Raw genomic sequence first — 576,716 nt, 5'->3', positions numbered from 1 at the left:
CTATTTAGGTACATGTTTTCAGTTTTAAAAGTACTGAACTCCCACTGATTTCAGTTTATTCCAAGTGGATTAAAAATACACTGGCTTTTTAGCAGTGTAGACCCTCCCTAAAGAAAAGAACTATTTTAATTTGTACAGTATAAAAAGTTGCTCAAAAAGACGTGGGTGATTGAGAAAGGGAAGTAACATAAAACCATTCTAAAAATGTGTGTTGCAGTTTCTACATTTTCACTAGACCAGAGTTATGTGTACAGAGGAAACCCATCAAGAGGTGTGCAAGGAAGAAGCAAAGAACAGAAAGCCATAGTTTCCAAGATGGGAACTGAACTATAATTGAAAAAAACACATTAAAATAGTATTCAAGACTAATTCTCAGCAGTTGTAAAGGCAAAAATCCAATTTCTTCTTTGAATCTAAATTTAACGAATTTATGCACGATGAGTTATCCTGAATGTTTTAATTGCTCTCTCACAGGTTTATATCATGCTTCAAGAACCACATTTCAATAGAGTTTTTGATTAATGAAGACTAATTAATTGGGAAATGAAAATATATACTTATAATTGTATATTTTTCATTCTCCAACTAATCTGCTCCTTTCAGTGCCTTTATTTACTCTGGAGTCATATTCAGCAATGGAAAAGGTACTTTGTCTTTTCAAGAGTTCAAAAATTCCTTTTTTCCCCTTTAGTGCACCTGAGTAATATTTGCCATGGGATGGTCCAAATTAATATCTTCAGAGCAGCCCAAACTGCTCATTCTGTTGCCATACATAAACTATCTCATTTCCCTGACCTTTCACTTTCTAGTGTTCCAACCAGAGTTGCACTGAGGTTAGGATTTACAGGTCACAATGCCACAGATAACCTTAGATTTTAGCAGGATTTCATGTCATTTCTTACAGAAACCAGGAGTAAACCAATATTTAGAAAGCTGGAGAAATCCATTTGTTTGTGTGCTCTTGTCCTCTTTGAGTTTCAAAGGCAACCAGCTTAGCATCTCTGAACAAATAAAAATGAATGCACATGAAAGAAAACCAGAAGCAATTTGGTTACCCACTGGACTCAAGCACGGCAGACAAACAACCATTCCATGGCTGTCCCAGAAGTGTTCCAGCTCCATAGGCAGGTTTGATGGTGCCTGAGAAGCAGCATGAAGGAGCTGGCACTGTGTTAACACAAGCAGAGAAATTTCAGCCTCGCAACCTTGGCTGTTAAGATCCATAGGATTATGGAATAGATACCCTTAGAAAAGCAGCATTTTGAAGGTGGTTTAGTGGCTGAAAGGCCATTTTTCACAGCAGCTGGGCCTGGGCCTCTGGTTCAGTTCTCATCTGCTCTGCAGGTGACCTGGAAGCTTGACGGCTCATGGAAAATGAGTCCAATATCCTTCCTGCCATCTTGTTTGGGTCAGATGAAGCTGGCCACAAAGGAGCTCGGATACCATATCCCATGCTAACAAAAACAACCCTTCCCAGTGTTATCACTATAACACACCCTGAAGGGGCCCAAATCAGCATCATTATTTTACATTCTTCTAGACAGACATTTCCACTTACAAGTTAGACACTGAAATGTTTTGCAGATGTGGTTCTAACAGATCAGTTTGTTGACACATAACAAACCTCACTGATACTCAGTTGGGGAGAGCCCATTTTTACTCAATGCCACAGATTTATTAAATGGGATATTTTCCAGTTGATTACCCTATGAGGAGCACATCCAGGAACCAGCACTTTCAGAGCATGTCACACCTAGTGAATAAGAGAAAATGAATGTTTTCATGACAAGTAGTGCTATTCCTACTAAATGAAAGGCAAGCTAGAAAATAAAGCCACTGTACTTTTCAAAGTACTAACTTTGAAAGTACTTATGCAGTGCATGCGTAACCAAACTACTTTAATGGGTTCAGAACTGCCTCCTGGCCATACCTTTTCTTCAGAATTTTGTACTGTGTCTCTTGATGTCTTTAGCTTCTAGAAATTTGGGACAGATTCAGGACCTATCAAAATGAATTTGTGAGGCCTGAATTTGTGGCCTTTAGTCTGGAACATAATATAAATAAAACAAAACCAAAACAGAATCAAACATTCTTCTTTTCTCACAAAAATGAAGTCAGGAAATGCTAGGTGGTATTCTTTCTTTCTGCATTCACTTTTTAGAAACAACACTCAACAAGGATTTACACAAAATAGCAAGGCAGGGAAAACAGAGATTTTGCAGTCCATGAGACTCCTCCATTGCCAATGGAAACATGCAGAAACTCTATTTATCCATGCACCTGTCTGAGCCTCCTGCTGGCATTACAAATCACCATATTAAACTGCTATTCAGGAAAGAACATGCGTAGCAGCATACCAAGCATGTCAAAACACAGAATGGATTATCAAACAGATTTAATTTGTAAGAGAAATCTTTATTGCTCGGTGAGTGACTTATGAGATTAGTGTCATGGAAGCGATAAGCTTGGTATTCCACCAGGAAATACCAGGTTACTCTGTGCATCCCAAAGTATTTGTCTCCAGACAGTGCTCTGCACATTGTAATCAGAAATGATTGCACAAGAAGTGGCTCCAATAAGCAGACAGCAGGCCTCTGCCGAAATAAAATGCCCTCTTTGGTACTGTAAAATGAGCTTCACTGACAAGGGTAAGATTTCACCTTCCTTCTTCCATAAAGGCCACATCCCCAAAGGAGTCTTTTCTACTCTTGTCATCTTTCCTTGTCTGCATTGCTCAGCTTTAAACTGAAGCTTCCCTAGGTTGCCCTTCTTTTTTCTTTTTCTTCCTTCTTTCTATAAGGTGCAGATGAAATGCTTTTAAGTATTAACATAGGCGTGTTTCTAAAATGCCTCCATTCATACAGAACCTTCCAACAGCCCTGTTGCAATTAATAATTTTGAAATCTTTTTACTGTTCCTTCATACGACACCTATGAAGAGAGAAATTTGGCTAGATCCATGTAAACTGCCCTTGCACTACTGGGACAGTGAAGTAGATGCCACTCGAAGCCTTGTCAACGACTGAATTGTCCTTGACAACTGATCAAGGATGTATAGGCATCATGCCTGTACATCATGGAGCTAAAAGAAAACAAATCAAAGGCTCTTCTTTGCTTTTTTCAGTTTGCTGTGAGTGGCTGTGCTCTAGGAACATCCTATGTGCACTGGCAAGAGGGTATAGGCAGATAAAGCAGATCGAAAGGCTTCTCCTGGGGAAAAAGAAAGAAATTAAACATTCTCTCTCTAAAAGTCATGTAACTGGTTTTCAGTGACTTGGAGAGACTGGTGGACACTTCAACATCCAGGGGCTTGAAGATGGCTGAGGAGGGCACTTGTTGCCGGTGCAGTCTGGTCAGGATTCTTGCATACTTTCAAGAGAAGTCTTCTGGTGTCAGCCAGTTTCCTTTGCTCAAGTTGGACTACTGCCATAATTCCAAGATCAGGCCCTTTGTGAGGTGATGTCCTGTCACCAGCAGCATTGCTGGTGATTAAATGTGTAAGAGCTGTCTTTGCAGAACAGCCAGTGCCTGGGCTATTCTCAGCCAGCACCTTGCTTATTCCATATTGGCTGCAGTACATGACCTATCCAAAAAACTGATGGGCAATTTCTCAAAAACAGTATAAATCCAAAGACTTTCTCGTATTTCACAGCCTATAAACTTTGGAACACCATACACTATTTTCTGCTGAGTTGTGCTCCATCCTAGTTTTATTTTAGACTTCTTTATTTTACTTTTATATCCAGGTGAGACGCAAAAGCTGAAAAATGAGAACCTGCTTGTGTTTAATGTTGGAAAAAGGAAAAAAAACCCCAGCAGACTGAGGAAATATTGGGAGATTCCTACTGAGATATTCTTAGTAACCTGGATGAACAGAGTTGAGGAAGAGGAGAAAATGTAGGCATTAAAAAGGCATAAAAATATGTCTGAGAGTGCAGGCCTCTCAGGTCATCACAGAGCTTCCATTACACAACCTACTAGAAATAGTGGGAAAAGATGGAGCGAGATCACCCCAGAGACAAAGTTAAAAATAGTGGTATGGCATTGGTGATGCTTAGTCAAAGAAAAGATTAAAAAATAACTAACATGTTGTTTGCCTTAGTCTTAGGGTGACTGTCTCGCTAAGGTGTGAAAAAGTGAAGGAGGAATGGGGCACGATCAGACTCTGAAGTCCTGGTCAGTTTTGTGGTCCACTGATTACTGCAGCCTGGACAGGCACTTCATTTGCTGGTGATGGAGCTGCCCAGTTTGTGTTCACTGGCCCCCGTGCTCCCTTTAAAGCTCACTCACAAACACAGAGACTTGAAAGGAGAAGCAGTAATTCAGAAAGTCTCTTAACACAGCAGGGTTACATTTGCAATATGGAAGGGTTAGGATTGAAAACCAAAGTAGTTTAATTCTATTTTCAAAAATCAGTACCTAACCAGGATTATCTTTTATGACAGACATGGAGGTGTCAAAGGACTGTGTCAGGTTTCAGACCTTTCCATAGTTTAAATTCCTGTGTTTAATCAAAGGTTAACTGAATCACTGCTGGTAGAAGAGTTACTTCAGTGCAATGGTGTTGTGGGTGGCCTACAATAAGTAATCCTATATTCAGGCTGCACTCTCCTACATGCAAAAATATTTCCCGTGCATGTCTCTGTACAGAAAATACATGTGACAGAATATACAGACTCTCTCTCAAGGCAGTGCAAAATATTTCTAACTTACATTATTTCTTAACTGCTTCATCCCTTAGCTGAATAAATTTATTTTTTTGGTTGTGACTTCTCTAAAATTATTTTCTATTAAACTGCATAAAATGTAGTAATAGCAATAAACTTTCTTTAATTCTTGAGTGTCAGAACTCATATCAGCAGAATTGCAATAATTTTGTAAAGCTGCATTTTCTTATGTTTTTCCTGCACAGCATATTACTTATAGAAAAATACAGGAATTAATCTTCTATGAACTGATAGTTTATTGGTTTGGCAATACTCAGCAAATATACATAAACTTGGACATAAAATAGAAATTCATATCCTTCAGTTGAAACTTCTATGTTATTTTTTTCCATTCCTAGTACATAGTAGTGCAAATAATTTCTGTGAAAAGAATAGTATGGCTGCAGAATCCATGGCTATTCTTTGTGTTCATATGGAGATTTGTATGAAGTTTTGAAAAATATCTCCTTTGTTCCTTGATATGGCAACTTTGTTGTTGTTCAGTTTGGTTGATTTTAATACCTGGAATGTGAATGTTATTCCTTTTGATGAAATTTATATTTTCTTACTTTACAGAGCTTGGTTAATTATACATAAAATTTCTATGATATAATGAAGTATATTAACCTATAAAGGCTTGATGTATCCGACACTTATTCTAGATTTTTTGGTAAGATTTCCAAGTCTAAAAAGGTGAACAATGCCATTAACTGACATGTTTTAAAATGAAAATTTAAAAATTTAAACCCCAAAACCTTTCCACTACAACCAAATATCAAAAATATGCTGACCTATTTCTACAAAATGTGTTTTTTTCACAGAAGATTTACTATTAAAAAGAAATATTCAGGGAAGGGGAATTTCTTCGTAGAAATATTTGTGGCTCCACTGAAAACCTCAGAATAAGGGGTGTGGGTTTCCAATGAAAGATCCACATATTTTGGTATTATGGTGGAAAAATTCTACTTTTTTGTAGACTCCTCCCTTTCCACCCCCAAAGCTCCCTAAGGAAATCAAAGGTTAAATGTAAATAAGAAACAATAATTATTGGTTTTCTGAGAAGGAAATTGTGGGAAAATTTGAAATTTCTGCCCCTTCTCTCTCTATTTTAGGTAGTATAAAAGCATGACTAAACATCTGAAAGCATTTTCCTAATTACTTCCTCTGTAATACAAGCATGACTATTTCAACTCTTCTAGAAACACAATTGTATAAGGAAATAAATGGTAAGTTCAAAATAGGAAGTATCCCTTACTTCAAGTGTGACCAAGTGTCTTGTACAGAACTTAATGGAAAAATTGAGTATTTTTTCATTATTAATGTTTTCCAGTAACATCCAAAGGAAAAACACTGTTTGTCTCAAGCACCTCCAAAGATAACACAGGACTTGAAAGCCATCCAAATTCATGTAAGCCATAAACTGGCAGTCAACTTCCTTCTCATCATGCTGAAATTCTCAAAATGACATGGCAAAATATAAGAAGTAGCAGGAATCCTTTTCCACTTCCAGGTGGTACAAGAAATTGTTCTTTCCATATGTCTCCATTTTTTTCCTCTGTCTTGATTCCAAACTCACCTTCAATCAAGCAGCCCACATGAAAATAAAAGTTTTCATTGTTAGGAAAGCACAAATTTCACTATAGCCTCACAAAAATCTGCTCCTTCATTCAATGAGAAAAGGAGATCCATTCCACAAAGCAGAGTTGTGGAATTCTGTGTGGTCTAGATAGCTCTCTGAAATTCTTAGCAGTTTTGGTCAAACATAAGGTCAGCCCTTGGATGGGTGAATGGAGAGCAGTGAAATCTGCTGAGCATTGAGAGTAATGTGAATGGACTGCACAGCTAAGCCAGCCTCTCCCCATGCTGCATACACAATGACATTAAGAGAAGGAGAAACCTGCATCTGCTCTGTGTTTATAGACAGGCATAAAATGATTATTGCAAGACTTGTAGATAATATGATCCAATGTGGATACAAACCTCTGGAGTATCCAAGGAATTCATTTTAGTTTTGAGAAGGCTTTGATCTGTCAACATTGACAATTTCTGCCCTAAATAACAATTAAGCCATTAGAGCAGTGTGACTGAAGCCAAGTTTTCTGTAGATTCCCACCCCACAGCAATAGATGTCAGATTGTAACACAGGATAATTCATATAACAAAGGAACAATCCAAATTTTGGTCATCAAAAAATCCCCTAATATAAAATCTAATCCAAAAATGACATCTGCAGTTTTAAGCAAAGTGCTGTTACTTGAGTGATTAGATATCATGTTTGACTGTAAAGAATTCATGGCCTGCCTTTATTACAAAAGCTGTCTAAACTGTGAATTTTTATTAGTGATTTGTCCAGTACTTTAGACTGCAGTAGAAGTAATAAAATGTGTCAATAATTTGTTTCTTTAGACTCCTTGCCTCAGAAATCTGGTTTCAATTCCATCTGGACTAACATCTACTTCTAACAAGCTTAGATATTTCAAGATATCCAAAGCCAAAAAAACAAGTCTAGTGCTAAATCAAAAATCTGGGGAACATTTCAATGTCTCAGTTGGAAATAAGAATGATTAGCAGTCACAATGTCAATACTCAAAAAACAGCTATTGAACATGGGAATGTACTGCTCTATTTTTTGCCTTTATCTGTGGGAGTGAGATTTCACAATGACCAAGACCAAGGCTGGTGCTGAGTAGGACAACTTGCACAGCAGCTGCGGGCTCACCTGAGACCCCCAGGGAAGCCTTGGGGATAGTGCAGCTCCCATCCAGCCCTGCTGGCACACACCAAACCCAGTCTGCACCGTCGGGGAGCAAAAATACTCCTTGCTTCTCACCTGCTCCTCCTGGTAAGATGTGTGCTCATTTGACAGAGACACTTGGGAGATACTTTATGCAAAGAAGTCCAAAATCCTGTGAGACAGAACTAGGATTAATTTTCATGGTTATGTCTTGACAGCAGTTAAAGAAGGAGAAAAAGAAATTATCATCTTCTTAAATATTTGATTTTATGCTATAACACAAATTTCATTTTTTATGTAAATGCAAGGGGGATTTTGTTATGTGTTGCCCAATTTTCTTTACGTGGAAACAGTAAGCCTAATTTTCTCTTATGAGCAGAGGTTTCATTGCAGAAATTTAAAAAATACTGAAGATGCAACCACTATTTGTAGATGTCCTTTTCTATTTCTTTTTAATTTCAAACCCGAAGATTTTTAAGTGTACAGATTAATATCTGTATCAGATATTAATGTCCTATCACATATATTTGTCACTCCTACAGTAACAATCTCTGGTATTTTCAATACATAAAGGGCTCTTGAAGTTTAATGAATAACTTGGGATATATTTATTTTGAGAATTTAGCTATTACTTTGACTTATTGTAATCCCATGTCATTCACAATAATTTAGCCTTGATCTGATTTGATTGTAAAAGCTCTTTCCTTAAGGTCTGTTGGAAAGCTTTCATTTGACATCTGTTCATTTTGTTAACTGACTCTTCTGTCTAATCCATGCAATCTGGGAATTTTATGGTGATCATGAAATCTCAACAGTCATCCAAGTTGCAAAGTTTACAGTTCCTGAAGTAATTCTTCTTGGAACAGTAACTTCAGTATTCTCTGAAGATGGCTTCTCTCTGTGTGCTCATCTGATAATACCTCCTGAATATATATTTCACCACTGGCAGTCAAAAAGAAATCAGTCGATCCTGCTAGATCTGCTGTAATTTGGTGCACTAAACCAAAAGCAAAACCATTAATGTTAAAGTGACTCTAACTTTAAACATACTTACACATGAGTTTTGCAAAGAATTGCTAAGCCTGTACTAAGCATAGTCCTTGTCCACAAACGAACCAAACCAAATAAAGTTCCATTTCTGTAGAGGATTTGAGGCACACAGTGCTCTGCTGAGCCTCTCAGGTGGCAGAATACAGTTTAGAGAAACTCTAAAATGTTTCTAAGTTCCTTTTGCTTCCTGTTTCTTTTGCATTTCTCTTAGTCTTAATACTACAGAAATGGGAGTATTCAGGAGTATTTTTTTCATTGCGTCCAATCCTGCAACATCTGAGAAATTCTAAATGCAAAGTTTAAGTCTGAAAATGGTTTAAAAACATTAATCCAAAGGAATTTAAGAAAGTACTTGGATTTCATTAATCAGTTTCATTTGTTCTTGAATCAGAGAACATTAATCTCACCAGTTTTAACTTCTAGGATGTTTACATGATCGAAATACCTGAACAACCACAGTGCAAACCCTGTGTTTTTTGTTTGCTACTTTAGCATATCAACCCGCACCTCTGTAGTAATAGTATCCTCCAGGAATTCCAACCAGCTGAAGCATGATCTCCACTTCCTGAGAACATGTGGCTGTTCTCAGGCTGTCAATTTTTTCCAAGGGTATCTTTATTTGATCTCATGAAACACTTCTGTCCCTTATGAGGCTAAATGCATTGATATATGTTTTCTAAGTAAATCCCTAGAACACTTTTTTAATAATAGGGTTATGATAACCATGGCCCAGTCCTTGGAGATCTTGTTTGTACTGAGCAAAAATTTTATCAATACCTGCTTAGGCTTCTCCAATTTCTAACCCTCTTCCCTTATCAGCTATGGACAAATATTTTTTGGCTTGATGCCTTGTCAACAATATCATCCCTTGACTCCTTAATAATATTTCTAGTACGGTTAATACAGTCTTTAACTTTTTGATTTCCAGAAAGCCTGCATTGCTATTTTAGCCTTCTCAGACTTCACAGTTGAAGCAGCATTTGCAGCACAATCATTCTACACCTTTTCTATTCCCTATGGTTTGCTTTTCAAATTCAGACTGTCCACACCACCAAAGACAGACATGTAACTGTAGTTTGCAAAAGAAACTTGATAAATGGAGAATTCTCAAAGAAAATTCATTCCAGCAGTGTGTTCTCATAAACTACAGCAGTTCAAAATGACACATGTTGTAATGAAACAAATTTTGGTTTGATGAAAAAGATATATTTTTTGGCTTGATGGCTATTCCTATAGAGAATGAGTTTGTGATTGGAAATACTTGTAACAAGCTTAACAATTCAATTTTGTCTCTGATTCATTTACTGAAGATATCACTGTCACTAAATGCATTTAATGTCTAAGCAGCCTCCTTGTTTACTTTCTCCTACTTTTAGAGCTGTTTGGGACCTGCTGATTTTCTGAGTCCAGCACTATCTGACATTGCTCCAGTCTGACGTGCTTGTTTCCTTTTTACTGTGACTCTCCACTGCTGAGGTGACCCTCAGTGAGGACAGAAATTCTTGTGTTTAGGGAAGATCAAAAAGCTATCCATAGATTACTACCGTATAGCTTTCACACAATGGAATAACCTAAATACCAATTAGAGCAGGAAACACTACCCACACAGCTCATTTCTGTGCATGAAAGACATACACAAATCAGCATGTGTCCTAATAATTTACAACCTGCCAGAAGAGAACAGATGGATGAAAATAACATATTGAGTAGTAAATATGTCATCTGTTTCCAAGAAATCTCAAAGCTCTAATTGGAGTCAAAAGGTTAAATTTATACTGAGTTTATAACCAATGAAGGGATGAGAAAAAATCACTAACCACTCTTTTTTAATCAAAATTGAGAGAACAATTTTTCTTAGTAGATATCACAGTGACACAAGAGCTGTTACACCGGAATATGAAAGGAATTATTTAACTTGGAAACTTAAGGAATAATCTAAAAAAAATGTTAGTTGTTGATTGTCTCAAAAATCATGCTTTAATTTTTTTCATGGTACTTTGAACCTCTATAGTTGGAAAAACTGAATAACTGTTTTTGCAAATGTATCTCAACCAATGCTTTACAAAGTTTTTTGCTGAGCTGTGCGAGCACCCAGATATTAGAAGGGTCAGACCTGGCAGACTGGCAGCCGTCCTGCTTCATTAGATGAATTTTTCACACACACTGCCCCAGATGATGCACAGAACCACTTCACACACTCCTGCTGGAGCTGGAGCAATCTCCAGGCCTCTGAAACCATCCCAGCAAGGGATGGACACTTAAAGCCTCAGCTGGGAAAACCATGGCTGTTTAAATCCCACATGAATTTCCACTCAAGTGCTGGCAGCTGCCCTGCTCAGGGCACTGAGGGCTCAATCAAAGGCCTACAGCCCATGAGGTTTGCTAAAAAGCATTTATAAGCAGCTGTGGGTGGTACCTTGCTTGTGGTTTATGTGCTCTCAGCACAGAAGGCATCCAGCCACACTGACCAAAACATTGAACAGACAGTCTTTAAAACAAGTAATCTTTCCTGAAATCAGCAAGCATTGCAAACTTGGGACATAGCATTATTGCTTCATGAATTATAAGTAAAACATGCAATAATCCCACATGTACTGTTTAGTCCTGTTGCAGAGCCTGAAAAATGAGGAGTAACACGATAACGTTTTATCCTTTAAAATACTACTTTTTAAATAAAGATTTGTATGTCAAATCAAGCCTTCTGGTCTTATCAAGCCTTCTGTGCTATTTTATTCTTGTCTGTCTTTTGTGCTTTTAACTTTTCATTTTAAACTAAACTGACACTGCAGTGGTGGTCTAGCACTTTGTCATTTCTCTGCAGCCTTTCTGCCTCCTCTGGACAATTGATATTTGCAGGCCACAGCTTCAACTGGATGGCAGTTTTCAAATTAGAACATAGGAAATCTTGTATCAGGCAAAAATCAAAATTTTTCCTATATTCTGTTTTTCTATAGAAGAGTCCATATATGACAGTTAGGTCTGAGAAAAGGGATAGATGTAGTTTCAGAATGTAGGGATGATTTTCTATAAATATTGATCAGGAACTTCCTTGTTCACAGACAGTATTATTATCTAACAAGTGTAGATTTTTCCCAATATTTTTTTTCAGATTACATATTTTAAGCCATTTCAATTTGTAATATTTCCAGAGCTCCAGGCTAATGATAACATCTGCTTGTGGAGGAAGGACAAAGATAGGAAAAATCATTCTTTGCTCTACACACCTACTATTTTAATGAACAATATATTCCTTCCTTTGTGTCTTGCTTAGTAGAGGCTCCTTCTTAATTTCTTTCATAGAAGCTATTCCAAAGCTTTATTCATTCTTCTTGTCCTCCTCCTTTTTCCACTGCTATTGTATTCTCTTTTTGATGGAGGCATTATAAATGCAGTAATAATTCAAGCTCCAAGAGCTCCATAGCATTGTACAGTGGCAGAAGTTGTATAATTCCTATTTTGTTTTCTTTTCTGCTCCTTTCCAACATATGAGCTACTTTTCTGACTACTGCTGAATAATGAGCTGATTAGATAACAAGGTAAATGCTAAGCCTCTCTAATACAGCTCTCTCCCACTCTTGCATATGCACTAAAAAAATAGCAGATCCAGTCACAGAGCAGATGTTTTCAAATGCTGCTTGTCAGAAAATTAAGTACACATTTGCAAAGCCATTAAAAATCAGTAGCAGTATTTTTATTATATTAAAAACAAAATTTACAATCTCTTCTTGTGGTAATTTTAGATGGATTATGGAATATTTTTAATTAAAATTTTACTGAAAGCTACTTTCTTCTTAAAATCAAAGTTTCAATTCCATGTCTAAAGAAAGAGAAAACTTCCACTCCTTTTAGTCATGTGAATAGCCTTTTTAAGGCATGATGTGCACTCACTAGCACTGACTGAAATCTAGCATAACACTGTTGGCTTAATGGGAATGGATATAACTTTGGAGTTATGTAGCACTTTGGCAAAGTCATTTCAGAAAAGCATTTTAATGTGACAAGAGGAAAAATAATATTAACTACTTTTGAAAAAAAGCTCATAACAGTGAATATATTCTTCACTTCACAGTCATGGCTAAGTACCTGCCATTTGCTCCTAAAATTAATTTAAAGTGTGAAGCAAAGCCCAGAAAAATCAGTGGGAAATCTTCAATCTGGCCTTGTATTTGCAAATTCATTCCTCTCTTCAGATGTATATGAGCAAATCTATTTGGCATTAATGGGCTAAAGCCTACTGTCTTTTCTCTTAATTAGTTTTGACTAATTCAGTTGATGAAATATGAGTTTTTCCACACATATCTAAGATCAGAATTTGGCAGAGTGTTGAAAATATATCCTAAGTTATAAGATATTGCATAACTTTCTTTGTATGGTGTACTGCTGAATAAATATTTTCTCTGAGACCAAAATCAAGTTGCTTCAACATCCCTTCCAAATAGCAGTGGAGGAATATTTGACTGCAGTATCCAGTTTTTCTTTAGCACATTCTGTTTGAAGGACATATGTTTGCGTCAAGAACAGCATATCAGAACAATTCCCTTATAAACTGCAATGCACAGTTAATTTTAATTTGCCATAGTTGGTGCCTTCAAGTCAGTAGAGATGTTGTGCTTACTGACATGGGTCTTGGTGCCTACTGTGAAGCATCACCCTTGGGAGCAATTCCTCATTCTTGAGGAGGAATCATTCATAATTATTCAGTGGAAAAATTGTCTTTTGAACCATCAACAGTGATAGCCTCCCCAAATAAATGTTGTCAGAACTTGACTATGGCATGAAAAGTTATGAGCAATTTACTCACAAAATATACAACTTAGCACTGACACAGGGCGCTTGGACCAAATTCCATTCTTGCTTGAAATGGTCTAATGTAGGTTATGTGAAAATCTGATGAAACTTTAATCCTGTTGCCAACATGTGCCCCAAGGCCTGGAATGGCTGGCAAAAAGGCAAAGCTTGCAAAGACTACACTTCTTTATCTCAGTGCAGCAGCGCTTCCTGAAACATGAAGGTAAATCCCCATACAGGGTGCTAAAAACAAATAACAGTGGCATTTCGTGTATGACCACCTGTTTGCATCATGTAAGTTGATATGTTCAGAGTCCTGTGAAATACCAATGCCAATGGCTGGTCACCTTTTATTCTTGAGACTTGGAATCATTCATCTGTGCATATCTTGAACCTGCAGCAGCTGTAGCAGCTGCAGTGTTGTACACACTCTTATGCTCACACATATTGCTCCTTTCAATAACTCACCAGTGGGCAGAAAATTTGAACATTCAAACATCCAGTGTAAGGCAGTAGGCTGACAAAACAGACATCTGGATTTTATATTAACATTGACAGAGTGTGGTTCCCAAATGTTCAGCTTTATTTGTATGAAATGGAAAAGCAAATACAGAATCAGAGAGTCACAGAATGAGCCGAGTTGGAAGGGACCCACAAGGATAATCAAGTCCAACATGATATATCATTAGAATGTATTTACACTACACTGTAGCCATGGAGGTATGGCCTAATTCAGGGTTTATGTTGCGATCTATGTGAACAAGGTGTTAGTTTTAGATCTTCTGGGAGTTCCACCTAGGAGACCTGTGGGAAAAATGAGTTTGAGATGGCACAAAAACCATTCTTGCACCAGTGAGGCAATAGGAACTCCTGGTGCTGAAAGAAGGTGGGTCCCATGAAGTAAGAAAACTTGGAATGTTTATCTTGGCAGAGGATTGTGTTTATTCAGCATTTGCCACCAGCAAGACTACTGTGTTTCTCGCTGTAGAACACATGGTAGACAGCAATGATGAGGACATGGAAGCCAGGGATGGCTTTTGATAGCAGACTTCAGGTTGCAATTGCCATATTAGGCTTCTCAGTGATTCAGGCTTGAGCATGGAAAAGGTCTGGTGGCCAGATAACCCACAGCTCAGATAGGTTCCTCTCCAACTTTCATACCCTCTGTCTTGACCAAAGAGGCCACAAGATTCAGAGGCAAAAAGAGGCAAAGCAATAAAAGTGTAGCTCTCTCTAAGTACTCCAGCTTCTTTTACCCCTCGGTGATTTCATGTTCCTTTGCTTTCCAAAGAAGATCTGTTGGATTTTTAGCTGTAGTGTCCTAACCACTCATTTTAAGCACTCGGGCGTCTTCTTCACACTGCTTGGCTTTTCAGCTGCTGCCAGATCCAGTCCCGACCAAGATGATATTAAATCCTGGATTTTACAGCTATGTCTACAGTATTAAAAATGGACTAGGATACATCCTGTGTGTCCCCAAACAGTAAGGAGAAGAAATCAATACCAGGGCCAAAAAATGGAAGTATCCTTGAAAATGAAAGAGTCTCAGGTGATGAGAAATTGAGGAAAATATTCATATGCCTTTGACCCAGGATCACTCCCTCTGTTCCATGTCCCGTGAAGGTATTTATGCCTATTTTGACAGTGGTTTCAGTATATTTTCATAAACAAAGCAATCAAAGCATCTTTTGACTGATATGAACACATAAGACCAAGAATGCACAAATTTTATTTTTGTTATTCTGAAACACCTTTGCTAACATTTATGGGAAAGGAAGCTTTCTTTTTCCACTACGTTCTGTGGCATTCTGGTAGCTTCAGCTGAACATTTTCCAGGACTCAAGACAAATTCAGGCTGGGTCAAATAATTAAAATTAATATTTCTTGCCATGTATTTAGAAAAAGAAATAGAATGAATCAGCAAGACATGCAGAATTATAAAGCTTTATTAATTAAGTTGAGAATCAAGCACACTCAAAAAGTCCTGCCAGATATTGCAGTATATCTTGGATTTGCATTCACAAGAGAAGGCTGTGATCAAAGTGTGTTTTGGAGATATTTGAGAGTGACCAGATAAGTGTCTAAGAATGTAAATAAGAAGTGAAAATCCAATCTCATTAGATACAGAGGATGTACTTTTGAACTTCTGAAATTTGCTGAAATTCAATTGATGGAAATTGTTCAATTAAAGATCTATGGACCATGGATTTGATGAATATGTTTTCTAAAAAGAATACTTGATATTCATTTTTATCTGTGACTATTCAATTTCTGCTAAAATCATCAAAACCCCTGAATTATATCTAAATTTTAAAAATATTTCCTGGTATGTGAGTTCATACAAAACTGATCTACTGAAATATGTTTTGATTCATAATTTTGACTAATTTTAGAAGTTTTAATTCTGCTGCTAATGCTTTTGCTAAGTTATGTTTCATTCATCCATGTGTATCCAAACATCTTGGGATAAAGAACACAAAATCTCTCCTTCATCCATTGCTCTGATTCCTTACAAGGACTCTGATAATTTTACTCACTCAGTTGTCTCCATCATAACTTGCCCTGGACTCACTAGGACAATTTGCCGTAACTATAAGACAAATTATTGTGACAACTTAGGGGGTGAATCCACAAAAGGTAAAGCTGAGGACTGCAACATTTGACTTATAGGCATTTTTCTGACATCTTTACAGTGAGAAATAATTGAGCAGCATTTTGAAAAACTCTATTTTTGGGTGCTGGTTGTTTCTGTGGTACTGCAGTAGTACCTCAGACACTTGGAGGTGAGGAGGACTAAATAATTAATGCAGCAATTTTCAATATCCAGCTGATTTTCTCAGGATCACCTCTGCAGCTATGTCCTGTTAGAGACACAGAGATGTGGCTCTTTCTCAAGATGTCAGCTCACTAAAGAGCCAAGAATTAATTAGATTTCAATAATGGAATTATTGATATAAATATGAATATTAATGTCATACTTATAGTTTGCCTGCATTTATTTCTTGAGAGTAAAAAAGAAAGTTCTGCTACTCATTCAGTGGATTAACATTAGCAATGCTGACATTTAATATTTTCTTCAGCACAAAGTTGCTTCTTATAAAGATGACATTTAAAAGATGGAAATTATTCTTTAATTCTGGGAGGATAAATTCAGTCAGAGAAGGGGAAAATTTGGAAAATTTCACATTGATATTTTGGAAGGAATTTCATTCTTTAATTTTTTTAAGAATTTTCATTTTGAAAATTGCAATTCTTTAAAAATTGTATTCCAAAGATAAAGAAAATGTGTTTAAGTTTGGTTCAAACAGCTCAAATAGTTTATTTTTCCTCTTCTAAATAACCTATTTCAGGGTTTGAGGGTTTTTTTGGTTTTCAAGCAAGAAACAAATAAAAAAAATTGCTCTATATTTTAAAATTATTAAAGTTATTTCCTCTAAACCTTTTTCTTACATAGACAGAAAAGAAAAAATATCTAATGTTTGACTTCCAGAAAAATATATGGTAATTTTAAATACTTATGTTTATATGTGTGTTCTTGCAGTGTCTCAAACAAATTCTTGTTAAGTTTCCAGTGCTACTGGTTTTGACACAGAAAATTGCTCCCTAGCATTGACCTAATTCTGCAAAACAGGGAGCAACCTTCATTTTGTGATGACAGCACTGATTAACTTCAAAAGCCTTTGCATAGACACCAGACACTGTCCCTGAGTGTGGTAAATTGATGAATAGGAAGCAAAAAATGGGGGGTGTGGACCTCAAATTCTTTCTTCTGTTTCCCAGTGAATATTTAGTAGGGAAAGAGTGCATCCAATTGCTCCTATTGCAAGGCTGTGGAAAAGAATTTTCTGTCAATGTATTCTGGTTTACAGAAAAACCCTCTCCAAGAACAATCTCTGAGGGCTCTATTAAACAACAAACAGTTCCTAAGCTCTCTGACCAGGAGCCAAGGAGAGGCCACAAGTGACAGAGACTGGCTCTGTACACAGACAGCTGATTTGGCAAGGCAATAACCAACACACTGAAGAAGGCCTCTTGGTATTCCTTCCCTTTAAATCTTTCTCAGTACTGAAGCTGCAAGAGTTGTAAACAGGTTGCTGTAAGTAAAAGCATTTCAAATGATCTCTTTCTTGCCTACACTAGTAAACTGGGATAATTGCTTGAACTGGTTGAGGTAACCACTACTTTGGTAAAAAAAGCATTTTAATCCAATGTCACAACAGCTCTTTGTTACATTTGTTGCTATGAAAGAGGTCTCAAAAGCGACTGTACGATTATTTTTGTACTTAATTTTTTTTCCCCCATAGGGGAAAAAACTTCCTTTAACTTAAAGGCATATGACCCATGGTGTTCTTTGTGTTTACTTTTTTCCCCATTTTTGCTTTTTTTTTGGTACACCCCCAAACAGCTTTCTGGCTGACCTATGTGCCTATTGGCTGACATCAGCTGGGAGAGTTGAAGAGTCCTGAGAATATCCTCATCATTAGGACCAAGATGTTCAACTGATACAAGAGCCAAATAATTTTTGGACTCTCAAGTGCAGATAGATTAAATTATATGAATAGATTTACAAGAACCTATTTGTATCTTTACCAAAAATGCAGACAGAATATAGCAAGAAAAATTTAAAGAATAACCAGAAAAAAAATCACATATATTTTAAATTAAATTATACCATCATTGTTACTTTGTTATATTATAGCATCATCTCCAGATTTTTCATGTACTGATCTGCTGTAATGGAGTAAGGCTGTAATGGAGTAAATAGAGAATCAGTAAGACTCCTGCCATGTCAAATTCAACACAAGCAAAGAACTGACTCTGACTAGCTATCCTGTCTAAGCTTTCTTGAAATCTTTACAGTTTTGAAGGGATTTTTAAGATTTATAAAATTACATTATTTTAAAAGCCCTAAAATAAAAAAAAAAAAAAAAAAAAAAGAAAGAAAAGTTTAGAAACAATGTATTACAGTAGCCAGAAATGATCTGGAATGTAGACACAATCACCAACAACCCCATTTGGGGGAAGTGAGTGCATAATGCAGGAGTTGGGGCAGCTCCATTGGCATCATTGGAATGACACTAATCTAAAAGGACAGCTTACATCTGGGATCTACTTTAAAGACTTTACACTCTTTTAAATAATGTGAAAACAACTGGAGTCAGTCCCAATATCAACATGCTTCAATATCTGTGTTGTATAAAACCTCATGCAGGTTACTTGAGACAAAGCGAATCTCATGTTCTGCCATTTTCAAACAAGTCATATGTTGGTCAATTGAAGATAAGTAATAAAAAATCTCTCTGAAAGACTGTCCTAGTCCTTAGTGCTTTGCAAATCAGATCATTGCTTGCTGTTGTCTCTGACAGGCAATATGGTCTGTCCAAAGATCAGAACACCAGGTAGGAATTTCAGGAGGAAGTGTCTGGATTTCTCCCATAATGAATGCATTAGGGGCGTTGTGATGATTGGATTAAATTTGATACAAACAGTCTTGAAAAGGGGTATAAAATTCTGTTGGAGACTGGGGCAGCTGGGCAAACTGGACTCGTAAGGTTGCAGGAATCTTCTGGGTTGATCCTTGCCCTGGCAGGGCTGTCTGCAGGGAACATCCAGCACAAAGACAGGGAACACTCACCTTTGGAGAGGTGAGTGAAAATGCTAAGGTCTGGTCACATGCAGAGATAAAACCCTGAAGTAGCTACATAGGTGTTTTGTTGCTTTCCAATTTGGCCTTACAGAGTGAACAAGACTTTAAATCTGTATGCCTCTAGTTGGACCTGCTTATCATAATACTTTAGACCTGCTTATATTCTATACTGCACTGATGATATTTAGATAATGTATTAGCAATAAATATAATCATAGTCATCCACATAATCAGTAGCATTTCTCATGCCTGAATGTGAGACTTCTCTTTACTACTTCAATATAGTTGTTATTAAAAACAAGCAATTTCTTTTTTGCTTTCAAGTATTTTTCTTTTGCTTTTAAGTAGAAAATGAACTCTCATCAAGGCTGTGATTCTCAAAGGTTACATGGCCTTACCAGAGGATACATCACCAGAGAAAAATGAAATCTCATCTAAAAATGTTAATTTTCAAAAGTTATTTCAAGAGTTAAAAAATGTCTTACTTTCTGATGCACTATGAGTGTATCAGGAAGGACTCAATACAGTTCCTCAAACAAAGGCTCCTGGTGCCATTTGAAATGTCCAAGGGTACCTGACAAGGTATCACTGGGGAAGAGGAAACAGATCCTACCAGAGAACTGTGTTGCTGTGGAGCAACAGCTGGAAGTTAGGTTGTGTGTGTGATTTACCTCCTCCTTTTAGGCAGCTGAAAGGAGGATGAATGCTAACACATTTATAAGTAGTAAGGCATCAGAGTATGGAAAAGTTCAAAAAATGAACATAAATTTTGATATCTCTAGCTCTAAAATGAAGACCCTAACTCATAATAGCATTAGTACTTTATATTCAGTTGAAGTTAAAAAAAAATTTTGGGGTACTAGAGCAATTTTTTCATGAAAAAGATGGAAGTTAAAAGTTCTGGGAAATTCTTTTACTAAATTGAAAAAATATGAATATAAACATCTCAGTTTCAGTAAACTCTTGGGAACAAGTTTTAGAAACAAGTCAATAAGATACTAGCTAGATAATTGATGAATCTGAATTTTCTTTGGATTTGTGTGACCTACTTTGTAGACATTTAGCTGACAAAGTGCTGAGAAATATTGTTGATGATTTATGACTGATAATGTTCTTGTGTTTTAGGGTTTGCAAGAAATGCTTGCTACTATCTTCCACTGCCTTTAGGATAGCATCTGGTCTTCTCTGATTCAAGGCCAACAATGATAACTCATTTCTTCACCATGTTCCATTTTGGTTACAGCAATGCAATTTACGGAAAGTGGGAAGCATCAGGCCTGGGAAAGTTGCGGCGGGTGCAGATGCAGGAGAAGTTCTCCTCCTCACTCTCATGAGCCAGAAACTCTTTGATTTGTGCTTGCAGCCCACACATCATCTGAGTGGTCTCCAGAGATGAACTCCATCTTCTCATAAGTTCAATAAAATCCTGTGGGTCTGTGTGATGCCTCTTTGGGACACTGGGTCGAGGCCATGCCACTGGTGAGATGAGCTCAGGCCTAAGTGTGACTGTGGTGTCTGTGCCATTTTGCTTCTTAAGAGGCACACCTCAGTCCCTTTCCTGAACTTTATTCCTTGTCTAGAAAATTACTGTATTAAAGTTCATTTTACTCTTTGGAAAGCCAAAATAAAAGTGTATTTTTATAAAAATTAAATATAGTAAGATTTGTTTCACTGCTCATGGGGTGGAGGGAGTTCCTGGGTATGGAGGCAAGTACAGATACTGAATTTTTTGGCTTATATAAATAATCAGGTGTCCATCTTTAATGCATTAAAAGTTATTGTAACATATCTTATTGATAATTCTCCAGAGTTTCTTTTAGATATTACTAAGATTTTGAGTTACACTATAAATTAGAATTGCATCCACATGCAAGGTTTGATAGAACTTTAGTTAAAAACCTTCAGGAATATATTGATGAACTGTCACATATAATACTAAGACTAGAGGCTAAACGTAGACTGTCACTTTTTCCTGTGTTTATGTACAAGCATAAGTATAAAATAATATATCCTAGAATAATAAAATTGTTTGGGTTAGAATGAACATTAAAGATCAGATAATGCTACTCCTCCTGCCATGGACAGGGACACTTGCCACTAAAATTTGCTGAGAGACTTTTTCTCTATGTACACATAACCATCAGTCATGCTATCAGTTTACTCTGCTTGCTAACAAGAAGGTATCCAACACCTGAAGGAAAATGGACTTTGTTAGTTTGATCTTTAGGATTCTTTTGTGGAATATTTTTGTGTATATTTTGCAGTAAGTAGAAATGGATTATATGCAGAAAGCTTTACGTTTTTTTTTCCTTTTGTCTATCCCCTAATGTCTCCTTTGAAAATGCCTTATTCCAAAGCAAATTTGAAAAATAACCTTTTTTCTAGACTGACTGAACTGTGCATTTTAAATTCAACAACAGCAAAGCGCATCCAATTTACCTCAGAACATACACATTAAAAAAAAAGGACAAGGACTTAAAACAGCACAAAGAAAAAATCTGCTATTAAAGGCATGTGCATAAAAAAGCCATTTAGAAGAACAAGGAGAAAAAAAAGAGGGGGTAGAGAGAGAGAATGTCACCACAAGCCATACCAGCTAAAATCTTGATAACAAAATATGCAAAATATTTCTAAAGTATACTGCAGCCTACCCTCTAGCCACAGAGTAATGAAGACCTCACATAAGCAAAGACATTACTTAACATCTAATCTTCATGGACAGATCAGTTCCATATAGTCCCAAAGTTCAGAGAGGAGCAGTCAATTACATTTATTGTGAATATTTTGCCAAGTATAGACAGGGTTCAATTGTACTGAATGGTTCTTAATGTCATTGAATATCATTTTGCTAAGGCTTCCAGCTGGCAACTTCATCCTCTCACTGACTCCTTTAGTCTCTTGTGTTTATTTTACAATTGTACTCAGGACAGCAGAATTACTGAACCAGCCTGTGCAGCCACAAGATAGTCATTCTCAACGAAAAGTGTGTGAAAAGACATTGGCAAGCGATTCAGATTACACTGTTCAATCCTGATCTCACCTGAATAATTCATATGCAACCTCTAATTTGGTTTTTCAGGGCCTTTTCAGCTACTGAAAGTCATTGTCTAGGAAAAGGAGGTGAACTGTTTTACCAGATTTTATTAGTAAGTAATAAAATTAGAGAGCCCATTTGTAAATTGTGGTTGTGTATTCTGGGAAACCATGCTAGAATTAGTGTAACATTTATTGTCCACAGACTATAAAACTAGCTGTGTGTTGAGAACCAGCTCTTTGCTCTCACAGGCAGTCTCAATGGCTAATTCACTGTCTACAGCATGACAGCAGCAGGCCCCTTTAGCAATATGCACAATAGAAGAGTTTTACTATTGAGCAGTCAGATTATTTTTCCTCCAACTCTGGCAACATTGTGGTCGTTCTGTCTTGGCAAGTGTAAAGTTGAAAGCAGCCCATTGCTGAGAATCTCACCAGCTACATGACTGTACACAAATCTTGAAAGTTTGCATGAAAGACAGTAAATAAGGAATCCAATGGGGTCTGAAAAGCAGGGTAGTTCCTGTTCAAAATTGAGGGATGTCATCTTCAGGTGTTTACGTGTTCCACAAGAGACAGGTGATTGCAAGGAGGATGAGCAAGCAGAGTCCTGAGCAAGTCAAGGCACTGTGAGTCAGAAAGCCCTGGCTGATCAGCTGAGCATCTCCCTCTGCTGATCTATTGACTTGACATCCACAGACCATAAATCTGAGTGCACAACAGACACACATATGGATACCCAAGGTTATTCATCTAGATCTGCTTCCCTCTGTGAAGCTTAGTTGCCTAAACAGAGGAACAGAATGACATCTGATGTGTGAGACAGAATGACATCTGATGTGTCTGTATCTGAGGGGCCTCTGTTGTCTCCTTCAGGCAGGTGAGGTTTTTTAGCTCCATGTGTGTGCTGCATGGATAACAACCTGAGTAACCTGAGTAACAGAACCACAGCCTAAGAGAGTAAGAGAACACCCCCCACACACACACACTTAGGGGAGGGGGAGACATTTATTTCAGGATTTTATTTCTATAAAGGTTTCTACATGGCAGAGGATGTCTGTAGAAGTAGGCTGACCTGTTTTTTGCAGGAAAGTGGAGAAATTTACACTGTAACATTCCTCTTATTGCTTTACTATTATTTTTTAGGTTCTATGACTCTAAAGTAACTTCAGCATTTGCTTCTAATATATTTTTTTTTGTTTTGCTTTCAATTCCTAAATAACTTGTACAGCAAAAATGCCAGGCTTGCAGTATGCCATGTTGCTGCAGCCCAGATCACTGGATTTCATTCATACATTTATCTTCCCATTTGCCCAGGGCCAGCCCCTCCGTGTTTAATGACAATATATATTGTTCAGACATGCATGGCTAAAATTTCCTGGTTTACTTTTTACAAATTTGGTATTAAAAATGGTTGGATAAAATCCAGAAACATTCCAAAGAAGAGATAAGGACCTTATAGCTGTGTGCCCCAGCCTGCAGAGATCATGTCCTAGTGGGCCTGGGTCCAGGGCTAGACACTAAACATTCAGCAGACAGAGATTTTATTGCATTTTTCTTTTCATTATTTCTTCTTTCCCTTAGCATTGTCTAAATTCATACAGATTTAGTTAGGCAAAGGAATTCTTGTTTTTCGTTTGAATTTATACCCACCTGTTTCTCCTCTAGCAATTTCTGCTTACAATCTGTGACATCCTAACATTGTGAGGTTTGCAAAAATATACAACATTATAGAGGAAAACAAGGGTTCCAAACCTATATTTAACGATATTTTCCCTTTTTTTTTTGATGTGGTCTGCAAACCAGCATTTCTCTGTCTGGAAATTAGGACTCTCAGACAGAGATGTCACGCTCATAGTACTGTAATTTTTGATTTTTTTCTGTCCCTAATTGTAAATTCTTTACCCTCCTGAAAGTAACATTTTCCAGAAGTGGAAAGCTAGTCATCCTGGTACTTAACAAACAGAAAAAACTCTCCAGATGCTACTGTCATGCAAAGAAATAAGTTAATTAAGCACCAAGTATTTTTTAAAAAAAGTGTCAAGACTGAGCCAATACTTCACAATAAGATTCTGCTTTTTCAAACTGTGAACTCCAACACAAAAATGCAGCACTGAACAGCTAGGGGGTGATAGGTTCTAAATGATCTTGTTTTTCTTACTGTTGTTAAACTGATAGCAAATAATTTTAATTTAAAATACACAAGGAGTCAATTTATGCCTGGTCTTTTTCTGATATACAGAAAAACAAGAGAAGAAGACAAAGATGTGGGCATAAGAGAATTTATTTGTGGAGTTAAATCTATTTTAAGAATATCAAAATCTGGGAGGATTCTGACTATGAAGAAGATGACTGGAGTGTACTTCACTTGCTCTAAATTCTTGCATTTACAATTGAGGACATTGCTGAGAGAAAATATGTTGGAAGAGGAATATATGAATTCCACTGGACTATGAAGGAAGAATTGAAAATCTTCTGCTTTTCCCACAACTTTGAAGGTTGAAGTTCTTAAGATACCCTAAGCTGCTTTAATCTGTTGGACTTCTGCACCTTGAGAGTTTATGAATCTCCAGTGAGATAGTTTTGAAAAATTCAGTCCCAATTTTTCTGAAATTAAATATTTTAAGATGTTCTTCCAAAGGAAACATTACATATCTATCTATATTGTTCATGGATAGATAGACCTACCTCTTCCCTGCTAAAGCACTTTGGTTTGACAATAAAAAACCCCAACACATGGGAAATTTAAGTTCTTAAACAGGTCTTGCATCTTCCCTAACACACACACATTTTGATGCTGGAGAAATTCCCCATTTAATGGTGAATTATGTGTCCTTTCTTTCAGAATCAAAACTCTGAAAATATGAGAGGCACTTTAACTTGCCCCTGCCTACAGTCAGTGTTTCAGGTGATCTGACATTTAGGAAAACAAATATTTCCCTTATTAGTCACTTCCTTCCGCTCCCCACAAGTAGTAGTAGTAGTAGTAGTAGTAGTAGTAACAATACTAATTTTTAAAAAGAGAAAGAGATGGGGAGCTTTGGGGAAGAGGAATGCAAAAAGGTTGAAAGGAAACGTTTAGTAGAGTGTTAATATTTTGCTATTAACACTGTATAAATAGAGTGTTAGAATAGTTTGCTATTCTTCTTCCTAATCAGAATGAGAGTGTCATTCTGAAAAGAAGGTAATTTTTCCACTTTGCTGATAAAAGACCTTTTAATGTAATTCTTATTTTTTTCCTCTCTAACCTTGCATCAATAGAAATTAAACAGGAATTTGGCTTATAAGTGATAAGAAACTAAAAGTAATTTTTTGTGGTTAAATAGTTCAATCTAAACTAAAAGAAAATACTATTACAAGTGATTTAATTTTTTGAAATCCAGAAGTGGAATTTTTGTCAGTGTCACCTTGTATTTTGAGATTATGTACAGGAGTGGCAAAAGTTAGAGGCAGGAACCTCTTGTTTAGATGATGGGAGAGGAAGGGAAGCCAGAAGAGCTCCTCTAGAGAGTGAGGCACTGTGAAGGAAATGGCTCTCCAGCATCAGCTCCTACATCCCTCACCAAGTGCAACATGGGCAGTAATCTTAACCCACCTGGGTGTGTTAAACATTCACCCGTGTGCAGGCAGCCAGTGCAAAACCAATGCATCATTTCATGCCCAATTTATAACTTCACTCACATAATGCCTTTCCTTTGCAGAGGAGCACAGTCCTGAGATAAAAGCAGGAGTTATACTGCATGAGCTCATGTCAAATACTTTCATCAATCAGTCCTTGATACTCTGTTCTGCTTTGCTTATTGAGTAAACCCAAAGGTACAGTATTTTTGGTTTAATAATACTGGACCCCACCTGCCCACCCAAGAAAAACATGTGCTAAAGAAAAAACTATCTATTGTTCAAATTTTTAGATTTAAAATGTAAATTACAGCCTTAGGTCATTGTTCTGTTTTATGGGTGAATAAGTGATGTTTATAAAGGTTTTACTACCCAGTAATGTCTTCATGCAAAGCATGAACAATTACTAGATAACTATTTCCAAATTTAAGCACAGATGGGAAATTTTAGTCACTGGAAGACAGAAAATTCCGTATGAAAATCATTAATCCTCTGGGCTGACTTGTCTACATCTAAAGTTGGTGATCAGGAGACACTTTGTTAGGCATCCAGAATTTCTATCATAAAGATGTTAGTTCATTTCTCTCTCTTCTTTCTTGCCTTGCTGCTTATCTTCTATGAATTCTGTCTGAAATTTTCAAGGATGTCCAGTGTTTAGATCATCAGAATTTGACTTGTGGACTTCCTTAATGCTTCTTCAAAGTTCAATTCATTTCCACAAGATGGAAAATGTCAACCAGGGTGCATTATATATATATATATATATGCTTCATTCCAGAAATTTCATGTACTTAGAACCAAAGAGACTAATGCATAGACTGCTGTGGAGAATTCCATTGTTCTTATGTGAAAATCACTGTTTGTGAGAGCTTTGTGAAATGACAATGCATATTTTTACAGAGCTGTGTTTTTTTAACTAAAGAATAAAATTGAATTGTGACCCTGCTTGAGGAGAAAAAAAAAGTTTTCCTGGGGTTTCTTAAAAACACAGGCTAAGAGATTTTTGTTCCTTTTTTTCTTCTTGGTCACAGCTATCTTTCTTCTAGCCTGTGGGCCCTTACCGTGAGGATCTTTGAACCACACCTGGTCTGAGCAATAAACTAACTTTTATACCTTAGGAAGAACAGTATTCCAAAGGAAACTTAGCAAAATATTCATTTTGATGTTAGTATTATGGAGGCGAGCAGTATATAAAGGCATCAATCTACAACAGTGCTACATTAGTCTTTACAATGTACCTAAGTAAAATGAGAAATAGATGAAAAGAAAAAGGAAGAAAAGCAAGTTTCCCCACCCAGGCCCCACCCTTGATTTTCAGAGCTAACAGGCAGCAGAGAAAATAGATGGAAATATCTTCATTGATTACATTTATAGGTAGAGAAGTGCCACAGAAAGATTGAACCACGGGATGTCAGAGAGGTTGCTTGTGGCATCCTGGGACAGATCCAGATCACCTGGACCCCAGATGACAATGAAAACATCTAGTTTCCAGAAACCACTCCAGATTAAAATGCAAAGTCTTGCCACTGATGTGCTATTTACTTAAAAGGGTTCAGTTATAAAGGAACTGTTTGATTTAAACAGAAGCAACCTGTTTCCTTGACCACAAAATACATTCTTCTTGAGCATCTTTAGCTTTCAAGAACAAGCACCATGACACAGATCTCAACTGAGCAAATGCAATTACATATAGAAAATGTAAATATTGCCTAAGGTTTAGTTCTTCTGAAGTAAGTACGAGTGTTATCACTGTTTTATGGAATATCAGAAGTCCATCATATTGTGATCATCTGAAGTCCATGCTAACCAGAAGAGATATTTGTTGCTGTGCAGAACTATTTGCAGGTCTGAATTATGAGAGATGACAGAATACTGAGTTTTACACAAATGAGGGTGGAGGGGGTTATTAAAAAAATTAGCAAAGCATAACCCAGAAAAATAAATAGCACTAGATTTAGTTATAGACGCATTATTACTAATGCATTTTTTCTAACATGAAGTCCTGAAATTAGTTTGGATAAAAACCTAAAAACAAATAGATGTAGAATGTCATACAGCAGGAGAAAATATTTTTAAGCCCACTTCAGATTTTAAAATCTCAAAATAATTAGCAGCTTGTTCCAGATTCGTCTCAAAAGAGATATGAAATTTATTTCCAAAATAGCAAGCATTATCCACATCACACATAATGAAGCTAGGAAAAAAAAATATGTGAAATGTCTGTTACTGTCTGTTTCTTCTCATATATAAAGGGGACATTTTACAGCCACTATATGTCAAATATAAATACATGCATTTGTAAGCCAACTTCTTTTTAAATATTTATCATTTTGAAATTGTGTTCTTCTCTATTACTGTTCATAGTAAGCAACTTCAGCAGGTGAAGGATATTGTGAGATTAAATTAATATTACAATATTAAATTATTTGTAAATAAAAAAATCTATGAACATAGTTTTTCTTACATTTTGCAAGAGATCTACCTTTACGAAAATTGCAGCTTCTGTATCAATTCTCATCTTCTTTCCAAAAAACTGAAAGCTGATGTGCCTTTAAAATTCACTATCTGTTGAACAGCATCTTTTCCATAATCTCTGTTACTAAGGATAAAAGAGTTGTGCACTAATGGATAACTGTTGTAGGAGCTAATAAATGATTGTGTGTTTGAGACACATGAAAGGCCAAACAGCTTGGAATTAACTTCAGCTATTGATAAGGTGAGATAGGAACCTGGTTTGCACATTGAATTAATTATCCTAAGATGATAACTGGCAACAGTTAAATGTCTTAATTCTTTACCTAACCTAGTAAGGCTTATATAAGACTTGGGGGAATAGCTGCAGACTATGTTAAAAGTTTCATTTGAAATATTTGTCAGGATTTCCTCTGAGAAGCTTGGAGGACAAAACTGTCTGTCTTTCCCACAAGGTCTTCAACCACAATAACTTCCAAATACCTTTTTCTATTACATTAATTTTGTACCTCAACATTGGTGCCTCAACATTTATTGTATTTGGCTCTTTTGCAAACCACCTCTTTCCTATTTAAAAAGTCTCACAGTTATCGTTTACACCTACATCCCCTCTACAGCATGTAAGAGAGCAACTCTTACTCCCCTGTGCATACTTTTACACACCAAGCCTTTTTAAGTAGCAGAATTACTGGGGTTGTATTGGTTGGTCAAGTGTGGAAGTAACAAAGTATATATACTCAAATACAAGTTACTGTTTATCAGGATGTAAAAGAATCTCTTGTCAATCAGAATTAGAAAATAATATTTCAGACATGGGAAAGGTTCAGAGCACTGGAGAACTTGGGAGCAGCTTTGAATCCATGCTGGGCCAGTATTGCATTAAGTGTGCAGAATCTTGACGTTAAATACAAACAGAGCTAGGATATCTCAGAGCATTTTGAAATACGAGGTCATGCATTGCTTAAGTATAAAAGTCAAAAGGACAAGGTTAATACAGCATAGGAGAAAGAATGAAGGTGGAAAAGAGGCTGTATTGGCAAAAATTGTTAGAGAAGGAATCGAACTAAATGAGTTTGTATGATGCATTAGCAAGGACCCTGCCATTTCTACCAAGGATAAAATAAGAAGGCACAACAGGAAATCTGGAAACTAGGAAAAGACATCTTGTTTTATTTTTGTCTTTTTATGGCAATAAAATTACTGATATATATTCTGGTGTCTTCATTTGGATTAAGAATCCTTTTTTTGTTGCTGAATTCAGACAAGTGCCAGACAATTTAGAGACAAGAAATCGAAAACTGTAAAATGCTACCCAGTACACAAGCAGAGCTGAACATGGTTTTATTTTCTAGTTGTTAAAGATAGATAAGTATTTCAGAAATTTTGTTATCACAAGGTAAAATTGTCCTCAACCTGACATGTTCCAGAGAAACATTATTAGGTGATAAACTCTGGGTTCTGAATACACTCTTGCGTTAAAGTAAAATTTCTAAATCATTTAGCTTTCAATGGTCAGAATCCAAGGGGTTTCTCTTCTTAAGTGTGTTTTCAATAAAGTAACTATTTAAAACTTTCTAATTCCTTTATAATACAGCTGGGCATACTAAAAAGTCTGTTTTTTCATTCCATTAAAATATTTAAGGATGTATTTATGTCATTGCCTAAAATTGGTCTCTTGTTGTTCCAATATGAGTGTTAGAAATGATGAAATATAGAAACAGAACAGAAATAACTAGTACATGAAACTAATTTTACTTGCAGGTGTACATATGTGGGCTTATTACAAAGTTATGGCTAAAGAAAGCTCTCGAGGAGCAATGAAGTAATGATCTTTCATGATATATTTGCATTGCACAGCCAGAAAATGCCACAGACTTCTTTCCTCATTTTACTACCACCGGAAGAGAAGCAAAAACAAAATATCTGCTGGGGAGTAGGAGAGAATAAAAATTCCCTTTCCCTCCATCATGTCCAGTGGAAACACGAAGATAGAACAGCTGAGAAAGTGTGGTCCTGTGCAGTTAAGAAATGAAATTCAAGTCCATCCTGCAAAGAAATAAGGGAAGGTAACAGAAGGCAGTACCAACAGCAGGCAACAATACTCACTGAGATGCCTCATACATCCAGAAGCAGGAAACCTTAGTGTTAAACGCAATGAAATACCAGCAATGTCCTCTACTGTTGAACAAAAATACTCTTACACATTGCCCATGTTAGCAAAACTCTTCTGATTTGAAATATGAAACTCTTGTCTGTGATAAGGGGACAGGCAACTATGGCTAGGATTAAAAAGTTTAGGATAAATATCCTGTGTTCTGTAAAACAACTGCCAATCCCCTTACATGGTACTTTGTCAGATCTTTTAAACCAAATCTCCTTCTGGGTAACTTGTAATACAGAAGATGAGGTAAATGTTTTCATTGTTGTGTCTCAAAATTATTCCAATCTACTTTTGGTGAACCAGATCATTACTTAACCAGTCTGTACAGCAGTCTGTACTGCCTGTCTTGAAACTTAACTCCAACTCTGATTCCCCTTTCTGCAGAATTATAGGTCTTTAGATTCTCCTGATGAGCCACACTCAACATTTCTAAACACGGAGGTCTTTTGTTTATTATTTTCTGTTTGGGGTGAAGTTTTTATATTGTTTGATTTTTTTCCTTTTTGTGTTTGGCTCTTGGGTTTCCATTCATGTGTGTTGGCCCAGGTCGTGTTGGCAGTGTATGCATTTATATTCCAGCACATAGAGTTATTTTGTTCTTCCTTTCCTGGTCAGTAATTCAGCAATCAGCTTTGGAACTGGTGTATGGTATTACCTCTGCAGATTTAGAGGAACTGAGCAGTAAAGAGTTATTACTGTTCACCTCCCAGCTTCCCCATTTATAACTAACTTCTAAATGTCTGTTCAGAATTCAATTTCCTCATTACCTCAAAGATAAATCCTGGGGAATCTCCCATGTTTCTCTTTATCATAAAGATTTCCCTTTCTAACATGATGAAATGTGACCTGTTGTCAAATAATATTTTTTTTTTTCTTTCTCAGATGAGAACTGTTGGCAGGAGCAGTTATAGCAGCACAAATGGATTTTGTTGTAAATGTTATCTCTGATTACTGACCACAGGATTCTGGCATTGTAACAGGCAAAAATGGTGACCCTTGTGCTTGATCTGATATCAGCTGAAGCTCTACTGATGAAAGTAAGAGAGGGGTGACAATGCATAAATCACTGATATAAAATGATGAGTAGAAAATAATATATAGAAAAGTTTCACCTTTGGTATGAATCCTAGCTAGGGCTGTAAACTTAATGCCTTGTTCTAGCAATTCCTTCATGCCACATCATGTGCAATGTTTCAATTTTCCCCTTAATTTCAATGAAATATGTATTTATTTATATGAAATATGTATTTATTTATTTCTTAGTCACTCCTTATTTGGAAGACAGATTAAGATAAATGAAAATCAAGACAAGTAATCAGACATCATATTTTTATTTTTCATGGAACAGAAATAGCAGTGTTATCACAGACCATGAAGGACACCACTATATGCTCTTCCTTGGGTTCTCTGCTTTCTCAATAGCCATTAGAGATGTGGGGTGAGCATGCAGATTAAGTCCTGTGCTACAGATGAGAATCTGTATTTCATGCCTCATGCAACACAAATGCCCCTTCTTCTGCAGGGGCAGAAGATACTACTCCCCATTTTTATAGATGTTTCTGAAGCAAACGTTCACATCCTGGTTTGCATTCAAGGATCATTTGCAATGATGCTATTCAAAATATGTTACCTGAGACATGCATGTAAGAACACGTGCCCCTTATTTGTTGACTTGCAGACAATTGCACCAGCATGACATAGCATAGGTCATAGATCAGATATCAGAGAATAGGGAGAAGCATTTGCAAAATATTAATATCTTGAAATAGCAATAAAAAGTACATGTCGGGAAAAAGCCTGGTTTTCATTAGAAATAACCTCTAATATGTCCTGGTACTTGGCAAGGAATAACCCTTGCCCATACTTAATTCTGTTTCCCTTCAAAATATTGTTGGCCATATTGAAAACGCCCACTGAGAATAGTTCCTGTTCTGTGCTGAGTCCTTATTTATGCCTGGAACTTGTTGGTCATGGCTGTGACTGTTCTGGAGACCAGTCCAGCAATTTATTGGTATGGATGATGGAGTTTCAGGGTCAGGGGGCAGTATTTGGGAACATTCTTTTTCCTGGGAAAGATGTAGGCCCAAGAACTGCTCCTGGGCTGCAACAATGTCTAGAACACCATCAAAACTAGGAAAGATATATACTCTTTATGGTTTGTATACCAAGCACATATTTATGTGAAAATTATTTACAGAAAGAGAAATGAGAAAACTATTTTTTATGTCAGTTTAGGGGGAATAATAGAAAGAATGTGGTGAGACAGTACAAAAAATGTTCTCAACATTTTTGTTGTTCTCAAAAAATCAAACTATAAATGCATTTGCTAATTTGCTGATTTAGGTTTTTACAGAGGTCTTTTTTTTGTAGCCCCAACAATTTTAACTCTTATTCTGCAAGAAAAGTAAGACAATAGATCCCAGCAGAGTGAACTGAGAGCCCAGCAGTCAATAAATATAATAACATAAGTATTAATTATTCAACACATATTTATATAAATTTCTAGCAAAATTAAGGATTTAATGTCTTCTAAACATCAATGATACAAATCTGAAATTACATGGCTGGTTTTCAGAGGTAGTGGTCATCTGCTTTACTCATAGATTTCTGAAGATAAAATATTCAAAATATTTTAAAATCAAATGTTTTGGACTGGCAGTAGGTTTTAGGCATTTTATCTGTATGCATGCACTTGCAGAGGCACTTTGTTGTCCTGGATGGAACACTGAACACCCCAGAAAGGCACATTTGCAAGTGCTCTATAAAAAGGTTATGTTTGCATTTCAGGCAATTCAATGGAAAATGGCTCAAGGCGGGCCGGGAGCATAACAGTGATTAACAGCTCCCTTTTTGTTGTTTAACTATAATGTATCAAGCAAAGAAACAGCTAGACACTCCTAGGCTTTACAAGACTTCTGGATTCTGGGAAAATAAAAGATTCACAGCTTCAGTGAGCTTCTCTGAGCAGTGCACTTTGCTCACTCGCACTCTGGGAAAAGCCAGGCTGAGTCTGGGCCTTAGAGTGACCCCGCACACTGACGGACTGGTGCCAAATCAAGCAATGGATGGAGGCTTCAGGTAAGATGTCTGAGCTACTGGAGGCAGAATGAAAAGAAAAAATGCTGACACACGTGTGAATCAAAGCTATAATTACATCATGTGTCCAAATCCAAGAAATTTCTCAGCAGCTCTTCAAAGAATTTCTGTCAGATGCCATACATCATTGAGATAGCAAACCTGCATAAAGACAGTGTGGATTACATTTCTTGGATGTGAAAGCCCAAGTGTCCTCCCAGAGATCTACCAATGGGATTTTAAATTACATGGAACTTCTAAGCCAACACAAATAGAGGATCAGCATTCGTGTAGTGCCTATAAAACATTTGAGAAGCAAAGAAATAACAGATAACAAATGTGAAAAATCAAACACATTTAAAGCTATACACAACAGAGACTGAAATTCACTGTGAAACCATGTTGCTGAAGGATGAAGATCAAAAAGAATAAATTTTAAAACCTATAAACTATGTACCACTAAAAATAAAATTAAAATGTCAAGAACATATTTATGCTTTATTGATAAATGGAGATTTATATGTAATCAAGGAAATACTTCTTTATTTTAAAGATGAAAGGCAATAAATAATAGCTGTGTATGTAAAAGAAACAAAGAAAAAATATAATTAAATTATAAATAAATAAATGAACCTGATTTGGTTTGGGAAAAAATGCAAATAAATGAACTTGCTGGTCATTTAGTTTGCCATTTTTCAATAACATGGTGGCATATGTAGTCCATTGGAACTCTTGAAGATCATCTAACTGAAAGGGACAATGCTGCTTGTCAAATTCTGGACCTCAGCTGATCCATATAAAGAACTATCTCCAGCCCTTGTGATTCCAGCAACATCCATCTGCACCCTCTCATGCATGGAGATACGCTCTGAAATCAGATCCTGCAGCATTACTTCACATAAAGACAGGTAACAAATGGAATTTCAAATTGAAGTTTGTGCCTGTAGGAAATGCCCAGCTTCTTTTACCAGTCATGATGCCAAACTTTGATTGTGGCGTTCTCTGTCAGGTTCTGTCCTACTCTGCTACACCTCAGTGCCAGCATGGCCTTTTCTGATGCTTTACAGTTTTAAGATACCACCTCTCCATTTTGATTTGAGATGACAGCCACCAGAAGCCTCACATTAGGTTGCTTTTATTCTTAACCCTGGCCAACTTCCTAAGAGGATATGAGACCAATAGATCCCTCTGCAGCAAGCATGACACCCTCCTCCCTACTTCCTTTTCTGTGAATACCTCTCCTTGGCCTAGGAGAAAAGGAGGACATTCCATACATTCTACAAACAGGTCTTTAATCTTCATTCAACAGTCACTATGTTGAGGAAAAAAAAATAAGATTTTACATGATCTGAAATGTTAAAAAAACCACCATAAATAACCCTAAAACCTTTGTTCTAGAAGCAAAGTAGGTAAGAGAAAACATACAAAGTGGGGCATATAAAATAGACTCCCAGTATTTAAAATACAATACACATAATACAATCTTACAATTTTAAAATTTTGAAACGTAGATGTTTTAAATTAGAAGGCCTAGGATGTTACATTTACTTAGGATTTCATATTTACTTTTAGAAGGAAAGTGCTCCGTGTCAGGATTTGGGGAAGTCTTCAGGAAGAAGCATTAACATTGTGTAAATAGTCAGATACACAGATTGTTGAGTGTCTGTACAGAATGTAAAACACATTACAGACTTAATCCTGACTGAGTCTTTAGGCATTAGGATGGTTCTAGATAATTGGAAAAATAAGGAGACAAATGACAAAAAATCCTGATAAAGTCCTTAAGGATGTGACAGGTTACACTGGTTAGGGTGTGAGCAATCTCAAGAGCCATTGAATCACTTTGTTGTATTTTGGATTATACAGCCAGTATCACTGCTTAGCATCTCTGAACAGCTAAAGTATTTCTGAAGTATACAGTCGTGATCCTTTCCTTTTTGGGACCTGACTTGTCTTGATGGGCATGTAGATATAAGCAATCATCAGTACTTGAAGGAGAGAAGAAATATCCAGCACAAGTCCATGGGATATCTAGGACCAAACATGAGAAGCTGTTGACACCTTTACTCCTCATGATGTGTTTTCAGGATCAACACTTGCACAACCCTGAAAATTACTGTAACTGGCAGCGAGTGACAGTTCCTATGACAGACCCATGCAGGGCTTTTTTTATGTCATACTGAGGCCCTGTCCTTTAAAATAGGCTGACTAAACCTTGTTTGCCAGTGGAAATTTCTAGCACTCTCTTCCTTTCACAAGTGAAAACTGTTCTTCAATATTGTCTTAGTGTAAGGCATTCTGTTAGGAGAAACATGTCCAGCTGTAGTGACCAGTTTCATAACTACAAAAATCACTGCAGATTTCACCACTTGCTAGGCAGTGACTCGAAGTGCAAGAAAGAGGGACACAATGTCATTTATGTGATGGAAGTTTTGCCATAAAATGCTGACTCAAAATGTGACTCTGGAATATAACATAATGTTTTAATGTACAGAAAATACATTTTCTGTCAGTTTTAATAGTTTTTAAATACCTGAAAGGATCTCTGTTGTGTAATTGGTACTTAAAAGGAGTATGGAAAGGACAGCAGAGGTGTGGCAGGGAGATGCTTTGCAGTTGTGTAACCACCCTAAGTGCCCCGATCACACCTCTGGCACATCCTTACCCTGTACTGTGGAGTGTCCAGGCTCTGCCCACATGGTGGTTTGTGGGGTGGCAGATGGATGCTGTGCTCACAGGACAGAGCAGGGCAAGAGCTGCCTCCTGCTCCAGGAGCAGGGCATGCCACAGGCTGGGAGAGCTCGCACAGTGGTGTGGAGATGCACCCTCCAAGGTAAGAATGCACAGCTCAGAGAAAGCACAAATGCCAGAAGTCACAGTACTTCATCAACAGAAGCAGTCATACTATTGTCTGTATCAGCCTATGCAGCAACTGAGAGCAGGAAAGTAACTCAGCTCCTTTTCCTCAGCTGGCTAATTTTTTTTAGCATGTTGCGTAGTTTGTAGCCAGTTGGTAATACACATTGGTAGTAGATGGCACAACCATATTTCTTTGCTAAGGAAAACATGGGTATGAAAAGGCATTTCTTACATTTTCTTGGGTTTTACAACAATGTAGCAGTACTTATATTTATGTTCTTACACTTGTGGAAAGTACTGTTTTTAAAAGAAAATCTTTCCTTAAGTGGTTATGCATGGAAAACATCAAATAGTTTTAACAAAAATCCAGATAAATGGAGGATTAGGGGCAGGATTAAAATCAAATAGCTACAAAAGCAACGATGGCAATATATAAAATCTGTATGCTTAATCACATGATTAGCTATATTTATCTGTGTTTTATCTGTACAAAATCATTGCAAAAGAAGATGATAACCTGAACTGAAGGACATTATAACCTGTTCAGAGGACATTATAAATTGCAGTCACATGCTTTAAAACATTTGAATAAAAATCCCAAACTGATAATGTTGCACTTAAATTTAGAAAGGAAGCAAAAATGTAATTGTCAGCTAAATCTATACTAATGCATTATTCAATTGTAGAACATATGTGCTAAGAAAAGGCCAGATTGAGAGTCATGAGTTTGCAGGTGCCAAAACAAATGGAAATCATTGCAGAAACCAGCCAGAACAGCACATCTGCAGCAGAAAAGAAATTAGTTGTCAATCTGGCAGTAGCCACTACAAAAAGAAAAGCAATATGTTACTTGATGGTAGAAATTTAGCAGATATGAAGCCAGTTTTGTGCTGAAGATTTACATACTAGAAAGAAGTGTCTTTATCTGGGGAAAAGGACTGTGGATGCCAGGAAAGCTAACTGCTTTTTATGGTTTGTGAGGTTTTATGGAGGTCCCTTTCTGAGGCAAGAAAAATGCCCAATTTTGCAGTCTTGAGCACTTTTTATATTTATATAAATTAATTCCAAAAATTCCACATACTCTTATTTATGCACAATATGCTAGGTGCCATGCAGGCAATAATCAGATAGTAAATAAATACGAGAGTGAGGAAAGAAAATGATAAAATCCCACACACAACACAATATCCACTATCCTTTCCACAGCCCAAATCCTTTCTCGTGTCTACTGTGCTCCATGAGGAGTTAATTCTCTGAATCTAACCACTGCTCTGTTTGAACACCTGCTCAATTCACCCTTTGCCCATTGCTAAAAAATACCCAAAAAGCCTTTTTTGCTCTCTTTATGGAAGGAATATAGGCACTCTCACACAAATACAGGAACTCTTGCAATGAGTTGACAAATAGTCTGTTCATTTCTGTTCATTTCTTAAGCACTGACACACATAAGCAAATATTTTTAAATGTGCATGTTCAATGTTGGTGACAGTTCTAGACATTTATAGGAAACTTTTCAAGCTTTTAGGCTGAAAATCTTTCTAGTCTTTGAGCATGCAAACAATCATAATAACCAAGATAACCTGAACTGCTCGGATATAAAACATGCCTTTATCTCTACATCACAAGTGCATACCTGTTATAAGGTGTTTCAATGTTTGTTGATTCTTCCAGACCTCTAATTCAAGGACATAAAATACACTCAGGGTTTGTCTATATGTCTATAATTTTATATACCTAGATGCAGGAATGTCACACAAAGCAACCTACAGCTGCTATGCATATTTTACCATTATCAAATCTATCATAACCGTAGGTGCAGGGAAGTGGTGGTGGTAGATCTAGCCAAATGTCTTGGACTCCATCCCTCACAAGCATTTCAGCATTAGACCTACAACCTTCCTTTCTTATTTTCATTTCAAGAACAAGCAGGAGAATTTTCAACCCAAAAACATAATTCCTCACTTAAGATTACTTAGTTCTTCCAGACAGGGAATAGTTTTATGTGACTTTGTACTTAGTGGACTAAACAAACCATGTATCTGCATTTCTTTGCAAGTAAAATTATCATACAGAGCTTCTCTTTAGCCTGTACTTAATTTTAGAATTGAGAATACAGAAAATCACATGTTGAATCCTGAGGCTACTAAAACATATTACCTGGAGGACTTCTATTATCTTTAGATGTGACTTCTAAGTCACGTGCTGAATTGCAAATATTTTCATTATTTTTTGTTGTTGTACCAGAAAATTAAAAGTGAAAGATAATGAAGATTTTGCTATTTTGAGCACCATGTGATTATGAAATCTGTATTAACATCCATATTGCAATGAAGGTTTGTTTCTGAGTCCAGTATAATTATTCTGGCCTATAAAATGTTTAAAATCAATATTATGTCTAAAGGTTTGCAATACATTTCAATGGAAGTGCTTTTTCTATCACTAAGATGTTCTGAAATAAAAATGTCTGTTTGTGTGTCTGTATATGTATTAAGCTCTATCGCAAAGAGTGAAACCATGTAACTAAAAGCAGGCATAATCTCTTTTCTTGTAACTTCCCCTAGAAATGTCATAAGATTTCATACAGCTATGGAGGCTGGCCAAATCTCTGGGCTATATCCTGCCCTGGTCTATGCTACTCCATGAGATAAGCAAGCTTCTTGAAACTAGACTCCAAAACCCATTATAAATGTCACAAATTAAGTCACCCTTTAAAATTTCTCTTTTCCAAATATTTTTTTCAGACTTATTTTATGCCTCTGAGCAGCTAAAGGGATTTTTTATACTTATATTTTAAAATACCTGTTTTTATACCTATATTTTAAAATACATGTTCTGCTGTGAGAGCTCCATCAACTGTAATTTGCAGTGAAGTAACTACCTCAATCATGTGGGGTATTAACATGTCTGAAAGCAAGGAAGCAGAACTGAACCGCCAGAGTGTCTAATGAACCAAAGCTGCTAATTTATTCAGTGTTAGACAAGAAAAAGTATTGCAAATCTCATAACATCCTCACAGAAATCCCTCTGGAAAGAAATGCAATGTGTCAGTTTGGTGCAAGCAACCCTAGAAACCATTACTGAATCAGGATATCTGAAATGAAATATTTCCTTATTTAGAACAATGAGAATGTTCCAAGTGAATTCTGACCAAACACATATCACAGTTAAGGACAGGCTGGCTGCTGATTTCAAAGGGCCTAGACACACTGTTCACAACAATCAGAGAATGGCTTGGGTTGGAAAGACCTTAAATATCTATTTCCAACCTCCTGGCCATAGGAAGGGACACCAGCCGCTAAAACTATGGAAATAGCAATTCATGCATGCACACACATATACATATATATATTTATAAAGCATTTACCTACATATGCAAGGACAGTAGATTGTAGCTAGAAAAAGGGAGAGGGAAACAGGGAGGCTCTGGACAATATTAATGAATTTTCAGGTTATCACTGATTGGGTTTTTTATTTTTATCTTATTAACACTCAGCTAAACAGAAAATTGGGCTAGATTTTAACCTCAGTCAATTCTACGCAACTTAGACTCCTGGGGTCATTATTAAGGTTGGAAAAGGCACCTGAGATTATCTAATCCACCCATTAACTCAGCACTGTGTCCACCACTAAACCATAAACCCAGCAGCTACCTCCAAACACCTTTTGAAAACTTCCAGGGACTGTGATTCTATCACTCACATGGGCAGCCTACTCCACTGATAAGAGTTTGTAATGCAAAGGTTGGTGGTCCAAAACAGCTCTTAATAGGAGCAGTATGTTGGGCTGCTGACTGGAGCACTCTGAAACTGCACTTGCCTCCTTTTCTGACAGAATAAAGACCCCTGACAATGAACAAAGGACCCTGGGCTGGATGTCTGTGCTAAAACATGAGCCCTTCCAACAGAGACTGAGGTGAAGCAGAATTAGATTTATCTGTGCATAGGTTTGGGAAATTATTAAGGCATACCAAACAACTCCAGGACAGGCTACAAATTTCAAATGAAAGTGGTAGTTGTAAATTGACATCCTTCATATGTTCTGACCATAAACCACTCATCACTCCCTCTCTCATTTCTACTGTACAGGAAAATGAAGAAATCACAAGAGACAACTTTTGGTTTAAATTTTCTTGAAGGGTCAGGCTGATGACAGGAACATCTGGCAATTGGAAGTGGCATACTTCTAATAGCTACCTAGGAGATGAGGTGCGAGAAGCACTATTACTCAACTGAGACCTGAAAAATTGAACACACATGACAGAAGAGAAAATCATAGCTTTTAATTGCATCCAGTTGTTACTTTGGAAATAAAACAACCAGCCTTAGTGATAGCTTCATTATCATATTGGCATCCTGTCATCTAGTAATACATTTAGGAATAAAATTGCTGATAGCCTGGTATTTAGTGTTTATCTACTGTGTATTTTAAGGTTATTGAGTTACACTTGAAGGCCAAAGTCATCTATAGTGTAAGTGACGAAGCACAAACTGCATTCTACTTAATCTCTGGACAGGTGTTGGAAAGAAGGCCAAATAGTGACATATGTATCAACACCTTCCCTTAGAATTTTTTACCAGTGATGTATTTGCCACATCAGCCAAAGGCTTTTACTCCTAACACTCCTTCTGCTAGACTATAATCATCTTCAGAACCACTAAAATAGAAAGTTATGGGGTTTTTTAAATCAACAAGGAAGAAGAATCATTGCAATGAAAAAGCAGGAAAAAATTTATGCCCTGTCAAATTAATGAATTACCAGACAAAGTAAGTGTTTCTCATATTGTGCATGTTTTCTGACCCCTTAATGCCCTCTAATTACATTGAAAATGAAGGGGAAAAGTGTGATATATTAAATAGAACCACATAATTTTCTCACCTAATGAAACTTCTTCACCCTCTGACCAACTAACTCAAATATCTTGGCAAAGCCATGCGGGCTTCCTTGAATCACAGCGTTGTCCTCCATGTGCCTTAGCAAAGCTTCTAGAAGGATCTGTTCCATGATGTTCCCAGGCACAGAGGTGAGGTTGACAGGTCAGTAGTTCCCAGGGTCACTCTTTCTAATGTTGTTTTTTTTAAAGATGGGTACAATGTTTCCCATTTTTCAGTCACCTGGAACTTTTCCAATATCATGGAGTGGCTTGTCCACTCCACCACCAGGAAAAAATTGTAATTAAATTGAATGTTTTCAGAAAAGACATTAAACAGGGAAAAAAAAGATAAAAACACTCCTGTGAAGAAATCAGTGGTTAAAATTTTTAACACTTCCAAAAGCTTTTTTTTTTCACAGATGTTGAGAGACCAGACACCACTACTCAAACACACAGTTTTTGTACTGCTGTCTGATGACGGTCAGAAGCCAGATCCTCATCACAGCCTCTGAATGTTAACAGAAGTGTCTACAGCAAAATGTACTATTTTACTTTGAATGTAATTCTATGCTTCTGAAGCATTTTTTACCATTTTCTGGAACTGATATCCTAATTCTTCCCCCATCAATACTGTTCACTAAAGCAGTGGTATTATTTGATTTTGTGACACCTATTCATCAGTAATTTTTAATCTTCAGCCAAGACAAGCTCTGGATTTAAAGAGGTTATTTGGATTCAGAGAGTTTTGTTCTAAAAGTTGTGGTTGTTCTCCATAACTTGCTATGCTTGTACTATAGACAGATAGGAGAAAAAAATCCACTTTTAATTGAGCCTCACAATTATCTAATATAACTTCCTATATCTTTTAGCAATGTGGTTCATAGCAAGTGCCTTTCTCTCAATTCCACAATCTGTTCCCTTGATCTCCTTCAGGAAACACAAGCTGCAATATATGAGTATACAGTCTCTCTCTTTTGTTGGTTCCCTGGGAGTAAAGCAATGTTGTCCAAGAATTGGGGTAAACACAAGTAAAGTGCTGAAAACATTATAGTTATTTTACATTTTTACATAATTATCTCATCTTCCATTTTCAAGAGAGGAGCTTCTAATCTGTATGGGTGCAGAAAAAAATAAAACCATTGAAAAAACAAGAATTTATAGGACATTTCCCAGAGCAGTTAGAGACTCAGAAATTTTAGGGCTGAGGAGTGAACTTAGTTATCTGGATCAGTTCTGACTCAGAGTCTCCTTACATGTTCTGCTTTAATAAAGTTAAATACATATTGGTCAACATGGACTATCTAGAAACCAAGAAATCAAGGCTGGTATAAAAATCACATGGGAAATTTGCAGAGAGCAAAATAACTGGTACCATTTTCATCAAAAACTACACAGACAACAGAACAGAATCAGGGAATCATTTTCATGTGACAGTCAAATAGAGTTTATCAATAATGATACAGAAGTATACATAAATATGTATACACATTTAAGACATAACTAATGAATATGGATAATACAGAATAGCGAAAATCATGTTCAGCCAGCAGAGAAATGTTGTATCTGGACACATATTTCACACAAAAATTGATGTGAACAGAATAAACCCCATTTGCCAAAATACAAGTATTTAGGTTTTTATTTTCACTTCTAGAGCACTTGATTTAAGGACCAAACAAGGCATTTCTATTGGGTAAGAGCTCAGTCATCATTGCATTGGAGAAAGGATATGAGAGACAGAGAAAAGTCATTCAGAACTGATGTCTTAAGCAACATAATTCTCTTCCATCTTAATATTCAGTATAAGGTTTCTCAATGCTCTGGTTAAACACACAAACATCAGACAATTAATGTGAAGGCCAAGGCCTCCAAAAGATAATGAAGACCGAGTGTTCTGAGATGGATAGCAGAAAGCATTCGAGATTCAGTCCCTCTCTCATGGTGATTTCTGGGAGAAAAATTTCAAATATATATTTCCAAATATTCTCTGAAGTTACACAAGCAACTTCTCATGTTAATTACAGGGATGCCTGTATAAATAGGAAGTCATGATTTTTTGACCTCTTGTTGAAGTCACTCTTGCTGTCATTAAGACTGCTCATATACTAGAAATCCACATTGACCTTAAGCCCCATGCAATTTTTCCTGGCATGCTTAATGCAGCTGGATTTAATTTTTTAATTTAAAAGCCTTCTATGGTTTTAAGATGTCCATATAAATGAAATTTTTCTATTTGAGGCTACTGACAGTATGGCAGTCACTTCTGTCAGCCTTTGAGCTGTGCAGGCAAAAGCAGAGAAAATGCATGAGAAAGGCTGAGTTACAAGAATTGTCTCAAGCTATTTCTGTGTACAGAAGGGCACTGCAAATGGAGTTTGCCACTTAGGTGCCCCCTCCCACAGTTTGACCCTTCCAGCATACTCATGTGCAACTAAATGTCAGGCTCAAATCTTGCTCTTCAAGGCACAAAGTGTCCCCTAAGTCTGCAATGCCCCAGATCTGCATCCCCCTTTCCAAACCCATGTCCAAACCCTTGAGATACTGCCTCTGCTGCTCACAACACTTCCTGCCCAGGCTGGTTTTCCACATCTCTGGTATGAGATATCCGCCTCCCCAGAGCAAGGTGTTTGTGCTTCCACATACATCTCAGCTCCACAATCCGTCCAAACACCCTGGAAATGCTTGTGCTGAGTTGATGCGAACATAAGGGCTTCCTTATCCTCCAGAGGCTGAAGGGGACCGCTGGGGAAGGAAGTCTGAAGAACCATCCTTCCTCTGCGGTACCCCAGGCGGAGGCTGGCATGGAGAGCCTGTTGCAGTTTTTGCAGCTGTACACAGACCTGCCTGCACTGAAGGAGAGAGCAGGAGAACCTGCTCCCATTCGCCATCCAGGCTGGATCTGCTCTCACCACACTTTGCAAACTTGAATTATACTTTGTATATAGTGGCAGACGAGAGAACATGACTAATATGCAGGCAAATTTTTATATTTTTTTGTTTCTTATTTCCCTCACTCTTAGAGCTTTAATTATTTTCTTAAGAAAAGAGCAATATTTTTCTGGACAGCAACAGAACTGAGAAAATATAAGGTCATTCCAGATTTTGCATTCGCATTTTTGGTGTCCCTTTTTCTTTTGCCTGCATAGATTCAAAAGTTCTGTCGTAAGACCAAGAAATTTTGGACTAGTTAGACAAAAAAGCTGGCATGGAGATCACAATGGCTACACACATTTGCTTGTATCTTAAGCAAGGCAGAATTTTTACTTGTTAATCTTTATTCCTAGGGTAGAGTTTCAAACAAACTTTATACTCATTACAGGAGAACCAAAGATAACTTGTTCTGACTCTTTATTCTATTTTAAAAGATGGCTTTCACATATTTATTTTGAAGTACTCTTATTTTACCCTTGGGATAAGAGATTAACGAAATTCAAAGGCTTTAATTCAGGGTTTATTGACTTCAGTGGCCTCTTTTCCTCTGTCTTTACTGGAAGTCTCTGGCACACTGAAAAAATCACCCTAAAACATTTACTGTACAGAAGTGATTCTGTCAGAGACACCAAGTAATTTCCATGGGGTGATTAAAACCTGTTTGATTTCCTCATGTGAACAAGCTGAATGTGATATAATAGTAGTAACTTAAACATCAGTGGTTATCAAAGTGGATTAATGAGCTTTAGGGAGTTTCTGTCAACTGTGATATGGGTGGCTCACGCTGACAACTTCCTATGTGTAACACAATATCCCAAAACTGTGAATACAAACCAGAAACTACCAAGAGAATAGCAAAAACATGTTTCAATATCTAAAAATATTTCATGTAAAAAAGGTAAATATTTTACTAAAATGTTTGTTTTCATTTAAAAGCAAAGATGAGTTTAAATTTTTTAGAGTTTCATTAGCAACAGCTTTACAATAGCTGTACTTTTTAAACTGACAGCATCACCTCATCCAGCTCTGACAAACAGCTCATTTTTTTTTAGAATTACATTTATTTCAGCTGAATATTTACAATAAATTCCTTAAATAAGCTCCTTGGTAAAAGTCCCTCCTTCCATTTACTTTTCTATTTGTTTCATTAGGTTCCCTATACGCAATAAAAATAAAATTGGTCCTCTCAAATGATCACAGAGTTCAGCATCTTTTATTAAGCCTGTTCTAGACATGTAGGACTTCTGAATTAAATATAATCAGAATTAAGTGGAAGTGAAAAGGCTCATGTTACCTACTTCCCAACCTATTTCAGTGTAGTTGATTTATGGTGACTCTGAGAAGATTTTGTGCATAACCTCATATCTGTGTTATTTACCACAAGGACTAGATCAGTCAAGAAGGACATTAGACAACTTTTTATTGCCAGCTAAGACTAATGCTATAAACTCAGAGATTAAACAACATGTACAGATTCATGTCTGGACATTTTAGTTTTCAAGTCACGTTGGCAGAGCTCATTTATAGCATCCTCTTCCTTGGCCAGAAGTGTAGATTTAGCTAGACATTCTCATTTTCATGGAGAAGTGGCCAAGGTGAAATATTTTCACAAGTTTTGCTGTATAATAAAAGCAGTTTTCAAGAGTATCCCAAATATGGTCCAAAGTTATCCCCAAAGTAGTCCGAAGGATTTTGTCTCATCTGTATCTAAACAATAACTCATCAACACTTTAAAACAGAGTAGGAAATGTTTCCTATTCCTAATGGCATATTTTGAATGTAAATTCATCAAAAAATTGAAATTAAAATACTTTATCCTCACAGGAAATGGTTCCAAAACCATGTCTTTACATTACACCTTAGTTATATGAGTTAAGGTTTTTGGCTAAGATCATCCATGGTCCAAGAGAAAACCAAAAGCCACTGGTTTGTTTCCTTTCTTTCTCTTCGCATTTTTTTTTGTTTTATTCATAAATCTAAAGATTATTAAATTTGTTCCAGCTACATGGGAAGCAAAGGGCATGCCCTGCTCAGGTGGGCACCACTCAGTGTGACCATGGTCAGCATTACCCAGATGTGACCCAGCTGTCTGCTAAAAACCCAGAGGTTGCATAAATGGACTGTTAAATCCAATTCAGATTTTCCAGCTGAAAGATTGGAAACAGAACAGTCAGACACTGCTGGATGGCTTCCTGGGCAGGGCTGGCCTGGGTCAGGTTAGGAGAGAGCAGGGTGGGCACAAGCTCAGCCACGCTCATCCTCATTCAGCAGGAAATAAAAGAGAGCAGTCCTTTGGCCTACATCCTTCTGTCTTTGAATTCCAGGATTTTTAGGTATATTGGCACATTTTAGGATATTTTAGAAGAAAGTTAAAAACCCAGACATTTTCTGCTGTTTGACATCAAAAGCACCTTATTGACACCCAGTCTTTGATTATGTAGGTTACTTTTGTTACTAGACAGTTTGATTTCACTTGGATAAAAAGGTCCCCAGGATCTCTCATCTTCTCTTGGTCCTCATTCCACTGCTGGAAAAATACTGGGCTTTCAGCCCATACCAGATATGAATTTATTTTTTTTCACTGAGAACCAAGAATATTTTTGAGCATCCTTAAACAAGTTCTATGCATGTGTCTTCCATATTATCAGTCAGAGAGATTCTAAGGAGATAACTTTTTTTTTTCCAGTATCATCAGAATGTCATAAAGCTCTTAGTATTTTTATATTAAAAACAACGGGATATTTGCCACTGCTTTTAATGAGGCTAGGATTAGGGCCAAAATCTTAACTGAAGGGTTGTTTTTTTTAAGAAGAAGAATTATTTCATACTATTCCCTTGCTTGTGCTTTAACTGACTAAACTGCATAGTCTATGTTAAGTATTTATTTTCAACTAGATAAGGCAAAATCATTTTTGTTGGCATTTACTCTTTAGTGAACAAGTCCTTAGAAAGCCTTCACAAAAGAATTGCACTCAAACCTTGTTTTTTAAGCATGGTTTAATATTTTAATATTTTACAATTAATCTTTCATGTTTCTGAAATTGATTGAAACAGTGGATAGAAATTGCATTTTCAAATAAAACAACTTGAACTAAGGAACTGTATTTTTAGTCCACCACTTTAAAATTCTGTGGCAAATATCTTCACTTGTGTAAAATACTTTGTATGTACTATCTTAGACATTTCTTCATCACAAGCATTTAAACTCATATACTGAGAGTTATTTTATTTTTGTTTTTGTCTTTCAGTTCAACAGTGTATATTGATCAGTCCTAAAATTTATAAGGACAGCAACTGTTAAAATGTCAAAATATGCTTGAAAAACATACCACAGAAAATAGAATCCAAACAGATTTTCTCAACCAGTTCATCACTTAAAACAGGACTGTAAAAGCATTGAATAAGAAATAAAAATTTATTTAAGTATTTACTCATTTGAATACTGTCCAAAGCTCTCTGAAACATAAGGTTAAAATAATGGAGATAAGAAAGAACATGCTATCTTCCTGTGTAGCTCCAGTTTTACTTTGATGTTTAACAGCTCATTATGCACTATTTTTAGTAGTGCTAGGTCAGTTTTCTGTTTTCTGATTTTATGGGTTTTTCTTAGAGTGATCAGTGGGAAATAGTATTGAAACCATACAAAAAATGGTAGTCCTTCAAATTGTTGGGGTTTTCTTCTTATGAGGCACATTTTTTATGTAAACTACTTATGTACTATTTTGTCTCACAGTATTTCCCTCCTTTTAATTCATAGTTACCTTTGAATATGCTTTTCAAATGACTGTGAAAAGCCACTGGTATAGTTGCAGCAAAATTTACATTTTGCTCACTGAGCTTGACAGCCTCTTTCCCATCTTCATGTCACTAGCATTGCCAGAATTTGGAAGACACATATTTCTGTTAAGAAAAAAAGGATTGAGTTCAAGATCTTAAGTATTTTTCTGTAAGTAATTTGCAGTACATATTCTGCCTTACTTTAAAATATCTAAGGATATTTTACATACAATACCCATCTGACTAGTATATTAAGAAATGTTACTGACCTGGTTTTGGCACCCAGGTGAGTGGGAGAGGGTGTGGCCAAGACCCAAATGATATTTGATGCCAGACCACGTCATTGTTGGGGCAGGGCAAGGAGAGCCCCGCTTCTGTGGAGAAGGGCCTTCCTTCTGGGCAGAAAAAGTGTGTCAGGCAAAACAATCTGGTATTATTTCATTTTGTATGTAAATAATTTCTTTGTCTTATGCCTTTTGTTATTAATATTGTTCTTACTTTTTTCTTATGTGTACTAGTTTGAAAGCAAACCAGTGGGAGATCCCAAGTCAGAAATACAATTTTATAGGAAAATTAAAATAAATGCAATAATACAGAAACACTGACAGAGCCAGAATTCAGCCTGAGACCCTGTTGGTCAGAGTGCTGGTATAGTTTGATAACATGGTGCTGCAGTCCTCCTGGAGTGACAGATATGGTTCTGTTGAAGCAGTGGTCCTGTAGAAGGGTCTGGTCTTCCTCTGAAGATCCAGTGATGGTTACGTAGCTCTTGTCCTCTGGGAATTCAGTGGATAAGGCTGCCTGCAGTGTTCCAAGCCTCAGATTCTATCCAGGTAGGAATGCTTGGTTCCTCCCCCTGGGCAGAGCATCTCACATTGTGAGATTGCAGTGATTTTATCAGCCATGCAGTGAGACTCAATGTCCCATTAACAGAGGATATCCCCCTGGAGGGAGGAAGGGTCTTGGAAGAGATAAAGAACACTGCCCCACGTGGGCAGTATTGAACAACTTCTGAAGATGATGATAGAATACATACTTTTGGTACATCTTACATTGTAACATAAGGCATCAAGTCATTCCTTTTTTGCAGAAAGTGGTTCTTATCTTAACTTTAATCAAAGATCAAAGTGATCTTTGTCTTTTATGCCTTCTATTCAGGAGGGGAGAGGAGTAGCTGATGGCCTTTTTACTAAAAGTACTAAATTGAGGGAAACAATTTCTAAACCACAAAAAATGTGGAAAATGTTACTGAGCCAAGAATGATATAGCAGTCAAGCTGAGTTTTCTTAAGCAAAATCAACAGGTATTGCTTTCATTGTCCCTTATTACACAGAAAATTATGGATGCTTAAGAACCCATGGCATTCAGCTACCTGTCAATCTTCAGTATTTACAGATCTAACTGAAACTGAATGAAAATATCGTAAGATTTTCAGTTTTCTGCTGATCTGTTTCCGATGAGCAGCACAGCTTTCTTGAACATATGATAAAAAGCAAAACACATCAAACTAGTTCTGATAGGACACTACACAACAGATTTTTAGGAAGATGTAACCTTCTTTTTTTTTTTTTCTTTTTTTTTTTTTTTTGTTTGACTGGCTTTGAGATAGCCTGTGAAACCATGAGGACATTATACATTTACATATACTATAGACATTCTTAAAAATCTAAATTTGTGACAGTAACTATCTGAATCTGTAAATCTCCCCAAAATATCTGAATGTGAATTTAACTGCATGCACATACTTAAAAGTCATTCAACAGCATTTTATTTTAATTATGAATTTCAAAAAGGCTTGTCAACAAAAAAAAAGCTGATTTTGCAGTTATCAACAAATAAAAATAACCTCATAGATCTGCTTCTAATGGAATTAGGTGATACTGTAAAAAATGAGGGGAAAAGATATTGCTTTCAATCTTTCAACCATGAACTATTATACTGTACTATTATAACAATACTATGCCATTTTATAAACTGTCATTAGTAATAAAACTAAAATTTTCTACATTTGCTGCAAGTTTACAACATATCTCCCCGGGTTAGTTCTGGAAAGCATTTGAGGTGACCTATTGCTTGATTTTGCTCATTATTTGAGGCAGGGTTGAAAGCCAGACATGGATTTATTATTATGTCACCTCATCTGAGGGAATGGCCCCCAGCTTTCAAAGGCTCAGAGTATTTTTGCTTCTGCTACACTGAAGCATTTCAAGATTGTAATGAAAATCCTGCAGCAACTGAGCTCTGAGTTAAAGTGTTAGCCTGTATTTATTTTTTGTTCTAGCCTATGAAAAGCCTGCTAGAAAGTGGAAAAAATTATATTATTTGCTTAATTTTCATGAGATAGCAAGTATTTTAAATTCTAATAGCAATTTCTCTTTTTGGTAATTTTGTTTTCTAATCTCCAGGCTTGTGATACTCATCAGAAGACCTATGAAAGTCTTCCAAAAATTTCCTAGTGTCAGTAATACGTACTTGAGGTAAAACTGGTTCAACTGAAAATAAAAACAACACTTGATTTTGTATTACTAGTAAAACATAGCCAGGAAACCAAACTAAAAGAAGCACTCAATAAAATGAGAATCTCATTTTGACATCAAGCCAATGCACATTTCTCTCAGAAGTAACAAAGTATCCAATGTATTTTCCCTGGCTTAAACTTTACTATCAGAAAGATAACTAAAAATCCTCTTCCCTCTATTTAAAACAAAATCAAAAAGGTAATAGCCAGTTGATTTTCGTTTTGACAGCATGAACTGTGTTAGGACGTCAGAAATGGAATCTCTGACCTGGGGCAGATACAAGTGGTCAAAGAGTTCAGTTGAGTGATCAGGTATTACTGCTGATGAAGAATCTCATCCTTCAAACAACTTGAGGGAAGAGCTGCAAGAACAATGAAAGCCAAAAAAGAAAGTGTTTTTCTTTTCTTGTATTTGACTTAAAAATAAGTACAAGCCTTGTTTTCTTAAGGTTTTTGTAATCTACCTGTAGTGTTCCCTATCTTTAGGGTAAAAAAAAAAAAAGTTTTTCCCTGCAATAATGACAACTGCTTACCTAAGTTTCCATCATTATTCTGATTTAGCTTTAGAGGAAATCTAAGCTACTCTTTGGGATGATGGAATCAAGCAGAGCTCCTGGAATCTTAAGGCTCAGTACTGAGGTAGAAATGACTTGGGCCTCAATTGGATGGAGTAAGAGCTAGATGGCTGGGATTACCCACAGGCACTTGGTACAACCCATGGCAGCAGGAAACGTGCAGACCTAACCCGGAGAGTCAGATCTGGTGAGATGAGAAATAACTAATTGGCTTTTTTGAATGGGGAGGCATAAGACCACTCTCTGGCCACTCCATTAAAGCCGGCAAAGGAGCAGGATGGCACTAGATTTAAAGGTGATCAAATTTTTTATTTTCATAAAGAAGCAGTGGAGAGCAATGGGCTCTCCAGCAAGGGAATGGGAAATTATATTCCCAAACCCACATAAACAGTGCCGGTTCCGTTTGACTGCAGAAGGAAATTTTGGATCCTTTCCCTATTAGCATATCTTTGTTTTACGGAGCTATTTGTGGTTTCTGATGTTTTCTAATGTACACATATATTAAAACAATATGATGCACAAAAATTTAGGAAAAAACAGTTGAAAGCAGTAAGGAAAAATCTCAGCAAATTAAAATTCGATGGAAAACCAAACTGTTGTTCTTTTGCTTATTCACAATTGAGAATGTCTGTAGCTTACTTAGAAGGTACTCATTATTTCTGAGTTGCAATCACAGAAAACTAGAATTAGATTTATACTTTATATCATCACCCTCATTTGCAGACAAGTGACTCAAATTTTTTGGAATTAACTTTCTCCTGTATGAGACCTCTCCCCTTCTGTCTGGTTTTAATTCTGACTACAAGGAGCAGCTCTTGCAGTCATTTCATTATTCAGCTTCTTAATAAACTCATGGGGTGGAGATATTCAAAAATCCTATAGTCATATGTAGTCATTAAAGATATTAAATATGTATTAGTAGCAGTCAAAAAAGTGCATTATCTCTCTTGGCTTTCCTGAGCATCTGGGAGTGGCATCTAAATATTTTCTTTTGCAAAAGGTTTATGTCTGCAACATCTGAAACACTTATTTGCCCCTGTACTTTTGAATAACTCCTTGACAAGGAAAATAAATTTCCTGCTTTCTCTTTATAGTCATCAGCGGGGCTACCTGTCTGCATTCCAGAGTATGTTAACAAATCATATTGCACAGCTGAAAGCTGCCTCATTGCTTTCAACTCAAATTCACAACTACAGCTATGTAAACACATTCTGGACTTCTAGAGTTGCAATTTTAATGGTTCATGATCTCATACTGTCACTCTATTGTAATATGATAAACACATTGAAGTAATAATGATACATTTATTTTAACTGATTTAATAAAGTACGCACAGTATAAGGTTTTTCCTAAATTAGTGTATAAGTCTACTACTGTAAATAGAAATTGTTTTACAGACTCCTGTTTTGATATGATCTTTCTGGAAACAGATATTTATTTGTGAAGGCCTTGTTTACAATTCAGAATAATTTACTTTTACTCAGGAAACCTGAATATTCCTAGGAGCTACTTAGGAGCAAGTGGATCAACCAGTTTGGGTGGGAGTCTGTTATATTCAATATTTATTTAGAGTTGGAAGGGACCCACAAAGCTCATCAAGTCCACCCCTTAAGTGAATGGCTTATGGGGAGATTGGACCCACAGCCTTGGTACTACTGGCACCATGCCCCAACCTCGAACCTCAGCAATGGAGAAGAGACATTCTCTGAGGGAGGGTACAGCTTGAGCAGTAAGCATTTTATGTCTAGCTGGAAACAGAGACATTTATCTTACCTTTCTACTAAAAAGCAGTAAATAATGTCATAATATGCAATAGTATCATCATTGTCTTTAGCTACTGCCAGCATTTCAAATTATCCTTTTAATTTGTTGGCATTTATTTTGAGCTAGTAGATGAATGCAACTCACAGTTGGGGCAGCTCAGAGGTAAAGTTTGCGTGACACCTGCACCATTCTTAAATATGAGCCAGACCTGGTTTTGATTCTGCTTTTCTGAGCACTAAATTCACTGAAGTTCTGAAATGTAAGAAGTGAGGATTATTACACACAAGTAATTTCTGAGCATTTGAAAAGAACAGGGTATGCAACTAAATCCTTATCTGGATTTAATGTTTAGACATGCCAACAAATTTATAGCAATAGGAAGATGGACTGATATCACTAAAATTAGATACCGGCCAGATTTTTCAGTGGAGAAATAGATAATGAGAATATATTTTTATTTCTAATGAAAATGTTTTCTTACTAAGACTTTCAGTCCTGGACTTGGGTTATGTTTTTTTCATATGCTCAGACTTTTCTCACTCTAGGCCAACTCTCCTGATAATGTACATTATCAGTGTGAGCTCATTCTCATGTAGTTCTTTGTATTTCTCAGAATCTGGAGATTGAAGGAGCAATTAATTTGGCAAGGATAAAATTAAATAGACACATCCAGAAATATTGGAAGCTTACTTGTTGATGCTGGCTACAATGACTATCTATTTTTATTGTACTGTTTTTCTTTGCAATACACCATTGCAAGCTGGAAAATACCCTAAAAGCTGAAAACAGGCTTGGAATGTTACAGTCTAATCATCATTACTCTCCACTAGAATTATTCACAGCATCAATTAATAGTTTTAAATAGTTCAGAAAGTATAAAAATTAAATGCAGTTAACTTCAAACTAAGCCCTACCTTGTGTTCTAATTATGTTTCAAAAAATTACTTTTGTGAACGTACAATTTGGCAACTACAACTTCAGGCTGCAAGAGAAATGGCCTAGGGAGGTGCTCTAGCTTCTGAATGGCAGGCACCAAGGAAATCAAATTTTCAGTGGGAAGAAACAGATCCTGAAGCAGGAGGGAATTCTTGGCTTGTTCATCACATGCCTCTCTAAGCAACTTCTCTCAAACTTATGTCAGTGCTAAAAGGAGGTGTGCAGCATTGCTTTAATATTCTGTCTGCTAATGGCAGTATTTAATCTCTATGTTAGAAGCAATGTTTTCATAATTGCCATAGATTTATAAATCCTAACTCATGTATTTGCACCCATTTTTCCTGTGAAGCTTTGATAAAGTTCATCAGAAAGCAACACTCAGGAGGGATTTTTAACTGATTTTTGGTGTGGTGGAGATTTTGTTTGAATAGAGAAAATTCCACTTCTTCTCTCATTTTCACACGAAATAAGAGCTGCTCATAGAAATTCAAGTTCATCCAAAAACTTGAAAACTCTGGAGGGAACTTCTACCATAGAGAATCTGGTATTTGTCTTTTTATTACAAAGCCTTTTAACAGACAAAAAAGGATTTACAAGTGCAACTACAGTTTCAAAGTATGGTTTTAGGATACTAATACTACTTAATGATGTGGAAAGGTTTCCACAATGTCTGGTTTGCTATAATTATATGATAATATATCAAAATATGTACAATGGAGAGGCAGAGGCAAAAGGCAGTTTTGTGCTATTGATACAAAGATGAGTCTGTTTTATTTAGTAAAATTGCTATTGTGCAAGAATGTAATGAATCATAAAATCTGTTCCAGCGGTTTTCATTCACCACTGCGTATGCAAATCCTTACCTTTAATTTAAATGGAAGATCTTAAGGGAACTATCTCAATTGTAAAGGAGAGAGAATTCCAGTGGGGATAAACAAAACAAAAACCACCAAGAATAATATGCCACCTTCATCCTTTCTGCATTCCAGGGAGGAGTTTATCTCACCAGCAAGGAATGAAGGTCTTGTGTCAGCAAGAGAGATTCTCTTACATCTATGCAGAAGTAGTGACTCTTAGACATAAGTTGATAAAGCAATGCCATAAGATGAATGAAAGTTTTAAAAGAAATATTCTGATTAAGAATTGGACATAGGTTCTGTACCATTGCTATTTTTGTGCTGATATACAAGATTAAATAATGATTTTATTACAAATCTTCATTTTATGCAATATTTTTATCAAATGAGATAATTAATAGAAGTAGAAGGGGAAAAAAAAGGTGTTTAATTGGCCAATTTTTAATTTTATTATCCAGAGCTCTCAGGAACTAAATACCACTATCAAAGCCAGATAAGCATGTGGGCAGAAACTAGTTAAGCCAATTTCCTGGTATCAGAAAATTATGTTAAACATGTGCTGATTTCCAGGTGCAGGCAAATATCTCCACAGGAACAGTGTCACTACACCTAGAATTTAATAAATTGGAACTTCTATACCACTTAATGTATATCTCACCTGCCATATGAGATTCAGACATTAGTGGGATGTCTGTGATAACTTTTGGTGAGTAGCTTTTAGTTTGACTACTTGATACACAAAATGTCTAGTTTTGTGATGTTTTAGCCTGTTAATTGCTACATTCATTTGGCTCTGCACTACAAATGATAAAATGATGACTTCCAGTCTCTCCCTCTCACACTTTTACGAGCTTCTGCTGGATCCCCTCAGACATTCTTTTTCAGCTTGCCAAGTCACAGCCCACGTAAGATGTTCTTTGTACAGAAAGTCTTTCACCTTTCAGATGTCCTCTGTTCCTGTTCCAGTCTTGTATTTTTGCTGAGATGGGAGGACAAGGCCTGTGCAGAGCAGGCAGGACACTTGCACTTCCTAGAGTATACAGGGCATACTGATGCTCTGTTTATTGTCTGTTCAACATATACTCCAAATACAGGTAGTTCTGCCTGTCTCACTTTACACCTTTGTACTTTGGAAACAGACCATTCATAGGAAAAATATTTCCTCTGAAAACTTTTTTTACAAATATTGTGTTTTGCTTGGCAGTCTGTACATGATAATAGGTCCCCATATATTGGTATGAAACAGAAAAGTGTTATTTAAATTGCATATGAAATTAAGAGTCTTACTGCTTTTTAATAGCAAATCAGGAAAAATCACCCCTCACTCAAAGCAAAATAAAATTATGGCATGAAAAATAATTAACTACATTGTAATATGAACACTTTGTCCTTCTAGAAGAAAGCATTAATTGGTTTTCTCATCTGAAGTGAGCTAGATCTGGGAAAGAAGGGAAGCTTGGTCTGGTTCTTATAGAGATTTCAATATCATGTAGAGATAGAGGAGAACTCATTAAAAAAAATCAATAAAATTTGAAAGAGTCTTCATCATTAATAGAATTTGAATAGTACCATATGTATGAATCTACAGATATGAGCAATATTCATACAACTTGAGCTTCCAGACCCTAATATATAGAAAATGAGAAACATAACCCTTTTTTCATTCTCTTTTGCCTATTATGGATAAAATTACAAGCCCCTATTGGATAGCATAAGTTCCAAACCAGGGATCAATAGTTGATTCAGCCGAAGGAAGTGAAATGTCTACAGATATCTACAATCAAAAAAATGAAGACAAAAAGAAGGTTACATATTTATACTGACTTTTTAAAGAAGTCATATATTAAAATTACTCTGAGAGTACATATTAAAATCAGATATAAAGTTAAGTAAACTCTTTTGTAAATGTGGAAAATTAACTTAGCCAACAGAATGGAAGAGACAGAACTGCTTCTAAGAGATGAATTTACTGAGAATTTCCATTGGTGTGGCAACTGATGAACATGAAAATTCACCAGGAACTTGGGCAACCTTGAGCAACCTTCATTTAGATTTAAAACCAATTTCCCTATGGTGAAAAGCCACTGAAAATATAAGAAAATAATAATTTTCTTTCTATATTAAGCTTCTTTAGTGCATTTTATATAAACCAGTTCCAGCTGAGGTTAACTCTGAAATCCACAGTATACCCTAATACCTAGTGCTAAGGTACTGCTTTTTATTTTGGCAGTGTTGTTACTTTCACAGTCATAGGTCAAGAGATAAGTCTTTGGCACTAGAACTGTTTTTCACGTGGTTTAACCTACTTTTGTGTGAAGGCCTCCAAATCTGAATGTTTCCAGTGATGTTCTGATATCATAACCCTTTTGTAGTTAAAAGTAGATCTAGTAGCATTGTTCGTCGTTTTGATAATTTGCAGTCAAAAAAAGGAACTTTGACTTACGGGAGAATGAAAAAGATACCTTAATTGCAAAACAAAAACTAAAACCTAGTGGTGTTAAGTTTTTCTTCTTGAATGCATTAGCTCACTTGCACTAAGGACTTAGTCCAAGATATGGAAATCAGGTAGAGGTAGGAGGTAACATGGTTGAAGTTAACTTATCCTGAGTTCTAATTATTTGCTTTATATAATCTGCAGAAGCAGGCAGAAAGGGAATCAGTGCAGAAATGTAGAGACATTCCTCTGAACGCCCGCAGATTCCTCTCTGCAGAAATGGGCAGGGGAGAAGATAGGGATCAGGATGGGATCAGAAGGGGTTGTGTTCTGGTTCTTTAGAAGCATAAATCTCCTTTCTGAAGCAGGAAACTCTTCTTAAACAGACTTTGAAAACTGCTGAAAACAACAAAAACATATTTAGTGGTCTGTGTTAACAAGTAAAATTGTGGATAAGCATGATCTGAGACACTAAACAGATTCAAATGTGACTCAGACACACTGAGGCGTATAAGCTAGTAAAAAGGTATCATTCTGCATTGACAATTAACAAATGAATGACACTGTCTTGTAACTCACTAATTTAGCTGAAGTATAGGAAGGCATTAAAAGGATAAGGGAGTGCAGAGACAACTGCTGCACTTAAACATTTTATGGTATCTTCAGGTTCATTAGTTAGTTTTAGATATTAGCCAGAATGTTTTATAAATCACTCCTGCTATCCATAACTGACTCATCAATTCATAGTCAGATCTAAGTTTCTTAAACTTCTAACTGCACAACCTTGTTCAGAGGGGCTCTGAGTCTATTTCCTCAGAAACTAAAAAAAAGTACAAAAATAGATTAATGGATTAGGGAGATTTGGAAAGCATTTCTAAAAGAACAGAAAGAGAGCTTACATTCTTCCCCCTATGAAACATCCAAAAAACACCTGTGGGCTTACTCTATCAAATAAATAGTAATGGAATTTTACCATCAGAAAATTCACCTCCCATTCCCTTTCCTCCTCCTTTCACCATTTCTTTGTCCCTTGAGAGAGGCCATGTGGCTTTGTGGTAGCTGGAGAGATATTTTCCTTTTGTCACAGCAACTAGGACTAAAAAATTACATGCAGCAACATTAGAGGCTGAGGAGGTACAGAAAAAATTCAGCACTGAAGATACACCAAGGAATATCAAAATGATTATATTTCACTGTAAATAAACTTTATTTCATAGGTCAAATCCTGCTGTAGTGTCTCTGCCTTCAATTCTCCTATATTCATATAGGCAGTGTAAATGAAAATTAAAATAAAGTTTACAAGGTAGACTAGAAGTGCTCTTTCTTGGTGATAATCAAGGTGTTATTCATAAAGACTTGTGAATAGTTTCTGTTATTAGCAAACATCTTCTGTTTGATGTTTATATACAAAAAGAACACAGATTAGTTTCATTTAACCCCTGCAAATCAAAGCTGAAATATCAACTAAACCAGTAAGCAGTAAAAAAATGCACTAATGTAGCAATTTCACAAGCTGGTACTGTGCAAAATGAGTTTGTAGTTATAGGTTAGCTTCTGCCTTTGAACAGTGAAATTTTCCAACACCTATTTCATTAGTCCATTCTAGTTGAATATGTTTCCTGACACATGAATTGTTAGTGAGTCTTCACGTACCTCCTAACTCTCATGCAAGTGAAAAAGATGTTTCTGGTATTGGGGTTCTCTTTGAGCAGATCAAACAATCCTTCTTGCAAGAAATGCAAGAAATGCCATCCCTCTTCTGGCAGCCAGGGGTTCAGTTTCTCCTGCAGGGCAGGAAGTTGCCTGGCCAGAGTTCTCCTCCTCCTTCCTTACCATACTCAGCGTTCCTTCCAAGTCTGTCTCTAAAGGAAACGAGATCTACAAATCTGGCACCAGGGTCACTTGTAAAATGCCTGTGTCACCTCTGACAGCCTAAGAAGAATGAACTTTTCCTGGCTGGGTGCTCTCAGGAATTGTGGTAAGGATGGCCCATCTGACCTGAGTTTGTATCCCAAGTGAAAGCAGCAGTGCTGAGACGCCACATTTATTTTTTTAATCTTAGCTCTAAACAGTTTTCACATCTCCTCCCAGTCTTCCTGGAAAAGGCTCAGATTCAGTTTGGTTTAAGCACTGGGCAGAGGTTCAGTGAGACTGCATCCAAAACAGCAGTTTTCCTGAGAAGAGAGATTCATGTTCAGAAGAAAAATAAAGTAAAGAAGGATAAACAGTTGAAGAAACTTAAAGCCTCTTCCTACCTCCATCTCTATGAAATATCAGCAAGTGATTAGATTGTATTTCTCTTACTCATTTTCTTTAATATAAGAAAGGGACACACATAGTTTAACTCCCAGCAGTAACTCAGACTAGTGTGGAAAATGCAGTTCTCTTCTGGACTCTATTTATGTTAGATAGATGCTCAGCCAAAGCCTCCTCTCATTTACGCAAAGAAACCTACCAGTTATAGATGGATTCATTGTTACATGAGGAAGAATTTGTTCCAGTCCCTTCTATATGCCCTGCACTGTCAATTAACTCCTCACAAAGATCTCTCTTACCACCTTTGTGCACAAATACTCTTGGGCTTAAGTGACTTTCAATCCCTCTTTCTCCAGCCTTGAGACTCTCATCGTGGCAGCTTGGCTTTGGAATAGGTGCTGAAAGCTAGGTTAGATGAGGGAGTGAAAAATTACTTGATAGTGTGCTGCGGATTGACATGAAGGCTGTGTTGGCACTTGTGTGAGTTAATGAGATTACTCAAGAGTAATTCAATCAAATTATTCAGGTCACCCCAAAATCTTCTCACTTTAGCAGTTCTTGTAGCAGGTGCAAAATATACCATAAATGCTCATTTAGAGCAGTGAAAGTATTTTTGCTCAATACAGCTTGAACAATACCAAGTATATTGTAATATTATTTAAGGAGATAGTACTGGTCTTCCTAAAATGCTTGTTTCTTTGTTGTTTAAGTTTGAAATATACCACATGGAGAAATAATTCACAAAATGTCTTTCATCTTCAAAGGTATTGTAGCACAAGAAAAAATAGTTTAGATACCTGTAGAGTGTTTCTGCCTCTCTCTTGCTCCCCCTACATATGTATTTATTAAAATACATATTTTAAAATGGCCTTCTAAGGCACTCCCTAAAGAAAACAGTAATCCAGTAAGTGGAAGGCATTATGAAAACAACTGAAAAAGATATTGAACCAGCAAGACAACCCTCTGCAGGGACGAACTTCAAATTTGAGGGGCACAGCACTGAAGGCAGACTGACTGAAGGAATTCCTTCTGAAACCTGGTGTTGACAGGGTAACAGCAGTGCTGGCTCCTACAAGAGCATGCCAGCATATAACTCAATATGCAAGCTGTGACATACATTAGCTAAAATTAAAGAAAACATTAGTCAAATCAAGAGAATGGATTCTCAGCTGACAACAGGGTCAGTAGTAAAAATGTAAATTCAAATGTGAGACTACATCTCCCATCAATGAGATCAGTCATGATGTATGTGGCTTCTGCTATTAAATTTAGTGACCAACACCGGTACAATTTTCATGAGACAAAATGGAGAAACAATCAAGGGCATATGTGACTGCCTATCTGCAAGTGGATCTCTTAAGGATCTTTTCCTTACTAATATTTCTTTATAGATGATCACCAGAATCAAGGGCCTTGGTGCAATTTTATATTTCCTGTACACTTTAATATGGCCTAAAAAATGGGAAGAAGGGAATTCTCCCCAGTACTGCATAGTTTTAACAGAAGGTTTCTACAACAGCTCAAACCAATTTATAGCATTCAAATAACATCTTCTGAAGGCTCTGTCTTGTTAAAGGATGATGTAGGGAAGGAAATAACTTGCACACAGCACATGCTTTGCAGCTGTCCAAAGTCAGTGACCAGGGATAATAAAAATGTTGGGCAGACACAGAGCTTTTCTGGGTCTGGAGGGTGTGATGTGGGAGAGACCTGCAAGGCTCTTTGGAGAGGTATAAATAATGGGAGAGGAGAGGAGAGGAGAGGAGAGGAGAGGAGAGGAGAGGAGAGGAGAGGAACCAAATATTGCAAGTTAAAGTACTTTTCATCATTTACACTTTCATCAAAAGGCAAATATATCATCAAAATATTTTCTATTTTAAGCACAAAGTTACCATCTCCTTTCAGAATGTATTTGGCTTGCTCTGCTCTTTCTGTATGCTGGTATGAACTAAAAGCAGTTTTATTTTCATTATCTGGTAAATCTATTATCTTGAAATATCCTTCTGTAACACTCTTCTAGCACATCTAAAATTAATATATTGTAAGGGAACTGTAGCCAAAAGCTACATAACGTCTCTTATACATTAATTTTTAATCTGGGTATGGAAACAAGCCCTCAAAATATGAAAGTTCATTTTGACCTTTTAAATATAAGATATTAATTTGATTCATGCTTGATAAATGAGTTTTTAAGATGGGAAGTTTTAGGACGAACTTCTAAGTATAGTGCAATCTCCATTATATTCACTTGCCAATCTTACATATTTTTATAAACTATACTTTTTTCCATGAAGTAAAATTTTGTAATGGTTTTACAAACATTAAGTGCGTATTTTCAAATAATTCTTAAGGTTTTAATTCCTCAGTCCAGTTATGTACTATCCTTACACTGTTCTTAGGAAAAGAAGCATGCTACTGTTCCTCATTCATGTCAGCAAAAACCTTTTTAAATTTACACCAAACAAGATTGTTACTTAAAGAGATTTTTAAGAATGGGTATTGAACACTTACTGCTACATTTAGAATGTAAAGCAGGAACTGTGCGATATATGTCAAGCACTTATAAGAAATATACTAAGCAGGGGCATCATACAACCTTTATATCAGCAACAGGTGTTCTTAATCCAAAATTTAAGATGAAAAATTTTTGTTATGCAACTTTAATCTCAGGTAAACTTTAGCAAGTTGTTATTATGAGCCTTCTTCAGTATCAACAGAGGGAGCTGCAGTGTGGCTGAGGCTGGAGCACCTTCACCCCCTCAGAGAACCTCTGGAGCTTGTCCAGTCCAGTCCAACTCCACTTGAGAAGGGTCAGCCGGATATGGCTGCTCCTGTCCAGTCATGCTTTGAATATCTGCAAGGATGGAGACTCCCCAGCCTCTCTCAGAAACCTGTTCCAATGTTTGATGACCCTCATAGCACAAAAGCTTCCTCTAACATTTAAATGGAATTTCCTGTATTTCAATTTTTGCCCATTGCCTCTTGTTCTGTCACTGGGCACCACTGAGAAGAGTCTGCTTCTCTCTTCACTCCTCCCTGAGCCTCCCCAAGTCTAAACAGCCTCTGCTCTCTCTGGCTCTCTTGATTTGACAGATATTTCAATGACTGGAGCCATTAGCAACCCTTTCAGAAGGAATTGTGTGTATATTATATCCTAGTTGTACTGGGCTCAGAGTTGGATGTTTTGATGCACAAAAGTTCAATGTGTCTTTTGTGTATAGTTGTTTACTTCATTAGTAAACTTGTTGAAGTAGTGTGGTGAGAGAAGCACATTTTAACTTTCCATTTAGCTTGTGTATAGAATTTTGCAGAAGTTATTCTGAATTTTGACTCATTCAATGTGTATATCAAGATATACTGTACAGAAATCCAAACTCATTTTTTATTTTCCATAGAATGTGCCATGGTTATCACAAATGGCAGTTCATAATTCCACCTGAACTGCTGGTAAGAAAACAGTGAAGATTTTTATTTTTTACATTTCCTTTTAAACTTGATTCTCAGAACTTCTGTGTTCCATTCCATTGTTACAGTAATGTGAGGACTAATGAGTTTATTGACTTAATAGATAGTTTTCAATTCAGAGGAAAGAAAAATTCTTAGAAACAAATTGTGCCTAAGATCTTCTGTCATCACTGAGAACATCTCTCCATTAGAGGGTAATAACTGTCTCCAACAGAAATATATTCAGAAACTGGCCCAAGAATTATTGTCTGCTCATATCAGATACCATTTCAAGGGCAGATGAATAGACATTTCCACTGCAGGAAATAGAATGAAAAGCTAAGGCAAATAAAAAGCTCTGAGCAAGAACAGCAAGGCACAGAAGAGTAAAGCAGTATAAAGCCCAGTATCAGTGCACATGGACTTTTTTGGCACCGAGTTAGGAACTGATAAGCATCTTCTCACAGGAGCTGGCAGTCACCTAAAAGCCAACAGCCACTTGCAGTTCTGAACAGAGATAACCAAAGCCACAGAACACATGTGAACTCTTAGTGTGCACACACATTTGTACCTGAAATGGAGAGGGGGATGTCATTTCCCATCAATTGCATCCAAATCACCTAATTTTGCATTTCTAGCTCACTGCTTTGTCAGTCATACACCTGGCTGATTTAAAGGTGTCTATCTTTTTAAAGGAACACCTTCCATAAATTATGTTTCTTTTCCATATTTTCTCTTAGTTTTGCCTTTTGTTTTGCTAAGGCTTGATATTGAAAACCTGGTAAAGTAAGGGCAATGGATTTTAACAAAACAACAAGGAAGATTCTTAGGCAAAAAGAATAACAAAATTTTACTATAAAACTATGTTTACTTGAATTATGCTATTCAACTTCCACTCATGATATTAAAAATATTTTATATAATGGAAAAATGTATCATTTAGGAAATTTTGAAGTGTATAACACTAGAGAGATATCATTATGTTGCTTTTTGTCATCATTATACTGTTCCAATTTAAAATTTTTATATCTATTCTCCAATGGCTGTCTTCAAAAGAGTGTTTTCTACTTTTTCCTCATTGAAAGTTTATTTTTCCCAAATTTATTATAAAATCTTGATATCTGTTCATAAAAGAACAGCAAAACTTATCTTCAGCAGTTTAAGTGCACCTCCATATTAAAGATATGACCAAAATAAAATGAAATACCTTAGCATGTACCATCAATCTGTTTCTAATGACAGATATAATTGAAAAAAGAGGTATGAATATCCAAAGTAATTTTGCTCTTATATTTTTCAACATATATAATTCTGCCATTAGTGTCTCAATAATTGGACATAATTCTCATTCTTGAAGAAAAATTGTATATATTTCAGTAGACAAGGTATTGCTAAAAATATCCCCATTTTGTTTCAATACCCTTTTTGTTTCCAAAAAGAATAAATCATACAACAATAACTTTTTCCTTTCCTATCTGGATTGTTTTTCTCAAACATCAATGATCTAAAAGATTAAAATATTGAATTAACTAATTTTCTCTGTAGTTATTCACACATACATCTGCACATTCTGTATTCATATGCCATAAATATATCAATCAATACTAAAGAAATCTGAGAACAAGAAGAAAACATGACAAATTATTTTTTGTTCCTTTGCCATATATAGAATTTCAGAGAGAAAACAGTTGTGCCAAATGCTAAAGCTGCTCTGTGTCAATGGTTTATGGAAGTTTATAATATAAAACACATTCTTCAGGATTTCAGCTCAATTTTTTCCCTGATGTAATATTAATACTTTCATAAATATTACTGATAAGATTCTGAACAATATTATTTCCAACTTAAACTTAACTTCTTTCTCCCACAGTAAAACAATGATGTCATTTAGCCCACTTGAGTCAATGCAAATCATACTATTAATATAGTAGACTGTCACATGTAAATCTATAGAATCCTTTGAACTATTTCTTTAGAGGTTTTCCACCCTGTAGTGGTTCCATGAGAATTCATTTGAAGGACAATGCAGAGGAAGATCATCAGTCTGAAAAAATGAAAATAAATTCAAATCCCAAATATAGCTTCCTCTCTAAATCACAGACATATCCTCCTCTCTTTTCCCCTCAATTGTTATAACCATTAAAAAACTTCCACTTACCAAGGGAACATTGCCATTTCCAGGCAGCAATTTTGTGAAGAAAGTAAAATTTTTTGGTTTCCTATTCCACTTGGGAAAGCATGTAGTAGAAAGCAAAATGAAGGCTGACTTGCAACATCAGAGGTATGTGCCATTTGTGGGGGGCAGATTGGGAGAAGCTAATGTAGAGAATACAGTATTATAGTGATGTTTTATTTTTGTGCATCTATTTCAGCAGACGTCTTTAATCTTGTTCCTTAAATATTATGCAATGAAATCACAAAACATAGAAAAGTAAACTGACAAAGAAAAATAAATATTTAACTCTCTGTTAGGAGATCTGGGCTGGTTGTGGGATTTCTGTAGAAGGAAAAGAAGAAAACAAATCAAAGAGGACAGGGAAGAAGGAAACAATCAAAACACTAGGTTTTCTAATATGTGCTAATATATGTTGCCCTAAGGAATTTGATACAATAGAGATTATTTGTTTTGTGAAACAGGAGCCCACAAGAACAAGAGCATCGTTATGCTGGGTGTTACAGGCTGATGAATATCTCCAGCAGTTTACAAAGCAAATATAAATTCTATTCTTAATCTAATTTGCAAGTGAAATCTTCTCAGTGTCAATATTGCTAAAGCACAAGAAATACAAGTTCAAAAATCTTCCCATAAATCTGTGTGATTTCATTTTTATTGTGGCTAATCTGGAAATACGGAAAGTCACAGCAACTTCTCCAGCTGTTCATAATTTCCTTGATCAACTTATAAGAAACAGGAACATTACCCAGCATACTGCCACTTAGAGACAAAAGGTGAAAATCTACATGGTCAGTGTAAAATTAAATTTTTAGCGATGTGACAAAATCTATGTTACCATAAATTATTTCCCTTCTGAAAAAGTGTCAAGTAAACATTTCCTATAATTATGGACAGAAATATTTTCTCATTTTCATTTTCAAGACAATCTTAATTAAAATAAATATTGAAAGAAATCAGACATATATGGAAGAAGAAGTCTCCCAGTGAGTGAAAGATAATCCCTAAGGGATAAAGTTACAAATTCAAGGAACATGTTAATGAAACCTTCATATTTTAATACCATGACAGTATTGGTGCTATAAAGCACCCATATGACACCGACAATAATAGCAATACTATCACATCAGCACCACACTGTTCTGATATTTTGTGTAGTTTTATGCAAAAACTTTGACACTGGACTAATCTCATCAGTATACTGTGCTTTCTAGTGGTTTGGCTTTATTTCAACAGGAACCAGTGGTAATTGGATCCAGTTGAATCCAGAGCCACTTTCCTTCCACTCTTCTGCATACAGTTTTGATCACAAAACCTATGTGATTTTAGGACTGATTCTAAGCATCATAATATATTGAATTTGTTTATGAATTGAAGAAATAAAAACACAAAGTTTGGGAAAAGTTTAAGATAGTGACCCTGAGAAGATCAGCAGAGTTGGTTTTAACCCCATTCACATTTGAGTCACAGTCATATAGATCAGGAATACCAAGTCAAGAGAAGTGACTATATTGATGAAAGCGTATTGATGAATCTTTTATTTATGGTCTGGTGCACCAGCAGACAGCATCAGTAAATGTGTTAAGAAAATGAACTTCATGTACAGGTTTTTGAGGAAGCATGGCCAGAAACAACACTTTCACCTTTTTTACACATGTAGTATAAGTTTCTGAAGTATTTCTTGGAACATTGGTGGAAAGATTTCTAAATAAGGTAGATGGCTTTGTACTGTGTCACATAGGCTCTAGCCAGGTGTGGAGGGTTACTGGATGCTGCTGATTCTGCCCGAATGTGTCAGACATGACATTTAAGCCAGGGTTCTCCAAGGAAGTAATTTCTCTGGCCGCCTGTCCATGCCATATTTCCAGAAGGCATGCAGACAAGGATTGGAGGTATCACGACACTGAAGAGCTACAGTTACAGAGGGTGGCAGCCTGTTCATCGGGGTCTCTCGCTGGTCAGAGTGACTCTGAGAAAAGCTGGAAAGTCTCTTTTCTCAGTCCAGCACTTGAAGAAGGAGTCAGGGCTCTTCACTTCTCGGTCTGAAGGTTGTTTATTGTATCTTATCTATAAAATTCTTTCTCCTGTGCAGCCGAGGTCCGCTCAGCAAGACAGTCTAGGCATTCTGCCTGTCCCTGGGACGGTGTTATGTCTTTATACTAAAAACTATATATAACACGTTTACAATTACTTTCCAATACCTATCACCTATGTTAGACATTGAGCTTCTAGTCTAAACCTATCTATAAGTGCCAACATCGCAGCAGAAGATGGAGGCCAAGAAGAAGAAGAAGAAAGGCTGGACACACCCAGATCCCTCCATCTTGCTCCTCTGAATCTCCATTCTAAAAACCCCAAAATCTACTTATTCACCTCATGATAAATTCACTATCATTCTACTTAATTTGTCATGGCTTGCAGATCTTCATCTAAGGTTGGTAACTTGCTCCAGGTCATAATCAAAACCACAGGCATTTTGGGCTCTGTGCCAGGGTCTCTGAGACCCCTGTCAGGGCTCTTGGCTGCTCAGAACAGCCAGAGGGATGTCCTGGGTCCTGACACCTGCTCAGTCATAGGAAGGACAAAAAAGCCTAGACACCTAGAAAGTTAGGTGTTGTATTGCACTAAATAGGAATTTAGTTACACTGGGTGTTGGGGAAAAACGTTGTTGGGTCAGGTGAATGGCATGGGTTCCCCTCACATAACCCCCTGGTTCTGTATGCCTTGTGGTCTGTCCCACGGATGGTCCCTCCCCTCACCCCTCCCGGATGTCGCTCCCATTGACCGTGGTCCTCTTTCCCTGTCCCCACCACCTGGGGCATAAAGCCCCACCGCAGGTGAGGCACGCGCTCTCTGCTGCCTGGGTGGTCGCCAACACCAGAGGCGATCTGTCCCACACTAATAAACTGGACACTTTGACCCACGTGGCAGGGAGCACTTCTCGTCTCCTATTTCCTTCATGCGGTTCTGCGTGGGCTTGGGTCCTGAGGGAGTCGGGTTTGGACTCATATAAGCCCAGAGATCCACAGATACTGTAGTTAAGGTAAAGAAAAAGTAATTTCAGGTCTCTCAAAAGGAGTCTATCAGAATCCTCTTTTCCTTCCAGTTTATTCTTTTCTTTATTTGAATAAAAGCAAGTATGCAAGTAAGCAATAAAATGCCCCTGGAAAAACTCAATTATACAGACAGTTTCACTTATGCCTCCACTTGCTTCTATTGAGTGTATTGCGCACAATGAGTTACATCAGTTCATGGCACGCTATTTTTACAGGATTTCTCCTTGAATCTGAGAATATTCTGAGGGAGATTTTTCTGAGGGGTGTGGAGGCTTTTTGAGAATTGGAAATCTCCCCTGGGAAAGTTTTCATGACAGCTAAACATCTATAGAAGTGTACAAGTGTTCTGTATTAGAGTTTCTACATAGGCTTATGCATGCATAACCATGAGTACTACATTTACTTCTCTCACGTGTTCTTTTTCCTTTGGATTTCAATCTCAAAAATATTTTTGTTAGCAGAATTTTGTGAATACTTCCAAGTTTGAATCTTTGAGGTTATTGTTCTTCCCAAAAGAGATACTATCAGTGCCAACACAGTTCATGGATGACTGTATGCTATTAAAGTTGGAATTTATCTTTTTTTTTTCCTAATGATACTGACAGCTCATTATTAAGTACTGAAAAATAATATTTTAATTTCACTGTTTTTATCTACCTTTCTGACAAGTTCAATTGGTTTGATTGCTACCTAAATTGATCTTTTTCTACCTAAATCTTTGCTAAAAAGAAAGGAGTATTTATTCTATATTCTATGTGCTGCCTTGTTATTATCCTGGCAATTGATATTGCAAGCTTAAAATATTCTCAGAATTATGAAAAAGGATTACATAGAGAAAGTATTTACATTTCATGTAATGCACTACAGTAATGAACATCTCCGTTTTTGCTTCTCTCATTTCCATGAGAGAAATGTATGTCAGGTCTTTTATTTGAACCTGAATGTTACAATTGTTGGTTTAATTATCCATAATGGAGATCCACATTTTGCAAAAAGCTTCATTCAAACCTGGATACTAATGTGACTTATGTTACTTCAATGCAAACAGCCCTGACAGTTTCTGGGTTCATTCCCAGCCATATTGCTGTGGGAGATTCCTTCTTACAAGTCATGCCCATGTTCTGCACCCTAGCACCAGCTGATGCCAGGTTCCCACACTCCTGAGTCCATGGTCCCTGATACTCTGGAGCTGGCATAGCTGAGCAAGGGCTGAGCATGCTGATGTAGTGCCCACTATTCAATTTTCCTTGCTGTGACAATGCTGTTCCATAAAGTTTCTTTTGGTATTAAGTCTTCTCAATATAACAGCAGAGAAACAAGACGGTTCCCTTACTAGAAACAAAATGAAGCTGAGAAAATAACATTTGGCTAAGTTACAGTGTTGCTACTAACCTTAGTAATGAATATATCTCTTCAGACCTCCTGTCTTCAGTTCGTTAGTCAAAACTCCTCTGACACAAGCATGGTTTTGGTATGTTTCTATCTCACAGCCCTTGTTTCTGTCAGTTTTGATGTTGTTGCTATGCATAAAATCAAACTAAGTCTTGTTTTACAATCCCAGTGTTGCCTGTGGAATCTGAGCAGTGCAAGGGCTCCATTAACAATGTTATTCTTCTCTATAGTCACTGTCACACTCAATTTAGCTTCAGTTTTATTTTTTTGCTGTAAAACAGCATTCCAGGTCACAGTAATTCTGTTACCACAATGATCTAAGAGCCACTAAAGGACATTAATGAATTAACAAAGTACATGGCTTAGCGCACAGTCCCCAGGCTCCGCTGAGGTGGGAGGGCTGAAGGCTGGATCAGTGAGTGCCCATCCCTGGGGATGACCACAGCTCAGTGAGCTGCCTGAGAGTGCTCTGCTGAGGCTGGGCATCAGCTCACAGACAGACTCTTGGGGGCTTGGAGCTCCAAAGGGAAGGCAGGACAGAAAAGGCTGTTTGTTCAAAGGGCTCTGGGAAGAAATTGTAGACTGGACTCTGCTGGTAAGGAGGCCTCTGTCAAGAAAGAGAGCTTTAGAATAAAGCAGGTCCCCAATCTCCAGTAAAATACACTTTCCAAATGTCATAAAACTGGTGGACTGAAAACACATGCTCATGGCCCTCTGTTTGTCACTGAGGGGTATTCATTCCATCTCCTCAGGTGTCTGTGGGTGTCTCTCAGCTTTTGAGTACTCTGTCACTTTGAATCCCCTGTTGCTTGCATCAGAAATAGAAGAGTGAGAATGCCTCAGCATTTGACCAAGGCTCTGCCTGAAATTGGTGATTGCTTAATGATGGCACAAAGATATGAAAGGAAGGCATTGTAAAAACATCAAATGATAAATTATTTCTATAAACTGTTACCATATTGCTGGGCCTAGGAATGAAATCCACATATATTATATGGGCAGTTGGTCTTCCTGTGGGATCACTAATGACTCAGGCATATATTAAAGACAAATGAACACTGAAGGTCCTATTTTCTATTTTCATATATATCTAAAATGCTATCAATTTAAAAGCACCTCTGAAATAATGAAATAATGCATTAGAGGATAAAGTATAAATGAGTCAAACTCATAGTCAAGGCCATATTGTGCAGTTCACTGTACACATAGAGGACAAGAAATATATTCCTGCTTCAAAAGTACAAGGTAGGCAGTTATTACAGCTCACCTCCAGCCTACTTTTTCTTAAAGACAAAATTGTGGTACAAGGCATGAAAATACCTGATTTTTCTAGTAAGTTAAAAGTAAAGTTTTACATGTTATTCCTGATAATTTCCATGTTAGGCCCATGAGTTTTATAAAGGTGAGCAACAAGAGTTGTAAATCTTCTATTTCACTCTACCACAATCTTTTGGCTTTTATTCCAACATTTTGTCCTGCCCTTTAAAATATTATAAACACGACAATTTAGCAGTCACTTTCTCCAACATTCTAGTATTTCACAGTATTAGGACAAGAAGAACTGGGATTAAAAGCATGTTTTAAGAGCCTGGCACATAGAATGTGGTGGCAGAGTGCTGGCTTCTCCAGATGTGAGGAGATAGAGTTGATAGTTTTCTATTAAAATGACAAAGAGAAGCCCTACAAAAAAGCTGAAGAAGTTGCAGTGATGAACACAAAAATGTGAATTTCCAAATGAAGACTCCACTCTAACCCTTGCTCTGGATATATTTTGAAGTTCTGGTTAGCTCTTTCCCTTTGTTCCTCGGGTATCTACCTGGAAAGTCATCCACTCACATAGTTTTTTTAGTCTTTAAGTTCTTCAAGGAGAAAAGTTATTTTGTGTGGCTGTCATTCAAGACAGAGGTGTTTTAGGCAACAGTGATATTATCTACTCCCTTTCATTCCCTAAGCACAAATAAAATAAAGCCAATCCCAAAACCAAACCACCAGCAAAATCAAAACCCAAAATGTACATTTTTCAGAAACAAGAATCATAGAATTAGTATTCCTGTACATATATACTATGTTATGATACTAGATCTATTCATATAACCTTCCCTGTTGCTAAATACAACAGAAGTTAGTGTCTGAAGTTTTAGCAAGAACATATATGGGGCCTCAGCAGTTATAAAATTGGGAAAACACACAGAGAGTTGGAAAAAATAAGCACTTCATTTTATGAGAAGAACCCCCCAAAGAACAAAAAAAAGGTCCAAATGCCATGCACATTAAGGTGAATTTCTCAGTAGATATGTTCGTGCCTTAGGATTGAGTACAGAAGAAACCTAGAGGACTAGGTTTTGTTTAGACACTTTGCGATGGCACAGGTTGCTGAAGGTAAACCTTAACCTAAATGACAAATTGACCTTAGATAGTAGAATTTGGATGTTTATTTTCCAGAAACTTTTATAGAAAAGACTATTAAATCCTACACCTCCTAGACCAGGAATTCTCTTTAATTTAAACTGTGGAGCTCTCAGAACGTTGTAGGGATTATATTCATGAATGAATCAGAGCAAAACATTGGTTGTTTTTCCTGTGAGTGATCATTAGCATAAAATAATAATGTTTCATGGTAAGTAAACCATTCTTTCTGCTGCACAGTCAACCAGTGTAGAAACTTGACAACAAGAAATACTGGGAGATGAATGCTTCAGAGCTCCATTCAAAACCATGCTATAACTAAGAAAGTTTTTGAGGTTTTTTTAGGTTTTTTTTCCTGATTTTTTTCAGAATATGAATAAAATTACTCAGTGGAAGAATTCTTAACAGATGGTTGCCATTTCAGCCTCAGATGGCAGAAAGCCCTAGAACCAAGCAATTACAGAATTCTTTGATGCAGAACCAGCTGAACAGATTTTAATAATTTCTTCCCAATTGGAGACACCTGGCCTCCCAGAAAGTCCCGCAAGCTGGATGATAGCAGAGAAATGTAGAAATAGAAATATATTCCTGATGGCACCAGCATGGTTTTGGTGACAAAATCATGAAGACCAATAGGAAATTATATGAAAAATGCCTTTTTCTTTCCACTATTAATGCAATGAAATTTTGCAAACAGCCCTGTAAAATAATTTTAAAAATACTCTTAGGCAAAATTGTTTTATTTTGATTTTCCATTACTAGAATATTTTATCTCCCGTCGAAGAATGCGGTACAGGATATGGATACTCAACAACACCAGCTTTTATTGCTCACCTTTTTAAAGCTCATGGGCCTAACTCAGAAAGGATTTAAGAAACACATATAACATGTTACTTCATCGAACGTACTCTATTTTCTTTGTGTGACTCCTGCCTTTGGGAAATTCAGATGTATTCCCTTAGATGCACCACGTGCCCTAGGAAAGCCACTAGGCCAAACCCACTGGTGTGACACTTCTGTGACAATTCTCTTTCATGGAGAGAAGAAAAGAGGTGTTATTTCTAAGATTCAGCTTCACCTGAGTCACTGTCAGATTCTTCCATTCTGTTCTAATTCATTCAGCTTTGTCTCTGCTATGGTGAGGTTATGCCTATCTCATGCTTGGCAAAGCTCTGTCCCAATGCTGTTCATGCCTCCAGTGCAAGGAGCTGCAGCCAGCCATTTCCATGGCTCTGGCACAGGATATTAGTGCTATGTGTGGTACAAAGGCTTTGCAGGGGAACTGGTAAATCAGTTTGCTCTGGTGGCTGACAGCTTGGCTTGTCCAGTAAGCCAATTGTACTTGATAAAGCTGAGAAAATATTTTACAATGCTGTCATTGGACTTCATACCTTAGACTTCTCCTATCCCGCGGGTCAGTTTTCCTCAAAACTTCTCCTTCTTGGAAAAATTAATTTCTTGGCATAAAACATTCATGTAATTTTGACTGTGTTTGTAGAATATCATGTATACTTGGGAATTTGAATTGTGAGTGTAGGAGCATAGAAGGGACAGTAAAAATGCTAAATATTACAAACAAATCTAGTTAACTGGTTCGTAAATGTAAGTGTAACCACTGAATCCATCTTTGGTAGATTTACTAATTCTCTATGTACTAAGGAAAATTATTTGTCATTAAAGATTATTTGTCTCACAAATAATATACCAGAATAGCATTTCTGAATAATTTCTTTTTTTAAAAAAAGGAAAAAGAGACACAAATAAAATTTTTGGATTTTCTGAGCTGACAGTATTTTTGAACTGTAGTAAAATGGGATGAGTAAAAATAAAGGGAAGAAATGCCATGATTTTGTTTTTGAAGCCACATGTCCTGATCCAAAATGAGCATTTAAAAGGCTAAAGTTTACATCCCAAATCTGTATGTACAATACAGCCAACATAACATATTTTTAACTTGGCTACTTTTATATGTTTAGAATCGGATTTCATTTCCATGAAAATCAAAATCAGAAAACTCCCTGTGCATAACATACACAAACTCAGTACAGACATCACACATCCTTCTGGTTTTCCATGTCCAAATTATATTTGACTGATTTATGTTATGCTATCATATACAATAGCTTTTTACAATGTATATCTGGCAAAGTTATCCATAAAATTGAATACAATAAACATTATTGTGCAATCATTGAGTTTTGGTTTGAGATTTGGGAATTAGTTCCATTTAAGTGGACTGCTTTTCACAATACGATCCATTCAATTGCATGCTTTCTCTCTGCATTGGAACAACCTTAGTAACAGAGTAGATTTGTACTCAGTGCCTTGCAACTTAGTTTGATCTCTTTGTTTCCTACTAAAAGGAATCAGAAGAATCAAACATTAGTGACCATTTTTACAGTCAGATCAGAGCGAGGTCAAACGGAAAGCAAGCACCTAATTTCATTCTCATGTCTCATAGGATATTTTCACATGACACATAAAACATATAAAAATACTTAAACAAGGTTACACTGCAATCTCTTTTCAGACTTATTTTCTCCTTCACTGTAAACAGACAAAACATCAAATTTGTCTGTAGTCCTCCCAAATATTTAAATCTCTCCCTTAGTGTTTGCTACATTATTTTTAAATGCCTTTTACACCCCTTAAATTTCTGTAAAATAAGTCAGAGTGTTCTGTTCCTGTTCCAAGCCTGGACATTTTAAAGTTGCAGGATGGCAAAACCCAAATGATGTCAGCCATGCTGTGATGATTAAGTGCCATGATGCTGCAAAAGTGGGGAATTAAAAGTGAATGCCTGGACTTCCTGATGCAGAAGATAGTCCGGCTGAAAGAAAAGCATTTGTAAATGCCCATTAGGAAGGAAAAATTATGAAGAAATTGCTGATATGTTCGGTGAATGAGCTGCAGTTAATGGTACGTTATTCTTCCCCATATATGTGGAAAGAATGTGCAGCCCTGAACGTTCTTCTTGAAGAATAGCTTCACTCAAAAAAGGGGTGAAGGAAGGAGGGGTTGAAAAAAGATACTTCCTTTTTCAGGAAGTATCTGAGGCAGTATCTTTACTTCTGAGGCAGCACCTCAGATTGGTAAAGATAATTGGGAAATGGTGGCCCTAAGCGGGTGTCAGATATGGAGGGTTGCAGGAAGAGTTATTCCTTAATTTGGAAATACAGTTGCAGTTGCCATTACCTGGTTGCTGTGAAAAGAGAAGCTACTGCTTGTGAAATCTGACAGTGCTATGCCTTCAACCTAAAGAGATAAGTATAAAACATCTAAGGTTACAAATACTTGATTTTTTTTGTTATAGTACTATGTAAAGCACACCGTGACTGGAAAAAATAATGAATTCTGATTCAATTTGAAAAAACTAAACTAATTGCTAAAAAAACTCTGTTAAACACATTATAATGTGGACAAATCAATAGTATGTTAACTTCTAGGACAGCATTTATGTAAGATCAGAGTATGAGTTCTTACACTGCAGTTACTGGCTTGTTTAACTTCACTCTTTATAATATTGATTCTTCTTTTCCATCAGTGATGAAATAATTTTCATGAGACTGCATACTTCTCTAAAATAATTTGACATAGTTTCTTGCCTTGTAATTGCTGAAATTTGACTGCAGTAACTCAGTAGATAATTACCTCTTGAAGACAGGGAATATACTTTCCACATGAAGCCATGGTGTGGTTCCTGATTCCGCATGGCTGTGTTGTGATTGATGTGTGGTTGACAATGCAAAGATCACATTGTGACTCCAGCAGTTCATCCACATTCTACGACTCACAGGCTGGGTCCTTGGTAATGGTCTGTAATACCAATATAGCGGGATATAATCTTTGACTGTGCTTGATACCGATGAAATTAAAACTGTGGTAGTGTGGGTGTCCTTCAGGAACTTAGTGGGGAATACATGTTCACCCATGCAGCAAGCCTGAAATGAAACATTCCTGTTCAAGAAATGTATTTTGTTTCCTAGTGTGGTGTTTTCATCATTATAGCTGTGACAGTTCAAAAATTATTTCCTTGGTCTCTATTTATCTTCTGCTTCTCACAAAAGCTCATCCTGAAATGGCTGGTTAGCCTTTTGCTTCCCTAGTCAACTTTTCCAGCTCACAGTGCTGTTAGTGTTGTCATTAATTATCAGAAGGAAAGTCAATCTTCTGTAGCAGAAACATTAAAGTCTCTCAGAAGATCATACAGACTCTTATCCTGGCTCCAAGAATGACTGATTGTAGACTGATGTGAAGGTCAAATTCCATCCTACTTTTAGACATTCTTCATTCTTTTGGGTATTAACATTTGTATGTGTAGATCTCCTGTCTTCTGTGTGGTTATGATGTGTGACTAAGAAATACTTTCCTACTGTGTGGTAGGTTCTGTGGTTTTGATTCTGTTTGTTTTCTATGTCCTTTGTTGGACCTTGTCCTTTTTTTTCCATTATTTTTCACAATTCTTACTTGCCAAGCACTGCTTGATCTCTGCTGTCACTGTGATTTTTCTCAAAGAAAGGAGAGGTTTATGTGCCAAGATCAGATAGCCCATTGACTTCACCTCCACAAACTCCTCCTCCTTTACTAAGGTCAAAACCAGATGTCTGGTGAGAAATTTCAGAACAGAGAAAACACATAGGATATATTCAGTCAATGATTTAGTAATTCAAAAATATTCTTCCAGCCTCGGATATTTTATGACTCAGGAACTTCCTAAGCCTGCAACTCTGTGTCCGAGCAAGATGATCATAATCATCAGAAGAGGCAAAATTCAATTTTTTTTTTTTTTTTTGCCTAGTAACATCTCAATAAAACTGCACTACTGAAAGTGAAATGTTTATATTTCACACATGATTAACAAGGGCTGAAGTAGATTAATTCAGCCATGACTGTAAAGGTGGCAGACTAATGCTGCGTGCCTTCATCTTCTGCTGCAGATTACTGACACCTTAGAATGGGCACCAGAACAGAAGACATTCAACACAATTCTGATGCTCTATTAGCACCTTTCCTGGAAGTTGTCTTTTGTGGTTTGAGGTAACTGTGAGCTGTGATGGCTGAGGAGAGGGCAAACTCAGCTTTGAGAAATACCTGTCTCCAGGATGATCTTCAGCACAGGACCAGTTAGGCCAGGTGAGGGTGACAGTGCTGCCCAACCTAAGGAAGCCCTAATTTCCAAAGCAGGACACTCAAAACCACTCTTGATGTGAGCATAAAACTGCATAAAACTGAAGCTAAGCTGAATGAAAAAACGAAAATCTGGACTCTTGTTCCTATGAGAGGAGGGTTCTTGAAGATCTCTAGTCACCCTATGAAATTTTCAGCAGCCCAAAATGAAGTGATAAAGTTCAGTAAAAGCGTATCTGTTACTTATTGACATTTAAAACAGTTAGGGAGCATTATTTGGCAGTAAATCTACTGTGTTTCAAGAGTAAACATGCTTTGGTAAATAACTCATGCTTATAAAACATCTGTGTATCACATTAATTTAAAGGCTACAGGACATGCTAAAAATAAGCATGGACTTAAGAGAAAACATTTTGCACCCAAATCCCTAATTAAACTGCTCTAGCCAATTTAGCATAACTTCAAACTCTTCCTGCCCTGTCTTCTTTTACCACTGTATCACATTCCACCATAAAAGGAAAATCTCTGTTGATAGTGTTTTATATTCTCTAGTCTACTGGAGCCAAGCATAACCAAATCATATTTTCATTTTATTTCACATTCTGCTTACTAATATTTGTACTATGTGACTAAGTTTCACTAGAAAAACAGTCAGTGTACCCAGCAACAGAAGTAGAATGGAAAAGAGTACAATAAAAAAAGCTCGTTTCAATAGTGTAATTTATGGACTTCAACAATGTAAATCTGAGACTGACACACTCTTTCTGGTTTCTCAGAAGAGCACCTATGGATGCCTGCTGCAGCACAAAATTATAATATTTGTGCAGGTTTCTTCAACTCTGGCCTTAGTTATAAAGATTTCAATAAATATTTCTTTTAAATAGATTTATAGCTTTTGTGTTTTGCTTCCATGACCTTCCCAATTCAGTAACACTTTTATCTCATCTTTACAAAAATGCCTTGGGTCATTTGCATTTTAATCAGCGGTGAATAACTCTATCTCAGTATACTCAGAGAGAGGTAAAGTGTTTAAGAAAAGTGAAATAAATCCCATGTGTTACCAAGCAGGAAGTATCAGGGTACCAACAATGTTTCTGCTTACTTCTGTTACCACTAGGTACTTTGAAACCCCAATTCCTTTTAGGCCTTTATTCCTTTGAGAGTTTAAAGAAAAGCAGGACTATTTAGTCTTGCACTATGGGCATTTCAGCTGGACAGGCTAAATATAACACGTGCTTGGCAGTGAGTCAGTTGGATTACAACCTGGACAAGCATTTGTTGGGACAGGCACATGATATTTTGGTTCTTGCTCTGACACCACCACTGAGTTTCTATCTCACTCTGAAAGGCTCATGTGATCTCTTCGTTTTTTCCTTTCCTAATTATTTTCTGTCTTGTATTTTTTCAAACTTTTTTTTTAAACCTCATCAGCGTTGGGACTGTCACATCCTGGCAGATTGTGAAGTATCTCACATAAACCTGTCCTGGTCCCCATATGAGATGAGCACCATTCCTGAAGTACTATATGTAAACATCTGGGAACTGTCAAAATTAAATTTCAGGGATCAAAAAAAATTAAATTTTTTTTTCATATCTCTCATTCTGAATCAGTTTTTTCTTGGGAATTTTCAAAATATAATTGTTATATTACAGCACAGTATCCACCCACCATGAACTGTTAAAATAAAAAGCCTCTTTTTCTTGACAGAGTACTCAACAGAAGAGTCTCTGAAGCTTTTGCTGGGCGAGAGGAAGAACCAGGAAAGGACACACACATAAACATGGAGCTAAATCCTATTCATGGGATAATTCACCATGCTAAGGTTATACTTGCTTGCAGAATTGCCAGGGAAGATTTAAGAAGAGCCAGGATCTCAACTGGAAAACAACTGTGGAATTCTGATACCCAAAAGGGCGATTCAAGTGCCAACTGAAGTAAAAATATGTATTCCCAGGCTTTGTCAGATTGTGCTGTTCCATCATACTGAATATGCAGATATACAGAAGACAGGAAAGATCTTGAGATTTTACTGCATATAAGGGCATTTTCAGAGAGCTCTACAAAAAAAAAAACCCAACAACAACAACAAAAAACCTTCTGGTGTAAAAATTAGCATGAGCTACCAGCTTAACATGACTTTAAGCTATATAAAGTAACAGAGTGTCTGTGTCAGTAGATTTATTGAATCAAATTAGTTACAATTGGAATGAAAAAATTAGCTAGCTTTATAGAGAATTTGTGCACCTCAGAAGTAATGATTAGTCTAAATTCAGATTTATTCTCCCCTCTGGGCTCCCTTCAATTCCCCAGAAGGCAAGTGAGATGGCTCTGGCACCAGATCTATCACATTCACCATTATAGAGAGAGGAAGGAGAAATCACTTTACTGATCCTACCAGCAATTTCATTAACCAATCAGTTCCCTGAGAGCAAGATACTCAGCTAAACTGAGTGGAATAGAAAGGCTTATGTCCAAGAGAAAGCAAAACCTTACAGAGCCATTTCCATTCCTTTACCTAACTTAAAGTCATTGTGTTATCTTAGGAGAGCAATTTCACGTAGCAGGACTCTGAGGTGTCCATTGCCAATCATGATGGACAATGTAGCCTCCCATTTTGAAGATGGTTTCAAAATCTGAGAAGGCAACACATTCAAAACTGTGTGTAGACATTCCTGCTGTGTGTACAAAGCCTCAGCTCACTGGGACTCCTGGGGGAGCCCAGTAGGGCATTTGGTGCATATTTGGATGCTCAGGTGTTGGAAGCAAGTTTGGCACATGGGAAATGTAACTGCTTCCCAGCACATCAGCAGCACAGGCACATGGATTTGCATGATTTAATTTAAATCTTGGGTTTAAATGTCTCACCTTAGCCCCAGCACTCATGCTCTCTGCTGCAGGAAACACTTTAGCTGCAGAGATTGTGACCTGTTTGACATCTGCCCAGAATTCCCTGTGCTAATAATGTTTTATTACATTTTAGAGAACTCCCAGCAAGGTTCCTGCTACATAACTCCTCAGGACAGGTGGACACCAGACTGCAATAATGCACTACTATAATTTTATACATATATTAGATCCTATATAATGGCTATTACATTTTAATAACTAAGATTATTTTACAGATATTTCAAACATAAATTTTGTCTGCGTTAGTTATTGCTTAATTGAAATAAAAATGCCTTACTTATTTTTCCATCTTGGAAAAAAATCCTCCCCCAAGCCCCCTAAAATTTGCACATTTATACAGAATTTACTACTCACAGTGGAATTGTAGCTTAAAGGATTGGGCAGCTCACTATGCCTGAACTCTTTTCTCTGTAAAAGAAAAAACAGTGACTTAAATGCAAACACATTGATATTATAGACTAGAAACTGCTCTTTTACCTTTCACTTACCACTGTACAAGGAAAAAATTTTATTACAAAGCATTATGACTTTCAGATACTAATAAACTTGATTTTCCCAATCACACACTCTCTTTGTTTTGGTAAAATCTAACATATTTTACCAATATGCCATTTTTAGTATTAATATAATTCATTACCTTCTGCAAAGAACAATTATATGTAAAAAAGTTATCCTAGCTAATAGCTCTGATTAGATGTCTTCATGATATACTGATATTTTTTTAGTCATAACCTCTTTTGGTGACCACTGTTCACTAGATGAGAAAGAGAAAAATTATGTATAGTGGTTTCAGCATCTTGGGGGGATATTACTAGGAAGCAAAAGTTATGGCATTTCACATTGAAGCACACTGTGTGAATACCTTTTATACATGTTTGGAAAAGATCATGGTCTAGGTTTGTATCACAGCAGGTCTACCTGTGACATGACTGCTCATTTGTGTGTGGCCCTTGGGACAGAGGATTTGCATTGTAAAGAAATGCTGGAGTCTGAATGCTGTTCTTTAGCATTCTTTATTTGTATTCCAAATCCAAATCCTCCCCTTATTCATATAATTTGTGAGCTTTCTTGGTAGTGCTTAGTGGCAGAACTGTATTCTTAGAGGGTAGAATGGAAAAATAAAAATATTTAAATCATAAGGGTTAAAACATATATCCATTCTACTGACTGATATGACTTTAAATATTTACCTCCAGTTACACTACTTGTAAAATTAAGCATTGTTATCACATTATTGAAGTTTTCAAGCTATTGTCATGTACAATTCTACAGCAAGGATGTAGAAATAAATCCTTTCCCAGCTCTTTCCCTTGAAAATGAATTTAGGAAACTCAGGTATATTATTAAATATTCATTACTCTTCTTGTATTGTTTTTTGTGTTACTTTATTTATTTCCATGTCCTTGGAGTAAGATTTTTAGTTTGATAAGCCAATATTCAAACATATAATTAAGTTTGGACTCTGAGGGTTTTTATTAGAAACAGTAGAAACATTTTATTATATTGCTTTTGGTGTGGGCTTGTGTTGCTGTTCCTGAATCACTGCTGTACATACTTGGAGATTCAGACAGATAACCTTAGTTTTCAGGCATGAAACCTACACAAAATTTTAGGTGTGTGTCCAGAATTCACACAAGCAGAAACAAAAATAGCTTTTCCATGTACTTAAAGTTGAACAGGATTCTGAAAGGTTTGTTGCATGAGGATCATAATGCTACCTCCAGACATATGTTAAAAATATTTCTGAATTTTACAGATCTTTTCACTTTTATGAGATGAATCTAATTCTTAGAAAGGCTTCCCAAATGGAGATCTGGCTAGTGTTATGGGCTGCTACGTACAAAAAGGCTTAATTTTTGATAGCTACTGAATGACTGCTGAGTGATCAAGCCTGAGATTTGTCTCCTTTATTTTTTTTAGTCTGAATAGGTTAATGAAATTTTCTACTCATAGATCACAAGGGTGTTCTTCACATGGGTATCTTATAAGAAAAATAGAGTGGCAAGTCTTAAAATGTTGCTGAAGTGTTCTTTATGTTAGACATATTTCTCCTTGTGAGTATGTGCACTTATTATGGTTTAATATAAGGCTAATTTTTAACCCAAAGGAGAAAGACAAATCTCATTTGTGCTAGTTATAATATGACAATAGTTCTGAAAATTTGAGAAGGATTGAATCCACACTTTATTCCTCTGTTAGGCATACTGCTTCAATGGTGAAGCAACAATCATAGTTCTGTGCAGTCCAAGCTTCCCCCTTGTTTGCAGTGTATGCACCAATCTGGATTTGTATGGTGGAATATTTTGGCATGGAGATAAAAACTCCCTGGTTTTCCTCCAGAAGACCAGGATATCACAAGCAGCTGTTGACAGAACTTTGACATATCTTCTCACTGTCAGCCCCAGCTCAACCCTGAAATATAATCTGGGAGTTGGTGGAATTTAATTGACCATATTTGCACTTACATTTGCACATGAATTTACTAATATAAATAGAATGTTGCTACTTATGTGGACAACTAATTGTTCATTGTTCTCCCAAGCATATCTCTCCTCAAGAAAATAGTTACATCTTTTTAATGCAATGAATTTCATTGCACTCATATCCAGATGAATATACTTGAAAAACAGAACACAAGAATGACAATGTAACTTGTAATAAGCTTTCAAGAAGAGGAAGCATCTAAATTAAACTTAATACGATATTGTGTTTGAAACATTAAATGAATATATGTCGGGAGACTTTTGAAAGTTGAATATCAAATCTTGCTTGATCTATGGGTTTGATTGTGCCTTAAGTTATCTGAACATGGCTTTGTTTTTCTTTGTTATATTATTACTGCTACTAATTTGGGCACAGCTTGTACCTGTGACACATTATGCAGGAATGAAGGCATGGTACTCTGCCAGGCAGAGCCTTTCATAATTAAAAACTGCTAAATCAGTTTTCTGCAACTGTGGCAAAAGAAGGAAAGTGAGAGACAAAAAAGTGGTGCCTTTAATTAAAACTTATGGTACAAAAAGATAAAAACATTATGGAAACATCTCTTCAAGGCAAATACTGAACTACCAGACTGTTGACCCCCAGGTTCAACAATTGAGCAATATTAGGTTCAACAGCATGTAGAGTGATATAATGTTATAGGGGCCTGACCCTATTGAAACAAATAGGAAGAATTTCAAAGAATTTTGAGAGCTTTGGATATGATCCAAAAAGTAAACTGACACTCCTGGGGGAGACATTTTGCATACCACTTTTGGATTGTCATTTGCACTGTTATTGAATATGTCATTCACCTTAATGCATAGAAAGGGTAGGAATTTTTTAGTAACCAGAAATTATATTTCATTCTAGTAATTATTAAAGAAATACTCTTCTTTTCATAAGAATATGGCTGTTTCTTCCCTATAAATATTTAATAACATCTCATCTTGCAACACATGGTAGATGAAATGGCTTCTGTCAAGTACATCCAGAAAGTAACTACAGCTTTTCTTTTATTCTCAGATTTATTTGCATTTAAAATGACTTTGTAATTGTTTGTTATTTTAGGCTTAAACTCTACAAATAGAATAGAGTATAATCTGAGATTCTGGTTTTGCATCTGCAATGACAGAGATCACACTGAGGACTATTTCGTTACTGAACTTATATTCTTGTTTCATAAAGACTGTAATGTTACACTTGGGTCAGTAAGGGAAGAGCTTTGCTGACCAAAGGTCTCAGATTTGTTTGCTTCGAAAAAAGAATGTTTTTGAAAACATTTTTATGTTCTCGTCATGCTCACTATAAATCACCAGACTGCAATTTTTTAAGTTTAAAAGCTGACAAGTTGGGACTTTCAAGCTGTCACCAAACTATTTCTCCGCTGGGCTCTTACCCATGATGGTTCAGTGTAACTCTCTTCACAGGAGTGGTCAAGCTTTCGGTGCTGATGAAAATGCCATTAGTTCATGAAAACCGAAGTACTGCCCTGCTCTGCTTCCCTGGAAGGAAACCAGACTGAATCTCTCCAGAGCTTCTGGAGACATGTCTTGAATCCTTCCTGCAAGATCACTCAAGTGTGTCCCACAAGGTGAAAGAAGTGAAATTCCTTTCTATGCAGCAGAGAGGAAGCAGAGAAATCAAGATCCAACAGCAAATACCAGTTCCTCTGATGTCTCTGGATACTAATAAGCATGGGAACTTGTTCTGGAGGACTTACAGAAAAATTGAGTAATTGGGGTGTTGGTGTCCATATTTCTTCTGTGTCATACCAGGGCATATTCAGTAACTTTAGTTTCAGAGCTGTGTTATAAAGCATGAGGGATTTATATTCAGCGTATGTTTCCTTCATGAAACACTCCCCCTCAAGGACAGCAAAGCTGGCAATCTTGGCTTGTGACTGACACTCTGTCAGTGGTTTCATTAGCTGGACAGAAAACCTCAGAAAATCTAGATTTTCTAGATTTAGGGTTTAGGCTCTCTGACATGAGTTTTGCTTCTAGGTTTAGGTGAGCTTTGAGAATAGATATTATGAAAGGAAATCCTTCACTTTCTGAACTACGAGGAGAGATTAATATCTCTGGTTGGTCTTAGCAGGAGTCATTAGGAATAGAAAGAGATAAATAAGCGATAATTGTTTCCATGGAAAAAAATAAAATATCATTTCATTTCACTTACAATTGAGATTAGCAACAATTATTATCCATAACTTTAATTTGCGTTCTCTATATATCAAGTCTGTTTCACACATTACAAACCCAAAATAGTTGCAGAATACTAAATCTTTAACTTTCTTGAATTCTTTTCTAATTTAGCTTTTTTAATGATAAGAGATAACTTTTCAAGCTTAAACAAAATGTTTTCATATTAGGCTTGTGTTTTGTGTGTCTTGGAATACAGCTGTGGATAATAAAATGATTACTGAAGTATGAAAAACAAATTTGTGTGGGTTTTAAAACATATTTTAGTATACAAAGACTAAAATGCCAGGGAGACTTTCTAGCAGCCTCACACTACCTAAAGGGGGCCTACAAGAAGGTTGGATCTGATGTTTGGTTTTAGCTGTAAAAGACAAAATTTTTTAAAAAGTCAAAAAGTCTACATCTCTTAAATGTGTGATTGGCATATTTTCATAGATTTAATATGAAAAAATAATAATGAACTGCATATTCAAGGGCCTGTCTCCTTGCCTGGTAATAGCTAAAAGTATCAGCAGAAACACTAAAAATTTCACTGGTGGTTTATCCAAGTTATCCTGAATTTTCTTCTTCCTGCTATCTGTACATATACATACATATATATATATACTTGATATATATATATACTTGTCATGTGGACAGTTAAAGATATTCACAGGTAGTATTATGTGAATTTATGTTCTGATGCTTGTTTTTTTGTTCAAATATATCAAATATCAGAAAATGATTACAGACAAATAGGTGAGAGATTTGAAAACACGTGTTCCTATGCAACTGCTTAATCAATAAAAATTGGCATAACCTTGAAAGAAAATCTTGACTGAAATCAGTCTCAGCTGATGGATAAAAAAGAAGGCTTTCAGGAAGCTGTGGAAATATTTAACATGGAGGATAGTCCCAGAAATTATTTCAAAATTAAGTGTATGAAATGCCATTCAGAGCAGAGAAATATTTTTTCCTGGCCGGTGCTGCACTGGTGTCAGTCATGAGGCTGACGAAGCCACCGCTGTCCGTATGATTAACCAGCAGTGAACACACACTTGACACATGTGAGATTTGTATCTGCTCAGGGGAGGATGGGGTAATGTGAACCTGATGTTCTCACTCAGACTGTGGCAGGCTATTGGCAAGCACTGATCCTTACAGGATCTCAGGCTGACATGCTCCAATACTGTTAATCTGATTCATCTGTGTTTGCCTTTCATATACACTCAAATGTATCTTGAGGAGGAAGGGCATGTTTTTTAGGAAAGCAGCATATACTAGCCTGAGGGATGATCTATTTTGATAGAGATGCCTTTATTTGCCATACCATAAAAAGAAAATTATTTACTGTATCAGGCCAAAAATACTTTGCATTTCCAGCCTTTCCCAGTAAAATATTATGTTTAATGCTCTCACTGCTTTTGAAGGCATGGTCAATGAAGCTGCTTCTTGACAAGTTCTTGACTCTTAAAGCTGTTATTTTTTGGCCAGGATCTGTAAAATAAGATAATAAATGGGTTGATAACAAAGTCCTGATGTGCAATTCTTGAAATAAACGTATATATTTCAAGTGGTTTGAAGCGAATCAATTAACAGTGATTTTGCAGAGTGATTTGGGCACTTAATTTGACACCAAATTCCATTGGTTTATCATTGAAATTGAGGTACAGGAACCAGTCTCTTCTGGTTTGTAAGTCACTCAACTTCTGCTAAGCATAGAGTAGGGCAGAATCTGAGATGCCTGTCGGAGTTGATCACAAAAAGACGGGGTAAGGGAGATGAGGAGGTCCTAAAGCAAGAGATCTTGAAAAACAGTTAGTGGAAAATTGTTGGGATAGTCAGAGGGACAGAAGCTGCCAAAAGTCCCAAGCTTGTGATTTGGGTCTGCTTAGCTTTCCCAATCCCCCAGTCTCCTCCTGCTCTGTGCCAGCTGGAGCTGATCCCACAGGGGCTGCCCTTTGCTCTTTCACAGATGTGCCTTTCCTCCACCCAGATCCCCTCCCTTAGACCACAGACCACCTGATGAGAGGAACTTATAGAAACTTATAGAACTTATTACTGGGTAAATGATGTTACAATTAATTCTTACATAGTTTACAGAGATATAAATCATTAGAGTGTCAAACCTAGAAATTAAATTAATCAAGAATATTAAAGAAGACAACATAACAGGATCTGATCTAACAGTCAAGCCAAGATCTTATATCAGTCAGTGTAAGAATATCATCTGCTTTGAAAAGAAATATCAAAGACTGTTCTTTCTTTCCAACCTGAATTCCATACCATCTTTGCTTTGGAACAGGCTGCTCAGGGAAGGGGTTGAGTCAATATTCCTAGAGGTATTTAACAGACATGCAGATGTGGCACTTGAGGGTGGTATTTAGTGGTGGACTTGGCAGTGTTAGGTTAATGGATGGACTTTGGGAACTTAAGAGTCTTTTCCAATCCAATTGATTCTGTGATTTCTTGCTTTACTTCTTGATATCTTGCTTCCAGGACTACTGATTAATTTTTTATATTTCACTCACTATAGGAATACCATTCTGTAGTATAGGACACGAAGATGATGAGACAATGAAGGAGAGGTACAATTTCCAGCACTAGGAGTGAGAATACATTGTCACCATAAAAGATCAAAGGATCATAGAAGTTGTGACCATGACAAAAAGCAATATCATTAAGTATATTGAGTTCTCTAGATTACTTAGCAACACTGGCACAAAAATAGGTTTCTCATGACCAAATGTGGTGGATTTTGATTCATTATAAGGAAAGAGTACTCATTGCAGGGCCAGTTGAATGAGTCTGTGTATAAACAAAATTAATTACACAATATCTTCTCTGATCCCAGATTTCTCATAGTGCGGCTGAACTTGTCTTTCAGCTACTTGACACCTTTTTGTCTCATTATTTACTCCTGCTGGCAAAATAACAACAGAACTAAAATCAGTGCTGAAGCAGTCTAAGAACTAAAGCCATGTGATCTCAGCTCTGCCTAGAGCATGAGGAATGAAGCCTTGCTCAAAGCCGGTGTCCTGGTGAGTGACAGTATAAAGCTCTGGCACGAAGTCAGTTCACTGGACTGCATCATAATTTACTTTGTCCTTTCACCAGGATCACAGCTGGCCACCTTAGAGCATAGTCTATGCTGTATTCATCAAAAGGAAACTAGTTCAGCCTCCCTTTCCAGAAATCAGCCCACCTAAAGCAATCATGATTTATTTGTCCTCACAAACCCTTCTACTGACTTAGCTTCAGCATGAGGTTCAGAAGCCCTATTTTGTTTTACTGCCTAGGTCTGATGCAGTTTAAGATAACCCTGCAGACCACACTGCAGCTCCTGTTAAGTTAAAATTCATCCTGTGTGTCTGAGGAGCCTCTGCCAAGATGCCTGCATGCAAGAGCCAAAGGGAATGCACTGGTTGCTGGCTGCTATTTCATTCCTCAGGTACCATCCCTTCCCATCTTGCAGAATACTTCTGAGCTGCATAAAGCAATGCACCAGGGCCAATTTTTCCTTACTAGATGCTAGAATTATAGACACAAGAAAACACAGTTGTCTCCAACACCGACTGAGTCACAAGAGACCCCTGCAGTGTGTCAGTCATGCAAATAGAAACATGATCAGCATGTTATTGCTCTGAACTGGAAAGGCTGTGAGAGGAAATATTAAGCAATCAATTTTGTTTCCTTAGCAATGTTAGTCTTCAGGACAGTAACAGAAATAAGTCCATTTCTCTGTATAAAACTATTAACCCTGATCTCAGTCACTTGATGATTGAGTGGTCTCAACCATTTGGTGAAAGACTAAATATGCAGAAATTTAACCATAAATAAATGAAAAATAAATAGAATTAAATATTGATACACTAAATCTATAGTAAAATGTAGGTATAATTGTCTCAGCTATGACTACTTTAGCTTTTCTAAAATGATCTATTACTGTAGAATTTAGAAAAAAATTGTTAGAAAAATCAACCTAGTTTTAATTTTTAGACATTAATTCCATGTAACCAGGGGAAGTATGCACTCCAATCACCATAAATACTTTCAGCAAATATATCTGTCTTAAATTTTGCATAATTTCACACAATTGCTCTTTTCTCAGTATAACTGTAATATCAGGATTTTTTACACCCAGATTATTAAGCTTTGGGTGTTCATGAGTAATTTTTAAGGAACTCACTAAATATAGTGAAAACAAGCATACGTCTTTTAGGAATACAACAGAATCTAGATATTTTAGGTATGTGTGCATTGGGAAAACTGCTATAACCTATGTATCCCTGCTACAAGTATAAGCAAAAACTTGCATGGGATATAAGATGCCAAAATTCAAATGGTATGAATGAACTGCAAATAGGACAGAATAATTCCAGTTTTATCTGTAGCTTTTGTGGTAATAACAGTTGGGGATCCTAAAATTAAGTCCATTTCCCTGTGTTTAAATTCAGCTTCCTTTTCCCAGACTCATTCCAGACAGCTTTAGACTCTTGACTAAGAAATATCATTTTTCTCCACCAATTTGGTAAAATGTGTCTATCCCATCAGTCTGCGATTTGCATGAGATTCCTAAATGGCCAAAAGAGTATGACAACAATCCTATCACTTCCTTATTAATTGCAGATAGTTGAAAGAAGAGGAAATATGTTTTTCTTTTCTGTGTCAGCCACTGTATCTCATGAGAGATGGGATCTGTTTCCTGCTTGCTCCTGATGTTATTGTATTGAATCACACTATCATTCTCACTTTCCAAGCTTTAAAAGATTAACTTATTTTATGAGTGCTACTTAATGTAGCAAACATGGTGAGTGTTTATCAGTGAACTCTTTTTTTCAGAATTCCAGATATGTTTTATAAGGATCTTCCCACTAGATTTCAACTACAATTAAGGTCTTGCTTCACTGATGCCTTTTCCTTTGCAGAAGAAAAGGCTTTTATATTTTGCAAAAAGAAAGCAATACCCTTTTTTTACAGTCAAATATTTACATGTGAGTAAAAGTATATGAATTTAAATACACTCTTTTACATTTATTTGAGTTTTTTGTCATTTTAGTGACATACTTTCCTTGAGGTTATTTCCAGGTGTTTTGACTTTTGACTTTAATAAGGTATTTTTTTTACAGCATGCTGAGTTCTGATGATCATGTCATCAGCCTCACAGCCTCATGTGATCAAGCCTCAGCTTTTTGGATATGTTTCAATGGTGGCTTCAACAAAAAAAAATTGTGGCTGTCATTTTTCTATCATTTTGAAAGTACTGTTTAAATTATTTTCTATATTTGCTATAATTGTTATATTGTTATAGTAGGCTAAGGTATATTGTGTTATGAAAAACTGAAACTATAGTCCAGTCCTGTAATCTTCATGATTTTTAGGCCTGAACAGCGATATAGGAGAAGTATAGAATGAACCAAACAAGAGGAATCACCTGGAAATGATCTTGACCAACCTACTACCCCCGATCACAGAGTCACAGAAGGCATGGTCGGAACATACTACAGCGAATCCTGCAGTCCAACCTTGCTGTTTAATTAGGGTCATCCCAGAGCACATTACACATGATTGTGTCCAGAAGGTTCTTGAATGTCTCCAGTGAGGGAGACTCCACAAACGCTCTGGGCAATGTGTTCCAGTGCACAGTCACTGCACTCTAGAGAAGTTCTTCCTTATGTTCAGGTGGAAGTTCCTGTGCATCAGTTCCTGCCCATTGCCTCTTCCCCTATCACTTGGCACCACAAGAGCCTGGGTCCACCCTCTTGACACCTTCCCTTCAGGTGCTGATAGACAGTGATGAGGACCATGGCCCATTCTGAGGTCAGATCCAAGTTCAAAGCCGATTATTTGGAGCTCACGTTGAAATTGTGAGCATTGCTCTCCTCAGTCCTCAATCCAACATTTCTCCACTTCTCTGCATTCTATATGCAGACATGGGTTTTACTGTGGCATTGGAAACTCCTAACTGAGCAACTGACAAAATATGACAAGAATGACCCTGGCAGCATTCTAGCTTTTCTATCTATATGCTTGATTCGTGATTCTTCCATCTTAGGTATCTTCAAGGTTTGATTCATTCCATTTGAAAAAAAGTCGAGTCTAAATTATGTGATACTTTTTTCTCTATATTTAAAAAAATCATATTGGCAAAGGGACAAATTTCAGCTTGGAGACAGACAGATTGACACCAAATGTTATCTGTGTCTGCTCTCTGTGGGCTTTATGCTCACAGGAAGATGAAAGCAAGCTGGACTCTGGGAACTGAGTTTACAGCAGGAAGGAGATGCAGTTTCTTCTGCCTGTGTATGGCTGTGTTTGGACTAAAAAGACTTTCCTGAGATAAAACATGAGTTTTTCACCAGTGCAAACAGAAGAAAAATCAGCCTCTTGGTAATTGTTTTTCATGCTGGAATATGTTATTTATTTCACATTCATCCTCTTTTCTGTAAAAAAGTGGCTTTAGTGATCGCCGAAAGGCTTAGGACAGATTAGATACAGACTTGTGACACAAAACATTTATTTTCAACTGGAGATTCAAAATGTTCTATTCAGCAGACATTAAAATAACTCAAAATGTTGTCTCTGTCTTTGATGTATGAAGCCTGAAGAAATGTGGCTGCCAGCTTTATCTGATTACTGAATCTTTATGGTCTGATACATTCTAGGATGCAGAGTTCAAGAGATGTTTGCATTAGAGTGTATAGGTAACCTAGGAATTGTCAGACTTCAGCAGACCAGTTACCAATTATTCTCTCTCCAAGTATTAGCTCCTTAAGGGAAAGGCTCCAGAGGTCACTGGTAGGGGAAGACTTGCATACTGTATGTTACTCTACTGTCTTGCTGTATAGAACAAAGTCACTTATCCATTTAAGAATTATACTCTATATGAAAAAAGTTATTTTAAATTTTGTTATTTAATTGCAAAAATTCCCATAACATTTTTTTTAATATCTATAGGACTAATCAGAGAGGAAAAGAATTTTCTTTTTCCAAATGTAGAAGGCAGCCTATTCATTTATCATAGATTTCATTCTTATCCTTCTTAAACTAATGAGGAGCAGCTGCAGTTTAGGGATACTGAGCCTAATGGAAAACCTTGATGACATAGATGCAGCTCTTCATGAATTTAATAGGCTTTAAATTAATCTGGTTTCTTCTTTACTTTCTTATTCAAGTCCAGCTAATCAAAGTCGCTAAAAAGGAGGGAAGTTTGGACTTGAAGATTAAAAATAATCTCTATTTCTTCTTTTTTCCTACTATATTTCCCTTTCTCTTCTACATATATATCATTTTATACAATATTTCCCAGGATTCGGAGTGAAAGATTAGAGATTTGATGTGATAAATTTGCTATAGAGATGTTCAGATTCAAATTAATTGCTGTCTTTTTATTCATTCATTTTTCTTACTTATTTTTCCAAAACCTTAAAATAACCTAAAGCATTTACAAAAGCATTTGACCTGTCACAGACAAAAACCAACTTAATTGAAAAGTTGGTTTTTCCTTTAAAAATTTCCCCCCTTTATCAGGCCTGTTTCCCCCTCCCCAAGTTTTTGAATATTTATCCTTTTTCATTATTTTCATTTCCCAATCTCGCCTTTTACCTGAGATCACTTCTTCTTGATTCTTAATATTGTATTAAATAATCAAGTCCTTGTATTTTATATTCAAATATATATTAGTATTTGATTGTGGAAGGAATAAGTTACAAATTGACCTTTATTTTTTGTTTCTGGGTGACCAGAAAACCTCTTGATTTATTAAAACCTAATAAATTTTTTATTACAACTGTCATGTGAAACTCTGCCTTGCCTGATCTCAGCAGCCTCTTTCCCCACAGCTTCCATGCTCAATTTTAGGAGGGAGAGCCTTGAAAAAAAACTTTTGCAATCCTCTTATAAAAGAAGTGTCTTTTTACTTCTTGGCTACACTAGGAATCTAAAAATCTGAAAAAACAGCTCACCTTTTCCCATTCTAGGAGCATTCTCCATCTTAAAATTTTAATTTCCAATGTAAATGGCACATTCTGTTTTGGTTCAGTGCTAGATAGCTGAGACCAGGTAGGTGAGGCATGTCTAAAGAGAGGATATGACAATTTTGTTACAAACTGGTGGAAGTCAGGCTTGTTTAGCAGCAAATATATTGCTTTTGTTCTCCCCATCCCCAACAAAATCATTAGAGGAAAAATTTGTGTGATTATAAAGAACAAGCTCACAAACATTGTGCACTTTGATTTGCACAGAAGTTTTGAAAAAGCCACATCTTATTTGATAATATTAGAAAGTTTACTTCCTTGGTCTCCTTCAGAGAAGTGTCTTTAACTGCTTTGCAAAGGTTTAGAAATTGGGTTTCTGCTGAATGGTCAAGCTCCTAGACAATATGACAGCAATAAAGAAGCAATGACAAAAGAGATTCTTTCTGGCATGCTTTGCCATAATATAAACCTTTTGAAGAGAAGGCAATTATTTTCTTTCAGCATTAAAAGCTATTTCAACCATGGTAGTCCAGTTGTGAGAATTTGCTGAGTTTTTGTTACTAATTGCCTTTCATCCTTCTGAACATTATTTTTAAAAAGATGCTTAAGTATTAAATTAAAATAAATAATTATTGTAAATTAGACCCCAGAAAAGAATGCAATCTGAAGACTCATCGAAAGAATCTGTTTTACCCCTGAATGTCAATACCTTTTTCCAATTGTGAAAATTGTAATACAGGCTGTTGAATCAGTGAGAGGTTTAACAAGTCTAGAAACGAGACACTGATATCATTATAAAACAGAACTACCTTTGGATTAAGGCAATGCTTTTGTTCAATTCTGACCTTGGAAGTTCATTCAATAATAGCTTTGAAAACTGTTGCATTCATGAAGAGAAGAAATCTAGTTTGGATAAGTTAGCTACTTTTTTTCCTTTTTGGTTCTTTCTTCAGCTCAGAATATCCTTAATGTACAAGATCTGGTTTTAAGCAGGGAATTAGAATTTGCACCAGATACACATTATGTGTCCTACACTTATGCAAATGGAAACTTTATTCCAGGAATAAACAAAACTCAATCAAATGTCTATTAAAATGCCTGGAAACTGGAATATTCCCACTACAGTTCTGTGCTCATTAGCTCTAGCAAACATGTGAACTGATGCTTCTTGGTCAGTACCAAGCATGCATACCATAATTTGTAGTTTAAAACTGCTCCCCAAGCAATAATGACTGAGTAATGAAACTCAAGCTAAAACTTCTTAGCAATGGCCAAAGGACTTGCAGGGTACCTTGTATTTCCTGTCTCCCCCACCTAACCTGAAGGTCCTATTTCACTGTGTTTGCTTTGAGAGAACTTTTAACAACTGTTTTCCAGAGTATTTTTCTCACAGGTAAACTATTATATCACTCCTCCCCAGTGTTACTTCTCAGGAAGAGTTGAACTGAATTGCTCCAATTGACCTCTTTCAAAGATTTTAATTTTAATTGGCTATCCTGGTGCCTCAAGATGTGACTGAAAGAAGAAACTTATGACAAGAAATCTTACTGAACTCTAATAATAGATAACACTGAAAATCCAGCCTAAAGTGGCATGTAAACTAAGATATCTGACTCAAATACATTTTAAATGAGGTCCATTTGCAATTTTTCCTTCCTTCCTTTCTTTCATTCTTTTTGGTTTTGTTTTGGTTTTTTTTTTGATTTTTTTTTAAATAAATTGTTTAAATCTAAATCACATCTATTTAAAGAATTTCTGCTTTTAAGGTATGGGGAGATGAATATGATTTTGGCCAAAACCTAGGAACAGTTTATATGTAACCTTCGTTGTTGAGCATCTGGGATTGATCGCACTAAACCTGTGTTAAAAAGAACACATTTGATGAATCCCAGATGTTTTAATATGGCACTCCCTCCCAAACTAACTGGATCAGGATGGGGAAGAAATAAAAGATAAAAGTTTTAAAATTAAAGACCTAAGCGGTCTTAAATGTAGGCAACTTGGAGGTGATGGAGATGGAGTCATTGTATCCAAGTAGACGCAATTTCAAGCAAATAAGTCTCTATATTTTCTTTATTTGGTTGTTTTTGAGGGCTGAAATCTCATATGGACATAGAACTAGAGGAAAATGCTTATTCTAGAGAGTGAAGATGGCGTTTGGATTTCCTTCCTCTTGCTGGTACCTGTGCTTCAGCCTTGTTTCATTCTACAGATCATTGTGTTAATGATTTTATATCAAACTTTAAAGACAAACTAATGCACATGGTAACTTCAAGGATAAGAAAAGCAAAGCAGAAGTGGTAGTCAGATAAAAGGCTGGTAAGTTTTTACCAATTTCTCTGTAGCTGAATAAAAGATCAACCAGTTAATTGATTAAAAAACCCACAATAAGTTGGTTAACATTTTCCTACAGCTGACACACATAAACATATCACCATCTTTGTCTCATTTTTCTCTTAAGGGCTATTTTCTTATCCTTGATTTTGGCTAAGTCAGGCATAAAGTATATTCTTCTTCATAAAATAATCTGGCATTTAATCTTTTCTTCTTTTCCTCCCAACCCATTTAAATTGTGAGAAAAAATTTTATACTATGAGAAGGTTGCTGTTACTGCAGCTTGGAGAGTTGTCCATGGTTTGTGCTAGTACAAGGAACATGGAGAGGGAAAGGATCTTTTGCTTCATTTTGGTAGCAGATCAGCAAAAGTATAATTCTCACCTTCCCAGAGTGCTGTGCAGACATAAACAGCCAATACTTACCCTTTGAGGCCTGTGATTAGACCAAGAAGAATCAAAAAAGAAAAAAGGTAAAAATATTTTGTAAATGTTATAATTTAAGCCAAATGGAAAAGGAGCATAAGATCTTCTGAAATAAAGGGACATTTCCCATTGTCTGTGTTTGAAAGAATAATTTTAGCTGGAATGTTAGGTAAAATTTATCCTCCAGTGTGCTCTTCTAAGCAGAGGCAGGACAGTTTTTCTGTTCCTTTTCCCTAGTGGTAATGTGGCTTGAGGTGCAATGTGGGAGTCTGTCAAATCTTTTATCAGAGCGACTTTGGGGTGGGTTAATCTTGGCCAGGTGTCAGGGGCCCAATGAGGTGCCCTATGATGCCCCTCCTAAGCACAACAGGGTGGGGAGAAAGTAAGATGGGAAAATCTTCTGGGTCAAGATGATGCCATTTTAACAAAGCAAAAGTACAGGTCACACACACAGAAGCAGAAGGAAACAAAAGATTTTATTCTGTGCTTCCCACCAGCAACCCATTTCTGGGAAGCTTCAGTATACATAGAGGTTGCTCAGGAAGATAAGTAATAAATAAGGAATATTCCACTTCCTTCTCCTTTTTCCTAGCTTCTGATGCTGGGAATACTCTAAAGATTTTGCCCACCCCCAGCCTGCTGGTGAGGTGGGAATGTTAGAAACGGGGCCTTGGTGCTGTGTCAGCACTGCTCAGCACCACCAAAACACCTTCCTCATTCCCAACGCAAAGCACAGAACTGTGAGAGCTGCTCTGGAGAAAAGGAAATCATCTCAGCCCCAGCACAAACATGCAGCTGATTTTGTTTGCCCCACTCATGTGGAAATTGCCCTCTATTGTTCCAGGAAATCCTGGGCATTAACCTCTTGATCATCCATATCACTTTTATTTTATTTATTTTCTTTTGTGCTTAGTTGAACCTCTTTTGTTAGTTTTATTTATAGCCAGAAGTAATGTATATATTGTCCTCTAAGTGTGTGCATGTGTGCACACATTTGCTACCCCGTGGAGTATGGAAGAGAGATTGTTACCGACATGAGTAAGTTTCACTGGAAAAGTATGTGCTGCATTATGGAGAAATAAAGTGTTTCATTTTCATGAATTGGAATATACTGCAAGTCTGTACCTACAGAAATGAAAGCAAGTGCCTTTACAGGGCACTGATTTTTATTTTGAGACAAAGTAATTAGTTTTGGAACTTGTGACTTAAAAAATTACATTTTAATATCTAAAGTATTGAGTTCTAATTTTTCCACTAAAAATACCAAAGTATTTCTAGTCAAGACAACTCCTAAAGTAAATGTTATGAATTCATGATGACTAAAATTATTAAATCATTGAATTATTTAAACTGGATTGAAAAATATGGAAAGAACACATTTCAAGCTACATTAAAGACTTGATCAACATTCCATAAAATTTAAAACTAATATATTAAAAGCACATAAATCAACAGTGACAATGCAAATCCAACATGAAGACAAACTTTATTTGATATAATATTACAAATACCTTTACTTTAGAAGAACCATTAATGATTTAATCAGAATTGATAAAAAGGAAAATAAGTCAGAGATAAGGCTCTTTGAACTACTCTTGACCTTTTTTTAGGAGTCTTGTCAGAATAAATGATCTTTTACTGTTTGGTATGGGATGTCTCAGGTGCAATGAAGCACAGTCTCATAGCTTGCTGTTTGGAAAAAGCCTTGTTTCTTGGGAAAAATAGCTGCACTTGAGCTCCTGTAACCATGTCTGTGATGGGCTGGACTGAGCACTCTTCTGGTCCAAGATCCTGTCTCTGGCACTGCCAGTAGCAGTTGTTTCAGAAAAAAGGAATAAAAATTGAATGAGTTTAACATGATTGTCCGCATGGCAAATCCTTCCAGATGCTGGCAATCTGTGATTTAGGGAAACCCCGAGCCAAAGGTTGCAATCTTTCATTCACATTTCACAACACTCCATGAACGTGCTTATGATTTTAATTAATAGCTTTTTGCACCATTTATACTTCTGGCATTCTGCACACCTCGTGGCAATGAGCTCCAGAGATTAAGTAGAAAGCTGTGAGCAGCTGTATCTTCAGTTTGTTTCAATCTTAAACTTGATTATGTTTCTTTATTCTTCTGATATGAGACCTACTCACCACCTTCCCACTACTTCTGCATCTACTTTATCTCTAGTTATAAATCTTCTTAGTTGTCTTTGCTGAGTTTTTTGAGGTTTTAACTGAACTCTCCTTCAAAAAAGGTCATTCTGAATCTGTCTCTTGAAAATGTCTTAATCCACCTACCTTTCAGAACTGAATTGTTGAAGTTAGGGTCTTGTTTACTTATGATTCCTGAAGTGACTGGTGCACACACGTACCAAGACAAAGCATAACTTTTTATCTGCCAAGATTAAAAGAGAACTGCTAAAAGAGGCATGGCATTTAACTTTAAAAGGGTCTGTTGGTGTTAGAAGCCAACTACAGGTTCCAAACCCTGAAGAAAAGTTGATCTAAAGGCAAATTTTGGCCCTAAAATTGCATTACATGAAGTAGGAACTATTGGGAGCAATTAACAATTTGCCATCTGCCAATAAATACATAGATATTTTCTGTTGGAAGAATAGGGAGTGAGTGATATATTAGGTACCTTTTTGTAATGACAATCACTGTAACAAAGTGAAAGTTTTAAAACACTCAAGGGTCTTTCAGAAACTAAATCTTATGCCCTTTTTGTCATCAGACCAAATATATGACACACAGAGGAAAAACCAGGACACATCGAAAATTTTTGTCATGCAATGCACTCAGACCACAGTCACAGGACAAGGTTGTATAAAATTAAGAAAACAAGGTTGCATAATACACAACTTCAGTTTTAAGGACTTATATTCATGGAGAGTTTGTAATTAAAATTATAATGCAGTCAAGAATTGCAATTTTTCACCTAAGTTGCAATGTATAAAGAATAAGAATGCATTTAAACAGGAATCCTAGGAGGCATTTTAGAGTTGTGTGCTACCACTGAAGAACTCCATAACTTTATTAATGAGCATCAGTAGCATTCAGTCTGACAGCCTAGATCTGCCATGAGGGGAGAGAAGACAAGTGCTTTTCTGACTTGGTTACCTTGACCAAGGCCTTGCCTTCACCAAGTCCTAGATAAAACATAGGCTGCCATGCCTGTGCAGAATGGCCTCCTACACAGCCTCAGCCACCTGACTTCATGAAGGCATATTGTAACAGAAACTTGCTGATGAAAAAGAAATTTTAAAATTTCCAGAGATAAGTGTTTTTTATAAAATTTAAGAATTTCCCATTATTCCTCAACTTTTGTCATATTATTTTCATATTACTGCTATATTATTTGTGTGCCTCACATTACATTGGCATATTATTCTTATATCTACCTATAAACACTCAGTATTTCATATTACTTATTAATAAGTATTGATGTTTAATTTTAAAATGACTTTTTCTACTAATGAGTTCCATCCTTTTAATTTTTAATTTTTCTCTTACACTTCAGCCATCCACCTGTGAAATGGAGCTCTTCTTAGAGAATACATAGAAACAGTACTCAATCAGCCTGTAATCTTCTCCTTGAAAAACAGACTATTTATCAATCCTTCATTATAAAGTATAATTTTCAAACAACTAGTTACCCTCTGAATGTTTTTGGAACCTCATTTAAAATTTCACTATTTTTCTTAAATTACATAAATTACATATACTAAATCTGGATCTCTTTGAGAACTGCAAAGGCAAAAAATACTAATTGGTATATCATGAACTTACTCCTTCTTAATATTTTAACTTTATATAAAAGACAAAGATTGTATTAACATCTTCAGTCAAGGAAAATCTTAAAAAATTTACAGTGAACTGACTGTGCTTATCAAGGTCACTACAGACTTTGCTATTTAAACAAGTCATCAATATTATTGTAACTATGACCTACTTTTTTACTTCCAGCAAGAGAAAATGTCTCATTTTTCCATGAATTATTTGCAATCCATGGGTTGTCTCTCATCTGTAGGGTGATCCACATTACTTCAGTCAATTGCTTTATCTCTCACCTAAACATGGAATTATATGTAACTAAGATTCATGTTGACTTTATGTTTTTTTCATTTATGATAATTTTTTTAAGGCCAGTACCAAAAAATCTTCTTAAAAAAATACATTTTAACACAACTTCCTCCTCCATGCAAATAATAAACTCCAATTTACATTCACATACACTCAGGGTTTAATCCATTCAAAATGTATAATTTGTAACACTCTGATTTCCGAAATGAAACCACAATGGTATAATAATTCAAGTATTTAATAGCACATTCAATATACTATCTCATTAATATTCTGTCTATGGACCAAAGGGATTATGAAATGCTAGTATGACTAGTGCTACAAGACCATGCTGACTATTCTTAATTTTACAGACTCGCCCTTGATTTTTTATTAATTGATTACTGTACCATCATTTATCAAAGTTATGATGACAGGTCTATGAATTATTCAGATTTTTTCATATCTCAATTTTGGCTTGACATTAGCTTAGTTTGGATTTTTTTCAGTACTCCCTGGTTTACTAAAAATAAATGACACAGCTCCCAAGCCATAGTTTTTAAATCTCTTGGACACAGTTTATCTGGACCAGCAATTTAAAAATACCTAGAATTTAGTAATTACCTTATGATATCTGGCTAAGATTCCACTGGAAAGCACATGTGTAACATTATGTAATGTAATCCTATTTTTTTATCCTAAAGATAGATAATAATTGAAATAACGCTTTCAAATTTTCTACATTATTCAATCCAATATTAGAATTGTAATTTTGCTTGCTTCTAGCACCAAATGAAAATTTATCAGAGCTCTACTTTAATTTGCCAGACTAATAATTTTCTTTTTATTTTTTTCATTTACTTTCAAAGGTATGCTTAATTTTTCAATTCAGCTATTACAAAGATATTCAGGTTTCACTAGGAATCATTGTTTCCAATTCCTATCTTGTCATTTATATCCACTGCTATAAAATCCATTGCATCCATTGCTATCCAATTTCTTCTCTAGACCAGATTGCTATGCTTATGATTTGGCGTTTTTGATCAGCAGGGTATTTTTTCCAGACTGTTTCTGAGGGATTCAGTTAAGTTTTCTTCAGCATTTTCAGATACAAATCATAATTTTCTGTTTAAATTTTCTTTTAGATTACTTGACTCATATTAATTTCACCTTTGAGAAATTAGTCTCTTATGATATTATATATTTACTTATATGAAGCAATTTGTTTTAATTCATTCAAAATATTTTAAATCTATTTCTATAACAATTTTTGTCATTTTGATTAATGATTTAATATGCAACAAGATGGGATATAGTAGAATTTCACTTATTTGCTGTAATTAATTTACTGAATAAAACTCATCTATCATTTCCAAAAATTGTGACATTTAAATATAGTCAACAAGACAGCACAAGCAGCTGCTCATATTGAATTCCACCATGATAATGTTATTTTATCTTCCCTCTGTAGTTCTGTCTTCAGGTATCATTTGCTGACTGATTAACACTAGCTGTTACCTAAGTGACTATATTCTGTGTATGTATTCAAGAAAACAAGAGTAGGCAATGTGTTTTTCCTTCTCCCTAATAGATCAGAGGTCTTAATTCTAAATATTAGAGTCATGCGAATCTTGTGAAGAGATCTGTTTAACACTACAATACCAATTTCACCTTTTCCTATTGTTCTTAGGGTGAAACTTTTCCATCTCCTACATCAATTTGTTTTCTCTGAAAACGGAGGCTCTGTTTCTGCTGGGCTGTAAATGTATTCAGATCACATAATTTTCGACTAAGCTCAAAACATTCATGCATACAAATCTCAGTATTCCTATCCCCTGTTCTCATGTACCTAAAATTATTCAATAACATTTTTTGGGGCTATAACGTAGAGTTCTTTAAACTGGATTATGGAGTCCTTTGCACTAGGAACCATGTCTAAGTCCTGTTGGAAGAAACTTAATTTAAATCTAAACTGCCACAGGAAAACAGTCCAACAGGTGTGCTTAAGCTCCCAGCTCCCTTGGATAGAACTGAGTCTAACACAAAGCTCACCCTCTTTCATTCCAAAACGTGCACAGAGAAACACAAAGAGAAATTATAGCCTGGAAACAATGGCCTACTCATGAAAGCATATCCTCAGGAAATTGGAAAACAGGTTTTAGGTTCATTTCCACCTTAGATGGCTTGCTGAGCAACAAGGTGTAACAGCCAGGCTAAAATTTTCCAATTTTAATTTTGCAGCTGTCATCATGCCACCAGAAATGTGGCAATTGAGAAACCAAATGAAGACTTAAACTAGATCTTGACCCTGTGTTGAGCAAGAATAAATGTTAATTTTATTCCCTTGAACACTGGAGTAAGTGAAATCATTCTTGGTGTCTCATCTTACCTAAAAAGGATCAGGGAAATCATCATCATATGATGCAAGTGGGGTAATGCTGTTATAGTTGAGTAACATCATACCTCTCTGTGGCTGGTCACTAGTTCCACAAATCCACAATGAACTGTGTATTTTAAAATTAAACCTTTTTTTTTTCTCCTGTAGCTATTCCCATTGCTACTTTACCCAAGGTTTAACTTTGAGGCCTCTGTCTCATGGCCTGTCCCAAAGTGAAATTGTGTAGAAGCCCTGGGCACAGGGGCCTGCTGGGGGCACAGCTGCTGCAACCTGCTGCTGCCCAGCTGGCCACAGCTCACAGACCCAAGCTAGAGAGACTTTAGACAGTGGGCTCTGAGACAAAGACGTCAAATTGCTGTCCCTTGAATGAGTTCATTTAAAAATCCTAGCAGCAGGCAAAGGTATATGGATGGCAGAAAAAGAGCTGCCAGACTTCCCACCATGTAAGGCAGGATGGCTGCCAAAGCATGACCACACACAGAAACACGGCCCTGTCAGGCAAGCACAAACCACAGAGGCATTCCTCCAGCCAGGGATTCCCACAACATCTCCCAATCTGTCTGAATTTGTCACAGACATGCTCTTTCACCACAAACAGGATGGTGATACACATCTTACCCTGCTCCCTGTAAGACACAGAAGAATGACATAACAGGGTGTTAAAACCCTGACACAGCTGGGAAAGCATTCTTTCAGAGGTGGCAAGACAACATCACACATACTCCAAGAATCCAATCCAAAGCCTTGGAATAATTCAAGCATGTGTTATGTTTCCCTGGACCCTGAGTGCCTCCTAAACTCAAGCACTTTAAGAGATGACAGCACAAACACCTCTGGGGCATACAAACACTCATGTAAAGACATACTTACATTTCCCTTTCCCCAAATACACTTTTGGATGGAATTTGAGATAAGAATTTCTGAAGGAGAAGAATGTCAAAGAAAAGTTTCTATCTTTATTCAAATGAGCATCAAAAGATTTTTTTTTTGGCATCCCAAAGCTGAGTTTGTGACAACTAAAAAATGCTAACCTTGGAAAGTAAACCATTGAACTACATGCAAAGATAGAAAAAATAAATATAAATAAATAAGATGAATATTGAAAATGTTAGCCTGGCCAGAGTATAGTGAGGCTTTGCATGTGTTAATAAAGAGAGAACACTATTTGTTAATAAAACAATAAGACTAAAATTTATCTGATAAGAAGTCTTCAAGAATGAGAGAAACCCACATCACAGAGTGTATGTAAGATTCATTGCTGTGTTTCGTAAACTTTGCAAGTGAAAGATAAGGAGTGAGACTGATTAGAACTACATGGCACTTTTATTTATAACTTTTAACACAATGTGTACTGTGTTAAAATATTTGTACCCATTAAATGTGGGCTCACAATTTACCATCTAAGCTGTCCTCACTGAATTCAGCTTAAAGAGAAATGCAAACACTGCCATATACATGATAATTAGGTACAGATGTGATTATTTGACAAATAATCATAACGAATAATTGTCACTTCCTTGTTTATAAACCACTAATTTAAAACATGTGTGCACTGACCTAACCTCACTAGTGCACCATTTTCTGATGTGGGGAGAGAAGAGGGAGAGAGGTTCAAGCTGTTATCTTTTCTTGAAGAAAACTAACCTTTTGTTCTCTGGTTCTAACTTTCTGCTTCACAGAGTTACTTTGCTCAGAAGCACATTTCCCACTGGCTTCTGTTTTGCAACACTTGTCATGAAAAACCACTTTAGGAGAGAGGAGCAGGAGGACAGAGGCACAAGACATGGTATGTGGTTGATACCATTTCTTCCAGACATAGCAGTGGAAGTGGTTTACATCATTAGAGGGCTGCACGCTCCCAGACATGAAGGATACACAAGTATTTTCTCAGTCAGAAGAGCCATAGCTTAGATTAAGCAACAACATAATTGAGAGATATTTTTTGTGTGGGAGAATGAACCATTTCATGGAGAGAGAGAGCCAAACTACCTTCTCACTTTTCACATAAGCAAAGTTTTCAGTTTGCTCATGGATCAGATATAAAGTTAGTAATGGCGTTTAATAACACCTCCTAAATTCATAACAGATACATGAAATTTAGTTGTTTACATGTTATAAAAGAAGAATGTAAATTTTCCCATTTCCATCAGTAAAATCAAAGGTAATTTCACCTCAATTAATGATGTAATACTAAGGATGAACAAGCAATGTTGTCAGTAACGATTAAAATGGTATGTTTCTACGGTTGCACATGTCACAAAACAGTACTTACTTTCAAGTATGTTGTTTATCTGTACTGAAAAATGTTAAACCCACTCTTCAAACAATTTAATTTAAGTTTGCAATCAAGTGCTGGTGTGGAGTCTTTAGAAAAAAAGAGCAAGACTCTTAGTGAATGTTTATGTAAAAAAGTACTGTTTACATTTCAGCTTCCCCTCAGGATCTTTAGCGTAATGTTTATAGAAAGCAGACAGCAAAGTTGTATAATTTTATTATAATGAACAATACCATTTAAATAAATTATTATAACTTTCTCCTAGATGGTCATTGTAAAAAATGGAGATAACAGGGGTCTTGTACAATCACAGGTTTTTGACTTGTCTTTTTTTTTGTAGGTGTTTCCTATGGCACAACAGAAACTCAACTTTTAACGTCCCTGAAGATGCTGCCAAGATCTGCTCTTCACAGTGATATCAGCACTGCTCTCCAAGCAGAGACTCTGGCTATGATGGGGATGCAGAAGGGTGCACCCACACCCCTGCTCCTCAGAATACACTGTCTGGGAAGATATCAGAGCATACCACAGATTCCACCCTGTCCACAACCCCAGGTTGTTTTTGAAAGGAAACCAATGTACATAGGAATACGACAAGCACACAGATCTTCTCTTGGAGCTGAGTGAGAATGAAACAGATCCTGGTAACAAAACAATCAGAACTGGGAAGTGAAATGTGAACCACATCCTCCTGCTTGGCAAGGATTCAACATGTTCTTTGGGTGTAATTGAGCTTTTGTGCATCTGAATCTGCTAGAGCAGTAGAGCATGCAGGTAACAAACCTTCCAACGTTAATTAATACTTCTCAATTTATTAATATTATTCTCAATTATGATTTTGAAAAATATTTATTCAACTCATACCTTAAGGCAGGCTTTAAGAGCAAAACCCATTCAAGATAAGAGAACTATACTTTTTGGAATAAAGTCCTTGGTCCTGCTTTTGAATTTATGAGTTGATCAAAATGTTTCATACTACACTGTGAATGTCAGTGTCCTGAGTCCTGCAGAGTGTGCACAGCTAGTCTATCCCAGAAATGGCAGACAGCAATGTCCTTGAGCAACACATGACCACGTGTAGGACCACAGCAGCTCAGAATGATCCACCTCAGGGGAGACTGGTGCTCATACAGCAGTCTCTTCTCTCCAACACCATGCCACTGCATCGGCACTGCCTTCCTTCCAATCCTCTTTATAGCAACCTGTACCACACACTACCACCGCTCCCACCCCAGCTGTTTTCTCTCTCTCATTTTCTTTGGTTCCATGACTCTGCACTCACTCTGTAGAGCAGCCCCAGGAGTTCCTTTCAGGAGAGGCAGTGGGAGCCCAGCTGGACATGCCAGGTTGCAGCTTTAGCTGTGGGACTGAGGAAAACTTGCCAATCTAACAGCTGAGCTTGACCCAGTGGCTCTGACCATCCACCACAAATAAACAGCTGCTTTTGGCTCCCCAACAACTTCACCTGATACTACCAAACATCTCATCCCTCCTCTTCTCTCTACTTTTTACCAGAGAGAGCAAAAGAGTAAAATCAGAAACTGTTCAGCAAAAACTGTTTACTTTTCTCTAATAATAATTAAGACTAATGCGGACTAAGAGGCCCTGACCAATATCTCTTATCCAAAAAAAAAAGGCTCAGGAAACTCCCAAATAAATTAACTTTTCACAATAAGGCTGTTTCCTAAACTTGTTTTGTTTTGGTTTGTTGTGTTTTTTCCTCCATTACAGTCTAATCTGAACTTCGTATGTGTGTGTGTGTGTCAATGTGAGTGTGTGTGCCAGTGTCTGTGTTTAGCAAGAATATTCCAGTTTATTTATCATGGGGATCCAGGGTGTCTATACTCAAGTATCTGATATACTTGTGACTGCTTTACAGTGATTTGATCAGGTTAACACCTTTGTGATCCTTGGGTCCATTTAATCTGTCAAAATTAATACCATATTTTGATTCCATACTGATTGTACATTTTTAAAAGTATGTCATTTATATGTAGATAATATAAAGTAGATAATCTACTAATCATTTTAAGTAGATAATTTGGCCTCACTTTATTCTACAGAGATAAGATCATTTTCTGGATAAAGTACATGATATTTCTTCAGAGAAATTTCTCATGGAAAGATATGTATACAATTAAAACTCAATCTGTGCTTTTCTGGATTCATTCCTAAATAAATGCAAATAATTAGACTTGATATCAGAAGATCTATTTCAATATAGGAAATTCAATTAGGAAGAAAAAAGGCCAGAAAACAACACTTTACTTCAAAACAATTCAGAAGAAGGAAAACTCTGTTGATGCAACATCTGTTCTCCTCAGCTCCCCTTAGTGTCTGATCTCAGCATACTGAGACATCTGTTATTTTTGTGTATGACTAGGGTCAGAGACAGCAATTGGCTTCTTCCATGTCCTGACACAACTATGGAAAGAAAACTTGTAACACTGAGGTCAACTTCTCCTCACCCTGCAAAAGACAGAAACAAGTGGAAGGAATAACTGACAGATATAGTAAGAAATATATATATTAAAAAATCAGTTTAACATTTTAAAAGGGATACATTTACTTCTTTTTTTCCACTGTTTTAGGAGAATGAAATATGTAAACTCTAGAGTGTCAACAAAAGAAGTGGATTCCTTTAGTTTATTAATGTATCTTTGACTATGGCACTGGGAATAACTTTTCTATGGGCGTGTGGCAAAAGAGCACCAGGAAAACACAAAAGCTGCAGTGAAAACCTGAAATTCAGGTAATTATCACAGCTTTTCTAACTTCACTGAGTAAGCTGGCTTGCTAAACTACATCAACCTGATGCAAAGCTTTTCTGTGTCTTTGATTAACATGTGCATAATCAATCTTAACCAAGCACAACTCTCATACACTTGCTCTGTCTTTGAGAAAATTATTTGATGGGGTAGATCTACATAAAAAGTACTGCTTAGCACTCGACTCATAAATTTTCACTGACTAGTGGCACTGCTCACCCAGACCTGCTCTCCTCAATCTCTCTGGGTGACCACTGGAGGTTTGATGAAATATGAGATATCCCTTGTACCCTCAGTCTCACTGAAGCAGTCAGCAGTTCAAGTGGTCTCTTTCCCACCCCTACAATTTGTCTGCAGGTTTTTGTCAGAAAACATGGCAAAATACATCACCACTGCAAAGGAAAAAAAAAAAAATAAAGAGAGAAAATTAAGACCACAAAAAAAAAAACAAACCAACAAAAACCCCAAAACCAAAAGCACAATCAATCATACTAAAGGCTCAGTGTATGTGGTTACCTTGTTATAAGTCTTAGCACCTTACATTTCAACAGCTCTTCACAGCAAGTCCCCTGTGTGCAACTTGTTATTTGAAAGCTCAGATGCAATTTTTTTTACATTCCTTTAGACTGGGGCTCACTCTACAAGAGAAAGAGCTAAATTACACATCCACTTACTGGCCAGAAGCAATACACTTAAGAAATATACTCACCTTAGATCATCCATGGAATGAAAAATGGCTTACTGCAGAACTGTGTTACAGATATATGGTCTGATATACACTTCTTTCAGTCAACTCTTTTTTTTTTTTTGGAAATTCCTCTAAAAACTACTAGAAATAAATTTTTAAACATGTCTTTTATTCATTAAGTAGTATAGAAGAAGAAAACTTAATGGTTAGCCATGAAAAATTGATTTTTAGAAATACTTTATTGTATCGCATTTTAAATGTTTCTTGAGTGAATATTTAAGTTATTCCAGGACTGCATTATTTTTCCCTGTTGGTTAGAATGCAGTCTCCATTTCTGTGCTGCATTAGTTACATCAAAATGCTTGCAGTGTGACTTTGGGAAAGTCATTCTGATTAGTAGCAGATGAGTAGCGCTGCTACCTCCCTAACAGTGTTCAAAATCCTACTGAAATAAAGAGTATTAGAAATATAGAAACATTAGGGTTAGAAAAGAACATCATTGAGTTGAATCTTTACACTCATGTTTGCTTATCCTCTGTATCTCTAAGGATTTTTTTCCACTATTACACAGAAAAATGTCATTGATTCAACAATGGTTCTGTAAAAACAAAGTACTTAAAGGTGGATGGAAAACATTGAAAATTGCATTTAGCATATCAGTAATTGTTATTTGTCATCAAAACATTTCAATTTAGGCAGAAATAATGGGGAAAAGAAACCAGAATACTATCTAACAGCTCTACCAAAACAATTATGTGTGTTTTGGTGAACAGCAACCTAATCACAAAATAATATCACATTGTACCTTCCTGGAAAATGTGCAGCACCTGGAAAGACTCTGGAGGGAAGTGGTAAATTATGTCTTGAAAAGGTCTTCACTGAGGAAGGGATGAAAGAAACAGGATTGTGCAGCTCAAGGAAGGGGAGGACAGAAGCGAGTGGAACATAGCAGTGTTCCAGTATGCAGATCACTGACACATTAGAAATAATTATTATTTAGTTGGAGATATTGTTATTAGCTATTCCCACAAAAAAGTGGAAAAGAAGATGAAGGAAAGAAGATAGAGGAAGTCACTCAAAAACCGAAATAATCAAATATCAGAGTAGCTTGCCTGGAGGGAGGCTTGGGAGAATCCACTGCTGTTGGCTTTAGGGCTGGTTATAGAACTGTCACTGGGGCACAGGCAGACCTGAAACTCATCTGCAGGCTGGATGCTGCTGACTTTCCATTACTTGCTGTGCTGTGATCTGTGTTAGAACAGGAGGAGAGCAGAATCTAAATGCTATGAAATTTCCCAGCTAAAAGTCACTCAGTGTCTGCTTTGGCTCTGGATTATTTGTGCTGAGAGAAAAGTTACTCTGTATTCTTTCAGGTTCTCTCTGGATAGTTTTGAAAACAGAAGATTAATGGCCAAAATGCCAAGAGAGCAAATAATAAATTGTGAAAAATGGATACTCTGACAAATGTGCTTGGTTGCATGTGGATATGGGTATTGATACAAATAGAAACCATTTATGAAAGTCTTCTGTGAGAAGAAATTAACTGTTTATTGAAGATAACAGGCTGTAAATTGGTGAAACAAACAAGTCTTTAGGATTCCACTCATTGTTATAAACCATATGCAGGGTTTATCCAGCTCCACTGTAGGTTATAGAGGCAGGGCCAGGTCCCCCAGTGATGCAAGCACTATTCAGCAGTTAATTACATTAGCTAAACATAGGTAAAGGTCACCAAAATTCCTCATTTCATCAGGATAATTTTGGACTGAGCTGTCTTTCCTCCCCCTAACCTGCTGGTTCTGTTGAAGACAAATCTGTCACTTCATGGATCTACAACATTCATTTCATCAAGTATTTACAGTGCTAAGGTCAGTTCTGGCTCACCAAGCCAGAGGAAAATGTATCATTTCCATACCTAGAGTCACAGTGAAGTGTGTCATTATTGGCTCCATTTTTCAGTCTTCTATAAGACTCATTTCTATTTCTTTTTATCAGCTCTTGTTTAGCTTGTATTTCTCTCGGTCTGAGATATTCTTCAGTCTGCCATTACCTCAACTGTCCTCCCACAGAATGGTCATTCCTGAGCACCTTTTTGTCTCTCTGTCTCTCTTTAACTTGGGTTGTTGGTAATTTATAAATGTGATAGCTGCTTTCAACAGAACTGAGCACTGGATGTAGCACTATGTGTGTTGGGGGACATCTACAGGCTGATTCCTGACACAGAAATTTAACAAAGAAGCTTTTCCAGGCAAGTCAAGGACATCTCAGTCCCACTTAGGTTATCTTCCTTTTTTGTTTTAGTTAGTCAGTCTTGAAAAGTTATATTCTCACTCCAAAAATAAAAACAATAAATCCATGATTCCACATGACATATGCAATTACAAGAAACTTCTCATTGCTATCACAATAGCAGGAAAGCAATTCTTTGATCTCAGAGTACTAAATGATATGATGTCACACTATAGCTCATATCTGAAGATTTTGGCAAAGTAAAAACAAAATGAAACAAACAAAAAAAAAAGAAAACAAAAATAAAAAAACAAACAAACAAAAAAAAAGAAAATTAAATACTCTTACTCCAAAGCAATTTGTGTTACAAGTACTCAGATATCATAGCTGTGAGGTAAGCAATAGGTAAGTTTTTCACAATTTTTTTCCTTTCTATTAGTTTTCAAAACTCAAACTAGTGAGAAAAATGAAGGTCTGCCTGACATGAAAAGAATATGGGTAAATCTAGCTAAAAATTCAATTCCTCACACATAAAATTAATATCTTTCTTCTGAGTCTATGAAGATGTCATTAAGGCAGCAAAATTCAGGTCTTCAAGGAAGTGCAGGCATCCATTTCCTAGTGAGCCCAGGGATGCTGAGAAATAGAGTAGGCCTAATTAGCCCATAAGATGCATATTGAAATGTATACACTATATCATACTCAACATTTGCATAAAAATATTTTGTTACAGAGTTACAGATGAGCTTGGAGGATTTCCGCCTGAAAACGTCCAGTGGCTTTCATATACGCTCCATGGCAGAAATCACCTCTCTGCCAGTATAGCCTGGCTCACCTGTAGCATAACTTTGCTGGAAGAAGTGTACAGCTGTCATTATGAAGTGTTTAGTTTATATATTCTCCACTTCCCAAACTGTCTGGTCACATTTTACTTCAGTCACAGCTGCTGAGAATTCCATCAGTTGGGATAGGGGAAAAAGCAATTTCGTAATTCAAGGTTCTCAGCCATACCTTGCTAGTAGTTGCGTATATAAGGAGCCTCAGTCCCAAAAACCCAGGAGTACATGAAGAAATATCCACTGAAATCATATTTTTGATCTGTGGCTCAGGGTTTGTTTGTTCAACTCTAGTTTACACTTAACACTCAACACTGTGTTTATAGAGGTGAAAGTTGCCTCATAGTGAAATTTTCACTAAAAGCCTAGTTTGTTGGGATTCTAGTGGACAGAAGGAATCCAAACCTGATAGAGACACAAAGACTTTCAATCAGGAGGCAAAGGCTGCATTCACAGCACCAAGCAGGTCAGTCCTATTCTCTCCTCTGACACCCAGATTTCTACAGGAGCTCAGCTGCATGAGTGCCAAGCAACCAGCACAAAAAAGGTTTGTGTGCTTTCAGCAGATATTCAGGACTGTGCTCCCAGTGCTTACACAGCTGAGCTATTGGCAGCATCTTGTTACACATTTTCCAGCAGAGAAAATCTTTTCCAGACCACTGATTTCTTTTTCTTTGCATGTGCCAATGTACTCAAGTGGCTCCACACTTGGTAGAAACAGTTTCCCATATGACGCTGAAGGATTGAAGGATCTGGGGTTTAGGCTGGGAGCCCTTTGTGGAACACAGGCATCTACTACCTGTGATGGGACTTCTTTAAATCACTGGCTAAAGCCAAGGTCATTTCCCTTTTTCCCATCTCTGCTATGCCTGAACTATGATGAAGAGTGACCAAAGGGATAACTAGTGGAAGGAGTGAGGGGAAGCATTGAGAATAAGCCCCTGGCAGACTCTTGTGGTCTTTTCAGACCTCTGCAACAGAGGGCTTTTGAAACACAAATAACATGGTTCTCATTTGAGTCTATCCTGAAACTGCAAGAAAAATACAAATTAATTTTCAATTGGTAGTTAAAGACTCTAATAAACTGAGTTAAGGTGGTATATTTTGCATTTTTCCCTGAAACTCTGCAGAACATTTTTCTTAAAAGGCAAAGTGGTAGTGTTATTTGATACAAAGCTCATCATAGAGATTTCCAGCCATAATTTAGTTGTTAATTAACTTTCTTTTTGTAATTATTCACTTTCCTTTCTGTAATAACTAATTTTCAATTTGCTTTTATAACATTTCTTGTTGAAATACAACCAATCTATGTGAAAGTCAAAAACATTAAAAACATTTTCCTTGTGTCTGGAGCAAAAGGTAGGTTCAGTGGTGTGTTGGATATTCTTAGTTACTCCAAAAATGTAACTCACAGTCCCAGACCAAACTTCAGAAAGTTGTTTCAGTAATGAAATTTTATCCATAAATTTAAATTCCTTCTTCCCTAACAGCAACCTGAGCTAGACAGATTACAATACCACCATTAAAGTGTGGGTTAGATTTTAATACAACAACACTTTTTATGTTAAAAATGTTTATCTGTACCAAATGCTCACTTTCCAGACACATATATAATGAAGCTATTCCTCCCTCTCAAGGTTTTCAGTCAGCACATAGTTCTTCTGAAGGTACTGAAAAATTGCTAACTTGCAGAGGTAAATATCTCAATTGTTAAATGAAGCCATATTCATTATTTGTTTGCCACAGAAAGTGACATCTCTCTGCAGGTCAGAAAGTAACATCTCTCTGCAGGTCATGTAGTGACACAAGAGAAGCAAAGCAGTAAGTGAGCCAATAGGAGAACTGTGATGCCATTTCCGAGCACCAGAATTCCCTGGCAATTGGTGACAGTGTCAGAAGAACTATGCACAAGCTTGTAGATTTTCTTCCTTTACACTCAAAAATTATAATATTTTAAATGTGGATTTCTTCCTCTAAATCAGCTGACACGGGATTTAGGAAAGAACTTTTTTTATATGCCCACAAATACTTTACTACCTTGAGGACACCATAAGACCTGACACAATCTGCTGTGGTTCAGAGATTCAGAAGAGTGAATTATTATATAATACATTTCAATGTTAACATTTCAGCATCCCTTAATGACAGTGTTTTCTAATAGCAGACATATTGCAGTTGTTGGAGGATAACTTGTCTTCTGAACCACTACCATGTTAAACTAAATGGGAGACCAGGTCACCAAAATGCTCTGGCAAATCCTGATATGCATCTATGGAAAGGGCCAGTGAAAAAAACTCCTTGTAAAAAAAGGGCACAATTCTGTCCTTTTGTTTGTTTGTTCAGGGTCATTCAAGTGCTAGTCAAAATCAGCTCTGCTCCTGTTAGTTCTGTGTCTCACAGGAGAAGTATCTAACAGGCATCATCCCTTGGCATGGTTCTTTCTACTCCTGCAACAGGTATGGAAACCCAGCACGGCACTATGGAAGAGAAGACATGACAGTGACAACATTCATGGGCACAGCTACCTTGTATTCTTCACAAAATACTCACTAAAATAGTTCACAATCAAAAGCAAAGATCAGAAATCTACATCTTCAATCTTAGAGTCAGACTAGGGCATAGTGTACTGTGCCTTTATAAATTGATTCCCTGAGGATGATCTCTTCACAGGGATGAAAGGTACCAGCTTTCAGGTTTTTTTCCAAGGGAAATATTTTCCTCTGTCAGGCCAAGTCAAGGTTTTAGAAGTGTCTCTTGTCCCTTATCTGCCTCTTTCAGCAGATACAAAAAAGCTTGAATGTCCATGAGATGCCTTATTTTCCTGAGAAGAGGTAAGGTTTTCAGGCACAGCACAACTACTTTTCAAAAGGTCTTTTTTGGTCAGCCTCTTTATTTTAGTAAGGGATCTGTCATAACGCCATCCTGTGCATGCATGGCACAAGATAACACATAATGCATACTGATAGCACAGCCTGCATTTTTGCACAAAAGCCAAGGTTTCACTCCTGCATCAGCCACCAGCACCCTGATGGTCTAGCAGCTCTGTGTCATCTCCAGTACTGCACAGACTGCTTTCCTGGCCATCCTTCCAAGTGGGTGATGTGAATTTCTGTCTACTACAAGACTTGCTGTTACCCTGTCACCTCCTACATCCTTTCATCAGATGCAGACCTCACTCCACAAAATCCTTTCATCAGATGGAGACCTCACTCCACATCCCCATCCCACAAAATCTGAAATCTGTCTTTCTCAATTTCTGCTTTGTCCTCTTCACTTGACTAACAAAGGCAATCCCTGTGTCCCAAAAAACATTTTTTACTTCACCTGTATGGCCTTGCCTTAGCAACCTTTAGGGAAATGCAGACTACAGTACTAGAGGTGCTTCCAAAACAGGCACTATGAACAGATTAAAGATCACAGCAGGGAGTTATCTGCATTCAAGTGACCAGCACTCAGTTACACCAGCTGCAAAAAACTGCTTACACGAATCTCTTTGTAGCACAGGTCTTCTGATCCTTATGGCAAACTGGACACAAAGGCATAGACCAGATTGTGTAAAACTGCTGGAGAAAGTTGTTCTACACCTCAAGTAAAAAGCCACAAGCAGGGAGGGCCAGGAGGAAAAGATGACTTCATGCAGAGACATCAACATAAAGGAATTCTTCAAGAAGGGACAGGGAGGGGCTGCATCTATAGAGGGAGGACTAAATCTATTGAATTAAACTCAGCTGCAGCAATGAATGCACTCAGGCCCAGGGACTCAGCTACTTTTAAGCTATTATTATATTAAGTTATTAAAATAGTCCCTGAATATGTTTTGGCTTCCCAAACAGTCATCTTTTCTCTCTCTTTTGCATGTTTTTGGAGTCTGAATGGGCCACTGTTGCCATCAATAGGCAGCTGTCCACTTAGATGTGAGAGGTGGCAGAGTACAATAGTAACAATGATCTTAATCCACTCCATGATTCAATGCCAGAAAATGGACATGGACAAATTTAGCCAGAGTGATTGAGAAAGCCATGGACTGTAGCTACAGCTCTTGCTGGGAGAGGCAAGCCAGGACAGCTGTCACAGGCAGAAAGCCCAGCTGAACAGCAGCAGATTCATCCTGCTGCATCCAGCACTGAGCTGTTCTCGCTGTCCTTCGAGGCTGAACAGCCTCAGTCAGGCCTCCCTCCCTTGGCTGAAGGCTCAGCAAGCTTATTCCACATGATCTCCTGAAAACAGTATTTCCTGTGTGCCCAAGATTTGCCCCAGGAAGTTGTAACTCTATGCAGCACTACTACATTCACTTTCAAGGGATTCATGTATCAGCAGTGCACCACAGCGTGGGAACGACTTCGTGGATCATTAATCCTGCCTGGGGATAGGAAAGCAAAGTAGGTGACCTTTTGAAATGTCTCCCATCCCTTTCTTCTATGATAAACATGGATTCAGGATGCAAACTTTCCTTACTTTTTTTTTTTTTTTTAAGTCATTCCCCAATTTCTATACTTCACCAAAAAGAGAGAAAACATTTAAGGAGATAATCCAAGCCATGCTCACTTAATGCCTGAGAAAACAGATAGGTCTGCCAAGCTCTGTCAGGCTCTGAGACCAATCAAGGAAGCCAACTTTTAATTCCATGGGTGTCCCATGAGAATACTTGGCTAATATTTATATCTCTGCTCCAATTTGGGTGATTGCCCAACCTCCTCAGCTGAACTCATCCACTAACCCAATGTCAAGAGAAAGAGACAGCTGCTTCTCCCTTGTGAAAGCTGCACCACAGGGCATCCAGCCCAATTCCAAGTCTCAAGCAGTAGCCACCAGGAATAAAAAATGTGTAAGTCCAACTGCTATTTTGGGTCAAGAGATTTGAGGTTTTGTTTTGCTGATGCTTGCTGGGACTTCCAGTGATGCTCAGAGTATTTATTTATGCTTTTGTATCTAAGTTCTGAGACATGATCACTGAATATATAGAAATATGGATACTTTCTCTTAAAGGTTATAGGATTTCTCCTGGGTAGCATGATCAGGGTGCACTGTCTTAGACAAGATATGCAGTATCCAGTTGCTCCCAATACTATGGCTTCAGCTGTTCCACTACCAGCCTATGGGAGAAAAAACTCAATACAAGATTCTGACAGAAGATTTCTTTCTGAGCCCCTCATTCATCCAACCATGTCCTATCTGTCTTCATTGTAAAGATGTATTATGGATCGAAAAAAGAGCATAAAAACTTTTGAACCTGCAAAAAAAAGTCTAACAAAACTCAATTTTCATTTATCATTGACACAAAAGAGCTTATCCATATGGAGTTTAGCAAAAGTTATGTGTAAAATCAAAACATCATAATGACCATGGCCAGTAAGCAACTCTTGCAAACACCACAAAGTCAAAAACCTGCAACTCTTCTCTACATTGTTATTAACCAAAGCCAACTCAAAGGAGAGAAGGAAGATGTTCTTTGAGAGTATTATTTTAGGCCTCTCATAACTATGTCTTTAGGAAACTCTTTTAGAAAACAGAGCTGAGTACGTTTGCTTTTGCTCACCTTTAAGCAATAGACTCCTGATGTTCCAAATTCCCCCAGCTTTTCCAGATAAGGTTATTTTTAACATACCAAATTGTTTAAAGGCAAGTGCTCCTTTTAAAGTCATATGATAACACAAGGAAAAGAATTGTCAAAGGTCCATCATTAAATATGAAATAATATGCTTCATAAGTCAAAGGCTCTGCAGATAAATTAAAGGGAGTCCCATCTCTTTGTTCACCTACCAAAAAACCTACAATTGAGGAAGCATGATTTTCACACCCTTACTACTGATTTTTAAACATCAGTTTGACCACAAACTTCCCTGTTCTAAGCATTATACTAAAAATGCAGTAAATTCCAGAAGAAAGATTGCTTATACATCCAAGTTGGTGAATAACTTCCATATAAATTGATTGAATTTTTCCCAAGGTGGACACAACAACCTTAAACCACAGCAAAACTGAAACTATAAACAGGCATTGCAAACACATTCCACATCCACCATGGATTTCTAGTCCGAAAATTCCGTATCTTGTAATTCACTAACAAATGAATGATGGGCTCTCCACCTTTTACTCGAGAGGGAAATCTACTCATTTCTGGTAATTTCTTCTTTTTCAGCTCTGGGTCACAAGAATTTTGTCCACATCTGAAGGCCATCCCTGGCAGCTTCATTCATTAAGGCTTGTGGAATTCTATTTCAAACCTCACAGCAAATCCTTTTTTCAAAGGTTTTCACAAATTCACAAATTTGAAGTAGAACAGAGGAAAACTGTCGGATTTTCAGCTGTTTAGATGGTCTGGGAAGGCCAGAGGTGGCCTTGGGCCGCCCGCGCTCCAAAGGACAAGAAGGAACTTCAGACCTTTTCTCGGTCTCGGTGTTTATTAAATGCTTATCTAAAAGATTTTCTCTTGGCCTGACAGAGTTCTGCTCAGCAGTCAGCCATGGGCACACACTGAGAGCCCCTGGGGCGGTCACTTATCTTTATACTCGGAGTTACGTATACAATATTTATCATTTTCTTCCAATACCTTCTACTTTTATTAACTAGTGCACTTTTGGTAAGGACCAATCTCAAAGTGCCAACATCACCACAGAAGATGGAGGCCAAGAGGAAGAAGAAGAAGAAGAAGGAGAAGGGCACGCCCCAATTCCTCCATCTTACTTCTCTAGACCCCCCTGCACAGAAATCTTAAACCCTGTATCTCACACTCCAATTAACTTATCCCTTCACCATTCACCCCAGTGAAATCCTCCTATCCTCATACTGATGTCGTCTCTCGTGTGGGATCAAAGTCTAGCCACCAGACATTTCTGGCAGCATTCCAGGACTCCCGAGCCCCCCAGGGGTGGTCTTGGTCACCCTGCACCCCAGTCCTGAGAGGCTGAGATCCCACATCTCCCCCTTCTGTTTGCACCAAGAAGATCTTTTTCGCTATCCGATTCATCGCACGTTTTAAACATGCAAATATGCATGGGACAACAAGTATGAGGCCTAGGAGAACTATTAAAACATAGAATCCTATCTTTAAAATTCCTCTCCAAATGGGAGAGATGTCAAAAAATTCTACCAGTTGATCGATCCATGAACCTGTGATCTCGCCAAGCTTATTTATGCTGTCCTTTATATTTTTGATATTTTCATGAATTGACTTTGAATGATCTGAGAGATTCATGCAGCACATCCCTTCGAACTCTTCACACCCATGTCCATGAGCGAGCAATAGATAATCGATTGCCGCTCTATTTTGAAGAGTCGCCTGTCTTACACTACCGATGTCTTTTAACATGTCATCCAATGTGACAGACACAGACCCCGCATGTTTGCTCAACCAACAACCCATGCGGTCGATCTGAGTCAAAGCCACCCCTGATGCTGTTTGAGGTGAGAAGATTGCTGTAGCAATACTCGTTTCCTTGTCCCAAGAAAACATTTTATCATTGCAATCTGCCGCATATTGTTCTATTGATCTTTTTTCTCTGTGCCTTTTCTCTCTTAACATGTTCAAATCAGGCGATAGCATTGAAATTTCCCCAATGCTGCATGGACCTCCCGTGGCATTAGCAGGAATGGCGTGCCAAATTCTGTCCCCGCAAATTAAGAACAGACCCCACGGCAATTGCACCGGGACTTGGATCGATCCTTTGGTGGTTTTCTTTGTATATTTACACCAAGCTGACGCATTCTTATAGAATTCATGAATGGGAGTCAAATCGATAGTTTTTGCCTTTGTGATCTTGGGAGCTTCAAACTGCATGCAGAGTCTCATTGTCATGGACCCAAAAATCTCCAATTCCTGAGGTTCTGTAGAAGCCACAGGAAGCAGATGTGTCCAAGCACACCACTCTTTCACAGGATCTTTAATGACCTGCGAAATGTTAACTGCGGAGTGCCCTGGAACTGGTCATTTGTCCACCGGCAATCCAACCATGCATGCTGAAAATGGTTTTCCTGGCCTCAAATGTGTCAGGCAAATACTATCTAAATTTGCTGCCCGAGCTAAAGTCTCCCATACATTTTGCCTTGATTGACTAACAGGTAAATTTCCCCCACTGCTTACTGCAATGAATGAAAGAATGATGCACATAAGCATCATGAAACCCATTACTTCGCTTTTATGTGAAAACCCCCAAAGTCCTTAGTTTCTTTTTATTTCTCTTCCGGGTCGTTTTTCGCAGTCTGAGTCTCGACTTCTGTCTGAGTACTCGTCTCTTTGTTTCTTGGATCAGCGTTCTCGTGTTCTCGCGTTCGGAATGGCTTCACGTGCCGCGCCAACACCCACTTCAGACCTCGATCTGTGGAAATACAAGCGAAACCCTTGCCCCAAGTGATTAGTTTGAAAGGACCCTCTATATGTCCTGTCTCTGGGTTTCTGATCAAAACTAAAGGATTTTCCTTTAGCTTTGCCTGTGTGTTGTTTAGAAAATGTCTCACGATCGGTGGATTAGGTTCTGAGGATGAGCTATTTAGGAAATTCAGCACGTACAGTGCCTTATTTAATTTCATGTGAGGTGTTGCCTCTGGCTCACCCCTTCTCTGTCTGTCCAGAAGGGATTTCAGGGTGTGATGTGTTCTCTCAATGATCGCCTGACTTGTGGGTGAATGTGGAATACCAAACGTGTGTCTGACACCCCATCTTTTCAGGAATCTGTCAAGCACCCTGCCTGTGTATGTTGGACCATTGTCTGTTTTTATCTCCTGAGGCACACCTAATGCTGCAAATGCCTGCAGAAAATGTCGGCAAGCATGGTCTGCTGTTTCCCCAGCATGTGCTGAAGCAAAGACTGCACCTGAGAATGTATCTACAGAAACATGAACATTTTTGAGCCTCCCAAAAGATGGATATTTCGTGACATCAGCTTGCCACAACTGAAGACTTTGCAGCCCCCGCGGATTGATGGCCCCGGTAGAAGAGGGTGGCTGCACAAGCTGACAGTCTGGACAAGCACTAATGATCTCCCTCGCCTGACTCTTTGTGAGACGAAAGGACTCCATTAGCGCTTGCGCATTCTGATGAAAGAACGCATGACTTAATCTTGCCTGCTCAAAAATGTCCGGCAGTGTTTGCAAAATGGGCATTGTCAACCTGTCCGCCCAAGCATTCCCTTCCGCTAAAAACCCCGGAAGTGTCGTGTGCGCTCTAATGAGTGTGATAAAATACTCTCTTTCCCTGCTCTCTAGCAGTGTTTTCAAGCTTGTCAGGTATGAGTATAAAACCTCATTACTGACTTCCTTCAAGAGTGAACCCTCCAATCTCTTGACCACACCTGCAACATATGCGGAATCTGTCACCAGATTGAGAGGCTGTTTGAACAACTGAAATGCTCGGACAACGGCTGCCAACTCCACAATTTGTGGAGAGCCCTGAACCATCCTCACGTCTGATTCCCAATCCCCTGTCGTTGAGTCTCTCCACGGGATCACTGACTTGTGTGTCTTCCCTGACCCATCCGTGCGCAAATTGGCCTTTCTGCTTTCTGGGCTGGCGTTGGTATATGTGTTCGTGGGCAATTCCTTTTCATGTGCCCAGACTCCCCGCATCTGTAGCACTGTCCTCCTTGGGGTTTGTTCTTTTTCTGCATTGTCGCAAGAACTTTGTTGACGTTTTCGTCCTGTTGATGGAGTAATTTCTCGAACATCTTCTCCAATGTCTTGTTCTCTGATTGCCCTTCTGAGCGTCCCTTTAGCTGTTCTTCCCATTCCTCTTTTAATTCATTCTTCACAATCGCTGCGACGTGCTGAGGTGTCCCCACCTTGCTGCATGCCTCCACCATCTCTGCCAAGGATGGCCGTCCTGGCATGGTGCTAATCACCCGTTGACAATCCAGGTTGGCATTGCCGAAAGCTAAACTCTCCAAGAGAGGCCTCTTCACTTCTTCTGTCGTCACCTGTCGATCCACGGCTTGCGTGAGTCAGTCGATGAATGACATGAATGGCTCTGTGGGACCTTGCCTGATGCAAGAGAACGGAACATCCGGAGCTCCTGTCGGTGTAATTTGTATGATTGCCAATCGCGCTGCTTCTTTGATGTCGTTTAACACTCTTCGTGGAAGCCGCGCTGCTTGTTCCCCTGGATTGTCATCTGGAGGATCCCCTGCTAATTGCCCTTCTGTGAGGTTCGCATTTGGCCCACCTTGATATCTGTTCCGCAACTCAGCAAGATATTTTCTCCACCTTTTTTCCCAGATAAGATTCTGTATGTCAGTGAGGATCATTGCCACAATACTTCGAATGTCATATGGTGTGAGATCATACATAGTGAATGTCCCTCTTAGTAGCTGTTTGAAGTATTGTGAGTTCAGCCCAAAAGTTTGAGCCGCCTTCCCTAAGTCTTTGACTGTCTCATGACCCATCCTTTCCCACCTTGGATTCTGTCCCTGGGCATCATATGTCACTGGCATTGTCAAATCTCCTGATCCCGGGAATAAATGCTTTTCCTTTGCCAACACTTTTCTGATTCGCTTCCAATCCATCGTCTTCACCGGCTCTTGAAATTCCTCTTCTTCAGACTCCATTGGGATTTGCATGAACAATGGTGTTGTGGACGTCATCGGTGATTCATCGTGTCTCATTTTTCGCCTTGAGGTTTTTGGCCTTGCTCCTAAATCCGAAAAGGAAACTCGAGGACACTGTTGATATTTCTTTTTTACTGTATCGAATGAATGCAAGAAGCTTTTTGCTGCTTCTGCTGCTGACAGTATCCATGTTGGGACACCTTCCGATGCTGTGATCCTTACGACATCTTCTCCTTGTAGCTGTTCTTCATCTGAGCTTTCATCATCTTCATGAAATTCCGAAGTGGATGGATAATCCCTTTGTTGTGTTAATATTGTCTTCTTTGAAGTGCTTTTCTTTTTATATATTGTAGGAAAAAATTGCTGCATTGTTGCAGTCTCGCCACGAGATGGCGCTGTGGCGCCGCCGAACCGATCCGGCATGTCGTGCACTTCTGCCCTCCTGCCACTAGGTGGCGCTGTCACCGGCCTCCCTGGCTCGGATGACGGAGTGAGCTCGACTGCCCCATTTCCTCTTCCGGTCCGGCGTGCCGGCGATCTCATTTGAGACCGTGTTTGCTTGGCTTTTAATTCAGGTAAAAATGGGGCTTGAACACCAAAGCGTCTCCCGTGAAGGGAAGGGACTGGGACTCCGAGGGTTTCAACCAGAGGCACCGAGTCCTCGGAGAGGGTGTGGGGCCCCTCCTCGCCCGGGACGTCACAGGGGACCGGGCCCGCCTCCGCCCGCGCCCCACTCTCTGCGCATGCGTGCTCTCCGAGCCGCTCCCTGTGTCTCCCGAGCTGACGTCATCCTCTCCTCCTCGTTCCACCCCCGAGGCCTCCTCCCCTCGGTCTGTCCCTGACTCTGCCTCCTCTGACGCTGTGTTCACTCCTCCCTCCGGTGTGTCCAGCCCGCCTCCCGCCGGCATTCGGGCCCGCCCCGGGATCCGAGCCGACCTCCGCACCGGGTCTGACGTCACAGCCGCGCGCCTCCTGCGTCTCGCCACGGTGGCCCTCTGGGGCTGCACGGTTTCCCCCAGTTCGCCGCCCGCGTTCGCCGCCCCCGCACTGGTATGTGACTCCGCACCCCCCGGGTTCTTGCGAGTTTCGCCCGCCGCGTGCATCTCCTCATCTTCACCCGCACTGCCCGCATTTGCCGCTGCCGCCGCCGCGCCACCGCCTTGCTCTGCCGCTGCCGCCCCGCCGTGCCCTTTGCGAGAAAGCGCTCCCCCCGATCCCTTGTCTTCCTCCTGCTCCCCCCCTTCCACTCCTGACTCCTCTATACTCTCTGGGGTTTCAGGACGCTTTTGGGGTTTCTTGCATTTTTTGACCGGGAGGTTTAATATTATTTTCTGCTCTCTTTCCTCGAGAGCCTTTTCCCCCTGGCTTTTTGAAGCCAGAGCTAATTTTTTCCCGGAGCTTTGCTCCGCCCCCTCCTCTGAGGGTGCCGCAGTTTTTCCCTGCTTTTCCAGTCTTTTAGACTGCACTGAGATACCTTGTAACATAATTCTTGCTGGTGAGAGTAGCTTTAACGCTGTCTCATCTTTTTTCGTTGCTAAGAAATATAAATGCCTATTGATTTCTTGCCAAAACCCCACTTCGAATAACAGGCATGTCTCTGCCAGTGGGTAGTTGAGTCTTGCCCACAATAATAACTGTTTTAATTCTTTCTTTGGGATCCCTTCTGTATATAATTCAGCCACACCTTGTAAGGCGGACAAGATTTCCCGTTGTTCCTGGGAGAGTGTGGCCCCCATATTCTTATTTTTGGCCTTCTTACCGAATCTGTTGTCAGAGTGGTCTGAAGGCTCCCGATCTCCGTCCAGCAGGTCACGAGAGATGGATCCAGAGGCGCCTTTCTGGTCCCAGTCCAGGCCGCTCTGCTACGAACTGTCTTCGGCAGAAGCTGAGAGATGGAATTCTCAGTGACTGCTGATTTTTGCAGATTCTTCTGGCCGTTTTTTTTTGTTTTCTTCTTCTTTCTTTCTTCAGGCTTCTCTCCTCAGGAGTTATCAGTGCTGTCCTCTTGGCTCTTCAGCTCTTCAGGGCTTTTCCCCCCCAGAAAGGTTTGGTGAGAGATAGCCCATGCAGCGGACGCCACTTGTCGGATTTTCGGCTGTTTAGATGGTCTGGGAAGGCCAGAGGTGGCCTTGGGCCGCCCGCGCTCCAAAGGACGAGAAGGAACTTCAGACCTTTTCTCGGTCTCGGTGTTTATTAAATGCTTATCTAAAAGATTTTCTCTTGGCCTGACAGAGTTCTGCTCAGCAGTCAGCCATGGGCACACACTGAGAGCCCCTGGGGCGGTCACTTATCTTTATACTCGGAGTTACGTATACAATATTTATCATTTTCTTCCAATACCTTCTACTTTTATTAACTAGTGCACTTTTGGTAAGGACCAATCTCAAAGTGCCAACATCACCACAGAAGATGGAGGCCAAGAGGAAGAAGAAGAAGAAGAAGGAGAAGGGCACGCCCCAATTCCTCCATCTTACTTCTCTAGACCCCCCTGCACAGAAATCTTAAACCCTGTATCTCACACTCCAATTAACTTATCCCTTCACCATTCACCCCAGTGAAATCCTCCTATCCTCATACTGATGTCGTCTCTCGTGTGGGATCAAAGTCTAGCCACCAGACATTTCTGGCAGCATTCCAGGACTCCCGAGCCCCCCAGGGGTGGTCTTGGTCACCCTGCACCCCAGTCCTGAGAGGCTGAGATCCCACAGAAAACCATTCTGATTTTAAGAAAAACAAATCCTGTTACTCCCCTTTTGATGGTTCCTTCTGCTCACAGTGTGAAGAGCTAATTTCTTGCATCACCTTCTGTTAAACACTCCCACAAAAAAAAAAATTTGCATTTCAGGTGTGACTATGTTGTTTCTCAGACTAAAGTCACACAAGCTGTTGTGTTGAGTACAGATTAAATCATTCCAGTCTCCAGACTTTCCTTAATGGTCATTCCTGCTATTCTACTCCCATGATGCCAGCAGGATATAACATTTGTTTGACCATTTTATGATCCAGATTGATAATGAGTTGGTTTTTATATCAGGCATCAGTTAAAGAGCAGGAAATTTAGGCAGGTACAGAACTAACAGCTGGGAGTGAAACTGAGATAACAATAACATAAATCAGATATTTTCTTGAATCTAGTTAAATTGTGCAAATAGGCTCTAAGTGGACTTGGCAAGTGGAAAAGCTGACCAGAAAAGTTTAAAAAGGAGATATCCTGGTTAGAGGTCAGATTTACATTTTGTTCAACTGCAGTTTTAGCAGCACGAATGAAGCAAGAGGGAACTGGGACATGGAATGAGAGCTGTCACTGAGGATGGGAGCAAGGAGGCTGGAGGAAAGGGTTTCCTAGACCAGAGTCCCTGCCATGAATGCTACAGAGCCTCATTGTTTGCAGGGATTCTTGCCGTGGTTGACCACCCCCAGTATCAGATATTCGGGAGCAGCACTGGGCTCTGTCCCTGGGCTCACAGCACATGATCATACAAACCTCAGCACCATGGAAGCTGTTTGCAGCCTCCCTTGGGAGCACAGCCTGCCTCCCACTGAGCACCCACTGCCCTCCTGAGGAGGAGGAGGAGGAGGAGGCAGGCCACTTTCCCAGCCAGGACTGTCAACTGCCAAACATCTCAACAGGCTTGTGATGGTGTTCACAGGGGTCTTATGTTGAGGGAAGAGACGAGGATTTGACTCCATGTTTCAGAAGGCTTGATTTATTATTTTATGAAATATATTACATTAAAACTATACTAAAAGAATAGAAGAAAAGGTTTCATCAGAAGGCTAGCTAAGCTAAGAATAGAATAGGAAGGAATGATAACAAAGGTTTGTGGCTTGGCCCTCTGTCTGAGCCAGCTGTGCTGTGATTGGCCTTTAACTACAAACAAACCAACATGAGACCAATCACAGATCCACCTGTTGCATTCCACAGCCACAGATAATCAATGTTTACATTTTGTTCCTGAGGACTCCAGCTTCTCATGAGGAAAAATCCTAAGGAAAGGATTTTTCATAAAAAGATGTCTGTGACACAGGCTCTTCAGAGACTAACTTTGATAATTCAGGACTCAGTCCCCAGAAGGGTTAATAATTTCATACAGATTTATCACCTTCTGTCACAGATTAGCTATTTTCTCACTTTAAAGATGCCTGTCTCTCCCCTGTCAGATGAGTTCCTGTGTCTGTACAGCTCTCCTACACATGGTGAGAAATTCAGTGTTGTGAATGGAGCTCCCTGTCCTGGCTATACTGGGGGCTGACTGTTCCTGCCAGCGCTTGCACAGCAGCCTGCTAGGGGGGAAGAGAACCTGGCTGACACTGGAAACACACCCCGACTGCCAGAATGGTTTGATCTGAAGAAAAGGTGTCATTCTTCCATAATGGCAGTATTCCCAAGCCATTAAAAGCTTTTTCAAAGTTCACAAAAGGCAGGCACATCTCACAGCACAGAAAAGTGTGTCTTGAAAGCCAGAGCAAAGGACGAGAAAGTGCTGAAGGAAGCAAATCTGTTCTTGTCTGCTCCTCTGCATTGCCAAGGACTCCAGACTAATCTTGATTTGTATTGCCTCTACTCTCTGTTTCTAATCCACATTATGGTAAATTATACAAGTAGATAAGAGCCAATAAAAGTGATATTTCTAGTAGTAAGAGCTGGATCGACCTTATAAGCAGAAAGATGCATTTCTTCCCCCTCTCAGGTGGTCAGAGTGTACACTGGGAGAGCCATAAGAGGCACTGGTGGTCGTAGACTTGTTAGGAAATGTAAGCCTATTGAAATCCATCTTAATCCACAAAACCAAGATAGCACTACAAAGTACTCTGCCTAAGAAGGAGCTGGCCTTCCTACTTCTTTAATCCACATAAGGCAGTGGCTTATAAGCTTCTAGGCATTAGTACCAATGATCATTATTTCAAAATGTCAAGAGTACTATTTAAAGTCTTAGTCCCTTTACCACCCTACCTCCCCTTGTTTTTCTTTTTCTTGCATTCTTGAGAGATTGAATGGGAATTTAAATCCATTCCAGTTCACCCCCCACACCCCCCATGATAGATTTCATCTTCCCCAGAGCAATACATCAGCGTGCTGAGAACTGTCTGCTAGGCAGTTCCCTATTAGTATAGGCTACATTAATTCAGTAATGAATTAGTGGGGGAAATGCAAGCAGGAATGAAGAAAAATATATAACCAGATAGCAGGTTTTTAGAAAAAACATCGAAGTAATGCATTTAGTGTTGCTGCTTGGAGAGCAACATTTGTTTTCTGAGTATTATTAAACTAGTTCATATGTCTCAGCTGAGACCTGGAAAAAAAAGTCTTCTTTTAGCTATAAAAATGCAGAGTAAGGTTCAGAAGCTACTGTGTAATTAACTGGCATCCAGCCCAGAGAAGGGAAAAGCTCCATTCAGGTAGGCATTCATGTACTCATTTATAATTCCAGATTAGAAAACCCCCACTTTGTCATTTTATGTTGTCGTGAGAGCAAACTGCATTTTCTTTCAAGTGATTCCTCATTCCACTAAACCAATAGATGCTTTTCCAGGAAAACATTAGCAAGAGTAATCTGATTTATCTTCTGGATGAACAGAGTTCAAACACAAAAATACCACAGCCTTCACCCTGGTGTAAGAGTAAAGAGCCATGGGCTTGCAGCACGGGAGGCAAAGGCACAAGGTGCGTCCCCTGAGGGAGGAATGCACCCAGAGGAGCCAGATAGGGGTGTGTGTGCATGGCACCAAACCCTGGCTGCAAAGCTCTTCACTTCCTTCTCATGTGGATTTGAGGAAAGCAGTAAGAAAGAATTTATTTTCAAATACACTTTTTAGTGTATCCTTCCTTCAAAATAAATTTACCAGTCTACGTAAAAAATCCTCATGGCCTCAAGCCGTAGGAAACATAAGTTTCCTTTCCCAAAAGCTTCCACATCTGCCATTCTCCAAGTAGGCCATAGAAACTTGGCCAACTTCAGCCCTCAGGCAATTCCAGAAGAGTCTATTGGCAAGCCAAGATTCACCTGTTTCTTTTTTTATTTTACTTTTAATAACCTACGTATCCTAAATGATGCCCCTCTTTAAAGATCAACACCTTGTGTCCCAAACTGTTTCCTGATGCAACTGTCACATTTTTTTGTTATTTTTTAGCAAGAATCAGCTCTGAGCTCCACAAGTTATCCTTCTCTTTCTTTTCATGAGGAAAAAAATAGTACCCCAATACAATTCCTAAGCAGAAATTACAATTTCGTCTGAATTTTCAGGAATCAAAGCTTCTAGAGTGCTAATGAGAACCTCACCTTCAAAACACTTCACATTTTTTTGGAGTCCTTATGTAGTCCATGCTAATTAACAATTATTTCTAACATTTCCTTACCATTATCAAAGATATTGGTTAACCTAGAATTGCCTTTTGCCAAACAAGGTGCAGCCAGCAATGTAGATAAGTAAAAAATAATATCATAAATAAGCAGGGAAACCTGGACAAAATGCACCACATTTCACTGCTTTACAGACAGTCAAGTCTGTAGTGTAGATGCTGAGCTCTAAACTTAAAGCAGAATTAAATTGTGTTCTCCTTATTCTGTGCATACCCCACTGTCCTGCAAATTCAAGTGATTTCTGAAGGAAAGGAGATGTTATTCAACTGGCAGAAACTTATCCACAAAGCTCAAACTGTGAAAAAAGGCCCAACCACAGAGAAGAGTTAGAAAAAGTGCAATGAGTCTGTAACTCAGATGAATAATGTGCAAATTTGAAGAGAAGTGAAACATAATGTTGCTTTGCACGTTGAAAGCATTTCACAATGTTTTAGAAGAACAAAAAATACTTCATATTCAGTTATACCAACTCAAACCATTCTGTAATTCTACAGTTCTATGATCTGAGTTCTCCACCAACCCAGAGCAGTTTGCATATCATCTTCAAGTTTGAGAGGAAACATTTTCTACTCTACCTGCCAGCTATGGCCCCTGTTCCTTTCATTAAACCAGATAAATGCTCCACTCGAGAGCTTGCTGTCTTCTCCATTCTTGCTCCCAACTAACTGAAAGCTGGTGAATGATCTCCTGATTTTAAGGAAGAGCTAGAGGAAGGACCCCAGAAAATACAGGCCTGTTAGTCTCACTTCAGTGCCTGGTAAAATTATGGAGGAGGTATTGAAAAACACCTGAAAGGTGATGCAGTCCCAACCAGTGCAGCAACCTGAGGAAAGTACTGCTTATCAAACCTGATTTCCTTTTATGACAAGGTAGCCACTTACTGATGAAGGGAACTGAGTTGATGTAAGCTTTTCGATTCCAGTACTGTCTGTCATAAGACCCTTCCAGAAAAAATCTCCAGATCACAGCTGCATAAACACATCCTGTGATGGGGGAGCAACTGGCTCACAGGTTGGGCACAAAGGATTTCAGTGAATGGGGTGATATCAGACTGGAGATGTCACTAAAGGGGTTCTGCAGGGCTCCATTCTCAGCCCAGTTCTCTTCAACATCTTCACAAATGGGATACTGAGCCACTTTGCAGATGATACAACACGGGGAGGAGCTGCTGACTCCCTCAAAGAGATGGAGGCCTTTGCAGAGAGACCTCAACAAATCACTAGACTGGGCAATGATCAACCAGAGAATTTTAACAAGGGACAGTGCCAGGTTCTTCTCCTGGGATGGGTCAACCCTGGATGTAGATCCAGACTGGAGATTGAGAGGCTAGAGAGCAGTACCTTGGAAAGGGACCTGGGAATCCTGGTCAATGGCAAGATGAACATGAGCCAGCAGTGCCCTGGCAGCCAGAAGGGCCAAGAGTGTCCTGGGGGGCACCAGGCACAGCATCACCAGCCAGGAAAGGGAGGGGATTGTCCTGCTCTGCTCTGCACTGGGGCAGCCTCACCTTGAGTGCTGGGGGCAGTTTTGGGCACCACAAAACAAGAAAGACATTAAACTACTAGAGAGCACCCAAACAAGGGCAACAAAGATGGTGAAGGGCCTTGAGGGGAAGCTGTATGGGGAGCATCTAAGGTCACTTGGTCTGTTCAGCATGGAGAGGACAATACTGAGGAGAGACCTCACTGCAATCTAGAGCTTCCTTCTGAGGGAGGAAGGAGCCACAGACACTGACCTCTTCCCTGTGGTGAGCAGTGACAGGAGACGAATGGCCAGAAGTTGTTCCAGGGGAGGTTTAGTTTGGATTTTAGAAAAAGGTTCTTTTCCCAGTGTGTGGCTGGGCACTGGAACAGGCTCTCTGAAGTGATCAGAGCACCAATCCTGACAGAGTTCGAGAAGTATTTGGACTCTTGAGCACCTGGTGAGACTCTTGGGGATGGTGCTGTGCAGGGCCAAGAGCAGGACTCAACGATCCTTGTTGGTCTTTTCCAACTCAGCTTATTAATCTGTGATGCTGTGATTCTGTGTACTGAGATCCCTGCATGGTGGCAGTGCAGGTTAGACTCATGAGGGTCAAGTGAGTAGATTTTATGCCAAGGTAGAAGCAATAAATTACAATAAAGAAACAAAAATAATTATTTTTGCAGCCAGCAGTGTACATGCAGTAATAACACTGTGTGTGATAATTAATGAAAGACTTTTCTGCAGCTATTTAGAAGGGTACTGTAGATTCAATCTTGAAAGAGCTGATGGATGGCCATTGGAATACATAAGGAAGAAATTATTTGTTTAATCATTGAACACAATAAATTAGGATTCCACATTATTTTGATTCCATGGGAAACATGGTTCATTGCATTTATATTTTCAAAACTATGCTTCAAAATGTCCAACTCTGTAGAGAACAACAGAACTTTTTGCTGCCAAACAAGGACATATATTCAAATCCCAGGTTTGTCAGGATTTAGATAATACTATTTGATATAGAAATGAATAATACTGATTTATATCACAGAAATATAATGAGCTCACAAAGGTAAGATTGAGAGTTTTGCTGAAAGTTTGGCAAGTCTTTCCAGAGATCTCCATGCAACATAAGCCTACAGTCTGTATAAAGACAGAAATTACACAAATTGAAATGCAAAGAGGTTTCATCTTTCCATTTTATCTCATCAGCAACTTAGTTACTCAACATCAGCACCTTTAACCTGGAGCACTCAGCACATACTTGTGCTCCCTTGTTGTAAGAAAACACAGCAATTTGCTTCATTGTAGTAGAGCACATCAGGGACTAAATTGAGAGAGCACTTGGAATTCTTGAGCTTCTAACAACTGAGCTGGTTAAGAATACCATAAACATTCATTTATTTGAAAATAAAGCCTGCATGATTTAGTGACCTTAGTACACACTGAAGGTTTCACAGATTCCATCTTAAAGTATACATGAAAGCAGAATATCAAACTCACCAAAGGGGAACTTTCTCTTTTGATTTTTATTATAAGGCTTATTCTAAATAAATTTCTTACCAAATTTCTTAAGGAATATCTTGACATAGTGCAAGATGCAGCATAGTGTGACTGTACTTATCTACTTATGCAGAACCCAGAATCTCAAGGAGATGATTAAACTGGATTAAGTACTAAAGATTCCTCTACCCAACAAGTAGATACAAGGTAGCTCTTCAGTAAGTCACTATTTGATATGGACACACAAATCAATCTTAGGGAAGTGAACCCTGTCAGCTGTCATTCCACTATGATCAGGAACTTGGGTGACTTTTAACAGTGATAAAATTGTCCTGCTGGAGTACCTGCCCCTTTTCCCAACAAAAAATTTTAGAAATCAAGTGCTTTCTAAAGCACAGTCAGAACTTAGTTCTGGGAGAAAAAAAAAATGCAAGAGAAGGATGGAAATTGCAATGTTATCACCACTCTGAAAGATTAGCCAAAAAATTACCACTCCACATATTGTCACTGTCCTAGCAATTGGATAGATATTTCTTGATCCTTCTACCTTGTCTCAGTCTTTATTTTAATATTTGCTACTTTAACTAGGATATAGTAACTTTTATTCCATCATGTTGTGGTAAGATTTTCTGTTTATGGGTATTTCTGTTTAGTGGTTTTTGCAGTACAGCAAATTTTGCTGAGTTTTAACATCCTATCCTCTTTTTTCCAAGTAGCAGGTAATATGACATGAAAGCCACACTGAAATCATTGAAAAATTGTCACAGGTTACAATAAGTAAAAGAAGATCAGGATAGAGTTTATAACTGTAAATTGTTCCAGCCATCTAAGCTTCTCTGATCCATACAGGAAACTTCACAAAAGGACACATTTAGGTGAGTCAATTTCCTTTATCTTTTTGCGACATGTAAGTGAAGTTATCTTGATTAGTTACTGAGATTCTATAAACTAAGAGAGCAGGCTACACCTGCTTCTAGAACTGAATTTAAATAGCTGGAACTTAATTACTCATACTTCACATTTGAAAGCATGGATGTGTCTGGTGTGTGGTTAGGATTGCAATGAGGATGTTCCTTGATTCATGCCTATAAGCCTAAGCACAGGCCAGTGGGATATTGCACATATGCAGTTCAGGTTTGTGTTTCTCTCTGTGCTGAGAACTTCTCTGTGGTTGCAAAAACCAGATCAAGATGAGGCAGTAAAGAAAATTTCTTAATGACACAGTCAATAGTAATGTTCCAGCCTGAGACATTTCTTTAATGACCACAATCAGGGTAATATGGTCCTTACGTTCAAATTTAGAAACTGAGACATGGGCTTCAGTCTTATAACACCAAGGGAATGGGAACATGGAATCACATTCTAACAAGTTTTCTTAATATATTTATCAAATGATGGTAAAGAAGAGTTAAAGTCTATTATGCAAGTTTAAAAAGCAGAAAACAGTACATACAAACACAGATCTGATTTCTTTCCCCTCACATTTGTGTCTGATTGTGTCCTCTCTTAGCCCAAAAACATTTGATAAGCTGAAAATGCAAACAGAGGTGTCTATTAGAGGGGTTAATTCATATCAGTTCATTAATGACAGGCTATGCCAAATTGAGCCTGTGTCAGTCCTTGCTGACTTTCTTGGCAATCTGATCTACCTGGACTTAGGTGAATATGATAGTCTGTTGCATGAGATATTAATAGATAAACCATGAAAAATAGAAGCAATAAAAGCATTATGAAAGGCTGAAAACAGCTGTGGGTAGTGTTGAAAGGTGAAGTATCAGGTTGAGAGTAGAAGAAGGAGCTACAACAGAGCCCTGTGGGGCTTGGTTTGGGGAGGAGTTTCATTACAGATTTTGTCCCAAACAGTATCATACCTGTAGGGATTGCTGATGACAAATAACAGAAAAGCAACACCAAAGGGAGATCAAAGCAATGTATAGGATAGATTGGTGATCACTGGCAAGAGAGGGACATAGGGAGCAAGAGTGGGAATAGGATAAAATCCCAGGTACATGCATTTGTACATAATGACTGGTAAGGACTTTAGGTATAAATTGGCACAGCCTCACAGTGTAAAATGAGAGGAGGTGAGCAATCATAAAATGGCTACATGTTCTGAAATGTTATAATTGAAACAGGACATACAATGCAAAGGGCCTTTATCTCCCCCAGAGGCTGAGTCAATACCATTCCATAAGGTATGGATGGGATGAGAAGAGACATGTGGGGCAGCTGTGTCTGAAAGGAGGTTTGAATGTTGGAAAGTGCTGAATAGAAAGAATAAATAGATTTTATCCAAGCTTGTGTAGAGCCTTTCTAAGGCACAGAGCCTGAGTCCTTTTCCAAATAACTATTTTCTACCTGGGAAACAGTTTTCTTTTGACAGCTAATCAGAGTAGATCATGTTTTACAGCATAGAGGTATATGATGACTACTGTTCTCATTAATGCTTGTAGGGTTTACTGAAGATAGTTATCTGCTTGAAGTGAAAGAGTGCTGGGTCTCAAGAGGATTACAGGAAAAGGTAGGGGTAGGAAGTTAGAGCTGGTAAGATCTTCTGCTTATCAATTACTAGAAAGAAAGGGCAGAAAATCCAAACTATCTCTGGTGAAAGTAAGGGCAGACAAACTGTGTCAGTGGCTCCTCTCTGGTCTTTCTTAGTGACCTATGAAAGGACACTCAAAGGGTGGATTTTGAGATTACATTAAATTTAGCACATCCCTAGTTCTTTGGTGTAAGGCCTTCAAAAGGGACAATTTTAACAAGAAGCAACCAAGTTTGGTGCTGAGACATCTTAACCTTCTCAGCTGGGTTTCTTTCCCAATATTGTTTTGAGAGCAGACAGTTTGAATTGTTTCCACAAGCCCAAGAATAAGAGATCACACTGTTTATTTAGTTCCATTAGGATGCAGTGTTAACTTGACACAGACACAGATCAGGACTAAGATCACCGTAACATTTGTGTGTTAACTCCAAATTAAAAAAACACACTGAGATTTTACAAGAGGTAGTCGATTTAGAAGTCCAACTTATAAAGCTTAGATTCAACCAGTGATTGAATTAAAAATCCAAATTCACTCTCAAAAGGCAAAGGTTTAAGTAAGGAGTTTTTTATGCTTCCTGCTGCTGCCTTAGAGGCTGGAAAAGACTCCAGCTTCGTTTCCATATGATGCAGTAGAAAGATCCTGAGCCAAAAAAAGGGCAATGCTTCCTCTTGCTCATCAGTGGTAATCGTGATGACCATCCTCATGTGAGATCTGTATGGATCTCATAAATTCCCAAGATCACTGGGATTCTCAGCAGAGGCTGGGATAGCCTCTATGGGTGTCATTCTGTGTTTGCTCACTGACAGAGGCAGGGAGTGCAGCCACTGTTTCACAAGGGCTCCATTGCTTTGTCCATGACACAATGCTGGACAGTGTCAGCTGCCCATATAGTCCAGAAATGGGACATCCCACTTTCCTTGCCCATCAGAGGGAGAGCAGGTGAGGGTTTTGCAAACAATATTGTCCATCTGGGTCGACTCATAATCTGCCACTGTAGGCCTCATTTTTGATCTTGGTTTAGGAGTTTGGAGGGAATTGGAAAACAGAAGCTGGAATAACATTGCTCTGCTTCTAGTATTGACAAGGACATTTCTTTGCCTGTTTGTGCTAAGCATCCACATCCAGCAACAATAAAAAAAGCACTGAACACATATCCTATAGGAACATACCAAGAGGCTTGGAGAAAGATGTGTGCTGCCATCTGATTCAACAACACCATGTAGCACATCATAAACTTGGTTGTGGTTACTCTATTTTGTATACAAAAGGTCACAAAGATATTTTCTGTGTACAGAGCTGCTGTTCCTGCTCTGTGGCCAATCCACTCTGCTGAGAATGCTCTGCTGAGAATCTCTGGTAGAAAGAATGGTTGGGTCACTGCTCTCACTGCCTTGGCATCCTCCCAATGACTTTGCAGTACTGATGAAGCCAGAAAACCAGCACTCCTGATTGAAGTGATTTATTTTTATTAGTTAAAAACTAATATAAAGTATGGAAGTAATGTGAATCCATCTTTACTGAATAAATTCCCAAAGGTTTAATAAATTTTTAATTGCCCTAAAGTTGTAGCCTCGTTCAGTGCAGTCTCAGCTCCCCACACAAGATGGCAGCTCTTCTTTGCTTCTGCTCAGCTGCTCCTCGGTGAAAGCTGTCCCTCTCACGCTGACACTGCAGGGGCTACTGCAGTACAGGAATAAACCAAGCCAGCCCTGAGAGTCTCACCATTATTCACGCCAAAAAGAGCATCTCACACAGAACAGCATGGCTTGTGAGGAGCAGCAGTGTTTCATTCAATACTCCATTTATCTAATTCCAGCAAGTAGCAGTAACTGGTTTGTATTTGGGCTGGTTTTGGCAGAGATAAAATTAATTTTCTTCATGGTAACTGGCACAGGGCTGTGATTTGGATTTGGGTATGATAACACAGAGACAGGTTTTTACTGCTGAGCAGAGCTTACATAGAGCCAAGGCCCTTTTTGCTTTTGTCCAGCTATGCTGACAAAGTTGGGGGGTACATGGGAGACTGGGAGGAAAAACATCCAGAACAGGTGATCCAGACTGACCAGAGGGAGACTCCAGACCATGTGGTATCATGCTCAGTATATAAAGTGGGGCCAAAAAGAAGGAAGGGATGTGATGGGGTTTGTCTTCCCAAGTCACTGTTTTGTGTGATGGAGCCCTGCTCTCCTGGGGAAGCTGAACACCTGCCTGCTCTGGGGAGGAGTGAATAAATTCCTTGTTTTGCTTTGCTTTTGTGTGCAAATTTTGATTTCCCAATTAAACTGTCTTTATTTCAATTCAAGAGTTTTCAAGGGTAGTTGTTACCCTTCTGATTCTCTCTTCTGATCCTGTTGGTAGGGGAGTGAGTCGGTGGCTATGTGATACCTGGTGGCTTGCTTGGTGTTAAACCTCAGCAGTGCTGCATGTTGCAGTTTTTGATGCTTGAAACTGCAAACTAAAAGGGGAAAAAAGCCAAAAACACTTCTTTCAGTTCAGATTACAGGACATTCACTTGCAGAGAACAACATGAAACCCTGTGCTCAAACTTTTAGACTGTGTCTCCTACTACCCTGGCTGCACTGTCATTTAGAGAAATGTAAAGTTATTTACATTTCATATTTTTTTAGCTCACTAAATAAGTGCCTGTATTTCAGTCAAGGCAACAGAAAATTAGGTCTTTCTGTAATTCCAGCTTGCTAGAAAATAAATACTAGATTCTAGTATCTATTTGATCCCAGAATTGCATTAAGTAACCCTGTAAAGTCAGAAACTCTGAAGTAGCTATAACAATTAATGCTGTAACAACAAATCAATACTGTCCTGTCATAAAATATTCCAAATAGCCAGCACTGCTCTTAAATTTTGAAACATATGATGAGTCAATTTACACCGTACATCTTGTGCTCAGCTGAAACCCTTGTCTCCTTGAGCAGGTTGTGGGATGCCTCATTCTGTGGTGAGCAGCCCCCAGCTGGTGTGAAGTGGATCCCTGCTCCATTGTCACCAGCTTGGCCTGTCCCATTTTCAGATGAGCCTAGAAGAAATACTGAAGCACCTAAGGATCATATTTACAGTCCTCCCAGGTGCAGAGGACAGATATTCTTCTTATGACATGGTCATAGCATAATGTAGGCTTAGCTCGATAAATATTTGTTCTAAATATATAAATCTCCTCTACAGTTCAGCAGCCAGCAGCTCAGAGCCTCGAAGGCAGCAGCAGCAAGAGAAGAGAGCTGTCCCCCTTTCCGACGCAGATGTCCCCCAACATCCTGAGCTTCCCGCCAGCAGAAGGCCAGCAGGTGTCAGCAGGAGTCTGGGAATGGGGCGGAAGCACACCGGCCCCAGGATCGCCACAACCTCCTCGCTGATAGAAATGAAACTTGTTTACCGATTTATCAAAAAAGCCCACCCAACCAACCAAAAAAACCCAACTCACAGCCAAACCGCAAAGCAAAATAAAACGTAAAAACCCACGACTTTTTCAGTGGGTGATGGTCTCAAAAGAGTTACCGGTCCCTTCCCTCGGGCTGACTCCGGCGGAGCAGCGCCCGAGGGGCCAGAGCCGGAGCCGGAGCCGGAGCCGGAGCAGAGCCGGACCGGAGCCCGACCGGAGCCGGAGCCGGAGCCGGAGCCGGAGCCGGAGCCGGAGCCGGAGCAGAGCCGGACCGGAGCCCGACCGGAGCCGGAGCCGGAGCCGGAGCCGGAGCCGGAGCCGGAGCCGGAGGGGGAGCAGAGCCGGACCGGAGCCCGACCGGAGCCGGAGCCGCAGCCGGGCCCTCCCACACCGCGCCCGGTCCCTCGCTGTCCCGCCCGGAGCACGGCCCGTCCCGCAGCACTGCTCGCTGCCGGGAGCTCACCGGGGACCTGCGGGGCTTGGGCGGAGCGCTGCGGGTCTGGGGCCGCCCGGAGCTGCCCCGCTGCCCCCGAGCTGCCCCGGGGCAGAGGGAGGCGCCGGCTGCGCTGCTCAACGCCGAACCGCTGCGACTCCTCTTTACCTCCCACTGAATGCACCTCTATGTACCTCGTGGCAAATGTGACCTTATTAATTGAAAGTTACTTACTTTTCAATTAAGGTACAGATTAATTTACTTTCCATCTCTTGAAGAGTGCCTGGTAACTGAAAAGCTTAAGGAAGATAGTTACCATAGAGAATTTCCCATGGTAACTTATCCTTTGACAGCTTGTTTGTATATCAAAGTCTTTATTTAAATATCAGCCCTCCTCAAAAAGCCCTGAAAAGTCTGGCTAGAGACACTTAGCAGTTACCTCACTTGAGGGTTAATTGTCCATCTCCTCTGCCCTTTTCACAACCCTCGCTCCTACAAACACCTAATGGATCCCTTTTGTTCCAAACAAGAGAAAGATCCCATGAGCGCCTCAGCACCCTGGAGCACTGTTGCTATCCACCAGCAGCGGTGGTGTACTATCAGTGTATCAGACAGGCGAAAATGCATTATATTGTTTCCAGCAATGTTTCTTCCAAATTAAATGAGTCAGTCATAGAATGGCCTGGGTTGGAAGGGAGGTTAAAGATCATCTATTTCCAACTCCCCTACCACAGGCAGGGAACATTCACTAGACCAGGTTGCTCAGAGCCCGTCCCGCCTGGTCTTGAACAACTCCAGGGATAGCGATTCCACAACTTCTCTGGACAAAGTGTGTCAGTGTCTCACCACTCTTAGAGTAAAAAATTTCTTCATAATATCCAATATGAATCTATTCTCCTTCAGTTTAAGGCCATTTCCCCTTGACCTATCACTAAATGTCCCTGCAAAAGGTCCCTCTCTGGCTTTCCTGTGGCCCCCTTCAGGCACTGGAAGGTGCTCTAAGGTCTCCCCAGAGCCTTCTCTTCAGCTGAACAGCCCCAGCTCTCCCAGCCTGTCTTCACAGGAGAGGTGTTCCAGCCTTTGGATCGTCTTCATGACCCTCCTCTGGACTGGGTCAATGTCTTTCTTCTGTAAGGGAGCCCAGTTGTACACAATACTCCAGGTGAGGTTTAACAAGGGCAGAGTAGAAGGAGACAATCACCTCCTTTGATCTTCTGGTGCCTCTTGTGATACAGCCCAGGATACAATCCTTACTGAGTTTTTATTTACTTGATTTTTTTTCTCTCTTCTATAAAGTGTGGCAATACAACAGTATAGCCACTTTAAACAAAATTGGGAAATTTACTATTAAGCTGGATCTCCAGCACTTGAAATATGTTACTTTATGAACAGATATAGAGCTAATGTTACAACTTGAAAAAAAGAAAAACAAAAGAACAGGATAACTATTTTGGTAACAAAGTCTTGGGTTGCAAATATAAACAAAAATGTTGGGGGTTTTAAAAATATTTTGATCTGTCATTTTCAGATACACTTTCTGCTTTAGGAGAGGGTAGTATAATAACATCTTCCTGCAGTTCTTCAAGAAGTGTGAGAAGGACTAGAGTACAAGCTGTGTCACATCACTTTTCCTTAGATTTTCCAGGGTGTTGGTGAGCCAGTCAGGGTTTGTGTGCATCCTGTAATCAGGACAGTGAAAGCTGTACCACAGCTTGTATCAATGCACTGGAAAAGTGCTGCCTTGCACCAACCCATAATTATTGACAGTCTGTGCATGCAAATTTTTTCTCTCATTCCTAGGTTTACAGAACCATTTTTCATTACCAAATAGTAAAAATCTAATACCTATAGAATTTAGTGGCTCCACTCACTGATTGAAGTTCTGAGTGCATAATGACTTCCATTGACAGACAGAGCCTTGATGAAAAAGAATTCCTTGTGGGGGTAACATAAATAACATAAAGTGCAAGAAAGTTCTTGTGAAAACAGTGCACATTGGTTTTATTTAAAGGTATGTCTCAGGGTGTGTTAGGACCCTTTTCCTGAGACAGCTATATGAAGTGTAAGGTAATACTGATTTAAAATTTCTTTTTAATGTTAAGGGAGTTGAAGGCTCTGTAGATAGCAACCTTACAAACTGGAAACAACCTGCTCCTTCTGGACAACACTGAGCAGCCAGAATGGCAAAGTGCAGGTGCCTGGCCACAAACTGAAAATACCCACTGACCTCAGGGGGAGTTGCACATTCCAGAAGAGTCTTGGGAACAACCCTGGGACATCACATGGGCTGCAGCCAACTTTGGTGGCAGTTTGACATGTCCACCTCAACAGAGCCCTCCTGCATCCACTGCATTTGAGTTTCCCTGAATGCTAAGATGGTGTGGCTTGTCATCACTCTAAGCAGAGAGAAGCTGTGTGCTCACAAACTAGCTGAGAATGAAGGAGGGGGCTCAGGGCTGCCCACACAATGCATCTCCCAGCACACACCAGTAGCCCAGCACCAGCAGAGCCTGATGCTTGCCCACATTCCCTTCCAATGAGCAGCAGAAGGGAAGAAACTACATACAAGGATAGCTGCAACTTCACCTGGGAAAGGTGCTAGCCCAAATGCAGGCCCAACATCCAGGAGAGAAAAATGTCCTTCTCCTCCCTGCAAACCCCTACTGCCAGAGTGTTCCTTCCCCAGAAAATTTCACCTTGCTGCAGTGACTGCTCTACAAACAGAGGAAACAGCTGCAAGACTTAGTTGAATATGTCTGAAACATTTTTTGCTGTCTCTGCTTGGAAACAGCTGGGTCAGGTTTCCTGGTAGTTCCCTATTAAAGCATCTAAAAGAAATATCCTGCTGAACAGCAGGACTTACAATACAGGAAGTTGTCACTGGAAATGCTGAGTAATTGTACACAAATGTGCTAGTAATACTCCCTTTAAAGGTAGGTGATCATCTTTGATCCAAGTTTATAGAAATACTTCAAAAATAATTGCTCCTTGATTTGTTTGACAAGCCAGGTTCAAAATTCAGTTTCCCTGACAACATCTGAAAACATTAAACTGTGCAATGCATTTAGGAAAGAAAATAAAGGGGAATGGAAAATTACTCCCAAAAGTTAGTTAAAAGGGTATGCAGAGAGAAGGAAAAGCAAGAATGGGCAAACAGCCCTGCATCAATAACCTCTAAGATCAAATATTTCTTCTTTCTAACATTTGCAGGAAACAAAAGACTGAAGCTGATAGTTGCTTTATCATCCAGCTGATTTATTTGCTGCAGTAAGCAATATGTGGCAAAAACTATTTTGGCTGCTTCTAAGAGACGAAACAGGCAGAAGACTGCACTGTTCTCCTTAAGCATGGCTGGCCAAGGCAGCCTTGCACAAGCTGGACTAAGTTGCCATCTGCAGAGGTGGCTGCTGGCACCTCTTGTTAAAAGAAAACCCCTGCTATGTCTATGTGTGGGGATGATGGGCAGCCATTTGTGAGACACCAAAGCTAATGATTAGGAAACACAGTGAGCGTCCTTAGGGTCCCACCTGTGCCTCAGCACAGCCTCCTGCTCACCTCTCTTGCCCTGCACAGAGCCCGTGTGTGACATGGCAGGGCGCGAGTCATGCCCAGCCTGCAGCACGAGCTCTGGCACCCGACCATGGCTCCCTGCAGCCACAGAGCTCCTGACAGGCTCCATCCCAATGGAGCCACTCCTGAGCCCACCAGGGTGGGGTGAGAAGCTTGGCAGCACTATTTGCACAGTGTGGCGCTCCTGAGGTTTTCATTTCTATCAAATATAAACCACAAATGTGTTATCTTTACCTGAGTTCTAATCAGCAGGCTGGCATAGTTTGCTAGCTGAAATATTTCTGGGCATTCACAGAGCAATAGCTGATTCAGAGCTTTCAGAAATGCTTCTGTACTTCCCAAAAGTGAAGGAACTCTCAAGAAAATGAGCAGACCCCTCTTCGACCTCCTGTTCAAATTATAGGAATGAATTATTTCTGCACAGAATCACATTCTTTATATTGAATAAACCACTAGACCTTCTGGGCTATTGGATCCACACCAAGGGAATACTATAATAGAACAGTGGTACTATCCTTACATGTCCTCCATATACCAATAATGATTACCTGGAAAGTCAACATGGGGAGAATGTGACTTGTTTAAGAAACAGACAGCTGCGGTATCCAAAATGATTTGTGTCTGTGTACTTCAGTGCTCAGCTCTCCTAACTGAAAAAAATAAACAAAAGCCTAAAATTGCAATGAAGTACCAGGTATTTATTGAGCCATTTATTGTGTTTCCAGCCTGTTTGTCTCTAGATTGATTTAAGAGCTCCTCTTCACCTTTTGTAAATTAAACTTGTTTTCTAGCCTCATTTCACATTAAGAGTGATTTTAGAGTGATCTGGCACATTTGCTGCCCCTTTCCTCAGGGAACTGTGAATGTACTTAATGTGAACTATATTATACCACCCCCCTCGGCCACAGGAGCCTCTCCCTGTCCATAGGGCATCCTCCAGTAGGCTGGCTGGGGGCTGACAACATCAATTGTCAGATTTCTGGTGAAATATCCCCTCTGTAACTGCTACCACTGCTAGACAATCAAATTCAGGAAAGCAAAATGAAAACTGCCATAGCAAAGGAACAAGTGTCTCTCTTTTCACATGAATGGTCTGGTGTTATTGATGATGCTCAAGGGGGGCACCTAATACCTCCTGTGCAATAGTGTATGGCTGTGGGCTGTGACACTTTACTGTCATGCTCTTTTTGATTATGTTTAGCAGGAGCCAGTAGGAAGAAATGAGTGCTGCACAAGGTGAGATCCTCATTGATCGTAGTGTGAACCTCCCTTCTAGAAAAGTTCCTGTTTCTGTACATGCCCTTCCTCTGTGCAAATTAGAGGAAGGAGAGCAAATCTGATCATAGCAAAGTAAGATCAGTCTTAGTTATGGGAGGGAAATGAAACTATTGGGAAAAAAAATCCTTAAAAGATATAAAAAGAGCAATTCTCAGAATCAGTCTGTGGCTAAGAAGCTATTCAGGTAATACCAGCTAGGATTTGAACTTTGATGTGAAATTCCCTCAGTCTTCAGTCCTGTAGCCTCAGTATGATTTCAAGATGCCAGGACTAGAAAGGTGTAGCTGCATTTGGGGTGCTGGGTTGTGTGCCACTGGCACAGAGCAGCAGACTGCTCCATCCATTGCCTCAGCCTTGGACAGAGGGACAGCAGCAACAAATTACCATTGAGGCGTCACGTCTGTGCCCACTGCTGCCCAGGCTCCAGTTTCAGGAACATGACTTGATCTGAAGCCATCCTCTGCCTCCAGCAAAATAAACATCAAGTGCCTTTCCTAGGAAGAACCAGTTTTCCATTTTTGTACCAGCCCTGGGTGATTCCTTGTTGGCAAAATTCTGCCCTTTCTTGCAAGCCAATATTGCCTGAGACTGTTCTGCCAAACTGATCATGCTTCTTTGACCTGTGACTTTTAACTTTAAAGGCTGCTCTGAGCTGCTTAAAGAAGCAGTTTAGGTAAGCAGGGGCTGTATGAGGAATATATGGAATAGTAATTATAGTAATAGTATAATATATGTTTTTGTAAATATAGTACTATATGAACAGTTGTTTGCTGAGGAAGGTGACAAAACTTATTCTTGCCTTTGTGGAACTTTATGTCAGAGAATGGCCCCAGTAAAGACTGCTGCTTCCCACATACCATTACTACAACTGGAGGCTTCCTTGTACCCAGAAAATTATCAGTGACCATCTTTATGCAATCATTAAAAAAAAACCCCAAGAGACAAACAAACCATTTATCTTTTCAAAATAAGAACAAGGTCTCCAGTCTGGCTTTTATTTTTCTCCACCACTATGGAGAAAAGCAGAGGTTTGTGGTGCTTCTGAAAACATTTGGTGTTGGTAAGATGTGCAGTTCTGCTTTGTCCTGGTTGAACCTTCCTAAGTACACTTTCCTGTGTGTTCATTGATGTCATCCGGCTCCTAAATAAGCATATAAGATTAACTGAGGACAATCTTGTATCCATTAGGCTGGAAGACAAGGTTTTAGTAAGAGAAAGTGTTCTTTCTGAGAAAGAACGCTTGCATTGCTTGAGGAGCCTTTTGTGTTTTCTTCACCAGTAAACAGTGAGAAAGAGCCATGGAAGGAGAGGGAATGATAACAAGGCAGCTGACACCAGCCATGGCTTTCACAGCCTGCAGCAGCTGACATCCAGACAGCCTCCATTTCCCACAGAGCTTCACTCAAATTTTGATAGACTTGAGGAGAAAAAAAGGGAATTATAGAATATGGCCATAGGAAGAAGACAGGGTCTAGTGGCAGACATTCCTTTCTTAACCTTTTGGGGACCCCCAAGAAGAATCTATCAGATTTTAGTACACTTCTCAAGGCCTTACTGTTTTTCTGTGGTCTGCAGAGAGGTCTAAGAACCAGGGATCAGTTCCTGCCCAGCATCTATTACCAACAGGGGACCATCCATCACTGACTCCAAAATTATTTCCATTCCTAGTCGTGACCTGAATCCGTGTTGTCAGTGATCCAGTGCTACCTTCAATTAGAGAAACTTGTAAAAATCTTAGCATTTTGTTTGTGATTGCTGGGGAATGAGAGGTTTGACAGCCCATGGCAGTGCTAGGTGGCATTTCTTCAGGATTGGCCATGCTGTGATGCCTTGGCCACAGGAACAGGAAAGCTCTCCCTGAGTGATCTGCTTCTTATTTTAATCAAATCTGGCAGCAGTTTTCCATGATCCTCACATTAGTTAAGAGATCATGGAACAGCATCACAAGGTTTGGGTCAAGATGCCATTAAGATAGTCTTTCAACATATCACATCACACACAGTCATTCTTTTTTTTTTTGTTTTGTGTATTTGGAAGACTTCAAAAGAGTTTCTTTTTATAATAAAATGCAGTTAATAGTTGTGTTGATGTTTAATATTTGAAATCCAGTTTAAAGTGTTTGATTGGAAATTTTAAGCCCAAGGCTCTATTTAAATTAAAAAAAAAGCAAAATCCCCTCATCTTTGATGCTGACTGTTTATCAACTTTTTATGCCATCAGCTGTATTCAAAGGAATATTGAAGAACAGCCACTGTATCAAATGGAAATACCAGTGAATAAAGATGGAGCCAGTGAGTTGCAATAAAACAAAAATCAAGATAAAGCATGACCATAGCACTTTGTAAAATCCAAATTAACAATTACAGCACTCATACACAGAATGTTATTAAGTTTAAATTACTCTAAAACTTATTTAGGTTTGGTGAAACACCAACCTTTTCAGCCAGTGAGAAAAAAATTCAAAAGCAATCATAGTCCACAGAATTACTGTGAAGCCTAATTTCAGTGTAAAAACTATTTGAGTTCACAGAAGTCTAGCCCAAGATGAGATGAAGAATTCCAGAGAATTGTGTGAAAATTAGTTCTCCAACATGTTATTATAGAAACACATAAATAGGTTATTTCCAGAATATCTGGGAAAATACAGAACTGCTGAAGTCTCAGACCCTGGAAACTGCTGACTGAAGGTGTTGCCATTCTCATCAGATTTATTTTGGGAAGACAAAGTTTGGTAATGACAGTCAAGATGAGGATAGGAGGTCTGACAAGGACTGCAATAACTTAGTTCAGCAGCTGGCTGTGCTCACAAAGTACGTGTGTTTGAGACAATAAGTAACTTTCTTTTTTAGATGCAGCAAAAAATAGTCTCCTGCTTTCCTTCCAAATGAAAAACCAGTGAAGAAATCAGAAGCATTTAATTAACTAAGAAATCCAACAAAAGTTCTTTTGTTTTCTTTCATTGCAGAAGTAAGGCTTACAGTGTGAGGTTACATTTAATATTACATACAGTAAATTATTAAATAAAACTAAAAAATGAACTGTAATATTTTCCATTTTCAAACTTTGAAAGGGAAAAGTCTAAAATTTTTGCAATCTTTTTTCTGTTTTTCCTTGCAAGCTCTTTGGGTTTCAGAGGGTGCAGGCAAAAGATCTTATGTGGCAACAAGAGATGAAATTCTGAAAATTCCCAATATTTTGTCAGAACTTTGTTGAGACTGAACTCTTTTCAAGAAACTTTTGGGTTTTCTATAACTTCATATTTCAATAAAGAAGGTGTTCCATAGAAAATTTTCTAGTAAACTTCAATATGTTTTGTGGCATGCAAGACACTGCTTTTGTTGCAGTACAGTATTAGGGCTACTACTTTACAAAAAATAAAAATGAGCTGCGCTTTTGTAGACCTGCTCCCCTCCTGCCCCAGGCATCTCTCTCCACCCAGGAACTTTGTCCTCCTTCCACAGAAACTTCTCCTCATTCAGGGCACAGGGACAAAAATGTTTTACAACAAGCCATTATTCTTTTTATCTGAGGTTTGTTATCACACACTACCCTGAGAACATCAACAATAAAAAAATGTCGATAGCAGTTGTCTGTACTGATACTGGTCAGCTGTCACAAAGCATTCAGCAGCAGGAGATTCACCTTTCCCAACATTCAGATAAGTGCTATTGACTGTAAGAGCTCTTATTAATGTGCAATGTAAGCATGGCATTTAATACAGCTCAAATACAGCTAGTGGGTAGTTAGTAAGAGTTATCAAACACTATTTGCTACTATTCTAGCAATCTTTTCAGGTGACTTCAACAGTCCACCCATATTTAAAAAGCAGAAGCTTTAGCAGTCCCTCTTTCCTCTTGACAGCCCCTTTTACAAAAGCCATGGAGGGAGGTGGGTAAGTGGTTTCATGTGCAGAGGAACGCGCGTCTTCTGGGGCGTCGCGCAGCACAGAGCGCTGACCCAGGGCGGTTTCAGGTTTCCCAGCAGAGCCGTGCTGGGAAGGCACTGCTGCTAAGTGACCGTGCCAGTCAGAGCAGAGCTGAGGCTTTCATGCTGCACTAAACCCAGACCAAGCCCTGGCAGCATGACCTCATTAACCTCATGACTCTTGATCTCTCAATTATGTCCAAGTCTCCACTCACTGAAGAATTTGGGAGAAGTCTGGCTTCAACACTAATTTATTTATTTCCATAAATGATCTATTTACATTGGCTTGGAGGTCAGCATCTTTTTTTTTAAAGACGGTCACACTTAGAAGAGATTATCTATGTTTTTGAGATGCCTTAATGGTCTAATAATACAGATGTGGGACAGACAGTGTTGTAGAAGAAAATTTAACCTGGGAATTCTTTTACCATCCAGAATTTCAGCAAGAAAACTAAAAGTTATGTGTTTGAAGTGACACTTGAGATTTATTGCAGTCATGCAATTATATGAACTAGTCCTGCCTAAGCAATGAAAATTCCCTTGTTCAGAAAGCAGCTGAAATATAGAAAAGAGCTAAGTTGTGGGAAGATATCAAACAGGAGCATAGATAGACAATACCAGTGGGCAAACAGAGGGAGGTGATAGCTCTGCGCTTACAGAAGTTACACACACTACTCATTAACAGCAGAACATTTCTATCTGATCCAGTAGGAAGACTCTGGATCAATGCTGGTATCTTAACCCTGTTACTATTTCTTCTGCAACCCTTTGTGTCATGTTCAAAGTTAAAACAGTCACAAGGACCTTTGCTTCTTGCTCTGTCCTAGCCTCACACAGGATGCAAAACGTTAAACACAAAGTCAGTGTGAATTTGGCAGAGAAGCCTTTTGGCTATTGCTTCACACCTTCGTGTGCTTCTTACAAATTCTCTCCAAGAGAAGCTACTGCATTTTAATTTACAGAAGTACCTGAGCAACCTTGGATCAAGAGATTTATTTTGATGAAAGATTTTGCACAGAAACGTTGTGGAGTCTCCCTCACTGGAAATATTCAAGAACCTTCTGGATGCAATCTTGTATCATGTACTCCAGGATGCCTCTGTTTGAGCAGGGATGTTGGACCAGATAACCCACTGTGGTCCCTTCCAACCTGACACATTTTGTTATTCTGTGATTCTGATTCTGTGATTAAAGTCCTTCTAGATTTAGGCATGCATATAAACATTCAATAGCAAATTGAAAATCAGGATTTTTCATGACAGTAAAGACAGACAACTTTTTGTTAGAATGGAGTGGGTAGGAATTAATTCACATTAACCTATGAAGATATTTCTAAAACTAAGTGGTGATACATTGATGTTTCTCTGATTTTCAGTGTCACTGAGGTACTTTTAAAGCTGCTGCCACTGTTATTCTTAAACACATTACAGTTAGCAGTTGCCAAATGAGCAGGAGGAGCACTTTCCTAAAATTTATATAGTAAGATGTATCATGCGTTTCACAGGAAAAATCCATCCAACAGTCAAAGAAACACTGATCATGTATTCAGATTTATTTGGGTGATTACACAGTGACTGTTTACCTTTGTGTAAGTATGTGGTATGTGCATTCATCACTGTCATCATTAACTCTGCACTCCAGCCTGGGCAGCCAGAACCTTGAATTCCATTCCATGTCCTTCATCATCTGGTTTGTCCACACTTGTGCATATCTTCCTGTCCCAATAACAAGAGATTTTCTGTAACTCAATTAAAATAGTTTTTCCTTCATTTGATGGACCATCACCCTTTATTGGATCAGATAAAAATCCCTTATCTTGCCAGTGTACCCACTAGTGTCATTGCAGTTCCCTGTGTAATAAGCCTTAATCAGCAGTAGTAGATGTTAGAATCTGATTCTTTCAGATTTCCCTAGATTTGAACTTCTTTCTGTACTAAAACATTGAATATGCTTAAAGTAAGATATCCAACATGGTTTTCATGTAAGGGGAAAAAAATTAAAATAAGAGAACTACAGCACTTTGATTAGTGTCTAATACTGCAACTTCCAAAAAAGTATCGTTCCATAGAAGGGCTATAGTCTCTGGTCTGTGTTTAATAAATGTCAAGGAACCAACCTAATCTAGAGCCAGCTGCACAAATATGGAAGATGCAATGGTTCAGTACAATAATTTACTGAAGATTAGATAAAGTTAGATAAAACTATGCTCAGTCATAGAAATCAAATGTTCCCTTAGACATTCTTCTGCATTATTAACCTACTTTATTTACTACCAAGGATTATTCCCGTACACATTCCAGGATCACAAATTCTCGCTAATAAACAACATAAGAAGGTCTTCCCTCCTCTGAATTTTTGCAGAGCCCTTCTCTGGGTATCTGACTCTTCCCATGACACTCTTTAAAGACCTTCATTGCCTGGCACCCTGGAGTCTGCTCTGGGTGCTGTGGGCAGGCAGTCTCCTGCAGCACTGCTCAGCTTCCTGGCCTTTCCATGGATCCAGTCTCACTGGCACAGCACAGGAATCATGAGCAGCACCAGTGGGAGGAGCTGCTCAGGGAGCCAGAGCACAGTGCGCTCCATGGGAGTACTGAATGCTCCATGGGAACATTGTGCACTCCATGGGAACACTGTACAATCTATGGGAACATTTTACACTCCATGGGAGCATGGTACACTCCATGGGAGCACTGTGCACTCCATGGGAACACCGTACAGTCTATGGGAACATTGTACACTCCATGGGAATATAGTACACTCCATGGGAACATTGTAGACTCCATGGGAACACTGTGCACTCCATGGGAACACTGTACAATCTATGGGAACATTGTACATTCCATGGGAACACTGTACATTCCATGGCAGCACTATGCACTCCATGGGGGCACTGGGCACTACAGGGCAGCACTGTGCAATCCATGGGAACTTTGTACACTCCATGGGGGCACTGTGCACTCCATGGGGGCACTGGGCACTCCACAGGGGCACTGTGCACTCCATGGGGACACTGGGCACTCCAGGGGGAGTGGTGGATGTGCAGGAGCTGCCCCAAGGCTTCATCACAGCAGGGCATCCCCCATGGAATCTCAGGAGAACGTACCCTTGATGTACCTCATAACAAGTACCTCCTAAACAATGACAATGAGAAATGTTCTTCCTACCCCCAACTCTTTTAATTGCACTTTTAATGTATACACAGCAGATCTACATCTTGGGAAGGATTCTTCCTAGGCTGCAATTTATGTGGAAAACTGTATCCCTGGGGCTTGTGTAAACTGTATCCTTTTTATTATTCAACTCTCAAAATAGGAGAGGCCTTAGATAAGTACACCTGCTCACTACTTTTTCTCATACCAGCATTTGCCTGTGGATTCCACTCACTGAAATGTTTCTCATGTGATTCCCATGGGTTCCAAAGGTATGACAAGAAGATTTTATCTTTAATATTTTCCTACCATTCAAAATCTCCTTCTTGCCTGAGTAAACCTGGAATTTTATAAATCATTATCTGAAGAGAAATACCAAGAGGGAAATAAAGACCAGTATTGATACAATGCAGTAATTTCAACAACAACAAAAAATTATTGGCAATTATATGGCTAAGAAAAGAGCAAAAATAGGTTACTTTCAACTGATTTAAAATTCTGATACTGTTATTATATTGGGAAACCTGTTAAGCCCTCAGGGACAGATCCATTGACCTCTCCCAAAGAGAAAAAAGAAAAATGCAATTGGCCCAAAATTACTATATCCAGTCAAGTGATGTGAGTACCATAGTAGTCTTCAAATGTAAACATGTGTTTCTTCTTTATTTTAAGATAATAGGTAGAAAAGCTAAGAAAGCAGTTGGTGATAATACTGATTCTGTTAGTGTTCACTGAAATTCCAAGCCTGCAAATCTCCTGGGATATACAAGACTGGATTAATTCAGCAGTGACTAGTGATGTAGGAAAACAGCTAGGAAGGTCCAGGTCACCAGTCCAGTGAGAGCTACAATCAGGTTACCCTCCTGAGAAGGAAAACACTTCAAGCTGACCTGTCACATATTTTCAAATTTCAAAAACCACACTTGAAAATTCACCACCTTCTCAAATTTTCTGTGCTGAAATGGCTGACACCATTGTGAGGGATATTGTCTTGGCTCAGTCAAGTGAAGGGGATGAGGAAGTTGATTTTTCCCTCAAAATCACTGTTAGAACACTGACCTGTATTTTGTGTCACTAAGTCATTCGCTGCATTAAGAGGCATAGCTGTCTCTGTGCTGAAGCATGAGGTAGCCACACAATTAGAAGATCAAGTTGATAACAAAAATTAATAGATACTTGTCACTGCTTCCCAGAACAGCTCATTCTAGTTTGGGTGCTGCTACTAGCAATTAGATGTCCTTGTATCCAAGAGGAATGCATAGTTTGCTCCCATACTGCAAATCAAATGATGAGCACTTTTAAATAATGACCTCAAGCTCCCACTCCTCTACTCTCAGCTTCTTTTTGAAAAGAATTTTACCCCATAATCATGGCCTGTTAATTACTGTTACATCATGTGAGAAGTAAGGCAGATGTCTGAAGCATAGTTTTAAAATGAGGGTAGGTGTGGAATTTAATCCAATATGGTTTAGAAGTTTACAATGAAAACTAGGCCCACCATTGGGCCTCTCAGCTCTTCATTGCCAGCTTCCTTGGCAACTGAAGCTTAGTCATGAGCCAAGGAAACATCCATGCAGCACTGTAAATATCACATGATCTTCCAGCAATTCCCATCGCTCACTTCTTGACACCTAAAGTCAGCGGGGTTCAGGCAAGCAGCTCCAGAGAGCAGCGCTCCTCTGCAGGCTGGGCACCAGACTTCCCTCAAAGCCAGGGGTCTGCCTGTGCTAACAACAACACAGCTGCACGCTGTGAGAGCAGCTGGTGGCCGGGTGAGAGCCAATAAATAAGGGTCTGTCCCTCCTGTGGCAGGGGAATGTGATAGCGGGGAGCAGACAGAGCCAACGGCACCCACGAGGATTCATCCACGTCACCCAAAGGTCAAGAACCAGTCACAGGTTATGGCTTCAGCACGTTGCTGTCACCTTTAAAATAAGATCCCCCACACTGCAAGAAAAAACACAATTAATTAGTCAAGAGGATTTCTGCTTTTCACCGTAGATACCTCCAAATCTGAGCCGTAACATCAATTGTTTCAAATAATCCTTTGTGTCAGGGTCTTCCAGGATATGGAATAACAAAAGAGCAGAGCAGGATTTTGACTGAGCATTTGAAAATATGCTAATTGCTTTAGCCAATTGATAGATTAAAACAGAAATGCAGTATTTACCTAATTCAAGGTATTTCCCTCAGTAAATATTGAAAAATCTTCAGAATAAAATACCAAAATTATACTGAGGGCTTTTTCCCAAGTTCTGAGACTGGTTCTGAATTACACATTAAAGCAAATAATGAAGTACTGCATTTATATTATAATGAATATTATATTCTATTCATTGCATTTATATTATAATCAGACCCAATTTTTAAGGGTTTTTTTCTTTTTTTGTATAGAGTTTTCTGCATTCAAACATATTTCCTAAAATTTGCAGTCTGTTTTCCACTTCATTCTCAAAACAGAATTTTAGAAACTAAGATTTTAATTTTTTTTTAAGTTGCAATATTTATAATGTAAATACAATAACTAGTAACTCTATTAGAAGTACAAATGTAAATTTTCAATGATCCTTCCAAAAACTCATGGTGGGTCCACTATACACATCAAAGGCACACCTGTTTCTGTTTATACTTTTTATTGGCAGATTTAAATATGCTAATAAATATAGTAGACTGTAAAGACAATACAGAAGAACCAAGGGATGCACATGCAGTGATAACTGGAAGTAAATGCACTTTAAACAGACTAGTGATAAAACAAACACTTATGAAGTGGTGCATTCAGGTCTGATTTGTACTGCTCTAATTAACTGGACACTTTTAGTTAGACACAGGAATTTTTTTTTAATTGTGAAAATTCTATTTTCTTCTCACATTTGCCACCTTGAAATCTGAGAAACAGCCATTAGCAGAAACATGCAGTTAGTATTACCCTGAAAAATAAAAGTCACAAAATGCATGGAAGCACTGCCTTGTTCATACCTGGAGAACACTGATTTGATTATGCCTCTTATCTCTTGTTTGTAACATATTTTGACTACATAGATCTGTGCTTTTATTTATTTTTTTCCTTGTGATTTCTTTATTTTAGACATGTAAAATACATTTATCATTTCTCACGTTACATCCAGGTGTCGGATTTCGAGTTCTTCTATTCTGGTATGCCTCCCATCCATCTTGTATTGCAAAGTTATGTGAAGACTTTCAATTCCTCATATCCAGTCCTCTTCTCAGATTTCAAGAGCAGCAAAAGGGCCATATTCTCAAAGCCATAAGACTATTTCTAGGTAAAGTTTAAACTAAGATACGTCAGCAAGTTGGAACCACAAAATTAAATTACATAATATTCTTATCAGAAAAGGATAACTATTCACTGACAAATAGATATGATCAATATAAACTTGAATAGCAACATATTTGTGGATTTATTTCAAAGGCTATCTTGTTTAAATGATCTTCAGAAATTCCTTCATAATGCAAGTAGAACTAAATGCCTGATGCAAATGATTTCCTGCAAGTGTTTGCTTAGATTTTAAAACAAAATTGCTTCATTACTGCTTGTTACTTTTTTCTGTTCATTTACTATAGTTATTCAAATAAGGGTTGTCTTTCTGCTCAAAGGCAAAATGGGACTAAAGGCAAGTGGTCTTACCTCTTCTCCCCTTTCCTCTATAAATTTGATTAAACTTGTATGGATTTCTTGCAAGCATCTGACTCCAAAAAAAGCTGTGGTCACTATATGTAAAAGTAGGAAAAGTATGCCAAAGGGCTTTAAGGCTCCATATCCCCATCTTAGTTTTCATCTTCTGAAATGCGAGGACAACTTTACAAGACAGTGAAGAGTTTTGTTACTTGAGTAGCAGAGCTTGGGGAGGAACTTGAAGATCCATGGATGCATGTAAACCCATCCTGAACTGGGTTTGTGTCCAGGTCTCTCTACCAGACTACAGTAAAAATTATGCTGAAATCTCATCCTTGGCCAATTGAGAATCTGCAGGACTGTTTTCTATTACTTGGGTGGCTTGCATTTAATTTGGGGGAGAGGACCTTTGGGGCTGCACTCCACAGATCGCTGCAGCTGCTGCTACTGGACAGTGCATCTTCCCTCTCCCCATTACCTTTCCACAACTAAGAGTCTGTCAGGCTGGGTTCTGACCAGGGTTTTCTTGGCAGTTTGTTGGATTTATCTTCTTCACAGAGCAGTGATGCCATGCTAGGTCATGGGTAAGCCCTGATCTCTCATATAGTTGGATCCTGATGACACGTAATCAAATGCAAACTCAAAATTCCATGTAATTATTACACAGGGATAATTTGTCAGTATAACACAATTTCAGTTAAATAAAAAAGACTGTGGCCAGATATAGGATGCAACTATAAGAAATGCACCAATGAATGCATAAACTTCTTTCAGTTAATGGCTTGACACGACCCAGTCCAAAGGCTCAGGAACATCCATTTCTTGGAGCTCAGACACCTGAATTGTCCATGGAGCTGCATGCTGAATGAGACACAGTTGCTCACTGCTGTTGTTAGAAAGAATTTGTTTGATGTGAACTCTAAAAATAAGGAAATCCCAAACTCTAACTCTTTTTACAGGTATCCTGTGACAACTGGCAATGTATGATGTTATGACACAATGTACTTTAACTGTGTCATGGTGAGAAGAATTCCTGAGATTCCTGATAATGGCAGCTGGTTATACTTAGGAAAGAAACACATCTTGTTTTTGTTATTCACCACTAACTCTGGGGAGGAAGACAGCATCTTTCATACACTTACAATTGGTTCAAAATTAAATTCCTTGGAATCAAAAACATTGAATAACTTATGTCAGTGTCTGACAAGGTAATGTATGAAGGACACAGTTCTACCTTTAAAATTAATCATCCTTAAACAAAACAAAAATAATTTGATGGCATACTGATCTCCCAGACACTGTTAGTCTTCTACAGCAAAGAGAAAATGAAAGGATTTTAAACAGTTTATAACCATAGAGGGAAAAATCCATCTGAGGGGAAAACAAAACCAAACCATCACACAGCAAAAACTTTTATCTCTGGCACTGGCAGTCCCTCAGCTAGTCCTTCACAACTTTGGATTCAGGAAATCAGGGATATTATGTGAAATGCAGCAATCCACAACAAGGTCTTAGGTACATGTGCAGACACAATCCAGCAACAAGGTCTTAGGTACATGTGCAGACTTGTCTGAAGGTGCCAAAGAAATTAAATCACATGAGTTTAGGCAGCCAAGGTCAAGGGAAAAGGGAATTTACAACTTCAGCATGTGTCAAACTTGCTCATCAAAGTTATTACTTTCTCCAATTACCTTTTCTCCTATAGACCTTCTGCAAGAAATGGTGCCTCCACTCTGGCCTCAAGGGTAGTTGCTGAACTTATGAAAGCCTGTGACAGTCACCCTCACACAGCCTTTCTAAGCATTTAGAGGGCATTTTGTGACCTTGTGATGTGTGGAAGACACATAGAAAATGTGTTTGAGTCCAGCTTGCCTAAAACATACCTGTGCCTTTAGGGCTGGCTATTGGCTTGTGAAGTTCACAGTAGGGAAATGACATGCAGAAATGTACCGTGGCTGATTATCTCATTAAGAATAAAAACTTTAAATCATGAAGTAATAAATTCTAACCTTACTGCAATAAAACATTTGCAAAGTAAACAACACACGAAGCATGAATATTACTGGATGATTTGGACATAATTTATAATTAACTTATTGCTGGCAGCACTACCATATAAAATGAGACAACATTCAACACATTCAAGGCAACATCCTTGTATGCTCTAAAATTAAGAATTATAAAGATAGTTATCCCAGAATAATTATATCAAAGTTTCACTGGCACTTTGGACAAGTCTGTGGTAACACTTCAGCTTAATATAGTGACCAATTAAAACTAAATATTTATTTAACATATTGTTGTTGTGCAATATGGATTTAATAGTATGATCTGTAATCTTGGTGGTTTTCATTAGTCTGTAATCTTTTACTGTAATTTATCTAAACAATGTAAGCATTAAGATTGTAGGACTATGACCAGCATACTAAGGTCAAGTCTGTTAGAAAAAACCACAGAAGTTTGTATATTAACAACTTCTTTGAAATGTGCTGCAATTTATAAACATTACTCAGGAATGCAATTATTTTTCAGTGCCATGAATTTCAATACAACTACTTGCAAATACTGTATGAGAGCAAAAGTGTTCAAGGGCCTTTGATTGCAAAATACAGCCAATTAACTAGTGGGATAGGTTCCCTAGACAGTGGGGAGTATCTACTCCTGGTAGTGTTTAAGAGCAGATAAAAGAGGATCCATCCAGGACACATGGAGGTGGAGCTGACCCTGCCTTTTAACAGGGATCTCGATTGCCTTATGCTCCAGGATTGGCCTTCCACCGTTCCTTGTTTCACTGCACTCCTTCCTTGGCCTGACCCTTTATCTGTATTTAGCTTTCAGCTCATTCTTGAAGCCTCAGCCACCCTTACACTCCAGAAACCACACAGATTGACACAATGAACTGGTGTAATACTCCTATTCTGCAAGCGCATTATTTTCTTTTGCTTCCCTCTTCCTTGTATTTTAGGGAGCATACACTTCCCCATGTGCCTGCATGGATACGGGTAAATTCCAACCACCAGAAGGTCCCACTCCTGACTAGCCTTAAAATTACCCCAAAATAAATGTCTGGTGACAAATGTTCCTTAATAAAATTGTATGGATACATCTCACAATGTCATCTCACAGCTGTGACGCAGTGGGCAATAGCTGAGACTGTACAGTACACAGAGGTGACACATTTTTTTCTAAAATAAAAGTATGAGTAAATATCTAACAGCAACATTAACTTACATTATGTCATCAGTTTTGAAGAGGAAATTACTCCATAGATTAATGAGGAATTCTGCATGGAAGTCAAAGTTATGATGTAGTCTTATAGCATTAATCAAGAGCTAAATGTGATCTGACCTACTTCAAACAGCCCAGCCTTTAACAGAGAGAAGATTAAAAAAAGGCAGAGTATGAGAGTCCATATTTATCGCTGATGTAACACCAACAAAGCCAACAGAATCCCTTGAAGTTCTGAGTGCCTCAGAGCACCACATGGCAAGTGCCACAGATCATCTGTAATCTGCAAGGTATGATGGATTGAAAAAGCAATGACATTTTCCGCTCCTATTTAGGAAACATTATACTAAGAAATAAAATCTCACAAGACTATATTCCAGAAAAATGTTTATTACCATGCAACAATGGATGTATCAATTCACTAAACAATTTTACAAGTTCAAATATGAACTCATTCTAGGAAGTCCTCTGGAATGAACAAATCATAAGGTTTTCTAGAAAAACTGATTTTTTCTATATTGTACACAGTAAACATAATTATATTTTGTATAACTCTGAAAAAGCAGTGAGAAATTAAACAGGCTATATTTTATTTTCTCAAAACCCTAAAACTTGGAGATCATTCATCCATCTGATCAAGTCAGACTTATTAGGCTGATCCCCAGACACAGTGATTCCCTCTTCCTTGGTGCTGACACCAAACACGATAGTGTTCCCAGGCCCCCCTGGAGCTACGTTCTAAAGAGAGAGACATTAATAGATAATGACTGGGAAGAGAACACATAAATACCTTTTAAAAAATTAACAAACCTCAATTTCCTTGGACACATGAGCAATAAGAAAAAAACCAGTATCTTTTTAGGAAATACCTCTAAAAATTCCTTAGTCATGACTTGCTTCCGGCTTCACACTCCATGACAAGGGCCACTATTTTCTTGTGATGTTGACAAGTGTCCACCCTGGCCAAAGTTCCTAGCCACTGACAGCCCTTCACATTTAGCATTTTCAGTCACTCTCATCAGGCTCTCTTAACCAAGGGCTGCATTTCCAAAAGAACAAGACCCTTGCCAACAAACTTGAAATTCAGCAGTCCCACAGAAGGGGGACTAAAGGAGCTGTTACTTTCCCACTATTTCCAGAACAGGTCTGTGTCACACTGTTTACATCATGCATCATTCATCTGCTGTGATGAAATGTAACCCTGTGTTTTAAAAAAAGACTTTGCAACAGTGAGGATACTCTATCTTTGTGAGAAGCATGTCACATATTTTCCATAGGCATCAACTGCTCCTGCTTCTATTTAAATCTGTGTGGCCCTCTTCAGAGGGCATTATTCCCTCCAGGAAGGCCATTCAGAAGGTGCTGAGCAGAAGGAGGGGAGAAGCCAGGATGGCAGCAGACAGCAGCATGGCTCCCGAAGAAAAGCCGAGCGCGGCTCCTGTGAGAAGGGCTGTCCACAAGATCCGGATGGCCAGCCAGGTCTTCAGCTTGGCACGAGGCTGGCAGCAGTGGGCATCTGACCACCATGGAAAGCAAGAGCAAGAGCCCTCTGGATGGGTCCCCACTGCAGAAAGCTCATCAGCTCAGCCTGTACAAGAAAGTTCCTTTGAAAAATGGCAAATTCCATCCGTCAAGAGGGACCAAGAAAAAGATGATGAAAAATCCTTAGCAAAGGATTCAGTGACAAAAAGAGATGCTGAAAAAAAATCAAGGGAATCAGATGAAGACCTCAAAATGTTCAGCATTAAAAGCAAAGAGGTGACCAAAACAGTTGTCAGCAAAGCCTATGAACGAGGAGGCGATGTCAGCCTCCTCAGTGAAAGATACGAAAACAACAACAGCAGCTCCGAGATGACCAAACTCAAAGAAGAATCAAATGCTATTGACAAAATTCTTAGCAACAAATTACCTTCAACCATAAGGAGGAAGTGTTCAAATGTAGTATCAGAGATGACCAAGGGCTGGGAGAAGATGGAAGACGAGAACAAAGATGGGGCCAAGAGAGAGCTGCTGCTGAAGTGCCATGATGACAGCCTGGATGCCCAGGACAGTGGCTATGGGGAAGCAGAGGACAAGCTCGAGCCGGAGGACAGTGACCAGGAGGTGACAGCTGTGAGGATTAAACGCCCTGTCCCATCTCTGTAAGTAAAGCATCTTCATTACATCAACACAAATGGCAGAAGGGCACAGCTTTCCATGAGGAAAATGGTGGGGGTGGGAGGATAGTAGGAAGTGGTCAAAGATAAATTATTATTCTTGATTTAGAAGAAATTAATCAAAATTCAGGAGACCTTTTGCTTATCACTCCGTGCTTAAGTAGTTACTCAACAACATCGGACTATGTACCTAATACAAGATTAGGAAAAAAGTTAGGAAGTTATATTTGGGACACGTTGATTATATTTAATTTTCACACTGGATTTACTAGTTCATCAAATGAACTACTTATTTCTTAATACTTCAGTCCATGTTTCAGAACTTTTACCTCATCAAGAGCCTCTAGCTATTCATTCATCTCAGAAAACGTTGTCTAAATCAATATATTTGACAAGTAATATTTCCAAATTCTCATTCATTATTTTGCTTAGTATTAATTGTAAATACTCTCAGGAGCAATTTGAAGTGAATGTCCCAAATTAATATAGCAGGAATTACTTCCACATACTTCTTACCAAAAGTTGGAATTCCATGAATTTGGAATCCCTCAATTCAAAGAAAGTAAATTCCCACAGTATCTTGAACCTCGAGTTCATACCATATCCCAATCACATTTTCAGAAATTAAAAACTGGATCAGCACTGATGATGAAAAACTGATGAAAATGCCATAACAGACTTTGTGATCCCTGTGCAGACAGGCAGGCAGGCAGGCTGTATCATGGTCACTATTTTGGTTTTACACCTCACTACTGATGAGCATTATCATGACCATTAGACTGTGACTAACACACTTATGGATTTCAACTATGCAGTACCTTTAAGCACAGCTATCTGAACACACACTCCCAGAGCTATTTTAACTATTCAAATGGAATTAGAATGATGCTTTGCTGTACAGCTGAGCAGTCAGCTCCTGTAAGAAGAAAATGGTTAACAGCCCAAGTGAAAAAAGCTCCCCAGTAACCTAGGGCTTGAAATTTTTGGTACCTGCTTTTGGCAAGGACTGTGTTCACCATCCTTTCACAGAAGTTATGACCTCAAAACAACGATTCCATATATACAGTGGAAAAAATATACATTTGCAGCACTTATCTGTAAACAACTTCAATTAAAACAATTTTTTTTCAGTTTCAAATGTTGTAGTAGAAACCAACTATCTAGCTTCCATTAAACCAACTGTCTCGTAGACCAACTATCTAGCTTCTGTTAAACTTTTCTTATATTTTCCTCATATGTATAATTTTAGTGCTATTAACATGAAAAAGGATTGATATGCCATATTTACTGTGATTTAAATTATTGAAATAACACCCTTTATGTTACCTATAGCTCTTTCTTCCACTGAAATCCAACACAGAACTAATATTCTGCACTTACAGTACTGCTATGAGGACTGAACTTTGTAACTATTCATTTTTTTAAAATTTATTTTACAGCCTCAGAACATAATATTTCAGCCTGCTATATTTATGAACCTTTCAATGTGGTTTAATCTTCTTCAAAAAGGCCATAAGTACACAGTTGCTAAAGCATATTGCCTATTTTCCTCTCCACATTCCAGGAAAAAAACATCAGTACAAGTATTTTGTTTTCCTCACATCAGCACCTTCATTATTTCCAGCTTCACTGCTTACTGGAATAAGGTTGCTTACTTAGTAGATAGCTTGTTGACTGGCATAAGAGACTCTTCTGAACTCTTCTGTTCATGATTAGAAGCAAAAAGGATGCAACAGAAGGGATATGAAACTCAAAACATTAAAATGGGATTCATACCTTTCCTCTACAGACAGAAACAGGGCAAATATGCTACATGGACCTAATTTGCCTAAAAGGTTAGGTCCTAAATCCTAAATGCATTTAGGATGTCATTCTGGTAAACAGGTTAACTTAGTTGATTGCTGGATGTAAAGCACTTCTTAGAGTGGGTAGAAGTTCAAAACCTTCACTTTGGGTGCACAATCCTTTGTGTAGGAGAATTAGAAACATGAGAAAATGCCTCTATGTGTACACAATTCATGTTTTAAACCTATCATTAAGCTAAAAAATGGCAAAAATAGCACTTCAGCAACTAGAAATGGTTAAATTACAAGCTGCATTAAAAAAGTAAGGTTTTTTTCAAGCCCATGTGAGGCACAATAAAAGCAAAAGGATAGATAAGATGGTTTTCTCAACCACTGAGAAGATGATTTGGATGAGGAAGGCAATAATAATCTGCTAGAAAGGAAGATTAGTTTTAGTGGAAAAAGGAGGTATTACATTCTAGACCACTAAATTAAAGTAAGTAACAAAGACTGCACAACCTCCTGCTGTCTCAGTGCCCCTCTCCTCTCCACTCAACCTGGGGAACCGAAGCTCTAGGACTTTGTCACTGCTCATGGTCCCTGGAGAGAAGGGGCAGCAGCTGGCTGTGGCTGAGGAATAAGCCCTCCATAATGATATCTACTCATAAACTCCACTGAGACTAATGGCATCACTTCTTCAAGGCAATTTTGATTCACTTAGGATTTTTTTCCCCCAGCCTTAACTGATAGCTTCCACATAGAGAGCTAGTGAAGCAATCTGAGCTTCAGCTGGAGTTCAGACTGTGCTGGTATGGGGTTTCTGTGACTTTTGAGATAGCCATAGGCTTCAGGAGACAAATTCCTTTGCATAGCCAAATCCTGTGCCCAGAGTTCATCTGACAATGAAGGCAAAATTCAGGTGAAGGGACAAAGGATCACAGCTCTCCCTTTCTCTGTATGACAATAGTTTATATAAAGCAGCATTTGGGAAACCAAATTGCCTAGATTTCCCCCACTAGTATATTTTAATGCTTTCCTGCCAACACCTACCTGTTAGTCATTTACACAAAATTACAGGCACAGACACGCTGCTTACTCTCAGGATGCTCTGTAGTCACACCACAGAAGAAAGGTGCACTTGGCAACAGTATGCTCAATTCTTCTGATGGTTTTTCACCAAATTGATAGGGAAGAGTATTTTGGAGCATTTTAAACACAGTTCCTCAATACAGCTAAGCCAATCTTAGGGCAACTCCACAGCTAATAAGGTAGTGCAGCTCTCCTAATTATTTTCCTATCCCTGGCACTTAGTGTTTGCAACTCTTACCCTAGCATAGCCCTGCCCAGTACTGGCCTCTTTCTGGTGCACTGATCTGAGCTAGGGACATCTCTATGACTTCTATTCTCTATTTCAACCAGCTTAGTAGAAAACAAAGGAATGTCCAAACAGTGCGGGGACAGAATTTTCTGCAACTTTGCAGCCCTGTGTGTTGTTTGCTAAGTGCATTTTGATTTTCTAGTGTTAATATTCAGCTGACATTACTGAGAAGGTTGCAGAGCAGCCTTTTGGGGAGTAAAAATATTAGAAAACAAATTACTTTGGCACAGTCACGGCACAGCACAGTCCCAACTGAGTTCAGTACATATACATTGACAGGACGTGGACAGCACAATGACTAGCTCAGACTATCTATAGCTCCCCCACAACATGTGAGATTGGCCACAAGAGGATAGAATGTCTGTCTGGAATAATCCAGAACTATTACACATATTAAAAAATAAAATAAAATCTCTCAAGGTCTTTTCTTATCCTTTGTCCTTGACACTTTCAGGCTTCTACGCTACGCATGGGAATGTGAATTTTGGACTTCAACATTTGTTCAGAATCATGTTCCAAATACAGAAGCACAGACAGAGCTATGACACTCAATTAGGTATTTGTTGTTGCTGTAATAATTGATATTTATTACAGAAGACATTTTTCTAGGCACTACGCTCTAGTTTTCAGCCAGGTTTTCATACACCTACAGCAATCAGCAATCACCTTCAGCCAGGTCATACATCTACAGCAATCTCTAACCTCAGGGCAGGCACACTTCAGGCAGGAATGGGGAACTGCGTGACTGACCAAAGGTACAGAAAGTGCAGGTGATCAGCAACATACTGTTTTGTTCCCTTGCAGAATTAAGTCATTCTGGTACAAAGTTTGTGAAAACACGCTCAGAGCAGGGCTGGAAGGTGGTAGTGTAGACAGGATAAAGCTGTAGTCATGGAACTTGCCTTTGTGTGCAAACTGAATGCGGACAAACAGCCCCTAGAGAACTAATTTAGAAGTGGTGAACTCGTGCCACCTGGTGGATTCCAGCTCACCCCTAACCCACAGAAGCCAGTTACAGCAGATTTCAATCAACAGCAGACGTGCATCAGGAAAGGAGGAGATGCAAAGCTCAGGTGTGTTTCTGTGTCTTTCAGCGCCAGCCGGCTGAGCGAGGAGGCGCGGAGCAAGGCGCGCAGGAAGTGCAGCGCCGTGCACAGCCTCAAGGACAGGTGGCAGGAATGGGCCGACCAGCACATCATAACGCAGAAGCTGAACCCCTTCAGCGAGGAGTTTGACCACGAGCTGGCCATGTCCACGCGCCTGCACAAAGGGGATGAAGGGTACGGCCGCCCAAAGGAAGGCACCAAAACTGCCGAGAGAGCCAAGCGAGCTGAGGCGCACATCCACCGGGAGATCAGGGACTTGTGCTTCATCATCGAGTCCATGGCCAAGCCGCGGCCCGACGGCAAGATCCAAGTCACTTTTGGGGAACTCTTCGACAGATACGTTCGTATTTCAGATAAGGTTGTTGGGATTCTCATGAGAGCCAGGAAACATGGGTTGGTGGACTTTGAAGGAGAAATGTTATGGCAAGGAAGAGATGATAATGTCATCATTACTTTATTAAAATAAGTTAGGCTATAATCAGAACAACTTTGGAAAACTTTTCTCTTCTCCCTTGCCATTAGCATTTGCACATTTTGAACATAAGGTTCCCTTGTTCACCACAAAGAAAAGTGTATTTTTTGAAATATGCATTTTATAACTAGTGCATGAAAACCCAAACACCCAAATGGACTTCATTTTGTACCAGAAGTGCTTTCAGGACAATTAAGTTAATTACTACATTAAAAAAATAAGGAGAAAAAGCTATATGGAATATAAGCAGCTGATGATAAAAGTCCATAGCAATATAAATAGCTACAGGAATATGAAACATGTCAGATCAGAAGCTGAATGACAAAATAAACTCAGACAAAGGTTTTGATCTGAAAAATGCTCTTGTGCATGCACTTTCTAATTAATTTATTTAAATACCAGTAAAATTACCTTATTTTAATACAGAATCAAAGATACATTTTTTTCTTTACAAGCACAATACGTAACTATCACTGCAGTATTCTCTTGTTGATACAACTGTTGACACAGCTTTCTCTTACATGTCACATAAAAAAAATCTTTTTATAAATGGGGTTTTATATATTTATTGTATTTATATAACTAATTTTTTAGATTATTTCATATGTAAACTTATGGAGTTTGGAATGTAATGAATAAAAATGTTTTGATTAGATAGCTACCTAAAAAATACCTTCTATGTAATGTTGTGCAATGTCTTATCTGATTATCTATGCTGATACTGTTCTTATCAATACAGGGAAAAATAATATGTAATATATAAAAACTAGCCAGGTACTTGTACTTTTGTATACAGCAAAAAAGTGACTAACATCATCATATTCCATTGAAATGTACCTCTGTGAAAAAAGAGAAACAGCATTCATAACTTTGAGGAAAATGTTGTTCCACATTACACAGAAATACTGACCTAATTTTACAGTATTTGCCATTTCAATGTCACTAAAATAATGTATTTCAGTCCAGGTGATGCTAGAGAGGACTAGGTGCTAATGAACGAATAGTTTTAGGACTTAAAATTGTATTATTCACAAATCTGAGATCTCTGTAAGGTCTCTGCTACTTGCTGGATTAGAGAGATCAGTTTCTCTACCACTGTAAAAATAGATATCCTGGTAAAATGTGTGTACTTCACAGGAAAAGCATTTGTTTCAGAGCAGATGCCTGGGCAAGTAATGAAAAAGAAGTGTTTTTTTCCCCCTTAATATTCTTTCAAACTGAAAAAACAAATATCTTCTTAGAGAAGTAGAGGTGTATTAATATCTTGTCTCTGATAAAATAAATATTGCTGTCTTATTATGAGTACAGGTACTCCAGTTTGAAGCTTTGTTGTATAAATAAATCAAATATTTTATAACTTAATGATACAAGAACTGACTACTACATCTCTTCTAAATCTATGTAAATCATTAATACTTAGGCATAGTTATATGACTCTACAGAAGAAAAAATTGTAAGATGGAATCATTGGAGATTATTTAATTTTTCCTGAGATCTCTTGGACTACTCAAGCTGACCTACAAAACTGATGTCTTAGTGTAATACTTACATATAATAATTTTTACCTGCATATTCTTGCCTTATTCTTTACATCTTTATATAAAGACCTTTTATAGCTGTCTAAATTGTCTTGATAAAATTTTGTTGTCAAAGGAATACATGAACTCCTTAATTATTTCTTGAGTTATTCTCCCACACACTAGGAAACAAATACATGTGCACATTCAATGAAGTAAAATATCAGTAAGTTGCTTCAAAATATAAGCATACATATATTCTCCTTTTCATAGGCTGTTAAAATATTTCCTCTGAAGGTTTCTCTGTCCAAAGCACCAGAAAAAGATTTCAGAGTACATGGCAACAGACCTTATACAAAACACCTGCACAAAAAATACACACTAAAGGCATATAAGTATTAAGTGAATTAAGCTCATCGATTGGTAGCTCACTGCAGGTAATTTAAGCCTCCTATTCAGTCATCCCAGCGTTAAAATCTACACAAAATAAACCAAACTCCTAACTTTATCTTATTCTTCCCCTCAAACTATTTTATTTCCAATCAGATGAGAAAATCACAGGACATAACTAGTATTTTTTCTCATAGTACCCTCCACTATTTACCTTTTTGTAGGCAGCATCATGCAAAATTTCTGAAATAATTTACCATTTTTGTCAAAAAGAAATATTAAATGTTGATATAAGTAATGGTGCTGGAAGCATTTCATGTAGGTTATATGCTTTAGAGCATTTTTTACATTTAGTTGTGTGACAAATTTATCCATGGTGTGGAAGATAATAAATCTGACCACACCAAAAAACAAAACCAAAAGTACTCCCTGAATTACCCACCCTAACTCTCCTACTATACTGTGTTACATTCTTGTGAAACTAGCACAACCTCTGCCAAAATTAAATATTTTAATTTTAAATATTGAAATATTTAATATTTAAATTTAAAATATTAAGCAAGTCAAAACCTGCTTCATTAAAGCAGTCTCTGTAAATTTTTATTTAAATCCTGCTTTCCTAGTTCTGACCTGCTTTGAAAATAAAACCTTTAACCTTTGAGACAATGAGCAACTCTCAGCTACTCTCATGATGGCTTGTAGTTGCACTTTCTTTCCTAAATACTGTATTCACTCCCACAATGTTTTACTTGAAACAGAGGCCCTGCACTCTCCTGTCTGAAGCTAGTGTTGGTTTTGCACATCCTTGGTAGTGAAAAAATTCTATCTTCTTCTGTAGCAACTTTGATACATTTTTCATATTCTAATACAAAGTTTAAGTGACAGCATGAAACTTGTATCAGAAGAAATAAATTTGACTTTTACACCTTTGCATTTTTCCAAGTCTTACCACAGTGGCTTGAAGTGAGTGGAAGGTTCATTGGACATGTATCCCACCCAGCAGAAATCAGCTCCCTCCTCCACAGCAATAATTCCTTCTTTACAAATGTTTCTGTACAAGCAAGGTTCAGTAATACAGCGCATTTTTAAAGCAGGGGAAGGCTATTGAAATAAAATGAACTGTAGTGAAGAGCATACTGTTCATGGAGATATGGTCAATCATCACTTATCACAGAACAGATAGCGGCAGGCCCTCCTCCCACAGCCATTTCAGCTGCTATGTACACATTGCACTGCCCCAACATCTCAACTAAAGCCACTGCTGACACCTCAGGGCATGAAGCAGTTTAGCATTTAACAGCACGTGTTATTAGCAGTGAATTATCACAGGAGAAGACGAACTACGATTACACAGCTGGTAAGGTAAGCAGGAGAGCAGAAAGCAGAGCAGGCACTTCTGCAGAGACAGCCAGCAGGACTGGCTTGCACACACTACCGAGTGTACACCATTCCCTCAGCTGGACAACTCCTCTCTCTGCTACAGAAGCACAGTGTAGCTCTCTACCACTGCAGTAGAACATACTCTTTAAGAGGAGAAAGTGGAGTTTTGTTCCCTTAATTGAGCTCCAAATGGCAATGACAACAGCAAAATACCCTGATGACACTTGCTGTTTTATGAAGGGAGAACATATCAGTGTGATATAAGATGCAAATACTGAATGAAGAATACAAGATTATTTTTTTATTTGAAGTCGAAGGAATAGTCAATGTTCTTACTCATCTTCCAAGAGCAAATTTTACACATGCATTATAATTCCCATACAAAAAATTAACTCTAATGCAATATAAACAGGTGAGCAGGAAGATGCAAGCACAAGCTCTAAGCCATAAATTATGACCTTTCTGCAGATTACACAAAAACAGTAACTAACAGAGATAGGATTTAGAGCCAAAAGGTGTTAATTGAAAAATTCCATGTTTGGATCCCAGGCACCCAAATAAAAAATCAAGTTACTCAATGAATCCATCTAAGTACTGGATGCTGAGACACGCTCTTCTGGCAGTCAGCTCCAGATAATGGGTCTCATAAACCTTCAGGGAATGTCAAACTTTCAATGCTTTACAATCACAGAAGCAAACCTTTCCAAGAAAGATGGAAAGGAATTCTACTGCAGAAAAAGGATAATGAACTGAAGGCAGAAGGGACATCAAGAATGTGCTTCTATGTGTGTCATACAGAAATTAACTATACCTCTGATGATAAAATTCATGGTCTTGCCTAAATAGACATGCACTACTTTCTATAGATCCTTTACACAGTCAGTTGCTTCGCCAAGTATTATTGCTACAGTCACTTATGCTTTAAATCAAATGTTCTTCTATTTCTTAACCAATTTAGTATTTTATAAGCATGATTGCTCATTTATTGCTAACTAAACATTATCCTTTATTTCTACTTTTTTGTTTCCTATTTGCTTGTCCAAGACTGCTCCAATACCTGGCAACATTCAGCCACTGAAGACTTTTGTGTGCTTTCATTAATTATTCAAATTATACTTATTTATAAAATTCTTCACACCACTCTCTAAAAAACTAAAATATGCTTTATTTGCAATATGAGATTAGGATAGAGACCATGCAGTTGAATTAATGTTTTTATCAGCAAGGATGATCTGAGACTTTTCTTTTTCCCCTCTCCTTCTTCAAAATGGTTGAAGACAATTTATTTCATTCACATTGCTTTCCATGGGGCCTTAAAAAGCCCCAGAAATGTCAAAAAAGATGAGAAAATGCATCCTATACATTCAGTTGTTAAATGAACAGCAAAACCCAGCATTTGTGCTTCTACGTAAACTTGACCTTCTAAATAAACTCCAACTCAAGTTTATTTTTACATATATTTAGATTTATTTGCTATACATCACTGTGAGCTTATAGTACTTGAAATCCATTACAGGATTTTTTTTTTTGTTGTAATAATCAGTTGTAACTCCACAAAGACAATAATACTGCTGTGGAAGACCAAAGGGGAGAAAAGCCATTTCAATTTATTTACAGTTCCTTATTTTGTAAACATTTACTCTACACATTGTACTAAGTTCTAAGAAGGATAAAGAGATATACATAGAGACAGGAAACAGAGCCCTGTTTTTCTATTCATATTGAGCATTAGCATACTATGGATGAAACATCTGCCCTTTCTCGTTACCATAGCAGTAAGCTGTCTTCAAATAAGTTTTTGTTTTAACTTTCCAGAAATGTAAATATTTTGAAATATACAACTACATCTACTAGCCAACCCATTTGGCTTTTATTCCATTTCTAGAATAATTTAAAGTGCTATAAGCAACCCGTCAATCAACACTTTTCTATAATAACAAAACTACTTTAAACATTAATTTACAAGATAATATACAATGTTTGTCTGAAATAGCTGAAATTTCAGCACAAAGTCAGTCACTGTCACACTTAACAGCAATTTTTTTGTTCTTTTTTGTTTTGGTTTTTTTTTTGCAGAACATAGAATAAAAGCTTTGAAACAAACAGTTTTGTTCAGCTGTTATTGCCACAATGGCTTATCAAGTTTTCTACAAAAGTGAACAAGAGCTACTGGAACTGTATTCTAGCCTGTCATTTATTTTTTGAGGTCACATGACAGTAAGTTTGCATATTCCACAAGTCTACTGAATTACAATATTGTCTACCTATGACACATGATGTCATTTTAATCAGAGCTGGTGCTAATTGTAAATTTACAACATAGACCCACTCAAAAACATCACAAATTTTTTTTCTTTGGACAGGAATAAGCTATATTCTTGGAGCTGAAGTGCTACACGGCTACAACAGTATAACAGTATATATCTGACACTTTATGTTGAAGAAAGATGCATCTGTTTCTGTACTTTTAATGCCCTACTATAGCTACAAATTGTTCACTGAGTTTTGCTTGCTTTAGCCTTTTAGTTTTTTGGAACTATCATATTCTTACATTCTCTTGCTATTTCATAAGTCTTTGCCACTTAGCTCAATATTGTCAGTATTTGTCCCAAACCTGCGGATCATTAACAGCATGTGCAAAACACTCTTTAAATACAATCAGCATGCAGCTACAACACATATTAACTGACTTTTTTCTACACATGAACAAGAAACAAGACAAGTGGCACTGTTGACTTTGGATATCTTCTAACTTCACCACGTGTGTACTGGGGTGCATTTAGAAGGAATGCTCAGCTTCTCATCCATTTGTGGCACCACTTGAATAACCCATCATTGGTCTGGACCAATCTCTGCAGTGCTGCTGCCAAATACCCACACGCAGCTTTCTCAGAGGTTCACAGAGGGCAACTTCATTCATAGACATAATTTGAATACAAAAATAATAAGCTATATTCAATGAAGCAGCCCCCTAGCAGGATTGCAGGAAAGGTGTGTGTGGGAAACCTGGGAGGCAACTGTAATATGGATAAGAAAATTTTGCAGGCCACAAGGCTCAAAGTAACTAACGTTAATTTTTAGTCCACAAGGTCAATATTTTGTAAAAGAGTCTATAGCTTAGAAAAAGTATGATAGTATATTACAGATGCAAGAGCATGAAAAAACATCTGCTATTTAAAAATAATAACTAATGGCCACACTGAAAAATTAGAAAAAAAACCCAAAACAGGTAAGTAAAATACATTATATTGCTCCTAGGGATTTTTAAGCTGCACTGATTCATGTCAGGTTTGGGACAATAACCTGTAGAAATAGTGAAATACTTATTCAAAAGCCCATATTTCTATGTCTTGAATAGTGAAGTCTTCTCGCTTAGAAAGTGTGTGATTCCCAAATGTTTTACATGAATGACTTCTTCCATGGTAGAGATCACCATCAAGCCAAAGAGCAAACTCTCCTCTGCAAGACACACAATGTATTAAAGCAAAAGACTGAGAGAATAACCATTTAATCCGTCAATGCATTTTGCACTCAAAATTTAGAAATGAGAAGGAATTAAAGGATTAGTTTTTAACACAAGTACCTCATGACTGTTAATAAATTTATGCTACAAGAATTTAATTTTTTTTTACTATTTATTATTAATTTGGGAATATCCCTCTTGCAGATATTTTGAAATAAGCTAACTAGAGGTTTTCAGCCTCTTCCATTTTTATTAAAGAGATGACATAACAGCACTTTCATATCTAAAGAGAATGCTAGTAACAAATAAGGAAAACATTCTAGAAGCACATGCACCTGCATGGGCAGGAAAAAGCCAGGACGTGACAATGATTTCTGGAGACCCTGACATGTTTTGGGGTGGCTCAGCTTCAATTCAGCCCTCTTCTAGTTACACATAATTTTCACATTTACATCCTTCCACAATCATATTTTGTGTCCATTCTGAATACAGGAGGACACACATGCAAATCAAGCATGGAAGGCATCATAACCTTGCAGGGCTGAAACTTTATGCCACACTATGGGGAAGACAAATCTCCTGCTGAAGTTTTGTCAGCATTGGAAGCTAAACACCTCACATACTAAAGTTTCCTGGCTGGTAACTGTTGAGTCCTAAGCTACCAAACTGAAGTAAATTCCAATTTTTCTTTTCAAAGGTGTGTAGACAAATATTTTTAACAGATTCTAACTGCAACTTACCCTCCTCCACCAAAAGCAAGAGAGTCCATGTCTCCTTTAATGAAGAACATGTTGTCTCCCGTCCACTTAAAAACCTAAGGGGAAAAAAAAACCAAAACAGACCAGCAAGTAAAAATATCTGAACTTTTCATTTTGGCAGAAGGGAAACCAACCATCATTAAAGACAGACTATGGATGGGTAGAAGTCAGTTTAATGAAGTTGACACACAAAATTCAGGAAACATCTGCAGACAAAAATTCTCTGACATTTTATGCTAATTAAAATAATATCATTACAAACCAGGTCGTTTTTGAGCATCAAAACTCCTACACAATTAAAAATACCAAGGAAATATACTTAGATTAGATTATATGCCCCTAAAAAGGATGTAGTTTATGAATTTTCAGACATGCACCTGGAAGACTTTAAACAGCAGAAAAACCTTCAGTACAATTAAAGAGTTGAATGTGTTCCTCAGCATGCAAACACTACCAATTCACTCTGCACTTAAAGATTCCACAAAAAACTAGTGTGATGAATTTTTTTTGGGTCATCTTGTATTATTTTTCAGATTTACAGCTAGGTTTATTCCTTAAGGATTTTGAGATCATGCACTTGGGGTGGTGGTGAGGAAGGGAGCAAAAGCATGAAAAGTCATTACTACTTACTTCAAAATCTGGAGAAAAAGTGAACATAAAGGTCTCCCCAGTGCCATAAAAGCCATCGCTCACTTTAAATGGTTCAGATGCTAGTGCACCAAAAACCTGTAGCAAAAATACATCAGAACAAGAAAAACTTCAGAGAAACAACACAGAATCCAAGAACCTCTAATGATAGTAGCTGATAAATCAGGTTGTAAATAACGTAATTTTGAAATTCACTCTCTGAATTTCACTGCACCACGGTTCTGAATGCACTGAGAGATGGTCTTTGCCATGTAAACTTGAAAAAGCAAGATAGATGAGACACTTTTTCCTTTTTGTTATTTCAAGCATCTGAGTCAACAGACTAGACTTCAGAAATCTGGCTGTTAACTTTTCTTTGTCAAACATTTTGTGACCTTAGACTGTACTTAGTGTGTGCAGATAAGTGAACTTATATAGAGCATTTTTAGCATAAAAAAAATCCATACTGAATTCAAATTTAGTTTCATCAATAAATACAACAAAATGGGCTGCTGAAAGACATAATCCATATTTAAATATCTACATGCCTATTTTCCAGCAATAGGAACCCTTGAAATTATTTCTTAGTCCTCAAACTATTTGAGTCTCTGTATCCTAACTTCTTTTAAGGGCTCTAGTCATTTTTGGAATAACTACAGTTCTGGTAGCTAAGCTACATTCAGGTAGCTGTGACATACCTTACTTCAGATAAATATCCTTAGGGCTGATACCACATCTAGTAAATAAATGTAAGTAAAAAAGATAAAAGTAAATCTAAGTTTTCATTCACAACAGATATTCCTTGAGAGGAATTAACCTTCAGCTAAAGTATCAAACAGAGCTTTGTCAAACTTAAACTATCTCAGTTCAGCCTCTAGACCTAGACAGATGTAAACTTAACACAACACTTATACTAGTGTTTATATTGGATCCTCTCAAAGATGTTATCTGTGTATCCAGTAAAACACAAAACTAGTCGATTCTAACCATGTAGAAGACCTTATGTACTTTACTTAAGAGACTCTGAAGCTTTATTTCTAATTATGGAATACATTTAGCTATCAAGAATCTCAGACAGTCTCCCTACTCAACAAAGGACTGATTTTGAAGCTATTAGGTTGACTCAGTTTTGTCCAGTTGAGCTTTGAGTACTCTCAGGAATCAGGATTTGACAATCTCTCTGTGTTCTATATACATCAAGCTGACCCTTGAAAGACCACCTCTTTGCTATAAGCAACAATAAAAGAATAAGGTTTTACAGAAAAAGTGCAATTTGCTTCCCAACAGTTACTCTAGTTCTTGAGAAGGGATGTCTCTAGGATTTTTCCATGAGATCTGATTTTTGTGGCTAGTTAGGGTGGATAACTAGAATTCCGATGTCCAAGGTTCAATCAACCAGTCTCACCTGCAGTGCATACAATCTGAAGAATGATTTTTTATAAAACTAGACAGTCCTTGAAGTGGTTAACTGCATTACTCCCATTTCTAGACCACCACTTATTTAGTGACTCATGCTCAGGAATCAGGTACCAATTTCTTTTTAAAGGCTCTCAGGGTTCACTAACAGAAGCACATACCAGTAGACAGACAATCCATAACAATTTTAATGATGCAACTATAGATTTCATGGACACCTTTATTAAAGAACTTCCTAGAATTGACTGGAGCAGGCAATTTAGGTTGCTTTAGATTCCAAATTCCAACTAGGCATTGCTCAACTTTAACACAATTAAAGTTTGTAAAAGTTCAGTAGTGGTTTTGCCTTTTTCTTTTGTTTGTTTCAGTTTGTTTTTTTTTTTGAACATCCATTTACATAAAATTATTAATTGATCTGACAAAGAAAGCAAGATTGGAAAAGATTTTTGAATAAAAAATTCAGTAGCGTGAGGCTTAGCAGCCTTTAATGGAACATTATGAAGAGTTACAAGGTACACTTGCTCCTTACTCAACCTATTATCAACATAATAAAAAAGCATTCTTCATAAACATGGACACCAAAGAAACATATCTGGAGAACCTGGGGAAGCAGCCCAGGAAAGAAATTCATTCTAGTTTAAAAGAAAAGTGCCTCAACCAAGGATATGACAATTCCAGCCTCTTTCATAAACAATGAAGATCCAAAGGGAGCAGAACAACTAACACAAATGAGGACTGAGCAGGCATGCTCAGCAAATGTCAAGATACTATCTGGGCATAATTCTGTCATTTTTCAAAATGGCTGAATCTCATTTAGGATTTTCTCTGAACTAGAATCTTAGAAAACAGGCAAATGATCTCAGAGTGTAAGGTATGAATAACCATCTGGTCTCTTAAAACATATTTTTGGAGGGCATATACAGTATTTATCTTAGCATACTGCTAGTGAACTATTCCTGGACACATTCTCCTATAAAGTACTTAGGAGGTTTTTTTTTTTTCAGTCATGGAAAGCAGTTTTAAAGAGCAATCTGCCAGGAAGATACAAGACATTAAAAATAAATTAACCTCTTTCAAAAAAATCAATAGCTCCACAAATAAAATTAATTAACCAGACTAATTATCAAATAGCATAGTTAGTTAGTATTGTCTGATGTTTCATGATTGTAGAGCCTTGCATGAAGAGGAGAAAGGCTCTGTGCTTAATTTCCATATGTTTTGAACAGAAAAATAGTGCAAATTAATTTTCTGCTGTCAAATGCAGACATTTTAAATTAATAACACGAGACAGAGCTGCTGAAAACACCACTTCCACTACACTGGTGAAGGGCTGAACGAGCATGTAAAACTCTTCTGAGCCACTCCTTCTGCATATGCTGCTCACTGAATAGACATGGATTTCCCCCACTCTCATGTGGAGTTCAGTGACTACTTGATCTAGAATTCTAAGGCATGCTTTCATACATATTCCTAGGTATAACGCTGTAAGCTGAAATTCAGCAAGGTTTGTTTCACAAACAAAAAAAAATGAACTATGAACTCCATGTTTTGACAGGGCGACCATGATACTTTCTGAACATTCAAGCCAAGATGCTCATACACAGAAAGTGACATGAATTCCTTCAGCAACAGACAATACTACATAGTGGTGACAAGACAGCCCCACCAGAAAAAGGACGGTTTTTTTCTGGGACAGATCAGGTACTAGGAAGCAGGTATATCTTACTAATTTATCCTGAGAAGCTAATAAGTGAATTAGAGAAGTCATCAAAGTATATTTATGAGACTGATGAGTCTGCTGAGACATCTCAGGTCTATTCAATTGTTTTTGTCTTCAAGATCAAAAGGTAAATGAAGAAAATATTTTTAAAGAACTTCTGGGAAAGAGTCCACTACTAGCAGAGAGTTAGAAGGGATTTTTCTTTTTAAGGGACTCCTGGGGTAGGAAACAATGAAAAAATCAGGTTGTGACTTGAATAAGAAAAGATACCCTTCATTTACTGTTTTCGTATCCCCTGAATGAAACCATGCTTCCTGAGAATAAAAACTGCGGTTACCAAACTGGGAGACGTAAGTGAACTGAATGCTACAGATTTTATAGAGGTTCTGTCAATTTTTCATGACAGCAGTAACGTGCTTCCACAAGCAAACACAGAAGTTGCAGAAAAAGAATCAAGAAGTTTCATACTGCCTGCAGTGTTCGCTTGTCACGAGATTATTCAAGAGGATGTTTGCTATTCAAATGGTGAGATGTGAGCCACTTCCTGAAGCTGATAACCCAGTCAAAAGAAAACAGAGTACAACTACAGAGACTCAAAGAACAAGTTAATAATGTAACAAAGGTAGTACAGCTCTTGAAAGATGTTAGCTGCAGCCACAGAATATACCAAAAAACACTGGCCACAGCTAACAGCATTCCAACAAGACCTTCCAGCATCAGAAAGTTTTAGAGAGTGTATTTCTAATACCTTAAGTGCATTAAAAAAATTAAAATTAAATTTATTAATTGGATATTAACAGACTCTTGCATTACAACAGCTAACTTGTATAATTAGTATTTCCTACACATGTAGTATGTTAGAGGACTGCTTAAGAGTAAAACACATTTCTAAGGAGAAAATTTGCTTGATGCACAACATTTTAACTTGCTTAATACACATAATTTTATCTCCCATGATGGATTGAAGCACAAGCTATTCCTTTATACTTCTCAAATATTTTTCTTGTTGGGTCCCTTACTGCCACACAAGTATTTTCCTACCTGTCCATCACTGTCTTTGATAACCAACAGCACAGGTGTGTCTAACCCCATCATTGTCCGATACAAGGTCTTCAAGCTCATGCCATGCTTTGCAGTACTGTAGACAAGAGTCCATGGATAGCCAATAGTCCGTGGTGGAAGAGACTTTGTGAGCTATTAACAAGAAAATGACAACCCTTTATTTAATATATGTTTTATATTTAAGAATGTATTACACGTAAATGAAAGCAGATTACATTCTGCTCAACCATTTTTACATGGCCTTAAAAATTAAGAACTAAACCTGAAGTTTCCCATGTGTATTTTCTACTTTTGGTCACTCGAGCAGGTTTCTTTTCCTACCTCTACTAGTGACCTGCAGAAGAATGATTCATCAACTAAAGAACATGTGTTTGTTATCCATATAATTATTCTTGCATAACAGTATTACATGTCCCACCAATATCTTAATATTGAGTAAGTAGATCATTCAAGTCAGCAGGTAACAAGCTGAAGGGTAAATGCTGCTTTTTGCCCTGTTCTTCTGCTTTTTAATCCAAAACTTCAATTAACACATTTGTAATGAAATCACTTTGGACTGGATAGCAAGAACTGCTGTGTTTTCACTGATGTTTTCAAGAAAGAATGGAAGTAGGGCAAAGACAGACAAGAGTCTGTCTGAATACATGGCATATTCAAAGTTAGGATTTAAAAAAAAACAGTATTTTAGCTATGAATCGTGCTCTGCTTCAACACTTAGACACAGACATGTCTATAGTGCCAGATGGGATCCACCCCAGGATCCCATCTGGGGGTGGGAGATATGCTCACTGAGCCACTTCCCACCATTTACCAGTATTCCAGGATAAGTGGGGATGTCCTGGTTAGCAAATGTGTGTCCATTTACAAGATGGGCTGCAGGAAGGACCTCAGGCAGTACAGACCTGTCAGTCTGTCCTCAGGGCCTGGAAAGGTCACCTTGAGTGCCATCACACAGCACATTCAGGAAAACTGGGGGATCAGGCCCAGCCAGGGTGGGTTCATAAGAACTTAGGACTTGGCAAATGTGATTTTCCTCTATGACAAGGTGACCTGCTTGCTGGATGAGGCTGTGAATATTGTCCACCTGGACTTCAGTAAACCCTTTGACAGCACTTCCACAGCACTCTCCTGGAGAAACTGGCTGCTCATGGCTTGGACAACTGCACTGTTTGCTGGGTAAAAGACTGGCTGGATGATCAGGCCCTGAGAGTGGTAGTGAACGGAATTCAATCCACTTTGTGGCCAGTCACTTGTGGTGTTCCCCAGGGCTCAGTACTGGGGCCAGTCCTGTTTAATGTCTTTACTAGTGAACTGGACGAGGGGATGAAGTGCATCCTCAGTGTGTTTGCAGACTGCAGCAAGCTGGGCAAAAGTGTCAACCTGCTGGAGGGTATGTGGCCTCTGCAGAGGGATCTGGACAGGCCGGACTGATGGGCCACGGCCAACAGAACAAGGTTCAATAAGGCTAAGTGCCAGGTCCTGCAAAAGTCCCTGCAGCACTACAGGCTGGGAGAAGAGCAGCTGGAAAGAGGAAAAGCACCTAAAGGTGCTGCTTGGCAGACAGCTGTGCATGAGACAGCAGGAGGCCAAGAATGGAATCATGACTTGTCCCCCTGAACTGAGCACTGGTGAGGCCACACCTTGAGTACGGTGTGCTGTTCTGGGCCCCTCACTAGAAGAAAAACATTGAAATGCTGGTGTGTGTCCAAAGAAGGGCAGTGAAGCTGGTGAAGGGTCTGGAGAGGACTGAGGGAGCTGGAATTGTTAAGCCTGGGGAAAAGGAGGCTCAGAGAGACCTCCATCACTCTCTACAACTACCTGAGAAGTAGGTTGTAACAGTCAGTCTTTTCTCCCAAAACAGGACAGGAGAAAAAATCCTCAAGTTGAGCCACTGGAAACCAGGATTGGATATTGAGCACAAGTTCTTCAGTGAAAGGGCTGTCAATATTGGAACAGGGTACCTAGGGAAGTGGCTGAGTTACCATCTCTGTTGAAATATTTAAAGGAGGTGTAAGCCATGGCACTTAGGGAAAGGGTTTAGTGGTGGACTCGGCAATGCTGCGGTAACAGCTGGACTCAGTGGTCTTAGCCACCTTTTCTAATACACAGCTTATTTTCTTCTATTTAATATCACACAAGGTCTTCTTACTGGTGTGTTTTATACTACAGTTATAGCATTAATGTGCAAGAGTAAAAAATGATATATCTAAGTCCATACCTTTTCAATTTGTTCTGGCTGTAGTAATTCACTTGGATCACTAAGATTTGGCCGGAATGCTTCAGGCTCCAGGTCTGTTTTGATACTTGTTGCCTGTTGTGAATTGGTATCTTCTCTTGTTGTTATCTACAAAAAGAATATCAAGAAAATAAGTATATGCCATCCTACTAGCATACAAGATAAAACTTCACAGGTTTAAAATCATGCAGTTATCAATTATGCAAGTCATTCCAAAGTTTAGAAATCCAACAGATTTTATCTGATCAAGATTTTCAATGTTTCCAGTAGCAAACTGGTACACAACTATATTACAATAACTTACATGGACACCTACTGAGAAGAAAGCTACGGTTTTATGCTAAAACAACAAACAGTTCTCATACACAGCTGAAGAGCTTCAAATGCTTTTCAGATTATACCTTCAAAAGTTCTTGCATTTTAATACTGACATAGCATTCTAAGTGTAATTAAAAAAAGAACAGAAAGGAAAGGAATTAAAACTTCAACACGGACATTCATTAGTAGCTTCTGACTCACTACTCTTTTAGAGTACTTAAGAAATTTTTCAGATATGCAGTAGACTCTGGGAAGACTGCTGCCATATATTTTGAGCAAACCATTTGAATGGAGCCTTAGGAATAGTGCTGCTCCCTAAGATGATCTGCTGGAGTACTTATGGGAATCAAAGAAGAAAGAATTGAGATGGTGGGGTGGGAAAGCAGTAATAATACTTAAGTTGCTTAGCGAGCACTGAGGTCTGGCAAAGACACACTATCCAGGGTCCTGCAGTAATTTAAAATACGTGACCTACATATCTACCCTACTGAGTGGAGATGGCAGAGGCCACAAAATTCCTCATCAGGCATAGCTCACAACAGCTTCTTACTCCAGTCAACACACCGGCACTTCCAAGTTCAAGTGCCATGTCTCAACAACTAGAATAGCTGTGATCCAAACAGATTTCCACCTATAAATTCAGCTGCAGGGATATTTAAAACTTTCTAGGAACAGTGGAATTTGACAGAGGAGTAGGACAAAGTGAGGAAGTTAATAAGATAAGTCACTGCAGCAAGACTTACTAAAATGTTGAGAGAAAAAAAGAAGTCTTAACAACATTAAGTGCATCTGAAAAATTTATTGGCCTAAACCAGGTTTCACGAAAGCCAGACTATCCAAATTAAATCCTGAATCCTGAAAATTTCAAGAAAGTATGTGCCAAATCCAGTTTGTCACATCCCTCATACTTTAAACATACAGGACACGACTGCAATATTTCACAGTATCACCGTGGTAAACTTTGCTAACTTTTTGTGAACTTCCTTAGTTAATTAAAAAAGGCAAATCAAAGAAAACTCTGAAATACAGATAGGAATATTTAAACAAATACAGCCACCTGAGCCAAAAAAAAGGACACCCCTTTAATCTCCCTCATAATTACAAAAAAAGTTCTTATCACAAACCCTTGTTATTTAAAAGTCAGCCTATAAAGTCAATGTATCAAAGTATATTAATACAGTAACTCCATTACAGTATTAATTCCAAACACGAGAAAAGTTGTGCTTAAACTGAGTATCAAGCAAGAAAAAAGCTGAAGCTTTCCTTTTTTCAATGGAAAGTAACAAGAATTTCCAACATAGACTAAGAAGTAATTTCCATATCACAACAAAAAATGCAGTTATCCATGACAGTACACATACAAAAAGATGATCTGCATGCTGCTTTATAGAGGGCTATCTCAAAAATGTTATTTCATATTCCAAGTATCTTCCACTTTAAATGCCTATCATTCATCATATTACTGCTTCAGCTCCCAAGAAGTTCAGCATTGTCCAACTGTAGAGCAGAGAGCTTTTTTCCCCTTGTCATTCTTTAATTTTCATTAAAGAACACCATGCAAAACATGAATAATTTAGATTCAAGTGGTGTGGCAAACTGAGTTTTTTGGTTAAGAATTTTTGGTGATTGGTGTATTTTTTTGATGGATTTTTCCCCTTTTTTATTATCATTAAAGTAAAGCAGTTTCCTTCTAGGAAGAACACTGCTTTGTAGAAGCAGCCAAAGAGTGTCTGTTCAAAAGAATCTGGGAGAAAGCACTCTAACTTCAACATTTGTAGATTTATTTCCTACCAAAGTTGGACAGAGCAGACTGAGCTATAGTCAGATTTCAGGGGCTTCCATGATTGATAAATGTCACACAGGCTACACCACATTTGAGAGCATGATTCTCAAATGGCCTGAGAGCAGAGTTTATAGGCTACAGCCCATCACATCAGATTTTTCTAGTCAGCCTAAACCATGAGTCTGGACATATCAGGTGAAAGGTATTTGGAAAGAGCTCCTACAGTTGCACAACATTAATACAGGGATTCTCCACCACCACTGGCCAAATCCAGAATAGTTCTGTTCTCAAGTGAGAATAATTTTTTTTTGCAAGATTTTTGATTTTTCTCTAACAGTGCAGCTTTTGGATTCAAGGTTCATGCTCATTATTGATCTATGTAACTGTGCTACTTACAAAACATTTTAAAGCAATTAATTTTGGATTATTAAACAAACAGAAATATCAGAGCTAAGAAAATGTTGTTTGCTTACTAATATGTAAAAAAAGCCAAGATCAAAGAAATAAAAAAAACAGAAGAAAAATTTTACATTTTCAGCAGCCAAGTACTAGAGAAAAACAAAATACTCAATGCTTCTAAGGAAATCTAAGCTATGCTTTCCATCAGTAAGGCATGTATAATGTGCACAGCAGCTAACAATTTTATAACTCTCAAAAAACTATGGAACACCTAAAGAGAATGCAACTACCAGTTTCAATCCATAGCCATAGACCTTCAAAAATCCAAAGTGATTTCGTAGTGAAGTAGTGGTTGTGTGTATGTGTATGACCTTTGCCATGTTGAACTGCCTCAGTTACCTGCTTTTATAATGGGAAAAATACTTACCTATTTCACAGAAGTTGTGAAGCTTCATACTTGCCGTATACTGTGAGATTCTTGATGAAAGATTCCTATATAAAATTAAGCACCCATGCAACAAGGTTTTGATTCTTCACCTGTTTTGCATTCTTTTTAGGGAAGCTTCTAACACAACACACCAGTCTAAAGTAGAAGTTAAAACACAACACTGCAAGTCAAGTAGCACTGAAAACAAATTTTCGAATTCTAACAGAAAATTCCTGTGTGAAAAAGGTGGAAGTAGTAATTCCATCATAAAATTACTGATTCCATCATAGAATTGCACAATTTAATACATCAAAAACAAAGGAATTTTCTGCTGGATCCTTGTAGTGCTGTAGACAAGACAAACCCACTGAGTGCAGGAATTGCCCTGATCCAAGACACTACAAAGAAAGATGTTTTAGTATCTGGAGATGGGGTTTAAACTACTGAAGAGGGCACCTGGAGACGTCTGCAGAGTGTGCGCAGTTCTTCGCTATTTAGAGCATCGATCCTGCGGTGATACTCAGCCACTGACACTACCTGAATATGGAGACAGGAAGACAATAATTCCACTGACAGTTGAAGAAAAGTAAAAAGGTATGAAAGAAAAAACTGGAGGAGAGTAATGAAGGGAAAGTGTGCAATGACAACAAACAAACAAGAAGGGCCAAAAGATGTTTGTTTCTGCAAGGACAATGCACATGTAGGTGATTTTAGACATATGAGTAAACACAGCAAGATTACAAAATAAAGCTAAGGGCACTAGCAGTCGGATATCTCACTGATCTAGGATGAATAAAGAACTGATTGAGTACATAAAGTTTCCAGTATCAGGATGCTAAATGAAAGTCAATCTGAGTTACATGCCTTAACCCAAACTCTTCAGCCCAAAGTCCTCTCAAACATTCTTTACACTCAGATTAATGAACCTTGTGAACCTGGTTTGCTTTACTAGAAGCAAATCTCAGGCTCCTCAGTAAGCTCTAACTCTTGTGTCTACCAGTGAAGACAAAGACAATGTAGCAAGAATACAGTTTAATAACATCCCAATACCACCCGACAATTTCTTTATCCTGGACTTTCTATTCCCCTCCAAAGCTTCCGGAGTTGCTCATCTGTCAACACATTCACTTCAAATGGCATCTCCACTTTGGCAGGAGGTGTACAGCCAGAAAGTCTTTAGTCAGAAAGCTCTAGAACATGCTGCTCAGGTGCAACAAGCTGGCTAAAGGACTACAACAGTAATTTTGATGTAACTAGAGCAAATAATGTGATTTTGAGAACAACTCAAAATCATCATTGGTATGAAAGCATCTTTAAACAGCTGGTGAAGAGATTAAATGGATGTCCCATGTAGTAAGAGCATATTAAAAACTTCTAGAGCCTACCACAGTGCAAAGGAAGACAACCACAAGTCCAGCAGCTCCCCATCTACCTGTCCCTACTACAAGGAGTTTGGCCAGATACTCGCCACTGTCCTGAGTACAGAGCCCACAGTCATGCATGACTGGCTCTTGAGCAGCGATGGTTCACTCTACCCCATGCAACTGCAAGGCAAGGAAAAAGGAATACTTGTGACATCCAGCTTTAGTAGTGAATAATCTGTCATTACTAGCACTCAATTTATCTCCATTATTTTTCTACTATCTCAAAACAGATAACAAATATTGTTGTAAATTGCACTGGCTTGTGCATTCTCAAACAGCTATATGTAAAGCTTTAGCAATATTCCACTCAAACATGTGACAGTGTAGTTTTATCCTTTTATTTGCTCTGACACTTCATTGCAAATTTACACTGTTTACACCAGCAACTTATGAACATTCCCCTGAAAGCAGTAATGTGAGGACCCTTTAGCCTTACTGCTTCTTTAAGCTACACCCTACCATGTGTGAGGCAATCGGTAACTTACAATTGGCTGTAAATGTGTGGTTACTCAAGGAGATTCTTGAGAAAAAAATTCTCAAAATCTGACACCATTATACAGTTGTTGTTTCACATAGTGGAAATGTAGACAGTTTTATGGGCACTGCCATCTTGCCTTCAACCTCTCAAATGCATACTTGTCATCATCTTGCATCTGTGAATTGCTTATCAGCTTTTTAACTCAGAGATCGACCTTTTCATATGCCATGGAGATGCCTTATTTTCCTTGCTTGAGAGAAACATGAATACCTATTCATGTGTGTACAATATAATAGCTCCTTGGCATGCTGAATCTGTTGCACACTGTCACATTCCATTTGTTTTAAGAACAAAAACCTGCATAATGGCAGACCACTGGTATGCAATGACAAACATCATAAATAGCATGTCATAGAATGTCAAACTAGCCACTGGAAAATTAAAGGAAAAGAACCCACACTCTCAAACCCTGAGCTTATTTTAAGTATAGAGCCCGTACTAAGCATGCAGTTCATACTAAGTTCTGCAAGTAAACCATGAGACACTGTCTCAAGTTTATCCACTCTGAGCTAGGCTTCAAATGATTATGTTAAGATACCTCAACCTCTCAGATGCAGCACCTGGCCTTCTATAAAACGCCTGTGGTTTAGGCCAACATGCTTTATTCTTGCTTTGCAGTGGACAAAACTACATACTTCTTGATCAAATGAGCTACAGGATCTTAAAGTCACATATGTCTAAGCTTACTAGAAACTGCCTTCAACTTCATTCAGGAATTGAGATATATCTTGCAAACAGACAGCATTTTGTTGCTGCTAGGCTCAAGAGCACTGCTTTGAAATGTTAGTAGTAACATTAGAAGTTTATTGTTCCTTATAACCTGGTTTAATTAATAATTAATAAACTGCTTATGCTATTTCCTCTTCTGTCAAGATTTCCTCGTGTTCCTTCCTTGTAGCCCTATAATCTTCTAGTCTACTTCACCAAGCTAAATAAACCAGTGTATTCTTCTGTCTCCTGCCTCACTCCCTGCCCCTCATTAGCTGTCTTCCTATCATTCCAGGACCTACTTCTACCTCATTCTACCTTGAACACAGAATGTAGTCTTTCATACCATATGAGAAATATCTAGAAAGCAAGACATTTCATTAATAGGATGTAGATGCAGATCCATATTCATCACACTGGACTGTAGTTTTCAGTACAAAATACTCCTTTGTGATAAAACTCTTCCATTAAAATAATTAGTTTAAGGTCAACCTATATGACTTTGCTATGTGCTTTATTTACTATGCTCTCTTTACTATGCCATCTCAGCATCCAGTTTCCTGGATAATCAAGGCTAATTTTTGAGGATCAGCAAATGTTCCTGAAGGACACTCTGCTCTCTCTCTAGTTTTTCTGCTTTAAAAAGAACGTGGGAGAAGAGAAAAACAGCTGAACTCTTACGGTTAATCTGGGCACTGGTCACAATAGAGCAAAACAAGTAACATGTATAGCCTGAATTGTTAGTGCACTTCAGGGCAAAAAGGGCTCTGAAACTGTCTGTTGCAGATGATACAGCACTGGGAAGAGCTGCTGATTCCCTTAAAGAGATGGATGCCCTACAGAGAGACCTCAGCAAATCAAAGGACTGGACAATCACCAACCACATGCAGTTCAACAAGGGACAGTGCTGAATTCTACTCCTGGGATGCAGCAACCCTGGATGTATGTACAGACTGGGGAATGAGATGCTGGAAATCTATGCCATGGAAAGGGACTTGGGGTCCTGGTCAATGGCAAGATGAACATGAGCCAGCAGTGCCCTGGCAGCCAGGAGGGCCAAGCGTGTCCTAAGGGCACCAGGCACAGCATCACCAGCTGGGCAAGGGAGAAGGGAGGGGATTGTCCTGCTCTGCTCTGGGCAGCCTCACCTTGAGTGTTGGGGGCAGTTTTGGGTGCCACAAGAAAAGACAAATAGAAAACTATCAGAGAGTGTCCAAAGGAGGGCAACAAAGATGATGAAAGGCCTTGAGGGGAAACTCTATGAAGAGAGGCTGAGGTCACTTGGTCTGTTCAGCCAGGAGACCTTGCTGCAGTTACAACTTCCTCATGAGGGGAAGAAGAGGGGCAGGCACAGATCCCTGCTCTGTGGTGAGCAGCAACAGGACCCAAGGGAATGTCCTGAAGCTGTATCAGGACATCAGATTGGAAAAAGGTAGATATCAGAAGGTGGCTGGGCACTGGAACAGGTTCCTCAGGGAACTGGTCACAGCACCAGCCTGATAGAGTTCAAGAAGTGTTTGGACAGTGCTCTTGGGCACGTGGTGTGAATTTTGGGGATAGTGATGTGCAGGGCAAGGAGTTGGAGTGGATAATCCTTATGGGTCCTTTCCAACTCAGCTTACTTTGTGATTCTGTGATTCCAAGTTTGAAAAGACATGGAATATATCCTTAGAGATCTAATACTACCTGCTGTATTCATATTGGCAGCATTGGTGAAAAAATACAGGATGAATTGTATGACTCGTAGCATGACTTTTTAACCTCTCCACACTATGTATATGTGAGTTAACCACTTAGCAAAACACCCAGCAGTTTTAATATTTAATGCAATAAGTTGATGGTTTGCATACTAATGATTTAAACAATCAATAAGCCCAGGATTCTCCTTCTGGAGAAACTCATGTTTCTAAACTTTGTTTTTCTGAAAATATCTCAAAAGCACCTAACTTGACAAGCTATGCTTGCCACTTGCAGTGAATGAAACTGAAGACAAAATTCCAAATATGAAACATTTCTTGTCCTTCAGCAACACACATGAAAGTGCAGTTAAACTTTTTTTAATGTTTGATCAACCCCTTCAGCCCCTGGTCATATCATCCTGCTAACTGGCAGATGTAAAAAAAGCTTTTTACACCAGCGAGGGTTTCCTCAGTTTAACAAAGCCACAAGTGACACCCCCGCTGCCCCCCCATGCCTGTTTGCTAACAGGGAGCAGCTTTCATTGCTGCCCTCAAAACAAACACAGCTCAACGTTCAGAGCTAACAAGTAGCTGAAACTGTCTCCAGCAAGAATGGGAGGGTCTTATCAGAGCAGAACAGTGCTTCTGGAAGTAAGAACAGATAAAGCTTAACGGCATTAACAGCTCTGAAACGTAAGTTATCTATAACCTTGTTACCAACTCAGAATATGAAATAAAAAAAAAAGTATTAAGAAAGAACACAAGCTGAACAATTTCACTTTGAATCTTAATACATAATACTGAATCTTAATACATAGTTGTAAACTTAGCTGAACTGTAAACTTCATGAACATTAATTCTTGTGATTCAAAAATATTTCAGGATATTTAAATTGAAGAAAAAAAACCCCAATGTAGTTTTATTAGGCCACTTACAAAGTTACTTTAGAATACCTTCCAATAAAAAGGTGCCTATGCAAACTGAACGCTGCTCTGAATATTTTAAGAGAAAACACTAACTTTATTTTTCTGACAAATTTAGTTTCCTTCCAAAAATATTAGACTGCTGGAGAGAAGACAATATTGAAGAAGCACTCTGCGCCATCATACCAAATATGATTATTTGGGATATTTTGATTACATCACAAAAATGCTTTAATTCATGGGTCATACTGCACCGGATAAACAGATGTAAGGTATCATTTGAAGAAAACCCAAACCTTAAGACTAATTTAATTTGATTAATTTTTAAAGCATGTGGCTGCAAAGCTATTAATTTTCTGTTTTGTGTGATATTCAGTCAATTCAACTCCCTGTCACTCTGCTGGTGACAAAGAAGGGAAGGGATGACAGCTGGGCATTTTATGCAGGGAAGGACCATAGAATGACAGCAGTTCCCTGGTTTGGCTGTCACCATGGTTCTTTCTCTCAGTATTTTAAAAGCTGTCCCTCTTCAAACTGTTGTGCGCACTGGGGTGTTTTCCAGAGCAGGGAGAGAAATGCTGAGTAGGTCACATGACAGCAGCATTCCCCCCGTGACCAGTATTGTCCCTGTAAAATATCTGCCTCCAAGTGCTCTAAGCCCACAGCAACTGTACCAGTAATTAACATATACTGAAGATAAACTGAACTATCTGCAATAACCAGAATAAATGAACTTGAAAAGAATGCAATCAAAGCCTGAAGCACACAAAGTGTTACATCAAGCCTGTAGACCTTAATAACAAGCTATTTTTTTCAAGATGGGAGAAAACACTCATATGAGAGATATGATAATGCCAGCAAGATAACTAAATTTAGCATGTGAAACATTAAACAGTTTAGGAGGTTTGTGCAAAGAACTAAGAATTAGATTTAAGAAAATTACTTTCTTAAAGAGGCAGGCCACACAACTTTACTCTTTTTGGCCTAATAAAAAAAGATCTGTAGCAACACAATCAGTAAAACCCAGCTCCCTTGCAAAACCATTTAAGGGAGTTCCAGCATTTGCAAGCAGAGAAACCAGAGGTTCAGCTGCTGAAACCACAGCACCTGGTGCTTGAGCATAAGCTGCCATTACAGTAGAAGGCAGACTGAGCAAGGTTACATCTCAGCTCTGATACTGCCCTGCAAAGACCCTCTCGGGTATGACAAGAAAGCATTACACAGGCTTAGAATTAACTGAATCACAGCCCAGCATGAAAATATTTGTCTCCTGCTTTAAGCAGAAAAAAGTCAATTAAAGACCAACTTCAGATTCCACAGACCTTGAAAGCCATACAAGAAAAATATAAGTCTTTACTACTCATTTACTTTCTTTTAACTTATAAACAACCTTTTCAAAAACTCCTCTGCTATTCTGCCTCAACTATGTTTAGGTATTTAATAATTATTAAATATCAAATTATTAATTTTATTATTATTAAATATTTCATAATTATTTAAAATGCAAACAATGCAACACACAATAATTCAAAGGAAGAACTATAATAATGGCATAGTTCAGGTTGGAACAGATCTTACAGATCATACAGCTCCAACCCCCCCCCCCTCCTTCCAAGTCATGGGCAGGGAACCTTCCACTGTACCAGGTTACTCAAAGCCCCATGCAGCCTGTCACTGAACACTTCCAGGGATGAGAATTCCACAAATCCTCTTGAGAAATCTAGTGCCTCCCCACCCTCATAGAGAAGAATTTCTTTGTAGTGTCTAATCTAGACCTTTCCTCCTTCAGATTAAGGCCATTCCCCTTTGTCCTATCACAACATGCCCTTGGGAAAAGTCCCCCTCCAGCCCTCTTACTGGAGAGCCCTTGTAGGCTTTGCAAGGTGCCATAATAAGGTCTCTCCAGAGCCCTCTCTCCCTCAGGCTGAACAGTCCCAACTCTCTCAGCCTCTCTCCAAAGCAGAGGTGTCGAGGTGACACCAAAACACAGCCCTTGGATCAACCCAGTGGCCCTCCTCCAGACTTGCTCCAAGAGGCCTGCATGAGACCATGCAGTCATGGCAAAAGCACAAACATGATGCATAACCCCCCAAATTACCTAGAACAACAGGTACAGCAAATATCTGTCAAGGAAAGGTTCTAGGCCAAATGACCTCTATAAGAAAGTACTGGATTTCACTCTGCATTTTTATTACTAAAACTATATAATTAATTCACTCAATTACTCTAAAAACTTAATATGGAAAACTGATTTTAAAAATATTTTAGTATTACTGAATTGATGCAACCATGCAATTCTGACATCTACAGAGAAGTACTAAATTCTCATCTTTCACATGCAAGCCCCTATTATTATACCTTCCTAATTGTCAAAGAAATACAGGCATTAGCTTAACAAAATAAAGTTAAGCAATAACTCAAAATAGCAGAAGTTGTGCAGGTGTCAAACAATTCAAGATACTAAAACCAACATTTTAATTCTCTTTGCATGCTAATAAGTTGAGAATATAAAAGCCAAGATCAGTTTTCATTGGTTTTGTCCCCTTTGGCTATACTGCCTATCCAAGCTGTGCAAAGCACAGACAAGCATTCCCAAAGATGGCAATCCACCTTTTGTTCCCTTGCATTGTGCGATGTCTTTTGTCTGAAATGCTTTAACAGGAAGAACTATTGCCTGCATTTTTGACATTCTAGAAACTTACTGGCAATTCGTGTATTGCCACAAAATAAAGAGACACAGTAAATACCAAACATTTACTAAAACATGGGAAGATGACATTACTGGTTTTTTTAAGGAGGAGCATAATACACCAATACGTCGCCAAAATTTTGATTTCTTACCCTGGGAAAGTACCAATCCTTTCAAATGCGCAGCTCAAATTAATAGTATCATCAGGAAAGTAACAAAGGCCTCTCTGGTAAATAATCTAGGGCAACTTAGTTGTTTCAAGCAAGCATTTCTGTTTTATTGTATCACTTAATTTAGCCCAGTAACTGTTACTTCATGTCAGGTGAGACTCCATCCAAATTCAGAACAACCACTAATGAGAGATTCAGCCAGAAACCTGTACACTTTATGTGTTGCCAGGCTCCTTAATATTCTTTCCACAGGTCTTGCAAACCAGAAATAATTATGCCAATACTCTTTCCTTTCTGTAAAAAGATTACACTTGCACATTAGGTTTATGAACATTCATTGAAGAAAAAACCCAACTTCAAGAATAGAGCTTGTCTTATCGACATAGCAACATTTTAAAAATATCCCCATCTGTAGGTACTTCTGTAACTTTTTCCAATTTGACTTTTTACATGTTAAAATAACCTCTTCTCTACCTCTCCCACAGCAAAGTTATTCTCCTTTATTCTCACAGAGTCTTCTTTAGTTCAAACAGTCCTTAAAAGCTGGTAAGTATTGTTTTTATAACATAGTTAGACTCTGGCTAAAGTGCAGTATTGGTCCTAAGGGAAACAATTACAACAAAGGATACTATTACTTTTTAAAATACCCGTGCAAGTTATATCTATATATCTGTGTATCTAGATACATGTTAAAACCACAGTCTTTGTAAACCGAACTTCAGATAGTTTTTACACTGCTACAGGGTATGCTAGAGCAACATTTCATTTAGGTATTATATCTCCTTTCTACTCCACTACCACAGAGGAAAGTTAAAGAGACTATTACTTCAAAAATGTGTTGCTATTTAGGAACAGACATTTAATAAAACCATTTGTTACAACAAGTCAATTTCATATTTTGCAAGTATCCTGGGTAAAAATAAATATAAAAACAATACATAAAAGATAAAGTATGAAAACATGTTAATAAATTAAAAAAAACAAAACAAAGCAAAATCAACTCAACAGCACCCTTAAAGTATGCTTCAAAACCCAGTAAGATGTAATTCTTAAGAATTAGACTCTTCTGTCATAAACAGAGTCTAAATGAAAACTATCGTCCAAATTTACCAGAGGGTAAAAGCACATTGTCAAGATCACTACTTCCCTATCCTCAAGCTGTTGTTTCGTAGGTCTCACTGAAAACATTTTCCTTTAGAATCTACTATGTATTAAACAGCATTACAAAAATTCTGTTTGGGGAAAACAACACTGAAAAATCCCAGTTCCTTTCATATATCTAATAAACTGCAAAGCCAGTGTTTTTGCTTCCCCCCCTTCACTATAAATGTGAGAATGCGACAACTGGGGACTTGTGTCCATGAATTTAGAAGTATTACCAGACCTTTATATGGTTGACTGACTTCTGAGTAAGTAATGGTAAGTCAGGAAATTTACACTTCTATAATTGTATGCTCATGCAAACTCTTGTCCTTGGTACCTAAGCACAAAGCACATATTTTGTGAAAAAATGCATTACTCCAAGGGAAAAGAAAGGGGAAAAAAACCACCTTAAAACTGCTGAACTCCTTAATGCTCAAAGTAGTTCCTATTATCTACTTCAAATGAAAGAGCAGTAATTAGATTCTGTTTCAAAGATAATGAAAATTTGTGACTTAGCATCCTGTTTACATATTCAAAATTTAAACTTCCAGAAACTGTCTCTGCACCACAACATTTAAAGGCCGTAATAACAGACATGAACATACTACACTAAAAATTACCAGAGTGCATTTATGATTAACTGGCTGGTGCTTTCTTCCCTTCTTCCCATACCAGAGACGAGACATTTCCCTTCTAAAAATAAAACGCGACTAAAAAATAGAAATGAAACAAAACCCAGGGTTGCAGGCTGTTTGAAAGCATTCTCTGTACCTGCTGTGAGCTCCAGGCACAGGCAGAGCCCCACGACGCCGTGACAGGAGAGTTTGCTGGACGCTCACATTTGACTGACAAGGCAGGCAGCAAATGAGCGAGGGTGCAGCAGGGGATGTATCGCAAATGATGACGATACACGAGGAGGAAGGCTTCCTGTGCTCAAGCGTGGTTGCAGAGCACTAGTTTGTTAAAAGGCCAAAGTATTTAAAGACACAGAGCTGAATTGCTCATACACAATATTGAAGAACACAAAAATAATCCCCAAAAACTGCTTGCAATATTTGGTCACAGGGCAATTGCTCATAAGCAATTTCTAATGGTAAAGTGCTTGCATTCAATATTAAATTAATAGTTTGTCTTCTTTTTGCTGACAACCTTACATAAACCCTATAAGTAATTTCTGAGCATCCAGAAGCAGTTAGAAGAGAGGTCAGTGAAGATTTAGAATATCTTCAAAAAGGGAGTTTTAAAGCATTTGGAAACTGCTAGCCTTGCAGCCTTTTCAGTTTGTAAGCTACAAGAAGAAAATGAATCCTTTTGTCTGTAAACTAAATTTGTTGTATGGGTTAAATGCTAGCCCCAGCATGAAAGTATTTTTGGAATCATGATTACTTTTTCCCTTAAGGAAGGATGTTTATTTAAACAGGCACGTGCAATACTAAAAAGCATGACAACCCTGTAAGAATCTCCTTGCAGTAGCACTTGCAGTCTTTCTACCCCACAGCCAAAATGAAACACCTCCCTTCCCCCTGCAACATCCCCCAAAACAAACAACAACCACCAAAATAATCTCCACATCATCCATGCTCCAAGTTCTGTGGGAAACTATTAAAGAAGCCAGGCAGCAACAGAACAACATTAAATCATCACTCAGGCTGTTGTGCTGTGATCTAAAAGCCAAGACATCCAAGCAGAGAAAATCAGAACCAAAACTTGTATTTTACTGCAAATTATGTCCTGGAACACCTCACCTTGCACTACTGTCTAACATTCAGAGGGATAAAATGTTTTTCTTTTCAGTAAAACGTTTTATGGGAGCTGGCATCTCTAAAAACAAATTTGTTCTAACTTACCAGAAGTATTAAGGTAGCAAATAAAAACATTGTTATCATTGGAACATTGAAGCTGGGATTTAGGGAATTCAAATATGTAACAATGATTTGACTAAATATATAGTCAAATGGTGTATGATCCCAATAATAAGCCATATGTCTATTTATGTGCTTGAGTTTTTTTGTTTGGTTTAATTTTCAAATAACAAGTGAACTAATACTGAGGGTTAAAACAAGAACAAAAACCAGACACCCTTAAAACTGTTTCAAGTGAGAATTATTATCAATATAAAAATATAATACAAGCTACAGACATCACCCCCTTCTCTGCAAAGCATGGGAAATCTTAAAGGAATGGAGAACATGCAGCAAAAGTATTTCAAACTTTCGCTGGAAATGAAACCCTTAAGGCTGAAAGCAAAAGTTAGTAATGAAACCAAATCTTCCACAGCCTACTTTATCAGTCATCTGTTCCCTGCCGTTCAAGAAAAAAAATTCTTCCCTAACACAAGCCAACACATTGTTTCTGGGAAGGAAAAACAGAACCTGCATAACTGAATCCTTTTTCATCCTGCAACATTTTATCTTAAACAATTCTAACAATTTGCTTAGAAGTTTAAAGCTTCTCTCTGAATAAAAACAACGTTTCTTATAGCTTCTCAAAAGGATTTTAAAAACGTGCTCAAAAGAAAAGAAAGCAATAAAATTGTCATGTATTTCTCATGCTCCATCCCTCTTAAGAGACAGAGGTTAGCCCAGAAGGATAACAGGACAGGCAGGAAGGGGCATAATTACTCAGTTTATTTACAACTTGCTGTTGATTCCCACATGAATAAGTGTAGAGTTAAGGAGTAATGAAATTAGAATGCAGTTGAAATTAAAAAATAAAATATCAGGTACTGGCTTCTAACAAAATTACTACTCTGTCTTCTAGAACAAGTGAGTCTTTGTAAAAATTATTGGAGGTGAAGCTAACATTCAATTACAGCTAAGTAAGGTCTGATCCCTTTTCCCTTTACAGGTACAAGAAACACTAAAAGATTACAAAAAGCTATCTCCTGTAGTGTCAATACAACATGGACTGGCACAACTTCTTAGTTGGCTGAGAAAGTTTCCATAAGAAAGGAAGTCTAATTTGAGAAGTCATCATTTGTTTCCTGTCAACAGCTTAAGGAAAGGGAGGGTGGAAAAAAAAGGGAAGTATTTTTCCATCACAAAGCTTTCCTGAGGATTTTCAAAGGTATGCTGAAAGCCATTAAGAATCTCAAAAGCACAAGCTTTTTAGCTGAATGGCTCTGCTTTAACTCTCAGCAGAGGGACCATCCCAGATCCCTCTATTAGATACAAGAAATAGCCATCAATTAGCCAACTGCACATTCGTGACTCCAACTACAGGACAGCTCCAAATCATTAAAACATCTGAATTTCCCCTTACAAGCTATAAATAGATTTGAAATAGATTAAGTAGTGACAGTAAATACAGCAAAACAAGAAATACTCTAATGCATGAAGTTGAGACAGTGCAATATCATTCAAGTTAATTACAAAATAATGAAATTGCAAAGAATGAAAGTTACCAATCTCTGCAAAGAGCATTGGATTATGTAAACAGACACCAGAGTCCTTTTCTCCAACCACAACAAATTAAAAGAAACATTTCTACTATAGCACATGAGTGCTAGAATTGAAGAGACCCATTCTCCAGTAAAAGAGCAAAGCCTATTAGAAATTCTGTGGTAATGCACAGCAACACATGCATAGTGACACATCCAATTTCTTAACTGACAATACATGATGTAAAAACCAAATAACCATCTAGCTTGTATATCCAATTCATTATCATATAGAGACAGCCTTTCCAGAAACATATTGGAAAAAATATTCCTCTTCTGAAGACTGTTAGCATGGTTCATCTTTACACATCCTTTGCAATGTTTCATTCAAGAAGCCTACAAGTTTCAGGCTTCCTCTTCTCTCTGCTCATCCAGTATTATCCAGCTTGTCATATAGCATTATGTTCATATCACATTTTAAATGCAAGACACAACAAGCAGATGTTGCACCAGCATCCAAGCACTGAAGTATACTGCAAAGAAGGGAAGCAAATTTACAGAAGAAACACAATTAAGAATGCAAAAAAATTAAGATAGAAGTGCATTCTAAAATTGCAATATCCACTTTAATATAGAAACATTGTAGGTTCCAGTCCAGATAAGATCCAAGAACTTAACATGTGAAAAAGGTTTCAAGACTGGGATATTGGACATTGGTGCTTATCTAACCAGGAGACAATCACTGTTTGTGACCTTCACATTTCCATAAATATACAGAAATAGAATTCTGAGACACTCCAGAAGATACAGCTTCAGTAATGTTGGATGGCTGAGTGTCCAAGTCAAATACCATTTAAAGAAGACAGAACTTCAATTGCAACTAATGGCTTGATGTAGCAAGCCTTTTCAAACCACATCTTAAGTTCTAACTGCAATTCAGCTGGACAAGTGAGTGACAAATGCTGTCCAGAAGCATTGTATCCATGTTTTCTACAGACATTCAACAGGCAAAACCAAAGGCAATTACTACGAAATGCAAGTCCAGAACGTAACCTATCATGTCTAGGAAAAAATACTTGCAAGTATCTATCAACTCAAGCTTCATTTTGGAAATTAACTTCTAGACAGTTTAAAATCAAATTATTTCTATTTCCTCCACAATTAACAAAATTAATAAAAAAATCAAACTGATGAGCTTCCAACTACTTTAAGAACAGTTTGTGAGTCGTAAGACAAGAAATTTCCTGTTTTCAATTATCTTGTGAATGAGTATTTATATTTACATGGACACAAAGTACAACTCAGTCTTGAATAATGGCAATGAGATCAAGTGACAGGGAAAGGAAAGGAAGAATCAATGCTTTAAACAGGAATTACTGTAATGCAGAGCAATTCAAGTGTTTGCTAAACAGATTTCAGGTTTAAATAGGAACCTACTATATACTCTACTTGAACTTAAAAAGGAAACTAGATTAGACTATAAGTACCAATGGAAATTGTTTCTGAGACACTGCACAACAGAAGGAGTCAGCTTGCTGTCAAGTCTTGCCATGTTTAGATGCAAGTACAGATTATGCTTAGGAGGATGAGTTTATTAACACATAACAGTATTCATCATTTGTGCTAACAGATATAGAAAGCCATTAGCACTTGAACTTAGACACATCAAGTAAAAAAAGAATACCAAGATAAATATACCTTATAGCTCAGTACAGATGGTAAGAAAACCAGCACCAAAACAAAAAAAAAAAATATCCAACAACCCCACACAAGTCAAAATACTCTCTTTCTTGGTGTAAGCCTATTCACTGAAGTACCAGATAAAAGAGATATTTGAGAAAAATGGATGGGGATAACACAACTGAGAATTTAGCATCACTTTCATTTCTTAGATAGTATATTAAATAGTTATTGCCTATTCATTTCTAGTGGGTATCAGAGACAAGTCTTTACTAGGGGCTGATCTTAGAGTGAAAAAGTATCCTTTTTATAAAGCTTTGCTAATGACACAGGCAGGAAGACAAATACTGAGTAACAACATGAGCAACAGCAGCTGCAAGGCGCCGCAGACAGATTGTTTCAGACTCTGTGAATTAGTCACCTTTACTTATGCTAACAGGAGACAGCAGCAGATTCATAATTATTTCTAGTAAGTCAATTTTCTATCAAGGGTACAACACAAAAAGAGAAAGTTAAAGGAAGTGCTGGAATTTTCCCTGACATTATGTACAATGCAGTATTCGATCAAGGTAGAAGTAGGCAGGCAAAACCTGAAGTTTGAATGAGCATTCAGTCCTATTCATTGATAAACTTAATAAACCAACACGTACTACTCATTTCATTTACTGATCTTTGCCATTGTTTACTACTTCTTCCCATAATTTCTTTTCCACTAAACAAGCATAGAATTTCTCAAAGTAATAAAAGCTGCACCTGAATGTATTAAAAGAACTTGCAAAGAAACAAAAGCTGTTTCAAAGCACCCCCTGGGTTACCCATTAATCCTCTTCCCTGTCCTTCTAGTTTTAAGATACTGTACAACGAAAGCAGGAAGAACACATTTTGGAAAAGAAAGGTACTCCACTACCTTCATCCTTTGCTAGATGAACAGCACTTTGTCACGCATTTCCACTTCCCTTCCACCCAGAGCTCTCCTATCCTTGTGATCTGAAAAACGCAGCTTGTTTTTCAGCCAAATACCCAGAAAAAGGCTTCAATTATACTGTTCACCTGCTATTTTAGATTGAACCTGGAGCAAAAACTGACAGAAGAAAAGCTTGCTGCATTGAAGGAAGGAAGTACATTGATTGAAAATGATGACTGAAATTCAGTGGCAATAATGGGTATGACAACAATGGCTACAATTCCCCATATTTACTCATATTTTCGAGCATACATGTTAAAAGCCACTAAAATGCAGTTTTATGTAATGACAGCTCAAACCATCCAGTACTGTCAAACATTTCTGATTAGAAAGTTTTTAACAGCTTTCAGATTTGTGCTAAAAGTCAGTCATAGGAAGTCACATTTCACAAATTAAAATGCACAGAAGACCACACTAGCATATTTCTTGTACTTGCATAACATTTTTTATCAAGTTATCCATCTCACTAATCACATTAGCATATAAATCCAGAAAATTATTATTTGATAATATTAAGAGAACCAAGCTTGACAATTTCACATAACACACAGAAAAAACAATATTTTTGAAATGTTTCCTATGACTGTTTCCAGAGAAGACCTAAATACAGGCTTAAGGTCTGGCCTCATTCTGTGGGAAATAACTTGGAGATTTTAATACTTGCACAAAATGTATTGCCTCAACTACTTTCAGAAATTGTTTCTAAACCTAACACATTCCACCATGAAAAAAACATTGTCACTTTATTCTGTGGAAATGATTCTGTAGTTATATTAAGGTGTCAAATTTCTGAAGAGCTCAGTAAAGGAGAGATATACTGTGCTTTGAACCAGAACACGGATCACTATTCACTGATACCCATGTTCCAAAAGGCCAAATTTTAAAACTCCAAATATTTATGAAGGCTTTGAGCAAGAGTTAACATCAAAATACATTGCTGGTAAAAACTCAAGCAATACATATGCTGCAAATATGAAAGTTAAAAAGATATGTTTTTATGATACTAATTTCAATGTCTCAAGGCAAAAATGCTCCACCCAAAATCACTGAGTTGCAGGGAATGTTTTGCAACTATGGCCTAATTCTTCAACTAGCTACATTTCAACTCTGAATCCAGAGTTCTATGGTTCTAAGTTTTGAAGCTAAGCTATGATCTGTAGTTAGACTATTGCAGTTCTTTAAAATTTCTTTTATGCTCTACATAAAACAGTGTAGACTTCCTTAATTTCAACATGTTCCACTGCAGGGTAGGAGGAAGAAAAACAAAAGAAATCTTACAGTCAGAGATTGCAATTGCTGTCCCAAGACTCAAACAATGCAGATGGGATACTTCTACAATATATATATGACAAGAATCATCAAACTTTTGACCAACATTTGAATGTACAAGACTGGAAGTGCTTTAACTGCATGTACACTACAAAACAAAACCACATAGACGTGTAAAGATGTGTCCATAGAAACACAGTGGACACAGATTCACATGAGAGAAATGTGCTTATTATTAAGAAAAAAAAAGAAACTGTTCCAATTACAACATATTTCTAAAATACAGTCAACAGCATTATAATGCATGAATAACTCATAATTGAAAAATTAATTACTAAATTATTTAAAAGACACATCATTAATAGCTGTTCTTTTCCTCTTTTGCTGTCCCATCCCTTTTTTAGATTCTTACCCATAAACACTGGACACTCTAAATACAGGAATAATAAATATTAGAAAACTATCAGTTTATGAGACTGAAAATTAAGTCTGCTTCACCAAAATTCCAACTTTGTTGCTGTACTCACATTCCTTTCCCTAGGAGTTTTAAGTTACAACTTGCTCCACCACAAAAAAATGATTTGGAATTGTGAAATGTTGCCCTGATCTGATGTTAGAGTAAAGCATTAGGATGGCATAAACTGAACAGCCATGATCATGATCATCAGACTAATAAGGTGGTTTTTTTTCTCCTGGAAAATATTTAATAATATTTTACTATATTCTAATGTGTGCCTCAACAAAAAAATCTTTGATACTGCTCTTCCTTACCTCCCACTCTTTAGCAGCATCTTCAGTACTCGATTCTTCACTAGTTTCAGGCTCATCCTTCTTTTTTACCACTATAAATCCAGGTTCCCGAAGAGACTCCCCAGTGTCTTCTGCATATATTTCTGGACTCCACTGGATAAAGAAGACATACAAGTGATCTGTCCTAGAAAAGTCAAGTTATGACACAGAAAAAAAAAATAAGGTAAATTTGTGATGTTTAATAATATTAAGTATTAAAGTTAAAATAAAAATACTATTTCACATTTTACTAGATATTAGAGACAAATTTGAAAAAAAACCCTAGCTGGTTCTTTGTTTTTTTTTTCAGGTTTTAAATATATGAAGATGACTCTGGAGAAAAAAAACAGGAAGCAAGTTGGCAATGGATTAGCTGTGATTTCACATATAAGTATGATCTTTCAACCACTTTTGTCCCATTGGATACCTCTGCTTAAAACTGAAATAACTCCCAAAATAAAACACAAAGACTTTTAAAATCTTATTTAGAAAGAGTTACATAAAGCCAAACAAAATTAGAATTCGAAAAATGTCTGCATGTTTGTTTTCCCTATGAAGAACAACTGACCACTTCCAAGACATAATCAGAATAATACAAATCGTGGAAAGTACTACAGATGTGGGGGAAGACTGCTGAAAGCATGCAGATGAATATATGAATCATAAAAACATAAACTACAGGCTATTTTAACTATAATAAGTACCAAGATTCAAAGTTACTTTATTTCAAGCTATGTGCCACAAATTACACTGTTCTTCAGTTAGAAAGGCAAAATCACCCAAAATCACAGGAGGAAATTATTTGTAATCCTAACAGATGTCAGTCTACCTTGTATTTGCTGCAGGTGCACAGACAGAGCACTCAAGAAAAGGACTTGCAATGCATCCACTAGTATCTCTTGATCATGGAAAAGAGAGTAAGAGCTAGAGCTTCATGGCTCTGGTTGCAAGACTTTGAATATTCCTTATGTCTTTCTCCAGAGATATTTGCTATATCTGGGTATTGTATTAGCATGAAGAATAATATTTGAGCCTTTTCTTCTCTCTTCCTTAATAATATTTGAAAAACTGAACACTTGAAGAACAGCAAGAGATACAGAATTTCAAAGTTTCTCAAAAGTGCAGTTATATTTTTCATGTACCACTGCCCAAAACATTTCTGCATACAGGTATGTAGTAACAGTCTGTGAAAAGGGTCAGTTATCCAGAATCACCCTTGTTAAGATTGAGGCTCCTGAAGAACAACGATAAAAGGGGAAGAAAAAAAAAAGGGGGAGGCAAATCTTCCTCTGGCAGTAACAAAGAATAAAACATTCTGGAAGTGTAAGTTTAGGTGAATTCTATCACAGAAGTCCAAAGCAAGAGGCTGCAGACTCCTCATGGACTGAATGAGGCATCAATCTTAAGCTGTCATGCAAGTATGAAAGTTTTTTTAAAGTTCTGATTTTACCCTTCAAGAACTTTGAGTTATGTACAATTATAGCAGTTAGAAAAAGGACATGAAACTTGATGCTTAAGGAACTACAAGACTCTCCTTCCCAGACCGGCTCCTTTGAGAGAAAGAACACTGAAATAATGCTTTTCTCTCTTTTGTACCACTCAGTGACACAGACAACTGGATTGGCACTAAGTACTTTCATCTATGCAGACTAGCACTCAGCAAGGTTAACACCAAATTAAGAAAATTAACTCCCCACTACGAGAACATAGCTTTTTCTTTACAAAAAACATAGGACACACATTGAATGAATAAAGAACTGATACTGGTAGTAAACTACCCCATTCAGTTAGAGAGAGAGACTGAGAGAGAGACCCTTCACAGATGAAAATAATTTCCAAGGAAGTCAGTACAAGCTGAAAAAATAAGAAACCTTTCTTCCAAAATATGTGATCAATTCTGCTTTATGCTGAAGGTAAGTACTTGCTACATTAGAAAATGAATCAAAGAGACAGTGATCACTTTAATCAACTAATCCTTACACCATTGCCATATATGAAACATTTATCTGATTTCAAATTAAATACGATACTTCTAGAACAAGCAGATTTGAGTTAACTATAACCACAAGAGAACTCCTGGCCCAGACAGGATTAACAGCAGCAGAATTAGTGGGACAGACCTTTGACTCAAAACTTTGCATCCTCTTTACCACTTAAAAGGTGTTTAAAAGCTGGTGAGTGAAATCACTACCATGGACTCAATTCTACCTGTTGGATAACTATAATACTTTATATAATTTCAGTCCATCACACATTTCCATCCACAGTGGACATAAAAAGACTACTGCCTTTCTTGTTGCAGCCAATTTCAGTATAAAATAATTTTAATTCTGTAATCAACCTTTTCTCCTTTAGATTAAAGAACCCCACTTACTTCTAATTTTCCTTATATGTTACACTTTCTAGGCATTAAATAGTCTTGCTGTTTTCCTCTGGACTCTCTCCAATTGATCCATATCTGTCCTCACTGCAGTGCCCCAACTGGACATTCTATGCCATTCAGCTCAAAAGAAAAGACGGAAAAGTGACTTGATCATTGTGGGTAGGTATTTACACCAGATGACAACTAATATTTTTTTTGTTTCTTTCTTTTCTCCCCACTCTTTGACAAGGATGTAACACCCCTAAAAACAATTTCGGGCTGAAAAGAAGTCACAGTTTCCTAGCAGTAAAAATAATCTCAGAATACAAGGCTGTACCAGTGAGTGAGCATGAACAATCTCATGTCTTTGAATGAGTTCAACAAATTCAGGTATTTTTCCAGTAGATATGCTTAAGGTGGCTCATGGAAGGGTTTTACCTTCCATATACAAGGTAAGACAAAAGAACCCCAGCTAGCTCTTCTGAACTCAGAGAGGATTTTTAGAAAGTTTCCAAATAATGAGAAGCACCAAAAAAGACAAAAATTTTGCTGCAGAATTTATTTCCTCCACCACACACCACTTGACTCTTTCTTTTGTTATTTACTTGCTACAAACAAGAGGCTAAACAGTATAATAAGAAACTACTTGCCAAACTCCCAAGTAACTCAAGTAAATCAGTAAAATGTCTCTAAGCTAATGAGGTACTCCAATGGCAAATACAACACAAGCCAATCAACAACATCTTCAGACATTGACCCTTTTTTGTGATCACTTAAGAGAGATTCAGTTGCTGCAAAATTTTGAATGGTGCAGAAAAAATGAAAAGCTCAAACATCTACTGGCAATTGCTGATTTTTACAGTTTGCCTCTGTCTTACCTTTCTTGTGGAACAGCAAACCAGTACTCATGTTTTTTGTCCCTTTGTGCATACTGTTGCATTGTTGCACTTGCTTGAGAAACGAATGTTTTTCTCATGGGTTTTCCAACCCTGAGACACAGAAATTTGTGAGATCGATGCCGTCTTTTTTCTTTCATAACAGTAGAACCTAATAATAAAGACAAAGTAAGCTGTCCACAAGGTACTAAAGAGCTTCACAAAATTATTAATTATTTTTATAATAGACAATTGAGGGATATAGGACATTTATGTAAGTAATTAATGGGAGATGACATAAGTAGTAATAATAACCTGTTTTGTTATGAACATCACAACAGCGGAATTAACTTCAGAGTACAACATACTAAATTCTAACATTCATTTCTGCTTCCAACTACAGATCACATTGTTACAGCATTTCATCCATGGAAGTATTCAAAGTATTCTTGATGCATACTCTCAACACTGAATCACCACCCTCCCACTATTAAAGAGTATCCCACACACATGAAAAAGATGTTATGTTAGATATGTATTTTGGCTTGATTCACATATGTCAGAGATGTTATTAGTTACTTATCATTTACAAGGGAAAACATTCTGGCCTTACTGATACAGGATTAAGATGAATTTTATTTTTTTAGCTATATCAAACACCTCAATGGTATGAACATCACCTCAGGATGAAGGATACTGGATTTTGCAGTACAGGATTTTTCTCTCTGGTGGTGTATTTAATTGAACTCAAAGAATTATAGGACTACCCTCAAGGTCTGAATTGTCAAGTCAGCACAAAGTAAAATAAGAAGCCTTCTTAAACTTTTTTCTTTACTAGATGATTTGCCAAATCCTCCAGCCATAAGAGACTTTTTTTATAGCAAAAAAGGAAAATGCAATTTTAAGAGTTATTAGGATCAGTTATGACAATAAAGGGTTTCTCCTAGCTCTGGTACTATATGTACATACAGATAAGTTTCAGTTTCCCAGGACACATCTTTTCTTTACCACTAAGCACAGAAAATATCACCTTCTTGCTCTATAAACATTTTTTCAATAAGATTTTTACCATGAAGTTTAGAACAGCACTGTTTCACAAAAGACTATTTTTTTCCTATTAACTATTTAAATGTGGGACTCCTAATTTTCAGCCATGTTTTCAGTCAACATTTTAGAATTATACCTGCACTATATAGTACAGTAAATTAGCCATAATAACATACACTGTTTGGAAGTATTTTATTAATGTGTAAAGTCAAAGGTAAATTGACAGATTAAAAAAAAAACACTAAAAAGAAACAAAAATAAACCAAAAAGCCTGTTTCATAGGACTGGCATGCAAACTCTGTGCCAGTGTTAGATAAATACTCTTCAATGATTTGGCATTTTTGATTTTGGTCCTTCAGAGGCAGCAGATTAGGACTTCCCTGAGCTCAGAGAAGTGGGATTATGGTTCCAGCTATCAGATAAAGTAAAACCAAACAATTTAGCTCTGCTCCAAGTCTCAAAATGACTATTTCAGATGCTTTTTTAAGTAAGCTCTCCAATATCTTCTTGTGAATTTGATATAGAATTAATGAGAAAAGATTTCAGCAATGGCTACTGCGTCTCATTCTTCTTGTCTTTCCTTTAAATGTCTGCCAATATTCAGCTAAGCTGTAAATATTTTGACATGTTATCATTATTGATATTTTAACTTGTTTTTACACACACAAAATTAGAGATTGTTACAATTTCTCCAAAGTATCAACCACATCTAACTTTATTTCAGTCCACTGGTTAACAAAGGTATCTATAAAAACAGAAGCCTGGGCAACAAGAAAAAAAGTAGATACAAGTGAGACCTTTTTAGTTATTCTAAACTTGATGTGTCTACTCATAAGTATTTACTTGCATTGCATCACCTCAATATTCAAAACAAACATTCAGATCATTAATTCCAAACTCACACACCCAACCTCTTCAAAGTTCAAAAAACAATAGTTCTCAAAACCTAAATTCTCGAAACTGACACAAAAGAGAAAAAATTCAACTAAGTTCCTGCTATATGAAAGGGACAAAAAGACTGCCTAGGTAAGTTATTGATCCAAAACTCATAGTATGACTACTTCAGCATTTTATTTTGAGAAAGGCTACTTGAAAGTGTTTACTATATTTGAAATCTTAAATGACATGATGTTTTTAGTGACCTGCTGCTAACAGATGTCCTATTCATTTTGATGTTTTTCAATAGTTATAAGGCAGATCTATGCTTTTACCTTGGTTCTGTTTCATCATACCTCTAGAAGCTTCACAAAATCTATCTAGATTGAGAAATATTACTTCATAATTTAATCATTTATTTGCATTCTGCTAATACAACATGCAAGAATAAGAGATGGAATAATTCCTACTGAAGTTGGACTGAATTGGTACAAATTTCCAAAAGGCATCTTGTGCTTTTTGTGTTTTTTACTTTGTACTTTACCCCATCAACTTTGAGGGAGGCAGCAGTACTATGTGTACATAAGGTTTCTAGCCAGCACTCTTCTGTAGAACTGTATGCAGACACTTTTTTGGTTATATCTATATTTACTCTGCAAATATGCAGATCACATAACAGACGAACAACCTGCAGTCTGCCAATGATACAATCTTACAAAAAAAACAAAACTAAAGCATTTAATGCTACTGAGTTACAAATATTCATTTGTAAGAGAAGCAGCAATTGTGCCAAAGAACACTTAGTTATCTAAAACACCTGATTTTTTTTAAAGTGACAGCCAGCAACTACTGCTGACATCCACCAGAGGTATTAGAAAGTAGTATTAGTAAGTATATTAGAAAGTGGCCAGAAGTATTAGAAATACTTCTAATATTTAGGGCATAAAAGCCAAATTTATCACAGAATTATGTAAATATTCATCTGCTCCAAATTTCAAAATTCAGTTACTTCCTTAAAAGAAAAACACTCCAACCCAAACAACGAAAAAAAATCCCAAAAAACCAACATGCAAGAAACCATTATATAAGATTTTGAAGTGTAGATGAACTTCTGCTAACCAAAGAAACAAACAGTTCAGTTGTTCCTATTAGTAAGATGGGAAGACATCAGAAAGTAACTTGTGAATTTTTTAGAAAGCAAATTCAAATTCACCCAGAAGCATATTGAAGTTGTTTAAAGGCACAGCGTATTTCTTGGTATGATAAAAACTTGAACAGACTTTAAGGGTAACTTCCAACTAATAATCCCAGGACCCTGATCTTTGCAGAAGAATCAAGGTAGTGAAGAAATAAAATCTAGCTGTTCACTGTATCCACAGTGCTAGCTTCCTAATATCCCTTACTTTTCCTGAATCAAGCTTTTTGGATGCTTAACATTGTTCTAGTCATCATCAAAGTAAGGCAAGATGCAAGTGAAACAGCATTCTGAAAGCATCAAATATTTTCTCCAAAAGTTTATCTAAAGTTTAACTTTGGAGTATCTTCAAGTCAATGAGATACTTAACCAGCACATGGAGAAATACAGTGTACAGAATGAAAAAAATTAAGAATTTCCATTAAAATGGAGGTTAATAGATTTTAAATCCGGAGGTTAATACTGTACCCATAAATACCCACTGACTCACCTTCTAACCGCCCATCTCCTGCAGACACAGCTTTCTGGCTGATCTCTTTTTGTGAATCCTGGTGCATGTTTTCTCTTTGTTGCTTTGTTTGTTGCATAGTGTGGGTCTTCCAGAGCTTGCGGAGTTCTTCAACTTCTGCCTCTGAGTCTTGACTTTGCTCTCCCACTACTTTTCCTTTACTAGGTGCCTCTTTCTTTTGAGAGTCTGTGGTATCTTCACAACCCGGACATTCCTCTTCCATCTCATTATCTGCTTTTTTTCCTAGTGAGGAACCCTGATCCTTGCCCACTTCTGTCTCCTTGCTGTGCTCCTCACTACCCTGTGATCTTTGCAAAGACTGCTGGAGGACATCTGCACTGTTTTCTCCAGATTCTCGTCCCCCCTTTAAAGACATTTTAGTACTTTCTGAACTTAAGTGGGTACCAAACTGTTTAACACCTACAACCATTTCGGCACTGGGCTTTAAGTCACTGGCAGCTTCACTGGAGTCTGAAATGACTGTTAAACATTCAGCACTAGTCTGGTTTATTGTTTGGACAGATTCCGATGATGCTCCAGAAGATTTATCTTGTCGAAGCTCATCTGAGGAAACAAGTTCCTCCCGTATTGGAGAGAGTTCTGATTCTGTGAAGACATCTTCTGAAAGAGATTCCTCTGTGCTTCTTGGGGCAGTACTAGCACTGTCGTTGCCCGTGTCCCGAATCCTGGAATCCATGTCATCTGTATTGCTCTTCGCAGCCTTCTTGGAATGGCCAAGTTCCCTTACTGATAGCTGCTCTACATCTCTGTTGAGCAAAATAAGAATCTTGTTATAACAGGCATCTCTAAAGTATCAAGCTTCTTTCCTCCTTGAGTTTTGCTCAAGCTCTTAAAACAAACACCCTAAAACCCAACTTAATCCAGAGCATTAGTAATAAACAAGCATAAAATGTGATACCATAATGGTAAACGTGGCTGACCTTTTGCCAGCACAACACAGCAGGGACTTCCCAAGTTCATGACATTACTTTCACAAGAAACTCTCCTATGAAACTAACAAGATTGTGAGAGGCACTTAAAGCGTAAAAATAAAATAAAACCCAAAGTAAAACCAACAAAAAGCTACACAAAACCATAATCTCTAAAGGAGAAAATCATCCACAGTTATTTAGGTTTTGTCTCCCCAAGCAGTCAGTACAATTGTACAGACATATCCCACCCTACAAGGAAGCTGACACCTAGCTCAGAGGTAAGACATGAATGGCAGAAATCACCTGGTCTAACCTCAGATATCAAAGCCAGTAAAGGCAGAACAGTGGGAACCATCAAAGTAGATCTCACTCTTCTGCCCATAGAAAATACCTGAAACAGTGTTTAGTGTCTTCAGCAGGTACCTAACTTTGAAGATATCATTGTTTGGCAAAATAAACCCCAAACTACTTGATAAAACTGAAGATGCTGATAAATACTGTAAAAAAAGGCAAGCATAAAAATTTATTTTACCCAGAGGAAATAATCTTGCTTAAACCTGCCTTTCAAAATAAACTAACTAGAAATTCTATGATTTTTAGAAGAGGAAGACTGGAAAGGTACTATGAACACGCTCAAGTAAACCTACAGAACTCAAGCTTTTCTTTGTTGTCAAAAAACCTGGGCAGTACACAGCCATCACAAAAAATTCTCATATTTAATCTTACTCCTGACTAGAGTTCTCAATGTCAAATTTTTTGCTATCAGAAGCATACCAGCTCTTCCGTTATCTAGTACTAAATGCTTTTAAGAAGCTTGTACATTATTCTCTGTTTTGAAGGACAATAAATTCACTCCACAGTCTCATAAACTTAGATAGTATTACTGAGATGCTGTTGAAGTTCAGGATGGTTGCAAAGCACATGCACCGTCTCATCTAAGCATCAACATGAAACTTGCAGTAAGCTTTAGCTGACTGAATGATTTTGCTTACAAAGCATGTGGATTCAGCTTTAGAATTGATTACCTATTAGACTAGGCCATTTCTTTAAATTTGCAGGATTATGCTCATTATAGGTGCTCTTATAGAAGCACAATGTAAGGTTCATGAAATCCATAAAACATACAGTCAGATGTTTTTGTCCAGTTTTAGCAGATGGTGGCTTATATATAGAAACCATACAACATGCAATTTTAGTTCTAAGAACCAAAGCATCCATTGGGCTTATGACCATTTTCCATACCAACAATCTGAATACTGAAAATAAGATTGCTTTCCCAAGTTTAAGCAGGTATGACAGTTGGAAAAATTGTGAGAATAGGAGGTTAACTACAACAGCAGAATATGTAGGGAAAAAAAACCAGTGAAAAAACATGATTTGAGTGTCAAATACCTCAAGACACATGGGTCTTGTCAGATCTAGTTGAAGATGTTAGGACTTCTGTTTAGACTTATAAGATTTTTGCTTTCCCCCAAATGTACAAATATGCCTCATATTTAGCTAAGGCACAAAGTGCAGGGACTGAAGAAAATGCTAGCAGCTAGTGTTCCACCCACTAGTTCATACAGCTGACAAGAAAGATAAATCAAATTGGGCATACAGGCCTCTGAATGCAGAGTATGACCTTTTATTAGCAGACATGTTTTCATTCCACATGCTTTCATATTATAAACAAAAGAGAAAATGCATGTGCTACAAGAGCACAAAAATCAATAGCATCATTAAGTCATTAAACTAAGCATTTTAGAAAAATACTTGTTTTGCAACTGCAATAACATGACTCAAGCATAGAGTTATCTAAATCTTTCCACTGTCTATCAATTGAAATAGGAACTGTGAACTACTTTTTAAAACTCAGTCTGGAAAATAAACTTCCAGAAAAAAAAATATGCTGAAGGCATCATCATTCTACATCAAAAGCCCCAAAAGTACTATTGTAGCAACATGTATTTCAGTTGCCCTCTCACAGACACATGACATTGGGCAGCAAACAAGACCGTGCCAAGATACCTGTTCATTCCCAGGTTTATGACAAAACTGAGCTCATAATTGGTATGAGGCAAGTTACTACTTCTGAGTGTCCATACAGTTAAGATTATCAAGAAAGATGTGCTTAGGGTACTACCTATTTGAACTGTAAGAGGATATTTTTATGAGTCACTGATTATCTTAAAAAATTTAACTATTTTAAGTAGGGTATAGCATTACACATCAAGCAAACAGCTTTTCACTCTCCCGGTAAAAGAAGCCCACTTCCCTACAGCTAGATAATTGAGGCACTCTGCAAATGTTTGTGCTTTATGGGCTGTGAAAGGTAAAGGTGGCATGATTTGTTTTTAATTTTTTTGGATTTCAAGATAGATCTTTTTATGACGACAATATAAAAGCTCGCCATAAAAAAACCAGAGAGAATGGAACAAAGATTTCTCTAATGCTCTTCAAATTTGATTTTAAATGCCTGCTGCACTAAACACCACTGCTTAGACTCACCAATCCAAATTTACTGTTTACTCCAAAAAAAGACTGTACCTAAGGTGAATACGCAGTCCCTCCCCTAGCCATAAAGGGAGAAAAACATACTCCTAGGCCCAGGATAATATATACAAATCTTAGAAAATTAGTTTAAATCATTTGTCAGAGCAACAAGATTGAGAAGCAAGTGAAAAATGCTAAATAATAAAAATTTGTACCTAAAATTGTCAAAGCTGCACTTTCTTATTTTGAATACCAGTTTTTAAATTATTGAAGAACGAAACAACATTGACTACTGTTTCCATAGTGGGGAAAGGGCAGAAGAAATTATGTGGTAGTGCATAATAGTCTCTATAAGAGACTATTGGAGAAAATTAGTACCCATGTATACAGAAGAAGATTTATCCTGCATCATATATAGGATGTGAGAATTGAAGGCAAAGCAAACTTCCTATAGGATCTTTCCAAGCCAATCTTTGATATTCTTTCCTAACAAGAAAAAGAAGGAAAATGCTGGTTTGCTAGTTTTGTATGGTCAGCAATGTGGCTACAGGTCAGATTTACTCAAAGCTTTACAAATACTGTTCTATCTTACATGCTTAATGACTCCTTAATTTGGCTGTCCACAATTTCCTTATACAGAGCAGCTGACATCACTTCTTCCATTGGACACATGATGCCATATTCTTCACAGCCATTCTCTTGGACCAGAGGATCCATTTTATGAGGATCAAACATTATATTATTTGGCGTCACTAGCAGCACACCATTGACCGTACCCTAAAATGAGAGGGAAAAGAAGTGGTAATTTTTCTCCTTCAAATTTCAGCTTATTCTTCATTTTTCAGTGAGAAAAAGGTGTTTTCTATTTTTTTTTTAATAAAGCCATTTTAAATTTATTTTTAAGCAAGCTGTTATGCTACTAAGTCACTGTTAAACACAAGAAACTGTAGCTTTTTCTGGGGAAGCAAATTAATACCACCTGCTTTCCCAAAATAAAACAGTTTTATTCCTCAAAAGTAATCAATAACTGGTTTTAGTAACATAAGAGAAACCTTACACACTGAAGAACACACTAAACAGCTCCACTAAGATAAGGAGACATCCTTCCCACATAACCACAGGGGCTTCACTGGTAGGTTTGAAAGCAATTTTTGTCTAAAACTTGACTCTTAAGTATTCCGTCTCACTTTCTAGTATTTATTTAGAGAAACCTTAAAAACCTATCATTTATCCTAATTTATTTTACACAAAAGTAACAGAGAGGCTGATACAAATCCTTCTAACTTAATGGGCACGATGACTGATTGAGAAACATATTTACAGAATGAAACTAGAATAAAAAAGACTCAAGATTATCAAAGACGAAACTTTGGATAGTTTTAATCACAATGATACTACTGCAGTACACGAATGCAAGTAAAGCTTAAAATTTAACTATGAAAAACTTTGAGGTTTATATTCATACTATGAATTGTAGGGTTCTTATACAATACAAGTATAAAAACAAAGTTAATTTACAATATGTTCAACTCTGTTTGAACAAAAAAGTTAGAAACACATGCAAACAGTAATTGCCTGCTAAAGAAATTAATTTAGCTGTTGGAACAATGGAGTTTGAGCTAAAACTATGAACAGAAGAAAACCTAGCTTTAAGTAGAGTGACAGGAACACTTCAGTTACAGATCTTGACTCCTAAAGACTTTACAAATCTTGTCAGTCATTCCAAATTTTCACGCAAGAACTCCGTTCACATGCTGTTGAAGGAATTAAATATTTACCTTACTGATAAAACATTCATAACTATTTTTAAGGGTGTGTATTGGAGGAGACTGTTTTCAATTTGGTTTTGAGAAGACATTAGCACAGCACAAACACAGATACAGTTCTTCTAAACTCGAGAAATTTTGTTCCCAGGTGATGGTTGATGACCTTCACAGTAGGAAAACAAAGATACCAACCAGTAAAAACAAAAGTGCAAGTTATAAAAAAACCCCAACCAAAGCAAAAGTGTTATTAAAGTCTCAACAATGACCAATGCTATTTCTAGTACAGAAAAATGAAGACATGTCTCAAAAGCAACCCAAGCATCTGTGTTTGAGTCTTTTAGTCACTCAGTGCTTAATCAGATTTCATACACATCTTTTAGAGTGCAACACATGTGCTGAAGACTTAGAAGTCAGCAGAAGACAGCTACATAATTCCAAGGTGTTTAAAGTACTGAAACAAGGCTGTTATGGCCATTTCTTTCCTAGCCCTGTATTGTGGAAATGGACTTTCAAGGTTGTCCTCCAAGAGGACAACTGTCAAGAGAAGTCTACATTTTGTTATATCTATTGTAGTCTAGAAAACAAATTTAACAAAACTGCAGAAGTCAACAAGTCTACTCAGAATGACTGCTTCTCTTTTGACAAATATAACTTCTGTCAATTCAGTGCATAATTAAAACAAAAAAGCAACAGCTTTTCTACATCTGAGCTCTTTCATCAATGGTCATGAAAATGGAATTTTATTAATACTCTCTAGATCTGACCCAGAAATTGTCATAGTCTTGCTCACAGTTGGATTAGATGATCACTGTAGGTCCCTTCCAACCAAAATATCCTATTCTGTTCTTTCACTGCCCAAATACTGCATGTGGATCTTCAAAGCAGCAAGGCTGAAAACAGTAAGGTTGTATGACTGCTCTATCTGAAGGATTTTAGTGTTCAACACCAACTTCCACAATTAGGTATTACTCAGTAGAAAAAACAGTAACTGAGCTCACTAGAGAGCTCTTCATTTCCAGAATAATATGGTCCTCATTTGTCCGCTATCTCATGAACCTTTCTCGATAAATTAAGTGCACAGGAAGTGCTAAAGCTTTTGAGGCAATAAAGAGATGATATTTTTCTGTCAAGGGATGTGCTGTCACAACTAAGACATCATTTGCGTCAACAAACTCCAATGCTTTTATGACTTGCTTTCAAGAGCACAGATAAGACTGCCTCAGCTGAAAGCACAGGCCCAAAATTGATTAAAGAAAAAAAGCTTTATATGTTTGACATGGCTCATCTGAATATTTGAGAGTCACATCTTCAGAATAACATGTATGAAGAACCAGTTACACATAAACCACTAATTTCAGTTGTCTTGCTTCAGAATCAGTTTTAGCAGGTCAGAAAACACCAACTTACCCATCCCAAAATCCACAAGCCAGGCTTGTTAGTATCTTAAGCAAACACCATGATATCAAGTACAAAAATCTGTGCATGTGCAAGGCTACTCACTACATAAGAAAAAGAAGTTTAAGAGACCTTCTATTGTAAACAGAAGCTTCCTGGAGAAGACTGACAATGATCCACCTAATGGCAAAGAATCCCAAACTGGTACATTGAATAGAATTAAGGATTAAAGCTTACCTCTGCAGCCTCAAAGACACAGCTAGAAATAATAAAAGCTTATCTTAGAAGAAACCCTCAACAACAATAGGTAGGCAGGTATTCAACATGAAAATTAATTGGAAAGTGTATTTCCATGTAAAATTTACTACAGCAATAAAAATTGAGAATTCAGACCTAGGAGACTTTTATCTGGATTTGACAAAGTGGCTGATCAAACACTTCACTTGCAATTACTATAAAGAAATGAAAGATTACAGAGGTATCCTGAAAACAAGAGATTTATAGCACCTTAACAAGAGATGACCTATTTCATCCTTATCTACCTAAAAAGCATAATGCAACAATTCTGGTCCACAAGTTACTAGACATGGTCCACAGTTACTAGATGAACACCTTAGTATACTTTTCTAGAGAAGAAATTAATAAAAATTCAGTTCCTAATAATACACTAATTAGCATTAGTATTTCTGTCACTTTTCATTATTACCTCCAAGGATCACTGAATGTTAACCCAGGTAGCTAAGCAATGCTCAGGTAAGAGCCAGATAAAGAAGCATTTTGTTTGGCTGCAGATTTTAGTCACTCATTTTCAGACATGCCAATGTTTCTGACACTTGCTCTTACAATTTCTATGACTCTTATAGGAAAAATACCTTCTGTCTTTACTACCTTGTTTGCAGGAGTAAAAGTTTCCTTAAAACCCATTACTCAATAGATGTTGTTTCTAGTATGGACAGAAACCAAGTGCTGTTGTTTCTGGGAGGAAAAAAGAACATCAGAACAAAACATACAAGTGGGAGCACACAAGCCTTTAGCCAACTGCTCATTATGCTCAGTCTTTCCTGAGAGATGGGAACTGCAGCAACTTCAGCATTTGAGAGCTAACACCACAGCTTTGCATAAGTCAAGAAAAAATTGCATCTATTCTTTAAAGGAAATACCTGAAACTTTATTTCCTTGTTGGAAATGAAGCATCAGACAGATTTTTATGTTAGCATTCCTAAAATATGCATACTCCAGAACTATTGTATCAGAGTACACAATGATGAACTCCTGAGCATTTTAGTATCATGCACTCATCATTTAAGGCTCTAAAACAACTTTTCTGGTTACTCATATATATTTGTCCACTATGGCAGCAGATGCCACAGTCATATCAAAATATCCAGGAATGGGATAATAATGGTGTAATAAAGGTGACACCAGAAAAAACCCTGGAGTATCTCTGTATCAATAGTGTGGCTGGCAGGACCAGGGCAGTGATTGTCATTCGGTACTCAGCACTGGGAAGCCACATGTCAAATATTGTGTTCAGTTCTGGATCCCTCAATTCAGGAAACAAATTGAGGAGCTGGAGCAAGTTCATAAAATACCAGTTAAGCTGGTGAATGATCTAGAGATTAAGTCCTGTGAGCAGCAGCACAGGGAGCTAGGCTTGTTCAGCCTGGAGAAGAAGCAGCTCAGGAGGGACCTTATTACTCTCTATGTGAGAAGAGGTTGTAGCCAGGTGGGCATTGGCCTCTTCTCCCAGGCAACCAGGGACAGGACAAGAACAAACGGCCTCAAGGTGTGCTAGAGGAGGTTTAGGCTGGGCATCAAGAGGAATTTCTTCCCAAAAAGGGTTGTTAAGCATTGGAATGGGCTGTCCAGTAAAGTGGTGGAGTCACCATCCCGGGAGGTTCAAGTACTGACTGGATGTGGCGCTTAGTGCCATGGCCTAATCAACAACATGGTGATCAGGAAAAGATTGGACTTGACCTTTGAGGCATTTTCCAACCTAAATGATTCTGTAATGCTGTTCTTGGTAAGTAACTTCCAACAAACTAACCTCCCTCCCATCTTATAAACACCAAAGATTAATGAGAGCCTAGTCTGCTCCCCATATATCATCTCCTTGGTTCCTTGCCTTTGGAGCAAGGAAAAAGTTCCCAAGCTCCTTCTCTGACCTAGTTAAGCTACTGAAAATATTTTGAGTGTGAATATATTCTTCAAAGTGAAGAATATTATGGGGCTTATTTATGAAAAACAAAGCCCTTATCTACCAATATTAAAAAAAAGATGAAGCCAGCTTCTCCTTTGTGGGCTATTAAGTTGGGTCTTCAGCCCAGATCCCTTTAAAATAAATCAAATACTCACTTAACATTTCAGAAAAGCTCTTTGACTCAAATTTTTACAAATTCAATTTTTCAATATAGGCACAAGAATTATTTGTGCTAACAATGTTGTTAGAGATCTGCAAATCAGAGCACAAGCTCAAGCAAAAATACTGGACAATGGCATACACGCTACCAACTGCTACATGACTCCAGTCTACTGATGTTTGCTCTAATCTCCTCATTTTCTAGTCCTTGGGAAAAAATAATTTAAAAGATGAACATCTATAAACAACTCAATGCTGCTACAGAACCCTGGGAAACAGATTTTTAGGGCATCCTCCACAAAATAACCAATGACTCGTTTCTCTTGGACCATAATTACTAAGTAGTTGATGAGAGAAAAAATACTATGAAAATGAAATACAAACTAGACTCTGCATGCAGCTACTAAGTAGTTTAACACGATACTGTTACAGGAAGTTCTGGTTCTGGAACAAAACTCCCCAAAACAGCACTTGTAGAAATTAAGTTTCCTGTATGCAACAGATTTTAAAGACATGAAGTAAAATTCTGTTAGGTGAAATTCTGATTTAAGATCCTCAAAGAGAAATGCTAAGCCATTCTATTACTAGAAACCATGTGGAAATTCTAGGTTATTAAAAAAAATAGATCCCTTGAGTCTTAAAGCTGCTCTAGAAAATATTAATCCAGATACATAAAAACATACATATGGAAGGTAGATTAAACTGCACATGTAGATATTCAGTTCTGAATCAGTTGTGTCATCTTACCATTAAAATTCCTTACACCTCAGGAAAGGGAAGCTCTAACTCCCATGTAAAACCTGAGATGGAAATCTGAACAATCATTATAAAGGGAGGTTTAAAGCCAAACAATGACATTGGTGAGTCCACGCATTAAGATTAAGCAGCTTAGTAAAACAGTTCTAAGAAAGTTTGAAAGGATTCCTAACAAGAAGTTCAAAGGTAAGTTCTCTAAATAATTCCACTGCATTCTTGAACTCACAAGGTTAAATAAAAACTGTAATTTACGATTTATGAAGCTTTTATCATGAAAATAACATTTCTTTTATGTCTTGTCTCTTGTAAGAATTTTGAACCTCATCATTATGCTCCTTTTCTCCTAATGAGCAATAAATGTGTGTTTTCTGTGCTTATATTTCCAGGTCAGTGGTTTGGGTTTTTTCAAGTCTCGGTATTAGTAATTTTCCTTTACCTACTACATTTCAAAAGAGTTAAGTAAAACTTAGCAAAAATAAAAAGGAATTCCAAATTTCCCTAACTAGTTTCAGTTACAATCATGCAGAATTTTTACAGTACCTTTCTTTTGGCACAAGGAACAGTGCAAAGAAGAAAAAACCCCGAGCAGCACACTTTTCTACAGTAGAAGCCAACAGTGCAGCTGTAAGACAAGGCACACCTAGCAAGTCAAGGTGTGACTGCAGCACACTGGTCACACTGATTTATTGTCTGTACAGAATATTCCCATGATCCTGCCTCTTAATGTGCTCAACACCCTGCCTCCATCAGTAGCCATAACCAGCTAACACAAGAGCAAGTGCAATGAACAGAGCAAACATTCCAGGTTCCAAACACTGCTCCTCAGAGGATTCCTCTGTGCTTGTCCAGAAAGTCACTAAATGCAAGTGACCAAATGCAACTCCAACCACATATAGAATAAGCAGTTTTAAAAAGTGAGAAATTAGACAATCTTACCCTAATGAAAGCCCTTTTGTACAGACACACTGTAAAATAGCCCTTCACTAGATTTCAGCCTACAAGCAGCAGTCACAGTGATGACAGACTTCACAACCAAAGCCCTAAAGAATGGCTAACTATGAGCTTCAAAGATCCCTTTCAGAGTAGAAGGCAAAGGATGAATGTTTTAAGCTTTCTCCAGAAAACTTTTGCAAGTTTATCATCCTGCATAATGAGGACACGTATCAAGGAGAGGCAAGACAACATTCAAAAGGACATTCTTACCATATGTGGCACAAAGTCTAAATTACACGCTGAACTTACAAGATCTGGCACTTGAATCTGAGCAAGCCAGTATTCATTTTTCTCCCACCCACCTCCCCGAGTATGGACAGACAGTGCAATGGGTTATACAACTTTTTACAAACAAAATTCTCCCTGAAGCACTTAGAAAATAGGCTGTAATGCTGCAAGCCAAAGACCATTAATACTCCCTGTAATATCTTGAGGAAAAATTACAGCACATAAATAATATGCTGTAAATTTTTACCTCAGATTTTTTCCAGTACATCCAATTTCTAACAAAGGCTCACAGGTCTCAATTCCTCTGCATAACAGAGCTTAAAACTGATAAGCAAGGATGTGTCTAGGATCAACCTAAAAAAGTCACCTACAGACAGAACACTACAAGTGAAAAAAAATTACCTGCAAAGCAGAACAAAGTAAAAACAAAGCTGTTCCAGTACTTGCTTCACCAACTTCTAACAAGCAGCTTTAGTCAATACACATATATTGTCAAAAGGCTTCAAGCCTAGACACACATAGTTTTGCAATCCTTTTCCATCAGCCAAAAAATCTAAAATCACAATTTTAGAAGACTTCTATTAACCTGTTTATCATTAGTGTACCTTATCTGGAAACCTATTGCTGAACAACACAGAAACAGTGGTATTTCTATACACACACCTGAACTTCAAGCAAAGGAAGAAAAATTACAAGTACTTAGAATTTTATTGCATTCATTGAGTGAAGGCATTTTTCACAGATAAAGTGTCTACTAGTAATTTTTCTGTGAGGTAGTGGAGCAATATATTTTGATTTTTGGTAAAGTGCTCTGAGATAATGTCAAAACACTTTACCTCAGTCCCTAGAAGTCTGTGCAAGAATTGAGCACTTATGAACTAAACAGATGTTAATTAAGTGTCACTAACTTAGAGGCATTTTGTGTAACGATGCTATTGAAAGAACTCTAACTGCTTCAAAGAAAAAAACAAAATCAAGGTTTCTACTATACCACACCAAGCCAAATGGTGAGCAATACAGAACTTGTTTGCAGAATCAGAAGTTTATTCTGCTCACCCTGTCCTGCTTTAAAAAAAAAAAAAAAAGGAAGCAAAGCTTTGCAGCTGCATATTTCCCAGCACAGTTTAATATATGTTTTTGCCTACTGTAAGTAAAGAAAACTACCTAAGAGAGATATTAACATAAGGAACAAACAGACCTCATGCCCTCAACATACAAGATTTATGTAACAGTACAGCATCAGAGATGCCTGTCACATATCAACTTCTTGCATCAATCATGTCCTGAACAAGAGGCCTGGAGAACCCAAAGGAAACAGTAAGTTAAAAAAATTAGTATATTTATACAGACATATGCATGTGAGTTGATTCATCTATTCCATCCCGACTAGTCTACTCTGTGTTTATACTTTAAACATGTTTTATTATTACATTCCATACAGTAACAGTAAAGCCTCAATGTTTCAGTACCTTGCCATTAGTGATGTACTTGCAATTAATTTTCAGAAATTTCTCTGTAAATGCTTCCTCCTCTTCGGAGGTGGATGATACCACTCTTGAAGGACGAACACACGCATGTGCTGGCGAGACAGCTGGCTCCTTCTGCTGGACTCCATCTGAATCCTGAAAGGAAATAGAAAGAAACAAAGAAGACCTTAGCAACTTGCTTTTTTCAATATCAACTCCTGGAGATTTTCTGCTGTCTAATTTGACCAGTCAGGTAACTGATGGACAGATTATAAAAGAACTGCCCCAACAGGGACTCAAGGATTGAAACTGACCACCAAGACAGCAAACAGTGTTGAAGGCCAGGCTGGATGGGGAGGTGAGTAACCTGGTCTAGTGGAAGGTGTCCCTGCCTCTGGCAGAGGGGTTGGAACTGGATATCTTTAAGGTCCCTTCCAACCCAAACTAGTCTATGATTCTAAAAAAGATTTTAAAAAAATCACATACACAAACGCTGAATAAGTTTGAACACAATGATCCTGGCAATGTTTCTGGCCCATGTTCTACTCTATCCATTCAGTTCATTTTTCCAGTATTATAACAAGGCTGCTTTGGAGCAGTGTCAAGGGCCTGGCTCTAGCCAGGGTAAGAAACATGCCTTCCCTCATCTGCTGAGCCTGTCATTTCCTCACTGAAAGCAATCAGTCTTGCCAGGTATGATACAGCCTTGGTAAATTCTCTTTGGCTGTTTCCAACCATCTTTGTCATTCACATGCCTGGATTTAACTTTCAGAGGATTACCTTCATTACTTCCCTGGGAAGATAACAGAGTTATCTATCTCACTATCTATCAGTATATCCAACTAAGTAGTGCACACAGAACCCTAGGGACAGGACAGACAATGAAAAAATTAGTTTTCAAATGAAAGATAAACAGTAGACAGACTTCACCAAAGCCTATTTTATAGGCACAGAAACCCTGTTTTGGAGCTTCACCCACATCTAAAGGCCTCAATTTCATACATAATTGCTATTTTTAGTTACTAATACAATATTACTATTTTTAGAAAACAGGAACTCTCACATTTCCTTTGGTTTTCTGCTTTCCTGCTCAGTTATATTCACCCGCACAGATTGCAGATAAATGCCTTTAATCATATCTAGGAACATTATGAACAACTGTTTTCAGTTCATCATCTCTCAGGCACTACGTCAGCCTTTGCCAGCATCTTTCAACCTTCATTACAGATCAACCAAAAAACCAAAACAATATACAGAACACTAAACTGAATTTTGCTGAAAAAGCTGCTCCTGGAGATTGATTCTCCTTCCACATACGCCTTCCTACTGAAAACTACAGGGTCATTCTTGTGACACATAACTCAGCAAATGGTTCTGAAAACGCTCAGCTGATATGCAAGCCCACTCTGAATAAGCAAGCTATTTCTCATCATATTGCAAACATGACACAATCTCAGACCCCAGTATGGCCTGGGAAAGTGAGGGGCAGTGAGATGCACCACCACAATGGCAGACTTTCCAATTTAATGATGATGCTTTTGTCACTACATATTATTTTGAAGCGGAATTTAAGCTTTATAGGTAGCAAAGCATATAGGATCTTCTCAAATATGTGCCTAAGACTGCTGAATGAATAAATCTTTCAAAAACCCAGCAGCATCTAAGCTAGTTCTTACACAGTCTTATTGACAGCAACAAAATTATTGAAATACATAATAAAAGCTTAAGTGTAGCAAAATTAAAAAACAAAAAAATAAAACCAACAAAAAACCCTGCCAAAAACTTCCCAGCTTTAACAAAAAGTTATGCAGGTCTTTTATCAGCCACATGCTGGTTTGTATCTAGCCTTATGGCTGTGGCAAGCTACTCCAATTCTCAATAAAACAAAAGAACAAGAACAGAACATGTCAGCTTATTTTTGACAGAACAGGCATTCAGATATTTGTTAGCCTTCTTATTAAATTTGTAACAAGAAATCACTGATTCTATTGACCAGAGCAGAGAGAAGACTCCTTTACATTATATAAGCGGAGGAACACATCTTTACCTTGACACATGCTCAAATTTAAACTGCAAATCTGAAGTCAAAACTGGGGGACAGTCAAAGAAGACAGAAATCAAGAGAGCATTAGAGAATGTATACTAATATGTCTCTCCTTCATGATAGCAATCAGCAAAAAGAGAAAAGAAACCATGAAAGACAGGTGCTATGATAGAGAACAAAACCCTCTAGCCTTAACTGCTCACATAGAAGTAGAGTGTCTTTTGAGCTGTTAGAGAAGACTGAAAACAAAACCAAATGCACACAGACCACATTGACAAGTACAAGTGATTCCTGTTCCTTGATTTTCTGACAAATATTTCTTCTTTCCTTAGATGTACTTTGAAAGGCCTCAGAAACAAAATAATTACATTATATATTGTCTCATTGCTAATCTGACCTTCCTTGAAGAACTTAAGAATTGCTTGTGATGATCCACGACATGTAACAAGATACTTTATTGTTGCATAACTATTTTGCTCATCAGTTAAATGAAATTTAACATTCCACTTGTTACTAGCATGGGACTGACTGCACTAAATGAAAAAAATCTTTTGCAGAAGAGGTTTTTAAGCGTTCATTTACTTTGTTTCTTCTACACTTGCAAGATTTCATCTCTCAAATGAGCATACAGTCAACAAAAAGTTTTCAAACAAATTACAGGTATGGTTAAATCTCCTTATCTACTCTATGCTAAGAGATACACAAAATAATTGACAAAAGAAAGCATAAGGTATTTTTCTGGCATGGAATCTGTAGGAAAAGCTCAGATTTCCAATAGTAAAATTAATAACTTTTCCCTCTAGTAACTTCTTACAACATACGTTACATGGATAGGTGTTTCTGAGAGTGATATAGCTAGAAGATTTATGATACAAGAATGTATTGCAGGTGAGTTTGCTTACTGTGCTACACCACCCTCAGTTTGCCATCAAACACAAAAGAAATTATTCAGCACCAATGACAGACATAAAAACTGGCATGCTAAGACAGAGAAATGAGATCACAGCAAAACCAAACAGTGATTCTCAGCAGAAGGGCCACCATAGACTTTACAACGCAGCTTGGGAACCTCATCAGCAACAAAGCAGTCTTTATATTTAAACTTGGCTGGACCAAGTCATATAAGCAAATAATTCAATGCTTTAAGTCTCAAACCTTCCTAAATTTTGAGGACACAGAATCCTGGAACAGATATTTGACAGTTCGACTAAGTAGTGTCAAAATATGCTAACAAGAAATTATCTTTTTCTCTCAAATTAGAAATTAACTGGGAAAAGAACAGTAGTGATGCCTGAAGAAACATCCAAATGAAATCATAGCAGCAAAAACTGCAGAGCAGCTCAGGCTCAAACCAGTATTCCTGGAAAGACATACTTCTTTCTACAAAGTCAGCTCCAACCCAAAAATCTCCATTTGAGTTGAATTACAGCCCAATACAGACTACTAAACATTTTTAGCATTTTGAAAGTCTACAAATGTAGAACTACTGAGTAAAAGTCAGCTACAATTAATTCTGCATTAGTCCTTCACCAAAACCCCTTTTTAAACTTCATTTTGTGACATGAAACTAGAGAACTCTCTCCAACACCTCTAGAGCAAGCAGGGGGAAACTGAGCATTCCTACCAATACAGCTTGTCTGCCAAAACCATCAATAAGATTAGAGACAAATGTTTAATAAACTCTGAAATGTAGCAAATAAAGAAATGCAACAGTAACTATTGAAGATTTCTGTGTGCAATGACAGTATTTTGCTACAAGTAATTTGCTGTCAAATCAGTTTTCACATTGAAAACTATAACTTACAATGATTAAAATCTTGTCTTTACTTCTTAAAATGAATAATTTTACTTTCAACTCCAAATACTGTCTAACACTTTCTCCCCAAAACAAAAGGGCAGTTTAAGAAGAAAGCATAGCATCTATAACATTTATCTTGTATCATTTATATGTAAGAGAAAATTAATTTTAAGGACAATAGGTATACCTACATTTACTGTAGCCTTGTCAAGCTCTGCTTCAGAAGATGTAGGTGATAGGGGACTTACAGGACTTAGAGAGGGGGAGCTGTCCACACTAGATATGTAGTCTGGGTCAGGAACATACAAAATCTATAAAGAAGATATAATGTAGTTAGAAGTTAGTTATGCTTTCATATTTACTTTAGATTTCCCACCAGTTTAGGTATATTTACTATGCTTTCTCAAATTAGGCTACACAAAACTGTTTCTGCTCCCATTGCTTTTAAAGAAATTATGAGTTGAGGGAAAAAACGATACTAAACAAAGCACTTGAAATTTTAGCACTTCAAATTTTAAATGCTATATTGATATAATTTTGATTTTCAATCATAATAACAGAGGAAGAAGTTCAGATAGAAAGCATTAAAAGTATACAGCATGACAGAAATAAGAGTGTCCGAGGAAGATGTGTCCAAATACTTCTCTTGCTATGAGTCTACTATTTGAGCAATAGGGAAACAGACTCACTGAATATATAAAAAAAATTTCAACTGAAAGTATTCACACTTCAAATACATTATTTCAGCCATGACATGCATTCAATCTACCTAGAGAAAGTTCTGCAGCAATCAAAAATGAACACAGAACTTTATCAAACAAAGGGCAAATACCAAATGGCTGATGGCTGACACCACAGTTGACCTATCACTTGTTTCCAGGCCTGGCTTTTAAGGAGAAGTGAAAATTGAAGGCAAAAACAGGAGGGGAGAAAAAAGGCAACAGTGACCTATAATAAGTGAATGGTAATTCAAATACTGCTGGTAAAAACATCAAGTTTCCAGAGCGGAACATAAACATTATTCAATTTATTAAAAGAGAATTGCAGGCAGTAATATACAGTCACGGAATGTTGCTTGTAAGCTCTACCCTGAATGTGTCTGCTGAGCTAGAGCTCATAAACAGCCTGCTATATTTGCAAAGTAACAATGTGGTTTGTATCTAAGTGTTATTATTGTACCATTAAGTACATTTAGTTTTAAAAGTCCTCTGATCTTATATAAGGGACACAGGTAGCTTCCTTACATGTTTCTTTTTAGGCAGTTATTTAATAGGCACAAGGAATAGACTGAAAAAAGGAAAAATTCTTTTACAAATCCAATAAGAAAATCAGTAAGAGAAGTACTTTAGCACTCTGGTAGGAATGAGAAATATAGTAAAAGAGGACTTTGTTGAATAAGTAACATATATAGTGTAATAGTACCTGTCCAGGAACGACTGCTCTGGAGAAAAGCTTATTTAATTGAACCAGTTCATTGGGTGTTGTATCAAATTTCAAGGCAATACTGTTTAAAGTATCTCTTGATTCCACCTGTATCAATTGGGGAAAAACAAACAAAAAAAAACAAACCTGTAAGAAGTTAGTTCAAATAGTGGCTAACATATTTTAGCACATGTAAATTTACCAAGATTCTGATGAACTTTAATATCTTTATTTCTTATGACTGCCCACCCCCACAAAAAACAACAAAGCCACCACAAAATACCCCCTAAATATTAGTCTACTGCAATCCCATGTAAAAGCACACCTTCCCCCTTTGTTTCCAGTGGCCAGAAGTGTCAGTCACACAGTTTGAGCTGTCAGCTCAGCTACTGCACCAGAACTTCTGATCTACAAATGCACTGCTGGTTACCACTGGGCAATATAACACTGACTGGGTTCACAGAATGATTCATTCCCTCTCTTCAACTGCTTTTCTCCACTTTTCACCTACAGAAAAGCTGAAGAGTTCTCTCTATAAATATAAACACACCCTCTTACTATTGAAATAAGTTTCTGTTAGACCCTGACTTTCAGGTAAAATCCATCACTGAGAAAATGCTGAAGCAAAGCAGGTCAACTACTATGACAGCAGATGGAGCATAAGCTTTTTGAGAAAGTGATTCCCAACCAAAGAAAGAATTTTTTTTCAAGCTCAGATTCTGACCTCCATCTCTCAAAGTGTAGTCAAAATTACCTACTAGAAAAAAAGAAAAGGAAAATGTTTTACACAAAGACTATTTCAGAATAAAGAATTCAAACCCTTAGGAATAATGGGGTTACAAGGAAACAAACAACCAAAAGGTTTACTGCATAATGGCACAAGACTTCATAAACACTAGGAAAAAGCAGATTTTATCAGTCAAGATAAGATGAAGCTATATGAGCTAAAATATATTTGCAGCTAAATGTAAGTAGAACTAGAGAATTCTTTTCCATATCATTTTGTAAAGATGCATTTCTCAACCTAGATTCACTAACAAAAAGATATAAGCATTGCCAAAGAAAAGGCAATTAGCTTTTTAAAAATAGGATTAGAAACCTATTTTGAGATTTTTTTTTATACAGGAAGCCAATAAGCTAAACAAAGCAGCAAACATCTTTCTACACTAGTATTTCCAGTATGGAAGACTGTATTGTAGTAGCTCTCAGCCATTCAGTACTGTATGATCAGAGACATTAAAAAAAAAAAAAAAAAGAGTCTTTTCATATGCCATGTTTAATGCTGTACTACAGAAGAAATCAGAACCAGACTATAACAAGACTAGATATGTACTGCATGCTCCACAGACCATAACAAAACTAACAACCAAATCATTGAACAGTCAGGTTTCCATCAGAAGCTCTACATGACACACAATGTTTGCTAAAACAAACTGTGAAGTGAAATTCAGAAGTTTTGCCTAAGTTTGTGCTCACATAAATGTTGAAGGGCAACAGCTGCTAAGTAAATCTTTCTTATGTATCACTTAATCATTGAAGCAGGTGAGACTTTAGACTAACTTATGACATAAAACAAAAGCATTCAAACCACAAAATTTAAGCCCTTTTTAACATGTATTCACTCTTTACAAACTTCTGAAATAAAAACATCTTGTGAAATAGCTTGGCAACTAAAGGGTTTCTCTCGCTCATGACAAACACATTGGCAAGTATAAGCTTCCTTTTTGTTTGGCTGTCAAGTTTGCACAGGGAAATTTCCACACTACATGGGACTTCAGGGACCAGCAGAGATACCTTCTCAAAACAATGACACTGCTAACATAACAGAGACTTCCTGAAATATCTTCCCAGATTCCAAGGCCTATTTTCCAGTTCTCAGGCCCTCTACTATTCTAAAAAGTAGAATCTGAACAGCCAAAACCTCAAAGAATAATTTTGTAGAAAAGCACAGAACTAACAAGATTTGAATAGTGCCATGGATTCCCAGCTTTTCCCCTATCAATTCACTACTACAAGAGAAGGCAAGAAGTTATTCCTTCCCTCTAAGAAAAGAAACTTTCTATATATTGACATAGCTACTTAAATGCTATTCTACATGTTAAAAATCTTATATAAATATTTGAATATTAATACTTCATTGAGAATGCACCCATGTTTCCCAGGTGCATTTATGTATAGCAGCAGACTGAGAACTTCAGCCACCACTATATCTGGTTCAAACTGTCTTCATTTCCCTCAGATCAACAGCTGGTAAAGTTATTAAAAACTTTATTCTACTGGTATTTTAATGAACTTCACTCAACAGTCAGAATTCACTCATTCCTCCATTAAAAATTAAACATCAAATACATATGAATCAGAGTGCAGAAATATTTTTTTATTTCAACACTAGGTGTCCATGAGCCAGAAAACCAAACATAGTTTAAGAGCATTAAAACACACTAACAAAATTAAACAGACAGGAAGACTAAAAAAAGGTGAGAACAAAAGGGCACAAATAGCACAGCTTTGGCACTGTACCCAAGCCTTTAGAAATATCAATTATGACCAAATTAACTAATTGTTAACATGCCTAATTTATATAATATGCAAAATCAGCAAAACAAACTCTGTAAATATCATAAAGCCAGCATCAAAAAGAATTAATAAAAGACAGAGATGAAGTAACATCACCATTATGATCTACATTTCCAATATTCCTCAAAGTAAGTTAAAAGATTATGACAATGGCATGCTCAAAGAAAAGTGGCCAGCAAAAAAGAACACACTCCTTGGGTTTGAAATGGAAGAGCCAAGAAATTGAAAAAAAAAAAAAAAACAAACACCAAAACTCCTAAGTGTGTAGCTTTCTAAATAGTATGTAAAGGCTTACAATGGCAATAGAACTAGTGGCACCAGAAGAGAACCCTTAGCACTCTCTACATACAGGTAGAAAACTCAGCCTCAAGGCTATGGTCTACTAAAGGCTTATGTGACCTTCAGGAATTGACTGGGCTCTTCCTTAACCTGCACAACATAATCCGTGTATTAAGGACTTACTACTTCAGGAGAGCACAACCTTCAACTTCCAGAGAGATAAAGGGAAATCTTAGATTAGACCTCCAACACTCATAAACCAGATCATCCATTTCAACTACTCACAAACAGTTTTCTAAACAAAAATCAAACCTATCTGTAAATAACCACAATTATTTCTTTCTTGTCCCTAAAAGGAAGAGCAGTTAGAAGGCTTTCCCTGAAGTCACAAGCCTGCTAGCATGCTACAATCACTGGTGTCAGTAAGCAGCCCTCTGCTCATGCTCCATTATTCACCCCTAGCTGGCTCTTCTGACACCTTAAGCAGGCACCAGTTGTGTTTGTACAAGATGGAACACAAAAGGCTGAAGGGGAAAACATATGGCTTGAGCAGCAACTGTGAATTCTGAAATAACAGACAATATCAACTTGCATCTAATATGCTGACTCACATTGAGAAAAGGATAAACTCTATTAAAAGATATCTGTTCACTGTCTAAGCAGTACCAGCAGAAATGAACCAGTTTTTTCTGTATTCTTTAGAGGCAGTTCAGGACTTACTTGCGTTCATTAGTAGCATATCTGTTGACATCTTCTCTCTGCTGCTACATACAGAACAGCAGGTTCAAGTTTTCATGCCTTGTGAATTTTCAATTAAAATCTTAAACATTAACTCCACTCTGTCTTTAGCTTTAAGGAGAAAATTTATTTTATTGTTCATTTGTCCCATAGTAATTTTTTTTTCTAAAAATATTCCGGTCTGAAGTCTAGTTCCTATTAAAACCCCATAGTTTGCACAAGTGAGATGTCAACTCTCTCCAAACTTCATGAATACAAATAAGACCTTCCCTCCTAAAACCATGCAGCCATTGGAAAAATTAACATATTAAATTATTATATTGAAAAAGGCAAAAGCCCCCACTAACTTCAACAATGCTGGAAGGTGGGGGGGAGTCTGGTTTCTGCCTTCACTCTCTACTACTTCTCAAAGAAGCAACACATGCAGGTATATAAATACACGTGTGTGCACACATGTTGTCACTGTGATAGGAAGTAGGATAAAGTCAGAAACAAGACACAAGGGCACCTCTTCACATATAACGAAGTAATGAATTATAACAGTATCAAATTACCACAACAGCTACCAGATCTCTCTTACAGTAAGCATAAGCTCAGTTCCTAAAGGTTATATCTGTGTATTTTATTGAAATATATGCACACAAATTAACCTAACATGATGCTACTCAAGAGTTCCATGAGTCTCATGAGTGAAATGTACAGCAAGACCTGACAGAATACAGTATTTGTGAAGCTGAAATGCACCATCTTACATACATGCTACAGGCTCTTTTAGAAGGTGGACTAAGTTTAATGACAAAAAGCCTTTGATTCCTGTGAATCATCTTTTTGACTCACAAGGAAGTGATGCATACTTCAGAACATATTAAGAAAGCTATTTTTGGATTTAAAACTCCACCTACTGGAACATAAAAACCTGCAGAAGTACATGACAACTTGACACAAACACACTCCAAGTTAAAAAAGGAAAGCTTGTTGCTTTTACTTTGCCTGGAATGTTACATACCAAAGTAAAAGCACTCACATGGTGGCAAGAGGCAAATTACTGGATTTACTGAGTATGGATGCCACTAATACAGAGCTACACCTGACTGTTTTTCCCAAGTATTTCAGACCAAATCGAGTTAATATAACATCAACAGTCACATTTACATTAACATTCTTCAACTGCGAGAATCTAAGCAGCAGGAATTTCTGTTTTGAATTCCAACTTCACGGAAGTCTTTACAGCAGGCTAGAATTATATTCCAATTCCAATAAAAGCCACGCTAATGAAATGCTTCTTGCTCTACTACACACATACTCTGTCTCTATCCAAAAGACTATCACAGCCCTCTCAGTACTTAAGCAATTATCACAGCTTGGCTTAATGTAACAGAGTTAAGTCTTCCCTGTATCTCTTATTCTTGGAGTAAGAGAACACCAAGAGGTCAAGTGAAGACTTTTCATAAAGCAGTTGTCATTTTTATTTATCATGTCCAGCTTCAAAAGCATTTAAAGATAACTGTGGCAGACCATCTCTAATTTAACATCAACTCTATAAGCATTATTTATAGGCTTAATTGTATTTCCAGTACATAACACAAGACAGATGCTTCTCACTTCTGTTTCCCTTAGTAACCACAAATATGAAAGCTGACTGCAGCACAGTTTGAGGGTCATTTCAAGAACAGAACAGGGAGAGAAGGGCTCCATTTTCAGATACTGATGCAGAAACTGAGTTATACAGTAAAAGGCACAGATCTACGGCAATTATTATAAGAATACCAGGAAGTCAGTATTCAGTATTCGAGATGCATCTTCCTTTACAACTTTATTCTGTTATTTCTCCTGACAGCAACAGTTTAATAATAATGCTGAAAGAACTTGCACATAATTATATAACTATTGTTATTTGTTTCTAACTAGTTACCTAAAAGTGAACCAGTCAACAGTTTGATTTAGCTTGGAATTTCTAAGGAAAAAAAAAGGCACTTCAAGGGAAAAAACATTATTAGTACTACTACCTAATTCCCTAATTTAATTTCTGTCAAACTAAACTATGAGATACACAGAATTCTAACATTAAAGGCAATACACATTACAGTTTTGCTTATATTTCGTAACACAACTTTTTAGCCTGCATTTGCTTTGCAGTAACATTCTAACAATAAAGCAGTAACTTACAGAATATTCAAGAGTCCCTCTAGGTTTTTGAAAAGACATTCGTCGCCCATCTTTCTTGTCTGGGGTCTTCTTCTGGCCAGCATCTGAAAAAAATTGAGGCAATGCGTGTGTTAAATTCATTTTCCTCTCTCAGTACTGTCACAGGCTGCTGACTACAGCCCCGTGGGCAGACATCTAATCCACCAGTTACACAGCTTACTCCTGCTGATTCCAACAGACACCAGCTGCTAAAATAGGGACTTCATTCCTCTGCAATGCTTTAAGAATTTGACCAATACAAACAACTGATAACTGGAAACCAACTAACAGCAGAAACACTTGCTGCTATCCAAGAAGCCATTAATGAAGAATAAATAGGACATTGAACCCATCAGGGAAGAAACATTTCTGGAATTGCTGTGTTTGATTTTGTATCATACTCAGTCTGCTTTCATCTGAGGGGAGATGATCTAGAGTTCCTGCATGTTTAATCTAATCACTGGAGATATTTTGTCACTGATAATTACAGAGTATTTAAAGTTTTTTTATAAAACAAAGAGAATTAGTATTAAATTCATAGTTATCCTATCTGTAGTAAACACACAGAGCTAGTAAATACATACTAAAAGGTCTACATACATTATACAAATGAAAAACTTTTTCTTGGGGCACTGTATTCTGATGAGCTGTTTCACAGGCTAAGCAAGCAACCATCTGTAACTAAAGTATGCTCTATTATTTTAAACTAACTGGCTTGATATTTATGATAATCACGATGCAGCTGTGTAGTTACATGGTTCAAAAGAAAGCACGTACATCTCTAGAAAAGTGAGAGTTTTAATATCTGCATCCATACACACACACATGGATTTTTTAAATTCATCTCCTCCACCACATGGCCTCCACCTTCAACAGTCAAGTATCTGCTATTACGGAGCCCAAGATACTTATATGAATGAGACATTAAGTTTTCATGCTACAATGGGAATAGCTATACTCCCATTTTGATACATTCAATTTTTTTACCATAATTTACTCAAATATTTCAAGCTAAACTCAATAGAAGCAAGAAACCTTATAAAATGTACTACAAAAATATTTTAGCTTGGCTACATTGAGAATAGAATATTTAGTGTAATCCATTTAAGCCTCACCTGAAGTACTAAGGAAACATGCTATAAACCAACAGCATCTTTAGTGCCCTATTAGATTTAATTAGTATCACAGTTCTGACACTGGAAGAAGAAACTAGACAAGAATTAGTACAATTTTCCTGTACTCCCTCCCAAGTTTCTACATGGATAGCCAAAACTATTAAAATATAGAGGGCACGGAAATCACAACACAAATTACACAGCAAGTTCTGCCAAAGAAGAAACAAAATGAAATCTTAAAAAAAAAAAAAAAAACCACAAGAGAAAACCTACCTCAGAAATATCTTATATTTGCTATATAGGACAAGCTGCACAAGACAACAAAGTAGTGATTTCTAGCAGACCCAACATAAATAATCTCCTGTGGTACTCTTTATATGGATAAAAAAAGGATATAAACTTTGGTCTAATTCATCAGGTTTTATATAGCCTGAGGAAGAATGCACCCATATCTAAAACTGATCCATGGATGGTATTAATTATGATATGTTTTTATAGCTATGAATAACATTCAGAACTAAGCCTACTTCTAAAAAGTCTCTAGCAATTCTACAAACCTATACACTAATTCTGCACACTGCTATCTTCATTCAGTACATTAGAAGGTACTTCTACCCTTATTTACTAATAGCAGCTTTTTAGAACTTAGTTGGAGGAAACATTCATTTCTGATTATACTCATAGTGTTTAAACTTACTACAAATGTCTCTGAGGGAAAAGAAGCCAACTCAGTAACAATAAAATACACTAGAAGTTTGTGTGTAGGCTTAGTAGCAGCCAATATTCTCCTCGTCTAGGTCAAATATTTTGTTAGCAAATTTTTTACCTGACCTCGCAGCACAACAGGTGCCTCCACAGCAAGCTACAGAAAACCTAACAGTTGCTTGACTGTAGCTGTTCCAAATTTTTCAGTCCTTATCAAAGCTTTGCCAATAGCCTAATTATTTTCTTTCAAGAGCAGTCTGGGTCAAATAAGCCTAAGAAAAAGAGAAAGGATGCAACTGAAAATAGACTGATCTCTTCCAGGATGCCATACATGCCTCAATAATCTCTAAATGGAGAACCCTTATTCCAGAACAAGATGTCTTCTTCCCCTCCTCCACCGCCATGAGATGGAAGTAAAGGAGCCCCATAGTACAAATATATGTACACTCACTTCAGTTGTATACAGCCCAATGTAGTTTGTGGGGATTTTCTCAACCCAAATTTAACTTTCTTTTTTCTTCTTACTGGTTCAAGTGTCCAAAGGCACCTTGCAGACAGGTGCCACTCAAGAAGTCAAGATAAATTATCTTCTCTCTCTCCAGTAACTAAGCAGCAGAATGAAGTCGTGCAAAAATACCCACTTCTGTTCCTTATGCCAGAAATAATAATGGGAAATTATTTGTTCTTCCCAGCAGAAGAACCTTCACTGCTGCTTTAGACTTAGAATCACAGAATGATCATAAAAAAATCCTGAGTTGGGACTCACAAGGATAACTGTGTCCAACTCCTGGCCATGCCCTAGACAACATCAAGGGTCACATCATGTGCCAGAGAGTGACTGTTCCAGTGCCCAGTCATTCTCTGCTTGAGGAAGCTTTTCTTAACACCCAGCCTAAACCTCTCTTGACATGGCCTTATGGTGTTCCCTTAGGCCCTGTCACTGGTCAGAGAGAAGAGAGCAGTGCCAGTCCCTCCCACTTCCCCCTTCTTGAGGAAGCTGTAGGTCTCTATGAGGTCTCCTCTTCTGTAAGCTTGACAGACCAAATGACCTTAGCCACTTCTCATATGGCTTCCATTCTAGGCCCTTGATCTGCAGAGATTTGAGAGAACTCTGGTAACTTTAGGAAAATAACATCAAACAGAGGGTAGGGGTGGGGAAGACAGGTCCCGGTTGAAGGCATCTTGTAAGAAAGCCAGGAGAGTTCCTCCCACAAGTTTTCCAAAAGTTTATAGTCTGCAGCTAGGGTTTTTGATGTCCCCTCCTCCCCTACCTTCCATAAGGAAGGCAGTAAATCCTACCCTTCCATTAGTGCCCCCTTCCATTCCTTCAGTCTGTGAAGGCATTACCTCCCCCTCACTATATGGGTACAGATTCAAGTGTTTCATAACCTGACACAATGTGAGTCTCCTGAGTCAACAAGAGATGGAGGCAGGCAACACTGAGCTCCTTGTGTGCTGACTACCCAGCTGGCCAAGCTACCAAAATCCACACCTCTGCCCACAGCCCAAGTGCTCGAGCTGTCTGCTCATACAGAACACATCAATTTGGACCCAACCTCTCAGAAACAAAACTAGAATGTATTTCAGCTGTGAAAATAGGTCAGAGTAGTAGAAACATTAATTCAGCCTCCCTGATGACACACTACAAGGCCTCTATCTCTCACTAAATCAGCCAGCTATTAATTTTTGAAGGCAAAGGAAAGGAGTCTTCCAGCCAGTGCCCCTAGCATTCTAGGAAGCACATGCAAGCAGAAACAACTGCCAGCACAGAATGCTAAAAAAAGTCTAACAATCCTCAGACCCAACAAGAGTCAGTCTGATGCTTCCATTTTACTTATTTTCCAGGTAACTGTTGCAGAGGCTCTCATTTTGTTAGGTTATATGCAACCATTACTTCATCTGCCAGCAGCAAGACAGTGAGGCTAACAAAGGTTGATGGTCTCAGACCACACCAAGAAAAACCTGACACCACTGACCACACTTAAACACAACCTCAAGAGTCAAGTAACTTGTTCAACATGGGATCTGGGGTGCTATGTTATCAGAGCTCTTAGCTGTGCTGTTTTAGGCAGAAAGAAGAAAAGACTTTTTGTAACAACAGGATTCATGCTTTAATTCAGGACTGGGTGGGCCTCCACAACAGCTTGAAACACTGAAGTCAAAAAGTGCATGCCAGATCCACAAATGACAAGAAAATATTTCAGCTAGGATTTAAAATACTAGAACGATGCAGAACATGGTGTTCAAAATGACACAAGACCAATATTTAGTCAGAGTGCACAACCTCAGAATCTTGAGGTTAAATGACTGTAGCATAAGAACAATTACATATGATTGTCCAACACAGAAAGGAGGACTTACTGTTCCAACATGCTTACACAGGATGGGAAAAGGGGGCTTATGGACATTATGTTTTAGGAAGATGCAGTTTTCAATAAGGCAGCTTTGACATTAAAATATTAATTACTCAGTGGCATTCAACTCAAAACAACTAAAGTCAAATGCTAACATTTATAGCAGGGTTTCTATAAACTGCCTCTACATGGCCCTGTGCCACTGAATTTTGGTTGACTGAAAATATTCTTGTGGCACTTACTAGCTCAAATTATTATGACAAGAGTGGCATTTCTCATTTCTTAGTAAGCCACCTCAGCTTAATTGTAGACCTTCAATTTGCTGTTCACTGATGCTTTTAGCACACCTTTGGAGTTCTGGCACTAAGAGCTGGTAAAGATAAGGATACAAGTTAGGAACTGCTTAGGAGGATCTTCAAGCTCTGTACAGAGCCAAATATATTCACTTTTACCTTGTTGTCTGCACAATAAGATTAAATCTAGACTTGCAATGTTTCTCAGCTGCTATTCCATTCATTCCAATGTAACAAAAATAAATTTTTCCAGAGAAATAAATTGATAAACCAAACAAGTATCGTCTGAGAAAAAGCAAAGAATCTGGACAAGTCCACAATTACTGCAAATGGTTTAAAATTAATAAATGAGCTTGAAGTATCAAGCTTATTATGATCAAGAAGATAAGAAAAGAATATTCATCCATTGTCCATCAAGAACTGCACATTTGTGCCTCAGATTTACAGGTGTGTAAAAAAAAGGAAAAGGCAGCAACTTTGTCAAATTCTTGTCTAGGACACAGTTTTTCACAGGATCTTAAATATGCAGCACATATGGGGTAATGAATCAAATTAAGAAAAGTAGTCTGAAATATTTTCAAATACATCTTTATTTAGCAGTGCATGGAAACAACTCGCTAATTGATAAAACAGGAAGCACAGATATTACATCTTTATTAGATTAGTTCTGCTCAATAACAATTAGATCATTATAATTTATTCATAAAGAAGCAAAAGAGATTAAAGTAGGAAATCTTTATATTCCAAAAGACCTGGTGACCTGACTCTCCTAACAGCAGGGACTACATTTCAGTCAGCAACTGTCTCATTAACCCTCCTCCCCTCCTGCAATTAGATATGCTTACAATAATTACAGGAATATTATTTACAGTTCTCTTCCAACATCTTAGGAACCAGAAACAGAGGCCTTAGCCTACAAGATACTTGTAGTCTGCAGTTTTTTAGCTAAAATTGTAGGCTTTCAGACCAAGGCAATGTCATAATGCCTCCTTCAGTCTCTTCTTTCTAAACAACTGCTATCTGTTTTGATTCAGTCTTTCCAAGTCATGCCCTCAAAACTCTTGATCCTTATCACTACTCTTCACATGATGCTTTTGTTCACATTTTTCTCTAGCAAACCCCCAAGCTCAATGAATGTGAGACCTTGTTAATGTTGCATTAGCACGTGGAACACATCAAAGTAGCTTTTTCCTGCAGCAGATACAGTATTAATCCAAGTTCATTTTGTGATCCCCCTTACACACAACACTCTGCTATCCAGTCAGATGCACAGCATGCAGGCAGAAATAAATAAATTGATGATTTCAGGAATAAAAACAATTGAAGAGAAACAAACATAAGACAGGACACTTCTCCAGGGGGTTAGGATGTGCTCTGTGCATGATACTCCTGGTATGTACATCACATGTGCTTTCTTCTAAAATAAGATTTCACATTCAAAGTAAACAGAAATGCTTTACCAAATGTTCAGATTATGCCACAGTATGTCTTAACCAACAGTAAGTTGCCTTTCCTTTCGATTTACATTATACATGTATACACTTTAATATATCAGAAACCACTCAACTCCAATCTCCACCTTCTGTAAAATCTTTCTGCAGTCCAAATACATCTTTTAATGAAAACTATTGATATAGTAAGTCAACTTTTCCAATAACTCACTACCTCTTTCAGATATTAAAGCCCATTTAGTCGTACATGCTCAAGCCTACCCAATATCACATCAGCAGTCTGACCATCAAGCAGCAATACGAAGTTATATCCTTCCCTATCTTCAAGAATTTACCCTTTGCCTTATCACACTTCAGCCCATGATACCTACCCCTTTCTAAGAGCTCAAATCAGTCAGCTTATCCTGCTGACTTGTGCACTACAACTGCTCTGCTCACATGCAAATGGATCTGCTTTGGATGTGGAGTCATTCACAGAGCATCCGTAAACATCTTGCTGTACAAGTTTATTGCATTAGGTTTGCAGATAAATGGGGGACCAGTCAAGATACACGATGGCAGGGCTGCTGTTCAGCAGGACCTGGACATGCTGGGGAACAAGCTGAAAGGAACCTAATCAAATTCAGCAGGACAAGTCTTCTGCACAGGAAGGAAGAGCCCTTGGTGTTGTACAGTTGGCACGGCACAGCCAAAGAGCAGCTCTGCTGAAAAAAAGCCCCAAGGGTCTTGGTAGGCAGAAGCCAAAACGGGAGACAGAAGCATGACCTGGAAACAAGGGGGATGCAACAGCATCCTCAGCTGTATTACTATGAACAGCGGTCAGCAGACTGAGAGCACATCTATTATCCTTGCACTGCAATGCCTTTGGAATACTGGCTCTAGCGTCCCTCTCCCTGAAGACATTCAATATAGGGAAGGCACAGATAAACAAAACTATTTTGGTGAAGGGACACCAAGGTAGTCAAGGGTTGTGAGAAGAGGTCAGGAAAACAGAGCCTCTCCAGTCTGAAGGAGAAGTGGTTTTGAAGGACTGTAACAGCAGCCATCCTGTACCTTCTACACAGCTTTCCCAGGTGTCAAGATGACAGAGCCAGTCTCTCCAGTGATACACAGCAGGAGAACAAAAGGGAACAGACAAAGAAGAAACAAAAGCGCTTCTGAGTAGACAGAGGGCAAAAACCCCTAATTGACCAGTGCAGCTGTGCAGTTTCCATCTCTTGACATTTTCAAAGCAGAATAAAGCACTGAGAAATCTAGCCTCAAGTCATCACCTTCCCACCTTTAGCATGGTCAAACAACCTTACTTGCAATTTGAGTTATCTGTAACTATGATTCCTTCCATTTTTCTGGCAGGCAATACAGATACATAAGGCCACCCCATCAAACCAAGCCAGAGGGAGATTTACACATATAACATAAGGTGGGTTGCTTGTTGATGAACAGAAAATTATTATTCATACATGTAGTGACCTGAAATGTTGCTATGAGTACGCAGGTTCTCAATAAAATATCAACTTCTAAATTGTTTGAACGTTAGAAATTGAAATTAACCAGAAAAAATAAGAAAAACAACTAATATAATACAGTAAAACAAAAATTCAATACAGTCAAAGGATACCAGAAAAAAAACCAACATGTTTCAGTCATCTGCTAGATTAGTATATAAACTAAACTTCAGTTAAACATTTGATACATCAGAATCCTGCTGAACAGCAAAAATTGGATAAAGAATTGTGAAACATGTAAAAGATGCAGTGAAGAGAAGAGAAATACAAATCAGGAGAATGGAGAGGTATATTAATGAGATCCCAATGGAGTAGTTTTTAACACAGTACAATTGCACATCAGCAGACAAATTCAAAAGGACAATCAACAGCAAAGGCTGTGAAAAAGGACACACAATGAATTCTGAAGTTTCAAAGCTTGGAGGAATAAAAGCAGGGAAAGATGCAACAGTACAAAGCAGAACCTGAAATAAAAGATCATTTAACATCTCATGCACCAAGGGAATACTCAAGAAATCCTGTACATTAGTAGCACAGAAGTCTGAAGAAGAGCTTGTGCATACATTAACATATCACAAGATGACTGAGTCACCAGCCTGATACATTCCAAGATCACATTTGCTTCTTATGCCTGTACCAACTGAATTATTTTCAGCCATGAAAGCAAAGCATTAGCGTCTTTGTAAAGGGTGTTGGTACATTTCATATGTGCTTCATCCGGAACAGTGTGTACAAGAAAACTCACAGAAGTGTGTCTCCCCAGTTTGAATCCTCTTCCCTACTTTATCATACACCTGGTAATTTCTTAAAAATGAAGTACTGAATAAAGATGAAAGGAGAAAGTAACCTGCCCTATATTTGCTTTATTCTAAGATTTTTAGAAAGAAAGATACTAACTTTTATAGCAGGATTTGAGAAATGTATTTTAAGTTGGCAGTGCACATTTATCCTTCTAATGTACTGCTGCTGCCTTGACAAGCCACAGAGTTTACTGGATATACTGTGTATGGTAACCTTACCAATCAAGACTCTAAAGCTGGTATGAAAGAAATGTAAATAAGCCCATAGGCCAGATGGTTCAGAACTGAACAATCAAGTTGAACCTGAGGGAGAAAAACAACAATAACAAAAGTTTCAATAGAAGACAGCTATAAGAACTTCCCTGACAGACTGGTTCAGAGGAGTCTCTGAATCACTGCTTTTTATTTAACTTCTGTCCTTAATGAAAGACACACTGCAGGAAGTCAGCACTACCCATGTAGTGTATTTTCTCCCTCCATGAAGTGAGGTGAAAATATCTTGGAGGGAAGAAGCGTAAGACTCCAGGTACAAAAGTATATCCTCACAGATCAAAGGGTCATTCAGAAGAGAAGCCTCTTGAATACACTTACTCCAGCCTCCAGTTTTAAGTAGAATTATCGTCAACATCAAATCAGGTCAGCTTAGAGCTGTCCCAGTGATGGACCACTCTGTGTGAAGTTTTTTCTATTGTCCAATTTCTATTGTCCTAAGCTAAAACTCAGGCTCCTCCTTATCTCCTAGCACTGAGAAGAGTGTGTCCCTCTAGGTAGATATAGGAGGTAATCAGATTGCCTCTAAGTTGTCTTGGTCTCCCCTCTGCATCACTAAAGCCCAGCTCCCTCAACCCCTCCTCACAAGCTGATGCCCTGTGCCCCTAGATAAACTGGCTGGACCCTCTGTAGCTCCTCAGCAGCTCTCCTGAACATGGCACACAAACCACAGAGCACATGCAATGTATAGCCTCAGCAGCATCACAGAAAAGATGCAAAACCATGTTGCTCACTGCTGATCACACTCTCCTTACACAGCAAAGCAGACTGAACTATGGGATGCACTGCTGGCTCATTTAAGTAAAAGGTTTGTATAGATGAGACTCAAATTAAACTGAACCTTCAAGTTAATTCTGCAGAAAAGATAATTCTTAATCACACATTGCCTAAACCCATGAGTTGCATCTCAAAGCAACTAAAACCACAATTAACTTCAGCATGTTAACATCTATAGTACATAACAATAATCAAGAAAATGACACCACTGTTCCAGCTAAAGTTTCTAGGTAAATCCAGGCTTGAATACATACATATTAGCTCATCCTATAAAATATCAATAGATTATATTTAGAAGTTATATTTCAAAGCTTACAGGCATTTTTAAAAAAAGAAAACCTTTACACTCTGACATTGAGAGTGCCTTTACTAAAGCCAGATGTTTTCTCTTGACTTTCTGATTATATTTGCATTTTTATCCTCCATCACAACCATTAAAAGACAAAAAATCTTTATAAAGTTCTTTCACTAACTAGGCTGCTGACACAAACAGTGTAAACCAGACAAACAGGTTTACAGACTCCTATGGCACTACTCAGTCTTCCAGTGAGTACTTTCTCCCTACCAAGAAATACTATAGACTGTTCTGCATGTGTCCAAAGAAGCGATTTAAAGCACAGCATTGGAACAGACCTGCCTCCTTGAACTTGGAAACCTGACAGAAAAGCTGTTCAACTGCTCAAAAAGACAAGTATGAAAACAGTAAGGGTAAAATTATTAATATTACATTAATTAAATAGAGATACTTCATTGTAGAAGCTAAAAAAGGTTGGATTTTGCTTCAAAGAATTTGAAACATGGTTTTAAGGCATTTATGAAGAACTGTTCTCTTAACAAGTAATGCACAGTCACAACTGAACCCCTCAAACAAAAATCCAACAAAAAAACCAAAGAAACAACAACAACAAAAAAAAAAAACCAAAACCCAACCAACCAACTGAAAGCTGTAGGTGGGGAGCTAAAACTACAGTAATAGGTAGGCCTGGATTCAGGACACTGCAGAGACTAAGCATTTGGAGCATTTAGAATCTGCTATTAAGTCTTAAGCTAATGCCAGGGGACCAATCTCTAATTAAAACAGAGGTCTGATTTCAAATGAATCATTGTAATCATTGTTACAGCTTCCACAGCACCCATTACCAGGGCACAGGTGGTTTGTGAAAGCCAGCAAAATGCTCCACAGAAGAATTCTACAGTCACAAGAATTTGTTTTTGCCCATAGCTGACAGAAACCCTGTGAAGGGGAAGGCAGCACAGGAGGGCCAAGGTCTACTTGCCTTGCACATACTTCACCTAGGTGAGGAAAAAGGTGCAATAAAGTCCATAAACACAGAGACTCACCCTGCATTCTAGAATTTGTCATTAACACAAATTTTAAGCATTATATTATGAAAGCATCTGTGAAGAAACATTTTCTGCTCAAAGCTAGAGGAAAAGAAAACACAGAACATTACAATGCAGTCTGAGTTAAGCCTTTCTCCCAGAAGAAAGGAGGAAAATAGGGCCTTTCCTCCAACAAATCTCATGTATCACAGGAGACGCTTTATACTAACAGCTGAACACAAGGCCTTGTAAGAGATTAAAAGGCCAGAAGATGCTAAAGCATTTTACTGCCACTTTGGTTCTGCAAAAAGAGTGTAAGCAATCTTTGTCAAAAAGTCTTTAACTGTTTGCAGAGGCCTTATTCAAGGCACTTCATTTCATTGCTGAGAAACAAGTTATAGTCTCTATCCCTCCCTGTGTATGCTACGGGGAGGGACATGAAATAAATAAAGAGTGGCAATGTAAATATAGCTGGTTACAAATTATCCTTTCTGTGCAAGAACTGTGACCCAATGCACACAAGGAAAAAACATCTACATCTGACTGGCTGCACAGGCATTCCTATTACCTTGCCTACCACACTGAATAGCAGACCTAGCTTCCCTTCAAGGGAAACAACTATTTTACTCTTCCATAATAACACTACAATAACAAAGAAACTTAATGTGTTTTAATATTCATTTCAGTAGAGACCTGACTTCAACCTCAATTAGAGGCTCTAACAAACATTCATTCATCTACTTCACACAGAACTTCTCAAAACAGGGAAAAAGAGGAAAATACTATTCCTTGTATGCTCCTCTTTATTTATTACAAAGCACTTTCACAAATTTAACTTCATATGTTTTTTTCTTTCCAAGCAATCATTAGATCATGCTGCTCTTACTAGTTATGTCATGACTTGTTTTTAACTCCCAATCCATAGCATTACCTCTCTAAGAGATTTCACTGCGTGCTCCTCTTCTGCATGAACGAAGATGTGTGCATTTACTGACCACTCCTCGAGTTTTCATGGTATTTCTTGCCAATCTAAGTGCTCACATTAGATACTTACAATACCTATACCAACAGCCACAACAGCATTATCAAGACAAGAGGTGACAACAGCAGCCCTCCTCCTTCCAGGCACAGGACAAGGAGTCACCTACTGCTGTCTCCTGACTGACCTGCTTGGCCACTGAGTGGCACAGGTACTGCTTCTGCCCTTAGCATCCCCGAGCCTACTTCCCAGTAATGCTGCCCGTTCCTAGGCAGCACCAGAGGCAGAGGCAACCCCGTAGACAAAGGACATGGCCAATTGAGGAGCATGTGCTCCAGGTGCTTTCCTACACCCTGGTCTATGAAACTACCAGGAAAGGGAAGTTAATAAAGGAAGTGTAGGAGTTGTGTCACGGAAATCAGGAAGACGTTCAGTCGGTTTGCTGCTTGTAGACGCAGCCCCGCCGCAACCGCTCCGTGGCGCGGCGCCGGCAGCGCCCGGCCCCGGCCCATGTGCCGGCCCTTCCCCGCCCGCCCTGCGCCCCTTCCCCCGCCGCCTCCTCCCTGTCGCCCTCCCCCGACTGCCGCTCGGAGCCGCCCGGAGCGGGGCAGCAGCCGCTGTCGTTCCCTCTCCCCGACCGGCTCGGCTGCCAGCCCGGGACACGGCGGGGCCGCTCCGGGCTGAGAAGGGACCCTCTGCCCCGGCTGCTCCCGCTTCCCGCCGAAGCCCGCGCACTCCAGGAAGGCTCGGGAGGGGCGAGGAGCCGAGCCCGCTGCCCGGGGAGGCCCGGGCCGCTCGTTGCCCGCCGTTACCCCCGGCCACCCCCGCGCCCTCGGCCCCTTCCCCAGCGGTACCTGGCGTCGGCTTGGCGGGGCCCGGCTCCCCGCGGCTCCGGCCATCCTGGCAGCGGCCGTGGCGGAGACCGCCGGGCACGGCGCCCCAGAGGCGGCTGGCGGTGCCGCGGAGCAGGCGGCTGCCCTTGCCGGTGAGGGCGGTCAGCGAGTCCATGGCCGCGCTACCGGCCGGGGGGCGCCATGACCGGGCCGGGACCCGCGCGCCGCCGGCCCGCGCCGCAACTTGGGCAAACTTTGGGGCGGCCCCTCCCCCTTTTAAAGGGGCCGCGCCGCCGCCGCGGGGCACGGGCGGGGCCGGGACGGCCGGGGGGCGCTCCTCTGTCACCGGGACGGCCGGCGGGCGCTCCGTCAGTCCTCGCGCCGGCCGGGGGGCGCTCCTCTGTCACCGGGACGGCCGGCGGGCCCTCCGTCAGTCCCCGGGCCGGCCGGCGGGCTCTTTGTCAGCCCCCGGGCCGGCCTGGGGGCTCTCCTCTGTCACCGGGACGGCCGGCGGGCCCTCTCTCAGTCCCCGGGCCGGCCGGGGGCCCCTCCGTCAGTCCCCGGGAGTGACGGAGTGAGCAACGACCGGACACCGATTCCCTCTGGCCTCGGGCAGGCTCACGGCCACCTGTTCATCTTCACGGGCTCACCCGCACTCCGGAAAGTTGGTTGTGTTGCGTGGAAGCGCGAGGCTTTACAACCACGTGCTGCAACGCTTTCCACGAACTTTCAGCTTTCCTGTCTCAATATTCCCAAGCGTGAAAATCAAAGCAATCCCTCACTTCTAAATCTTTTCACAGTAATGAAGATGTATAGTATAAAAGTAAGTATAAAACAGGACCGGCCGTGACACTGTGTGGTTTTGCTGTTCCTGACCCCTGCCTCTCTCCGAGCGCCCCTGCCTGCCGTGGGATGCCGCCACCCTTGCTTGTGCCAGGCAGCCACGTCCCGGTGCCCTCCTTTGAGGGTTTGCCAATATTGATACCCGACTCAACCTTTGAACCGACTAGGTGACTTCCAGCAAAACTTACTAGGTATACACTTTTTCTTTCTTTTTGAAAAAGACATTTGTTTTGTGGTATTCATTTGTATCTTTGCATTCTTCATCCCCATAATTCTTGGAACTTTTTAAGTTTTGAAAAAAACAAAACTAATCAAAACATGATCCAAGAGTTTTGCAGAAAAATAAATACCTAAAGCATTGAATCTCATTATTAAGATCTGCCTTATGATGTGTTCTGCATGTATTGAGGCTGAAAGAACAGGCATATAATGATATTTATACCTGTGCCATACACCTTGAGAATGCAGAACTGTAAGCTAATATGCTTATATTTTACTATGAGTATGATACAATTATATGCTGCATCTAGCTGCAGATGAAGGCATTGTTTAATAAAAAATGCTCTTGTTGAGCCAAATCTATTGTGTACATGCAGAACTGTCGAACAAAGTGCTGAGCTATTTCAACTCCTATTCACTTGTAGCAGCTGCTCAATTAAATCAGAATTTAGTCAGCATTTTAGAGTGCTGATTTTTGAGGGTTACTTGATTTAAACAGTACACTCAAATCAACCTTTCTACTACTCAAATCAGTTCTTGCTCAGGAGATAATGATGTTCAAGACTTTTTTTCAAATAAAACTTTTCACTGAAAGAGAACAAGAAAATTTTGACAGATTTAGCTCCTCCTTCCTTTCCTCAAGATCTTCCAGTAGAAATGGATGAGTAATCTGTCTGTTCCAAGGCTAGTGAATAAATCTGGAACTGTGGAGTCACTGCATGGTCTAAGTACCACTAGATATTTAGTATATAAACAGTTCTGCCAACCAGATATTTCTTGCCCTAAGCAGTGTAATTAGTTTTCATTTTATGACAGGATTTCTGCCATGAAGAAGTTATGATTGGTCTTTTACCCTGGTGATTCTATTTTAGACAAAATCTATTACATCTATGCATGAAAAATGAGTTTACAAATGTGATGAGCCCATTTGAAACTTCCAGATCAGCTGCCCACCAGTATTCCAGCCATGTATACACCTCTGCTATTGTATTGATTACATGTATTTCTTCTGTGGTTTGAAATAATCCTTTTTTTTTTCCTCTTTCAGGTTTATATTTATAGAACCATAAAATTGTTTAGGTTAGAAAAGACCCTTTAGATCATCAAGTCCAACTGTTAACCTAGCACTGCCAAGTCCACCACTAAACCATGTTCCTAAGTGCCACACCCTCTAGGGATGGCAACTCTACCACTTCCATAGGCAGCCTGTTCCAAGGCTTGACAACCCTTTTGATGAAGAAATTTTTCCTAACATCCAATCTAAACTTCCCATGGTGAAGCTTGAGGCAATGTTTTTTTTCATTATATTGCAGTAATAGAGTCTACAAATTCAGATTCAGACAGCATTTTGATGATGTATTCAAGGTAAATGTTTGATAATTATGAATTCATTTTAGCTGCTTTCACCTGCTTTCCTCACAAGTAGTCCTTCTGAACTATAAAAAAGGCTACTTCTTATTGAAATGTGGTTTTTATTCATAGTATTGAAAATCATTGTCTATACTCAAAAGCATCCATTTAGCAATGTTTTTACTTAGCAAGAACAAAGTCTTCAGTTAGACTGTTTTAACTATAAAATCAAGATTAAGGTATCAATGCTCAGAAAATTAACAGTACTCTTTAAGATACGTGACACTCATAAACTACTTATAAAATTCCAAGGCATTACTGTAATACAAAAATTAATATTACACTGTTATTAAATTGTGAAGAATATAGTCAGTTATACTACTTGCCATCCAGAGGGACCTTGAGAAGTGGGCCCACGCAAAACTCATGAAGTTCAACAGGTCAGTTATTGTCCCAAGCACAAAAACAGGCTGAGCAGAGAGAAGCACTGGTGAGAAGGACTTGGGGGTTGGTTGATGAGAGGCTCAGCATGACCTGGCAATGGAACCCAGGATACAGTTGGCTTTCTGGGCTGCATCGAGAGAAGTCTGGTCAGCTGGTCAAGGGAGGGGATTCTCCCCCTCTGCTCTGCTCTCCCACCTGGAGCAGCCAGTTGGAGCACTGCATTCAGCTCTGGGGCCCCTAACATAAGAATGTGGATCTGTTTGAACCGGTCTGTAGGAGGGTACAAAGATGATCTGAGGGCTGAAGCACCCCTTCTATAAAAGACAGGGCTGGGGTGCAGTCTGGAGAAGAGGAAGCTCCAGGAGACCTTAAAGCACCTTCCACCTACAGGGGACCCACAAGAGTGTTGGAGAGGGAATTTCTGCAAAGAGTAAGGGCTTTGAAAGAGGTCAGGTTTAGATATTAGGAAGAAGTTCTTTCCTGTGGGTGGTGAGGCACTGAAGCAGGTTGCCCAGAGATGTTGTGGATGCCCCATCCCTGAAATTGTTCCAAGCCAGAGTGGACAGAGCTTTGAGAAACCTGGTGTAGTGTAAGGTGTCTCTGCCCATGACAGGGGGGGGTTAGAATTAGATGACCTTTAAGGACCCTTCCAACCCAAACCATTCTATGATTCTTTGGTAGGTATCATCAATACAAGTATCCAGCGGTATGGGCTTTAAGATGCTGTTTCACCTTGGTTATGCCTTAGTTGTACCACTGTGTGCTAGCAAGACTTTTAAAAAAGATCTCTGCTCTGAAAACTGACTAGACTTAATCCAGTGTCACTTTAAAAATCTAATGTACTGGTACTTAAGACTGTAGCCTATATTTCCATGTGAAAAGCTCTGCAGCATTCCTTTTTCATTGGTAGTAGCAACATGAACACTCCATACATAAGCAATGTGTGTCCCTTTAACCATAAAGCTAAACCAAATATAAATGGGTTCCACAATATTTATAATTTTTTACACTTATGCTCATCTTGAACACCTTTACAGATCATTCTACCTTTCTGTCCTCAAAATGTCTGGAAAAAGGCAGGGTTTTACTGAGGAGGACTAATAAATCTGTGTTTGATCTCTAAATGTGCAACAAGGATCTCTTCTGGGTTTATCTTCTGGCCTGTGGTATCAGTGGAGAAAAGAGTATCTCTGTAACTCATCCACTTAAAACTGTCCCTCCAATAAAAAGGAACAGGTCCTACCTGCTTTTAATTGCTTCTTTCTGTTCCCATGCTACGAGTATAAGCACAAGGATTCATTTAGCAGGTGAATGAACTGTGTTTAAAGCTGATCAATTTAAAAAGTACCTTTTAGTTTAGTAAAAACTCGCTACACTTTTTTTGTTAATTTGTTACTATTTTGTTTTGAGGTTACAATTATCCCCAGTTAGATCTCCAGATCTGAGTTGTGTCTAAACACCTGTAGAAGCACAAGCTCCAAAACAACAGATGAGTCTAGGTAGCTGGGAGAGCAGAAAGGGAGGGAGGGAGAAAGGGGAAGTTTCAAGCCAGCCTCTGTCTTCAGAGCCGGTGTGTATTAGCTCAAAATGGGAAGTCAGACTGTGGCACAAAGAGAGACACCTTCATATTGGTGTTATGCACAAACCCACATTCAGTAGCTACAGAAGTGTTTCACAGAATATGTCTGCTTTTATGATGTAATATTTAATAACACCTTATGCTAATCTATTGCACAACCTGGTCTCGTAGCTAGATCTCCAAATCCTAAACCAGAGCAGGTAGAAGGTGATTGAGCTGCATCCTAAAAGGTGAGAAAGAGAGCAGGGATCTATTTTGGTCAGATAGACAAGGATGCAATAGGGTAAAAATATTTCCAAAGTCTGAACATACAGTTATATATAAAAGTATTTCATAGGAGAAAAAAAAGATAAAACCTTAGCAAGTGGTAGCAATATCACTTCTTCAGGGACAGATCTGCTGCATGTGAAAGTGCAAATTGTAGCAACTAATCCAGCAAAATGCCAGCAGATGCTGTTCATCTTCCTCAGGGCTGGGCCAGTCACATGCCTGGTGTGCAGGATGTGGGCCTCTCTCAGTAGGTCTTACCAAATTTGTGGTGTGACCAAGCTGCAGGCAAAAGTGCAGCAGGCACTAACCCAATGCCTCACTCTGTTTTGTGAGAAGGGAGGTTTGTACATGCTTTCTGAGGTGACAGTCTTGGTGTCAGTCATTTGGCAATTAGTCAGCGTTCATTTGTGTATGAACAACCTCCAGGCAAGTATGTAATTCTGGCAGCTTGAACCAAATGCCCCATTTAAGGTTCCTTAGTCATTCTGAAGGCACTGACTGTGCTTAATGCTATGGGGATGCTGCATGCCTTTGTGAGGTATTCTAAACTACCACCTCTGGTCAAGACACTACCATTTGTGTGGTTGGGAAACTCATAATTGGCAAAAATATGAATTTGAATTAGAACCTCTTAGAAGCTTAACCTCTTTCTTGATTTTTAATGAAACCTATTTTTAGTAATGTAAAATAATTCAGGATTTGTTTGGGCTTTTGTTTCCTTGTGAAAAAGATAAACTCTTAAGACACAGAAAAACATACTGCACTCTGTTTCCAATGCTGTTTCAGTAAAAATTGAACAGAATGCTGAATGCACATGCAGTCCCTGAAGGAAGGATTAGAACTCAGGCATGCAGAACTCCCACATTCTCAGGCCTATTTCCCTAGGAACAAACTAATTTGAATGATGAAGTATGGAAGTACACAGTTCTAGAAGCAAAAACATTTGCACAGATCTATTTTTGTGATTAAGAATGTTCAATTTATTCCAAAGGGAAATTCAGTGTCAGTATAATTTTGAAAGAAGTTGAAAAGAGATAACCAGTAGGTGATACTAAGTAAATGGGTGTGTTTAAAGCAGGTTCTTCACAGAGCACTGTGGCCTAGGTATGGCTGTTCATAAGGTTTCACAGACCACATCCTCTTTTCAGATTCAGCAAGAAAGAAACTCCCATCTGCATACCAGCTTCAGAAATGGCAAACCTGGAATTTCAGACTTCAGCAGGTAGGGATATAACACTGATTTTACTAACCAGCTCCCTGTAAGATTGAAAGGACATGGGGCTCATTCTCTACCTTGACCACTGATTCTGTTCACTGGTCAGCAGAAAATGTCACTCTGAAGGGACAAGACAGAACAAACATGGGCAACAAGGGAATTTGGCAGTCCCTGATTCTGGACTGGGATACTTCAAGTATAGGTTATATTTTGTATACAATCATTCTTGAAATTACACTGAAAAAGACAGGAAGCCATAACAGCATCTCTTTCAGGAGAGTTGTTTTCTTAGTAGAAAACTGAATCAAACACCTGCTGTGTTTGTATTTCAAATATGGCTCAATAAATCTTTAATTTCTTAAGAAGCTGTACAAAATAAAGGTACCACACCTAGATATGAGGTTTCTATAGGCTGAGGAGAACATTTGGACGTTTCAGCTTACCCCTACAATATATTTTAGCATCAAAAAATGCACTGCTCCTTATGTTTAATTTCATAATAGCTAAGTACTGTAACATTCACTGTGTGATTTTGTGTTTTTACCAAGAAGTTGATTATAGAAATATTATAGTTTTGTTAGTTTGTTTGGTATCCAATCTAATCCAAGAGAGACTATTTATTATTAGTCCATTTTACCTTTAAGGACAAAGGAATTTTTTGCTTTTCTAGCCAGATTTCAAAAATTTTCATACAATAATTTAAATTTAGATAGTAAAGATAGAAGCACCATGCAAATAAATTGTACAAACCAATCTGGGGCATACTGTAACACATATATGAAAAATGTTAATTGATTCACAAGTGTCCTGTACTGGCATACATAGCTTAGTTACAGGAATTCATACTAAGCATATGAAACCCAGTACAAGTGAGTATAAATTAAGAGTATTTTACTCCACTTTACCTCATCTTGTAAAATAATTTTATCAGATTTCAAAAACATGCCACAGTTTTTTGACACTTTTGGATGTACCCAATTTCAGCTGCATATGGTCTGAAGTTTCAAAGATACAGGTCACTGACAAGCTTTGTTGCCCGCAGTTACCCAGCTTCTCTGCAAAATTATACATACTCCCCATCCAGCTTGTTTTTATGCTTTTATTTTTCATGAAACAAGACTTAGCAAAAGACTTAGCATTACAAAAATGAATATTCTAAGACTAAATATGTATTTTTTCTTATTTTCCCAAAGCATGCATATGTTTAGATGTTGAAATGATCCATTCTACAATAACAGGTCAACATTTGTTAGAATATCAATGTCAACATGGAAGTTTTCAAATATGGCCTTGAGAACAAAGGCACATCATAGGGGGACTTCTCCATGTTTATGGAAGAACTTTAGTTTCAGCTGCAATTACTCAGCTCTTTATATAGATTACCTTATCAAATAAACATGAAATGACCTCCAGGTCTTCAGTTCATATTTATCAGGTCAGTAGTGGCTGAACAGCCACTAAAAAACAGAAACAGAACATTCTGTTCTTTCAGGGAGTTGTATGAAATTGAATCTGGACTCCAGGGTGTATGAATATATGTTCATAGAAACACCCATGCAGTTTAAGGATGTTTACTAGTTATGGCACTTGCTGAACAGAGTCAGTTTTCAGTAGACACATCTTCTGTCTTTGTGTCATCAATTCACTGACATTTTTTTCTTTCATCATGTGTTTTGCAACTGAATGTAGAAAACACTGACAGTATAATTGATGACTCCATAGTATTTACTAGCTAATCTCATCCTCCACAGAGGCATAAATTATGCAAATGATAAATAATTGCTTATGAAAGGTGTTCAGAAAATTGATTATTCATCAGATATTTGAATCATAAGCAAACAGTATTGAATTTTTTCCTTTTTTTTCCTTTTTGCCATGTAACTGTTCTTTCCTTAACACTCACTAAATGCTTATCAAGTTGTTAATGCACTATATTCCTGTAAGGAAGTTGCTCATACTTGCTCAGAAACAATAGAGCCAGATTCCAATTCACTTGTTTCACTGATTGATTGGTTCATGATAAAATAGAATGTCCCTCTGGTTCCTACAGTTGGTAAAGTAGAGTCTGGTTCTAAACCATTTCTGAAGACTAAGCAATCATAACACAACTCAGATTTCAAACAAAAGCCTTGATTCAGAGCATTAACAAGAAAATTGTTTTCAGATCAATATCTCAGAACCTCATGACTGGCTGTATTCCTCATGTTTACAGGAAAAGCCACATACTATAGAAATCCACAGTCCTTCTTGGAGTTATAACATTAAAAATCTTCAAATTAATGTCTTTAAAGTACACATTTAAAGTAATATAATGAACTGGTTGTGTCTGTTTGAAGGAGTAATTAACTGCTTGTCACATACTCTCATTATGCTTGGTTGGCACCAAATCAGTTTACAATTCAAAAACCATTACAGCTTTTAGTAATGGGTTATGTGTTTTCATTGCAACCTTTAGACCTGAAGATATCTAAGATACAAAATGCTTTCAGTTCACTAGAAAAACATTATTCTTCTCAGACACCTGGAAAAAAAAGGCTTAAGAACAGTGATGAGCAGTCAGTTCTATGTAGAAACGCCATCTAAAGTACAGTGATATTTACTAGAAAAATGGGTCCAAAATATCATCAGAATTTATCTTAATCCAGAATAAGGCTAATGGCAACAGCTGATCCTTTTGATTGCAAATTTTTAATTCTAATAAGAATTACTGATTTTCTGTTTTACTTGCTCCTGCTTAGGCAGTGCATTCCAGGATTAAGGATTAGTTAAAAAAAGACTGAATTCTGTTTCAGCCTTTGCTACCTGGTTTTTTGTGATTGTTTCCCTTAAGTAAGCATTCGAAAGCCTTTTGTACATACCTTTTCCTGAGCCACCTAAATTTGTGCAGGACATTCCTGAAATTTTCTTCTGAATTAAAACCTAGAAGAAGTATGTTGATCTTACTAGGAGGAAGTTCTGCTTTTTCTTTCTTGTTAAATCTTGCTTCTTAGGGAACATCTGGTGTCTCTCCCCTCCCCCACTGGCACCACATCACAAGCGTTTGCCTGATTCATTTGCTCCCATAATATCATGTAGAAAACTTGTGGATGGTTATTCACTCTGTCCTTTTGGGGATAATTACTAGAATTTATCCTCCAAAATCAAATCCACTGCTTCTAGATAGCTAAAGCATTTGAAGGCTCTCCATTACTGTATTATCTCTGAATTAAGAAACTTTATCCTTTATACAGTAGTGTTTCCCCCTGAGATTTCCTATCTTAACTCCTGCTCTCTCTCACATTTTATTATCTTGGTTTTGATTGCTGTCACAGTTTCCCCTGAAATGATTTGCAGTATGTTGTGTCTCTTGTGTTCAGCAACATTTAGCTGCAAGGCTGTACACACCATTAAGAACCTATGCACATACACAGCTTTACAGATCCTGCTTGCCTCTTATTAATCTCCTTCTATTTGTTTAGATGGGATCTTCTGTAGGCTGCATTTAAAATTACTAAAGGCATGTCTTGCTATTTCCCTTGTATTTCATTTGAGGATGAAATATTATGGACATATATTGTGTACAAAATCTCAGAAGAACAGTTTTTTTCATAGGTAATTAATGGTTATCTGTCAAGGTTTTTTACACCAGTGCTTCAGGACCAAGACTTGGAATTTGTAAGTGATTTGACTCACAGGGGTTAAGGGTGAAGCACTGGTAACATGCTTTCTATCAAGAAAACAGGCTGTTGTATTTCTCAGAAATCAAAAGCTTATTTCTTCCAACAATAGGTTCTAATATTAATAAATTATGCTATGTTGGAAATACATGCAGCATACTAGTTTAGTCATGAGCCTTAGTAAGGTCAGCAAATCTCACTGAGAAGAGAAGGGAAAAACAACTATTGTCTAACCTTGATCTATTTTTGTATTAAATACAAAGGTAAAATTAGTTATTTGAATTGGAGCTTCCCTCTTGAGTTCCTGATTTACTGCCTTGGGTATGGCTCATACCTCAGTGTCATTAAAGAAGACTGCAAGGCTGCTCCAGCAGACATGCTCTGGAGCTGACACAAACAGAGCTGCCATGGAACCATCCAGGTGTCAGGCTGCAGGGCAGTGGCACTGCACAGCAGGAGAGGTGACTCCGGTGTGGGGTGTGGCCAGATGGATGAGCTGCTCACCTGGGTGGCAGAGCTAAAGAGGGGGTAGAAGGGTCAAACAGTATCAGGGGCTCTGAGGAGGAGACTGACTGGTGGAGACAGTCTCTACCAGCACTGAGGCACAGGCACCAGATCTTGCACCACTAGAAGGAAAGGATCCCCTCTTGCACTTTCCCTTCCACCCTCCACCAATGGGATGGGGAGAGGAATCAGGAAAGAAAAGAAAATAGAGATAAGAACAGTTTAATGACTGAAACAAAGTAAAATATAATAGTAACTAACAAAGTAAAAGTATAAATAATAATAAGTAATAAATAATAATAAATAATAAAACTACTACTACTACTACTAATTGTAACAAAAAGGAGGAGGGAGAAATGTGAAAACCAAGAAAGACAAGTGGTGCACAGCACAATTGCTCACTACCTGCTGACTGATGCCCAGCCCATTCCCAAGCACTGATCAGCCCCCTTCCAGGTAGCTCGCCCAGTTCATACACTGGGCATGACATTCCATGGTATGGAATATCCCTCTGGCCAGTTTAGGTCAGCAGCTCTTGCTGTGGTCCCTTCCAGTTTTTCTGCACCTCCTCACTGGCAGAGAATGGGATAGTGAAAAGTCCTTGACTCAGAGTAAGCACTGTTCAGCACCAACCAAAACAACGGTGTGTTATCAACATTATTCTCATCCTGAATCCAAAACACAGCACTGTACCAGCTCCTAAGAAGAAAATGAGCTCTGTCCTATCTGAAGCCAGGACAGGATCACTAAAGCAATTCTGAAAAACCCATCACAACAACCTTTTAATACTTCAGACTTGTTTTAGAGCCTCAGTAACTTTCCTTTTTGTTTTGGTTTTTTGCACAGAAAGCTTTGATGGGCTCTGTGTATCAAAGTACCTCTGGTTTTATTTAAGATTTCATGAAGAAATTAAATTGTAATAATAAAGTTAGAAGGCATCTGGATAAGTAGAATGGCAAAAATCAACAACTGTTTTAATCATGGCTGGCAAATCTGTAATTATCTATAGGAGTCAATAATCATGTGGATAAGAATAATCTGTTGATAGCAGTGTACTTGTACTTTCAGGAAACTTTTTACAAAGTCCTGCAGCAAGGAAATGAAGCTGTTGTAGGAAAAGATGGCTCATCATTTAATATCCTTTGAAGTACAGTAAGCAAGAGCCAAGAAAGAAAGATTCTCAATGCAGCCCAACAGAGATACATGTTTTTGAACTTACAGCATTATTAGGCTAAGGAGAGAATAACACGGTGATGTAGTCTGCTGATGGTACTAAATGATGTAGAAAAGTAAAATGTGCTAAAAAAAGTTAAAAATTGATTAATAATACAAAACATAAACAAAGCAGCGAGTAAAATTCATTGTTGATAAATGCTGGATAAAGACAAGTTTTCCTCTAAGTGCCTATGTTTATACATACACAGTGATGAGCTTTATGTGAGCTATCCAGTAGAGATATATGAAAGTGTCAGTCAATAGACATCAAAAAGGAAAAATAAATATGAATTATTAGAAAAAATATAGTTACACTATACTGTAAATTCTTAAAATTAATATAGATTGAACTGCTGGTCACACTGTCTCAAAAAAAAGATGCAATGTACTGAAAAAACATACTGAGAAAAGCAACAAAGGTGTTGAGCTGCTGCTTTCTAGGAAAGCAGAGGAAATAAAAGAATGTAGGTAAGCAGAAAATAGATCAGAGAAAAACAATTCACATTTCTTGTGATAAGAGAAGTTGGGGCACCTACTGAAATTACTGTGAAGATTTTTATAAAAGGGAACATTTTGTTACACAACATAACTGAATCACGGAATTCATTACCACAGGATGTGTATTTGACAAATCTATGAATGGTTCAGAAAGTGATTAGAAAAATTAATAGAAAACCCATCAAGACCCAATAAGCAAAAGAATGCAAATGCAAACTGATTTCTGGAAATCTCTATGTCACGGATTGCCTAAAGCTTAGAGGAATATCAGCAAAGTGTGTTTTCATATTTGACCTCTTCTATATTCTTTCCCTAATTACCAGCTGCTGCTGGCTGCTGTGGAAATAGGACACTAAGGTGGACATGAGTAGAACATTACCTTCACCCCACCCTGCCCAGCCATGATACCACCCTGTCCCCCTGCTCTGGAGTCAGGAGAAGTTCTTGGCAAGTGCTTTCCTTGGGTCATTTGCATTTGAAGGGGGTGGGTGACCATCCTGCAGATGGAGGAAGCTCAGAAGATCAGTTCTGGGGTCTCAGGGAGATACAAAACACCTCTATTGCTATGGATGCTGAAGCAGAGAGAGAGAAAAGCTATTATTTTGCTTTAATGTTTCTCTCTTTTTTAATCTCCTGAAGTGAATACAAGATGGTGTGGCTTTTCTACCTCAGTTGCCTTATCCCAGAAAATTGGAAATCTCACCAAGAAGCAGTGTTGATAATTTAGTTTGAAGAGGAGTCACGAACATTAAGTGTTTCTGGAAAAGAATCCATATAGACTATCAGAACATTCTCAGATGTCTAAGTCTTAAGGGCTCTGAAGTTGTACTCTACACAGGGAAACAAATGTGAGAATAAGAAAGCATTGAAGGACAACCAGGAGATTTTGCCAAACAACCTGGGTATATTCTATTATATTGTAGTGGCTGTGGACTGCCCTGAGAAGCCAGCTGTGATCCTGGAAGGGCGGGGAATGTATCCTACAGCAGGTTTAGATTCAGCACACAAATATCCCTCTGTGCTGGTGCAGCTGCACTGCCAAGCTTGCTGGCAGGCAGGGAGGGGAGCCTGCTCATGCCCTGGCTCCACAGATGCTGCTTTGCACTCTGTAATACAAATAGTGGGCACAGGAGTTTCATAGCAGTGTTCCTCAATGTGCAGACATAGGATAAGGGATTCTTTGGTTTTCAAAAATTAAAGCTAATCTTCAGAATTCAAGGCCTTTAGGAAAAGAGATTATATTTTATGGGTTTTTTAAAAATCCAAAATAATATTTTTTACTGTCATGCAAAATTCTTGTCAGGAATGGAAAATCTGTTACAATTAAGAGATAAAGTGCCTACAGAAGGAAGGGGTACTGAGAAAAGCTTGTAACCCTCTATGCATATTTCATTTTTAAAAAATCAACCTGGAAACAGTTTATCATCAAGTATAATGGTCTATTCACATATGACTCACCAAACAGAATGATACTATAACAAAATAAAGAAGCAATACCCAACATTTGTTTCCCAAAGTCTTACAACATGTCAGTCATTCCTCTAATATGGTACAAAATTCCTACTTGAAAAAGGTGCAAGATGGAGCTAAAATAATTTTTAAATTATTTTATTTTAAAGTAATTTTCTAATTATTTTAATTTAAAAGCCATTTTTTTAATTATTTTAATTTAAAAGCCATCAGAGGGATGGCTTTCTTACTACTGATGCACAGCACAAAGTACTGGGAGCTGGTACTTTGCTTTCTTTAGCAAAGCACAAAGACTTTGAGCATGACCATAACTTTTTCCCCAAAAGCTTTGTTCCATGCCAAAATGAAGAGGAACCTGAGGCCTGTACCACGGAGCTATGATCACTTGTGATTTAAACTTTCAACACCAGGTATTCTGACTGCTCAAGCACTTTAAGAAATTACCCAGGAATTATAATTTATTTTCTACCAGTTTGAATCAACTACCACCAGTATCACCTGGTAGAAGGCTACCTTTTACCTTATCTCTCTTGATGCTATTACATTTCTCTCTTGTTACTGATGGGGCAGTATGGGATAACACAGAGAGTGCTGGCTGCTCTTTTAGAGCATCTTTCTGATAGTTCAGTAGTGCAATTGGAGTAACAGCACAGAATTTGCTCTTTGTTCTACCAGACACCAAAGGAATCAGACACTGAATTATCAGAATTAGTATTTTAATAAATACCCAGACACTGAATTATCAGAATTAGTATTTTAATAAATACCATCATTATTATGACTGTCAACACTTTTAGGAAAAGTGACGGAAAGCAGACAATTTGGATTTGTTTGGCACTGAGACTGTACTCAGCTGAATGAAATACATGGATATAAAACAAGCCAGTGGTCCAAACAATTAATCATTTAAACAGATTTCTGCAAACTAAAGTCATAGCTTCCTGATGCTGAAATCCTTTTTGATTAGGCATCACAAGTGTGAATTAGTAAGTGCATAATATCTACCCACCTACAAATATTTTACATTCTTCATATCCTCCTAGCTTCCCCTGTCCTCTGGATTAAAAACATTCTACCTGATTAATCTATTTTGTATATAATTCTTTAGTTGGCCATTGGACTTTGTTTTCACTTTTTAAAAGGAATTTTATTTTCTCTGTTTTTATGAAACTCAATTGTCATAAGCCTTAATAAATAAATATTTATAAATAAATATGCACCACTTGTTTTCATATGATGCTCATTTTCAAGTTGTATGAAATGAACAACTTTTAAATTAAGTATTCCCTTCTAAAAAATTATTTTGGCCTCAGTACCATAAGATTTATAGGCTTTTTACTGTGTCATTTGCATTCAGCATTCTCTGCATAAGGACATCAAACTAAACACCATTTCTGGTAGTAAATATTTTATTTCAAAAAATAATTCTTCTAGAAGCAGAACATATTTTGTTTTGTAATTCACAGAAAACAGTATTCTTTCAAATGAGATGTGTAGTAAATTTTAAACTGAATAGTATTGGCCTTTTTGTGAGGACTTATGTTTTGCCTTTACATTTTGAAGCTAGGAGGTAGAGAAAAAAGACAGTATCATTTTATATGTTTTCTTATGCATACAGTGTTTACTTATGGGATCAAAAATGTTGAGGTCAATTAGAACTTTGAGAAGCACATTAAAGTTCACTATTTCTCAATATCTTAACACGGAATATGACTTTTAAGAGGCTTGATGACAAGGGAGCATGAGCTAGCAATAGCATTCACTTTCCAAAGTTACTCACACTGGATGACACAAGGACTTGCTTGTACCATAAACATTCCCCACCCCTCCTGCATGGGCTGCATGAAAGCTGCCAAACAAGCTTTAAAGTGCTGCAGGGCCTTGGAGGAGTGGTTGGGCAGATTTTTACTGCATGAATAGCAAAGGGGGGTAAGCCTCTAGTGGTGATATAAATAGGGATTTCAGGAGCACTGTAATGTGTGTGTTCATCATAACAAAGTGCTACCTGTGACACATTGTGACCAAATGGTCTGGATGTAGAAGCTGTTGTTTCCATTTTGTAAATTGGTCTGAATTAGGCCAATGGTGTCTCAGACAACAAACCAGCATCACTGGGTGGTTAGTCTAGGCAATATTCTGTCCTGGGAAACAGGGTGTTTCACACACGTTTGATATCCACAGCAGCGTTTTGACTGTTTAAATGCTTTTCCATTTGATTTTATAAAAAAAACCTTCTTCAAGTATCAGCATTATTACTCTGAAGAAAAAGAATTAGGAATAACTTGTGTGCAGCTTGCACAATCTCACAAGTCTTTTGAAAGAGGTAATTGGACTTTTGAGGGCAGATTGCCATAGCATATTGCAGATAGGAAAATCTTGCTAAATTTTGTGGTCTGCCATGCCTCTCTTGCATTTTACAAAGGCATCTTGCATCATGTGAGGGTAAAGCATTCTTGTAAACATTAAAAAGCAGAGGAGCTGTGGGTTTTTTATTGTCAAGCAATATTGTCCTTTCCTCCCCCAAAATTAATTTTCCCTTTTCTTAAAAACATTCATATAGTCAGATATTAGTACCACTAAATCCAAACACTCCCCTTTAAATGAACTGCTCTTCCAACACTTTTTCAGCCTTGGTGTCAAACAGAGTCTTGTGGAAGTTATGAGCCAATGAAAGTGTAACCACCCTGGCCAACCCTGCTGTGACACAAAACACACTTCATAAAAAATATTTTATTGCCATCTACATATGTAATGCAGAGTTGTATTTCTTTGATAACAGGATCTTCAGACAGATTTCCAGTGTCTGGAGGTGCTTTGTTTGTAAGTGCTTTGCCTTTTGTTTTCCAGAACTAATGTTTCAAGAAGGAAATACAAATATTAGTCTAAGATTAAGTGCAAATAGATCCATAGGGATGATCTCCAAGTCATTTTTGTCTTCTTACTTTCTTTCATACTGAAAGATGTGCAATCTCACCCAAACACACTTGAAATATTTCACATTTACTCCCTGTTACAGATCATAATGTTTTTAGGAGGGAAAAAACCCCTGAATTTCAGTGAACACTTATCAGTAATAGATTCTCCTTCCATTAGTTAAAGTTGAAGGATCCTGTGAGCCACTTCATTACTTACAGCAGAGTAGAAAGCAATTGATTCTGTTGTACTTCAGAAACTTTAATTCCTCCAATGCCCTTTTTTTCTTTTTCGTCTTTCATGGTTTTACTTATATAAAACACAGGAAATGTTTTAACTAATGCTATTGTACATGTCTAAATTAAGTTTTCAGATGCTCAGTGGGCTGGTTCTGTAACAAAATATGGTGCATTCAGTGAAAAGAGGGCATTGCACAAGTAGAGACTGAGCTCTTCCAGATCTAGAGGGAAAATTCTTTGTTTCTCTAATAACTGATAAAAATAGCACAGCAAGGAGACAGCAGAAAACTATAAGTGACAAAGTGTTTTCACATATAATAACAAACAGTGGATTGCCTACTTGGAAATCTTATTCATTGCATAAACTCAATATAAGTGTTTGAAAGAAAGTGTATGAACAACCCCCTCCAAAAAATTACCTTTCAAAATATGGCAGTCAATTAAAACAGCATTGCTAGAAAACAGTAATAAACTGCTTGACTCACCTACTTTTCTCAAGGACATATTATGCTAGATATTGTGCATGCAGTACAGCTGTTTTTCAGAATTACAGTGCTAAATGCTTCATATAGTTTTATATGCTTTCTATAGTTTCATTTATAGTTTTACACAGTTGATGTTATAGACACTAAATTGCCTGAAGCTGCATTGAGGAGACACCAAATTGTGTATTAGCATAGTATCAAATAGCATCTTTAGAGCCTTCTTTTCTTAAAACACTTGATCTCACTTGCTTCCTTTTACTATGAAGGACTGTGTACTGGATCCTTCAGTGTGGACACTGGGGAAAGGAAGCTAAGAACTGTTCCACTCACAAGAAGCCTTTTATTTCACTGTTAAGAAGGTTTGACAAAGGGCGTGAACATTTAAGGCCGTATCTTCCATTGCAAGCCACGGCTATTGTTCTGCAGGACACAATTTACAAGTGAAGAAAGCAGTTATTTTCCACATCTGATATGATTTCCTGCAGAAAGGGCAAAGTATCATTACATGATTTTCTAAAGAAAGGACACAGTGCCATGAGTCACATACCCTGGATGAATTCCTTATATGTACAGGAACAAATCTTGCCTTACTGACCTCTAAGAAGGTACAATCTCTGGTGTTAGCTTTATAAATCACATTCTGGAAATTTCTCCACAGAGCAGTTTCATGCAAGAATATTGCTTCAGTACAGAAGTATTTGATGGCATTGGTATAACAGCTTGACTCCAAGGTATAGGACTGTAGTGAAGGGGCATGGTCAAAAATGTGAAAGATTCTCTGAGCCAATTTCTTCTGGCTACTTGGGTCATACTCTTAACTCAGCCCTGTTTCTGGGTCAAGAGAGGTTTTGTTTGAAGAGCACACAGAGAGATGGAAAGCACTGAAAATCTCAACGAGATTTTACAGCAGAACTCCTGTGGTGTTACTGCAAGTCCTGAACTTTGCTTCTCTTATTCCACTCCAAGACCTTATTTCCAAATGTTAATAAACTGGTTAGTACCGTGGGCAGCAGAGGGTTAATCAAGAAAAAAGTGAAAGGGAAACATTCTCTACTTCTTAGTTGTTTGAAGAGCTAACCCAACATGCAGTAGAAGAATTAAAGAAAACATTTGACCCAAGATTTGTTCATGCAAGCCACACCTTTTCTTGCCCCTTCACAGAATACAGAAATGTGTGTCTCCCTGAGGACATTCTGCCTAGTTTTGAGGTGTAACATCTTGACAGTGGAAAAGTACAAGTCTAAATATAGTATATTTTGTCAAACTTTGTTTAAAGGAATGTTCCAATAGATATCTGTTCAAAAATGCACCTTGCTATTAGTTCCTATGCAAACCCCTTTATTAATAGGGATTCTGCACGCCAATAATACCTGTATGAGGCCATATAAGTGACTGATTGTTTTGGCAAGTATTCAGGCCACACAATAGCCTTTGGCTTTGCAGTCATATTTGCCATAGTCTGGAATGCAGGAGGTCTTACTATTTTGTTTCATCCTTTTTGTTTACTCACTGGTTCCTCTTCTCTGGCACATAACAAACTGTGTCCTTAAAAGGCACAAAAAGTACAGTTAGCTTTTTCATTCCCAGAGCATTTTTTTCCATGATGAATTCTAACCCACAGCTCAAAAATCTCCATTTATACAGAAGGAAGAAAACCTTGCAGTGAGCAGGCAAAAAGAAGAAGACAAGTCTTTGAAATATGGAGATTCAGTATTTGAAACTCTACACAGCATTAAAATCACAGATATCGGAGCTAGAGTTTTAAGGGGAAAAAAGGTAGAACTAGTAAAAAGACAACTTTGTCTAGCAGTCTCTGCCTCCATCATTAGTGTTCCCTCATTATACAAAAAATTTTACGATACCACACATTTCATACTGTCAGGAGTAGTGGAGGCACGGGCACATTTACTGGAATAGAAGGGAAAGAAGCATATTCATGCAATTTTATTGGTGTCCTTAAAGCTTTTTCTTGGTGCAAGTGAAGGACTCATAGGAGGCACTTCATCCTCTCCCCCACTTCTGTTTTTGATGGAATCCCTGATCAGGAGAAGGTGACCTACAGGAAACAGCATGCAGGGGGTAGCAAGCAGGTCAGGATCTCCTCATGAATAAAATCACTTCTCTGGGAAGCCTAAGAAGTGTGATTTTTCACACTTTCCTGAAGCATTAAGTCCAACCTTTCACTCCTCCTCTGTGACCACATGTATGGATTGTGCCTCATCTAAATACCTAGAAAATATTTTATATTCCCCTCTCTGTTTTCTTATTTACTTCTAAAGCTACCTATTCCTTGCAGTAGGTTTTTGCTCACATTTTATAAAGAGCTCTTCAGGCACTGTTGTGATACAGTACATACCTACTGGAGTGAGAATGTGAGAATGACAAGAAAAAAATTATGAAGGCTCAAGAAAAAATCTCAGCAGTGATGAGACAACACACGGCGCATTTTGCAGCACCCCAAGTTGGAAGATAAGGTCTTAAATTTCAAAAATTTTTTGAAGCAGAAATTATGTATTCTGCACATTCTGATGACAGCAATTCTTTCTACTATTTTTCATTGCAGCAGTGAAACTCTGCTGGAAGATATGGCTCCAATTTCCATGTAGGAAGCAATGTGCTGGGGGATACCCTCCTCCTACCTCCCACCAGGACTTGTTAACAGCAGGTGAAGATGCAGCAGGACACAGAAACTAAGTTGATTTTTTCAGCTCTTTCCCCCCCAGATCCTAACCCAAGAAATGCTTAGGTAGCCCCTGATCTGGCCCCTGGCACAAGACTATAATTTTCCTGCTGAGGAAGTACAAACATTTCAATGTTCCCCATTCCTCTTTGGGAACTTCTGTGCTGGCTCTGTGACGAACTCACTGACCTCTGTGGAGGGACTCACAGCCTCCACTGACACGGATTATGAGAAACTGATTCCACATGTGGTAATAACAATGGCACAACCTGAAAAGAAATTCACAAATGCTCGTACAGAACTTTGTACATAATATAATTGAGCAAATCTGCAAGTAATTCCATGGCTCAGGCTCTCTAAATGTCAACTGTGAAGACTCATTTATATTTAGTCAAGGCTCATCCTCAAGTTTTAGTCTATCTTTGACATCAAACTTAAACTGCCTTTTCTTGGGGAACTCTTCAACCTAGAGGCAGTACAGCTCGGGAGGATGGGACAGGATTGGCAAAGATTGCCTGTATAAAAAATTGCTTAGATAAATTTCTTCATTATCCAAAACCATATATTATCATTCCCGTGAAAGAGGAATGAGAGATTTGCAAAGCATTCTGGGTGTTCTAGGTATTTTTCCACTGAGTAATTTCTGTGTATGAGAATCTTCCCTTTGAGCTTGAGACAAAAGTTTCTCTAAACTCAAAATGAGGAAGCCCAGAATTTTGTATTTCCAAGGAGTTTATACACACAGCTCTCCTTTTGTAACTGGCCTTCTAGAGGATATTAATTTTTTTATTGGATCAAAAGTTGTTCTCTTTAAAAATGCTGACCATGTATTATAGCCAAAAGACATGTTCTTTCATCCCCTCAGAAGTGGACTGGCAAAGGGAAGAGCCTCCAGAATGCAAGGCCTGGGGAAAACAGTGGCCAATAGCCATGCAGAGGTGTGTTTAAAGAAGTCCCTGTCACATCAAGTCCCAGCTGGGGCACAGATGCTGCCCCCTTCCAGCTGTGAAGGGTGGTGATCACAAGCACAGCTACAAGCTTGAATTAGCAGCATGAAATCTTAAGTAATTTCTTAGAAATGCCTAGAATTCTAAACTACTGCATGGAGATTGTCAGTTCATGGCTTTAAGAAGCCTGCATGAGCTGTCTGTCCCAAAATCATAGAATGACAGAGTCATAGTATGATTTAGGCTGAAATAGACCTTTAAGATCATCAAGTCCAACTGTTAACCTAGTACTGCCAAATCCACCATTAAACCATGTCCCCAAGTGGCACAACTACATGTCTTTTAAATGCCTCCAAGGACAGTGACTCCAATGTTTCTGAAATAGCCTGAGCCAATGCTTGACAATCTTTCAGTGAAGAAATTTTTTCAAATAACCATTTTAACCCCCCCGTGGTGCAACTTGAGGCCACACCCTCCTTTCAGGTTGTTGGAGAGAGCAAAAAGGTCTTCCCTGAGCCTTTTTATCCCCAGGCTGAACAACAACAGCTCCCTCAGCCACTCTGTTCCTCAGAAGACTTGTGCTCCAAACCCTTTACCTCCAGCTTGTATCCTCTCTGCTGTGGTGTATTTCCAGCAGACATCTGGTCAGTTGAAGTCCACCTTGACAACAAGTTTAAGCGAATATGACTGTTTTTAGAATATTTTCTTTGGCTCTTTGTCTTGGTTGGGAGTCTAAAGCAGACTCCGACCATGATAATTGCCTTGTTGGCCTTCCCCTTGATTCTGACCCAGAAACACTCAACCAACCCTGTCCTCACCATCTTTAAGCTCTAGACAATCAAAATACTCCTAACATAGAAGGCTACCCCAGTGCCTCCCCTTCCTTACCCATCCCTTCTGAGGAATTTATAGCCATCCATTGCAGCATTCCAGCTGTGTGACTCATCCCACAACGTTTCCATGATGCCATAAATGAGGGTAAAACCTGAAGGCTGTTTGTATATAAGACAGCATTGTACACACACCAAAAAAACCCCAACCCAGCACACATTTTAAAACAGAAGTTATATATTTGTTCTTCACTTGGCTTTAAGGTAGCAATCACTTATCCAAGTGTAAGTGTATTCTAAAGACATAATGTTCTCATTTACTATGCTTCTGAAAGAGTTCTCTGTAATTTCCTTAGTAAAGGGTACATATAAATATTCTTGCCAAACTTACAGGCAGGAGCTGAAGATCATCTCTGATTCAACTTGAATGCACCAGTCTGAACCCTAAATTGTGGTTTCACGTTTTTTGTTCCTTGGTCTACCAGAGACAGATCCTTCAGGAAAGACAGAGCACTGAGAACTTCAGACTTTCAAGTTGTATCTCCTGACAATTACCATCCTGCATAAAGAGGCTGCAATCACAAGCTGTATCTGCTACGTTCTTCCAAAACTTTTACCAGTAAGTAAAGATTTAACCAGTCAGAAGGGCTTTGACAAGGGTAGTGATTTCTCCCTGCTCTCCTCCAGTCTCTTTTACCTTCTAGAGAGAAACTCTTCACTGCAGTTTGAATTTGCAGGTGGCACTTGTGGTGTTATTTCCCTTAAGTTTTTGCAGTGCACCTATATGCCTACAGAGGAGGCATAAGAGAATGCAGTTGACAATTTTTCTTCCTTAAAATTGTATTTATAGAGGATAAAAGATATGCAAAACTATGCAAGGAAAGCACATTTAAAAATAGGAGCTGTGGTCCCTCTCTATCAATTATGATCTTAAATAAGAGGAAAAAGCAATCTTTTTGATAAATTTTCAACTCCTGAAGTTGAGTTTGTATTGAAAAGGAGAAGACTGTATTAATTTTAAATTGCTTCTCCTTTTTATTACAGGTGATCTAAAGAATAGTTTTCTTATAACAAATGATGCAGTGCAACAGAACCTACACTCAAGCAGTGCTGATGGTGACTTCTGAATACTCTGGATGCAAGCTGTAAGTTTTGACTGAAAACATTTTGTGGGCACAATACTAATGCTAAAAGGAATGCCCATCAGGACAAAGTTAGTTTAAACAAAACACATTTTAAATTCACAAGGGAGCCAGATGTTGGAGCCATTTGAGAATCCAATCCAAAAGCTGCCAGCAGTGGAGGAACTGCATGAGGCTCCCTCAGCAGTAAGGTGAGCACTGGTTTGCTATCAGACTCAACCCCAGATTTCCCTCATCAGACTTTTGCCAATATGCACATTTTGTACATGATCTTGGTCTGTGTATTGCAAATCTGCATTGCAGCTTCACAGATGGTAGGTTTGGTCTTCTGGGTGGAAATATTACAACTTGTCTTGGAAATTTTAGATCTGGGCTTCCTTTCAAGAGAATCTCAAGTGTATGTTCTGTGCAGAAATGCATCTTTTTCATTAACTAGACAAGCCTACAATATTAAAACTCAACTCCAGTCTTCCTTCTCTGGCAGAATGTGGCACTGTTGACATTCTATCAAAATCCAAATGTCCTAGGGTTGCAAAATGCAAACCATAAGAATAGTGACTTATAATAAATCTTTGTAGAGGTGAGGAATTCAAAGCCACAAATACAACTTTTCTAGTTATGTACTAAAATAAAACTACATTTTATGGGGAGATAATATGTTTGAACCTACTTGTGAAGTTTCTAGTAGCAATGCAATCCTTAATTCATATTTACAGTACTGACATCCTCATTCTTGGTGATTCCCTAAATTGCAAAAGTTTTTCTTAAAAAAGGTATTTCAAAAAACCTTAAGATATATTTTAACCCTTTGTAGGTAAATTGAATAATTCTTCCATGAAAATATACTACCTTTACATGGAATGGAATGAGAGAAAGACAATTTTAGTTGAAACTTTATGGTAGAACATTGGACCTGAAAGTATATAATTAAGTTATTTTTCTTGCTCTTGCTGTTTTATTGAGGAAAAGAGTTTCAAGCTAATACTTCCATACAGTTAAGGTTTCACATTTGATAATTCTGTGATTGTTAAGAGCTCTTTCTAATAGACAGCAACATGCTCACACTTCAGCCTGCTGCCCAAGATGAAGGGGGTTGGACCTTTAAAGGCCTCCTTTAAACCAAACTATTCTATGGTTTGTGATTCTATGGTTTTGTGATTCTAAGACTAAGACCAATCTGTCACAGCCTAGCCTAGACTGCAAATGTTCAGTAAATATAAAAAATACAGACATCACAATAATTTTAAAGGAAAATTGCACATGCTGGAAAGGAACTAAATAATGAAACAGATGAAGTACATCAAATTTGTTTAGGGAACAAAATAAACATTTCCTTGTGGCAAAGGAGGAAAAAAATTTAGGAGAAATGCTACTTGCATAGTTCCTTGTAATAAAAAACCCTCAAATAATCCTTCAATATTTTGTTAAGATATTCTTTCACATTTCAGGTATCACTTATAACTGAAAATTACAATAATTTTTTATGACATATATATATATATATATATATATGTGTGTGTGTGTGTGTGTGTGTGTGTGTGTGTGTGTGTGTGTACTTTTACCTTTTTTCCCCTATAGCAGGTTGTTTCAAATTATAATAATAAAATATTTTGAGCACTGAAGTGGTTTGCTAATCTTTTGTAATATATTGCAATATTGCAATTCTGGAAATAATTATTTCCACTTCTCACTTTTTCTTTATTTTTTTTTAAATTCATAGCCACACAGGTTTATATGGCAGATAAAATTTCTGTATAAACTCTGAAATACCAGAATTGTTTCTGAAACAGTTCAGTGTAGTATCAAAGCAACCTACAGTTATCATAATTACTTTTATAGAAATTAGGTGTGGTTAGACACTTTGCGAAAATAGGGTTCAATTCTAAATCTACAGTCAGTTGAATTTCTGCTGTTCTAAGGCTGGTTCATCAAAGCCCCAGTCCATAGTAATCACACTGCTAGTCTGATATATGCCAGTTGAGAATGTCCCTAAAATGCCAGCCACCATCTGGGAACAGCTAAAGCACAGTAGCTACTGCTCTGATCCTTTCTGTTTCTCCAGTACTCTTCAGGCAAAGAAGCCAAAACAAAACCAACTACTTCAACAAAGCTACCTCAATGACATTATGTAATTTATGAGTATCTGTCTGCATTTTGTCTAGCTTTGTAAACTGTCTTTTGCTATTTTTTTGTCTCCAAGTTATTCCCAGCTTTCCCATTCTGACCTCTTTCATGTCTACATCTTCACCCACGTGCATAGATCCTGAGCATTCACACCATGCATAGGCTTGGATGCACTCAAAAGTGCTGGAAGAAAGTCCTAACAGGCATAAGGGGGTCACTAAGACCTCAGGACTACTGATCCTCTGCAGCACTCTGCATTGGATACTCACTGGCACCTTGGGATAAAAAATTGGCACAGGAGTGCCTTGGTCACTCCCATGTAGTGACCCACAAAGTACCACAACCTGTGCTCCCTCGGGGCTCACAAACCTTCATGTGTAGGAGGATTCTCAGGAAAAAAAAATGAAATGGCCTACACTTTCCACCTGGAGTCAGTTTGACTCACATAGTTTTTCACTCTATGCTGCACAGACAAATTAAAGTTTCCTCGGTTAGAACTGGACTATCTCAAAAGCCAGGCCTAGCAGAGCCTGGTTGTGAGCTAGGACAGATGCTGTGCGCTGCGCATACATAGTTGGCAAGGCTGGGGCCAGGGGCCTCTGACAGGTCCATTAGAGGGCTCCTCCTACTGCTTTTTGTCTCCTCCCTTCAATCTTTGTTTGGAGGCTGATGGAAAAATATAGAGCATGGTTGGTTTTCTTTGGAGGGCTCCATTGCTACTCACAGGAGCAGATACTGCTGCCAGAAGCATGCAGTTTCTGTGGGGGAAAGGTGGGCATCTTGTAGAGGACAAGAGGCTGATCTTGGTATTGGGGATGAATCACATACAAAACAGGGAATCACATATAAAGTGGGCTTGAAGACAAGAAAATGTTCCCTTTACTGCAAGATTCACCAGGTGGGATCAAGGTACTTGAAAAGAGATCTCTAACAGGTCTTCAGAACACGTGGCCTGAACAAGAGACTGGTTGATGGAATAAGAGATTTATAGGAACTTTGGTTTTTTTGATGTGCATTTCCAAATTCATACTAAATTGTGGCACATTAATGTATATAGACATGGCTAATCTCAGACAAAGCATAATCTAAAAAGGCAGGGTATATCCAGCAAAGTAAATTAAAAAGTAAGTATCAAAAAAGGAGGGAATAGTCTTGCTTTGCAACTCTGCTCTGTGTTCCAGCAAACATCATGTTATTTGGGGTTTGAAAGTATTGATTGACAATTATATCAGATCTAATCAAGCTAGCACTTTTAAACAGACTTCTTTTGCAGGTACATACTCTATTTTTTCATGTTTTGATATCCTTAATTTCATTCTTGTAATCTGGTTTTCATGTCTGATACATATAGGAAGTAACAACAAGTTTGAAAACCTAAGAAACTGAGTCCATTACAAACACATATTTTCTGTTTGCATGCTCTGTGCAAAGGGGCCTGTTTTCCCCAAATGTAGGTGCCTATGAAACTGAAACTGTAAAAGCCTACATCTTCCAGGAAAATAAATGTACAAAAAATGCAATATCCTTTGGTGGAGTTCATGTTTCAGAAAAGCTTCCTCAGTCAGTGGAGTTTTAATATCCCAGCACATCAGTCTGCAGTCAACCCCAAGCATATGGGCCATGGGCTGAAGCTAAAGCTAAAGCTAAAGCCAGAGCAGCACCATGGTCTGCACCATCACAAGGCCATGAATGAGGAAAGATGGCAAATTATGCATGCAAAAAGAATGTGTTACATTCAGTCCCTCTCCTTACAGCTGAGTAATTTCCACAAGCATCATGCAATAGCTCTGGTTGCTCTAGCCACAGGCAGTATATGTCCTGCCCACACCTTCCTGCATCAGACACATAAGTGAATCAAATACAAGTTCATTAATCAGCCATGATTCCCTCTCCACAGCTTTGACAAGCTTCTGAGAACTACTAATCAGAAAACAGATCTTCATTTTCACAGCAAGGTCAAAGTTCCATCTTTTATTTAATCATGCAACCCAAATAAATTCACCAGAACCTTTTTACATAAGGTTGTGAATGCACATACACAGATCTGCAACTAGAATAACAGAGCTGACTTTCTATTATCCCTGTTGAATTTAGTGAGACATTTACCTAAGTGTACATTTCAAAGAAAAAAAAAATTTATTTCTTTTGACATGAGAAACATTACTGTGGGTTTTTTTTAATTTCTAAGAATTAGAACTTTCATATCCATTTTTAAAATCACATGAAGGAATATACATTTTGGAATTCATAAGTGATTTTACTCAACAACAAAGTTAGTGCTCCTTTCCATGAGAACCAATGTAAAAATAAATTTTCTTCTACATATACACAGTTATTGCTAGAGAATTCATTTTTTATCTTTGAAATGCAACAAATGCTGAGCCAGATGAAAAATAAAAAGAAAATGAAAATTGAGTTATCAGTATTAAACTGACATCCTGTTTTCTTTAGCAACCAAAAGACTCTGCAATAATAAAACCATCATAGCATTCCTTGATCTATATTAACAGACCATTAAAATTGTTGTCAGCTGACTCTTCAGCAGGCCAAGCTGAAATCTGCTTTTGCAAGCCCATACTGAATGATTTCCCATTTTTTAAGGATAAAGTATGTTTAGGCACATTTTGCAGAACACTGAAACTGACTTTAATATTTGAAAATAGCCATAAAGCACGGTTCAACTTTTTAATGAGACAGGTAACATTATCTTCTGTCAGCCAAAAAGGCCCTTGATTTTAAAGACAGCTACTACATCTTGCAATTTTACAGAAGAGAAATGTGCATCCCTCCTACCTACTTACAATGAATGATAAATGACATGCAAATCTCTGAAGTTTCTCACACAGTTCTCCTTTTTAAGTTAAAACAAATCAAATTATCTTAAAAAAAATAAAAATCTTTCTACCCTACAGTGTAAAACTGCCACGAAATATTGTGTTGTTCTGATTGTTTTTTTTTTTTCCTTTAGAAACAAGAAGGCCATTCCTCTGAGTCCAGAATGATGTAACATTATTTCTGTGAGCCATGAGCCTTTCCAGTGCAGCAGTTTCCTTTTAACCACGGCTGTGCTGCCAGCACTGGCCCAGCAGCTGCAGGCAAGGCATGAAGAGCTGACACTGAAGTCCTCGGTGCCTCCTGCTGAGCCACCCTCCAGCCAGCCCTTCCTTCTCCTGGATGTAGGGAAGGGACCAGCCACCAATTTAGGGCACTGGGATGCACACTGGAGGGGATGGGTACAAGGTAGATGAAAAGCACTCAGGGAGGATGAGGGGAGGAATGGGACATGACATGAATGCTCTAGTTCTGACCTGTCCCTTGCTCACTAAAACACAGCTGTGTGTAAATGCTACTTGCAGAGTGTCTTACTTGTATACTGACCAAATTTGGATTGAATTATGCTCAGATTCTTGCACAGCTGATCTGAACTAATTTTTGCCATATGCATGTGCCTTGATTCTCGCTGACTGACTTTGCCTTCTGGAGGCAAGCAGACAGTACCAGACACACTTATTCCTAACTAGGATTTACCAGCTTATACCAGAAGCAAAGAGTACATCTTGGAAAAGATGTAGTCATATGGAAATTTAGAAAAATTACATATGATCATGAAATCATAGATTCATAGAATATTCTGAGTTGGAAGGGACCTACAAGGATCATAGAGTCCAACTCTTAGTCCAACAGGAGAGCCCCAAGAGTCATGCCATGTGCAAACACATGGTCACAGATTGTCCAAACACTTCTTGAACTCTGTCAGGCTTGGTGCTGTGGCCATTAACTAGGGTGCCTGTTCCAGTGCCCAGCCACCTTCTGGGTGAAGAACCTTTTCCTGATATTCAACCTCAACCTCCCCTGGCTCAGCTCCATGCCATTTCCATGAGTCCTGTCACTGGTCATGAGAGTGAAGTATTGGAACCTGTCCTCCTCTTCCGCTCATGAGGAAGTTGTAGACTGTGATGAGATCTTTCCTCAGTTTCCTCTTCTCTAGGCTGAACAGACCAAGTGACCTCAGCTTCTTCTCATTCAGCTTCTCCTCAAGGCCCTCACCATCTTTGTTGTCCTCCCTTGAGCACTCTGCAATTGTTCATATTGTGTCACCCAAAACTGCTCCCAGCACTCGAGGTGAGGCTGCCCCAGCTCAGAGCAGAGCAGGGCAATCCCTCCCTTGCCTGGCTGGTGATGCTGTGCCTGGTGCCCCCCAGGACACTCTTGGCCCTCCTGGCTGCCAGGGCACTGCTGGCTCATGGTCAACTTTGCCATTAACCAGGATCCCCAGGTCCCTTTCCATGGCACTGCTTTCCCAGCATCTCGTTCTGTCTGTCCATACATCCAAGGCTGCCAGAATGTATGGACAGACATCCCAGGAGCAGAATCTGGCACTGTCCCTTGTTGAAATTCATACACTATGTGATTGCCCAGTCCTCTGATTTGTCTAGGTCTTTTTTCAAAGACTCTAATTGAATCCTTAACTGTTCTCCCCTTTTTTGATCAGAGCCTATGTTACCTGAAGGTACTTCATTGGGTGATCCACATATTTTTTTCTGCTAAGTTGTTTTGCCTTCATGTACCTGTTTATTTCCAGAGTGGAAAATGTGGTAACTTCTGATGACTAACTCTCTGTGCTTTTCACAAAACACTATTTTCAGGGGCTTTTTTCTGCATGAATTTTGAAGATAAGAGTTTAAAGTATAAATGCATACACATAAACACGTGTCTCTCCAATATATTCTAAATTACTGATGTGGAGCAACATGATTCTCCTAAAATAACAATGTCTCTGATGAAGCACAGCAAAGCAGTATACTTAAAATCACAAACAAGGAATTTTAAGTCAGGAAGTATCAGGAATAACCTGGCATGACATCAGAGAAAGAAGCATGCTATGAGGGAGAGTTCAAACCCTGGAAATATGAAAGGAAAATCATATTCTTATTCAGCATTCATGTGTCTTCAGGGTTTAACCACAGTGCATGTCAGTACTACTGCTTCTGCTACAACAATTTAGGACAAGTGAGAAATCAAAATAACTTAATCTAAATTAGTTGAACATCAGTTATGAACAAATACAAAACCAAAATGTAAAAAACTCAGTGTAAAAATAGCTGGTGTCATCTGCATTGGCAGAAATCTGCCACTATTCAAGTTTCAAAACAGGGAACAACTACAGTGGATGGCAGCCAGCACCCTAGAAGCAGAATCCCTGCTCTGAGTGCCTTATGCCTCAGGAGAGTCACAACAGTGACACCTGTCAGCTGGTATTTCAGGTTGTACCTATGAGGAAGCAAAGGCTCAAATGGGGCATGCTCACAGCAAGAAATAATGACTGACTGGAGAGGTTGTTTGTGTGCAGTCACTAGCAAGGCTATGAGGATCCCCAGCCACATCTCCTGAAGCTGCCCGATCACCAGCTCCCCAAAGGGAGACAGCAGTGATTGAAAATATGGGTATTTCAATACACGTGAGGTGAGGAATGGGACAAGAGATCTGTGGCTGGAGCTGCTGAAGAAAAGGAATCTGCCCAGCAAATAGAGGTAGCAGTAAGGCAGAAGACATTTTAAAGAGATTTTGAGGTAGTCTTCCTTGATATGTCTATAATATTTGACAAATTGAGAATATACATATGCTACCTGCTGACACTCTGCCTGATTGCCAGCTATATCTACAGATGACTTCCTGTAGAAATATCTACTCTGGGGAGTCTGAGGAGCTAGACAAGATCAGTACTACACAATAACTTGTTCACTATTAATAAAACATCCAACTTAATGTAAACCAATTTCATTTATCCTGAAAATCAGTCTTGCATTATGCAGGAAGAAAAATAGAGTTTTAGGTTGTTGCTGCAGACAATAAAAATACTGAAATTTGCATTAAGCCAGCTCTAAAATAGTACTAAACCATCAAGAAAACAAAGTTCAATGACTAAAAAGAGAAATAATTTCCCCTGATTTTTGCCTTTTATATATGAAAGACCTGATTGATGGAAAATAATGAACTGAAATACTTTCTAGTCAAGAAGCTGCTCCCACCATCTGGGAGGCAGCTGGGGCAGCCCCACATCAGAAACTCAGCTCCTTTGCTGCTGATTTCCATGTGTTTCAGGGGAACAGGTTTGGCCTGAAGTACAAAGTGAAAGGCAGAGCCTCTCACCTTTCATCCAAACAGTGACCTCAGGGGAAATCCCTGCATTCTCCCTGCAGTGACAGTGCATCAGGTCTTCCAGCACAGAATATGGAGGAAATATTTTGGTGCATTCATGTAAATGGGTTGCCACAGGTATTCGCTCTCTGCTGGTTGTATTAAAATTTCAAGGTTATCAACATCTGAGTATAATGAACACACTGAAAGCTCAGTTGCATCATTGAACTAAATTTCTCTCAACCAGACTTAATCCTGAAGGAAAATCAGGAATAATAAAAAAATAAGACCTATAAAGTAAACATTCCAAATCCAGCTCATGAAATCAAAGCTGGAGATCTTTATTCCATATGAAATATGTTATTTTTCTTTGACCACCTTACAGTCAGTTACACTAGCTGTAAGCAAAACCAGACACATTAACTGGACAAGTAAAGAAGACCCAGCCCTTCTCTTTTGTTTTTCCTGCAAATTCTATGTTCATGTTTTGTTGCAGAAATGCACTATTCCAGCATCATAGCAAATACAGTGAGTTAATTCTGAGCACTGGTATGGTTATATAAAGACCTTTCTGCACCTTAGGAAAAGGTATCAGGTCATCAAAGTCTTGGCCTCTGGAGCAGGGATTTCAGACCCCTGAAGACACAGCAGTGCAGGAGACCTCCAGAGTGACCCAGGGCTCAGTGCCAGGGGCCTCCAGGGTGTGAGGCACTGTCCCTTCATCCCAGTCTGACCTGGCACACACAGGTGCATCAATGTGCAAAGATACACTTTGGATCTAACACACACTTTTGGCCAACCTGTTTGCAAGATGCATGGTGACAGAAACAGATTCAGTAATGAGGGCTTTCTGTCCCAAATTGACTGTCATCAAATATGGGTGCAGAAGATTTCAATCAGTAGTTATTAAGAAACACTTCATTAAAGAGGGAGAGGAAAAGAGAAAGAACAAAGCAGGCTTATCGCCTGGATCATGAAAGGAACAAATCCACAAATGCTGACAAATTTCTTCTAATTAGTCTTTAGTAAACATCTGCTGCCTCATTAAAAAAAAAAAAAAAAAAAAAGAATAAAGAAGAAAATACCAACAAAAGAATTCAACAAACAGCCCCCCAAAATATACATTCTGCTTAGTAATAAATCTGTGTTATCTGCCATAGACTTTCACGAGGGCAGAAAACTGTTCTCTTCAGAAGTTCCCAAGGTTATTTATCAAGACATTTATCATTACTTCTTTGAAGTTCACATGAAAAAGATCCTAGAAGGTCCTAAAAGGATATAATCTATATTTTACCATTAGTGACTATAGAGGGTTTATGACTCATTCTTGATCTCACCCTAATCAATGGCATTACTCATTCACTTTGATAGGCACAAGATGAAACTCTAAAGTTGAAATCCTATTTTCCTGAAATCAACAAAATTTTCTATCCATTTTGCTGGGTTCAGGATTTCAGCCTGAAGTTGTGAAGAGAACAGAAAATATTCACTCCTCTGTAGAGGCCTAACATGTTGTCTGTGCGCCTAAAATCCCCCCAAATCTGCTCTGAAGGCTCTGTATAGTACTTGCATATCTCATCTGAATAATGGCAAAGTTGACCCCAGAAAGTAATAGAGCATTTCTGGCATATTTTAAAATTTAAGAGTCTATTAAAGAAATACAAGTTTTCTTTTTTTTTCCAAACAAGACTGCATACCCTGTATGTGCACCCAGTCAGCATGCTACACTCATATTTAGCCCTGTGTTGAATGGCAAAATCTGTTTCCTACTTACACTCCAATACCATTTACAGACATTGTGATATCAGATGCATGGATTACAGGTGCTATCCTATTTCCTTTGTTTATAGGGTGGAAGTTTTTCTTCAGTTAAGAAAAAAAAAAAAAAGGGTAGGAAAATACTCCTTTTATAACCAGCTGTCTAGACTACCTATTATAAATAGACCAAAATATTTTTTTCCATATGTATTTCTGATTCTTATTTGATTAGGTAGGAAGAACCCCGAAGATTTAATGTTCAAATTATATCTTGTACACTTCAGACTCAGCCTGAATTAATATGTAAGAAATGTCAGGGAACTCACTGGCCAACACTTAAATGCTGCATATATCCCATTTGCTCAGCTCCCACTGCCTTGAATGAGCTGGTCAATTTGATTCCTGTTTGCTTGCTTAGCATTTTATCCTCAAAACAGAACCCACCTGTGGAAACCCAGAACATCCCTCTGGCTGTCCAGGACAGCCAGGACTCCTTCCAGGGAGATCAGAAGCCCTGGCACAGAGCCCAAAACACCTGTGGTTTTGATTATGACCCATGGAACAAATTACCAACCTTTTATGAAGATCAACAAGCCACAACAGTTTAGGTAGAATATTTGTGAAGTTATCACGGGGTGGAAAAGTAGATTTTAGGGTTTTTGGTATGGGGGTTCAGGAGGCAAAATGGAGGGAACTGGGTGTGTCTAGCCTTTCTCCTTCTTCTTGGTCTCCGTCTTCTGCTGTGATGTTGGCATTTTTAGATTGGTTTAGAGCAGAAGCTCACTGTCTAACATAGGTGATGGGTATTGAAAAGTAATTGTAAACATTGTATACGTAATTTGTAGTATAAAGACATAACACTGCCCTGGGGGTAGGCAGAGTGCCTGGAACTGTCCTGCTGGATGAATCTCGACAGGGCAGGAGAAAATTTTTTATAGATAAGATACAATAAACAACCTTGAGACCAATAAATGAAGAGCTCTGACTCCCCCTTCAAGCACCAGGCTGGGAAAAGAGACTTTAAAACTCTTCTTGGGGTCACTCTGACCAGCTAGATATCCCGACACCCACCTATCTCTAGAGAGTTTTCTCTAGTCTAATTTAGATCAGGAGTAGCCTCTGGAAGTGACTCCAAAGCATCCACTGCTGTCCCTTCATTCAGTGGTCCAGTCCCCTTGCCAGAGGATGCATTCAGTTTCCCAGGCACCGCCCTTGGTAGCCCCAGCTGGGTGTACACAGTCATGCCTCAGCATCTGGGGCCTGCACGTGGCGGCTGCTGCCACTGAGGGGAGCCTGACTGGTCTAGATCCTCTCTCCAAAGATGGGTGTGCATTTGTTCATTTCCAGTCCTCAGGAATCTCCCTGATCTGCATGAACTTTCAAAGAGACAGAGAGAGGCCTTGCAACTGGCCGACTCCTCAACGCCTTCAGAAGCATCATGGATTCATATAAACTCTAGTACCAACTTCATATTTAATTAAGGAACTGTCTTTATAATTTTGACCTTACAGACAGGACTTTTAAAGCATTACATTGTGTATTTACATACAGAAAAAGAAAACCCAGTTATGTTCTTATTTTGCTAAGAATACCAAAAAAATGTAAGGCACATATATAAACCTGTTTAATAGTAGCTTCAGTTTATCAGCAGCATTCTGGCCCCCTGGAGTATAAGGTCTACTCAGTCTCCTATTCATCTCTTCCGCCTTTTTTCTTTGCTCTTCCTGTCAATAATTTTGTTTATGTCTCTCTCAAAAATTTGGGCATTTTCTTCCATATTCCTTATGACGCCTCAACCACACCTACTAATATTACAAGCTATGTGCCTAAACTCAGGAAGGCTAAGATAAGCTCTCATTACAAGATGTCTTTGTAATTAACCTTTTGTTACCATGTAGAAAACAAGGTAAGAACAGAAAAGCTCACACACAACTCTTCCATTCTTAAATAAGTAATAAGCAATTTTCCTTGTTAAGGAATGGTATTCAATTCTAAACAAACTTTTTGTGGTAATAGATGTCACAGTACTAGTGCTGCACTCACCTAGTCCTGGCACATGCGACATCCAGGCAATGGTACTACAGACATTCTTAACCTATGAACTTTACATAAATGCTACAATTTTTACTTCATGCACTTTAACTATATAAATGGGAAGCCCTTTATTTTTAAAAAAAAATATTTTTTTAATGTAAAATACTTCAAAGAAACAATGCAGAATCTGTCATGCATAGAATTGGTGGACACCAGTTCATGTGGAGCATGGCAATGGGCTTGACTTCAAAACATCCTGGTACCAGGGAGAGGACAGAGCCTGAATGAGTGACACTTACATTGCAGGGCAAGTCCCAGATGACAGCCAAAAGGAGGCACAATCTCAGTATTGCTCAGGAATCAGTTCAGCTCTCTCCCCAGCCCAGGGCTGACGCAGACACAGGCTCACGCAGGTTAACTGAAAAGATCCCAAACTTGCTGGTCTGGATGGACCATGAAGACGTGAAGAAATCTTAACAAGAGATGGTGTCAATGACTGCATCAATCAAAGCTTTGATCTTTAGGATACATTAGATCTTGTATCTAGGCAGTGGCAGCTCATAAACTGAATGGCTGTCATAACAGTGCAGCTGAATACTTCAGTGGACTGAGCTAACAAGACTAAAGAAACTACTGCCCAGGGCAATCCTGCTCGTGATAAAACCTTATTGCTTAAGTAAGGTGATCCTTTCAATATCCCCTTCTATCTTATCTGAAAACAAAAAACAAACAAAATCCAACAACTTTAATTCATTCTCCATTTATCCAGGGAGAATAAAAGTCAACATATCCATTAGCTTCCACTATATCTGAAATTGCCTGAAAAAAAAATTCACAGAGGAGGCAGCACAGTTCATTAACTCAAGGGCAATGCTGTTTTTGTTGCTTCCAGGGTGTGGGGACAACCCAACCACTTGAGTTACCCAGGGCAACCATCCTGCACAACCAAGGCAGCTCACAAGCACAATATGAACTGAGTAACATGGGCATACAAATGGCTCTGCAGAGTGTGTTAAATTCAATGGGATTTTCCTTGCTCTACAAGGCCTCCCAGAATCACTGTTTTGCTCCAATTTTCTCAGCATGCATGGCTTCATCAGCCCTCTCTCAGCTAAGTCAGAGAGAGCTGAGAGCATCTCTGTTCAAGCTAATACAGTCTTCCAGAAATGAGAGCACTGAAAAGTGAAATGAAGGGATGCAAAATAGTTTGGAGACAGCCAGGCTGTCCTTGACATGGATGACAAGCAGATCCTGCTGCAACCTAAGCAGCTGCACACAGTGCTGCTCTCATGCCTTTGCATCAGAGGTCACATGTAAACCTTTCCTTATCCAATTGTCACAGGTCTCTCTCCTCCCCTTCCCATCTCCTGGGAGATAAAAGCAGGCTATTGGAGACAAATCCTCAAACAGCCACCTTCTCAGAGAGACCAAACCAGCTGCATGGATTTTTTTGGGGTCAAGTTTTGGTTTTTATTTTCTTTTTTCAGAGCTTGTTACTTTTGCCAATATTATTTCTTAAAGAAAATCCTACACTTGCTTTAACAGGTAGTACTAAAATACTCACCAGTCCTCTGAAAGCTCAAAATCAACCTAGTCTATGAATGCAAGAGAAGACATATCAATGAACAATAAAAAACCCACACAACAACCTAAATAAAACCTCCCAACTCAAATCAATTCAGGTTTTTTCCTGATTTTCTCTAATATGTTTTCCTCTGTCAAAAATTAACACCACCAACATCCAGTTCTATATAGTGAAACTATGATATTCTAAAGCCATATCATTATTACCAGTAACTACATTTATATTTTAAAGTACTACTATTGTGTACAGATATTGAAAGACAAAAGGTAATGACAAATTATTTACTATATTTTGAGAAACCTAAGGCATACATTCATTTAAAATAGACTATAGTATGATTTCTTCCTCTGAATTATTATACAGCTAACATCTCATATAAAATTGAATGATTAACAGGGTAAAACAAACTTACTTAGCAAAAGAAAAGCTCTGTCACAACATTGTATTTTAGGCACAACACTGTATTTATAAACTCTCCCGAAAACATACTGGAACTGCCAAATCTGTGCTTGACACACAATTCATACAGCCCTGCTAAGAAATGAGTGAAACCAGGCAGTGCTAGGGATGTAGGCGTGCAAATGCCATCTGAAGACATCTTTGTGGAAAAGTGCCATTTTGGTTGTGTAACTGGAGGCCCAGAACTCTCATCAAGGAACAATTCTATTCTCTGCTACTCTGGCAATGATCTGATTAATTCAATCTAGTTGATAGATGTCTTTAGCAATTTTAGTTAGCAAATTGACTCCATTGTATTTGCAGGCGTGACTTTAATGCTGTTTGGGGGCTGTGCCATGTCAAATGGGAGGATTTGTGCCTGACCTATGTCTGAGAAAGTTATCCACATCATATGTCAAGAAGTAAGCTTGGTGAGCACATTGTGCCCTTTAAAATGCTATTCCAGGAAGAAGCAGTCACCACGCAAGTTGTTTCCACGGTTCACCACTGCAATTGCCTGTCCTACATGAACTCCATAGGCTAACAGGAATGATCTCATTTGGAACACAAACTCAAAGAGAAAAGTAGGACTAAAATATCCAGCAAGGAATCACTCACACAAAAAAAAAAAACAAAAAAACCAAAAAAAAACCACAAAACCCCCCAAAAATACCTCCACAAACCAAACCAACCAATCGACCAAAAACACCCCCCACCAAAAAAAACCCTGAGATGTTTGTGTGCTATTTTTGAAGGTTAAAAATATTTTCAGACTGCGTGGTAGAGTTCTGTGCACTTTCACAAGAGCTTCGAGTCTTTGAGGTTTCTGCAAACACATACATAACTATCATTTTCTTTTCTTTTAAATCATCCTACCTTTATTCATCCCTTTTTGTATGCATAGAATTTGCTGATCCCTCCTCATCTCATTTTGTGTCTCATAAACTTCCAGTCTGTCACATCTGCAGATCTTGTAGCCATTTAAATATATATCTGAACCCTGAAGGCCCAGCTATGTGCCCCGGGGGTAGAATAAAACCACAGCAAAATATGGTGGGTGCTGAGAAGACACATTTATCTAGGGAACATGCACATGCCCCATCCTTTGGAAGTGACTGCTCTAAGGGCTTTGAGGCAGAGCTCACTCCCTCTGCTCCACAGGTGCCAGCAGCATGCTCTGTACTAGCCTGGATGGGTCTTGTTCCAGCTTCATCCAGGCAGGATAGTTCACAAAAAACCCCAAAAAATACCAAAACAAAGTCCTCAGCAACCTTTCACTTTATATAATCAGTTTGAAGGTGGAAGCAGTGTGTCCCTGAATCCCTACACATATTCGATATGATGCATGTCTTCTAAATTAACATACCATACAGTCATAAACTCATAGCTACTTTGTCATTAACCATACAGCAACTGAATATTTAGCAAAAGGAAATAAAAAGGCATATTGTGTTGACTTTTGGCCTGTTTTCAAGATGCTTAAATGGTCCCAGTTTGGGCTGTTTTCATTGCTCCTGATAGCCCTCCAAGGTACAAGCACAGGTTAGGCAACCTTCAGATTGAACTGCAGGTTTTGGTGGCATGAGTAAGCAAAATGCTTCCTTGTGCTACGCACAGCTGGTTTGGTACCTGTTCTCCATGACTTGCAGCAGAATTTAAAGGAAATGATGGTATATTAAACTGGAGCACTGCAGACTGGAGACCCTGCTTAATTAACATGACAGACAGACTGCCCTGCTGCAGCCTGAGCACATTCTCAGGGCCTTCCTACCAATTAGCTTAAACACCACTCTGGAGAGTCCTCTTCATGGGTGAGACTGTTTACTTGCTTATGTTTACTTTATGTTTCTCCACCTTTCAGACTCGATGCCACAGCTGCTACCAAAGCAGCCCATCAGTATTAATTGGTACAGTGGTTTATGACACACTTGAACAGTAGAAACCATTCCCATATCACCAGTTCATTTCAGAGGCACAGATCCTGCCCAGTGCCACCAGCCTAAATTAGTTCTGGGCTAGTGACCAGAGTGGGAAAGCTGGATATTCTCCTGTTAATTCAATGAGCTCTTACTAGCATAATTGCAGAATATTAGCTCAAATAAGTGTAACATGACTTTTCCTATCAGTTTAAATATATTCTTTTATTTTCTTTTTTAAAAATTTTATTTTAAAATGTAACATTCATTGCTCAGTTGCAAAGCTGCTTATATTCTCTACAGAATCACTGAAAAACGTTTGACCTCTTAAGGAGTGAGTACTTTGGTAAATTCAAAACATCATAACACTGAGTTATTATTACACACAAAAAATTATATAGGTCCTGCAGTTTTAATATTGAAAAAGAAAAGAGTTGTTCTTGAGAGCATGCATGGTTACAATATATGAGTTTGTAAGGTAGTTGCTGTTCATCTTTTCACAGTGAAGGACAGATTTGTAACATTTTCCATATATGTTCCTCTGGCTGCACCAATAAGATCACCTCCTATAAAACATAAACTGCTGTATAAAACATAAAATTTACAGCAAATTCTTTAAATACGCTTTTGTGAAGTACAAAACATTAGATAAATAATAAACAAACTGTAGGAAGTCATGAACATCTACAACTTCAGGACATCAAAAACATCAGCTAAAGCTTGCCTAATGGCTCACAGACCAACCAAAGATCTTATTCAGCTTGCTAAAAAAGACAAAAAAAGAAGCTGTGTTTCCTACTTGCCTCACAGGCAGGCAGATTTGGTAAGTTCATCTGCTACAACAAAGCTTTGTGCAGGGAGGCAAAGGCTGTTGTGGGAGCAGAAGAGACACAATTCTGTACAGGATCTATACCTTAACATCTGTGCTGGATCCCCTTGGCTCAGTTTGTCACTTCATACACAAACCCAGGTATCTGCAGGCAGGTGTCTTCAGAGCAGCCTCCTGAGCTGGGTCCAGCTCCCACAGGGCCAGCTCAAGCCCACCGTGGGCACAATCACCCTCCCCCTGTGCTGTTTATCTCCACGCCTTCCATGCAGCCTCTCAGATGAGAAATCTGAGGCTGAAGAAGGGACAGTGTGGCTCTCTGGTCCTGTTTGTAATGCTCCAGGCACTGGAGGTTCACTAGTGGGGCTCCCAGGTGTCAGAGTAATTAAGAGTTTGACCACTTTGTATTACTCATAAACTGCTAAATGAGATAGGTATTGGGAAGACACCATGTTCATTAAAGATGCTGTCACTGCTTAATAAAGTAATCTTATAATTAGCTTGAATCAGTCAAAATTTTTAACTCAAAAAATAAATAATGGCCTTTTACAATGTTGGGGCATCCTCATTACCAAATTTTAGTAAGTGTCTAACATTTAAAATACTTGACATGATGAGGGAAGTAGTTAATTCATTGTGTTCATTAATAAAATGTTTGGAGGTAAGTTTCCATTCTTAATTAAAATCTTATAAGGTTTGAGAGCAGAAGATACAGAAGTATTTCTGTATTTTTTTTTAAATGAGCCACTTTTCCGTATTATATCTCCTGTCTAGATAAATATGAACACAAAATATTTGTGTTATCACTGCTATAAAAGTCACATCATCTATTTAGACAATAGACACAGAGCTCATGTCTCACAAATTGTGATTTCATACTGACAGTCTAGAGCAGTAGCTGTAACAGAAGTACTACACATATCTTGAAAAAGTATTTTGCTGCCACATTAATGTCACAGCAGAAGTTAAGAACTCTTAGATTTAATTTTACATAGGCACAGGACAGATGTCTACAGATGGTTTGGGGTGGATGATTGTGAAACCACGACAGCTGAGCAACCATGTGCAAGACAGACCTGCAGAGAAGAAGTTTATTTCCTTTGCTGCTATGATTACTTCATGCACCACCCAGAACATAATTTCCACTCCCCTTTGTGCCTCAAGAAGTTTTACTTCAGCGATCAGGTCCTGATTCACAAAGTTACTAGAAATTCCCACATGGTGCTCTCACTGCATGTTTTTGTTTGAAAAGAGGTGAGTGGTCTCCAAGAAGGACATTTTAGCTCTGCAAACAGCAAAAAAGGCTCCTTTCCTAGTTAGCTTCAATCCTGCGAAGTAGTTTCACTGAATTCTTTCCTGAGTGTTGTTCAGCTGTTTCAAAGAAAAAACAACACACAAACTAAACAATTACTAAAAAGCACCCATTTTTTAAAAAAACATCATCATGTAGGGTACAAATGTGGACAGCAGATGTGGACACCATTCGGGCCCAACAGTCATAAATAGTTGAAGAAAGCTGAATTAAATATTTCCAATTAAGTTAGAAATTCAAGTTTAGAAGGAATTCCAGTTCTTGGATTGAAGCTATGAATTCAGTGGGGGTAATTTACAGTTCTACTTTTGGTGCAAGTCTGTTGTGACAGGAAGTGGGGGAACAAACAAACAACTTTTGTCCCACGCAGTGCTCTGCTTGGACAGTGCACTATGCACACACACATCCTGTCTGGAAGGGAAGAAGCTGCCAGACTCATTTTGCTGCCAGTATAATTCCATACTTGTATTTGAATCCCTGTAATTCCTAACACATCACCTTTAGGCAGCTGAAGCCAATTTCGCCATTACTCCCTACAGCCTCCTGAATGGCATTGTGCAGAAATGATGGGCACATTCTGCTTAAAGCTTTGATGAAGCAAACTCAGAGTCAACTTTATGAACACTGACAGTTTGTGCAGATTTATACCTTCATCTAGGATTCACCCCTGATCATAGTAGGGCAGATTATATTTATATTGTATATAAAGAAATGTACATTTTTGCCTCTGCCCCCAATTTTTGTGAAGCTTGCTTGTTGTTTTTAAATTATCTGAATTCATAAATTTTACAGAGCTAAATGGAAGATATTTAATCTAATTTGATAATCAGATTTGTAGGCATTGATGCTTTGAAGTGGTTAACTGGGTAACAGCTAATTTCCCTGTGGGATGAGCAATGCTCTAACCTCTCTTCCCTCCGAATGATGGCAGCATATAAATATCTGCTGCATTTGAAAAACTCCCAAATCACTAGCCATTAAGAAACACTAATAACTTGACTGTTTCCATACATAATTTATTGTGAAGAAACTAATGTGATCTGTATTCAGAGCATGTCTGCAACCCCCAAATCTGTTGAAGTTTCTTCCAATCCTGGTGACTTCTGCTAGGATTTCCAGTTGGTGCAAACTATCATCTGCCAGCACTGCCCTTCACCAGGAAATTTCACTTGTCTGGTTAGGACAGCCTGCCCTCACATATTTATAGATTTGTTCACAGGCCAGAAATATGAGCTGGAATCAGGAACAAGGAATGTTATAAGACAGCAGAGCAAATAATCTGCCTTGCAAAGAAACTAATTTACCTGCTGGTATTATCAGCATATGAAAACAAAGAGGATCAGCACTCATAAAACAGAGGAGAGCTATCCATTTAATTTAGCCCACAGTAACAGCGACTGAATTTGAATTCCATGGGAGCAGTTCAGTTCACTTGAACAGGAATTTGTATATACTTCAATACAAAATTTAGAGCATTACATAACTGGAAGAAAGACTCTTGATTTCTTAAGAAACGAATTAATCTCTTTGATTTCAACAGCCTTTCTGGCAGGGTTCGGCTCAGAAAGGTGGTGGCAATTGCTTGATTCTGCTGGCATCAGTGAAACAAAACCCAGAATAAAACAACGTGATGAACAGAAATCATCTGCATTGAATAATTTGGGCTGAACCTGTTCCTGTAGTATTGATGGCAGCAGTATTACAACAGTTTGTTGGATTACAGGCTAAACAGACCAAAACCATTCTCTTTATAGGTCACTTAAATACAACAAGAAAAAAGTGCATTTAAACCCTCTACCCACCAGCAAATAAATATTCCAGCTGTCTTCAAAGCACCCTTCTACTAAGATTTTTTTTACTAAGAGAAGTTTTATGATGTACTTATTTTATATACAACCCTGCTTCTTCAAGTGAAGAAGTATTCACTCCAAAATCACAGAAAATATCAGAATGGCATGATGGCATGCAAGGTAAGGGCTCTCATAAACCTCCAGACACCCTAATTCTGCATTATCTCTTTGCTGTGATTTCAAAGAGGGAGGGAGGGAAGGAGGGGCAAACATCATCTTCCCTCCCTCACCTAAACAAGAAAAGTAATTTCCAAGAGGGGGACGTATTTATGTTTCTTCTATATCCTTGCACCCCAGGACAAAACAAGCTCTGGTAGAGGGAATGAATACAAGTATAAAACTGGCAAATGGTTCCCCCACCAAACATTAACTTAGCAACTTCTAGCATTTCCCTGAGTGGGATATGCTTTGGGGGCAGCTCGCTTCAAGCAATGAGATCTGATTACACTTTAACCTAAGATGCTGTTTATATTAACAAACTTGAATACAGCTAAAGAATAAATTATTTCAAATCCTGAATCATTCTGCATGACTTTGATCAGTGCTTCCTGAATATACTGCAAGGGACTCTGTTTATTCAATTTTCTCTTGCTGTGATGGTAGGCTGCATGAGAACAGGTTTATTGTGCTAATATGCCTACAGTGTTAACAAGCAACTGACACTAGTTGTCTGTAAAGCTCCTCAGAGTTGCAAATGCCTTCTTTTGTTGATATGAATTTCCCCGCTAGGATAGAATCACATTCCTAGGCACTTCTCTGCATAAATTACTCTAGCAGGATCATCACAGATATCACACATGAATCAAATCTGCCCTCAAATAGCATTAATCGATGCTGAACTGTTCAACATCTGTGTGGACAGCATGGATCTGCCGGTGGCACCAAGCTGTGTGGTGTGGTCAGCACATTGAAGGAAGGGATGCCACACAGAGGGACCTGGACAGGCTTTAGAGGTGAGGCTGTGCAAACCTCATGAAGTTCCACAAAGTGAAGAGCAAGGTTCTACACCAGGGTCACAGCAATCCCAATCCCAGGCGCACCCACAGATTAGGCAGAGGTATGATTCAGAGCAACCTTATGAAGAAAGACTTGGGGGTGATGGTTGATGGAGACCTCAATGTGAGCTGGCAGTATGGCCTCATAGGCCAAAAAGCCAACAAAATCCTGGGCTGCATCAAAAGGAGCATGGCCAGCAAGTCAAAGGGGGTGATTCTGCCCCTCTGCTCTTGTGAGACCACACCTGGTGTGCTGCATACAGTTCTGGTGCTCCCAGCATAAGAGGGACATGGAACTGTTGGAGCAAGTTGGGCCATGAGTCCAAATCTGGGACTGCTTAACCTGGAGAAAAGAAGGTTGCAAGGAGACCTCAGAGCACCTTCCAGTACCTGAAGAAGGCTTGCAGGTGAGCTGGAGAGGGACTCCTCATCAGGAACTAAAGTGATGGGACAAGGAGCAACAGGTACAAATTGAAAGAGGGGAAATTTAGATATTAGGAAGAAATTGTGAGGGTGGTGAAGTACTGGAATGGGATGCCCAGGAGGCTGTGGATGCCCCATCCCTGGCAGTTTTGGTGTTGTATAAGGTCTTGAGCAACCTCAGTGGTGGGAGGTGAGAGTTGGGCCTAGATGATCTTTAAGGTCCTTTTCAACTCTTAACATTCTATCATTCTATGAATAACCTAAATTCAAACTGCCATTGTAACAATTAAAACAATTATCCTGCATGCCTTTGGGTGTCACAAAAATAACATTTGTTAGAACACTGTCCTGATTCTTCCTTCATCTGTGCTTTTTAGAAGTAGGCAAGTTCAAAGAGATGGATCCTTTGCCATAACCAAAACATGCCTCCTGATACCCAGAAAAATTGCAAAGAACCACAAAAGCAATCTGTTCCTCCTCTCCTCCTCCCTTCTTCCTAAAAAGATCAATAAATGCCCCCAGACACAGGCATTGTATTTATGATGTAACTTACAGCAGAAATCTCTTCGTTTTGTCTGAAGATTTCCAAACACTAGCCTTGGGAGGAAAATGATGCTTTACAACAGAGCTGACCTGCAAATAATTGTTGCACTAAATTCCTGTAGCAACAAACCCTACATTTTATGCCATCACCTGGTGGCACTGTTATACAGACTCCAACATCTCTGTTTTCAGCACTAGGCTCTGGGAGTGCTCCATTTACCCTGGGGGTACCCAGGACCTCCCAGGAAGCTTTGGGATGGGGGGAGCCAGCTGACCTGGACACTGGGTTTTGTTTTGGACTTCAAAATACAGCTGATCTCCCAAAACAGACATTGACATTTCAGAAGAACACATATCTAAACTCCATCTCAAGGCTGGTGTTGATATAGATAATGATAATTTGCATGAAAGTTTCATATTTCTGATACTTCTTCCATAAGCAAGACACTAGCAAGCTAACTGAAGCCTAGGCGGTTTCAGTGGGGAAAAAAAATCCAGAAGAAAGCTGTTGTATTACTGCAGATGGATTTAAGGGAACTTGTTTCACTGAGCAGATAAATATGAAGGTCATGTAATGTAACCCCCAGAAAATAAGAATAGTTGCAAATATTAACAATCTGTCCAGTTTGTAGAGATTATATTTTTAACTGCTTCCTTTAACAAAGAGAGAATAATCTATACATTGTGCTAAAAAGCCCCAAATCAAACTGACCAAGCCTGCATCTTCCAGATAGTATCCTAATTTACAGGCAACTGACGAACATTCAAAACTGAAACATCAGTTGTGCTAATAAGCAACAGATACCTCTTCAGTGTATGAGGTTAGATAGCACTACACATAATTTTGCATTCATACATATGATGTGTATTGGTTAGAAAAACATGATTCCACTCAAGTCTTTAACAACTAAAAATCAAATTATATTTAGGTTTTCCCCCTTTAATTTTACATCTTATTCACACGTAAGTCATCCTGACAGTAGGAAAGGGGAAGTGTAAGTCTGCAAGGCAGTGGGTGTCGTAGACATCCTTTTGTGAAAATCCTGTTTTAGGACTTTTTCCCTTCTGAGAAGCTGAGAGGCCTCAGCAACAAAATGTAAACAGTGGTTATCTGCTGCTGTGGAATGCATCAGGTGGATCCAGGATTGGTCTCGGGTGGCTGTTTGGAATTAGTGACCACTCACAGCAGAGCTGGGTCTCTCTCTGTCCGAGACACAGATTTTTGTTATTCATTCCTTTCTATTCTTAGCTTAGCTAGCCTTCTGAGATGAACCTTTTTCTTCTATTCTTTTCAGTATAGTTACAATGTAGTATATATATATATCATAAAATAATAAATTAAGCCTTCTGAACACGGAGTCAACATTTTCGTCTCTTCCCTCATCCAAAGACCCCTGGGATCGCTGACACAAGTGGGTACCTAAAACAGACTAAATGTTCCCACCTTTTCTCCCTCACAAAACTATAACTGACATTATCAGTATACTAGAACTGAGATTTCTGACTTTTTCCTAATAAGGTAAATTACCTAGAAATTCTCTCCCTGTCCTTTAAAATTAAAAATGTCTTAATACCAAATGCGATGGATAGGAATGTTGTCAGCAGAACAAGGATCTGAGAAGGCTGGTTAATTAACAGAACCCTGGATTATGGTATGAGAAGGGGCTTTTCTGACGTTCCATATCTCTACTTGTATTTTTATCAAGGAAATATTTTTGTTAGCTCTGCTCCTCTTCATTGCCTGGGCTCCACTCTCACTTACTTGCACACCTAGCCTTGTGCTGCCCTCTTCTTGTATTGGTGTTTCACTGACACTATATTCTTCATATCTGTGGTGCTGCCATTCCTTGACTCCAACACCTTTCCCTGCAATCTCTTTCTTTACCCAAGCAGAGTTTAATAACTCAGGGTTTATACAGATGAATAAACATCCCTCAGACATATTTATTTCAACTCTATGAAAGAAAGCCTCTTTTAGCCATTCTTTGCTAAGTAATTTAGACTGTAGGTGTAATAAAGAGGTTTGTTTCTTTCTCAGTGCAAGACAGCTTCACTATTTATGTGTAAAAAATAATCCTTTTTTCAAGTTGTCCTTAACTGTCACTTAGCACATTCTCCCTCTTGAAAAATACAAAAATTAAATCAGTCAAAAGGACTTGCAGCATCTTGTTCTTAGCAGAGTAGAGAAAAATATTTATTGTTCTGAAGAAGAAGTTTGCCAACTATCCAAAAGCAAATGAAGTTATGCTTTTTCTGTCTCTGGTAGATGAAATGGAAAATCAATTTGATGGCAAATATGGTGGTAAAGCAGTAAAAGAGATGTGTCTTTTAAAAGACCATCAAATACAGGAACGTCATTCAATGAACACTGAGACACTGAGTTGAACCCAATCCATCTTTATTAATGGGGCTTTTTGGAGAAAGTGTTTTCTGGCAGGTTATTTACAATCACATGTAACAATGACATGGTGTTCCTAAGCCTACATTATTCCACTTGGTTATATTCTCATTCAAAAAGGCAATCCTTCAGAACCACCTTGTCAGGGAAAAATAAATTCTGCTCTCTTGGAAGAGCCTGCTGTGGGTTCAAGGTGAGCCCTTTACTTCTCAAATTATCTATCTTTACTCTCGTATTTTTTACTTGTGATGAATTACAGTCCCACTAGTAAACCTAGCAGAGAAAATGTGGTGTTTAAGGAAGGATAAACTGCTTGGGCTTGGTATGTTTTCCAGCAAACATTGAATAAGAAATAAGTTTTATGTTTTTCATTTGGCATATTATCTTCTATCTGACAGGTTTGAAATGCGTGCATTTAATATTGATTTAAAAAATCACAAGAAATCAGTGCAGATTTAGATCAGTGTCAGATAACATGACAAAGGCGTTCTACTCTAACTAAAAATATCAAAATCAACTCAACTGTGCATTATGTTGTAATACTACAGGGATTTATCTTTTACTACTGGAGCTGAGTTTGGGCCAAACCACTAGACAGCTGAGAGTCAGCAGTAGTGTAATTCAGCATTTTCTCAGGATTCACACTGGTGATGGTTTCTCTCCAAGATCCCAGCAGATTTCAGTACCTAACTGATGCTAACATTAGCTGCTATGTGGGGAAGTCTTGACCTGTGAACAATCAGTGTCTCATGTTTTATTAAAATGAGAATTTTTTAGTTTTAAATAGAACATGTCATCTAGTTTGTAGACAGAACTGAAGCAAATTTCTCAAATCATAATTTTATTTCCTAGTACATTTATGTTTTTAAAAATGACTGTAGGAAGGAGATATTTTCTCTGAGATTTATTCAGAGCAAGAACATCAGAAACTTGGCAAACTATCAAAGAGCCAACCTCAGCACTGTTTTACATAGAAGTGTAAAGAGAAAAACATAATAGGTGACAAAAGCACCTAATTCCATACCCAAGTGGTCACACAGGTTCCTAAATAAATGTATGGCAAAAAAGTGCCTGAGAAACTGCAAGTCAACAACCCTTAGAACAGGTCATGCTTGTCACATTTCCTCTGGCAGAGGAAACAGTCTGTCATTCTATCTTCTACAAATTAAAAGAACAAAAGAATCTCTCAAGCATATTAATTAATGAGATTCATTGGAAACATAGCAGGCTGCTGCCACTATTTAGTTTTCATGAACGTATCTGGCCAATTAGTATCTAAATTTATAAAAAGAATTTTTGTACATGTTGAATATTTTATGCTTGTAAAGTCTTTGCATACTGCTATGTGCATACTAATGCTCTGTAATTGTGGGATGTTCGACAGTACAATAACTCCATGATAAAATCTAACTGTTTTTCTTGGTTCAAGATAAAAATCAGGGCTTAGTGACAACACTCAATTCCCATAATGTTTTTAAGGGAAAGAAGCAAAACAACAAGCCACTTTTTTAAAATACAAAAGGACCTTCACAGCAAGCTGTTCTGGGCGTGATCCTAGCTCAGAAGACCTGTCTCCTGAAAATCACATCTGACTCTTATTTATCTAGCGATATTTATCAAGCAACATCTAGCAAAATAATATGATAAATAATCAGAAAACATGAATATAGGAAAGGGTAAAAATCTGTTTAAAAGGAAGAAATAAAATGACTGAAGCTCAGTGCAGGCTTCAAGGTATTGGATAACCCCTCATGTTAAGGACCCAGAAATATTAGGTAATGGGTAAGGTCTGTTCTGGCACAGTATAAATGGCTTGAATTACATGTTTGAATTGGATCATTCTCACAGGAAAACAACCTCCTTGAACAGGAGGGAGATGGTCCCACCTCATCATCTCAGGTGGTGGAGACTGAGGTGGGTCATGCCTCAGGATCAGTGTCCCTGCACAGATGGATTTGATCACTTTATTCCATACTGACTTTGGTTTCAGTGTAGTTATTCTACAATAAATAAGTCCAGATTTTGATCTTAGATTTCATGCTCAGATATATGCAGTATGCAAGGAAGCTCAATGGCCTCATTCACCATCTCAGTGTCAGCTTCTAAGGGTCAGGAAGTCACTCTGCAAACAGGTCACTAGCAGTATTTGTGGTTTGATCCTTTCCATAATATCTTTTTCTACCCCCACACCCCTCATCTCAGAAGGGCTTTTTATGAATTTAAAGAAAGTTTAAGGAAACAAATAAGAAACATATGAGGACATTTGACGACATCAATAAAGTTGAGTTTCTGATTAATGCCCCAAAATCATAGCTTTCATGATATATATACAGAGAACTGAAGCAATTACAAAATCAGAAATATCACACTCCCCTTGGACCAAGGGCCAAGGTATTTTAAGACCTTTTAAACATTCTTTTTTTTTTTTCTGAGAGTGGAGAATCAGAAAAATTCAGCTACCTTAAACTTTATTTTAACTATAAAATACAACAAATTTTAAAATCAATTTTAGTAAATTTTTTAGCTATATAGAATTATTGAGCTGTCTGAAAAAATTACACTTGATTTCAGAATGAATAAAATATGAATAATCACAACAGGTGCTTTGGTGTGCTAACATTCCCTGTATTTATGGAAGGTGGAGTTGTTGGGTCTTAAAAACAGCACAACCTCTTTGTATGTTCTCTTGCACTGGGGAAAAAATAATTTTCCTTGCATTAAGCCTAAACCTCTTATATTTCAATCTCTAGGCTGGCTGCGTGCCATTGTCCTGCCTTGCACCACAGCAAAGAGCAGACTAGAGATATCTCATTGGCAGCCTCCTTGCAGACAGCGACAGGCTGCTGTAAGGTGCCCTTCAACGTGTCCCTTCTCCAGCTCCCTCAGCTGTTCCTCACAAGGCCCCTGATGGCCTTGGTGACTGCTGTCTCCAGAGTTTTTTCCAGCCATGAAGGATTCCAACCACCTAGGCCACAGTGCCCCAACATGGGCACAGGGCTGCTCTGGAAGGTGATGACCATTACAAGTAAAGCTGAACAGCCTATGGAACAGCCCTAGAAAATCTTTCTGGCCCTTTTTGAAAAGGGGTCTAGCATTTGCCTTTTCCAAGACATCATGGGCCTCCCATGATCTCCATAACCTTTCAACAATGAGAACCTCACAGTGACTTCAGCAGTTCCTTCAGCATCCTTACTATGTATTCCAATGGGTCCCATCACCTTCTGTGGATCAATATTTTTCTCAGAATCACTGACTGTGTGACTTAGCCCTTTTCCACTACCAATAACAACTGTTTTCCCAGAACTATGTCTCCAGATTCAAAAGCCTCAGTCTTATCTGCCTCTGCTATCACTAAACCACCCAGCTATTTCAGCACTGAATCAGTATTTTCCCTCTTTGTTCTTGCACTGCTAGGAGGAAGGCTTTGCTATTTCCCAGTACTCAAAAGACTGGTGCTCAAGGCACACTATGTTAGAAATCAGGTCCTTTTTTCTCTGTCATTTTTCTCTTCTACAGAAAGCTCCAATGAGAGGACTGAGGATGATGCAACCTCTTAGACCTGAGAGCTTATGGGTCAGATCAGGTTTTGTTTTTTCTTCCTCTGGAGATTCAAACTTTAGTATCTCAAGAGTACACATGACTAGCTGATCTTGCAAGCTGGGTAGCTTGTCTGCAGAACTATAAAAGATTTCATCTTTATCCTGACGTAAAGCAAGAGAATTAGAAAATCCTGAAATATTTCTTGCCCAAAATGACTCAGCAGATGATATGATAGCATTCTATATGATTAAAACCAAAACCAGATGCTAAGAAAAGGGAAATACTGAGATGAAAGGACATTAATGAGCATCACTTTTCTGGTGGATGCTGTCTCTATAGCTCAGAACTAATTTAAATTCAAAGGATATGCAGAGTATCTGTAAAGGACAAAAGAAGAATACAACATTAAAAACTGGCTTGTAATGGCTCCAAGTTTGAAATACTAAAAAAGAGAAAAACAAAGACATGAATAAATGCTTGCTTGCCCATCCAGAGTAGCTATGTGATCTGAATCACTAATAAAAATCTTCAGAAAGGTTGAATGAGTAAGGATTTTGCATAGTTACTGTTGCTATGACAGATACTTTCCATATTATCCACACATTCCACAAATTATTTCCCTTTCCTTATCACTCACAAACAGGTAATGAGGTTACCTCCTCCTCTAAAAGTTTCTGAAAACATATTTGAAAGAAGGCAGTCAGAATGATGCTTTTCAAAAAGTACTGAGTCTTCAATAAAGAAATTATAAGTGGAGTGAATGGGACAGAGTCAAACTCTGCAAACGTGTCCAAGCAGCATCTGGATGCTTTGAGGCAGAGCTGGAAGCTCCATCTCCCACCTGTCCCCTAAAAGTGAGAAGATGAAGCTGAAATTTACAGCACCTACTGCATCAAACTCCACCATTTATCTAACAGCTAATACACCTATGTATGTTATGTGCTTTGCTGGTATCAGGAAGAAACAACCAAAGTAATTTGGGAGCCACTACAAAAAAGAACCACATTCAATTATGCAGAAGAGTAGAAGCAAATATATTCAATGGCCAAATGACAAGAATGTTATTTGGAAAGGAAGTGAAGTATTCTTTGCAGGAAAACCTCTCTACAGTAAAAACACCAAATATCTGATAATGTCTTCTAAAAAGAATAATATCTTTCTAGACTAGCCCAAATAACCTCTTGCAGAGCAGGAAGAGGTTTGCACACTGAAAACAATAGTACAACAAGCCACAATGTCTGTCTTTCAAATAAATTTTATGCTTATTTTAGAGGAGAATGTAAAAGGCAACCTCCTAACTCTGTTTTTAAACAGTGACTCGATAGCGGGTAGTGCCATGAGGTAAACTCCATAAAACTCTCAGCTTGATTGTAAATAAGGTTGTAATTTCAGGTGGATCAATGTTGTCCTTTTCCAGTTTTGAGTCCAGTAGCAGATTCACTGTAATGTCTGACTAGCTCTCTCACAGCAACTCCAATAGCTCCAGCAGGGTGAGAGATCTCTGAGATATGAAATCACCACTTGAACTGATATTAATGCCACACATTAATTTTATATTGGCAGATTCTGTGATGCTACATAAATTTAGTAACAAATGTGTATGAATTCACATTTAAACAGATATTCCTGACATATTTTAAAGTAATATTTTTATGGAAGCAAACTGGAATGTATGCAAACAGCAAGAAAATTAATCTACTGCATATCTAAACAAAATTATATTTATTTATGTTTCCAAATCACTGCAACAGTCATAGCTTAAACAGACTCACTGGAAAGCATATATCCCAAAGGTTAGGTATAATTGTATCTTCTAAGTAGTAGCTGATCACTTTTCATTTAGTTCTTCCTTTCATAACAGGAAGAATGGATTTATTAATCACTTGAAAGATACATTATGTTTTAGGTTTCCCCATAAAATAATTTCTAATATAGTCTCACTTTATAAATACTGTTTTATACAGCTTTGTGCATTACTAATAATTCTTGTAACCAGTTATAACTTATATTTCTATTCATTAAATTCTTTGGAATATCCATCTTCTTTTCACAACAATACATTTAGAAGTACCGAATTATTAGAAGTGACTTGGGGGTGCTGGTTGACAAGGGGCTCAACATGTCCCAGCAATGTGCACTGGCAGCCCCAAAAGCCAAATGTGTCCTGGGCCTCATCACAGGCAGTGTGGCCAGAAGGTCCAGAAAGATGTTTCTGTCACTACTCCACTCTCTGAGACCTCTCCTTGAGTGTTGCTTCCAGCTCTGGGACCTGCTGGAGCGAATCCAAAGGAGAGACACCAAAATGACCACAGGGCTGGAGCACTTCTCCTGTGGAGACAAGCTGGGAGAGTTGGGGTTGTTCAGCCCGGACAAGAAACGGCTCCAGGGAAATCTTACAGCAACTTCCCAGTACCTACAAGAAGGGAGCATCCAAGAAGGATGGAGAGGGACTTCTGGCATGGGCATGAAGTGATAGGACAAGGCTTTAAACTATAAGAGGCTTAGTTTAGATACTACAGAGAATTCTTTACTGTGAGGGTGGTGAGGCATTGGCACAGATTACCCCAGAGTAGGTGTGGACACCCCATCCCTGGAAGTACTCAAGGCCAGGCTGGATGGGGCTTTTAGAAACCTGGTCTAGTGCTAAGGTGTCTCTGCCTATGGCAAAGGAATTGGAACTGGATGGACTTTAAGGTCCTTTTCAACTCAAACCATTCTGTGAGTCTAAATTAATCCCTAAAAAAAACTAATCCCAGCTAAATTTGAAGCAACTACTCACTGAAACTTTGTCTCTTACAAACAAGATTAGGAACTCACATAAACATCAGTCTTTTCCCAGTTATCACTTTGGCATTAGCTACTAGACAATTGTTTTGGAAACTTAGTCAATTAATATGTATTTATTCAGATTTGCTTATCCCAAAAGCTTAATTTCTCTTCCACACTGATTTTTATATTAGTTAATTCAGAGTAGTAATGTGGCAAGGTTCAGCTAGCAGAAAATATTTTCTCTGTTAAGAATTCTACTGACCTCATTTGCAAGAGAGAATGAAGGAGAAAAGGGCTTCTTTCTTTTTTTCCTCTTTTTTTTTTTTTTACAAGTGGAACATGAAATTAACTTTTTTTAAAAAATGGACCACTGTAGGGAAAGGAACTTTGGCAATTAGTATTTCCCAAGTGTCCCTATGCTGTTATGTACATATACATACTTAGGCATTCTGTCTAAACTACTAAGTGTGTGTAGTTGTAGCAGCAACACCTTCCACTGATGACAGAGATTGTGCCAACAAAAGATGTCTCCTGAGGCAGTTGATGGTTGTTCTAAATGAAATGAGCTGTGCTAGCAAGAGCCTGATCAGCAACACTTGCATTGAGGCTTTTATTAGAAGATACAATGAAAAAAAAGAAGCAAACAAAAAAAAATCTGCATTCCTTATCTCCCCACCAATACTGCACTATAACATTTTCTAGTATGAACTTCTGCCCTTTTTCATAATTTCTTTGCCTGATCAGAAAAATATTTTTATCCAACCTTCTTATTTTTAAATCAGGTATTTACTCTATAGCAGTGCTGCAGTTTTATTTTAATGGCAGAGAGAACAAAAGAAGGCCTTTTACATCTACAAAACCAGGGTTATTAGGTAGGCAGTCACTGGCTATGTCCTCTTAGAGGTATCCAAGCACGATACACCAGGCTTGCACAGCTGAGTATACACCTCAAATGCATGTCTCTATAGGGTGACATTTACTACTTCATTCACCTTAATAAATTGCTAAAAGCATATCCTGGGGCATCATGCTGTGAAGAATAGTCCCACTACCCTTCAGCTGGGTCCTACAAATAACACAGCTGAGATGCAGCCACCTACAAATGGCTGTAGCTCTTTAGTTGGACAGGGTATTAAGCTGATACAGCCTGTTTTGAATTCAGATTACCCATATCATTCTCCATTGTTTAATATTCCAGCCCCTTTTTCAGAGTGCTAAAGACCCAGGCACCTTCTTTTTCTCTTTTGAGGGAGTTGCTGAACAAAAAGCACTTCAGAAATAAGTGGCCTGGATTTTTAAGTGCTCGAAGCATCTAAAAAGTCTAATTTTAGGTTTTTATTTTCAAAGGTCTTGGGTGCTGTTTCTAGAGTTCTCCAAAAAACTTCATCCAACCCACCATACAGACTGTTTTTCCTACACTCATCTTATTAATCTAGAGGTTCCCACTCAATTTCTTCACACCAGTTCAGCGCTGGAGGTGCTGGAGCCTTCCTGCCTGCTGAGCCTGCCATATGGAAGAGCTATTTATCCCCCTCACCGACTCTCCATTTTTTATTTCATTCCAACCAAGCATACAACTTGTTCCCCATTGCCTACTCCTATCAGTTCTTCTCTTTCTTACCTACTTTTCCCCCCACTTTTCAAAAGTGCAACTAGACTCACTAAGTTTGGAAAGCACCTGAAGTGTAGTCTGTGGGAAAGATCAAATGCAAAATAAGTAACTTGTTTATAGCTATCTAAAGTAGGAGCAGTGCTGATGAAATTTTAAAATCTCTTGGAATTACCAGACATTCCTTCCTCATTGCTCAATCAGTTTTGGAAAGTTGGGGTAAATCTGTGTGCACATAAGGTGCCACAATCAAAAAATTAAAAATATTCTGATGCTAGAGAGCCTTTAGAAACCCAGCCTCTCAGACAATTGCCTGCGCCTACTCACAGTAGCTGCAAGCATACACAAGCTGCTACAATTTCTTCTGCAAGGCATATGTGTGCAAGGTAAGTGCTCACATCTCTGGATCTGCAAACAGAGTCTGATTTATAGAAAGATCTATGATGTGCTTTCTGCATAGCAAAATAAAAAAACCCACATATTTTAAAATACCTTTGATTTTTTAAATCCTTCCCATGAATTGATGAAGTAAAACTGGTTACACATTTCTTACACATAATCATATGTTGCATGGCTACTGAATAAAATGGACAGATATTAACAAATCCTGTTAGGCCCCGAAATAAGTTTTAGTTTAATGGGCAATGTGATGCTGACAGTTCCATTTTAAAGCACAAACTGTCTATATGCACAAGTCTAAACATAGATGTGATACTTTTTTATGTATTTGAACTCAGTTGTCACATCTATAAAGTACCTTACACATCATGATAATTACTTAAAATAAATTCTTAAAGAGCAAGAGAGTAACACAAAACACATTTGGCACTTGTTAGCTCAAGCTCAGTTACTCACTGCCATAAACACTGTCATTTGTCAATTTGTTCTGAGGTTAAAGTAACAGAATACTAATTTTAAAATAAAAGAAAAAAGTCAGCTGAGAGCATTACTTTTCTAACATATTTTCTCAGTCCATTTACTTGATCTTGAACACAGGTTGCTTTTAGTAGAACAACATGAAAACAAGGGCAAAACAAGGTAAACCTCTGTGTAATTGTATTAAGTTGGCCACAGATCTAGTGTGCTTGTTTATGCTATATAACAGCCAATCTTACACAAAACATCACAGGAATCTGAGGGGTTTGTAAGGGTCTGTTACAGGTGTGTCAGTAAATTCATCCTCAGAAAGTAACAAATTTGATTATATTTTAAATATCAGAAGTTATTTTTGAGACAAGTGACAGAAAAATTATTTTAGGTCAAGAGGGTGATATAGGTCATAAATTAACATATCCTCTATGAAGACAATTATTCTTTCAGGTACCAAGGCCATAGACTCAATATTGGAGCAACTCAGCGCAGTAAACATGTTCATCTGGTGTCAGTACTGTGCTGTCCAAGATTAAACCATTCATTTCCACAGTCATCAGGAACGTGTGCCATCAAACATTTGAGAAGATACAGAGCAGCTCTTGTCTCTTTAATTTGCCTGTCAGCAAAAGTCAGACATAATGCACTACGCAGTAATACTGGCTCTAGCAACTTAATCTTTGTGATTTAGACAAGTCCCATAGACAAGGTTGTGTGTATAAGAACAGAAAACCAGCACCTCTCCCATCCTGGGTCAGTCCAGATGGCTCTGGACTCTCCCAATACTCTGTACAAGGATAACAGAAGATGATATTTGGAAAAAACATGCAAGTTTGGCCACTTTCTGTGGTCTGTTCCCCTCATACTTCCCTAGGGTCTGCAACTGTTGTTCACAAATGTCAGCATCTGTTTATGGGCAAGTTGCCCACAACTGCTGTTGTCTGTGGACACACTGTCCATGTTCCAGCCTGACAGGCAGAGAGGCAGTAGAGCATTCACCCCTGGAGACTGTCAAAACTCAGCAAGACAAAGCCTTGGCTGTTCTATCTGGTGCTGGCTGAGGTCCTGCTTTAAACAGGACACAAGACTATACAACCTTCAGAGGCCTTTTCCAGTCAACAAGTCTGTCAAAAAAGTGCTGCACAATATCCAAAGAAATTATTCAAATGTACAAACAACATTCTGTTACTTCAGCACAGAGGTTACATCCTGAGCAACCATGGCTCAGAGTCTGTGATTACTCAAAGCACATATAGATTGGACTTCACAATATAAAGATTGTATAAAGAGTCCCAAAAGAAATTTCAGTGAGTCAAATTTAACCACAGAGAAAAATTTTTGGGCATCACAAAACGCAAACACATACAGTCACTCACCACTTAAAATAAAGATTTCATTATTAAAATGGGTAGATTGCTAATGCAGTTTCCTTCTTTAAAAGCAACATAACTTACAATGACAGCCAGTTTCAAGGGATCAGGCATAACACAGTGAAAGATGTCTAAGGAAACACATTTTTCTTGATCTTTTAGACAAGTGAAAGACATGTAAATAGTTCCCTTGGAGCAGAAGAAACAATCACATTATACTGCAATAATTCAACAGCTCACAAACTATTGCCAAGCAACAGGACGAGAGGCAATGGGCAGAAATTGATGCATGGGAAGTTCCACCTGAATACGAGAAAGAACTTCTTTACTGTGCAGGTGACCATGCACTAGAACAGGCTGCCCAGAGAGGTTGAGGATTCTCCCTCACTGGAGATATTTAAGAGCCATGTGGACAAAATCTTGTGCCTTGCACTCTGGGATGAGCCTGCTTTAGCAGGGAGATCAGACCAGATGACCCACTGTGGTCCCTTCCAACCTTGCCAAAAGGAGTCAAGCATAATCTCAAAATTATTTGTGGGGAAGCAGCCTGCAAAACATGTTCTGGGGTGCCTAAGATGGCTTTAAAGAGTCATGCAAATGCTGACATTCCAGAGGAAAATCCAGAAAACCAAAATATTCAGGGAAAGATACCAATAAGTCCCATAAAAAAAATTTCACACTCAGTATGCCTCTTCCCTCTCCAAACTGGAAATCCTTCCTAATCAGGAACCTTCTAAACAACCTCTGCTGAAATTCCAGTGCAATCCACTGTAAGAATTACATTTTTCCTAAAGCATCCCTTTCAAAATTGCTTTTATGCCTTTTTCAATACTTCTTCTTATGGAAAAAAAAAAAAAAGGAGCAGGAAAGAGTTCAGATAAATAAAGCAGGTTAATTCTTTGGAGCAATTTGACATCAGCATTAAGATATGATAACTTATTGCTCACTGTGAGCATTTGTAAACTTAGAGGCCAGCTTAACTGCTGCTAAGCAAAAGAAACCAACCACAAATGAAGGAACAGCCCCTGCTTTAGTAGAAAGCACATTTGACTTTTCCTGTGGAAGGAAACTCACCAATGGTGTAGTATCTCTTCAGGTCGCTCCTCCGCGGGTTGCGCCTCTGGCTGTTGGTGCTGCTCTCCTGCTCCTCCTCGGGAGCCGCTGTCTGCGGGGCAGGGGAAGGTCTGCTGGGCTGAGGGGTCTGAGCTTCTGCTGCCACTGGGTTGCATCCTGGCCCACTAATATCCACCGACTGCGACTTTTTCTTTAATCTAAAGGCAATTTAAAACACTGAAGTATTACTAATCATCATTCTATACCTAGATTATGTGTAGAATAACAGTGATATTTTGCTGTTCATTGTACAATAATTCATGCATGTCACAGCCGAACAGGGAACAGCAGTGATAAATTAGGCCTTGCATCAATTTCCCCTTTCAGGTTCTGCTAAATCAGTTACAGAACATCCATCTCCCATGTAGCTCCAAATAGTAAGCTGCCCTCAGATCAGCCTGCAGAGCTGCTTGAAGGATCAGTCCCTAATCTATTTCCAAGCTGAGCTGCCCACCATTACCCTGTCATTCAGCTGCTTGGCTTAGGTTTCCACAGATGAGGGGAGTACAAAGAAATTAAATAATTTGCACAAAGTCACAGAAAGCCTTGAGAGAAAAGAATTTATGTATCATCTTCTGAATCCAGTTGTAGCTCTACAACTGCATTTTCCATTCTGCAGTATTTTCAATGCATTTTTTCTCAAGAATCCCACTAAAGTCAGGTATCATTTTTGCACTGCAATAACAGTCAACAAAGAAAAAGAAATTCCCCTATCTGCAGAAGAAATTAGTGTTCAGGTCATTACTGGCAGAGAGATATTGTATGAATTATTAACCACTATTCTCTGGCCCCAGTTGTCAAACTAGTTTTTTACCTCTCTAGTTGCACACACATCCAGACATAACAATTTGTGCACATCACAATTTGTGCACAAATATATTCTGAGACATTGTTAAAATCCTTTTGAAAGTGGAGGCAAATGACATTTTCACTCTCAACTCCTCTTCAGATCTAGGCATTTTATCAAAGTTCTGAGGGAAAGACTTAACTAACTCTCAAACCCCACTTTGGAGTGGGGTGAGTACACCCCTGTCACTGATTCACCATAGTTCTGATATCTCCACTATCTCTAGTAACATAAAATAGAGGTTACTATGCTGCTAAAGTTATTGAATAGACAAATGACCTGTTACAATGGAGTTCACAGCATACACATTGGTTTTTGTCAATATGTTTCTTAAATTAGGTCTCTATAAATATATATAGCTGACTACATTATTTGATCCTGAAAATAAAAGAGGTTTATGACATTGCAGTGAGATATTGATTTGAGAGGAAGGGCTCATAACAATGCTGAAATTTTGAAGCGAGTGAAGTAAAATGATAAAGTTCTGCAATGCTAGAGGATAATTTTATTAGGCTAACAATTCAATGCTAAGTATCTCCCTCTTAACTCTGTAATTCCTTATTTTTCAAACATTTTCTCCAGCTATTGGCTGCAATTGAACAGCATAGACTACTCCACTAGTATGGAATCTGCTAGTTTAAGATATTAACTGATTAAATATTGTAATAATAATAACAACTGCTCTAAATAGGTTGGAAAATACACAGGTCGTGATCAGCCTTTGGAAGTTATGTTAATGTATCAACATGTATGTAGAATATTATGAATTACACTATGAGGGCAAAATAACTATACTCATACAGAGTATTGCTTAGTCCAGAGAAAGGACTAGAAGTTAGAAAATTGGCAGTTAGAAATTTACTTCTCTATGTCATTCAATTTTCACTGGAACCTTTTTCTGGACTAATTCAGAGTGTCTTGCATTCGAAATAGTGGTTCTCAGCTCCAATTGCTCCACGTAAACAGTGTGGGTTGACAGGGACATTTATCACTCCTACATATAAGAAAGGCTGTACTGCATCATCTAGACAAATATCTCCAACAAGTCCATCAATGGATATCTTTCCAGCCTCCAGCAGATTCTAGTTTATGGGTTTTCTGAATTAGACACTGCATCATTGGATTTATATTTCTTTGTTTTCCTTAATTACTCCAGAACTCATTGAAAGTTCTGAGGTAGGCAGCATCCAGCCTTGATGGTTTCTGGTTTAACTCTGCGCTGTGTTCAGGCAGCAACACCAGTAGCTTATTTTAATGACTTATAAGAGTGACATTTTGAGAAACAATGAACAACTACTGCTCCACATAAACCAGCTGCTGACTTTGCTCTTGCTGTTCAAAGAGCCCTAGAGATATGGGATAAAACTATCACTGTGATAAAACTATCCTTACTTGAAGGGCCTTGGTCAGTGGACCCACATATGGAGTCAGTGGAGACACAGCTTGGGATAAACTAACAGCACTGTGAGCACTGATACATATAAAATCAAGAATGGGCAGGGAATCCTCTGAGTAAACATTGTGTGAGAAGAAAAGAAAGCTCTTTTGCTTGAAATTATGTTCCTGAAACTGAGACCTTGTTTTTAGTACTTCCAGCTTTAAGCCTACAGCTGGTCAACTATATTTACCTAAAATGAAGGCTGGAATATTTCATTGAATTATTAACAGTGAAGTGCTGTTCTATCATAATGTTATTCTGCTATATTGTTGAATATACCATCTCTCAGGTGGTATAAAAAGTCTTTGTAGTTCCTCAGCACTAGAAACCTTTGAAGATTTAAAGGATGACTTCTGAGAAGAGAATTACTACTTTTTAAGAAGCAATGCTCTACCTCAGACCGCAGATTTCACTGTGATTGTAGGGTATTGCTTCTGTGTTGTGCAAAATAGCTGTGGGCAAAGAGGCTGCAAAGTGTTCAGCACCTCTCCATAATCCTGAGGCCTCCAGATCAATAAGGGTACATATGTCCTGCATTATGCAAGTCCATGTTCTGCCCCAAAGGAAGATAGCAGGTGAGTGGAAATAAATGTTACAAATTGAAAAATACTGTTATGATTTATACTTTCAGCTGTGTTATGAACACATTCTTCATCACCAAGGCTGTCTGAAGGACAGTCCAATTAATAAAGCTGTCTGGAAGTAGCTAATAAAATAGCTTGCTGCACTGTGGGGAACACCAGATTGTTATTACAAATACACTGTCTATTCTTCTACCATCACATAAGAATGAAGGGATAATACCTGTCATCTGCACAGTAAAATTTTCACATGGCCTTTTTGAAGTGACTTATGATTAAAAAATGACTTGGTTGAAATGCCTGTAGCAAATTAATGTCAAAAAATTATCTATTCTTGCAATTGAGAATAATTTAAAAGTAAGACTTCCAAAGAAATAAGTACCAAAATTAACAAAGCAGGAGCATGACAGCCAAGCAAGTGCATGTAATATTGTCAAACTGTTCTTGAGAGACCATGGTGACAGTGCTTTTGCTGGCAGGAAAGACACAGGGTCTGAATTAATCCAGACTGCAATAACAGGGTCAGCTGAGCAGGACACAGGTTCAAGCAAGGACACAATTTTATGGCAATGACTTGACAAAAACAAACAGTTTACTCTAATACATCTTCCTTCAGCCCACCTTAATTGTATATTGATACAGCCATGGCTAGCAAACAGTTTGAAAAAACACTTTGAAAAAAAACTGTATCTTCAGTAGACCACATGTCTTGAAAGTAAGTCCAAGTTCTGCATGCATTTTGGAGCAAAGAGAATGAATACTACATAAGCCTGACCCCTCTCCAACATCCTGCTCTATTACTAGCTTTGTGTTGCACTTGGTTTTGGGTTTTCTGCTGTTTTTTTAATATATATTACAGCTGCACAGTTGGGCTGAAATTATTTATTCCTTGTCAGAAAGAAATTTGAACATGAAGTGTCTTGGGATCAAAGTCCTCATTCTTCCTTTGTTTCAGGCTGCCTGCTTGTAGAAAAATAAATAAAAGGTATAAGAAATGCTGTGGCAAAACTTTTTTGTCTTTTATTCTATGTATGTTGTAGCAGCCTTCACCTAACTTTTCAACAATGGACAACACAGGTCTTCCCATATCGCCTGGTGTGACACAAAATGCTGCTGCTGGAGCCTCCCAGCCAACAGCCAGATAATGATGGCTGCAAAGACAGAGCTGCACTGGTGGGGCTGGGAAACAGCCCTAACTTGACTGAGATCTGAAGTAGAAGGGGCAAAACTTTCCTTTTCTGCAACTATGCTTAAACCATAAGAACTCCAGGGGAGAGAAAACCATGCAACAAAGCTAACAAAATCTGCAGCCTTTGGGACATGTGGAACCCTGAACTGGTTACTGCTGCTGTCTCCTGGCTACTGGCAGCTTCTGTGAATTTTGGTTGTTCTCTCCTTGGGATGTTAGAAAGGCTAGGAACATGTTAGGCATGTTCCTAGCAAAAGTGGCTCGTTCAGAGGAGAAGCTAACATGGAATAACTCTGAAGGACCAGCTGTTGACAAGTAATCGAGACAACACATCCTTGGGCCAAAGCTGGGGTTACTCAGCTGCTGGGGACCAGGTCTGTGCTCGCTTGGAACACAGCTGAGCAGCACCTTGGTTTGACACAACCCTGTTCAAACACACCCTTGATGCACCTGTTTGTGTAGTTCAATTGCACTATTGCTAATAAGCCATTAAACTCCCATTTTCTCCATCTCCACCTCACTGTGTTTTCCTAGGACATAACGCTGCTCATCCCAGTAACTCCAGCTGTTGAAAACCTTCTATGCAGCCTTGGTACCTCTAATCCACTGAACAGAGGCACAAATTCCAAATCTGCCTCTAGCACTCTCTGGTTACTAATCACTGATGGTTAGCTCATTCAGCTAATCCAGGAGGAATGTGCATCTCCAAGCTATGTGAGATGACATCCTTGTAGGTAGATACACTGACTAGCTGTTGAACTTGCACTTCATTTCTCTGTCCTTCCTCTGCATACAACTGCAAGGTTTTCTACTGCATCTTAGAAACCACCTGACAGATGTTTTTACCTCCTCTTGCCCAACTGGCATCCTGAGCTCCCCAGCAGCACTTCCCAGGAATGGGTCACTTTGAACAGTTTCTTACCAGTTCCCTCAAAAAAAAAAGTCATCAGGTGCTTGGTATGCCATTCATATAGGCCTCCAGACATATAGGATGTCCTGGAGCCAGTGAATTACCCAGAAACTCTGCTTTAGAATTTATGAGCATTAGGATTTCATTCCTGGCATTCACTATCTCAAACCTATTCCATTCCTAACAAAATCCATGCATTTTTAAAAATATTACAATGTCAAACTGCATTTTTTGTAAAGCAGGATGACAAAAACAATAAGGCACTCTTTTCTAAAGAGATCTTGAAAGCACCTAAAACCTTAATGGCTAGTAGTCCAGACTGAAAAAAAGGGAAAAAAAAAAAAAAAGAAGAAATCATTTACAGTGGAAACAAACAGCCAAAAGAAGCATCTCAGGAGCTGGGAATCTGTACAATTTAGTCTTTGTGAATTTCTAAGAAAAAATCCCTTGCTGCAAGAAAGATTTGGAGGAAAGCCTAGCTCATTCTTATCTACCAAGTACAAAAATCCCCTCTCTGTGCCCCTTGTGACTATTGCAGAGATTTTACTACACAATTAATAGGAGAACCAAAACCTTTCATTAGAAAAGTGATGTTCACTCTTCAGAGAAGCATTTAGGAATTTTGACTGCTCAGAAGAGCTGGTTATGAATTTGATTTCTTTGTAGCAAGAAATGTGGTTCAAACTGATGTCGACGGCAAGGTTTTGTCTGATTTTGAAAAAAAAAAACAAAACAGGCAAACTTCTGTTTTAAACCAATACTACAAAGGCTTGACAACTTAAACACAGGAGAGGCCTAACCCCCTGGTGTCTGCATAGAGAGCCCCCAAGTTATTTTATTCTCCTGTGGACACACTGGTTGTACCCCAAAGACAAGACAGAGATCTGCACTTGGTTGGGGCATTCTTTGCCTGCTTTGGCAATTCAGAGGGGTCAAGCAAAAGGCTTGAGGTCTGCAGTCAGGCTCCACTTACCACACTTCTGCCTGCCTGCAGCATGGGACAATGCCATGGAGGGCTGCTAGAAAATCTTTTGCTTAATGCTCTTGAGTATGACCTGGCTATGGCTCTGGCCATCCCCTCCCAAAAGGAAGATAGCAGAATTAGACTGGCACAGAAGAAAACACCTGTGATGATGATGAGTTTGTTCCTCATGGCGCAAGGTGAAACAGACTGTGGGAAAGAATTACCAGCAGGGAATCACCCCATCAGCACTCAGAAAGGGGGAGGCAAATGGTTTTACACCAATGGAACTTGCAGAAGAACCAAAGGAAGACAAGCAACATGTTTGGAGCAAACACAGCTAAGTACTTCTTTGAATGGCGTATATATAATTGCATGACAGAAATAATTGTACAGACCAGGAGTATCACTTGGTACAGAAAAGAAAGACACGAGTCAGGCAGAAAGCATCCATTAGAGGCTATGAAGCATGCGGGTACTTCAGCAAACAATTTCCCTGGGCCAGGGATTGCTGGAAAGTGGAGGTTTTTCACAGGGAAAGAGCCACTCAGTGCATGCTCCATCTTTTGTATTATCACTAATTATCCACTACCAAGTACTGCAGGCAACCGAGTGCAACAAACTTGCAATTCAAATCCAAATTGGCCATTATGAATTGCAGAGGAGAAGAAACCAAACACCGCAAAGCAAACTAGAATTTAGGACGGCGCTAAATCAATGTCTCACAGTAAACAAACAAAAACCTGCAGAAAAGCCCTTCAGCCTGTTCCTCAATGTGTGATCATGCAGCAGAGCTTTCAGAAAATGCAAGCAGCATAGGAGATCATTTGACGGCGCAGAGCAAACACAACGTGATCTTCACATGGGTGGCGATGGGAAAGGATTAGGAATGAATTCACACCTACTCAGCCCACAAAGCAATTCAAAGTGGCAGGTATGTATTAACAACGTAACACTGAGCCCAGCTTCAGCAAAGAAAGCATTGCAGGCATGAGAGCTATATGAAAAAAGAGGCATTTCAATATCGTATTTTGCTTTATACTCACAGCATTATGTATTTGAACAAGTAGAGGAAGCATACAAAACACCCTTTTTTTCCTTTATACACATTACTAAAAATTACCATGCAAAGACACAGCAATTGTTAATTGTCAGAGTACCAGAAAGCAAACCAAAACCACCTATTTTTGTGGCCACAGCACATGCAGGAAAATTGCCACCATCCCTCACTCTATAACAAAGCACAATATCGAACCAGAAGTTTTGACCAGGCTTCAGGGAGAAGATGAATAGTATCTAAATAATTGAAAAATAGCTTTTTTTGCTGCGTGGAACAGGCAACCCACACCCTTTTAACAAGATTTATAGGCAAAGTTGGAGCCTCATGGGTTTCAAGGGCACATCACGGAATAAAGAGTTACAAAAATAAACACAAACCTTGTGATTATTCCTGGGAGCATGACAGCACTGCTACAGGTAAACCCTTGGAGGATCATTTACAGAAGACATAAAGATTGGTGGCTGCCAGGTTAGATCCATGAACTCCAAGCGGGAGAATCCAGAATCCACTTGTGGTTCAAGTGTGACAAGGCATTCTCACTGCCTGGGAGAGAAGCGTTAGTGAGTCCGCGGGCAAAGGAGTCAGAGCGCTCTCCACACCACACATGGGCCTGGAGATGTACATCCAGGAGGATGAGGCATGGCAGGAGCAGGGAGAGAGGTGATGATGATGATGATGATGAGGATGATGGAGAGGAAAATGGCAGCAATCACACTAAATACATAATTCAACTCCAATAGTCATAGCGTATACGATTCATTCTTCTTTTCCTGCCTAAGCCTGTGCAAGGATTAATAGCTCAAGAACATATGGCTTCTCCATGGCTGTATAATATTTTACAGCTGCTTTACATGGTGGAAATAATATGCTCTGCTACTAAGGTTTGTGTTTTGTCAGGGATGAGAATTTCTTGATCTTTCAGAATTTTGAGAAGGTGGGTTGCAAGGCTGTACTATTTGCTGACAGATATCTTGATTCTGGACATGTTTTAGAAGAGATGAGTAAAGTAAATTACTATTTTGAATCTCACTATTTTGTTAATAGCTGCTATACTGTTATTTAAATAACTCCCACTAGTTCCATTTTCACAAAAGCTCTTCCAGTGCATTATGCAAATCTACTTCAGTACAATTTTCATGGGTCTTGATATTTCCAGCTCTGTCATATTCAGCCCAGAAAAATTTTGCATAATGATTTAAAAGTGATAATGATTTCTATTTCATTCCTGTTTGTCTCATTAATGCTGCAGGATTGTATCTATTGCAGCTTTATTTATAAAGATGGATTCAAACTGTCCAGACTATTTCAAGGTTGTATCTCTAAGTCTTTACTTCAGCTGGTTAGAAGTTTCTGAAATTGCTTTATTATAGGCTGTGCAACCAGCACCCAGATCCTATTCCCCTGAAAATTACTGTGAGATTGTCACACATTCCATACTGTGGGGGATCACATTCTACACTATCATCTTCCCTCCCATTCACTGAATTTAGACTTTTCAAGGGCCAGGGCATCCAGTGGTCTGGGACCTCTATGGTATACTCTCAGAGTTACAGAATACCTTGCTTACAGTGAATCCATACAAACTCATAATATTTTTCCATGTAATTAACTTTGGCACAGCATCAATTATTTTCTGTGCTAGCTGCAGGTAATTTATGCATCAACAAAGATGTTTTATCCATGGACTTTAATTCAGGCAATTGCATTTACATTTCTGATTCCAGCCCTATGCTTGACTATTTTCTGAGTTGTTTACAAGTCAGCTGCAATATCCCTGGGCACTTAATGTTCCCAAGATTGCTGTGTTATATGCAGTCATAACATGCACACATTTATGTAGTCAAATTTGGAAGCAAAAGGGGATTTTTAACTTCTCAAAGAGATGGCAGAGCAGGTTGAAATGTACAATGCTCTAACAGTACCACAGATTTGTGTGTTCTATTCTACCATCTCAACAAATAATCATCAGCACAGCAGGCAACCACAGCTCAGGTTCAAATAACAGGCTGTGGATATGTTTGTCACAAGATATGGAAATGCAAATCTGCACATTCTTCTGCCTTGCCCAGTAAATCATACAGCTTGAAACAACTTTAGGACCTCATTTGAAATATAAAACTAATTTATATGTCATTATTATCTCTATTCCATGAGATATAAATGGGATGAGACATTCTGATCTCACCACTGAAAATTCAGTGAGGTATAAAGGCATTCTGTGAAAGGGGAATTGATAATCCACCATCAGTGATTGAGATCCAGCCAGCAACATCTGAGCCCAGGCAGATACAACAGCCCTGAGGCTGCAGTGCCTCCGGGCAAGTGGGGACCTTTTGGTCTGGCCTTCCTCCTGCAGCTGGGCATCCTGTGCTGCCTCCTGATGCCTGTGCCCTGTCACAGGGAGCTGCTTGCAGCTGAACGCCAGCCCTTGGGCAGAGGTGCAGCAAGCCAGACAGCCCTTGGTGAGGGCATCAAGACATACTGCAGAGTGTGAGCACCATGCTCTGTGAGCTGCCAACAGATCACAGGGCTCAAGAGGGGACTCAGTCCAGGGCAGCAGAAGCACAAATCTCACAAGAAATCATCCAAACTCTCCTCATGCTCCTTTCCAAATGGAACAACTTCTTCCTCGAGCCACAAGATTTACCCTTTGTACTGAGGCTCAAGTGCCCTTTGGGCAAAGTCTCTATGAGGAGGTTAAAACATCTAGAATTTCTCCTTGCTAGGAACACAAACTGGTTCTGAGTGTTCTGCAGGATATAACTATATCAGGTAAATCTCTGTGGAGACACCTAACTTGTCAATGGCAAGTTAAAGACGAGGCAAAATGAGAAATCTTTAATCATCATTGCCAAAGCAGAATTGAATTTTTGCCTTCCAACTTATGTATAATTCAAGTATTTTAAATAACAAGTATCATTTTGGCATTTTAGTGAAACACGCAGAAAACATATAGACAGTATAAAAGGAGCTTTATATTGCTTGACTTTTTTTAATATTTGATCTATACACCACATCCTTCATTGAAAAGATGTTAATTTAAACTCTGTTTACCTGAGGGAGTTTCACCACATACTGGCCACACAGGTTTTATAAATTTTTATCTCATTCTTTTTGCACTTCTTATTCATAAATCAGGTTAGCTTATACTAGATGGGAAATAAAGGTCTTCAAATATACAGGAATATTTTATAATTAAGACAAAATTATCCTTCTGTCTGCCTTCTGTCAGGAGACCCTCCTGCTCTAAGCACTGAGCTCTGATTAAGTACATCCAGCTTTCTCTTTTCACCCAGGGTCTTCAACATGGCCAAGCAGGTTCTGGCACTCCCACCAGGGCTCCCAGGATGGCCCAGAGGGCTGAGTGGGGATGCCAGCCCACGCTCTGCTCTTTCAGACACTGCAGCTGCACAGTAGCTGAGATCCAGAGCCCTGGTAAGGGCCCTCCAGACACAAATAGAAAACGGGAAGTGTGTTAATGGCACCTTTTGAGAAAATGCTATCTTGGGCATATATGTTTTCATTTCTTGTCATCCTAAGAAGTAAGAAATGCCCCTTCATAAGCTGACTAATAACAGGCTGTACTGAGAATCTATATATAAAGGAGAAACATACTTCAGAACAGATACGTGGTGAAATACTGCTTATTTAAAAACAAATGGAAAACCCACACAACTATTTTGTTTCTCGGTTCTGTGCAAGTAGGAGGAACATTTTCAATAACTTTTTACTTTAGTATAAAGGTTGTAAAAGTATTTCTTTATGTTTTTACCCTCCAGGCACAGCCCACAATGATGATAATACATCCCCTTGGCTGCAGAGGGACTGTGCACAGGGGAAGCTCTGCTGCACCAAGCAGCAGAAGCCACAGGAGACACAGAAGCTGCAGGAGTGGGAGCCAGGGCATGAGCATCCCCAAGAGAGAGTGAATTGGCTCAAGCAGGCATAGACATGTGCTTGCATTACATGTGCAATGTTCAAAGCATATCACTGGCTGCCAGAAGCCACTGAAGATACAGCTAGAAGATTTCCACTAATTTAAAATACCCATCTTCAATAAAAATGCTATGATTCATTTGGATTTTTTCAATTTAGTGGAAATAAGGCACTTCTAGACTAAAGAAAATGTTGTCACCACCAGATCTCCTGCTGGGAGACCGTGTCTGTGCACAGTGCCAGGGCTGTGGGCTGCTGGAGGTGACACAGGTGTCCCTCTTGCCTGAACTTCAAGCAGGCAGGGTGAACTTTCCACTTACATCTGTCACAGAAAAAATAAATATGTCCTCCAGTATTTACACGATTCAGATTTATATAAACATGTAAGATTCTTTAAAAGGTCTATATTTTAAAAAATCTACTTTTAAAAAATATTTAAGCACACCAGAAGACATTTTTCACGCTTTTCCTGAAAAAACCCTATACCTTGTTTCTATACCACTTTTAATAGTTTAGCATTAGGAAAGGACATTGCCTAAGAAAGGAAGGTACTCTCATATTTTACAAGTTATAAAGTTCATTTTATTATCTACAGACCAAAGGCTTCATTTTTAATTTTTGTGTTTGATAAACCCAACCTGACATAATGTACTGCAGTTATCAAGTTTGTCAGCATTTTTGCAGAAGCTGGACTTTCTTCTGACAAATGTTGCCAGTCAAATTAAAATAGAGAGCAGCACGATGAAGTGTGCTCCTGCTCAGTCTTTAATAAACCAGTTGTGTAATCCTGAGTCTCTCCCAGCTTCCTGACAGGGCTACTGATTCCATGGCATCCTTGTGTCCCTGCCTGATGCTGAGGCCACCAGCAAGGTGGCTCAGCTGTCTCCATCCTGGGAAGGAGGTGACCATCAATGCACCCCATGGCTTATCGAGAGATACCACCCAACCTCTTTTTACATATGTGATGTAAATCTCCAGCTGTCAATTTTAATGTCAACAGCAAAAAGAAAGATCTGACTTGCAGGAGGTGAAGGTACCTGGGCTCTTCTCAGCATCCTACTCTGGCAGAACTGTATTTCTTGAACCAGCTGTGGAGGCAGGTCACAGCTTGCCAAAGACCACTTGCCTCAGTAGAAACATGCACATGCTGAAGTTCAAGAGCAGACAGCTTGCACCCTTCTGTGGAGTTATCTACCAACTCACTATACCATAAAAACACTGAAATATTAAAATACTGATTTTATGTTGCAGAGCATTTAGAAGCCTTGTAAGAAATGGCATTAATAAACATGAAGTAGTTTATGCTGCTCTTGCCTGAGAGGCAAGAATGTGCCCAGGATGATACAAGCCTGTTTAGATCCTTGCCTTAAGGCACTGATCTTGGAAAGCAAAACATTTCAGTGCAACACCAAAGAAAAATGATCCCTCTCAGCTTTTCCCTTACTATTTTCAGGACACATCTTGCCTCTGTGTTCCTGTGCTTCAATGAGCTCCCCTGGTCAGCAGTGTTTGAACTGTTGTGTCTTCAGTAACAGCACTCTCTGTCCAGGAGCATGGGGAGGATTGTTGGGACCACAGTGCCTGGGCATGCACGCTGCAATAAGCACAACTATTTTATTCTTTCTTTCCCAGACATTTACAGAGGAGCTGCTTGACATTTAGGAGCAGTTACCACCACAGTCCTGGTGGATTGAGAAGGAAGGAATATGCTCCTAGCAAGAAGGGCAGTGTCACCCTGCAGTGACATTGTGACAGGTTTAAATGAGGTGACCAAGCTTCATCCACAGACTGGGGATCTCAACCTTTCAGCTGCAGGTGGGGGAGCCACTGGGGCAAAGAAAGGAAGAAGAGGAAGGAAGAGGATGACAATCAGCACTCCAGGCAGTACCTCTGCCTCTGTAGAGGCAGTAATGGCTGCTGCCCAGGCTGCAGCTCGTGCGTGCTGGGAAGGGCCTCACCACCACTCATGCCTCTTCCCTTTGCAGTGGGACTCACAGGCAGCACATTCGGAGATTCATGAGGACAGTCTAAAGCCATAATTCATTTTCATATTGAAGTAAAGACATGTCCTCTCCAGCAGATATGGATGACCTTTCCCTTGAACCACCATTTAGGTTTATGCCCATGACAAGCAACAAACTTTTCCTAATTTTTTTCTGCTCACAATGATACAAAATAGAGTTGGATAAACATAGAAACAAGAGATTGTATAACACAGCTGCCCTGCAGTGTTTTTTATTTTAATTTTCAAATCCAGACAGCAGAATGTGTTTTTTATTTTAATTTTCAAGTCCAGACAGCAGAATAAGCACTGCAGCTACACCCACTGCCAGACACTGGCAATCCATAGGTACAGTAAATGATATTAATGAAAGAAGAATCCAATCAAAAAGCACTAAACTGAGGTTTATCAAAGCACAGTGAAGGTTTTTTTCCCTAGTCCAGAACAAAGAACACCTCAAGGTTGGTGCCTGGCTGACATTGCCAGGTTCAGATCCCCATGATCAAACATAAGACTCAATGGATAGATGAACAGAGAAATACAGGAGATGAGGAGTTAGTGACTAACAGTGTGAAAAAAGAAGACAAGGAGATATTTAAACAGTTTCAAAGGATCAAAACCAGAGCCCAGAAGACAAATGAGGCCGCAGTATGTTAAATGAGGCAAGTGAGTTTGGAAACATTTGTGTATTTAGCTTCCTAACTAGAGCTCAGCTCCAAGGCAGAAGTGTTAAACAACCACCTGATCAGAATTTGTAAGGAAACAGCGTACAAGCTAAAACATGGAAGCTGCATTTAGATGCGTGCAATAAAACTGTCAAGATTTTAGAAGTCCTGTTAGATAAATCAGATGCTTTTTATCTAAATGCGAATCAGTAAATCACATTTCCTTTTCAGGAACTATTGGCAGTATTTCAAGATGTATTTAACTAATCTCACAATGTGTGGTTGTTTTCCTTGGTTTATCTTCTATGAAAAGGAGCTATTAGGAAATAAAAATATTATGGCTAAGCCTTGCTAATTGCTCTTAGGTACAGAAAGGTAAAACCTCTTTCACCTCACATGTGAAAAATGTGAGAAATAAGAACTTAAGAATATAACACAACAGAAAATAGAAATAAGAGACTGGAATCCATTCCCTTCATGCTGTTCAATAGCCTTCTGTATACATATAGACTTCATTCAGGTAAGTAAATTTGTACCCCCAGTAAATTTGGGGGTAACTTCTGACCACATTAGTGGTAGAACATATCTATTAAAATCTTTACACAAAACTCAAGGGAATAGAAAAGGAAAAAGGCAGTAGGATTGCTCTCTCCTGCCCATCCAGTCTGGATGGAGGCACTGTTTGGTGCCTGCCCTCACTGAGCACATCCTGCTCCTGCCTGCTGTACTGGATGCATGGCTCTGCTCCAGCTGCATGTACCAGGTAGGGTCCTCTCCTTGAAACCCTGCCAGCATAAATACTCCAGCCTCACTGCTTCAGCACAGACCTCCAGTGTTTCATGAAGTCAAGACTTTCTCTTTCAGAATAGTTTAGGCACAAAACCCCTAACTTTCCAACAAAGGCAAAACCCAGAGGTAGTCAAGCTTTGGATTAGGAAGTTCTTATATTTCTCAAATTTTGTCTAAAATACTAATTCCCTCTAGAAAAGTGCCTAGTTTTGCTAAACTAACTCCAGAACTAACAGACTTGGTCTGGCTGTAAGATTAATGTCAGGTTTGTATTTTATGGAAATATTTTAAAGCAACCACAAAGATTCGTTTGGAGATACCTAAAATCAGACAGAAATCCAGTCCAGTGTCTTTCTTAGTAGTGATCATTACAGTGACCTCCTGCTGATCCTGTCCCACAGCTTTTCCAAGATAATTGGGTGACCAGAAGATATATATTTAGAACATCGTTGTACTCATAATTTATGTGAACAAAATACAGAGTCCTTTGAACTTCCATTACATTTTATATACTGCAGTATTCCCTGCAGTATAGACTGCAGGGAAAAAAAAGGCTTGGAACTCAGTAAATCACTAAAATGCATACATTCTGAGAATATAAAGCTTTTAATGTTAGTATGGTAGAAATTAGTAATTTCCTTCTATAAAATGACAGGTAACAAACAGGGGAGAAAGGGTAGATACAGTATGTTATGTATGGGAACTGACATCTTCATCTGTGCTGCAGCTACTGCATTTCATCTTTACAGAGTGCTGAGAAATCAAGAAGTTATATAACTTAGTGAAAAGCTGATAGGGCCAGTGGCATTTGAAATCCTACTCTGTGAAAATCAATTGCAAGATGTGAAAGAAAAAACCTCATCGGGAACCAAAATCTCCATCCCATAATATATCTGTATATATGTACACTTTAGAAATAAAAAAGAGCAATAAAACTTTGAAGAAAAAGGGAGTGTGGGAGGGAAGTGGAAGAACAGGCAGAGTAGAGAAGGAACAGAATAATCACAGATCATTTCAAGAGACGGTCATGAGGAAGAAAAAAAAGACAATTTATTTTGATGGCACCCTTCTGATTCTGCTTATGCTAAATAGTAAATAGGTAACACAGTAGCAATTTACAACATGGAATTTTATTGGAATAAGAAAGCTAAACAATCCTTGCATACATAAAAAAAGCATATGCTTTCCTAACCTAGCAACACAAGAGTCTTACTTGGATCAGTCTTTACTTTTGTAAGGGAAGATGGACCCATCAAAAGAATTTAAAGCTAACTGTGATTGGAAGCAGATCAGGAAAAGTCAACAGACCTAATTTATTTTCCAGATGTCTCAGCAAAATAACCAAAACCAAAAGAGACAATGATACTGACTCAGGAACCATAAAAGAATCTCTACAATCCACAAAAATTGATTTCTTAATATTCACGACGATCACTCTGACTTTTCATCCATTCAAACATGGGTCACTATGAAAATAAAAGATCTGGTAATTCTCATTTGATTCATATAAAAGTGAAGTGAACTTTCAGAGAAGGAAAGCAAAAGAAGATATTTTCTGTGAAAGGGGTGTAATGGATGAAAAGGAGTCCATTCAAAACACACCCAAAGCACATTAAAAGAGAATTCACTGAATGACTGCCAAATTAGAATCATTTTCCTGTTCATCCAGCAAGCAGCTACTGAAGATGTCCACCACACCAAGGTCTGCACATTTTTTGGCACAGAACTACATCTGGTTCTAGTCCTGGGAGCAAAGGTGAGAGCTGCACAAGCACATGGAGACAAAAGGCACCACTGTCCATTCTCAGCACAGGAAAACCTTGCACTGAGGAGAATGCCAAGAGTTAAAACTCTGGCTTGCTCATCAAGATCAGCAAACTACAAGCATTTTGATGAGCTGGTCTGTTATAAAATCAATGCTGACTCGAGCACAGCAAGCTGGCACAAACACAAACCTGCCCTACCTGCATAATGCTTCCTACAAGAAACAAGCAGTCAATTTTACCAATAAACTTTGCGTGATAAGGACAGATGCTAGCTGAACCTGGCATCTGCTAAACTTGATTTCACAAGAACACTTTTCCCTCCCAGAATTATATTTAGTATCTTTTAGAAGCATAAACATTAGGAAATGTTCACTGCATTTTGTTCAACCATTTCAGGTCTTCCCCCTACTCAAACTGCAGCAGCAGAATTTTAATGACTGGGGAAATGCAGCGGGGCTGTAAGAGAATATTGTACTGCAGCAAATCAGTGCTTCTGTAGGTTTCCTTCACTGTAACTCTGATCTCCTAAATCTGCTACAGCACCAGTACATATTTCTGTAAAATGCAGCTCCTAACAGAGATTATGTAGGAAAAAAAAAGGGGGGGGGCTTGAGAACTTCTTAATCAAGTTCTACACTTACAATACCTAGGAAAAAGCCTAACCAAAAGCTCAAAAGCAGAATTCCCAAATAGTTCCCAGTGCCATCTGATATGATTTCTTTCTTTACTTACTTCTTTTTACCCCAAATGCCTTTGCATTTTAAAGTACCCATACGTTCACTGTACCTTTCTGCCAAACTGCCTTCCATGAAGCAATTAAATGTATAATTGAGATCTTCAAGTCATTACAAAGCAAATTCAGTGACTTTTGGAATGATTTCCAGGGAGTGAGATGACACAAATCAATTTTATGCCAAGACACACTTTTGCATGCAAGCATGCATTCAATATGTTTCACACAACCCCTCATAAGCCTGAGGGGCTGTTTCTCCCACAAAGAACACTTCCAAGGTTTTCAGGGAAGGCATTTTCAAAGCTTAAAGATAAAGTTCTCTACTGTGAATGATCCCATCAGTCAAATATTAAGATTTTAAACTTTTTACTGGTGGTAGGTATTTGAGGCTAGATTTGTAGATTTGGATGTTGGTCCAAAGAAAATTTGCCTTTCTACTCTCTTTTTGTTCACTAGTCATTAGTGGAGCTAGATTGAATGTTCTTTGAGACACATTCCCCCATTTGAATCTTAAGGCTTCTGAAAAGAGACTGACAGGAAGCACTTTATTGCCACCTTCTTACAGTTGACATTCTTGTTTATTCATCAGTGCTTCAGTTCACCACTCACACAGATTATTTAGTTGCTCATCACTACTCAGAAAGAGTCATTGATACAATTGTGTTTCACTGGGGCCAACAAAGCGAAAAATTAAAATTGCTGCTTCCGGGTTTTATCAGAAACTCCAAAATTGCAAGAACCATAGACCTCCCTTTTACTGCCTTTTTCACTTTATTCTGATACTAAATGCCTAAAAGGTTTCCACACAGACAAAGTTAACTCACTACAGATTTTTACATCTCCATATCTTCACATCCATACAAGTGGCCCATGATTCAGGATGTGTAGGCTCAGCAGACAGTAAGTAAGAGCTGTCTTTGATCTGGATGACCCTGTAAAACCACAGCAAGTCTCCTGTTTCCCATGCTTAGCTCTCTTCTGATTCCTCCTCATGCTCCCACCAAGCAAAAGGCACTACTCTGAAGATCCCCGCATCTTAACCTCCTTGTTTTTATCTGATATTTCTCCACTCATATTGCTCCACTACCCCCATGATTTCAGGACTAAGGGAACACATACATAAGAAAAAGGCAGATAAGAAAATTCATAGAACTGAGCTAAGCCACTTCAATAATTATTTTTATGTGGACTCTTCTCTGCAAGAGGTTTTTTTCTTTTTTTTTAAGAAGAAAACATTGGTGAAGGAATAATACAAGATTTTGGAAAGCTTCCAAGAGCAAAAATATCGGGAAACTACTGCAGATGCAGTAACCTGCACATTTCAATCAGGAATGCAAATAATAACTCAAAATCTATTTAAACTAGCTGTACACAACACTGGTAAGAAATCACTTCCATTTTGTTTCTTAGGCCTTTGTTTGAGTAGCAGTTTGAACTGATCACCCCCTGACAGAGGCCTTCACTCAGGAAGGCAGGCTCTATCACAAAAGGTGCGGCCCAAGGACATGGGTCACTCCTGCCTTGTCCTTTCAAGTTCGCTCCCTCCTCCTCTAGCAAAATGCTTTCCCACCCTGAAGGTCCATTCTGAGTCTCCTCTCCTCCTCCTCCTCCCGCCCCAGGCTCTCCAGAGCCCCAAAGAGGCAAACACAGACACCAACCTGCAAGTACCATCTTGTGTGATCATGGCCTGTTTGTGGGTTTTTTGCTCCTGTTGGGTTTTATTTTTCTCACAAATGGCTTTAAAACAAAAGGCATCCCCCCGTTAATGTTATAATGTGGATGTGCCTTTATAAACCAACAGGAATTGTTTTACCCATTAGCCTTCTTATGAGACAATGAGAGAGCCTTAATACCAGAGCATCAAGTTAGAAGCACCTTTGTCAGATGCTGCCAGCAGTCTTAAAGCAAAAAGCCTGCTTCAGAAACTGGGCCCTTTCATACACTATATACCAAAAAGAAAAGCTGTTTTTAAATATTCCTAATCTCAGGAAAACAAGACCTGCATTAAGAACTGACAGAAGAATTCAAAAATCATTTCTCCATGGTGTTCCTCTAATACCAGGAATGCTTGGCTAAAGCAATTCATTTTCTAAGTGGCTTTCTCAGCAACCACTTGCAATGACACTGATGTCAGCCTTTCTCAGGTCAGGGCCTGTCTGTCATAATGAGAGTTTATCTCTTGTCTCTCCAGAGCTGCTGGTGCCTTCACAACTGCTTCATTCAGGAGACTGCTTAATCATTGCCATGATTTAAAATTTCAGAGCAATTCAGCTCTGAAATGAATAAAAGAGAAGGCTGAACATTTCCTTCTCCAGGTGCAAGTGTCTATTCCCTTTATCCTCTGACCTGAGACTGCCAAAGACGCCACATTATCACTGATCAGGCCAACTCCCTTCATCAAAACTGTTAGCCTCATTGAGGAACCACATCGAGTATTTGGGTTTTTTACCCCTAGATACTCTGTGGAGAAGGAAGGCATCTGCTTTTCCCTACCTCTCATCCCATCTCATGTCTCCCCTACCAAATATACCAGGGACAGACTGAAATGAAAACCCTTGGAGGCAGTTACCTTCCCTCATCACAAGCCATCTCACTTCTACTTCAGTGACTCATCCAGGGCAATCACATAAATAGGAATTCTCCAGCTTTCCTGCAAGTCACATTTTATTTTTCATGCTCTTCATTTTCACCAGCAGTTGTTGAATGTACTAGATAGTTCTTAGAGCCATCTCACATGAGATGTGAGAATATAGCAAACCACAAAATTTTATCAGGGGTAACAGGCTTGTAGAACTGCAGCTTTAAAGAAACTTTGAAAAAGGTTTCTGCCTAATCAACCCCATGAATCACACCGTGCAGTTTTAGAGAACAAAGGCGTTTTAATCCTGTTGGAAACTGGGGAACTGCAATACGTCTTTTTTTCTGATTAGAGGAAGAACAGAAACACTGAAGGTCATCTCTGAAAGGAGGAATACATCCCTAATTTCCCAGAAGAAAATTAGGTTTGAGATATAAAAAACTTCTTGCATTGACTTTAACTACAAATATGGCAGGGAAGAAAAGCAACACCAGGGCTGTTCACAAGCATCTCTGAAGTTCTGAAGGCAGGTGGCTAAAAGTAACAATTGGAAACAGATAGGCAATTTATTCCCATTTAGCTGTCACTTACAGGAGGAGTGAATATAAAAGTAAGAACTAGCTTAGTTATTTTCCCCATAAGATAATGTATCATTGACAACACCTAAACCTGTTGTATTAAACATCATGTAAGAGTGAGCCATCCTTTTGACAAGTGTCTTTTAAAGCAAAGCTTCATAAAAAAATAAAGAATGTATTTAGGTTTCTATTTGATTCCTGGCTCCTGTAATAAAATTAATGTTCCAAAGGCCATAACAGTAAAATAACAACAGTAAATAATAACAGTGATTATTTTAATAGTTTTGGACTCTCGGTTGCGTCTTGAAATAAAGGTTTCAGTTGGAAACACGCTGACTCCTAGTCTAAATTTTTGTTCTAGAAGTGGCATCTAAGGGACATATATTGTGTTTCAACACTTTTAAAAGGTTGAATGCAAATTTAGGAACTGATATCAGCAATGACCTTAGGTTTCACCATTTGCCTTTACTGAAACAGCACTGATCATTAAGATCACCTTCAAAACAAACCAAATCTCATTATGTAGCCCATGGTGTTAACATCTATGCTATTATTAAACATTACTAATGCAGTTGTGTTTTTCTGCAATGGTGTCTTTCTTCCTGTCCTTTCAAGGAGAATACATGGACAGCCTTATAAGGCACAGCCCATGTCCATTGTTCTTCCTCACTTCCAGCTTGTAAACTGTCAGATCAAATTTCTTCATTTTGAAATTTATGAAACAGAAGCATAACATTAGAAAGGCTCATTTCCTAAATTAAATGGTTAGCTAACATCCTTCTCTGTATTACATAAAGGACATAAAAAGAAAAGGTACTCAAATAAGAACTAGCTATTAAAAAGAAAAAAAGATTAGACCACTCATGCTGCAATATTTTCAGTTTGGTATTTTCCAAGAAGCTCTATGTATAGTATTGCTTGCACACTTTGCACACCCAACCCTACATTGCATGGTATCCTCTCTAGCAGGAAGGTTCCACTGTGATTCCTCTTGCTCCTTCATAATGCAAAAGGTACAGAGATGTATGAGCAGTAGGGCACATGCCCATAAATGAGAGAATACAGTTGGGCAGAAATGAATGTCTAGCAGAAGAATTTCCATTCTCTGTAAAATCCACTGATGAATGCAGATACACCAGAAAACTGATATGGCAATGACATCTCTCCAGTAATTTAGGCAGTGCCTAAACTCAGCTTTCCACTTGGGAACTTACTGCATCACTGGTCAGAACCCTCCCAGCTGAAAAGCTACAAGTTTACTTCTCCATGCTTGCCCCTCATCCTCCAAAGCTACATCAACTGGATGGAACATTTTTCTTTGAAACTTGCCGCAAATTCACTGCGCTTAATTCCAGACTTTTCAGCTTCAAGAACTTGTTTGCAAGGAAACTAAATAGCATTTTAAAGGCTAAGGAGCACAAATAAACCAATAAGAGAAAAAACTGTGTAATGTGATATTCATGGCATAGACTCTACAGTTAATTTTGTCCTAGCAACAATTTTAGCATCAACCTTTTGGGAAAATAAGTGTGCATATGTACCTACACTGCTTTGGAAGGCAAAGCTTTATCAAGTGTATTGGCTCAGTTGGTATTTTCCAAATTCAGCAGATAAAAAGTAGAAATACCGTATTTCTTTCTCAATATTTACATTGACATGTTTCCTGTGCATACAAGAGAACATTTAAATTCAGGCCACTGAAAAAAGTACAAGTTGTCTCCCTGTTCTGTTCTCTGCAGCACAAATCTTTCTCTTCAGCAGTTTTCTCTGCTCTGAAAGGCAATGCAATCAGATGCTGAGCAGTAGAATGGAATTACTATTTCAGGCCATGAATTGCACTATTCCCATTTAGAGGAACGTCCTGTGTTCAAAAGCACTGAACAGCCAGAAACACCTATTGAAATCCATGCTAGTTAGTGCTCAGAACCAAAGCTAAGTAATATTTTTTTGTATTTTTTGCCTTGAACAAAGAGTTTAATTTCAGCATCCAAAATGTTAATTCAATATTAACTTCCAAACTCATGGATTTGAGTATGGTTTTGTCCACAGAGTAAATGCCTTTGTCTCCATCTTTACCAGACTATTGCTAACACCTCCACCTGTGAGTAGAAAATCAATAATGAACTGAAAATCAGTAACAAGCCAGTTAGAACACAGGAGGGCTGCTGTGCCAAACCTCCCTACTCTGCACATCTATAACATCTTCCACTGTTGTCATCTTCCATGGTCATATTCACCAACAAATACAAGCAGAAAAAAGCTAAAGACAAAACAGAAGCCACCAGCCACACCTCGAGGTGTAGGCAGCTAACTGGGACACAGAGCAGTTCTGGAAAGTGACACCCACAATTACAAAACCCACTGTCTTTTCTCAGACTGAGGCCTAATGGCCAATATGGCCATTAATTAGGACATTAAATAAGGATCCATTGACATGGAATGTGTGGTCTGTCTAATTAAGACAAATTGAACTGTGAGTCCAGGATGCAGAGGTAGAGGCTGGCAATGTGGTACATAGACACACAGGACCTGAGCTTTCCTTGGAAGACCATATCCCTCCTCACTCCCCAGCAAGCCATACCTGACACAAAGCTGGGTTGTGACAAGTCTATTTAATAGTAAATTACCAGCATTGAGAAGCTTCCACCATCTCTGCACAGCCATTTTCACAATGCTTACATTTCCTGCCACTGTTCTTTAACCTTGTCTCTTCTCATGTTCATAGCTTCATATTTGACCCACAGCTTCCCAAAACACCACCAGCTCTTTAGTGTCCTCTAAAGCTTCATGTCATGGAAACCACCCACAGCTGAATGATATCAGCATACACAAGCCTTGTGCCTGACTCAATAGACACAGAGGGGAAGGATATACCCTGTAATCCAAGCTGATCCCTTCATTCTGATTCATTCCAGAGCTCATTGCTCCACTTCAACTCCCCACTTTGTCACTTGGCAGTGGTATCTGTGTACACCAGAGGAGCTGTCACCTGTACCCCACCTCCAGCTCTGCAGAGCACCCATCTCAGGAAGAGTGAGCAGGAAGCAGCCAAAAAGGGACCAGCCATGCCAGTATGGAGGAGAATTCAGGTAGTATGAAATCTCTGGGGTTTCCACCACTGCTCCTAAGAAAAGGCAGGAGTGATACCTTGCTAATGCTGCATCCTCAAAAGCCTCTGGGAAGAGAGTATAAACCATGCAGTTCCTCTGGCCAGGAGATTTGGCCTTTCACTCCTTTGAGTGGACAGGGATACCACAAAAGTGTTCCTTCTACCTATGATGGTGGACATACATTTGTTATTTATAAATAGTTTTTCTCTTTGCAGGTTCAGTACATCTTCTTTTAGGACAGATATCCCAGATTAGCAAAATTTGATTGGCAGTGGGTAAGGCCTAAGTACACATTGTGATGTACCTGCGCTGACACATTTTCCAAACCCCTAGAGCAAAGGAAAAATGCAAGATTGAAAACAAAGCATTGCTATTTTTAATACCAACATTTTATCTTTTTTTTTCTAAAGATTATGGTAAAATAATTAGTTATAAGTTACAGCAGAAATCTCCCATTTTAAATAAGCTCCTTAAGAAACCCTGACTTGCAGAAACAAAGAAGGAAGCTAGGAAAATCCTAGGAGCTAGAAACTAATGTCCTGATGTGGTAAAAGAAACAAACAAACATCAGAAGTGTGCTTGTGAACTCACTAGGGGCTCCTTTGGTGCAAGTAAAGGATGATGACATGAAGACCAGTGTCACTCAGCTCAGGACACACTCTATTTGACACAACCTACATTAGGGCCAAATTCTTGTACCAGAGTAAAAAGAAGCAGAACCATTTTCCTGATGCAACACTGCACTCATGAGGCTGGAACTGAGGCTTGCATTTCTGTAGGCACACAAAAAAGGCAGCAGGTGCCAGTAGAGATTGTGGCACATTTTCCCTGCTGCCATGGCTGATCAAGGCTGGACTCTACAGCCAGACAGAAATATTCATTGCAACTTCACTACTCCATTCTGCCAGGAATATGAGACTGATACATAACTGCAGGCAAATTCATAGACTTCAAGATTTTAAGCCCTATCTAAGCCCTGGTTAACATCCCTTTATTTATTTACCATATTTCTTGGAGAGGAGAATGAGAATCAGTCTCATTTTGGGCGCCTGGTAGAGCTATATCAGAGAAATAAAGCTTGGCCATAGGTAGGAATGAAAAATTAAAGTTTTGTCACTCTGTCATCAAATCTTGCTGAAAGAACTGTCTGTAACTTGAAATAAAGGCTGTTCATAATCTTCCATAGCAGAGAAGCAAAGACAAGTAATAAAGCATCTGCCTTTGCAAACCGAGGGATAAAATGAAATAATTTTATCTGAGTAAAATTAATTAATTAATTAATTATTATCTGAGTAAAAATAATAATTTTAAGCTGACTAAAAATCTGAATAACTAGGGTTTTTTTTTTTTTATTTATTCACCACCTTGTATTATGTGGAGGGTGATATGACCATTCTATGGCATCACCATGTATATTGCATCCCTAAATATTTGGAAGAACTCTAAAAGACTTCACAATTCTACATTTAAACCTTATATTTGCATAGTAAGGACACATCCTTCTGCAATGGGCAAACTTTGATTTTCCTAAGGCTGACTGGTCTGCTCTGCCCTTCCATGCACTCTACCAGGTCAGGGAGTTCAGTATCTGATGGGTACTGGGAATTCTCAGAACAATAAATGCTTTACACCAAGGGAACATGAGACTTCCATACTCCATTGCAAACACAAGCAGAAGCTACATGCACTTGCAAGTAAGGTTACCTGGAATTAATCCTTTTTATCTCATATTTTTAATTGGGTATTCCACTAATTTTTTTCAATGTTTCTTCACTTTAAAGTTTTTCTTGATATTTTGCACAAGTTTTAAGTGATCACAAATATTGCACTGGTCCTCAACAGAATAATACATTTTTGCAACCACACATTATCACTTTATTTTGTCTCTATTTTATTTCTCCCACATATTTTATGTGTTATTTCTTCATAACTTTTGTCTTTGTTCTTCTTATTCTCATGTCTCATTTATTTTATTGCATTGTTTTTCTTTCCATTTTTCCTTTTTCAGTAGACTGCCAAAAAAAGTTTGTAAGTATTCTAGTTTTACAATGTCCTAACAGTGTTTTAAGAATGCTTTAGAAAAAAATCTCAACTGATGAAATTTTTTGTGAACCTCTGTTCTCTCTAAAGGAACATTTTTATGCCCTGTCATCATAATGTTGCATAATCAGCAGTCAGAGAGCATTATGTGGACATGGATGAATTCTGCCTGCCTTGGCTGCACAGAGGGCTCAGACTGACATTACAGGACTTGTCACATGTCTTTTCTATGTGACAAACTAGAAGAATCTTGTGGGAATGCACTTTCCCAGAGAAATGGGGTATCAATAATGTCAGAACAGAAACAGTTAAAAAGAAAAATTGAGAGGGCCCAGGTAAAAGAAAGGGCTAGAATTTATAATATACATAGACAAAGGTGGTTTTCTTCAAATTCTGTTGCATTAGTATGACAAAGTCCTTCTTTTCATGGCTTTTCATGGCATGTTTTGACAGCTTGCCTCCCAATTTTCCCCATTCCAAACGAACCAGTAACACAAAGTATAACTGGACCTGGCAGCCTGTTAGCGTGGCACCCAAGCAGAAACTTAAAATGTCAGCTGTATTCAGGAGTGGAGGGAGAAGTGGTTCTTCACAGAAACATCTCTGTTGGAAAAGATTAAAGAAAACACAACAGAAGAGCAAGGAATGTCTTTGTCTACAGTCTAATTGGCTTAATTACGCTACTGTAGGGCTGCTTTATTCTGCCACATCTACATGGCTTTTAAGCACCTCCAGGGATGGTGACTCCATTTCTTCCCTGGGCAGCCTCCACCAACATTTGACAGCTTTTTCAATAAAAAATTTTTTCCTAATATCCAATCTAAATCTCCCCTGGTAAAGCTTGAGGCCCATCTTACCACTAGTACCTTGGGAGAAGAGACCAACACCCACCTGGCCACAGGCTCACCTCAGGGAGTTGGAGAGATCAATAAAGTCCCTCCCAGCCTTCTTTCCCCAGTCTAAACACCCCCAGCTCCCCCAGGTGCTCTCTCAGCCTTGTGCTCCAGACCCTTTCTCCAGCTCCCTTGCCCTTCCCTGGACATGCTCCAGCACTTCCATGAAGTGACCCAATACTGAACTCAGCACTCAAGGGGTGGCCTCACCAATGCCCAGCACAGAGGGACAATCCCTGCCATGCTCCTGCTGGCCACACTATTCCTGATGCAGGCCAGGATGCCACGGGCCTTCCCAGCCACCTGGGCACCACTGGCTCATGCTCAATCCCTGCTGCCCAGCCCTCCCCAATGAGTTAATGAAGAAGACTGTACCGAGAGTTCGCCACTGGAGTGATAGAAAATTATTGGAAAACCTTACATTTCTTATTTTTTAGAAGTTAACAACAAATACTTCCCATTTTCTTAAACAAGTGTGAGATTTGCTTTTGCTATATTTTTTGCATTATTTTTGTCAGTTCTAATGAAAACACAACAAATACTGCAGTAAAGTGATTAGTCTAGGAGGAGACATCCTATTTTGGCAAAAACCACAGTAATTTTGACTTCAGTGAAAACTGTCCTATAGCTCCTTTCCCTCTCTTAAGGAACTCTGAACATTTTAAAGGCTATATATAATAAATACTGAAAATATAAATACACCTTCCTGCATCTAATATGAAGTAAACAAGTGGACTACATTAAAATACAATCTATTTCCTATTTCTAAACAGGCACGCAAAGAAAGACTCCATTCCAGCAATTCATAATAAAGGCAACACACAATGGGGCATATTCTCAAAACTGAACAAAGCTCTTCATCTTCTATTTTTTAAAGATACTGAATAGAAAAAATGAGACTCTTAATTTTGCCGGTTTCTATAAACTCTCTAGCATTCATATCTTGAGAGTTAAATTTAAATGTTCCTCTCAATAAGAATGTCCAAGAAACAGACCTATTGTGATATTTTTGCATTTCAAGATTTAGTTGATTTTGCACCAACAGCATTTCCCATTCTCTACAACTCATCTGCACTCTTCCAGAAGATATCATACCAGTTTAATAGTAACTTGAAACATATGGCTACTGTGAGAGGAAAATCAGTGTAATATCTTGGTTTCCTTGTTATTTCATTCCTGGGAATCCAGCAAATGGCAATATTTCATACTAGAAAATTATTTATTCTAAAAAAATCTTTCCTGCTTTCTGTAATTCCAAAGTTTTTTCTGTGGTCTTTAGCCTGGATCCTATGAGCTGACAAGTATCTGCTAGGATAAGCAAAAGAAGCTGAAAGAATCCTAAGTTTAATGCATTTCACAAGAAGAAATTCATCATTATAAAATAACATCCCTCCTTCAAAATTCTTTTATATTCCTTGTCACAATTCACATACCATTAGACAGGTCTAACTGTGAGCAGGGATCAAATTTAGACCCAAACTTTAAATAAATTCTGTGCAAGTGAAAAATGGCCACCTGCAAAGACACTTTTGGCAATTAAAGGTGACAAATTATCGCTGCAGAAAGAAGTAGCTTGAGGTCAAAATCTTATCACTGTAGAAAATAATAATCATAGTTTTGCTTTTCAACAGAAAGAAGGGGCTCATGTCTGTGCCTATTCCTTGTCAAGATAGAAGTTATATTTAAAAAATATATAAAATGCCAGCACTTATCTTCTAATTCTGTGACAATCAAGTTAGGTATTTCCTTTTTCAGCCAGTGCCACTTTTTCCTTTTTTTAAGAGCAAAAGAGAGCAAGTTAATTTCAAGTGGGCCATCAATCACTGGAAACACAGCATTTTGGGTGTCTCTTTTTCCCTGAATGTCTGAAATAGAAGCTATGCTGGGGCACATGCTGGTGCCTTACATCAGTAAATTATTTTGATTATGTTTAACATACTTGGAAACAGTAGGAAAGGGAAAAGGAAAGGCATCTTAATTGAAGACATTACATTTCTAGAAGGTGTAAGGAAGATCAGTGTGGAAAAATCTAATGATGATTGACTTTTTATAATGGCAGACAGTAACAAATACTGGGAAAGCATGTGTGCAGAACTTCAAAGGTGTAGATTGCTGTGGTGGTTGATCCCACCTGGCAGCCAAGCAGCCACCTAGCTGCTAACTCTCCACCCCCAATGAGACATGACAGAAAATAGGAATAATGAGAATGAGAAAACCTCTGGGTAGAAATAAAGACAGAAATCATTAACCAAGTACTATTGCAGGCAAAAGAAATCACTAACCAAGTACTATTGCAGCCTCACTTAAGGGACATTTAATTTACATTAAGTGTAAATATTTAATTAACGATTCATATATTGGGAAAGAAACAAAAGAGGGAAAAAACCCCCTCTATCTGCCACAACCTTGTTGCAGACCACTTTCCTTGTCCTTTCCTGGTCTCCACTGATCATGTTACTACTGTGGGCTGTACTCAGCCCCTTGGGTGATGGCCAGAGGATGAAGGGTCAGACCACAGCAGTTTTTCTCAGTCACTCTCTTTTTCGCACTCCTCTCTTCCACTGTTCCTTCCTTCTCACTTGTTTCTTCTGCTTTAGCACAGGCCTTCCCTAGGCCATGGTCCTTTTGGGAGAGTACCTGTTCCAGCATGGGCTCATCCAAGTGCCACAGCTCCTCTGCTGTAGAGCACGTCCTTCTGCTTATTATAAATAATAAATAGAATTTATAAATTATAAATGAAATCTTAATATAAACAATAAAAATACTTAAATGATAAAATTATGTAGATCTTCACCATTTTATGAATCTGCAACCAATTGCCTAAGTCTGGAGTAGTGAATTTCTCTGAAAGAGTCAATGAATCTGGAATTGCTTATTGATATCTAACATGAGAAGGATCAGATTTTTCTCCCCTGAAATTAAGGTCTTCCCAAAAGTTTTTAAACTTCTTAATTTTATTCTCATAAAATTTGTTACTTTTTAAAATTCTATCAATAAAACATTCCTATAAAGTGCTATTTCTTAGCTTTATACTTACTTTGTATAATACATACTAATAGCAGAAAAGAACTCCAGACAAATGTAGTTGATGGTTTGGCCATATATTTCTCAAGATTTGGTTAGGAAAATTGTTAAGTTTGAGAAACTACTTGTAAAACAAATAGTTTTTTCATTCAGGTCTTCTTTTGTCCCATCCTTATTCCAATTTCATCTTGCAGCTTCTACCTTCAGCTGGAAGGGGAGAAAAAAGCCTCACAAAGCTGCAGGTACCTAAGTCTGCACATCCTAGGGTGGATTGGCCATGGACTTCTAGGCTCCACAGGGTACTTCTTTCAGAAGTTTACTTCACTGGCTTCTTGTGGAGTTCAAAGCCCATCTGAGCTCCTGCTGCACACATTGATATACACAATCTGGTGGTGTATTGGAGAAGATGAAGGGATTTTGAAATTCTTCTTGATATTCATTGAATGTAAAACAAACAAGAGTTGTGGGACACTTTTACAGCAACAAGCTAATCTTCCAGTAAATCTGATAGTCAGGCTGTACTCTGGCAGTATTTGATGTGCATTACCAAAGGCATGAAAGTAACTGTGACAACACTCCAGAGTACTGCCTGTAACAGCAACGGAAAGATTCAGGTATTGAACACTTCACCTGGCAATGAAGCAAACTTCAGAGGGCTTCAATGGTCGGGTGATTTACATTCTTATGAACTTGCAAATATTTTCTCCCATAAAAACAGTCTTAAGAGCATATCTGCTCCTTAACTTTCCCACACACAACTAAATTTAATAATCTCAAGGAAAACTACTGCAGAACATAAATCTGCAGCACATTTTGGATATCAATCAGAATGCTTTAGATGCAGTGAATCCCTACACCCAAAGTGTGCTTCACAAGTGTACAGCCTTCCATACAGTTTCCCAGAGGCCAGAGCACTCCACAGCAGCTGCAGGAGAGGAGGCAGAGGCAGATCTACCACCACTTGGCATGGCACATCCAACCAACAACTCAGGCAAGGCCTTCCAAGAGCTTTGAAGCTAACAGAAAGGTTCAAGGTCTGATCACAGATGTGCTGGCAGAGACACACTGGGGACATGCTGGCAGGCATGACAGCACATGACAGCATGTTCTTAGTTCTTTATTGTTCAGAATCAGTGGCTCTGCCTTGGCTTGGCTAATATAAAGGTACCAAACATTCAGAAAAATCCCTGTAGCACAGCTGGACTGAGCAGTATGTTTAACAACAACAATCAGAACCCCATTTCTCACCCTGTTCAGCAACAGGCTCTTGGAGTTTGTTCCCTCACCTATTGTCAGTGACTTCAAAATTGAAGAGCAGCTGATATGAATAGACACCATACATGGAAAGTTATGACTTCAAGAACAACTGGTATCAATGCTTCTTCCAGATAGGAAAATGACACCATGCAAGTACCACAGCACTGACCAACCTCAACTGCAGTGACACAAACACTTACAGTGATAAACACATGTCCAGAGAGCTGAGTGATACACTACATCAGCCAGGATCAGGCAGATCTGCAAAATCCCAGCTTCTATCCATCAGTAACACCATCCTCCTTACCTTTCCTCTGCCAGGAGATCAGCTCTACCACAAGTCCCAGCTGGGAGTGCAGCAAAGTCACCAGCTCCTTCCTAAGGGCCACATCAAACAGTGAGCTCAGTCCAGCCCTCCTCACTCAAGGAAGGCACATCTTTGTTACAACAGCTGGTTTGCACTTCTGGGCGCTGCAAACAACAGGGAACACAAAACGCATCTGGAGCACGCTGACGCAATCTTGGCTTTGCTGACGTGGAGGATGACAGCATAAATCTAAAAACATTTTCAGCTTCTCTTTGAAAAGAAATTTCCTATCTCGGCTGGCACTATTTATTCAGTGCAGAAGAGCCACTGGGTTTAAAAACAGGATGACTCATCCTTGTTTAGATGTTTATGAGTTATGTGCAGTTACGGAAGATGTTTGGAGAAAATGTCAGGAAGGTTTAAGTACTGTTCTTTGAAGGTGTGGTGAAGTGATAGCTAATGTATTCATTTCTGAGAGCAGATGGTTGAGCACTAAAATCAAAGTGACTTGGCTTTTTCCTTCATCATTTTACCAGTGTACAACTCAAGCTAATAAAGATCTTTTAAATATTAAACAGAGAGTTTTATAATAGTGTGCAGTGTTTAAACACAAAGAAAACATGATATAGATTGTCTTGATGTTACAGCCTCAAAAATGGCACGTCAGCACTGACATTTTACAGCAAAGACATATAAATGTGGCTGATAGGGCTGTAGAGCTGATGTAATAATGCTCAAATAACCCAAAAGAGAGTTGTTTCTTACTCTTGTCTATATAATTAGAGTAGCACAATTTATCTACTGCACACAGTAGTAAATATTATGAAATTATTATTATTATTGAATTATTATCACTAATGGCTTCATTTTCTCTGTTTAACTTGCTTAGATACCAAGGGCAGAAGAAGAAAGTTGTGTCATACCATCCACTACAGCTACTCTTGAACTCTGCTGCTCTGTACTCATGGCAGTCCCAACAACCCACAAAAGGTAAGACAGAAAGAGAAATAAATTTTTATGCCATGTGAAATGTTTGGTTTTTCTATTCAGGGTAAAAAGGTAGGGTCTAACTGAGTTCTACTCCACATCTTTTCCTATCCCCTAGAAAAGGAGGCAAAACAAAGCAAATGCACAGCACACCCCAAGCTAAATCTCCTCTTCCCTACCTCTCATAACAGCTAAGTAAAGACAAACTAATCAGAGACTAATTAGTTACAATTTGCACAGTTTTGTCACCATAAGTAAAAGAACTTTTTTCTCAAGATTAAAGGGACTGGAAAGCACTCTGTAAAACCTTTCTTGACTTTTTCTTCCCAGGGGAATTTTTGCAAAGCTTTCTTCCAGTACTTCATGCAAGGATCTGATTATATATTTTAATTTATTTTCTCTGTAATTAGTCTAAAAAAGCTGGGTCATATGAATATTTAAGCTACTTTAATTTGAGCAAATCTTCTACAGGGATACACATTATATGAGTTAGAATTTGGGGCACTGAACTCAGTGTGCCCACTAGTTTAAGAAGCATTAAAGAGCCTTGGAGAATGGGCAATTGCAAATGAGATTCTGATTCTCTCCACCCCAAAGAAATCAAGAATTCATACATTTGCCTAAATTTACAAAAGGTCTATAGAGCAAGTTCTCAGAATAGCAATCTATGTCATGCATAAGGATATGGTCAAATGATCATCTATCGAGCATAAACAATAATTTAAAGGAGTTGTACCTCTGTTGCTGAGACGTGAAGCTCACCACAGTGCTCTCATAAACTGTGTTGAACTAATTTATCTTCCTTTCCACTGAAACAGATCACAAACACTCATATCTTTCACTAGAGGGGACAGCAACATTTTGAACACTTTGTCTCATAGGGAAACAATTTTCTAAGAGCAAGGCTTCCTGGCTGGATCCCAACCTAGCTGGTTGTTACGTGTTGTGCCTCTTTTCTCTTGCCCTTGGATCCTCTGCCCTATGAGCAAAGCAAAGCTTTGCCAGATTAATTGGTTTTCCTACACACCAACTAGCAGGGAAGGCAGCAGAGGCATGTGCTCCCACAGCACTGAACATATTTAGAATCCAGAGACAGGGTTAAGAATCTTCTCTAATTCACTGTCTTGGAGAATTACACACAGAAATCACTTAGCCTCACTCTGAATTCCAGATACACCAGAGAGCTGCAGGACAAGCAATGTATCTACCTTTTAAAACAGCTATATTGTGGTGGCAGTGTTTGCTCATTGCATAGCACAGTCAGGAGTTAGCACTTCCTTGGAGGTTTTACATTTCTTTTTTTTTCTCAAGCGTATTTCATTACTAAAGCAAGATGAGTGTTGTAAATATGCTAAAAGTTTACAATCTTCTCTTAATGTGTTTGAGCATGAGATGATTATATTACTGCAAAATTCATTAAATATTTTCCTTTATGATCCCGACCTCAAATATTGCCAATATATTTTTCCTTGATCATATTACGATGCCATCAATGTAAATAGTGGAACATGCTAACTGTTTTACTGCACTTCTTGTTCTTTAATAAAAAACATTAGTCTAACACTGCATTAATGCATCATTTGGTTTGGTATTTTAAAGTTTTAATCATTAAAAGATGATCAAAACCACATGTTCAAAAATGCTGCAAGCCTAGAATCCAGCAGCAAGTCTTCTTACTCCAAAATCTCTCAACTTAATATTCTTTCCAATGGAACTGTTTATTCTACAAGTCTATTGACATCTGAAATCAAGGAATTTCAAATTAATTGTCCATTTTATTAAATGGACACCAGCCTATCAGTACTATTGACAACAGTCAAAAGTAAAGGATTTGTATATGCTAAATTGAGCTTAAGTCAGATGATGGCTGACTGAAAAAAACAATCTTAGAAAGATAAAAACAAACAAAAAATGCAGAAATATTTCTGCACCTGTAATAGAAGAGGGACAATTCCTTCCAACCATTTACTACACACAAAAATGTAGATGAATCTGGGGAGCTCACAAAATGTAATCCAAAATGAAATCTAGTCTCAAATGAAAACCTAAATAAAAAAATGAAAATACAAACCAGGGCTTGCAGTATTTTACATTTAACAGGTACATATTTAACAGACTTCTCATTGCTATTGATATCTACTTCTACCTTATGTGTAGCATTACTATGAACATAATATTGTTACTGCTATTAAATTATTTGCTTATAGCTGTATTTTCTGGAACCATTCTTCAAGCAGTATTATAGAGGAGTATGTCTCCTTATTACCCAGTAAGATGTACTTCTTTTAGATTGGACAAACTAGTAATTTTCTGGAATACTCCTCATTATAGTCAGGCCTTCTATAATTAGGTCAGTTGTCAGGTCCTTCACCCATTCTCACTTTAGGAACTTCGTAAATTGTGACAGGTATTTTTCTTTCCATGCAAAAAGTCCATTGACAATGTGTTTTTACTGTTACACATGGAGGGGGTTCATGCTCTGTCATAGATGTTGTTCAACTAATACACATATTTCTGTTGCTTTATCAATACAATATTGATAAAATTTCATAAAGGTCAACACTAATCTGCCATTTAGAAAGCCTCATCATCAGTAATCGTTATAAGGCAAGGAAGAAATACCCCCACCTTACACTTATAACTGAATCCAAGACAGATTTAACCCAAAAATACAATCTGGGAAAGGCTTTGCCTGAGCCAGTTCCTGTCTGATGTCCAGACTACACAGGTCCAACCGAGCTTGGGCCCAGCTGTGGGCTCTGTGCAAGCTTCAGAAGAGCAGCAGGGGCAGGTCTGAGCAGCACAGCTGCAGATCGTGGAACCATGGAACCATTCTGGCCCAACTGTTTGTTATCCCAGGTCCACCACTAAATTTTATCCATAAGTGCCACATTTAGACGTCTTTTAAAAATACCTCCAGCAGTGGTGACTCTAAGCACTTCCCTTTACTTGGGAGAAGAGACTGACCCCCTTGTTACACCCTCCTTTCAGGGAGTTGTAGAGAGTAATGAGGTCTCTCCTACCGCTCCTTTTCTCCAGGCTAAACAACCCCGGTTACCCCAGCTGCTCCTCATGAGGCTGGTGAGTAAACAGGGCCTGGCCACGACCACCTCTGCTCAGCCAGGTTTTTAACATATAGGCAATGTTTTTCTGTGGTGACCACATGATGTGAGACACACTCAATAGACAGGATGGCAAGGCTTTTAGCAACATCACAGGCCTGTGCTGGGATGTAGGATTTGAAAAGATTTCTCTTGAAGACTGCATTAAAACAGAGTTCAGGACAAAGAATGTGCTGCTTTGCAAGCCCTCTCTTGAGCCATATGACTGATGATGGCACAGATAAATGACAGAAACATCCTCAATTAATAGAGATCGTGGAAAAGAAATCTGTGGATATGCCAAGAGGTAAAGCAGCCAAGAACTCCTCCCCTTTTGTCTCAACTTCAATTTTTTCAGGATCACAAGATGTTTCCTTCCTACCCCCTCCTTCCAGACACTCAGGTAACTCTTAGTTATAGCTCCTTCAGAAAACACCTTTACTACAATCTATCTTGCACAGATCTGGAAGTTCATACTGTGTTTTGTTAGCTGAGGCACTTCTTCAGTCTGAGCAGAGCACAGACATGCAGATCAGTTTGCATATTTCTGTCTCCTCTCACAGACTGTCTCACACTAACATGTTCCTCACCATCTCAAGGCTATGCTGGCTATAAAAAGAGTTGTAAGGCACTAGCAGCAAGCAGCCAGTCCTGCAGCACATTCTGGCAACCATGAAGCAGATGTGGCTTCAGAAAATGTGTGTCTGATTTAGATCCTGAGCTTTGGGGAGCTTTGTATATCAGAGAGCAGATGGAATAAGAATTAATTAATTTCTCATTAAAAGTTTTAATGACAAAATAGATTGTGCTCACTCTCCTAATACAGCTGGGAATTTATCCTTGTCTCCAGCCTGTAGCTTCCCTTCTGGTGATGTTCTGTGCTTGTTTCATACAGTGAAGTGTATCCTTCGGCCTTGTCCAGAAGGATAAATCCAGAACAATAAAATAGATGCCCAGCTACTAAATAACTGTTTCATCTGCTTTGTTTCACATTCTGCTTGGCTGGCAGTTTAGTTCACAGAGTTTATCTTCCAGTTACTAGGTGGGGCTCAGGCTCTGGACAGTTTTGCTGTTCTTGTAATGTGTTATTTCAGCACTTCACAGCAATGGTGCAGAGAAAGAAATAACTGGACACAGAGTGGGAAGCTAAGTCCTTTGTGTGTCCACTGGTACTGGATAACAGAGTCAGGCCAGGATGATGGAGGACACAGGAACAGCAACCACTGTACATGATTTGGGTCCTCCCTTTTGGCACAGTGCTTGCTTTACCGGGCAGTTCAGTCTTCACTCATTTGCTGTGCTGCTTCTATACAGGCTGTCTATATAGACATTGAGTCTTAACATTTCATGTTTAGGTGCACTGGGAACCCTTTGAGAGACTTGTTTAGATTTTTTTCATGACAAATTCAAAGGTTTTTGATTAGTATAAAAACTTACCTCTGTTTTACAGAGGCCCTTGAAATTTTTTTTGTAAACAAACAAGGTATGCAGACAAAACACAGCAGAATTTTGAAACATTTTATTTGTGAGGCACTAACATATGGATTCCTACACTCAAAGTAATCTATCTCTCACTATAAATTAGGCAAAATGCGGGGGAAAAAGATACAGTTCTATCTGATTCTACCTTTTCATATTTTCCTTTTGCAGTTAATTAATTAATTAAATGTAGTTAAAATAAAAACATGGAAGACAGTAAGGAAAATTTTCATAGCCTACCACTGCAAAACTTCTACAAATGTAAATTTTCACCACATTAGTAAGAACATAGGATGAATATTTGTGTTGAAAACTTCTTTTACTCTAGTAATCTGAAAGTGCGTGAACAAAAGTAATACAGAAGCTATGCAGATTTATAAACTAAGGAAAATACTACAAAACTATCATTACATATAATATGCATACAGACTTTAAAGCACTAAAGAAGACAACACTGAACACCTAAGTACTTCTGAGCTTTTATCTCCCCCAGGAACTGATCCAAAACTTGCTGACATTCAGCTCTGTTGTGCAAAGTTGATTTTAAGTGGACTTACCCAGAGGACTGCTTGGGTTAGACACTCTCCGACACACCAAGGAAAATGCCCCACTGGAAATCAAAATATTAACAGCCATCTCACTTTTCTCTTGGCTCTCTTCTGTAGTTGTACAACACCTTTGGCAGTTTTGTTTTAGAAATAATGTTATTTTGAAAATATCTCTTCAGACCTAGCATTTTTCTGTAATTTTTAAAGAGCTCTAATTAAAAACAAGAAAAAAGTTGTAAATCTGAGGATATATCAGTTTAAAACAGCAATATTTTCCATGCCTCAAAAGAAGAGCAAAAATATACTATGAAAACAGTCCTTCAGAAGCACTATGCTATTTTACATCTTAATACACCTTTCAGAACCAGCACTTTTCCTCCTCTCCACATTAAATCAGAAGCTAACTGGCCTTAGCAACTTTAGAAAAAGCAATTTCTTAAATTCCCATTTTATCTAGCACATGGTGAGCACTGGTAATTTCAAACACTTACAAGAGCACATTACACCTGCTTTAATGTTTGCTACATTGTCTGCAGGATATAATTTTAGGATAGGATATAAAGAATATAAAATGTTTAGGAAACAAGATGCTGACCAACAGTAACTTATAGCATTATGTAATCACATGAACAATTGTCAATCCTGATGTAAAAGATATTACAGACAGCTACTGCAAATCTTCTTGAAATGATATCAAAATGTTCTAAAAGATCTATGTCTTGATTGCAAATTAAACACAAAGCAACTACAGGTAAAAGCTCTTGGATACTCCACATATACCACAGTTCCTGAATACCAAGAATCCTGATTTTCGTGCACGTTTCATAACAGCACAGTTATACACCTTACTGACTGTGAGAGAAAGGGGCATATGCACTTTACACAGTTCCCTTGCAAAATGTTTAAATACATTGACATCTTCAACGGAATTGGTATTTCCAAGCACTAATGTTGAATAGCACTGTTATTGGCACTTTGTTATTCTACACATCCAACAGCATGCAAATAACTATTAGCTACTACATTTCTATCTTTGAGCAAGTGTGTGCAGCTGAGCAGCCAAAACTCCAACAGCAGATTCCTGTCTTATCCACCAGGAAGTCACTGTAAATCATGGTGTCAAAGAGACCAAGCAGCAATCCTGTGTTCCACACCTCAATCAAAGGCTCATCAATATTAATGTACCCTCCTAGTTGCATGCAGAGCCTGAGAAAGGCAGCCAGGCACAGCTCAGCTAAGCAGGTATGTTTGCAATAGCAGAACAAGGGGGAAAGTTTTTGGTTTGGGGTTTTTTTGCTTGTTTTCTTTTGTTGGTTTTTTTTTTTAAATATTCTTTCACTTTCCATTAAATACCCAGCATAACTGGGACAGTACATGCATGTCCTTGGGCAACAATTTCAAACTTACAGACTGCTAAACGTAATGGATGTTGTACAGACCATTTTTTAGGCTGGTTCGAGTACATGTATATATTTACACACATTACCAGTGTGTGTAAATATATACATGTACTCGAACCAGCCTAAAAAACTCATTTTCTCTTCATCAATCCTATTCCCAAGAACAGCCAAAAACTGGAACTTACAGAGAGAACATAAGGAAAATGGCAAACATACTATTCCTCTGTATTTATCCTGCTGAAAATAGGTAGCTTAAGAACTTGCTAAATAGATCAAAGAGATTATATCTGGACTACTGTGTTTGATCCTTTTTTCAGCCTACTTATGCTTTTTTTGTCCCTCTAGGAACTTGTGGCAATTTACTTTGGTCTGGGTGAAAAATAAATTCCTCTGTTTCTGTGTCTGGTACCCCATTCCTGGGTTTGGGAATATGTTTAGCAGAAACAACACCATTTTCTAAGACAAACACCACAATATGTCAGTGTGCTGATCACACTCCATCCCCCTCTCTCTTCCCCTTTTCAACACTGTGGCTGTCACCAGGAAATTATGACCCTGGAAGAGATGATACTCCTGTCAGCAATACAAGCAGACCATTTGCCCACCAGGTTGTGGAAACACCCATTAGGGAATAAGGAAGGCTACCAGCATGAGAGATATTGCCCATAAAGTCCAGCAGCTGCAAGTCCTAAGTGGGATAGAGACTGGAACTGCTGCTGGACAGGAAAACCCATGACCCCTGGGGATCTGGAGCATCCCTGCTATTGCCTGCTTCCTCTGAGATGTAGTGACTCCTGTTGCTTTAGGGAAAGTCTGAGCCTAGACTGTGGTTATTCTATCACACACAGATTATTGAGAGTTGCACCCAAACTGTAGCAGTCTAGGTAATGAAAAGGCCTAAAAAACAAGAAAGCTACACTAATTGCTAGAAATTCTGTTTCAATTCTGAAAGCTATGATAATTGTTATGATAATTGCTAAGGATACTCTGCAAGCTATGCTAAGAGTAGCTAAGCTGCACTAACTGCTAGAAATAGTAGATAAGAATAACCTATGTTGATAATTAAAATTTTAATGCAATAATAAGGTTCTAATTATAACTACAACCCTGCAGCCAATCCTTACTCTGCCAAAGATCCCCAAAAGAACCTGCATGTCCCTGGGCAACAATTTCAAACCTACAGAGTGCTAAATGTAATGGATGCTGTATAGACCATTGTGTGTGTATACACATACATGTACTCGAACCAGTCCCTGCATACTTTCTCCTTCTGTGGAGGTCATGCCATACTTCTGAGCAGCTTTGCCCCTCTGCTCTGCCTGTTTCTGGTAAAAACTGATTAAAAAAAAAAAACCCTAACTAATGTCAACATTTTGCTATATACAGCAACCATCCATTCCCATTGATCGCAAATGATAAAGCAAATGTGAAAAACTGTTTGGAAGTTTTCCACATAAGTGCAGACAGCTGAATATGGCCATGCAGCTCGAATTCAGGTTTCTGTCTTTGCTAAATTTTTTGTTGTACTTGAAATAGGAAAAACAAACAAACACCAACAAAAAACCTGAAACAGTTAATTTCACTTTATTTGTTATAATACTTCCATTCATGGTTTTCCATATATAGGGCAACAGTGCTAGGATATTCCTTATTCAAAGTAAGCATGATGAATTACAGAAATGAATTAAGTATTTCCAACACAAAGTTGCCTTGGGAAAGCATAATTTGAAAGAAATGTGTTAATTTTGAGATGCATGCTAAAAATCATACCGGTTCCAGCACTGGTAGTAATTGTGCATTCTGGAGTCATCTAGAGTGCTCAAACAGAAACCTAGGGCAGACCTGTCCGTTGGTTAACCAACTACCCCAGCTCAACTTACGCCCCGTCTCAGCTGTTGAAATGGCCTGGTAAGGCTCTGGATGGCCTTGAGGCAGCCCGCGCTCCAAAGGATGAAAGGAGTCTTCAGGTTTTTCAGTTCTTCAGTGTTGTTTATTAATTCTTATCTACAACATTTTCTCCCGGCCCAACAGAGGTCTGCACAGCAAGCCATGGGCACACTGACCTCCCTCGGGGCGGCCCCTTATTTTTCTACCAAAAACTACATGTAGGATATTTACCTTTTCCTCCCAATACCTTTCACTCTTATTGACAAGTGCACATTCAGTAAGAACCAAAGTGCCACCATCACCATCGAAGATGGATGACAAGAAGAAGAAGAAGGAGGACAGGACACGCCCTAATTCCTCCATCTTGTCTCCTAGAACCCCCCTGTACCGAGATTCCAAAACCTGTGTTTTCACTCTATAATTAATCTATCCCTTCACCATTTATCCCCGTGTGATCCTCCCATCCTCATACAGGCGTTGCATCCCGTGCAGGGTCAAAGTCTAGCCACCAAACACTTCTGGCAACGTTCCAGGACTTCTGAGCACCCCAAGGGTTGTCCCGGCAACTCTGGACATCAGGAATGATGTGCTGAGTTCCCACAAACTTACACACTGGAAGAATGACCAAAGGCTTACATTTTGTGCTGGAAAGAGCCATTTCTGTCACAATTTGCCCATTCCAGGATACAGTGTAGTGCTTTCCCTTGAGCCTCTATATGGCTGTCCAAATTGCCTATTTCCCAAGAGATATATGACATGCTGTTAACATACTAGAAAGTTATGCTTGTGAACTCTCAGGTTCCATCACTACCTTTCCCTTCTGCAACCACTAAGAAAGGTGGATCTGTCTTATTTTGAAGCCTAACTTAGCATGCAACCTCCCATTATATCTAAGTAGGTGAGCCAAGGAGAGCTTGGAAGCTTCCAAGAGTACTCTGGTTGGAGTCTGAGCAGTGACCTCATCCAGATCCTGGTAATTTGAGAAGGAGACAAAGACATGTGGGTGAGAAGGGTTCTCATTTGAGACAGGGAAGAGTTCAGAAGTGGAAGACAGACAGACACCACTCAATCTAGAAATGGCTGTAAGGTACAGTGTCAAGTTTGCCAAAAAAAGGATAAAATCTGTACTTCTGGGCCCAACAAACTCTGTCAGTTCCCTGCCAGACCTTGCTACTGTTCTACCCAAAAGAAATATGTGCTCCAGACATGAATTTACAAAACTAATTTGCAAAAAAACTGAGCACTTCTGGATAAACAGTTAAACAGTTCTATTCACATGTAAGGAAGGACAGTCTGCTAAAAAAGGACTTCAAACCCTAGGACAGGTTCCATTTTGCTGCAGGGACAATACATCCCAAAATATGCCAAATGTAGGCATCTCTGGGCTCATATTACACTCTTGACTATTTGAAAAGTGTCAGCTCCTCAGATCTTGCAAAGAGATGCAAATTCATATGAAGTGATAGAATTAGTCTTTAAAAGATCATCCTGAAGTTTGAGAAAAAAACAGGGCACACAGAAAATGTCTTGCATGCAAAACAAAGGCCCTCTCTTCCTTCAAAACTATCTGTCTTAAAGGAGAGGTGCATCTGCCTCCGACTTTGGCCACTTGACAAAATTAGACCATTTAAACCAAATTCCTGTTTCTTTCATCACAGTTTTCCACTTTCTGGCTTGCTATTACTTAATTCAAATAGTCCGGTTCAAGACACTAAAAAAGAAAACTGAAAAGGTAAATAGCCAACAGGAATGAGCAAGACACTAGCACTGCCTGAGGCACCTCTGCTGAGAGGAAACTAATTAGCTTAAAGATGCCCAGATGAACCCAACAAGGCAACCACTAAGTCCCCAGGTAAAAGATCTGGAAGATGTAAGATATTAAGAGGTCAGACCTATCATTTTAACAGCACAATACAAAGAAATAAAACTTGAATCAATGATTCAGCAATAGAAAATCTTTTTACAAATACTTGTCTGAATATTTAGGTTCATCCTGAAATTACAGTCACACTGAGAATTTAATTATGTTAATATTATGGGCGTTAGTAACTTCAGATTCATCCATCTTTTGATTTTTGGAGGCAGAGTGGGACAGGAGGAAAGAAGTGTGGAGCTACATTACCATCCATTTAAAACAAGTAAGCAAAAAGTAAAAACAAAACAAACAGGTTAAAAGAGGAATAAATAAGAAAAACTTTGCAAGCACTATAAATTGAAATAACAACTCATTAATTTCTAAAGGGCAGGAATTCTGAGGGGTGCAAGGAATCTATCAAGGATTTATTATTGCAGACAAGTTTGCATGAATCGTGCTTAGTTACTGAGGGAAGTACAACAGCATAAAGCTCCAACATATGTCAGGAGGACCTCAGAAGCAGAGAGCCCATCATTTTTGCATCATGGTCAGCCTTGCTGTTCCATCTCCCCGAGTGTCACTGAGATCTAATTTTTCAGCAGCCTAACATTTCTACCAGTTTCTAACGTTTTTATTGGCCCCTGGGACCTGATCAGAACAGCCCAAGGAAAACAAAAAAAGAGGGCCCTTCAGGCTGCTGCCACCAAGAAGCTGTAAGATGTGTAACAGCCCTGCACAAATCACTTCAGGTCTGTCAAAGCACACCCAGACAGCTTAATTTGCTCAGTCCCCGTGTTCCCTGTGCTCTTATATTGCATACTATAATAGAGGTCACTGACACCAGCAGGGCACGCTGCCCTTTCTTACATATAAATAGAGCATCTTGCCAGATCAGGCATGACAGCTGCCTCCATCTGCTGGGAAGGGGCAATTTTATCATGGGAGGTTTTGCCTGTGCTCTTCTGCCTATTGATAGCAGTCTCAGGAGGAAAGGGCATCGCCAGCAGTGCTCGGAGCTCTGCAGCGGTACCGGCATCGGCCACTTGTGACCAAGCAGGAGCCCTGTGGCCAAAGCAGCCACCAAGGGCTACTGACCATGAAAAGGCGCAAGAGAAACAAGTTCACACTCCCTGCAAAAGGCTGAGGATGGCAAGACCTGTTAGGCAGATCTGCATATCTGTGGGGTCAGGGCTTCCTCTCACACCTCCCAAACCAGGGCACAAGCTAGAGGCTACCAGGGGCAGCCACAGGAGAGGGGCTGCAGAAAGCCAGGGATGCTCAGAGGCTTTGCACAGGAGGCCTGGGGGAGGAACAGCTCCCTGAAATGTGGGTCAGCACATGCAGAGAAGTCCCAGTGGGCATCTTCTAGGCTGGGTATCCTTTCAAGGATGTTGCTGCAGAACAGGCTCTTCTGATTAATTTCAAGGTAGCATTAAAGGGCCTTGGGCGTAAAAGGCAGCACAGAGTATAACAACACAACAGACACCTATTCTCTGCAAGACTTTCACAATATTTCCACATTATTTGCATGCTCTTATGTGATGGTATGAGAATGAAGATATTTTGCACTGATTTTGCTAAGAATTGTGCCATTGGATTATTAGCAATATTATCAAAGTAATTAGCCTTAAATAGATTTTTGTAATAAAATTGTTGATTAAGGTTGTTAGGGGATTAGACACAAGTTTAAGTTATTTAGGGAAAAAATCTTAACTTCTTAAGTTAAGTTAAAAAGTTCAGGTAAAAAATTTGTTTCATTTCAGGAATATTGGAAAAAATTTGGGTCAGGCTGCTATTAAAGTAATTTTCTTTCCTTCATCATCTCAGCACTTTAAAAGGGTAAAAGCTAATATATTGCTGGAGATAACATAACTAGTTTTAATTATTTTCATGTATGGGGTTTTTCGTATTCTAGGAAGCACATCAGTGTATATTTCAGTCTCTGTGAATTTGTTCAAATGTTGGAAAAGAAAATAATAGAATCATTTAGGTTAGAAGAAACCTTTAAGGTCATTGAGTCCCATGGTAAACATAACACTGACAAATCCATCACCAAACTATGTCCCTAAATGTCATAGTTATACATAAAGAGATAGTCATAGCGCTTGCCTACTGATTACCTTGACTTTAACTGTTTGAGGGTTATTTATTCTCTCTACTGATGAGAGGGGAGTCAAGGGAAAATTTGTCAGCAAAATGTGATGTGAATGAATTCAACCCTGTGTGCCAAACACTGTGCAGTTCTCTGAATTCAGGCAGAGTTCATTTGAGCAGAAGCTGTGCATTGGGGATTAGGCTGTTTTTGTTAGAAATGCTCATAAAGCAGAACCGACTTCAAATAGCAACAAAATTGAAATTAGGCACTGTGAGAAGATCAAACATCTGTATCTGAAGAAATAACTAATGATATTGTTTATATTCTTCTTCATTTTAAGTCTAATATATACCACGAATTTTCCTTTACCAGAATAAAACATTGAGTAAAAACTTCAAGGGTAGAGGAAGCTAGACAGGAAAGGAAAACATCCATAACAAAAAAAAGCAGGAACTCCTTTAATAAAATTAGCAATCTAGAGCTACTGTGCACATGTATGCTCTGTGCATCTATATCCTGATGTGCATATATGCCTGTTTTCCTAATGCCTCTATTGAGTGTATAGAAAGAATATGTAGGAAAACAGAAACCAAAAAGGAAATATAGGACAGTGGATGATCTTTTTTCAGTTTGACACCTTGAGTGTAATAGGATTTGGGGAAATTAAGCCTGGTTTTGATGTTACATGCAGCTTTCTGAACAGCACAATTTCTTCTAAATGTTAAGTAACTAGAGCAGACCCTTATTTTGTTTAATTCCAGTTACAAATTATTGTTTAGGTTCCTGCCAGGATTGTAAGGCAAAATATTTCTGCACACTATAGCTAGGAGTAAGAAAAAAAAGCAACAACACAATACTAGTAACTGAGAAATTACAATTTTTCTTCATGTAAAGCTGGAGCTATAAAAGACAATAGAGCCTCTGTCTCATTACAAATCTTAGATAAAGTCAAACCAATGGCATGAGAATTGTTTGTTCAAAGTGACTGTGAGTTCTCATTGCTTGATATGCAGAACACCTCTCATGCATTGGCAAAACAAGTTGTGTTTTCATGGACACGGTGCCAGGTTTTAGTATTTATCAGTTCTTGAGGCAAGCTAAACAATGGACCATGAAACATTGGAGCTTACTTACAACCAATGAGCCAAAGTCACAAAAAGGTTTCTAAAACTGTCCCTATATGATATATAAAATAAACATAATAAAATAAACATAATAAGAAGAATACAGAGGTTTTGAGGCTTTTTCTTCATTCTGAAAAACTAAAATTGTTCAACTCTTACATAGCAAACAAAGGTTAAAGTACTAGTGCTGAGTCTGGTCTGTTGAATGCAAAAAGTGATGCTAGACATGCATTCTTGTTTCACTTTTAAATCTTAGAGATTGACTCCAAATTTTTTGTTTTAAAATCTGGTCTCTTTAACGGCACCTGGTGTTTGTGTGTGGTGGGCCTAGGCTGTCTGTCAAGTGCCAACCAAAACTGCTCTCACTCCCCCTCTTCAGCAAGACCGAGGGAGAAAATAAGATGGAAATGTTCATGGTCAAGATAAGAAGAGGGAGATCACTCACCAACTACCATCACAGGCAAAACAGATTCGACCTGAGGAAATTAATTTAATTTTATTACAAACTAATAACAAAGTAGGATGGTGACAAATAAAAAACCAAACCAAAACCACCCTCACCAACCCTCTCCCATTCTAGGCTCAACTTCACTCCTGGTTCTTCCATGTCCTCCAATTTTTTTTCCCCTTTCTTAAAGATTTTGCCCACATTGGCTGATGGGCTCAGCTTTGCATTGCAGTGAGTCCTCAGAGAGGCCAGCCCAGAACCCCAGCTGACACCCAATACACACTGGTGAGTTTAAGACACATGAAAACCTGTTTCTTTGGATCTTATTTACCACTTTTAAGGAGGAATTGTAAAATCATGTTAATTCACATCTCCTCTAAGTTACTTTCAAGTAATTTTAGATACATCCAAAGATCTCCAGAGAGATCTATGAAACAGAAGTCACAAAGACGGGTCTGGGTCACCCACCCTTAAAGCTTTTTTTGGTGCAAACGTTGCATTTTTCACAGAGGAGAAAAGCCTTATAAGATATCTGTGACACAAAGTGGTGATTCAGAGGGAGGAAGGTGAAAAGCAGTGTTGAGATTCATAAAGTTAGAGAGTTTTGAGAAAATAGTTAAAAAGAGCAAGCCTCAAGCAGAAGTTTTGTTAGCATTGCACATACAGCAAAAAAGTTTTCTAAGCAGTAGAGCAGACGTGACAAATAATAGACCTCTGTAGAACTAGCTTATAGATTGCAACAAAGTTATTTAATGCATATCTTTAGAAAGTTACTATGAATAGATCTCTGTTCTTTGTCTCTTATGAACCAGTCTTTGTTTTAACTACCATTACGTGTGTTTCATACGATTAAATAGAATTCTTGTCAATATGTTTTGCTCTATGTGTGATTGGCTAAAATCTAAGCCGAGAACACACATGTGAGGGCTGTGCTATCACACCATGCGGATTTGTGTGGATGAAAACGCTACTGCTGTCACTTTGTGAGGTTTATTAACAATACTGCAGTTTCATAGGAGGAGGTGTCCTCTGCAAGACCAAAGTAAAAGCTTTTGAGAGTCCTTCCAGGAGATTCATCTTTCATTGGGCTCTTCAAGTATACTGCAGGTACAGACAGTTTTCCATATAAGCTAGGAGTGTGGTCTGGGTGCAAGGGACCTTTAATTCTCATCTGGGCAACATCCCTGTAACGAGCAGCACATTGTCAACCACACCAGGGTGCTCAGAACCCTGTCCGACCTCACCTTGAATGTTCTCAGGGATGGGACGTCTACCACCTCTCTTGGCACATGTAAGAGTCTGCTTCAACTTTCATAAAAGGTTAATTGCCTTCTACATTTAGAATAGCTTCAGTAAATAAATATATTTGCTCTCTAAGGAAAGAAAATATGTAAAATTTTCACAAAATTACAAGTATCCTAAATTAATTGCAGCCTACGGAAATATTATTTTTCAAGAAACCAATGATAATTCAACATTCCTTTGTGATACCCATGCTATATATTCAAAACCACAAACTCTTTTTTTACAGTTTCAAAGCCGTTTTCTGCCCCACACCTTCCCAGCACCTGTGTAAATTTGTAGACAGCCCAGTCACACCCAAAGGTGTAAAAAGTCAAGAAGTCAGTCTCTTGTCCAGGCTGCTCTGTCCTCTGTGGCACCACAAAAGCCACTCGGAGCTGGAGCAGAGCAGAGCATCCTTTAGAGCCCAAAGTCAGGGACAGCAGCAACGGCTGGGCTTGGCTCAGCCTGCGGACCGGGAAGCAAGTCACAAGTCAATTGGCTGCCAAGAGGAACAATTTATTTCACACACTGGCTCACTGCAAAGGCTCCCATTGTTGTCATTATAGTGCAAGAGTGCTATTGTTATTACATTGCAAGGGTTCCACACTGCTAGAGTTTCACACCTCCTTGATGTTTCTTGTAGGCAGCTCCTCCAGGCACTGACTCATCCATGTCCTCACAGCAGCCAACTGACTCCAGTTCCCTCAGCCAACCAATCCATTATTTTATAACACTCTTCTGATTGGCTACAGGTGTGGCCTGTTAACACCAGGCCTGCTCCTAATGCCTAATAATTGGCTCAACTGCAACTCTTTAGGGGGTAAGATTACATTCTATACCACCTTCATTTACCCATACTGTATCCCCCTACATCCCATAACCTTGTGCAAGGATCCCACCTTGGCAGGATTCCGTCTCCTGCTGCGGTGGGAGAGAGGGGGACAGACAGCCACAGGCACACCCACCACATCCCCACAGATGGTGGGGCGGGGGTGCTGAAGCACAGCTCCGTACGGCCCATGGAGCGGTCTGTACAGCCAGGCGGGCACAGCAGGGGCATCGAGAGTGGCTCTGTAATCTCCCCTGGCCACGGACACCGCGCGGCTGCTGCTCCGCTCGCTGCCAGGCCGGGCCAAGCAACGGCGCCACCCCTGCCCTGCCCCTTTCCCCTCACTGCCCCTCTCCTGCCCCTATCCCCTCATTGCCTCTGCCCTGCCCCTGTCCCCTCACTGCCCCTGTCTCTTGCCTGCCCCGGCCCTTCACTGCCACATTAATGCTTCTGTCCCTTCACTGCTTTTGCCCTGTCCCTGTCCCTTCACTGCCCCTCTCCCCTCAGTGCCCCATCCCTTCACTACCCCTGTCCCCTCACTGCCTCTGCCACCTTCCCTCACTGTCCCGTCCCTTCCCTGACCCTGCCGCAGCCCCCAGCCCCGATCCCGGTCCCAATTCCGATGGAGAACAGAGGGGTTTCCGCAGGCCCCAGGGCACTGCCAGTGGGTACGGAGCCATCGGCAGCAGCATGGGCTCTGCCGGCAGGATCAGCCGTAGGACACAGCGTGTGGGTCCGCCTGTGCCCCACAGACATGTAACATCACCTGTGAAAGTGTGCCAAATGTCTGAGTCGGGTTTAGCCCTGAACGCCAAAATAAATTTCAGTTTCACGCACAGAGTGTTCCATAAAGTGTGGAGTGCTATGGAACTGTCAGCACAGGGAGCACATTGACCTGTTGGAGAGAGTCTGGAAGAGGCCATCAGGATGATTAGAGGGATAGAGCACCTCTACTGTGAATAAAGGCTGAGAGAACTGGAATTGTTCAGCCCAGCAAAAGGAAGGCTTCAGGAAGCACCTAACTGCAGGCTTCCATTTCCTGAAACGAGCCTGCAATAAAGTTGGAGAGAGACTTTTGACAAGATCATAGCATCATAGAATATAGAATGGGCTGGTTTGGGTTGGAAGGTGTGGGGGATGGAATGTAAGAGAATAGAGATGGTGCAGAAGGCAATCTCATTCCTGAGGAGTTGCAGCTGTACTAATTACCAAGGATTAGGAACAGGCCTGCCCTTAATAGGCCACATCTATGTCCAGTAAGGATGAGTGCTATAAGAGTGGGTTAGCTAGTCAAGAAGAGCTGCTGGAGTTTGTTGGTTGTGCTGCAAGGAGGAAGGAGTCAGTGCTGTGAGGAACTGCTCATGAGAAATCACCAAGAAGGTATAGAAGTTTTTATAATAAGAGAACAACAGGAAGAGTTGTTCTCTTATTACAAAAACTTAACGATCATCAAGCTCCCTGTTGTGGCCCTGTTGGCCTCCCTGTGGAGAGTTGGAACCCATCCTGTGCTGCATGTCCCAGAGCAGGGTGCAGTACTCCAGGTGGGCTCTCATGAGAGATCTTGAGATCAATCAGCTTTTAGATGAGCTGATCAATATACTAAATAAGATTTTTCATTCATGTATCACCTGCTACTTTCAAACAAGGAATGTAAAATACATTACTACAGCATTATTAAAGCAGCAGTGTATTTTCAGCAGATAAACTCTAACCTGTTGGACTTATGTGCACCACATAGTGCTCCTGGGAGTACAGAAGTAGATTGCAGGGACAGGATTTTGACTGATATGTGCAACAGACTGTCAGTGCATCTGATCCTCAAAAACATCACCAAGCACTAGCACTTGTCCCAGGTGTTGTCCACGCATTTGGACTAAGCACACTGTTGTCAATTTGCTCTTCCTTACACAGGCCTGTAGTCTGAGGAACAGGAGGAGACAGACTTGAATCTATTGACAAATTAGAGAAAGGCAAATTATAAGGGCACATAGAGAAGCATTTAGCTTTTCTAGCTAACACTTCCAAGTCTGAATGACACTTTTGTTCATCTTAGTTTTCAATGAGACATTTGGTTCCAGGCCAGTAATTTTTTCATATCAGTTAGCAGAACGTGCTAGATGTATGCTTGTGTCAGAAGGTCAGGGGCTGAAGTATATTTTAAAAACCATATTTTCAAGGAAAATTGTTCTTTTTTTCTTCTTTCTCTTAAGAGAAAAAAAGGGAACCAGATAGTTTGAATTAATCTGTTCACTCTGAGACTTCTCTGAAAAGATATTAGATTTTGTCAAAACTTGACAAGATGTTTTGGGTGGGTTTTGCCATGTTGGTTTTTTTCCCCACACCCCACAGAATTATGCTGTTCCATCAGGAGTACAGTGTTTCACAGGGTGTATCAATTCCAAGGGAAATGTTTCTGTATGGCACATTTTTGTCACTTGTGGTCCATTTTTTGTTGTTTTCAAAAGAAGATGCCAAATTAAAAAGTAGAAGGGTCTTTCTAATTTGAAAAGAGACACTTTCACATAATTTCATTTGTGATGTTGATATGAGGGGTTTGGATCTATTTCAGCACAAAGCAGAAACACATGGCAAAATGAACTTGTCATTGTTCAGAAAGTTCAACTTAGAAATCATAGATCTGTGCCAGCATGGCACTTGTGTGGCTGAGCATCAACATAAGCACCTCTTTATTTGCACACCCCATGGCAGATTCTTGGTCCCCTTTTAGACCAGATTAAATAAGAAAAATATACATATTAGTTTAGAAACAAACATATATAGACCTTCCTTCTGAGGCTCTTAGTTAAAAGGCTGTAGCTGTTCTGACAACTTCCATGTGGCTCAGGCAATGGTTGAGTGAGGCTCTAGAAATGCAGGCTGTATTTTCTTATTTCCTAATCAAACAGTGGATGTACTTGTGTGTCTTGGGATCTATATCCAGAGCACATGTCTGTGCCACATGAATCTGTCAGATTGAGGTACATGAAATTAATGTCAGCTGCTGCCCTCCTCTCTGGTTTCTCTGACACTGGTGATTTCAGGCATTTTATTGTACACATGCAGCATTGTTGCTCCTACAAAAGAAGCCCCCATTTCAGATGGAGATCATTGACTTGTCAAGACAATACATCCCTAAATAACTGCAATGCTGTGCTGAGCTGGTTACCATGTGTCTCTTACAAGCATTTTGTGTTCAAAGGGTCTTCCCAAGGGTAAAAAAAAACCCAGATTCTTGCTGGTTATAGCCTTCTGTCACTGCCTACCATGTGACACAGTGCATAGACACAGTTTAAGTACAAAGGGGTAGAAAGCTGTTATACTTTACCCAAATCTGATAATTCATAGATAAAATTCAGACAAAGTGTCCTATGCAAACATAAAGAAGCAGTGACAAAAAGTGAGGGGAAAAAAAGAAACCCTAGCCCAGCAGTGAAGGTTCAGCAGCTGGCTTCTAGAGCAAAGTATTGCTTGGCACCTTGTCTTGCAAATCACAGAAATCCAACTAATCCAAACAAATAGGAGATCTAGTTGCAAATGTATTTGGAGTAGATTTCTATCCACCACTCATCTCAAGTTTGCATATACTTTTTTCTTGTATTGGACTCTTGAGAAGAAAACTAACTTCCCCAATGAGAAATAGCCACAGTGGTAGTAATTTCAGAAATATCCATGTACACTTCCCATGCAGCAATATTTTGCTAATAGTTTATCCAGGACTTAAGTGACCTGTAAGTTTTACTTTCATATTCTTCTCATGTAGTTACAGGTTTGAGAAGCACAACTGATGGATGAAACAAGAAATCACTGTTTCTCATTGAATTTCCAATGCACTTGATATACTAGATTTATTCCACAGTACAACAGAAAACTGCTCACAGCAGCAATGTGAGTTGGAAGGTGTTACTAAGGTGATGACTGTCATCATCCCAAACAGGGATGGTCCCATTAGGGCTAATAATAAAAAGATTCAAGCAAATATATAATCAGTACATGGAGATATGTTTCTCTAGGCTAAAAAAACCTCTAAAAACCTCTTGCTATAAACAACTCTAGCTCTGCTCCTAATGTACATTTTCTTTCTACATGCATTCCAAGGTCTCATGTGCACACAGAAGCCTGCAGCTTACATTCAAGAAAACAAACAAATGGGAAACCAATGTAACATAGCTAAAAATAAACAAATCTCCCTTTAGTGCTATTGTTGCTGCAGTGTAGCACTATTCACATGCAGAGTGGACTGGGAACCAGTTTGTCTCTGACCATCTTCCTCTCCAAACAGGCCTTTCTTTGTCTTCCCTAGCAACCATTTTAAACAGCACAAAGGCAGAAGATATATGAGCCTCCTGAATACAAGGGTTTCACACTTATGTTGCTGTTGCTAGACCCAGCCATCACTGACAGAAAGAACCAGGACAGCTGGACCAGCACTTGCTTGCGAAGGTCAGGCACTGCGTCAGTCACTCTGCCATCACGTGCTACTGCAGTAATGGCTTCTTCTGTTTAAAAGCAGTTGTCAACTGTCAAGTGGTATTTATTTCTTCACTCAGAAAATAGTGCTGTACTAATAACAACTTAGAGATTGTTAGTACAACACAGGAAGAGAAAAAAAAAACTACACAAAAACAAACTCAAACCCAGAAACACAGCTAATGTAATTGAAACCTATTTTACCATGAAGGGTACTGTGGAAACAAAAGAAAACATAAATATTTAGTATGATTATGGAAAAATCTGTTATACGGTTCATACATTATTATAGACATAAGTAGACACGTGCCTATTGAGAGAAGAATATGTCTGAGATTCCCTGGTAAGAATTACAGTAGTGCTGCATCTACTCCAAATTAGCAGCAAACGAAGGATGCAAATGTTTTTTTCTTACATTATTCCCTTCCAGACAGCTCAGAAAGAGCTGAAATAAGACAAATACTAAAACATCAGTAGATTTTGCACACACAGCCTGAGTGCTCTGCAACCTTAAAAACCTGAGAAGAGGGAGAAAGAAGAGTCGAAGAGAAGCTGGGAAGAGAACCCCTGCTTTGCTCTGTGGCAATGTACAATAGGGAAGGAAGAAACTAATACCTAAAACAAGGCATGAGTGCTGCTGCTGCTGCACTCTCTGGCTTCTCAGTGCACCGCAAGGAGACTTGTGGGGTGGAAGTCTCTTGACTGCCTTGAGGGATGAAAGAAGAGAAGTGACAATCCCCAACTCTGAAATTGTTCATGAGGAGGGCACCACAACAGTGAAAGTTGCCATATGTTTTCTAGGTTCTGTCTTGCTTGCAAGATTATCTAGTCCAAAATGTTAAAATATTTTGTTGCTTTTTAAATCACTGTTAAAGAGGTATTGGCATGAGTACCCAGTCTATCACTTTGCACTGGGAACTACCTTCACAAGAAGAACAAATATTTGTCTAAACAGACAGGAATTGCTGTCTGAATTCTAAATAAGTTTGAATGTCTTGATAAACAAACATTTCTAGCTTTCCTTCATCTTCGTTGCCAAGGAAAGAAAAGTGATTTGTTTTGTATTCCCAAACTGAGTTTATAGCTTTTAAGAAAATCTTTCAGAAATTGGTAATAGCATAAATAATTACAGAAAATCATTCTTAGGGGGAAAAGATCAGTCTTAAAATTCAAACAAGACAACATATTAATATTTACAGAAGGAATATGGAAAGAAGGGAAGGGACAAGAATTGCACAAGGGAGAGATTGAATGCCAATATAATGATAAGCTCTGTCCTCCTGCAGAGCAGCAGCAGCTGCCTCAGCCCCTGCAGCTCTGCCGCTGGGAGAAGGCAGGAGAATCAGAAGCTAGTAAGATGCTGCAATAATTTTATTTACACACTTTCATACCCATTTGAGGACAGAACTGGTCAAAGAAGACTTAAAGACCGTTCCATTAAATAATATTTTCATGTCAGACTTGCAAACATATGATGAAATACATTTTCTTCCAGAAAAGACTAGTAAAAGGACTGATGCAGCAACTTTGCTTTTCATAATGCTTCTGGCAAAAGACCACAGAAAAACTCAACACTAAACTCTTGTTTACACAAAGGCATTTAGTCTAAGACTAATAACTTACTCAGCTACGACAAAAAGACGCTGTATTATTGCTTCCCTTCCCTAATACTATTGTACAACAAATACTGAACTGTTTCCAGGACATCATTTAATGGCAGGCTCTAGCAGACACAATGTATTTTATTAATAATTTGTCTCCAATTTTGAATACAAGCTTTACAGTGGGAGACTCACTGGATGCTGAACATCACTCTGACTTTAAAAAAAGAAATAAATACATAAGGTAATAAAATCATAAATCATTCAGAAACCTGTTTGGCTTTAACTTTTGCACTAAATGTTTGGAACTTATTTAGCTATCAGTGCAAAAAAAAAAAAAAAAAAAAAAAAAAATAGGTCCACAGAATAGTTCCCTAAACCACCAATCTCAAATTTTAATTACCTGAGAATGACAAAAATATGCTTTTCATAAAAAAAAAAAAAAAAGTCACAGACTGCAACAATGGTTGGAATGTCCCTAAAATATCGGTTTTTTTCATGAAAAATGAAACCCCCCCCATTTGTTTAGGCATTTCTAAACTTTTCATCAAAATTTACTTTAAATACACATTTTTTTCTTTTCTTCTGATTTTCAAGTGGAATGTTACCAAACTAATATGCAAATTTTTCTGTTCTTAAGCTCTCATTTAAAAGAACAAAACAGAATTTAAAAGTTCATAAATATCCTTTATAGCATTGTCCTAGGGTGACGTTATGATGCTATCCCCAGCCATGTGTTCTGTTTATGCTGGATAGTCTGTGCTGTGCCTTCAAGACAGGCTCTGAAGAGTGAACGTTTTGTCTTGTTATCAGTTATCAGCCTGCTCACTCCCCCACAATCGGCAGGACACGGAGACGGGGCCGTACATGGTGCTGCTTTTGCGTTTTGCTCCTGCTTTTCCTTCTGCCCATTAGTTAGTTCAGCAAAGCAGACTGAATTTTTCCCTGGACTGTTTTTCTTTCCCTTTTTTTGGACCTGCTCGAACCTGCTCTGGACTGGGACCTGGGAACACCGAGGGTTTGCACCTTGTGGCTGCAGCAGCTGCCCCAGCACTGCAGGGACTGAGAACAGAGCGACCACCCCTGAGAGAGAGACTTTCTGAATTTGTCATCTTTTCCAGAGCAGTGAAAGAGTGGTGTAATCTGGTATTGTTCATTTTGTGTGCTGGGGGGTGCTGTGACTGTTAAATAAACAGGCTCTTTCCACTTCTCTCCAAGGAATACTTCCTGAACCGGCTGGGAGGAGGGGCCATGTGGGTTTGCTTCCTGGAGGGACCCCCTTTGGAGGTTTTCTCCCAAATTTGCCCTAAACCAGGACAAGCATTTATCTTAAAAACTATTTTACTACTCAAATTGACCATAGTCAATTCAAAGCTTCTCTTGTTTTCAAAATATTCAAAGGTTATGTATCCCTATTGACCATTAATTTTATGTGGGTTTAAAATTAGACTAAAACCACTCAACATTTTTGCCAATTTCTTTAGCACAATGTGACATCTGCAATATTTGCTGAATGAGGATTTTAGTCCCCACTCAATTTCTGCAAATGCAATGAGTATTCTTCCTCCATTTCAAGGATTAATTTTGCAAATGGCACTTTAAGCACTCCAGGCACAATGGAATAAGTCAAAAATAAATCCTTCAAGTGAAAGAGGCCAGTGCAGATGTGCAAGAGGCCAGTGCAGATGTGCAAGAGGCTCAAATGCATTTCATTCCCCATGCTGACAGTCTTATCATGTCCAATAAAAAATGGCCATTGAGACCACCACATTTGTAACATTAAGCTTCATCTTCTCTCCCAGCTGGAAGGGCAGTCAAGTTTACGTAATTCAGCTATTTTATTTTCACCACAATTCTTTTGCATGCCTGGGCAATGCAGGCAGATGGCAGAAGTGACTGTCCACCCATATCTCAAAGCAGACCAGCCCTCTAGTAAGGATTTTGGGGGGTTCAAAAAACCTCCCTGTGAGAGCCTGGGAGTTCCTAGTGCTCCCAATATTCAGTTTAAGCATTATCTCACATTGTTTCTTCTGCCAGTGCTTTAGCTATCCCTCCCAGTCTTCCACCTCCAGACTTGCAGAAACCAGACTCTGATGTAACAGGATCAGATGCTGGAGCTAGCAGAGACTGTCACCACTCCTGGGGACACAAAACGAGCAGGATGACTGCTCCAGCCCAGTGCCACACATGGGCAATAAGTGCTGCTGAGTTTGTGCACAAGCAGGCAGGGTTCCTCACCATTTTATACCTCCTTGGGATTTTATAGCTAGTGCAGACCTACACAGCACAACAATGAGCAAGACATGGCACCACTACAAAGGATGCAACACCACTGCAGTCTGCAGGAGTCCCTCTGCATCTGGGACATGTGCTCTCACCTTTAAAGAAATGTCTGGATGCATTCCTTGGTTTGTTTTTGAACCCTTACTCACTGAATATAAAAGGTTGATTTGCTATTCCCATAATTTTCTATCTAGTTTTGCCATACTCAGGAAAAATGTGCTCAGAAGTTTCTAATGGGTTGGACACCTTGAAGCTCTCTGTAGGAACTGGAGTGAGAGAAAGAGACTGCAGGCAGAGCTCAGAGTCAGGGCTCAGAACTATCGAAGATTGTTTAATAGCCAAAGGCAAAAACACCCCGAAGGTCAGTGATGCTCCCCTCTCTAGTTCCTGAAAGCAGATGGTGGAAGAGTTTGGAATTAATAGCCCTGCAGGGCCCAGCTTGGCACCAGTTCCCTGCAGAGATGATCAGCCTTTTCTGCTGACAGCCTGCGAGACAGCGCTCCATCCACGCAGCAGTGTGTGTGCCCAGGAACCGCCCTGCAAATAAATCTGGGAACAGATCACTGGATGGCATCAAGTGCACTGAGAAAACTTAATTTCTTGTTTATAGAAGATTTTACTGTGCAATTCTGTGAAAGTCACTGATTCTTTTTTTGTTCAGTAATTCTAATAAAGAAATGTGCATATCAAATCCAGCCCCAAACAGTGTTTTGCTCCAATGAACAATGTAGCAACACAAACCATTGCTTTTGGTAAAAGGCCATCCTCTCCTCTCCTACACGCACTTAAAATTAACTGTAAACGTCTATATTTAGATTCAAAAGCTAGTTCAAAATCTTTTCTCCTCATTAAAATGTGATAGCATTTACTGCTACCTAAACATATCCTTACCACTCAGAAAAATTCAAGACCTCTAAGGTTTTTTCTTTACTGTTGTCATTGCAATGATTACCAGTAATTAGATGCAAGAAAACTAATTAATGCCAGTCAACAAGACTTTTTTAGAAAAACTTTTCATTTCAATGTTCTTTTTTTGTTGTCCAAGATAATTTCAACCAAGTAAGGTTAAAAGATTTTGACTTAGAAGGAGACAGCTCAGAGACAGACTTAGTTATCTAAAGCTATGCCTGTATTCCCATAAAACCTGGGTCTGGTACTAGGGTAAAAATAGTTTAATCTTTCTCTGTTCTTATGTGATTGAATTAAAACACTACCAGATTAAAATGACTTTTCTGATGATAAAATTTATTATTTCTACTTACTTCCTGAAAACTTTGAAGGAGAACAAAAGTAACCCTGAAGCTAAAAAATAAGCTCCACAATGCTAAATTAAAGGAGTTCAATCTAGTCAGCTCATAAGGGAAGGATGAAAGGTGAATTGTCACTGAATTTAAATGATTAGGTATGGAAAATACTAGAGGAAAATTACTTTCCAGTCTTGAAAACAAATGCAAAGGATTCAACTGTTCTAACCAGAGCCAAGATGAACAAAATCTTAAAAAGATTAAATTTCCAGAGAGTAAGGGAAATTAAACTTCTGCCTATACTTCAGGCAGGAAAAAGGAATTAAAAAGTCGTCAGTCCCCAATCCTGGTGGCTCTTATTATCCACAGTGGTGGTGCAACTCTCATTTAAGTATAATGACAACAAAACCCAATGTGAATACAAGGCTTCTATAGAGGAATTTATTTTTTTTTTTAGCTCATCCCTCAACAACAAAACTTCTACAAAAGAGTTTGTACATTTAACTGTTCATTTACTTTTATAGAAAGTTTTGTAGGCAGAATGTGTGAGGTGATAAGCAGTCCAGCTGTAATGCTGCCAAGGGCAAGACCATGTAAATCACAAACTTTCATATTGTATGCCATAAAATTACACATGGTTAACAGCTCATCCAGACTCACTGTTATCACAAGAGATTTAACATTTAATGTTCTAGGCAGGTCAGAAGTAGTCCTAGTAAACTGTCAGCAGCAATTAAGAGGTTGTCTTTTTGAAGGAATTTTTATTTTTTGTGGTGTAGAAATTCATTGAGGATACGTGGAAACGTTTAGTTGAAGTACTCCTAGTCTTTTAGGAATATGAATTGGAGATCCATTGGTCCTAGGAGCCACCCATCTAGGTCACATAGCCCCCAGGAGAGTCCTCTTTGCTGCCACCCTCCTCTTACCTCCTGTGTTCCTTGAGAAAAAACAATCTCTGCTACCAGTCTGCAGCATTATCTGAGCCGCTTCCCATATTCTGCCCAGCACATTCCCCTGACATTCAGCGTGTTTCTGTACTCTTCTCCGCAAAAGAGCCTGATTTGTTCAATCTGCCCTGCTTTGATCAACAGAAGGATGCACTGAACACAGTGGGAGTTAGGAAAGTCCAAAGCAAGGTGCCTGCACTCTCCGTTCCAGAAAATATTTTTAGTTAGCGAACAGTGAAGAGCCATGTGCAGAAATTCAGCACCTACCTGTGATCTAGCTCGGAGTCTCTCAGGTCTACACACAGAGTTCAACTGTCTCAGATTTGTCACCTTTCAGCTGCAGCTTGTTCTGCACCGTGCATCTCCAGAGCCCACAGAATGCCTTATTTCATGTTGCTGCCATTACTTTGTGCCCACCACCTGACTTCCACTGCTGGCATGTTTTGGAAATAAAAGCCAGGAGAGACAGTAGACTCTGAAAACAGGAAAATATGCAAACTGCAGTGTCCAGCAGAGATGTAGTATAAAAACTTTTTATAGTTTTTTTCTCCAGACAAAGACTACTGGAGAAAAATTCATATAGCACTCAGTTTTGGGTGTATTTTAGTACCTGAAACATACCACCCAAAATATGCAGTTACCAAGAAGTCTCAATAATAGCAAAAACTACTCCTGAAATCATGGTTAGAAATTGAGTTACCTCTGGGCTTGATAAACAAAACCGACACAAAAAAATTTTTAAATGTACTTTTCAAAACAATCCAGGCATCTACTCTGCACGTCAGTTGCAATCCACTATTAATACATCACAGCAGTCCTTCTCTCCAGCACACAAGCCGAGCACTCTCCAGGCCTCCTGACAGCTCTAATCCCAAGGGTTCTGTCCCACCAAAACTAAAATACTAGTAAAAGATCAAAGCCAGACCTTAGAAACTCAGTACTGCTCATGAGGAACCTTGCATGCCCAACAGGACTATTTCACAGCCCTTTGTGAAGCAGTAGTTCTGATTAGGAATATTAGAGAAACAAAAAAAACCTAATTATAGTTATGATTTTAGTGCCACAAATTATTTTTAATTTCAGATTATTTGTATCATTATTAGTCTGCTGAATTATTTAATACATGACACAATTAAATATGCTGTCATAGAAAATAAAAAGAGCTAGAAAATTTTAAAAATAAAATACATCCTTTTAAGTTCACTTCTTTCTTTTATAATTTATCTGAAGAATTCTTGGTTGAGCATCTCTTCAGATCTTCATAAAGTCCATTGCGTAGTCTATACAATCTCTGTGAAGTACTTCTCTCTCATCTCCTAACATTCTGCTATAAAAACAAAAGAAGAAAAATGCCACAATCCTCACATGCAATGAACAAGATAAATCCTCATCAAGAACTTGCAGGTTAATCTGGTTCCATAAATACAGCCTTCACATACATCCAGAATCCCTTCCCCTGAAATTCCAGAGGGGAAAATAAATAATCAGTATCTCAGTGGAAGGAAGAGGATGTGAAGTTTTAGGAGGTTGTTTTGTTTCTGGATTTTTTTAATTGGAAATTTGGTTTATCAGAGCAAAGCAGGCATTGAGCTTGGTGGGATGGCTACTGTGACTCAGTAGTAGCCCTTCCCACAGGAATCAGCTATCAAAGCTGTCTGGGAGAAACTCTGTGCCATTCCTACTGGGAATACAACTAAAAACACCAGCCCAAATTAGCAGCGTGCAAAGACAGTCATCGAGCACCTTAACACCTTCCTGACAGAACACACGCAGACCTTCTATTCAAATTTTATTACCATGTACCTGAACTGGGTATCTGTATTGAACCACAGCAGCTCAAACTATTTTTAGGCTACTGCTGGGAAAAACAAACAGCAAAACAACAGCAAAAGTACTAAAAGGAGCCTATTCCAAGAAGAGTTCTTCTCTCTTTCACATATCCAAGGAATAGCTACTATTGCCTTTTTCCTAACTTGGAAGTGAAACTTGAGATAATTTTAATAAGGAGGTGATATAAAAGAGGGTCTTTATTTGAAGGCTTTCAGGAGCAGTTATGGAAAGATGTCCACAAAATTTCACCCCCACCAGGGGTGAATGCACATTAATAGGTTTTAGGAAATTAGCATAATTGATAAAAAGCACCAATTAGGAGGACAAATGGTGATGCAATTCCCCCCTAGGTCAAACCCCTTTTCTGGAGCCCCCCTTCAGCATTAGCTGTACTTGTCCATTAAATGTATTTCCAAGAGTTGTTCTCAGCCTTGGTTCCCAGGATTAACCAAGACAGGACAGGGGCTTTGTACCCCAACACCCCTCAGGGCTTGGAGCTCCGGAATTTGTTGTGTCTTTCTGCTCAGAGAAAGGCCATGGAAAATTACTGGGAAAATGAGCTACTAATACAACAGGCTACAGAGCCACAAATATATGTGCGAAGAATAGAGAACATACAAAAGGCAAAAAAAAGGCAGAACTCAAACCAGCATCACTACAAGTAGCATATTCATGTATAACCACTTTAGCAGCATCTGGAATATTCTTCAGAAAAGGTGAGGCTTTGAGACACTAAGCTCTGCTGCACTGTCTTCAACTCCACAGATTCTTTTTACCTTCCTATTGCCAATAGACACTATTGAAAAATAGACCATATGTACTCATGAGACTACTTATATTTTCTTCTGCAGCCACAGTTGCTCCTGTATCCCTGCTCATTTTTAACTTTCAAAATCCAAGTCTGCATTTACAACATGATTTTAATAACAGAAACTGATGTGGGTACCTGACAGAATTTCTCAGGACAGCTGATGGCTGATAATTTATAGTTATAAGTGACACTGTTTCACCTTACTGGTTAGTTGCTTTTGCTGTTTTCCCTGAGCCCATTTGTGCCAAAGCACTGCCAAACAGGAATGTGGCAGCTTGGGATTTTGCTAATTCAGAGGGTGCTGGTGTTTGGCTGGGGTAGGAGAAGGAAGCAGCTATTCACTGTGCCTCTGACCACTGGGAGACAGTGGCAACAAAGCCAGCACTGTGACTGTGAACCTGCCACACTTTTCATATCACTTTGGTGATATGAAATTACCTGACTGCTTTAATTGCCCTTTTTTCTGGGTTTAGCAGGATCAGCTCTGCCTCCAGCTCCTCTTCCCCGTCCACCTTCCATCAAATGGACACACATCTAGACCTCTAACTGTGACCCTCATCCATAAAATCCTTTTATTTCCTTACATCATTTTAATATCATTGTTCATCTCCTTGCCTCCAGGTAATGCCAATGTCACTTCAATGTCATTTTCAGTGTGACTCTTGATGTTGGAGGCTGAGCTATGCAGGTGACTGAGCATCCCTATCCTCCTTTTTTTCAGTACAACCAGCAGCTTCATGGATTCACAGTGGAGAATTGAGCAGCAGCAAATGCCCCATAAATAAATGCCACCTCCTCCAGCTGTGCTGCTGCTGCTCCTCTGCTGCCTGTCAGCAGCTAGCACTCAGATGAAGACCACACGTTTGCTTTAAAAAATCAGATACAAATATCAAAAACTCGAATTCCCCTTCAAATATAAAGGAATTGACCTCTTCTCTGAATCACCTCTGAGGATTGTCTGGCTCTACACATTTCAGGATAGAAGATGGTAACTGCTACACTATTTTGTGTCATTTTCCTCTCTCCATATCCTTCAGATCTTCTGGGTGGCAGCTAACTCACATTCAAGAGAAATGGGAAGAGGAAGGGAGCCATCACCATGCGTGTTCTCTGCTCTTTATTTCAAAGTTTTGTGGAACACTGTCTCTTACAATACCCCTCAGGTGAAGCTCTGCCAGGCTCTGACAAACTGCTTTGCTCCCAGAGCCATGGGCTGCCTGTGCTACCACGCCTCCAGCCCTCAGCACCGGCTCCTTCTCCTCTCCTTGCAGGGTCTGGCTCATCAAGGGAGGGTAAAAACACCTTTTTCCTTCTGCAGAGGCAGCACATCAGCTGCTGCTGTGCCCCTGCAGTGTGGGACACGTGCCCCACAGGGACTGCAAGGCTCCCAGCACAGTCTCTGCCATCACAGCAGCAAACGCAGCACCAAAACTGCTCATCTGGCTGTGAAATATTGTACGTGAGCACTTCAGCTAATCAATCTAGGACCGATTTCGTTACAAATTTTCAGGTATAAGGGATTCTAAATCCAGACTCTCTCAGTGCAGGTACCTGTGCTAAAGCTTTGCTTTAGCTGTGGTAGAAATGCTCATCAGGATGTTGTGGTACAGCTCGAGATTTTGGCATTCAAACAGACAGGATGGAATGGTTACTGTGCTTAGCAGTCCATCAATAAACTGCAATCTAATTTAAACTGACATTTTTACAGTTCTTGAAGAAACAGGAAAATTAGAGGGTCAGCTTGTTTAATAAAATATGACAGAGGTTTTTAATATGATATTATTCTTTTTTATACTCTTATTAGAAATAATTAGAAATTTAATTAACAATTGATGATCAGACTCACTGATGCCACCATTAGTATCCACATATGAGACAGGCTAAAAAAGGCCTAATGCTAAAACTGTCCCTAAAAGTAAATCTATATTAAGGCAAAAATGCTACAGACAAGATTCTCAACTCTAGTTGAAGCTATCCTTCTCTGTAAAAGGGTAACATCAACTTCCTCAAACACTTATGGCCTTAGACTGCCTGGGTAGAGTGTTAGGTTAGACTGCAAAAGACCTTTCTTGTGAGCATCATCTACTCTCTGTTTAAAAAGGAACCACTAAAGTTAAAAATACTTCAAAGTATCTAAATCCATTCTGAAGTTCTGTCTTCACCTAGCAGTGAGAGCTGTGTCTCATTTATTGCATGTAAAAATCAGCATCTAAATAAAAAAAACAAACCTTCTTATTTGAGAAACAATCACAACAGCAGCAGAGCAATGGCTGTACAACAATTACTCAAGTGACAATTTAACAAAATAGTATTAATTTTGCACTCAATTACCAGTTTGCAGTAGTCTGGGATAGCTGCTTAGGCCAAATGAGGTCCTTCTACCCAGAACAGTAAAGTTCATGAAGACTGATAGAAAATATCTTTTTCCATATTATCATTGTCCCAGGCTTTCATATCTGAACTTCCTTTCAAAAGGAGTATCAACCAAACAGCAAATCTCATTGGGAAAGAAAAAAAGAAAGATGGTTATTTCTCTGCTATTCAGAATGAGAGAGAAGCTTCAGCAGACACAGGAACAATTCACTGAAGCTTGTATTGTAATTTTGAAAAAATAAAGCTCATGCTTTGATCACGAGAATTACACCATTCACTCAAAAGCTTGCCTGCAGTTAGGAACTTAAAACGTAATTTTTAATAACTGAAGTGCACAGATATGAGCTTGAGACTCTCAAGGCAAAGGAGATTAAATCAATAAAGATATCAACAGCCAGCCCTCCCTTCCCTCCATTCCTGGTACCATCAATCCACCCTAGATGGATTGCTGAGAGATCCTCCTGCATGGCCTTGTTAGCACAGCCAAGGGTGGCACAAGGGGAGCTTATCCCCCCCCATTTGGCTGTGGGTAGGGGATTTCAGGCAGGGTGGTCACGATCATGTGTGCCATGTGACGAGACCTCCACCAGCACAATTTCCACACCCACTCAAAATCTGTCCCAGGCACCACAAACATGGGGGATACCAATGGGAAGTAGGGAAAGCTCTCCTTTCACTGCATGAAAAATTCTGAGGCCGGGCATGGACTATTATATGTGCGTCATCAATTTCTACTCAAAACCAAATTATTTCATCTCTTGATTATCACAGTGGTAGGACTACATCACAAGGTATAACAAAAAAAAATTGGGGTGATCCTTGACTCTCCATAGGGTACCTTCAGGAAAACTGGCCACAGAACCTAGATATGCATCAGAAGGGATCAGGTTCTGGATTTATAGTCTATTTTAGCTTTTTATACTTTTAAACTTTTATAGAGATGGGGAACACCAATAAATTATGACTCAGTAAATAAGCCAGCATCTTGTAATGTGGAGCCATTGAAATTCTGGAGTTCTGCACAGATGCCCCATTTCTTTCCCTAGGTCAGCAATCACTTATTCTGAGTGCAGGAATACCAACATTGAAAAAGACATTAGGTGCCAAATTCTTTAGAATACAAGATACTATAAAGTCCAGATCTAGCATTAATCCTGAATTATATGTTATGATCAGTTACCTACCTTTACATATATAGCTTTAGGCCCATAAAGCCTCTGGTTTACCACAGCCTAGGAGGATGACCATGACCATTTTCTTCCCTATGTGTATTTTAACCTGGCAGGATCACTCAATAGGAAATTACACTATAAAATGATAAAAAATAATTTTCATGCCAGTCTCTCCATATTTCTATGAAGAAACATGAAAGATAACCACTTATAAAACAATTTCAAATACCAACAGTCAGTCTGCTGGCAAAACCAAACTAGCAACCCTTGTTTAATCTCACAGTATGGATCCTGCTGCCTGGAACTCAAAGTGTTTGATGTACCCATTCAAAGTTGGCTTTGCATTTCGTGCCTTGGCTCAGACATATCAGTCTGCACTGTATCAGGCCTGCCACCTTGTAAGGGAGAATAGTATATTAGTAACACTCATTTCCCTTCCTCCATTGATTAAAAGCTGTGGTTTGTCTCTTCATGGTCTGTGTGATGATGTTGACTGTTCCCCAGAATATTTCTTGCAATGCCACCAGTATTTGAGGACATATTTCCCAACTGTAAATAGAAACTATATCATTCTGGAAAGTGGAGATGGAACTGAGGACACTAACCATATTGATTTTTGTTGTGTTCATCTGTATCTTTATATCTCTGTAAATCCCTAGTGTTTCTGATATTACTTTCTAACAGTGCATTTTCCTGTTTCCCACTGAAATAAATGTCAGCAGATGACAACCTAATCTTTGTTGTTGCCATTTGGTAATTTAACTGCACTAAACAAGGAACAGAATCTGATTGCAGAATCTTTTTGCACTAGCTTTGTGTTATCTTAACATCTTTTTCTGCTATCTTACTAAGCTGAAGATCAAAAGCATAAATGGTAAACCTGTTAACAGCTTATACTTCAGCATTAACCACTTTAATGTTGTGATTCAGCAACTTTGCAAAGATGACAGAAAAAACATATATAAGAATCACAACTCTGATTCTTAGATTTAAGGGGTTTTGATAAGATTATCTCAGGGAAATATGAATAAACAGTCCAGCACATCATGCAGAATCACAGAATCATTTAGGTTGGAAAATACACTTAAGATCAAGTCCAAGCATCACCCACTAAATACTATACTATTCCCAGCAATGTAAACTAATTTGTAACTATTTTCTTGTACAAGACCAATTTTTTTGTCCTGTGCTGCCAACTCTTCTGTTTATTTTGGTCCATGCTTTTGATGTATAAATCATCCATAGAGTTGGTTCAGCCTCGCTGTTCACTTGAAGATTAAGTATCTCGGTTTTGCTCTTCTATTCTTTTTAGCCCCTAAATCCATTCATACTGTATTTCCAGATACCCTTCAGAAATACTTTCATAAGGACTAAGAGAGACATAGCACCTTAAAAGAGGAGTTATGCTGCCTCTGCTGGTTCATTAGCCCCCATTTCCTCACCTCGTTCACAGGGGATGCAGACTGCTCTCATGGGGCTCCAGGTCAGTGAATGTGCTGGTGGGGGAACATGGTCTAAGATCAGCCCCTAAGGGTAGGAAACAACCTATATCAATTCACCTTTAAAAGAATTTGATAAAAAAATAACCATAAATTGGCAAAGAAAATATATGCACTTCAGCACTGTTGATTACTCTAACAGTTTATAGAAGCTGTTCTAGATCTTGAGTAGCTCTGAGAATTAGGCTCAATACACAAGCAAAACAATTTTTAAATACCTATAGGAAACCACAAGCCCCAAATACAAATGTCTGCAAGTAAAACAGAAGATTCAATGGCTAAAAATTTAAATGGTTGCTAGTAAGCCACATGCTTTAAGACTTTATCAAGGCACTGTCAAATCAGAGAAAATCACATTTGCATGAAGTTGTCACCCGTCACGTTAGATATTCATTTTTATTTATTGGAGCTTCATCTCTTGTGCAATGAGTGACTCAGGCTGCTCCAGGATCCACCATCTTTCACAGTAATGGGTTCACTAAAGCTGTAGCACTGCTCTTGGCTTCTGCTCAGCAGTTGGCCTGAGGTTACAAACTGTACTGTTTATTGAGCCTCATTAAAACCACTGTCATGTGGAATCAGCTTAGCTTGGCTTTAAGAAAATGTAGAATTGCCTAAACATGCAATCGCTTTTGAAGTCAGAATGCTAAGTTCGTACCATATTCCAGTGATTCTAATAATTATTCTAATCCTATTCCATGAGTAGTAAATAGTCATGTGTCTTTGTTGGTTTAAAATCTGATTCTGCAAAGGCAGTATTTATACTAAAATAATTTGAAGTCGACTTGCAATTAATGTTGCAAAACAATATTTTTCCTAACCATGCAGGAGGTGTAAGTGCTTTGTATGTGTCCAATACTTTTGGCAAGAAACGAATGAAGTATTTTAAATTTTGTAGTTAATGTTCAGTTCTGGCTGGCCTGGAGTATTTATTGAGCTGTTATCTCACATACTATAAAGCAGTGATGAAGTGGGTTCTGCATGAGTGCTATTAAATATCCTCAATGTGCCATTACAACTGGCAGCCTTTTTGTAAAACAAGACCTTAGCAGCTTGTGATATACAGTAATTGATATAACAAGCATGTGATATATTATCATAGTGTTCCTGCTCCAGAAGTGGGGCTGGCTTCTTGGAGATACTGAGGAGAAAAAAAACCTTCCCCTAATATGTTTGTACATTCTCTTAGGACTATTTTATTGGCCCATCCAGAAAGGAAGTATTAGAAAAGAAGTATGACAGTAAAGGGTACTTAATCCATCATTATAAAGATGGAACATGGTTAACAGTTTTAAAGCAGCAGAGGAACAGGTTTAATAAACATTTCTGAACCTTTTTTGCCATCATAAATTGTGATAAAAAACAAAAGAGAAAGAACGAAGTCAAGCTACAATAAGGAGATAATTCTGAGCAGTAGCATCAATTAACAAAGAAATCATCCAGGCATTGAACTTGCTTCTGCTAACATCAGCAGTGAAATTCTTGGCAATTTTGTAAGATTACATCCAGTGCAGGAAAATTAAAACTTCCTTATCAAACTAGATGTTGCAGTAATTTCCTTTGGGAATGAAGCACTTTTTTTTTTTCTGAAGTTCTTCCTATCATAAACTATATTTAAATGAACTTTCACCTACACAGAGAATGGACTTCCCTCTCTGGCGTTACCCAAAACTGTTCAGAGCTGGGATTTAGCATGAATCTAATTTTTAGATGAAGGTCTAATCTCATGACCAGAAAGCCCACTGTTAACTCACAAGGCAATGCATGTGAAGGGAGAGTGGGGACCAGAAACAGGAATAAAGATATATTTGGTATCTTGGGGTACAGCCACTAGGAAACATTACTATATTCTCATGGACCCAAATTACCTCCATAATTGGTTAATCCAAAATTTCTTAATCCATTCTTCATTTTCCTTCTTTGAATTCACTTCATCAGTTTTCACATTCTTTCCTGTACCTTCCAGGGAACTGCTCTACACTACTAAACACATATGAAAAGAAGACTACCAAGCATATATGTCGGTCAGAAAAAAAATCAGACATATGAATTTCATCTTGTATATGGAATACTTGATTACTCCTACATTTTTATATAACTATTTTATGTCCAGACATAAAATGGAAGGAAGGCTGTGAAAATTCTCTACTAGCTTGCTCACAGGGGAAAATGTAGTGCTTTCTTTCTCCTTTTATTCTGAGTTACATTTTTCTTCATTACCAAGTGAATTTAAGATTCAACAGTGCATCAGGTATTAACTCTTCCAATGTGACATTATCTTTACATTTAATCCAGTGTTTTTCTGAGCGCTTAAATTTTATGCCATTATGGTTCTTAACTGTAAATCATACTCTCAAGTAATCGTGGTTTGCAAGCATGAAATAACCAGATCAATTCAAGTATCCTTTCTCCAGATGAAATCAGAACCTAAAGGAAGAAGTGGGTCCAGCATGGCTTATTGTCCTCCACTAACCCAGCAGGCCAGAAAGAACTGCGAGAAAATAAATTCGAAGCTCTTCAATGTCACATTTGGTATAATAATATCAATCTTGTCTTTTCCTGTTTGAAGAGTTATGCAAATTTCTCTTAATCTCTTAATCTCTCTATCACTGTGATCATTTCAAGTGAACAGTAATCTGATAGTCTGTTTTATAGCCTCTTTGGAATATTCTTAAAGGTCTAGGCTTTCTTTTTTTGTTACTATATCAAAACTGGCTATTATTAAGCTCCAAAAGAGAGTTTAAAAGTCAGTAATTTTAATGAAAGAAATCAAGGAAACTAGAACAACCCCACTCAACTTGAGGGTGTGTCAAGGTTTGACACTGGCACAAGGCCAAATGCCCCCATGAAAATACACTTTCTCTGGTGTCTGCTGTGAGATTTTGACCAGGAATAAACAAAGCAGGCTCTCACTTGAAAAAAAAGAAAAGTTTATTAACTAAACTACAAAAACAATTACTAAACTACACACAAAAAGAAAAAGAAAACACAAGGAAAATGAAAACCTCACAAAAACACTCTCCTCCTCCTCCCCCCTAAATTCCCAATACAATACATCTTCCAGAATCACCAATTCTGGATCCAACACCACCCTCTAGAATGCTCAACTTTCAGTTCCTCAAGAGGAGAGGGAGTCCTTCCATGTGTCGTGGTGGCCTTTTCCGTCCTTGTTCCAGTGCTCTCACCACCGAACAAGAATCAGGGCTGCTTCCAGGGTTGTCTTTTTAAGGATACTTTGTCCAGTTCCAGAAAAGCACAGTATCTCACCTTTGGGACATCTGTCCCCCCCATATTTTATATACCCCCTGGGGCCGAGGGGTACCCACACTGAATCTTCTTTGGCTCTGGGACATTTCTCCCCCTGGACTCAGTCTCTGTATCACACGGAAACATGGCTCCCACTCCATCTTCTCCATTCTTCCAACATCTCTCACTCTCTCTCTCTCTCTGGTCCAGACCTTCATCACTCGTCTAGGAAGGGTTAATGTTCTGTAAAGTTTTCATTGTCCAAGAAGGGTTAAAAACTCCTCCAAGCGGCTGGACTCCTGGCTGCACCACCCCCCTCCACCTCCTCAGCCGGGCTGCCTGCTGCCAGCACATGTTTACTACATTTCAAGGTGAAGGCCACAAACACAGGCTGCACTCATTCTCTGTCTGTCTCCAAGGGCGGGGGGGGGAACAGGCTGCCCATTGCTTCCCGGCATTTCTTTACTTCTTCCTTCCACCCTTGGGGGGGGCCAGGCCTACCTCTCCCGGGCCAGGCCGCATGGCTTTTCCCCTCCCCCCGCCCAGCCAGCAACTGGGCCGGGGGAGAGACCCAACTCCTTCCCGCCGGAAATCCAAAAAAGAACGTGCCGGGGGAGAGCCCTGCTTTTACCCTGTGTTCTCAGAGGTGGATCCAATGCCCAGTGGTTGGGCCAGATGGCAATATTCAAATCTGAGCATTCATTGGCCCTATCTACAGCATCCCAGAAATCCTGTTTCCGGGTCAAACCATGACAGGGTGACATATAACAACAATATATTAAAAAGAATTGGCAAATTAAAGAGCAAACGTATGATGGAGATGGCTCTGCAGGAAGCAGTAATAAAGCAACACTTCAGCACTGAAAACCTCAACTCTCCTTTCACTAGCCCAATGAAGCAAACATTTGACTATTGTTTAACATGTACAAATGCTCAAAAAAAAAAAATCAAAAACTCCTCTATTAGATGAAGTAGTTCTATGCTGAAATAAAAAGGCTCTTTATGACCCAAGAAAAACTAAAACAAAACTAAAGAGGCAAAAATAGCAATATATGTCTTCATCTTGTGAGTAAATTTTCATTCAGTTCTACTTAAACACCTCATACAGAAGTATAAATTATTATGTTTTGATTGTGGTCCATTATTATGGCAGATGAAATACCAGCTAATGTGACTCATTAGACCTTCATCTAAAAAGCTTTTCCTTCACTGCAGAAATGGGAAGTGCATGGAGTGGTGGGCTGTAACTATGATGTCTGCTGTCCTCCTTTTGCTCAGCCATGACTTCAGAAGTGACCTTGGCTGACCATAATGTTTTCAGAATGATTTATCACTTTCTGCCCCTTTTCTCTAGCATGAGTTGTATGATTTAGCCCCATTGCATGACAAGAACTAAAACACCACAAAAATCAGTTTAGAAGCAGCCAGCACCTGTGAGAAAACCCAAGGAAAGCTCCTTCCAGACCATTGTCAGCCAGAAGTTTCATCCCTAGAGCAATGGAGATTTTTCCTGTAATCCTTAGCAGAAACATCACACTGTCCTCACAAAATCCTTGGTGTTTCTTTACTGCTGACAAATGTGAAGGCCTTTTTGAATTCCCTAGAAATTTTGCCTCTGTGATTTCAGCTCCACAGGCTAATTAACTTTTTTTATTAAAAAAAAATCCATGCATTTTCAGTAGCCATAAACAATCACCTTTTAAATTCTTTGAAATGTTTGGGGCACTAAGTATGGCTCAGAACATAAAATGCACTAGAGCAAAGTAGATTTAGGTAGCCTTCTCTCTCTGGTTCTCTTCCTTTTCAGTCACTTTCTTCATTCTGTGGTCCACTATTCAGTTTTCCTTTTTCTATTTTTGCTTCAATTTTATTTTCTAAATTCCAACACTTTAAAAAAAACTAAAACTTATAACTATGATGCAAGACACCTGGAATATTTTCCCCATATGTTAAAAGTTGCAATTTCTATTGTCCTTTGTCCTTCCTTAATAAATAGTCCTGAGTCTACTCATTTTTCTAGAGCTGTCAAAATATTTATACATATGTAACTTCTCTGTCCCTAATTTTTATTCACTGTCACTCCCTTTCACCTCTCTTTTCTCCATCTCCTTTCTTTATTAATTCAGTCTTCTTCACAGCCCTCATTATTTGCTGTAGCACAGTGGAAAAAAAATAAAAGCAGAGCACTTATAATGAACTAGTGAACTAGTTGTGCTCAGAAAAGAATAGTCATAGAAAATTTAATGACCATTTAATGACAAACAGATTGGGAAGTCATAAGCATCTGCAGGTCTGTGTGGCACTGAGGTGTAAGATGCAGTTCTGGCTGAACAAAGCTCTCTTCTCCCAAAGCACCCCCAGGACAGGCATGGATAACAGCAGTGCCCTTTTTAAGTCCAGGATCCCCATGACAGCAAGCCATGCCATCCACATTACAGAAAACATCTGTCATTATTTTCACCTCATCTATCATGGTCTTTAACAACAAAAGACTCTGCACAAGCACAGTGAGAGACAGAAATCTGAGCCATACATTCAATTCAGTATGTTTACTAAATACGGAATTCAAAGGTGGATATTAGATGGCTCTTTCACCTCTATCTATCCTGAAGAGCATATCCATCCTGAAGAGCATATTAGCTGTGAACATGCTGTAAATCCAGATTTCTTGCATGACAGAAAGCTGCCCTCCCTAAACTAAGGAAAAAACTGAAGGACATTATTTTACTCTTGAATGCACCAAGTAGTTTCTGTTGAAGCCAATGTACTACTCACAGTGGCAACTGATGCTCTTCATAATAACCAGCCATGATCACTGGGTACTTTAGATAAGACTCCACATTTGTGTAACACCCCATACACCTCACAGCAAGTGCCATACTTTGTGGCACTCTCCCATGACCTGGGCAGTAGAGCATTTAGTTACCCTGTACTTTGACACCTCCTCACAAAACAGAGCAGGCCACTTTGTGGGAAGCTGAGAGCGTATACCTATTGTACCTATCATTCTCAATTCCTGAATCCTACAGATCATCTTTCTGAGGCCAAATGTCATCCCTACTTCTTCACATCAAAGCATACTCAGAGAGGACACCTCTCACCTCTGCTTTCCTATTCTAGCAACTACTTCACTACCATTATGTGTAGAAAAAAGGGACAGGGGGGTGGGTTTTTTAATAGCACACAAATACAACTCTACATTTCAGAAGGAGAGAAAAACAGAAAAACCGCACTGCACAAATATTAGAATATATATAATTTTTAAAAGTTCCCAAATATCTGACAGTAGGAATGAGATTTTTTACCTACATAATGCAATTTCTTATTTTTCTTATATTCCCGCATCCCTGGTTTTACTAAAATGCAATGTTTTAATTTAAAAGGCCTCGGCTTCTTCTCTTCCTTGGGAGACATTCATAGAGATTCCACTGGGAAGGGAAGAGTAGTGCCTGAAACCAGGTGGCAGCAGACCTATTCTGACAGCTATTTCTGATCTTATTTTAGCTGAGAGGACCCACCCAGCTCAATGGGTTACATCTCCCTATAGTGGCATGAGGGTGCAGAGATTTCTCACAAGGAAGGGAAAAATGATACTGAAAATACGTGCCTGAAATTGCTGGAGGTTCATGAGGCTGCAATGTTGCTAGAAGTCACAGGGCATCAGCCTTTACATACATAAATCTGATAGATTTTCATAAAGAATGTACAGCACACAGTTAAAGCCTTTTACAGGCATTACAAGGAAAGCCATTTGATCTTGTCACGACACGAATGCCTCAAAACTTGACTTCACTTGGCAATTCCTGGCTGACTGCCTCCAGCTAAGGATGCAAGCAGGAAGAACCATCTGAGAAATCCTTAATCAAAACACCAATTGAAAATGTGTCATATCCACAGGTCAAGGTCAACTTTTCTCCTCATGAAACAAGACAGCCAAAAGGACAATTTACTTAAATCAATAAGCGGTAATACCCACAATGATTTACTGCAATAGTAGAACAACATGCACATTTAAAAGAAGAGTATCTCCTCATCTAGGTTACAAAGCTCTTTAAAATAGAGCCAGAACAGCATTCAGTTTCCTTTGGTTGCAGTGAATAGTTTGAAGGTTGAAATTACATTCTCTGTTGATCACTGGAAGACAGGGATAGGGACAGACTATTGAAAAATTTCAGTGTCCTTTTGGCTGCCTTCCAGTCCCATCTCCAAGTGGCTGCTATTCTATTTAATGTAACTGGAGTCTACCCTTAGGATGAATATCTTTCTTCCTGACAGTTTTTGTTCTTTTTCAAGGCAGGGGAACAGCCGCAGCCCAACAAAGACTGCCTCTTGAAGCCTCAGCCGAAGGGCTCAGGAATGGAACAAACATGGCTAAAATGCTGCTGCATGACTGCCTTGCAAGCAAGTTTCTCTACACTCTCACTGAAACTGCAGACAATATAATAACTGAGGTTAAGATAATCCCAGAGACAAATGTTTTTCAGCTGAAAAGATTTTGAAACAGCAAAGAGTTTTGAGGAAAATCTGTTCACTATCTGCAATACATGACCAGTCAGAAAAAGATATGGCCTTGCTAAAAGATTATAAACTATAACTGCTTCTTGTGGGAACAATGCAGACATTTTTAATACAGACACATGCTAAACAGGCTGGTTGTATATAGAGCTTCAGAATTTTAATCTGGGATACCAGAACAAAACCCAACCTGCTTAAAAAGTCTTCAAAATCTTCACCCATAAAAGGCTATATAAATTCTCTAAGTGGACAGCCCAGAGTTAAAGGCTAACATAATCACACCCTGTTTGTACTGACCAGACAGTAAAGTTACGGCAGTGCACAGGTTCAACCCACACACATCAGTCTGTGTCTAACCTACACACACTACACACACAAGGGCACACTCCACTCTGTGGTTCTTCTCATAGCTACTGATTCCAAAATTAGCCAAGCCCCAAACTGACCAATTTCTGCAGGTAGAGGTACAAGCTTCCCTGGCCTTCAGGCTTCACCAATTACCAATGCTCCTCATGGACCTTCTTCCTGCTCTGCACTGCAGATATTTGTGCAGCACAGAGGCTCTGAGGCACACAATAAATTGGTACCTTCTGCTTGTTATATCTGCAAGAAGCAAAACACTGAGGAGTTTAGCAGACATTTATGCTCCCCAAAATAGCCAGGACTGATTCACATTTACCCTGACTCACATAAGTTATCACAATCACATTACTTTCAGCAAAAACATCAGTTAAAGGGAATTTGTGTCAGGGCCACAAGCAAAGAACTCTTCCATTACAGCATGCCTGTGCTGGGAAGTTGTTAACATCTACAGCAATTCCCTTAGGAAATGTCAACAGCAGCACCAGAAAAAAGCAAACATATTTGTTTGTCTAAATATTAAGAAGAGCCTGGAACAGTTTCTAAAATGTCAACAAGAAAACCACACTCCAAAGCAGCATGATTTCTTTTTGTTGCAAACATAAATAATTCTTATGTTAGTTTGGAACATAGTCGATGGGGAGTCAGCCTGGGCACCGGAGTGAAGCAGATATTCCTCTTTACAGTATGCAAGGAACATATTAATCATGCAAATAGAAAGCCTTTTGAGGGAAAGAAAAAAGATACTATGTCTCTTTGGTATAAGGAAAGTAAACATATAAATATCATGCTTTTAGAAAATGAGGGAAGTCTAAGGGATGGTTAATATTTGACAGCTACTGTGTTAGTGTTTTCTGTACACAGTGAATGGTGGAATATCTTGAACTTAAAGTATTATTTCTTTTACATACTGCATAACACAGTCACAAGACCCTAGTACTGACAGTTGCACTAAAACATCCCCACTTTCCAAATTACAACACTCTTAAGAAACCTTCCACATTTTATAATACATTAATCATTATTCAATACTTTGGTGTTCTTATTACATAATAGAACAATATCATTGTTATTTCTGATTATCTTCATTGTGTGATAATTAGCAGTGATACACTCACTGGTTGCATGCTTTTTTTTTATTGCAAATAGCCCCATATAAAATCAGCTGGAAATTCATTCCCTCTGCACCTCAGAAGCAATATTCACTTGTGTATCAGAGAGCAAGAGGCTGCAGATCCCATCCATTCCATCTGGAGAGGAGAGAAGAGCTGCAGTGTTCAAAAGGAGGCTTCAAGCACAACTGATATCCAGTACCAACAGGCCTGGGATTTACTCTTTCCATAGGGTTTTAGTAAGTAGGAAGTGGCTTTATAACATGGAAATAGAAACCAAGCCACAGCCAGGTATTGTCCTTTTTTCAAAGCTTGTTTCTTACCCTGGAAAATATCTGGCAAAGACATTCACCTGCAACACTCTAGATGGTCCCATATGGTTCTCCCTTCTCTAGCTAGCACAAGGCAAGCCCTTCTTGAGCTTTCCTTTCACTAAATCCTCTGTTAGCTACATCACCTCTCCACATCCAGGCCTACCAGCTAAACCCTATTTAGCCCTGTTTAAACTAAAACTTCTCTACCATGTCTCAGCCTTCCTGGAAACCGCCAAGAGAGGACACAGGGCCTCCACCACAGGTTGTGTGATAAACTACTTTTATCACGGGATTTTCCACTTGAGAGTCTGCGACACACAACATCATCTGATTCATTTAATATAAATAATTGACAAGACTCCTTCCAACTCAATAGTTTGTTTTCTATTGCCTTATTTATAAAGGACAGAACTTTAATAGAGTATAAATATGCAGTTGTGCTTCAAATATTTTAGGAATTTGCTATATAAAAGTAAAAATAAAGTCCTCGTTAACAATAAAATGTAGTTATTCTGTCACTGTAATTTTCCACGCTTATCACATCTCCAATGATTTACAGATTCTTTTTTTCTTTATTTTTTTTAGCAAGCAGAAGGATATTTTTCACTGCTGAACACTTGAGCTGGAAGCTGAAAGTCAGGTAAGATGCTTACTCATCAATTAGTAATTAGGATTTTGCAGGTCAAGTTCTGGCCCAGTGTCAGCTATCGAGTTACCTTTTACTGCAGCCTTGTTAAATACTCTGTACTGATACTCTGATACTCTGTAGCCCATCCATACCCTGTACTGATAACCATAAATGTAACTACATCCATCCATGGGAGCTGATGGTTACCAGACAGGAAGAGGACAGGTTAGGAACAGAAATGAGCTCAGCTCTTCTTCTGAGTATGTTCAAGTGAAAACAGAGAAGAAATCCACTGACTGCCCTCTCAGCTCTTAATGCCTTGCCTTAAGCAGGAACAAAAACTCACACCTGTGACTCTTGTGAACAGCAGACATGAGACAAAGACATAAAGGCAGTTCTATCTTTTTGTTTGGAAGAAATCATCAATTTCACTTGGAGTTAAAAGTATTAAGAAAAAAAACATTATTCCAACTCAACAGACAGCAATGGCAGAGCAATGAATTCTCCAGTTGGTGTTCACATTCCTGACAAAATAGTGACTTGGGAGGAAAGAAAATCTGGGACTCAGCACCCACATCAAGGGGAATGGAAGGAATCCTACCTCCCCCGCCTCACACATTGATGCTGTATCTCTCCTGGATCCTGCTGATAACATATGCTCCTGAGGCATCTTCTCTTATTATCACAGACAGTGCAGACATGCTATGCCAGCCTTCTCTAGTATTCCTGATCTCCTATAAACACCACATGGTTCCACATATTTAATATGCTTTGTATCTTCAAAAGGAAGATATTATTTGGGGAATTTAAGGGATTGTACTTAATTCAAAGGAGGTTTATGAGCATTCTTGCTTATAAGGTTTTTTGAGGATGAGCTATCTACTAAGAAAGACCCATTAAATTGAGTAAGATGATTCTCAACATACTTTCAATATAGTAAGATGATTACTTTTTTTCTCAGCTGTGCCCCTCAGATCTCTAATTCCCACTGGAACAGAGGAAATATACCCAGGAAAAAGCCTCCATTACTATTCCTACCTGTGACTACAACTCAGCTTGAAGTTCTGCTGCAAAGACAGCTGGCAGCTGAGACAGCATGGTTCTGACACAGAGCAGTCTCGTTTCCAGCCTATAGTCTCTTTAGGCTACTGATATAAATATATTTTTCATGTAAATGAGTGGGTCTGGTCCCCAAAGATTACAGGGGGCAGGAAAAGAGCTTCCCACCTTCTTGACAACATTTTGAGTCTATGAATCTCTTTATATTTCTCTTTGTGCAGCCAAAAAAGGCCTGACAACAGGATTAGAGATACCTGTAAAATCAAGCACATGTGCTTTTGCAGAATTAGGGGCAAAATGTGGAGTTGTAAGAACAGTGAAAAGGCATCATTATTGGAAGTCAAGTCTCGATTTAACCACATTTCATCTCGTTATCACCCGTGCTCCGTTTTCTCTTTGGAAGAAGAGGCATCAGTCCCATTGGACACAGTCATTCTTTTTGAATTCTTTCAGGGCCCCAGGGAGACACCTGAAACATAAGGAGGAAAGCAACTCTCCTATTCGAAGCAAGAAAAGCACAAAAGATGCTCTCACTTTGTGAGAAGCTTTACTTAAAGCAGGACACAAACCCAAAGTGTTCAAGGAAGGGCTACCCAGTAACAGGAGGGATAAGCAAAGGTGGGAGTAGGCCTCTCATATGTGATGCCTTTTATCTCCACTACTGGAGATACTGGACCTAGCACTTAAATACATCAACCGCTGCTGTACACTGACAGTAGTGCAAATCCCTGATTAGCTTGGGCACCAGCAGAAGTCAAACATGAGACACTGTCGACAGCAATACTTTTGCCAAAGAGTTTCTTCTGCACCTGCTGTCATCAGAGCATCAGGAACTAGCTGAGCAAACCCTTTCAATGGATAATACCAATGCACTTTACATCCCAGGGACTTTATTTTCAGTGGATAGGATCACATCTGCTGGGCCCATCAACATCCTGCAACACAGCACAACACTAACCTCCAGCCTCAAGTCTGATGACTGTGAATGTGTGATGGACAGGCAGCTACATAAGTCTGTGCCAAAGGATTTGGGGAATGCACACATCTTTTTAAATATGGCCTTTTTATTGAGGTTTTCAGTTCACTTATTAGAGCTCAGTCGGGATGGCAACTGCATACCAAGTATGACTACATTTTAACCAGCAAGTCAGCCAGATCTGCAGATATTTTGGGAATGCTACAGATCATTAACTCTGTAGTTAATGAAGTTCTGTGCCAAAAAATGCCCCAAAATGTTAAGGGAGAGCTGTCCACGAGTAGACTTGAGCAAATTCTTCACCAAGGTCACTGTATGTTTGGTATGCACTTAGTTATGCTTTCCTGTGTGATCTACCAGTGTAGAAGCCAATGGGTATCTTTACAACTTAGATTTTATTTAAATTAAGACCTGTTTAGTTAATTTCCAAGCAATTCAGTCAGCATTACATCATCAATATGTCTTGAAGTAGGGAACACAAGGTTTTGGAGCTGCTGGCTGAAGACCCAGAAAGCTCTGTGCTGACAGCAGAAAGAGTGTAGGCTGCAACTGCTGCTCATTCTGGAGTTACTACATTATGAGTTGACTTTTATGGTCAAACTTCTGCAATCTCTATTTCTGCTTATTGCACTCTGCCCATCTTGCTATATACCAAGGTTTTGGAAAAAGTTATCAGTCCACCAGCTATTGTTTAGAAAAAAATCAACCGCCCAATCAAACAGCACTACACTGGCTAAATAAGACTCTTATTTCAGCACATATAAACATGTTTTTTGACCATTCCAAGGCCTTGTTTCTTTTTAATTTAAATATATTACTAATTCTAAATATGAGAAAATTGCATCTTCCAGGAAGTCAACCAAGACTGCTGAAATGCAGCATAAATTACAGCATAACTCCTGACTCCCAACATAACATTTCCAGTATGTTACAAGAATATTGGTCACACAGGCTCATCTTTTCATTGTGCTGGGCCTCAGACAAGACTGCTTGTTGCCCTAGAAAGGACACATTACAGCATAGCCAAGATACAGTATTAATACTCTCAATTCACAAGCACTGTTACATAAAATTGTCCAAAATTATGGCACATAGTTGTAGAATCACAAAAGAGTTTAGGTTTGAGGGGACCTTTAGAACTTACCTGCTCTAAAACTTTGCTCAAAGCAAAGTCAGCTTTGAAAATAGGACTGACTCTGAAGTCAGGACAAGAGAGAGCCTTGTCCAGCCAACTCTTGTGTGTCTCCAAGGAAGGACATGGACAGTAGGTCAAGACAAGTCATTATTTCCTCAGCTCAGCACCCATGAGACAGCACCAAAGTATTCAGCCCAGCACTTTGGGCTCCCCAAAGAAAAAGACATTGACAAACTGGAGCCAGAAGAACTGGTTTCTCAATTCAGAAGGAACAGTATCGAATAAAACCAGTACCAACTTTTGGCCAATTTAGTACAGAGAGTTGACTTTTTTTGTCATGGGAAAATATTGCTTTTTAAGATTCTAAAGAAATTATTATATAATTTAATATATAAATGATAAATATATTATTTATTTATTAAATTTTATACATGTATATATTAATATATTTATTATATTTATATATTAATTTTATCGTAATTAATATATTAATTTTCTTTATGTTATTTTATATATAGTTGTCATATAATGAATATATGAATTTCTTAATTTATTAAAAATTAATTTAATGTATATATTAAATAAATTTCTATTAAATATTGTAATAATTCCTTAGAAACATATGAAGCAATTTAATGATATGATTAACATAAATTATATTATTTATTTCTATTTAAAATAAAAATATCCTATTTGCCATTTCTGACAGTCAGTTTATGGTTGTCTCATTTCTTTTTTTTCTCTAGTATGTTTATATTCCAAACAAAGACACTGCACTTTAACCTGATGCTTCCAAACAAGCACACCTCTTGTCCTTCATATTTACTTTTACTTCCAAATCCTGACCAAGTTTGTATATTTAGAGGTTCCTAGATTCCGTTTTCAAGCACAAGAATTTTTTTGGAAAAAACCTTCAGCAAGGAGACGTACAATTTGCTTCAGTGTCACAGTCCCCTTTCAAATATCAGAGAACTCTTACCATGAAAAACTTGTATATATCCCAGGAGGATTTTCATAGACATTACAGGAAATTAATCAACCTTAAGCAATGTCATTGTGAACCATACTGCATACCACGTTTTTACTAATTTCTGTACAGCTTCAAATGTCTGCTTCATGGCATATGTAACAAACATGCAAAAGTACCTGCTTCTTTCTCCCCACACTAACACTCACTCACAGAACCCAGCAGCTGCATGTATGAATAAACATCAGTTATTATGGTCACCAGAGAGTCAACACAAGATACGCTGTCATTCTGAATATTTTTTTAGCACCCACTGCGTGTGAAAAACCAGCAATGCATAACTAAAAATATCCAGAAATACACAATGACAGCGCCACCACAGCACCCCCACATGGGTCAGGATGGCCGAGCGGTCTAAGGCGCTGCGTTCAGGTCGCAGTCTCCCCTGGAGGCGTGGGTTCGAATCCCACTCCTGACAACTACGTTTTGGGACTCAGACTGAGGATTTTGGCTTTCTCTACTTTGGGGGAAAAAAAAGGCTGAGGAAAAGACTTCATGGCGCTGCACAGCTTCCTGAGGAGCAAAAGGGGAGGTCCTTCTCTCATCATCCTGGTATCCACTGACAGGAAGTGCGGGAATGGTTCAAAGCTGTGTCAGGAGAGTTTCAGACCAGACACTAGGATGCAATTCTTTACTGAGAAGGCAATAGAAAACTGGAACAGGCTTCCAGTGAGGCGGTCAATGCCCAAACTATCTCAATGTTTTAGAGGACAATCCACTTAATAACATGCCTTAACATTTGGTCAGCCCTGAACTGGTCAGGCAGTTGATGATCACTGCAGGTTCCTGCCAACTGAACTTGCTATTCTATTCTGTTCTATTTTAAGATTTTTAAATGGTGTCTTAAATTAAAATGGAAAATCTAATTGTTTCAGCCTAAAGCAGGGAGCAGCTCACAGTGCAGCCCCCAAAATCTGGTGGGGTTTTGCTTGCTCTCCACCACCATGGCTGCAGCAGCACTCCACCTTCCCAGCACTGCTCTGACACCAGGTGCCAGGCCAGGCACCTCACCCTGCAGGGACAGATGTCACTGCCTTGAGATGGCTCCTGCTGCTCTAGGGAGTGGCACCACCTGCAGCGTTCTGGCACTTGCTTAAGCAGCAGGAGAAGGGGAGTGAGCAAAGGAGAGCATGAAAAGGAGAAGGCAAAACCTCTCTCTCCCTCTTTTGCCAGAGGTGAGCAGTTATTTTTGCTCTGGATGTTTTCTAAAACTACAGCTCCCAGCTCAATGCTAGGTGCTTTTTTTTTTTTACTTTTAAATTGCTCTCCAAAATACTCTGGATTTTGCTTTGTGTTCTTGATTTTTTAAAATTTATGTAGCTCACAAAAACAGATGTGAATCAGTAAACTAATTAAATTTTCATGTAATATACACATTAGGTGAAATTCTAGAATACAAAGTATTTCTGAGTAACAAAACCACAAACAATAGTCACAAGAACATTCTTCCCATGAATGCAGTAGAAGACTAAGATTTTTAGTTAATGTTAAATACCCAGCACTGCAAGCCCTCAGCAGGCATACAGTAATGACCTCTGAAAACACATAACACTAAATCATTATAAATGAGCAGCTAAAATAGGTGAATCAATGAATTATCCCAGTGGAAGAAACAAACAGGTAGTGTTTTAATTACATGATAATAACACCAACTCTGACAAAGGCAACTAATTCCTTCCATCTGCAAATTCTACTAAGTAATCCTTGAGTAGAGTGCTTACCTGCACAAAATACTTCTCTACCACACTTTGTGTACAGAGGGTATATATCTGTTTTTCTCCAGGACTTAACCCAAGGGGTGGTGTTAATCCATCCATTCTTACTAGGCAAGCAGCACTACAGGCTGTTAATGGATACAGGGACACTTTCCTGTTGTCATTATTGTGCAATAGTTCTATTGTTATTACATTGCAAGGGTTCCATATTGCTAGAGTTTCACACCTCCTTGATGTTTCTTGTAGGAAGCTCCTCCAGGCACTGACTCTTTCTTGTCCTCACAGCAGCCAACTGACTCCAGTTCCCACCAATCCACTCTTTTACAACACTCTTCTTATTGGCTGCAGGTCTGGCCTGTTAGCATCAGGCCTGCTCCTCATGTTTAGTTATTGGCTCAGCTGCAACTCCTTAGGGGATAAGATTACATTCTATACCACCTTCATTTACCCATACTGTATCCCCCTACACTTTCCTCTGCTGAACTGTTAAAGTGTTTAACTCCACATTCCTGACAGCAATTCTACAACAACTGGAATTATGGAAGCAGCACATTTGCCTGCTGTGAACACCCAGCAAGTCCAACGTGTCTGGATCTGACAAACACAACAAGATCAACAGGCAGCCACCTAAAGCCACCCAAAGTAGTAACCCTGAACTCTGAAGTTGCAGGACTGCCTGGCCTTTCTGTGGGATCCATTTTGGACAAAACCTGAAAACAAAACCATCAAGTCCCACCAAGACAATTTAAAGTAGAAGTATGTTATCTACCTTACAGAGGAATCGAATCAATATTATTAGAAGTAATTTGATCTAAATTAAGAGAGTAGACTCTTCCTAAAGTTTGAAGAAAAAACATAACTGAGGTAGAGATATATATAGATATACATATAAACCATCAAATAATGAAATGTTAGAAGATAAACAGCAGCTTTGAGGTCTTGAACCTCCGTAGCTTCATTTCAATTATAATATGAATATTGAGATCAAATAAATCAGCCCAGGTGTACCTACAGTATGAGATGGTTTAAGCATCCTAGAAAACTACAAATGAGAAGACCATTAAATAATTATGCATTCAAATATCTACTCAGGACTGTAGCTTTTTTCTACAATCCCTTCTTGACCCTACTTTGATCCCCACTGAGAGTCTTGCATGGGAGGCAGAGAGAGAGAACTACAAAGGGCTCTGGCCACCATTCAAGATAAGAAAAGCCCCAGCTCCAGGCACAGTTCACAAGTTACTTCAGTGGATTCATCCCATGATGCAAATCTTGTGTGATACAGCAGCAACATTACAGATGCACAGAGCCACAGGATAAAAACTCTGCAGCCTAGAAGTCTTCATAGTTTGCAGTTAACAGCATTTCCTTTCTAGTAACACATTGCAATGGGTAAATTATATATGCAGATAAGATTTCATTTGGATTTTCAATATAATCACAAAATAAAACATAATATTCTTCCAAGCCAAGTCTTCCATAATTACAGACTATAAGAATGAACAAAACTAAGGAAAGAGGAGAGGGAAGATTAAATCCTAGGCCATCATAAACAACAGAGACCATAGGACTTCATTAAGGAATCTCTATAAAGTTCAATTCCTTTTCTCTCAGATCATTTTTCCTGAATTAAGGCCTGAACAGAACAGAATAATCTGTCAAATTCTTCATTAATGTTATGTATGTAACAGTCACTTTTACAAATATGCACCAAATCTCAGCAAAACACATGGAAACTTACAGAATGACAGAAATTAATTCTGTGGAGACAAATCTCTTCCTATAAATTTGCTTTCAGAAACTTTCACAAGATGGACTAGACAGAATCTAGAGAGGTACTTGAGGGGAAAAAACAATTACTTAAAAAAAATCTGATTATCAGCATGTATGCTTAGTATTTTATAATGAAATGCTGATATCTGCACTCTTTTATATACAGGCTGTTTAGTGAGGCTCCTCACATGAATATGTTCAGCTCTGCAGTCAATTTAAAACTAAAATAATCACATCAGCTAGACAAGATCTTCAGATTTAAACAACTTTCATTATTAAAGGAAGCACATGATCAGCTTTTTCTGAGATAGAACCTGCATATACCTTATACATTGCTGGTCACAAGGATTGAGACCAAACTCTCAACATTTGCATGTGCTGTGAATATTTCCTGAGAGAAGATGTCACAAGGTGAGACGTACAGAAAAATGAAGAGCTCAGAATTTTTTTCTCTCTGTGGCATGGTGCACAAGGCAGTGCATCTGGCAAATAAGATACAGAGAATGACAAATCTTTTTTTTCTCTCTTTCTCTCTCTCTCTCTTTTTTTTTTTTCTTTTTCTTTTTTTTTTTTTTTTTTTGAGAAAGGGAATACACATTTTTTCAAACAAATGGGTGCCAATGCAAACACAAGATAAAAGACACAGAAAGCTGCTGTGCTTTACCAAAGGCCAGTTTGCTTTAAGGAAGCCTCTATTAAATACAACCTTTAAATTAATAAGCAATAAGGATTCCCTTGCAGCTGCAGCCAGAGCTGTACATGTGAGCAGAGCTCTTATTGACCAGAAGGGGAAAGAAGAGAGGCAGACTCCACACTCTGTGTGAAATCCCCTTGAAGGGTTTCAGGGAAATAGATAATTTTCTGGGCAACCTGAGACTCTACCATTACCACTACTGCACCATCCTACATGTGAGGATATTTCCACATAGAACTTATTCCTTCAGAAAAAAATTTTTCTCACAAACAAATGGTTATCAGCAAACTTTACTCCTCCTGGTTTTATGAATGTTGCCCATGGACTAGGGGAGAATACAGTACAGAAGAGACATTTCATATGCCCATCACAAAGCATAATAGAAACCCAGATCTGAGCTGATCTTGCCACTCAGCACGAGTCACTGAATGACTGAAATAGATGGAAACTACTTCCAGTATTTCTCTCCTGACACCAAAGCCAGGCATCACTTTGAAAAGATTTAGATGAAGTTCACACAAGTATCTGCTAAGTATGTGGACACTGAGGGAGTTTTGAGATATCTCATTACTTCTACTGCTCATTAGTGGACAGGACAGTATATTTCCAGCACTTTGTGGTTTTCAAAGGTTTTTTTTAAAACCAAAGCAAAAAGAATAATCAGGATACCACGGCTCACCTGTTCCCTTTGTCATTGAAGCAAGCCTACACTGACAGTTCAAAGCACGTCTGAATTTGCGTTTATCTTTGCAAGAAACAATCCATTACCAGCCACTAATGATCTTTCTTTTTGCCCTAATGAATCTACCTTGAAAGAAATCTACCTCGGGTTCCATGCTGTTCACAATTATTAAAACATGAAAACTGGACTTACTCTGTTAAGAACATTGATGGCTAATTCTGATGTTAAATAAATGTCAGCTTTATGAACTGGAACCAATTCAGACAATGCAAGTCAATCATTGTACTAAGGATGAGGCATGCAGCAGCTCATGTCTCAGTACAAGTGTCCTGGATCTCTACTGGCATCACTCCTACTGCACAGGGGCAGGTCCAAAGGGCAGTTTTGACATGAGGAAACACACGTGCCTGGAAAGTGAAAGTAACACAGAGCTGTTTCTGACAGCACAGAGACCCTTGTGACAGCAGAGGAAAAAGGTACCTGCCACAAGCCATGGCCGCATCTGGATCTCCTACAGACACAGTCAGAATATGGGGCAGCTTGTTATTCTTTCTGCTGGTAGTGCTCTTCATAAAAATTACTGGATAAAACAGTATCTTTTGGTAGGCATGCCTGTCCTTAGGCCAGTCTTGCTCCATTTGCAAAAGCCACACTCCCCTTTCAAAGATAATGCTGCCTTTTTAGTGTCAGCCAAACCACTAGTTGTTTGCTGCTAGAAATAGTAACCCTTATCTCAGGGTGGGAATGTCACACTCAGGTTTAACTGGAATTAACTCATTTTCCTGTTCTTTCAGTGTTAGTGCCAGTGCTAGGCTAGGCTCTGGCAGCTCCCACTCTCCCCAGCACAGCACAGCAGGCTGGATGGTTACCATTGCTGCACAGCTAAACAGACTCCTCACCAAAGCACCCAGGATCATCAAAGTATCCTCAAAGAGAAGGGCCCCCCCAGCCTTACATCATGGAACTGATAAGAAAACAAAACTTCATGCAAAATCTTGGTGTCAGGACTCTTCCTGGGCTGCCCTGACTGCATCACAGGCAGCTGCATTGTCTCCTCTCCTAACTAATCTGTCCTCCCCATTAGACTTACTCCTTATCCGCAATCTAGCCCAATATCCTCTTAATACATGCAAGGACATCCATGCTGGATCACCCCAATGCCCAGCATCAGCATCCTCTGGGATAGTGGCCAAGACCAGCCCTGAGACAGAAATCAATACAGACAGTGGCAATCAGCAGGACAAACAGTAGGACAAAGCCTCATTGCTTCCAGAAATCTGGGGCTCAGAGGTTTCTTATTGTAGTGGTATTTCTGCAAGAAGAACCCTGCAAGGAGGTCACTGGGGCTGGTGGGGCCTCTTGGGATCCTCCCCACCCACAGCCAGCTCAGCTGCAGCAGATTGCTCAGAACTCCAGCCAGTTTTGATTGTCTGCCAGGACAGAAACCTGCCAGGACAGATCTTGTGAGAGACTCTTAGAGTGTTTAACTACCTTCCCATTAAAAAAAAATGGGATTCGGGCATTTTCTGAAAGTATTAGCATTCACATGCTGCTGCAAAATATTCCAGAGCCTGCCTGTGCACTGCCTGAGGATCCGTGTGCAAGCCAGTGTCTGGGCAAGGGCAATGTTCCTCATGTCTTCCTGCACTCTGAACAGGACCACTGCTGTACCTTAATGTGAAGCATTATCTTATGAAGGTTTTAAGACCACAGCATTCATTACTTTAATTGGAATACTCTAAGATACATAATTTTTCTGGTTTCTGGATTTTCCCTATGTTGTTAATAAGGATTCCTGTCTTTGTCATGAGCTGTGGAGGCATCTAATATTGCTCTGTAATACCCAGAGAAACAAGATCATTCTGTTTACAACTCACTTATCATAATAAATGCCAAAATACTTCTCATCTCTCACAGTAATAAAAGTCAGGCAAAATGCAATTATTTGCCACAAGGTAAATAACCTTTTAATGCCACCTTCAATTCTTGGAACTACTCTCATAGCATTTTTGCTCTTACTATGCATCTGTTGCATTTACTTCTCCCCTTGCCAGGAGATTCCCCATCTACTATATACATTTGAAAGAAGTATACAGGCTAAGAAGGAAGCTTTACATACTTCAGTCTTCAGACTCACATTTTTACAACAATAGCAGGAATAAAGACATTAAAATAGAATTATAGAAAGGTTTGGGTTGGAAGGGTTATCTAGTTCCAATATCTGTGCCATGGGCAGGGGCACTTCCTGCTAGACCAGGGTGCCTCAAGGTTCCTTCAGCCTGGCCTTGAACACTTCCAAGCACCCAAAACTTCTCTGGGCACCTGGTCCATGGTTTTAACATCTTCACAGTAAGGAATTTCTTCCTTATATCTAATCTAAACCTACCTCCTAGCAGTTTAAATACATTATCCCTTGTTCATATGTCCTTGTGAAAAGCCCCTCTTCAGCTCTTCCACATCCCCTCTTTAGGTGCTGAAAGGTCCTAAGAGGTCTCTCTGGAGCCTTCTCTTTTCCAGGCTGAACAGCCCCCAGTTCTCTCAGCCTGACTTCTCAGGAGAGCTGTTCCAGCCTTCTGACCATCTTTGCCTCTTTTCTTTGGACTTGTTCCAACAGGTTCATTTCCCTCTTGTGTTGGGGACCCCAGGGCTGGACACAGAATTCCAGGTGGGATCTCCCAAGAGCAGAGCTGAGGAGCAGAATCTCCTCCATTGCCCTGCTGCCCCCACTGCTTTTGATGCAGCCCAGGACACGTTTGGCTTTCTGGGCTGAGAACACACATTGTCAGCACATCCTAAGCTATTGATTCACCAACACCCCCAAGTCCTTTTCTTCAGGGCTGCTCTCAATCCATCCTCTGCCCAGGACGATGCCCCAGTCATTGTGCAGGACCTTGTACCTGGCCTTGTTGAACTCCATGAGGTTTGAATGGGCCCACTCTTCAAGCTTGTCCATGTCCCTCTGGATGGCATCCCTTCCCTCCAGTATGTCAACCACATCACACAGCTTGGTGTGATTGCCAAACTTGCCAAGGGTGCCTGCCAGGTTCAATCTCCCTGCCCATGTCCTCAACAAAGCTGTTAAACAGCAGCAGTCCAATGCTGACCCCAGCAAAATGCCACTTGTCACTGCCCTGCACATGGATATCCAGCCCTCGACAGCAACTTTTTGAGTTTAACAACCATCCATGTCCTTATCCACTGAGTGGTGCATCCATCAAATCCATGGCTCTTCATGTTAGAGGATGTCATGGTGACCTTATCACTCTCTACAACTTCCTGAAGGGAGGCTGTGGGCAGGTGGGGGTCGGTCTCTTCCACTGGGCAGCAACTGACAGAACCAGAGGACACAGTCTCAGGCTACGTCAGGGAAGGTATAGGTTGGATATTAGGAAGAAATTTTTCACCAAAAGAATAATAAAGTCCTGGAATGCTCTTCCCAGGGAGGTGGTAGAATCACCGTCTCTGGATGTGTTTAAAACAAGACTGGACATGGCACTTGGTGCTAAATTCTAGTTGAGGTGTTAGGGCATAGGTTGGACTCTATGATCTTAGAGGTCTCTTCCAACCTCATTATTCTGTGATTCTGTGTGGGACAGTGTCAAATGCTTTGCACAAGTCCCAGTAGATGAAATCCATTGCCCTTCCCTTATCCTCCTACACTGTAACCCCGTCATAGAAGGCCACCAAATTTTTCAGCCATGATTTGCTCTTAGTGAAACTGTGTTGCCAATCACCAGCCACATCCTTATTTTGCATGTGCCTCAGCACAGTTACTAGGAGGATCTGCTCCATGATCTTGTCAGGCACAGAGGGGAGACAGACTGGCCTGTAGTTCCTCAGGTCTCCATTTCTTTTCCTTTTTAAAACCAGGGGTTTTGTTTCCCCCCTTCTAGTCAGTGGGAACTTCACCAGACTGCCATGACTTCTCAAGTATTATGGACAGTGGCTTAGAAACTTCTCTGAGAACTCCCTCAGGTCCCATGGATGCATCTCATCAAGTCCCATGGGCTTGTGCACCTTCATGTTCCTTATATAGTCTTGAACCTGATCTCCTCCTCCAGTGTGTGGTGCTTCATTCTCCTGGTTCCTGCCTTTGCTTTCTGTGACTTGGGCACTGTGGCTGGAGCACTTGCTGGTGAAGACTAAGGCAAAAGAGGCAATGGATACCTCAACCTTCTCCACACCCCAGGTAACAAGATCTCTCTCATTTCCTTCTGGAGAGGGTCCACAATTTCCCTAGTCTGTCTTTTATTACTCACATTCCTATAGAAACTTTACTTGTTGCCCTTGATGTTCCTGACTAGATTTGATTCTATCAGGGTTTTAGTTTTCCACTTTTGACCCCTGATTGCCCAGACAATTTCTTTGCATCTGTCCTAAGACAAGAGCCCTTGCTTGCACACTCTTTTCTGAGTTTGAGTTTACCCAGAAGCTTCTTGTTCATCCACAGAAGCCTCCAAACATTTTTGTCTGATATCCTATTTGTTAGGCTGCATCTCCACTGAGTTTGAAGGTGATCTTTGAATATCAAGCAGTTTTCTTTATTTCCTCTTCCCTATGAGTCTTTATGCCATGGTATTCTACCAAGAGGAGTACTTCAAGAGGGACTAGGTCTGCTTTCCTGAAGTCCAGGGCAGTGAGATTGCTGAGCACTCACCCTGCTGCCCTAAAGGGTATTGAGCTCCACCATTTCATGGTCACTGGAGACAAGGCTGCCCTTGGGCTCCACATTCCCCTCCAGCCTCTCTTATGTGGTGAGAACAAGTTCCAGCATAGCAGCTCTCCTTTGCTGGCTCCTCTATCCCTTGGAGAAGGAAGGGATGCTTTCCAGGAACCTCCTAAATTGTTTATGCCCTGCTAAGTTCTCCCTCCAGAAGATATCAGGGTGGTGGAGGCCCCCATAAGAGCCAGGGCTTGTAAGAATATGAGGCTGTTCCTCTCTATCTCAGAGGGCCTCATCCACTAGGTTTTCCTGGTTGGGTGGCCTGTAGCAAACCTTATAATGTCACCTGTCCCTGCCCTGCCTATAGTCCTGACCCATAAGCCATTGGCCAGCTCTTCATCCATCCCAGAGCTCCATGTACAGCTGTACTTGGACATGGTCATTGACATAAAGGGTGATGCCCCTACTCATCTTCCCTTCCTGTCCTTCCTACAGAGCATGTATCCTTCCATTCCAACACTCCAGTCCCAGGAGTCACATCTCTGTAATATTAGGAAATCAGACATTCTGTGTTCATAAAATAACATTGTCCATGTTAAGAAACAAACAAACAAGCAAAAAAAATCGGGCTTTGCGAATGGGGGAAGCTTTTATCTGACAGTACACAGAAGAACATTATTTTAAACTAAGATGTCATACAGGGGAGCAAAAGAGTTTGCCATGACAAGTCTTAGGTGTTGTTCTTTCACTGTGGTTATTTAATGCAAAGAATAACTCATAGTTACATTAGAGATGGAAGATCAAACAGGGACAAAAGTTAAGACTTTGTGGTCATCTCTAGCTCCTCATAGAGTTTGCTGCAGAGTTTCAGACTGGGTGTTGAGAAAACTCCATTTCTTCTAGAAAAACATTTAGTGAGCAATGAAGCAGATTTCTACTTTGGTTGAAAGATGGATAAAAGGGTGGAAAGCACTCTGTATTGAGGCCTTGAAAAGATTATAGGGATTAAGGCAAATACAATATGACGTAACAAGCCTTCTACAAAAAAAAGGGTTGCCCTCTTTGAGCTTTGCTGTAATGCAATAGAATAATAAATTATATATCAAACATTATCCAAAATAAATCATGGACCATATCTAGTGGTAAACGAATTATCTCTGCTCCTTAGACCTTCTCTTTTTCATAAAGAGCAATCCCTCTAGACAGTCTGAAGAGAGCTGAGTGCACTTTTTTTCCTGTAACTGTGAGAATGAGGAAATTGGGATGAAATTCCCATGTGATAAGTTCAGTTTCAACAGCTAGAGTTTTAATATGGCTACCTGGTTATAAAATATTTGCTATAAAAATTTTACTTGTATTAATGAATTTTTGGATGTTTGCAAGATTAGAAACTGCTACAGAAAGGACAAATCAAAAATATTGGCCCCAGATAAACCAGTTTCCAGTGTTCTTCTCATAACTACAATTAGGGAGCTTGATAAAATCCAGCATATCAGATTAGTTTTACGACTTCTACTCCTCTAACTTGTACTACTATGACATCTTACAAGTATGGGGCAAATGAGTTAGATCTACAGAATAATGTTATAGTCTTCCCTTCAGACTGATTTTTTTGTCTTTTCTGATAATATTTAAGAAAATATTTTCCAATTAATTGAAAGCCATTTAGTGTTCCCACCAAATTTCTCCTCAGTGACTCTGGAGCAGATACACTTTCTTTTTACCAAATGCCTTTGATTTCTTCTCTGCACACACAGACATGCACTTAATTAAAACCTTCCATTGAAGTGGCATTAGTTAGGCACACAAGGTATACCAAGTTGCTCTTAGGCTTCCTGCCAGAAAGCCAGCAGTGCTGATACTATCCTTCATTTACTTTAAAGTGTCAGCAAAACAGGCAATTTATGGCCACATAAAAAAGGAGCCAACAGCCCATGACCACTGTCTGCAGCAATACAGCACAGAAACAGACAGTGAGCTGGGCCCGTTCCCCAGGACTGATTCATGTTGCTGAATACAGAATCAGAATACACTTTACCAAAGTGTCTTCTGTAAGACCAGAATAAAATACATCACCAGTGTGAGTGTTTGAAAAGGTATCAGGAAGCAGCATAAAAAAATCCCATTAACAAAGCATGGGACTTGTGCAGATATCTATTATTTACCATGCTGAAAACTTTACCTGGGGATTTTGTACATACACAAGCAGGATGCAGACATGGCACATTGTGAAATGAGATCTGGTTTTTATCAGGATATTGGGATTTTTGTTAAGAAATAAGGAACAGGGAGAAAAGCCTTTCAGTCTGATACAGTGTTGTCCCTGTGAACAGGGATTTTAAAAAGCATCCAAAAAAAGGGAGACATCTGAGAATTCATGCAATTGCCAGAAGCATCTGAAAAAGTCTGTAAGACACAGCAACTGCTTTCATTATATGGTACCAGTTCTGCTTCAGAAGGCTTCAGAGATGCATCTGGCAAGCTAACCCTGAGAGAAAATGTATTTTTGACCACCAGTATAGCCATTCTTCCATATGAAAATGCAGCAGAAGTTGGATGATGCCACTTAGCTCTGTTAAGTGCTGATTGTCACATGGGTGCTTTTCACATTGAAGCTGGAATTAAACAAGAGTGGTTTCAAATTAAGAGTAAGTTTCACATGTAGCAGCAATGATAATTCTCTAATCTACAGATTTCATTTCCTAACAATCAGAGAAATGTTACTAAGCTATTTTTGCAGCAGAATCTAGCAGGAGCAGCTCTGCTAAGACTAGATATATACCACTAACAGGAGATATCTGCAGGGCACTGAGGCCCAAGCTCAGTATGAAATCTGAGCATGAGGAAAAGTTCATCCTTGCCTGGGAAATTTCTTCATGCTTTCCTGTGCCTGCAGAAATGACTGAATTGGGGCATGAGTGCCTTCAACTGAATTCATCATTCAGCAAGACTGACCTTCAGTTTATATCTTGGCATATTTTTCCTGTAAATGCAGTTTTTAAAAAAAAAAAACAAAACATTTTCCTCATCCTGCATACTCTTGCTAAAGACCATTATTAGAAAATTCATGTGAAATCCTGACTTCTAGAATAGAAGCAAAAAGAATTCCACTGATTATGGAAATGCAGCAGTTTTCCCTTCTGCAGGAACCTGAACAGGGTATAACAGGAAACACATCCCTGTAAAGTAAAAAGCCAAGCCATGTACACAGTATATCTTAAGGCCTTGCTCAGAAATTCTCTGCCTCCTGAATCTTCTGAAGCATAAGGGATCTGGAACCACAATAAGAAAGGTGTCTGCAGTTTTGCTCACACATTTATTGTCTGAGATCAACTGAGAAACAAATAAACACTTTTCATTCCACTGCAAAGAAAACAAAAAAACCCCAATCCTGTCACTAAGATGTAAGATTCTTTTTGTATTTTCAAGCGCCAGCCTTTGAAATCTTCTTCCATTTGAAGAAGAAACTTGTGGTATTAAAGGTTATAGCTGAAGTGCAAGTGTAATCCTATAATTAAATAATCTACAGGCAATGATCAGACACTTCTACAGAAATTCCAAGATATAGCAAATAAACACAATTAGGATAATTAAATACTTCTGAATATTGGACCTACAGCATGAAGTTGTTGTAGAAATAGAGATGACTTTAACAAAATATACATACCAAATTATTTAGTTAGCTCATGTAAATGCCTTTAAAAGGCTCTACATAAGACAAAGTAGAGCCTTACTGTGAAATAGAATTCTGTAAAAATAAAATTGAGAACACATTAACCATTTAGAAAAGTTTAAACAGACTTAAATTTATTTTATACTTTCATTTCTTAAAACATCCAATATATTCAGGATTTCATTCACTTTTTCTAATTAGGGATGCAGTTGCTTCAAGAAATTTTTTAAACCTGTTCATGATTGTGTAAAAATTTTGTGACTTTATTAGTGTGTGTAGGAAGTCATATTTTTATTGGATGGATTGTAAAACTAAAAATATGTATTTTCTATCTTTTATTAGACATACAATCATTCTATTGGAGCTTAAGCTTCACCATATGAACACTGATTGGGGTTTTTGCATTGCACTGGGTTGGGCTGGGATGCAGTTAATTTTCTTCACAGCAGACCATATGGTGGTGTGTTTTGAATTTGTGATTAAAAGACTGTTGGTAACACATCAGTGTTTTGGCTACTGCTTACATGGTGTCAAGTTCTGCTCTGTTCCCCACTCTGTACCCCTGTCTGTGTTTGTTACACTCTGTGCTGCCCATGTACATCTGTATTCTAGACTGCATCTGTTCTGGTTGAATAAAATCCGAGTGTCACAGCTGCCTTATCATTTCACATTAGTCAGCCTCCAGATCCCTAAGCAATGAAACAGTGCATTCATATTTTGGTAATGAACTTAAAAAGAGTCCATGCCAATAGATATTATTTGGCAGTTCACTACCATAACAGAGCTCAGCAATAAAATAGTTAATTCTGTAACAGAGAATACATTCACAAAATATGGTATAGCTTCATTCAGAGTGTCACTTCCAATTTAAAAGCAAAAGAAAGGGGATGGTGAGCACCAGAATTAGGGTGAAACCAGATAATTATTTTTGTACACTTGCAAATCCCAAAGAAAAAACTTTGGCATATGGTCCTAGTGCTCAGTAATGGACAGGGCTTTGTGGGCATCCATTTGCCATGCTTCAGAATCTGGCAGGGCAGGTATCAGGACAAAGATAGCAATAGTTCAGGTCTAATGCAATTAAAACCATGAAGTTTAGAAACCCTGTGTGAACACAGTCTCCCTGTAACTATAAGAAAAGAAGAAATTAGGCTTATATTATCTTGAAAATAATCTTGAAAACACTACAGTCTATTCATATCAGGAGTTTATAACATAAATAAACATTATTTCCTTAACTTTCTAATCAAAACTAGATATGAGAAAGTCAGTAATTGTCAGTGACTAAAAAGCTGATGTGTCTTTCCAAATCTCATCATCCTCCTATACCAATCATACTATTTGTCCAGCTTAACTATTATCTAAGTTTATAAACATGGCAATATGATTAGACACTGGAAGAGAGGTTTGTTTTCTATTTATCACAGGACTCAAATTGCTGCTGACAGACCTGGCCTAAGAAAATTGACTGCAGCTTTCCAGGATGGCTGACTGGAGTACAATTTGGAAAGAAAAAAATTTGCCTCCAGAAACAAATGCTGTGTTATAAAACTCTTGGACCACTGGCCAAGACTGACCTGGCCAGCCATCAGAAAGCACCAAACCAGCCATCATCACCCAGCAGAAGCTACCAGCTGCACTGGCCACAGTGCCTCAGGCTGGAATCACACCCTGTAAATAAAACGCTCTCCACAAAAAAGAGTACAGTTAAAATGTTGAAATGTTGAGTTCTTATCAGGGCAATCAGGGTCCCTAAAAATCAGAGTCCTTTCCTCTTTTTTTTTTCTTTTTCTTTTTCTTTCTTTCTCCAAAATTGTTTGAGTTAAACCTCAAACACTGGTAACACTGGCCCTCAACAGCCTAAGTGCTGGCAGCAGAGCACACAAGAGCCACTCTCTCAGCCCTATGGACCTTCCTGAGGTTCAAAGCAAAGGAGGAGAAGGAGGCACCATACTTCTTGCAGGAAACAGACAGAGTTGGATGTGGCAGCTAATTTCTAACTACCTAGAGGTACTAGTGGACCCTCAGGACTAGTGGACTTACAGGACCAATGTGGTATTCTCTGCAAGACCAACTAGAACATATACCATGTGCAAGGCTCTTAACAAATGGATGCAGCTCCTGGAACAGAGCACTATCACACACACACTTCAGCAAATGTCCTCGTACTCCTCACATCCTGCTTCTCACAATTGCTTCCTTCAATCTGCTAAACTCATTTAGGGACCAAATGGTTTGGCTCTGAGGGCTGGATTTGTCACTTATGCTATCTTTTGAAGCATTCCAATCTAGGCTAGAGAAGCAAAAGAAAGCTGAGTGAGCCAAGCAGGAGAAATACTCTCCAGTTGCATGGACAGTTTAAATGAGCTATACAACATGAGGTTTCCAAACTACAGAACATTAATAACTGCAGATAAGAATATCCCTGTGTGGCATTCACATTCTCTGGAAAAATCTCTTCACCCCAGATTTTTCTCCTGAGAAGCCTCCAGGAAAAAGGAAAACAATTCTTATCTCATTTGCTTCTCCTATGATGTGCTCACATGTGGAATGTGTTTGGCGATTGTTTACCCACAGGTGATTGTTTCACTGGATTCTGGTGTGAGTTGTTTTCACTCATTGGCCAATCAGGGCCAAACTGTGTCAGTACTCTGGAAAGAGTAATGAGTTTTCAGTATTATCTTTTTAGCATGGTATAACTATCCTTTCTGTATTCTTCAGTATATATACATTCTTATATATATTCTTCAGTATATATATATTCTTCAGTATAGTATAGTATAGTATTCTTCAATACAATAAAGTATCATAAAATAATAAATTAGCCTTTTGAGAACATGGAGTCAGATTCATCATTCCTCCCTGCCACAGGGGTCCCTGCAAGTACAACATCCCTAAACATCATGATAACAGTGGTAGGCAAGACAGTCAGACCTTCTACCTTGGCTCTCATATATTACTACATAGTAAAATCTTAAATCTAAGTTTTTCACTCTGTAAGATCACACTTCTAATTAATTACACACCCATAATCCCAGTGTTATTAATCAATTTTGGGAGCCTTCTCTACAGTCTTAGGTCAAATGCAGTGTTCTCTCATGGCTCTGTGCCTTTCAGCACAGAAAGTTTAAAATTCTTAGTATCTAGGGTTCCAACAAGACCGACCTTGCAGATCCTGGGGATGCACTGATTTGGGGCCTCTCTTTGCTGTGCTTCTTCCATACATAAGGCTGGTTCCCATAAAGTAAAAATCCCTTCCCTAAAGTTATTTAAATATTTTGTGTTCCACTTGAGGAGAATGGTATCAGCAATTGCTCTTGAAAGATGGCAGTGAGTATAAAACATGAATAATACAACACACAGGAACTCATTGGAATATGTACTGACCTCTGCTATTTCAATGCTGGTGTTTATTGCAGATTAAATTAATTGGAGAAAAAAATAGCACGATAGAGCAATGGGTGAGAGGAGAACACAACAACAACACAGAGAACAACAGTTCAGCATTTAAAATCATGGGATCAGCTCTCAAATTAAACTGAAATTAAGAGGAATTCACCTCTTTGTTAGCTTTGTCAGTTCCCATTAGCAACAGTCTCTTATAAAGCGGCTGAGAAATATCTGCCTCACATACAAAATTTTTCAAAGCTATTGTGATTGGAGAGTCACTTTTACCAGCCCATCCAACAGTGATTATCCCCTAAAAATTAACTTTATATGCAAAATTAAGAGAAAATTGTTGATGAAAAAGCAGTTGAGATACTATATACACCTGACAACTTCCATAGATCTGGTGACAGGAGATAACTCTATTTTTGAGTCAAAGTTATGCAATTTCATGAAAAGTGTCATGGAGATTATAATTAGTAATGTACTATTAGAATGAATTAAAACCAAATTTTGCAAGAAAATAAATCTTATGTTATCCTTTCCTCCAGAAAAATACATTTGTTCTTCATTATACCTCCAAATGAATACAATATTTCTCTTTAGGAAAAGAACTAATGTATCAAACCAAGATTTCAAAAACTCTCAACTGAGGCAGTTAATTTATAGGCCTTTACAGCCTTTAAAAATAATCAATAGAACCTCAAGATTTTCTTGATCACAATAAATAGTCCTCTATGAAAATTGAATTCAAAACGTACTGCAACATTTAGAACAGAACATCTGACAAGTACTCAATCACTGCCTAACTAAAACATGTTACCAATCTCAAGAATACTTGTAATTGCAATGTCCTAGTCTACACATAGAAGGCTACTGTTATGGAGGTCTACTGCGACTCTTTTCCTCCTTTTATTTATTGCAAGTGTTTCAGAACTGCATAAAAGTGAGAATCTGCATAAAGTGAGACATAGCAGAACATGGTACAGCAGAGAAACAAGGAGCTTTTGTTTCAAAAGCAAATGCACTTTTTTTTCAGAAAACCTTGTTTGTAGATATGGAAGAGAATTTCACATTGTTTGTAATATTCTTTGTGAGGAATTTTCATTTGCATAGTAATCAAGATTAAATTTGTGAGGAAAAAGATAAAAAAATAAAATGTCAAGCCTACCAAACAACTCTTATTTTGGCCATTGCATTATAACACTAAGAAAAGATAAAGAGGTGATCCTAGGAGGGAAAAATTGTTTAGGTCAGGCCATAGAGAGTTCATAAGGGATTAAAGTACACACTGGAAAAAATAACTAACCCACCTAAATATAATGTAATATAATAAATTATGTCACTTAGTAGAATGTCTTTGATTTACTTGAGTGCTAATATTCTGCAAAGACAATTAATTAAAAGCAGAAATCCTCAAATGGGAAGTTTTTTGACTGTTACCGTACCCTCTTCAGCAGTTTTCTCATACCCATCACACTGACAAAACAACGGATTCTATCCTTATCTAAAAATACAAAGTTTCATTTTACTGGAAAGATACCCTAAAAATGTATTACATATGCATCTTGTATACAAGGTAGCAGTCTGGAGCTGGCTGCCAGTCCCCCTTCAGCCAGCACAAAGGTGAATTCTTGGCCTTGTGAGTGGGAGCGCAGGAGCTGGGGAGCCCCGGGCAGCGCCCTGACCCCAACAGGGCTGCAGCTCACGCTGAAACCTCCTGCAACCCAAGCAGGAGCTTCAGAAATCCAAGCAGATTTTTCTTATCATTTGCCACCTCTCGCTCCTGCAGACATGCAAGATTCTTCTTCAAATGTGCCTCTTAAGGGCAACGCAGCCTCCCCCTTCTCAACAGTTCAGAAGAGTGAGGTGTTTCTAAAGGAGCTCTGCTGCTGCATAGGGCAAGCATTTCACTAGGCCGCCATGCAACTGGGGCACAAGTGCTGAAGCCTTTGACTAGCCTCTACTAAAAACCCAAAAGCTGCCAAGTAGCACAAAACCCAGGGAGTTCTCAATGAGGGGAATGGTCTATAGTACCTCTGTTACACAGGGAAATCTCACTGCCCTGCAGGAGACCCAGAGGTGCAGTAGCTGATACCCTGACCGGGTGCCATGAGGCTCCTGTGGCTGCAGGAGCTGGGGGGAGCAGGGGCACACTGGCTGAGGACAGATACAGGTTACCTGGTGCTTATCAAAGACGCATGGACACAAAACTGTTGATTTTTGGAGACATTTATGACATTAAATCAAAGACAGTAATAGATGGACACTACCTCATATCAGTACAGACTCCTTAAAATGACAGAAAAGAACCTATCTCAGACTTGTGCTTTGCTGTCCTGATGGTATTTTCCATACTAGAAAGCAGGAGGGATGTCCTCCAGCACTACTACAGTGGTATTCTTACACATTATACATTTGGCATTCTTGCCTTGGGGATTCTCTTTGCCATTGACGCTAACTGGCCTGCATGGCACGTACCTGACAAAGCAGACCAGAGCTTTACAGCAAATAAAACCTTACCATTATAATAGAAAAAGTAACATATCTAGCTGATGTGTTTTGTACAACAATATTTTTAGAAAATGTAAAAAATTTCAGATTAGTCACAACAGCCATACTATTTTGGTTTTTTTGGAGATGAAAAGCACAACAAAAATGGTGGAAACTGACCTCTTAGTGCCAAACATGATGGTGCGGGCTCACCCGGTTTCACATTTATGAATGCAGTGCTCTGCACAGGCTGCTTATATTGACCTGGATGAGAAGAAAAAGAGATATTTTTAAATCAAGAAACTCAGAACCTTGATTTTAATATCCTGAAAAATAAGTATACATAGTAAACATCTTCCAGTGAAACTTCAGAGAATACCTGGCAATTTTACAGAAAAAAATAAGCTAGCAAAAGTATGCAAACGCTAAGAAACACAAGATAAAAGTTAAAAAACCCCTAAGACTAAATCCTCCTAGTAGGACTTAAACCTGACATTATTAGAGCAGTTACTCAACAAGAGTTAGGCATAATACTATATGATAGTGCAACATCTAAAAGTCCTTGCTTCTTACGGTGAAATTCATGTGACCAAGTGAAATGCATGTGCTTTAAAGCAGCTAAACAGGTCTTTCTGAATTTCCAGTCTGAACAAAGCTATACAAATTTATATCTTAACTGTGTTTTGGTGCTCAGTTTGTTGAATGACTATATCAGTAAATGAGTAATTTTTCCAGAAAGAAAATATTTTTATAAATAAGAAATTTCCTGGTGTGGGTCTACTTAATACAGACCTCAGGAAATATCATCATTATTATTATTATTGTTGTTACTATTACTATTTATTACTATTACAAAGAGAAATTCCATCTTTTCCATAAAAATATGAGATTACAGAATATTAAAATAATTAGGTGCCTAGTCCAGCCTTCAGCTCAAAGCAAGTATAATTGGATCATTTTGCTCAGAGGTGTGTCAGCTTGGGTCTTGAACATGCCCACAACCTCTTCTGGAAACCAGTTCCTGTACCTCATCACCACCATGGTAAAAATATATTTTGTAACATCTAATCAGACTTTTCCATATTTTACCCTGTGTCTACTGCCTCTTATCATAAACTTTTATATATCACATATACTCTTATATATCATGTGTCTACTGCCTCTTATCATACCTCCAAGACAAATCTAACTCTATCTCCTCTACACCCTTCACTCAGGTACTTGTTGTCAATACTGAGGTGGTCTCTTGCCATTTCTGACCCTCAGCTGATTCAGCTCTCTCAGCCTTCTGTTGAATGCCATTGCTACAGTCCCCTGGCCAGCTCATTTGGTGTCCATAAGCTGACATCCTTCTTGTCCAGCCCAAAACTGGACATAGTGCTCCACAGTTAGTCTCACAAATACCAAGCAGAAGGCAAGGACCTTCCCCTGACCTGCTGGCTAAGCTTTTGCCCATGCAGCTGAGGGAAACAGGTGACTTTCCTTGCTATAAGGGCTCCCTGCTGGTTGTCATGCAAAATGCAGTTCTCCAGGCCCCTCAGATCCCTTTCTGTACCACTGCCTCCCAGGCATTTCACCCCAGCCCATCGTTTTACACAAGGTTGTTCCATCCCACTGGAAAAACCTTACACATGCTTTAGCGAATATTCTTGTAAGATTCCTGCCAGTTCATTTCTTCAGCCTGCCCAGGTCCCCCTCAGTGGCAGCACTGCCCCCCAGCAGCTCCTTCCCCAGGCAAGTCAGTGTGTGGGTCCCCAGGAGAGGCCCCTGGAGCTCTGCAGCCCCACACAGACCAGCAGTAGCTCCCCTTGATGTGCCACCCAAGTCAAGGCCTCCAACAGGCAAAGGGCTTTGGCACCAGTCTGTGAGAGGGAACCTGCCCTCTGGGGTGCTGAGGCCACCCCTGCAACCCCTCACCACCACTGCAGGCAAGTGAGAGCAGAGATACTGTGTGTCTGTGTGTCTGCTCTGCTAACAGCTGGGACAAGGCTGACACTGCTGCTCCCCAGCAGCTTCACCGTCCCAAAGCAGGATTCAGCCATTCCCAGAGCAGCCAGAAGCAGCTTCCAGCAGAACTGAAAGCAGAGACTCAAAATGCTGCACAAACTGGGAAGAGCAACTATGATGAGAAGCCCAGGCAGTGCTCTGGAAGCCCTGCATCCTCCCAGCTCCTCAAATCAAGCTGCTTTTGCAGCACCTGTTCACAGCACTCTGGTCCACCATTGCCTAAGGAGCAGGTAAACAGCACCTGGAAAGTGCAGGCGTGTGCCAGCCCCTCCAGATGAAGCTTCTGTCACCAGGTCCTTCCCAGGAGAATGCAGCAGCTCCCAGCCCTGGTTCAGCTCCCTGGTGATCACCACTGCCCTCACTTTGCATAATATTGACGCCAGTGCAACCTTTCTGCCCTTCTCTCAAATGTTCAGTTTAAAGCAAAAATAGCTTACAAATGCAGAAATTCTATCCCAGTTTAGTTGATTTGTTAAATGTAAATGGGATATCTAATACAAATGTTTTGTCCATCAGGAAGAAGCTGTGATTACATGATCTTGACTGACAGGAGAATTTTTGTCTACAAACTCCCTTCTAAATTTGTAAGATGCTCTGGGGGACTTCACGTCTCCATGTCAGATCAGATAAAATGACACCAGGTGAAACGGTTTGTTACTTCCAGATGAGGAAGCAGCATTTTCACAGCACTATATTTCATTATGAGTTGAGGCAATGACATTTTTGTCTCAATTTACCAGCTGCTCTTAAAGCATTTTCTCTTTTGGTTTGTGCAGAGGTTTTTGGTTTGTTTTTTTTTGGTTTTTTTTTTTTGTTTATTTTAGTGTGTCTCCTTAACTTGTACAGCTGCAATAAGTTGAAGGGAACCTCCTTCTTCCTTTCCATATTCTCTTGTTCCAGAATCACAGCCTTGCAGCTGGGCAAGAAGCACAAGTATCATCAGCCTGAAGTACATTTTCCTTCCCATGCAATTATTCTCCCTGCCACTTACTAACACCAGTCCCTCTACACTGAGAGCATAACAAATGCCTGCTTCCAGTTATTTGTCTTGATTGGGAATTTCTGAAAGCTTTAAGTAGGCCAAGTGTCCACTCCAACTGAAAATCAATGGTTTTGGGGCATACACATTCCCAGCATGTTCTGAGAAGTCACACTCCAGCTCCTTATTTTTGATTGTCAGGCTAACCAGAAGCTATGCCTACACTGTCAGATATGCAGCTCAGAGATGAAACATGATCAGATTAAGGATTGCAACTCAGCCTCTGCCCCAGTGCACGTATCAAGTGTCTCAAGCCATTCAGACAGCTGATTATACAACATGGACCCTAACTGTGTAAATGTGCTAAAAGATCTGTCAGGCATTCTATTTCTCTTAGAAATAACAAGATTCACGCTCCAGAATCCAATTTTCAGAGGTATTTAAATTGTGATCTAGAAGTCCAGCTCCCATATTTAAAAATGGCAGTTGCTTATGACCCTGTGAGCAACAGTGGAACTTTGACACAGAAAATTTTAAGCCAAATTTATTCAATCATTTCATGATCTTTTCCATTTCCAGTGAAGAACATCATTCATAAGCATCTTACATTAGTAGGTAGGACTGCCTTTATGTTTGCAAGCATTTTAACTGAAGGGCTCTGATGCTTTCTGTCTCTTTTTGGATATAAATAAAAACATTAAGGATTGACATAAGGTCTCAGGAAACAGGACAAGCTATTTGAGGGAAACCAACAGGCATAAAATTGATGAGTGGCTGAAGCAGGTTCCCTTCCCCTGAAGGTGACTGGTGCAGAAGTAGGAAGAGGAAGGTGCTGGATATGGAATCACTGAATTGTTTAGGTTGGAGAAACCCTTTAAGGTCAAGTTCAACCATTAACTCAGCACTGCTACCTATCTCAGCAGAAACTTTGCTGGCCTTTTCAACTTCCTTTTTCTTCAGGCACAACTACTCTTTCTGGGGGAAAAAAACCAAAAAAAGACTGATACAACTGATACAGTAACACAATATATTAAATGAAACATTAATTCAAGATTTGGACTTTTTTCATTTGCACTGGAAGTTTTTGGTTTTGCACAGAAATATTTCCCATAGCATTTCTCTGGCTTATTGAGGGTAACTGTGTCAACTGCTGCCTTTCAGCTGAATCTACTCCCTCTCTGGTGGAAGGAACTGTCCTCAGAGCAAAGTGGCATAACAGCCTCGGAAAACCACCCTCAAGGATGTTCACACAGAATTACACAATAGGATCTTTATCAAAGACCTGGAGGAGGCAATGGAATGCACAACCATCCAGTTTGCAGATGGCCTCAGATTAGGGGAGATCAGTTGATATGCTCAGAATCCCTGCTTTGGATGACACCTTCAAGATCATTGAGGCCAACCCAGCCTAACACCTCAACTAGACTATGGCACTCAGTACCACATCCAGTCTTTTTTTGAACACATCCAGGGATGGTGACTCCACCATCTCCCCAGGCAGGCCAGTCCAGAACTTTATCACTCTTTCCATAAAAAACTTTTCCCTAATATCCAATCTATATTTCCCTTGGTGCAGCTTAAGCCCAGGACAAGGCTGCCACTCAGGGAGAGTTGGACAGGCTAGAGGCATGAACTGACAGGGAGCTCATGAAATTCAGCAAGGACAGATACAAAGTCCTGTATTTAGGAAGGGAGAAACTCTTGCAATGGCATAGGCTGGGTACTGCCTGGCTGGAAGGGCAGCAAATTGAGCATGAGTCAGCAGCATGTTCAGGCAGAGAGATGGTAAACAGCATTCCAGACTTTATTAGCAGGAACAGGGCCAGCAGACAGAGGGGAGGGATCATACTGCTTTATTAAAGTCATCAGACCCTTCCTGAAATACTGCATCCAGTTCTGCAGCCTGCCCTTGATGCAAGAAGGACACTGATAAACTGGAGCAAGCTCAGGTGAGCACTGACCCTCACGGCCCAGAGAGGTTGTGCAGCCTCACTCATTTGAGTGTCTCAAAACTCATCTGAATAAAGCTCTGAACAACCTGGACTGACCTCAGAGCTGACCTTGCTCTGAGCAGGAGGATGGGCTAGAACCCATCAGAGGTCCCTTCCAAATTGAGTTATCCTGTGATACTATAAGTCTAGGTATGAAGAAGGGAAAACAGAGAAGGGGATGTGAAATGATGGTTGAAGCTGGGATCATTAAAACATGCTGGTACAAATACAATGACAGGATAACAGACTGTTTTCTGCTTGAAGGAAAGAGCAAGTGTAGCTTCTGTCTCTAAATCCACACAATATATTCAATGTGGTGGTGTAGCTGTGCTCTATCACTCATCCCCTGTTAGATCATCCAACTCTGCCTGTAGGCAATTCAAGACAAACCCTAACTACTGTAATAGGAAATCATTTCTTTGCATGATCTCTGTGGGCATCCTAAAGAAATGTATTGATTTTTAAATTGGAGAAAAAGACAGAAAAAAAAAATTTGCCCTGGGTATTTTACCCTCCTTCACCTTCATGGTAGCACATAGAACTTCCTTTCCTAAGATTTCAGGATAAAGGTACATTTGTCTACATCTTTTAGATGGTCTTAAAATCTAAGTTCCTTGGAAATCTAAAATGGGGGGGAGGGGGTAAGACTGCTAAAAACTGCTTGTCCTTCTCTAGGCAGAATTGCAGGACCATCAATTATTTATTATTAATTAAGCAGTGGATGTGGAGAAAACGGCATGAATACAGAAAAGACTCACAGGCAATAGCCAGGACTGATCAGGTTTTCATTATTTTTCTTTATTTACAAAGATTTATAAAGCTTGATAAATTTTCTCCCATCCTCCCTTCTTTCCTGGCTCAACTTTACTCTTGACTTCTATCTCCCCTCTCAGGCAGCAGAGGGGGATGAGGAATAGGGGTTGTGTCACCCCAAAACGCTTCATCTCAGCTGCTCCTGCTCCAGTGCGGGGTTCCTCCCACAGGAACCAGCCCTTCATGAACTGCTCCAAGGTGGGTCCTTTCCAAGGGTGACATGTGCCATCACACCTGTGCCAGCGTGGGCTCCTCTCCGTGGGCTGTCTGTGGGCTGCAGCCTCCTTCAGAGCTTGCTTTGCTGTGGCCCAGGCTCTCCACTGGCTGCAGAGTGGATGAGAGTGGATGTCTGCCCCACCATGGCTCCCCATGGGCTGAGGAAGGGCGGCTTACCTCCTTCTGCTCTGCAAGGAGGAGGAAGGCTGCAAGGACTCTCTGTTATAACACCCAGACCACTTCCTCCCCATCCTTCCTCATCTTGGTGTCTACAGAGTTGTTCCCCTCTTTTTCCCCTCACTCCTCTCTCCCAGCTGCCTCACAGGTTTTTTCACCCATTCTTATAACAGTTATGACAAAGGCCCCACCAGCATCACTGATGTGCTCAGCTCAGAGCACAGGGGTGCTCAGCCACTCCTGCAACTTCCCCACTACCATCCTTGCCATGTAAACCCAGTTTTACTTCTGTCTGACTACAAGCCATTTGAGAAAATGTATCAGATTTCCATATGCTGCAGACAAAATATAACACAGTTATATAATTTACAGCAGCAGAGGGAGGACTGCAGGGATCATAAGTAATTCCACATAAACAAAGATGTAGAGATAAGATAATTCCTGGGACCAAAGCTGATGAACTGCTCTTTCCTGTACTCTTTTGCTCTATTATGAAATGTAGTGGCACTGTAAGCTAATCCAGTATTTCACAAGCATTGTATTTTTTAACAGATAAACACCCTCTCTCCTCAGAATAAAATAACGTCAGCTGCATGTGATCAGCAGCAGGGAACAGAACTGAACAGACATGAGTCTCCAGTCAGCCAAACCAAAGCTAGACACTTCTGGAGGATAGAGAAATGAAGATAAGCTTTGGCTGTAATTATCTGAACTAATTCAAGAGACCAGAGTGAGTACAACTCAGATAAATAAAAAAAAAATATGTCAAGTACATGAGTTTATTAGCCTATTATCATAAAAAGAGGCATAACAGGGGGTTTTTGGACCTAATTACAAAAGCCAGAGACAACAACAGTAGTAGATTCATCTTAGGAATACATAGATTCCGTTCTTCAAATTTTGACTTTTAAATTAATACTATGATAATGATTTTCATTTTAACTACAGCTCCAGTGGTAATTACTTATATCTAAATAAAAGATGTCACTTAGCTATACAGAAATAGTGATTTCAGTATATCAATTTCTTATTAAATAGACACTCAAACACTTTCACTTTGTTTAGCTTGTTATTCAAAAAGAAGATAATAAAAAGAATGACATTTATTCAATACAATGTGAAGAGCATTTGTGCTTAGTCACTAGATGGTTGAAGACTATACCTCAAGATTTGATAATGCAGGTTTTCCTAATTGTATTAAATAAAGCTCTTCTCAGTTCACTTACTGTCTCCCCTAATCAGCTGCCAAGTTTATCTATTTATTCCTATGTTACCAACACCAAAATATCCCTTTCATTCATAATCACTGTGGTTGTCTCACTGCCATTCACTTAATGGTATGTTTTGAAAGTAACAGATACAGAAATGACAATATAAAATATTTACAGTATCTTATTTTCCTTTCCCAAATTATATACATCCAGTTTTGCTGCTTTCTACTTCTGCCCCTTTTGAAGATGAAAGCTGTACAGTGAAGTTCTCAGCTAGAATCAGATCCAAGAGTGCTGCAGCCTATAGACTGTGTCACTCTCAGACCAAAATTTTGGGCCAGATCTGTAAGAACGAGTAAAGAGGTCCTTTAGACCAAATCATACCCTTTCAGTTTGGTAAATAACTACAGCATTCCACTTGTTGGCACTATGCAGCTTTCACAGCTTTCACCCCACCAAGCACAGCTGTAGCTCAGGTGGATTTATCATAACACAAAAGGCTCATGTGTGGCTGTGGCCCTTAAAGGTAATTCATCACTAATTTCTCTCAGTAGCACCCTGAAAAACACTGGCTGCAGCCACAGTTCTTACTTTGCACTCCTAAAGATCAACGGACCAAGTTCCATTGTTTTTCTTTCCAAGAAGAAATTACAAAATTAACTCTCACAGAATATACTATTCTTAGAAGACACATTTATTTATGTTACAAAGTCAGCAAAAAATAGAGGAAAATCCCAGGAGCACCCCAAAACTGAAACCAGTCAATGATGTGCTCAACAAAGAACATGCTCAACCTTTAAGGCTCTATTTGGTAGAACAAACAATAAGTGGATCACATTAGTGTCAGAAATTTAACGAACACAGAAGAGTGCTAAACAGTTAAAAGTTATCAGGAGACTGCTTCTTGTTTAATCTTTGTCCAAAGCAAAATAGTATGTATTTAAGCCATTTCTAATATATATTGGCCGAACTAGAACCTCTTGTTAAAAACCTCAAAGGATGGAGATTGTACAACCTGAGATCCTTTGTGATTCTAAACATTAGATATTTGTTCCCTGTATCAGTTGCAGCTGGCTTGTAGCTGCCAAATAAATTTGGTCATATCAGACCTTCAACCTCAGCCAGCCTAGAGGTGAAACAAGTCCTGGGATGAGCAGGGATAGGCTGGATTCAAATCTCCACAAGACTTCACCACTCACGTTGCATCCTAAGCTGCAGACTGCTCAGGGAGCTGGGCTGGGTGGGGGTCACACCAACCAGCAGCAGATCAGGGTGCTTCAAACCCCCTGCATAAAGTCAGTTTGAACAGTAAAGCTCTCTGCTGTCACAGGGATCTGAGGGGGGTGTGGTCCCTGTCTCCAACCACCAACCCCACAAAACACGTAACTCCCTACAGAGTAGTTCCCAAAACCAGAATTCTTTGCCACATATTTGTTACTTTCCCAGCAGACACAGAGAACAATTCTTTACTCTTTCTCACAAAAGCACTTCACATATTTAAGCACTTTTCCCATGTTTCCCCAGTGGTTTGGGGTTTTTTTTACACAAAACATTCATGTAAAATTAATTTTTTACTAGACATCATGTTTTTTTTAGGTTTCTGATCACCCTTATTCACATTTTAAACTGTAGATACCCAAAACTATAGACGGTATTCAATGCAAACTCAGTAAAATAAAATTATTTACTATTCTTTGATATGGAGATGCTGGGTCTACCTTCCATTTTGGTATTTTTCTTCTTCCTCATCAGCATATATCAGTAACTAACATTCAGTTTACTGTACTTCTCTCAGGACTTTTTCCCAGTGTTCCTATAGAGCTAATCATTCCCTGTCTAATATCTGCAAATTCTTGTAACTCAGCAATATATCACACTTCTCAAAAAGAATTTATTAATGTGATTGCTTCAGCCAGCTTCCTATATATCTTAGTGTGGAAGCCATTAAGCTCATAGGAGTTCAGGTTTGACTAATAAATAAAAGAAATAAAATATTGAGTCCATCAATCATCTGTGGGGCCAAAATATCATTGAAACTAAAGCTAGGGCAAGTAGTCCAAGTACAGCATATTTTACCACCATCACCCTGCTCACTGTCATGTAGAAGTACAGGAAATATTGCACTGCTGTTAACCTCTGCTGTCCCCAGGCCAAGAGCTGGTAAGAACAAACCAATTCAAAGAATAGATCAAAATTATTTTTCCATCCTTTACATCTTCAGATAAGAAATGTCTTATCTGAATTTCACTAAAATGCAAGATATTTCTGTATTTTCTTGACAATGTTTCCATTTTCTTACTCTTGCAGCTTTCAAATGACTTCATCTACTGCCCTCCCCTGCCAAAAAAAAAATAGGAAAAAAGTCAGATCTAGACTACCAGAATCTCATATTCTGCAACAGCAATGGAGCCTTTGAACAGAAAAACAACTAAAGAAGTGTGTTGCACTGTGCTGAGCTGCTACAAGTTTGCCACGTCTCTGAATAGGCACCTGTGTCACAGACACCTTTCTCTAGCAGCTTTATAGCCACGGGTACAAGGAACCGGCCATAGAATCATAGAACATGCTCAGTTGGAAGGGACCCACAAGGTTCATTAAGTCCAACTCCTGGACCTGCACAGGACACCCCAAAAGTCACACCATGTGCCTGAGAGCACTGTCCAAACTCTGCTTGAACTCTGTCAGGCTGGTGCTGTGACCACTTCCCTGGGGACCCTGTTCCAGTGCCCAAACACCTCGGATTTCCACCTTTTTCCTAATCTAACCTAATCCTCCCCTGACACAACTTCAGGCCATTCCTTCCAGTCCTATCCCAAAGTGCTCAGCCATTCCTGACAGGATGGTGACTTCCAGCCCCTTCACCAGCTCTGTTGTCCTCCTCTGGCCACATTCAAGCACCTGCATGTCCTCCTTAAATGGTGGGGTACAGAACTGGGCTCAGTGCTCAAGATGAGGTCACACCAACACCAAATAAAGTGGGATAATCCCCTCTTTAGCCCAGCTGGTGCTGCTGTGTTTGATGCCCTGGATGCATTTTGCCCTCTGGGCTGCCAGGGCACACAGCTGGCTCCCACTGCTGGGCTGCCCCAGATCCAGCAGCCCCAGATTCCTTTCTGCAGGGCAGCTCTCCAGCCACTCCTCACATGATTTATACTTGTGCCTAGTGTAATTTTGTCCTAGGTTCAAAATCTGCCATTTGGAATGTTAAATTTATGATTAGGAAGGTAGCAGAGCAGACAGCAAGAGTTAAAGCTGAATATTAATATGATCCCTTCAAGTATAAAAAAACATCTCTCGGACCACATAGGCTGTTGGAATGAACAGCCCACAAGGCTACTCACATCAAATAGTTTATTAATAAAAAATAAGATATTTAATTTGGCATTTGAAATTATATTCCAAGAAAATTTTGCATGGTATGTAACTCCTCCCAGCAAAAGGCTAAACATGGGAATTACAGATCTTTAATATAAACACTTCTGCCTGTTCTGCAGTTTAAATTACTGCATCCATTCACCAATAATGGTATTCCTATTGCTACAAGAAGTTTATAACACCACCACATCATAACTTTTACAAATTTCTGGGAGACACCAGTCTCAGGATTACATTTTCTCAAGTGCTGATGATTTCCCCATCAGCACCTCAGATGACAGCCCCCTCTGGCTTTCAGGTATGCCAAACACAGGTGGTTGTTCTGCAGGGTTTGAGAGAGGGCTGCTCAGATATCACTTAATTATAATGAAGACCAGGTTCCTGACTGCCAAACTACCTTCAAACACAGGCTCTACAACCTTTTATTCCAGGATGATTTTAGGGAGACAGTATCACAAGAGGTAAGACTGGCTTAGCTGTTGGCCCTGGCACAGCCCTGGCACTCCAAAAGATGGCTACTGGAAGAACTGAAAATCATCCTTGTCAAGGGTAATGTAGGTATTACAGGATTTTGCAACCAGAATAAGCATTTTGGATAATATGGGATACTGATTACAGCTGATTAAGAACACAGGTCAAGCTAATGGTTTTGGGGTAAAATCTCCTGGAGTGGGTCACATGCAACTATTGGAATAGCTTCAAAAGACTCCATTGAGAGTATCTCCTAAAAAAGTGCAAAAATGCCACAGTGGGAGCTGAGCCCAGGAAATCCCAGTTGAAGAGATGCCATAGCCTTCAGCAAGCCAGCAAACCAGGCAACCTGCTGGCACAGTGCAAATCCTGGCACACCCAATTAAAAAATTGAGACTCCAGTGCGTGCAAGTGAAACTGTTCTTGCATCTCTTTCCTGGCATGTTATTCTAAATCAAAATTTATCACAACTGTTTAAGAATCTTTGGAAGGCAATGCTTTTTCCAGGCTCTAGATACTGGGATATTCTGTTTTGACAACAGCTTGCATGTCCATGTCACTACCCCGTAAGAGTCTACAGCTTCAATAAAGTCAGACTTAATTACAGGTTTTGGGGGTAAGACACAAGCAATGAATAGGTCATTCTGGTTGCCTTTGCACCCTGAGGAATCAAATATGTCTGCTGCACAGTAGGTTCTGAAAGAATTAGGAACAACCTGTTAGAGGGAAACATGCCTAGTGTAGCTTTGCTGTAACAAAAATATTGCACATCATCGCTGAATATCAGGAAAACATTGTAGGATAATTGGATTGACCCGAAGATCTGAAAGCTAAATAATGTAACAGAAGTTAAAGGATTGTTCCAAATCTTTATAATCAGAATGCTACAGTTTGTATCACAAACTTTTCAAGATACCAATCAAATCAGAAGCTAAATGTAAAATTAATAAAAATCAAGCATGAGATAACAAACACAGAAGGAAACTGACTCTTACTTTGAAATTCCAAATTCATCAAGAACTGATAAAACTACTGCTGCAATTATCTAAATACATGAAAAGAATATTCCTACAAGCAGATAAATGCAGCATTCTTGGGTTTATTTTGTCTGAGAGAAGAAATCAAAATCTGATCAATAAGAAGTCTTGATCAGCTTTATTTATAAACAGCTTGGAGAAACCATACATAAGTCAGATGTTGAAATACATTTTTTTAAGCCTTAAGAAAAAATAAAAATTAAAAATAAAGTCACCCAGTTGTATAGAGTAGACTAAAAACCATTTTCCTTCATCTGTGCCAACTTGCAGTTCCTCCTCCTGTTAACAAAATGAATTTTGTTAGTTGGTTACTTTGTACACAACAATAACCTGTTTTTTTCTTTTTTTAACACTTTAAACAATTTTCATTTTTTTAGGATTTTTAAAAATTTATTTAACCAGCTAAGATTAAGTAAAAAAAACTGAGGATCAGTTTATTCTTAAGATCTCTCATATAGGTCTGCTGGGAGGCACAGTCAGCAACTCAGAAGTGAAGTCAGGAGGGATGTCATTGCCCTTGGGTAGCCAGCATTCATCACAGCAGGCAGCCTTTATTGTCCAGCGTGCTATAATAGTTTCTCAGTAGGGAAGGCAGCATGTAGTAGCGTCATGACATGCAAGATAATGCCTAAAAACACAAAACTGTTTGAAAGGGTCTGTTTGGAGGGAGTGTTTACAGTGGCAATGGAAGGGAAGAAAGGCAGAATGACCTGGTTCTCTTTTTAGTCATGAACACTGGTAAACATTTTCCATTCTGTATCATGTTCAGGAAACCAAAATAAGTTTCCTTCCATTGTGCAGTTTTTATTTGGTCATTGCTTGCTTACCTCTCTTCTGCAGTTCTCTCCTTAACTCTGCCATTTATGACATCTTTTTTTCCCAAAACAGAAGCTGAATATAAGCAACCAACATTTAGGCCTTTAACATACTACAAACTGCTTCATAGTTCCTTATATGATAGGCAGATCAATCATCACTGCCACTGAATATATTTCATTTACTTAAAATGGCTGGAGAAGCTGAAGTGGAGTTACAGTATCATAGAATGGTTTGTGTTGGAAAGGACTTGAACAGACCATCTATGGGCATGGCATGACCATGGGCAGCAGCACCTTCCACTAGACCAGGATGCTCAAAGCCACATCCAACTTGACCTTGAACCCTTCCACTGACAGGGCATCCACTGCTTCTCTGGGCCACCTCTTCTAATGCCTTACTGTCCTCACAGAAAATCATTCCTTCTTTATCTAATCTACTCTTTTTCAGTCTAAAGCCATTGAATTCAGTTATGGTCATTAGAATTAGCTGAGAAAAAAAGAAAACAAAAAGGTTTTCAGCCAATAATTTTATGCAGGAAAAATGGGTAATTCAGATCCAAAATCTTTCTCTGAATATCTGGCCACAGTACAGCATGTTAAGCCAAATTGCAACTGACTGCAAATTTTCCATTAGAGACAAAGGTGCTGTGCACAGGAGTATTAGTGCACACACATGAATATGAACAAAAAAGGCAGTGCTTTGCAAGATGGCTATTCTCCTGTTTCTCTGTAAGTCGCTTCCAGATTTCCTTGAATGAGATTTTGAAACTCTGTTTACAGCTTTACTCCTAATTAAGTATCTCCACTCACCTTAAGGAACTTGGTGACTATTTAGTGTGAATTAAAATGGCAGCAGTTGGCATTCTACCACACAGAGTAATGAGATTTAGTGAAGTCAAGATCCCAAATACCTTCCAGAAGCCTGTCAGCTTTTCTAGCAATGCAAGGTGACTCTGATATCAGGTGCAAGAGGCATGAAGCCAAGACAGGTAGTAGGTGAGACAGATGCTTCAGTCTGCTATAGAGTTACTCAATTTTGCTTTACAGAGTATCTGCCCACTGATTGCAGGATACAATGTGCCAGGACATGATGTGCTGCATGCCATCTTTGCAGTGCTGCAATAGTCTCCAGTATCAGAACCTACTCTTTTACTTTGGGAAGATGCAGGAGTTCACTAAGCATAAAGAAATACAGCAGCTCCTGCAAGATTTTGGGAGACTTCACAAATCAATTAATATAAATCAATTAAAAGTTCTTTTGATAAAGATATTAGCCATGTGCTCCTTGGTCAGCTTCAGGTATACTTTTGGGTTTAAAAAAGAAGAAAGAGTAAATTGATTACTTCTCTGTTAGCAGGGGAAATTGACTGCAACCAGCACTTCTGAGTAATTCACACTGTCCAGCTACTTGTTTCTGGATTCGACATTTTTAATCATGGGGTAAAAAGCTCATGTAAAAGGAAAATGAGTTGCTACAGAGCAGTAGTTAGATCCAGAGTGACCACTACACTCTCACTCTGCAGCTGGGATTCGTGGATCAAGTGCTGATACTCTGAATGGGCATACACCATGAAAAGCTATCCAGAGGCTTAACTTCCCATACAAAAGGCAACAGGAATACCAACACCCCACTGCCAGACTAAAGCACCACTGACACAAGAATAGATATGGTTGACATGGCATATACTGGATTGAGGAAAATGCAAAAACATGCAGTCTTTGTGAAATCTGGTCCTATTTTCTCAATAAAATCTCCACAGTATTACCCAACCTGACACCTTTTTGGTTCGCTTAATCTTAGAAAGACAAAGGTCTGCAAGCAAACTTCCAAGGATGAGATGTCTCTGAGATTCCCACTAAGGAAATTCTGCTTTCTGTGTGAGAAATGGAAGATACAAGCCACTGGATTACTGTTTTACATGTCACAGCAGTAATATCTTTTTAATAATTTTAATTCCTTCTCAAGTACCTTATTAGAAAACAAACCTACTTGATGTTCCTTAAGTCTTGCAGATGTTTTGCTTTCACACAGTTATAATATAGTCACATTGCCTCTCAAGACAGTTTCTACTCAGAAGCCCAATTAACACTCAGCACTTTAAAGAGGTAGAATTTAAGAATTTGGTGTTCACCTTTTTTCAGCCAGCTAAATGACAAGCATGATTTATTTTGCCTAATAAAAACAAGAATAAAAAAAGTAATCGAAAAAGACAATAGGCCCAGCAGTAGAACACTTAAATACAGCTCGTTATTAATCAATTTATTTCACACAGTTGTTTCTAAGCAGCACAAGTGTATGTGTACTGTGAGCCCATAAAAATAACAGGAATGAAAAACTGGACACTCTAATTCTTAAAGGATGCTGATCACTGAGGATTAAAAGCATTGCATAAGAACATGAAAACAGCACTAGGCCCTCAGCTATGGTATAATGCAGATATTTGAGAAATATATGGCAGAAAGCTCTGACTTCCTTTTTTTTTTTTTTTTTTTTTTGTGCAATTTAGGTAATGGGGAAAATGTGTTCTGCTTTTCTGAAGCTACAGTGATGAAGCACATCCAGAACAAGCAAGGTCAAAAACAGTATCTGTTTACAAACAGGCAGATTACAAATCTGCTAACTTGCATCCTGAAAGCTCCTTACTAAGTCAGATTAACATGGAGTTTCTGTTTACCATCCTGACACAGCTAAAGAACATAGCCCAAAGAAGACAAATCACTCCCTGTTTTTGACACTGTAAACTTCACTAAGAGCTGCCTATTTCCTGAACTCACAAGAGAATGTGTACAATATTTCCAAAAAGCCATATAGGAATCACAACATGTCTATCCAGGTACATCAACTGTAATGTTATCTGTCACCTAAATGGATTTCTGAAGGTTGAAAAAATAGTTACTATATTTTATTAATAACTAAGGTCTTCAGCATATGTATGTATGCAAAGCAGAATTAAGAAACTCTTTGTTCAGCAATGAATGAACAGAACCACCATGTTTAAATGCATAAATCTAGTGGGGCACACACCCTACTTTTGGAGGTTTATGAAGATGGTAATTTTAAGTCATTCAGGACTAAGCATATGTAGCAAATTACAGTGAGACAAGCAGATTGCCTGGATTGCCCTGGATTGTCACCCCATCATAGGGTATTACAGTGGGCCTGCCTTTTTGGGAAGCAGAATTACTGTTTGGAAGCATATTTACTTCCATCAGAAATCCCATTTTGCAGTGAATGCTGTTTGTCACAGCTCTAAATGTAGTTTTTAGAACTGACATCCTTCCTTTCACTAAGATAAAATCAAGGGTGCAGGAGATGATAGACATTAAAGACTCAATATTAAACACACACAGAACTTAGGAAAAATGCTGGTTTACATATTCTGCTTTTTAATAAACTAAATATCCATTGCTCTAAGCCCTTCGTCTACTCCTGGGTTAGAGAATGCAAACCATCACTGTTCAAGACATGCAGGTTTATGAATACACAAATTCACACAGGAGAGAAAATAGAAATGAACAAATATCAGTACATATGTTTGAGAATGTGAACTCCAAGTGAATAAAGCAGCCCAGATGGCGAGTGATGGTGGCAGAAGAATGCTCTGGGTCCACACCTGCTCCCAGCGGGACCTCCTAGCAGGCTTCCCTGCAAGAAATCACAGTTTCCCAAGGAGGGGTGGGCAAAATGTGGAAAATAGGAAGGTTTTACAGAAGGAACACACTCCCACGAGACTGTGAGAAAAAAGGGCAAGCCACTCACAGAGTATACTGAGTATCAGATTTTGTCTGTGATTAGACTTATCTTTTAACTACTACATTTTTATTTGCTGCTATATGTCTATGACCTAATTATTGTATTTTGCAGCAGCCAAATGTAGCTAAAGATCAGAAGAGATCGTTATTTCAAAAAAAAGTCCTATCTTATATTTTATTTTTATTTTTCCTAAGCAGTTTCCAAATGGAAATTAAATCTAAAATGTAAAAGTGCAACTCATGAGACTGTCTCCAAGATTCTGCTGAAGAACTTCTCTTTTTTTTTCTTTTTGTCTTATCTCAATGTTACATTTTTCCTTGGTTTTCTTCCTGATAAGAAAGGATGCTGCTGGGCTTCTTTTTGTTAATTAGAAACAAGATCTCAAGACCAATCTAGCAGCATCAGAAGAGACTATTCCCTCCATAAATACTTCACAATGATCCTCTGTTATATGACAGGAATTTTAAATATTGTAAAAAATTGCTCACAAAAGGCTGAGTCTAAATTACCAACTTTCAATTGCATATGGAAGAAACAACACTTCACACAATACTAGACACAATACTTCATCTGACAGCCAAAATGCAATTTAAAAAAATTAAATCTTCCCATTCAAACCGAACTATAATTTCCAAGTAGTGTTTGCAATAGAACCTAAAGAATTTGCAAGAAATCTAGGTCAATGCAATTTTATTTTTGACTTTGTGAAATAAAAAAAAAATAGGAAAATAGATAAATCTATATGAAAATTTACATGTTTTAGAGAGAGAGAGGAAGTCATAAACATACTCAAGAAAACATAGATCAGCTAGGACATGAAATAGTCTGAAGCTGTATGTACACACCTAAATATACTAAAAAAGATTTCCAAAGGAGTTCCTCTTTATCCAACACACCACTGGTCAGTCCCAGTCTGAAATAAATAACTTCACAACAAGCTGCACCAGAATAACAGTTGGAATTAATATCTTCCCCAGATGGAGTTTTCAATTTAATGAGCAACAAGTAGAATGAAATCTTGCTGCCAAAATTATACCCACTCCATTCTGAACAGGGGGAGAAGCACAGAGATGAATGGAACAATGTGTGTTGCACAAACCACCCTAAACACACATCCAACACAGTCTTCATCCAAAGCACTTGAGAGGACACAGACAATGAATGACTCAAGATATTCACATCAGAGCATTCACTACAACACAGACTACAGAAATCCTAAGGATATGTGTATGACAAGATCAGAGCTGGATCAAAAATCCCTTTAAACTTCCTAACAAAAGCCTGTAAAATTAGTTCAGTGCTTATGCTGTACACAGGAATTTGCCTCACTCAAATAGAAAAAGCACACTGATTTCACAGAAGGGAGCTTTTTGACTCATAAAACTGAGGTAATAAAGTCACTCTCAAGAAAAAATTAAAATATAAAACAAATTAAAATTCACCACTTGAGTAATGAAACAGCACACACGTTTACTTTGTTAAATGAGAGATATTGTAGAAAATATATGAATCACACTGACAAGGAAGTAATTGAGCAAAACCTACAGCATTTTCAACAGTAAGAGACATAAGACTCACATTTGGATACTCAAGAAATTTAATACCACAACTGGAGAAATTTAAAAGCAGGTTATATCCATTCCAAAAGGATCACTGTAAAATATCAGAAAAAACGCTCAGTTTGTTAGCATCTTCTAGCATTTAGTTTTGCAGCCAAACATCTCACAATGACTCTTTGCTTTTAGTTTTCCTATAACATGTACACAGACAAAAAAGAAGTTAAAGGGTTCAATTGAGTTACCTGTACTGCTACTTACAAAACAGGAATACTAAAGATGCCATGCTTAACCTGAAAAATAAAGACACAGTATTTGTGAGGGCTGAATTTAAGAAAATAAGGTAGTATGTCAGGTAGTTGGGGTCATCCATGAATAGAAAGATAGACACCCTCATTGGGAAATTCAAGAACAAAGTTCAAATTTGGTTATGCAGAATTCAATGATGGAGCCTGGCAAGATAAGGTCTTGTGTACACTGTGTCCTGGCAGGCAACTTTCTGTCTGATTTCAACCACCATCACCACACAGCTCTTACTGTCTTCAGTAAAGGCCCAAGTATTTTTGAACTTTTAAAAATCAGTAAGAATTTAGCACTGCAGAAAATCATGTCTAGCAATGACCAAATTTAATTCTATTTAGGAACAGCTAAGACCCAAGATTTAGAACAGCAAAAAATATCAGCACAGACATTATACTGCTTTGACCTTAGCATTAAAACAGAGTAGACAATTAAATGAACATTTTACTGTGGTATTTATTTTGTTTTCTGGCCAATTTCATGTACAGGAATAAGACAGGAGCCACAAGCACCACATGCACTCTTAAGTCACTTTGTTTTGCTTTCATCACTAGGAATACTACAAATACTACCACTACTAGAGTTTTCTTATCTTGAAAATAATTTATGCCATGAAAATTAAGTTCTGTTGAAGCCCTAAATTCTGTCTTATGAAACTGTAATTCCACTAAAAATTGAAAAGAGAAACAATCTCATTATTTGGTTTTTCAGAGAACCAGGAAATTATGAACTGTTACTATTGCTTTGTGAACCTTTATCGATCAAGTTGTTTGAGGACATTTCTTTAAATCTACTTGGGACTGAAAACAGCATGGAAACAGAAAAAGGACTGATAAACCTGGATAGACTCAGAGGTATTTGCATTATAATATTAAAGTGCAAGAAGTTCTGAGTGACAGCAAATGGTAATTGAAAAGACAGATCTCAGACAGAGGAGCCTCCTGAGAGAATATCATGCAAATGGCAAGCACTTCAATTTTAAGATGGATTTGCAATTGTCTATTTGTCAATGTTGACAATGCCTTAAGATCAATAAGACAGAAGTGAAATGTGGTGTGGGTATTCAAGTCTCCATTTGCAGAGTTTTAAGATTTATAAATGCTCACATGAGACTTTTCAACTACGGAAGAAGAAAATGGGACCTAGTTATGCCTTTGCAATAAAACTTATTATGCAGTTAATATTTTTCTAATTAAAACTTAGAATTGGTTTAAATTTTTTTATTCTTTTTCCTCAGAAACATATATCTAGTTGCTTCTTAATGTTCTAACTTTTTTGTAAGTCATTATTAATATGAAAACCATCAAAAAGGTTAAATAATATCTTATTATTAGATTCAACTCTATATGCAATGAGATAATAATAACAGTGCTCTTGCTCAACTGCTACTAAAATGACACTGGACATTCACTCCACTGTTTAAGATTTTTAGGATTACAATAGTAGAATTGAAATCAGGGTTGAGCAAGAACATCACACCAGACATTTTGACAGATCACTGAATAAAGGTCAGAAATGTGCCTGCTTTAGGAGGCTGCTCTCAGCAGATTAAAACAGGAAGTGTCCAATATGGGACTCCCCTAGATCTCGTTAGCTGAGGAGGAAGGGGGTTTTCATGTATTCTTGCAGTTCCAGGTGGAAGTCCAAAGGAAAGCCTACACGTGCGTCATCCTCAAGCTTAGCACAGTTCTTTTTTTAGCCACAGGGGACTTATCTTATTACCCTTCTTAGCTGGGATGTCCACATATAACCTGAGAACTGCATCATCCCAAAAAGTACAGCAGCACACAGGAAAAGGGCACATCCAGACACCTGTGCCCTGCAAATGCCGAACTGGACACTGGTGTTAGTTCAGCTTTGTTCATCTTGTTAATGTAAAACCACACTGCTTCCTTTCCCTAAATTCAGGTAAAATTGATACACTGTAATAATTAAGCCCATGCCTATGAGTTTTAAAAACTCATGTGGCTTTGTTGAACTAGAGTGGAAGTCAGTATTTTTTCTGCCTGACTGGATGCACACACGAGTTTTCCACCAGCAGCTGATTATTCAGGCTATCTATATTTCTGCATAGTTTCCTCTATTCTGTTTCTGGTATTAAACTGAGGCTATTACAACCAGTTTTCACATAATTTCAGGCTGTCTGCATTAGGCACTTTTTCCAGCAATATTCAACTGTGGCACTTGCAAAGTGATTCAGGGAATAAGAGGAGCAAGAGTGACAATGTACATTCTTACCAAAATTGCTTCACCACTACCCAGCAGAACAGGAGGCCACAAATTACCTTCCCTTCACTGCAAATGCATGCACATAATGGGGGTGCTGGAGAACAACAGAGCCCTCTGACAGAAACCAAACACTAGCACATAATTGAAATAAAATTTCAACACTTGTCAGAGGTTATTTATTTAATGTTGGTGCAGGCTTACAAATTCTCCATTCATGTAGAAAACTCACTACCATGACTATAGCCTCATAAGTAAGAGATGGAGCTGCCTGCACCATTATAATTACAACATTTTCTGAGTCACAGACAAAAATCTGGCCCATGCTGATACATTATGCAGAGCATCTATAAAAATGACTGTGCTGAAAGCATTAAATAAGAGCTATGACCATGGAATGGGAAATGTCATTATTGATTCCACAATACTAAATTTATCCTTCGTACAACAAATAGAGGGACATGAAAAAATGAACACCTCAAAAAGATAATGAGAAATTCAACAACAAAAGATTCTACTGCCTACTAATTATTTTTATTCAGGTCACCCAGTATATAAGCCAATATTTACCAAAACATTTGAACTGTGAACTACAATGTTTCAAGGTCATTCCTTTCCAAACATAAACAGGATTTTAGCAGGAATCAAATTAGTTGGAAGAGAATGAAGGGGGGTTTTGCTTTGTTCCTGTAAGCTCTGTTTTACTGGCAAGCACAGTAGAGGTACTTGCAATTTTTGAAACAAAAGAGTTACCCAAAATACTACTGTACAAAAAACTTGTGCAAATTATTTTTCTCACCATGTCAGGCTGGACATAGCAAAGAACAAAACTGAGGTATTTGTTCCTATCTATACTACAATTAAAATACTCAAGGGTTTATATCACAGAATGAGTTCTCTCTTCTGACCACATTACCAACAGCAATATGTTTTGCAGCCATTCTGTCCATTGGGGTGAACAACACTTAGGTGCCACTCACATGCAAAAAAAGTCATAAAATCAGTGGTGTTGCACCAGAAAATGCCTTCTGTGCTTTTAAAGCTGATTAAGAAAAAACTAAAAATTCATACTTTTAGTAGCATGCATATCCAGCTCATGGCAGCTTAGTTCCACCAATCAGCCAGGAAGAAGAAGACAAAAAATACACATGGACTTATTTATAATAAATATATAAACATCATTGTTTCTCTATTGATGAACAGAAGGTAGGAATATTTTCTACACATGGCTCAAAGCTGTTAGCAATACACTATCTGATCCTCCACTAAAACATGGGAAAAACCTATTTTTCACTACCTGTTGATTTGTAGAGGTGTGCAAGGGAAAATTATCTAGCTCTTCAATATGTTAAAATAAAATTAGTCAAAGTCTGTCCCTGTCCTAGACTCTAGAGCCTAATGAAATAGTTTTTTAACAGAAGAGTTAAGCTTCTTTGTTTTACTGAGGAACTATTGTTGCCCTGTACAGTTTTATTTGGTTTAGATCATAAATTCGTAGCAAAAACATCTGTTGATAGGAAAGATCAGAACTAGAACTTCCAAATACAGATAGCATGCAAGAAAGAAAAAAGTACAAGTTTAGGTATGAACTTCAACGTAGTAGTACTCATAGAGACTAAGCCATCATTTCTGTAATTTCCTGTCACAAGCTTTATTAGTTAATACCTTAATTTAAGGTTGAAATTAAATGTTCTTGTAGCTCACCTTTAACCAGCCATTCTCAAGTCATTTTATGAGACTAGGCTCTCAAAGTGCAACCATTCTTAAAACACTCCCCTAGTGGTCTCACAGAAACTACTTTTCTGCATCAGCATTACTTTAAGAAAGGAAATCTTAGTGTAGCCAATTAGCAATACTAAAAGTGTATCCATAATAACTAAAGATTCAAAAAAGCCAAAGAATGCACAGGCAGACTGACTAGATGATTTGGGATAGGCAAAGAAAAGTTTTGACCCAAATGGTTGCCTCAGATTCAGTGTTGTTTTTCATAATTAGGAGTCATGCACACTTAAAAGTACCTTAAATCATAATGATATTGTATAAATGCAAATGCTCATTTGTACAGAGTAAAACTTTCCTTCATCCAAAGTGATACATATATTTTATGCAGCAATACAACTATGTTCTCTTCAACATCAAGAGCCTACTTGAGACAATATATCAAAACAAGTAACACATAAAATTATTGTTTCAAAGAACAGAAACTTTTTCTAAACATCACATACTAGGGAACAATGACAGTAATCTTGCTTTAGCTGTGATGATTTACCAGAATGAAGTCTTGCCTGTGTTCTCCTAACTTCTCTTGGATGCAATAGATGTGTGTTGGAGAAAGCCTCTTATGAGGTTATATTCTGAAGTCCTTCTGAAGGAATGTTGCATTTCTAATCCACAATCAAGAAATGGATGATAAGCTTATTTTCTTTGGAGAAAATACTATCATTTTACCTTTCTTGAGTTGTGAAGAGGTATGATTAACAATGCACCAAGAACAGTCTGGAAGATGTAATAAGATTGTCTTTCAAATTAGCCCACTGCTTGTAACTTTAACATAAAGACAGTTGCAGGATTCAGATGTCCTACAGCTCAGAGTTGGTCACAATCATTAATTTATCACAGTTCAATTTGTATTAAATGGGAATCTTCCTACACAAAGACACATGACAAAACACTAGTGGTTTAAAATTGCAACAGTCCAGAACTCCAAACAAACTTGAGTAATATAATCCTGGCATGGAAACTGAATGCTGGATGCACTGAAATTTGCATGGTGCCACTGTTGAAGCACTGAGGTATAAAATGTCAGGTACCAGCACCTAGAACACCACAAGCTGCTGACACCAGCTTCACTGCCTCACACCACATCAGTCTGTATTTCTGTAGATTGGCACCATTTATATTCATTTATTCCCACTTTTTTCAGGCTACTCTTTAAAATCCTTCTAATAATCATCACAGAATGATTCAGGTTGGAAGGGGCCTCAATGATCATCTGGTTCCAACCCTCCTGCCATGGGCAGAGGCACCTTTCACTAGAGCAGGTTGCTCAAAGCCTCATCCAGGCTTGCCTTGAACACTTCCAGGGATGGGGCAGCCACAACTTCTCTGGGCAATCTGTCAGTGTTTCAACCTCCATTTAACATGACGCGACCTAATTCATGGATATTAAAGCAAATTGGTCATTGCTTTTGCCCTCACACAGGTATAAAACTGACTTATTTTGGCAAATGTGAATTAATATACTTGGAAAATACTTACATAGCCTTGGAAAATTGAGTTATTGTGCTTCTCAGAGGAAGTTATTAAAACCAAAAACCAAATCCTCCTATTATCTAAAGATGTACTGGCTTACATAGAGGTATACATTCCAAAAACTAAACCCAGACAACTGATCTACAACATGACTGAGTATTTTAAAAATGTAGAATAAATAACTTTTTTCTTCTTCTTCTTCCTTTTGGATTCACTCAGACAGCAACAGACAGGTACTTTCACTGCAGTGAGTTGCAATTAAAATAACTACAAAGGGGAAGTAGAAAACAGGATGCAATTAGCAGTTACAGGAATTTAGAGATCATGGAGATGGAACAATTTCCTCCCTATCAATGACAATTTTCTTATTTCTTCAAGGAGATTTCCTTTATTTCAGCTGAAGAAAGACCCATGGGCTCCAACCACTGGTATCTTATGCTCCCCAAGGGAGGTGACAGAAGATGACATATTAATTCATTAGGAGAATTCATTTTTACTGCCCGTGCCACAAAATCGTGCCAAATCTCTGCCTTCAGGTGTGTACCTGTGAAATAGAAGTGGTTGGAAGTGACTGAGGGCATTCTGGGAAGAGCAGTAACAACTTTGCATTCTGCCTGTGCTACAGTTTTACCCTGACTGACTCACAGGACCTGGAAATCTGGGGAAAGGAAAGGTAAAGGAACTTGGGGAAAGTACATATGGGAAGGTAAGGGTGTTTCTCACTATTACTATATCTGCAATACCTTCCCTTTAAAGCTTCATTGAGGTCAAGCTTTATATCTAGGAATAATCTAAGCCTTGCTCAAAACTTCCTGCAACACTTACTGCAACTTTTGTGACAGAACAGCAGTGAGAATTTGTTGTCCCCTGTGTCCCAGTAAACCATCAGGTACAGACTGCCCACAGGAACTGTGGCTGCCCTATTCACTGGCAGTGCTCAAGGCTTGGCTGGATGGGGCACTGGGCAGCCTGGTCTAGTGGGAGATGTGCCCATGGCAGGGGGGTTGGAACTAGATCATCTTTAAGATACCTACCTATAACGTCTGGTTACATTTCATTCCAAACATTGCGAACTCCAGCCAGCCATGCTGCTCCTCCACCTGGGCAACAACAATCACTGCCTCCATCACTGTGTTTGACCACTTTGCAGACCTCTGCTAGTGCTGGTGGATATGATGTACACATGTACTAGAGTTCCAGCAGACATATAACATGATTTTGAAGACATTTCCTTTATGGAGTGTAAGGAAAATTATCACATTTACCAAAATCAGGACCATTTGTATCTTAATTCTGCCTTATTTGCTGCTGTCTGTATTCATTTACCCTCACTAATGACTATGCAGAGTTACACAGATCTCTTCTTTCACAGTCACATCATCAGTACAAGGAGCTTTTCTCCCCCCCGTTCAGAAAGTTGGTTGTAGTTTGATGGGGACTTCAGTAGGAACCAACACCTCATACTGTGGCTGCTATTTGCAACACAGTTAAGAACCACAGGTCACCAAGAGTCTAAACAATCTTCTCCAAAAGAAGAGATTAACAGCTTTACACGATGTTCAGCTATGTCTTCACAGAGCACTGCACTTGTTTCCACAACACTCAGACAGCACCATTTACTGAGTAAGCAGAGAAGGTATTTGGTGTCTAGTCTGACCAGAGCTGTTCAGTCTATAGCCTTAGGGAACTCTAGTTAAGCTCTGCTAGGATGCCAGAAGTATCAATTTCCTCATGAGCCTCTCCAAGGTGATCATCACTACAGCATCAGAGTATTTCACCAACATTAATGAACTTATCTTTTCACATCATGCTATGCTGTGCTATCTTCATTGTACAGATGTTACTGCCACTTCAGTTAATGCCACCTCTAAACATTCCTTACAATTTCTTACACTTAGCTATTCAACTGTTCCCATTTTAGAGGTGTCTAAGTTTCTCATTTCTTCAGATAAAACTTCTCAGTGGAACACAGACTCAGGTATGCAGGATTTCAGGTGAGGCAGACCTCAGTGAAAAAAAAAAAAAAAAAAAAAAAAAGAAGGAAAAAGAAAAAGGAGATATGACAGTTTGCATATGGAAAGAGTTTCACAGTCAAGCATTCCACATGGACCAGCCAATTCCTGCTACTATCATCCTTTCTGGCATATGGAAACTGCATGCAAAGAAGGACACAACTTATTTTTGCCATGGTGATGTAGGAATGGCAACAGAAGGTATGAGTGGGAATTCTATCAGTAGTTTAACTCCACAAATAAAATTAGAGTGGTTATTTGAAAACTATTCAAGCAGAAAGTACAACAAGGGGATTGAGGTTTCATGTAGAAGTGAGATTGACTACTAATGAGTTAGCATTATTCCTATGGCTATAATATTTCACCACAGTTAGTGTTTATAGTCACTCCAGGAAAAATGAAAAAAACAAAAAATAAAAGTAATCCCAGAGAAAATTTCTAAAAACCCAAAGACACTAACAATAAGATCCCAATAGAGAATTAAAGCCAGAAGAAAAAAATGTTTTGCTTTCCATTGCATCCTTTTGTCTTGCAATTGCTTCTTGTAGTCCTGGATAAGAGTTGTTTCCTTTTCTAAAGGGATTTAAAACTGTTACAGTTTCTCTTTCCAGAAGCTACAAAAGATGTAATATTAATTGATCAATCACCTTGGAATATCCTTTCATAAACAAAATGGATGCCCTGGCTTTTTTGTGCAACAAAATGCATAAGACCACTTGGAATTCAACTGTCAAACACATGACTGAATAGATTGGATTTACATCAACAGTATACAAATATCAATTTCTGAAATAGAACAGTATTAATAATTTAAAATCAGAAAGGAAGTATAAAGAAGACTTGCAAGTGAATCTAGTTGCACTACAGTGACTATAAATACTAACACTTTTAGTGCGCTCTGTAATATTTATGAAATATTATTTATTACTAAGGTTTTATATAGCTATGGTTAGATTAGGAATATCTATAATGTATTTACAATTATTTTAGGAAGTATCTTCATGGAATCTGGTTGTGTTATGCTCAGGGGAAAAACACAGTTCTGACTACAGTATCTAAGTCTTCTCTTTGTATGCATGTCATATATAAAGGTTATGTAAAGATTTCTGGATACTATTTACCTATGCAAGTGCTTCAGTTGAACTATGTCTTACCTATAAAATTTGTTTCATATCTATGTGTCCCAAAAGCATTTTATATGAAGGAACACAAGAGGCAGACAATTCTTTTCTGTTTCCACAAGTCAAGTTCACAGTGAAATGAATGACAATTGTATACATAATGTCTGGAAAGAAAAAGCATAGCATTTAAGCAGCCAAGCTACGTGCTCATGTTGCATATTTTTTCTCCAAATTTGGTGCTTGTGTGGGTGAAATCACCCACTGAAGATAGACAGGATGGATTCTAGTAATCTATCCTGATGGCTGTGACAATGCCTTCCAGAACAGAAGTGGATACAAATGGTATCAACTGAACAAACCAGGTGCCAACACTTTCAACAGGTAATGTTTCCAGAGTCATCCCAGGTTTGAGACAGAACTGCTACAGCTTTGTTTTACATGGTCAGTAAGAAACATTTTATATCCATGATTGCAAATATGTCAACTGTTCTTCACAGGGATGCAAAGGGTGTATGTCCCAGGCTGATCCAAAGTGTCAGTCTTTGGTCACTGATGACTGAATAATGTGTAAACTGCAGCAGTGGATCTCGCACAACTAAGGCTCCCATTCACAGCCTAACAAAGTTCCATCTTCCACAGAAATGGTCTTGCTTTTGCTAAGGTCTGTTAAGCTCTGCTTAGTGTTCAAAATTCCTTGCATTCATCTTTCACTGTTGACCACTGATAGATTTCCCAGCAAAGGATAAGACAACCTGTACCTACTTCACCATCAGAGCTTTCTTTACAGTCTCTCCTTCCTATTAGGGCCCTGACTTAATCTTGCCTTTACCATTTAATTTGTCTGCAAAGTTACTGCACATTAGGAAAAGCATTTTCATCCAGGGCACAGCAGGTGCACAGCTTCCAAGAGACAGAAAACAGTCTATCTGATCAGAAACAAAAAGAAAACAGGAGTGAAAATACATAAAGAGCAAAACATTTGATGAACTCAGTCTTATTAAGAGGCCTTCATCAATTGATACAGATTTTCCTATTAAAAAATTGGACAGTATGTAGCTCTTTGAACAGGCAAATAGCCAGACCTGATAGCTGGAAGTTGAATAAAAACAACACTAGCCTAAAAATTAGTTTATAATAGCAAAAACTTGGGCTAATTAATAACTGGAAAGTGCACAATGGACACACAAGTGTTGAGAGGGATTTACTCCAAAACATTAAATTAAAAATATTTTTTTTCTAAGTGGTAAGTCTCATCAAGTCACTTCAAGTCCCTCAAGGTCCCTTCAAGTTTTACAATGCCCACAGTTGTCCGGGGGAAATCTCCTCATTCCTTCAAAAATGTTAAGTTTAACTCTCCTTTTCAAATCAGTCAGGCTACCAAAGTTGATCCACTATTACACCTTGGGGTGAGGGAGGGTAATGAATAGGACCCAAATCAAAAGGAATAAAAGCTCACCAGAAATACATAAATTGATTTAGATTATCACTCTAAGCCTGAAAACAACCAGGTCCAGGGAAAAAAAAAAAAAAAAAAAAAAAAAAAAAAAAAAAAAAAAGAGACTGATACACCTTTCATATTCTCAAGTTTTTAATGGAGGAACTCATGCTATATGGGCAACACATTACACATTGGTCCCAGAGAAATTCCAATCCTTGTCTTTGTGACAGGCAGTGTTTTTGCTCTGTGTTCATGCTCTGCTGAGAACTCCTCTATAACACACATCCAGCTTGTAGCTGTTCTCTCGGTCTTCCCTTTGCTCCCATGTCAAATACCCTCTTCTTTCATGATTTCTCAATCATCAAATAGCAAAGATAAGTGTATTCCTGAGGAGTAACAAAGTGGGGCTCATGGTCCTCATGACATTTAAGAGTTAGGGAAACAAACCTCCAATTAGCTCTCAGTATAATATCTGTGGAACATGGATGGAAGACTGACATAAGTTTATGATTTCCCCCCTACTTCTCTCTCTCATTTCACCCTATTAGTAGGCAGTAGAATAATAACAACAACAACAAATTGAATATGTCTTAGATCCCTGTTTTGCCAGAGTAATGTAAGAAAGCAGGAGGTCATCACTTGCTTCAAAGTGTAGTTGAGAGATACAAGCAGTAGCTTTATGTTCAGGAGGAACTTACTACTTGTACTGCTGCAGCCACAGATAAGGTTTTCCTGTGACAGGGGCCTCTGATCCATCTTAGATTTTAACCTGCAGATCAAATAACTTCCTGTCTTAAAGTGTATGACACATCATGAGATATCCAGGAGCTACCTTCTCTGTATCTCTATCTAATCTTCAGTAAATCTTGTTGGAGCAGATGCTGGAATAGCAGGGTAATTTACAGCTCGCTGCTGCAGGAGCCACACAAGCATCTGGCCCAGGCACAAAATACCCCTGATGATATTAGGAGAGCAATGTCTGTTTGAACACCTGAAGGTATTCCCCATGGACTTCAAAACTCACAATTCTTTGCCTATTTCAAAATGCTCCTTCTGCCTCTGATGGCAACAGCTCACACACCAGAGGCACCGTATTTAACAAATATCTGCTGCAAGGAACAAGGAAGCCATATCCCACGTTCAAGTAAACGGCTTTACTAAACAAAAGTATCAGTATCTCCCGAGCTAAGCCATCCACAATCATGTAACAATCTTGTGCTAATCTGACACCCGACCAGGCTCGCCAGCAGCAACTGTTTGCTTCTGTGAGGTTGTCACCTCCCATATGTTTCAATAGTATGCACAGTTTAATATTTTTTTGCTACAGTAACTTAAGAAACAACAGCAACTCACTGAAGGGTGAAGAAGTCACAGTAGCTCATCAACAAAAACAAGTGCTCTTTGAGCACTTGTGAATTAACACATGATCATTAGTGCTGACAATCCTAGACTACTGCCTTCTGCTACCAGACTTAAATAATCATCACGTCCCTATTAAAAAAAAAAAAAAAAAAAAAAAAAGTCATTATTATCAGGGTTTGGGGATGTGGGGGGAGGACCAAGGGGGTATAGTTTTTAAGTGAAATTCAACTAAAAAAAAAAGTGGTTTTACATTTCTTTTAATAGGTCTGTTATTCCCCCAAATCCAGGAGGAGTATGTATATTTCCTACAATGCAAGATGACACACTTTTTAAAACAAACAAACCCATGGAAGATATTTCTTTAGATTAAGCAAACAATGGAGAAAAAGTCTTAACAGAAAGAAAGATATGCACTGTGAAAGAAGATTAGTTACCTTTTTTTTTTCCTGCTTAAAGGGAAACATAGCTGTGCAAACACTGCAGCTGCTAACTAGACATTCTCAAACACCTAATATGTAACCCCATTGTTACTGTAACAATTTTCTCATCTCCACTAGTTGGGCTCAAACCTGGACAAGAAAAAATAATCAACTGAGACTGCACAGGAATTATAATTCACAGCATATATTTTAAGGATATCCTTATATGCTCTATTAGCAATTGCTTGACTATCAAAGAATCCTGATCTGGTTAGGATGCTAAAATAATTCTATCAATATGTATGATCTCTGGAACTAAAATAAATAGTACTAAAACATCCTAACAGTAAAATACAATCCAAATAATTAAACAAATTATTACTCCAGCAACATAAGGAAAGGCATTTTTAAAGTTCCAACTCTGACTATTTCTCATATTTTAAATAAATTTATTCTTTAAAATACAGGGTATTATTTCAGATAAAATCTAATCACATGAGAAAAATGGCAGGTTGCCATGCACAAGAATTTCCCTTCTTATTTATCACTATGCTGTCAACATAGGCAGTTCTTTCTTGCTGCATCTTCCTGGGGTCTTTTACAGAAGGCAAAAAGCATCAACTCAAGAATTCCATTTTTCCCCATTACTGCATACTCTTAAAAATGTAACTGACAGGACAGCAGTTTATTTGTGCACAAACTAGAGCCAAATCGTGCAAACTGGCTTTCAGAAACCCACGGATCAATTGTTACTCTCCGGGAGCGCTGCCTCGGCGGGCGGAGGTGAGGGAGTTTCATTTGGGAGAAGGGAAAAGTTGAGGAGTTGCAGAGGTACGGAATCCAGCAGCCTTCCCGTCTCCACTGCATAAAGCTAATTAACAGACTCAAGTATATACACAGTAGCAATGGCATCTTCTGCGTCTGTAACTATTTTTAAAGGCACCTAAATTCTGAAGGGGCTTAGCGTAGAGACATTTAAGCTTATATTAATATTCATGTCTGAGTACTACACCAAATCTAAGTCATTGTGCAAAGATAAGCATGGCTTAAAAATGTTAAAAGTCGGGTCATTAGACTGACAACACCTACAGACATAGCCAAATAAAAATTAAAATAGGCTGTCCACCAAGAACATCTTACTGGCCCTCAGCCCAATTCTTCCACCAGTGACACACTAAGCGCCCCAAATTCCCCTTCCCCTATAATGATTTTAATTAGTAAACTATCTTAATACAACTTTGCAAACATCAAAAAACTTCCTTTGAATAGGGAAGCAGCTTCTGAAACCTTTCCTCGGTTTAGAGCACAGGAAAAGAAAGTACCTAAACCATGCCGCTTTCAACGTTAAGTGAAAAACTTTACGTTCACTAGTACTAGGAAGACGTAGCGTTAAACCCATTTACAGGTGAACTGAAAAACAAACTAAGCATTTTTAAAATTAATATAAAAATCCCATTTTCAGAGGCAAAAATCTCGGGGCATACTTCGGTATTTGTTGGTTACGGACAATAAGTTAAAACACGGTACCTCTTCTAAACCGAAGGAACAACTAGAATAAATTATCACACGAGAGAGCGAAAAACCTGTGTCGTAACAGTTTCTCTCCGCAAACTGTTTCTTTCCTGCGGCATCATCTGTTAAATCAGAAACTCCTTTGAGCACCGCAGCCTCGCTGACTCTTAGGGCGCACTGCCTGCGCCGACACTCTCTCGGTATTTTCGCATCGCGCCCTCTCCGCGGGGCCAGCGCAGCCGCCCGCCTCTCCCGGTGCCGCTCGCAGCCGCGGACCGCGCTCGGAGCGCACCGCACCGCGCTCGGGCCGTCCCCGCCCGCACACGCACCGAGGGGACAGACGCGCTCTGCCTCCGCCGACCCGTGCGGCACGGACCCGCCTGGCCGAGCCGAGCCGAGCCAGGCCGCGAGGCGCTGACCCAGGGGCGGGCAGCGGAGAAGTTGCGGCCGCCCCGGGGCGCGCACCGAGGCGCACAGGTGCAGCCGGTCCCGCCGCGCATCCCGCCCGGCGCCAGCCTCAAGGGGCGGGGGGCGCCGGAGCTCGGAGCCGAACCCCTGCCCCGGGCCGCCCCTGCGGCACCAAGGCGGCGGCTGCTGCCCCTCGCCCGCAGCCCGCACCGGCACCGCGCCCGCGGACAAACTTACTTGCGGGCGGCGGCGGCGGCACCCGCGCCCTCCTTCCCGCGCTGCGAGCGAGCGCAGCCCCGGCGCGGCGGCCGCTGCCGAGCGCGTTCGGACATGCTCAGTCCCCCCGCCGTGCGGAACCTACCACCGGGGGGACGGGGGAGCGCGGAGAGAGAGGGGGCAGAGCTGGATGCTACCAAGAGGACGCGCTAAAAATAGGCGCCGCAGAAAGGAACAGCTGGGGCTTAAAGGGGCGGCGGCCGCCGCGCTCCCCGCAGCCCCGGGCGAGCGCTTCCCCCGGAGCCGGAGCAGAGGCTCCGCAGCCGGGGCCTGCGCTGCCGCGGGGCTCTCTCCGCGGAGCCAGCGGAGGAGAGACTCTGCGAGCGGGGCGCTGCCGGCAGCCCGCGCAGCCCGCAATGCCCGCAATGCCCGCGCCACCGAGTCCTGCCCGCGCCTTTGCGGCGGGAGCGCTGCGGTGCGCTCGGCTGCGGCCGTCGGAGCGCTCGGGGGTGCGCAGGGCGCCGGGAGGGCTCTGGGAGCGTCCGGCGGGGCGGCTGCCGGGCTCTGCCCCCTTCACCCCAGCGCCGGGCCGGGAGCGTACATCGGGGCCGGGAGCGTATCTCGGACCGGGCCATTTATCTCAGGGCCAGGCCACCCCGTGAAGCAGCAGCTTCAGAAATGAGTTCTACTTAGTGAGGGAGAGGATGCCGAGCGGCGTTTTTCATGCGGCGTTTCTCTGGAGACATCTCCATCCTGCTCCGAGGCGTTAGCTTATGCGGACGAGGCTTGGGGAGTGACAAACACTCGGGAGCTCTCCCATGAAGCTCAGAGCAGTCAGATGAGAATGTGGCAGGTCCGAGGCGAAAAGCGTGAAGAACAGCCCTCCTAAATATAATTTGCTAGGCTGGAAGATCTATGCGGCAACAGAAATTACATGATCACCTCTTACTGACACTGCTGTGTTTCAAAACTGAGAGCTGTTGAAATTGAAAGCCGCCTAAGTATTTGTGAATGGGAATTTCTGATGGGGTTTTTTAGCCGTGGCTTATCATTCTCTACCTTCCTAAAAGAGCGACAAGAATAAACATAATAGCACCACATTGTTTTAGATTTATATAGATACTACAGAGTCTAAAATTATATTACTCTATCAGAAGTTCAGAGGTATTACTGAATTCTGCTTTTATGGATGCAGAAAATGGCTATTGCACGCACACACACACAGGCATCTTTAAAAAATACTAAACTACTGCTAATAAAAAACATCAGACAAAATCTGCATCATGATAATCTGCTATTCTGATGCCATAATGTACAATAGTATATACACTCAAGACCACATTCAAAATTTTTCATTTATTTCATTAGACATGAGAGATCACTTGAAGTTTATCTTCATCGGAAATCTAACACAGCCTTCGGCAAAAACTACTGCAGGAAAAAACCCTCAGTTACACGTAGGTGGGTATAATCAGGAAAGGAAGTGTTACTTGTCAGTGCTGTCAAATAAAGTGAGAGCAAGGAAGCAATTTCCCTTGCAGAATGACATACAATGGCATAGATTATTAGACAAGATTGTGTAGGTAACTACTGCAGTACTTGGAGATACTGAAGATGACGTCACAAAGATTATAGTATTAAAAAGGGAGTGAATCAGGTTGTGTTGGGTTTTTAAAGCCAAGCTTTCGTATGCAGGAAGTGGGGGGAGGGGGCATGCAGAAGGTGGGGAGGTGCAGGGGTGGCTTCTGTGGGAAGCAGCTGGCAGCTTCCTCCGTGTCCGACTGAGCCCATCCCTGATGGCTCCAAAGATGCACCGTGCCACTGGCCACGGCTGGGCCAATTAGAAATGCTGCTAATTACTCTGTGATAACAGATCTAGGAAGACATTTAACAAAGATTGGCAGCTGTAATTGTGGCCAGAGAAGAGCAGAGTGAGAGTATGTGAGGAACAACTCTGCAGACCAAGGTCAATGGAGAAGGAGGGAAAGAAGCTGCTCCAGTCATGGAAGCTGACATTCCTCTGCAGACCACAGTGAGGCAACTGTGGCCTGCAGCCTGTTGTGGTCCAAAGGGATGCAGAAATCCACCCACACCTGTGGATGAGACCCACACGGGAGCTGTGGGTGCCTGGAGGAGGCTGTGACCCTGTGGAAGAGCCAGTGGAGAGAGGGCCCTGTCCCAGGCTGGAGCAGCTGTCCTTGGAGGGCTGCACCCATGGCAGGGTGACCCACACTGCAGCAGTGCTGGGAGCACAGCTGCCCATGGGATGGACTCACACTGCAGCTGTTCACACAGAGCTGCTGCTCCTGAGATGGACTCACATTGGAGAGGTTCATGGAGAACTGTCTCCTGTGAGAGGGACACCCCTTTTCCCTGAGCAGCAGGAGAAGCCTCAGGTGATGAACTGACCATAAACCCCATTCCCTGCCTCCTTGAGCTGCTAGGGGATGAGGTAGATCTAGGAAGGGGTGAGGAGAAGATGTTTTCAAGGTTTTATTTTACTTGTCATCATCCTGTTCTGATTTTGTTAGCAATAAATTCAATTAATGTCTCTAACTTGAGCCTGTTCTCCCCATGATGGTATTTGATAAGGGATCTCTCCCAGTCCTTAACCCATGAACCCCTATATATATATATATATATCTATATATATATCTTCCTTGTCTAGCTGCTGAGGGGAGTGAGAGAGAGTGGCTTTAGTGGGTGCCTGGCATCCAGCCAGGGTCAGCCCACTACACATGTTCACTATTTCTCCTCATTCTCCTCATTCTCTGCACTACTAAGACATGAGGCACACTATATTCTCTAGTCCAGCCACTATTACATCATGTATTATAAAAAGTTGTAAGCTATGCAGGAGGCATAACTGTACAAAGTGAGGGGGGGAGTTATGTAATTCTTTCAGCTGAAGCTATTGATCTTGAGATAGACAGCAGGGCAAATAGAAAAGGCAGTCTTCTGAATGCAGACTCAGACTTGGGATAACAGTGGGATAATGTATTTCTGGCTGCATCTGGATCTCTGCAGGAGCAGTAGGCAGCCTCTGGAGAATTTCCTGGAACAGTTTGCACCTTTACCAGCATACAGATCTGGGTAGATCAGGAGCCTGAAAGATGTCCTGAGTTTCAGGAGAGTAGCTTCCAGCTGGGGATTCTTACTGTCTAGGGAGTTCAGAACACTCTTCATCATGAGAACAAATCTTAAAATACTGACAAAGAAAACATGGGTTTTTCTGCAGTCTGTATTATCATTCTGCTCGTATCTATCATATATGGGTAATTGTACTATAACTCTCACACTTCTCTTTGTTTATAAGGAATCTCTTTAGAACTTATCAAATATAGTTCCTTTTCACAATGAGAGACAAACATTTATGGATTTTCCTTACTCAAACCACAGTGTTGTAAATTGCATGAAATTTTTATATGTATATACACATATATATATACATATAAAGCCTAAGATAGCAAGTTCCAGCTTTCAAAAGACCATAATCACCCAGATGCAGATTATCAAATTGGACATTAGCAAGTAAGTGGTGGCTGCATCTGCTGCACCAGCCAGTGAACTATATTTAGATGTAGACACCCATCTGAATATTGAAAGCAGTTCTTTTCTTCTTCAAGTTTTGCTCAGCAGAAATATCCATAGAGTTGCATCCTGTTCCTATGCAGCAGCAAAGATTTAAATATCTGCTGTGCTGCTGTGTCCCATGAGACAGAAGGGGACCAATTCCTCATTGCTCAGAAAATGTGCAGCTTTGCACTCCATGCAAAGCACAGTGCTTTATCAATCTCTCTTCATATTGCTTGAGGATACTCTAGTGAGTCTGTATTTGTCAAATATATCCCCTATAATTCCATATTGCTGATGAACTAAGGCTCTGACATACCACTGATTGCTTCTGGCTCTCAGACTTTCACCTCAGCCCTCCCAGCTGTCTCCTTTCAGTGTTGTTTTCACCCTTCTCCTTGACAGCAATATTCAGATTCTCTGCTGTCTCCTTGTATAGCTCAAAGGTACATTCTAGCATCCTTATCTTTTGAGTTCATTGTCCTAGGGAATTTTTCCACACAGTGGAGTACCCTGGCTTCCTGTGCAGTAGAAAGAATATTCCTCTTTATTTTTTTTTTCCTTTGCTTACAGGACAAAACTTATTTTCAAGGGATAGAACTTGGATGTTTGAGTATCGTAGACTGATCACAGAATCATAGAATGGGATAAGTTGGAAGACACCTAGAAGGTCATCCAGTTCAATCCAGCTGCCATGGGCAGGGACACCTTCAACTACACCAGGTTGCTCAAAGCTCCCTCCAGCCTGGCCTCTCCTACACTCTCAGTAATGGGCCATGCTCACAGCTTCTCTGGGCAGCTTGTTCCAGTGCCTCATCACTCTCAGAAGGAAAAATTTCTTCCTAATACCTAATCTAAACCCCACTCTCTTTCAGTTAAATCTCTTCCTTACCTGCCCCTGTAAAGACCCTCTCCAACACTCTTGCGGGCCCTTTTTTAGGTACTGGCAGGTTGCCCTAAATTCTCCCTAGAGCTTTTTCTTCTCCAGGCTGAACAATCTCAACACTCTCAGCCTGTCTTCAGAGAAGTACTCCAGCCTTCTGAACCTCTTTGTAGCACTTCTCTGGATTCAGTCCAAGGCATCCGCATACTGTTTATGGCGCATCCAGAACTGGATGCAGTACTCCAGGTGCTGCTCTCACCAGAGTGAAGTAGAGAGGCAAAATCACCTCCCCTGATCTGCTGGCCATGCTGCTTTTGATGCAGACCAGGATGTAGAATCACATGAGGCATGCACAGAGAGAATCCAGCTATCAGTCTGTGGTCCAAATGGGAGAAGTTCTTCAGAGTAACAGAAAATATTGTGTGATTAATACGTGTAAAGCTGTGCTCAAGGCAAGAGATTTTGGGTTAGAGTGAAGAAGAACAAAATAAAACCAGATGACTGATGCTTCATTCTGCATTTGGATTGGAAAGGGGACTAGCTCCCAACAAACTGAAAGTACAGAAATTCCAGGGTGGGGATAACAATGGTGGTATGGGTAATAAAGCAGGGAACTCTGGCACATGAATGTGGGGCACATAATTCTCCTTTCCCCTCCCTCCTCCTGCTTTTGGAGGGAATGAGAACAGAAAACAAAGAACATTTTTGTTAGGATTGGAAAATAAGACATAGGGATAGAGACATAGGGATTTCCATAAGGAATAACTGAGACATTTACATGAATTCCCTGGAATGAAGGGGGAAGAGAAGGATTCACAAGGCATATGATAATAGACTTAGAGGAAATAGTCTAAATAGTGTTTACTGAGCTTAGACTTTTCAGCTGCAGCTCAGTAATGATCTCTTGGAGTCATTGTTGACCACTCTCTGGAGCTCCCACTTTGATATGTAGCAGAGGTCAAAAAAGCCAATGAAGGGTTTGGCATCCTTGGGAGAAGAGGCTGGGCTTCATCTGTGACCATGAAGGACAGACCTAGAAAAGATAAAAGAAAAGCAACTGGCATGAGCAGGCAACTGCCTTGTGAGGGGAGAGTGAAATGGTTGGGATTCTTCCATGTGAAGAGAAGCATGAAGGGCCATGTGGCTGGGATTCTCAAAGTTGTGAAAGCAGTACATACAGCAAAAAGTGGATGAGAATGATTTTTCAAATCCCACAGTACTGCATAAACTCAGTGAAAATACTGGAACACTGATGAAAGAAAGCACTTTCACCCCCTCGCCTGGACAGTGATCTTCTGGAATGTATAACCTCAAGAAGCTCTGTAGGCAGACCAACAGGCTCAAAGAAGGATCAGCAAAACCCATAGGCAATACATGTGTGAAAGGCCAGGGAGTGCCTTCAGTACTTGGAACCCAAGGGCTGTGAATTCTAGGGCAGTACTAGGGGAACAGACTTCAAAATTTTAGTCTTATATACTGTCTTCTGATAGTGTCTCCTGTTACTGCTGGGGCTGTATGCTGGGCTAGATAATACCTATGATAAAATCAGTTGTAGCAAATTATGTGTGATCCCCAGGATGGATCATATCCATGCTTTGAACCATGAGAGTGATCTCTGTTAACTCTGCAGGTAGCTGATGGTGTGATGCTGTTTTTTAGAATTTAAGGGTTATGCAACAAAATCTTTCTTTATGTTTGGTAAACCAAGATGTTATATAAAAATTCCCACTTCCACTATTAATATTCATTAAGCATTAAGCCTTTGGAGGCTTGCTATAAATAGCCTTCCCTGAACTGGAATTCACAGTGGCCAAAATCCTATCTCCTATCTATGTCCTGAATACACAGATACCTTGCAGGAGCTATTCAGAAGATTTCTATAGAAGGGTCTAACCATATCCCATAATTCTTGATAATTGGTGGCTGTTATCAATGACTGTATCTCCCATTTAGCACCCAAGGGGTTTTGCTACCATACGATCCATAAGAAATGGTCAGTGGACTTGAGTGGTTGGAAATCCTTGGAAACACATGCTTCTATAATTCATTATCTTTATGATGTGCTTTCTCCTTCCCTGATCATGTCAAACATCCATTTTTGTTGCTAACAGCTCAGAGCAGCAGTTTTTGGTCCATGAGAGAAAAGCAGCGACAACCCACAGATTTTCTACGGCCTCCTGATAGAGGAGTTTGATAAGAGCACAGCTGTAAGGGTTCATCCTGCCATTGCTACACAGAATATGCACTGACACAAATGCAAGTGCTGCCAGTGAACAGATCTATATTCTTTGTTGCAGAAAGGTTTTGTATGTAAGAAATAGAATTGTTAGAAGAAACAACTCAAAACATAGCTGGATTTCAAACAACAAATTTCATATTAATTCCTCATGAAAGTGAAAGGAAAATAGCTTTATATACTAATATAGGAAGAATGTGGAATGTGTTTTTATTCAGAGTAAGTTCAGCATTTCCAGCATTTGAAATTTGTTGACAATCATCATCTCAGACATTTTCTTTATTGTAATCAATATTTTTCTCCCACTCAATCTGAAGTAATCTACTTTTTATGCCATTTATGGGCTTTGAAGGTTTTTTCCCTTAGACATTGAATTTAAATATCCATCCTTGACTTCTTTAACTGAAAGTTCTATCAGGCAGTTGGGAACTTAGAAGTGAATATTTTACTGTAAAATTTTTTGTGTGTTGTTCTCAGTAGTGTATAGGAAACTTTTTCAGTTCTTGCATTACTTTCATACATTATACAAATTTATATACATGAGATTATTTTACTTTGTTTTCAAAGAAACCAATAATTGAACAAGGTGTTGTAAAAACAGTCACAGGCTTGTATTACTATGGAGATTTATTAAATGCTTCAGAAAGGTTTTCTTAGATCTCTTCAGTAATAAAATTAAACGTAGATCAGTTCCAGGCTTCCTTCAATGTTACTCAAGCTGAGCCCCTGCGAAATAGAAAATCACAGCTTTTTGTTATTTAATTATTTTAGGGCATACCCAAAATAAACAGAGAATATGAGATTTTTAATGTGGGAAGAAGTGCATGTGTGGAGTACTCTGCTCCAGGAAGCTGCTGGAATATCTGCCTCAGAGTGCAGCAGTAAAAGCAGTGTGCTATTAGTGCTGCTATTAAAAACTAGAGAGAAGTGCAGCATACTGCTTTGAGATCAATATTCAATCTAATATGGTCCCTTGCTTTCCCTCAGTAATCTCTAACAAGTCATATGCTTGTTTACAAAGGAAGATGAGGCTCTGGTAGTCAGCAGAGCCTGGCCAGCAGCGTGCACCAACACGACTGAGCCATTGGTTGTCTTCTGTAAATCAGTACAAAGACCAGAAGTGTGCTGAGATCATCTATGATTTCACAGAAACCATATATTCCACTATCCTAAAAGCTAACAGCAATCAAGGTATGATCATCTTTAAAAGGATGGCCTTTAATAACTAGCAGAAATGGAACAGCTTTGGAACTAATTAAAAATTTTCCTTCCATGCAATTTCCATGTGGATTTATAAAGCAAAAGCCGTTAATAAAAAAAACAGTCAACAATAACAAATAAAGAAAAATTAAGGTTTTCAGTAACCTTTATTAAAAAAAAAACTGCTGAAAATAGCGATATTTTACAGATACTGTTCTAAGGAGAATTAGTTATATGCTTAAAAAAGAAAGACATGACAATGTTTCATAAAGCTTTATGAATTTTCAATAAGCTTTGGAAAGCGTGGCTTTTAACCATCTAGAAAACTGGTGCCACCATTTAAAATAAATCTCAACAAACAAAGCAAACTAGAACCAATTGAAAAATAATTGTGAAATCTCACTTGCTAAATGCTACATGTCATCCCTGATATTCTACCTCTGGCAGAAAAATACAGAGGTGCAGTAAGCCAAAAGGTAAACTACTGCTGAGCTTGTTTAATGATAAATGCAAAATTTAAATTCAAGCCACTGGAGAAAATTATTTTAGCTAAACGAAAATCTAGATCTATAGCATATGTGCTGTTATATAATGTCATATAGGCTGCCCAAATATAGCTGGTCAGGGTATGTACTTGAAGTGGCATTTCAGTGTTTGTATTCAGGCATCATGCAGGGCTGGCATCCAGCAAAAGCAATGTTAAGGAGCATGGAGGATAAGGCAAGGAAGGCACAAAAAAGACCATGAAACATTAATGCACTGTAGAGTTTGCTGAGATATTAATGAAGATACCTGATTGTATGTGCCCCTTAAGCACTTCACTCATGGAATCACTCTGAAAAAGTTGCCTTGAGATTTGGTAATTTCACCTTGGGCGTAACCCGACAAATTTCTTTTGCATGTTTTGTGTAAGCTTTAAGAAAAACTACCTAGAATGAAGCATTAACTCCAACTGCTAGCTGTCATGGGTGTCCTTGGGAATTTGTGGACAAAATATCAAGGCGATGGAAGTTCTGCTGTTGATGCTACTGAAAATCAAATGGATGTTTTAGGATCAGGAAGCCCCCAGACATGCTGGTCTGGGGAAGGCAGCATCATGATGTCCATGTACTTCTGTGTGGAGGTAAAAAATGGAATGACTGGATTGCAGAACTGACACGGCTGATCTCAGACAATGCAAACATATCCCAGCTGCTGAAAATTTCTTATTCAACTCCAGCTTTGTTTGAAGCTAGACTAGAAAAACAAATAGACGAGCAAATTCTCCAGCTACCATAAAAATACTGAACTAGTGTAAATAACAATTAAAATTGTCTATATTTTGATAGAAATTATATAAGAACACACCAAATTAAATTTAAAAAGGGGAGAAATGGGGATGCTTAGGAAAAAAATCCTAGTGTTTCTTTTTATTTGAAATTTTAAAAAGAAAAAAATCTCTGCTGCACAATTTGACCTTGACATTATAGAAACTGTTTTCCTTTCCTTTAAAATATGTATAGATAATTTTTTTAAAATTTCAAAATAAGACCAAAATTATTCAAAATTATGCAAGTGAAATAGTTCAGAATTTTTCAATTCCATGTTGGACAGAAGGGTGGAAAAATACAGAGGTACTTCCTTTATTGAACCCAGCTTTTAAAGGTTTTAATTCTGTACCTTTGTTTTTTGATAAAATATGCACAATAAATTTTCCCATACTTAAGACCTGTATGTGCACACCACTTTTTGTTGCCACTGTGAGTTTCTGGTCCCCATTATCTTTTCTTTGCTGAATGATTCAGAGGTAAACGGCAGCAAACAACCCATATCATATTTTTAAGCAGTATTTAAGCCAATGCAAACAGGGGCTCTGATGGTGCTTCTGTTACAGCAAAAACCTGCTGTTTCTCAGCAGGCTGGACACTTCTGGCATCTTCTGCTTTTGGGCCCTGCTTTGCAAATAGTTTTAGAAATGAAGATAGAGCATTTGCAAAAACAAATAAAAGGGTCACAGGTGCACATTACTGGCTGTTTTGATTGTGGATTTTCAAAGATTCTGAGTCACTATAGATATTTTTAGCTGTGCTTTTAACCACTATTTCTGCTACATTGTCTAGATCGAAATTATTTTAATAGTGGTTTGATCTTGGTGCTCATTTGCATTTAGGTCCTTTATCAAACAAGTAAATCTCTCAAACTTCTTTCAATACACAGAACTTTAGCTACCTGATTTTTGTCGCATTAAGCCTGCATTTTAAAAGGCATATTCCTTATATGTCTTAGGACAGAAATCTCTTTAATTACATTTTTGAATGTATTGTGTGTGATATGCAATTACCAATTGCATTGTTGTAAATTTCAAAAAGGGGGCTGATAGAAAATTTGTGTGACTTTGTAAAACAAATACCTGTGTTCCTATTGTTCTTTTTTATCCTAAAACATCAATACTATTTATTTTTAACTCAAAGAAGGTTTCTGTACGAGAGGCTGAAGTATAATTTCTGCTCTTACAGACAAAATAAAGTCTAAATTATACAAAATTATAGAAATTTTTAGAAAAACATTGGTTCTATTCAGGTTTGTCTTCAATCCTTGCTCACTTGTGAGTTCCAAAAGCAAAACATAATTTTTATCTGCAAATTGATGATCATGGGGGATTGCCTCCTGATTATAGGTTTCTTTCTGATTTATATATTTTGATTGAGCTTTTAATTGAAGAACAATCATTTTTGGAGATATTTCAGAAAAGACATATTAGTAGGAAATATCCCAGGGGGCAAAAACCTGAAAACTGATACAAATATAGGTCTAACAGATCTTTTCTATTTCTGATTTTTGCGTGTCCTCACCTAAATCCATAAATATAACCAACTCACTCTTTGATAATAATTACTGATGTAAAGTGGAATCGGTATTGCAAAGTTTTACCAGGAACATGGAATATTCACTGAGTGAGAAAAGGAAGAGCAGTTTAGTTTGTTTAGCTTTGCAAAGCAGAGGCTGAGAGGAGAGATTTTGTTTTCCCTAAATATACAAGAGGAATTGTCATTAACAAGAGGAAGAACAACATCTTTCCCTGAGGGCAAATGTTGGTAGAGGAATAAATCACTAAATATCAGCTATATATACATACACAATAAAAAGGGAAAAGGATCCTTGTATGACAAAGCAATAAGTTTCAGGAAATTTCATGGACAGGACCGTGCAACCTGTCTGCTTATAAAGCCAAGGTTGGAAACCAATGACTGGAGGTCTTTCATTTCCTCTGTTTCTGTCCTCTAGGCAGCCCTGGTCAAAAATTGCATTATTTAAGTTCCTGGGAGATTGGTCAACATGGGGAAGAGATTGTTAACCAAATCAATTTTTGATTAAAATTTTATATTTGATACTAATATTGTAAATCAGAAATTTCATTGCTTAAAATTATAAAACATGCTGGAATCTCTGCTCGTTTTCATCTTAAGGCTCTAACTCTCATTAGGGTTTATAGTTTTCTGCCTCTGGGTATAATTTATTGATTTGCTTTTTTGCTCCTTTGTGAAGAAAAGGAAAGGATGTATACAACTCTAAAGAACATGTGAATTCTGAAAAGGATTGAAAATAGCACACACAGAGAAACTGTTGAGTATTCTTTTTTTTTTTTCCTTCCTGCAAGTAGTTTATTTTATTATATCCCAACTATTCTTAAATTCAAACTTAAATTCTATTATGATTGAGTTCACTTCTCTTTACTGAAGTGAAATCCTCATCAGCCTTCAACAGAAAGTAACCCAAATGAATATGCTGTCATGGCCTGTTCCTGTTTGCTATTTAATTAATTCTTGTGAGAGCTGGACTCTGACAATCCCACTGGGTGGCCAAATACTTTGGAAGTGATTTTAAACTAAAACTAGTCAGGTTGAGGGACATGAGACATCAATGATAAAATGCCTTGATCAGATGGATCAGAATATACTGACTGACAGCAAAAAAAAAAGCCAAACCAAACTAAACCAAAAAACAACAATAACAGCCCCAGAATTTTGGAGCATTTCGGTGATTTGAATTCAAACTCCTTTTGTAACATGGGCTTCCTCTATGTTTTCAACTAAGCTGCTGAGGCCTATTTCAATGTGTGTGTGTGTGTGTCTGTAACACCCATATTGTACACTACCAGTCCTAAGGTGTCCTGCAGAGTTCATAGCCCCGTATTAGATGCTCATAATTCCCATAGAGAGTCCCCCACTGGAAGGGTTTGCAGCCTGAGGATGACGTTCACAAATGAGGGGAACCACTTAAGCAAACCAGTGAGAAGCTCCAGGGAGGGATATCAGGAAGGAGCTGCATTCCTCACGGTAAATGAAAATGTAATTCTGTGCAGTATGGTTGTTGCAGAGATCTTTTCATGAAAAATTCTTTCCTTAGGATTTTTCCTCCTGAGAAGCTGAGAGGCCTCAGGAAAAAAATGTAAACAATGGTTATCTGCTGCTGTGGAATGCAACAGGTGGATCTGTGACTGGCTCGTATTGGTTTGTTTGTAATTAATGGCCAACACAGTCAGCTGGCTCGGACTCTCTGTCTGAGACAGAAGCTTTGTTATCATTCCTTCTGATGCTATTCTTAGCTTAGCTAGCCTTCCGGTGAAACATTTCTTCTATTCTTTTAGTATAGTTTTAATGTAATATATATCATAAAATAATAAATCAAGCCTTCTGAAACATGGAGTCAGATCTCCGTCTCTTCCCTCATCCAAGAACCCCTGTGAACACCATCACAAATGGTGAACTCTCTTCTGGAATGAGCTATTTAAAATAAGGAATAATCTCAGTATTTTCTTACCAAAGCAAAATTACACTATGCTAACAAAATATATACATGATTTTGGGGTTTTTTCTCCTTCATAAATCTAACACAGGGTTCTATTCAATCAAGAAAAAATTCCCTGCCCAGGACTCATACAGATCTGCCCTTTACCCATGTAGATCCCAAGCCAACTGATGCAAATATGTTGCAGTCAAAAGCTGCTATCCCTGAGTTAAAAATCCCACAGAAACAAAGTATTTTGAGGCAGGGCTAGTTTGATACCCAGGGCTTGGGAATCAAACATAGGTGAAGCAAAAGGCTTTAAGCCCAGAAGGACCTTTAATGTGAGATAATGGAAGGAGTCCAAGTAAAACTTTCCTGATTTTTCCTTTGAAGTGCAAATTCGATGGTTGTCATTTGGATGTGGCAGTTACCATGTCTGTTGTTCACACCTGCCAAAGGGGCAGATGTGGCAGTGTTTGGGCAGTTCATGTTTCCTAGGTGTATGAGAATGATGGATGAATGTAGTTAGCTTTGGGGGACTCTCCTACCATTTAGTGGGGTCTTCACAGGAGCTATTAAGAGATATAGAGTATGGGGGTATAAGTACAGATGCACAGCTGTATGAATGCCTACTTGCCAAATTTACTCCTTTTTTGTGATGTGTTGAATGATGAAGAGATGCTTCCTCAGAACACTTCTGAAAAACTGAATTATAGCCTATGGTTTTGTTAGATATGTTTTAGGGTTGAAAGCTCAGGGTATTTCCTGTAGTATTTTCATATTTAAACCAACTTATAAATGTTCCCAGGAACTGTAATTTTTCCCCTGATGGCAAAATGCAAAATTTTAAAAAATCTTAAAATGTCCGGTTAATATAAATTAGTGACTCCAGAGTTCTTTTCACCAGTGTTTCCTCCAGGACTGTTCAAATTCAGATAATAAACACTTCATTAATGGATGTCCAATGTCTTTAAAGCAGCTCATTGTCATAGAGATTACCTAACCTCAAATCTTCAGATCCCACTATGCCCTGAATACTGTGTATAGATAACACATATCTAACACATAGATAACAGTGAAGACCGCAATGAGTAGAGGTTTAATATTAATTATACTTTTTAGACAAAATTAAAATGGAAATTCATACTTTCTTGTCATTTATTTCCCAACTTTCCCAACATTAGATCTAAGTATCTAATGTTCTTTGGCTTTTCTGACAGACTTTCTTAAAAATTCAAAATGATCCAAGCAAATAGTGCTGAAGAAAAATCCAAAGCCTGATTTCCTATGGATTTATGTCTACTGTGAATTAAGGAATGAGATCTGAGCGAAGCATTTGCTATCATATACAAGATTTTTAACTATGCTCTCATTTCTGGATTCTCTGACATTTGGTAAATCATGGAGTGACACTATAGCCATTTTTTTTCTCCTTAGTCATTGTGCTTGGATATGTCATAAAAGTCACCTTTCTTAAACTAGTGCTATTTTCCTGCATTGGAAGTTTTCAAAAAGCACAGGCAGAGAGGAATGGACAGAGCAAGGCTACAATTGAATAAATTTCATTTACGAAACAAACTGTGAGGAAACACAAGGGCACCATGACCTTCACTCCTGCAGTAGAAATGTAATTTTAACTCCTTTGTATGTAATGCTGAATTCTTATGACAATATAGATGTCTTGCCCATGGACAACGGGTAAATTAGAGATTATATCCAAAGTTAATCCCCAACTCTATCACTCATTTGAAGATAAAAAGCACTACTTAAGATTTTCAGGGAACCAGAAAATAAATCAGATATTCCTTGTGTTTCCCTGTCATACTCTTCCCTGTTTCTGGAAAGGAAGATGATGGCTTTCACAAGGACTAGGTGACCATATTGTCTCAAATAAAATATTCCCCTGAATATAATCAATGACAGTTTATCATATTACTGACAGGAGCATGGTGTATTTTAAAGATGAATACACCTCAGGAGAACATTTCCCAGTGACTGATTTATGAGTATAGAGAATCTGTTCATTGGGCGAGCTTGAATACAGTGCAGTCAGTAGATGCCATTCTGGTACAGGAATGTGAATCAGACAAACGTGATGGAGTGAGGACAAATGCCATCTAAGAGGGTAAGTGACAGAAAGAGTATATTTATTTTGAGGGTTACCTTTAATGTACCTCTGCACTTACACTTTGGAATATTTTTTGCTAGGTAAAAAAAAGCTTCACTTCCTACAGTGAAGCTAACAAATTGTTTTAGAACTGTGGGATGCAGCACACCCTCAATGGTGGCAACAAAGAATATGGCCACATAAACTTTTTTCCCCCTTCCTGTGCTGCATTCAGGCCTGTAACATATTTGCAGCACAGAAGCAGAATAACTTGTGGTTAGTAAGAGGCTGGGGAGATGGTTTGGTATCTGAAGTACAAAGAATTCATGGCCCATTGCCTGATCCCCTCACCCACTAACAGATGGCAAGGGGAAGATTTATCTGCCTTAAAACGTAGAGAACAAGATAACACACTATAAGGTTTTGTAAACCTCTGAAAATATGGTTCTCAATGTCATTCTCAACAGCCTTTCATGCTGCACACTGGTTAACAGAGATTTACATGTTTTGTATTACTCTTGCAAGTCGCAAACCATTTCAGATGGTTAGTAATATGTGTAGTTGAACTTTACAACAGATGTATTGACAGCTATAATGAATTCTACAGCTTTTAGAACTAACTCTATAACAGAAAATTAAGTCAAGGATTTACAGGGTGCCAATACAAATTTATTGAGAAAACTTCATAATAAACTTAAAGGGCTCAATAAGGGCTACTTCTGAAATATCATAAAAAAACAAAGCACCACAGTACGCACTGCACTGAACAGGACATGCTATCTGCAAGAAGTTACTTTAGAAATTTTTATTTATGATATTCATTACAGAATTTCATTACTGTGAAGTATTTCAGTACTTCACAAAAACCCTATAGGAATAAACCGCATTTTCATACTTTGTTTCTAAGTTTAGAGTTTGGAGTGCAGAAAAATGAAGGCAGGCTTGTCATAAAAGCTTGTAAAAATCTTGTTCTTAATAATTTTCACTATGCTACTGCCAAATCCTGATCATGACCAAACTCCCTCATTATCAAAGGTTTTGATAGTAGTGGTCCTTATGCCTAGAGATCTGCTCTGGAAATGAACAGAAATGTTTTTTCAGCCACTGCAGTCATGAGTTTCTCTACACAAATCCTCCCAGGATTCACAGACAGCATAATTCTTTTATTTGGATGAAGAAACAATTAAAAACCTGGACAGATTAGGTTTACACAAGAATACAGCTGGAAGAGAAAGAGGTATTGTCATCTCAAGTTGTTTTCAAACTCTTGAACATTCACCCAAAAATCTATGATCTAATTGCCTCCTCTGCCTGACAGATCTTCAATCCCTGTTTCCCACTTCCCTGTAGGATATCCAGCAATTAGACTCCTGAGTAGTCTAAGGTGAAGTGCTGTGTTTGTCTCTTTTGCAGAAGCTGTTTCATTTTGCATGACAAAAGCAGCGGCTCAATGGACTGTTCAGTGAGGATGGGAATGTCGCTCACTGCTCTAATGATGGTATTCAGCTGGGAAGGGGGATGCTTGCAGCTAAGGAATCCACAAGTATTCCAGATTAAATAAGTATTGGAGAAAAGTGCACAACACGAGTTTCTCTCCCTTCTGCATGAATTTCCTTATCAACAGGCTGGAGGAAAACTCACTTCTACTTGCTCTCTTCAAAATACACAAGATGAGTATTTAATTATCATTTGCAAGAAAAATAGTCTTGCAGAGGAGTCTTACTCCAGAGCACCAGGCTGTCTCTGCTGCTCAGGGCACTCTTCTGAGGTGGGAAAGAGGTTCCATCTATGCAGAAAGAGTGATGGGTGTACAGAGGAACATTCAGCTGTGACATTAAGTATTTCTTATCTTAGCTATTTTAAACAAATTACCTATTAACATTTTGGGCTCAGTGAATTCTATTTTGGCCTGTCTTCCTCACAGTTCAGGGCTCAGACTTCATTCAATAGTCAGGCAACTGAAAGTCTATAATTTGAGGCTTGTCTCATTGCCAGAAGGTGCAGATAATGCAAAGAAACAGATCTTTGCAGTCTAAGAAATTACTGACAGGATCAAAACACACATAATGGGAGGAGCCTTAAACTTGCAAATTAAAACCTTAAAAACCAGGTTTTTAAGGATGTGTGAAAAATACTAAAATTCTCTTTATTGCATTTTTTAAGAGGTTTATGATAAGACATACAAAACCTGTTTTCTCTCAGCTTGCCTTCTATTTAAGTAGCCAGAAGGAACACAGGGGGAAAGGCTTTTGCAAATGAAGATATGGTAACTGAAGAGTCTGAAGCAATTAGTCAGTGGCAGATTACATCCTTTCTTTATTGCAGAACAATCTTCAATGAGATTAATGAGAGAAACAAAATTAGTTTAATAAAGAAATTCTTAAGGGATAAAATGTTCATGCTATGCATCTACTGCTACCATGTAGTCTTGTTTTAGCTGATTACATTGTTTTATCAGAAGCCTGGGTAGAAATGTAGTGGAAGATGGAGCTCAGCATGATACTTCCAAATTAAAGCATATAATAGTAGTCTCAGGTCATGCTGTTTGGTGTCACTGATGTACATGCAGGAAGAGTTAATGGCACTGCATTTCAATAAGCTGTCAGATTTCTGTGCCATAGACGGATGTGCCATTTTAGTGGGAGGTTACTCGGAAAATGCAGAATGATGTAGAAAAGTCTCAAAACTTGGTCTCACCTTGTCTAAAAAAGGAAATAAGATTCAGGTGTGAAATTTATTTGAGGAGGATCACCTCTGGGGTTTTTTTCTACATAGAACCTATCCCCTCTCATGGCTATGTGAAGAGTGTTATGCCGTCTCTTAAAAAGTCACTTATAGATCCCCTCCTGTCTGAGCCTTATTCATTTTCCAGAATAAAGAAATACAGGTACACTCTATAATACATAATATTTAATACAAGTATACAGAAATTTTTTTCACTATTTGAATACAAAGAATGAAGTGACACAAGTGTTATCTGGACAAGTTACTGAACAATTAGTTTTGAACCCCCTTAACTAGTAGAATGTCTGGTTGGATGGTGGGGAAAGGGTTTATAATAACAGAGAAGAGCTAGAGTTGATTGTAGCAAGCATACCCCAACACTGTAAGTGAGAAGACTGAGCTTATGAAAGAGTGGAATTTAAAGGTTCCATTCCAACAGTCTCCCGAAGAATGCAAAAGCAGCAACCAGTAAATCCCTTTTGTTCTCTTGTCTTCTTTTTATACCAAGAGACGTGAACCACATGCATTTAAAACCCCCAAAAAGGAATCATCAAATAATCTTTCTCAGCCCTGTATGTTGACTTTTAATAAAGCCTAAAACACAGGGGAAATTACAAAGAACTGGAAAAAATCTTATGCCAATATTTTAAAAGGGCAAACGACCCATCAAATCTCAATCCTAGCCAAATAATAGAATGTTTGACATCATCATTAATAAATAATTTTACTCCCCTCTTTGTAATATCAACTTTATTTTATGAAAAATAAAAGTTTTTAAACTTGATATTTTTCCTAGATTATGGATTTAGTTGATAAATAACATAAGTAATATTTTCTTTTTGAATAATTCTGTCGGGCATTTGCCCTAAAAGTATTTCACATTTTTATTAGGAAACAAGAATCTCAGTTATTAACTTAGCCTGAAAACATTAAATGGATTCAAAGCTTTTAAAATGGGGTTGCAAAGAGAAAATGGTAATGTGTGATAGTGGTTTCCTACAAAGATTGATTTGAAATCTATATTATTTACCCCTAATCTATTTAACACTTTTGTTTAAAAAATAAATGATGAAAAACAAAATTCTATATTCTATATTTTGCCAGTACACTTCTGTAAAATTTTGACCTCTTGAGAATATCTGGTGGATATATTTCCTGTGTGCTTAACCCAGAGTAAAGAAACCTCAGTAAACGCCCTTGCATTTAAATGTTTTGGGGTGTTACAATGGGTCACACACACCTGTCCTTGAACAGCATTGGTAAGTGTGAACAAGTTGGGTGTTCTCACAAACAACAAAATAGTGCAGCACAAGCAAGCCTGTGTGTGTTTTCTCAGAGAGCCTACAGCTGTTTCCCTTCTTTGTTGCATCCCTATCTGTTCAGAACAGCTTTTCTGCTAACTTGTTGAACAGTGATATGTGCATTTGAATGCAAAGCACACTGTGGGGTCTTTGAGCTTCAGAAGGACTGCTACTTGATCTGTTCCCACAGGACTGTAGTGAAGTAGAAACCACCAAATCTTCCCTTGGGTGAAGTCTACAGTCCACATGCTTCACATACTTATTAACCCTGAACTTCTGTGTGGCCTGCAGTCATCTGCATAAGGATGATAAAGTCCTGGAGAAGACAAGCACCATCAGCTCAGACACAAGCCTTAACAAGGAGTACCCAACAGAGCTGGAGTGCTTTACCCTGGAGAAAAGGAGGCTCAGGGAACACCTTAGCACAGCCTCAATCTGCCTGAAAGGAGGCTATAGCAAGGTGAGTGTTGGGTCTAGTTCTCCCAAGTAACAAGCAATAGAACAAGAGGTTATGGCCTCAAGTCAAGTCACGTGAAGTTTGAAATGGAAAAACTTCTTCATGGAAGAGATTGTCAGGAATTGTAACAGATTGCTCAGAGAACTGGTTGAGTTGCCATCATAATGGTATTTAAAAGATGTGCAGATGTAGTGTTTAGAGGCTGACTTGGAAGTGCTTTGGTTAACAGTGGGATTCAATCTTAGAAGCCTTTTCCAATGCAGGCAATTCTATGATTCTTTGATGCTATTAACTTTGTGTCTCTGAAGAGGTAGATAATGTAGGGCCTACTGTTGTCTATCTGAGGTGGCAAACACTGTACAGTCACCCAGTACCCACAAATCCACTGTGATCCAGGAGGACCTGCATTAGCAATACACCATAAAGGCACAGTGGAGCAAGTTTCAGGTGCACAGACTTTGCTGATCAACTTGTCACTTCCATTGGCCCGGGGAACATCAGCACTACCGACTGCCTTGAAAAGCCCAAGATACTTTAGGTAACTAGAATAAAGGTGTCCAAGTCTAGTCTGAGGAGTGAATTTCCCTGTCTCAAGACACTGTCCTGATGAAGATAACCAAAATCCAGGTTTGCATGTGGTTTCTGCACATCTGGGCATGAGGATGAGTAAGGTGCCATAGCAGGCTGAGGCTCTTGGAGGAAGACACTGAGCATGACCCTTCACAGTCAAGCTTTCCTTACACCCACAGTCTGTAAGCTCAGCGCAGAGCATGCATTTGCTTTGACCTCACATCTTCCTCCTTCAAAATAGCTACATTTTAACCAATAGCCTGGCTCTAAACCTGTGCTTCAGGAAAGAGAGAAGGAGTAGTTGATTTCTCAGGCAGCATGATTAATTTATCCCAGCAATGGTGTACAAAATAAGGGCACTGTCGCCTAGTTCATCTGGGTTTGCTTTACAGGATAGCAACAATATTCAAAGAGCAGAAACTGCTGAAGAGTTGTAGAGAGCATCCTGAGAGTGACCTGGGAGGAGAGCAGGCCCATGTAAGACATTACACTGCTCAGTTGCAAATTTGCATGGAGTAATTCCTGTGTATAATTTTGTCATTACATTGGCTTTCAGCAAAAGCTCATCTGATACACTCTCAAGATACCCCTAAGCCCTAACACTACTGACAAAAAGAAGTCACTTCTCCGAGAACTCAAGTACTGCTATGAAGGAAAGTATTGCTATTCTCTAATGACAGCAGGATGAAGGAATCAATGTAGTTGTGATAGCTGTAGTACTACTGCCGTGGAAAACAGCGCTGAAAGCGGGGAGAACAAGACTTCGGTCCTGACAGATAAAGAAAACACAAAACCTGTGGGGACCCTCTGTGTTTACTCAGTCTAGACAGTTTACATGCAGAGATTCTGGCATGAGCAACTTTCCATTGTTATGCAATATGGCCTGACCTGAAAAAACCTTCACTTTACTCAGCAATTCATTTCAAGCTTGAATCAGTGAACCAAAGATGAAAGAGCAGCAGTTTATTCAGTATAATTCAGCTTCATCAAGCACACCTAAAATATGAGAATGGATGTTGCAAAGCTAACAGTTCAGAGTCAGAGTTGGAAGATCTTATTTACATTATCATCAGGAAGCTTCCTGCCTTTTCAAAAGCTCAGTAAACTCTGTAGCATAAATTCAAGTCTTGCATAGTGATAAGCTATATATTGGAAATAAGGTACATCAGTTTGAAGATGATATCCATTGTAAGCTAAAATTCTATTAATGCTAACAAAATGCCAGTACCGAGACACTTCATTCAAAGCACCTTTGAAGTAGCTATACTTGTATCTTTATCCAGTGCCTGTTTTAAAGCTGAGGTCTCAGTACTTTACATCTTTCATGCAATATCATGCTTTTTTCATGTCACACATGAAGTTAATAATGGATTTGAAACATGAATTCAGTCCACTGCATTATTTAGTTAAATCTCACAGCAAATGCTGCAAGCCTTGCTCTCTCCCTTCTCAGTACAGACAGTTGCACAAAGCCCAGCACATTCTTAGATTCAACCCTGAAGGAACTATGACAGTCTCCTACTTAATGACAACTTATGTTTTAAGTCTTTGTGCATGTCAAGTAAATGTCAGGCAAGCATATTTTTCTTTCTCTTTCCAAGAATAGCTAGAGACCTGGACCTGAGCAAGTTACAAATACATAATATTTCACAGAACGTGTGTGTATATATATATATATATATATATATATCTTTCCTTCAAGGAGAACATAAAAATTTTGATCACTAAGTTCCTCATTCATTCATATGAAAGAAGTGGGAACATCCTTTTTTTGAATTGTTTCCTCTTCCTCTTCAAAAGTCTTTTTTCTAGAAGTTCTCAAATGCAGAAGCCACAGCTGTTTCTCCAGTTTAGGGTTGCTCCTTTTCTACAGTTCCAAGTCATATCCCATCTATGGTTCTCTAAGGCAGCATTCTTCAATGACATTCTAGATCTTGGAAAAGATGAGACGTGCCCTTGGGAAAAAGCCCCTTGCTCCCAGTTGTCTCCCTGGAGTCAGAACAGGCAGTAGCACCAAGAGTTCTGAATCTGAGGAATTTAGTATTAATTGGTTCACCTGGTGATATTAAATACTTGGACAATTTATGGTAGCTCTGGCAGTCAGAATATATAAGGTATACATTTTTGAATAGTTTGTAACTAGGACAGGTGTGGGCTGCTTTTCAAAATTCTGTTTCTAATGCAAAGGTTTCTAAGACAAATTTCAGATTCATTTGTAAGTTCTAGATACAGATTTCTTCAGGTGTGAAAATATATACTTTTGTCTTGGCTTGTTCTCAAGAGCATATATATTATCTTATCTAATTTGAAAAGAAAGCAACCTCCATCTAAATCTTACTATATTGTGCCAGACCAAAATTAAAATTTGGCAAATGGTACAAACTGAAAACATGGTACCCAGTCGTTAGCAACATACTGTGAACAGATAGTTGTACAGTATGACTTTTAATTATTGAAGGCACCACTTTAAAGGATTACAATTTCATGTATTATCATAGAATCATAGCTCTAGTGGCCCCTTAAATGAGTAACAAATTTTACTCTTGTAAGACTGATTTCATAGTGTCTTGATCAGTGGAAGCAGTATGTAAAGTTACTTTACATAGGTATTATATTAGTGAATAATTCAGACTGGTAATTACTAAACACCAATACTTTCCAGTAACTTTCTGGTTTATATATGCATGCAGCTCTAAGTCTTCTGTAACAGGAACTACTTGACACAAGTCAAGAGAAAATATATTTAATCTTCCTTTACACAAATTTCAAACAAGCATTATATTCTTGTCTTAACCTTAATAGCAGTATATAGGGAGGAGAATGTTCTGGTAACACTAAGGATTCATTTTTTCTTTAGTCTTGTAAGAGGTAACCACTTAGAAGGAAAGATACAATTGCACCATTCCCATGCAATGCACGTGAGATCAGCTCTCATTCAGACTCACATTCCTCCAAGTAAAAAGATGCAGCTTAAAGGTAGAAATATTACCCCCCAATGTAGAATAATCCCTGCCAGCTCTGTAGGGTTCAAATACAGGAAGATAAAATCATATTGCTGAGAACCCCTAGAGATTTTAAGTTATAGAAATGTTTCTTGCAAGACTGCTCTTCTCTCAGGTTTTATTTCATCACTGGCAATGAAAAAGAATCAACCAACTTTTCCTTCTTCCCCCTCATCCTCAGTCCTGTGTATAGGAAGGCACTTTGGACCAATTTCCCCTCATTTAACCCTTCATCTTGTGCCTTACTACAAGGTCATTCTACTGGGAGACTATTTTTGAAGACTTTCAACTCCCTGTAAATCTTGAGGTACACTAGCAGAATTACACACCTTTTACTTGCCTTCCCATGGTTAATGTATTTCATGTTGCATTTAAAATATGTTCTAGAACATGCAGCATCCTGCCAGACATGGGAAGAACACAAGAATTATTTGTCCAGAAAAGTTTGTGTAGTGGCTCCCTCTATCAGGTCATGAGACATTGCAAGTCACTGCAGGTCACTGTTAAACATCCTGTAACAGAAATGCCCAAAATTGCATAGTTTTCCTGTAATGTACATTAATGTTGCATTATAATTCACCATGTGCCATAGCTCTTTGGTTGTTCTATGACTCAGAGACCTTGTCTCATTATTAATCATTTCTAAACCAAAAAATAAAGATTAATGTGTGTACTTTCTTTAGCCACAAACACCAGGGTAGATAAAACACAATCTTTGCTCTAGCGGTGTTTTGCACTCTCCATACAAGCATATAAATGACTAGCCTGTTTTCTACCTTGTAAAAATGAGGTTCATAAGCAGTAATTGCTCTACTCTGTATTCCTTGCACGAGCTGCTAAATATTATATTTCTAGTAAGGTACTCTTGCATTCTAAAGATAACTTAAATGCATCCTGCTTTCATAAATAATATATTGGTGACTCACTGATGTATCATAAGATACAGTTAAGTAAGAACCATCTGGAAAACAAATCAATATTAGGTATAGGACTGTTTTAACATCTGTTGGTTCCTCTAAAATGAGATTGTGGAGACTTGTTAAACAATTAGTTTCCAACTTCTGCTTACATTTACAATCACATCTACCACATGTTTTTTCCTTCATGAAATTAAGTTAGTTTCAATCTAAGCACAGTATTGTGGTTCTGAAAGCACTGCAAATGCCAGCCATAGGATGTCGTTGTCATTGAGTGCATCTAAATGGAGATATTGGTGTAACAAATAGTCTTTGGTGTGAGACAATGATTGAGCTTTGCGTATACTGAAAAGCAGCTGAAAGCAGTGTAAAAATCCCACATAAATCAAAATAGAAAATATAGTGGTCATTACCAAGTGCATTAAAATGATGTAAAGACCAGAAAACCTATAACTTCAAGGAGCAATATGAAAAAGGAAGGCTTGTAAAGTGAATTTACACTGCTTTCCCTGTGGGTTTTCCAGTTTTGGCATGTACCCCCTTCCCCCATTTTCAGGTTGATCATGCAGCTGAAACAGCATCATCAGTTCCCCACCAAAAAGTTCGGGTTCTTTTCTCTCAGCTCTGTATCCACTGAACACACTTTTGTTCTTGCACTCCTGAAGCCCATGGTAGGCAGGCAAGGACAGCCACTCCTTGTTGGTGCTCTCTGCTTCTGAAAGATAAGAGGGAGACTGCACAGAGTCTGGGCTTTCCATAGGGACCAGTTGATTCTGCCTGGAGACTGTCTTCCCTTCTTTCCCATTAACTCACCCAATATCTTAGAAATTAATGTATCCCAGAATGAGGATCTGTTGTCATTATATTGCAAGAGTTCCATATTGCCAGAGCTCCATACCTCCTTGATGTTTCTCACAGGCATCTCCTCTAGGCATTGACTCATCCTTCTTCTCATAGTAGCCAACTAACTCCAGTTCCCCCTCAAACAACCAATCCACTCTACTATAACACTCTTCTTCTTATTGGCTACAGCTATGGCCTGTTAAAGGCAGGCCTGCTCCTAATCCTTAATAACTAGCCCCAGCTGCAACTCCTTAGCGGTAAGATTGAGAAATAATATGAGAAAACTTTATTTTCTCATATTCTATCCCCCTACAAGGATCAGTTTACAGGTATTTTCAACGTCCTTCACTAAACATACACATGAGAGGGAAAAAAAATTATTCCGTTAAGCCCCTGGTGTGAAAATTTGAATTTAGATCAGTCTAGTACAGGTGAAAACATTTGAACATATGTGTTATTGGACACACTGGGTTCTCTCCTAGTATCTTTTTCTAGTTATAAAAAAGCTTATTGATGTATACTGTCTACATGTGAGGTTAAATAAAAAGTGGGCACAGTCCAGAAGTACACACTTCAGAAATTACTCCCAACACCCCTCTTTTTTCATCTATCATTAACCCTAACAATAGCTCAACACTAGCAACAATCCAGTCATATCAACATTGTAAATACTCAAGTATTCCTTACAGTCTGTTCAGGAGCACATAAAGATATGAGGAGCATGGCTAACAAGACAGTAGTTCCTTAACTGGTTCAAAAAGAATTCAGCATTCAATTCTTAGAAGACAGAGGCACAAGCTCCTTCCTGCTGCTGCAATTTTATTGGTTTGATCCATAATCTTAATTTTCTCCTAAACTCTGACTTTTCTACACTCTTAAAAATTGCAGAGGTATGTCCTTAAAGATCCTCTTCCCTCAATACATATAATTCTAAAATTATTCCTAAACTTAACCCTAACCTGAGTGGAGAAGGTCACCTGTGGGGTGTCTCCTTTGCCATGCTCCTGACAAGCTCCTCATGGGGATCCCCATGACACTGAGAAAGCTGCACAACCAAAAGCAAGGCCGAGCCCACCAGTGCTCATCGCACAAAGGTTTCTGCCCTGCTCTGCTCCACACACCCTCCCAGTGTCAGAAATCCAGCTGGGTTGCAGGTCCTCTTCCTCCTCCCCTGCCTGCAGATCAGTTTTGTGCTGACCTAGACCTCACAAGCTCTTCCTGCTGCTGACAGAGTCTGCCTGTGGAGCAGAGCTCTGCCAGGCACCGCTGTGTCCCAGAGCAGCCGCTGTGCATGGCGGCGACTGCCCACACACCTCCTTGCCTCCCCACCAGCCAGGAGACACGGCCCAAGCAGCCTTGCAGCTTCTCATAGGGCGTAATGCAGCCTGCAGCCAACTTACATGTGCTCCAAGACATTGTTAGAGAAACAGGGGTAGCTTTTCCCTACATGCAAAATGCTGTGTGTGCTGCGCTGTGTGAGGAGGGCCTGAGGCCCCCGCCCTGCAGTGTCCTCCCGCTGCCCCTGCCCAGCAGCAGCAGTGGCAGGCAGGCTTGGCCCAGGGGCAGGACACTGCAGCATCCATGGAATCACAAGTGCACCCTAACTGCTGGGAGGCAGATGTCAGCCTGACAGCAAGTGCACGCGGGCAGGGCAGCTGCCAGTCAGAGCACAGTGCTGACAATGCCAAGGTCGTGGGTTGGGTCCTTGCACAGGCCATTCACTTAAGAGCTGGACTCGATGGTCCTTGTGACCCCTTCCAACTCAGAATAATCTGCGACTGCATTTCAGTGGAAGTTTGGGCAACCCTTGATGTTCAAAATCTTTTGTCACCTGCAGCTCCCAGCGTATCCTCTCCTTGTCAGACCTTCCATCCCTGTAACTTGATTATCTTCCACACACACAGGTTGTCAGATGCAATGGCCATTGCTTTGGGAGGATCCAACATGTTTAGTGCTCATTCTTTGTAGAGGAGGTTTCTCTAGAAAGGAGACTTCCTCTGCACAGCTGGCCAGTACATGGGGGCAGGCACATACCCTCAGACACTGCATCCACCACAGATGGTGAGACAGGTCAGGCCAGTCAGGGATGTTCTGATGGTTCTTCCAGGGACAGGAAAGAGTGAAGAGCATTTTAAAAAAGGATTTAGATGTTACACTTCAGTGCAACATCCTAAAATTCCTCCTATAACGTGATATTAGGGATCTGCATTTAAAGCCCGCTATTATTATTTAGAATCCGCCATTAGAACCTTGCTGGTTTCTCATATGCCACCATCTCCTGGCCTTCCTGAGTCACGATGAAACCAGACAGCTGGCAGAGCTAGACTAGAGGCCTGAAGAAGAGGACTGTGAAATACAGGAGGTGCTGTGAAGATCCTCTTTGTCCATGGTGCCAAAGAAAAGCCCTGTAGAATAACTCCACCTGATTTAAAGAGCTGTTGCTTCTGAACAGCAGAAAACCTCACCAGAGTAGGATATACTGCAGCTCTGCAAATGGAGAAGATGTTACATACAGAGTGAGGGCCATTATACCTCAGCTGTGGCTGTGAGAGGGGGAGGCAAAGATCCTTGCCAGATCCTGGTGATTAGGAAGGGGACAAAGCAGATGTCCTCAGTGTGAATCCAGTGACGAGTCTTCCTTGCTCTTCCCTCCTCCCCACATGGTCCTCCCTCACAGCTCCCCAGCCTTCCAGCCTTGACTACAGGGGGAACTTTGGACTGCCCAGGACACATGGAGAGAAAAATGAAACCTTGGGGCTGGAAAGGCCAAGACAGGGGCAGAGCACAGCCAGAGTTGGTCCTGTAAGTACAGTTCTGATTTTGAGGGTTGGTGTGGGAAGATGTATGTACCTATGAAAATGCCTGGTATCCACATAAGGATGATTCCCACAGGTTTTTATCTTTCTGTGTGCTTATGCATTGTTCTAAATTGGCCATGAGGGCATGGTTACCTACTCCAAAAGGCCAGTGTGTGCTGAGGCATGCAGGGCATCTGAGGAGTTGCAGTGTGTCCATATGAAAACATGCCACAATTTTTTCCTGCTGATCAGGTTCATATACAACTGTTTATGAGGTAATTTGGTTTGCTTAGCAATGTTGTTTCTACTCCTCAACTACAAATGTTGGGCCAGAACCCTGCAGTGACCCTGAGGAAAGGGGCGCATCTGAAAACCAAATACCCAGTGTTTGACTTTAGCAAGAGCTATTGCCCAGTCATCTGGACTTCTCTCATTTCACCTGTGCACAGAAAGGCACCTAATTGTAAAATGAAAGCAGTATAAATCTCAGGGAATGTGATCTCTGTGGACAGAAAATATCCCATTGTAAAAAAAATCTTATGACAGACCACACAATCTCTGATCTGACAGTCTAAAGATTGTTTTAAGAAATGGCTTCTCACTGCTGTAGTACGTGACCAATAGTGTCAGACCGACTCCATCAACTTTGTATGCAAATCTGCTCAAGTACTGAAAGACTTTCTGCTAACTGAAGTCTTAATTTAAAAGAACAATTGTTACTAGAACAATATTCCTGTGAAACTTTCAGTGAAGGAAATCTTCTTTCCCTGTCTTAATTTCATAATTGACTGTTTCGAATGAAACTTTCCAAATGTCATCTTGAAGTAGCACCTGGCAGGCAACCATGAGAATGAGAGTCTAACACAGTTATAAGTGATTGGAAGCAGAGTCTTATAATGCAAAGTGCCAGGCAAGCTTAATAACAGCCTGTGTTGCTAACCCCCTATGAGAGAATGGAATATTTTTATTCACTATATTGGTTTTGCTGAAGTTCTGTAGGTGGCAGATTTTAGCATGTGCAGAATAAATATTTCCTGAGAAATATCACTGAAGAAGAAATTAATTTGAATTATTAATTAAGGTGTTAGGCTAGCCAAATTAAGTACAGATAATGTTCATATTAATTATTCTGGCATTTCACTGATCTCTTTTATACCTAGCTTTTTAATAGCACTGCAGATCTACCTCATCCTCTTCCTATCCTGATCTGACAGGAGAAATGGCATGCAAAAGTGTGGCTTTTTGAAAGGCACCTTTCTGCCCTTCTGTAAATGTCAATAAATTTCCATGTAATGTATGAATCAGTTTTCACTTCAATTTAGTAGGGGGTTAAGGGAAGGATTTTACCTCTTCTGAAGTATTTAATAGAACCAATAGCAATATATATTTTCAAGGGGATCTTTCTATGCTTATCCAGATTCTTTTGGTACTAGTTGGAAACTAGTAACTGCTTTCAACAGGTTTGGAGTCAGTCCCTAAACTGTTATTACAATTTATGAAAGTCTGAATTCCATGAATAATTGAGTCATTCTTCAGAAGCAATTGTAAATATTTTTAGACCAGCTTCTGAGAAGAAACTACAAACACACACACACACACATACACTAACAAAACCCAGTTAAAACTGTGGCAATGGTAATGCTCTGCTTTAATTCAGACACATGGCAAAATCTGCAGAGAAACCATGCTGCAAACCTGCTTTGCACTCATTTCTACATTTATCACTGACATAAGCTCACTACCTCTTTTCTTTTTTCTAAATAAAAAGTGCACGGATGCTGTCTTACATTTATTGTGATATTGGCTGCTTACCTGATAGCACAGGATTCCTCCTGCTATATTCACACTATCTTTACATGGAAATAAAAGCTAGTAGATGAGCAATTTACCTTCATTGTGGGCTGTCTAATCCAGCACAATTCAATACACCAGTTTACATTAACAGGTCTTGTTCGCCATATTTTCTCTTCATAATTTCATAGTCTTTTTAAACACCTTCCTATCTTGACTCTTATGTCACAACTCCAAATGTTTTCTTGCTGTGTAGGCAGCAGACCTATATTTGGCAAAAAAGAGTTGTGAATCCTGGATCCAAAACAGGATACAGAAAGGTCCATAAAAACATAGCTGACAGATCTGAAGCAAGTCTGCATTTTGAGGGAGAGGATGAAGAGTTTTCAGCAGGAAGAAAAAGTTCTGAAATCAGTTTTCAGTTGAGTACCTGCAAAGCAAGATGGCTACAAATCTGTAATCATCATGCTTAATTAATGCCATGGATTAACCTCATAGATGAAGAAGCTGAATATGTACTTTTTAGGAAGACTGAGAGAATTTTGTTGTGGGGTTTTGGGGTGGCCCCACAGAGTGGCACTGTGCTCTTGCTGCTGCTGAGCCCTCTTTGCCTAGATGCTGCAGGTGGGTGACCAAGAGATGAAGGTTTTCCAAAGCGAAGAGCCAGAGCAGCAGTACCAGGTTCAGAGAGCAGCAGGCTGAAGTGGCACAAGGCGCCGCTGTAATCAGCAGCCTACAGGGTCAGGGCACCATTGGCACTTTGGTAGGGTTTGTGGAATGCAAGAAGAAAGCATTGCAGCATTCTTCTGTGGAGGAGAGGTAAAGCTGTGGGAGATCTCAATCGCATCTGGGGGAACAGAATGGGAAAATGCATGGGGCAGGATATGGATGACAATTCTGGAGGAGGAAGTCTTGACAGGATGCAGAGAGAGGGGGTCAGGGAAAGTAAGTATTGACATATTTGCTGACAGGATCATATGCTGAGAATGGGAAGGACAGTTTGTCCTACACTGTGGTTATGTTTAAAAGAATTAATCAAAGATTGGGAACTGGCACTCTATCTGTCCCTAACAACACACTCTTCAGAATGCAACTAGAGCTCTAAGATGGAGCATGTAGATTTTGAAGCCTAAGTGCAGGTCACTTCAGAAATTATTTTTTCAGCTTCTGCTCCTTTGAAGTAACTTTTCCATTCTGTTCAAGGGTATACACTGAGGAATGTGTTCAAGAGCTAAAATACCAGCAGAAACTGTACATGTATTTGCATCCTGTTCCCTAACTCAACAGAGAGCAATGTTCTGCTCTTGCACTGTCCTTGGGAGAAATGGCTGTAGTGCAGAAAGAGTTTCTTGTTGAGTAACCACATAGTGATGTTGTAGTGATGAGGAATTTATTAGTCTATGCACTGCTGACCTGCATGGTATTTTAATTACAATTTTTCATCTAATCATGGTATATGAAAGGAAAGCAACTTACATTTACATTTCTAATTCTTCTAAATGTGGGTGCTACACCAGTCAGTCATGCTGAGGGATTGACAGCAACTACCTTCATGTGAAAATTTGGTGTAGTGAGTGGTGTCATCTTTGTTCCCTTTTTGAGTTGCTAGGCATTATCCTGTGAACTTCTTCATTTCTCCTATGGCTTGTTCAGGGCTAACAACAGTATGCCAATTATATGACAACAAAATCCCCAAACCTTCAGTTCATGCAATAGCAGCTGTTTGGTGGAAGTGCAACAATGTGTAATGGGACATACAGAAAGTCACCTGGGAGCAGTGAGGGGGAAGAGGAGAGACTGCCATGAACAGATGTACAGAATTTATAGTGATTCTCATAGCTCTGCATAAGACTTATTTTAAAAACACAAGATTTTTTTAAAAAAAACCAATAGGTTCATACAGGATGTTCCCTAACTCCTTTCTGCAGAGTTGCTTGGACATAAAGTGAAAAGCAGCCAAATGTTGTTGTCCATAGTGGGGAACCTGGGAGATGGTGGATTCACTAATGACGGATCTTCCCCAGTGCTTCTTATTGTTCAGGCCATGCCTCTCTAAGTAATTAGATATATGTTGAATTTTCAATTTGGCAGAACTCGTATACAGTACCCTCATATCATAGTGCAACAATTTCTTTCACACAGTTTGTGGGGGCTGAAAAAGGGAGTAGTATTTGTGACAAGATGGCAATGATAAGGCAGATGTGTCTTTGTACACAGTAGTAAGATTTTATTTCTCAACCAACAGGAATTCAACACAGCAGTGAATAAGAAGAGAAGCTGCCAGTACTCCTCTTGGCACTGTTTTAATCCTCCACATGGCCTTTCATGTAGACTCTTCTGGTGCTCCCCATGATCTCAGTTATTCCTGCAAGACCTGTAAAAATTTTACAAAAAGAAAATTCCTTTTCTAAAAGCTTAGAAAAAGCTACTTAAAATGAGAATTAATGAAAATTAAAATGAATGTACTTGATAAAAAATATATTTTATATATAGTATCTCTTAAATATCTTGTTTGTAAATTAAAGAAAAAACAACATAACAAACCAGCAACAAAAGCCTCCTCTCATACTAAAGATTTTATTAGACTACTTTTGTAATAATTCTTTTCCTCTTTTTGATAGTCTTGAACTATCTCATCACAGCTTTAATTAGGATAACCTTTTATCTGTTTATGTTCTACAGTGACATTTTAAGATTGGCCTTCAGTGAGAGCTTTGGGTGATGTGTACACTGAGGCTTTGGAAACTTCTTCTGGACAAGCTGCCAGCAAACAATTACCCATCTAAATGTCAATAAGCCAGACATCAGTTGTCAGTTTGCATCATTTCTAAAAGCCTGCTCTCTCTGTAGACTACATCAAAAGCAGAATGCACACTTTAAAAAATAGAACTTGATTTTGATCATGTGTTAAGCATTTTTATCCCTAGGGACTTGGATAAATGGTGTAATACTTCAGAGCATTTAACTTACTCTTGTGCTGTTCCAAAATCAAAATATTTACAGATAAATTTTTAGAATATTGAGCAGAGGCCCTAAAGTGTTTTTTTAAATATAAAGTTACATCAAAAAAAGATGTTTACTGAGAGGAAAAATACTCAATGGCAGTTTTAAAGAAGTATGAGTACTAACATTTGTGTGTGTTATGGGAGCATGGATTGGAAAGTAGTTGTGGCTGATGTTGAGTGCATCTAGTGATGAGACCATGTGTTTTACAGATCAAAAATACTACTGTTGAAGAAAACACTATTTACTTTCACTGTCATGTAGCCATTTTTTTCCCACCTCGTATTGGTGAGTTAACTTCTGTATCAGAACAAGAAAATCACTAATTATTGCCAGCAAGGTAAGCTAATTTTATTAGCAGCAAGCTAATTTTAATTCTCTTGGTGTTTCACTGTTTCTCTCTTTTGGCACATCCAGATTTTTCTGGATTGGTAGGAGATGTACATTCCTTTCAGTAGGTTCCATGGCTAGGACAGCTTCTAACATAATCTTCCTCTTCATTGTAGTGATATACTTGAATAAGAAATTACAAAGTATTTCCATTTATAAAAATATGAAAATGAATGCTGTACTTGATAAATATATGTATTAATGAAAAATACCTTAAAATGTGAAGAAAATAATCCACACAATGATTCTACCCTCCTTTCTTCCTACCTTTCCTGACTAAAGGACATGTATTTTTCAATTATTGACCATCCAAAACAATTTAAAACCTCCAACAGGGCCATAATCATGGAACCACAGAATGGTTTGAGTTGGAAGGGACCATTAAAGATCATCTATTCACAGTCCCCCTGCAGTGGGCAAGGACACCATCCACTAGACCAGGTGGCACAAAGCCCCATCCAGCATGAACTTGAACAACATCCTGGGATTGGACACTCACAATGAAGATATCAGACCCACTTCTCTGGATACAGACTGTAAAATCTTAGTTACCTGCTTAACCAGCTACAACACACATTTAATAAAAGCTCCACTTGCTTTTGATGCTGCTACTCTTGCAGAAGCTCCATTGTCTGTGCTTAGACTTTGGGCTTGGCTTTGTCCTCTTAGGGTTTGATGGAAAAAGCAAAGCACAGCATGATAATCCTGTCATTAGATCCTCCACCAACTTACACCTCTCTGATGAACCACTCCCTTTCCCATTCCCTCTTCGTCTCCTCCATGTGCTTTAATTGATATTCATTTCAGAGCTAAGAAAAGATTTGCCCCAGAGATAGATGAAGCAGTTATGATTGTATTTCAAAGATTTATACTTGATCTACAAATCTATGACATAAGTCCCTCATATATCACCTCTTGATCACAGCATTTTACTTTGGCATGTGTCTGACAGACAAATTGATCAACTCTTCTATCCCAACCAAACCTCTAATATCCCTTCTTAGGTTCTCTTTTACTTTGGCCTTTATCACAACTGTAGAGTTGCAGGGAGATACGTTATGCTACCTCTACCTGGTAATAAAATAAATAATGGGAGATGGAGAGATCCCTTTGGTGTTGACTCCATCTGCAGAGCTTGGAAGTCATTCAGTGGTTAATCAGGGACATGCTATTGTTGTAAAGTTACTAACTTGACTTATTACCAAACTTCTCCCTGTCTACAGAGTTTTACCGAGTGTAATGATGTACTTTACCAGTGAGATGTACTGACATAACTCTCAACACTACATATCATCAGAAATACTGTTAATATAATTGTTACCACTGGGAGCCAATCAATGGATGAGCTGAAGATCTTCCTCTTAGTAAGCAAAAAAATACATACTACAATATATTTGTTTTACTGTTGGTTGCTTTTCTAATACACACTTTTTCTCTCTGTCACATCAAATAATCTCTGTTAGTCTCTTTTGACTTGAATAAACCAAAGAGAATATGAAAATTGCTCATCTGTGCCTTCGACTGTGTAGTGGTTTATCCCACCTGGCAATTCAGCCCCACACAACTGCTTGCCGACTCCCCCCTGGTGGGAGAGAACTAAAAGGGCAAAGGTGACAAAACTCGTGGGTTGAGATAAAGTTTATTAAGTAAAGCAAAAACTGCATATAAGCAAAGCAAAACAATGTGTGCATTCACTGCTTCCCATGGGCTGGCAGGTGTTCAACCATCCCCAGAAAAAAAAGGTTCCATCCCATTTAATGGTGTTTTGGGAAGAAAAACAACAGTACTTTGCACATCCTCCCTTCCTTCTTCCCCAGATTTATATGCTGAGCCTGATGCCATATGATCTGGGATATCCCTTTGGTCAGATGGGGTCAGCTGTCTCAGATGTGTTCCCTTCTAAATTCTAGTCCACCGCCAAACACCTTGCTGTGGGAGTGGGGTGAGAAGAAGAAAGAGTCTTGACTCTGTGCAAGCACTGTTCAGCAATGACAAAAACATTCCTGAATTATCAATACAGTTTCCTGCACAAATCCAAACCACAGGCCCATGTCAGCTACTATGAAGAAAACTGACATTATGCCAGGCAAGACCAGCACGTGCTGTGTGAAGAAATGAATGTTATAATGACATGGCTGGGATGCTGTTGCAATTGGATTTGCATTCTACAGAAATCATTCCTCTTTAGTAATCTAAAAGGCAGCAAGTCAACGCTGTGATCGAGGCTTCACTATAGTCAGGGGATGGAGGGTGATTCCTGCCACTTCTTTTAGCCATAAGCTCAGAATTAAATGAAGCACACTGTGGAGATGCATCCAGTCACACATTGCACTGGAAACAGAGATGTGCAAATAAAATTAGGTATCCAAAGCAAACACATTGCTCATGGCTGTTTAACAGCCTGAATTAGCTTGTGTAAAAGTAAAACCTTACCATTGATGTCCACAGCACCAAACCCATTTTCAAACAGCAGAATAGTTATAATATTGTGTTACTGCCTTGTGCTAACAGTTGTGCTAATGATAGCGCTGATATGTGATCACTGAAATTACTCAAGACATAAAATTGGATGACAATTATTTCTGAGGATGGATTTCTTGTTCACACATAAATCTCTATTTCTTTGCCCTTCTTTCATTATCAGACAGCTCATGGCTCAGAAAGAAATGGCTTTTCCATTTTAGAGCTGGATTAGATCACCTCCATTGAGGAAGCATTATGAAACCAGCATAGTTACCTACTGAGTATTGACTGAAAGTTGTACTTGTAAGTGATTCATCTCTTCATGTGTTCCTAAGCACTTATTAAAAAAAAATATAGGCCTAAGACAGATCAAATAGAAAAGGATAGAAGGGATTCAGAGGGATCAAAGTGAGAAAAGGTTACTCCCAAAAGCCTTCTGAAATGGCAGTCTTCAGCACTGAACTGAAAGTACTCCACAGTTATTATCTATTTGCGAACAGAGCTTGGAGCATGCCAACAGGGAAATGGTCTTTCCTCTGTAGGGATCATTCTATATCCCAAACAAAACCTTGTTTCTTAAATTACACTTGTCTTATGAATTAGGAACTTCCAGCTCTCTTTCTGCATTCCTTTTGCATTTGTGTAATTTACCCTAAGTGTTGCTATGGCGTGCAGTGGGATGGCACAGCACTGATTGGAGCAATATTGCTCTGGCAGCTGAGCTTACTCAAAATGTTCTAACACTCAAGGTATTTCTGAGCATGCATAAAACTTCATTTAGACTTGACATATTGTTTATGATATCTCCTTGTAAGTTGTTCATTCACTGTCTATCATTATGAATTATAGGCTCAGGATGACACAGTCTTTTGAAACAGCTTGGTTCAAAAACAGAGTTACTTTTTGTTGATAATCCCGTCCTAAAAATCCACTTTTTTTTAGTTTTGGGATATATTCTTACTAATATGTTCTATATTCATTAAAGATTTTTGCAAGTCAGTAAGCATCTCTTTACTTTGCACACACCCTAAATGATATAAATTCTTCAGAATTCTCAACATCTCTTCTTTTGGCTTATTCTGAATCTTCTGCTCTTCTTACCCATTCCTCATGTAGCTCAGACATCTTGTACTGCAGCATTTCATTTACTTTTTTTTCATTTGTATGTTAACTGAAATTCAGGCTGTCAGAATGTTACTGCACATAACATCACCTTAGAGTCATGGCTTAAGTTGAAATTTGAGTTGAAACTTCCTCAAACAAGACATTCTCTATGTTAAATTTCATTAATGCCCAATCACATATATCTCCTAGTGATAAGTTTAGCTACAATTATATCACTTTCAGAGACAGCATTTGAGCCTCTGTTCCCCATAGCCCAAGAGAACTGGCTGTGCTAAGGAGGACCATCTTCTTTTGTACCTATTCAACCTGCACTATTTTGTATAGAAAATTACTTATTACACCAGGGGCAGGACAGAAGATAGGGATAAAGGAGAGAAAGTGAGAGACACTATCTTATTAGTTAAGACCTCTTTTAGAGGGTGCAAGTATTGGTGGTGGGCTGCAATAAATAAACATAAGAGAAAAATTTGCTTATCTGAGACTGTTACCTAGTTTAGTGTCTAAATATTTGGCTTACTGTACTTATCCAGGGTGTGATTTCAGGTCCATGATCTGAATCACACAGATCTGAGCACATTTGCCTAACCTTTGAAAACATTTCCTTGTGTGGGTCACTTTGCTAGATTAAGGCTCAGCAGACATTAGGATCTATGTTCAGTGGCACTTTGTTCTATTACCACTGCAGTTATGACAAATATTTTCAACTTTGGCCATAAGCCTTAGGGAATTTTAATATTAAAGATAGTCAGTAAACCATGAATCTGCACCTGATAGCTATGTCTGTCCTCAGTGTGTTTGTTTTTCCCTTTTTCTTTCATTGAATAAAGCTTAGCACTTGAAAAGGGTACATTAGTTATGATATTTTAGGATCAAAGGCCTTACTCAGTCGTCTCCAGTGAAACAAAATATTAATTGAAGTAGCCCTCTAGCAAAACAATTGTAATATACCTTTCAAATCTGCAGAGGGAGTGGCCACCTTTGGTATTCAGATTCAAAGGTTTCATAGGAATGTTGGCGTTTCCCTCTCTTCTCACATTCATGATCAAAGAGTCCGTAAAATTTCAGCTTTGATTAGCCTCTGTCTTTCTAGGCAGTACCACATGCACTGGCAAACTCTGGCCTGGATTTGTAATATTTTTGAAGCTGAATAATTCACTGATTCATTAATGCTGGGGACTGCTCATAGCACACTAATAAAAGTGTGCTCCCCAGCTGCCAGAATTTTGACAAGATCCAAGGCAAATGTGAGACATCTCCATGTCTCCTACCCTGGAAAAGGGCTTAATTGCTTTCTCACCACTCTCTCCCAGTGGCAGCCTCTGGACATTTTGTCACTCTTGTAGCATGAATTGTGGTTTACAGCTACTACTGAACGCAGCTGGTGGGATTCAGTCTGCAGCCATTTGGGATGCTGCAGGCTTTCCAAGATATCTACATGGGGCTGGCAGAAATGGCACTGGACCTGGTACAGCAGACCATTACCCTGCAGAAGACATAAAAGGCAGGAGAGATACCTGTGGCATCTCAAATGACAATACACACTTTTGCCTGGACAACTGAGTCATACCCAGTAAGCCAAGTCAGGAACACTGCAAGAATTCACAAATCTTCAAAGTGTTCTGACTCACTTATTTTCCATCCTGTTTTAAGAGTATGTTCTGATCTAACAGCCTCCTTTCAGCATGTTTTAAATGATGTATAAAGTGATAAACCCAACTCACTAGAAGCATGGATATTTTTTCTATGATTATGCTGTTCAATGCAGATAGTTTCCCTACTTGTTGCAACCAACCACCAAGTCCCATGTCCTTCCCTGAAATTTCCAAAATAAATATTTTAAAGTATTTATGAGACATTTATCTTTAATTATTCCACTCTTCATCTTTGCAGGGTCTTGACTACCTTGATCTGGAAATCCTCTATTTCCAGTAGCTGTAATATGTGTATAAGCATATTTGCCTACACACTTCCCTTATTACAGATTTTGGTTAAAGATACAGTTAAGTGCGACTTATGTAAAGAGATGGGACTAGAAATACTCACAGTTCTTAAATTAAAATACTTGAAAGGTTTTTTTTAGTTCATGTAAACAGTACAAAACGTCAATATCAGCAATTATTTGGGTAGATCTGGCAAGTATCACAGACAAGGTATAAGTGGAGTACAAAGATGGATTGAATATCTTTCCACAGTTTCTCCCAGGTCTATTTTCTTCAGTTCAAATACATGACATAAAGCAATGTGGAAAGCTTCACATTAGTCAAATAATATCTTTGCTTTATAGTAATTTCAAATATTTACAGTCTTTAGAGGAAAGAATAACAGAATTGTGAATAACTACTGATCATCATTTAGGATCTGGTAAAATGTTTGGACTGAAACCCTGAATTAAAAGAGATCAAGATATCACCTCCAGTTCTTTCATGTTTACTTATGCACTTGGACCTCAAGGGGAGTCAACTAATGCTTAAAATTATTTTAAAAATTCAAGCTGGTAGTATTTATCTGGCCTGCTTCACATCCAAATTTAATTTTCCTCTTTTGTCTTTAGAAAGTTATTGTCATCTTTCTTTATCTTTTTTGGTTTGAAATGCGCATTAGTCATAGTACCTCTTTAACAAAAACAGGTCACCTGGCTTGATGATGAATGCCTCTCATCTTCAATAAAAGCACAAAGAATACTAAAATCCTCATCAGACTAATTAGTAAGAATGCCCTTGAGCCAGCCACAAGTCTTAGTGAGGATCTGTCATGAGTTCACAGAACTGCTATGTCTGATCTTTTTATTTACTTCTTTTCAATAATATCTGGTCATTCAGTGGAGATCACAGACACAGAAATCACTGGCTTGGGAATATCAGTATTTTTTCCCATATAGTTAATTTCAGTGCACTGAGTTGATCACAGTTTTCAATAATGAAAATTGCTCATATGCAGCTGATTATATGGCACAGAAACAAATACTAAGCCAAGCAAAATATAAAATACTTTACTTAACAAATTGATCAGAAAAACAGCGAAGAAAAGTTAATAATCTTTGAAAGATCTGTATTTTGTCATATACGGAAAAATAAACAAAGGCACAGTGGTCAATTTATTTCTGGTTTTGCTTTAAGAAGGAATATATTTGTTTTAATAACTTTTCTGTAGTTTGAGTCAATACTTTCTTTTATTTACTTTAGTTTTGCTGTCATTATCACTGAAGTAGGGTTTTTTCCTATTTCAAAATGACATAATTTACCAATGAGTCAGAATCATAGCTCCATATAGCCTTTCATTTTTAACATAGAATAAAACAATGAAACATTTGTTTGAAGACAGAGCAACAAATCCATATGTGTCAGCGTCAGCTTACTTCCCCAGGTCACTTCAAGACTTGATTCACCACTTTTTAAGACTGTATAAACATTTCAGGAAATGGTAATGAGCACAAGTCTGCACTAAACAGTTCTAGATTTTGTTGTCATTAGCTGTCTGATTAAATTTTAATTTTATTGCCCAATTACAAATTTTTGCCCAGAACTGAGATACTGGCATTTCTGAGAAGTAGCTCAGGATTCATTTTTAAAAGCATCAAACTTATTCTACGGTTGATTAACAACATTCCACAAAGAGAAATCCAGCGAGATTTCTTTTACTCTTCAATATTTATGGTGTTGTTGTTAAGCTTCAGGATCAGCACTAAGGCATGTCTTCTATCCTGGAACCTACACTCCTCAAATCCTAAAATCTGTATTTCCACACATCATCTTATTTGTAGCTGTGGAAATTACTCTGTGTGCCCAACATGCTTTATGATTTCCCAGTTGCATACTGTGGGATGGAATCATAGAATATTCTGGGTTGGAAGGCACTTTAAAGATCATTCAGTTCCAAACCCTCTGCCATGGGCAGAGACACCTTCCACTAGAACAGGTTGTTCAGAGCCCCACCTAACTTGGTCTTGAACACTTCCAGGGGTGAGGCATTCACAGCCTCTCTGGGCAACCAGTTCCTGTGCCTCATTACACTCACAGTAAAGAATTTCTTCTTAATATCCAATTTAACCTACCCTCATTCAGTTTAAAGTCATTACCTCTTGCTCCGTCACTATAAACTCTTGGAAAAAGTGCCTCTCCAGCTCTCTTGAGGCCCTCTATAGGCAGGGTTCTAGGTGCTCTAAGGGAAGGTGCTCTAAGATCTCCACTGTGTCTTCTCCAGGGTGAACAATGGGACCATTAGTTTTACTGCAAATGAACCATTAACTATATTTGCCTTACTGTACTCAGAAAGCTGAAACCTTCTTCTTCCTTTCTCTCTGTTAGGGCCCAGCCCATGCCTGGAATTTCAGGGATGAAATTTCAATTCCTGATGTCTAGATAGGTAGATAGAATTTTATTAGAAGCTTTGTCCCTGAAACAAACTTCCTATATTCTCCTACATGAAATGCATAGTTTCTACTTGTTACTTGTAACTTGGCTGTTTCCAGTATCAGCAGAAATACTGACAGCAACCTGAGAGCTCCAAGACCTGTAAAACTCCAAGAAAATGGTTTTCCTGCCCTCCTTGCTGCCCTTCCCCTCACAGCTGTAAGACTGAATAGCACCTGCAGATTTTGTCAGGCATTCCTGACACCCTCACAGAAATACCTTTTCTAGTTTTGCATTCAGTAGGCTTCCTACAAAAACTATGAAAAATGATTGTGGTAGTGTCAGTGGGGTGACTTCACAGTAAAATTATTTTATCATTACTTGACAATTCCATACAGAGATGTATTGGAATAGGAAAGCAGGAATTACAACTCCATCCTTTAACTTGCTGGGCAGCAGATCCTTTAAGATGCTGAAAATAACAGCGTTGTGGGTTCTATTCTCTTTCAGGGATTTCCATAACAAACAGAGGGGACTTGTAAGTGACAAGATGTGTCATCTAATGCCTCCTTTCAGAAGGGAAACTCAAGTCATCCAGTGACATACATCCACCTGTTAAAAGTATTAATAAACCCCTCTGTGTTTTCAATAGATAAAAAACATATTTTGTGATTCACTAAAAAAAGAAAACCCCAAAATATTCCAGTTCATTTTCTTAAGAAGGTGTCAGCTCTGAAGCTTTTATACCGGGCAGAATGTAATGTGGCCATTACCACAACCCAACAAGGAACAGTATACATAAAAACCATTACACTTTAATAGGTTGTATTTTCAAGTAAAATTAACTATTCAAATCAATTAGACTGGAACATATGACCTTTTTAGAATTGTGGTTTTAAAAGATGAAAATAAGAGGTAATTGTTTCAGCATCACTGCCCTGAAATTTTTTGTTGTTTCTGTTTAAGAATCTACAACTTTCTGAGCAGCTCCCTATGGAACTAAGTTTTGTGGTTGATTATCTTTGACTATGCACCTGTAATTATATTTTGATTCCACTGGAGGAGGGATTACAATTTTTCTACCAAGTCAACAGGTTCAAGGCTAAGATATGAAAATTTATTTTTTCAGGACCTAAATTTTACTGCTCCTTTCCAGAACTGTTTACTGATATTTCCAGCCTGTTACCCTGCCAATAAAGTTTCAATTATGTAAATATGCTTCTATGGGTCCAGATATGTTTATGGGGTGATTTTTCTCCTTCTGAAATTGTTGCTTTGGTGTTTTGGTTTTTTTCAATTTTCATCCTCAATCACTAGTACATGATCCTTTGTAGAGGATGAGCATCACAAATCATTAACTTTGCTTTATTATTTGTTATGCCAAAGGACATGCCCTAGCAGACAAATTAGGCAAACTATCCTTTCTAGTCATTTAATCCCAAACAAGACCCCCAATTTTACATGAGAACTACATATTAGTGCTATATATTTTCCAATTTTTTTTCTTAGTTGATGTTTGCTTCCTAATCACAAATATTTGCAGCATATTCAGAATATCATTAATCTCTTAAGAACAGTATTTGTTATATTTCCACAATGCAGTGTAGATAAAATGCCATTTATGGTAAAAAAAAAAATCCACAACCACCAAGTTATCTGAGAACCTTTTGTAACTTATTCTTTGCACAGAAGGAATCCAGTGCTCAGGATAAATGAAGGGGGTTGCTGATAACATTTAGGAAGTATGCATGAGGAGTTACAAACCCAGCTCTCCAGTCCACTGCCTAACAGATTTCTAATACTAAATGAATACTTTAATACTTAGTGACATTAAGCTGAGCAAACAATATGCATCACCTATCTTCCTTGTTTTATGGAAAAGATACTGGCAGTCTCATTCTAATGCCAGTCACAGCTTCATTCTCTCCAAACATATAATTTTCATCTTCTGCATTTTAATTCTGAAGGCGTTTTACTTTATTCAACATTTTAATACATTATTTTATTGCTTCACGGGAAATCAGGAACTGGGATTTTACTTTGATTTTTGGACAAGGCTTTTTTTTTTAATATTATTTGGTTTTAGGGACCAGAATTACCAAAGTCAATGTCCATTTTATTGATAAGCAGTTGAAAGAAGAAAAATAGGCAATCCAAGGGTAATAATCAGTGTCATTCCCACCTAATTTGAGCTGTGTTGATTTTCTGAGGGACTAATGTGTTAATTGCTATGTTTCTTACCTCATAGATGCTATCCTAGTCAACTGGAATCCAGCCAAAAATACCCAGATCCATTGGACTTACTGAGTTATCCCACATAAAGCAGACCTTGGTCCTACAAGGCTTCCTGATTTCCGGCACCCTTAGGAGTAGTGCATTCCATCAGCACCACATGAGCTAAGTAGGACTGAGAGCAACCAATGCTTGGCCTGATAATCCAGCTGTCCAATCTCCTCTTGTCTCCAACATTATTTTTTTGAAAGGGTGAAAAGACGAAGGCAAAGAATTAAAAAAATTCTCTAGTAAGTGCTGAGACACATTTTCACAAATATTCCACTCTTATAGAACAGAAATTACATGGGAAGAAAACTTAATCTTCTTGCTTCATGATAGGAAAGAAGAAGCTTATGAGGGGATACAAACTTCTTTTCCTCTCCATTAAGTGAAGAGACAAAGTTTCCCCTTGCTCTTTCTCTACTGTAGAGTGGTTCTGCATACTTTCACTCCTTTAGATGAAGGATCAGACTTTTGTGCTTATAATTTCTCTGATAATGGTATGTAAAATTAAGAAGTTTTGTCTTGTTTCCTCCAGACTAGTGGAGAGAAATGAATGGTCAAGAAGGTTTTAATTCACACTTTTATTTTTAAAAAAATCTGGCCTTAGATTCTGTACATTTTTTCATTAAAATAGTTAAACAGATAATCATTAAGTGCTCTCTGCATAAAACAATTTTACTTAAAAAACTCTGTGAGAAAATGAATTTAGTCCTTTTGCTCGTCTTATCCTTTGTTTTTGTTGCTTCATTAGGGTATTATTCCTTATGACTGGCAGAATTTTCCAATTACTTATGATATTGTCTTCTAGTGGCTATTTGAACATTCAGTCATATTACCTGCAGTGGGGGCTATACAAATCCTGATGCATTCTTTAGGGTTTGGAACCATTATAGTCAAATCTTGATTAACATTTTCTGTCAACCATAATCCAATTTAAAAAACACAAAGAATAAGCTATGCCTAAAAAGGAAATTTATGCTATTATCTGATATTGGAAAATTCCCCTGAATTTCCATTTCCTTGCTGTCAAATATATGGGGACTAATTCTACTCTTGTCACTAGCTGATGCCATGGACCTGCACACAGGCAAAGGAGAACCTGGGAAGGGCTGGGAATTTCATAATTATCTGAATGCTAATCCTGACATTTCCATCTGGTAGAACAATGCTCATTTCTGAATACATGGATTTGCACTCCTCTCTGGTAATGCCATTCATAGATTGTTTTTGTCTAATCTTTTCCAAGATTTACGCTTGACAGAGTATAATTGAACATTTGTACACAGGAACAACAAACTACAGCCATCACTTGCCCTTTTAACATTTGTAGCACATTATGGCATGATGACTGCTATATTCACCAAGTACGTAAGCAATCTGCGACAGAGCACTATAGATGAGATTGATGACAATTAGGAAAGGAAGTTGTAATTTTTGTCTGTTCCAGACTTTGCATACCCATCTTATATGTAGAATATATTGATTGAAAGATTCTGACATTTCATTTTCTATTATAGCAACTGTCCCCTTTTTCCTAAATGATAGCCAATAAACATGACCAGCGCCCTCCAGATATTTGCAGACTTCTAATTTTCTAATGGCTCATTATACATTCCCCACATAGTGTGTTTGTAATGGGATGGCTAAGAAGTAAGACATAGCATTACATCAGCCACTTAGAAAATCCTGTTATGAGTCTATGCCAGTAAGAAAATTACTAATTCCCCAGTAAGAATATCACTATTTGTTCCCTGAGTTTCAGCACTCACCTCTCGAGGTGCTGTGTGCCTTCATCCTGATTGAGTGGGAGATATGTAGCCCACTAGGGTAAAGTGTAGCTACATCACTGGACTGAAGGCAAGCCTTGTAAATTCAGGTATGCACATTGAACTGACACCGTTCAGTGTAAGGTGTCCTAAACCCACAAATGTCAATCCTATTATTCCATCAATTTTACACAGGGTCTCTTTAGCTGAAGGTAAAAGCCTTTTACCAAATAGGTTTCTGTGTCCTACTTAAAAATTCCTAGATTTAAAAATCTAGGAAATATTTTCCATGATTACCTAATGCAGATCTCCTTTTTTCTAAATGTCTGCTGGTCACTTCTCACTTCACAATGGCAGAATCCAGAAGTATGATAAGAAATGGAGATACTGTATCATTCTGGATATTCAAAATACAATTTACATGTTTTCCCCCACTGGTTCAAAGAAATTTTTCTAAAGAAATACTCAAGCTATGTATCTCTGTCATCCCAAAGCAGCACGTATTGGGTGCTTATGAAGCCCCAGTTGATGGGATGCATAGCCCAGTAGCCACTGCACCTGGGGCTGACAATGCAGTACATTTGTCTCTGATCTTTAAACCATTTAGCACTTGCTTCCCTGGAGTGATTACTTCAGAACTGAAGATGATTCAGTGTTCCTTTTGATAAATGGTTCTTGAAAGCCCAAGACAGGCTCTGTCTGGAAGAATTCACAGCCATCTGCTGGGAAGTTAATGTATTCATCTCACACGTACAAATGGCTTTGTGGATGATGTTTCACTGCTTTGCACTAATATGACTTTATTGGCATTGAAATCAACCTGTGCCACTGAAAAAATGGATTTATGATCTGACCCATGGATTCCATTTAATGATACAAACCCCTCAATTACAGCAGCAGTTAAACATGTGGAAAGAAGGAATTCCTGTAATCTCTTCTTTTCCTTCTAATTTCTCCTTTACTAAAATGTGCATTTGTCTCACATTGAAGAAGAAACCTAAAAGACTATGTTTCTCTTTTTTTGGCTTCTACTCCTCCTCTCCCCTCTCCTCCCCCCTGCCCCAAATTTAATTCAAATCCTTTGGTTATTCCTAAATTCATACATTATGTTGTAACTGAATGTGAATAATTTTTAAATGGGTTAGGAAATCCCTCCTATCTTTTCATCACTGTCATTGGGATAAATGTTTCTAAGGGATATGTATTTATTTTTTATTTCCATGTTAGTGATGAATACAGTTTTCTTCAAGCTACAGAGATTGTACTATTTCACCAGTGTGATCTGTCCTCGAGATTCCCCTTCCATGCTTAAGAAAATGTATGGAAAAAGCTGTGGCTCACACCTCTGAAGTGTCCCTGCAAGACATTCTGCTGGGTATTTTTCACCTGGAGAAAAATCTCATGTGATGGATTTCTTCCCTTACATTAACCTTCTTGAAGTCACAGGAAAGAGCCTATTGACCTCAAGGGTGCAACTTTGGATTTAAAATTGACTTGGAATGCAAATCTGTTGCTTCCAGTCTTTACTTAATAATAGTAACATGAATTGTAAAATCAACATTTTCAAAGCCAGTAATGCAGAAATTATGCACCCCTATTCTGATGCCTCATCATATCAAAGCCCTGGTTTGCAGTCACAGCAATTCCACTGAAGTCAGGGAACCCACCTTGGCTGGGGGATGACGCAGGTGTAATTGGAAATAAGTCTGAGACAATGCATTTAACAATTGTAAACGAGTTAACTTACAGCATAATCAGGGGCATATGCTGGGCTTGTGAATCCATAAACACCAATGGACATTTTTAGTTCAATGGAATTAATTTAGATTCCAAGTCAATGGAGAATTTGGCCCCTCTCTTTGGAAATCCAATAACTATTCCACAATCTCTTTGCAGTTTAGATAAGTACAGCTTAATATCTAATTGGTGTTGTTTACACATTTTTTGTGGGTCTCATAAATCATAGTACCATTTTAATCATCAGTATTTCCAGATAATTTTCCAATTTATTCAGTAAGCAGGACTGAAGAATTAATGAAATAGCCTTTAGCCAATCCCCAATTTCTTATTGCAATCAGGTGTTCTATAAAGAGCTAGGTTCTGTTTTCCATGTCCTTCTAACAGTTTTACTCAATATATATACTCAATATATCAATAAATGTGTTTTCAAGCATAATATTCTCTTGGCATAATCATCTGTTCATTCAGAATTACCATCTGTGCCTTGCTGGAGATTTCATTCTTTTATGAAAATGGCAGTGATGGCAAAGTTCATTTGAATTCCCAGGACATGCAACCATCAAACAGTTTGAAATTCTCTTTTCCAAGCCAGTTTCTCACACCGGTAGAACTTTTAAGAACAGAGAATTAATGATTTTTTGTTGTTGCTGTTGTTGTTCCATGTTTCACGGAACACTGTCCACCATCCTTCCCCTCCTCCTACCATAATTTTCTCTACCAAGTTCTTTACTGAGGCCTGATGGATGAGACTCCCTGTGAAGGACATCAGCACTTGTATTTTAATCAGCAGTACAGACTGCAGTTGACTTAAATGAAGCATATTTCCCACCCAGGGACTAAGCATATTGCCTTCAAGCAGATAATATTTAAAAATAATCCTACAAAGAGATCCTATATCATATAGGAGATGAGAAAGACCCTATATCTTATAAGGCATGCACAAGCAAATATCTTTTGAATGCAAAGGTACATATCTTTTCCTTACCATATTTATGAGAGGGAAAGGTTTCTTTTTTCTTCCTTCTTATACTTTACAAGCACTAAATTCACTGCGAGAGTCCTGTAGCTTTTGAACTGAGCAGCTAGAAGACCAAAAACACTCATCTTTCCTTGCTGTTGACTCTTTCTCATGGATATTTTCAAAATTTTCACATTTCAGTCACAGAACTCTATAGCAGGTGACATTTACTTTTCTGCTTATTTTAAGGATCATTTTTACAAGGAAGATAAATGTATGTCCTTGGTTCTTGGTACTGTGCAGGTCTTTCAGTCACAAATGGAAGAATTAAAAACCCTGAAACCTCACTGGGAAATATAATGTATTGAAGATACCTAGTTCCTTGAGTTATGCCTGAATCACATCCCCCTTTTTCAGAGTTTTCAGTAACTAATTCTACAAGATTATCGTATATGATTCCCTACACATTCTGTTGGCAACCTAGAAACCTGACTTGGAACGTGAACGTTGAGATTTTGAAGTGCCCCAATGGTCCTTCTCAGTGTGGAACTCTTTAGGCCAGCAGAGATAGTTATATAGGAGCCTAGAATCTGGAACTGGCCTCAGTCTCCCTCTACAGGAGTCCATATCTCTACAGTGATTATAATTCCTAATGTTTTGCTCAGAAAGACCTGAATTCCAGGTCACCACAATGGAGTGGAGCACTGTGACATAGGTAACACAACTTGTAAAGGGTCTCTGGCCTGAAGAAATGGACAAAAAGGTGGGACAAGTGCATACTGTGAAGCTGAACTAGAAGTTCAGTTTCAGTGTCTGTACTGGGCGCATGCCAGGGTGGTTTGCTGTTGTCATTCACTAGAAATTTCTTTCCATACTGTTTCCCTTTGGCTGTGTGAGACATACTCAGAAAGCTATTTCTTGGTGATGTGGTTCTAATTCCAGAAAATGATCAACTGCATGAGCAGAGACATAAGCTGGACATTTTCATTTGGCTCATATATAAGATAGTTTTCCAGAAATACCTAGAATAAAACTGAATCACAAGCTGGTGTGCAGCTATGTGCAATGCATAATATCAGGGAGAGGTGAGCCACCCCCTGTTTCCCCGGTGCCACAAAGCAGAGTCCTGTGCAGTGGACTTCGGTCTGCTGAAGTGAGATTATTAACTACTATCTCGAGGAACAGTCTTTTCATTACCTGAATTAGAAAATTTTTCCAGAAAAAGCTAAGATGTTTCAAATTGTTAATAATTAAATTATTAAAAATAATGTAAGTATAAATTAAACTGTACACTTTTCAGGATGTGCTCCAGAATGGTAACAGAGCTCCTGCCTTCCAGTAACTTCCATGGAGGCTTTCTGTAGCATTGTCACCTTCTTCAGATCAGAGGAGGCAGCCAGTACCGCCGGGTGCTGTGAGGGCTGGCTGCCGCTCCAGGTAAGCCAGGAGGGAGTGCAGAGAGGCAGCAGGGCTGGCAGGCACCCAGACCCCAGCCAGAAGGGGCCGGGGTGCTGAGCAGCGCGTTAGGGTTGGACCAGGTCTGGAGACATTGACCAGCCCAGCGAGTCTGCAGGGCTCAGACAGCACCACGACCAAGCCAACAAGCCCCGGCAGTGGGGCTGGACCAGAGTAGGAACAAGAAGCTGCTCCAAGCTCCTGCTGCCAGCAAGGGAGCTGGCCTTGGGCTCAGGACCCACACCTTCACCCTCTAGCTGCATCCCTGGCAGGGCAACACACTCAGGGCGCTGGCAAGGTCTGGGGTAAATAGAAGCTGCAAGTGTTAAGTAAAAACTTTCATAATAACCAGCCAAAATAGCTGAAGTGTATTTAGAAAGAAATTTGTTAAGGAAGGCAGTACTACAAGTTTTTATTGATTCGCTCTCAGTTTCTGAATGCCAGTGATTAATTTACACCCTGAAGTGTGACTTTTACCACAGTCATTAGTGGGAACATAGAAGATGTTGAACTCTCAGCAAAGCCAGCAATATAACCTGTGCTTTTTGGCATTACTATGAGGGAAAAGAAAGTAGGAGTACTTGTAAAATGCCTAGTTTAATGACTTCTGTGATATCAGTAAAGTTTTTCTAACATTAACAGAGGGCTTTTATTTCTTATCCCTAAAACCTCATCTCCCTGCTATGCTGTATGGATCAGTTTAGTCATGTCCTAGCTATTAATACTCTTCCAGCGATGGGTTTAGGGGAATAATAAATATGCATTTCCAAGATCTACTAAAGCAAAGAGAGGGTTATTGTTCTGTGTGCTAGATTTCTTGAACCAACAAAAACTGACACAAAAGCTCCCAGGCTTGATTAGGCCACTGGTTTATCTAATGCACTATCTTGTTCACAATTCACAGAACTCAAATAACAGCATGTTTCTGAATTTTAAGCTTATGCATTGTAGTGTTCTGCAAATTCACTTTATAGGCCATAAATAGTCCAAAGTGATCTCAGTGGCTTGGAAAGTCTGGTTCATCTTATGATTTGGTAGCTTATGATTGCATAGCTTTGACTATTTACTGAGGCACTTGTCAATTGACATAATGAGATTCTGAAAAACACTTCAGAATTCTACTGCATTTTTCACCTGTAGCTTTGGTCTAAAGCCACTGAAATTTGGAACATTTCTGGATCCATGCCCACAGCTCACAATGGCTAGTCAAAGATTTTGTAAGACCTTCTGACTTGACTCTACAAAATACACAGCAAAAGCAGATAAAGATTTCTCAGTAATGTAGACAGAACCGCATTGTCATCTAAGGAAAACAGCTGGAGTCAAACTCTTGGTATGAGGAGAGAAAGGGCAGCAGATAGAGCCAATGTTCTGCTCTGCTGGAAGGAATGCATGACTTGAACATCCCAGGTAAAGAACCTTTGTTCAGTAGATGCACTAACTTTGGAAGTTAATATCTCACCATCTACCCTGAACAGAGGAAAATAAGCTCTAAGCTCCAGAACCAGCAGAGGATTTTAAAATATTGTTTGAAAATGACCAGAAGTGGTTCTGGCTGAAAAGCTCCATGAGAAGCATTGTATAAAAACACAGAGCTGGCAGTTCAAAGACAACTTCTCAAAAACATCCAAGGAAAGGATCAGGTAGAACAATTGATAACTTGTCTTGCAGCTTTCTTACAGATAAAATGAGGTTTTGAAGATTTAGTGTATCCAGTGAAAGGCTTTTTAACTTTTGTTCTTTTTTTTATTTTGTTGTAGTAGTAGTGAGGAAGCTTTGCAGATACTGAGCCCATGGTGCCTTTACTAATATAATTGGTTTCTTTAGGTTCATTCTTGATGCTGCTGTTAGGCTTGTCTCCAGATCTGTGGCATTATGGAGACTGAGATGAATTAGGTCTTCCATCACAGACTGCTCCCCTTCAAAGTAAGTTGCATCAGACTCTGCAAAAGCCAGAATTACTTGCTTTGCTCAGGAAAATTTGTGCAAACATTTGTCAACTAAATAGACCTTACCAAAATAATTCACAGTATGTGGAACTAGTAGTATAGCTATCCCTTCTTTTAGTATAGGAATTATCTCAAACAAAACTGTCCAGAAAAGATACTATTTTGATACATAAAACTTGATGATGTTCTTAAAAAAAAGGGGGAAAAAAAGAAAAGTAGTAATAACATCTTTTTAGCAGATTCCTTGTGGTGTACAAGAATACACAGAGGTTACAAAATCTGCAGTCACACAGGGACTGTGTTACCTTTCTCATTGCTGACAGTGGGTTTGAAGCTGGTTATGACAGACCCAACATATCAGCAACTTGATTGGTATTTTATACCACAGAGGTGCGGTGTAGGAAATACCCACAATGTCACCTTGACATGTCACTTTTGAAGTTTCATGAAAGCTGAAAAAAGGCAGGAACTTGCTTTTCATGTAGTGACCTAGTAACTTTAGAGGCCTTTTCTTTTTTAGAAATGTAGTGCAAATCAGTATGTTAAATACATGATTAAGTTAAAATGAATTTTTTTTTTTTTGTGCTTACAGAGGACACATCGTCCTGATTGTCATTGCTGTGCTCTGGGCAGTATACAGCCAAAAGCAAACAGGCAGACAAAGTAGTCATATTAGAGAAAGAATGTCAGCATAACCAACTGCTTGTTTGTTTCTGCTTGCACCAATCTGCCAGCAATGTTGGAGCCAATGTAATGTATCAGATTATTCACACTTAATTCAATCCCTTTATTTCACAGATCTTTGTTCATAAAATGTTGCTTTAATTTGGAAGCCGAGGAAATGCCTTGCACTTCCTCATCCATGCAACAAGTTATATACTTTTCTATGCATACTACACACACACATATATATAAGCACAGAAACAAATGAAGAGCTTTGTTTTGGTTTTTTTTTCTTTCTTCATCACTTTAAGCATCAGGAAAGGTGACATTGCCTAAATAACTTTTATTCACAGCAAGTGATATAATTATGTGATGCCACAGTTATCAGCTACTAGGTGGATTGTGCATTGTTGATACCTGTGTATTCATATGCATATTACTTTTGACAGCTTTTGACAAAGGAAAATTATATTTGAATTTTTTAAGAAAACATGGTTCAGACAAAATCAGTGGCAAAGGGCAAATGTACTTAAAGAATGTACTTCTCTGTTGTAGAAATGGCTGATTTCCTTTTCTGCATAAAAAATATTTTATGATAATCACTATGAATGGAAAATACATCTAGTCTGACTTCAAAGTTTCTTATCCCAGATGATAAAATGTTACTAATAACTTTGGTCAGGAAAATTACTGTGAATACACAGGCAAAGACTGTGGCTTTACTTCTCATATGAATTGCCAGTGGTGTCGTATCAAAGATGTGATTACTGGGTAAACTAATGCTGACGTTTGCACAAAAAAATATTTCTTGTGAGACATTTACCATCCATTCTAACATTGTCAGTCATCTTCAGCAGCAATGAATGAATTCTAAGTTTTAAGTCAAAACCTAGTGATAGCAGAGAAGTTCTACTTACAACTTAGCAGGAATAGGCTTTGAGTGTACGTTGGGTGCACCAGGTCTGATAATAGCTCATTTCCCTTTCTGAGGAGAGGATAAGAAGTCTCAATATATTGTTGCACCTGAAGCATGAAATTACTTACTTTTAAGACCCAAATTATAAACTTCCAAAACAAATAAAAGGAAAATTTTCCTGGAAGAATAGTTGTTATGATTGAAGGCCTGTACCAGCAAAGTAACTGGCACCTTACACCCAAGACATGAAGCAAATATAAATGTTTATTTTTCTCTTTCTAACCTGATGAACATGGTATAATTTCAGCAGGATCTTAAATTAATGAAGTCTTATGGAGACAGCTGACTGGGAAGCATTCCATGTGCCTGTTGAATAATATGCTCCTGTGTGTTTTCTCTATGTGTATATGCATTGCAAATCTGATTCCACGAATTCAGACCCATATGTTACAACATTCACAAAATAATATCATATTTTTCATTGTGATTTTACAGGCTTTATTATTATTTAACCATCCTTAAGATTATAATTCCTCCAAATTATTTAACTGCAAGCACAAGATAATAGAGGATTTCTTTTACCAGGTTGCTGAACATCACCTTGCACTGCCATTGCTTCTCATCCAGTCATATCTATGATTGGTATAATTTCTCTGTCCTTAGCTAACTGGATTTTTAATTTTCAAAGCAATTCTTTCACTGTGAGGATGGATACAGTAATTTTTAAGAAGGTGAAAAATTCTTTTTTAATATACACAAGGAATAACCCCCCCTCACATTTAATTTTGATCTTTGCTTTACTCCCTAGCTGCCTGGGGAAAGAAGGACAAGACATTTGGAGCAGGTGAATGACAGAGCTCAGGGAGGGCAGGGGCATGGATGTGCTTCCTCTCCCCCTGCAGAGCTCCTCTCTCCACCTGAGTTTCTGAGCCACATGTCAAAGACACAGAGTGCCCATTGACTACATGGAAATCAATACCATACAAGAGGACATTTGATTAGTTTCCAAATTAAGATGAATTAGTGTTTTCTCTCTGTTTTGAGGGGCAGTCCCAGCTGCCGAGGCATGGCTTGTGGTGAGCCTTGCTGGAGCAGCCTACAGGGTAGATCCTCAAGCTGCCATGGTTTAAATTTAAGTTTTCCCACTCCACCATTGTAACTCATGCACAGAAGATCAGAAAATAAATGGTATATTAGTAGCTGATAATTAACATTGAGGAGTATTCACAGGCTCAGTTAGTTACAGGTAGTTTAGAAGAAATTATGCCTAACATTGCTTGCAGGTGAGAATTTTTGCCTCTGAACCCATGTATAAGTTCAAACTCACCCAGGCAGAGTCTTTGACTTTGAATCAATTTTAGGGTTTTAAGACATTAGGAGGATGTCCCTTCCATGGTTACAAGTGTGCTTGTCTACAAAATTAATTCAGGACTGCGTCTAACTAACTTTTTTTAATACGAACTTAGGACATTTCACACATGACACCTTGGTACTAGTATGCCAGAAGTAATTAAAATTTACTATAATGTGTATATTTTTTGTACTTTTTCATATATTAATGATAATGTGCTCAGAGAGAATACACATATTAACTGCAATATTTAGACAGTGTAAATTTCTCTTTGCTCTCCTCTACAACTAAATTTTATTCTTATCAATATAGCCTTCAACTTTTTTTGCATGATGCAGCATCTTTCTGAAGCTGCATTTTAGAAAAAATCCTGTTTGAAATTTTGCTGGCATATGCAAACCTGCCATCTATGGAGAAATTGGAGGCATTTCAAGTGACTGATACACAATAACAGTGGCGGATTTGCAGTGATCTGAGCAAATTAACATTAAGTATGAGTCTTAAACAAACTATATCAGGAAAAAGAAGAAATCAGAGGGATCAGTTTCTAGGAGTTAGACTCTCATGTATATTATCTGCTAAATCATAAAACCAGGAGGACTTTTTAGAATGGATTTTCCAAAAGGTCTTTTTCTTTGCATTCAGTATAGAGAGACACAAAATTTCATTATGGGTCCTACAACACATTAGGGGAGTGCATTGATTACTCTGCATTATCCTGGCAGTATGAGAAACCAGGACTATCACAGATCAAGATTATGAAGTTTTCCCCGAATTCAGAGCTGCATCCCAGGTACTTGCCAAGTCAGCATAGGTAGCAGTAAAGGAGCTCAGCTTAAAAACAAATATTCTCATGTGACTGTAGAGGCAGTTTCCTAAATCTGCAGATGTGCATCACAAGTGAACACATTGTAAGAACTCTGCCTGAGACTGTGTAGGTTTGCCATGACAAGTCAAAATTTGTCTTTATGGTTATGCAAGCCTAATTATTTCTTGTTTGGTATGAGAAGGAGAATCTGACCCTGTAACAGCCCATAAAACTGCTGTGAGAACAAATGGGGGGAAAAAGTCAGCCACATGGGCAGTTCAGGCTACCACTGAATTCTTTGCAGTAGTCTACATACAGTGCAATGCACTCTGAAATATGGCATCAGCTAAAGCTGCACAACGTCTCTTGAGTATAACTTTTGTGGGTATGTAGTATCAGGTTCCTATTTTTTGTGTGGAAAGGTTCTGGTTGCTGGGGATTACAGGGTTGGCTTCTAAGAGAAGGTGCTAGAAGGTTCCCCCATGTCCAACAGATCCAAGACAGATATGCCACCGGCCAAGGCTAAGCCCATCATCAATGGTGGGAGTGTCTCTGGAGCAACGTATTCAAAAAGGGGAAAAAAACCACCTGTGCATCCAACTGCAATCAGAGAGGAGGGAGACTTTGTGAGAGAAACAGCTCTGCAGGTACTGAGGTCAGTGAGGAAGTAGGGGGAAGAGGTTCTGCAGGTGCTGGAGCTAAGATTCCCTGTACCCAGTGGTGAGGCAGGCTGTCCCTGTGCCCATGCAGCCCATGGAGATCCATGGTGGAGAAGATGGATGCCCAAAGAAGTTGTCTCCCCACCAGAAGTTCAAACTGCAGCCAGCTTCTGGTCAGGTCTGTGGAGCCCACACACTGGAGCAGGTTTGCTGGAAGGACTTGTGATCCTGTGAGGGACCCACGCTGCAGCAGTAGCAGAACTGTAACCTGTGGGAAGGACTCGCACTGGAGAAGTTTATGGAGAACTGTCTCCTGTGAGAGGAACCCCACTCTGGAACAGTGTGAGAAGACCTTCCTCCTGAAGGAAAAGGTAGCCCCCATCGGCCTGCACAACTGAGGAGGAGAAGATAGTAGAGAAAATCAGGAGTAAAGTTAGGCTGAGGAAAAAGGCGGGGAGGGAGATAAGATGTTTTTAAGATTTGGACATTTTCTTCATTCTCCTACCCTTTTTTTCCCACAAGCCTGTTTTGCTCATGATGATAACTGCCCACCAGCCTCTTTGTATCTTTGTCTTCTGTCAAGTTGAGAAGTGATAGGGTGACTTTGGTGGGCATCTGGCATCCCTTCAGGGTCAACCCATTACATGCAGCAAATTCTACTGAGGTAACTACTGATAGAAATACTGATTATACACCAGCTGGTTTTATCCATTTTGTATTTGCATTTATGTACATTATGTCCTCTTCACAGTTGTGCAAATATTTATATGCTTAGTAGTGAAAAAACCCATCATAACTTTTCAAATAAGATGTTTGTCCTTAAAACTGGAGATGAAATGATGAAATACACAAGTCTGTGACTCATCATTGCTATACATTGTTATTATCACCTCCATAGCTAGACCAATACCTTTTCAAAGCTGCTTATTTTTAAGGACTTACATAAGTGAAATGACCAGGGGCTTACAGCACACTTTATCACTCCTGGAACAATTTTTCTGTTCTAGCACTGTAAACTTGTGATCTCCCTTCTGTCTATCTTTTTTCTTCTGGCTATGCAGTGCAAGATGTGTATTATTTGATATTTCTTTTAGATTTCTGATATCTTAATTTACTGTCATGTCCATTTGATTTGGTTCTCTACTTACTTTCCTCTCTTTTCTAGAGGTAGTGAGAATAGAGTTTCATTTTGCTTTTGACAAACTACCTCTTCAGTGACAGTATCAATGCAGGAGAAATTGTTAGGTTTGGGTTTTTAATTTTCTGCTAAAGGGACTGCTGTGTATAACTGTGAATGCACTCCAAATAGATCCTACTTCAATTTTGCTTCTACCTTAATAGGTATCAACTTTGTTACTGTGTAGGAGTTCAACATCAGTTTTGTAAGACTACATTTTCATTGCTTGCATTCCATTTCTTGAATATGTCTTAGTCCTCAGGCTGTATTAGATGCCACAGATCCTGGGTTCTCTCAATTATATGATCTTTTAATTTGCTCAGGACGTTATTTTGACAGCCTCATTTAAAATGAGCAATCCTTTACTCCATTATTACTCACTCACATTGAAATCAATTGGCATCTTAAAGATCATCTTCAGGGCAAAGATAGCAAAAATTTGTTTTCCCATATCTGCAGAAAAGTAATAGTTTCTACTGGTTTTTATTAAATGATGCATTTCAGGTTACCTATTTGCCTTTATTTAGTAGCCATTGGACTGTATCCATGCATTGTACCCATTGAATAGCTTTCCACTTCAGAGTCCCCTGATTCTCAAGAGCAATCACTAGTACCATTTTCCCTGAGACAGGTTTTTTACAAGGTGGTGATATCTGTTTGCTTTTCAAAAATTTATTTCTTTTCTCATTCTGTCTGTTTTTTCCTCATACTCATTTGCTTCTTGATTTCCCCCTTGTTTTAATTTAATTTATTCTTTACTGTTTAATTTATTCTTTACTGTATTCAGCTAGTTGTGCAAGTTAACTTGTGAGACTGAAACCCTGATTTATCTCACTGAATTTTTAAAATCTGAGGTTCCAAATTTAGGAATTTATGATAAATTAAGAAACACCTTCGGTGATTCAGGCTTTCTAAAATTTCAGTACTCCCTTGAACATGATTATTCCTCTGTACTTACTATAAATCTCCTGAAATAGGTACTTGAATTATTGAGGTTGTAGGTGGAGTGAATCTAAATGCTATTTCAAGCTTTCATGCATCATATGAATGACTGTGTTTCTGGAGAAGTTATGTCAATTGATAATCATGTTTCTAATTTGGGTTTGCTTGATTTTAACTTCCAGTAACTGCATCTTGTTGCTCCTTTGGTAAAACGGAATGGGATCGTTAAGTAAATTATCCAATCTCCAAATAAACTTCCCAAATGTCTTGAAAACCTCTTTTATTTTCCTACTGTTCTTTCTGCAGTGCTGACAGTTTAACAGAAAGCAGCCTTCCAGCAGTGCCACGTGCTGCAGGAATGCACAAAGGTCCCTCCATACCTCAGCTCTTTCGTCTTCATGTGTCCAACAGTTGCATTGGGTCTCTCAGGCACTGGGGACACAGCTCCTTCTGAGGTCCTGAATATTTTTCTTTTTCTCTCAAATACCACATCCTCTCATGCAAGATAATGCCCAGTTGCTGCTCATGAATGCTTGATTTGCGCTTGGCTGTTTCACCTGTGTGCTGTTGGCATGCGTACCCCTGGGCAATGGGGCCATAGAGCTCTGCAGAGCTGTTCCCCCTCTGCAGAATTCTCTCAAGTTATGACTCTTTAACACTTCTGTTCCATTTTAAGAAGACAAAATATTTGAGTCCCAAGCTATACCTTGATTCTGTTCAGGCAAATTATTTCTACAGAAGTGAACCTTAAGAAATAAACCCTCAGTGGCAGTCAATGCCTCACCTTCCGAAAGTCATTCTCCAGAAATTCTAGGTGAGTTTAGTAGCAACGTAAGAACTGATACAAAGAACAGTGTACATTATGTGAGAAAAACATTCTGTAATTATAGTAATTCTAATATCAGAATCCCTTCCTGTGCACAATATTGTATTCCAGGACAAACTAATGTACATATATTTCTGATTTCAGTATTGCTCCATATCCCTGTTTACAGGACCAGAAAATCTTTCTAATGTTCAAGTAATTTTTTTTTCTTTATAAATTATGCTGGTCCAAATGTTACTTTCTAGCTACAGGACTCTGATGCAGCTGGTGCTGTCTCACTCACATCAGTAAGTCTTTTTCCTGGACACTTCTGTCATTTGAAAACCATATGTACTTTTTAAACAATATATTTATACCCTCTAAGTGATTCATTGAACCAGCATACTTTTTCTCCCTGTTTTTCTGGTAAATTCAAATTAACTTGTGCTGCAGTGCAGAAATGAAAAACAAGTGCATCATGTAATCCACTGTTAATACATAGAATCAATACATCTAATAGAGATGTAAGCTCTTACTGCATGTGAACTTTCTGTCTACCTTGTTCACTATTACAGAATATTAGAATTGAAGACACCAGCTTCTCACAGGCTAACAGTTTTCATGGGATTCATACAACATTTTCATTTCTGCAGGTAGACATGGATCATATAATATTTATTGCAGTGGGTAGATTTTTAGATTTCTCTGCAGGTGAAGCATGGTAGATATAAAAAGGTACCCACCCAGTAACCTCCAGAAATCTTCTCTCTATTACACGGTGCACAGGTAAATTGTGTTAATAATTTTCAGCAGTGTAAGTTCCCTGAAGCTGTTATCTCACATCAGCACCAGAACACATGTGGGTACTGACCAAAGCCTGGCTGCTCCCTTTTGCAGCTGACAACCCAGGGTTCAGCTGTCCAGGAGTGAGACCCACTTTGATGAAGCTCAGTTTGGTAACTTTAAACTGGTGTTTCCGAAAAAAAAAATTCTTGAGCTGAAAGGGAATTCATAGGCTAAAGGCATGTGACAGAAAGAAATAAAAATACATAGGTGCTTATTGAGCTAGTATTAGTAAGCCATAAACTCAGGAAAAAGCAGAATGAAGGAAAAGTAAAAAATCATGAAGGCAAAAAACAGCAGTGTTGGAGGTTTAGCTCAGGTTTTCAATATGAGCAATTTGCAATGAGCGATGGAAGCCAACACTTCCTTGCTGAGCTCTTCACCATCAGTCACCAACAATCATTCCTCAAATGCCTTTGTTTGGGTCTTGAAGAAATTGATGCTTAGCCTTATATCATTTTAGTCTTGCCTCTCTGCTGTGTAAATAACTGCTATATACTCATAAATAGTTCATGAACTTGCTTTCAGAAGGTCTGTATGTACCCAAACCAAAATTTTCAGGCATTATGCCCGTTTTAAAGGTAGGAAACAACATATCTCTGTTGTGTTGCATAGAGCCATATACAGACACTGGTCTTTACAGATTATTTCTCATAAGTAATTCAGCAATTTAAATTCTTTTACACTGGTACAAATAAGATGACGTGATGAAAAGCAATGATCCAGATGTCATTTAGATGCACCAATTGCAAAAAATTAATTTCTTACCTGTTTTCTCTAACATCCTTGAATGCATTTCAATCATACCAGGTTCTGGGAAGATTAAAATAAAAAGCTCATGTTAGAGAGGAAGGCTTGAACATAGCTTTCCCAGTGGGACATTTTGTTAGTTTGATTGATAAACTCCAAAGAATTGTTGTTGTCATATCTACTGCTAACAAATGTAGAATTTGTGTCTGTGTGTCTGTACATGTGTGTGTATGTGTGTATGCACATAGAAAGGTAAAGGTAACTGCGCTAGAAATTTTCACACTTCTTTGGTCATTTGTCACCCACAGAATATATATTCCTATGCACACTGAACCATATTCACTGAAGCATATTCCCCCTTTCCAGTGGGAAAGGGGAGTCTTTCAAATGAACACTAACAGCCAAATGCTAGGATTATCACTTGTCTTCTCTTTGTAATTGTAATGTAATTGACATCCTACATTATATTTCCATTTCAAAGAAACAAGGAGCCCTATTCAGCTGCTGTGCAATCACTCTCCAATTACCACTCCCATTTAGTCTACACAGATACTCCTGCTGGCCTGGGTTTTAGATTTCACTTCTGTATTAGAATAAAACAGATTCATTTTAAAGGTCAGTAATCACGCAAGTGAAACACATTTTTAATGGCAGAAAAAAAATTCACTTTCATTCCTGAAATTATGATAGCCAGTGCAGTGCACACTGTCCTATCAGCACAGGATTCTAAAAATAGAGCTACTGTTGTGATTAGTTTTGCCTTAGATCTAATAGCAGTTTAATGCGTGCAGTATCACTTACCAGCTTTCTTAATGTAGTTGTGGTCAACATATCTGTGAAAATAAAATATTCAGTAGCATTACTTTTTTATCCAAAGGAGTAGGCCAAACTCTTCCACTTATACTGTATCTACTTCTTCAGAAAATAATCAGGTTTCCCTCTGGAAATTGACAAATTAATTGTTTGCTATTCAAGCAGTTTTCCTACTAAAAATGTGTGACCTGAAGGACATCATCGTAGGAATAGGAAGTCAAGTTCCTGACTGAATTATAATTGTGGAAATTTTAGTTTTGTATTAGATACAGTCTGAAGAGAATGATTTTCATTGATTCAGAGAACAAATATAGTCTTGATTACTTAGAGAACTTAACAGAAATTATGACACCTGCAGTCTACAAAAGACTGTGAAGACCCCTGTGCAGCACATTGAGCCCAACTCTCAAGCACATCAAGTTTCCATTAATACTAGGACACAGCCTGTGTGGTCTAAAGGAAAAAGACTAATAAAAATACAAAGTATAGAATTATAGAGAGACAAAATTTAGACTAAGAGGATATGATATACTTAATAAAAGCCACTGCAGATCTGATTTTTCCTGAAGTAATCAAAAATACTTATTACTACCTCAGAGCTAAGATGCAAGGGGGAAAAATCCCTTCTTTACAATTGTGAATGAAGAAAAGAGAAGGTGGCCCACTTGTTTTTTCATTCAAGTATTGTAGAAATGTTCTAACAAAATGCTTATTCTGTATATCCTTCATCTTAAACTCTTGCATTGCTTTTCTCCAGGCAGTATTCTATGTAACATAACAGAGAATTTATTGATTATCTTTTAAAGGATAGGTTTCATATTTTACTTATTGGTGCAATGAGATTTATTTTGTCTCCTTCATTTGTGAAGACACTTTAATAGAAAGGCCCCATTTTCATTTGTCCTGCAATTCTAACAGAAAACTCTCTTTGAGAACTCGTGCTGGTAATCTAATGCAGTTTCAAAACCTGACAAAATGAAGTGAAAATATGTAGATCAGAAAGAAAAAGTAAATGCTGCTTGAAATGAAGCATCTCAGTAACAGAGGGGTAAGGGCTTAGATTTTCTCAAAAATATGATTATTTCATGTGGCATATAAATTGTATGTTCCATATGCCATTTAAGGAGTATAGGGAATTCTCTGAGAAATATCAGAGTATCAGCATCCGTGCTGCTTTCAGAATTACTTTGCTTGGACAGTGGAAAAGTGTCTATCCAGGTGTTTTGAAGACACTTTGAGCCTTAAGTTGTATTTTTGCATCTCTGTATAAGTAGTCTGTAATTTTGACCAATTTTCTATCATGTTTGCTAGCTGTGTACTCAACATGGTTGCCTCACTGAAGGATCACAGATTCCAGTTCTTAAATTAGCTGTCACATGGACTGCACTGTGGAGTTCATGAACTGAGCTTTCTGAGTATGGAAACTCACTTTAGGTTCTTATTTGTATCTTAAGCCCACCAATAAAATTATCTATTTGTCTATTCACCAGACCTTTTCCTTTATAGATCCAGGATTCCACAGTTATGAAAACATTCATTTATTTATTTTACTTCCAAGTGAAGAAATCTGATTAGCATAAATTCTGATTAATAAGTTAGACATCTTTAAATGTGTCAGTCCTACATACAAGCTTTTTGTAATTGTTGATTTGGAGCTTCCAAGTGTTGTGGTTTAGCTCTGTCTCTGTACTAAGCCCCACACTTTCACTTGCTCAATTTCCCTTCTCTCCTTGGTGGAGAATAAGAGGAGCAAAAATGAAAAAAAAAATCATGAGTTGACATAAGGACAATTTAACAGGTGAAGTAAAACAGTGGAATTCATTCACCATGCCCCATGGGCAGGCAGGTGCTCAGCCATCCTCAGGAAAGCAGGGCTCCTCCCTAAGGGTGCTTTGGGAAAACAGATGGCATTAGTGAGGATGTCGCTCCATCCTTCTTCCTTCTTCCCCAGCTTTTTATGCTGAGCACGACACCATGGTGTGGGATATCCCTTTGGGCATTTGGGATCAACTGTCCCTAATGTGCTCCCTCTCAGCCCCCTCACTGGTAGGGAGGGATGAGGAGCAGGAAAGGCCCAGCAATTATGAAACATCCCTGAATTAACAAGACTGCTTTCAACACAAATTCAAAACATAACCAAATACCAGCTACTATGGAGAAAATTAACTCTACCCCAGACAAAACCTGCACATGCAGTTTCACTACTTTTTTCTCTTATTGTAGCTAAAATAATTTAAATTATCTCAATACTATATTTCCCATAAAATATACTAGATACATGATGGGAATATATTTATAAAACAACTGTGGCTTGGTTTGCATAAAGTTAAAACATTTCTGCCCAGGCTGTTTTATCTGTATTTATTCTTTGAGTATGTTTCTCATGCCAGAGAAATAGTGATGATAAGACTGCTGCCAAATACAATCATACTAAGAAAAACTGAAACACCATTAGCTTAATTTAATCCTGTAAAGACTTTGATTTTATTAATTTTGGACTGGATGTAATTTCTTCTGGAGAGTCACAGTACTATTTCCTTCCTTGTACTGGAAAATTATGTTCCTAGATGAGTCAACTATAGGTTTGAAGCTTTGCTGCAGAGTTAACTCACATGATCCTAAGCTGGGTTAAAATAAATGATTTTCTCACACACATGCCTCAAAAAAAAAAAGGACAGAAAGTAGTTGAGAGAAAAAAAAAAGAACATGCATGTAAACTGCTCATTTATGCTGCTAAACTGAACCTGGTCTTTGAATTTGTAAGCAGGAAGCAAATTTATAACACTTCTTTGCTTGTTTAGTCTCTGAATTCAGTTCCTGTCACAGAGAAGGACAAGGTGGTCACTAAGAGGCTGTCACCCACAGTCAGAAAAGGCCAATCAGTTCTGACTGTGGTTAAATCTTCCCTCTAGCAAACAAGGGTCACCAGCTAATCCACATACCTAACTGAAAGGGTTCTAGGAGGGTTTGAATTTGCATCTCAATTTCTCAATCTCTGTACCAGGGTCACACAACCAAACTTTCTGAATTATGCAGTGGTTCCCCACATTCATGTTGTCATTACCTATCAACAACCTGTGCTCAGAGGTCAGATCAAAACAAAGTAAGACTCTTTTTTCAAATTTTGATAGCTATAACAACAAACTAACTTGAAAGTTAGGAACAAGAAAATATTGATATGTAAAGGGAATAAAAATATTCCCCCTTTGGTCAAAATTGCTTTGTCATCATGAATGGCATTCTTTGCCATTCTTTGCCATTTGTGTAACATCATATAAATGTTGATGAGTGAATAATCTTTTAAATTCTTAAGTGTGGTGAAGTGTTTCCATTAATTTGCATTAAAAATGTGTATATGTTGTGCAAGCTTTTTTTTTTTGTCTTCTATGTAATTAGTTCTTTTCAAAATTTATGGTAAAAATTAGCTCTACATATCATGATTTTCATGTAGAGAAGTACAGTTTAAGAGTCAAGATATAATATTTTCTTCTATATCATTCTTGTACCTGTTAATAGATTTTTCTCTTATAGTATCACCTTTTATAGCTTGAAATATCTGATACATTTTAATTAAAATTTTTATTTTGAATCTCATTCAACTCTGAGTAACAAATTATCCTAGTGACAAAATTAATGAGCAGAATCTTGGAAATTTGCCTATGCAATATTCTTTTCTTTCTTATAATCAATTTTGCATCCTCTGCCTGCAAAGGATCTGCAATGATGTGATCTTTTCACTCCAATGACATCTAAAGCTAAGTACAATCAGGGGCATCTTAGGCTTCTTGGAAAATGTATTCAGGAATCAAAGGAATTAACATGAAAATGTATCAAATTAAAATATCATCCATCTGAAATAATGAGTGATAGGTGTTCAGAGAATGGAAAAAATTTGCTCATCTTAAAGTAAAATTGCTGTCACCATGTGGTTTTCTGACTGAATTATTCAACTTCTTTTATTACACATACTTTGGCTGATATAGTAATATTCCATTCTCACAATGTTCCACATTAGTAAGCCTCCCATTGTTTCACATAGTGACATTTCTAAGATGAGCAAACTGCTCACTGAGAAAAGATGCCTTTCCTTTTATCAGACCATTAGGAATAAAATCTTGATCATTTGGATCAAAGTTGTTGCTGTCCGGAAAAGTTTATGTAGCATTGCAACCAAAGAAATTATATTGCATAATTAAAATCAATAAAACAGGGACTAGTTCAGACAGATTATGTTCAGAAATCTTAGAGGTGGATTGAAAAAATTTTAAAAAATTTCAAAAAAAAAAAATTCTTCTCTTTTTTGGTGTTTCTTAATCCATCTAAATTGCCAGGTTGTTGGGTTGGTGAGAGAAACTCTGATATCCAGTTAGAATGGATAAGAGGGTGAGAATTTGGCTTATAATACAATTTGCTTTATCTTAGATCGCCAGACATGGCAGCAAAATTCTGATTTCACAGTAGGTCACTGGAAGACACTGACATTTCCATAAGTCATTGCAAGGGTGGATGGCAAACCTTTAAAGCCGGAAAGGAGGCATAACCCAAACTTTCTAAGACTTGTGCTAGTTCCACTGGGAAGCTCTGCCATCTTGTGTTCAATTAGAAGATAAATCTGGTTTCCCCAGAGGACAGAAACTGTAGGGCTTTGTGAGTTCTTACCTTTTCTAAAATAAGTGCAGGCATAAACTCATCAGCCTCTAACTACAGTGTAAGGGTAAATTTTTAGACTGACTTTTCTTTATGAGTGTGGGTGGTACATTTATTGTTCCACATGAGTTTGTGCTGGCTTATCAAACTGCAGATTCCCTAAACTGGGCAAGATTAATGCCTTTGTGATAGGTAACACAGCTAGCCACCTGAGCTTGTCCTCACATTTACAGGATTATGGCACCACTTAGAGAGTTCGTTCCTGTCAATTCCCTCTAACAAGTCAGGAGACAAAGTGCTTCTTTAGTTGCTGAGATGTTAGCTGTAAATTGAATCAGACGATCACTTGTTTGTGCTAAAAAAAATTGAATCATGTCAGTCATTAATGGATTAACTGATAATGCTATTAAGGTACAGACAAATATTGTGAGTGACTTCTGGAGCCTGCAGAAAGAAAGCTTTAAAGTCTTGCTTCTGAAGAATCCCTCAGAAGTCTTTCTAGAGAAGGAAATTACGGCAAAGCATAGGATGTTATGTGGCAAAAAACAAGGGACAATGCTGACTTGTGAGAGATACAAGGCAGAAAGGTTGCTTTCCCAGAGGTGTATGACATGTGTCTGTGAATCATGAGTTTGGTGGCATTGACAGTTTACCTCCATTTAGCTTATTTCTTTTAGGAAAAATTTTGCTTTATATGAGAAGCTTGAGAGATGGAAAGTTGCCTGAAGAACAGCAGGATCACTGGGAGATGTGTATTTTTAGTGTAAATCCTAATTGCTGTATCGTTGCTATAGGTAGCCCTATGTTTGTTTATTTGTGTGTCACAACTTGGCTTTTTAATATGCTTGGGATAATTATTGTTTTTGTGGCAGTTCTTGGAAATCTTATAAATTTCTAGGTTGTCCTAGTACTTTTTGTTGGTTACAGAATTCAGGAAACAGATGTTGCTCAAGTAAGCACAACCAAAGCAACAGCTTGACTGAGAGATCATAGCTACTGAGTTTTTGGAGGGAACCAACTAAGTTTTCAGACCTTCACTACTTGGATTGTGTCTTAGCTGTACTCTTAGCAAATCAAACTTGCTAACTTGAAAATCACTGATAGTCTTCAATGACTATTGTGTATAAATACATATACTCCTTAGTACCTTGCAAGAGGAGTTCCAGGGATTGTATTCATGAAAGGAATATCTAACTTCTGTAGATATTCATTAGTTTCTCCTTGCAAAGAGATGATGCTCTTCACTCTCTTCATGTGGATGCTTCACTGTGCCCAGAATATTGGACACGGCACATGTGGAAGTGCAGGGTGCTGTGCTGTGTGCACAAAAGTCCTGCCCTCTTTAAACTATAGTCATGCAGAGTGGAGTGATGGTGGTTTTAGTCTAATGCTGACCAACAAATAAAATAATTCTGCGGCTGATTTTACTCTCAGAAACACATGGGTAGCAATGAGCACCTCTGTTATTTAAAGCTCAAGACAAACTACATAGCAAAAGCAAGCTAGATAGTTAATTTTCTGAGGATAGGCATTCACTTCTGTTGAACTATGTTGAATGGAAACCTGAAACTCAGTCTGTTGTTTAGGTTTTACATTTATCAGAGAAACAAACACTATTCATGTTTTTCTGCTGATGTAAACTAAAACAAAAATACCACAGGAAAACAATCATGAATGGAAAAAAATGAGATGCATAAAAATGTGACTGTAAAGGAACTTAACTTTGGCAATAAATGAAGGTGAAAATGCTTGGTGCTTGAATGTCTGTCTATGTCTCCAATGACTAAGTGGAATACCAGCCTTTTACAGCATTTTTACAAACTGGTACATTAGTTGGTAGAACCTGGCCTTTCAGTGTCAAGGAAGTGCATAATAATTTTTTTCTGGTCTCATTTTGAAGCCTGAATTGAAAGACTGTGACTCATCCGTTTAACAAGCAAGAGATGGCTAATGTGATATTTGTAACACCACTCTCATGCATTTTTGGCTGTAAAACTAAAGTGCTTTGACCTCTCTAACCCTCTGAGCCATTTTGGCTTGAAGTGTAGATTAGTGTTTTCTCCAGTGTTTTCTGCCCTTATTATCTGCTCACACTGCTGCTTCCTAGAATGTCTGCATTGCAGGTACTGCAGTTCAAATTTAAGTTTTCCTGGATATAATGGTGATACTTGTCACTGTTCTCTTTGAGAGGATAAGTATGGAGTCACTGGGAGTTACTGGAGTTTTGCAGCTCTTTTTTTATAAATGACATTCTACTTTATGTTTTCAAGATGTTATATAATTTTGAAATCAGTCAATATTTTTTCAATGTTTCAGTCTTGTCCAACAAGTTACACAAAATTCTCATCTTCCGAATCCAGCAGACCGTCACCATGAAACTGAAAATTCCTTTCTTTTGAAAATATTTCATCGCTGGATTGCTGTCCTACCTGATGTAAATTATTCTCCTTATTTCTGAAATCCACTTGTGTTCTTGTGTTTCCATGCCAAGAATTGAGATCTAGTAGTAATTTCAAATTAAAGGAAACAAGTAATTAGTTCCTGGCACTCATACTCACTCCATACATATATGCAGGCCAACATTTTGTAGAAGTGAAACAACAGAATAAGATAGGAAAAAGGCTGTTATCTGCATAATGACTGGAAGAGTTTAAAGTATCATTTGCATATCACTGAAAAATGGAAAAATAGAGGATGGTCCAATATTGAACCACTGAAACTGCAGAAATATTATTAGATTATGAATCTAACACCAAAAACTTCATACCAGAACACAAAGTACTCTCTTGTTTTCTTTACAGTGGCTGGAGAGGGCAGCAATATTTGCTGATTTTCAAGCAGGTGTGAGAGCAAGTATGCTGCTTTAGAGAAGTATAAAAAAGGGATGATATAGGTTAATCATTGCAATAAATGTGCATGGAAATATACTGACATATGATCAGAATTTAAAGGCCCATTTCAGATGTTTTCTCTATCCAGAAGCTCCCATTGTGATATTTCTGGTCAGGCTAATTAAAGTTCATTAGATAAGGTACTAGACTCTTCTGAAAACTTGGTTACTGTTTTCAAAAAAGCATGGAGGCAGGCTTCTGAAAATATGAATCACATAATGAGTTGCTTCTGCTCCTTTAATCTGAGTGTAATCCAAAACCAATAAAAGTCATTGATCTCAGTAATCTCTGGGTCAAAAATGTTCACTTTTAATTTCTATCTGGCTTGACATTATTCTGAAACATATGACCATATTAAAAAAGCAGAAATAAAGACAAAAAAAGGGTGAGTACATTGGCCATTGGAAAGGTTATTAGAGGGATATGGATTCCAGAGAAGTAGCCAAGAGCAATTTTGCTCCTTTGCGGAAAATAAGTTTTTTTGGCTCTAGAGCATGGGTTCAGCGAGACAACTGTGTTTCATGAAAACACATAGGACAAAAAACATATGATTATGAGAAACAGGCTCTACTCATACCCTTGTGATTGTTTTTTCTATTGTATTTCATTCTTCATGTACAGCTCTCATGCAAAGCCAATGAAAATGTCACTTGTTTTTCTCGACTAATGCTAAATCCATAATAATGCACAGGAGAAATTACTGGATATATTTTAATGACATCACAAACTGAGTTGACCTAGTGCTACAAACATACAATACTCAGCTCTAAGAAACAATTCAGAGCATTTCCAGCCACAGACATCATCCTAAACATCTACTACCTGGCACTCCGGGATGTTTTGTGGTTTATAGGCTTTTAAGGTTGGAAAAGAGGCCTTCATCCTGACATTCTTCATCCTGGCATTCTGCACAGATTCTAAAATTGGTGGAGCAAAAGGAATGATTTCTACAGAAAGTACCTCAAAGAAATGTAGTTGGAATGATAAAATTTCTCAGGCATTTTTAAGGTTTTAGATTTTCTGTTTTATAGTACTAGGAAGTAGAGATTTGGCTAAAATTTTACATTTGGATTAATGCCATCATAAAATGTAACTTATTAACCTTTCCTCTTCTTTTATTTAAACTTCTGTATGTAGAGGATTTGAGTTTTGTCATGATGAAAAGAAAGGTTCTCCTAAGCTGAAATAACTTTTATCTATAAAGTAAACATGCAAACATTTCTTTCTAAGAAGTTTCTCAACTTGTTCATCAAGTAAAAAGCTCCAGACTAAGTACATAATTCACCAAAGATACATTTCAGTTTTAAATTATTATATTTTTGGCTATTTCCCAGGGAAGTAACCAAACCTACCTAATTTTAAAATGCAAATGTATTTTGGAGACTTTTTATCTTATTGTTTGCTAACGGGAAACCAAATTACATAAAACATACAATTGCTTCAGTGTACTGTTGACTGAAATAGATGAGAAGCCATTCTAGGCAGACTAAATTTAATCAGAAGTGTGTTACCAATCTACTGCTGTATCTATTACTCTAAGTGTTTCTAGAGGAGAGAATGTGATTTCTCATAGACGTCAGAGATTGCTGTTTAATTATTCATCCTGAAATTTAATTTGAAAGCTTGTAATCACTTAACTGTTTAAGATGGAATTTGTCACTGAAACAAGCAAAGAGGAATTAGAGCATTATTTAACACTGACTCATTTCAGTTTCAGCATGTTTAATAACTGGCTCATTTCATGCAAAATCTGTGCAGGCCCCTGGAACAAGCCACATATGATTTTGATTTTTATGGTTTGCATAGAGTAAGTGAATTTCTCCATTTATGAATGGAAATATTTTGTACCTGAGGAGCACCGTTGCTATTTTTCCATTTTATTATTTATATATCAGGATGTCTCCTGTTAGTGAGAAGAGGATAGATCATCCTTCTCTGCCACTAGTTCCAGCCTACCAGGGTAGCTTTGCAATACCCTTGCTCAGTGTGGCCTTGCTAATGCAAACCAAAAGGTTTGTGACTCAAAACACAGGTTTCACAGTAAATGAAGTAATTTTTTTTTTTTTAATGCTCCCAGATACACTTCAAAAATCAATATTTAGTACATTGCAGAAAGTTGTCTCTGTTTGGCCAGGTCTTCTCCTGCAGCACAGTCAGAGAAGCTAAAGAGGAGCTTTAGCAGGAGGAGTCAGAGGAGCTAAAGCAGTATGAGCTGTCCCTGCCCTTAAAATACGTCAGTATATAGGGTCAGCATAAACTAGTGGCAAATAGCTGTCCTTTAAATCATCTGTTGTGCCTCCTAAGGTGGCTTACTGTAGGCTGAAGCTCTTTTTACAGAGATTTGCTAGGAAGCGCAAGAGGTCATGATGGGACAGATACTCTGATAAATGCCCCTATGAAATGCATTGAAACTTTGCTTCCAACAAGACTTGCATTAGCAGATGGCTTCTCCATCCTGCATCTGAGGCTGGCTGCAGCAAGTGCAGCTGCTCTGGTCATTGCCATTAGTGTTGTTGCTGACTGAGTTGGTGCAGTGCATCCCATGGCAGGGCAGCATGAGCCCAAAGCAGGCTTTGCTTTCCCCATTGTGTGCAGAGCATTAGTCCTGCAGAGGGCACAGACCCCAGGGCAAGCACCCCACAATGGGGCTTTCCACACATGCCCAGCCTGTGAGCAACTAAGGTAGCTGAACCACCTTGGACCTATGTCATGGTGTTGGGCACCTTCAGGGATCCTACCCTTCTCTGTAGCTCCCTGGCAAGTGCTTGTGAGGCGGTCATTCCCTTCCCCCCACATATCCGTCAAGTCCACATGGCTGCACAGCCCTGCAAGCCCCTCAGAGTTTTGGTACTAGAGGTTTATGCACAGGATTGTGAGAGGCAAAATCTGAAAGCCAGGGAGCTCCCCAAAAGATGAGTGTCAAAGACATGAATCGTGTATTCTTCCTCTGTCTTTGCTTCAGCGCCTCTTTGTGAGGGTTTCTTAAGCATACACCTGTAAGGATGCAATGAATAGTCATCAGTTGTTCACAGATCAGAATTCCCCAGGATGCTGGAGCAGCACAACATTGCTGCAGCCTCTGCATGCATCATAATTAAGCCAATTTCACAAATTAAAGGTAACTCAAACTTATCCAAAACTTTGTTCAAAGTTAGCAGAAATTATCGCTGTAGAAAACTGGAAATACACCATAAATTACAAAGCATGTCATCAAAGGAATCCATATGAAGCTCTCCTCCAAAACTGAAATATCAGGAAGTTTATATATGCCTTGACTTTTGAGTAATCACATTTCCATCTAGGGTGATCTTAAATGAGGAAATTAATTAAAAGCTAACATTTAGATCTTACCTCTTCCTTTGTATACTTCCTGCCAGACATGAATTTCCTGCCAATTCAAAGTTATAATTCAACTAAAATTGAATATAAAAGCCAGCCTTGTTGGGCCTGCTTAGTCTTCAGAAGAGAAGACTGAGAGGATTTATCATTAATGCGCATAAATATCTCCAAGATGTGTTCCAAGAGAACAGTGTCAGACTTATCTTTGTGCTCAGGGACAGGACACACAGCAATGGCTGTAAAGTAAAACACAAGAAGTTTCACATCTGCATGAAGGAGAAATTTGCATTGAGGGTGGCAGAGCACTGGAAGGGGCTGCCCAGGGTGTTGGTGGAGTCTCCCTTTCTGAAGACATTCCAAACCCACCTGGACACATTCCTGCATCACCTGCTCAAGGTGACCCACCTTGGCAGGGAGGTTGGACTGGATGACTGGGGGTCCCTTCCAACCCTGACTATTCTATGATTTTGTGCTATATATTATAATCCCTTTTGTGAACTCATTTGCGATATGTGAAAATATTTAATTTTGGGATAAAGGATCCCTTATCTTCCAGGGTTTTTTCCTCTTGTGGCTAATTTCTTCATCTTCCCTTTCCTAAATAAAAATTGCAATAAGACATCTTTAATTAAATACTTGAAGAACATCATCCAGATCAGAAAGCTACTCTTTAATGCAGATATTATGACAATATGATTGAACTCTTCATTTTTTCTTTACAAAACTGGAAGGCCAGAGCTTGAATTAGGTATGTACAACTGTGCAGTATTTCCTACACTGACTGTGTAAAGTAAAACAAAATGAGAAAACATAAAATATTAAATCTTTTTATGCATCAATTTTTATGCATCTGTTTTGTGAAAGAAAGGATGTATCTTTCCATTTAGATGGAGAACATATTTGTTGAAGTAATCACATCATGTAACATAAATACTGTTTTCAGTTTCAGGATAAATAAACAGGAATAACTATTTTCATAGAATATGCTGAAGCTAAATTTTGCATAAACACTAAGACATTTTGCTTTGACACAAATATTTTAGAAAGGAATAAAATGCATCTTAAACTACTCACAATTTTTGTTCACCTTCTTTTAGTGGTTGATATTTGTTACTTTATTTCTAAGTTTCCTTGGCAAGCCATTAGGGTTTAACAGAAAACTCATCAGGAATAAGCACCAAGCAGAAAGAGAAAAACAACATTGTATTCCAGTTGTCCAATTGATTTGTAAATACCATTCTGTACCTCCTCTTGTTATTTTTATAGACAAGGTCATGAATATTCTGTATTTTCAGTGTCAATGTAAAGTTCACTGAGTCATAGATCAATTAGACCAAACGGATTCCTGTAGGGAGAAAACAGTGTATCCCAATTTAGAAGCTTATTTGAGGGAATTTGAGACAACAACCTGCCATCTCCTACTTTGAAATACAGTAGTTGGTATAGAAGGCAAAACAAATTAAAGATAAGCTGCAAAACTCTGACTGGTTCAGGAGATTGTTCAATTGCATTTGTGTAATTACTTTCTTCTGGATGCACACACATATTTCTTACAGAATTATTCTATTTGATTCAGTCTCAATTTATATCACATTGGTTAATCAATTATTTTCAGACTTATTTCATTATAGAAATAGGTGGAAAGTCCTTACTGGAGACAGAAATCCTTGCTCTGTTTTGGAAACAATTTGCTTTTATATTTTTGCAGTATCTATAATAGCTGAAAGAGTATCACATATAGGTAGTTACTAAACTAACATGAAAATCAGAAGCTTTTGCACTGTTTTGGCAACAGTCTGCTTTTATATTTTTGGTGGTTAGTGTGGGATTTCTGGGCTGTTCAGATGGTCTGGGGAAAAGCCCAAAGATGGCCTTGGGCCCCCGGGTTCGAAAGGACGAGAGGAAGCTTCAGATTTGTTCTTGGTCTTGGTGTTTATTAATTGCTTATCTAAAAGATTTTCTCTTGGCCTGACAGAGTTCTGCTCAGCAGTCAGCCATGGGCACACACTGAAAGCCCCTGGGGCGGTCACCTATCTTTATACCCGGAGTTACGTATACCATATTTATCATTTTTCTCCAATACCCTCTACCCTTATTAACCAGTGTTCCCCTAGTAAGGTCCAATCCCGGAGTGCCAACATCACCACAGAAGATGGAGGTCTAGAGGAAGAAGAAGAAGGAGAAGGGCACGCCCCAATTCCTCCATCTTACTTCTCTAGACCCCCCTGTACAGAAATCTTAAGCCCTGTATCTCACACTCCAATTAACTTGTCCCTTCACCATTCACCCCAGTGAAATCCTCCCGTCCTCATACTGATGTCATCTCCCATGTGGGATCAAAGTCCAGCCACCAGACATCTCTGGCAGCATTCCAGGACTCCCGAGCCCCCCAGGGGGGGTCTTGTTCACCCTGCACCCCAGTTCTGAGAGACTGAGATCCCACATCTCCCCCTTCTGTTTGCACCAAAAAGATCTTTTTCGCCATCCGATTCATTGCATGTTTTAAACATGCAAATATGCATGGGACAACAAGTATGAGGACTAGGAGAACTATTAAAACATAAAACCCTATTTTTAAGATTCCTCTCCAAATGGGAGAGATGTCAAAGAATTCTGCCAATTGATCGATCCATGATCCTGTGATCTCACCAAGCTTATTTATGCTGTCCTTTATATTTTTGATATTTTCATGAATTGACTTTGAATGATCTGAGAGATTCATGCAGCACATCCCTTCGAACTCTTCACACCCATGTCCATGAGCGAGCAATAGATAATCGATTGCTGCTCTATTTTGAAGAGTCGCCTGTCTCACACTACCGACGTCTTTTAACATATCATCCAATGTGACAGACACAGACCGCGCATGTTTGCTCAACCAACAACCCATGCGGTCGATCTGAGTCAAGGCCACCCCCGATGCTGTCTGAGGTGAGAAGATTGCTGTAGCAATACTCGTTTTCTTGTCCCAAGAAAACATTTCATCATTGCAATCTGCTGCATATTGCTGTATTGATCTTTTTTCTCTGTGCCTTCCCTCTCTTAACATGTTCAAATCAGGCGATAGCATTGAAATTTCCCCAATGCTGCATGGACCTCCCGTGGCATTAGCAGGAATGCCGTGCCAAATTCTGTCCCCGCAAATTAAGAACAGACCCCGCGGCAATTGCACCGGAACTTGGATCGATCCTTTGGTAGTTCTCTTTGTATATTTACACCAAGCTGAGGCATTCTTATAAAATTCATGAGTGGGAGTTAAATCAATAGTTTTCACCTTTGTGACTTTCGGAGCTTCAAACTGCATGCAGAGTTTCATTGTCATGGACCCAAAAATCTCCAATTCCTGAGGTTCTGTAGAAGCCACAGGAAGCAGGTGTGTCCAAGCACACCACTCTTTTATAGGATTTTTAATGACCTGCGAAATGTTAATTGCAGAGTGCCCTGGAACTGGCCATTGGTCCACTGGCAATCCAACCATGCATGCTGAAAACGGTTTACCTGGTCTTGAATGTGTCAGGCAGATGCTGTCTAAATTCGCTGCCCGAGCTAAAGCCTCCCATACATTTTGCCTTGGTTGACTAACAGGTAAATCTCCCCCACTGCTTACTGCAATGAATGAAAAAACAATGCACATAAGCATCATGAAACCCATTACTTTGCTTTTGTGTGAAAACCCCCCAAGGTCCTTGGTCTCTTTTTTACTTCTCTTCTGGGTCGTTTTTCGCAGTCTGAGTCTCGACTTCTGTCTGAGTACTCGTCTCTTTGTTTCTTGGATCAGCGTTCTCGTGCTCTCGTGTTCGGAATGGCTTCACATGCCGCACCGACACCCACTTCAGACCTCGATCTGTGGAGATACAAGCGAAACCCTTTCCCCAAGAGATTAGTCTGAAAGGACCCTCTATTTGACCTGTTTCTGGGTTTCTGACCAAAACCAAAGGATCTCCCTTTAGCTTTGCCTGTGTGTTGTTTAGAAAATGTCTCACGATCGGTGGATCAGATGGATAATCCCTTTGTTGTGTTAACATTGTTTTCTTCGAGGTGCTTTTCTTTTTATATATTGTTGGAAAAAATTGCTGCATTGTGGCAGTCTCGCCACGAGATGGCGCTGTGGCTCCGCCGAGCCGACCCGGCATGTCGTGCACTTCTGCCCTCCTGCCACCAGGTGGCGTTGTCACCGGCCTCCCTGGCTCGGATGACGGTGCAATCTCGACTACCCTACTTCCTCTTCCGGCTCGGCGTCTCCCATGGAGGGAAGGAACTGAAACTCCGAGGCTCGAGACCAAAGGCACCAGATCTGGAGACGGTGTGGAGCCGCGGGACGTAGAATCCCTAACACGGCCCCTCCTCACCCGCGACGTCACAGGGGACCGGGCTCGGGCCCGCCCGCGTCTTACTCTCTGCGCGTGCGTGCTCTCTGAGCTACTTCCGGTGTCCCCCAAGGTAACGTCATCATCGTCTCCCCCCTGTTTCACCTCCGAGGTTCCCGCCCCTCGGTCTGTCCCGGAATCCGACCCCTCCTCCTCTGACGTTGTGTTCGCCTCCCCCGCCGGCACCCCGGCTCTACCCGCGATTCGAGCTGACCGTCGCACCGGCTCTGACGTCACACCCGCGCGCCTCCTGCGTCCCGCCGCGGCGGCCCTCCGGGGCTGCGCGTTTTCCCTCAGCCCGCCTTGCGCGCTCGCCGCCCCCGCGCTGGTATGTGAGTCTATCCCCCGGTTTTTGCGAGTTTCGCCCTCCGCGGGCGTGTCCTCATCCTCACCGGCGCTGCTCGCGCCCGCCGCCGCCGCCGCGTCGCCGCTTTCGCCGCGAGCAGGCCCCCCCCCCGATCCCTTATCTTCCTGCTCCCCCCCTTCTGCTCCTGACTCCTCCACACTCTCTGGAGTTTCAGGACGCCCTTGGGGTTTGTTGCATTTTTTGATCGGGGGTTTTAATATTTTTTCCTGCTCTCTTTTTTCGAGAGCCCTTTCCCCCTGGCCTTTCAAAGCCAGAGCAATTTTTTTCCCGGAGCTCTGCCGCTCCGCCCCCTCCTCTGAGGGTGCCGCAGCTTCTCGCTGCTTTTCCAGTTTTTTAGACTGGACTGCAATACCTTGTAACATGATTCTTGCCGGCGAGAGTAGCTTTAACGCTGTCTCATCTTTTTTTGTTGCTAAAATATATAAATGCCTATTAATCTCTTGCCAAATCCCGACTTCGAACAAAAGATATGTTTCTGCAAGTGGGTAATTGAGCCTTGCCCATAATAACAGCTGTTTTAATTCTTTCTTTGGGATCCCTTCTGTATATAATTCTGCTACACTTTGTAAGGTGGATAAGATTTCCCGTTGTTCTTGGGAGAGTGTTGCCCCCATAGTATTATTTTGGCCTTCTTACCGAATCTGTCGCCAGCGTGGTCTGGAGGCCCTTGTTCTCCGTCCAGCAGATTACGAGGGATGGATCAGAGGCGCCTTTCTGGTCCCAGTCCAGGCCGCTCTGCTACGAGCTGTCTTCAGCAGAAGCTGAGAGATGGGATTTCTCAGTGACTGCTGATTTTTGCAGCTTCTCCCGGCCGGTTTTTTCTTTTTCTTCTTTCTTTCTTCAGGCTTCCCTCCTCTGGAGTTATCAGTGCTGTTCTCTTGGCTCTTCAGCTCTTCAGGGCTTTCCCCCCCCCGAAAGGTTTGGTGGGAGATAGCCCGCACAGCGGACGCCAGTTGTGGGATTTCTGGGCTGTTCAGATGGTCTGGGGAAAAGCCCAAAGATGGCCTTGGGCCCCCGGGTTCGAAAGGACGAGAGGAAGCTTCAGATTTGTTCTTGGTCTTGGTGTTTATTAATTGCTTATCTAAAAGATTTTCTCTTGGCCTGACAGAGTTCTGCTCAGCAGTCAGCCATGGGCACACACTGAAAGCCCCTGGGGCGGTCACCTATCTTTATACCCGGAGTTACGTATACCATATTTATCATTTTTCTCCAATACCCTCTACCCTTATTAACCAGTGTTCCCCTAGTAAGGTCCAATCCCGGAGTGCCAACATCACCACAGAAGATGGAGGTCTAGAGGAAGAAGAAGAAGGAGAAGGGCACGCCCCAATTCCTCCATCTTACTTCTCTAGACCCCCCTGTACAGAAATCTTAAGCCCTGTATCTCACACTCCAATTAACTTGTCCCTTCACCATTCACCCCAGTGAAATCCTCCCGTCCTCATACTGATGTCATCTCCCATGTGGGATCAAAGTCCAGCCACCAGACATCTCTGGCAGCATTCCAGGACTCCCGAGCCCCCCAGGGGGGGTCTTGCTCACCCTGCACCCCAGTTCTGAGAGACTGAGATCCCACAGTTAGAACCATAGAATAACAGATTCATAGAAGGTCTTTGGCTGGAAGGGACCCTAAAGGTCATCTATTTCCAACCCCTGGTCAGAGATGCTAACCACTAGACCATGTTGCTTAGAGCTCTATCCAGCCTGGCCTTGGACACTTTCTGGGATGAGGCATACACAATTTCTCTGTTCCACCAATATGTTCCAGTTCCTCACCACCCTCACAATAAAAAATTTCTTCCTAATATCTAATATAAACCAACTTTCTTTCAGTTTGAAGCTACTCGCCTTTGTCCTCTTACTACAGGCCCTTGTAAAAGGTCTCTCTTCATCTTTATTGTGAGTTCCCCTCAGATCTGGAAAGCCTCAATAAGTTCACCCCAAAACCTTCTTTTCCAGGCTGAAAAATTCCAGTTCTCTCACCCCTTCCTCATAGAAGAGGCGCTTAACCCCTCTAATCAACTTTGTGTCCCTCCTCTGGACTCACTCCCAACACGTGCTTCCCAATGTGCTTCCTGTGTTGGGGACCCCAGACCTGGCTGAAGCACTGCAGGTGGGGTCTCCAGGTGGGAGAATGGAGTAGAGAACCAGAATCCCCTCCCTCAACCTGATCCCAAAGATGCTTTTGATGCAGCCCAGGACATATTTGGCTTTCTGGGTTGCAAGCTCACGTTACTGGGTCATGTCCAACCTCTCATCCACCAGCACCTCCAAATCCCACCCAGCTGGGCTACTTTCAATCTGTTCATCCCCCAGCCTGGATTGACACCAGTGGTTGTCCCTAACCCATGTGCAGCACCAGTAGATATTATTAAACCTTGTGAGATTCCCATGGGCTGCTTCTCAAGCATGTCCAAATCCCTCTGGATGGATCCCATCCCTCAGGTGTGTCACCCACAGGTGTGTCAGTTTGTTGTCTTCTGCAAATTTGCTGAGGGTGCACTCCATCCTTTTGTCTTAATTAATAAAGATATGAAATAGCACTGTCCCAATATTGACCTCTGAGGGACACCAGTTGCCACTGATATCCATTGGGACTCCAAGCTGTTGACCACTGCCCTCTGGATGTGGCTGTCCAACCAGTTTCTTATACATCTAACAGTACCTAACACCCATCAAGCCCTTCTTCCTCCTATTTAAAGGGCAGGATGTTGGGGGGGGCCTATGACCAAGGCTTTACAGAAGTACAGATAAATGACATCTGCAGCCCTTTTCTTGTCCACCAATGCACTCACTCCATCACAGAAGGCCCTTGGTGAAGCCGTGCTGGCTGTCTCCCTGAATCACCTCCCTGTTCCCTGTGTGCCTTAGCAGAGCTGCTAGGAGGATCTTTTCCATGATCTTCCCAGGCACAGAGGTGAGACTGACAAGTCAGTAGTTCCCAGGATCCTCTTTGTTACTCTTTAAGATGGGTTTGATGTTCCCCTTTTCCAGTCACCTGGGATAATTGGTGATTAAAATGTCACTGTTTACATCTAAACAAGTTAGAAACAGTTTCCCAGGAGTGGACATCATACTAGGAGCAAGAAATTGAATGACTACATTGTCCTATCAGCTTTTAAACAGTTCTGGTTTGCCTTGAGTTGGTTTCTTAGGATCTTATACACAGAATTAAAAGTTGCCATTAAATTTTGTGTTAATTTACTGGCTTGGTAGTTGTTTGGACAGCAAAGGAACTAGTACTGAAGAAAGTAAAATAAAGTGTAAAACCCCTGCATTTATTTAATCTTAAAAACAATGCTAATTAAACAGTGCTATTTATCTTTCACAGTATAGAAACAAAAGAATATGCAAAGGCAACACATTTATTAGACTGCATGTAAATAGTTCACATATCAACATATTCATATTCAGCCTGTGAAAATCACTGCCATAGAACAAATGGAAATGGGTTTTGTTAAAATTTTAAAAGGAATAAATCTACATCATAACTTGATAATTATAAGACATCAATTCTCAGCTACATTCAGCTATCAAATTGACTCTAACATTATGCCCATTGTCCAAACTCACTTACAAAGAGAATATCCTTAAATCCATGAAAAAATTACTTTCTAGTGCAAAGTCTCTATACACATCATTCTAGGGGTTTATCTCTGAAACAGCTGACAACGACTGCTGTCAAATTAAATAAATGTTTAGCTCATTTGATGTAGCAAATTCTTCACTGGGAAAGTAGCTATCTGTCAGAATAGTTATACTTCTTCATTTATTCTTTCATATTACACATAATGAGAGTAAATTACAGAGATAAATATAAACTTTTTAATGATGCAGCCTAGCATACAAGCCATATAGATTGTAGTACACTCAGCCATCTAAAGCAGATGATGTCTATGCAGTTCTTTGAGCACAGGCAGACAGTGGAACTTGAATTCCTGCTTGGTTAGTGTTGAACTGCTTGGGCACAAATCTGTGCCCAGGTCAAGAGCCTGGAGAGGCAGGAGCCCCTTTGCTGCCCAGCCTGAGCTTAGCCTCAGATGCCCTTTATGCTCTGTGATAATATCATGCAAGTAACTTCAGGCAAACAACTACGCCCAGAGCTGCTTCTCACAAAACTTACTAACTTTTGCAGGAAGGAAAGGCTCTGTGACAGAAATATAGCAAAGGAAATGTATGGAGTATGCACAGACAACACTGATCGATAAACAGATGCTGGGATCACCCATGATGAATGTACAGCAATCAGCGGAACCAGTGCAGCCTGCAAGTGCTTATAATAAAATCTTCATTATTCTAAATGCCAGTAATAAAAAATTCTAGAAAAATTATATAGAATGAATGGTCATAAGAGAATAAAAGAATAAAAAAATATTTAACTTTCAATTTATCTTTGTTGCTTTTTTTTTCCTAATTTCCAGTGCAGAATATTTTCATGCTGTATGTTGTATTCTCACTACATGGAATCCTAGAATGTGTTGGAAGGAGCTCTTAAAGTAATTTAATCCAAACCCCTTGCAATGAGCAGGGACATCTTCAACTAGATGCAGGTTGGTCAGAGACCCAGCTCATCCAACCTGGAATATTCTCATATTCTACCACATCTCTGGGCAACCTGTGCCAGTGCTTTACCACCTTCATTTTGAAAAACTCCACACTTCTTCCTTACAGATAATATAAATCAATGCTTCTTCAGTTTAAACCATTGTTCCTTGTCCTGTCACAGCAGGTCCTGCTAAGAAGTCTATATACCCATCTTTCTTAGGCTCCCTTTAAGACTGAAAGGCCAAAATAAGGTTCCTCCAGACCCTTCCCTTGTCCAAGATGAACAACTCAAGTTCTCTCAGCCTTTCCTCACAGGTGAGGTGTTCCAGCCCTCTGATAATCTTCATGGCTCTCCTTTGGAACCACTCAAAAAGTAGGTTCCAGTCTGTGCTGGGGCTCCCAGACCTGGTTGCAGCAGTCTGAATGGGCTCTCACCAGAGCACAGCAGAGCAGAAGGGCAGAATCCCCTCCCTCACTTGCTGCCCACACTGCTCTGGATGCAGCCCAGGACAAGTTTGGCTTCCTGGGCTGTGAGTGACCATTGCTGGGTCATGTCCAGCCTCTCACTCACCACCACCCTCAAATCCTTCTCAGCAGGGCTGCTCTCAATTTGTTTATCCATCAGTCTGTAACAATACCAGAGGTTTCCCCAACCCAGGTGAAGTGCACTGCACTTGGCTTTGTTGGACCTGAGGAGGTTACCATGGGCCCAATTCCAGAACTTTTCCAGGTCCCTCTGGATGGCATCCTGACCACAAGGCAGACTCCTGTGCCAGTATCAGTTGATATATCAGCTTATGGTGTCCAATGGGTTACCACCATCTTTCACTACCTTTGAAGGACATCTCAGAAAGCCAACATGCAGTAAATCACCCTGTATCAAACTCCAATTCCAGCTATTACTAGACATGAGTCATGTATTAGCACACATTAACCAGGTTTTGTTGGCAGAAGAAATTCCAAGAAAGGAGAATTGAAGATGAAAAGGAATGAGAAAATAAATAATTTTTGTCTTTCCTATTTTTTCAGCTATACTTCTCTTTGAATGAAGGCTGTCAGGTACTGCAAGCCTTCAGGTTTTCATTCTCTATGATGTCCTGAGGTATTTCTGCCCACATTGCTACAGCTGCTGAATTGAAGATGGCTGCATCTCCCATCATGCAAGTTCAATGCTTAGTCTGGTGAAAAATTCAACCCATTTGATAGTTTTGTTGAATCTTCATATCTGAAGTGTTGAATCTTTATGATTCATATTTCATTTTGTAAAGACTCATTTTCTAATCTCTTTTGTGGAAAGCTGAATATTTCAGGTCGTATTTCAGGAAACTGAGGCAACATTTCCTTCCTGTGCTTGGAAGAAAAGAAAGTTGAATTGCACAGTTCTTCTCCTATTTTTTTTAAATTTTTTTCCAGAAATGGGCAATGCTGCTGTTAAAGACAGTGACAGTTGCTAGAAGCAATTCTAATAACTTCACCCAGGGAGCTTTTTTCCAAGTATGATTTACAGTATGACCTACAAAATGTAGCTTGTTATTGGAAAGGCAAGGACATAGATTTTTCAAGGGCATTAATAGCACAGTCTATGTTAAACTTGCTGCTTCCCATTTGCTTTCATGTTTATAAGCAAATAAGTGTTTTCATTGCTTCCAGTAGTTTAGTCTTTAATATAATTAGATGTAGTCGTTAAGCTGTTTGATATTATATAATGCAGCTGTTTTTCCTTTAAGCAATATCTTTATGCAGGAAAGACAAATTCAGATTTTATTCAAACAAGCAGAATTCCCACAAGACAGTCCAAGTTATACTCAAATTACAGATATGCTAGAGGCAAATTGATACTGTCCTTCATTAAAATCTTTTTTGTGGTTTTGGATCCTTGGCTAAGCATTACTTGTAATGTAAAATACATATCCTGAGGTGTTAGATACATATGTCTGGATTGTCTCCATGTGAATTAGAGTCCACAGAGTTGAAAAAAATTCTCCTGTTTCAGTGTTTTCCTACCCACTGGTGTGAAGATTTCTATTTGCTTTTTTGGACAGCATTGTTATTATGGCAGTAGGAAGAAATAATGGTACATAAAGAGCTCCATAGGAGTATGATAATAAGGAATAACACTTCTGAAAACTAAACAGATAGAACAGTGCATTTTTTTCAGTATATTTTTAGCAGTTGCCCTCACAATTTAGCTGAACTAACTTCAGCATTTTTTATTTAAAGAAATTGTTCAAGTGGTGTAAGAGCTAATACCTGGATTAAGCAATTCTGGCTTTCAGTTGTGGTTTTGTTTGCTTTCCTTCAGATATTTTCTGTAGAAGTATCTAAAGAAGAAAGTGGAAAAGCCTTTCAGACTTCAGTTTACTGCTCTTCCATTATGAGACATACAGCTATCCCAAAGTTCTTTTGCTGTTGATGTCACTTTCACACCTGCCTTCATTCTTTTTTGTGTGGTGGTTTTATTGTTGCACTGCTACCAGCCAGCTGCAGCCAGAGGTTTCATTGAGCAGGGTTTTCCCTGGCTTGGAGATCATTGCCACTGCTCTGGTTCTGATTGCTGTGATTTCTGCCCTCTTTCAGGTGTTGGGAGGTGGATTTCATAGGCTCTGACAGAGCTACTTGAACCATCCATCTCATCTGTTTGATGCCTAATTGCATGAGTGGTTTTATGGTTTTAGATTGTTTTATTCTAAGATTTTTAGTTTCAAGGCAGCAATACTTACAAATAGGATTTATAAGACAGAACTACTAAGTCTCCAAGTACAAGGTTGGACATTGCCCATTGAGAGGTACCAAATCAATTTATCTTTAAAACTTCATGATTTGAGGCTTGTGAAGGCTGAGTGCTTGACAGATGTTTCAGTTATTCCTCCCTCAGCAAGACAACAAGAGTAAGGGTTTTGGTTTCACTGCTCTTTCAGTAGCTCTCAAAATTGGGAGAAATGATTACTGTGACTCCAGCTGCACTCACTGCTCTGCTTCTCTGGAGCTCTGCTCTTACTGAAATGTGAACTGCAAAAGAAAGACTATGAAAATTACTTAAGAAAAGGAAGTTTCTGCAACAAATTTATGTCTGTTGTCTTGAGACAATGTCCATTCTCCAATAGGTGAAGTAATGTAATAAAGAAGCAGAGTAGATATGCAAGTTCATTTTCTTGCAATTCCAAAGTAAGGAAGTATTCAGGTCAGTGTAACAGCAGCGAGAATTCACACTTTTCCTGCCATCAGAGTCAAATGTCATAAAATATTGACACATCGTCATGGCAGGAAATCTTGTTAATGTGTTCCTACCACGGGGTTGGGTTTTTTGCTGCCACTTCCAAGAGTTTAAATATAATCCATAGGAAGTCTTACAGATGATAAATTTGTAAGGAACTCTAGCTGCTTATACCTAGAGCTACACAAGATATGAAAGAGTACTGGCATGATTTTTTTTCTACAACATGAAAGCCATGATCTGTGAAAGTCACAAAGATGCCTGGGGGTCTGCTTATGAAATATGGAAGAAGATACATTTAATTAATAAAATCAAAACCTTCCCACACTTTAAAATATTCCTTACTTTCTTCAAAAACATTCTTTTGAGAAAAAAAAATTGGAAACAGTTATTTTTACTAGTAGCTATAGCTTGGTTTTTACTAGTACTTTTAGTTGGGTTTTTACTTAAAATCCTGGGTTCATGCAGAGAAAAGTTCTTGCTGTTTACATTGTGAATGCTGCAAAACCAGAGTACCTGTTACAGAGTTTTCACATTTCCTTTGAAGTTTTTTTTTTTTTACCAATATTGATTTTTTATATTTCTTTCAGTCCAGTCTTCTGCAGCAAGCATAAATTATTCTATAGCCCTTAAATACATTATCTATGCTTTGAACCAAAGTTAGTATTTTCTCTTACTTTTTTTAAAAATCTTGTGAGAAAAGTTCTAAAAAACTTTAGTGATTCCATTTGGTAGTTCGCCTCTGAACTTCTACTTCATATAGTTCAGCTAATGAGGGAATTGAGTGAGAAAGTTCAAACTAAGGAAATAAATGTGCACAGCTGTCCTTAAGAAGAACATCTTATTGAGGTAGAAAAAGAGACAGAAACTTCTTTTCTACTTCCTCAAGATCCACTTGAACACTCCTGCTGTTTTATTCATTCCTCTTCAGGGTGCAATTTTGGCCTTGAACCCATGAGAAAGGAACATGTTTTGAGCACATCAGTGCTGCACCTCAGAGTGTACCTTTAGTATAGATGTAGAACAAATTTGTGCACCAAAGGAACCCCTGAAGTTCACCAAGTAACTCATAAGGGCCTGCTATGTGTGACTCACAGCAGCCATGACCTGGGAAGGGAAAGGTTCCTTTGGGTAGTTATGCCCCTCTTTTTGCCTGCTTTTCTCCTTGCATACACACCCTTGACCCACATACAGCAAATTTCTCCCTCTAGTAACTTGAGTCATTTCATAGATTGCATTTGTCTGTTGCAATTTTGATTTACCAGTTCACCCATAGAAGTTTGTGTTTCATATCAAGAGGTTCCAGTGTTGAAATTTATAAATAAATTGCTTAGAATACCATTATTCAGGAAGAAGCAATATGAAGTTAGAATTAAAAACTTTGCAATTTACCAAGGGTAGGAACCATAGATTTAATGTCAATCTACATTTACTACTTCACTTAGGTCTGCCCATTAATTCAGTTCTACTGATTTAATAATACATACTTTTAGAAAGGAAAAATGCCATTGACTTAAAGAGCCTTTGACTCATTCCCTGTGTGAAAAGGATTCTGAAAATGTGCTGTTATCTCAGCTGAGATGTGTTACATTCCACGAGCTAATGTGGTGTCAATTCACAGGGGAGAGTGGGCCTTCAGTCAGACCACCTTTCTTGGAAAGTTCTTGTTCCTTAAACCTGCATATAAGACTTGCACTGCACTAAGGTCAAACCATCTGGTTTTTAATATTTTACCACCCCTAAAGCAATTTTCGGGTAATAAAAGTTTGCTTTGATTGTCCTTGTGGAATTACTTCTGAACTGCATACCTTACCACTGTTCTCTGATTTCTATTCCCATCTTGGTTCAGAAATATTTCTTGCAATGATCCCTGACTTTTCAGGGACTCAATTCAGAAGAATTTCTTAGATCCTGCAACAGATACAGAGTAGCTAATTCAAGTACCAAAAAGCAAACCAAGGAAGTGAGAATTAACCTGAGTAATACTGCAGTGGTTACCCAAAGCAGCATAGGCAATGCTTGCCCTGCATCTCTCATTGCAGCCTAAATTCTGGGTCAGTCCATGAGACCTGGAAAATGGAAGAAGTTCCTTTCAAGACCTATAGGAAGACCTCAGAGAAAGGACCAGGATTTTGCAGGCAATGGTGCAGTAGACACAATCACTGTTACACTGTAATACTAAACTCTGACAAATAATAGCAAGACTATTACATTTCTTGTGACATACTAGTGCCAACAGGACCAGACTAGGTCACAGCTGTGTTACAAACCATATCATTTTCACACAAACAGCAAGAAATTATTCCTGTTCTTGAGTGCTTGCAATTAGAATGGGTGCAAGGAGAAGGGCTGGGGAAAGGCAGTACTGTCAGCCATGCTGTTTCAGATGAAGAATCCATTACAGACACAATAACTAACACTAGAGTTCAGCTCCAGTCTCCTGTGTTGCAGGTTGATGTGTTAAACACAATATTGTCCTTCTGTATTCCTGTGCTTTTAAAAGTTAAACAGCAATATCAACCACCTTATATCTATTGTTTAACATTTCTGAAGAGTATTAAACTTCAATATCTTAAGCAAATTTCATCTAAATCGTTGCATTAATACAATGCCAGGGCACTGCAGATTTTTTACCAAAAAATAGCTGTGTGTCTCATTTAATGGAAACAGCAATATTCTCAACAGGAACTATATTTCCCAAGCTTGTGTAGTATTTAATATTATAGGTATTTCTGAGAATTTGCTATTGCTTATCATAATGTCCTAGAAAAAGAGCAAGATGATTAAGCAATTTTTTTTATTTCCTCATTTGCTATCTCATGAATAAGTGACAGAAAATTGGACACAAAAAATAAAGCCTAGGAAAAATCACTCCATATATTTCTTGAAATTGTGGATGGACAGTGTTATATACATCTCAGCATGTTTAAAGGATACTGCCATTCACAGTTAAATACTAAGAAGTGCAGAAATGACAGAAAAATCACAGCTAAAACTAGGTACAGCCTACTCATTTCTGCCTTGTGATATGGGCATGCCCACCACCACAAAAAAACCCCACAAACGTTTCTAGGGCCTTAGTCCAAGTAATTACCAAAAGAAAATTTTTTGTCTCTCCAGTAACTTGTACAACACATGAAAAAGGAACACTGCAGACTGCACAAGCAGTATTTTCTTTAGAGGCCATGATAATGGCAGCCAAAGTTAAGCTGTGAAGATGAAGATTTTCTCAATTTGAGAACTTGAACCCACACTTCCACCCTTCAACCCCATCATATTATAGTGAGTTCTAAAAACTGATGAGCTGAAAGCAAGAGATTGTAGCCTTCATCTGGGAGGGAAATAATCTCACTTTCCCTGGGTAGCTCAGTCCGTAAACTTGTAGCTCTTTGTCATAGTTTGAGCCTGGCACAATGCCAGTGCCCCCATGAGAATACCCTCTCCCTGGTGTCTGCTGTGAGATGTGACCTGGAATAAGCAAAGCAGGCTCCTACTTAGAAATAAAGAAAACTTTATTAACTAAACTACAAGGAAAGAAAAAAAAAACACACAAGGAAAATAAAAACCTTACAAAAGCATTTTCCTCGTCCCCCCACCAAATTCCAATACAATACATCTCTCAAATCACCAACTCTTGGTCTGGCACCACCCTTTAGAATACTCAATCTTCAGTTCATCAAGAGGAGAAGGAGTGCTTCTTTGTGCCATGGGCTTCTTGTCACACGTGGCACTGCCCGGAGATCATTTGCCATCGTGACATCTTTCTTCCATGCTCAGTGCTCTCACCACTGCGCATGGACCAGAGCTGCTTCTAGGGTTCCTTTTAGATCCTTTTAAGGATGCCTTGTCTTCTTCCAAAAAGCCACAGTCTCTCCTTCGGGACATCTGTGCCCCCCATGTTTTTTTGCACCCCCTGGGGCCGAGGGGTACCCACACTGAACCCTCTTGGTTCTGAGGCATGGCCCCCCTGGAAGCTGTCTCTGTATCACAAGGAAATAATCCATGGCTATACAAAAAGAAAAAAAAGAGTCCAGCAAAAAACTCCATTTTCTCCATTCTTCCAATATCTCTCTCTCTGCCCAAACCTTCATCACTCTTCTAGGAAGGTTTAACGTTCTGTAAAGTTTTCATTGTCCACAAAGGGGTTAAAATCTCCCACAAGCGGCTGGACGCATCGCTGCCTCTTCTGCCCCCTCCCCCCCCCCCCCCCCCCCCCCTTTCCTGTTTCTCAGCCGTGCTGCCTGCTGCCGCACATGTTTATCAAGTTTCAAGGTAACTCCCAGGCATGGCTCTGTCTCCCAGAAGGGGGGTGGGGGGGATACCTCTCAGTATTTCTTCGATGCTTCCACCCGTGGGCCCCTCAGGGTCAGGCCCACCTCTCCCAGGCCGCGTGGCTTTCCTCCCGCCACCCCACCCAGACAGCAGCTGGGCCAGGGGAGGAATTGAACTCTCTCCCGACGGAAATCCAAAGAGAACCTTCCAGGGGGGAGCCCTGCTTTTAACCCTGTGTTCTCAGAGGTGGATCCAAATGTCCCAAGGGCCACATCAGGTGCCAATATTGAAATCTGAGCACCCATTGGTTTGACTACAGCATCCCAGAAATCCCATTTCCGGTCAAACCACCACACTCTTGTTTAGGGTTACTTTGTTTGATCTTATGAATCTGCTTGTTGAGAGGTGTCCAAGTGCTTTTTCTCACTATCCCCAGGTTGGTGAACAGTGTGGGTTCATGCAGCGTGTACACTAAAGCCTTCCACTTGGCACTGTCAACACCCCAACATCTCTCATTTCCCATGGAGAAATTCTCTGTTCTTGGGTGCTACACTAAGGATAGGTCTCATTGGTTACTGTTGAATGGATCATCTCCATTCCTCACTACAGCTATTCACACTGCACCTTGCAAGTGCTCCACCTACAGTGGGATTGCTATAAAGTTTTGGATGAGAAATGTGTATGAGAGTAATGCCTGAAATGTTTAGATCTCAAGAAAGTAAGGCAGTTCTAGTTCACAAGCTTCTTTACTGGGCAACCAAGGTAACATAATCCTAGACTCTAACACACAGTGTTAAAGATACTGCAAGGAAATTAATTTGAAATTCCACTTAATTTCTTCTCATATTAACATATTTTAGTTAATTTTAACATTGTATTTATTCTCATGACTATATATATATCTTTCATTTATGCATATTGGGGGTGGGAATGGGGAGAGTATTGTTTCTATATGTGTTGTATGCTCTCTGGCCAGAGAAAGCAAGAGATGTGACTATGCAACATACAAAGCATGCATTATCTTCACATCACCTACATTCTTCTGTGTTTCATTGGAATCTTATCTTGGAAATAAGATCCTCTGAAGCACTCTTGAAGCATACTACTTCAATTTGAAGGCTTTTACACGAAGTCAGAATATTACAGGCCAGTATGACTCAGTTGCCAAGCTTCTAGTTCCAGCAAGATTAATTTACTCTTGACAGTGTGTAAGTTCCTGGGGATATTTTTAATCTTATACAAATATCCTACAATAAAAAGTTCCTGCTAACTTTATTACCAAAGGACAAAGTAATTAAAGAGAAGGTCAATGGGAAAGATCTGCAAATCTTTGATGTTAAAATATGTATCACCATTCCTCTGGATTGTTTTCTATAGTCTAATTACATAAATCTAATTATAAAACTTTATTTCTGAAAAGAATTGAACTTACTTTTCTAGAGTAGATGAGCATATTCAGAACACAGTTATTTAGGTAAAAGAACAGTATATGCTATGTTTTTAGTTTAAGGAACACAGAATGAAGGATTGTGTATAAAACAAGGCATATGCTTTACCCTTGCCAAAATAAAGTTCTTCTGCACTTCCAGGGCTTTCAGTCATCACCTCCAGAGTTACCACAATTCCCTGACAGAGACTAGGGGTAGGAAGAGAACAAGTTGGGGTTTGTTTACCATTTCACTTTGGTTAGCTACAAACCTCATCATTGGCCTGGGCCCATGCCTCATGTCTTTCCTTCAGTGATTTAAGGCACCCAGTAGGGCCCACATTTTTAGTGTGAGTGAAAAGGAAACTGGAACGACAGGGATTTGTCCAAGCCCAAGAAATGCATCTGCTGCAGCAGCTGGAAGCAGAAGTCAGAAAAAACCCAGTAACTGTACTGTCCTATAAAGAGATAAGAAGAAAAGAAAAAAGGAAAGGAAAGGAAAGGAAAGGAAAGGAAAGGAAAGGAAAGGAAAGGAAAGGAAAGGAAAGGAAAGGAAAGGAAAGGAAAGGAAAGGAAAGGAAAGGAAAGGAAAGGAAAGGAAAAAAGAAAAGAGAACAACAAACCAACTGAAGCTATTTTATGATTGAACAAGGATTATTGTACATATAATTTATAAGTTTAAACTATTTCTAGACTTCCAGACACCATGCCATGGAGGAGAACCACTGCAAATATCTCAGGTAAATTTCTTGGTAAGTTGCCTCTTGTAAAATAGCTCTTTCTTCTGGGGAAAAAAAAACCCCAACAGAATAAAAAAGATAGCTTGTTAATAGTATGGGATATGACTTTTATGAGATGAAGGTATTTTCACATAGATGTGGCTGCTCAAATTACATCTGCTCTGCCATTGACATTTGAGCAACAAATCTGAATGATGTTATATCTAAAGCTTGTGATCTTATGTATCTTTTTTTTGAGTTTACTATGAGATATATTTTTCCAATATCTTATGAATATAATTCTAGTTAAACTTAAGGAACAGTATTCATATACAACTAGTATCCCACTGAAAAGTGGAGAACGAGACATAAGAATAAGAAATATGGTTATGCTGGGAAGCAGGGATATGCTCATGTTACAGGAAGATAAGAGAATCCCTAAAGATCTTGTTGGTTTTGTGTGAGAAAGGAATAAAAGATAAACTTGATAACTCCCAGAAATATGAAAAAGTAAATTCTAGTTTTTGGATTAAAACATTTGGCAAAAAAATGAAAACAAATTTAAAAAGTATCATAAATAAAATGGAGGCTGTGGAATGCAGCCTGACTGCTATTGTATTCATGAGGAGAAAGTACTAGATATGGAGTATATTGTAATAACAGTGTGTTGTGTTAGTTTGGGTTTTAAGTCTGTAGAATTTCATGCCATGAAATAAAAGACTTCTCTGCACATAACAAGGTAGTCATTCTTTATTGATCTTTTTGAAACATGAAATACCCAACACATGGAAGTAAGTAAAATCTGATGTTTTCAAAATATAAGTACAGTGAGCACAGGTTAGCAGAGTCATTAGATCAAGTCCCCCTGCTATTTCAAACAGCTGTCTCATAGATACCTCTCCATAAACTTAACTAGATCAAATTTAAATGGGTGACATTGGTAGCTCCCCACTGCTATTTCTATGGAAAATTGTGTTCAAGAGTGTAAGCGGTTAAGGGGTCTCCCTTATATATTTAGCCTGAATTACTTTATTCATTATATGCCAAGATGGTGTCTTAGTTAACACAGCCCAGGAGACTTGAACTCACTAAACAAATCAATATTCTCTAGCACACCCTCCTTATGCTGAAACCCTGTGTTTCATTTGTTCTATTTGATTTGTCCTTTTTTAAAAAAAGGGATATGTCTTTTTCTACATATCATTGCATGGCTTTGTTCTTTAGTTAGAAAAGAATCCTTTTATTACTGTGTAGAGAATCAGGTTGTACTGACTAGTCAGTAATCTTAAAAACACAGCTAAGTTTGTTAAAGCATAGTTTTTTCATCAATGTTTAAAAATCTGGTGAGTTTTGCATTAATTCTAGTAGCAATATTTACTGCAGCATTGGTAAAGCACTGAAACAAATGCTAAGGGTGAACAGATTCTTAATTAACATGTGCCTGTTATTGCATTGGCAATAGTTAAGGCAGCCAGAGGCAATCTCAGCTCTTGTTTTCCATGTGATCATACAGATTTGGGTTTGGTTTGTATAGGCTCAAGCAGGAAGATCAGCAAAAGATGACTAAAAACACATACAGATTTGAACAAATCTATTTGCAAAGAAATATATTGAGAAGACCAATATTTTCAGTCACTTCAGTGAAAGGAAAAACTGGACATTGTATATCCTTGGTGAGCCCTGAAGATCTGTGTTTTCTGTCAATCTAAAGTAACAAGGAATTAAACATTTACTATCTTTGCCACCAGATAGATCAGTGAAACGTGAAGAGAATAGTACTAATCTTTTTTTTTTCCAGAGCAGAAATACATATTTGATGTTTAATGCAGGGCTACTCTCAACTGGGAAATGTCTGTTCATTGAGTAAAAATAACATTTTTTTGCCAGCAGGCTTTTTAAACCTATGGTTTTGCTATCTGTCTAAGGCTGTTTTATATTAAAGCAACAGGACTAACCATTTAATGGGGATATCTTAGTAGAAGAAACTGAAACAAGGTAAACCCCTTTTTTAAGAGTATAATTTGCTGAGCATTCCATAATTTTTAAGTTAGGATTCATGGCAACTAATTTTAGCTATCCAAAAATTGAGTCGCTAATTAATAAAGAAAATCAACAGAGAAAACCAAATCTAAGGGCATTTATTTTAATTTTAAAATAGGTGAAATTAGTGACTGGCTTATCACAGAATTTCTGCAGAATGTCTCATCTTTGATAGTGGAGGGATCCTGAATGCCCATCTTGGACTGGAAGCTTAAATGTTAGATTGCTAAAGTTGGCTGAGAATAACATTTTAGCCTTTAATAACAATTTTTACATTAAAATTTCTGACCAATAAATTAATTATTAATGACCACTGAATTAATTAAGGCCTTTATGTGCTATAACCATAAAGACTAGTTGTTCAATTTCTTTATTAACAACATATCTGCTTTTATTGAAAATGCTGAAAGATAAAACTTACCACAGTGAGATTCAGGTCAATGAAAGCTTGAAATGCTCATGGTCAGAGATGTATAAAACATACATATATGATTCTCTCAGCTGGAAATATTTGGAAAAGGAAAGGGAAAAATCACATATTCATAGTTCCACCCTTGCAGTACCTATGTGCAGCACAGATCTGTGGCACCCAGCACATTGTGTTATGTAATAGAACTAAACTAGGAACAAGATTCCTGCAGATTTTTTTCTGGGAAAGAATACTTCAAATACTATGCAGCTTTGAAGCTGTTGGTTGCTCAAGTCACGACTCAGTGGTGCCTGAGCATCTGCAAGAAGTCACATAGATCTATAGTGGCTGACTCATTTCCAGTTTTGTGCAGAGATATGTGCGTCACATCTTTGATTAATGGCACTAGTGGTGAGAAAGACAGCATCTGGGAGAAACTGAGGAGGTCACTGCAGTCACACTCATTTGTCAGGCAGAGTCTGGTGATGAACATAATTGTTGTAATTGCTTTAAAATTTCCTGACTTGAAATATCATCCTTGCAAAGAAAATTGTACAGAGTTCTCAAATGCAAAGGGAAGAATATGAGGTTTCAGCCTAAGCTGAGGATTTTTTCAGTATTTGATAAAGCTTATGCTCTCCCAGGTCTGTCTAAATGCTAAGCACAAGATTTCTTAACACAGGAATGTGGTGTCAAAGATCAGCTCAGCAAGTGAGCTTCTCTCTGCCCAAAGTAAAATCTTTGCAGATGTTCTTATACAAGCAGCAAGATTGTGTTTAACAGAAAAGATATTCTGCATGGCTCTTTCTATTTTGGAGAAATAAAATACTTTTTCCAGTATTTTTCTCAGCTCAACTGATTTTCCACTGCCTAGCATCACCAGGGTTTTCCTTCTGGATATTTGTACAATACTGAATACCAGTTTGGAATCTTCCATTCAGCAGCTGTTAGCTAGGAGATACACAAAGGCTTCTCAATCTTCCCCCTGCTCTGGAGTGAGAGGGATGGGCAGAGGCATCTTGGCAGCAGGACCACATGTGGATTTTCAGGCATTATGAAGGTGAGTCCATGGCCAAGTGCCAGAAGATTCCTGCTGTTTGAAATATGACAGAGCCTCTTTCAGCAATGCTCCCGAGTCTGCCAATGGCAGGTGCAAAATCAGTGACAGATGGAAAACATTGAATTGGCTTCTCTGTCTCTTCTTTAATCAAGTCTGGGGACTTACATGCTAAACAACATTACTTAGATTATTTTTTCTTTAATTCTGTTAATTAAAAAATATATCAAATTTTCTCATGGCAGGATATATTTTTCAAAACAAACATTAAAACAGAAATTAAGGCTAGTAAATTATATTAGTCTCTTATTCAAAAGTATAGTCATGGAAATAAAATAATGTGTCAGAACATCTTACAGACTTTGCTGGTGTCTACTAAGTTTAAAACAAATTTGTATACAGTTAGAGTTCAACGCCTGAACTCTCTTGTAATTGCACAAATTTCAATAGTAAATTATTGTTTTCAATCACTTTTATGTGATTTGATCCTACAATCTGAAGTTTTAGATGCAAAAATTTACTAATACCCTCAAAAAAGTTGGTGGTAGTAAATATAGAGAAATTAATCTCTGTAAAAGTTTTTATATTCAGCACTGGCCACATAATTCGAGAAGAATTACAGCTAAAAAAAAATCACATGTAGTATTTGCTCTGGGGATGTTTTTAAACAACACTTTAATACCAAATAGACCACATCATCTGTGCTGGCTCATCGCCTTAAAAGTTATTGCTGCTTCTCATGTGCAATGGAGCAGGAAATCAGACAGTAAACACTGCAAGAATTATCAACAATTTTAGGCAGTACCTAATGTTAACTGAATAAATATGGGTTTTGTGAGTATAATTTGTACTCAGGGAAAATGAGGGGAGCAGCCTGAAGGAATGAAAACAATGGTACATGCTGGATTTGCTGCAATAAACAGTCTTGTTCATTTGCAAATGAGGAATGAATGAAAGCAATGGTTTTTCAAGAAATATCCTTACAAGGTTTTGCGTGAACCCAAAATTTTGGTAATTTTCAAGAAGCTTTCAGATTGACACATACACACACACATACACACACACACAAACCTTAAAAAAAATTACTTACTTTTAATTCTGCTCTTGATCTAAGGATAACTCTTCAGCATTTTAATCTATTACCTCTAAGGGCTAGTGCTTTTTCTCTCCTCCTGTGCAGGAGTGCATGAGGGGAATGCCAAAAATAACATCTGAATGTTATTGCAGGTATTTTATTTCAATGACATTCTGAATACTAATTTATATTCATGCAAATAATTAATAAAAAGTTTTCAATAGAGAGAAATCCCTCCCCTGCTACTTCCTCATTTGTCTGTGCAGAACCAAAGCCTATTTTAAGTTCAGTCTGTTTCCCTACATTTTTTGAATAAATATATTTAGTACTTAGGATGAAATCATCTCATCTACATTTATAAGAAGGAAATTTTCAATGTATCCTTAATGAACATATATTAAAAGATGCATCTTATTGAACATGTCAGCATAAAACTAGCTTGACATAATCTACATTAGTTTGTAGAGTAAAAACTCAGAAAAACTACAGACTTTTTGAAGAAGCAAAACAATTTCAAATAGGTACTTTGGAGGTGTGTGGTTAAACTACTCTCTATATTCTTTCCTTCCCCAAGACGAAGATGTTCTCACAGATTGCATAACTTGAAAAATCACAGTCTTGAGTCACCAATGCTGAAATGTAATAAAATAATGAGGTCCCTAGTGCACTTAAATTTTATGAAGCCCAGACATGGCCAGGGAGCTCATATATCAAAAAGGAAAGGTCAGCAATATTCTCTTTTTTAAGAAAGTTAAGTAGCCACTAAATTGCCTCAAAATTGGAAGAATATTACTTATTCAACATAATCCTCCAGTAATCTATAGGCGTTTTTAAATTTTTTCTTCCAGTGGAGAGGCCACTTTTGGGCATCCTCTGTTGGCCTGTGAGGGGAGCAGTGCAGAGCCACTCTGAGTGGACTGTGCAATGTGTTGGCTGTGGTCTGGGCTGGTGCTGGTGCCTGGCAAAGGGCATCCAAGCCCTCAGCACGCTCTGCTGCTCCTGCACAGTCTGCCATGCCCAGCCCTCTGCACCTGAGGCACTGTCTCCTCTGGAGGTGCTCTCTACACACCAATTTTTACTGTTAGCAGTACCCCACAGCAGCAGATCATGTGTGATTACTGCAGGCTGGACAAGGCACGCTGCTTCCCAACATTTATTTCTTCTTCAGCTCTTACCTGCACCACATGTGAGGCAGCTATCCTGTCACATGGGATACAAACATGTGTAGGGAAAATCCCTAAAGAGTCCAATGTATACCCTAAGTACCTCTTAGACTATTTAGAGGCATTATTTGTCCAGATGTACAGCTGCACATGCCATGACTCTGTGTGGTAAGCAGTCAGCATTCTAAGAGAAATCACTCTGAATTACACATCAGACTTTGTCAGAACAAACTTGGTCCATTTTTTTTTCAGTATCCTTCATAATCTTGTTGTTTCATTTGTCTTTCTCTGTTTGTGGCTCTTCTGACCACACTTCTAAACAATGTGCAAAGAAGGACAAGGTACTAATTACTTCATCAACTCTATTACTGTTGTTCTCTTTAAAAGGTGTCTTTAATATAGTTCTTCTTTGAGAATACTGATTTTCAAGATTATAATGTAAATATGCTTTCTCAGGATTTGATAAAAGCAATCATGAATCTCAAAATCATAACTCATGACTTAAAATGCATAACTCATGCAATGACTTTACAGGTTTTATATTTGCTTAAGAAAATAAGTTGCTACAAACAGACGAAATCCTAAAAGTGTATTGAAGATGACAGTTGGGCAGCTTTGCTATTATATATTGAATGCATCAAATGATTAGTGAGATGCACAAGATGACCACCTTAATAGGCAAATAATGACATTTTATGAGAAAGCATAAATTTTCAAGTGTATTTGAACTAATAAATAGCAGTCATAGTATCTGGAAAAAAGACCAGTCTGGAAGGAATACATTAAGAGTATTAAGAGAAACAGGATTTTTTCTGTGAGTATGGCTGACTTAAATAGTTAAATATCACCTAAAATAACAAACCTGAACCTAAAGGAGCTACTTCTATTGTCAAGGATGAGGCAGAAGCATGTTTAAAGCTCAGATTCTAGTGTTCTGTATGTACCTCCTGGAGAACTTGGTTTTTTGGGATTTTTTTCCAGGTATTAAAAGAGGACTACTACTTCTGCTAGAGCATGATAACTGTGTCTTTAGTTTTCTAGGTTTTCCCCTTAAAATTCATAGACTTTCAAATACAGTAGACTCAGTGACAAAAATATAATTTCCTAATGTAAAAAAGAAGCCCCAAAGCCCTCAAAAGTGTTTCAGATTTGCTAGTGTATTGTGAAAAAGAAGAAGCTGATTTTTTTTATTTTTCAAGTCAGGCTTAAAGAAGACATCTATCATTATTCTCAGTGGGAGTAAATTCTAACTGGGAGCTGCAAGCTGGCTAAAGGCAGTCAGAAGAGTGACTCTTTCACCAGATTTTGATAAATGTGGGGTTTTTCCTACGTTCAAAACACAGGCTTGTATTTATTGTGGGTATCAAAGGTGATGTTATTCAATAAAAAAGGACAGCTTGTGAGAATAAAATAAAAAGGACAGCTATGGTGGTGGTAGAAGATATAAAATTGTAGGAGAGGATCAATGACTCTTGTAAGGTAGCTTGTGCCCCAGCTGGAGTGGTTGTGAAAAATGGCAATGGAAGAAAGAGAAAAGTGACTTCAAATATCAGATAGAAATGACATTTCTTTCAATAGATAGTTCTGCTGATTGAAATCAACTGGTTATCTCAGATTAGTGGGTTGAGGTGATTTACTCAAGCTGAGACACTATCCCCAAGTTTCCTTCTGGAAGGCAAAGATAAGCAGATGTAATAGTAACAACAATGTCATTCAGTGTTTCTCACAATGATTAGGCCTATATTAGAGAAGGTAGAAAACAGACTGTACTGCTGAAACATGGGATTTGCACAATTTGCACTTATTTGAACATTTTAAACAGTCAGTCTTCCATAAAAATAAAACTACAAGGTTTTGAGATAAACCTAGATAATAAAATTGCCAAAAGTAGAACACCTGTGATTATGTTGACATCGATATATGATATTGATGTCAATATCAATACATATGTTGACATCAATACATTTTTGTGTGTAAGTCTTCAGTGAGAGGACAGACTTGATACTGGAATTCCAGAGCCTGCAATTAGACACAGCTATAATCCTGAGGATTATTATAAACCCTCCACAAGAAGCCTGTCAAGAACTTCTCTAAAAGCTACCCAAGATTATTGTCATACTTAGAGTGGGGTTCATTTTCAATGAGAAAGAGCATGAAGTTACCTAAAATGTAGTCCTTAACAACTTTCAGAGGATTAAAAAGTAGAGTAATATAAATAAACGGAAATAAAAAGTGCAATCAGTGACAGAAGGAAAGAGAGAGGGCTTACCTTTCTCATTGAAAGCAAAATCCAAATTCATTAAGTAGAGTGCACTCTACTGACATTAGAATGAAAGGATGAGGAAAAATAAGGCTAAACAAAAAGCCCTCAAAATCTTCAACATTGTGTCCATTGTTATAGGTAAAAGCTAAGTTACGTTAAATAAGGGTATAGTTCAATTATATGGTATTAATTATGTTATATTAATTGTATTATGTTAAAAGGTGGGGGGGCTTATTAGAATGTGCTAGGAGAAGGGTCAAGGTTTTGGTGGAAGGGCAGTCTGGTGGGGCAAGGCGTGGTCGAAGACGGACTGGATGGATGATCTGACCAATCATTTGAAGCCCTGCAGAAACGATTGGTTCAGAATGAACGGCGTTAAAGACCAATGAGAAGCCTGGAAATGGACCAGTCGTCATGCAGATCCAAAATGGACCGATCCTGGACTCAAAAGGGGCTATAAATGGCAGGAGTTCAATTGGGTCAGGGTTCTTCTTTTTGGATACTTGTGTTTTTTTGGGGAGAACCCAGTGCACTTGGGGTTAGCGCTCTGTTTTGGTTTTGACTGGCTGTGTGGGTGCCTGGGCTTATCCTGAGTACTCCGTTCCTTGTAGCTATTTTAATAAATGCGAATCTCTTTCTCTGGAGAAAGTTTAGCCTCGTTCATATTCATAACACCATGAATGCTACAGAATTTTAAAGCTGAGTTTGCTAAAAAAAATGAGGAATTTAAACAATGCTGCTAAGGTAGACAAAAAGATAAAATAAAATAGTACTTAAAGCTAAGTAATTGAATTGGAATATAGGAATAGGGCGTTAGAGGTAGCTGAATCCAGTATTCCTGATGCTAGTCTCTAGCCGCTTGTACACCCCTCTTCCATTTTGCTTTGCCTGGTCCATCTTGATCCCTTCTTTCCCCTGCCATTGAGACATCTCTTGAAGATCCCATAATAAGTTTTGTACCATGTCCAAATTTTCTCTCTTCCAACAAAATATTGTCATTTAACATACAATGGATCCCATAGTGAATCCTGTATTTTTGCACAAAAGTTCGTCTTAGTCTGCATAGCACTTTGGGTTGATGGTTTCTTTCTGTGACCTGGTTTTACATATTTTTTATATGTATACAGATACATATATTTGAAACATAGAACCCTGGCCTGTCCCTTCTTTTCTGGTGCTGATTTGATGTCCTACCTGATCCGTTTACCTGAGTGTCTTATCCTGTCACCGTTCCTCTGGTCATCACCAATCTCTGTGGTTCATTTAACATGATAACCTAATGCATAGGACTGGAAAAATATCCCCAAGGACACAAGTCTACTCTTCTTCTATCACTAACAACATCCTCACAATTTTCTCCATAAACTCTTTAGGCTCCACCTTAAAAGTAAGGCATTTTCAGTTATTGCAGTGATTGAAAAGTTGTTTCAAGCTCCTGCCTGATGCTTTGAGTTTAGAAATTTTCTTCTGATTACCTTCTTAGCCATAAAATACATTTGTTATTCTGCCAGCTTTGTCTATTACATTAAATTACTCTCTTTCCCTATCTGCACTTCCTATATAGAAACAGTGATGATATCTCATTGTAATACCAATTTACCAACTGAAATATTTCAATTTTGATTAGTCTTTCTTCATATGAAGCATTTCCCATTCTCCTGATCAGATTTTAGGGTCTTACATTTAAATAAGAGGAATAGAAATGACAATGATTCCCCCAAACACACAATTAGGCAGAAAGAGCCTAATGATCGTGTCTCCAGTCTATGAAATAATAACATAAAACTTCAGCATTTTGATTGCATAAGATACTAAGGTTAATGATGTAGATATTTAATGGAGTTATAAATGTATTCTTATGATGTAATTTAACTTGACAACTTTAATGAAAAGGGAGATGATGGGTTCATAGTGCTCTTTGTTTGGCAGCTTTCATATAATTAACACAGAAATTAATAAATTTTGAGCATTACCTTATGGCACAGTTGCATCTTAATACAATGATATAATTAATAGCAATGAAAATAATTTTGCTAGATACTTTCTAACTAGTTAGCTAAATCAATATGGTGTTGGACCCTGACTCAGATGGGATCTTCACAAATAATTCTTGACCAGTAAGAATATATACTACATTTTAGTTACCATTTTAACATCAGTTTGAAAAACTACAGTTAAAGGTAAAACTTTACTGAAAATTTGAAATTAAGGAAACATGAATTAGTATGTATGAATTAGTTTAGAAAGTGGAAGAAAACTTCCAGTTGACAGAATCAGAGGCAAGAATAACCTTTCAATATGAGACATCAGGCAAAAGCCCAGGCAGTTTGGCCTAAACATCAGGCAAAGCTGGTTTGACACCTTATTCCTCCCCAGCTATGGTATGTCTGCATGTGATACCAGGGGACTTGTCAGCTGCACTCCAGGTCTCAAAGGACACAGTCAGCTGTCATCCAGCTGTGTGACAGACCAGCTGCCACGGGCCCTGCTGCCAGGGAGGGCATGCTACAAGTCTACATGGCAACAAAGGCTGAGGTGTGAGCAGTGTCTGTCTCCTCTTGGATGTCACAGGGTATGACACCTTTTCATTCAAGAGCACATGTTCTGGAACGGTGTGAACACACAATTAACCTGTCAAATACTGACACGTTGGCCCCCTTGTGCTTCAGATCCCTGTGGCTGGACGGACCCAAGGGTAGTCCCTTCAGCTCCTGTTTGAACTATTACATCAAGTAAAAAGAAATTGTTACAGTTCTGGTGCAACTTGCTGGCTGGCCAAAGTGAAACCTCCAGGGGGATACAGTGCACAGAAATGGAGTTTATCCACAGAGTAGGCAAAGATGGAGAGCATCACACTTCTACAGGCCTCTGGGGAGACGTCTGCCTTGGGTACAGGAGCAGAAATGACAGATGCAGCCAAGATTAGGGCCGGCCCAAACTTTAATCCTCCAGTAGGTTTTACCACATGGTCAGTGGAGCAGAAATTTGGAAAGGCAGTTTAAAATGGTATCTGGACCAATGTCAACAACATGGCAGTCCAAGGAATGAAAAGTTACTGAGTTTTGTGTCTGACTCTGCTGTTTAACCCCACTTGTCAACTCAGCCCCACAGAACTGTTTGGTCACTTTTCTCTCGGGGGATGGGAAGAGAGTTGGAAGAGAAAACCCATGGACTGAGATAAAGATTGTTTAATAGGCAAAGCTAAAGCCACACAGGCAAGCAAAACAAAGAAATAAATTCACTCACCGCTCCCCATGGACAGGCAGGTTCAAACATCCCCAGGAAAAGAGAACCCTGTCATACATAAGGGTGACATGAGAAGACAAGCAACATCACCCTGAATGTCCCCCCTTCCTGCTTTGCCCAGCTTTATAGGCTGAGCATAATGCTATATGGTATGGGATATCCCTTGGATCAGTTGTTGTCAGCTGTCCAGGCTGTGTCTCCTCCCAAATTCTCGTGCACCCCACCCTGATAACTCATCGGATGAAGTGAGAAGCAGGAAAGCCTTGACTCTGTTTTAATGCTGCTCAGCAGTAACAAAAGCATCCCTCTGTTATAAACACTATTTTCAAGACAAATCCAAAACAGCTCCATCATTATGAAGAACCTTAACACTATCCCAGGCAAAACAATATCCTGCATGATCAACATTTCACAAATGCTGCTGGAGTTAAAAGACTCCACTGATGAGCACATGATGTGTGGGGAAGTCTGGAGCCTCAGAGACCCAGAACCAGTGTGACTGTGATATCAGTAAGGAAACTGGAGACCTCTAGCAGCAGTGATATTGAGCTTGCAGAACTGGCCTTGTTCCTAACAGATGAGCTGTGCTATTTTCTCATTGGCAGGGTCTTGCTGCAAACATCAACATACTGCATGGCTGAAGAGACAAAATGGCAGGACAAAATCTCTGCTTATGTGACTTAAATGAACACACATTCACAGAGGAGTTTTAACTACTCTCAGGCTAACACATTTTTTAGAATGATCTCATGCACTATGTAGACATTGCAGGAAAAGCCTCTGCCCTGTGTGTCTGCCCTGCAGCAGCTGTATGTATGCTGTCTGCTGAACTGGATTTTACAATCTCATGTGTGAAGTGCTGCATCCTGATTATCTGATACTACTGGAAGCCTTCCAGGTTGATTTCCTAATCCCTCTTATAGTATCGATGTTATATCAGTTTTATCACTGGCAGACTTTATTCCTGCACAGAGCTAGGACTCCAATATGTAAATAGAATAGAGAGGAAATACTGGAAAGAATTAGAATGCCCTTTTTTTCTGTCAATGCTCTTTAAGTATCTACTCCAGATTCAAGTAGAAAATTAATCCCAGTCTGTAGATTTTCCTCATTCCTACCTCCTTCAAGGCATTTGTATCAGAGAAAAGATTAAAGGAATGTTTAAGCAAGTGTGAAGTTGTATAGATTTCATGGGCTCCGTGTCTTGTTCACAGCTGGGAAACATCCCTGTAGACTTTCAAATTTATTCAAAATTTACTGATTACTAAGTATCATTTTGGGATGCAGATAGCGAAATATTTAAAATGCATGCAACCATATTTGCATTTAAAATAGGTGGCATACATGCCAAAGACCTTTTCTAAGATCAATTGACACTTTTTAGGACATAGAAGCTGACTTTAGAAGATAAGTGATCTTAAAATCTGTTTTTATTCTGTCTTTCAAACAATTCATTACACAGAAAGGCTCATTTTATCAGTAAATTAAATATTCATGACTCCCACTTTCCCTGAGGCTATGGGATTTGGTAGTCATAAATAACCTCTGTTGGTGGGAATCATTTCTCAACTACTGTTGTGTGAATGCAATTCTGATTTGAGAGGTGGCAAAAAAGGTAAAATTCTGTACAGATGGGGAGGTAAAAAACCATAAGTGACAACAGTCAGCATAGAATGAATAGCTGAATAATGAATAGGAAGTCCTAACTTCTCTAGCAGAAATGAGGAGGGGATAAAAAAGCTGAATCATCAGACACTTAGAGAAAATTTTGAATCAAGCTTCTGGGACTGGGATAGTAGTCCAAATTTTGTTATTCTGGATGGTTAAATATACATTTAGATTTTGTAATATTTTACTCTCTGTATCTCTGGTGTGTATAAGATGACCAATTTTTCTTGATTTTTAGCATTTAGCCATTTGCTCATTTATCGTGGATGAAACCCAGTAGATTACATGAATGTTCCCTCCAATGTTCTTTACCCAATAAAAAAAAAAAATACTAAAATCTAATCACAATAGCTATCAGTTTTACATGCCAGTGAGATCACTTTCAGCACAGCTGACCTTTGCTCTGAACGAGGGATAACTCTGCAGATAACTTTGTTGAAAGAGTTGGCCTATTGAGATGGTCTGTGCTTCCTACATGGAGAAGTGGAAAATGCCACAGAGAGTGTCTTCCATTAGATATTTTTGCATTTTCCTAGGTAGTTGTAAACCAGAACAAAATGGATTCTGAAGACTCAATATTGTTGCAATTGTTTAGCTTCCATTTCTCTCAAACATAATAAAACCGAAACTCAATTAAAGTAGACAAGATGCTTAAATAATCTTGTTCATGGATTTTACTTTTTAGTTTTTAAAGGCTGTTTTCCCAAGTGATATTTTTGGTAATTTATTTGTGCTTTTATTGAAATTTGTTGAATAATTCAGAGAGCATCTTGGATCAAGATTTCCTAGCTATAAAACTTTATGATTTATGTTTAGCAGTCTATCAGATATTAACTGGTCTATCATATACTAGCTGTTGTCACTTATTAATATCACAGAAAGCAGTAGATCCTAGTTTGGTAAAACAATCCATGCCCTGAATCCAAATAGGACAACAACTAATTCCAAGTATCATCCTTTCAGTTGTACGGAGACCTCTTATACTGGAGAACAGCTTTGATTTATTTGCTATGGGGAGCCTGGGTGAAACTCACTCTGGCAGAGAGAAGTACCAAGGCTTTTACAGTACCATAACTCATGTTCTGTACACTCCTAAAGGGAGGGCCTTGGTGAGGTTGTAACAGAAGTTCTTGCTGCTTGTTGTGGTCTTTTCTCTATTGTAATTTCTATGACTTTTTAAGTAGTCATGAGCAAATCTGAGCGTAGTGTTCATCTGGAAGAGCTTCTTGTGTTCAGCCTTCTGTGAATAACACTTGTGCAGGAAAGCAAGGACAAAGACAAGAAATTCTGCTATTGTCTGCAGTCTACATAGAAGAAAGGAATGTCTTCTACAGAAGACAGTGAATTTTAAATTGAATCATAAGGGAAAACATCTTTGCACATCATACACAGAGTCAAAGTTAATGTACAAGTACATAGATCCACAGAAATTTCTGTAACTGTAATATTTTGAGTCAGCTGATCTCTAGGTCACCAGAAACCTTATGCTCAAGGCTGAGAAAATGGCTTCAGAAGAATTCACCTTTATATCAGTGCCTACCTGGACCCTCTCAGGGATATATACTGGAGTAATGAAATAATATGCTTTATAACCTTCATGCTTTCCATGGAGAATATTGTTTCCATTTAAGTGGACACTTACAGAAAAAGTAAAAATAATCATAAGAGATTGAAGGTATAATTATTATTGATGGACAACAAATACAATTCAGGTCAGGCAAGACCCATTGCTTACGTATGTAAGACCAACATATTGAGCATGGGGCACCTTCCATTGCATAATCACAATGGTGATGAAGACCAGGTTTCCTCATCTTTATCACCTACTAAATTGAGTGGGAATAGTACCCCATCCTTCTCAAGACCTTCTGGAAAAGTCAGAATAAATGCTGTGAAATCATCCTTGTGGCGACATTGTAAATACATCTACCACTGCTGTGCTTGAGGCAAACATTCTGTGAGACAAAACACATAGAACTGACAGATGAGGTCATTTCTTTCCTTTTGGACAGCAAGTTGCCTAAAATTGAAAAGGTCTTTCACATAATGTGCATTAAAGAATGAGAAACATGTCTTAGCCATCTTTCCAGATCCATGATTCAAAGACATCTGCCAAGAAAACAAACTCTTACAGTTAATTCTGACAGCCACAAGTCAAGAACAATTAATTAAAACAAGCATAATTTTGGCCATAGATATGAGGAGACAAATGAAGGAGAATGTAAGAAAAGAGCTAGTATTTTGTTAAGATTTGAATCAAGAATTGCTGCTGCTCTTCAGCAAAGTTATCATAATCTCACTTTCTTGTAATTTGTCAAAGAATATGATGGTGTACCACAAAATCTGTACATATTTATGTGTCTAAAAGAATGTCACTCGATCTGTTTGGACAGGGTACTGACAGGAAAGTTAGGCCTGCCTTCTCTTCAATATGGTGAATGTATATATCAAAAGGATATTTCACAGAAATTTATGTGTTGCTACAAAGAGATGAAAAGGAGGAGTACAGTGGAACTGCATGTTCTTCTTTCAGTCTCCTCTACTTATCATGCCTTCCTTTTAAAAATCTTGAGTGCAAGTGCAGCCTTGCCACAACAAACCCTTCATTACATATGAAGCCTGGTCCGTGTGTTCTGAGTAGACAGCGAGCCCTAATGTGCATGTCTTGCCTTCTTTGTGTAAAAGAAAATGAAATTTTAAGAAGAGCTATTGTGAAATAAAGTGAAAATTTTCCCACTGTATGACAGCTCTGCACAAGTACTATGAAGCCAGTATTTACCTGTATATATTTATAGATTACTAGAAGAGGACCTAATATTTGAAAGTCTTCTGATACTGCCTGAAGAAGAGAAATTAGTTACCTCTCAGATTAATGTTCTTACAAAGGTTCTTCCTTTCAGACTTCTCTTTATCAGTCTCTCTACCTTTTCACAGGATAAGTTTTTTAACCTCCTAAATACCTTCTCTGCCTCTGGTTGCTTTGAAAAATAGGACAGGCTAAGAAGGTACTGTGAACTTGGGGAAAAGATTATTAAAGTTCAGACTGAATTATACAGGTGTTTGTGCTCTGTTTTACCAGAGATTTTGATTCTTTTCAGCTTGTAGAATGACCAATAATATGTAGTTGTACCTCAAATGCTGCCACTTTTGCACACTGGTAAATATCCAAGAACAAGCAATACAGAAAAAAAGTTATGTATACTCCAAGCACAAATGCCATGCTGAAAGCCACTTAAAAAAAAGTTGTTTATATGTTAAATAAGTTTCTACATTTCAATACAACAAAGGTGGTAAAATATATCACTCACTATATGCATACTCACTCAGGCAAACTGACCTCTCAGCTTCTGTACGTGCGCACACATGGGATATTAGATGGAGATGAAATTTCTTCTATATATATAGTTAAATTTGTGAAAAGAAGGATTCTTTACCTGCTCTATAAAAGTAGATGTCTCTAGGGCTCATTTATGTAGACAAGAGAAGGCATGAAGGTTACAAATGTTGCTTTATACATTTTTAAGGGTACAGAGATTAAACTGACTTAGCTACACAGTTTAGTGGTTTTTTTCCTCAACTGTCACAATGAATATGAATGTCACTATCAAGTATACATAGACTCAAGTTTCTGAATGAAAAAGCCAAGGTAAGTGGCACCCAGAGATTGATGGGAGACTGAGAAAATTTGAAAATGTTTCTTTCTGGGAAAAGAACACAATAACAAACCAATCATTTTCACATTGAAAGCAGAGCTGCAGTCTCCTTGATGCAAGTACTGAAGGGAATTAAGCAGTACTCCCCCATGTCTAAGCTAGCTATAAATATTTACCATCTTATTTAAAGCATGTTGAATCATAATATCTAAGGGGTTTTGCTGCAGAGCTTTGGGTTTGGGCATTTTTTTTTTTGTTTTGTATTGTTTTGGAGTTTTTATTAGTTTCTCTTTTTTTATAACTAGAAAGTATAAGTGAAGAAATTATGCAGCTGCAAGAAAGCAAAGTACTGACAGTGCCAGATGGGGGGGGGTGGGATAGAATGAAAGATTCAAAGCTTAAAAATAAGTATGCCAGGATAAATAGCTCTTATTTAACCTTGGCATTACTTTCTCTTTATATTTCCAAGTTATATAAACTCTGGAAAACAAGACTCTGAAGTGGAAGCCAACTAATTCTTAAAAGCTAGCAGCATCACTGCTACAGGACTGAGCATAAAGACAACACTGCAATTATTTTATTTGTGCATTTCCATATGGAAGATTCAGGTATAAAAGATTGGCTCAGCTCCTGAAAGAAGTAACTGAATAATTTCAGGCAACATTCACTTGTACTTAGTTCTGTCTGTGATAAAAACATGAGTAACAATAATGGATTTCTTTCTCCAGGTTTATGTTGTTTCTTCCATTGATTGCTCTCAATGTGTAACTTGCCTCCTTCATGACAGAACTGCTGCCAGTTTCTGATCCTCTTCTATCTTCAGATCCTTCCCCGTTATGCTAAAGGCTAGCCATTTAGTCTCCATTTTGTATTTACTAACATTCTTTCCCTTCTTTAAATGTAGAGCTTTTCTTTTGCCTCTCTCTCTCCCTGCCTCTCCCTCCTTCTCTCTCCCTCTCCCTTCCTCCCCCCTGTCTAACCTCCTCCCATTCCAATGCATCAAGATAATTTTGAATTCTGATCCCATCCCACATACCACCTGCCATCCATCCTGCCTTGGAGCTGTCAGCAAATTTCATAAGCATACGTTCCCTTCCATCATCCAGGTGGCTAATGGAAATATCAAATAGAACCAGCCCTGGACACATTCTCCTGGGAGTCCACTCAAGGCACCTTTTTGACAGCAAACCTCTGAGAGCAGCTTTCCAACTGACTGTGTGTCCCAGCTGGCTGTGCTTCTACCCAGATAACAGCACCCTGCCTTAGGAAGGATTGCCAAGCAGGATGGGGAAGAATGTTTTGTTCAGGTTGCATTTTGCTCCCCCCCCTCTTGTCCCTCAGAGCAGTCCTTGGCACATAAAGAAATATTTTGATTTAAGCATTACTTTTTCTTGATCACTTTTAGGACTTTTAAAACAGATTTTGTATTATCTTATTGTATAACTAAGAGGCAGCTCTTGTGTCCAGTAGATGACCAGTTTGTCTTGAATTTTAGCATTTATCCCTTTGCTCATTTACCATGGACAACACCCAGCTGATTACATAAATGTTCCCTCCAATTTTCTTTCCCCTATAAAATGCTAAAATCTTGTCACAGTACCTACCAGTTTAGCATGCCAGTGAGATCTGTTTCAGCACAGCTGACCTTTACTGTGAGTCAGTACTCTTCTTTTTTACATGTAAATCAATACATGCTGACATGGTTCATGAGTGAAATACAGTGAAAGATTATGAGTAAAATCAAAATCAGAATCAAACATTGCCAATATTTTTAGAGCTTGAATATGACTCACCTCAAAAATTGGACTTTTCTTGGAATTTAATCTTTTCAATTAAGCTTTTATCAAGAAAAAATCTCAGCTGCAGGATGAAGTTTATATTCAGAACAAAAATGAGAATGAAGGAAAAGTCTGTTTCACCTCTGAGATTTAAAAATCTGTTTGATTTTCAGTAGAGAATATTGCTCTTTTTTTATTTCCATACAGAAAAAATATTCATAATTTTTTTCACTTAGTTGGAAATTTAGACTGCTGGGCAACTGCTGTTGCCATAATACCATCCTGGCCCTGACAACATATAAAAACCATAATAAACTGGAAATAAGAAGAGCTATGAGAAATAATTATTTTCCAAGTTATCTGCACTTTTTGTTTAGCTCAAGATAAAATCATGTTAACTAAAAAACCCTATCCATATCTATCCATCTGAAGCAGAACCAAGCAGCAGTAAAATCTGGTGCATTCCATATGCAGAAAATTAATAAATCTCTGTACTATCTGCTAGTTTTGGAGCTAAATTTTAAAATGGCCTAAACAGAGCACATAAGACAAACGCTGTCAAGCATGTTTCTTTCTTGCTGAAGAGAGCAGAAAGCTGCAACCACATCTTCTCTGAAGTTTGCATTTTGATTGAATTTGTGCTTTAATTAGTACCATGATGGGGCACTCAGTGCAGATCTGGCTGCAGGTGTTTGCTGGTTTTGCACTTCTCTGTGCTGTCTCACCCTCCTGCTGGTAAAACATGAAATGTCTTCCACCTCCCTGTCCGTGCCCAGTTAGGCAGCATCCCTTAACACACCAGTAAAGAAACATCACAGGGGAATTCTGGGTTTGTGTTTGGAAACAGTCAGACTTCAAAAAAGCCAATAAAACTATTTTCTGTCTTTTAAAAAAGAGATGCTCACGTGTCTACAATGGCGCCTGCTGGTGAGTTGGGAAGTGTTGAATCTGCTACATTTCACCTGTTGATGAACACATTTAGAGGCTTATAAATTTTTCCAAAAGTTCTTTCCTCTTCCAAGTACTGCATTAGCAGACCCCACTGCAGAAATGTAGACTCTCTTCAGAGGCTCCATCTTGCTGAGGACAGAGAGGGGACAAATCATGTCATTCCTCCCTTAGCTTTCTCTCTGTAAGGAAGAACATTCATCAGGCACTGTTGCTCATAAGGGGAGCTGAGCCTTCTGGACCCCTGAGCACTGAATATGAGCAAGAACTCTTTCCATTTCCTGAGTCTTTCTGTCCCTTGGAGACACACTTGCTTTATCCAGAGGTGAGCTGCTTGGAAAAAGAAAGAAACCAAAGTTCTTAGTCGGAATATTCCTTTGAAAAATTGGGGAAAATAGCCTTCACAGTAGTAAGTCTCTTTTGTGATTTAGTGAGAAGGCCACAGGCTCTGTTTTAATCCATTTCCAATAGAATAGAGTTTTTATGATACTTCACGTTTTCATTCAAGCAATGCAGCTTGCTGTCTGCTTACTGCTGAGCTCTTATGACAGGATGCTGCTTACTGCAGACTGATAAATCTTTTAGCTTGGGGCCTTAAATAAAGTAATAAAATTTTAGAACTACTTTGAAACTACAGTAAAAACACTGGTTGCACCTACTTTTAACTGTCATTCTCCTTGTAAAAGTTTTTTTAAGGATTTAGGATATCCAACAACCCTGTAATGGGAAAATGTTTTGCAAAAAATCTGATCTCAGCATTACAGATTTTGAAAGCAGGTTTGGGGACACAATGCTTTCCTGGTCAGAGCCAGGAGCCAACACTAGCTTCCTGAAAGGAACGAGGTACTCAATTAGATTATACTATTCAAGACACTTCTTCAATGTATACTGATGTGTAAATCCAGGTTGGAAGGTGAAACTTTAATTTGCCTAGAAGAAGGGAATCCATAGTGCCTTACACCTCTTCTCCATCAAAGCACTGCTCCAACCAAAGAATCATGGCTTTGGGGTAAAAAATGCATGGTACTGCAGCTGGTGGAAGCTCCTCATCACAAACAGGCATTCACCTATGGAGGAAGATAATGAGAAAATAGTATGACAGTCAGTGGGAAGAGACATCCAGTATTTGTTACAGCTCTTCAGACTACCAGCTGTGAAAAAACCCCTTCAGTTCTTCCCTTGCTAGCATAGGTAGGCTTGAGGCTGTTTAGTTTAATGGGTTACAGAGGAATGGAGATAGTCTATCAGACCATATGCAATCCAATATCCTTTCTCTGGCAACAAAGAGATAGGGAATAAACTCTACTAGGGCATGAGGACTTCTCAACCTCCATATTAAGGATGTCACCCTGGTGAGCTGATGAAATGAACTGCTTTCTTTAATGTTTTATTAGCCTTTACTACATACACTACAGTGTGATAAGTTAGGTCATAAACCAACCCTTTTTCAACCTTCATGATGAGCATTTCACTGCCTGTCCCTATGGTATAGCTGGGAACATTTGGAACCACATACATGCAAGACAGATGAGAAGAACTTGTTAGGTGAAATGTGCCCTGCCCAATCCAGAAACAAGTGGGCATAAATTACACATTAGATATTCTCATCTCAGAACAAAAAATATGCAATGAGCATGTCTCAGTTCATCTCAGTTGTGGGACTGATCCAGAGCTTTCCTACATGCAGAACTTCTTTCCATATGCAAGATACAGGTCCAGATTAAATCACAGAATTAACTGACCATTTTACATAGCAGAAAACTGAGTTTCATAGAACCACCCTGCACGGTGAATTCCCCCCAGGGCATTGCTCTGGCTCCAGTGGCATTGGCATTTGGAAATATTGCTTTGCTTAGACGATTACTAGAGGGAAACCTGGATCACATTGACACTAGAGCTTATTTTAACTAAAATTTACAGGCAAATTATATTATTCTGTGATGACGTGGATCATAAAACACACAACAAAGTTAATGTGGATGTGCATTATTGTTGAAATCTAGAACAATGGTTTGATAGAGAGTATATAAAATGTAGTGTTACACACTATTAGAAAAATACCAATGTCCAGGATGCAAGAGGAAATTGGGAAGGCCTATGAATCACAGATTGTGAAGAATGGTTGTGAGTAAAGATAGATGAAAGAGAATTATCAACACACAGAGGAATTAAGAGATTCACCATAACCTCAGAGTCTCTCAGAGCAGTGCAGCTTTCCCTTCCCAAGCTATTTTTATCTTTCACCCTTTCCAGGCTATTTTTCTTCTGGTTCTATTGGTTTACATCCCCTCCCTCCATCTCCTCCAAATAAGATTTCATATTATACATCAACTAGCATGAGCTTCAATCATGGTGTTGAGAACTGTTATGCCTAGAGGCCAGTCTAAGCTGATTGTCTCTGTCAGCCTGCCTCCAAGGTTCTGTCTTCAAAGACAACCAGGCCAAGGACTATATGCAGAGGTAAACTTTCTTCTTCTGTTTTGAAGTGGTGCCTTTCCAAAGCTAATTCAAGATTTTTTTTTTTTTTTTTGGTGGGGTTTTGCACTGTATGATATTTACATTACTCAGTCCTGTCAGGAACAGTTTTGAGAAGCTGCCTTCCAGGTTCTTCTTTTACAGGAAAGCATGCATCTTTGTGTACTTTGTTAGTCCTAGTCAACTCCACTCTTTTAGATTAACAAACTTGATTGTAATTTATGATAAATCAGTCCAAATTCCATAGATTTCCATACATACATTTTCTTTATGGCATTTCCCTGTCAGTTTGTTCCTGAACTTGATAAATACATAATCCTGTGTTCCATGGGTTCAGTGTTTTCCCCCGTCAAGAGGAAAGTGAAAGATGGAATTTGCACTGGAAATTATAGTCTCACTCTATATGCACCACCCCTGCCTCATAACTACGGCCCTTAGTTTAGGACCAGTGTACCAGGAAGAGAAAAACCACCACCACCAGAAAACCTCAACAACAAAACCTATCAAATGAGCATGTTAATAAATGTAACATGAGACATAGAGATAAACAGAACAACTTTTAATTAAGACAAACTACATTTCAATTGCTGTCAGAGATATTTTAATATCTTATTTTAAAAAGTTTGGGAGCTATTATCTAATACAGTGAGATGGATTTTCCTGTAAGTTCATGCAATAGAGAATTATCATTTTCTCTTTCAGTCTTTAACACTATACCACCTCACATACAGCTAACAATGAATTTTTAATTTGTCCTTTTTTCATAATAATGAAAAATGTATTGTGATTTTGCCAGTTGAATATTACAAAATGCTATCCAGCTAGTGAATTTTACAACAAGGCCCTTTCTGTGTTTTACTACTGAAGTATTAAATCCTTCCTGAAAATGAAGACCATCATCAATATTTCAGTTTTGTGAAACATGGCATTAGAAGCCAAAACCTTCATATTTATAGGGTGGTAGTTGTACTTACAGGAATTATCTGCTTTGATACAATTACCAGAATATACTCTTTAGCAGGAAGAGGTTTATTGGGACTGATCAACTGAATGAAAATTTGCTGGTCTCATTGTGATGATCCTTATTAATAACATATTGTATTCTTTGTAGGACTGGATGTAAATTAAAAAACACTTGTGGCTTGTTTCAATCTGTAACAACTGTGCCAAACTGGGAAATCCAAAGGAATTTAAATATCTTGAGGACAATTTAAATGGACTTAAGGGGACATCAGCTGCACCACAGCTGCACTATATCCCTGTTGAAGCTCCTTGAAGATTCCACTGTATACCTGCTTGTTTGGAGTGACCTCTGGCCATTTCTGTGCATACCTAGGACTGCACATTTCACTTCTCTAGCACTGTTACAGCACCTGCATGAAGGCAGCTTTCAATTAATATAGATTTAACTTAGTTAACTTATTTTTAAAGATTTTGTGCTTGAAATTGCTTGTTTAAATTTTGTGCCCTGATGAACACGGCATAATCTCAATTGCTCCAGAAATATGGCTTCTTAGCATGATTGTAATCTTTACTTCATCTTACCTTCTTCTCAGATTTACATCCATTTTTCTAAAATATTGCTCGTATGACAAATCTGACTGGAAAGGGTCAAGAATTACATGGAAATGAAAGATGAAAACCAAGCACTAAAATATTCAGGGGGTATGATGTCATTTGTCATTTGAGTCTAAAATTTTATTAATTCTATTTAGGCCTATGGTACCTTAGGCACAAAATATATCTTGGACTTGGGAACTTATCCAATTCTCTTGCCATCCTAAAGGTTCACAAAATTTATAGTGGAAAAACCTATTGCACTATCAGGCTCTAGATGGTTGAAGGTACATTCTGGCAATACAGAAAACATTATATGTAATACTGATACTTGCCTGCATTTAGACAAATAAATACATTAAATTTATGAGTCAAAATCATACAAGGTTGTAAAAAGTTTTAACTCTAATTCTTGACTGCCTGTGATCAATTATATATACAAAAAGACAAATCACCAAATTCTGAAGAATAATGAAATTATTCAACATAAAAATTCCATTAAATTGATTTCTTCAGGACTTTAATTTATCTTGTGCTCTGTTCTATTTGTTGGTCTCTACATAGTGTAGGACATGATTCAGAGAAGAAAAAGGATAATGAGGGCTCTAAGTAAAAAGTGACCATCTGGATTTGTCTTGTTTCCCCTAAGATGCAGTGACCCAGCCATAGCTATAATTGTTTTGCTTGTTGAATACAAGAGATTGTATGTGGGTTCATTGTGGGTTCATTCAATCCATCCTGCTGCTGACAGCGGCCCAGCATTGGACATCTGGCAGTTCAAGGTGTGGAAGGGTGAGAGTGATTCAAGTGTAACCAGTGATCCCTGCATTCACAGGCTCAAATTCCTCTGCACCTAAAAAGGGACTGAAATCACAAGTCTGTTTCACACAGCCTGATGAACAGAAATTAAGGTAAGAGGATTTGATTTGCTCCAGCACCAGCACTGCCAGCTGCCTCTGACAGAGACACAGCCTGAGCTGTGACCACCGTCATGGCCAGAGTCAGCATCTTGGCAGCACAAGCCATTCAGATGAACTGGATTTCCAGGTTTTGGGTTGTGCCTGTTTTCCATTGTTTCCAGGCCAGGAGGGAGGAACTTGAGCTGAGGGAGATTCTCCAGCATGCTGCCTGTGTACTCCTGGGTACCACCTGCAGTGACGAATTATTATTGAGAAAATAATCTTTAAAATTTTACATTTAATAACCTAAGAAAGAATTTTAAAAACCCATCAGTGTTAGGTCTTGCTACTATTGAAATTATACAACTACTTCTGCAACAGAGTAACTAGCTGTAAAAGCCGCTCTAATGCTGAGTTTTTAAGATCCTCAATCTTCATGTAATAAAGATAGCACTACTGACTTTATCCTGAACCATATCCTTGGGTCCTTGTAGCCCACAAAGTCCATCCAGCAAAGAGTGCTGGAGGGCAGAGCAGCTCTCAGCTCACCTCTACAGCTGAGATTAGAACACAGCTACATCTCTCTGCAAAAGGCCCTGAGGGTGGCATCGTTTTCACTGGAAAGCAGCAGTATAACAAATCCTACAGCCACCAGTGAACCTTGACTTCTCTTAGAGGAATAGTGTCAGCTTTGTACAAGGCAAGCTGTAGGCTGAGAGAAATGGTCCAGGAGCACAGTGACCTCTCTGAGAATCGCCTCAGCAGCACAGATGTCCTGTCAAAAGACCCTTATCTGAACTCATAATCTGAATTTGTGAGATCTGTTCTGCCTTCAGAGGACTTTGTAAAAATATTCACAGCAAAGAGTTGCAGTGCACTGCACAACAGGAAGGAGTTTGCAAGGTGCTCTATGTATGCAATTGCTTCTTGGTCTCCTAAAATATGAAATATTTAAGACTATTCTGGAAATTGTGTCAGTTTTGTGACCATGGTGAAGGAATTATTTACAGAATAAGTAAGACACCCTGCCCTCACAGCTGTATTCTTTACCAAATTCAGGTCCAGCAGCATCAGATATGAGTGGTGTCTTTATAGAACAGTCTCTGGGATATCTTTCTGTAAGTATATTTCATGTTGGCATGTATGTCATCAGCCTGCTATTAAGATTTTAGTTGTGACCAAAACAATCCATACAGGAAGGAGCTGAGCTATGATACAGCCTGATGAAGTGTATTTCATAAGCCAGTATTATTGCAGACTCCCATGGCCATTAATCTCTTCAAATGGGTCTTGCTGTAGGCTGACATTTGCAGACAAATAAGTTGTGTCAGAAACAGGGTTGGTGATGTCAGGTTTCTTTGCCGGCAATATATAATCTTAAAGCACAATATGTTCTTTAATAGCTCTGCAAAGTGTCCTGGCAAGAAAATAGCTGAATGCAGATGTCCATGTTACTTTCATTGATACAGATTCACAAATTGAGCACAGCCACATAAAGCAGCATAGTGCTGTGCCAACATATTAATGGTAGTGTTGAATATGCTATCAGAAGTTAGTGTGACTGAAATGAACTTCATTCAAACACAGATAATTAGTGTTGCTTACAAAAAAGGTTATTAACTTTGGTAATGTGCTGTGATAATAAGGCCACCCCACCACAATTTGGAAGGATCTGGTGCTGCATTGCCTTTTGCAGAGTACCCCAGAGGGTTGTATTCTCTAGATGAGTGCAACCTCATGAAAAAAGCAAAACTATAAAAGATTTGCTTCATAACAACTAGATCAAATTCAAAATGCATCCTAAACCAAAGATAAATGTAAGCTATCTTTAGGTTCATTGAACATTGAACACAAGTAGATATATACCTTACAAAGTTTCAAATGCCAAAACATATCTGAAACTCTGCAAACTATTGAAAACTGTTTGCAAGAACAGCTCTATGTGACCTTTTACAGACGTACTCTGTCTGAATGTGTAATATCAAAGTGTAATCAATTTAAGAGATTACTGCCTTCAGTAAAACAAAATTAACACACTGAGCTGAACCCTATCTAAAATAAATTCTCTTCCTAAACCCTGAAAATTGTGCCCTAAGGTATTGATTGGAGGTTTCCCAAAGCCAGTAGATTGGGAGTGCACAAGATGTTGGGAGGGGACATACATTTGGCAGGTATTGCTACTTAAGCTCTGGAATGACAACATCAAGATACTGAAAACATGTGATCATCATGATAGCAGAAGTGCAGTCTGGACTATTGCCAAGGATGTCATCCATATATCACTAATGCACACCCCTAAAGGGTTACAAAAGCTTGATAACATGACATGTGCACTTATAGGGCTAGGAATAAATCCCTGAAGAAGGTGATTAAACATATATTGAATGGATTTGCAGTGAACACAAACTACTGAGAGTCCTTGGGCTGCAGAGGAATCATGAAAGATGTGCCTTTAACGTCAGTGGCTCCCAGCCACACTCAGTGGGAAAATTCAGGTTCAAGACAGAAGGGATCGTTGATGTTTTGTTGACAGCACAGTAATCTACTGTCAGCTGTCAGTCACCATTTGATTTCTGAATGGGCCAAAAGGGTGCATTCAAACAGGGGGTAGCAGTGACAAAAATCCTTCTTGCCTAAAGGCCCTTGAGGAGGGCAGTGGCTGCCTTGGTGGACATGAGATTTATGTGGTACTGTTCTGTGTGCTCTAATGGACTGGGTGGCAAAGGTGGTGCAGTTTGAAGGAGTTACACCAAAGCATTTACAGTGACTGGGTTCCACTGGTCTCACTGGCCTCCTACAGCATGGGTTTGGAGAAGATCCACATCTGAATAATTGATAGATATGAGCACTACACCCATGGATGTCAGCTGAAGGCTTGTCCCCATGAGAAGCCTGGACACAGGAGATTTCTTCCAACATCAGCTTGATTGAGTAAACTGAACATGTCTAAGTGCTCCAATGTAGTTTCATATTGCTCAACACTGTTCTTGTTTAGGCCAGGACAAAGTTTTCTTCATAGTAGCTAGTATGGGGCTAGGCTTTGGATTTGTGCTGAAAACAGTGTTGACAAATCAGGGATATTTTACTAAAGCAGTCACGCACTTTAAGTGCTCAAGGCAGGTAAGGTAGGAGCTACTTCCTCTGGACTGTGACTATGCCAAGGTGAGGAAGCACAGTCAGCGGTTTCCTCCTTAATCGTAGGATACAATGAGAGTGGAGGTCAATATGGAGGGTCTGCTGGGCAAAGGTGTCCAACATATACTCCAGCATTGATGCTTAAGAGGCCAGGCAGTTGGGTTGCTATGCTCCTTTTGGCTTCTTGCTCATCTTCTCCCACCCATCCAAGCGTGTCATGCTGCTCAGCAGTTTTGACTCAGATTGTGTCTAGAGCAGCTCAGCAGGCTGATGAAGGCACCTTAGCTCTCACCCAGCTTGCAATGGCTGGTCTTACACTGCTATTCAAATTAATCTCTGATGGCTTGCAGGTTGATCTGGTTATTTTGGACACAATCTGCTGCCCACTGGAGCCAGCTCTAACCTTGCTCCTTTCCTATGGCTTCCAGCAAGTATTGGAAAGACTCCATCCTGTCCTTGATGCCAATTAATGCTGTCTGAACAGCAATGGATCTGTCAATGTTATAAATCAAACTTTGCAATGGCAGTAAGAAACATGATCAGCAACATGCCCACATGGTTACTTATCCTGTCACAGATAGTAAATAAGGGTTCATATGGGATGCCATGGCTCTCATAGACTGGTAGGGACACCTGCTTGAGTCATCTGACAGCAGGAGCACAAATGCCGTTTGAATGCAGCTAAGAGTTAAAATACCTCTTGGCTCCACCAAGAGCAGTGTGATCTGGGAGAACCACATTTTAAATGGCAGCAGTGGGCCATCCCTAATGCTGTAGGCAGCATCCAGCCAATGCACCAATATTGGTCGAGGGGCACAACCACCTCATCTGAATTCTAATGAACAACCAGACACTGTATGGCCCATAGCCCACTAGTATATTTAATACTTCCCTTTATCTACATGTGCTGAAAGAAATGACAGCTGTTTCAACTTAACAGGAGCATTTCATGAAAAGTTGAAGGGCAGATAGGAGAAGCAGGTGCTCCTATCCATTTCTTTATTACAAACTATCCTGGTCTGCTTTTTACACAGTGACTGACATGGAATTTAGATGCACTTCACAGCATGGTGACCCCAGCACAGCAGTTATGGATTCAGTCTCTTCACTGAACAGAGGCAATGTGACACTTTTGGCTTTTTTGAACCAAAAGCCAAGAGACATAAACTTTAACAGCCCTAACAACACAACCTGTTTGTGCTGTTAAAGTTTATGTCACTCTTGGCTTTTGGTTCCCTCAAACACTTAAATAATAAAGACAATTCTTACCATAAGAATGAAAGAAGTATCCCCAATATGTTCCTTTCCTTTGTATTTGAGGTTCTTATTCTTCTCTATATTGTAATTAAACATGCTGCCAGAGCTCCTCTGCCATGACGAGTCTGGGATAGGTGGGACAACAATGGTTCCTTGCTTAAGGCACAAGCTCATTTCTCCACGTGACATTACTACCTGCCCTGATCCTTAGGACAGTGTCACAACTGCTGTCCTGTGCCACCTGCCAGTGTGAAGAGGCTCTGGGCAAGAGACTGACACAGAGGGCAGGAACTGGCCAGCTTCAGCATTTCCCTGGATGTTAAAGACCAATCACAGCATCTGCCACATATTATTTGGCTAGGTTAATGTCTTCCTGTTTAATACAAATATTTTCTGTTGGAGTAAATTCATACTTGGGATTTTTTTTTCTTTTACTGCATTCCAAGAATAGTAAGGTGGTCTCAAAACTACAAATATGGAACTAGTAAAAGCAGTGTTTTAGGTTTTTTTATCTTTCTGAAGACCAATTGGTCATTCTATAAAAATGACAGGAACAAGTGACTCCATTATCCCTTCTGATCCTTAACAAAAAAGCAAATAAAAAAGCTATATCCTTTCCTCATAGCAGTAGTATTGCTTTATTGTAGGGTCCACAATGAAGAGCTTTAATCTAGATGAGATTTGGCTAGGAAGGAATCTTTTGTTATAAACTGCAAGGTTGAATTTTATATTTAAAAATTGCTATTAGGCTTCCCCTTGTTGATGTTTTAGATACTGACAGTGGTCTATTGTACTCTACTGTCCTCCACTAAGATATTTTTATGAAGGCTTTGTTGAGGCAATTAAGGTCCATCTATACTTGTCAAAAAAAATGTCAACTTTGCAATGTTATATATGTAGCTTCTCTGACTTTCCTGACTCCATCTCTCTGGTACTTTTTCTTTGCCATCTTTCCAGCCTCAATGCAAGGTTCAACCAAAGGATAGTAGCACCATCTTGTGGGTATCTGAAAAAGTTACAGCAACAAAATTGCCAGTAAAACTTCTAGCGGGCAGGTTCCCCATTCTGAGCAGGGGCTGGCACAGCCTGCTCAGGGCAGGGATCCCATAGCAGAGCTCAGCAGAGTACAGCTGCCTGCTGAAGTGAGCTTTGTCAGATGGACCCCACAAAGTATCCAAAGCTGAATTTAGCAACTAAAAAATCCAGAGATTAGACTTGGCTTAACATCAGCCATAAAAATACTGTTCAGGCTTATGGATGAGCATCTGGATGCTACAGTCAGGAATGGAAAAGATTCTTGAGGGTTAAAAATGCAAAGTTTAAATTACTGGGTTTACTTCAGGGCACATGAACACAAAAAATAAAAAAATTCCTGTGTTGTTCATCAAATAATTTTTCTCCTTGCTATTGCCATCTTGCTATTACACTGTAAGTGTAGCAGCCAAACCAAGAGGCTTGATGTCAAGCCTGCATTCAGGAGTGAGCTTTGGGAGGTTTTCCCAAGAACCTGGAGGGGAAAAAAAACCTGAATCCCTGTAATGTTTTAGCACTGGTTTGCTGCATGCAGTCAGCACCTTGCATGACGCAGACACAGGCATACCCAAATGTATTTGGTCCATAATTCATGGTGACCATGATCCATGGAGTTACAGATGGAAATGTATATCCTGTGTGTGTCCTTTGCTAGGCAGCCTGAGCTCGTTTGCACCAAGGCAATGGGAACTAGGGAGGGTTTCTGTGCTGAAGGGGCAGCGAGAGGATGAGGGCATCTTGTCTGAACTAGAGGTGGGGAGGCCAGGAAGTGCAGCATGGCCTTCACCCTGCTTCTGCCAGTGAGGCAAACACAGCCATTGCCTAATGGATGCTGAACCAGTTTCTGTCCTGAGCTTTGTGACAGGACTGCATTTCCAGCACTTGCTTCATGAAAGCTTGTTTTCCCTTCCATCCTCACTGAAAAGCTCATTTTCACATGGCTGGGTTTTTTTACTTCTGTAAAATTAAGTTAATTTAATTACAATTAAGATTATAATGAAGTAATGTGTCTCTTAATTTTGTTGCTGACAACATTATTTTCACCATTTTATTGTTTTAATAAATTACTACTTATTTAAATAGTATTCTCAATACAATATATAGTAAGAAAGCAAATATTTAAACATAGATGTAAGTTAAACCACATCTCCTTCACCAAACAACACAGGAATAATTGCAATAAATTAATGACAGTATTGAAAGTACCCTAATAAAGCACTTCCCCAGTATTGCATGTCTGCCTGCTATGCATTTTTACCGAGAAAGGGAAGAAATAAATTTTGTGAGGTTGCTATAAATCTATGCACAACTTGAGAGAAACATAAAAAAAACCCCTTTCATCTACAACTTTTCTAAAAATTATTTTATGCTTCACTTGGAGCACGTCATCATGGTAACTTACGCAGGAGAGGAAGGAACAAAGCCAGTTGTTGTGGCTGGGATTTGTTCAATACAGCTCTTTCTTTTTCCTTTTTTTTCATCACATTTTATAGTAGAGGCTGAAGTTTCAGCATGCTGTGTTGAACGGCTGCCCTCCTGTGGCTGCAGTTTATCTGAAGCTGAGACTTGCCAGGAACACGCGGCCTGTTACAGAGCCAACAGGGGGGTCACCCATGTACAGGTACTTTACAAACTTAAAAAGAACACATTAATTAAGTACAAAGCAACACCCACAGCCCCTTTAAAGGACGTGCAGAAGAGGAGGCTCCAGGGACATCTTACAGCAGCATTCCAGTGCCTAAAGGAAGCCTAGAAGAAAGCTGGAGAGAGACAATTTGCAAGGGCCTGTATTGGTAAGACAAGGGGTAAAGAGCTCAAACTGAAAGAGTGTAGGTTTACATTAGATATTAGGAGGAAATTCTTTGCTGTGAGGATGCTGAGGCACTGGCACAGGATGCCCAGAGGTGTTGTGGATGCCACATCCTTGCAAGTGTTCAAGACCAGGTTGGATGGGCTCTGAGCAGCCTGGTCTAGTGGAAGGTGTCCTTGCCCACAGCAAGGGATTGTAATGAGATGATCTTTAATGTCCCTTTGGCTGTCACACCTTCTCACCCAAAGCATTCCACAATCCCACGATTCTGTGATTCTATGCTAAGGTGTTTCCTTGACCAGATGATTTGACATGCATCACCTGAGAGTAGGAGATATGTTCAAAAACCCTTTCATTAAAAACTGGAACTGTGCTTTTATAAAGTAATAGATTGTCAGTCATATGACTCCAGGCCAGCTGTGTCATCTCAGAATCATTAAATAATTTAAAATAATATCACTTTTTGGTTCCTTCATCAGGTGCTTTATCAGGTCTGCAACATCTCCACATCACTCTAAGGATAAGTCACACTGGTTTCAGCATTCTTCAACACCAAAAGCATCATGACATCCCTTTCTCCATTCACCACTGATAGCTTTGCAAATGGGGTATTGTTTGAGTTGTTGTACTCCAACTCCAGGCAGAGCATCCTGCTACAGTGGTGTTCAGAAACTCCCAACAGCAGCAACCAGGTCTGGGATCTTTAAATAATGAATGACAATGATGGGGACCCTGCTGCATAAATCAATCACCAAAGGTGTGACAATATGGATGATTTCATATTGAAGCACACACACGAAATTCAAATACAAACAGCTCTACCTTGGCTTCAAGCCCTTTTGGGCATATATTTATTAGGTAATTCCTTCTTGGTTGAATTCTCCCAACTTCTATAACTGGGGCATTTACTATCTTTCCTCTATGAGCCAAATCTGAACTCAGCTTGGCAGACCTTCACCAGCAATGAATGGATTTTGAACTGGCACGATTTTGAACCCCTAGCCCTGCTCCCAAAGCCATCCATTTTCAGAGCCATCCATATTCATGGGAGAACACTCAACAAGAGAGGTTCCTGAGTTCCTGCCCAGCATAGCAAGTGTTATGGGTGCCCTGCATTGGCAGTAACCTCACTGCCAATAAACCTTCTGTTCATTTTCTACAGGAAATTGCATTTCAGTGAAATGTGATTTAAAAATCAGGAGTTTTTTTAATTTTCAAGATGGAAAAATTCAAATAAAAATTTAGAATTGTCCATCCACCTTATCAACATAAATAATTTTGTTATATAAAAATTAGCAAAATGTTAAAGAGAGGGAGTAGGATAAAGAAAATGTCCCTATGTTTTTAACCAAGAAGATTTCACATTTTCTTTGAGAGTAAATTATTTTCATAACTGCGTCAGATTAGTAGAAAAGATTTTTTTACAAGAAAAAGTACTTTTAAATGTACATGACATAGTCTAGCTTTAATTTTTGTCATTAAAAAAATCTGAAAAATCTTTGCAGAAATTTTATTTCTTTCATCAACCTTTCCCTCTCAAAGTGAAACATAACTGTTGGACAATACTTTGTCTGGTTGTTGTAACAGTAGTCTCAAATTCAGGAAATAGGAACATGCACAAAAAACAAACAGAATATTTCTATTCGTGGTCTGCTTTTCAAATGCAAATGGAAGGAAATTTTTCTATTATAGTTTTCATCAGAAAAGGGGATAGAAACAGGTCTAGCAAGAGTCTTAAGCTGCAAACGCAGCTGAGAATACTGGTTATGCACAGTGCAAGGTACAAAATTCCTTCAAAAACTTTATTCTCTGCTCACTGTGCCTCTCCAGCTCTTGCTAATGTAACCCTGGAGAACCTACCTTAGGAATAAACAAATGGTGCCAGAGCTGGGCACAACTGTTCACCTGCACAAACACAGGGTGAAATCACTGGTTTAACAGTAGTTCATGAAAGGGTTAGGCTGTACAGTGCACCAAAATGCAGCTCAACAGAGCCTTACTGTTATAGAAAGGCAACCTATAAGCTTTGCATGTACAAACAGGAGGATGGGATACAAGGTGCATAGGGTGAACCTTTTCAATCCTCCCAATACCGATGCAAACCTCAGGTGCTTTACTCTGCATAGTTTGGTGCAGGACTTTAAAAAAGGCTAGAGGAAATGGGGAGAATCCAAGTGAAAGGAAAAGGGACTATCAAAAATGTTAAAATGCTTGTTTCATCAAATATTGAATCATCAAGTTTACTTAGCTTTAAAAGAGAAGAATGACAGGAACAGGTTAACAAGTACACAGAAGTTACTTTAGTATGGAAGGTAGTAAATTTTTCCTACATGTCCATGGCAAATAGGATGGAAAGAAAATGGCATGAATTGCACCAAGAATCGATAAATATTAAGAAAACCTTTCTAATGTTGAAGACACTGGACTAGACTGGCAATAGATGTCACAGGGTTTTGAGCACTGATATCCTGAAAGATCTCTGAGATGAGTTTCTCTCAGGTAAAGGATGGAAAGTGGATCTATTCTGGGACAGCAAGGGTGGATGACACAAGCTCCAGTGAGGCCACCTATCCCCACAATGATGCACTTGAATGGAAAACTTGCTGGTGGGGCAGGAGCCCTCTCCCATTCTGTCTGAGGCTGCACCTCCCACATAGACCACAGATCATCCCTCTCCAGGCAGCCTGCTGGGAACCTCACAACATGCTGAATCTGGAGGTAAAAAAAAAGGAACAGTTCTGTTTAAAATCAGTGCTTCAAATCAAAAATAACCCACGGAAGTCTGTCATCTTTCTCCTAGAATAACCAAAGCCAAATTTCTGAAGTCAGGTTGGAAAGCAACATCAAAGGGCATTGGTATCTTTGACGAAACCTGCCAAAGTACACACATGTGCAATTTCCATACCACGTGTATGCCTTTGAAACTTGAAGGAAGAGAATCAGGAAATCAATAAGTCCAAACTAGAAAAGACCTATATTGGCACAGCCTCTTCTAACACTAATGCGAGGCTTGAAGCAGAGAATTAAAATCAGGCAATAGGTTTTTTTCTGAAAACTACTCACAACATCTCACATAGAGGTTATCTGTAAAGCTCCAGTAAGATATAATAATGCTATGATATAGTGTTTGAATTTTGGCAGGATTTGTCAGACATTTAGTCAACCCACAAGTTCATACAGTGCTGTGAAGACAGCTTAGGTAGGGTTCATGGCAATAGTTACCCAGCTCTTCTGCCTGCACCTCCACCATGTCCAGTTCCCAGCTCCAAAGGCATTTATAACATTTGCATAAGCAGAAAATATTTCTTCCTTAAAGAATAAAAAAGTAAATCACATAAAATCTCATGAAATGGTCTAGCTAACACTTTTCCACTTACAAAATACTCCCACCTTTGCTATACATAACTGGAGAAAAAAAAAAATAAAAACAACCCTCATTTTTCTAAGGATGTACAAGCCCAGGCCTGAATCTGCTACTGTCAAGATGAAAACAAGAAAAAGATAAATAAGAAGTGAAAAAAAATTGTGGTACTCACACAGATCATTCTCTAACCAGTCTTGTTCCAGGTCAACAGATCTTTCCTAGTACCAAGTATTCTTTAATATTCTTGCATTTGACAAGTCAGTTAGGCACACTAAGTGATTACAAAACCCATCTAATAAGATAATACAAATACTAGCCCATGAAGACCCTCTTTTCTGCCTTGTATTTTGCAGGTATTGTAGACCTCTTCAGTTTCCTGAAAAACATTCACAGCTTTATTTCCTGGGTGTTCAACTGGTGTTCAACTAACACAAGTGCCACTGAAAACTGGGAAATAAATTCTCCAAACAATTTGCTGTGCTAGAAAATCAACATTACTTTATTAGTGGTGTGGGTGCATGGGAATTTCTCCTCAAAACATGCCTGAGAAGCAACCTAACAGGCCAGGTTATGTTTATGAAACTAAAACATACCATCCCATTTCTATTAATTAAATGTCCTGAATACATGGAATTTATTGGATATAAGTAGGGGGTCTTTTGAGGGTCATGGGTGATTATTTGGTGGTCAAAATTTCCTATTATGGCTGCAGATATTCTGATTTATCTTCTTTTTTTGAGAGTATCTCAAATATGTGGTCAGGCTATGATGCTCTTACCATTCTTTACTCTGACACTCTATCTTTGCTCGCAAAACTAAGAACTAGTACATATTAATCACAAATGTAAGTAAACAAGGAAGCATTAGTTGGCACAAGACTTATGTAGGGAGCTAACAGAAGGTCACCTTAATCTCTGCATTTGTACTAAGATCTGAATGGTACAAAGCTAAGCATTAACCACAAACACAGGGATCATGCACTGTTGTGCTAAAGTTAAAAGAATTTTATGACATCTTCCCCCACTTCTGCATAGACTCTTTAAAGAAATACAACTTGTTTGGTAACACAAGTTTGAGGGCCATTATCAACGCCTTTGATTTTTCTGAGCATGCCTGTGAGAAGTGATTAAAATGGTCCAGATAGAACCTGCATTTCTCAGAATGGCAAATGTTCACCATGCTGTCTAGGAGGGCTTTGGGAACTTAGTTTGTTTTAAGTGAAGTGGGTTAGGGAGCACTTGGGACAGTCATATCCACCAGCAGGTCTGAAGGGAGCATAACTTCAATCCTGTGGCTGACAATGAGCGCTCAGCAGAGCCGGGCTGGTGATGAGTTCCATCAGCTCAATACAGAAGATATATTTTTGAGCCTGAAATATTAGATAAATTAAATTTTTTTTAAAGATTCATCTAGAATTTAGAGAAAACATAAATTTCTCCTACAGAGAATGCTAATCCAATAAACTAGTAAACGACTCTGACAGTGGATCATTATGCTTCTATTATGCTTCCTTCTCCATAACATGTAAATGGAGGAGAGATATTAACATTAAGTTTCTTGATGGGCTTCTCTAGACTGTGAACTCCAGCTGTCTTTGTTTCTTCCTCATGTACTTGTATTGAACTAAGTAACTTTTCAAGCAGTCAGTAAAGATATGGAAACACAAATACAATGTAGTAATACATGATTATTACTATTCCTGAGAAAGAACAGGAAGAATCTTGGACAAAACCAATTTGTCTTCAGATCCCTATATTATAAAAGTTTAACATTCTTAGGTGTAATTATGACAGTGAACATGCTGCACAAATGATGTAAGTTGTCTTCATTCTCCTGAAAATACTTTGCCACAGCGTTTGCTGATGAGCTGTCTCTAGTAAATGGGCTAGTAAATGGATTTCTTGGCTAGCAATAGCAAGTTACTATGCTATGGACCTTGAGATCCTTCCCACTAGGTCTGATTATGCCTCATCCTATTTCCTAGCTTAGGTCAAAATTATTTCTCAGTAAGAAACCCCCACTGTGAAATACTCCTTTAGTTCCTCTCTCAGACACTGTATTTCCTTAAGCATATATTGTACACATGCAGGAAAAAAATCCATGGTCATTTCCTTGCTTTCTGGTTTTAAACAATTAATTGAATTTACATTCAAATAACTACAAAGCCTCAAAAGTACATGCACAGAAGGCAGAACAGGCAAAGTTAATATCCTGAAGGGAGGACTTAACAAGAGCAGAAACTGTAGAAGTTTGGTTTGTACACTCAAGTATTTCAATACTCTAAATGGAGAGAAATTCATTCTGCATTCAGTGACAATTTGACAAGAGGAGAAGTGAAAAATAAGAGGGAAAACAGTGTGCCTGCGAATGCTTTTTATAAAAGTATGGTATGGTCTGTTCAACACAATTGTTTCAAAATCCACACTGCACTACAAACATGTGTCAGATTCTCCTCTATCTGGGGTCTAATTGTGATTCCCAATAATTTTTTTTGTATTTTCTAGCTTTGCTATCTGTAGCAACTCCATAATTTTATTTCTGTGTATATTAAAACAATGCAAGGAGGTTATTAATTTCAGGTTTATTATGCATTTTTGCTGTTATTCTTTTACTTTCCCAGGGTACATGTAGAAGCAAAGGAAGATGTCTAGATAGGTGGCTAAGGTGTTTTAAAAGGATGCCAATCAGAATGTGATTCAGAAGGATGAGGCATTTTTTTAATATAAGGCAACAATATCAGCATGCACTTTTCCTGGTATGTTTTTATTCTATTCACAGTGTGGCATCTGTTCAAAACCCCTTTCTCATGGGTTTACAGTTGGATTGAAAACACACTTTTTTCCCCCAAATATTGGTAAAAAGTTTCCCAACATCACAGCAAGTAAACTTAAAAGGGGCCTATTGATAATATCCTCTCAACAGAAGCAGGCAGGTGAATATGGTGCACTGTAATCCAAACATTTGTATTAATACAATTTTTCCAAGTCTTAGTCCTTTTGCTGAAGCCATATTACAGTAAAGCTCTGAGGCATGTGCTTAGCTTAAGCATATGGCCAGTGATTATTTTTTCTGGACTCGCTTAAGTACTGCCCAACCTATATTTTATTTCTGAGGGGTGGAAGATGCTTGAAATTTGCCCTGATTAGACAGAGCTGTTGTAAAAATGTGCAGCTCCCACAGTGCTCATCCTGGCAGCCCAAGAGGACTGGGAGTTTTGTGCTGACCCTCAGTCCTTTCCACACAGGGGAAAACATTGCTTTTCCCTGGTTGCAGTGCTGGGGATTTCATGTCAAGAAGAGCCCTGCAGGTTATGTGTGTATTAGCAGACCTGAGATAGTTTCCCAATCTCCAAGACTGTTCTCACAGCCTGTGTGTATATTGCTGTGTGTATCCACATGCCCACTGTATCTCCCAGGTGAGAGCTAAGGCTTATCCCAAGCAGAAATCAGGGGGTACTAGACAAGATCTGAAAAGGCAAATTTACATGCAGCAGATTTCTTCTCCATTGGCATTTTACAGTTTTTTCCTCAAAAACTGATGGCTGTGTACACTTCTTCTGGAGAGATACTAAACCTACATGGATTGCATTTAAAGGAAATCTCCCAAACCTTACAAACTACATATCCAGTTTCTGTAGTTCCCAATGGAAAAAGCTGTTCTTGAAGATAGTTGGTTTTTTCCACCTTTATAGCTATTCCATGCTAATGTAATCATTAGCAGAAAGGAATGAGAAAAAGAAAAGAGAAAAAATGGCAACAGCAGCCTAGACTGGATCATCAGATTTTCATACATGTACCTTTTATGTCCAATGAGATCCATATTTTGCCATCCTGTCACTGCTCTATGCACTTCCCTGCACTTTCAGGCAGTGGATCAGGTCAGCACATCAGCCCACAGTGGGTGAGAGCCCCTCACCTGGGCACTCCAGGGTGTCTGCAGCAGCCAGGCAGGACCCCGAGCTCATTCCTGAACTCTGGTCTCACACAGAAGCACAGGGTTTGCTGCCAGCAGGCTGCAAGGCCAGCAATAGTCAGATTTTTCATTTAAATTTTGGCACCATCTGAAGTAATTTCTGTTACTTCCAAGGACTGTTGCCATTGTATTAAAAAGAGTAAATTTGCTGCTGAGTTACTTACTGCCCAGAAAATCCAGCTGAAACCTGCTACTGCCAAATCTGAGGATTCGATATTGGGCCAGGGACTTTAAATAGCTTCTGCTGCTGAGGATTTTCTGCTGTCTATGCTGTCTAAAAAAAAAAAAATCCTTTAAAAAAAAAGGATTGATAAAACCTCAGTTTGAGGGATTGGACATGGACTGTTAGAAACTGAAAATTGCCACTTCTGCTGTGGTTACTACCTATCCAGGTTTTTTGACTGAATCATGTAGGTTTTTTTAAGTCTAGGTTTGGTTGCACAGGGTCCAGGATAAAGAGCACAGAACCAAACACAACCCCTAATACTAATTTCTTAAATGAAGAGGAGGAAAAGCCCTATTTAGGCAGGTTGGCTGCCTTTGTATACACCACAACTACTGAGGGTGCTCATCACTGCTGTTCTTACTCTGCTCCTGCATCTAAGTGTCACATTTAATTGCATTATGAAGTCTTTTAACTACAGGATCCAATTCTGGCATGCTACCTTTCCTATAGGGCAGCTCAAGTTGCCAAGAGAAAACCTGTCACTATCCCCCTCTCTCTTATCTTCCTCCCATGTTTGTCCCATACGCCTATGTAAAGAGATAGTGCAGGAGGTACCCAAGGTGAAAGGCAGCCTTTATTTTTCCAGGGTTTTTTCTTTTTTTCTTTTTTTAATCTCATCTGCTATGTAGATAGGCGCAGTGACTGCAACAGTGCACAGGAATCTGTGAGCCAGCCAGGAAACCACTGGCTGTGATCAGGCTCAAACACTGAGGAGGCACTGGCAGATACTCAATGTGAATTCTCCTGCATGCTACAGTCTGTGAATTTATGATGCACTCTGCTGTGTAGCTATAACCTTAGCAACAGCAACCACTGTACAATGAGCAGGAGTTAGTTGCTGCTGACAGTTTGAAGGAGCCCTCCCTTATGGGCAATTTGTGCAGAAAATGACAGGAATTGTAATGATTTCATCTGAAACCATAGCAAAGGCTGCAGTATTTTCTCATCAAACTCAGTAATTCTAGCAATGCAATGAACTGGCAAATCAAGTGCTACCCAGCTTTATAATCACATGCTGCTTGGAAATCCTCTTCTCTTCTCTTCTCTTCTCTTCTCTTCTCTTCTCTTCTCTTCTCTTCTCTTCTCTTCTCTTCTCTTCTCTTCTCTTCTCTTCTCTTCTCTTCTCTTCTCTTCTCTTCTCTTCTCTTCTCTTCCCTTCCCTTCCCTTCCTTTCCCTTCTCTCTCCTCTTCCTCATCCTGTTTACTTTTTCTCCCAGAAGAACTTTCTTTGATTACACCTTTCTCAATCTGTGTAATCTCTTTCACATGACAATTTATTTCCCCATATTCTTGGGGTAACTGTTAGGAAAAAAATATTGGAGGTTGTTTCTGAAAAGGAGTAAATTAATGAACAGATTGAAATAGGTTTTGTGAGCTTTCTTCCTTCATGATGTTGAGCACCTTTTTTTATAAATCCAATACTAACATCTGTGTTAGAAAACATTTGATTTGCAAAGAGGTTCAAGGCAAGTGTTGCGCATATTCATGCAATACATAATTGCATATGCAGTCATGCTGGGAATTTCCTCAAATTTATCACTTGCTATAGTATTTGACATTCAAAAAACATTCAACTTGTAAGGGGCTCAGTAGATTTTTATTTTTTAATACTTTGTGTGCTGAAAAAGTAAATTCTAAAAATAGTAAAATCTAAAAGGAATATTTATATTTATATTTATATTTATATTTATATTTATATTTATATTTATAATTTATATTTATATTTATATTTATATTTATATATGGAGTATAACATGTTGATAAAAACTAACAAATGATAAAAAATGATAAATAGGCTTCATGACTTGCTATGTAGGAAGATATGGCTGTCAGTGTAGAAGCAAAGGAAGTTATCATGGCCCCAATGATTCTCCTAGTTAAATTATATCATGAAAATACCTTGAGGATATTTGTAGCAATTAATATTAGATTTTATTGGCTACTGATCTGATCAATTTTACTTTAATAAACACCTACCATAAAAATAAATAACAATGTTAAATAATTTAAAAATTTAATCTCATTTTTTCTTTAAGGTTTTCCTTGCTATCTGTAATGGCCAAAAAATCCTTTTATCTGCTGTTTCTAGATGTTATTGTGTTGTTTTTTAAACTGTATTCACCAACAGCATTCTGTGTCCCAATGGCATTACTTAAAAACAATGCAAACTTTGCATTTTAATTACTATGTGCATCCTATTGACCTCCTATCTACTTTATGCCAGCTTCATTAATAACTGATGCGCAAGTTGCTCATCAAATTCAGCAATGAGCTGTTTTACTCTCTGAAAGGAAATTAGGGGGTTTTTTCTACGTTTTTGGTGCAAAAGCTATTTCAAATGCATGAGAGACAGCAAATTGGAAGAATCTGTCTTCATGAAGAAGAAATTTACTTGTCAGGGTGTGACTATGTGTAAATTGGGCCACTATAGTCTATATTTGTCATGTAAACTTTGATCTACCCACATTGACTTTTACATTTTGTAGGATGTGCCACCAGAAGTGAAATTTCAACCTGGAGACTAAGTCTTGTGCTTGGCTAGTGCCAGAGCCCAGAATCTTTATTGCTGCATTTGTAGCTGTCAAACTGGTCTCAGTTTCTCCTCTGGAAAGCTGTCATGAAGTTGAAGAAGTCTTTTCTACGACCCCATGTGCTGTATTTCAGATGAGTATCTATGAGATTGCTCCTGGAGACATCTGAACCTGGTGCTGCCCCAGAAGCTGGAGACACTTTGTAGCCATCCTGTGTTTGGTGCCAGCCCAGGCTGCTGGCACAGCTCCCTTGTGCCCTGTGGCACAAAATCCAAGGGCTCCAGGGAAGTGACCTCCTTTGCTTTGTCTGCTTGCTATTACCTTTGAAAGGGATCGTGGGAAACCTGAGGGCCAAGATGATCCTGAGACCTGAGGGAGAGCCTGGAGCCAAGGAAATTTACCTTTGGTGAACAAAGATCAGGTCAGGGAACATTGAAACAAAACCATGTGACCTAATGGGATGCACCCATGGCTGCTGAGGGAGATGGCTGGTGCATTGTGATTCCACTCTTGAAGTTCTGTGAAAATTTACGGGGACTCAAGGAAGTTCCTGAGGGCAAGAGAAAGCAAATGTCACTGCCATCTTAAAGAGCAAGATGAGGATCGAGTAAACTATAGGCTGGTCAGATTCACCTTGTTTCCTGGAAGGTGATGTAGCAAGTAATTCTAAGAACTATTTTCAAACATATGAAGCATAAGGGGAATATGAATACTGAATGTGAACTTACAAAGGGGAAATCATGCCTGAACAATCTAAAAGCCTTTTGTAATGAGACAACTGCCTCAGTGGATAAGAGGAGAGGAAAAGGTACTTTTTTGTCTTGACCCTAGCAAGGCTTTCAACACTGTCTCCCTTAATATCCTTGTAGATGTATTGATGGAGCAGGAGCTAGATAAATGGACAGGGAGATGGGCTGAACATTGGCCAAACTGCTGGGCTGCAAGGGCCCAGCAGCAGCATGGGATCCAGCTCCAGGCCAGTCACTAGCATTGTCCTCAGTACTGGAACAAATGCTGTTCATTACCTTCATCAGTGAACTGGATTCTGGCACATCATGCACCTTCCACAAGTTTGCAGATGACAGAAACTGAGAGGAGTGGTTGATCAGCAGATAACTGCACTGCCATTCAGAGGAATCTGGACAGGCTGGAGGAATGGACAAAGATGAGCCTCATGAAGTCCAAGAAAGAGAAACACAAAGTCCTTTTCATGGGAAGAAAAAACCCTGGTGCAAGCAGCAGTCCATGCTCTAGTCTGACCATCTGGAAATCAGCTTGGCAGAGAAGAACCTGGATATCCTGATGGACAAATTGACAGCTGTGAACCTTGCAGCCAAGAAGAGTGATCCTTCCCTGCTGTTCTGACCTGGGGAGACACATCTGGATTCTGGATTCTGGATGTTGTGTTGGGCTCCCCAGTACAAGAGAGAACATGGATATACTGGAGTGACTTCAGCAGAGGGCCATCCAGCAAGGATGATTAAGGGACTGGACTGTACAAGTGTTGTGGTTTGAGAGCTTGGGCTGTTCAAAGAAAGCTCAGACACAGATTTATCAATGTTTAAACCCAACTGATGAGGAGAGTAAAGGAGTCAGAGCCTCACTGTACTCAGGGGCACCCAGTGACATGACCAGAAGTAATGGGCACAAAGTGAAGCACAGAAAATTCCATCCAAACACACAAACCCACTTTTACACTGTGAGGGTGGTGGAGCACTGCAGCAGTTTGCCCAGAGAGGCAGTGGAGTCTCCATCCTTAGAGATAATGAAAAAAACCAAATGGACATGGCCCTGAGCAACCTGCTCTGCCCTGTTTGAGCAGGGGTGGACTGGACAAACTCCAGAGGTGCTCGCCAGCCTCAGCCATGCTGGGATTCCATGATGCTGCAGGGAAAGTACAGTCCTGCAGGTGCACTGACATGAAGAAAGCACCCAGATTTCCCCTTTAAAATAATGCTGAATTACTCCAAACTCCATTATGCAAATGAAGCCTAAGGGCTGCAGCAAGTCGGCTTGCCTGAGAGGTTACTGTTTTTGACAAGAACGTGAGGAGAAGGGTAGGAACATGGTATAAAATGAATTTAAAGTCTGACAACTTACAGAAATTATTTACATATTTTATGAACTTATAAACACTCAGTATATATATATGTATATGTGTATATATATATATGTATATATATATGTATATGTATATATATATGCTAGAGGGTTAATTTTAGTTGTGTTAATAACTATGTAATATTTTCTCTTTTCTCTTTAATTTCTAATTCAGTGTAGACACATTATTTTTCATAAGTCTGGCCAGCTAGTGAAAAAAAAAAAAAAACCACCCTGTTTACAAACCATTGAACTACTAAAGCAAGAGGTATTGACATTATTAAGAAGGCAGGAGAAAAATATATGAGCTGATGGTACCTGGAGTGAAGAAATAATCCCCCACATACTTACATGGTTATACTCTAGAAAAAAACCACAGATACAAAGAGTTTGATGTTATTACATATATATGCATAAAAATATTATAGAACTAGTTCTTAACAGTCTTTAAAATTACAGTCATTAGAAATAAATAAAGTAAAAATGCATCTGGAACAATTCAAAATATCAATAGTGTATGATAAATATTTTTTTAGAGATTTAAAATACATTTAATCTCTTCAGTTTGTAACCTCAACTATCCAAGTTTCTGCTTTGGTGATGTGTTAATGCTTAGTTGCACTGTAAATGTTCAAGCTTTTCAATTCAGCTCTGAACTCAGCCTTGACAGAACAATTTATCAATACAATAAATATGGATATTATGGATATAATGGACATGTTTTTTTAAGACTTTTTAAGATGTTCTATGAACTTAAACCTTTATTTGCCTTTTTGCAACATTTTATTGAGTTATTTTTCAATCTAAACAATTCTTTGATAACTTAGTTGCCTTTAAATTAAAAGTTAGGAATGACTAATGGGAAGAAGAGTTTTATCCTCTTATGTAATTCTGCTACAAATAAGATACAAAGTGCTAGAAAGTTGATTTTCCTTTAGCTTAAATCCATGTAACTCTCAGAGCTGATCAAAATACATAAAAACACAAAGGGTATCATTTTATTGTGATTGTTCTGGTAATGTCAGGTGTTTTCATCCTTATTAAGCCAAATAATTTAAATGTATCAAAATCTTTCATCAGGAAATCTATAGGTCTAATACTTAGAGGTGAAATGGATAAAAAAATATCAGCAAACAGGTTTTAGTTTTTATTGTATTTTTGAGGCATTTAGATTCCCTTGATGATAATAATTCCTGGGAAGATTAAAATGTTTTCCATTGGCAAAAGAGAAGTCACTATTGACTACAGTCTCTACTTTTCTTTCCAGATCCTATCAGATGTACTGTACTTACAGTAATCATATGGAAGATATTATGGCAGTTGTAATAGGTTAGGTGTGATTCCAGTTACAATGCCTGCACAGGATAAAAATTTTTAAAGCTTCAATTTGAGACAGCAGGAGGCTGACATGAAAACTGAAGACATGAAGATGATGATCGATAGAGATGATACCACTTAAAATGACAAAAGCAGAAAAACTCATAAAGCAACAAGAAAGGAATGGATGACCTTGTAAAAAGGCACAGATAATAATCTATAATCTATAATGCCAGCTGCAACTGGGAGTGTGGGTCTGCAATGTGTAAGAATAAGTATCATATATTTTCTGTGTAGAGGTGTAAGAAAGTGATTTGAACTGTAATTTCAAATTTCACACACAGGGAGTGAGTTATTGTAAATAATTTTAGGGCCCAATTCTTCAATGAACTTGAGAAAGAGGTTAAAATAGGTTTGAGAGGTGACAAATAAAACAGTCCTAAGCAAAACTGAGGATATTTACCCTGAGAGCTTTGGCAGCATCCTGCTAGCTAGAAAAACATAAAAGAGATGTGCAAATTACTTGACGATCCAGAGAGAAAAAAATCTGATCTAGTTTACATTTTTGATCTCTTCAATCAGTGTAACAGGAGACCGGCCAGAATACTGTGGTTCAACTGCTGCTGAGCTTTGACCAGAATATAATATTGTCAAAAATCCATGAGAAGATTCTTACATTGAATCCATGAGAAGTATCTTACATTTCTCCTTTGAACTTCCTTTGTGCGCTTCTGTGTAAGGCAATTTAGGAAGTTCCTCTTTCACTTGAATGTTTGTTGTCCTTTCCCACATGTTCCAAAAGATGTATTTGAGTCTCTTTCACTGTCAAAAGTATTGTTCAAATTTCTGGAGCTAAAGTAATTCTATGTGTTTAATAACTAAGTTAAGTGGAGGTAGTTAACATCTACTTTAGAAGCCAGCCAACATCTGTCAACACTTCTAAGAATGGCTTGATTTTTTAATGACAGAACTAGTTGGGAAAGATTAGTTGCTTGTAATAATGTTATGAATAACAATGCTTGACTGTGTTAGCATACCACTCACTATTCTCTTGAGCTTGGTCAATAGCAACACTGTCAGGAAATACATCCCAAAGAGGAAGAAGTATTTGCAATCTTTTCTTTGCTGCTTGCTGGCCTGGCATGCCAGATTTTTTCCAAGAGTACCTGAATGAGATGAGGCAAGGAGGAGTTTGGATGACAAGAGAACAGTCTGATGTAATCCACAGGTTGGGCTTGACTGGGGCTAGGAAGATCCAAAGGGAAAACACAATTGCATAAGGTCTAGCTTTAAATTTTTCAGTTATTAAGCTGACTTCTTCAGGTTAGAGGTGCGCATTGGCCACACATCTCCATTGATGGACAAAATCCTTTACTAGGTTAAACACAGAAATTTCCAACTAAATCTTGTCTTTTATCTTCTAAAAGGCATTGCATGATGGAAACAAAACAGTCCATAAACTGAGGAGGAGGAGGTATCAGGGTGGCAGGGAAGCATCAAGGACCTCAGCAGGGAACACAAAGGCACATTTAATGCCAAATCAGACCTAAAGTCTATTGACTTTTAAACAGATTTGGTTTGAGATATCAAAATGCTTCTTTTCAACATGTTTGAAATTCAAATGAATATTTGAGTTGGAGAGGTTCAGGACAGACTTGGCTTGCTAGCAGAGTAAGAGGTAGAGATCTGCTATAAAAATACGCCATAATTCTGGAGTTTTATACAAATAATAAATAGTATATAATAACGACTGTTAACTACAAGGGTTCTCTCCAATGGCAAAATTCACATATTTTCTTTTGAACTGTATAAATGTTTTACAGAATGCTTTATTTTCTGCGAGTGACCTTGCAACACATTGCCATGCCAGCCCTTTAACAATTTAGCTCAACTGCTGAACCATAGCAGCAAACGTTTCAAAGTGTACTGGTGCATTGTTTATGTTTGGTTACAAAAAACAAACAGGATCCAGCTGCACTCTGCCAATACACGGCTTGGCCACCTGAATATTGGCTATGCCTGATTAACAGGCACACGTGGACTCTGGGAGTCATAAAAGAGAGCAGCAAATACAAGGGGAGAACATTTGCTGCATAAACCCATCAAAATCTGCCTTTGTAAAAGACCAAATGCAACCTGCTGTTATCCTGTTGAAATCTCCCCAAAACCCAGCAGTTAAAGTACCTACAAAACTGAAGATGTTTTAGCTCTGCTTTTGGCTAGTTGCAAAAAATAAGGATTTTTGCTTCCATCTGTCGGGAAGTTCATATTGATCAGATTGAAGCACTTATGCAACATAAAGTCCTTGTGGGACATCCCAGTGCAGCCTTTTGCAAGCACTTCCACAGCAGATTGCAAATCACACAATGGGTAAATTCTCACAATGTATTGGTTGTCCAATTTGGATCTAATCCTAAAGAAATATGCCCAAATTCACAGAAATACTGTGCACCTGTTTATCCACCCTGAGCATCCCTGCTACTGCTTGCAGATCCCACAAGCCTTGCCTTGCTTTCCTGTATTGCATCAGTAAATTGGTGATAGGGTTGTCAACAGATAGCAAAACACAGGCAAAACCCTGCCAGGCTCCTAATGGAAAGACACTCAGTTCCACTTTGGCCATAAATATAAATCACAGAGAATAATTCATTAAAAAAAAAAAAGTAACTGCCAAACAACCTTGGAAGCTACTCAATGGTCCTTGCTTTTACAGCAAACATGATCCCAAATATCATTTATATATAACTCTCAAACTCCATCCTAATGTAGCATTCATCTCACTTTTGGGGGGGATACACAGCATTTAATTTCAAACCATGTGAGAATTACTGAGAGAGCTTTGCAATGTCTGAATAGTAACAACTTTTTTGCAGCCCTCTTTGGATATACGGCAGTTGTGCATGGCAGGCTTGCTGGCACATCTGGTTTTATCGCGATTAGAACTGATTCCTGCAACCAGAGCCTGCAAGGCCAGCAGCACTCCTACTGCAGCCAAAAACAGAGCAGCAGCTGTTTTCACATGTTCACGCTGCAAATTACTCTTACTTTCCATCACAAAATCTGCAGCTTTTCATAGTTTTCCTCCAAAGAGATCCACTTATCTAAGTTATCTAAAATATTGTCAGTACTATACAAAGGGAAAAGAAAAGGAATTCTCTCTACATAACCCATATGAAAATAGCAGAAAACTTCTATCTACTCCGTAGATATAAATTGATATGTTTAAGCCTATTTTAAAACTTTACAGATTTTCATTTATGTATATGCTTAAGAATATGAGCCCAGTCCTTGCTTTCCCATGGCAACAAAAATGGAATAATGAAATCCAGGCCTAATGGCACTATAGATTTTCACTCCAGTAAACCTGAAGCTGCATGATTTGTCACTCATGCATTTATCTATATATGGTAAAGTGAGTAAACACCGCATAAAATATATTTTGTGCTTCCTCGGTCTTGGACAGATTAGCACAAATTAAATTTCACACTAATCTGCCCATGGTCAGGAGTGCTACATTAGGAATGAGGGGGATTCAGCTAATTGTGAAGAATATTTTTCTCTAATAAAATGATCTGTGAATATAGCAAATATGTTCCGGAGGGCTGCCTTTACCAATATGCTCTATCAATACTGGATCAATAAATGATGAAGAAGAACATCTATATGCAGAAATATGTCATGTTTGTCAGTATTACTTTAATTCGTTCACCAAATTTGAAATAAGTTTTCTTCTCAATTAATATTTTCAGATGGAGTGTTCAATATTCATCATTTAGGTTACACTGCTCAGTTATGTTTGACCACCCCAGTCACGTGGCATTTGAGTCACATAAGTCTGAAGAATACACTGAATTGCCAGAAGAGGGAAGTCCAGGACCAGAAGTTTGTTTCTCTGAGCAAATGTGTAACCTGACATCAGAATATGAAAACCGTACATAATACTACCCCTTTTTTAAGCAAAATTTCTGAAACAAGATCATGACAGGCATTGAGGAGATGGTAGCATGAATACTTATGAGTTAACTTCTACAACTCCAATTTTATACTGATTGATTAAAAAATCTGGGTAATTGTCTAAAGAAAATGTTATCTTTCTTAAAAATAACCAACCAGCTCTGGTCAGCCCTGGCTTTGGCTGAAGGACAAATAAAAGTCCATTAGCACTGCATTAGCACTGGCCATGCAGGAGGCAGTACTCTTTCTTTTGAGTGAGTAAAGATCCATGGGAGGCAATGCTGTAAATGCCAGGTGAATGTGAATGTTAATGCCCAGTTACCTGACTCTGATAAAGGTCTGTGGATACATCAAGGGTGGTAGCAGATAGACGTCTTGTCACTGGAAGCAATAGTGAAAGGTATCCTGAATTTCACCACGGGATGAAGGTCTGACTGATGTAAAAATCAGTATGTAAAACATGTCAAGTACACTTGAGACAAAATACTTGGAAATATTTGTGCTACATAGTAGGGAAACTGGGATAATATTATACTTCTCTTTGTAGACCGAACTTTGCCACAACAAAACTTCATGTTCATTTTTAAGTCAGGTTTCTTTTCTGATTTTCTTTTCTGTCCCGAGTCCCGGGACAGCGCTGGGCCCCGCCGGGAGCGCTGCGAGCCGCGGGAGCCGCGCCCGGCAAAGGCCCGGGCAGAGGGGATGCTCCGCACAAACTGTGTTAGACAAGACCTCCCCCGAGGCACGAGGGACAGACATGTACCCCCCGCTTTTCCCGCTTTTCCCCGCTTTCTTTCCGAGAGGAGTCCGGGCGCGGCTGGCTCCAGCCGTAGCCCCAGACTTTGTCAACGGTTTGTGTGTAAGGGATTGTAGAGGTGTAATTAGATCTTTATCCAGCTGTGTTCCACAGAATAAAGGATGACAAGCCAAACACATGCATATTTATATCAAATATGTTTTTCTATATATTTATATCTTTTTTATATTTATAGAAAAATATATTTATGCGTATTTATATAAAAATTAAGGATTTACTATGAAATGAAAATGGATGGACCAAAAGAACTTAGTCAGAAGATTTATTATACTGTATATGTAAGTAGAACTACTAGTGTAGTATAGTGCACAATTTCTGAGGCAATATTGGAGCAATTATATGAAAAATAGCAAAAACAAATAGAGAATGCTGTTACTCATCCCATACTCATGTGTGGGCAAATCTCTTTTTCTCTGCCTCATGAAGTAGCCTTTAGGGGCATCCCCACTCAAGACAGATGTCTCCAAACACATTCCAAGGGATATGTTTGAAGTTAGGACCTGGGACTGGGCTAGACACTGTCATTAATACATATCCAAGCCAGCTGTGTCAGATAAGCATCTTTAAATAATTTACCATTAGCATCATTTATTGGTTCCTTTACCAGGTGTTTTATCAGGAACATTGATCTTCCTCAGAATGATTAATTTTGCAATTGATGAGTCAGGCAGGTGCCAGCATTCTTCAACACCAAAAGAGAATGAACCCCCTTCTCTATTCACCACTGGTAGCTTGGCAAAGAGGATACTGTTTGAGTTGTTTTACCCCTGCTCCAGGCAGAGCATCCTGCTGCAGATTCTCAGACAAATTTCAGCTAGAAATCATTCACAGGTCGTTTTTATGACCTGCATTGGTGATTCTTCTGCATTGCATAGTGGCTTGTCTTGCAGAGGATGACTGGAAGTGAACTGTGGGGAAACATCACACTAGGAAACACTGCTCCTCACCTTCAGGAACAGCTACTTCTTGAGAAAACTATTGCCATCCACTTCAGTTTGGTGCTTAAGTCCTTCTCTATGATTTCCCCAGCTCCAAATTTTGTTCAGAAATATGGGGTCTCACCAATGAAAACAGTGAGACACTGTTTTTGATCCTTCCTTTGCATCCAAGAAAGACAGAACAATAATTCAACATAGGGTGTATTCACACTGGTTTTCCTTTTCATGCAGGGGGGTGCTCCTTCCAGCACTTCAGTAAGCATTCCAGCTCTGTTCCAGGAAATAAAACACAGGTCTAAAATAGCAGTCACTCAGCTTAAGTGATTATCAGAACATTTGCAGGAATCTGATTGCCTTCCAGTTGAATGGATCATATCATAAACCTCCCTGGGGAATGTTCCCTTTCAACCAGCAATAAAACCATGTTATTGCTCATCTTTTGGTCCACAGAACCACCAGGATCCATTCACTGAAGTTTTCTCTCTCCCTCTTCATGAATGCACACCATTGCTTGCCAATGTCTAGTACTTATCCTTTAAAACTTTGTCCCTTCCCTTTTAAGGACAATACAGTATTATACTGATGTGTTAGACAAAGAGACTGCCTGAGTTGGTCACATTTTTCAGCAGCAAGTCCTGCTGAATTCACTAGATCATGACAAGATGTAGCCTGGAATGCACATTAAGGTATTAATGGAGTGTGTATGCTTGATATCAAGTTTTCATGCTGAGCTGCACTGGTGTTAATCTAGTTTGATTACAAAGCCTAATGTAAATTCTTAGACAGATATTCTATTTTAGCTGAGAAACGAATGCTGACAGTTTACTGCAAGATGACAAATGAATGCTGACATTTTATTCTTACATGTTTATAAATCAGTTTAAAGGTTAAGAGTCATTAATGCGGGCAATCTGAAGAATCTATATACATAAACAAAATATTCATTTTTTGATAACTATGTATGTCCAATGTCATTCACAAAATATATAAGTCAGATTAAAGAATGAAGGGAAAATTGCAAATTTATCTTATAACTGGAAACTAAATTACCTGATTGATAGGCCTTCTGATCAAACCACAATGTACAATATGGGTTGGGGGTTTTTTTGTCATTTACTTTAAAAATAAAATATCTACATGACAATTTGTAAAGAATAAAGGATTAACCCCTCCTTTCCCATATGACCCACAGAGATTAGAAGCATGCCAGTAACTGTACCAATCTTACAGGCACTCTGGAAAACAGATAATTAGTATGGTTTGTGCTAGGACACATTATAGGAATAATTTACATTCTTATTTTTATTGCACATTTTCCTGATATTACCAGAACTAAGAAATAGTCATGGATTCCTGATCTATTTCCAAGAAAAGCCCTAAATAGTGCTCTGAGAGAAGCACAAATTCCAGTGCTAGTTTTTAATGGCTGACAAGGGTTGCTATGGGATGAGAAAGGGAGCATGGCAAGTAAAAATTATTTATGGAATTTCTAAAACTCTGATGGAGACAGACAGTATAGATGAGTATGCCCCATGCTCCATGTTAGACATATGTACCATGGAGGATATGAGCACCTTCTTCATCATATTCTGACATTTTAAAAGTAATATAAAGAGGTTTCTCTGCAAAGGGGAATTCAGATCAATGCCAACTATTAAAAATGTGAAGTGAAATTGGCTTTGTGAAACACAATCCTGGAACAACTTCTGGACGTGAAAGCACAACAATCTTCAAAGTATTCATGGTTGTTTTTCATGGATAAATGACCTACACAGCACACTTTGTCACATACAGTCCAGATCCCAATTGGTTTCCCCATATTTGTGAGATTTTCCAGATAAAAATATGGTATTTTGTATATTTGTTATCCATTAGCTAATGAGTCAGTCTTTCAGAGCTAAAATATATGTCTAGAACATTTTAACTTAACATATGCACACATATATATATATATATATATAAATATATACATTATATATTTATATGTATTTGTATTGTGTATAAGTATATATATATATGAAGCATTGCACAGAGTACTCATAAAATAGATATGGTCAAGGAAAGCTGAGAGCTGAGAGCAGAACTTTGAGAATGCTTTGACAGATTCCTTCAAACAATTTGCTTTAATTTCTCAACATTCTTGAATCGCCTGAATCAAAATTGCTCAGAATTGGTTTTCTGAACACTTTCTGCTTGTTTGTTTTATAAATAACCAACTAAGGAAATGAATACCATTCAAATTCAGAAATCTATTTTATATTAAATAGGAGACAGGCTGCTTGACGTTTGTCAGAAAGGTCTTTCCTGAGCTTACTAGTGCAGGACCTGCTTCCCTTCCTCAGAGGAAAGTCAGAAAATGGAACCTGCAGATCAGGTCTAGGAAATGTTCAGATAGAACACCACTGTTACATGAAAACTTCCACTGCAAAACATTCAAAGGTCTAAAAACAACAAAAAAAAATACAGATCATTGCTAAATGAAATTCACTTTCAAATTCAAGACAGTTCTCACTGCCTTCTTCACAGCCCTTTTATACTTCTCAAGATGCCAGCTGGCATTCAGGCTGTTGTTAGGAAAAGTTTAGGGGATGAGCTATTGACAGGCAGTCAATCTTGGTAAGTAAGGCTTTTCATTTTACCTCTACAAGGATGTACTGTTTTTTCTCAGGCAATTGCAAGAAAGTAATTCAAATGTAAGCCTTTTTCTGAACCCCAGCAATAAAAAATATATTCTACTCTATGCTGAGCTTCACTTTGTCTGACCACTGCATAAGCACCTGCCAAACATAATAAACATTTGCAGTGCAGGTATATCATTACATTTGTCTGCCACAATGGCTTGATCAAATTGACCTCTTGTTATTCAAAAGGCTGAACAGATATCTGGAACTGCATGGCAGTATGGCAGGATTGTGCTTTTTGTATTGAAAATATTTCAACCTTCTGAAAATTGTGACATAGAAGATAGAACTGTCATCCGGATATGTTTGAAGTTTGTGTCTTGGTTTTTAATGATTATATTCAAATACTCTCCACTGAAATAAAACCAAAATATCATTCATCAAAGATAAATAACTTTTAAGCTTAATGTTTAAACTAGATTATTTGTTCAGGGAGAAAATATACACCACCACTAAATTTGGAAAATAGCATAATCTGCATTCACATAATACTTTATGTCTGAGGAATAATCTTTTTTTAAACATGTCCACTGCTCAGGATATGAACTGCTCATGGCTGTACAGTGAGATTTCATTCGTGTGTCAGTGATTATATCCCCTAAAGCAAAGCTTCTCTATTTTCTATGTCCTATATCTACACCTGCAGAGCAAATCACATCATGTGGCTAGAGTGGCCTACTGAATCTGAACTTGGATTTCCCGAATGAACTGCAATTGAGGGGCACTGAATGCGTCTTAGAAATCTTTGATTGTTTCAGAGTAGTGCAGGAAGAAAACATATTTCTTGTGAGTTCCCACAATTTACATGGACATCATCTAGAAGTTTTCAAATTGTGCAGTATTTCTCAGGTCTTCTTCTAAACAGAGACCAGGATAAGCATCTCATCTCACTTTTGTTTCTTGAGAAGCATCACTGATGCTTCTGAAAATAAGTTTTACAAATTATTTTTATATAACTCTGAGGAAAGAAAATGTTTCCAATGATGCCTCAAGAGAACTGGAGACCAGCAGATAACTAAAATTGTACCTGAGTGTTCATACACTCAGTAAACTAAAAAGCAGTTCCATACTAAAAGCAGTTCCATACTTTCTTAAAGCACAGTTTTTGCTGAGGAGAAGAACACAGCTATGGATGGATAAAAAATGATTCTGCCACCCTTCAGATTGGGAAGGCAATGGTCTTGGAACTCTAGGAAGCCTTTACTGTCTTAGGAGCTGGATTTTGATGTTGTTGTCAGAGAGGACGTGAAAGGGCACATCTTACATGGTCTCATGGGGATTTCAACTGTTGGAATCATGGGCTGTGTTGAAGTCATGATGTCTGCTTTCTTCTTATCTGGGAGTCCATTAGATGGACAGGACTTCATCAGCTGGGGAATCAGGCCCGAGCAGGCACTGAGATAAGTTTCTGTAGATGCACCTTGCTTCCCTAAGTGAATTCTTAAGCTGCACCATTAAGAGTGCTATCATGTCTGTGATTACCAGTGTCAAGTCCCACAGGCACACAACCTCTCCTTGTTGTAAATAACCCTACAGTAGTCCAGGGCAAAATTAAATCTTATGTAGTTCAAACACTGGTGATGCTCTTTTTAGGCTCAACAAAATCATCCTCTTGTCAGAAGTCATGAACTGTTGTCTAGATGGGATTTCAGCTGTCATACATATTTCAGAGGAGAAAGGAGTCAAAGAATGATGTGACTCCTTTAATGATAGCAATTGTCTAAGTAATTGGCCTTTCAACATGTTGAGGTTATTTATTTCAAAACTAGGTGGTTATACAATGGTAGCTGAGCTTGACCCAAAATGCCTGTAAAAGCAAGCTCTTTCATTGTTTTAAAATTATTTTAATGAATGAGTGCTTATGAAGAGGGTAATATGAGGTATGGATTAGGCAAGCTTACAGCAGTTTCTGGAACATATTCTCTCTGTGATATCAGAAAAATGTGGAGTAACTCCAGCTGCAATTTCAAATAAATTACTTACTTTGTTCTGGTGAAACTGAAAGGAGAATCTAGTCTGATTAATGCTAAATGAAAAACAGCATGACTACTTACTGCATCTATTTTCAGTGAAAAATTACTAGATCTATATTCATTCATTTGTAATATAAATGTGGATGGACAGATCTTCAGTGTGTTCCTAGTGATTCATGTAGTGCTCAGCTGGTTTTGTTTTCACTGCATTCCTATTAGGTGAGCACAACTCTGGAACAATTGTTCCAGGCTAAATTTATATATGTTAAAAATCAATTTCCTTTCTGATGAAAAAGCGATACAAAAATCAAAGCAAGCTAATTAATTTATTAGGGTCTGAATGAAAATAAACAAATCCAACTCTTGGAAAAAAATCACTTCATTGTTACTGAGCCAAAACTGCCTTTCTCCCCAGAACTTCTGGACTTGGGATATGATGGCAAAGAGATCTGAGATCCTAGCCTGAATTTAAATTCAAACTTTTCCAATTTGAACACTGTTAAGATCTGAAAGTTTTTCTCACCTCAGTGCAAATTATTTTGTATTTTTTCTTATGTACACTTTTTTTTTTGGCCGAGCTGAAACTGGAACTGGGGGGAAAGAGGGAAAGGAAAAATGTGGAGAAAAAGATGATGTTACCAAGAATACTGGAGGAGGAAAAGTGAAAATGAACTTGAACAGCTTAGTGGGAGACAGGGTATTATAGACCTTTCAGGTAGCTATAGACTTTGGCTCTGGAACACACTATTTTCAAACAAAATTATTTTGAAGGCTCTGGAACAATTACTATACATGCAGCCTGTAGGCCTGATGCTGCTTTCAGTTCTGCTACTGATAGCCCAGAAAGTCGTGCTGGTCCCTGATAGACCTCTTCTGGGCTTCCATTATTGCAACTAACAGCACACTTGTGGTTGAAAAAGTACAGACAGAAGGTCTGAAGATGCATGAAGATGCCCAAGAGAATGAAGACCTGCCAAATAAAGATGAAATGTAGGCAATCTCATAAGATTATGGACAAGATCCAGCTGAAGTGCACATAAGCACTTCATAAGCACATAAAATGGTTTGGGTTGGAAGGGACCTTAAAGATCATCTAGTTCTAATCCTCTTGGCATGGGCAGAGGCACCTCTCACTAGACCAGATGGCTTAAAGTACCATCCAACCTATCCTTGAACACTTCCAGGGATTGAGCATCCACTGTGAGGATGTGCCAGCGCCTCACATACTTCACAGAAAAGAATTTCTTCCTAATATCTAATCTAAACCAACTTTCATTCAGTTTACCCCTTGTCCTGTCACTGAAGGTCTTGGTATAAAAAGTCTGTCTTTCCTTTAACTCTTTTTAAGTATTGGAAGGCCACAACAAGGTCTCCCTGGAGCCTTCTCCACTCTGAACAG

General features: G+C 38.7%; 2 protein-coding genes, 1 long non-coding RNA gene and 1 other non-coding gene across 17 annotated transcripts; 2 read left to right on the top strand and 2 right to left on the bottom strand.

The window, feature by feature from the left end:
* Positions 1-156,186: 156,186 nt before the first annotated feature.
* ABRA (actin binding Rho activating protein) lies at positions 156,187-162,464 on the top strand. The gene is made up of 2 exons (XM_054290358.1): positions 156,187-157,373; positions 161,645-162,464. The coding sequence occupies exons 1-2, from the start codon at positions 156,490-156,492 to the stop codon at positions 162,120-162,122; spliced, it is 1,362 nt and encodes a 453-aa protein (XP_054146333.1). The 5' UTR covers positions 156,187-156,489; the 3' UTR covers positions 162,123-162,464.
* Positions 162,465-165,694: 3,230 nt separating this feature from the next.
* OXR1 (oxidation resistance 1) lies at positions 165,695-430,642 on the bottom strand. 8 transcript variants are annotated; one of them, XM_054276082.1, is made up of 17 exons: positions 430,423-430,642; positions 397,331-397,414; positions 297,732-297,928; positions 227,237-227,319; positions 221,477-221,584; positions 220,246-220,365; positions 216,216-216,368; positions 207,842-208,026; positions 203,825-204,609; positions 200,220-200,388; positions 196,962-197,124; positions 180,081-180,161; positions 176,680-176,805; positions 174,441-174,593; positions 170,267-170,362; positions 169,619-169,692; positions 165,695-168,874 (listed from the first exon to the last, which is right to left on the bottom strand). In XM_054276082.1, the coding sequence occupies exons 2-17, from the start codon at positions 397,345-397,347 to the stop codon at positions 168,739-168,741; spliced, it is 2,646 nt and encodes an 881-aa protein (XP_054132057.1). In that variant the 5' UTR covers positions 397,348-397,414; positions 430,423-430,642; the 3' UTR covers positions 165,695-168,738. The 8 variants fall into 8 exon arrangements, with proteins under 8 accessions (XP_054132057.1, XP_054131977.1, XP_054131635.1 ...); XM_054276002.1 differs by lacking the exon at positions 430,423-430,642 and adding an exon at positions 429,843-429,925; XM_054275660.1 differs by lacking the exon at positions 430,423-430,642 and adding an exon at positions 305,134-305,299.
* TRNAL-CAG (transfer RNA leucine (anticodon CAG)) lies at positions 378,406-378,488 on the top strand. The gene has a single exon. It is a non-coding gene; the product is annotated as a tRNA-Leu (tRNA).
* Positions 430,643-461,196: 30,554 nt separating the features above from the next.
* Positions 461,197-522,868, bottom strand: LOC128937003 (uncharacterized). Of its 7 annotated transcripts, XR_008483037.1 has the most exons (6): positions 522,441-522,868; positions 515,371-515,473; positions 490,181-490,212; positions 483,372-483,481; positions 482,046-482,113; positions 461,197-461,364 (listed from the first exon to the last, which is right to left on the bottom strand). It is a non-coding gene; the product is annotated as an uncharacterized LOC128937003 (long non-coding RNA). The 7 variants fall into 7 exon arrangements; XR_008483038.1 differs by lacking the exon at positions 483,372-483,481; XR_008483025.1 differs by lacking the exon at positions 515,371-515,473.
* Between the last annotated feature and the right edge of the window lie 53,848 nt (positions 522,869-576,716).

The sequence above is a fragment of the Melozone crissalis genome, unplaced genomic scaffold (assembly GCF_028551555.1).
Source record: "Melozone crissalis strain CALT ecotype California unplaced genomic scaffold, PUWL_Pcris_2 ptg000002l_1, whole genome shotgun sequence".
Taxonomy (NCBI): domain Eukaryota; kingdom Metazoa; phylum Chordata; class Aves; order Passeriformes; family Passerellidae; genus Melozone; species Melozone crissalis.
The sequence above is the reverse complement of the archived record's forward strand: the minus strand, read 5'-3'. Positions and strand labels throughout refer to the sequence as shown.

Excerpts from the sequence above, each read along its gene's own strand:
- ABRA (XM_054290358.1), top strand. The coding sequence starts at position 156,490 with ATGTCACATATTTTCCATAGGCATCAACTGCTCCTGCTTCTATTTAAA. Across the intron at positions 157,374-161,644 it reads AAACGCCCTGTCCCATCTCT|CGCCAGCCGGCTGAGCGAGG; the intron begins GTAAGTAAAGCA and ends TGTGTCTTTCAG.
- OXR1 (XM_054275660.1), bottom strand. The coding sequence starts at position 305,192 with ATGATCCTCCAAGGGTTTACCTGTAGCAGTGCTGTCATGCTCCCAGGA. Across the intron at positions 220,366-221,476 it reads GAGCAGTCGTTCCTGGACAG|ATTTTGTATGTTCCTGACCC; the intron begins GTACTATTACAC and ends TCTTCTTTATAG. Across the intron at positions 197,125-200,219 it reads TTTGCTGTTCCACAAGAAAG|GACAGATCACTTGTATGTCT; the intron begins GTAAGACAGAGG and ends TGACTTTTCTAG.